The sequence below is a fragment of the Bos taurus genome, chromosome 29, assembly GCF_002263795.3.
Source record: "Bos taurus isolate L1 Dominette 01449 registration number 42190680 breed Hereford chromosome 29, ARS-UCD2.0, whole genome shotgun sequence".
Lineage (NCBI taxonomy): Eukaryota > Metazoa > Chordata > Mammalia > Artiodactyla > Bovidae > Bos > Bos taurus.
Window position 1 is genome coordinate 40,049,379 of NC_037356.1, and position 437,923 is coordinate 40,487,301.

At 52.8% G+C, this 437,923-nt stretch overlaps 10 protein-coding genes, 2 long non-coding RNA genes and 1 pseudogene across 47 annotated transcripts; 8 read left to right on the top strand and 5 right to left on the bottom strand.

Moving 5' to 3' along the window:
- The first annotated feature begins 19,401 nt into the window (after positions 1 to 19,401).
- LOC112444860 (uncharacterized) lies at positions 19,402 to 64,683 on the top strand. Its single transcript, XR_003033232.2, has 3 exons — positions 19,402 to 19,729; positions 53,971 to 54,123; positions 64,176 to 64,683. It is a non-coding gene; the product is annotated as an uncharacterized lncRNA (long non-coding RNA).
- A 10,638-nt stretch (positions 64,684 to 75,321) lies between these two features.
- On the top strand, positions 75,322 to 141,777 carry DAGLA (diacylglycerol lipase alpha). Of its 3 annotated transcripts, none has more exons than XM_005226931.5 (20): positions 75,322 to 75,450; positions 112,953 to 113,091; positions 113,440 to 113,651; positions 115,185 to 115,286; positions 116,064 to 116,202; positions 119,347 to 119,434; positions 121,410 to 121,544; positions 122,091 to 122,168; positions 123,978 to 124,102; positions 130,004 to 130,157; positions 130,692 to 130,775; positions 130,897 to 130,974; positions 131,470 to 131,550; positions 132,595 to 132,737; positions 133,295 to 133,363; positions 133,707 to 133,779; positions 134,955 to 135,151; positions 135,861 to 135,990; positions 136,518 to 136,705; positions 138,313 to 141,777. In XM_005226931.5, the coding sequence occupies exons 2-20, from the start codon at positions 112,997 to 112,999 to the stop codon at positions 139,265 to 139,267; spliced, it is 3,126 nt and encodes a 1,041-aa protein (XP_005226988.1). In that variant the 5' UTR covers positions 75,322 to 75,450; positions 112,953 to 112,996; the 3' UTR covers positions 139,268 to 141,777. The 3 variants fall into 3 exon arrangements, with proteins under 3 accessions (XP_005226988.1, XP_005226987.1, NP_001179512.1); XM_005226930.5 differs by lacking the exon at positions 75,322 to 75,450 and adding an exon at positions 75,531 to 111,863; NM_001192583.3 differs by lacking the exon at positions 75,322 to 75,450 and having other exon boundaries at positions 112,997 to 113,091; positions 138,313 to 139,267.
- A 5,933-nt stretch (positions 141,778 to 147,710) lies between these two features.
- On the top strand, positions 147,711 to 182,938 carry MYRF (myelin regulatory factor). Of its 9 annotated transcripts, none has more exons than XM_024987464.2 (27): positions 147,711 to 147,870; positions 160,797 to 160,884; positions 161,057 to 161,320; positions 163,728 to 163,789; positions 164,720 to 164,999; positions 166,041 to 166,291; positions 166,374 to 166,497; positions 168,433 to 168,628; positions 170,192 to 170,268; positions 170,451 to 170,561; positions 171,206 to 171,296; positions 171,655 to 171,855; positions 172,079 to 172,190; positions 172,666 to 172,775; positions 173,624 to 173,784; positions 173,857 to 173,929; positions 174,209 to 174,297; positions 174,595 to 174,663; positions 175,071 to 175,151; positions 175,290 to 175,378; positions 175,488 to 175,679; positions 175,918 to 176,169; positions 177,493 to 177,595; positions 177,826 to 177,900; positions 178,260 to 178,365; positions 179,857 to 179,931; positions 180,114 to 182,938. In XM_024987464.2, the coding sequence occupies exons 1-27, from the start codon at positions 147,825 to 147,827 to the stop codon at positions 180,192 to 180,194; spliced, it is 3,459 nt and encodes a 1,152-aa protein (XP_024843232.1). In that variant the 5' UTR covers positions 147,711 to 147,824; the 3' UTR covers positions 180,195 to 182,938. The 9 variants fall into 9 exon arrangements, with proteins under 9 accessions (XP_024843232.1, XP_024843234.1, XP_024843233.1 ...); XM_024987466.2 differs by having other exon boundaries at positions 177,508 to 177,595; XM_024987465.2 differs by having other exon boundaries at positions 175,293 to 175,378.
- Positions 182,939 to 183,453: 515 nt separating this feature from the next.
- Positions 183,454 to 187,179, bottom strand: TMEM258 (transmembrane protein 258). The gene is made up of 4 exons (NM_001195063.1): positions 187,091 to 187,179; positions 185,210 to 185,319; positions 184,067 to 184,203; positions 183,454 to 183,569 (listed from the first exon to the last, which is right to left on the bottom strand). Exons 1-3 carry the CDS (start codon positions 187,091 to 187,093, stop codon positions 184,077 to 184,079), a joined length of 240 nt encoding a protein of 79 aa, NP_001181992.1. The 5' UTR covers positions 187,094 to 187,179; the 3' UTR covers positions 183,454 to 183,569; positions 184,067 to 184,076.
- On the top strand, positions 185,958 to 192,254 carry FEN1 (flap structure-specific endonuclease 1). 2 transcript variants are annotated; one of them, XM_059883034.1, is made up of 2 exons: positions 185,958 to 186,810; positions 190,375 to 192,254. In XM_059883034.1, the coding sequence occupies exon 2, from the start codon at positions 190,394 to 190,396 to the stop codon at positions 191,534 to 191,536; it is 1,143 nt and encodes a 380-aa protein (XP_059739017.1). In that variant the 5' UTR covers positions 185,958 to 186,810; positions 190,375 to 190,393; the 3' UTR covers positions 191,537 to 192,254.
- A 2,403-nt stretch (positions 192,255 to 194,657) lies between these two features.
- On the bottom strand, positions 194,658 to 301,840 carry FADS1 (fatty acid desaturase 1). 4 transcript variants are annotated; one of them, XM_005226961.5, is made up of 12 exons: positions 301,547 to 301,840; positions 206,034 to 206,144; positions 205,295 to 205,492; positions 204,542 to 204,643; positions 204,310 to 204,438; positions 200,928 to 200,988; positions 199,000 to 199,076; positions 198,004 to 198,101; positions 197,733 to 197,829; positions 197,441 to 197,520; positions 197,198 to 197,323; positions 194,658 to 196,968 (listed from the first exon to the last, which is right to left on the bottom strand). In XM_005226961.5, the coding sequence occupies exons 1-12, from the start codon at positions 301,838 to 301,840 to the stop codon at positions 196,917 to 196,919; spliced, it is 1,425 nt and encodes a 474-aa protein (XP_005227018.1). In that variant the 3' UTR covers positions 194,658 to 196,916. The 4 variants fall into 4 exon arrangements, with proteins under 4 accessions (XP_005227018.1, XP_002699331.1, XP_005227019.1 ...); XM_002699285.7 differs by lacking the exon at positions 301,547 to 301,840 and adding an exon at positions 208,474 to 208,807; XM_005226962.5 differs by lacking the exon at positions 301,547 to 301,840 and adding an exon at positions 208,322 to 208,400.
- On the top strand, positions 208,531 to 272,396 carry LOC132344204 (uncharacterized). Its single transcript, XR_009493364.1, has 3 exons — positions 208,531 to 208,618; positions 269,363 to 269,443; positions 271,443 to 272,396. It is a non-coding gene; the product is annotated as an uncharacterized lncRNA (long non-coding RNA).
- Positions 264,671 to 266,587, top strand: LOC789170 (transmembrane protein 183-like; annotated as a pseudogene).
- On the top strand, positions 301,164 to 338,181 carry FADS2 (fatty acid desaturase 2). 2 transcript variants are annotated; one of them, NM_001083444.1, is given in 12 exon segments: positions 301,164 to 301,397; positions 313,194 to 313,304; positions 314,774 to 314,971; positions 315,091 to 315,192; positions 320,726 to 320,851; positions 328,928 to 328,988; positions 329,366 to 329,442; positions 334,814 to 334,911; positions 335,168 to 335,264; positions 335,557 to 335,636; positions 336,085 to 336,210; positions 336,535 to 338,181. In NM_001083444.1, coding segments are annotated over 12 exon segments (1,335 nt in total). In that variant the 5' UTR covers positions 301,164 to 301,190; the 3' UTR covers positions 336,587 to 338,181.
- A 5,280-nt stretch (positions 338,182 to 343,461) lies between these two features.
- FADS3 (fatty acid desaturase 3) lies at positions 343,462 to 358,435 on the bottom strand. Of its 2 annotated transcripts, NM_001083691.2 has the most exons (12): positions 358,073 to 358,377; positions 349,011 to 349,121; positions 348,395 to 348,592; positions 347,716 to 347,817; positions 347,483 to 347,605; positions 347,165 to 347,225; positions 346,556 to 346,632; positions 346,013 to 346,110; positions 345,599 to 345,695; positions 345,381 to 345,460; positions 345,080 to 345,205; positions 343,462 to 343,785 (listed from the first exon to the last, which is right to left on the bottom strand). In NM_001083691.2, exons 1-12 carry the CDS (start codon positions 358,277 to 358,279, stop codon positions 343,734 to 343,736), a joined length of 1,332 nt encoding a protein of 443 aa, NP_001077160.1. In that variant the 5' UTR covers positions 358,280 to 358,377; the 3' UTR covers positions 343,462 to 343,733. The 2 variants fall into 2 exon arrangements, with proteins under 2 accessions (NP_001077160.1, XP_059738906.1); XM_059882923.1 differs by lacking the exon at positions 347,716 to 347,817 and having other exon boundaries at positions 358,073 to 358,435.
- A 9,186-nt stretch (positions 358,436 to 367,621) lies between these two features.
- RAB3IL1 (RAB3A interacting protein like 1) lies at positions 367,622 to 415,311 on the bottom strand. 15 transcript variants are annotated; one of them, XM_059883021.1, is made up of 14 exons: positions 414,709 to 415,283; positions 377,500 to 377,752; positions 377,088 to 377,183; positions 376,925 to 377,002; positions 375,800 to 376,018; positions 375,085 to 375,231; positions 374,262 to 374,390; positions 374,054 to 374,166; positions 373,746 to 373,769; positions 372,646 to 372,717; positions 372,280 to 372,379; positions 369,439 to 369,505; positions 368,706 to 368,845; positions 367,622 to 368,601 (listed from the first exon to the last, which is right to left on the bottom strand). In XM_059883021.1, the coding sequence occupies exons 1-14, from the start codon at positions 414,735 to 414,737 to the stop codon at positions 368,488 to 368,490; spliced, it is 1,581 nt and encodes a 526-aa protein (XP_059739004.1). In that variant the 5' UTR covers positions 414,738 to 415,283; the 3' UTR covers positions 367,622 to 368,487. The 15 variants fall into 15 exon arrangements, with proteins under 15 accessions (XP_059739004.1, XP_059738997.1, XP_059738996.1 ...); XM_059883014.1 differs by lacking the exon at positions 414,709 to 415,283 and adding an exon at positions 385,982 to 386,147 and having other exon boundaries at positions 368,706 to 368,815; XM_059883013.1 differs by lacking the exon at positions 414,709 to 415,283 and adding an exon at positions 385,982 to 386,147.
- Positions 415,312 to 415,370: 59 nt separating this feature from the next.
- BEST1 (bestrophin 1) lies at positions 415,371 to 428,042 on the top strand. 6 transcript variants are annotated; one of them, XM_059882834.1, is made up of 12 exons: positions 415,371 to 415,559; positions 417,753 to 417,886; positions 419,783 to 419,970; positions 421,457 to 421,551; positions 422,029 to 422,262; positions 422,860 to 423,014; positions 423,400 to 423,477; positions 423,970 to 424,122; positions 424,339 to 424,419; positions 424,884 to 425,035; positions 426,057 to 426,695; positions 427,680 to 428,042. In XM_059882834.1, exons 3-12 carry the CDS (start codon positions 419,819 to 419,821, stop codon positions 427,696 to 427,698), a joined length of 1,758 nt encoding a protein of 585 aa, XP_059738817.1. In that variant the 5' UTR covers positions 415,371 to 415,559; positions 417,753 to 417,886; positions 419,783 to 419,818; the 3' UTR covers positions 427,699 to 428,042.
- A 111-nt stretch (positions 428,043 to 428,153) lies between these two features.
- FTH1 (ferritin heavy chain 1) lies at positions 428,154 to 430,818 on the bottom strand. The gene is made up of 4 exons (NM_174062.4): positions 430,488 to 430,818; positions 428,986 to 429,132; positions 428,571 to 428,696; positions 428,154 to 428,474 (listed from the first exon to the last, which is right to left on the bottom strand). The coding sequence occupies exons 1-4, from the start codon at positions 430,599 to 430,601 to the stop codon at positions 428,316 to 428,318; spliced, it is 546 nt and encodes a 181-aa protein (NP_776487.1). The 5' UTR covers positions 430,602 to 430,818; the 3' UTR covers positions 428,154 to 428,315.
- Between the last annotated feature and the right edge of the window lie 7,105 nt (positions 430,819 to 437,923).

Here is a 437,923-nt window from a genome sequence, read left to right on the forward strand (position 1 = left end):
TCCAGGGGACCTTCCTGGCCCAGGGATTGAAGCCGGGTCTCCTGCCTTGCAGGCAGACTCTTTACTGTCTGAGCCACTAGGGAAGCCCAGTGCCCTGGTGAAGAGCAAATAGTGCACCCCTCCCCACACCCACCCTTTCCATCCCTTTGCCCACACCCCTGTCATGAATGGATAGCACACCAAAAAACTCCCTGTTCAGGAATCTCCCGAATCCATCAGCCTGAGAATCCAGAAAGGGTACAGCAGAATTCATCTCTGTGACTCACTAGGTCTTTATAAGCATCTAGAATCACGGACTCTTTCAAAGTGGGTGGAAAGGACCTCTGAGAGAGGACCCAGGCCACCCTTCAGGTGACAGATGGTGAAAATGAGGCCTCAAGGGAAAGCTAGAGGCCCAGAGCTAAAGCCCAGGGAGCTGGGGAGAGAACCAGGTATAGAACCATTGGTCCTGACTCCCAGCCTTATGCCAACCACTGTGAGATTTGTGAGAAGACTCAGTGCTTGCTCCCCACCAAGATCTTATAGCTTATCCCTTACAAGACTAAAAACTTCAATCTCATTTTCTGCCAGCAGGCATTAGACAACCATTGTTCCAGAATGTCAGAGCTGGACAGTCCCTTGGACATACTAGATAAACCCCATGAAATATCACTGTAGAATCTGAGGCTCTGGGGGCATTGGAAACCTCAGGTGGGTTTTTATTTCCTGCTTAACACAGGAAAAGCTCTAAAAACACTTTCACTGGGCCTCAGTCACTCCGTCTAGGGGATGCAGTCATCAGAAAGAATATAGATTTATATGGCTCTGCCATTCATGGCAGTGTGACTTTGGGAAGACTACTTGACACCTCTGGGCCTCAGTTTCCTCATCTGTACAATGGAGATAATAATGCCCACTTCCTTCAAGTATTACAAAGATTAAATGAGATGGTACAATTAAAGCATGTAAAATGATACTGGGAGCATAGCACTTAGTCTTGAATGATTCTGAATGCCATTGTCATTTGTTTATCCTTAACAGGGATACCACATACTCCCCTTTCCCATGCTTTGCCTGTCAGGGAAGTTCTTCCAGATGTCTAACCTTGAACCGTTCTCCTGCTTGTGAAGGCTACGCTCTCCTGCTGGAGCATCACTGAAAGCCAAGCCAACTGTGAGTGCCTGTCTTCTGATCAGTCCCTGAGGGCTGGGCACAAGCAAGAAATGAAGCCTGGGGGAGTGAGCAGGTTCTCTGAGAAAGGAGATTAGAGGGTGTGAATCACCCCCGGTTCTGCCTGGTCCCTCGCAGGTGGTAAGGGGCTGGGAATTTTGCCTCCCGCCTTCCCTTCTCTCTCTCGTTCTCTGATGCTGCTGGCCCCTGTGTCCTGGGTTCCGTGACGTGGCAGGAAATGCTGGCAGCACCAGGTTCTCCAAGGCCCGGTGCAGTGCTTGCTGTGGACCCCTCAGGCCTGTTTCTGATACGGTGCTGTCATCAGAGCCCAGGTGTCCTGGGTTGGCTTCAGGAGGGACAGGGAGCAGGGAGGGACGTTCTGTCCCCGCAGGAGCAGATGCCAGGCCTGCACTCGCCTAAACAGGGCCCCTGAGGCCGCCTGGCTCCGTTGCTAGGTCACGGCTGGAGGCAGGGCTCCTGGGTTCCCCTGGCCTCCACCTGGCATGGTCTCCAATGCTGCTGTCTCCCCATAGCTCCTGTCCCCCTCTACCCCACCCTCCTGGCCATAGGCTGAATTATTAATAAAATGCTGAGGAAGCCGTTTGTGCAGCTCACGTGACAGAACAAACACACCTCTCTCCTCACCACCATCCATGTAGCAAGAGGCTCAGGCTGAGCACTACTCCTGATTTAGGAGGGGCGGGCTCCGAGAGGCAGCTGTGCAGGGCAACGGCAGAGCCTGCCGATGTGCCAGGCCAGGAGTGACTTGTTCCGCCACCTTGTCCCCCATCCCTGCAGATACACCCTCCCCAGGCTTCCCTTTCCTCATTTACAGAACACAAAAGTCTGGAGAAGGTATCACATTAACAGATGCCATCTCCCCACAAATGATGCAACAGCAAACTTCTAGAAGGCAGCTGCAGCCCACTCTCTGCCCACCTCATCACAATGGAGACCCCAAGCTTGTCTATCCAGGGCCTATGCTTGTCAGTCTTCTGCTGGGTCCTCCTTTGGATACCTGATACTAAAGAGGCAGGGTCTGGCCCGCAGCATCCCAGGAAGAATCCAAGACTCAAATTCTGGTCCTGCCTCTGCCACTATCTAGCTGTTTGGCCTTGGCCAGTTACTTGACACCTCTGGGCCTCAGTTTTCTCATCCATAAAATAGGGTTAATAGTTGTACCCCATAGGTCTGTGAGAATACACTGGGGAGATGGCAAGGCAAGGGCTAGGTGTCTTTCTTGCTTCCCTGGGGGTGACCAAGCACCAAAGACACTACTCCAAGCTGACTTCCAATAGCCCTGGGCCCTCATTCCACATCCTTGGGTCATGTCATAGGGTCAGAAACTCTCTTTGCAGAAACCTCTTCCCCACTCCCAACCCCACCCACATCCTTTCTCCCTGTAACCTCCTCCGTATCCAGATTCTGGCTCTGGATCTCTCTCCATGGTCACTCTGACACCCTTGAGGGTTGGTTCAGCCGCTCAAATCACTTGTCACCCCAAAAGATGAAAGCTAGTGCCCTTTGTCCTTGCCAGTCCCTGCTTGCCACAGCTTCAGTCAGAATCTTGGCCTTCGGCCTCTGTTTTGAGACACCCCTACCCTAGTCTCAGACAACTCTGGGCCCCTGAGACATAACCACAGGGGACCAGTGAGATGCCCTTATCTGGGTGCACTGTGGCAGCACCTTGGCTTGCCAATTACAAGCTGAGTGAACCCGAGGTAAGTGATTTGATCCTTCTGAGCCTCAGTTTACCAGTCTGTACAAGGATGTTGTTGATTTTTAGTCTTGATTTGGCCTTGGACTCCTTTGGGAATCTAATGAACTCCAAGGACCTCTCTTCCCTAGGAAAACGCATATTCAAATAAAGACACAACATTCTGTCCATAAGTGGGGGGGCGGGGAAGGGTCCTACAGGTTCCAAGTAAAAATCCCTGAGCCAGAGGTTTACAAGGTGGCTTCCAGCTCTGACAGTCTGAGCCCAGTTCTCTGCCCAAATCACCCTCCCCGCAGGGATTCCTGGGTCATGCTGGGGGTGGGCTAGGTTTCTCCCTCCTGCCTCAGTGGCCCCCTCCCCCCAGCACTCGGTGTGGCTGGAGCCAGTTTGCTGGCAGCTCAGACTAACATTTCAGTATCTCCTGTAGTCTACTGAACAGGCTCCACCTGCCTTTCAAGGTATTTAAAGGTTCTTTGACCAAATGCTTTTTGATCCTCCGCTGATGGGAACCAAGCAGCAGCTCTTTCACCAACGGCCCCCCTCCCCTCACATATTAGTGACTAAGAGTTCTTTTGATACTGCAGAATCCTTCTGTGGTTTGTTCAAAGCCCTGGCCCTTGCGGCCACCTCCCCCAGAGACCCAAGCCGGTCAGCTCCAGCCGCCACCGCCCACCCCCAGCGGTGGCCTAGTTAATGGGGGCCTCTCAGCGCTAGACGACTCGGCCTGCAGTGGCGTGACCCCAGTCCCCAAGCCCAGCTGGTAGAAGGTCCAGTTCAGTCAAGCCCCACTCCCCGCAGGCAGCCCCCCAGCCCCCCGCCCCGCGCCTGGTCCAGAGAGGATGGGACAGAGTAAATATCCCCCAGACTCCGGCGGAACACGCTTTTTCCCTCTCTAATAAGGCTGCATAGACGGGCATGCGGCCCAAGGGATGGATTAACCTGTTTCCAGGGTCCAGTAAAAGATCCCTTAGTCTGAGAAGGGGAAAACGAGGCTTTCAAAAGTCTGGGGTACAGGTCTCAGTCTGTGAGGGGACAGGAGCCGGCAGCCACCGACCCAAGACCTTCGCCCCCTCCACAAGCCCCCAGCACAGCCCGTGCCACTCGCCCCTCCGCGCTCCCGTTCCTCCAGGGAGGCGCAGAAGGCGCGCCTCGGGTGGGCCCCTGCGGCAAAATCCGCGGGGGGCGGGGGACGAGGCATGGAGGTCGAGGCCGCCAGCCCCCAGCGACGGGCGCCCCCACCCAGGGCGGCTGTCCTTCTCATCAACTTGGACGGACCCACCTACAGCGCCCGCAGCAGAGTCTGGGGCCAGGCGGGGGCCGAGGCGGGGACGCGCGTGCGCGGAGGGGGCGCCGCGGAGCCCGCGTGAGCTGGTGAATTACCGAGTACGGGAGAGGACGCGTCCACGTCTGCCCTGGAGGAGGAGGCGCCGCAGGCGCGGGGGCCCCGCGGGGACTGAAACCACCCCCCCCCCCAACACCCATCCCCACGCCCCATCTGGAGTTGAAGACTTTAGTCGGGTTGGGGTCCCCTTTCTCAGCAGGTGAAACGGTTAGCCACGCACAGAGAGCTGTGACTCTGTCCCTGTTCCACGAAACAAGACTCTGCGCTTGGGAGGGTCACGGGAGGGGCTCTAGCACTTCGGGAGCTGGGCGAGTTCAGATTGCCAGGCCCCCTTCCTCGCTAAAGGCTCTGGGGGCTCCTGGACTCCTTGGCCCAGCTAGACCGAGCGCCAGAATCCAATCCCAGCCCTGTAATAATCATAATAGCAGCAGCCACCATTTATTGAGCTCTGAGGGCTTGCCAGGCCCAAGTGCCAAGTGCATAACGCACATTATCCCTCTTAATAGTCGCAGCAACCCGATGAAGGAAGTCCTGTTGTGATCCCCTCGGGAAGGTGAAGAAAAGGCTGAAGATCACAGGGAGTGTGGTTCGTCTGAGGTCACACAGCCAGGAAGGGTGGGGGAGGGGGCAGTACCCCCTGCCGCACCTCCCCGGTTCCGACCAGCTCTCGAACCCAAGCACTCCAATCGCTGGCTTGACTGCCTTTCTTGGGAGCATTCCGGGGGCTGGGCAGGCACCAGGGTCCCTCTAGGCCGCCCCCCACCCCCACACACCTCTTGAGAAGTGAGGGGGGTAGCACTGGAAAAGAGGGAGAAGATAGGGGAACCACCCCCACCCCTCTGGAAACTCCATTTCTTCCTGGATCCCCTCTCTTTCTGCTCCTCTCCCCCTACAACTGTGAGAGTTCTCCAAGACTCTGTCCTCAGTCCCATTTCTTTCTCACCCAACACTCTGTCTTGCATGAGCTCATCCACTCCCAGGGCCTCAGCTTTTGCTTTAACCCAACTCCCAACTCTTGTCTCCAGGGCCCTGACCTCCCTCCCAAGCTGGCATCTGCCTTACTAATGAAGCGTCTCCACCCCGGTGGAATGAACTCCATCATCTTCTTGGGAAGCAGTCCCTCCCTCCCAGGATCACACCATACCTGTTAAGGCCTCATCACTCTCCCAGACTCCAGATAGGCACTCCAGAGCCCCCCCTGCTCTGCCCCCACATCTAATGGGTTTCCAGATCCCTTAGATCCTTCCTCTGTGGAGCTTCTCACACCTTCACTGCAAACTTGGCAGCTGCCTCCCTCAGTTAGACACTCTCTCTAACACTGGCCCCAACATACTCTGATCTCTGGCCCCAAGGACTTTGATGGTTCCCTACTGCCAGTGGAGTCAGGCATGAGCAACTTGGCTTGACCCAGGGTACCATCCCACCGCCACTACCCCCAGTCGGAGGACCTTGCCCTTATTGTCTTGCCCAATGCCCTACCTTCAGCTAAAAACTGTTTCTGAGTTTCTGCCAGTTTCTTAAAGACCCATCTCAAATTCCACTTCCTCCGGGGAGTTATCCCTGATTCTCCCAGGTGATTCTCCTCCTCTGTAGGCCCATGGTACTTCTTTATCACTACTCCAGTGTATTTGTACATCTCTCCAGTCCTGCTCTCTGCCCACCTCCCCCATCCATGCCATGGATCGGGAGCTCTTTAAAGGCCAGGTTATCATTGACCCTTCCTATCCATCCTCATCTTCCTTTCTTTGTTTTTTAAATCGATCCGTTCAGCAGATATTGTGCTACTATGTGCTAGAGACTGCATATTCACAACCCCTCTCTGGACTCATCCCCGGGATAATTGGCATACGGTGGGACGAGTACACTAATGGAGGAATGCCCTGGGCAAGCGTGTCTCCAGGCTCCCGAATGCCAGGCCCTGGTCTAGACAGTATTCGAGAAAGTAAGCTCGAATAAGACCAACCCTGCACTCCAGGATTGTTGATCTATAGAAACAGGATGATGTGCACACAGATGCAGGTATGAACAAAGTGCTCTGAGACCACAGAGAACAGAACGGTGACTTTGCCCTGGGGAAATTCAGAAGCTTCTCAAAGACCTAATCGTTGCACCAAGTGGGGGCTTCTTACATCTTTGCTGTATTAAATTGGATGGGAGAAGAAAGGGGAAATTATAGAGACTGAAGAAGAAAAGGAAGGTTAGGGAAGGGAGGGCAATGACTGAGCATTTTCACAACATCTGCATGGAGTGGCCCTGCCACCCATCCCAGTGGGATGTCTCGTGGACAAATTAGATCATGGATGTGCGGCATTCTGAATTCTTGGGAAGAAACGAGTTATATATATATTTCGATGACATTATTAGTCTGTCCCTGTCAGAAGGGCAAGTTCTCCTCTCCAGGAAGCCTCAGTTTTCCCCCCGGGAAAACCAGATGTACCCTCTGATAGCTTGCATCTCTCTCTGGGCCTCAGTTTCCCCATTTGCAAGGTGAGGATGTGAGATGAGCGAGTTTCCTCCTGCAAGGAGCTGCTGCTGTTGGGGACAGCTGGAGCTGACCAGGAGACGCCCTTCGTCCTCCTGTCTGGCACACCCTGGGCTTCACTCCGGAGTCCCCGTGATGACACAAAGGCCACTCCCTGTCCTGTTTTTCTTTCTGGTCAAACAAGGCTAGGCAGAAAGTGAGGCAAGTGTGGACTTTTCCACCGGAGACCGGAAGTTCTGTGAATTTAGAGGCACAGGCTTCAGACTTCTGTTCTGAAAAAGACCCCCTGGTGGACCCCTCCCTGCCCTTCCCTGGGGGGCCCATAGAGGAGCACCCCCATGGGCTGCCTTCTTTATGGCCAGAAGTGTTGGGGTATAAGATGCCCCAGTGAAGAGGGATGGAAGCTGGATCTGGAGGAGAGAAACTGGTTCTAGAAACCTCCTTTCCCCTGTGAAGTGTGATCCCGTTCCCTGGGCTTGGCTGACTCGTTATCCCATCCAACCCTGTAAAGCAGACACCTTGGCCGTGTTCCTGGGTGCCTCCCCTGTCTTCCTCACTTGCCACAGTGAGTTGGTGGCAAGGCCCGGCCTTTCCCCCTTCCTGGGTACCTCCCCAGCTTGCCCCAGACTCCCCTCTTCCCCCTTTTGGCTCATCCACCACCCTGGCCAGGGTCCTCTCGCCTCTCACCAGCTTATTCTCTGGGTCTACTCCTCTGCCTCCAGCTGGCTCCCCTCCCACCCACCATCCATGAGCATCACAGCACAAATGTGACCATGTCACTCTTCAGCTCAAATGCCTTTCATGAATTCCCATTGCTCTTGGGGAAAAGCTCCCTCCCTGCTGGCAGGCTGGGCCCTTCCTGATCTAATGAGAGATGAAGTGTTCTTTGAGAGGGTTCTGAGTAATGGATAGTGTGGGGGGCAGGGGGCAGGGCGCATTGCAGAGAAAGCAAAAGGCAAATGCAAAGGTGGGAGGCGTGATGAGCCCAGTGGGGAAAAAAGTCTGAAACCTGCCTGAAGTGGGTGTCCAGGGGGCATTAGACACTCCTGCAGTGTGCCAACCCTCTCCTACTGCTGAGTGGACAACAGTGACCAAACAGGGAGCCCCCTGGGGGGCTGGCATCTAGCAAGCAATCAGCAGTAAGCAGAGGAAGTAAATGTCACAGTATTAGGTGTGTTAGGGAAGAAAGGAAGGGTCTGGAGAAGTAAAGGTGATCTGTAATACTGGGGATGGACTGCAGTCTTAAGACAGGGTTATCAGGGACTTCCCTGATGGCCCAGTGGTAAAGAATCCACTTTGCAATACAGGGGACGCAGGTTCAATCCCTGGTTGGAGAACTATTTTAAGGCCCCACATGCTGTGGAGCAACTAAGCCCATATGCCACAACTACTGAGCCCGTGTGCCACAACAAAGAAACCCTACGTGATGCAACAAAGATCCTGAACACTGCAACTAAGACTTGAGGTGGCCAAATAAGTAAATAAATGTACAAAAAAAAAAAAAAAGACAGGGTGGTCAGGGCAGGATGTGTTGACAAGGTGGCATCTGAGCAAAGACTTGAGGGAGGTGAGAAATTCAGACCTGTGGGTGTCTCGGTAAGAGTGAACCAGGGATTGCAAACAGCCAGTTCAAAGGCCCTGGGGTGGGATGGTGCCTGGAGGGTTTGCCAGAGGCTTGTGGGGCTGGAGCAAAATGAGTGAGGGAGAGAGGAATAGCAGAGGAGGGTCAGGAGAGGAAGCGGGAGTGGGGAGTGAGGGCCATTGTGAGAACTTTGGGAGATGGGAAGCTTCTGCAGAGTTGGATGAAGAAGAACATGAGTTGACTTATATTGTAAAAGAATCGCTCTAGCTATATGTCAAGGGAGCAGGAGCAGGGAGACCAGGAAGTAGGTTGTTGCTATAATCCAGGCAAGCAATAAGGCAGCTCAGATCAGGGTAGCTGCCATGGGGATGGGGGTGTGAGTGGGGGGAAGTGATTGGTTTCCGGATCTATTTTGAAGGCAGAACTAACGGGATTTCCTGATGGATTGGATGTGGGTTGAGACAAAAAGGGAACAGGCCACATCACTCCCAAGGTTTTGGCCTGAGCAGTGGAAGGAGGGGCTTGCCATCCGCCAGAATAAGAAATCTGTGTTACAGCAAACCCTCTTTCTCAGCCTTTTAAAAAATTATCATCTACCCAAAGAAGGCTTTGCAGACTCTTCCCCTATAATCACCCCCTCCGTACAAAATTGTAATTCCACAGCTGTGATGTATATATGTTTATGTACTTTGGCCCTTTGGAGAGTCAAACCACTGCAATATTTAAGAGTTTTTGTCCCCCCCCGCCAAAACCAAATTCCCCCTCCTTGGGGGAGATGGTACCCCCATGGAGAATGCATGTGTTAGAGCAAGTTGGGTGACCCTAACCCTCACTCTAACCCTAACTGCAAGGTCTGGGAAAAGAGAAAGAACCAGCAGCGGAGACCAAGGAGGCATACCCAGATAAATTGGAAAAAAAAACAGGGGAGCACAACAGCAGGGGGAGGGCTGCCCAACAGTCCCCTGCTGAGGGGAGGTCTAGTGTGGCCACAATGAGCTGGCTGCTGGGTTTAGCCACTCAGAGGCCATTGAACAGGAGTACTTCCCGTGGAGTGATGGGAGGGGAGGCCAGATGGGTGATTTTGAGAGAAGCAGGAGGAGAGACATGGATGATAACAGAACAGATACAATCAACTCTGAGCAGTTCCCCTGGAGAGGGGAGCAGGGGAGTGGCAGTAGCTGGTGGTGGGGGGGGGTCAGGGGAGTAGGATCAAGATGGCAGGAAAACAGTTTGTTCATCGACGGGTGGAAAGGATCTGATGATGCGAGAGCGGGGAAGGACGAGCTTGTGGAGTGGAGAGGCTTGCCGGAGTGTGTCCTTGAGCAGAGCAGAGCTTGGGCTCTGGGTGGCACAGGGAGCGTGGGTAGTCGAGTCTCCTAGGATGAGGCAGGGCGAGTGGGTGCAGATGCTGGCGGGGGCGGCTGTGCCCCTGCGAATCTGGAAGTACTTCTGAGCGGCTGGATTGTCTTGGGGGAGTGGGAAGCAAGGTCACAGCTGAGAGTGAGGGTGGGGGAGGCGGGGGTGGGTGTGAGGAGAGGAGATCGTGAGAAATAGTGCCCCCTGCATGCACGGGCCGGGGGTGGCAGATAAGAAAACAGCATCGAGGCTTCCTGCCCCACCCCGGGCTCAGGTCAGCCGCCCACCCCCTCAGCTTTCCCTGGCCTCCCCTCACGCCCCAGGATTTTAGGTGTTTTCTGCTCTGTTTCCTTAGCATTCCCATTACCAGCAAGGGCTGTGCAGTCAGGCAGCCAGCATTTGAATTCTCTTCCCTGATTCACTTGCTGGGTAAAGGTGGAGAAGAATTTTAGTGTCCCTATGCCTCAGTCTTCTCATCTGTGGACTGGGGGCAGTGATAAGAGTTGTTGCTGAGCACGGAGCAGGGCTCAGTGCATGAAAGGTGACGGCCTGGTGAGTGAGGGGAGGGGAGTTTGCTCTGGGCCCCTGCAGCCCAGGAGTGGGGAGAAGAGGGCTGGTGTGGGATCTGTGCCTCCTGCTGACGGAGGATTCAGTCCCATCACCCTGCCCAGCTCCCACCGTGTGATCTGAGGGTCCTGACCTAGCTCTCGGGTGGGCAGCGGTCAACTGGGGACAACCCTCCCACACCCGGCTTAACCCAGGACAGTCCCTAACTCAGCCCTCGACCAGGGCCACGGTGGCCACTCCCCAGCGCCTCTTCCCCTGGCCTGGCCCCACCCTCAGGACTTCCTGCCCAGCCAGGCCCTTCCTGTTTTTCCTCCCTGGCTCCTGGAGGCCATTTCATCTAAGGAAACGTTCTTTACGAACTTTACTTTCTCTCTCCAGAGCCCAGAACTTTCTAGACTTGGCAGACTTCCAGGTGTGAACCTTCAAGTTCCCTGGAAAATAGTCCACTGGCTAGTCCCTCCGCTGAGGCTATGATGTGGGTGGAAGGGCTCTGCTGAAGGGGTGGGAGAGGATAGAAGGATTCATGTGGGGCAACACACCAGGGAAAGACTTCGGGATGGGAGTTGCCCTGCCTAGGCTGGGGCTCATAGCCCTGACACTGGGGCCCGCTCTGCTCAACCAGAGCCTCTTGGCTCCTGGACTTTCACTCATCCCCCCACCCCCTTGCAACCTGGAGGCAGACACCCTCACGGAGGCAGGTAGCAAGAGCTAATGGCCAGAATGGGCTGTGTAGTCTATTAGGAGCCGCAATGTTCCTTACATTCCCAAATGCCTGGTGGGGAGGGAGCTGCTAAGTGCAGGTGGTGGTAACACTGGAGTGGAAGTGAGGGCCCATGAAGTGCTCAGCTAGCGCTGCCCTTCACCCCTCTAATGAACCAGGCAGCATCCACCATCAGCTTGGTTCTCAGGCCAGACTGATGTGCATCCTACAAGCAGGCAGCCTAATACAGTCTAGGCTCCTGAGAACCTCGCAGGCTGGCTCCTGCCTCTTTCCCATCCCTTGTGTCCAGTCTGACCCTCAGTTCGTGCTTAGGGTACCCCAGAGAGTCAGGGTCAGTGCCCTCAGGCAAGGCCATGGCGCAAGCTCAGGAACAGTTCCTGGAGCTGGAGGCCTTCAGTCATCACTTAGCAATGTCCTCCCTGTACTGTGGGAAGGGACCAAACAGAAGGGCTGGGACCTGCCTAAGCGGGCACTGCCGTTCTTCCTAGGATCCTGGCTACTTTCCTGTACTGCAGCCAGATTCCCCCACTTCCCTCCAGGGGACTTGAGAGTTAAAGATGTCAAGCCACAAGCAGTATAGTACACGGTGATGATAACTTTTCCCTTTTATTGAGGGTGTGCCATGTGTCAGGGTGCTGGGAACACAGCTGTGAATGAGGCCAAGTGTGTCCTTGTGAGGCTCTTGTCATGCCATTAAATCCTTATAGTACCCTATGTGGCCAGTATTGTTATCCCTGGCTTACATGGGGATGGAGAAACTGAGGCTCGGAGAGACTAGGGAGTGAAGTGAGGCCCCATAGCCAGTGAATGGCAGAGCTGGCATTCCAGCCCAGGTCAATCAGCCTCCAGCCGCAGCCCAGCCTCTTAACCACTGATATACCAGGATAGCTTGGACTAGGGGACAGGAGGCGTGCATTGGCCACTCATTGCGGTCTGGGCTTTGAGACAGTCTTCTCCTCCCTGAGCTTCAGTTCCCGTATCCATAGGTGATTCAGAAGGTTCCTTCCAGCATTTCTTTCATTCTGGAATTTTGAAAGATCTGGAAGTCTGGCTTCCTGGAAAATCGAGGCAGGAATTCTTTTTCTCCCTGCCATTCACCTCAGTTGGTGGGACAGGAGCCCAGCCCACCTATGGACAAACCTTTTCAGCATAGGGAGGCATAGAAGCTGTGGTCAGGCTTGGATTCTGGCCCCATAGCAGCCTGGCCTGGCTGTGTCACAGTCCTCAAGGGGACCCTGCTTTCCATCCCAACTGCTGGTCCCCGTCCCGGACTGGACTCTGAAGGCTCAAGGTCTAGTCCTGACTCTGCCTCATTTAACCTGCTATGTTACCTTGGAAAAGCCCAGGCTCCCCCTGGGCCTCAGTTTTCCCATTTATTGATGTTTATGTGCTCAGCCATGTCTGAGTCTTTGCAACCTCATAGACTATAGCCCACCAGGCTCTTCTGTCCGTGGAATTTTCCAGGCAAGAATATTGGAGCAGGTGGCCAGTTCCTGCTCCAGGAGATCTTCCTGACCCAGGGATCAAACCTGCATCTCCTGAATTGGCAGGCAGATTCTTTACCACTGTACCACCTGGGAATCCCATTTCTTGGATGAGACCATTCCTGCTGCCCCCCGACTGTGCCCATCTGATTCATAAGCTTATCAAGTCGTTCATGGGGGTCAGGCTTTCCAGGAATTGAGCCAGGCTCAGTGTGTCTGCTGGTCGTGGACTCCACTCCCTCCCCTTACTCCCCCTATAAACCAGGAGGGGAAGAATGGCCTGTGTGAAGCTGGCCCTAGGGCTCCCCCCTCACCCTTCTGTCTTTCTGGCCCCCACACCTAGGTTCCCGGTCCCCAGCCCACCATGAGAGATGCCTTTTCCACCCCTCCCCAGGCCGTCCGGGGGCGTGCAGCCATAAGATCACGACAGGTAGGGTTGGGTGGTATTGAGGGCTCAGCTGGAAGGCATTTCTCATCATGGGCACGCCTGCCAGGTGGTGGGAGGACCATTTCTTTCTTTTCTTTTTTTATCCCCATCGAAAGTGGCTGGGAGAGAGGAGGGGCCAGGAAGAGAGCCTTCTGAGACAGGGAGACTCCATAGCCTGGGCTCAGACTGGTGGGCAAGATCTCCCTGCATCTGACCCCTGCAGATTCAGTCCCCAATCCGGGCTGCACCCCCTGGCCAGGCCAGGAAAGGACTGTGCCTGCTCTGTTTTCCTTTGGGTCTCTCAAAATATTAACCATGTGGGCCGGAGGGCCCCAGCCCATTTAACAGATGAGGCAGCTGAAGCTCAGAGTGGAGAAGTGACTGGCAGCTCAGGGGGCTTGGGGCCAATGGTCAGCCTCTTGGGAGTCCCCTGGTCTCTTCAAGCAGGGAGAGGAATTTGGGAAACTCAATCCATGGGAGAGAATGATCTTTCTTTTGTTGATATTAGAGGGGTGGGAAAGAGCCAGGCAATCAGGAGGCTAGCCGAAATACTTAGTTTCCAGAATGAACCACGCTTCCTCTACACTCCAGACTCTGCCTCAGCTGCTCCCTCTTCCAGAAATCCTTCCCTCCACTGGCTAACTTCTACTGATTCTTCAAGTCAGTTTCGATGTTGCCTCCTCCAGGGAGCCTTCCTTGGCTTTCCCAGGGTCAAGTACACCCTGTTGTGTGCTCCCAACTGCTTCCTGGGCTTCCCCTGCTAGTGCGCGAATCACCTGCTATGTAGTTGTGTTTCTCAGCAGCAGACTTGGAGCTCCTTGAGGGTAAGGAGCGGTGCCTTATTAGCTTTTAATATCCATATCCACTACCCAGCACGGAGCGGGGTATAGTTTGCCCCAAGCGATGTTTGTTTAACGACTGAATGGACATCTATAGCGATCAACTATGTCCCAGGCTTGTGTAGGGCATTCAGCCCCAGCTCCGTGGAGCACCCACATGCACAGTGGCCCAAGACACTGTCCAGGGTGAGCCTAGACAGGGTGTGCTGGGAGCTCAGAAAACAGAGGGGCAGCAATGAAGAAGGGATTCTAGGAGACTCTGCCCGGAAGAGATGGGAGGATCCTGGAATGATTGCTTGGGCCAAGGGTTAGGGCTGGGGGTGGGAGGGCTGGCTTAGTGACCCAAGAATGGGTTACTTTGTCTCAGACTTGGGGCTGCACCCAGGAGTGGACTGGCGAAAGGGCTGCTAGACAGAGAAGCCGGGTCACGTTATGGAGAGCCGTTTCCAGGTGAGACCGGAAAGGGCAAGCCTTGTGCTCAAAGGAACACAGCTGGGTAGTGGCTCCCAGCCAGGGCTCTGTGCCACCCACTGCCCCTGCCCCCTGACCTGGCAGCATCCTGGTTCCTGGCAAACAAGCTGCCCCAGGACCTGGGGATACAGCACCAGAGGGAGGTGACAATAAAAGCTTATCAAACAGCATGTAGGAGGCAGCCACAGATTTCAGTGGCTAAGTAAGCTGTGTCTAATGTTCACTTAGCCAAGAGCGAGCCTCCAAAATGTCAGTGCCCGCGGTCTGACCCTGCAGTGGCCGAGGCTGTTGAAACTGGGGAAATGGAGTCACTCGGCGTTTCTAGAGCTCTCAGCTGGGCTGCGGTAGAGGTGGGAGAGTTTTCCGACGCCAGACTGTACTGGCAGCCTTAGCTGGCTGCTCCCTGGGGAGCACCTTTTGATCTTGGGGAGGCCATTCAGGAGCATGGAGTTAGAGCTGCCCGTTCACAGATAGGGAGACAGAGGAGGCTGGTCTGGCAACCCACTGTGGAACGACTGCAGAGCCTGGTTTCACCCAGGAGTCTCTGCTGCTGCCGAGTACCGGGAGCCCCTCCCCCAGGAGGCAGAGGAGAGGGGTTCTGTACTCATCAGTCCTATATCAGGACTATAGAAATGAGGCCCCATACAGACCCCACCCCCAGGACTATAGAATGAGGCCCCATAGGGACCCCACCCCCCAGGACTATAGAAATGAGGTCCCATACAGACCCCACCCCAGGATTATAGAAATGAGGCCCCATATAGACCCCACCCCCAGGACTATAGAAATGAGGCCCCATAAGAACCACATTGGAGTCAGCCTTACCTCTGAGCCCACACACATGGTCTTGGGACCTGCCTCTGCCCTGTCTCCCTGTGTAACCTCAGGCAAATGCTTAGCCCTCCAGTGCCTCAGGTTCCCCATTTGTCAAGTGGCTGGAAAGTACTCCAGGATTTCATTTTTCTACACTATCTTTCAAATGATGAATAAAGTGACTGCCCCACACCCTCCCTTACCCTGCTCTGCTTTTCCTGTTCCCCAAAACACAGGGTTGTGTTTTGCTGACTGCAGTATCCCCAGCCCTGCATCTGTAGCTGTCACATTGTAGGTAGTCAAAAAATTGAAACTCCCAGCAGGCATGTCTCTTCCTGATTAACTGCCCCTTCCCAACCCCAATCACAGTGAGGGTGGCTCAGACCGTAAAGAATCTGCCTGCAATGCAGGAGACCTGGGTTCGATCCCTGGGTCAGGAAGGTCCCCTGCAGAAGGGAATGGCAACCCACTCCAGTACTCTTACCTGGAGAATTCCATGGACAGAGGAGTCTGGCTGGCGGGCTACAGTCCATGGGGTCCCAAAGAGTTGGACATGACTGAGTACATCATGAGAAACACTGGGCTGGAAGAAGCACAAGCTGGAATCAAGATTGCCAGGAGAAATATCAATAACCTCAGATATGCAGATGATACCACCCTTATGGCAGAAAGTGAAGAGGAACTAAAAAGCCTCTTGATGAAAGTGAAAGAGGAGAGTGAAAAGGTTGGCTTAAAGCTCAACATTCAGAAAATGGAAGATCATGGCATCTGGTCCCATCACTTCATGGGAAATAGATGGGGAAACAGTGGAAACAGTGTCAGACTTTATTTTTGGGGGCTCCAAAATCACTGCAGATGGTGACTGCAGCTATGAAATTAAAAGACGCTTACTCCTTGGAAGGAAAGTTATGACCAACCTAGATAGCATATTCAAAAGCAGAGACATTCCTTTGCCAACGAAGGTCTGTCTAGTCAAGGCTATGGTTTTTCCGGTGGTCATGTATGGATGTGAGAGTTGGACTGTGAAGAAAGCTGAGCGCCGAAGAATTGATGCTTTTGAACTGTGGTGTTGGAGAAGACTCTTGAGAGTCCCTTGGACTGCAAGGAGATCCAACCAGTCCATTCTAAAGGAGATCAGCCCTGGGATTTCTTTGGAAGGACTGGTGCTGAAGCTGAAATTCCAGTACTTTGGCTCCCTCATGCGAAGAGTTGACTCATTGGAAAAGACTGATGCTGGGAGGGATTGGGGGCAGGAGGAAAAGGGGACGACAGAGGATGAGATGGCTGGATGGCATCACCTACTCGATGGACATGAGTTTGAGTGAACTCCGGGAGATGGTGATGGACAGGGAGGCCTGGCGTGCTGCGATTCGTGGGGTCGCAAAGAGTCGGACACGACTGAGCGACTGAACTGAACTGAACTGAACTGAGCAACTAACACTGTCCCAACCCCCAGGTTCTGCTTAGTCCCCTCTCGGATGGGGCTCTTTGCAGACCCCTGTGCATAGGTTGATATGCAAATCTGGAAGCTTCCCTGGTTCTGTTCCACCCTCTCCTTTCCATAGTGGGTGCGTGGGAGCCAGCCATGGCTTCTTTTAGATCCCCCCGGCATGGCTAGGATGAGTGCCAGGGCCTTGGTGGTACAGCCAGTGCTCTGTAGACTTGTTTACAGTCTGCCCATGACTCACCCACACTAGCCCAGAGGAGGCTCTGCCCAGGCTGGGCCCAGGCTCGGGGAACCAAGGGAGACATGATCTGCAAAGCGTGCTGGGCTCCTGTACCCAGGGGAGCGGTGTGCACAAGGGCCCCTGGAATAGGCCTGGCCAGGGGAGCAGGCTCGGGGACTTGAGGGACCAAGGCTGGGCCAGGCTGGAACAGGACTGAGAACCTGCCTCTAGCCTGCTGATTCTCTCACTGCCAGTTGTTTATCAGGGCCTCACTCTGGGCTGGGACTGGGGGCCCGGAGATGAAACACCCAGGTCTTAGCCTTCAGGAACCTGCAGGGTAATACAGAAACTTTATGAACCCATGAACTGTAACCCTCCAGGCTCTTCTGTCCGTGGAATTCTCCAGGCAAGAATACTGGAGCGGGTAGCTGTTGCCTTCTCCAGGGGATATTCCCGACCCAGGGATTGAACCCAGGTCTCCTGCATTGCAGGCAGATTCTTTATGGTCTGAGCCACCAGGCAGGCCCATAGAAGGTAGTGGGTAGTATTGGCCGTAACGGAGGCAACCGTGGAGGTTGATGTGGGGTTTCCTATGAGGTTGTCAATCATTCAGTGGGCAAGGCTGCACGGAGGAAGGGATTTCCCGGCTAAAGCACCAGCTCACGCAAAGGCACAGAGGTGGTGCTCAAACCCCAGCAAGCGGTGGGAAGCAGATTCTGTCCTCCTGGGCTGTGACCGCAGGCCACTCCCTTCCCTCTCGCGTTGTTTCATCTCTCCGAGTGGAGGTGGTGTTACTTGGGTAAGTGGTTAGGGGGTGTCCGACGAGTTTTCCATGGGGCTCTTCTGCTCTGGCAGGGGCACTGTGAGAGAGAGACAGGGGTGAGTGGCTGACGGGGCAGGGATCTGGGCGACAGTGAGGTCTTGGTGGCTGGGCACACAGGATAAACAGGGCTGTGTGTTTAGGCAAGGAGGAGATCTGGGAGCAGGGCACTGCCAGCCAATTAGACTGTCTCTCTAGGCCCAGTGTTTGCTGATGGAATAAGGGAGACGGGTGTGTCAACAGTGGGGAATGAGGTGGCCCTGAACTGCACACACGCATGGGCTGTCCCTGGAGTGAACCATGGAGGTCTCTGCGCAGGGCATCAGCGAGCAGGAGCCCGGGAAGCCTGATACACCCGAGGAGCTCCTTATGCCCGCCAGTGGAGGTGCTCAGAAAATGCAGCCCAGGCTGGGTCTCTGGCCCTCTTCCTGGTCTCTGGTTCAGCCCAAGAGAGGAGCCAGGGAGTAAGGCCACCCCTCTGGGAGGAGAAAGAATCCTGAGATTCTGTCTCGCTCCACTGGGGAAGTTCCACCATTTGGGTCCAAGATTGACTCTGCCACCAATTTGATGGGTGATGTCCCTGTCCCCCTGCCCCCCAACTCAGGCCCTTTCTTTTCTGGACTTCAGTTTTACTCTCTGAAAATGAGAGGCAGGGAGAGAAGCACTTTCACAGTTTTCTAATGGGACTCCGTCTTTGTTTCCACCAGAGTAGTTCTGCTTTAAGCAGTTTGCCTGAGGATTCCTTCCTGCCCCAAACAGTGGCTGGGCTGAGTGCCCCTGCTGTGCCAGGTGGGGGTACAGTTTAAAGGGACAGCCTGGCCAGGTTCCGGCTTGAGAAGGGGAGCCCCACTCCCAGAGCCCGCACTTGGGCCACGTGTAGCTCTAGGGCTCGGGAGGGGGCTCCAGGGTGACGCCGGCCGTGACTCACACCCCAAGGCTGCCATTTGCCAGCTGTGTCACCTTCTGGGGCCCTTGTGCCTCAGGCTCCTCACCTGTGGATGAGGAGAACACCTGCCCCACCCCCGTGAGGTCACCTGGCATAAAGCCTTCAAGGAGTGCACGGTGGGTGCTCCATAAGCCTCACTCATGCTAAGTCATTTCATTTGTGTTTGACTCTTTGCAACCCCATGGACCGTAGCCCACCAGGCTCCTCTGTCCACGGGGATTCTCCAGACAAGAATACTGGAGTGGGTTGCCATTTCCTCCACCAGGGGATCTTCCCGACCCAGGGATTGAACCCTTGTTTCTTATGTTTCCTGCATTGGCAGGTAGGTTCTTTACCACTAGCGCCACCTGGGGAGCCCAGCTGCTGTTGTTATTCCTGAGGGTCCTGACGGCTCCTCCCAGTTCTGGGAAGGGGCAGCCATGGAGAACAAGTCCCGTCATCCAGGTAGGGGGAGGACGGAGGGGACTGAGAACCCCAGAAGTGGTGGGCAGCCTGGGGTGGGGTGGAGCCAGCAGGTGCTTCTGCCTTCATCCCTCTCCGCTGCACCCCATCCCCAGCCCAGAGAAGTCAGCAGTTCAGTGTCCTCTACTGGACCCTAACACACACAGGAGCCCCAGGAAAGACACATAGGGGAACCACCTTCACATACTAGGTCTGGCTGGCTGGAGAAGCCGGGAGGGGGCCAGACAGCCATATCACCGTGCAGATGAGATCTTGACGTTCAAGTGTCAGGGAAATGAAGCATTGATTGTCTATCAGGGGCCAGAGACAGACCCCAGCCTCCTGAGCCCACTTTCTGGATCCCTGGCCCATTGATGGGAGGCAAAATGAGGCTCAGAGCCCCAAAAAACAGGCCAAGCGAACCTCAGGTCCACCTGCCCTTCCAGAGGCAGGAGCGCCCAGGCACACTCTCTGCAGAGCCTCCTCCCCAGGGGAAGCAGATGGTGCGGGGCCTGCGGAGAACTGGCTGTCTCGGAGCCCAGCTGTTGCACAGATGTGAGGGGTGGAGGGAAGTGGGGCGAATGGGGGTGAGGAAGGCAGGGACCCTTGGCAGCCTCGGGAGTGGTAATGAGCGGACTAGAGTTATTATAGGCAGATGACTCGGAGCGCACTAGCTCACCCCAGCAACCACCAGCAAAGGGCAGATCACCGTGACTCTGCAGCCGTCACTCCAGGCCTGCTGCGCCCCTGTCCTCCCATGACCATGACTCCGAGCCGGCCTCTGTGGCCTTCGCATGCCTCATTAGAGCCTCATGGGTGTGCCTGCCTGCTCTCTGCCCTGACATCGCCCTTCCCCCACCTTCCAGGCTTGGCAGGGGGATCCTGAAGCCTGCCTTGGAGCATTGGTAAGTGGACACAGGATTCCTGTCTAGGGAAACTGGTATAAAGTGCCCCCATCCACTTGGAATCGGGGCAGGACAGGGTGTGGCAGGACCTGTCCTTGCCTGTCCGGTCACCTTGACCAGGCGTCTGAAAACAGAGGGGACCACTTAGATCCGGGTCATGGACACCGACGTCTGAAGTGAGGGCAGGTCCTCCCTCCCCCCTGGCTTCCTGTCTTCCCATCTGCTTCCTCCCAGAGTAGGAAGAGAGAACCAACATGTCATGTAGCTTAGGGCTGAACACCAGGGTGACAGTAATAAAAAAGAACAGCTGAGACTTAGTGCTTACTACGTTCTAACAGGTTCTGCTCTGCATGGTAGACATGTCCTAATTCCTTCTGTTGTCAGAACAGCCCTAGGAGGTGTATTACCATCATCCCCATTTTATAGATGAGATGACTGAGGCCCAGAGCGGTTAAATAACTGGCCCAAGGTGACACAGCTGGGCAGTACAGCTGGGCTTCAGTCCCAGTATCCTTACTCCGGAAGCCTCTCTTTCAGCTACCATATTCTGCTTGTCACGTACCCGCTTCAGGGCCTCTGTTCCTGAGTTGGTGCCCACATCACCTCCTCTAGGAATCATCTAGAAAGACACTTCTCATTTTGTCTGTTCCCCCAATCAGAAACACCCTGTGGGGCCCCAGTGCTCCCATCCTGGCTTTCGAACCCCAGCCTTCCTGGCCTCCCGACCTCCCTCCAACCCCGTGCTTGTCCTCCACACTGTAGAGACCAAGCATGCATCTCACACTTCTTGTCCTCTTCATGAACGCTCCCACCTCTAGATATTTTGCATGGACTGCGCCCTCTTCCTGGAATGCTCGCTCATTGCTATAGGTTCTAACTGACTCCAGCGCCCCTGGTCTGTGTAACTGAGCTGACCCAGGATATACAAGTCCCTCCAGAGGCACAATGAGAGAAGGTGGGGTCGGGGGGAGAGGTGGAAAAGAAATCAGGGGCTTTGAGGGGCAGTATGTGACTTCAGGGCAAGTCACCAGCTCTCTGAGCTTCAGTTTCTATAAAATAGGAATGTTCATCCCGGCTTCTCATGAGGTCTAACGACGATGGAGGTGATGGTCCCGATATAGCAGGTCTACGACCACCGGTTGGGACAGATGTAGGGTGATCCTGCCTCTATCCGTGGAGTTCAGCAAAGACCCTCTGGGGTTGGCAATGCAGGAAAAGCCATCACCCGAGGCCCTGGTTTCTAGGGAGCACCTATCCTCAGTCCTCTCTGCTCTGGTCCCACCACTAATAGCAAAGCTGGGAAGGGGTTTTGGTACCCAGTGACCAGTCCTGGTGGAGGGCCCACCCCCATCTCCGAGAGCCCAGCACCAGCCATCCCCCACTCTGGGAAGGGGTGGATGGCGCCCTTCCTCCTCCACGTTGCTGTCTCCTCAAAGAGTCAGAATCCAGGGAGACGGTCTCCTGGCAGCACGGCTTCGGCTGCTCGCCTTGCATGGGTGTCTGCGATGCTGACGCCAAAGCGCTAGGGCTGACTGGACCCTGAGAGTGGGCCGGCATCCGGCCAGGGAGGCTGGAGACAGGGCCAGCCCCAGGGTGTGCACTTGCCAGGGGGGACAGGTGACAGTATGGCAGCGGGGGCAGGTGAGACGGCGGTCCTGGCTGCCCTGGGCCTGTTCCACTGGGAGGGAGAGCAGCTGGCACGCAGGTGCTCTGAGACTGGGCAGAGCCTTCCCCGATGGATTCTGAACACCCTGGGTGCCAGCAGGGGCAGAAAACCAGGGGGGCGGGCATGGGATTTGACAGTGGCTATTGAGAACGTTCAGCGTTCAGTGCTCCCTCAGACAAGAGGCAGTGGCGACCTCAGGTCCAGGATCGTCCCACGCCTCTTCACATCCACCCTCCCCCTCCTCAGTGAGTCCGCTCAGTGCCAGCCTCCGCCGGATGTGGGCAGGATGTAACGAGAGCCGATCTGTACTCTAGGACTTTATACCAGCTTTGGGGCCATGGCTGAGCAGGTGCCTATATAGCTCCTCGGTCCTACTGTTTTCCCACCTTTGGGGCAGACTTGAGATCTTAGGCCTGGCCCATCCAGGTCCTGCGAGGTCCCATCTCACTGCCTAGGACCCTGGGCATAGCTTCTGAGGTTCTCTGGTCTCCATTCCCACCGCTGGATACACAGAACCAAAAGCACATCTAAAGCTTGGTCTCAGCCAAGAGTCTAGATTTTTTTTTTAAGCTATGCCAAAAGGCTTATGGGATCTGGCTTCCCCGACCAGGGATCGAACCCATGTCTCCTGCAGTGGAAGTAGAGAGTCCTAACCACTGGACCTTGACGGAATTCCCATAGGAGAGTCTAATTTTAAAAATGAACTTTAAAAAATAATTTACCAAAATTAATTTCAAAATAGTTCACCTTTGTGTTTTTGAGTGGGTCATGAACTTACATGATTCAAAATTCAAAAGGGATGTACAAGGGAAGGTCGCTCCTCCACTCTGGCCTGCCCATTCAGGTCCCCTCTCCAGAAAGGAGTGCTTGCCAGCTCCTGTGTGTTCTTCCAGACGGTTCCAGAGAACAGTCATGTTCACACCTGTTCTCATTCGTTCTCTTTTTCAATGCATATACATCTTGCTCCGTACCTGGCTTTCTTCCCTTGAAACTATTTCTTGGCTATTGTTGTATGTCAGCTGAAAACTGGTTCCCCGTTCTTATTTTATGGCTGCAGATTACTTCATTGTACGGAAGGACTGCAAATTATCTAACTGCTCTCCCATTGAAGTACGTTTAGCTTGTTTCTAGTGTTGGGTAATTACATTAAATATTATAATAAACAACCTTGTACGTGTGCCGCTTCAGATATGTGCCAGTGAGCCTGTAGACAAATTCCGGCAAGTGGAATGGCGGGCTGGGACGTGGCTAGGAGCCCCCATGAAGAAAAGGAGGGGGTCAGATTGCCCTCGCTGAGGCTGCCTCATCCTCCCCTCCTGCCGCTCGTACCTGCATTTGCCTGTTCTCCCATAGCTTTGCCAGCACAGTGTTTTATCAAACTCTGTGAGCTTTGCCAATCAGATATTTGAATAATGGTTTGTCGCTGTGGTTAGAAATGTTAAAACAGCAATTATATTGGTGACTGTTTACTGAGCAGGAAGGCACCGTGCCAAGCACGTGCTGCATGTGACATTATGCTCGTATCTCACAGAGAACCGTTGGAAACAGATAGCAGTTGTCTGACTTTATACGGGAGAAAACTGAAGCCCAGAGAGGTTAAGTATTTCCCTAAGGTCCCACAGCCTTCAAGAGGCAGACGGGAGATTGGAACCCAGGTTGTCTGCCTGGAGCCTATGCTCCTTCCTTGTTTCTGGCTGCTGTCCAGCTCTGGGCTGCTCAGGATCTCCCAGGGTGAGGACCACCTGCTCCTAGCCCTCCCCAATCCCACCCGGGCTCTGGGCTCCCACCTCCCCAGGATGTTGCTTCCCAGGAGTGGGTGATGGACAAGACTTGGTCCCTACAGTCCTGCCCAGGGGTGGGGCCTCCCTGAGAAGGCCTCCCAGCGCCTCTGCTCTGCCCTCCTAGGGCAGAGGCTCAGCAGGAGAGTAGCTCGCTGGTCCTAAACTCCAGGCAGGTGGCATCTGAGAAGGCAGAGCCAATACCAGCTCCCACAGCAGGCACTCACGAGGGTTCATTTCCCAGCAGCAACTTCCGCGGGCAGCTCCCCCAAGCCTCTTTGTTTCCGGAGTCCTCCCCTCCTGTCCTCCCCAGGAAACCCACAGCCCCAGCGGCCTGTCCACATTTAGTGCTGGGTTCCCCGGGCCTGGCCCCTCTGCCCTCTGAGTCCGCGCCCCCAAGTGTCTCTGGCACAACCAGCAATCAGCTGGGGAGCTATTCTGGATTCTCCTTCAAGGGCCCAGAGGTGGGGGAGGGAAGGCATTGAGCCAGGGCTCACGAGTCCGCCTCACTGTGTGGTCCTGGGCTGGTCCCTCTGCTTCCCTGGCCTCACCTCACGCACACCTCCTGCAAGCGTCAAGTGCCTCCCTGACCTGCCCCTCCTCCAGGCTGGCCTCGGTCCAAGAAGGCTGAGGAGGCTCCAGCTGTCCGGGAGGGGCGAATCCCCTTATACCACCCACCAGGTGGCTCTTGGGGGTACTGTGAGCCCTTCACCACTAAGGCCTTTTCCCTATGCCACTCCCTCAGGCTCCAAACACCCAAAACTCTGAACTCTGGGCTGGCCTGTTCAGTGCAATAGAGCGATGGAAAAGGGCTCCCCAGGGCATGGGTCTGTGTGTGTGTGTGTGTGTGTGAGGAGTAGGGACAGAGAGAGAGAATGAGTAAGTTTGCAAATGAAGATTGAGCCCTGGGAAGTGTTCTGCCTGGAAGCCTTTTGAGGAGGCTGTGGACAGCGTCCCGGGGGACTCAGAGTGGCAGGATTGTCACTCAGGCAAGGATGAGCTGTTATCAAGCACCCACGGGGTGTCAAGCTTGTCACTGGTTGCTGGGGGCACATGGAACTCACAAAGCAGAAAAGAAGGTGACTTCAGCCCCAGGGGGTTCTGGACACACGGAGGAGCGACCGACTTAGATCCCTGACTGTCGCCCTTGGGTCTCTGCTGAGTTTGAGGCTCAGAGAGGCTAGGTGAAGGTCTTGAGGTTGCTCAGCAAGCCAGATATAGGTCGGGTCCTGAGTCCAGGACTCCTGGCCCAGTGCTGCCTGCAAGGCACCACCTACCATGCAGTTGAGCAGAACACATGCCCAGACTCTCAGTGCCTGATGTGGGGTGCGGAGGTCATCTTTTCAGGTCTGCTGGGCTAAGCAGATGGAGGAAGGGTGGCCGAGAATGGTGGGGGCTGAGGAAAGTATAGAGACCTGCTCGCTGCCTGTCAGAGATGATGGTGACCCAGGTCTGAGTTCCAGCCCCACCATTCCACATGCATGTGATCTTGTCAGGGTTCTTCTCTGAACCTCAGTTTCGTCTTCTGGGACAGCAGGATAACAGCATGTTAGCAGGTTTAAAGAAAAACCTCTGGCCTGTAGCAGGGCTCTACGATTCTGCCCGGGAAGGTCAGTACAGTCTTGTAGAATGGAACTGGCCCCGGACAGAATCTGGGGGAAGCCAGATAAGCAGAAAGGACGGCTGGTTGGTGTCGAGCTGTTCTTGTCTGGCCCCTAGAATCTCTCAGCCATGTAGCCAAGGGAGCTGGTGGTGGAAATTCCAGGCAGATAGCCAGAGTCCACCCAGATGGGCCCCAATCCACACCAGCCAGAGCAGCCCCCCCGCCCCCTGCCCCCAGGGGGCCAGGCCACTGCTGAGGCCCCTCCCCCATCACACCTGGGGCCTCCGTGGGGAGGTGACCGCAGCCACAGGTAATCCCAGAGCCACCCATTTCCGGGCATGGCCCAGGACATCTGCTGTGCCCGTGTTGCCCAGAACTGCTGGCTGGCATACAGACAGACAGGCAGGCTGGCCAGCGGGCACCCGGGAGTGTAAATTCCACATTTGCATGGTGGATGTTCCTGGCCCCAAGGGCTGCTGACCTTTACAGCCGCTGCATGAGTCCTCCTTTTCCTGTCAAGGCCTCTGGGCGCAGCCTGGCTGGCCGTCCCTTGGATGCTGGAGTCTTCTGGAATAGCGGGAAAGGCAGGGGGGCCAGGGACTGCTGGGCAGGGGGCTTGAGAGGTGGGGCCCACCTCTTCACCCAGGCAGGGGGAGCCCACTGTCCCCTGACTCAGCGTCAGCTACCCCCCACCCCCACCCCGCCCAGTCACTGCCTGACTCATGGGCAGCTTGGGCCCCAGATTAGCAATGTCACTGAGACATCGGTCACCCCAGGCTGGCATCTCCCCCGGGATTGCCCCGTCTATGCTGAATGACAGCAGTGCCGAGCACAGTGGCAGCTTTTCTGGGCTCAGCAGTCAGGCCTGCCCTTCTGAGGGGCAGAAACCTCTTGAGGTTTCCTCTCTACCCCTCCCAGTCCCAGAGGGCTCTTGTCACAGGTGGCTTGGTCAGGCAGCTGGCTGGGAAAATTCCCCCAGATGCATCTAAATTAAAATCCACCTAAGTGATAGTCGTTCAGTTATGTGCGACTTCTTGCAACTCCATGGACTCTATAGCCCATCAGGCTCCTCTCTCCATAGAATTCTCCAGGCAAGAATACTAGAGCAGGCAACTAGAGTTGCCATTTCCTTCTCCGGGGGATCTTCCTGACCCAGAGATTGAACCTGAGTCTCCTGCGTTGCAGGCAGATTACCATTTGAGCCATCTAAAGCCCTCCAAGAAAGCAGGCTTTGCCCAGCTCCCGGGAACAGTGAGTCCTGCTCCCGGGGGCTCACAATCAGAAGAGCCCATTTACTCACGTTTATCATCTACCCCACAGATCTCTCCGGAACCTGGTGCTGGGGTTGCTTTGATGAGTGTTATGGGTTGAAATATATCCCCCGCTCCTGACCCACCTCCAGAGGATACATTGAAGGCCTAACCCCCAGACGTTCGAACATGAACTTACTTGGGAAAAGGGTCATTGCAGATGGAATCAAATTGAGAGGGAATCGTACTGAAGTAGGGCAGACCTTAATTCAATATGACTGATGGTGTCCTTATCAGAAAAGGGAAGATGGCCGTGTGAAGGCACAGACACAGGAAGAGAACACAGCGTGACGGCAGGGGCCGGGACTGGGGAGATGCGTCTACATGCACAGGAATGCCAGGACTTCCGGCAACAGTGGAAGCTAGAAGAGGCAAGGGGAATTCTCCCCAATGAATTTCAGCGGCACCAGAGTCCTGCTGAGACGTTGACCTCAGACTTCTGGCCTCCAGAACTGTGAGACAATGCTTTATTACAGTTGTAAGGCACCCAGTTTGTGGCACTTTGTTACAGCAGCTCTAGGCAATAAAATACAGTAAGTGACACTGTTCTGGTTCACTGGAACTTACAGTGTAGCAAGGCGACAGGGGCCCATTAACAAACGTGTAGAATCAGGGCACTCTGCTAACAGTAGCTGACCTTTACGGAGTGTTCGCTCCCTGCCTGGCACTGTTACAAGACTTTTTATGTACCAATTTTAAGAAATATACTTATTTATTTATTTGGCTCCAACGGGTCTTTGTTCTGGCGTGCGGGATCTTTAGTGGTGGCATGTGAGATCTAGTCTCCTGACCAGGGATTGAATCCAGGCCCCCTGCATTGGGAGTGCAGAGTCTTAGCCACTGGACCGGCAGGAACGTCCCTATACAACAATTTTAACCTCCATACCAAAACTGTGAAGTAGGTGGTGCTCTTAGGATGTCCATTTTACAGATGAGTCAATTGAGGGACAGAAAGGTTGGATAGATTGCCTGAGGTTACACAGTTGGCGTATTGCAGGGAGAGGATTTGAACCCAGGCAGTTTGGCTCTGGATCTCATGCACTTCGCCACCACTCTACATCCCCATGAAGGAAACAGGAGGAAAATCAAGAATGTAGACATTGTGGGTGGCGTTTAGAAAGACAACCAAGGATCCTCTTAAATGAAGATGGGGTGGGGGAGCGGCGGGACTTCCTTGATGGTCCAGTGGCTAGAACTCTGCTCTTCTGATGCAGGGGGCACATGCGATCCTTTTGTTGGGGAACCAGTTCCCACATGCCTCAACTAAGATTCCAAGTGCCGCAACTAAAGATCCCACGTGCCGTAAGGAAGATAATACCTACAAATGAAGAAACATAAAAAACTACAAATGGGACATATAACCTCCTCTTGCTCAGGCCTTCAGTGACTTGCCTTCCTCAAAGTCCAGGCTCCCCTATGGGCCCCTCATCCATCCTTCCAACAGCCGGCAGCTGAATCAGGTGGAGGCTAAGAGGGCAGGCTCGAGAGGGAGGCAGATCTGAGCTTGAGTCTCTGTTCTGCCACTGATGAGCTGTGTGGCTTCAGAGCCTCAGCCCTTTCATCTGTAAAATGGGAATGCAAAGGGGACCCCCCTGGTTGTGGGAGGGTTCCATGAGATAGTGAAAAGCGCCCGCTTGCAGCAGGTACTGCCTCCATTGTCCCCACGCCCACCGCATGCCTCTAGCTGCCCCTCCCTGGAAGTTGCAGCAAAACAGGCCCCGACAGGCTGGCAGGCCCCCATGCCTTTGCTCATGCCGTCCCTTCTGCCTGGGTACCTTTCCTGCCCTTCTTTGCTTCCTCCAACTTGAAGTATCCTCAGCCCTGCCCTCTACCCTGACCTGGACTTTGGTGTCTCTCACAGGGGTCTTCTAGGGACACCTTCCAAGGAGCCTGGAGACCCAGGCACAGGAGAGGCCCTACACCTTAGCTCACGCAATCCCCTGGCAGAGGCTGAACCTCAGTCTTGCCTCAGTTTATCCATCCTAACAGTGCTCTGGTGCCTGGAATCCTTGCTCTTCTCTCACTTGTCCATCTGCCCACCAGCTGTCCCCCCATCATCCCCTCCCTCACAAGCTACCCTGCCACCCCCCTGTCAGCCAAGTGTCAGCCCCAGCAGGGGGTGGAGGAGGGGGGGACCCTCCTCCCTCCAGCTGACAGGCAGATTATATGGCTGTCTCTCTCAGAAAACAGTGGGTGACAAGGGTAATTAACTGCCTGCCAGCTAGCCACCCCGAATAGCCGGCTCTGCCCCTGGGAGATGGTGACAGTAGAGAAGTTTTCCTTCACCTCCTCCTATGGACAATGTCTCCTCTCCTCCAGAAAGATTCTGGGTGCCAGAGCCTTGGGGTCCCCAGCTCCTGAGTCCTCTGATGGGGGCTTGTCAACGGAGCCATGTCATGTTGGCCAGGGGAGGTGTAAGAGTTTTGCCTGTGGCCTTAGAAGGTCTGGGCTCCAGTACTCCCTTGTTTTGCTGTGTAACCTTTGGCAGGTCGCTTCCCCTCTCTAAATCCCAGTGCCCTAGTATCCACATGGAGGGGATGAGCTTCAAGCCCCCTCCATCCTGTGACTTGTGGCAAACGCTGCTAACTACCCATATGATACCCATCCCCCTCTTGCTAACCACACTCCAATTTTGTGAAGGGTTGCCTTGTCCCCCATCCCCATGGATGGATCAGGACTAACCTGAGCTAATCATGCTCCCCAATTTCCCATGACTCTATGTCTGACCAATAAAGCGTAAGCAGAAGTTAATTGTGTGGGGTTTCAGAAGAGTTTTTGCTTTTTATAATAAGAGGCAGACTGAGCTGGTCGTGTTCCTTTGACTCCAACTTCTCTTTTTCTTGCCAGGAACCTAGACATAATGCCTGGAGGTATGGCAGCCACTGTGGCACCATGAGGTTGAAAGCCAACATCTAAGGAATGCCCTTACCTTCAGATTCCTTGATATGTGAGAGGAGAAATCCCTGAAATGTTTAAGCCACAGTTTTCAGGTTTTCTTTGACTAGTGATCAAGTGTTTTTCTCACCAATGCAGATTGAAATCTGTCTGTGAATGTCTCCATTGCTCTAGGCCACTGTAGGATATTTGGACCCTGTGGCACTATTACACACCTGTTAACTGACTGAGTGGATAGTAAGGATCAAGCTTATATAAGTTTATGATAATAATAATAATTGTCATATCATTATTACTATTATTATTACAACCCCATATATTGAGGATTTGCTATACCCTTTATATGAAGCATTATCTCATTTAATCCTCACAGTAACACTATGAAGCAGAACCCTAACTGTTCCCATTTTACAGATGAGGAAAACTGAGGCCAGAATGGGTCACACAGCTGGCAGATGGTGAGGCTGAAATTTATTCTGTGTCTGTGGTCTCCAGCCCATACTTTCTGTTCTCTCCTCACACTTCTGGGTCAGGGAAACCAGCTTGATCATTTTGTCTTTTGCCCAAAGAACAGGCTAGGAAAAAACAATAACAACAACAAAAAAGAACAGGCTAGGGAGGAAGAATGGTTGCTCTAGACAGCATGGTCCTGGAGGCCCCCAGAATCTTAGCCGTCGTATGTAAAGTGCTGAGCTTGGGGAGCCGAGGTCTGGGATGAGGGCTGGAAGTCAGGGGAGGCTGAAAGAGGGCATCTGGGAGGGAGGGAGTCAGAGGGCTCCTGGTGGACCAGGTGATGAGGAGTCTGTCCCCAGGGCCCCCGGCCTCAGTGATCCAGACCATGAGGGGACCACGAGGTGCTGCCCACCTGGCCCAGACCCCTCTGGGAAGAACCCACTGTTCTCAGAGTTATCACCACAGAGGAAAAGCTTATGGAAGAAACCAGGCCCAACCCCTCTCCTGGCCCCTTGGGCTGGGGCCTCCTTGCTCAGCCAACTTGGCCAAGGGCCTGATCTGGGAAGGAGCCCTGAGCCAGGCAACAGGTCCCTGCCCTCCAAGGGCTCACACTCAGGTCAGCCCGGAGAGCTTCTATTCCAGAGGAGGAGAGCTGGGGAAACGTGAGAGCTGAGGACAGAGAAGGGAGGGAAGGAGGGTTCCAGGGAGTGGGACTTGCACGGCTCAGGCCTGTTGGCTGGGCAGGGAGGGGCTTCGGAGCTGCCGTGTGAGCGGCAGAGAAGAGAGAGGAGGATGGGGGGTGAGTGGAGGTCAGCCCTGGGGTTTGAGAAGCCACACTGTGCTACATGCAGGAGTGGAGTGTGGAGGAGTGGGCAATAAGCCAGAAAGAAGGAACAGGCGTTGGGCTAGCGTTTGAAGCAGCCCCCAGGTGTCTCCTGGCTCAGATGTTCTGCGTCTCCGAAGACATAGATTAGACAACCATGCAGAATGGGTGCCAGCTGCATGGAAACATTCATGAGAATGAACCCACCCTCAGACCAGGGGGCGAGAGTCGTTTTCTGGTTCTTTTTCACGTAGTAACTCTTGGTTCCAGCAGTTCCTGTGAATTAATGCCGTATCCACAACGATGCCCGTGGTGGCTGAGGAACATTTATCTTGCAATGTTTAAACAATTTCTATTACTTTTAAATCCGTACAGATAAATTTAGATATAACGTGAGTGGAGTATGATACTGATTCTTTACATTACCAAGTAGATGGGCATTGAACACTAGAATGGCTGAGAGTATTTTTTTTAATGTCTTATAACATTTAATTTTAATTAATTAAAAAATTAAAATTTGACTTAGATGTTTTCTTAATTGAATTTTTATTCTGCCTTATAATGTCAATAAATAATTTTAATATGTTAGAAATATATATTTTTTGAAAAATATTAAAACATTTTTACATTTTACTATAATTCATCATTGTCGTGAAAACATATTTTGTCTCTTTAGTCTTTTCAGATCATTCCTTTTACTAGAACACAAATTAGTATTTTTGGTGAAATGAAGGCATGAACATTTTTTGTGGAATAAAACTATAATAATTTATGAATAATGCATGTCTTTATCACTTGTCCAAACACAGCCGTTCAATCAACAGAATACCCAAACACACCAGCTTTCAAGCATATACAAAGCATAGCTTTATACATACTTTTCAATTTTACCACTATGGAGGTATATTTGTTAAGGTAAGAGAAGGGAACATATTTTATTTAACAGCTTGTTTGCTTGATTTTTAAATATTTAGGCATATGGTGTGTGGATCTCCATTTATGCTCTTGCAAATATTAGAGATAGGTCTAGGGTGTTTTATTGATATATAATTCACATATCATAAAGTTCATCCTTTTCAAGTGTACAGTTCAGTAGTTTTGGGTATATTCAAAAAGTCATTTATCTACCCACTCACCATCTAATCCCAGAAGATGACCACCTCCCCATAGAAACACTGCTCCTATTAGCGGTCACTTCCCATCCTTCCCTGCCCCTGAGCCCCTGGAAATCACTAATCTACTTCCTATTTCTATAAATGTGCCTATTCTGGATATTTCATATAAATGGAATTATACGTGTGGGCTTAGTGTCTGCCTCTTTCATGCAGTGTAATATCTTCAAGGATCATCCATGTTGTAGCATGTGCCAGAGTTCCAGCCCTTTTAAAGGCTGAATAACATTCCATCACATGGATGTACCATGTTGATATCCATTTATCAACCGATAGGCATTTAGATTTTTTGTGCTTTTTTGGCTCTTGTGAATAATGCAGCTATAAACATTCATGTACAATTTTTTGGTAGACATATGAGTTCAGTTCTCTTGGGTGTTACCTATGAGTAGAATTGCTGGATCTTCCCTGGTAAAGAATCTGCCTGCAATGTGAGAGATCCATGTTCCATCTCTGGGTCAGGAAAATCCCCTGTAGAAGGGACTGGCTACCCACTCCAGTGTTCTTGCATGGAAAATTCCATGGATAGAGGAGCCTGGCTACAGTCCATGGGGTCACAAAGTTGGACATGACTGAGAGTGACTAACACACTTTCACAGTAATCCGTATTTAACTTTTGAGGAATTGCTGAACGATTTTCCAAAGTGGCTGCACCATTTTTTTTGCATTCCCGCCAACAATGCACAGGGGTTCCAATTTCTTCACATCCTTGCCAGTACTTTTATCGTCTGCCTTTTTGACTCTAACCTTCCTAGTGGATCTCACTGTGGTTCCATCTGCCTTTCCCAGATGACCAATGGTGTTGGTTATTGGTGTTGTTCAACACCAATGGTGTTGTTTCCCAGATGACCAATCTTTCGTGTGCTCTTTAGCCATTTGCAGATCTTTTCTTTGGAGAAATACTTATTCAATTTCTTTGCCTGCTTTTGAACTGGGTGATTCGAGTCTGGTTTTTTCATTTATTTTTATTTTCTGGCCATGCTACATGGCGTGTGGGATCTTAGCTTCTCTAGCAGGGATCGAACCTGCACCCCCTGAGTTGGAAGCTCGGAGTCTTAACCACTGGACCACCAGGGAAGCTCCCAGGCCAAGTCTGGTTTTAAAAGTTGTAAAGATACAGCAACAATCACTATGGATCCAACACAGAAGCCTCATGTTTTCTTTCATATTAGCCTGTGCATGTTGGGATGGGCAGACTGCCTTTTTTAGGGGGTCATACTGGGTGGCTTGCTGGATCTTTGTTCCCCAACCAGGAACTGAACCTGGGACCTTGCCTGTGAAATTGCAGGGTCCTAACCACTGGACTGCCAAGGATCCCCAGATTGGCTTTTAGTCATTGCAGACCTGGTTCCTACTGCCTCCCCTTCTCAACTTCTCAGTAAAGCCTTCTTGGTAATCCTTCCCTGCTTCTCAGAGTGATAACTGACCACATTGCAGTGGGTTATTGTTGCTTGTAGCCTGTAGCTGGGAACTTGCAGCCAGCTGGCCTGGTTCACACCCAGACCCCCAAGTCTCAGCCATGCGAACCTGGGCAGCTAACTTCTCAGTGTCTCCTCTGTGAGATGGAATTGCAATGCCTTTCTCATGGCCTTGTTGGAAGCACTTGCTGAGAACACACACATAAATCCTGCTGCATGTTGTGCGTGACCCGTACTTGGTGGCTGTCCCCCTAGGCAGAGCACTGCCAATGACGAAAGGGTCACAACTTTCAGGGCAGGACTTGCCATTTATGGATGATATTAATTGGAGGAAGCTGTTGTCATTTCTGGCTGAAAATCGCCTCCCTGTGAGTCACCCCCACTGCAGGGTCCTGGGGCAGCAGCCCCTGCTTGCTGAGTCCTCCAGTTTGGGGCGAAGGCTACGGGTCCCCCCACCTCTTCCGGCCCCAACAGTCCATCCACCCCTCCCCTGCGTGTCACCCACGGCTCCTCCCTCCTTCCCGAGTGGCGTGTGACTGCTCAGGGGACGTGAGAGGCAGCTGGAAAGTGACACAACACCCCTAATTACCCTTGTTCCTTCTATATCCCAGCACCTAAATTTAGCCAGCAGAGCCTGGGCACTGGGGACCCGACTCCTCCCCCATCAAGCCCCCTACCCTCAGCAAAGACAGGAAAATGAGCCCCAGGACAAGGCTTCTCACCCAGCCCCTGCTCCTCACTGCCCCAGGGATGCTGCTAAGAGGCCAGCTGGGGGCACCGGGCTCCAGAAAGGGCTGTTGCTGCTGCTGCCTACAGCTGGGGCCTCGAGACGTGACGGAGCAGAGTACCACTTTCCCACCCTCTGCCCTTCTTAGTGATGGGGAAGCCTGGGAGGGAGGGTCAGAGAAAGTGGTCAGAGTGTTAGGGACACAGGCTCAGAAATCAGACAGCCCTGGGTTCTTAGCTTCTGCCCTACCACCTGACAGGAGGCAAGTGTGACCCCGGGCAAGTCAGCAAACCTCTCTGGACACGTTTCCTCATCTGAAAAATCAGGACAATCATAGAATCTCCCAAGTAAGGTAATCGTGAAATTGAAATGAAAGGATGCAAGGAAAGCATGTAGCACCAAGCGGGTGCCCAACAGATGGTCTCAAGGCCCACCTCCTCCAGGAAGCCTTCCTGGATGGCTCCAGCACAGGTCCCCCCATGTTCCCCATGGGCAGTGTGTGCCTGCTGCCGACCATGGCTCCCTCTCAGGCTCCAGGACAAGATCCACAGGGGGAGGGCTTGTCTGTTGCTTGTCTTCAAGGTTGCAGGAGAGAGTTGCAGTAAACTCCAAGTCACTGCTTTTTGGGATAAATGGACAAAGAGGGGGCCAGCAGGTGGGACTAGAAGGCTGGACCCCAAGGAAAGGAGTCAGCTGAGGGAAAATGTGCCTCCCCAGCTCTGCACCCCAGAGACGGTGACAGTGGCTTCACGCTGGAGCCAGGAGCCAAGGTGTCCTGGTCAGGGTGGGGGCCAGAATCAGTCAAGGTTGGGATCACCCCCATTTCTGGGTCCCTGGGTCTCAGTTCCTCATCTGCAGAATGGGACAGTAAATGCCAGCCTTCTGGGTGGAGAGAAGATGAAGTGGGGCAGCCAACTGGGCACCCACCCCTGTGCCCACTGTGGAAGGGGCCTCCAGCTGGGTGGGGTGGAGCCTGAATCTCCTGTTGCACCCAGTGAGACAAGTGTGGGCCCTCTGGGCAATTTCCCTGAATACAGCTCACACACACACACACACACACGCATGCACCGCTTCTTAGCCACCCTGGAGCTCCTGGGCACAATCCCTCAGGGGCTCGCTGGGGAACAAGGGGTGCTGGGGCAGCCAGTCCCATGGCACTGGCTCCTGGTCTCCCCACACCCTTAGCGCCAGGCTGTCATGCTGGCTCACAAGACACTTATACCTCACTGATGAGGCACTTGCATTATCCTACATCACCATAAGGAGTTGGGGGCCCAGAGAGGTTAAGGAATGTTCCAGAAGGACAGAACTTGGGTTCAGACCCAGGCAGTCTGGCCCCAGAGTCTGTGCTGGAAATGACTACATGCCTCTGCCGCCCTGGATGGGTTTAGCCCTTCTCCCCTGATGGGCTGGAGTGATTAGACAGCTTTACAGAGTGGGAGGTGATGCTGCAAAGTGTTGAGGTAACACCTCAGAACTTAGATTCTTCACCGGAAGTTCCCTTCACTGAGAGGACTCATGGAGTTTGAGCTTCTCTCTTGCAATAGCTAATAATAATAAAACAACTAGCAGCTAATACTCTTCCAGCCCATTTCATACACTACATGCTCATCCTAAAACTTGGCATGTAACTCATTTCATCCTCATGACGGCCCAAAGAGGAGGGGAATTGTGAATTTCTTCATTGTTCAGATGAGGAAACTGAGGCTCATAGACGATAAGCCACTGGGCGAATCCCAGAGCTCGTGGTGGAGCCGGGACCAAACCCAGGAGGCAGCTTGGCTCCAGTCATTCATTCATCCCTCTCCCACCCCACAAGCCTCAGCCTCCTGCCCTGTCTGCTGTACCTGGTGCAAAGCCTCCCTCCCATCCCCCATCCACCCCCGTGTCGGGAAGCTGCGTCCCGACCACCAAGAGGGACCTTCCCCCAGCTGCCAGGGTACTGAGGAGCGGCCCAGGCAGTGCCCTCCCTGCCCCTCCAGCCAGGAAGGAGGGGTGGGTAGGCCCTAGGATAGTCCCAGGCCTCCCGGCAGGGCCCCTGCCAGCCCACCCCGCCTCCCTCTGGAGGTGTGGCCTGGGTAAAGCTCTGGGAGCCTCACAAGCTGCTACTGAAGGTAAACACGAGACTCAGAGACAGAGCGACCTGAGCTGCCTTAGGAGGCTTAGAAATGTTTTCCCAGCTGCCTCCCTTTCTCAACCTGGCTCCTGCCCGGGATCCAGTAAGTGGTATGAGCCTAAGAGCAGCTCCGGGGCCCTTAACAACTAATCCTTCAGCCACGCAAGGAGAAGGTTGTTCCCAGAAAGGGCTCCATTAAATCCTTAGCCAAGGGCTGTATCCTCCCTTTCCATCTCAGCCGAGGGCGGAGGCCACTTGACCAGTCCTCTCAGAGAGAGCTGAACACTTAAGGTCTTCATTAAGTGGCAGCTTATCATCATGTTCTCATGATCATTTCATCATGATCATGATGAAATACATGATCAGAGATAAAAGACCACACAACCCTGTGTGTTGAGAAAGGGGTTAAAGGGACCCACCCAGGCACGCCAAAGGAGTAACGAAAGTTTCTCTCCTGCATTTACTCCTCCAACAGTGAGTGGCTCAACCTTCTGGTGCCACTCTGGGTATGTGACTCTCTGGCAGGGGGATGGGGTACCTGAGTGACAGCATCCAGAACAGGCAGTCTGGATATGGGGCCTGGCCAGGGAACCATGCTCTCTCAGGATGTTGTATATTATCTGCAGTAAAGATGGTACATTTCCAAGCGTTGTATTGAAACTACAGGGAAGGGAGACTGGAAAGGATCCAGTGGGTGAGGGATGATACCTGGAATAGAGTTGTTTTGTGCCTGTTGTTACTGCTTAACAAGTGTAAATGCCCCTGGGGTTTTCCTTTTTCACTTGGCTTTGTTTACAGATTTATTTCAGTGGCAGAACAACTGGGTATAAGGGTTCTTGAGGTTCTCTTCTGACCTGTGTGTTGTTTAGAATTATGTTCAGCTGAAGGAGACAGAAAAGCTCAAAGAAATAATGTGTTGAACAATATAGAATCTCTTTTCTCCCAACAAACAACATTTGGAAGTATCTAGTTCAGAGCTGATGTGGCAGCTCCACGAACATCGGAACCCAGATCACCTCCTTGTTGTTCGATCTTTATCCTTAACACGTGGTGTCTACCTCATGATCCAAAGGTAGCTGCTTCAGCTCTAGCAATCACATAAACACTCCAGCCGGTGGAAAAGAAGCAGCAGAAAGGGTGAAAACCTCTGTCTTTAAATGACATTTCTTACACCCCAGTGGCAGAGGGTTATTCACGTGGTCATAGCTAGCTATAAGGGAGGCTGGGAAATATCTTTATTTCAAATGGTTATGTGCCCAGTGAAAAATCAGGAGTGCTACAGCAAAGAAGATGGGGAGCACAGATTTGGGGGAGTAGTTAGCAGTCTTTAGCACACCGTAATGTTCTTCCATTCCACTGGCCATGTATTTTCTGGCAGTGTGCTCCAGGCACCCTGGGCTCACCCTCAACTTATTCTCATGTGTTACTCTTGACTCGTCATCACAAAACCAGAACTACCCCAAGAGCAAGACCTGGCTCCCGAAACACGGCCCTTACCCTGGCATTCAAGGCTCTTGGATGTTGGGTTTCCTCACCTGCTATAACCCCTTGCTGCCTTCGCCCAGTGGCTCTGAGCCCCCATCACCTGCTCTATTAAGCCAGATTACTCCCTCTGCCTGAATACCTCTTCTGTCAGGGGGTCCCCTATTCAACCCCAAAGACTCACCATGGAAACGTTGTCTTGTCAGTGCAGCCTCCCTAGGCCCCTCTGGGGAGAATCAGAACCCTTTCTCCTGCCCTCCCTTGGGCTTCAGGAGCCTTCGTCATCCCTCTATTTATAGCCTGTTCAAGTCAGGTGCCCCTGGACACATTGCCCAGAGAGAGGGAGGGGCCCCAGGCTGGGAGAGCAGGTTCTGTGACCTGCCTGCGGAAGGGCTCAGAGTTTTCAGGATGGCGCCACTGGCCTGATGTCCCCACACTCATCTGTCTACTGGAAGGTGGGGTAGACGAAGTTCCCATACCTAGAGCAGCCCCATCACTGTACACACAGATGGTTTCCTGTCTCCCCAGCTTTGCCGAGTGCCTTGGGGTCTGGGCTGTGCTCCTCTCCACCTGGAGGCTGGAGTCCAGCCCTGGGCCAGACCCTGTCTCCACCATTGCTGCCGTGAGCCACAGGCTCAGGTTAGATGTCTCCATCTAACTGGGGAGGGGACTCAGCCCTGCTCTGGGGTAGGGTCCTGGCCGAGATGCCCCGACTGGGTGGGAGGGCAGGAGCTAGCTGTAACTCTGGGGAGGCAAGGAGGCTCTCTCCCCCAATACTCAGCCTCCCCCCTGCTTTCTTGGAAGGTCCAGGCCACCCACCCTGGATGTCAGAGAAGCAGCCATGCTTCAGAAAGCCAAGCAGGGGACTTCCCTGATGCTCCACTGGTTAAGATTCTGGGCTTCCAATGCAGGTGGTACAAGCTCGATCCCTGGTTGGAGAACTGAGGTCCCATCTGCTGTGCTGTGGAGCCAAAAAAAAAAAAAAAAACCCAATGAACAAAAAGGAAATAAACAAAAAACCACAGGAAGCCAAGCAGGGAAGAGAAGGGTCTTGCAGCCCCACTCAATGTCACTGTCACCTCACCCAGCCCAGCCCATGCTGTCAATGCTACACCAACTCACAGTGGATCCTGTGCGCAAGCCCCTCCCCAAATGACAGCCTTCCCACCCCCATCCCCAAAGGCCTCTCCCCAGCCCAGTCCCCTGTCAGCACCATCCCTTTTCCTCCCAGTGCCCTGACAAATCTGAATTCTAAGCCAGAGTGACCTGGGGGTCCTGAGCCCGACACACACACCCTCTGCTCCCACCCCCCACTTCCACCCCACTTTCCATTAAAGACGCTGACACCAGCATCAAGGACAGCCACCAGCTGCCCGCTGAGTGCCCACCCTGCCCTTTCACAAGCCTCCATGCCCGTCCCCAACTGCCGGAACCGAGGGACACTTTGTCACCGCCAGGGCTCACAGGCCCAGCTGACTGGGACCTTCCTGCCCGCTGTGGGCCACGTGACAGGCTGAGCCCAGTACACCTGCCCAGAGCTTCACCTGAACCCAGGCTGGGCTCCGGTGTTTGGAACCAGACACACCTAGCGGTGTGACCTCGGGCGAGTTACTAACCCTCTCTGAGCCTCTGCCATTTGTAGCTGACCCCAATCTGGCAGGCTTCCCGGGGGCGCCGTGGTAAAAACCCACCTGCCAGTGCTGGAGACACAAGAGACGGAGGTTCGATCCCTGGGTCGGGAAGAGGAGGGAGGTCCCCTGGAGGAGGAAATGGCAACCTGCTCAGTATTCATGCCTGGAGAATCCCACGGATAGAGCCTGGCGGGCTCCAGTCCATAGGCTCGCGAAGAGTCGGACAGACTAAGCCTTCACGCACATGCACATCGGCCTTCCCAGGAAGGACCTATTGGACACTGTGGGTTTGAGACCCCTCTCTTCTCTCCCTTACCTTTAGAAAGAGGCTCCACCATAAGGGGTGGGTTGCGAGGGATAGGGAGGACCAGTGTGCCTTCTGACCTTGACCCAGGAGCTGGCCCCCAGGCCCACCTAGCTCAGAGTGGGGGAGACCGCACAGGCTGAGGAGGAAGGTGCTGGTGCCCAGGAGAAAGCCTGGGGCGCCTCCTAGTGGACACAAAGGGAAGAGCAGAGGACAGTCACCCAGCTTCTAGTCCCGCCCTGTAATGAATGGCTCTCAGTTCAGAGTCGGGGTCCAGTACTGATCCATCGCTGCCAGCTCTCGCAAAAGCCACCTCTCCCCAGGGAACCTCAGTTTCCTCATCCCCTGAACGGAGCTGATGATGACAATACCACCGCATGGGGCCACAACGAGGTTTCCGTGTGCCTCGCACACAGTAATGTTTCTCAAGGGCCAGTGAGGCAGGAGCTCGCCCGAGGGGCACAGCGAGTAGTGACCGAGTCAGGGTAAGGAGCCAGGGGCTCAGACTCCCGGTCCAGTGCTCCTTCCACTCCTGGGTGCTGTTCAGTGTGCCCTTGGACTCGCTAGGCCTTTTAATTCCTCCTTGTGTCTCTAGACGTTTTCAGATGTTTTAGCACTGTCAGAACAAGCTTACGGCTGTGTCCAATTAACCTTCCTGCCAACCGTTATGGGACGTAATATCTTTTCCAGGGCTGGCTGGGATATCTCTGTTCCCATCTCCTTCCCAAAAGACAGAAGCCTCCCCTGAGCCCTGAGGTGGCTGTCATGTCCCTCCAGCTGGGGCCAGCTGTGACCCCACGCAAGGCTGACCCGCTCAGCCAGGGCCCAGGTGGGACCCTGTTTCTGCTCCAGGTAAGAAACTGCATGTGTATACAGGGGGGTGGGGTGGAGGTGGGGAGAAAAGAGGCCTCCCCAGGGAAGAAGGGGGGGTGCAGAAGGGGAGCCCCAGCCTCAGAGGATGAGTTTCCTTGGTCTCTAATGAAAAGGGCCCTTCCTGAAATGCACACTCCTGAATTCCTCTGTGGTGGTGATGGGGGTGACCCTGGGGACATGGAGGAGATCAGAGGGAATTTGGCCCTGCCTGGTGCTGTGTTTGCACAGTGGGCTCTCTCTTTTTACCTGGGTTTTGTGCTTATCTAGGAAATGGCAACCCACTCCAGTGTTCTTGCCTGGAGAATCCCAGGGACGGGGGAGCCTGGTGGGCTGCCGCCTATGGGGTCGCACAGAGTCGGACACGACTGAAGCAACTTAGCAGCAGCAGCAGCAGCAGGGTGGCTGGAGGGCCTCTCTGGCTCCCTCATGCCAGGTCCATATCTCTGTGGCCCCTAGAATCCCCTTTTTCAGCCTGGGAGAGCCCTGAGGCCTCACTGAGAATCTGAAGGGATTGCACTCAAACATTTGTAAACGCTCTGTGTGCTCAGCGGCTCAGTCGTGTCTGATTCTTTGTGACCCCATGGACTATAGGTCGCCAGGCTCCTCTGTCCGTGGGATTCTCCAGCAAGGATACTGGAGCGGGCTGCCATTCCCTCTCCATGGGATCTTCCCGGCCCAGGGATCGAACCCGTGTCTCTTGTGTCTCCTGCATTGGCAGGCAGATTCTTTATCACTAGCGCCACCTGGGAAGCCCGTGTGTGCTGTACACCCAGCTTTTAACAAACCACCCACAAGTACACAGATGTACAAAGAGGCAGACCACACAACCCTGAAAACTCACACACACACACACACACACACACACACACACACACACACACTGGGGCCAAAAGCTAGAGGCGGGCCCTTGGGAAGTGGACCAAGCCAGGGGTGTGAGTGGATAGTTGGGACGCTGTGTGGGTTCCAAGCAAACAGAGCTGTGCCCCCTCCCAGATAGGTGTCTGTGCAGAGGGAGGCCCTCACGAGGGTGTGGGATAGAGAGGACTCACTTAGGCCTGAAGCTGGTAAACTGATCCACGCTGGGGATCCGACGGCTCCATGAGGCCAGGGTGGAGCCAGCCCTGGAAATTCTCCCCTACCGATCCCAGCTGAACCAGCTCTTGCCTCCTCCCTGCTCAGCCCCTTACAGACCTTGACCCACCTCCACTTACATTTTTCTCCCATCTCCTTGCCCCCGACTCCTCCCCTTGGGGTCACCCCTCCTGACCTTTGTTTAGCTGGCCCTTTACCCCAGTCCTTGACAGACATCAATCTGCCCTCCAAGACCCAGCATAATGCTTCCTTCTTTCTCTCTCTTTCTCTTTTCTTTTTTTTTGGCCACTCTGCTCAACTTGCAGGATCTTAGCTCCCTGACTGGGGATTGAACCTGGGCCCTCAGCTGTGGAAGCACGGAATCCTAGCCCCTGGACTGAGGGAAATCCCAACGCCTCCTTCTCAGAGAAGCTTTCCTGCCACCCTCTCTCTGATGCAGGATCAATCCCTGGCTCCTGGCACCCTGGGGCCCGTGTACACACCTCTGCCATAGCTCCAAAGGCTCCCTGGTGTGATGCTCAGAATGCACCTAACTCTGGACTCTGATAACGGGGACCTGCTTTTTTCTCTTCTGTACTAAGGGCATTGGGAGGCTGGGCAACAGTTTTGATGGAGCTTGTAGGATCGGATTTGTGATCTCAGAAGGTCATGAGGCAGCTAGCTGCCTGGTGGAGGGAGGCAGGGAGAGGGAGCATGGGGCTTCTAATTGTCAGGATAGGTGGCTGAGACAAGAGAGGTGAGCAGGTTCAGGAGATATTCAGGGTATATCCTCCCGCCTCCACCAACCAGTGGTCCCCAAGCCTGGCTATGCACCCGATCCCCTCGGGGAGACTTTGAAAAACAGATTCTTAAGCTTTACCCGCTGCTACTGCTAAGTCGCTTCAGTCATGTCCAACTCGGTGTGACCCGATAGATGGCAGCCTACCAGGCTCCTCTGTCCCTGGGATTCTCCAGGCAAGAACACTGGAGTGGGTTGCCATTTCCGTCTCCAATGCGTGCATGCATGCTAAGTCACTTCAGTCGTGTCTGACTCTGCAACCCCATGGACAGCAGCCCACCAGGCTCCTCTGTCCCTGGAATTCTCCAGGCAAGAACACTGGAGTGGGTTGCCATTTCCTTCTCCAAGCTCTACCTGGATACACCTAAATAGGATCTCAGGAGTCAGGGACAGAATCAGTAATTTTTAAAAAAATTGTAATAAAAAAAGACATTACATAAAATTTATCATCTTGACCATTTCTCAGGGTACCATTTTCTCATGTTAAGTAAATTCACATTGTTGTGAAAAGATCTACAGAACTTTTCATATCTTACAAATCTGAAACTCAACACTCATTAAATAACTCACCACCTCCACCCCAACCCAGGCCCTGGTAATTACCAGTCTTCTTTCTGTTTCTTTGACTACTTTGGATGCCTCCTTTAAGTGGAATCATGCAGCATTTGTCTTATTTTTTTTTCTTTTTTCTTTATTTGGCTGTGTAGGTCTTAGTTGCAGCATGCGGGATCTAGTTCCCCGACCAGGAGTTGAACCTGGGCCCCCTGCTTCAGGAGTGTGGATTCTTAACCACTGGACTATCAGGAAAGTCCCTCTGTATTTTTTCGGATCCCCAAGTAGCTCAGATGAAGGTGGAGTGTGGCGCAGAGTTTGGAAACTACTGTCCATGTTACCCAAGCTGGAAGGACCCCTCTCCCTTTCTCTTTGCTCCTAGGAGAAGAATCAGATCCTAGTGCCCTCTGACTTTCAGAGGATGGTGTTCACTTTGACCTCTGGGGAGAATCGTCTCTCAGACAGCATCCTGAAGACAACCAAAGTCAGACCAGATAATAACTCAACAACCCATGTTATTGTTCATTTTCATGACCTACATTTATGCAGTGTTTTAGATTCTGGTTGCTCATGTCTGTTCCTAAACCAGCAGCAACAGTAGACTTGGGGGCCAGTGAGAAAATGTGGGGTCTCAGGACCCACTTGGGGTTCCTCTGAATAGTAAAGTTCTAGAAGCTCAGCTTTGGGGCTTAAAGAGTGGGTGGGCTGGGGGTGGGGGAAGGAGAGGTCGCTGAGAGGCTGGGGAGGTGGCCCAGGTTGGTGTGGGCTGGTGTGTCTCTCCCACTCCACGGCCACGGTCTTGAACTTGAGTAAGTTCAGCATTCCAGGCTTAGCCCCTCAGTTACCTGCCTCCTGGTCAGCACTCTGGGGCTCAGCTACAAATTCCCAAGGCTTGGCCTCTGCGTGGGACATGGGCCGTCTTCCTCACAGCCCAGCTGTCGACCCTGCCCTTGGTTGACTCCTTCCCCAGCCTGGCCTGACACAGACCTCTCCAGTAGGGCACCAGTTCTTGTGACATTCAGCAATCCCATCAGGTCTTCGTGATGACCCTGAGAGATCATGGTCGTAACAATGGCTTACTGAACACATATTAAACTCCAGGCACTGGGAAAAGGGACTCAGGCCTCCAGGGACACCATGAGGTTGCCACAGGGGTAATCTCTACTTGGCAGATGAGGAAACCGAGGCTCAGAGAAGTTGAAATGAGTTGTGCAAAGTGATAGAACTTAGCACAAGTGCTGTAAGTGCTAGAGCTAGGATCTGAATTTCCTATAGTCCATCATGTCTGAGTTTTTGTTTTCATTAATTAATTTATTTGGCCTCAATGGGTCTTATTCATAATTGGCCATATGTGGGATGTACTGGGGCTTCCCAGGTGGCTCTAGTGAAAAAGAACCTGCCTGCCAATGCAGGAGACATGTGACATGGGTTTGATCCCTGGGTCGGGAAGACCCCCTGAAGGAGGGCATGGCAACCCACTCCAGTATTCTTGCCTCGAGAATCCCATGGACAGAGGCGCCTGGTGGACTACAGTCCACAGGGTTGCACAGAGTTGGACATGACTGAAGCAGCTTAGCTTGCTAGCTTGTGGAATGTATTAATAGTCCTCTGAACAGGGATCAAACCTGGGCCTCTTGCATTGGGAAAAGGAAGCCTCAGCCACTGGACCACCAGGGAAGTCCCTGTTATGTCTGAGTTCTTAACCAGGATGCCTCCTTCTTGCTGTCTTCTTACAGAAGGGGACCCTGAAATTCAACTCCATAATTTACCCAAGTCAAATGGCTAATAAGTGCCAAATCTTGGACTTGAACTCAAGACCGTGTGCCCCAGACCCCAAATTCTTCACTGATGAACCTGCTCTCTTTATCCCAGCAGCGTGTCTGCATGCTGGTCTGTCCACCCCATTTCCAGCTGCATCAGACCCTTCCGCCTGGGTTGTCATGTCAGTGCTAACCAGCACGGGAGGACCAGGGTCCCCGGAGCCACAGCTGCAGCTGGGAACGAAGGGAGCTCAGCACTGCGGGCAGAAATGGAAAGTGACACTTCCTGGCCCCACGGGTCCTCGCTTGAGCGGGGGAGCAGATCGCGCACCTGGGCATGGGAGGTGGCAGAGCGCAGCAGCTGTCAGAGGATTGGGAGGTGGAGAGAACGGAACTGACAGCTCACACACCCGGGCACTGCTGGGCACGCAGCACCACAGCTGGGTTGGAAGCTGGCGGGGGCAGGGCAGCGGCGCTCCTGGGATGACCCCTGGCTTTCAGTGGGCTCCCCGCACAGTGGCAGGAGGACCAGGGCCTGGAACGAGGATTCAAATAGCAGGTGACTCCTCACTCGCTCCACAACTGCAGTGCATGCGTGCTCAGTTGCGGCCGACTCCTTGCCACCCTACAGACTTCAGGCAAGTCGCTTAATCACTCGGGGCCTGGGGCCTCCTGTATCAGATGTGGATGGTCATAGTACTTCTGGCATTGCTAAGAGCCTTAGGAGTGTCAGCATATATAAAAATGCCTAGCTCCCAGTAAACATCATCATCTGAGTTGACCAAGTCCAGGAGAAGCAATTTACACCTGGCCGCTGTGGGGACAGATGAATTATAACTAAGAGAAACTGGTCATACCCGGCATACGGCGAGATCTAGAGCTGTGATTGTTGCTGCTGTTGTTTAGTTGCTAAGTCGTGTCTGACGCTTTTGTGACCCTATGGACTGTACCCCACCAATCTCCTCTGTCCATGGGATTTCCCAGGCAAGAATACTGGAATGGGTAGCCATTTCTTTCTTCAGGGCATCTTCCCGACCTAGGGATCAAACTCACGTGCCCTGCTTGGCAGGCGGATTCTTTACTACTGAGCCTCCAGGGAAGCCCATATCAGCAATAGATATTATTATTAGGAGCAAGACAGGCTACATAATTTGCAGAATCCGGTACAAATGAAAATGTGGGGTACCTGTTAAAAAATGATTAAGAATTTCAAGGTAGCGACAGCAGAACATGATCCCAAGCTTGGGGCCCTGAGCTACTTGCACGAGTTATTGTTCAGTCGCTTAGCCGTGTTTGACTCTTTGTGACCCCATGGATTGCAGCACGCCAGGCTTCCCTGTCCTTTACTGTCTCCTGGAGTTTGCTCAAATTCATGTCCACTGAGTCGGTGATGCCATCCAACCATCTCATCCTCTGCTACCCTCTGGACATGTTAGACACCCAGGAAGCTGACCCTGATCAGGAGATAGGATGCCCTGGTCCTTAGAGCAGCAACGTGGTCTGTCTTCAGGAAGGTTGCCCTTCTGCTCGATGCTGAATCTAAGTGAGGGCTTCCCCGAGTTTGCCTTCCCTGGTCCCCAGATTATTCCAGAAGCACTTGTGACTGGGAGCATTCAACTTGTCCTGCATGAGGAGGCCCTTGGGGCTGCCCCCTGGGCTCTGAGCCCTTCCAGACAGGCCCAGAGTCCTTGAATGTTAGGGCCCTTTGAGTTATCCCCAGGCCCACCCCAAGACAGGCAGGCCCTGCCCAAGGACACACAGGACGCTGTGGCAGGGCAGGATGAAGACCCCAGCTTCTGAATTCCACCTGGGAGTTCTGTCTCAGGGAACCAGCTGAGACGCAGTGGGGGTTCCAGGCCCGGTGGTGGGAGAAGGGTGTGTGGGGGGAAGGACGATGGGTTTGCAGCATGGGGGAGGGGAGTTTCTGTTCTCTTGGCTTCTCGGTGTTTTCTGCAATGGCACACATTGCTTTTGTAACACCAGGAAAAAAATACCATAAATGAACCTTCAGTTAAGGAATAGCACAGCGTTCTCATAGGAACCAAGAAGATAAGCCCTTGATGCAAAGTACATTCAGAGGGAAGAATGAGAACCCTGGTTACAGGGACTGAGATGTCTCAGTTGGGCTCTGAGATTTTGGGTGGGGGCCTGTGTGTGTGTGTAGTGTGCTGTGTGAATGACTGAGTGTGTAGGATGAGGGACAGTCAGTCCCTCCAGAAGCCAGGCCCCAGGGGAGACGAAGGCAGCAGATGGCCCCAGAGAGCATGCAGTCTCTGAAACCAGGCACAGTCGAGCCGGAATCCAGCCCCATCAACGGCTCTGGTTCTCTGAGCTGCAGTTTCCTCATTTATAAAATGGAGAAAACGATGTCTGCTTCACAGGTTTGTAGCTGTGGGGATTAAAGAAAATGAGCTGGCTCAAAGAGTTAGCACGTAGTAGGTGTTCAATCACCATGAACACCTCCCTCCAACCTTATGCTGACAACCTTATGACCCCGCCCCCTTACGCTGACATTGTACTGAGCGGTTTGAGAAGCTGAACCTCACCATCGTTGGTGATCTGACCCCAGGGGAGGACAAGTGGGATGGACCCTCCTCCCAAGCGGACCAATGCCCGCGGAACCCTTGACGAAACTCTAGCGGAGCCATTTGGTGGAGCGTGGAGACCCCTAGTGGCCTCATGGGGGACTGCCGTCTCCTTGGGAAACCCACCAGGAGCGGAGCTCCTCTGGGGACTTTTCTCTGTGTGGCAATCTTTCTTGAGCACCTATTAAATACCAGAGCTGGCACTAGGTGCTGTGGGAGCAGAGAGAAGAGAAGCCCACCACCCCAAGGAAACCCACCATCAGGAGAGTTGCAGAGGCTGTTCCCCGCCAACTTGTACTCCAATATCCATCCACAAGGAAGAGAACGCCGGGGTCAGTCTGGGACCTAGGTCAAGACACCCCCTCTCCCACAAAGACCTGGAATGAGCAAGATTCAACAGTTACTATGATTATTACGGGTATGAAAAGGCAGACACTTTGGGTTAGGAGTCATGCTCCCTTGCCCTTTTCCGAGCACGTTGGAAACTGCCAGATACTTGCATAAAATAAGTGCTTACTCATATGGCATCTCATCTGATCTCTGAGGAACAGGTACTAATGACTAGCCTGTGGATGAGAGAGCTGGTGCTCAGGGAGGTTTAGATAATTAAGTAAGAGTTAGGATTTGAACTCAGGTCCGCTTGGCTCCAGAATCCGTGCTTCTTTGCAAGAGAATCTGCCAAGTGGGGTAGCCAGTGACTTGCCAAGCAAACAGACTCACCTCTCTGGGCATCAGAGTCCTTCTCATACAGGCCAGATGTTTTGCTTTTTGTTGTTGTTATTGCTTTTAGGCTCACGTGGGCACTGGTTCCCAGTCCCGACTCTGCATGGGGTTCACTGGATTTCCTTGGTCTGGGTGCATCCTGGGCCTTGGGATCACAAAGCATCCCAGGTGATTCTGAGGTGCACGGAGGACTGGGACAAGACCCAGAGGTTAAACTTTATTTATTCTGCCAGGTGGTGTTAAGCTTTGGGTGGGCAGGAGGGGGCTTCCTCCATCTCCCTGTGTCCAGTTCTGCTCAATTCTCTTTTATTATTTATTTATTAGAGAAAAATCGCTTCCTCTAAAGTGTGCAGTTCAGTAGGTTGTTCAGACGGTAAAGAATTCGCCTGCAACGCGGGAGATCTGGGTTCGATCCCTGTATTAGGAAGATCGCCTGGAGGAGAGCATGACAACCCACTCCAGAATTCTTACCTGGAGAAGCCCCATGGACAGAGGAGCCTGGTGAGCTACAGTCCACGGAGTTGCAAAGAGTCGGACACAACTGAGCGTCTAAGCACACAGCACAAAGTGTACAGGTCTGTGGGCTCTAGTATGTTCCACAAGGTTGTGCAAACATTACCACATCAGATTTCAGAAAGCTTTCATCACCCCAAAAGAAACCCTGTACCTCTTAGCAATCCTTCCCCACCAGCTCTCCTGCTAGCCCCTGGCAATCTCTAATCAACTGTCTGTCTCTACAGATTTGTCTTTTCTGGACATTTCACATAAATGGAATGTATGTGGCTTTCTGTTGTGCAGCTTCTCTCATTTACCTTTATATCTTCAAGGTTCATCCTTGTTGTAACATGTACCAATTCCATATGGCGACATCACATTCAAAAAATCCGCTCATCAGTTGCCAGATGGTTTAAAGGCTCTGATGTTCTCTTGGCCGAGAGATGTGACTGGATTTACCCAGGTGGAGGGGCCAGGGTGGCACCAGGGAGCCCGGACGCTGCCTCTCAAGCCTGTGTGAAGGAAAACCCAGAGGGGCAGGGATGTGAAAACCAACCGTAAAAAGCTCCAAGGGGCAAATCCTGAGCAGCCCTTAGAGGTAGGCCATAACTCTTCCCTCCCACTTCCATGAAGATAACCAGAGACGCGGGCAAAGTTGTATCCACAAAGCTTCATCTTTGTAGCACAGCTGAACAGTGAAACACAGAAATAACCCGGGTGTCCAAGAAAATAGGGAACTCATTCCATAGCGATGCTACTTCTATCCGAGGGAATACCATGCAGTCAAATATGATGCGGTATCAGCTCACTTTTATTATAGTGCCAAAACTTGCTTGTGCGTTTCACATGTGCTGGCCCTCACGGCTCAACCCTCATGACAAAAACATGAGGTAGGTGCTCTTTTGATCCCCGTTTTAAATGAGATGAAAGTAGAGAACTGTTAGGTAACTTGCCCAAGGCTTTGCAGCTAGAAAGCGGTGTGGCTAAGCTCTGAACCAGGGTCCGCTTGCTTAATATCTCTGTTCTGTCACTTCTCCGAGGGTAGAAAAAAAATTTACCAACATGAGAAACGATTCACAAAATATTAGTTCAGTGAATACATCAGCTTATGGAATAATATGCAGGGTACCAAGCAAGACTGGAAGGAAACACACCAGACTGTGGACAGGAGGGATCTCCGCTCAGTTGGAGCAGGGGTGATTTTTGTTTTCTGCTTTGTGTTTGTATTTTCCCAGTTTTGTACAATACAAGGGGCATGTTTTCATTTTCAGGACGAAAAGTATTTTATTTGGTTCTTGTAAAAAATAAACAACATTCATATACAGATGGTGGGAATTCAATATGGAGCATTCCCTACGAAGGGCAACATTTTAATATTTATCAAAGTTGCAAATGCTTTTGCCCTTGACTCAGCAGTCCTGGGTGGCTCAGGTAAAGAATCTGCCTGCAATGCAGGAGATCTAGGTTCCATCCCTGGGTCAGGAAGATTCCTGGAGAAGGGAATGGCTACCCACTCCAGTGTTCTTGCCTTGAAAATTCCATGGACAGAGGAGCCTGGCAGGCTATAGCTGCAAAGAGTCGAACACAGCTAAGAGACTGACACTTTTTCACTTTTCAGCAATCCTAAATCTACATTTTATCCTATAGGTAGAGTTACTCATTGGAGAAGGTGATGGCACCCCACTCCAGTACTCTTGCCTGGAAAATCCCATGGATGGAGGAGCCTGGTAGGCTGCAGTCCATGGGGTCGCGAAGAATTGGACACGACTGAGCGACTTCACTTTCACTTTTCACTTTTATGCATTGGAGAAGGAGATGGCAACCTACTCCAGTGTTCTTGCCTGGAGAATCCCAGGGACGGGGGAGCCTGATGGGCTGCCGCCTATGGGGTCGCACAGAGTCAGACACGACGACAGCAGCAGCAGCAGCAGAGTTGTTCGTAAATGAATATGAGGCTACTCCCTATACCATTGCTTATTATAACAAAAGCTTGGAGGTAAATTAAGCATTCACTGTATATAAATAATCTTTGGAAGGAATACTATACAGTTGTAAAAAGAATGAGGACGCTTTCTATTCTGCTAGGAAAAGACCACTAGGATATTTTTTCAATGAAAAGGGCAAAATTCAGAACTGTATATTCATAACAATACTTCTGTGTGAGAAAGTAAGGAAGGGAGAAAATATTTTTTGTCTGCTTGTACTTTATCATGATGCTGGCGGGCAAGGTAATAATCAGAATATTTAACAGCTGTTGCTGCTGCTGCTTCTGCTAAGTCACTTCAGTCGTGTCCGACTCTGTGTGATCCCATAGACGGCAGCCCACCAGGCTCCCCATCCCTGGGATTCTCCAGGCAAGAACACTGGAGTGGGTTGCCATCTCCTTCTCCAATGCATGAAAGTGAAAAGTGAAAGTGAAGTTGCTCAGTCATGTCTGACTGTAGCAACCCCATGGACTGCAGCCTACCAAGCTTCTCTGTCCATGGGATTTTACAGGCAAAAATACTGGAGTGGGGTGCCATTGCCTTCTCCAATTTAACAGCTAGCATACAACAGATTACAACTGGCCTTATAACCACTGCAGAAAGGACACCCAAGAAACTAAGAAGTGACTGACCTAAGAGACGGGAAAGTGGGGTGCACAGAACAGGGGTAGGGACAAGACTGACTTCTCAGACTCTGCCATCTTACACTGTTTAAATTTTTGATTCATGGCACTGAATTACCTGGTTGAAAAATCATGATTTCAAAAATACCACATGCAAAATCATGGCTTCCAGTCCCTGGTATCCCCCCGTCTAGGACATGGGAAAGTCTTGGAAGAGAGAGCGTGGATTGCATGAGAGCTGGGTATCAGGGCATCCTCTGTTGTTGTGGCCCAGGCATGTAGATGAGGGCATAGGTAAGGGGCGGAGGTGTTCCTCCCTCTTCAGAGATCCCTGCAGGCTTTCTGGTGAGGGCAAAGGTCTTGAAGATTCCTCAGCTGCTTCGGCTTGGCACAGTGCCTGGCGCATAGTAGGCTGTTAGGAAACATCTGTCTAATTAATTGCTCCCCTGCTGGCCTGATTATTTCACTGTTGGAGTGGTAAGCCTCTTACCTACACGGATCTGCCCTGTGGCTTAAGCCATGGAGTTGCTGGTATTCGGGGCCACATTACTTTAATCAGATAATCAGATTACTCTTTCCCCTGCATCTGGCAGAGACCAGGCATTACAGAAAGGGAAATGAAAGCATAAAGCATCCATCTCGTTGGGAGACATTTATTAAGCACCTGCCAGGCACAGGTCCTAGGCCTAGGTTCTGCCACGCAGCAAGCCCTTGGACCGCCTCTCCTGGGGCAGCCGTTCTCCCAGCACCCCTTGCAGCTAATGTCAATGGTGCAATCACATGCGGCATCTCTCCTGGTCCTTCCCCCGGCCCTGCATGGGATGCCACGCTTAGTCGCTCAGTCGTGTCCTGCTCTTCGCAACCCCACAGACTATAGCCTGCCAGGTTCCTCTGTCCATGGGGATTCTCCAGGCAAGAATACTGGAATGGGTTGCCATTTCCTTCTCCAGGGGATCTTCCCAATCCAGGGATCAAACCCAGGTCTCCCACATTGCAGGTGGATTCTTTACTGTCTGAGCCGCCAGAGAAGCCCATGGGAAGTGCTTTCATTATTCAATGCCTATGGGTGCAAGCAACACAAACCAGACTCAAACGCATTTAAGCGAGAAGAGATTTATATTGGCTCTTACTACTGAAGGCAAGTAGGTTTCAGGTATGGTGAGATCAAGGCTCTGGCTGTTTCTGTTTTCTTTCTTCTGTAACCCCTTTGTCCTCAGGCTGGCTTGCCTCGTAGCTGAAAGATGTCACCAGTAAGAGGGAACAGTATATTTCCTGTCCGTATCCATCAGAAGATACACTTAGCTTTCCAGATCTCTCTCAAAAATAAGGAAGATTCTTTCCCCAAAACTGTAAAAGCTTTGAGTAAGTCTAACCTCACATCTTATTAACACAGATTGACTTAGAACTTCCCACCCCGTAATCCAATGATTCTCAACCCTGGGGCTGCGCATCAGAATTACACAGGGAGTTTTTTTGGGGGGAAAAAAAAGTTTGATTCCCAAGCCTTTCTACCCTGGGTCCCATTTAATCGGAAACTTTGTGGGTGGGGCCCAGGCATCAGCATTTTAGGAAAGCTTCCCGGGTGCTTCTAACGCACAATGAGGGCCTCAGGGTTAGGCTTAGGGCATTGTCTCCCAAGGAAGTCATCTGTCCGGTGACAGAGAGCTGGTCTGACTGAACCAGAAAATTTCACACCTGTGGCCCACTGCTGGCCCCCACCGCCTGTAATAGACCAGCAATTAATAATTTTAATAAATCCTATAATTTTCTTGTGAGCAGTGTAATTATATCGCTTAGCAATTTGTGTGCATGCTAAAAGCATTAATTTGCTCAATGTAAACATCTAAAATATGCCACAATTATCGTAAGCCGTGTGAGCATGTCTTGGTTTTTTTTTTTTTTAATAAGCTGGGAGCTTCCAGAACTGGATGTAGCCCAGGGCCTCTGTGCTCATGAGAGATTCTTGCCTGATGTGGGCCCCAAGCTGAGTCACTCGGCCCCGGACCCTTCCCTTCTTTGGAGGTTTGAAATTTTGATTACAATTCTCCCTTGCCCTGTGGTGGCTTTGGCACGTTACCCCTTCACAGGGGCCTCATGGTGGGAGGGGGGCCCTTCCTGCTCTTGATTGTGAACTTGATCATGTGACTTGCTTTGACCCTTGGAGGATGAGGTGAACGGGGGTACTAAACCTGCTTTCCTGGCTGAGCTAGCCCCTCCTCCTTTGCACATCTGCCATAGCCTAAGGAAGAACACATCCAGATGTGGGCCCTTTCAGGCTGGGCCCCAGGAGGAGCCGTGCATCTGAGCTAAGCTGGACCTTCTGCGTGGAGCAGAGTCACACGGCCAAGCCCAGCCTCTCTGCAGACCCATGAGTGTGAGAAATTGTGATTGTCCTTTTAAGCTACTGAGTTTGGGGACTTGCCTGATGGTCCAGTGGCTAAGAATCCACCTGCCAATGCAGAGGACATGGGTTCAACCCCTGGCTCGGAAAGATCCCATGTGCCATGGGGCAACTAAGCCCGTGTGCCCCAACTACTGAAGCCTGCTGACCTAGAGCCCGTGCTGCTCAACAAGAGAAGCCTGAGCACTGCAACTAGAGAGTAGCCCCAACTCACTGCAGCTAGAGAAAGCCCACGCGCAGCAAAGAAGACCCAGTGCAGCAAAAAAAGAAAAATTAAAAAGCCTTAAAACTGGTGACCTTCAAATGAAAAAAAAAAAAAAGAAAGAAGCCACTGAGTTCGGGCGTGTTTTGTTACACAGCACAATTGCCGCCTTCACTGCCTGATACACCTTCCCAGACTGTGCAGTGGCCAGGCTCTTTTGGTCCCAGAGAACATTAGGGACCAAGCATAGGGACAAGAAGGGTGTTAACAGAAAGCGTTTCCCTTCTGCAATCAGTGAGAGCATCCGATGTTTATGAAGGTTGAGACCAGGTCTTAGTCCAAGCCTAGTGATTATAAGCATAGGTTATTTTGGAAGCAGTTTGCCTGGGTTTGAAGCCCAGCTCCACTGCTTACATGCTGTGTGACCCCGAACAGGTCACTTAGCTTCTCTGAGCCTTGGGTGCCTCACCTGTCCAATGAAGATGTTAATAAGCTGCTTTGTCTGCTTCTGTTGTGCAGATGAAACAAATTAATTTGTCTGAAATGTGTAGAGCAGCGCCTGGCACGCATTGTAAACATTATATAAGTGCGAGCTCCTATTTTTGAGTACTGTCCATGCATTTAATTCTCTCAACAAAACAACCAGAGAACCTTATCATTGTTTTGTGGATAAAGGAACTGAGGTTAAGAGGGGTTAAATAACTTGTCTGAGGTTATATAACATGTGAGTCACTGAGCCAAGGTATGAAAACAATTCCATCTGATTCCAAAACATGTTTTATCTCTGTATCCAGTACATTTAAACAAACGTGGTGCCTGTCAAGAAATGAGGCATGTTGACGAGTGAACAGGCGTGGCTGATGGACAGCAGGCTGGACCGTGACCAGAACTCCTTATCCAGTGCTCTCTTTACTTCCCCCAGCTTTTAACTGGGCTGGGACTGGCTGGTGAGTGGGAAGCTCCTCCAGAATGGTGTGGGAGGATGGAGGGCCATGGAAACTGCCCTAGGTTAGGAGGCAGGGTCCCACATTCCCATCCTGGCTCTGCCCCATCCACCTGGGCATCCCTAGGCCAGCAGCTCTGCAGACTCTCTGAGACCCAGTTTACTTGCAGGTTAAAGCAGGAGCCTGCAGGAAGGACAGCCAGGGAGTGGCAGGGCAGCCAATGCGAAGGTCTATCTCCTGTCCTCCATTGCCTGCGAAAGGCTCAGTCCTCCGAGGGAAATCTGAGCCCTGCTGAGCTGGCATATTCTGGGGTCTAGACAGCTGTGTCCCTGTGTCCCACAGCGAAGGCCTGTGCCTCTGAAAGGCAAGGACAGGTGTGGAGCCTGCTCAGGGCGTCAATGTGCCCTGGGGTGGACCCATAGGCTGAGTCTAGAGGGTTCCAGAGTCAGATACACCTGAAAAGGGCAGGGCAGGCAGTGCCCTGTGGCCTGGTGCAGGGGAAAGAGAAAAGACCCAGAGGCAGAGACCAGTGGTCACTTCCCAGCTCTGGTCACTTAGCCACACGAAGCCTTAGTTTCCTTGGAATGAGAGTCACAATTCCTGCATCTCGGGGCCACGTGGAAGCTCCAAGAGGGCTCCCTGGAGGGAGAGGTCCCTCCGTAAACTCTAAGGGCTTGGGCCCCCAGGAGGTCACTTTCTGGACCTCAGTTTCTGCGCTAAAATGAGAACAAGGAGCTCAAGGATGCCTCAGCCCAGCCCTGTAAGAAATGGTCAGTGCAAGTCAGCATGACTCCTAGGATGAAAAGTGGCTTCTGATGTGATACTCTGTGAAGAAGACCACCGTCACCCGCTGTACACCCTCATCCAAAACGCCTCGTCACCCAAGTCCAGCATTCTTCTGGTGACACAGGAGAGAGAAGAACGAACGTAACAAGGCCAGAGGGAGACAAGGAGATGAAACCTGGAGGTGGAGCGTTTGGCAAGACAACCAGTTTAGTCCTCACAAGTCTTTGTCATGAGAAAGTTAAGTGTGAGTCGCTCAGTCCTGTCTGACTCTTTTGACCCTAGGGACCGTACGTAGCCCGCGAGGTTCCTCTGTCCAGGGGATTTTCCAGGCAAGAATACTGCAGTGATGGCAGTAAGGCCAGCAACACTGATGGCCATTTATCCAGGGGATCTTTGACCCAGGGATCGAACCCTGGCCTCCTGCATTGCAGGCAGACTCTTTACTGTCTGAGCCACCAGGGAAGCCCGTCTTAGGAAAAAGACTTGCCAAACCAAAAGAGACCTAAGTGCAGACAACCAGAGGGTCCCGGCAGCACCCTAGTCTACATCGGCTTAAAGGACTTTTGGGGGACAAAGAGGGATTTTGAATATGTGCTGTGCAGGTAAGACAAAAGTGTTTTGATGGAGAGGTCGAGATTGTTAATGGTGGGCAGAGCAGATTACAATGCAACAAGGGCATTATGAGCTTGTCTTCATGATTATATATATCTATATGCATAAACAGAGATCTGGGAAGACAGACAATAAGATATTTGCAGTGATCCTCCCCAGATGGTAGGAATAGAAATGGTTTTGTTTTCTTATTTTTGCTTATCTATGTGTTCCAACGTTCTACAATGTACATATACAGCTTTGGCGATAATCAAAGTTTTTTAAGTTAGAGAATTTCTCTGCACAGTCCCTAACTCTGACGGTTTCCTCTGGCCTCAGCCTCCTCTCTGAGCCTCTGCCCCATCTCCAATCTGCCCTTAACACTGACCAGGCGCTGGTGTCTTCATCACAGCTTCCCTTCCTCCCACCCTCTCTCCCATCATGTTTCCACGCGGAGGAGTGTCCGTTGAATTGCAGTAATCTTCCAGCCTCTCTCTTGTAGTTCACTCCCTCCTCCTCCCCTGCAGAGAAGTGACTGATGGCCAAGTTTGGGAAGAGTGCTTGGGCACGCCCAGCCCACCCCCTTCTCTTTTAGAAGCCTTTACCGCATCCGCACTATGCACTTGGGCCAGGGACTGGGTGGTTTGGGTGGGTGAATGTCAAGTTCAAGGGTGGGGTCATAGGAAGTGCCCTTGGCCATGGATCTGAAGTCACAGAGGGAACTATTTTGACCTCTGTCTGCACAGCTGCTGTGTGTTTCTCTTAGTGGGTTCCAGGCTTGGATGGGGAAGAGGAGGGCTCTTGATTGAATTCTCCAAAACCCGACATCTTGCTCTTCCTTCCCCAGTGGCCACTGCCCTCCTGCTCAATCCAGGCCCCAGTGGAAGCCCATCTTCTCTCAGTGGGCCTTCAGGACTGAGTTTCTGCTGAAGAGGAGAATAGGACATTCCTGGTAGATGGAGCTGAGGGTGGTGGTGGGGCTCGGGGATCCAGCAGAGGAAGGAGCCTGGGCACAGGAACTGGGGCTGGATGGCAAGGTGGGTGGGAGGAGTGAGCAGAGAGGAGGCCGTATCCTGTGCCCTGGCTCAGCGAGGCCAGGCTAAGGGATTGTGACTTAAACGTGGGGCCACAGAACAGTTTTAGGTCCAGATGTGGCCTTGTCGCCTTTGGATATTGAGACCATCTCGTGGGGCCACTCTGTGAGCCTCGATCAAGAAGGAAGTGATCTGGGAGCAAGGGGACCAGCAGCAGGATTGTTAACCCAGAGCATTTACAGGGGAGAGAAGAGAGCTGCTTAAAAGAATAAATGGAGACTTCCCTGGGCTCTGGGGGTTCAGAATCCGCCTTCCAATGAAAGGGACCTAGGTTCGATCCCTGGCCAGGGAACCAAGACCCCACATGCCACAGCTAAACCTGTGTGCTCCGACGCCCGAGCCTGCGTGCCACAGTGAAGACCCAGTGCAGACAATTTTCTTTAATAAAAGGAATAAATGACAGCAGCCGCCTCCACAATCGAGTGAGTTGAGAACTTCGTTTCAGAAACAATCACTCCTGTTGGCAAGAGCTCAAGGAGGGATTTATTTTGGAGGTGGGGGGGAGGGTAAAAATTATTAAATGTTTTTAATACCTAGGTTTTTTTATGTTGATTTCAAGTATTTACTATTTAAGTGAGAGGAATAACAAGTCTGAATTTTGAAAAAAAAAAACAATGTTAATTATTGTTTGTGTGGAAAAGAATGGATTATTAAATTATGCAGAAGGTGGGCCTTTGAGAGGTAGCTGGCAACCCCAGCAGACCCAAGCCCCTTTCAGAAGACAAATATTTTGCAAATATTTTAGGGCTTCACTGGCAGCTCAGCGGTAAAGAATCTGCCTGCCAGTGCAGGAGACAAACATTTGAATCCTGGGTTGGGAAGATCCCCTGCAGAAGGAAATGGCAACCCACTCCAGTATTCTGGCCTGGGAAATCCCAAGGACAGAGGAGACTGGCGGACTACTGTCCACGGGGCCGAAAAGAGTTGGATGTGACTTAGCAACTAAATAGCAACATTGCAAATATTTTGTTCCCCTGTTGCCAAGCTGAAATGGAATTCCTAAGTGATCACACATGCCCTCACACATGTTTTTTTTGAAAGCAAATCGATGTAATATCCTGACCATAGTATAAAGAAGAAATTAAAGGGAAGTCATTTATAATAAAATAATTTCAAGGTGAAAACGCGCAAGCCGACTGCGGAGGAAACGGGCTGACGTAGCTCTGACACTTGCTCCCGGTGGCCCCACTGGGAACGTGACAGCCGCAGAGGCAGACAGACCCAAGTGGTCCTCCTGATGGTGACTCACACACCACGAGCCGCGCTGAGGCTGGTGACGTGAAATGGGCAACGAGTCCTGGCAAAATTCCGAACAGAACAAAGGACAATCTTCTCCTTCCGTGTACATAATAGAGTTGTGTTCCTGGAAGATTCTGTGTATATTAGAAGCGTGCAAAATTACTTGGTGTTTATATATAATAACTGGTTACACACACACATTTTGACAAAGAAAAACACCCTTACAGTCTTCCCAGACCCTTCCTAATTGAGTATCATTGTCTTAGAGCCTCTTCTACAAGACAGCAGCTGAGACCAAAATGTAGATGCCCTGCAAAATAAACTTTGCACCTTCTGATGGCTAAGAGGAGGGAGGAACTGGAGAGGAGGATCTGGAGGGGGGGTTGGTGAACAGGCTCCAAGAAATGGCACCAGGTCTGGGCCAGAGGAGATAGCAGGCTGGTGGGCACTTCCTAAGATAGACAAGAGATGATAAACATGGTGAGGTCTCTGGTTCAGCTGTAAGTTGTTCTGATGCTGTACTGTGATCCCCCTCCTCGGTCCACCTTCCATAAAATCAGTTATAGGGACTTCCCTGATGGTCCAGTGGTTAAGACTCCAAGCTTCTACTGCAGAGGGTGAGGGTTCGATCCCTGGTAGGGGAATTAAGATCCCACATGCAGAGAAACATGGCCAAAAGGTTAAAAAAAAAAAAAAAATCAACAATAAAATAAAATCAGTTGTAAACAGTAGTACTTGGTGAAAGGGAAAGTCGCTCAGCCATGTCCAACTCTTTGCGACCTGAAGGACATTACAGTCCATAGAATTCTCCAGGCCAGAGAACTAGAGTGGGTAGCTTTTCCCTTCTCCAGGGAATCTTCCCAACCCAGGGATGGAACCCAGGTCTCCCACATTGCAGGCAGATTCTTTACCAGCTGAGCCACAAGGGAAGCCCAAGAATACTGGAGTGGGTAGCCTATCCCTTCTCCAGCAGTATTCCCGACCCAGGAATTGAACCGGTGTCTCCTACAGTGCAGACAGATTCTTTACCAACTGAGCTACAAGGGAAGCCCTTCGTAGCACTTGGTAGGGGATGAATAAAAATGATGGCTGTGCCCCCTAACTACCAGGCACAGGAGGCTTTACCCCCATCAACTCATGTGACCGTCAACCAGCCTGGAGAGGAGGGGCCTCACTTGCCCCTATTTTATAATGAGCAAATCAAAGCCCAGAGAGACAGAGAACCTTGCCCAAGGTCAGTCAGCTGTCTGTCAATGGAAGAGCTGAGCTTTGAACCTGGGCAGTCTTACCCTGTGGTCCAGCTGAATCACCCATCAGCAAGGGCCAGGCCTGTGCTTGGGTGAAGCACTTCGGAGAGAAATCACAGCAGCAGGTGTGTATGTGTGGTGGGGGGGATACTGGGATGAGGTTGCAGGAATCTAGACTAGGAGATACCAAGAGAGCAATCATGAGCATCCATTGGAGATACTTTGAGACATGGTGAAGGATGACAGACATCCCCAGTACGAAGAAGAAGGTCTCAAGCCACTTCACCTGGATCTTTCAAGGCAGGGCGACTGGAGGGAGGTAGAAGATTTGAAGCATCCCATGACACCCCCCATGCTTTGGTAACCTCCAAGTGGCCACCCTTGTGGCCTTGTGTCAGTGTCTCGACTGACATCCAAGGGCTTCTGATCTCTTTTGTTTTCTGAACGCTTACATTTCAGTTTGACCTATTCCCACCCCATTTATTAATAGTTGTATTTTTGTGAAGTCACGAATTGAGAAAACATAACACAAAAGATGACTGTGAATACTGAAAAGCTTTCAGTCAATTCAAATGTTATTAACCTCAATGGGATCCGCATACATTTGAAAAACATTACCTATGCAGAAGCCAAATGCCTTCCAGCCACAATGCTTGTGGAACCTACAGGCAATGCTGGGTTGACAGCACAGGTGGGAAATGAAAGCCATGATGTGTGTGTGCGTTAGTCACTCAGTCGTGTCCAAGTCTTTGCGATCCCCATGTAGCTGGCTAGGCACCTCTGTCTGTGGAATTCTCCAGGCAAGAATAATGGAGTGGGTGGCCATTCCCTTCTTCGAGGGATTTTCCTGACCCAGGGATCGAACCTGGGTCTCCAGCATTGCAGGCAGATTCTTTATGGTCTGAGCCACCAGGGAAGCCCAGAAGCCATAGCAGAGGCAGGCATTAGTCACACGATCCCCCAGGTCCCAGATCACCCCATAGGGCGGGGGCGTTTAGGGTCACCACAAGAGTCCTGACCCACGTCATCTGCTCCCTGCTGATACTATGTGTCCCGAGGAAAGCCTTTGACTGGGTGGTCCTAATGCCATACTTTCTGGGATTCCTGGCCCCAGTTTCAATGTGTGTAGAAGGCTTCCTCACAACAACAAGGAATTCCCCCACACCAGCAGGGTGTCTGAGAATTCAGTTCAGTCCTGACACCGTCTGTCTGGAGATGGCATTGGATTCCATAGGTTAAAGGTTCAGTTCATCCAGACTGTCTTCCCACTGCAGGTGCCAGGCGTAAACGCAGGTTGTTACCTGTGTTTCTGACTGATCGACTGTAAATCAAAGTTTCCTCCTCAGGTGCAGTAAATTTGCTAGAGCAGCTCACAAAACTCAAGAAGCCACTTCAATCACCAGATTACGGGTTTATTACAGAGGATATTAAAGAACCCAGCTCAACCGCCAGATGAAGAGGGTGCGGTCTCGAACAAAGGAGCCTCTGTCCTCAGGGAGTTTAGGGCTGGCCAGGAAGCACAATTGATGCTTTTGAACTGTGGTGTTGGAGAATACTCTTGAGAGTCCCTTGGACTGCAAGGAGATCAAACCAGTCAATCCTAAAGGAAATCAGTCCTGAATATTCATTGGAAGGACTGATGTTGAAGCTGACTCTCCAATACTTTGGCCACTTGCTGCGAAGAAGTGACTCCTTGGAAAAGACCCTGATGCTGGGAAAGATTGAAGGCAGGAGGAGAAGGGGATGACAGAGGATGAGATGGTTGGATGGCATCACCGACTCGATGGACATGAGTTTGAGCAAGCTCCGGGAGTTGGTGATGGACAGGGAGGCCTGGTGTTCTGCGGTCCATGGGGTCGCAAGAGTCGGACATGACTGAGCGACTGAACTGAACTAGGTAACACACGGAAGCATTCTGGTTCCCCTACATGTCAGTTCTTGGAACCCTCACGCCTTTTGTTTTTTAATGGAGGCTTTATTACTTAGGCATGATTGATTAATGTACTGGCCATTGGCAATTGATTCAACCTCCTTCTTCCCCACCTGGAAATCAGTCCCACTCCTGTATTCATGGTGGTTCCCCTGACAACAAGCCTCCATCCTTAGGTGCTATACAGAAGTCACCTCATTAACATAAACCTAGTTGCCGTGGAAAGGGGCTTGTTGTGAATAAAAAAGGGCTCCCCAGGTGGCGCTGGTGGTAAAGAACCTGCCTGCCAATGCAGGAGAGGTAAGAGGCTCGGGTTTGATCCCTGGGTCAGGAAGATCCCTTGGAAGAGGGCTCAGCAACCCACACCAGTGCTCTTGCTTGGAGAATCCCATGAACAGAGGAGCCGGGAGAGCTACAGTCCATAGGGTTGCAAAGAGTCAGACACAGCTGAAGAGACTTAAACACACGCACACACACACGCACGCATAACCAGCCACTCATTTCATCTCTATGTCTCTGAAGAGATTTCACAAACCGAGTACAAAAGACCACATATCACTAAAAAACATGTTCCCATTGATCATATTGCAAAGGAAATTCCAAGGGCTTGGGGAGCTGTGAGCCAAGAACCCTGGACGGGAACCAAATACAGGAAAAATATATTTTAGTCATATGAATGACCAAGGGTATACTTCTTTTGAATCACAGCACTGAATACTTATTACAGAATGATTCCATGGGGTGAAGCTTAGATGAACCCCCACCAGGGAGTTAACTGACCTTCTGTGCGGTCCACATAGAGGTGCCTTCAGACTGGGGGCCAGCCCAGGGCTATCAGCTCTGACCAATGGAGTCATTACAGGAGGTGGGAAAGGAGACAAATTGGGTCACATTCCTAAATTTTAAAAAAGTGGCTGTAAAGTCTATTAAAACAGAAAGGAGAGATCATACCAAGTGTTAGCAAGGATGTGGAGCAACAGGAACGCTCATACATGGTTGGCAGGACTGTAAATTGGTAGAGCCACTTTGTGAAACTGGAAGAACTGACCAAACCTAACATACATATATCCTATGACTCAGCAAATCTATCCCTAGGAAAGTATTCAACAGAAATGGGTGCACACGTGTGCTCACCAAGACGTACAGACCAACGTTCACAGCAGGACTCTGTGCTCTGACTGCCAAGGGTCCAGGCTGAATCCCTGGTCAGGGAACTTGGACCGTACAGGCCATGTGGTATGGCCAAAACAAAACACCCCCACACACAAACAAAAAATAGAAGAAATAAAAACAAAGCAAGTAAGTGTTTCGGCAAAGCAAAATATAAAACAAGCAGAAACAAATGAGCAAATAAGTTGCCCACCAGAAAACAAGTGATCGCATGGATGTGGAGAAACTGGAACCCCGGGGCATTACTGATGGGAGTATCAAACGTGCAGCTGCTATGGAGAACAGCATGACAGTTCCTCAAAAAGTCTAAAGTAAAATTAGCATATGATCCAGCAAGCCTGCTTCTGGGTGTTAAAAACAAGGTAACAGGACCAAAATAAAGCTGTTCATGCTAAAGCCCATGTCACCAAGCCGAGGCTGAATGACAGTTTTGGCTCTCCCGGAAATGGAATCTTAAACCAGTCAATCAGGAATTGTCTGATCAGCGTTAGTTGGGTCATCTGCCTGACTGACCCCTGCCAAGCCCGGAAGGAAAGTAGTTTTGCAATAACCAACCCACTTTCTTTGCCTCGTGTAACTTGCTTGTTCCCATTCCCTTCTGCCCACAAGTCTTTCCTTCTGTTCAGCTCCTCGGGGCTCCTTTCCGTCTGCTAGATTGACTGCTGCCTGATTTGAATCCATTTTTTTCAATTCTTAAAAAATTTAACATGCCTCAGTTTATATCTTGACGTGGATACATACCCAAAATAATTGAAAGTGGGACTTGACCAATATTTTTGTACATCCACGTTCATAGCATTATTACTGCCAGAAGGTAGAAACAACTCAAATGCCCATTGATGGATGAAATGTGGTCTATATATATGACAGTATATTATTTAGCCTTAAAAAGGAAGAAAATTCTGATATATGCTACAACATAGATGAACCTTGAAAATATGCTGAGCAAAATAAGCCAGACACAGAAGGAAAAACACTGCACGATGCCATTTATAGGAAGTACCTAGTACAGTCAAATTCATCCAGACAGAAAGTAGGAGAGAGGTTGGGAGGGGCTGAGGAGAGAGGGGAATGAGGAGTCCCCGTTGAATGGATATAGAGTTTCAGGATGTGAAAGTCGCTCAGTTGTGTCCGACTCTTCATGACCCCATAGACTATACAGTCCATGGAATTCTCCAGGCCAGAATACTGGAGTGGGTAGCCTTTCCCTTCTCCAGGGGATCTTCCCAACCCAAGGATTGAACCCAGGTCTCCCGCATTGCAGGCAGATTCTTTACCAGTTGAGCCACAAGGGAAGCCCAAGAATACTGGAGTCGGTAGCCTATCCCTTCTTCCCAACCTAGGAATCAAACCGGGGTCTCCTGTATTGCAGGCCAATTCTTTATCAACTGAACTATGAGGGAACAGAAAAATTCTGGAGACGGTTGCACAACAATGTGAATGCATTTACCACCACTGAACCATACACTTAGAAATGGCTTAAAGCATTGTTGGAAAAGACCCTGATGCTGGGAAAGATTGAAGGCAAAAGGAGAGGGGCGGCAGAGGACAAGATGGTTAGACAGCATCACTGACCCAATGGACATGAATCTGAACAAACTCCAGGAGATTATGAAGGACAGGGAAGCCTGGCATGCTGCAGTCCATAACGTCACAAAGTGACAGACTCGACTTAGCGACTGAACAACAACAACAACAAATATTTCACCACCACACACACACGCGTGTGTTTTTTTAAACTACTAAGCAACAGATGTCTGAGAGCAAATGCCATCCCTGAGGTTTCTGGGGTTCATCCTGCCCACCGAAGTGTGTCAGGTTCTGTCTCCTTTGACATCTACCTTCCCAGGAAGACCCATTGCAAACCTGCCTCCAGTGCCCTGTGGTGCAAATGCTTGCTTATCTTCTTGACATGACTTCAAAAGTCAGGGAAAACATCAAGGTCCTCCTGTATAGCACAGGGAACTGTATTCAGCTTTTTTTGTTGTTGTTTTTCAGCTGCTAAGTCGTGTCCGACTCCTTGCGACCCCACGGACTGCAGCACGCCAGGCTTCCCTGTCCTTCACTCAGGAGTTTGCTCAGATTCATGTCCACTGAGTTGGTGATGCTATCTAACCATCTCATCCTCTGCTGCCCCCTTTTCCTTTTGCTTTCAATCTCTCGCAGCATCACGGTATTTTCCCATGAGTCGGCCCTTTGCATCAGATATCCTATGATTAAACCATAATGGAAAAGACTATGAAAAAGAACATTATATGTATAAATCACTTTGCTGTGCAGTATAAATTAACACAACATTGTAAATCAACTATATTTCAATAAAATAAATTTTTTAAAAGGCAGGGAAGTCTCTGAAAGGAGCTCCGTCTCTTTGGAGCCCATTGGGAAGCCATCATCATTCATGAAATTACCAAAAAGGCCATCTTCTGATTCACAGCTCAGGAAGGGACTGATGATATCGATTTGTCCAATTAGGGGGTCAGCATTGAATTCCTGCTAACTGTGTTCATGTGCAGCTTAGAATGTCGCTGGGAGCCCAGGGCAGAGGCTCTGGGAAAGCGCCTTGGCCGAGCATGTAACAGGAAGCTCAGCACCCTGCGAATCATCTTCACCACTGCCTGTCCAGGGCAATATTATTATTTTCTTGATCAGGAACCTGAACCTCAATGAGGGTCTCACATCCAGGAAAGGGGTGTGTGGGTTGGCTCTACTCGGCTCCAAATCCTGCTTGTGGATCTTCAAGCTGGGGGCTGCTCTAGGGAGAAGGAGGCTCTTTGAGCTTGGGGACAGCTTAGTCTTTCTTCCAAGGTGAGAGGAGGTAGGGGGAGGGCAAGGTCCACCCTGCAAAGCCTGTCTACACAGAAGTCTTTGCACACCTGGCAGGCCTCTTCATTGGAGTCTGTTTGGTAGAGGAGGCTTCAGCTAGAAGGACTTCCGGTGTTTTCTACAGAATACATGTCTGCTCCCACCTTTGCCTGCGTCTTCACCCACTGTCAGGGGCCCCCTGACCCTTTCCAGAAGGGAAGCCTCCAGACAGGATATAGTGTGTGTGTGTATGCATATGTGTCTGTCTGTCTGTCCATAGAAGAGCTTGAAAGGAGAAGCTGATGACTCAGAACAGGGCTGAGAGGGGTGACTTGGGCAGGAGTAGATGTGGGGGCCCTCCTGAGTGGAAAGAGCCCCAGAATGGGAATCAGAGCCTTGAGTTTTAGTCCTCACTCAGCTTGCATCCCGTTGTACAACCTGGGGGAGGTCCCTGCCCTTCTCTGTGCCTCTGTTTCCTTATCTGTACAAGGGCAGGGTAAGAATTCATAAATGCTAAGGGTTCATCCACCAGTGAACATAAATATTCATGGAGCCCCTGCTCCAGCCACCAACCAAGATCTGGGGACTGAGAAGACAGACCTGTCCCCTGTCCTCCTGGAGCTGGTCTAGTGGGGAAGATAGACACAGAGAGACAAGTAAGCACATGCGCACTGTTTGCTCTGGGGGAGAAGAATGGAGGGGCAACAGATACCCACAGCAGACAGAGCCAACCCAGCCGCAAGGATGGGGCTCAAAGAATCAGCTCAGAGAATAACCTGCTTTCTGCCTGGCCTTGACCCTGGATCCCCAAGAGGCTCTCTGGTTGCTCCAGATCCCAGTAGGGGCACATGGATCCCAGAATAGGGGTGGGGTGGGGGTGGGGGTCCCCACTCCTGCCTTCCTGTTGAGCCATGGGTAACGGGAACTGCCATCATCTGAAAGGAGAACTCCTCAGAATCAACCGGAAAGGGCTGAGAGAAGCCCAGGGCAGAAGGGCCTGTGGCACACTGCTTTGTAAAGGGCAGCGGCTGAGACTGTGGTGGTTCCCAAGGCTCTTCCAGGAGGCAAAAGCAGAACTAACATGCCCTCAGCATCTGAGAAGCAAGCGGGTCCTGCTACACAGTGGTTCTCAACCTCGGCTGCCCGCTGGAGTCGCCTGGGGAGCTTTGAGAGCTCCCGATGCCTGAGTGCAATCCCCAGAGAGCCTGCTGTCATTGCCTGGGGTGCAGCCTGGGCAGATAATTCTAAGGTTCTGAGTTGAGAACCAGTGTCCTGGCTGAAGGCCGGGGTCTGCTCCGAGGCTGAAGCCGGTGAGTTAAGGAAGCCAAAGAGGTCAGGTGGCCACCTCTGCCCAGGGGACAAACAGGCTCTGTGTTTTCTAGAGAGCATGGGGACTCAGGTCCCCAGATAGGCCTGTTTGGTAGTGAAGTAGGGATTAAATGCTCCCCTGCCTCCTCCCTGCAGTCCTACTCCCCACCCATTGCCAGATAAAATACAGGATGCCCAGTTAAATTTGAATTTCAGATGAACAACAATAATTATTTAGTATAAGTATGTCTCATATAACACTTGGGACACACTTACACTAAAAAAAAATTTTTGTTGTTCATCTGAAATTCAAATTGAATCGGGCATCCTGTTTTTTAATTTGCTAAATCTGGCAACCCTACACCACCCCACCAGCGAGCTGGGAGTCAAGAGCTCCAGTTTCAGATCCCAGCTCTGATTCTAACACGTTTGTGGGGGGGGGGGTGGCCTTGAGAAACTCACCACCCACCTTGGGGTCTCGGTCAGCTCCAGACTTATGTATAATACCCCTCCTTCCTCAGGGGCCAGGCCGACTGTTTCCAAGGCAGTAGGTATGAGTCACAGGTCCCTGGAAAGGCATCGAGCTGTCTTTAAAGGAATACAGGACCTTTCTCACTAAGAGATCAGCATTTCCCTCCTGTGCATTTGATTCACATGGATGGTTTTCAAGAGTATTCTTGCCCTGGGGATGCCGGTGAAATGAGACTGAAATTGAGGGTAGAATCTGGGGCTCGATGGTCTCTGGGGTGTGTGTTTCTGTCTCTCCTCCTGTCTCCTTTCTTCCTCTTCCATCCCCCTCTCCACACTTGCTCTGACATCCTCACTGTACCTAGACATCTCCCCATCCCTATCAAACAGAAGTTCATTCATTCAACAGGGAGCCATTAGCTGCTGTGGGCCTACTATGTGCCAGGCAGTGGAGCTGTGTGCTAAGGACATGAGAGTGACCCAATCCCTACCCAGAGGGAGCTTCTAGTCTGTGGATAGGGTGCTGCGTAAGGATGGGGGGCAAACTCAGCTACTTAAATAAATTGTTGTTCAGTCACCAAGTTGTGTAGGACTCTGTGAGTCCATGGAGTGCAGCACGCAAGGAGATCAAACCAGTCAATCCTAAAGGAAATCAACCCTGAATATTCATTGGAAGGACTGATGCTGAAGCAGAAACTCTAGTACTTTGACTACCTGATGCGAAGAGCCAAGTAATTGGAAAAGACCCCTGATGCTGGGAAAGATTGAGGGCAGGAGGAGAAGGGGATGACAGAGAATAAGATGGTTAGATGGCATCACTGACTCAGTGGACATGAGTTTGAGAAAACTCTGGTAAATAGTGAAGGACAGGGAAGCCTGGTGCACTGCAGTATGGGTTTGCAAAGAGTTGCCATGACTTAGCAGCTAAACAAGAAACCTTGGGAAGTGGCCTGAAGGAAAAAACCAGAGTGCTTGGAGAGCCCATCAGTAATTGGGAACTTAACCTCCTTCCCTTGAGGAAGCATCTTGAGCCCTGATAGCTCAAGAGAGAGGGAGGGCCACCCTGGCAGAGGGAAGAGCACACGCAAGGGACACCTCTGAGGAACATCATGATAGGCTTGCCTGGCTGGAAGATGGACAGAAGAGAAGAGAGTGGCCCAAGATGTGGGCAGACATGTTGGCAGGGCCAGTCATGCTGGATGGTGGCATGAAGAAGAATCTGAGGGTCCATCCTATGATCAAGCAGTTCCACCAGTTCCACTCCTAAGTATCTACCTGTATTTATTTTTTTGGCGGGAGGTGGGGGGGGCGGGGCTTCATTGGCTCTTCATTGTGGTGCACAGGCTCTCTGTTGCAATGCTCAAGCTTTCTCCAGTTGTGGCTTGAAGGCTTGTCTTGTGGAGCACAGGCTTTAGAGCGTGGGCTCAGTAGTTGTGGGGAGTGGGCTTAGTTGCCCCAAGGTACATGGGATCTTAGTTCCCCCACCAGGGATCAAACCTGTGTTCCTTGCATTGGGAGGAGGAGTCTCAACCACTGGACCACCAGGGAAATCTCACATCTATCTGTATTAGCTTTCTATTGCTATAATAAACTGACACAAACTTGGTGGCTTAAAACAAATATTTATCTTATAGTTCTGAAGGTCAGAAGTCCAAAATGGGTCTCACTGGGCTAAAATCAAGGTATCAGCAAGCCTGTGTTCCTTCTAGAGGCTCTAGAAGGATAACCTGTTTCCTTGCCTTTCCCAGTTCCTTGGCTCATCTTCAAAGCCAGTAACGGCTGGTCAAGTCTTTCTCTCACTGTCATCTCTCTGTTCCTCTCACCTAGCTTCCCTCTCCTACTTATAAGGAAGCTTTTGATTACACAGAGCCCACCCGGATAATCTAGGATAATCTCTCTATCTCAAGATCAGCTGATTAGAGACCTTAATTCCACCTGCAACCTGAATTCCCTTTTGTATTATACTTGAGGGCTTCCCAGGTGGCACTAGCGGTAAGGATCCTGCCTGCCAATGCAGGAAATGTAAGATTTTCAGGTTCAATCCCTGGGTAAGGAAAGTTCTCTGGAGGAGGGCATGGCAACCCACTCCAGTGTTCTTGCCTGGAGAATCCAATGGACAGAGGAGCCTGGCAGGCTATGGTCTCAAAGAGTCGGACACAACTGAAGCGACTTAGCATGCAAACACACATTATACTTAAACATACAAGTTCTGGGGATTAGGACATGGACATCACTACGGGTCATTATCCTGTCCACCCCCAACCCAAGAGAAAGAAGTGCAATATCCACTAAAGACTTTTACAAGAATGTAGCAGCCTTATCCACTAGAGCCCCTAGCTGGAAAAAGCCACAAGGCAGAATAAACAAACAAATCATAGTATACTTATCTAATGAAATATTGTTGCATTGTGGTTGTTTAGTTGCTAAGTTGTGTCCTACTCTTTTGCGACCCCATGGACTGTAGCCCACAGGGCTCCTCTGTTCAGAATACTCGAGTGGGTGGCCATTTTCTTTTCCAGGGCATCTTCCTGACCTAGGGATCACACTCGCATCTCCTGCATTGGCAAGTGGAGTCTTTACTGCTGAGCCACCAGGAAAACCCTAATGAAATATCACACAGCCATAAAAAACGGTGAACTACTGGTACACATAATAACATGGATGAATCTCACAGACATAATGTTTCTCAAAAGAAGCCAGACACAAAAGAGTCCATGCTCTATGATTCCATCTGTAGGAAGTTCAGAAACAGACCAAACCTAAGGTGTAGAGTCCCTTGGACTGCAAGGAGATCCAACCAGTCCATTCTAAAGGAGATCAATCCTGGGTGTTCTTTGGAAGGAATGATGCTAAAGCTGAAACTCCAATACTTTGGCCACCTTCAAATCTTCATGCGAAGGGTTGACTCAATGGAAAAGACTCTGATGCTGGGAGGGATTGGGGGCAGGAGGAGAAGGGGACGACAGAGGATGAGATGGCTGGATGGCATCACCGACTCGATGGACGTGAGTTTGAGTGAGCTCCGGGAGTTGGTGACAGACAGGGAGGCCTGGCATGCTGCAATTCATGGGGTTGCAAAGAGTCGGACACGACTGAGCGACTGAACTGAACTGAAGGTATACACATACAATTAGTGTCTACATCGGGGGGTGGGTAACTGACTTTTATGAGCACAAAGAACTGGAAATACTCTGTGTCTTAATCTGGGTGTGATCACAGGTATACACATATGGGGAAACTCATCATCTGTACACTTTACTGTATACCCAACAAAAATTGGGGTCTGTATTCTAAGAGCGATAAGAAACCACAGCAAGGCTTTAAGCAGTGACATAATGTTATCTGGTGTTCATTTATAGGAGGTTGCTTTATCTGTTGGGTGGAAAACTGGATGAGAAGTGGGAGCAGTTAGGAGCCTGTGGCAGTGGCCCTGAAGAGACGTAAGTGTGGCCCATACCTGGATGGTACTGGTAGAAATGGACAGAAGTGGGTAGTTGCAAAGATATTTAGGAGGGACGATAAATTGGACAAGATTTAGGACATAGTTGGATAGGTGGAGAGGTTGAAGAGTTGATGGACAGATAGATGAATGGATATATGGATGGATGGACTGATGAATTTGTGGATGAGCGGATGGATGGGTGGGTGAATGGAGGAGTGAGTGGGTGGGTAGGTAGGTAGGTGGGCAACGGACAGACTGGGTGTAAGAAGGTGAGTGGGTGAATGGGTAGGTGGGTGAATATGTGGGTGAAGAGGAGGTGAGAGAATAAGTGGGTGGCTGAGTGGGTAGATGGATGGATGAACACCCTCAAGAGGACTCTCTACTCTTGTTATTATTGTCCAGAAAGTGCAGATGAGTCACACTAGTCAATAAGCATGCAGTCTTTCTCCTGAGACATCTGTGTTTATAATCCCATAGCTCCCTAGTGCCCCAAGGAGAAAAACTAGTTACTACAATGCCCGTTAGGGAGCAGATACTTACAAATAGGCTGGTTTAATGAGATGCAAGGATCCCCCAATCCTTTGGGCATTACAGTGAAAGTACTAGTGATACCCAAGTGAATGGAGGATGAGGTGGGAAGCGAAAACATTTCCAGAACGACCACCTTGGAAGCCATTGGTCCTTTCTCCCCATCAACACCACCACTAGACCACCAACGCTCTCACTTCCTCCAATATCTCCACCGTTATCACTCCATCGCCATACAGATGTGTCGAGACTCTGATTGCAAATGCTACTCACTCAGGTAAAAGGCATGGGTGGCAGGCTCCCTTCGGTGGGAGGGGACGACTTGCTTCTTGCACAAGACCTCAGCACATCCCAGTGGTAGCTGATTTTAATCTTTGTGGGTCCAGCCCCCACTTCCAGGCTATCTGCCCCCATGACCCATTCCTATATCTCATAGTATGAGGATCAAGAAGGCAGGAGAGCAGCAATTTTTAGTGGGGAAAAGGGCTGAAAATCCTGCCATGAGAAACTCTGGGTGATCCTGAGCTGGCTCAGGTGTCCCAAACCACAGTTCACATGCATTCATTCCCTAGACCTCAAAACTGGCTAATTTCTCTCCCTGTGGGAGTCTGACAGCTCAGCCTCCAGAGCTTTTCTCTCCCCTCCGCAGGTAGAGTTTGTGCTATTTGGGTAAACAACATTGCCCATCATTGTCAGCTGTTTCCCTGGTGGTGGGACTAAGACATTCCTTCCCATCCGCCCCACCATGGGTGCCGGGATTCTGGGTGGGAGCCAGCATCCTACAACACTCAGAGATGGGGGACCCAGCACAGGTGAGTGGGCAAGGATTCCACACTGACTACTGGGAAAGTCACATTCACTATTTCACTCAGGACTTGGGCATCTGGGAACAAACTAAAGTCCCATGCCCAGAGCTGATTTCATGCCTTATCCTATACCCTGCATCCAAGCTAAAATGTAGTCATTGGATCTCCAGCAGCCATGAGCAGATATTTTATACTTTAAAACGCTGCATGCTCTGAATTCCCACTTAAGCCTTAAGCCAGTAGGCCACATTGACTTTCCCTCCCTCGGGCTGTGAGGAAAGGCAATCATTCAGTCACTGGGACCATGGGGCAGTGCAGTCAGGAGGTTGGTGCCCAGCTCAGGAATGCTGCAGTTGTCTTTCTGCAGGCAGCTCTAACCCGACGCAATCACTGGCCGAGCCATCCCACCCTGCAGCTGCTGGGAGCCGAGAGTCTGAGGCAGGGCACAGCTGTGCCAGCTGTCGGAGACAGATTACTCTACGGAGCTGGGCCGTGACTCACATTCCAGTACAGGGGAAACACGCAAAACTTAGACACCATCTTTGGGGTGCCAAAAATCATCTTGGTTTTGTCTTGCAAGATGTTCAGCTTGCAGAGTGTAGGGCAGACGGAGGAACGGGGCGGGGAGGAGGCGAGCGAGGGGAGTAGATCTGTCTGCAGTTGACTCTGCCTGTCACACACCCTCATCGCTCTAATAACAACACTCAGCATTTAATCAGCCCCTTTGCAGAAGCAGACGATGTCACGCTCATTAATTAGTTAATCCACATACCCCCCCTGGAAGGAGGAGCCATGTTATTATCCCCACTGGGACCCAGAGGGAAACTGAGACCAGAGGGGGAATTTGGCACTGAGCTGAGGGAACACAGCCCGGCAGCTGGACCGGGACCAATCTATGGCTCGTCGCCCATCCTGAAGCCCTCAGTCTTGGCCTCCTCCCTGACTCCAGTCTGCTCACAGCTCTGGTGGCCGTCTACAAGAACACCTGGCCAGACTCTGTCAGAACCGGGGCTGATGGCTTTCAGCAGGAAGGGCAGATGGGATGTTGGAGAGGGAGCAGCCTGGTGGCTGGACCAGGTAAGGCCCCCAGGGAACATGTGCTCTGAACCAGACGTCTGGTAGGGTACGTTCCTTCCAAAGGGTCTCACAACTAGGGGTGGATGCGGTGATGAGAGTTTCACCAGTGTCAAAATGTCTGCTGCCTGCCTTCCGTTCAGGCAATTCTTGAGTTTCGACTGTCTGGTGGTTTCAGAACTAAAGGGAGGGACGTTTCCACCAGGGGGCACAATAACGGTTCCGCTGAATTGGAGCCTGGGACTACCACCAGGCCACTTGGGGATCCTCATCTCACACACACACACACACACAGACATACACACACACATAGGAGTGATATGGGTGGAATGCAGGGTCCCCATGGAGTACCTCCTATGCCCTCACGCCCTACGGTAAAGGCCGACATGCTTTACAGTCAGGATCACCAATAGCTCAGGGCCTTGAGGATGGACCCTGGAGCAGGAAATGGCAACCCATTCCAGTGTTCTTGCCTGGAGAATCCCATGGACAGAGGAGCCTGGCGGGCTACAGTCCATGGGGTCGCAAAGAGCCGGACACGACTGAGCGACTCACACACAACTTCAAGGATGGAGGCTCGGTCAGTCCACCAGAAAAATGAGATGCAGGCAGGAGTTAGAGGAAAGAAGTCATAAACACCTTTTAGGAGTTTGCAAACAGTTGCAAAAATAAAGACTGCAGCCACTATCTTGTTGGTTACTGGAGTTGCTGAAGATTAAATAAATAACCCCTCCTGTTTTTCTTTTTAAACAGCAACAATCACCATTAAAACACATTTTTCATGTATTTCCTTTTCCTTTCCATCCGTATTTGGAGCAGCAGCGCTTCTCAAATGGCAATGTGCATACATAACACTGAGGGATCATGCCAACCTGCTGAGATGTGGGGGCCTGAGATTCTGCATTTCTCACAAGCAACCCCCTGCCATGCTGCTGTTGCCAGTCTGTGAGCATCAAGAATTCAGAGAACATGTTGGTGGTAGTTAAAAGTACCTGTTAACTCAGTTGTTAGGTGCTCAGATGGAATCACCATAACCTTGAGGAGAAATGAACATGGACATCACCTTGAAGATCTTGAACTTGGATCTTGATTATGACATCAAGTCTGGAGGTAGCTGACCAGGGAATACTGGAACACAATATTGTTTGGTGAAGATGACTCTGAATGAATGGGAGGAGGGGTGTGTGTGTGTGTGTGTGTGTGTGTGCGTGCGCATACATGTGTGAATCTGTATACACTGTGCAGCTAAGGGGGTGGAATGTAGCTGCTACGATTGACCACGGCCCAAGCTAGACCAACAAAACTCTTTCTTTTGGGAATCTAGAACTTTGAACCAAGGAAACATTAAATTTGGCAGTTTTGATTCTGATTCATTGCAGTGATCTAGACAGAAGATCCCTGAATTGCTTTGCTACAATCAGTCCTTAAATCCTCCCTGATACCCTGCTCTTCTTGAGGCTGGGAAGGTCCATCTCTTTCTTGAGTCCCCTAAGGTATCCAATCCAGTATTTGTCCTCCCTGCCTCCATTTTTCTTTTTTTAAAGCAAACTGGAGTTTGCCTTCAAAATAACCATGGATAATACAGAACTCCTTCCAGAAGTAGCTCCCACATGCTTCAAGAGAGGAAGGCTGCCCTGGACTCAGTCTCACTTTAAAGCAAAAGTCCAGAAAATTTTCAGGAGGGTGGTCCACTTCAGTTCCCCTTCACATAGCTCCCACTTACACCAAACTGCTGTGGGTCACCCTGTTTCCTTGGGATGACAACAGGGCCCCTGACAACACTTTAGAGGCACTCCCCTCGCTGAAATATGCGGCTCCCCTCTTTGCTCTGAATTCTACTCCAGCTTTGAGACCCAGCTGGGTCCTCTTGGCCTTCAGACCTAACTCCCTCCCCCAGGGCTTGCTTAAAGGTCCGTCTAAGAGCTCCACCGCCGGCCGTCTCCGCTGAGCTCTACACCGCAAGCACCCTGTACTCTGATGGTCTGGTACCCCTGAGATCCAACTCCTGGAGGGCTGGGCCTGGGATCTGCTCATCTTTGTGCCCACTCACTCCCCCAGCTTAGCACAAGGCACGCGGACAGTGGCGCTCCCTGCTCAAGGCTGGCTCTCAGGGAAGGTGTGTTGAGGAAATGAATGGATGCGTGTGAAGCAGAAGAGGAAGGGCAATTTTCTTCATTTGCCAGGAATTCAAAATTGACCAAGAGCCCTTTTGGAAGCCAGGAGCTATGCTGGGCCCCAGCAGGGTGAAGGGCGAGAGAACACAGATGGTGAAGATGTGCTCTGACCGCCCCCCATCCCCCTTACTCCAAGGAGCGCTCTGCACCCGGAGGAGGTGGAATCCAGCTCCCTCTTTCCTCCCCACAAATGAACCAGTTCTCCAGTGATCCTACACGCTTTTTTTTCCCCCCTCTCCCACGCTAAACCCGGTCACACGGGGCCTGCAGGAGGGGGACCCAGGCGGCTCCCTTCCCCGCATGCCGCGCGGCTGGTCGTGCCCCTCCCGGCCGCCCACGAAGCCCCAGCGGCGGCAGAAGCCCGGAGCCCACCGCCCCCACGCGCCGGGCCCGAGCCCGCGAAAGACTCCGCTCCCTCTGGCCTCGGCGCCACTCCCCTCCCTGGCACCAGAGGGCGCTGCCACCCCACGGCCGTCGCCATGGTCACCGCTGGCGGCGGAGTGGGGTTTACGTAAAGGACGCAGCGTCCCCCGGGGGGCGGAGGTGGCCTTCGCGCCGGCGCCGGCGCCCTGCGGAAGCGGCGTTAGTGAATCGGGGCCTTGGGGAGCCCAGGATGGAGGTGGCGGTCGCGGTGGTGGCGGCGGGCCGAGCCCTGAGGCGGGCTGGAGGTAAAGGGGGACGCGGGCGCGGCCGGCCGGGCCCCGGGCTCGGGTGCGGTGAGAGCGGCGCGGCAGCTGGGCAGTGTCCAGGGCGCGCGATGGCCCGCCCGACGGGTCCGCAGGCGGAGGTGCGGCTGCCGCGCGCGCCCGTGACAGGTGTGGGATCCGTGGAGCCCCTGGCACCGATGTGGGAAGGGTGACACCCGTGGCGTGGGCGTGGGCAGCGTGGGTCTGGCCCGAGCAGCGTGGTTTTCCTGGCACGGGTGTCAGAAAGAGACTCACCCCCACCTTGGTGTGGTGGTGGCCGCCCAGGTGTGAGGCGGGCGCAGCCCTCTGTGCGGGCAGGTGATGGGCAGAGCAATTGGACTCGTGCTGGGGTGGCGGTGGCCAGCTGGTGGGCGCATGGTGGTGCCCCCGGCAGGGGTGTGAGGAAGTGCTCTCATTAGTAAGGTGTCCAATGGTTCTGGCCTTGAGATGGTCTGGAGTGATGGCACCCGGGGCTTGAAGAATTTGTGTCCTCAGCATGGCAGGAGTTGCTGGCCGTGACTGTGAGAAATGGCCCTGGCACAGCATAGTGCTGGGGCAGCCCGGCCCTACGAGGGGAGAATCCGTGGCCCTCAGACCCTGGTGGACGGGCAGGGTGAATGCCTGTCCTCCCACTCTGGGTATGATGAGGGGTATTGCTTCTGGCACAGAGATCCACCTTTAACGTCTGCTGGGCACACTAGGGACTGAGAAATGCAGAAGTCTGGGAGAAGGTTGGTATCCTTTAAATGGACATGGAAGAGAGGTACCAGGAGATGCTTCTACTTTGAAGACCCTGATGGTGGCCCAGACAGAGACCTCTCTAGGCGCTACCATCACCCTGGGCTCATGAATTCATCCAGCTTTGGGGAAGAGGGGAGGGGTGGGTGGTTCTCAGCTCTGCTCTCTATCTCTGAACATGTGTCCTGAGACATTTGCAGGGCTGAGAGGTGGGCCATGTTGGTGGGCAGGGGGAGGCGTAGGGCTCCAGCCATCTGTGGTTCCCGGGCCCTGCCTTTTCCTTGGGGTGATGGTGTCCGTGATGCTCAGAAGCCTTTGGGTCCAGAGGATCATTTGGAGCATGTTTGAAAAACGAGTCTGCAGCCACCAGGAGTGTTGTTGGGGTTGCTTCTGCCCTCACCGATCCTTCGGGAAGCCCTAGGTGAGGGTCTCACTCAGCATCACATATGCCCTACTTCACAGAGGGGCAATTTACAGACCCACCCCCACCCCACCCGCAGAGGAGTCTTAGGATGTGGGAGGAAATTGTTAGGTCTTTATGGATCTCTTGAGGAAGTGGAATCGCAGGAGAAGAATAAATGAGGCTGGGCCTTTAGGAGTCCAGAAAGACCAGGCTGAGGGTATAGGAGACTAGGGTGGGGCTGGCAACTCATTATCCCAAGTGTGTGCTTGGAGATGCTGCTGAGGTTCCTCAAAGCTGGAGTGTTGTCCGGTGCATTTGGAGCCAGAAGACTTGAATTCCAGTCTCGCTGGTGTGACCTTGAACAGGTGACTTTACCTCTCACAGCCACATCGGAAGGTGGTCACGGAGGATGAAAGATGGTGCCCACAGAAACCCTTTGTGAAGACCTGTCCAAGGGTCAGGGATTATCCTCAGGTGAAGAGACCAGGGCCGGAGGCCGAGGAGATGGAAGCATGGAATGTGAATGGGGAGGAAGGGCCTGTCGTAGGGAATTAGAAGCCCTGAGCGTAAAGGCTCCTGGTGGGGAAAGTGGGATCTGTTGACATTGTGAGTCAGCTGCTGAGCTGGAACCAGGCCCCAGGTCTCCTGAGGACGGTCCGAGCGTGGCCGCAGCCACTGGAGAGCCCTGCAGGAGTGGGCTGAACAAGAGGAAGCCCTTCACCAGGGCTGCAGACGCGCCTGTGGCCGCGCAGGGCTGGGAGGTGTCTGTGGCTGGCAGATCTGGGGTACCCGGGTGGGAGCAGGACTTGGACGTGTGTGTTTTCTCTTGAGAATTTACTTTGGCTCCTGGTTCAGAGGATGCGAGTGGGCAGCAGCCACATCCGTGTTTTGGGGGGCCGTGGCCTTAAGAAAGCCAAGTGGGTCAGAGTCACCAGAGAGGAGACGGGGCGGGGTGGTCCTGTGACGGAGGTGGAGGCTGGATGGCAGGAGGCTGGGGCCCATGAGGGGTGCCGGGGGCAAGGAGAAGGGATGATGGACACCCTCAGAGCGGGCCTCTTGAGAGCAGACAGGTGTAGCAAGAATCCCCCAGGACCCACTTCTGCCTGAAGGGCCGACCCAGGTGGAGAAGATGAGTGAGGGTGGCTGCCAGGGTCTTTACTTTCTGCCACTGGGGCCCAGTTACTAATAATGGGCTGCAGAGCCTGAAATACATCCCCCATGGCTCAAAAGCTTCACACTGGCAGGCCAGATTCCATGAACCCAGGCCCGTTTCTCCAGCATTCCATAGGAGTATCTGCTGTAGCCAGCAACCCGTTTCACAAGCTTGGTCCCCGAGGCAGAAAGTTGTTGCCCTGTGTCCACGCTGCAGTGTCACGGCACGAGTGGCGGAGGAGGACACATCCTACCAGGCCCCGGATGGTCAGCTGACTTGTCCAGGCCAAGGACCGGCACTTCCCAGGGGTCGCCACCTGGACACCGCCTGGTGCTTCCTCAGCCACTTGTTTGCAGGTCATTCTCGGGGTGCCCCCCGAGGCCTCTTTCGCTGCCTCCCCAGGAGTTGCCAGCGCTTCAGCTCCTGCTTGGAATGCTGTCCTAGTGAGAGTCCATTAAGAGGAAGCCTCAGGCCTCCCCGATGTGAATATTGAACGATCATGTCCTTTAAGCACACCCGCCACACCTCTGCCTATCCTGATTGGTGGCTCAGCCTTGTGGTTTGGGGATACATAAGCCCTTTGCAGCCACCCCTTGCCATCTGCCTGGGAGGCTGGGACTCTGCACAGGCGAGCTGGGTGGCAGGTGGGGGAGATAGGAGAAGCCAACGGGTGGACCCAGCCTCTGTTGGCCCGAAGCAGAGCAGGGCTGTCTTGCAAGTCCTCAGGGTTTGAGGCCACCAGGAGCCCCACCAGTCACCACCACCCTTTGTCATAGTTTTGAGCAGATTCCAGCTAGGGGGAGAGAACTGGTAACATAGGAGTGGCCATCGAGGGCTCTCTGGAGCTGAGGTTTTTTTCAACTCTGGTCCTCAGTCCTATTCCCATTTCTTTGTCCATGTTTCTCCAAAAGTTGCTTAACTCAGCTCCTGGCAACCTTTCCACCTCAGCTGCCTCGTAAATCATGGTGCCCAGCTGCTCAGCTGCAGGGGTGCCAGGGGATCGGGCATCTCTGGACAGAGGCTTCTAGGCTACAGCTGAAGGCACAGACCCTCCCCACAGCCCCTCTCTCCAGGACCAGAGAGGGATCCCACTCAGGGTTTAATCACCTGTTGGCCAGTGCTCCATCTGAGTTCAGTTTCTCCCTGGAATTGCTGTGTCTTACACCCAGGAGGGGCTTCCCTGGTGGCTCAGTTGGTCAAGAACCTGCCTGCAATGTGGGAGACCAGGGTTTGATCCCCGGGTCAGGAAGATCCCCTGGAGAAGGGAAGTGCAATCCACTCTAGTGTTCTTGCCTGGAGAATTCCATGGACAGAGGAGCCTGGAGAGCTACAGTCCATGGGGTTGCAAAGAGTCAGACTCGACTGAGAGACTAACACACATACCCACACACTCAAGTGGACCAGGCATGTGGCGCTGGGGAATTCTCAATGAACATGCGGTCAGAGGACAATACATCTTCTAGCGCCGTGGAGCCTTGGATATTGTGGGATGTGGTTACATCCCAGCGGGCATGGCTGAAGGCTGTTTATCTTGTCCTTTTTCCTTTCTGATTCCGACTTTGGCTGCACGGGATCTCTGGTGGATGGGGCACTGGATGTGTTGGCGGGGAGGATGCAGGAAACTGTCTTCCCCGTGGGGTCCTCTGGGCTGCTGGGAGAGGGTTCCGGGGAGGTGATGTGGAGGGGAGTGGTGTGGCCACCGTCGAGGGCCAGGGGCAGGAGTACCCGGCTCCTCGGCAGGATCGTGGTGGAGACGGGCAGGGTTGGGGCCGTTCCCGCCGGGCAAGTGCACGTGTGCCAAGCCGCGTGTGCCCGTAAGCAAGTGTTTCTGTGGGAAGTGAGGGCTGAGCCGGAGGAGCGCCTGGTGGCGGGGGAGCCCGTGGGCTCCTGTGTCTGGCTGGCCTGGTGTCAGTGGGTGTGCGCGCTGGGGTGTTGCTGAGCCCCAAGAAGCAGGAGAGAACAGTGGGAGGCGGGGGGAGGGGTCGCCTTCCAGCTCGGGGAAGGGGAGCTTAACGTCTCAGTGTGATTCTTACAGGAGCAGCTTTTCTGCTTTCTCAGTATTCCTTAGAAGGAAGCCCAGGCTGGGGGGAGTGGTTCCAATGCCCATATGTGTTCGCATAACGCCTGCTTCCGCCTCCTCCCCAAGCCCCTGGGGAAGTCAGCCAGGGACAGTCCACCCAGGTGACAGAAGAGAGCAGCACAGCCCATGGGCCTTAGGACTTGGGACTCTGGGGTCAAACAGACCCAAGTTCAAATCCTGGTGCCTCTCTACACCTCAATTTCCCCATCTGTAAGATGGGGACAGTAGAACCTCCCACAGGGAGCAGGGATTGTAAGGACCGCATGCCTGGTGAGTGGAGGGATCCCAGTGGTGAGAAGCACACTCGGTAAGTGCTTCTGCTCCTGCATTCGGGATCTTTCCCACAAAACAAGCAGCTTCATCCTGATCTGCATATATTAGCACCAGGGGAGACGCAATAGGTTATGTCCCTTTTCTTGATGAGGAGAAATTAGTTCCACCCTACCCTCGGCATGGTTGGAATCTGGCATATCTGTCAATAGAATCATACTCAAGATAACGTTGTGGCCCCTGGCATATGTTCCCACTCCGATGGAGCTGATGGTTATTTCTTGAGCACCTTCTGAGACCTGGAGGTCAGTGAGAGCCACGAAAATGAAGTGGACATGCGTGCATGTATGCTCAGTCATGTCTGACTCTTTGCGATCCCATGGACTGTAGCCCACCAGGCTCCTCTGTCCATGGGATCTCCTAGGCATGAATACTGGAGTGGGTTGCCATTTCCTACTCCAGGGGACCTTCCCCACCCAGGGACCAAACCCGCATCTCCTGCGTCTCCTGCAATGGCAGACGGATTCTTTACCACTGAGCCACCGGAGAAGCCAAAGTGGCCATACCAGCACCTATAAGGTATGGAATCTGGTGTTTACAACCTATTGAGAAGCTACGAGATGGACCTAGAGGTCTCCACTGTAACATCAAGAGGTGGGTGCTACCGGAGGTCAAAGGAGAGAGAGCGACTCAAACCATGGAGATCAGGGGAGACTTAAGTGGCTGTGGCCTTTAACCTGGGCCAGCCAGGTGACTGTAGAGGAAATGGCAGCAACAGGGGATATGGCTGAGAAAGCGAGGGGCTGACCTTTTGTGGTCTGGCTTGACCGTGGGAGCAGGAAATGGAAGAGATAAAAGGTAGAGAAGTGAGTTGGGGCTGGGTCCCCAAGAGCCACAGCCGTGAGGCAGAAGGTCCGGTCCTTGAATATGGCAGTCACCACAGTGTTCTGAGCGGAGTGTGCCGGGAAGAGGTGTTGTTGCAGGTGCCAGGGACCCAGGGGCTGGGGAGCAGGAACGGGGAGGCTGGTACCCAGGCAGTGGCTGCCCTTGGGAGGCCGGGAAGGTGGAGACCACGAGGTTTGTCACTTTGGTCAGTAAGAGGGGGGGCCTGGGGCAGAGCCTCTTCTGGGACTCAGATGCGGCTCCCACACTTGCCTTCCAGCTGCTTTGACTTGGTGGGGAGGAGGTTCCAGGTTGGGGGTGCAAACAGGAGGCTGTCGGGGATGCCCTGAAGGAGGCTGTGCTCCTTCATCCCCGAGCACCCACCAAGGGGGCTCTAGTTCCTCACATTTCTTGCCAGGTGTCTGATCATTTTCTCACCACATTACCCCTTGAAGTTTTGCCTGCCCGAGTTCAGCCCAGGAGGTTACTATTCTGGGAAGTTTCATCAGAAACCCTCTTGGCGTCTGAGAGCTCTCTGAGTTGGAGGCTGGGTGGGAGGAGAGCTGGGCTTAGCTTCACCTGCGTTTGGGGAGCTGCTCCTGAGGACCAGCTCCTCCACCTGGAGATGGCCGTGCTGCAGAGCCTGCAGGCCGGGGACAGGAGGGTGGGCCGTGCTGTGTAAGGTGAGGCAGTTTACGCCCCAAAGTGGCCCCTTGTCCTTGCCTTTCCCGGAGCCATTTAATTAATTTATGATTGATGTTCCTGGACTTCCTTGAGGTTAATTTATTATTGATGTCTCTTCATTATATACAATCCGCCCTGCACCTCCCAGCACGCGGCGGCTCCCTCTGGGCAAGCCTCACGTGGGGTGAGGTCGGTGAGGCCGCTCCTCTGGCTCCCTGCCCCCACCCACCTTAGGGCCAGAGCCCCACCCTCGGCTCTTGCCAGACCCTTTCAGGTTTGAGGGGTCGGGAGGCCTCAGGGCATCTGTCTCCAGGAGCCTTTGCTCAGCCACCAAATAACAGTAATAATAACAATAGTTTCCATTTTGTGAATGCTGGGAACTCAACCTGGGACAGCATATAGCACAGAGAGAATCCCACTTACTCCTTGTGATAAGTATCCCTCTACTTGTCCATCCCTCTCCACTCGTGTCTTATAGGAGGCTCAGAGAGGGTGAGTTACCTGCCCAAGGACACACAGCAAGTAGGTGGGAAGCCAGGGCTTGAGCCCGGGACCTTCCCCTCTCCTCCCTGAGCCCTGCCTCTCCTTCAGGCCCACACAGTGCCCCCATCTACTGTGATGCCTTTCTTCCCCACCCCCCGGCCATCGCACACCAGGACTGTACTACGTGATGCGGTCAGGGGTTGGAGCACAGGCGCCCTTCTGAGTGTGTGTTGTTAAACGTTCATGGCTTGTTCCCCTCACTAATGCATGTTCTCACTAAAGACTAAAAATGATGGCAAATAGCACTTACCGAACACGCCAGGCGCCATGCTAAGCACTTTTCATGCATTAGCTCATTTAATCCCCATGACCACCCAAGAGGCAGGTGGTATTAACCCGTTTTATAGGTGAGGTGTGGAAATGTGCTCTACGTGGTCGGCTGACAGAGGGCAGAGCCTCCTGTACTCCAGCAGCCTTGAGATACAGGGTGCTGGCCTCATGCTCCCGTAATTATCTCCTCTCTCCATCTCCCCTGGCCTGTTTATCTGATATCTGTGTATTTATCCAGCGGCCTCAAACCTTTTGCATGTCTGGTTTGATATGTTGGCCTGTGTTGGATGGGACCAGGAGCACCCATTCCAAGGGTCCCAAGATGGGTGATTTTAGGGAGACAGCAAAGCAGGTCGTGGGTGCCAGGCTTGGATCCTGCCTCTGGCTCTGCTGGGCAACTTCAGATGAGTCATTCAGCCTTTCCAAGCCTCAGTTGCCCCATTTGTATAACAGCAACAATGATATTTACTCTGTCTCCTTCTCTGGCTGTGCCCATGCTCAGAGGCAATGCTGGGTGGGAAAGACACTCTGCTGGTCAGGGGTTAGAATTGCTTGTGTGTGAGATTCAAAGCTTCAGGACCTGGCATGAAGGCCAGGAATGCTTATGACTGGGCATGCATCCGGGCCAGGGATCTACACCCACGCTGTGAGCTGCCCGCACAGACTAGTGAATTCTGTGGTTTACCAGCTGGAAGGCCTTGCTTGAGGACCCTCCTGGGCCAAGAGCTGGTCAGGAGGTCCTCAAGGGGGCCAGGCCCCAGTCTGGTGTCCCAAATGGCTGACCAGCGTGCCTGGGTCCTTTGGAGGCCACCCCACCTGCCCTGGGGCCTTCGGTCATGTGGAAGTGCACGGGGCCTGCCTGGAATTCGGACCTCACCACACATCTTGTCTGCCACTTGCCCGGGCAGCCTGACCAGATCACTTCAGGCAGGTTCAGTGCGGACAGAGGATGGCTCACCATGCCACCCTGGAGTACCTCCCCTCACCCCTCCAAGTATGCGGAAAGCCCGCTGGAGAGGTGAGCCCCACGTCTGCTCCAGAAGGCGGTGAGACCGTCAGCTTCCCGATGGCAGGCTTCCCAGGGCGTTGGCTAGAAACCCTCTGCTTTCTCATCAGCTTTACTCCGAGCATGTCTCAGCGCTGGACTGGGTCTGGGGGCAAGGTTGGCGGTGCTCCCCTGGGCCCCAGGGAGGAGGGCAGAGGCCTTAGACTGTGGCAGGGGTGAGGCCCGCCTGGCATGGCCGTTGGAAATCTGTGGCCGGGTTGCAGCGAGGTGACGGCTGGTTTCATTTCCCAAGTTTCCGCCCTCTGCAGGCGGGGATTACATCAGACTCTACTTCAGAGGAGCTCTACACTGCCCTGGGCCAGCTGCCCCGCTGCAGCTTCGGGCTGGCCCAGGTCCTCCCGGCAGCCCTGGGCCCAGCGGACCGTCCTGGCCTCTGTAGTCTCATTGGACATGCTGCCTCCTGGTTGGCACTGCCCACCTAGCCCGCTCGGCCCGGCCAAGCCTCCCAAGACCACGCTGCCCCTCTTATTCTTCCAATCACCCAGCTCCGATTCATTCTCTCTTTAAAGTCAGTGTAACATAGGCCTGTGAACATGGACTTTAGCATAAAGCTCCATTCAAGTCCACTGCTATGTGGGCAAGCCCCTCAACTCTCAGAGCCTCAGTTTCCTCGTCTCTAAAGTGGGGGGGGGGTGTCTAGTGGAACACAGCACACCGGGCAGCTGTTGGGATCAAATGAGATGCCACCTCTTTGGACATTCTGCTCAATGCCAGGAGCACTGTAAATGTTACCTGCCGTCCACTCATCTGTCCCCCCAGGGGACCCTCCGCAACTTTCATGAGGCTGCATCTTGCAGCCAGGCAACCCTGGCGCTTCTCAGGGCTGGCAGTGACCCGCCGGCCCTCTGGCATCCAACCCTGTTCCCACCCCAGCACTCTCCGAGGTGGCCCATCCCTCTTGGTTCCTCTCCTAGTTTGGTTTCCTTCCCTTTGGCGCCTCTTCCATCCGGCTGCCTTTTTTTCTTTTTTCTTTTTTTTCATCCACCTTTTCCTCCCCTGAGGTTTCTGGGAGAGGCCAGTCTTTCCTTAGAGAGTCTCTGACCCCTTTGTGCCAAGGGGCCGTCCCCCCGCCCCTCCCCCTCCCCACGACTGTGGGAAGATGGACTGTGGGTGGGACTGTGCACCCCAAGCATGGGGGTCATGACTTGGACTCACAGCCAAGAACGCTGGTGACCTTGACAAGTCCAGAGTCCCATCCGGTCCTGTCCAGCCCTGGGAGCCTGTCGGTTGGGGCAGCCTCTCCTGCGACTGGAGGAGGCCAGCCTGCGCGGCCACAGCAGTGCTTCCTGAGCCAGCAGACCCTGCTTCATCCTCCTGGGTTCTGGGCACTTGTGGAAGGAGAAGGGGAGTCAAGCCCGGGGTCCTGGAGCCAGAAAATCCAGCCACATCTGGAGTCTCTTTCCTCCTAGGAAGTCAAGGAATGTTTCTCAAGAGGTGGCTTCAGCCTCATACCTTTGAGAGAACTTGGTCTTCCGCCCGACACCGTCCCTGGGACCCAGGCCAGTCTGCAGAGCCAGGAACAGCCCCGCCACTTGTAAAACTCCCATCCACCCGCTCTCAGGGACCCTGGTCAAGCAGCTACTGCAGGCCAAAGTTCCGTGCCTGGAGCTGGGAGTAAGCTAAGTTACCACCGCTTCCTCAGAGAGTTCCCAGGTTAGGGCCGGATACATAAACAGACAATGTAACAACGGCAACAAAGAGCCAAGAATCCTCTCCCTGCTGGGTACACCTTCCTCAGTGCTCTGTCTGCCCTTAACTCATTTAATGCGAAGAACAGACACAGCTCTGGTGCAGTGGGCGCTCACCCAGTTCTGTGCTGGGACCATGCCCTGGGAGGGAGGCATGTGCGTTTGACAGCTGAGGGGCGGGTTGAGGATCTCAGCTTCCTTAGAGAACTGAAGAAACCTGCTCAAGGCCGTGTGTTTGCAGCTGGCCAGCTGGGGGACCCCCATTCATCTGGCCCCTGCTCTCGGGTTGGGGGGGAGCGGCGGGAGGTGTTCATTCTTGCTCCCCGACCTGGTATCGGGTTGGGGGACCCCTTGAGCCCCAGGAAGGACAGGTTCCTACAAAAGGAAGACCCCCAGAGCCACCCTATTGCTGAGAGGACCAGCCTCCCATCTCCTTTGTCACTGCCCACGTGTGGGCCCGTCCGTGGCTCAGACCCTGTGCCTTGGCAGGCCGCTTGGGGGGGCTTCCACTCACCCCCACGCCCCCTGCCAGCCTTGCTGAGCTGCTGCAGATTGTTCTCCTTGTCGCCTGCCTGCTCCACCGTGCGGCGTAATAAATGGCTAACAGAGGGCCCCCATTCTCTGGGACCGCCTTCTCCATTTCTTGGCCCCTTCAGAGAACCTGATACCCCCCTCCACCCCAGGTGAACCCTATTCAGCAGGCTTCCGGCAGTGGTAACTAAGCCGGGCGCCCAGCCCACCACCTGCTCAGTACTTTATAAAAGTTTAACCTTAATGGTGTAATGAACTCCCATCATAAAGCGGCTGGAGCAGTGCATCCTGAGATGTATAAATTACAGGCGCCTCTGAAGTTGTAATTGGAAATGGCAGCAAGGGGAAGGTTGAAAGGGGCCAGCCTCATTGGGCTGAGCACAGATATTCTCTGCTGCCTTTCAAAAGGCACACAGAGCTGAGTCTGGCTGCGAAGAAAGAATGTCCTCAGACCAAACTGAGCTCCTGGTAGCTCCACCCCAGTTCCCGCTTCCTGCCCCCCCAACCCCCGACCGAGTCCACAGAGCCTGTAGGTTTCAGGAGGCGCAACCCCCACCCAGACCGGGGCCACCAACACAGTGGGCCCAGAGGGAAGGATGTGGGCGTGGACACAGCAGACAGCCCACCCCCCAGCCCCGCCTGCATTTCCCGGGGAGCACTTCTGAGCAGTTGGGTTGACTCCCCTGGTCTCTGAGGTCTCACCTCTTGCCATGATTGTGGGGCTTGAACAGAAAACTGCAGGGGGTGTTGAGAGTTGGAGTGAGGAACCCGGGCTCTGGGGCTGGACTGTCCGGCTTCCTGTTGCAGCCCCTGCTGGTGGCACTTGGGAGACCTTAACAATGTCACGTAACCTCACAGCTGCAGAATCTTGGCTGTAAAATCAGGAATTGACCTGCATCAGAGGAATATCAGAAGGATGACACGGGATGACGGGGTTCAGGTCTCAGCAAAGTGCCGCTTTAGGGACTTCCCTGGTGGTCCGGTGGTTGGGACCCCACGCTTCCACTGCAGGGGTCACGGGTTCCATTCCCGGCTGGAGAACTAAGATCCTGCAGATTCCCTCTGAGGCCGAGTGGGGCCCAGACCTGCCCCCTGGGACGAGGCTCTCGGACCACACCTTGAGCAGCTGGGGCAGTGTTCAGGCCCTCAGAAGTGCTCGCTCAGTGCCTGCTGTGACTGCCCTTCCAGGCACGGTGCCCAGCACCTGCACTTGCCCACTACACTTGCTCACAGTGCCCACACCAGTTTAATTTGAGTGCTTCTGAGTGTGGCCCATGAACCAGTGGCAACGCCTGAAAACAGGTTAGAAAGGTCAGAATCTCAGGGCGCCCTTCCCCACCCCCCACTAAATCAGAATCTCCGGAGGGGGGCCCAGGACTCTGCAGTTCGAGCAGCTCTGAGGTGCCTCCTCGGCTCACTCGGGGAAGAGAAGCATGGCTGGGCCTCATCCTCTCCAGGAGGGCATCTCTCAATGCCAGGAAGCTCACCCAGCCTCAGAATCGCCTGGGGTTGACCTTGATGGCCTTGATGGGCTCAGCTGTAGGCTCCTGGGCCCTACCTTGGACCACCAGCTTTCATAATGCCTGGTGGGGCCTGGGAACCTGCATTTACCCACCTCATCTCTGCCTATTCAAGTTTGAGAGTCACTGGAAATCACTCTGAGAGTGGTGTAGAAGGGCAAGACCCTTGTACCCACCTCCCCACACTTCACACAAGGCTCTGCCTCTGCTGGGGGAGAAAGGACGCTAGATGGGGGTCAGGAGCCCCCAGTAGCCAGCACCATCCCACCTGGGGCCTGGAGCAGCCCATCCTTGGGTCCAGCTGTGGGGCTTTTCTCACAGCGAGAAGGGGAAACAGCCTAATGGCCACCAGTAGGAAACTGGTTGAATAGACTCACATAGTGCATGCACGTGGACTGCTGTACAATAATGAGGGGAGATTGGGCTAGAAAAATGTTTAATGAGAAATATTCACCTTCTTTGGCTCAGTAAAAAAAAAAAAATGTGGCAGGTACAGAATGATCCTGTATTTGAACAGGCAAGAATGACTACACAGATCTTAATAGTTAATAATTGTCCTGGAGGGATCTTGGATGATTTCTGTTTTTTTGTTTGTTTCTGTTTTCTATGGAGAACATGTACTTTGTGATAAGAAGGAAAAAGAAGGATAGGTAATCATGTCTGGTCCAGGGTCCTTAGGCCACAGGCGCCAGGAGCAGCCCGGGACCCCCAGAACAGTGTCTCTCTTGCTCAGCCTGCCTCCCCGGAGTGTCCTTCACCGTGGTCTCTTCCCTTCCCCTTCAGGCTGTGCCCAGTGTTCCCCAGTCCTTCCCACTGTTTCTCCCACTTTTTCACTTCCTCCTGTCTTTAAGTCTTCCTCTGATGATGGGAGGGCACCTCCTCCTCTTTACACAGGAAGAATGAGTGGGGAGGAGACAGCCAAGCAATGGGAGGCCCCCCGCCCCCTGGCTTGCAAGCCTCAGGGGACAGACTTCAGTTTTCATCAGGGCATCATCTAGGAAAAGCCTGAGCCTAAATTCCAGAGTCTAGGCACCTAGAATGTGCTCAAGAAGTAACCGTTGAAATGAACGAGTCTTGGAATGAAGCCAGGGACAGCACAAGGGCCCACAGCTGTGTCACCTCGGGTAGATCAGCGTACCTCTCTGGGCCTATTAGAGTCTTCACCACTAAGACTCAGGGACTCTTGAGCTCTGATTTCCCTGGGCCCTTCCAGCTCTCATCTCTGGTGAGTCACATACCTTCCCACTCTCGCTCCTTTCCCTGGTTTGGAAGCAGTTTGTGCTGTCCAGGAAAATCTCACCTGTCCGTTCTGGCTGCCCAGTGAGACTTGTGCAGAAGCAGCTGCTCGGGGCACGGCCCTCAAGGCGAGGGTGAAGGGAGGAACAGGAAAGAGGGAGACCCGTGGTGCTGGGAAAGCCACCAGTAGTCGAGGGCTTGAGAGTATCCGAGCGTTTCTGGATCTGATACTGGCCTCCCACGAGCCCTCCTCCATCACCTTTGCCCTGCCCGTGGTTCGATGTCATTTTTCATCTCCTGCCCAGAGCTGCCTTTATCCCAGTGCCTCTTGCCTGGCTTTGCAGCTGAGACTTTGTTTCCATCAGGCCCCAGCAGCCCCAAGTCTCTACCTTGTGAGCTGCTGTTTTCCAGTGAGCGCCTCAGTGGAGAGAAGGGTGGGAGAAATCCATTCAAGCCGTTTGCTTTAAAGACATTTCAGTAAACTCATGGGATTTGTGGTCACATCGCTTCAGTGCTCTTTGAAAGAAATGGATGGGTTTCTGGGTCTCTCCCTTCACCAGCTTCCCTGCCTGGCAGCAACCCAGAGGCCCGAGTTGGGAGCTAGCCCTGATGCTCAGCCCAGAGCACCTCCAGGGCAGAGGTGAGTGTGGCAGGCTGAATGCTGAGGCTGTGTTTGCCCCCCAGGGGTTCTGGGAGGCTAGTGTGTATGGGCACAGGAGAAGGGGGAGGACAAGAGTGACAAGTGCCTACCCCCTCTTTCGGCCTGGTGGTGAACTCCTACTCAGCATCAGCACCCAGCTCGAAGCCTTGTCTGTCTTGCCTTGGGCTAAGCAGCTGTCCTCGCTGTGGGGTCCCTGGCATTAGAGCCCTGTATTCACTGATCCGCGTGTGGGTGTCCTCATCATTCTGCACCGTGAGCTCCTCAGGGTTGGGGCTTGTCACCTTCACGTTCACAGCTCCTAGGCTCCTTCTTAAGATCCCATTGAGTGCATTGGCTGGGGCGGGGCAGGGGCGGTGTCAGCTTTCCCACCCCTGGTCTGAGAGCCCACCTGAGGCAGAGGGTCGAGCATACTCAGAACATCTCCCTGCCCTCACCTGGGTCCAGAAATGGTCCTCCCTGGGCAGGTGTCAGGCTGGGAGGGAACGGAATAACGGAGTGGGCGGGGTCGACAGTGAGGCACCCGCTAGGCAGGATCTTGCTCAGTGGGGCCCCCCCACCTTGGCACCCTCAGGCGACCGGCAGCAGTGAGGTGGCCGCTAACCGGTCTGGCGGGTTTGTGGGGACCTGGCTGGGTTTCTTGAGGGACAGGACGTCCTGCTGGGAGCAGGCTTTGTGCCCGTCCTCTCTGGCCTCCCTGCTCAGGCTGCTGGCCTTGCTCTTCGCTTTGCTCTGCCTCGTTTTTCCTGGACAGAGCCTTGACCCTGCCCTTCCTGGAGACCAGGACAGCTTGTGGTGGGGGTGCCCAGGCAGGAGACCGGCCAGGGCCCCCCAGGGATGAGGGAGAGATACCGAGGATACCAGGAACGCGCTCTGGAGATACCGAGACCCCTGGAAGCAGAATACCCAGACGCCGGGGTGATGGGTGCTGGGCTGGAACTGGCGGTGGCTGTGGCGACCCTGCTCCCGCCTCCTTCCTGACTGATGCACCAAGGATGAGAGACCAGAGCCCTGAAGAGGCCGCAGAGCATGGCCCAGGCCCAGAGCTCCCGTAAAGCTTTTCTGAGCAGTCACTCCTCCCTGCCCTGCAGCCAGGCTCCCATCTCAGGGAACAGGGCTTGGGGGTGGGGAGCCTTTGGGGTGTTCCTCTCGCCCTGCGCTGGGAGGGGCTGGGCGCCCTGCTCCGGAGGTGTCAGCGGAACTGTCACCCAGCGGTGGGTGCGGGCGCTGGGATTCCCCTGGCTGACTCACTCACCCCGGCCTGCCTGTGCCTCAGCCCAGGCGGGAGCCATTCGTGAAGGTGTCGCTCACTCGGAGGGTGTCCCGGGAACCAGGGGAGCTGGGGCCGAGGGGCCCTGGGCGGCTGGGGGCAGATTTGCCCACGGAGTCCTCAGGCCTCCCCAGACCCCAGCACCCAGCTGCCTCTCCCCCCACAACCCCGACATCTCGGCCAAGCACAGGGCTCCCACTTTCCAACACAAGGGGAGCCTTGAGGCCTCGGGGGTCCTGAGCCGGGGCCTGGCTGCTCCCTGCCTCCCTGAAAGATTCCCCCCAAGGGCGATGAAATGCCTTCCCTCCGGAGAACAGAGAAGCCATTGATTCCCTTGATCCGCCCAGGCACTTCAGAGCCAGGGTGACCCGGTGGGGACTGAGAGGCAGGAAGTGGGGCCAGGGCGGTGACCCAGCCTGGAGGCCAAGAGCCCCTGGAGAAGGAGAGAAAACTGCAGGCTGCCCCCCAGAAGAGTTCACACAAGCCGGTGCACGATCTCTGGGCCCACAGATGCCCCGCGGAGCCCGTCTTCAGACCCTCTGGCCACCGACTGCCTGTGCTGCCCTCCAGAGAGCAGGCAGCGGGATGGAGGTGTTGCAATCATGGCATGGGGGTGGGGGGTTGCTGGGGGAGGACCAAGCAGACAGAAATGTGGAGCGCGCGGCTCGAGAGCAGGCCTGTGGGGGCGGCTGCAGCAGGCTGCGTGGGGTGAGCCGGGCTGGGGATGGGATGGGAGGCACAGTTCTGGGTGATTGCCCCAGAAATCCTGCCTTCCAGGTGCCAAAGGGAGGCGGGGGGTCTGTCCCCTGACCTCTCCAGGCTGGAATGGCAGGGGCCGGCAGCCCCCCAACCCCCCCACCACCCCTCCAGGGGCCGGGCTGCCAAGGGCTGAGTGAGGTCCATGGAGGGGCATTCAGAGCCCTGGCACAGTTCAGTCTAGGCGGGCAGGCTTCTCCGCAGCCCACCTGCAGAAACCACCCTCCTGGTCTGGTGAGAGAAGTCGCGGGTGTGGTTGGCCGGGTGCCACGGGGCAGCTCCAGTGTCTCTGGTGAGCGGGCCACCCAGCACCCCTGCAAGCATGCCCAGCCTTGTTGGCCACATGAATCCCTCTGTGAGCAGGCTCTGGGCAGGGCGACCCAGGGGGAGGTCTAGAGCAGGCCTGGGGGCACAGCCAGGAAGACAGGCCTCTTCTTCCCTGGCTCTCAGCTCGGCCCCCACCCCAACCCCCGCCCCGCCGCAGCCTGGGGCACAGAGGATAAGGGAGGCCTGGTCCAAACCGAGATGGGCCCTCGAGGCAGGGCCAGCCCCTTAGCCCTCCGAGGGCTGCTTTCTTTAAAGGCCAGAGGACAGCCCTGCCTGGCAGCCTGCTGAGGCCCCGGGAGCCAGGTCCCAGGCCAGGGTTCATGTCCCCAACCTCCCACTGACCGCAGGTGGCCTGGGGCAGGTCTCCGCATCCTTAACCCTTGCTTCCCTCGCTGAAATGCAGGTGTGTGACTCTGTGGCCCAGAAGGTTCCTTCTCACCCAGATGTTCTCCTGTTGCTCACTGTGCCCTCCAGCTTAGAGAATAAAGGAGGACCCAAGGACCGTCTCCTAATGGGCCTCGGTGGCCAGGTGCCCCACACCCTGGGGCAGAGCACAGGTGCTCTCCTGGACTCTCCACGTCTCCTCCCTCCTCCCTGGGGTGACAGCTGAAATGAGACCGTGGCCACGAGCTCCCAGTACAAGGCCTTCCAGCAGGTCGTCCGGCTCTCACTGAACAGTAGTTGGTGTTGTTTCCTTTGTAATCACGATGTCTGCGATGTTATTATCACTGTGATGGAGTTGTCCTCTCAGAGCCTGCGGGGGGCTCCCTGGAAGAGATGGCTCGCTTCCTGGGCTGGCATCGTCTCCCCCCCACCCCCTGGCCCAGCCTGCTTGAGAAGCAAGAGGTCAGGCGGGGGCAGCTGGAAGGTCTGTGCGGTGGGAGGGGGCCTGGCCCCTCTTGGGCTTGGCTGAGCCCATCGGCGCCCATCTGCGGAGGGGCGGCCGCCCTCTGAGAGTTGGCTGGGAGACCTCCGAGCCGAGGAGTGCGTGTTCTCCAAACATCTTGTTCACAGCAGATGGCAGCCACGACTCCCTTTCTCCCTGCAGTTCCGGCTGCACTTCCCTTCCCTGTGCTCGCCCTCCTGTTAACTTTGCTTTCTGCTTTGGAAGACGGGAGGCAGCCTGCAGCCCCCAAAGCCGCCTCTGACTGTGGGGAAGCTTGATGCACAGGGCGTGGATGGTGTCCAAGCAGAAGAATCCTCGAGCCCCCATCAGCTTTGTGAGGGAAGTGTCTTGCCTAGGTTCCCACACGCTGCCTGAGTCTCTTTGGCCAAAAAGGCCACCGGCGAGATCTCGGAAGAACAAAGGTCTGGGCCCGGATTGATGTTTCTTGAGCAGCTGTGAGGCACCAGGCACAGTCTGGGTGCCGAGGACACAGGCAGAAGGTGCAGTCCTGCCCTCTATGAGCTCCCAGCTTGGTGGGGAACCAGGGTACCTGGGACAGGAATGGAGGGGCACAAGTCGGATCTGCCTCAGGGTTGGCAGGCTTTCGCGGGCTTCACAGAGGAGGGTGTGTTTAGGCTTAGCCCTGGTAGGTTGAGGAGTTCACGGGAGCATAGGATTAGAAAAGGCATCCTATGCCATGAGAATGGCCTGTGCAAAGGCACAGAGGCATGACGAACTCTGATGCTGCAGAGCACTCAACCATGGTGAGTAATAGAGCAGATGAAAGCCAGCTTGTTTCGCCAGCGTGTGCTCTTCAACCCCAGAGTAGGGTCTGTGAGGAGGAGCAGACAGTGACCCTCTGGCTGCTTGTGGGGTGGGGCCAGCCTGAAGCAGAAGCACTGCATGGGGGCCAGTGGGGCCCTCGGCAGCTGGAGGGAATTCTGGGATCTGACTCATGGTTGCCCTGAGTTTGGGGCCAGCAGGAGCATCTCCTGCTGTGGAGCATCCCCTGCTGTAGAGCACCTCCTTCAGGTGGAGGACCTCATTCTGGTGGAGCACCTCCTACTGGTGGAGCATCTTCTGCTAGTGGAGCAGCCCCTGCTGGTAGAGCACCTCCTTCTGGCGAAGCACTCCTCCTGGTGGAGCATCCCCCTACTGGTAGAGTGCATCCTGCCTCAACTGGTGGAGCAACCCCTGCTGGTAGAGCTGTTGTCAGAAGTCTCTCCCAGAGGCTGAGACAAGGGGGCCATGAACTAGCATGCCCCCAGAGGGTGTGGTGCCCAGACTTCCATAGGTGCTGCCCCTCGTTCTGTGACCTGCCCCGGCTTCCCCCCACATCCATGTAGCACTGGACAGAGCCTCCATGAATCAAGACCCTAGTCTATGCCAAACCGTGCTAAGTGCTCCCACATAGGCCTCCTCCCATTTAACCTTCACAAGAGCGGTGCATGTGGGCATTGCCCCAGGTCCCGAGATTTGTTCAGAGTCACCCAGTCAGGAACTGGCCAATGTCCAGGCCCAGGTCAGCCTGACTCCCTGGCAGCCTCCTGCTTGGGGACGTACCCTGTCCCTTGGAGAAGGCTTGGTGTGCAGGGTGGGGTTGGGGTGGCCCGCAGTGTTTGCTTTCCCAGCCCTGCTTTTGCCGTGCCGCCAGCACCTGGCTGACTGTTTGCCCAAGGATCTGCCCTCCAGGAAAGTGGGTGGGACTGGGGGCGGGGGGCGGGCCGTGGCGGACGAGTGGTCCACTGCTTCTGGCATCCAGCTGTTCCGTGTAACCAAGAAGGGCTGCACTGCCCATAAGCACCACACCCTGCAGTCCGACGCTGCCCCAGCAGTGCCTGGCCTCACCCGCCCACAGCATGTGACTTTGCACTGCTGGGCCCGGCATGCCTGGCATGCCAGGGCAGCAGTGGTGGTGGCAGCTGGATGGTCAGCAAGGAGCAGGAGAGGTCCCCAGAGCCCTTGAGTCAGGGCAGCAGCGTGGAGGCGAGGCCTGGCATCAATGGGGCTTTTGTGCGGCCAGGGGCAGAGGAGCATATGGCCTAAGCTGGGAGCATCCCACCGGACACCTCTGTCCCTTCTTTTCCTGGGGCAGCTGCACCTGTCCACGGCCTTGCTCTCCCTCCCAGTGAGGAGACTCTGCCTTGATTCAGGCCTACCCTGCCCTGGCCTCACCTCCTTTCAGATGAATCAGAACCAGAAACTACCCTGGTCCTGGGCCCGGGCCTGGCCCACCACCCTCTGCCCCACCTCTCCTCCTGAGAGTGGCATTCACCCACTGGGGAATGTGTTGGTGGCTCCCTGAAGTCACAGGTTGGATCTTTGGGACCAAGGGGAACAGATTAGGTAAACAGAAGCTGGGAGGGTCTGGCATCCCAGTGGAGAAGTAGCCGTTTCTCCCCTGAAGCTGGGACCCTAGGGAGAGGCCTAAATGAGCTGGACAGGGAGCCGGCACCCCGCTCCCTGAAGTCCTGCCTGTGGCTCGAGTCCTGGGAGAATGAGGGATCTTGCCCCACCACAGGGTGCCCACCTTGCTTTGCACTGTGGCCTTTAGCAAGCCCACTGCTGTGGCCCATGGTCACTCCACCCCTTGGTGCCTGCCAGACAAGCCGTGAGGACCAGCAGGCTGTCACCAAGTGGCTGGACTGCACCCACTACGGGCAAAGACCTCTCTAACAATGGGCAGCCAGGAGCGCGTCCTAGCTTAAGTTGGGGACGGTCTTCCCAGGTGGGCGCAGCTGTGTGCTGGGTCCAGTCACTCCCATACTGGCCCTGGGCAAGCTGGCTGTGTGTGCTGAGGCCAGGGAGGCAGCCTGGTGTCTCCACCACCACCTCTTATCTGGGGAGCAGGACCAACGTGGAAGAGGGGAGTGCTAGTCCTCTGAGGTTGTGATTGAAGTCACAGAGGCTGCCAGGCCCTGCTCAGCCTTCTCTCCTGCTGCTGGTCCATGTCGGTTTCTGCCTGGGGATGGACACGGGGTCTGCAAGCTCGAGTGGCGTTGCAGACAGCCCCATCCTCAGGCCTTTCATCTACGACTCAACTTCCCCAGCAGAAGGATGCTCCCTAACGTACATCATTTTCACGCGGTCTCTTGCCAAGCCCTCGACTGTCACCCCCGTGGGAACACTGTGAGGCTGGTACCCTGGCAGTCCCTGTTTGCAGGCTGTACTTTAACCAGCATCACTCAGATCTTATGTCCCCCTCTCCCTTTTATAGGAATCAGGGCCCCGAGAGGATGCAACTTGCCCACAGGTAGTAGAAGCCTGGTTCTCTGACAGTGAACCCCATGCGTCTGCCCCTTCTGCCCCTGACCTAAACCAAAGTGCTAATAAATGAGCCCACTGATACATAATCCATCCCACTTTGGATCCCTCTGGCTTTTTTTTCTCTGAGGAGCTCCAAACACTTCCCAGATGTGATCTCATGTGTCCTCCCAAGGCCCAGAAGAGCGGAGAGGACACCAGATGCCAAAGGTGGGAGGGCCGCACAGAGCCAGCCACAGGGCCAAGACCCAGCCTGCCCGCCGTCCAGACCTGGCTTGGCCCTCTGAGTCTAGCAGGGGGACACTGGGGCGTGTCTCCCGCTGGGCCTGCCCTCGGCCTCCAGTCTCAGTCTCCCGATTGTGCAGGAGGAGGGGAACGCTGGGAGAATCCCGATAAGGCCCCACAGGGGCGGGGGTGTCAAAGCCCAGGGTTCTGTCTTAAAGGGAAGTAATCATATTGTGAGGCTTTTTATAGTGCTTTCCTTCTAAGAAGCCTCCGCTCTGTCTTGTTTGTTCTCCTCGCATTCCTAGGAAGTTGGCAGAGAGCAGATGAGGGTCACAGGGAGGAGGCGGAATGAGGATCTGCAGGGCAGGCCCTTTCTCCGGTCATCTCTGGTCTCCCCTGCCCCCAGGCCCCCGCCGAGGAGGGAGCCACTGTTCCTGTGGCCATTGTCTGGAGAGGCAAGAGGCTTTGAGGCTCCGCAGTCATGGGCAAGTCACCGATGGCCTGGGTTTTGGCATTGGTTCTGATTGATCCAAAACACTGGGCCTAGAATGGTCATTCCCGGCCCATCTCCCGCCCAGGGCAGCCATGCGGTAGTATCAATATTTCAGCATCTTTCCTCAGCAAAGCAGAGGCTGAAGGCCTTTGGCAGGTGAACATTCAGGGGGAATAAAAAAGTGAGTCCTGGGAAAACGGGAGATCCTATGCATTGTGTGCTGAGTCGTGTCTGACTGTCTGTGACCATGTGGACTGTAGCCTGCTGGGCTCTGTCCATGAAATTCTCCAGGCAATAATACTGGAGTGGGTTGCCATTTCCTTCTCCAGGGGATCTTCCCAACCCTGGGATCAAACCTGTGTCTCCTGTGTCTCCTGCATTGGCAAGGGGTTCTTTATCAGCTGTACTACATGCTGCTGCTGCTGCTAAGTCGCTTCAGTCGTGTCCAACTCTGTGTGACCCCATAGACAGCCTCCTACCAGGCTCCTCTGTCCCTGGGATTCTCCAGGCAAGAACACTGGAGTGGGTTGCCATTTCCTTCTGCAATGCATAAAAGTGAAAAGTGAAAGTGAAGTCGCTTGTTCAGTCGTGTCCGACTCTCAGCGACCTCATGGACTGCAGCCTACCAGGCCCCTCCGTCCATGGGATTTTCCAGCAAGAGCACTGGAGTGGGGGCCATTGCTGTACCACCTGGGAAGCCCCAAATGGGAGATCACTGAGGCTCTAAGAGGGGAGTCATTCTCCAGGCATTCCCTTTCCTCCAGGCCCGAGCTGGGACTCAAGGCACATGGCCAGTGGGTAGAATGGGAAGAGCCGGGGGTGGAAATCAGGAGCCTGGGTTCTGGGCTCCACTCTGCACTGGATTCCCCAAGGCTGTGCTTAGATGTGCCACCTGCCAGGCCCTTTGCTGAGGGCTGGGGACACACCAGGGAAGGAGACAGACAAGGCCCCTACCCAGGAGCCACATCCTGGTGGGGAGACTTGGACCGTAATGTGCGTGCTAAGTCACTTCAGTCGTGTTCCGACTCTGTGTGACCCTATGGACTGCAGCCCACCAGGCTCCTCTGTCCATGGTATTCTCCAGGCAAGAATATCGGAGTGGGTTGCCGCTTAGATAGTAAACACGTCGACACAGGAATAAACCAGAGAGGGTTAGATGGTGGAAAGTGCTGAGAGGGAAATAAAATGGTAATGTGATGGAGAGGGCCTTCGGGCTGCCCTGAGGCTGGGCAGAAAGGCAGGAGGAGGGATGCATGAGCTGAGATCGGAATGATGGGGTGGGCAGGGGGGGTGGCGTGTCCAGGAGACAGGACACGCCCGGCTGTCTGAGGGACAGAGAGAAAGCCCACATGCCTGGGGCGTGGTGAGCAAGGGCAGCGTGGAGGTGAGGGCAGGGCGGCCGGCAGAGGAAGGAGAGTGTTTTCCACGTGTGATGAGCTCTGCACAGAGACTGGAAATGGGGTGTGGGGGCGGGGGGAGGCTGGGTGACTGGCAGAGACATCCTCTCTCCAAGCGTGTTTCCCTGCTTTAGTGCAGCACACACCCCGTCCCCCGCGCGGTGGCATTTGTGGTCAGAACCAGTAGCCGGAAGAGTTAGGAGATGAGCACGGAAGGAGGAACGCCTCTAGCCTCAGGCTCATTATGGGGGTCCCTCGGCTGTGGGAGTGGAGCCCAGGGACCACCCCTGAGTGGGTGCCTGCTGGACAAACACCCTGGCCTGCCGCACCCCCTGAGGGCAGGACTGGGCAGAAGAGCTGAGACTGGGGAGTGGGTTCCCCCGGGAGCAGGTGGAGCCAGGCGTGGTCCATCCTCCCCTGCCTGCAGGAAGAGACTGGGCAGGAAGTGCTCCAGGCAGGCAGCCCCGGGTGGTGGCTCAAGGCTCTGAGGGCTGATGCAGTGTCGGCCCCTCGGCCTGTCCGGGGGCCCCATCATCGGGCCAGGGCGTCCTTGGCAGCGCCCAGCCTGTCGGTCGCCACCATGTGCTGCATCTCTGGCCCCCACCCCTCTCCCCCATCACGCCTGCCGTGGCCCGGGGCTTCCCGCCCAGCTCCAGGATGAAGCTGGCTCACAAGACCCCAGGAGCCTCTCCAGCGCGTCCCTCCCCTCTGCTCCCGTCTGGCTGGTTCTGGTCTTCACTCCAGGCTCCAGGCTCCATCCCCTCCACCGCCTGCCTGCACACGGACCTGCTGCCCTCTCCATGTGGCCACGTTACTCTGCCTTATCCTTCAGATCTCGGCTCCTGCTCCCAATTCTTAAGGCAGCTGCCCCTCAGATCTTTGCTGGGGCTCCAGTGAGGACCCCTCTTCTGAGCACAAGTCGTAGAATTTTTCACAATCGTATGTGAAGATTAGCTTCCAGCCTGTCTTTCCTTTCTGGCCTGTCGGATCTTTGAGGGCTGGCCCCACCTGGGCCTTTGCTTACTGCTGTGGCCCCTTGGCACGTAGTGGCTCTCTGTGTGTTGGAGGGTGGAGGATGGCTGTATGCGGGAAATTAATTTTGAGGTTTCACCTGTGTTCACACCCTGGGGCCCCACCCCTGGGACTGATTCTGGCTTCCTCTCAGGTCCCAGGGCTGCCCTGAGCCAGGGAGTCTGGAACCAAACTGGTGACACATGGGGTTTGGGGGTCCTCGAAACAGCCAGGCCTGGGGCCACGCTTTGTCCTCTGCTCCCAGCCCTGGGGTTTGGGGCCTGGGCCCGCCTGGGGTCCCTCGAGCGGGACGGGCTCATTCAGATGCCTGCCACCAACTGGACGGAGGACAGTCACAGTCGAGTCTGTCCAGGGTGGTTTCCGGGCCGCGGCAGGTTTGCAAGCTAGGTGGCGTTGCCGAGGAACCGTGGACTGAGGGAGAGGTGGGGGGCCCGGAACAAATGGCCTTGGGGCCTTTGCCCTTCGGCTTTAGGGTTGAGGCTGCAGTGGGTGGTCTCGGGCCTCCCACCTGTCTCCTCTGCAGACTGGGCAGGCCTTCAATCTTGGGGGACCTGGCATCCCTGGCGCTTGCTGTCAAGTGGTAGAAAGGATGGTGGTGGGAGACTGGGGGTGGGAAGCCGCAGCCCTCGTCCCCCTCACTGCTGGGGTCTCCCCAGCACCGGTCGGGGCTGTGCTCACTGTGGGGGTGGGCTCTCAGGCTGCAAGGACATTCTGGTCAGGCTGCCGCATCTGATGCTGGCGGGGAGGGGCGCCCAGGAGGCCCCAGAGCCCACAATTCTAGGTCACCTCCTGCACCATCGGAGGCAGGAGCCATATTTATAGCAGCCAGCGGCCACTGAGGGTGGGGCAGTCAGCAGGCGCCGTGACGCAGGCCACCTCCTCCGGTCCCCTAGCTTTCGCCGACTCCCCCACCGCCACCCCCGACTCCAGAGGCTTCCTGGGCGAGTGGCGAAGGGCTGGGCCTGCTGAGGAAACAGGCCTAGTCACCCTCCTCCCTGAGCCCCGGCGGGACACGGTGCCACTCTCGGCCTAGCAGGAGCCTCTGCCCCAGTCGGTCTGGCCCAGGTCTGTCTCCTGGGCCCCAGGTGGGCATCCCGTTATAGCACTCAGCGCCCAGCCCTGCCAGCCTGTCTCCGTGGTGCCATCAGCTCTGGTTGAAAGGTCTGGGCCCTGGAGTCACCGGCAGCTTTGCCGACCTCCCTGGGGCTGCCAGGTGCGTCCCTGCTGGTGGCGGGCAGTTAATGGGGCCACGGGTGCCTGCCCCAGGTTGACGGGGCGGAGACCCCGCCAATGCCTGTCACTTCCCTGCCGTGACCTTGCGAAACGGCCATAGAGTGCCACTGGGGACGGGAAGGGTGGGCAGCGGTGCTGTCTGTGGTCACCAGGGCTGTTCCTCCTTCCACCCCAGGGAGCAGGCCTGGAAGCCGAAGCCCCAGGAGTGACAGTGTGATGAGCCTGGGGCCCCAGGCCCTGAGAGTGAGTCCTCTGGGGAGGAAAGTGACACCCTACTCTGGAGCCCAGGTTGGGCCCTGCTCTCTCCCAGGCCTCACATGCCCAGATACAGAGCTGGCCCTTGGGTCCCGCCCAGGCCTGAGGAGGCAGAGGGCTGACCTCTATTTGGGGCCTGATGGAGTCATCCCCATTGTGGAGGCCAGTGCCCACCCCCTACCATTTCCAGTCTATGTTGCCCTGAGCCACTGGGCCCATCCCCTAGCCCAGGGGGAGAAGAAGGGGGAGGCCAGGATTACCTTTTTGGGGGCCTCCAGTGTAACAGACAAGGTGAGGCAGGAGGGCCCGGAGCCCACAGGATGGTGGGCTGCAACTTCACTGATGAGCTGTGGGCTGACCAACCAGGACTGAGGCTTAAGGCCGACTGTATGGGCCCCGGGCTTCGCCACGGAGGACCCCCTGAAGTGAGCAGGTGTCCGGAGAGAAGGAAGCACCAGGCAGGGGGCACTCCACTGATGAGCAGAAGAGGGGCATGGGTGCAGGGAACGGGCTTGCCCAACAGCAGGGCTGGAGGGGCTGGTTGGTGCACAGCTCGGTAGCTAATGGTTGGGCATTGTCATCTTATTTGAGAGGAATTTAGGGGCTTCCTTGGTGGCTCAGTGGTAAAGAATCTGCCTGCAATGCAGGAGATGTGTGTTTGCTCCCTGGGTGGGAAAGATCCAGGAGAAGGAAATGGCAACCCACTCCAGTATTCTTGCCTGGAAAGTCCCATCTACAGAGGAGCCTGGCAGGCTATAGTCCACTGGGTCTCAAAGAGTCAGACACAACTTAGCAACTAAACAGTAACAACAAGGGGAATTTAGGAGTCTTAATGCACTTGTGAGGAGGGGGTTGATTTAGTTAAAACTGTAAACAGATGTGTGTGTGTGTAGCCAATGCTACCCAGCATCCCCCGTATGCAGGACCCAGCTCTCAGCACTTCACAACTTTGAACCCACTTTGTCATCTCCCGCGGGGGAGGCACTGTCATCACCAGCCCCGCTTTACTGAGGAGGAGAAAGCAGTGGTTGATTCGTCCTGATGTTGAAGGTCATGGCTCAGTGCACGCCTGAGTGGACAGACACTGGAACACGAGGCAGGTCTATGCTGTTCTCCACCCAGTGGCCTTCGGAGCCCCCAGCCCTCCCTGGAGACCTGGGGTCACGTGCTTGGGCCTGGCTTTGCCGTGCCCAAGGAGGTGTGAGGGGGCCGGGGGGAGTCTCCAAGCACCTGGGTGGGTCACCGTTTCCTTCGGCGCCTTGCGGCACAGGCCAGGCAGACACGAGTGATGGTTGAATTAGCCTAGACCCCTGGGTGGAGGCCCCAGGCTCTCTCCTGCACCCAAACATCAAGTAGAACTCTAAAAGCCAAGGCCAGAGTGGACCTACCTGAGAGGTCAGGCTGTTTCGAGGGGGTTCTCAAACGTTTTTAAGCCCTGAGACCATTTAGCTTAAACACAATGTCATAAGGAGCCCCAGTGGGTAAAAAAGCTAAGAGCCACTCTGACCAGCATAGCGTGCAAGCCCCAGCCTGCCGTGACCCCCTCCCCTCATCTGGGGGTGCCTGAGAAACCCACTTCAGAGAGCGCAGCCATCCACTCGCTGGGCACAGGAGAGGAGGGCAGAGGGGCTGGGCCTGGGCCGAGGCCCCGGGGCCCATGAAAGCAGCACCTGCCACCTCCAGCGATGCTCCTGTGGTACAGGGGGACTCTGCAGACCTCGTCCCCTGGGAGAGAGCTTGTGTTACTCAGTCACTCGATCCCTGCCCGCTTCTGCGATGCCCAGGGAATGGTTGACGTGAAACTTGATAGCCGAGCGCAGGGCTGTGCCCTAGATGGCCGTGCTGCCTGGGGAGGTGGCCCCCCTCTGCGGATCCTCCATAGCCCATACAGCCCCCACTCCTGGAGTCGGGAGCCCCCCAGTACAGGCTGCAGAGGCAGGCGCAATAGGACCGTGGTGGCACAGGGTATGCGGGGCGTGAGGGCGGGGTTCCCAGCAGGAAGGTGTCAGGCGAGGTGTGCCCACTTAGCAGACTCATTAACGACCTTGCTAGGGGGCTCCTCATGTAGAGGAGGGTGTGAAATCCTCTCGGAGGTGTCGCCAGCACCTGAAACGGAGTCTCTTCTCAGAAGCTCTGGGAAGCCCAGCCAGAGTGCTGCAGATGAACTGCCTGGTGGGGTTCCCAGTGACTGGTGCTCGCCAGAGAGCAGAGGCCCTGGGGGAGGGGAGGGGCCAGGGGGTCCACAGAGGGCACTGCTAGCAGGACGCTGGAGTGGGCACAGTGGCATGAGCGGTGGGCCTCTGCCCCTCGGGGCATCCAGAGTCTGGGCTGGGAAGGGGCCTACAGGGGACCCACTGAACCTCTGAGACAGACATATGACGGGGCGTCTGCAGGAGCACGGAGTGGCCTTGGGCCAGAGCTCCCCCATCCGAGCTGATCCGTGAGATGGTGATTCTCATCTCTGTGGCTCATCTGGGGTTAAGGAGGCAGGGCTGGTGAGGCCTCAGCCAGGGCAGGTGGGACTCCTGCCATCCCTGCCCGAGAAGGTGGGTCAGGGCATCCTGTAGGCTGGCACGGGTGAGGGCAGGCATGGGTCAGCCTGGTGCCCAGGGGTGGGGAGCAGGGCCTCTCTGTTCCAGAAGCCTGACTCGCCCACAGAGATCAGTGGCCCTGCCACAGCTTGGGCGGTGAGGGACTTGGGCCATGAGGATGAGGTCTAAGCACTCTCAGGAGAAGATGATGGATAAATAATGATGGTGGCAACAAACACTTGCCAGGCCCTGAGTGCTTTCCATGAGTTATTTCACGTACTCCTCACGACTCCCGGTGAAGCGGGGAGTCCTCCGTCGTCCTCTCCTGCAGATGAAAAAACAGGGGCTCAGAGAAATGAAGGTCACAGAAGCCTAGAAGTGACAGAACCAAGATGCAAACTCAGGGCTGTCCCACCTCAGGGCTGGAGGGAAGCCAGCGGTGGGCTCCTTGGAGGAGCCCTTACCCTCCAGGTGTTCGCATTTGAGACTTCGGGTCCCAGGGGAAGGGGGACGTGGGACTACCACAGGGGCAGCTCAGGAAAGACTCTGCCTAAATAGAAGCAAACCTGGGATGGGCGCCTGCCTGCATGCACAGACAGGCGGGAGGAATTGGCCAGGGGCTGGCAGACCAGAGCCCAGCCTCTCTGGGCCGCCCCAGGGCACCTCAGCCCTGGGGCCCAGAATGAGTGTGGGACAAAGGCCATTCCTAGTTTCAAGAACAGAAACCGTCTCCAGGGAAGAATTCAGAAACAAAACCTGGACTGGCCAGAGGGGAATCTCTTCTGCTCTCCAAAATAAGTCCATTCTGGCCTGGGACAAAGCTGGAGGAGAGGACCAGGGAAGACTGCAGGGTGGAAGGAGGGCCCGGCCTGACTGCCATGCCCGGGGTAAGGAAGGGTGGAGGGGTGAAGGGGGGCACATCCTGCTGCCTCTCGGGGCAGCAGCCCCCCCAACTCATCCCCCAGCAGCCAGCTTCCCTCCCAGAACAACTAGCAGGAAACGAAAGGCCTCAATTGATTCCCAGGGAGTTGGCTGGTGTCAGTGACAGGGCCTGTGGCAGATGGCAAATTCTGCTTGTTGTAGACGAGTGGAAAATAATTAGCGTGAGAATGAGAAGCTGGAGCCTCTGTGCTAAACGGAGCCCTGATGAGGGCTCATCGGGAGGGGCCAAGGGCACAGACTGGAAACTCGCGGCCCGGCTCTCACTAGCTGAGTGACCTTGGGCAAGGGACCTAACTTCTCTGGGCCCATTTCTTCATCTGTAAAATGGGGTTGACAATAACACGTAGCTCATAGGGTTGCTGCTGCTGCTGCTGCTAAGTCACTTCAGTCGTGTCCAACTCTGTTGCATCCCCATAGACGGCAGCCCACCAAGCTCCCCTGTCCCTGGGATTCTCCAGGCAAGAACCCTGGAGGGTTGCCATTTCCTTCTCCAATGCATAAAAGTGAAAAGTGAAAGGGAAGTCGCTCAGTCCTGTCCGACTCTTCACGACCCCATGGACTGCAGCCTACCAAGCTCCTCCGTCCATGGGATTTTCCAGGCAAGAGTACTGGAGTGGGGTGCCATCGCCTTCTCCGCACAGGGTTGCTATAAAGATGAAATTAAAGTAGGCGATACCTATGAACTGCTCACTACTGTACCTGGCATGTAGGAAACGCTATGTAAGAATTTTTTTTAATAACTGGTGGTAGAATAATGGCTGGCGCCATCTCCAGGCCCAGCCCAGCATGATTGTAGGTGTAGCCCCCAGTAAGTTGGGCTGCTTCTTTTCATCCTCTTCCCTGAACTCTGTGCCCAAGCCCCAGAGTGCTGGTTTGTGAGGCACCATGGATGCTTCTGGGCTTCCCTGGTGGCTCAGATGGTAAAGAATCTGCCTGCAATGCAGGAGACCCAGGTTCCATCCCTAGGCCAGGAAGATCCCCTAGAGAAGGAAATGGCAACCCACTCCGGTATCCTTGCCTGGAAAATTCCACGGACAGAGGAGCCTGGTGGGCTACAGTCCATGGGGTTGCAAAGTCAGACACGACTGAATGAGTAACACATGGATGCTCGTGTGTGTGGAGAGGACACCGCAGGGAGGTCCGGCTTCAAAGCCTGACTTGGCCCCTCGCTCAGTAGGCCCCTCGGAACCTCAGTTTCCCCATCTGTGACATGAAAACAGTCCTACCTACCCACAGGCTCCTAGTGATGGGAGTAGGAGGCACCTCCCCGGGTCCTTCAAGGCTGCCCTGGTTGTGGGGGGTGGCGCTGCAGGAAAGGTGCTCATGAGCCTGAGACCCTGGTTGGGGGCGGTGCGGCGTCGGGTGGGAGTAGAGACAGCAGCGTCCCCGCCACTGCCCCAACGCGGGCCTCACCAGGCACCTGTTTCGTCCCAGGGCTTGGGCGTGTGAGGACCCATTTCTTGCCGAAATCCGTCCCCAGCCCTGGGCAGGCTCGCCTCTGCCTTCTGCTCCGGCACAGCTGACGTGTGAAAAGCAACAGCTTTCGGGCCCCGGACTCCGGTTGCGCACACCCGGGCCCAGGCGGGCGGCCCCCGCGGCCCCCGGCTCAGGCGTGTTCACTCTCTGTTGCCTCCCTCGCTGCCCTCCCCCGCCCCTCGCCTCTTGGAGCCCAGCTTCTGCGGGACCCTCACACCTGAGAGGCAGAGGGACTCCAAGGGCAAGCAGGAATCAGACCGAGGGGCAGAGACATTGTTTCCTTTGAAGTAACTCCAGGAGGCTGCTTTGAAATCCCAGCCCTGCATCCTGATGAGGCTGGAGTAAGGGGACACATAAAGTTTCTAGCTCTGGGCCGCAGCCCACGCACCTGCAGGCAGCCTGTGGAACAGCCTCTCCTCGGCCTCAGTTCTCCTCTTCTGGGAATGGGGTGGATGCTCACAGTCTCTCCCTAGTGGTGGGACCAGGAGTCTGGAGCCAGAGGAGGACCCAAAGAGTGGGTTGTGGTCCCCAAGACCCTGGCGCCTCCCTCCACCAGGTGGGGGAACATGAGTAGCCCGCTCCCAGGGTTCAGAAACGCATTTAATTGGATCCTGCTCCTCTGAAGTGGCGATTAAGACACGGGCTGTGGAACTAGGCTATGTGACCCGGGGCAAATCACTTCATCTGTAAAATACGGTAATAGCAGTGCCTCCAATGAGGACTGAGTGAGTTATGTGCACAGAGGGCTTAGAGGAGGCCCAAGACTCGATAGGCAACTGACAAATGCTGGAGGGCGCAGAAGGGCTGAGTCCCCAACTCGCGCTGGGCGGAGCTCTCCTGCATCACCCGGAACCGCCCCGCAACCTCGGGAGATGATTGGTTACTGCGTGCCGCGCCCCTCCCTCTGTGGGTGCTCCCCGTTTAAGTCTCACAAGCCAGCAGGGAGGTTAACAAGCTCCCCAACAAGCCACACAGCTGACCAGTAGTGGCCGTGCCAGGATTCCACCACCCCTGGAGCCCGTGCTCTGGACAGAGATAAAGAGGGCAGGAGGCGTCTGCCAGCCCACATAGGCCAGAGGGCGGCCCCTGGTGAGCCTGCCCCAGCTGGGACTGAGCCTCTGGGGGCCAGCACTCGCCCTGCAGGCTGCCCGGGGGCCCAACCTCCCTTAGGTCAGTCCTCCAAGTCAGATGACCGCCCTTCAAGACTAGTCAAGCTCCAGCAGCCAACACAGACAGACCCAGAGGGCCTAGGAGGCAGCAGGTCCCTTTCACCGTTTTGGGAGCATCTTCTCTAAGCCCTGTCGCGTGGGGGCATCCCATTCATTATGGGAATGGGAGTCCTGGGCCCTCCCCTCAGAGCCCCGAGGAATACAACACCTCACAGAGTGCTGAAAGAGGCCTTGCATGCATGTGCATGCTCAGTCGTGTCCAACTTTTCGTGACCCCATGGACTGTAGCCCACCAGGCTCCTCTGTCCGTGAAATTTTCCAGGCAAGAGTACTAGAGCCGGTTGCCATGCCCTTCTCCAGGGGATCTTCCCGACCCAGGGATCAAACCCACGTCTTCTGCATCAGCTGCATTGGCAGGTGGATTCTTTACCACTGTGCCACCTGGGAAGCCCTAAAGAGTGCATACAGACTACCCAATTTTCCCTTTTCACTTTGGCTACCAGGTAGCATGGAGGCTAATGCTAGTTTTACATGCAGCTCCTATGATGGGCTTTATGTCTTGTACATGTACGATGATTTCCCCAATCTTCTATTTTAATTTACTTAGTTTTTGTTCTCAAGTTTGTTTTTAAATTTATATTCCACCTTTTCATTGTTTGGGGATTCCTATATAGGCACATGCAGCCTTGGATGCAAATAAATGTTAACAAATACAAAAACATCAGCCTCCCCTTAGTCCAGGCTCCTCATTCTTCAGAAGAGGTAACTGAGGTCTGGAGGGGTGGTGACTTTCTGTCCTGGGGATGTTGCCCTTGGTCTGGGACTGGCAGCTCTGTAATGTAGCTGGACCTGGCCCGGTCACCAGCCTCAACCAGCAGGCTGTTCAGGACCCAGGGAAGGTGGGCTTGGGGCTAAGTTCTCCTCCTCTCCTTTGCCAGCTGAGCTGCAGAGCCGCGGGGACCCCACCCGCCGGGCAGTGGAGAGCTAGCCACCGATGAGTCTGCTTGAAACTGCTCAAGTGATTGATGCCTTCTTGCGGGTTGTTCTCCAGCAAGGGAGCTCATGTGGATTTTGCCGCTTCCGAGAGGGTTCTGTATCCAGAATGTGAGAGAGGATCTCAGCCCAGGCTCCCTGGGGCAACACTCTACTAATGGGAGCTGCCCCTGGGCAGCTCTCAGGAGTTGGAGAAGGCGTGTGCTGTGAGGCAGGGAAGGGCCGGGCTGGCTCGGAGACTCTGGCTGCATGTCCAGCTCCCGCTGGGAGGGACATAATGGGAAAGCTGGGAGCCTCTGGTGCCTTCCTGAACTTGCTTCCTCACCCATAAATGGGGGCCCCAGGACTGTTTCCAGGATCTCTTCTAAGCCTGACATTCCTGCAGTGGGTGTGGGCTTTGGATGGCAGGAGGAAGGACCCAAGTCTCTTGCCTGCCCAGCCTCCTGCTCCTCAGAAGGTATGGGGCAGGGTCTCTGAGCCTCAGCCTCCTCATTTTCAATGAAAATATTAGCAGAAGAGCCACATTCGCTGAGCATCTGTGACAGGTGCTGGCTTAAGTGTATGTGACTCATTTAACGGGTAGTTGCTGTTCTTAGCCCCATTTTAGAAGTAAGGAATCATGGCACAGAGAGGTTAAGTAACTTGTCCACCATCACACAGCCATGACGTGCAGAGCCAGGACCCAGACCCATGTGCAGTGAGAGCGAGGCTGTCACCCTGCATCGCTGCTGTGAGGATGGCAGGCTATTCATCTGGGACTCAAAACGTGGAAGGTGCTCAGCTGATATCAGATGTATCCTAGTGGCCTGGACCTGGCTGTCATCCCTTCCTTCAGGCTCAACTTCCAGCCCATCCTTGGACCCAGATGCTCAAGGCCACCTCTGCCAGGCAGGAAATCTCATGGGCTGACCTAGAGGCTGCTGGACGGGCCTCCCACAGCACATCATTCTGTCCCCTGTGGTTGAGCCTGACTCTGGTGCCCCGGCCCCAATGCAGGCTAGTGAGGTGATGTCTCACCTCCCACCAGCTCGAGCTGGAATTCTCCTTGCCTTCATCCTTCCCCTGGGAGCTCTCAGCACCCTATCAGCTGGGACCCACTGCTGAGGGGCACTTCTCCCTGAAGCCTGCTCCCAGGGCCCAGCCCAAGGGGACCTTTGGGTCAGGGGATGAGGCCCAGCTCGGGTGCTCTAAATAGCAGCCCCCCAAAGCCCATGGCAGGGCAGGGGACCCTGTTAGGACTCATGTCAGCTCAGTCCAGCCCTTTCTGATCAGCTGGAGCCAATCAGAGGCATCCAGCAACACCTGCCCAGACCCTGGCACCTGTCACAGGTCACCCTGCCAGGAAGCCCCCGGAAGCCCTGTTGATACGATTCCCCACCCACCTGTGAGTGGAGCCTGGGCTCTGCCAGAACCCGTGCAGACCTCTGTGACCTTGTCCCAGCCCGCTCTCGCCGCAGCCCTCTGGGGGACCGGGGTTGTCCCCCTTTTGCAGCTGGAGAAACTGAAGCCCTAGAATAGTTAAGACAGCCAGAGGAGAGGGTGGTCCTCTGAGAGCGATTGGGGTGGGGGCACTGGGGAGGGACCTTTCCTCCAAAGTGAAGGATTTGAGCTAAGAGGGGCAGGAGTCATGTCTCCTACCCTTATGGCAGCTGCTTCAGGAGGATGGAGCAGTGGTTTGGAGGGGCTGGGGCTGCCCAGGGGGAGAGGGGCTGTGTTTATACTCCAGGGGCAAGAGAAGCGGGGGTGTGATGTGAAGGAGAGCAGTGCTGCCTGGCCCACCCCCATCCCCACCCTCCGGGACTCTCCATTGAGCAGGACCGGGATGGGCAACAAGGAATCAGCAAGTGTAAGCCAGTGTACCCAGGGTATTGAGATGAGGGGTTCCCATAAGGGAGCGCAGCCTGTTCTGCATGAGAAGGGGTGGGGGGTGCTGTCAGGGAGGGTTTCAAAGAGGGCTGCTTTCTGTTGGCTTACAAAGATGAGTAGGATTTTGCCTGCCAGAGGAACTAGGATAAACAAAGCACAGATTCCAATGAGGTGTTTTTAAGGGAGCAGCAAGTTTGGGGGTTGGGAAAGGAGGGTGAGAGAGTGTGAGGGGGCACTGGAGTGCCTCCCCAGCCAGAAGGCAGCCCTGTGCCTGTCTGTGCCTCGGATCCCTAGGGGTTGGGGAGTGACTTCCTGCTTCAGGACTCAGAGAGGGCAAGGCCCCTGCCCAAGGTTGCACAGCCTGCCTGCCAGCTGCTGTGGCCCTTAGGTGCTGCCTGATAGGCTTGGACTTTATCCTGCAGACCCCTGGAACCATGGACGGTATTTAAAGTAGGGATCAGCCTGTGCATTTTAGAAAAACAGTTTTGCATTTTTAGAAAGAGGAACTCCGAGGATGGTTCATACTTAAATCAAAGGCCTGAATCCCCATCAAGGAAACTGGGCTTTGTGAGTGGAGGAAGAAGGGGCCTCGGAGCGCCACTCAGGTCATTCCACCCACGTGTGGGGAGCATCCTGGGCATTCACACCTGCCTGGGTGGTGGAGGGGGTGTCCAGCCAGGGGCATGGGAGGCACCCAGCAATGCTTCTGTTCTGCCGCCGCTGAAGGGGGCACCTCCCCTCCCCTGGAAGTGCCGCTGGTCTGGATGCCCCCTGCCCCATTGAGGCCCCTGTGCCCTGGGGGAGGAGAGCCAGAGGAGATGCTTTGCGGCCTCCTCAGACCAGGAAGTAGCCTCTGCCCTCCCCCATCCTGAGACATTTCCTCCAGATGAAATCACATCCCCAGCAGGGGAACAGGCCCCCATTGTGAAGGGCTGGGGTCTCGAGAGAAAGGGCGTCTTTCAGGCCCTTAAAAATAGCAGTCCTGAGATTTATGAATCCGCATGGAGTAGCGGGGCCCATCCTTACCACCACCCCCCCAGCAGCAGCACAGGCCCTGTCATCAACACCCCCCCACCATGACCTGGTGGTGACCAGCTGGAGAATCCGCTAGCCCAGGCAGGGGAGGCACAGCTCGTCCACCCGGTTCACACGCTGTCTTGCTAAGACCGCCGCTGGCTTCGTTCAGTGCTGCCAAGGCCTCTTGTATGGTCCGCAGGTCCTTAGCAGGTGGGGACCATCGACATTTTACAGATGGGAAAACTGAGGCACAACTAGTAAGTCATACCGTGAGTGGGTGATGGAGCCGGGGTTGGGAGCCAGGCGGTGCTGGACCTGGGATTCTGCAGTGGCGAGCTGACCCGGGAGGTTGCGGGGTGTGGCCCCCAGACCGTTACCGGGCACCCCAGCGCAGTCAGCCCGCAGCCGCCCTGCCATGTGACCTAGGATGGACTGGCACTGACCACGGCCATCAGCTGGGCGCCCCCCCTCGTCAAGCTTGGGGGGCAGAGGCTGCCACTGGTCGTATCACTACAGGGGTCTTGACAGATCTTCAGCCCCCTCTGCAGGGGTGCCAGGCTCCCCACCCCGCCCCCTTCTACCTGAGAGCTGGGAAGGTGGGGCCACGTGTGAGGTTATTAGGTGATAACGTGTGAGTTGAGGGAGTTTTAGCCATTCTAGACTCTAAGAGGTGAAGGGGTGGGAGAGGAGGCGGTTGGGAAGGGTTCACTGGGTGTACCCCTGAAAGCGAGATGTCCTGGGCTCCCGGCAGGGCAGCCCGTGCCCGCCAGCCTCTCTGGGACAGCCCTCCCCTTCCTCTGCCGGGGTCTGGCCTGCTGAGAGCAGCTGCTGCACCTGCTGGGACTTCGCAGTGGTTCCACGTGTGTGAGGGACCCCCCAATCCCAGCCCTACGTGGCTCCTCACCCTCCAGGGGCCACCTGGCGTCTGGGAGGGGCTGGCGGCTGCCATCCCAGCTGTTGGCAGCTCCGTCCTCCCCAGCCCGCCGCTGCCCACGGCGTCCCTGCCCCTCCCACCCTGCCCCTCCGGTCCTTCCAACCGAAGCCAGAGGCGGTCAGCCCCTCGTCACCGACAGGGGACTGGAAGCCCCGGCCTCCCGCGGTCCCAGACCCTCCGCCCCCGGACGCCCCGCCACGCAGCTCCGGGCTCTCCATCCTTCTCCCGCTTCCCAGAATCCGCGCTCCGACTCCTCCTTGGAGAGAGTGGGATGATGTCACTTCCTGAGGGTGGGGGGAGGAGTAGGCACGACCCCGGCAGGCTAGCACGCCCGCCCGCCCGCCGGGCCGCCACCTCGCTGGGAGCAGCCTGGCAGCGGCCGGATGAAGTGGCTGCACCCGGGAAAGGGCGACGGAGACTGGCCGGGCCGGATGTGCTGGGCCGGCCACCTGGCCCGACACCCCCCGGCCCACCCTGAGAGCCGTGCCCACCAGCCGGGGAGACTTGGCCACTTGCCGAGTGATGCTGGTCTCCACGGACGCTCTTCTTCCCTGGAGCCTTCACCGGGGAGAGGAGGACTTGCCGCCCACCAGGGACCAGGTGCCATGTAAGCCTCTGCCAGCCTGGGGGCAGCAGCCCACCAGCGCCCAGCCTCCAGTCGCTGGGGTTTCTCTGTTGAGTTGAGTGTGGGGCTACCCTGAGTCCCTCCCCGGTGTCTCCCCACCGGCCCCCTGTGGGGAGCCAGTGGCCCGCGCCACTGCCCTGGTTCCTGGGGCTCTTGGGAGGGGGGGACCGGACTCCTGGGCCCTTCTCCCCAAGCTTCCCTGCGGCTAATTTGAATTCAGCTACTTCAGAGAGTTGGGATCCGGGCAGTAGAGACTGCATGGCTCAGGGGGAGCGTGAAGGGTGGAGGGTGGCTGCCAGGAGGATGAGATACCCCCAGGGCTTGCCCACTGCCCTTCTAGCAGAGAAGCTGGGCACCCCAGCCACATTCCTGACACCTCCCCCCAACCCTGCCCCGTCTCAACCAGGTCCTTCCCTACCAAGGGGCGTCGCTGTCTGATGGGTAGAAAATCAGGTCATAGAGTGTCCTCCCAGCATTCCAGCAAAGCCCAAAACGGAAGACCTCATCCAACAGATATTTACTGAGCACCTACTATGTGCTGGGTGCTCCCATCCTCCGTGTGTGCCAGCCCCACACTTGTGCTCACCCCCCACCTTCCCCAGCGCCTTCAGCCTTCCATCTCCCTGGTTCAGCTCATGCCGGGAGACAGGCTCAGGCTTGGGCTGGGAAATCCCGACCCCACACCAAGGACTGCAGGCACTGGATATGTGGGTAGGGGTCCCCTGATCCCATGGAGGAGGATAGGAATAAGCCCAGGTCTTTAGTGGAGCTAAGCAGTTCCTGTTGGGGCAAGCCCAGGCTGAGCCGATCTCAAGGGGTCTGTGCCACTCTTGGGGACAGGCAAGTCCTCAGGGGTTAGACTGAAGCCAGTGTCTAGCTACTGCAGTTTTTGATACTGGCTCCAGGGGGATGGATATGGTGGGAGGTGGGTCCTGCCCAGGGATGGGACTGAAGCTCTGGGGATGTCGGACTGGAGAATGTCCCTGCTGCTGGGCCTACCTGGCCATAAGCATGGTGGCCCTGGATGTGGCCGTGGCCCGGGCAGCCTGGGGGTCCTCTGCTCTGTTTCAGGAGGTGAGCGCCAGGCCCGCTGAGCCTCCGCAGAGCCGCCAGCCATGCCCGGGATCGTGGTGTTCCGGCGGCGCTGGTCTGTGGGCAGCGATGACCTCGTCCTGCCAGCCATCTTCCTCTTCCTGCTGCATACCACCTGGTGAGTCTCCGGGCCATGCACAGGCCGGCGGGGTGGGGGTGGGGCATCACAGGCCTGGGGGAGGCCTTCTGACCCTCTGTCCTGACCCTGTCCCAGGAGTCAGTGCTGAAACATCCACCCCCTTTAGGGCAATACCCGCGTGGAGCCCAGAGACCCTGCCTGGCCACTCTAGGAGCTGACCTAGCCTTGGGCTCCCTTGTCCCACTGCCTTGTCCCTGGGCGCCTGTGTCCTCAGAGGGCCCCGCTGCCTGATGGACGGTGGTCCCCTGCCCAGATCAGTGAAGCCCTCCACCCTGGAGTCCAGGCTGGGCGGGGCCACCTAGCCCTCTCCTGTGCGCATTCCCCCAGGTTTGTGATCCTGTCCGTGGTGCTCTTCGGCCTGGTCTACAACCCGGACGAGGCCTGCTCCCTGAACCTGGTGGACCACGGCCGCGGCTACCTGGGCATTTTGCTGAGCTGCATGATCGCCGAGATGGCCATCATCTGGCTGAGCATGCGCGGCGGCATCCTCTACACAGAGCCCCGCGAATCCATGCAGTACGTGCTCTACGTGCGCCTGGGTAAGGGCCACCCGCCGTGGGCGGGGGGCTACTCCGGCCCTCCCCCTCTCGCCCCCCTCCTGTGCCCAACATTCATTCGGCCAGCACCGGGGGCCAGCAGCGAACAGTCAGACTCCCTGCCCCCACTTCTGGACCAGGGGTGGGCAGACTGCAGCCTGAGGGCCAAATCCTGCCCACTGTCTGTTTTTTTTAAATAAAGTTTTATTGGAACCCAGCCACACTCATTCATTTAGTACTTACCGCCTCTGGCTGCTTCTGCACAACCATGGCAGAGCTGAATCGTTGTGATGGAGAGTATGACCCACAAAGTCTAAAATATTTATTCTCTGGCCCTTTACGGAAAAAGCTTGCCAACCCCTGTTCTGTCTAGGCTGTGTGTGTCTCTTCAGCTGCTTTGTGATCCTTCCCCAAACAGCCCCTCCTGCCCATCCTGGGGAGGTCCCTCAGGAGCCTAGACCAGCTCCCTAAGGACCCACCTGTCTCCTCCTCCTGGACTCATGTTCAGCTGCCTCCCCCGGTCACTCCTGCTGGACACTCTTGTGCTCCTGTGGCCTCAGCTTAGCCCTCTTCCTGTGTTAACTCAGGGAGGAGCCCTTTGTTGGTCTCATTTTGCAGGTGAAGAATCTGGGACCCAGGGAGGTTAATTAGCTCCCTTAAGGTCACACAGCTAACAAGTATGCAGGTGTCAGAGATTTGAACCCAGATTGTCAGACTCCAAAGCCTGGACTCTTGGCTGCCACATGGGGCTGCCTGTGAAGCTGGGGCTTCCAGTGCTGTCCCCGGGGTGGGGGGGTGGCGTCTGTTCTCTTCCCTGCTCCCCACACCCAACCCCATGTCAGCCCTGGGCTCAGCCCTGGACAGGGTGCCTTGGGCAGCTGGTTCACCCCTTTCCTCTTTTTGCCTCAAGTGCTAGAGGCTGCCTCCCCGGGAATAGCTATTTCCATGAAATGAACACCCTGTCCCCCAGTTCTCACAGCCCTGAACCATGGACCTCATCACTCTCATTTTACAGTGGAGGAAATGGGGGCTCAGAGATTAGGTAACTTGCCTAAGATACAGTATTAGTCGCTTAGTCGTGTCCAACTCTTTGCAACCCCATGGAATGTAGTCTGTCAGGCTCCTCTGTCCATGGGATTCTCCAGGCAAGAATACTGGAGTGGGTTGCCATTTCCTCCTTCAGGGGATCTTCCCAACCCAGGGATCAAACCTAGGTCTCCTGCATTGCAGGTGGATTCTTTACCATTGAGCCACCAGGGAAGCCCCATGTCTGATTCCAAAGTTCACAGATACAATTCTAATTCCTGAAAGAGCAGGGAAATGCCTCTTCATCATCTGCCTTTGCAGTCACCTTCTCAAAGAGGTGTCAGGGCCTGAGGGCACGCAAACCAGAGCAGGGGATGGGATGGCCACACTCCCTGGGCTTCTGCATCTCAAGGCCTGAGACGGGGGGTGGTGGGTGGTTTGCTGCTGAGGAGCCGGGCCCAGGTTCCAGGGCCTCCCCGTCCTTCAGCCGGGACCCTGCTCTGCTTGCAGCCATCCTGGTAATCGAGTTCATCTATGCCATCGTGGGCATCGTTTGGCTCACCCAGTACTACACCTCCTGCAACGACCTCACTGCCAAGAACGTCACGCTCGGTATGTTGGTCAGGCCTGGGGTGGCAGGGCCAGGCCAGGTTAGAGAGGGCAGTCCCGGGGTGGAGGGGACACTGCATCCTTAACCCTGGGTTGGGGGCTTCCCCGATGGCTCAGTGGTAAAAGAATCCACCTGCCACTGCAGAAGACAAGGGTTCAATCCCTGGGTCAGGAGGATCTCTTGGAGAAGGAAATGGCAGCCCACTCCATTATTTTTGCCTGGGAAATCCCATGGACAGAGGATCCTGGCTATAGTCCATGGGGTCTCAAAGAGTCAAATGTGACTGAGTGACTGAGCACTCATGCAACCCTGAGGTGGAAGGGACACGGCCAGCCCTAACTCTAACCCTGAGATCAGGGGTCGGGGGGCCAGGTTAAAGGGTAGTAAGCTAGATACCTTGAGGAGGAAACAGTTTCTGTGAGCTTGGCTGATGGATTGGCTGGGCGAGGCTGTAGCCTTCATCCTGAGGTCCACTGTCCCCGCCTTGGGGGGCCCTGGTCTGGGGGCACACAGCAGCAGGCACAGAGCTGACCAGGGCTCTGGAAACCCACATAGCCGTCTGCTCTGTGCCAAGGATGGGCCTGGCGGGGGGGTGGGGGGGTGGTCACAGCTCAGCCAAGGGACGGCCAGGTAGCCGGAGGCTGGGGCTGGGGCCTTTGGAGTCTGACTGTAGGGCCCCAGAAGCATTTTGAGGTAGGGAGGCCCCAGCGCCCCTTTCTTCAGGGTCAGAGAGGTGTCCCCAGTGCCATGCCCCTTGGCTTCCCACCGCTCCTCCGCAGGGATGGTCGTCTGCAACTGGGTGGTCATCCTGAGTGTGTGCATCACGGTCCTCTGCGTCTTCGACCCCACGGGCCGCACCTTCGTCAAGCTGAGGGCCACCAAGAGGCGGCAGCGCAACCTGCGGACCTACAACCTGCGGTCAGTGGCCAGGCGGGGGTGGGACTCGCTGACCCCGGGCAGGCAGAGGCCGGCCCCGGGCCTCCCTCACTGCATCTCCACCTGTGTGAGCCCCAGGTGCTGGCCCAAGGCTTCCTGGTCTGTAAAGTGGGAACGCGATCATTCCTGCCTCGTGCAGCTGCCGGGGTGTTTATCAGAGTGGTGAACACTGGCGCTCACGGGAGCTTCGTGCTCAGATCATCTTCAGGACTAAAACATGGGAGTAGTAATAGGAAGCGCTCAGACAAGTGAGCCCAGAAGTGCACGTATTAACTTACAGTAACTCCCTGAGGTCGCTGTTGGTGTCATCCCCATAATACAGAGGAGGAAACGGGGGCACAGAGAGGTTATGTGACTTGCCTGAGGTAGCGCAGCTGGCCAACAGTGGAGCTGGGTCAAGCTCAGTCAGTCTGGCCTTAGAGCCCTGGCTCTTAACCACTAGGCGAGGCTGCCTCTAGGATTAAGGGGGCTGCAGGAGGTTAACCAAGGCAGGCTTCTTGCCGGGGGGAGTGTTTTTCACAGTGTTTTGGAGAAGGAGGGAGGCAGAGAAAATGAGGCAGGGCATCCAGGACGGTCACAGAGTTCCTGTTTATTGAAAGAAAAAGAGCAGAAGGGCTCTCAGGGTAGGCCCCAGTGGCTCCCGCTCATTGAGCTTCTGTCCGGGGTTAGGCCCTGCACTTCCACCAGCAGTCCTTTTCATCCTTTGGCCAACTCTGGTGTGGCTGTGAGACCCATTCTACAGATGAGCGGTCCGAGTCCCAGGGAGGGCAGGCCACGTGCCCCGAGTCAGGTTGGTGGGGGAGTGAAGCTGCCACTCCACCCCCAGCCCAGGGCAGCAGGGGTGGGAGCCCTCACCCAGGGGAGCGGGCTGCCTGGGCCCCCACCCCACCCTCCCACGCCCCTCCGTCCAGCCCCCCTGGGCCCTCCACGTCAGCTGGGCCCTGCAACCAGAGCCACACCCACGCCTGGACTGGCCACCTCCCAGCCCCAAATGCCAGGTTTGGGAGCTAAGGCCCCAGAGCCCGTTGTTCCTCCCGGTGGCGCAGCTGGCCACCACCACCTGTCCCATTTTGCTCATTCCGAGCACGTGCCCCCACCTGACCTGGTTTCTGGGCTCCTGGGGCCCTGGCGGGGAGGGGGGGCGGCGAGGAAATTCCCCTCCCCTACTCTGGATAATTGCCTTTGGGGCCCAGGGCAGCCAATGCCTTTAAGGTGGAGGTGGTTGGTGGTGGCTGTCATCTGAATTAGTAAGTCTTCTAGCGGTTCTGGGCCCTGTGCGGGTTGTAAAAGGCCTCAAGTTCCTAGACCCCCACCTGTTGCGGATTCTCCAGCTCTTGGATGGGCTGGAGAGGGCAGCCCAGTCCATGACTGGGTTACTGTGACCACCTCTCCGGCTCTTCCCCCTGGCCCCCTCACTCTGCTCTTAGACCAACAGAAAGTTTTTCTTAACAAGGACGTTTTTCAAGCCTGCTGACCCTTCATCTGCTTCCAGGTTTGGCTTTGTGCACAAGCCGCGCTGATCCACACCGTTGGGTTATTTTAGTTTCTGGGAGTTAGGGAGCTGCTCAAGTCCTGGGCCCTTTCTCCTTCCGGCGAAATCTGGAAGGGTTTGGGATGGGTTCTTCTCACCACTGCTCCTTGGGAGCCTGACCTTGGATCTCTGCTGGAGTGTCTGCCCTCCTTTCGCTTTAGTGAGCCCCAGGGCAGAGGTGTGCCAGGTCCATGAACTTTCGGTCCAGACAGAATGTCCCTCCCCGGTATCTTGGTCTCTGTAGCCCAACAGATGTATTAGGCCAAACATGTCATTGGCTCCATCTGCCCCCTGGTGGGCATAAAGTGTACTGCAGTAGAGTATACAGGACTTCATCTGCCAGAGGGAAGGGAGGAAATTGTCTTTGAATGTTTGACAGCCAGTTTGGTTAGAAAGAGTTAAAGAACGCGATGCTCTGGGTACTCAGCTTAGCCGACATGCTGTCCCTTCATCCAGCCCCCAGTAGAGGGGGACGTTGGCTTAGGATATGAGGCTGCCCAAGTCCCTTAGGGCTGGCAGGTTCCAGAAACAGCAAGCCCCTTGCCCTGTTTCCTAACCTACTCCTGTCGCCCTGATGGCCCTGTGGCTTCCCCTGTCCTTGCGGCCCATAGCGCTGTGGCACCAGGATTGGGAGCAGGAAGTGGCTGTTAGCTGCAGAGAGGAGGCGGAGGCAGCGACCGCCTGGCCTGTCACTGCTGATGGATGCTAAGTGCCTTGCAGGCATCCAGGGTCATTCAGAGCCTGCCCCTCCTGACCACCCAGCACCAGGCTCTGAAAGGGCTGGCGGGGAGGGCGCATGTCACGAAAGCCAGCCAGCCCCTCTTGCTCAGTCTGGAAATGTACATTTTTAATGTTGGATCTGTGATCTTTATGCTCAAAACACACACTGACCTCTGGACACTCAGCGTTGGAAGGGTCTCTGTGGATAACTGGCCAATCAATCACTCTTGCTTTGAGTGCAGACTCCTGGGTGTCCTGCCTCCCCATCAGAGCAGCCATACCCACTGGGGCTGGGGGTGGAGGTGGGGGAATGGAGAGGAGCCAGCCATGCAGATGAAGGGCAGGGCCCTCTCCCCTGTAATATAACGGATCTAAGGCGCTGCAGCATGCTGAACCTCATTCAGCCCCTTAAGCTTCCCCAAGTACAGAGATGAGAGAAATTCTTTCTGAGAGGGGAACAGGTCTGGCCAGCAGGTCTGCTCCCAATGTGGAATAAATCGGCAGGGAGGCCCAGCACTCTGCCGCCAGCTCCCAGGGCCCTTGGTTGGAGCCTTTGGCGTGGGCTTCAGGGCAGCCCCCAGTTCGGGCTCCCAGCTCCGAAGCCCCCGGGTGTGCTGGTGTCCTCGTGTCAGAAGCTGGAAGCACAGGCCCCGGCCTCGGCCAGCAGGAGCCCCTCAGGGAGAGCCCTGCAGGCTGACAGCTCGCTGGCCCCGTGGCTTTGATCCGGCCCAGGCCTGTTGTCCCCCCAGACCCTCCTGCCAGGGAGCCCTTTGCCAGGGCCCTGAGAACAGGCTGCCCTGTTTCTGTAATGTCTGGGCCCAGCTCTTCTGGTCCAGCCCTCTGACCTCACACATACCAACTCTCCCCCACTGCAGGCACCGCTTAGAAGAGGGTCAGGCCACCAGCTGGTCACGCCGGCTCAAAGTGTTCCTCTGCTGCACTCGGACGAAGGACTCCCAGTCAGTAAGTACTGGGAAGTCGCCGCCCTGGGGCTCGGGTCCTTGGCTCTGCCGGGTGGGGCGGGGCCGGGCTTTGAGCAGGACAGGAGGTGACAGCCTGCTCCTCAGAGGACCTGTTGTCATTCACCACCCGACTCCCTCCTGCATGTGAAACAGCCCTTCCCTTCCTTTGTCAGGGGACAGAAAAATGGGAAGACCTTTTATTGACCCCCTTGGAACTTAGAGATGAGTCTAGGAGAAGAGGTACTCAAGTATCAGGGCGACCTGAAGACAAAGAAAAGCCAGCAGCATCTCACCAGCTGCAAGGGCTTCCCTGGTGGCTCATCAGTAAAGAATCTGCCTGCCAATGCAGGGGACATGGGTTCGATCCCTGGGTTGGGAAGATCCCCTGAGGCGGGTATGGCAACCCACTCCAGTATTCTTGCCTGGAGAATCCCATGGACAGGGGATCCTGGTGGGGTACAGTCCATGGGGTCGCCAGACTAAACCACAACCAGCTGCAAGTCCTTCTGTAAGATCAGCTGCCGTGCGGTCAGTGCGGCCCTGGCCAGGCACCGTCAGCCCTCCGCACCCACTAGGGCGCTGCAGAAGGAAGGTGGGTCAGCAGTGGGTGGCCCCTGGGTGGGGGAGGGGAGGCAGGGCCCTGGGGAGCCCTCCGTGGAGCCCCGCCCCCTCCAGTGCTGGCAGGGTCCTTAGGGATCATCTAGCCCCACCCCTCATTTTGCAGATCAGGCAACTGAGGCCCAGAGAGGTGGAGTGACTTGCTCAGCGTCCCACAGCTAGGTAGTGGCAGAGCCAGTGAGGTCAGGAGACCACTCCTGCCTGAGCCAGACAGCCAGTGCCCTCCATGGAAGCCACCGGAAAAGCCTCCAGTGGCTCCTACCCACCCGCAGCCCCTGCTGAGCCATAGAGTGAGTAATCAAGTGTAAGAAAGCCCCTCCCACCCCCGGAGGTTCCCTGGTGGGTGGGAAGCACCCCCACGGGGCTCTCTGGGGGGGTCTCATCCAGGGCACATCCACCCCTCCTGGCAGGCAGATTAGGGGCTGGTGTTGGACTGGGAAAAGGCAGGGGGTTCCCCAGAAGCTGGGTCCCACCAGACACTGATGGTGATCAGGTCAGGTCAGGTCAGGTCCCGCCCAGAGTTTTGATCAGCTCACACTATGTTGCTCAAACATTTGCACTGGATGCCAGGATTTAAAAATCGGGGGCGTTTGTGTCGAGTTCAGTATTTCTAGATTCGGCCCTTGCATTAGGCGCTTGAGTTTGCAGCCCTTGATTTTTCTTCTCTCACAAGTGCCAGATACTCAGGGGCGAAACCCAGCAGGAGAAAGCCGGTTGCCATGAGTCTGTTCCCACCACAGCCTCTCCTGACAGGTTAGGGAAGAGGTTCCAGGCTCCCACTTGTCGGGAGGCAGAGAGGACTCTGCACAGGGCTGGCAGGGTTGCCTCTGTCCGCACGACCTCCTCCCAACCCCCGGCCCCAAGCACGGGTGTCCTGAGGACAGAGCTTGCAGGGCAGCTGGGGGCCAGGGGCCCTGCATCACACACCCCTTCTCCAGACACATGGTGGGGGTCCCTGAGCCTCCAGTTGTGGGCAGAAATGGGAGGGGGCCTGAGATCCTGGGCTCCAAAGGGCCTTTAGCGGGGCCATTCAGGGTCACAGCTGGAGGGAGGTGGGAAGAAACAGCATGGGAAAAAAGCAGCCAGGAGCTCATTTGGCTCCTCTGCTGGAGAGAAGGGCGGAAGGAGAAACAGGCCGAGCCTGCAGGCCTTGGTTCCTAGTCCTGGAGCAGGAAATGGCTCGGGGGTGTCAGGCCAGTGCCTGAGTGCCAAAGGAGTGCCAAGGACAGGAGGGGGGGTGGGGGAGCAGGGCCGGAGAAGGGTCCCTGCGGACGCCCATCCCCGGACATTCACGCCCGGCCTCTGTCCTCTCTCCTGCTCCCTGCCACCGCCCCCCGCCGCCTCCCTGGACCATGTAGGATGCCTACTCGGAAATCGCCTACCTCTTTGCCGAGTTTTTCCGAGACCTGGACATTGTGCCGTCGGACATCATCGCCGGCCTGGTGCTGCTCCGGCAGCGGCAGCGGGCCAAGCGCAATGCCGTGCTGGACGAGGTGAGCCCACGCGCGGGTCACGTCCCCACACTGCCCTCCACCGAGGCCGTCCCTGCCGCCCCCAGGTTCCACACTCCCCTCCCTTCCCCAGCTCACCCTCAGCTAGCCACCCAGGGCCCCTGCTAGAGCTGCTTCCCTCTGCAGGGCCCAGAGGCTGTCTCCATCCATCTACCATCTAATCACAGGGGCCCCATGACCCACCCAGCTCTGTGCTTGGGCATCCGCGCTTGCCTCATCACCTGCCCCCCTGCAACTCGCCAGTCCTAGCTGGGGTCTCTGTGCATCTCATATAAATTATGTTTGCTCCTGGCCTGGGCCGGCTCCCTCGCCCGGCATGGATGGTTTGGGTGGAAGGGAAACAACTGGAAATATGAGGAGACCTCGGATTTGGAAAGTGGGCCAGGTCGTGGAAGAGCTAGAAACCACACACCTCTTTGGGCTCTCAGGGCCTTGGGAGGCAGACAGAGTGCAGAGCCAGGGCCTGGACCCCTTTCTCGGCCGTGCGGCTGGGCCCGGGGCAGCCACCCTCACGTGCCTGTCTTCCAGGCCAACAACGACATCCTGGCCTTCCTGTCTGGCATGCCGGTGACCAGAAACACCAAGTACCTCGACCTCAAGAACTCGGTGAGTCAGGACCACCCCCAGCGCGCGCTGGTCCCTCTCTCCCTCTGCTGGGCTTACCCGAGCAGACCACCTGCCCGCGGCCCTTGAGGCGCTGGCTGCACCTGCTCCGCTCTGGGTCCCGCCTCAGTTCTCCAAGCAGCCCCCTTCCTCCCAAACACACTCTGACCTGCCCCCTCCACATTGCTTTGGTTCTACAGGCAAACCCCTTGAATTGGCTCCACTGAGCTCAGAATGTTTGGCCCTGGCCTCCTGAGATTGTCAAGTACTTCCAGGAGCTGAGCTGCTGTTATTCTTGCCATGGTTGTTATTGTTATAAAAGGCAGCAAGACGTAGCACTTGGTTTCCAAGGTTTTTTTTTGAGTAGCAGGAGCTCTTCTTAAGCGCCTTTAGTAGAAAATCTGGCGTTGTGTGTCCCAGTGAAGGAAGGGCTGGTCGTAGGCTAGGGGAGCCCCTCACCCAGGGCTGGAACTGCAGCCAGAGAGCAGACCCTGTGCTGGGAGCAAACAGATTTAATGTGCGGCTCCCCACCGGGGGCTGTGACCTTGAGTGAGTCCCTGACCCCACTGAGACTATTCCTGCAGCAGAAGCGGTGCTGGGCCTGCCTTCCACCCAGAGCCCTGGTGGGGAGGGGATGAGTGAACACTGGTGCCCGTCAGGACAGCTGGTTAGAAAGGATTCGGCCTTCACATCTGACTCCCCTGGAAACGCCGGTTCTCCATCGCGCCACCACCGCGGTCCCCCGCCGGCCCCACCCAACTCTGCAAAGCGGGCGGGCGTTTGCATCCCTTCTCCAAACAGCCCATCCATAGCAGGCCCCCCGGGTGCCCGTCCCCGCCTCCCTCGGGGATGCCCGCCCGGCTCGCTCTCCCCTGCGGAGGAGCGGGGCGGGGGTGGAGCCTCCGAGCCCCCAGGTGCTAGCGCCCCGCCCTCCGGCGTGAGCCAGAGGTTAATTTCCTCCTCCTGCGCCTTCCTGAAGAGCAGACCAAGGGCCCGGGATGGTTCCACCCCTCTGGGCCCTGATTAAGGTGCTGCTTATTTCACTTCACGAGATGACTAATCACCGTCTTTAACTTTTACAAGGTGACTAATTCCCTCTAAGTGCAGGAGTCCCCCAGCGCCTGGGGCGCCCTGGACTGGGGAGAAGCGGCTTCCTTGAGACACGTGTGCCTCCTGCCTGCCTCCCTGGGCAGACTGGCTGATAACAGAAGCCACCGGCCTCAGACACCGGCTTTCAAACCGGCGCCTTTCTCAGAACGATCCCAACTGCCCCAGACGCCCTTGAGTCAAGCCAGGGTCTCCCTGAGTGCGGAGCAGGGCGGGGATGATTGGTCTGGCCCCCAGCGTGTCTGCATCTCCAGGGCCGGCCCTGCTGCTCCTGGCCTGGGCATCCTGCTCCAGAGGGGAGGGTCCAGGCCTCTCGGGGTTCAATTGCCCTTCCCGGGGACTGATGGCCAAGGTGGGTGATTGTGGCGCTCACCTCCCCCTCTCTTCCCTTCTTGGGAAACCGGCAAGGAAATCGATCCAGTGCTCTGAGTGTTTTTCTGTCCCCAAATCATTAATTCTGAGATTGGAGCAACAGGACAGGTCTCGGGAGGTTTCGTGCCCTGGTTGCACGCAGATAATTAGGGAAATGGAATTATCATCTGGAGGCACGTTCCCTCCTCCACGCAGGGTGGGGGTAGCCGTGGTCTGCAGCCTGTGGGGAGGGCAGCTCCCACCTCCATCGCCTCTATGGAGGGGAGCCCGTGGGCGCCGAGGCTACAGGCAGGAAGGGCAGGAAGTGACCCTCCTCTGCCTCTTCTCTTCCAGCACGAGATGCTCCGCTATAAGGAGGTCTGCTATTACATGCTCTTTGCCCTGGCTGCCTATGGCTGGCCCATGTACCTGATGCGGAAACCCGCCTGCGGCCTCTGCCAGCTGGCCCGGTCCTGCTCGTGAGTACCCCGGCCCCTCCTGGATCCCCGCCTATGGCGAGTGCAGAAGGGCTGAGGTCACAATGCCGGGCCAGCCCATGGTGGGGCAGGGCCTGCCACCGTGCCCGCTGCAGCCCATGCTGCTGCTCCTCTGCACCATCTCTGGGCCAGGACCTTTTTGGTTCTGCGTTATCCTGGCTGGGGTTTTGGAATCACACTTTGTGGGTTTGAACCCATACTTTGTCACTTTCAGAGTCAGGCATGCTGCTCCTCTGCACCATCTCTGGGCCAGGACCTTTCTGGTTCTGTGTTATCCTGGCTGGGGTTTTGGAATCACACTTTGTGGGTTGAACCCATACTTTGTCACTTTCAGAGTCAGGCAAGTCAGCACACCTCTGCAAGCCTCAGTTTGCTTATCTGTGAAATGGGGATTGAAACACATACCTCCTGGAGCTGTTCTGAGAGGCTGAAATGAACCCAGCATCTGGCTGGCATGCCACTTCCTTCCCCCTACCCCCCATCTCCCTCCCCACCCCTCTTGACCACTCCCCTCTGCCCACACCCTCCCTTCCCCCAACTCCCCTCCTGTGCTCTGCCTTTCTGGAAGAAAGGCCTTTCTGGGTAGAGGCCCAATCCAAAGAAGCCTCTGGAAAGGCAGCAAGAAGGCCCTTTGTGAACGGCTCCAATCCTCTTCACAAGGAATTGGCAAGACCTCAGCTGGGTGCCGCCCTCGGCCAACTGCGGGGGGCGGCCGGAGTGGACTCTGCCTTCCTAAGTGGGCCAGAGGAGGGCTCAGCTCCGTGAGGGCCCCTCCCCTTCTCTGGCATCTCCACCTTCTGCCCAAGCCTGACAGAAGGAGGATGGTTGCCGAGGTTCCCTGTTTCAGACAGGCTGGCATGTTGGGCGGGCAGCTTCTGTCCACCACACCCCTTCCCTCAGGGCCCATGGCAGCCACCCCCTCCTTCAGTGTCCTTTCCCCAGAAAGCCGGGGGGCTCTCTGGGTTGTCGTCACCATCCCCCAGTGACTGATAGAGCCGACCAGGGTACCCCACGCCCCTCCCTGTCTCTGCCAGCCCACAGACAGCATCCTTGGAGCCCCTGCGGCCACTGAGAGGTCCTCGGAATGAGCCCGGCTCCAGGGGTCCTGAGACCTGGGCTCCCACAGCCCTGCTCCATTACTCACTGGCAGGGCAGGGACGTCATTTGCACAGGCAGGCCTCTCCTGCTGGGGCAGGATCCGGGACGGGGGTGGCGGGGGGGGCGGTGTCCCTGGCGGTCTGGGCATCTGAGGAGCTCTGCCAACAGGGGCAAGGCTGCATTCATATCAGCTTGTCAGAGCTGCCAGAAGAGGCAGCAGAAAGACCTCAGACCCGGGAGGGCCCAGCTGGGTCCCTGCTGAGAAGAGCCGGGTGCTGGAAGGTGGAGAAGAGGCGGGCCTGAACTCCCAGCCTACAGCCCAGAGGGTCAGGCTCCCTTCTCCGAGCCCAGCCTGTCCGCAGCAGCCCAGGTTCCCAGCACGGGCTAGATGAAGGACTACCCACCTGCCTCAGGCCGAGGCCTGTCATCTGGAGTGGTTTTCCCAAACCATGCAGAGCACGGCAAGCCAGGCCTGCGTATGCACCCCCCAACCCTGGGGACACCCCCATTCAGCCCCAGCCCTGCCCTGGACGTGTGGTGGTTGGTCTCCTGTGGGCAGGAGAGGCCCTGACAAAGGCCAAGCAACTGCTCAGGGCTCCCACGGCCTCTGAGCCCCTCAGCACCCAGCCTCCTCTAGGCGGGAGTGCTGGCCTCAAAGGTGCCATGGGCCCTTCCCTCCCAGGCTGCTGGCCCTGCCGCTCTTGTGGTTCCCCAGGCCCCCAGATCACTGACTCGGGGGCTGCCCTCTCTGGTGCGTACCGTGTGCCAGGCTCTTTCTGCATCTTGGGCCTCTGATCTCACCCCAACCTTGTGAAGTAGCTATTGGCGCCTGTCCCCCCAGGGCATCGCAGTCAGGAAGGGCCACCAGAGCAAGGATTCCAGCCAGGGTCTCTGTCTCCCCAGGCCACGCTGTGGCCGTCACATGCTCGGTGCTGGAGGGCCAGGCTGAAGTTGGAGAGGGCTGATAGCTGCCTGAAAACGAGAGCCTGGCCCACAGACCTAGAGCTGTGTCCACTTGGGCCAGCAGTGGCAGGGGAGAGGGGAGGGGTCTCACGGAGTAAATGGAGGTGGTTGCCCACCCCAGGCCCAGTCGCTTCCAAGACGTGGCTTGACCCTGGGTTTTCCCATGGAGGCCTCTTTCCATTGGGAGGTCTGCATCAGTCCCTCAGGGGCTGCTGCAGAAAAGACAGACCTCTCCGTATCACCTAAATCTAGGATTCTTAGTAAAATCTTAGCCGTCAAATCAGGAAAGCAGACGGTGGCTGCAGCCATGACATCAAAAACACTTGCTTCTTGGAAGAAAAGCTATGACAAACCTAGACAGCATATTAAAAAGTAGAGACGTTACTTTGCCAACAAAGGTCCATCTAGTCAAAGCTATGGTTTTTCCAGTAGTCTTGTGTGGATGTGAGCGTTGGACCATAAAAAAGGTTGAGCACTGAAGAATTGATGCTTTTGAACTGTGGTGTTGGAGAAGACTCTGGAGAGTCCCTTGGACTGCAAGGAGATCAAACCAGTCAATCCTAAAGGAAATCAACCCTGACTATTCAGTGGAAGGACTGATGCTGAAGCTCCAATACTTTGGCCACCTGATACAAAGAGCCAACTCATTAGAGAAGACCTTGACGCTGGGCAGGATTGAAGGCAGGAGAAGTGGACGACAGAGGATGAGATGGTTGGATGGCATCACCAACTTGATGGACATGAGTTTGAGCAAGTTCCAGGAGATGGTGAAGGACAGGGAAGCCTGGCATGCTGCAGTCCATGGGGTTGCAAAGAGTCAGACACAACTGAGCGACTGAACAGCAATAGGAAAGCAGGCAGATTTGGGTCACATGCTTTCTGGGTCCCTGAGCCCCATATGTTGGGCGCTAGCTCCCTCTGGTGGCACAAGGGGTAACTGCACCCAGGCTGGGTGCCCTGCTCAGCAGCTCACCCATTCATTTTGGGGGAGCCTACTGTGTTTTGGGCAATGCCAAAGAATGTTCAAACTATCCCACTATTGCATTTATTTCACATGCTACCAAGGTAATGCTCAAAAACATTCAAACTGGGCTTCAACAGTGTGTAAACTGAGAAATTCCAGATGTACAAGCTAGATTTGAAAGGGCAGAGGAACCAGAGATCAAATTGCCAACATCTTCTGGATCATAGAAAAAGCAAGAGAATCCCCCCAAAAATTTACTTCTGCTTCATTGACTACACTAAAGCCTTTGATTATGTGGATAATCTGTGGAAAATTCTTCAAGAGATGTGAATACCAGACCACCCTACCTGCCTCCTAAGAAACCTGTATGCAGGTCAAGAAGCAACAGTTAGAATCGGACATGGAACAATGGACTGGTTCCAGATTTGGAAAGGAGTATGTCAAGGCTATGTATTGTCACCCTGTTTATTTAACTTATATGCTGAGTACATCATGCAAAATGCCGGGCTGGGTGAAGTGCAAGCTGGAATCAAGATTGCCAGGAGAAATATCAGTAACCTCAGATATGCAAATGATACCACCCTTATGGCACAAAGCAAAGAGGAACTAAAGGGCCTATTGTTGAAGGTTAAAGAGGAGGGTGGAAAAGCTGGCTTAAAACTCAACATTCAAAAAACTAAGATCATGGCATCTGGTTCCATCACTTCATGGCAAATAGATGGGGGAAAAATGGAAATAGTGACAAACTTTATTTTCTTTGGCTCCAAAATCACTACGGACTGTGACTGCAGCCATGAAATTAAAAGGCACTTGCTCCTTAGAAAAAGAGCTATACAAACCTAGGAAGAGTAGTACAAAGCAGAGATATCACTTTGCAGACAAAGGTCCATAGCTTTGACTATGGTTTTTCCGGTGGTCACGTATGGATGTGAGAGTTCAACCATAAAGAAGGCTGAGTGCCGAAGAACTGATGCTTTTGAACTGTGGTGTTGGAGAAGATTCTTGAGAGTCCCATGGATTGCAAGGAGATCAAACTAGTCACTCCTAAAGGAAATCAGCTCTGTATATTCATTGGAAGGAATGCTGCTGAAGCTGAAGCTCCGATACTTTGGCCACCTGGTGTGAAGAGCCGACTCATTGGAAAACACTCTGATGCTGGGAAAGACTGAGGAGGGTAGGAGGAGAAAGGGGCAACAGAGGATGAGATGGTTGGATGGTATCATCGACTCAATGGACATGAGTTTGAGCAAACTCCGAGAGATTGTGAAGGACAGGGAAGCCTGGTGTGCTGTAGTTCATGGGCTCGAAAAGAGTCAGACACGACTGAACAACTGAGCAACAACTGTGTTTTTGGTGCTGGGGAGGCACAGACATGAAATGCAGCGCTTTGGAGCACAGGAGTATTTTGGAGAAAAATTGAGCTGACTGTGTGGTCAAACTGGGGAACACTGGGCAGGGGCTAGCTGTCATATGAGGTGGCCCCAAGAAGATCTCAAAGCAGTATAAACTGCGCAGAGGCCTCAAGAAGTGAGGGATCCAGCCACACAGTATCCAGGAGGAGAATGTTCCAGGCAGAGGGAACAGCAGTGCAGAGATGCTGAGGCAGGAATGTATCCCCAGTGCCTCCAAGAGGAATGGGAGGCAACAGGCCAGAGAACGGAGCCAGATGGAGCTGGGCCCTTGGTGCTTGCTCGGACTCTGGTGTTTACACTGGGCAGGAAGGACAGCATTGGAAGGTGTTGAGTGCAGTGATGTGGCTCATCTTATATCTTTTTTAAAAAATAATTTTATTTATTTATTTTGGCTGTGCTGGGTTTTAGTTGCTGCACGGGCTTTTCTGTAGCTGTGGAGAGTGGGGGCTACTCTTCCTTGCCGTATGCAGGCTTCTTACTGCAGTGGCTTCTCTTGTTGCAGAGGGTGGGCTCGATAGTTGCAATTCCCGGGCTCTAGAGCACAGGCTTAATAGTTGCGGCTCATGGGCTTAGTTGGTCCAAGGCATGCGGAATCTTCCCAGACCAGGGATCGAATCCATGTCTCCTGCATTGGCAGGCAGATTCTTTACCACTGAGCCACAGCGATGCCGCCTCATCTTTTATCATAAAAGGTCACTGGCTGAGAACGTAAGGGGCGGCTGTGAGTGAGAAGGACCATTCAGGAGCCCCTGTGACACTCTGAGGCAGGGAGGCAGGGATAAGGTGGCGTGGAGCAGGGCGGCGGGGTGGGAGGCAAGAAACGGAAAGCATTTGGCATCTAGATGTGAATTTGAAGGCACAGCTGATGGATGTGCTGACTGATGATATGGGATATGAGGTGGGTTGAGGACCTGCTGGCTCTAAGTGTGGGCTGAACGCTCAGGGGTGGGTGTGGGGGACTGTTGAAGCACAGGGGGCTAGGCCCTTGGGATCTGGGGCTGAGAGGACTGCAATCCTGGGGGACATCTGGGAGGAGGGTTTTCATAGGCGGTTGAATGCGAGCAGTTTTGGGGGGCTTTTTAGCACTCAGGTGGTATTTAAAGCCCAAGAGTGGGTGAGGCCTCAGGAGCTCATGTCATTAGAAAGAAGAGGAGGTCCGGGGCTGACCTCTGGTCTCAGTGAGAAGACACAGGTGAGGAGAAGCAGTCCAGGAGAGGGGGTGCCTCCCGCCAAATGGAGAGAGTAAAAGGGGGCGGGAGAGACCCCCGGGTCACGTGTTGTCAAGAGGCCGAATAAGGCGAGGACGGGGGAATGGGCTGGAGAGCTTTGCAAGAGAGGCTTTCAGAGAAGGCGTGGAGCTGGCTGCAAGAACAGGTTCCCCAGAGGATGGGGGAGACCGTGGCTCCATCAGGGGCCCAGGCTCTGAGCCCTCTGCCACCCGCCCAGGTGCTGCTTGTGCCCCGCCCGGCCCCGCTTCGCCCCCGGAGTCACCATCGAGGAAGACAACTGCTGCGGCTGCAACGCCATCGCCATTCGACGCCACTTCCTGGACGAGAACATGACCGCGGTGGACATCGTCTACACGTCCTGCCACGACGCGGTGAGGGTCCGGCGGGCTGGTGCGCAGCCTCCCCACAGCCTGGGTCCTGCGCAAGCTGCAGGGGGCCGGCAGGGCGGGGGCCCCCTCGGTGGCAGGAGCCCTCGGCCTGGCTGGCATGGCTCCCCTAGGTGGGCAAACCAGAGCTGGGCCGCCTCCTTCTCCCCACATCCTGGCCTGTGCCCACTCTGGAGCTAGGACGTGGACCCCAGCCCTGCACCTGCTGTTGGGTCTTCCTGGCTCCAGCCTTTGGGGGAAGGAATTGAGGGACATGGAGAGGCACTGGGGAGGGGAGAGGGCAGCCTCTCGGACCGGGCAGGCAGGACGTGGTACTCAGGGCGCCTGAGTCAGCGGAGTTGGGAGGGCAGGGCAGGCTGGGTGCTGGGCTGGGAGGGACCTACTGTGACCCCAGGCCTCAGGGGCTCAGGGGCCGGTGGAGCCAGAGTCTCGGGCCCCGAAGGGGACCTGCTCCCGTCACTGCCCCGCGTCCGGCCCCAGCACAGGGCCACTGAGGCTCACGAGTTGCCCTTCTGCCAGGTCTATGAAACCCCCTTCTACGTGGCGGTGGACCACGACAAGAAGAAGGTGGTGATCAGTATCCGGGGAACCCTGTCCCCCAAGGTACGCCGCCCAGCGGCCCCGCCCGGCCCCGGCCCCTCACAGCCCCGGGACTGTGAAGAAGAAGCCCACCTCCTTCTCCCTGTTCTCAGTCCCATGCCTCACTGTCCTCCCTGCCCCCCAGGACGCCCTGACAGACCTGACCGGTGATGCCGAGCGCCTCCCCGTGGAGGGACACCACGGCACCTGGCTGGGACACAAGGTACCCCCCACCCGCTCTCGTGGGCCCCCAGTGGCCCCCAGGTTTCTCCGCTCTGCTGCCAGCAGGCACATCTGGCCCGTGGTTGGGGCAGGGGCTCCTCCGGAGTCACTCCTCTCACCAAGAGAGAGATGGTCAGAGCGTGTGGATCAGTCTGGAAGGTCCACTGCCCGCCACCTGCCAGGACCCCCACAGCCCTGCGCAGCCCAGACCTTGTCCCACAAGAGAGAGCTCAAGGAGGCAACGGAGAGGGGATCTCACTGGTTCCTCTTAGACCCACAATCCCTCTGGGCCTCAGTTTTCTCATCTGTGAAATGGGAATGATGTGACCAAGTATCCACCAGCACCCCCAGCCCCCCGCCAGGTTGTCCTGAGGACCCAAGGGGGACGCGGGCAGGACAGGGTTGCTGAGCTTCCCATCACTGGTCTCACTGGTCCCTGACGGGCCCCCGTGCCTCCTCATGATAGTGACACCCATCTCTGTTCCTCCTCACCCAGGGGATGGTCCTCTCGGCCGAGTATATCAAGAAGAAGCTGGAGCAGGAGATGGTCCTGTCCCAGGCCTTCGGGCGAGACCTGGTGAGGGGTTTTTCATGCCGCAAGCCCTCCCGCAAGGCGACAGGCTGGGGACAGAATGGGTGAATGATGGCGCCCTCCCCACCCCACCCCTACAAGCCGGACTCGGACACTGTCCTTCCATCGCAGGCTTCATCCCTCTCCTCGCTGCTCAGTCCCTCCCACCCGCTCTGGCCCTTTCTTCTTTGGTACCAGCTCCTCTTGGACACCTCTGCTCGGCCCCACCCGCATTATGGTGCCAGGCACCCGAGGCACAAAGGTGGCTCAGGTCCCCGGCTTCTGAGATGCTGAGCAGCAAGAACACAGAATGTGATTGCAGAGCAGATAGAAGGGGCACTGCTGTGGTTGGGTTGACCTGAGCCCAGCCCACTGCCCACCCCTCCCTGTGCAGGCAGGCAGCTCCCGAGGGGCTCCCAATTGTCCTTCCCAAAGCCAAGCCGTCCCTGGGCTCAGGAGACCTGGTGCAGCTGTTGGAGCCCGGGGATGGGAGCAGGTGACCACATGGCCATAATAGAGCATAATCACTCATACAAAGGTCTGTCCCAAGTGCAGGCTTCCCTGGTGGCTCAGCGGTAAAGGATCCACCTGCCAATGAACCCAGGTTCAATCCCTGGGTCAGGAAGATCCCCTGGAGAAGGAAATGGCTACCCACTCCAGTATTCTTGCCTAGGAAACCCCATGGATAGAGGAACCTGGTGGGCTACAGTCCATGGGGTTGCAAAGAGTCAGACACAGCTTAACTGACTGAACGACAGCATCAATCCCATGTACAGACGCAATGTCTTGGAGGGAGTTAGCCTCTCCTGGAAAATCAGGAAGGGCTTCTCCAAGGAGAAGGCTTCTCCTCTGTGCAAGGTTTTGAAGGATGAGTAGGAGTTTGTTAAATAGTCTCTCTAAGAAGTTGCTCCATGGGTGTCTAGCTTGGCTCTTCCTCTGCCCAACACAGCACAGACGTGATCCCAGCACTCTGGGAAGCGCCCTCTGCCTCCCTGGGGTCAGCTTGGCAGGCAGCAGGGCAGGGCTCTCAGGGCTGCTCTCCGCCCCCAGGGCCGCGGAACCAAACACTACGGCCTGATTGTGGTCGGCCACTCCCTGGGCGCGGGCACCGCCGCCATCCTCTCCTTCCTCCTGAGACCCCAGTACCCAACCCTCAAGTGCTTTGCCTACTCCCCCCCTGGGGGCCTGCTGAGGTAAGCGGTCCAGGGGGCGCTTGGCTGGGGCTGGTGGGGCCAAGGGTGGGCGGTGGGGGGTGCTGGCTTGGGCCGGGGGCTACACTGGGCAGGCTGGTATCCGGTCATCAGGGAACCTGGGGATGGCCTGCAGCGTGGAAGCAGGCACTCTGTCAAATGCCAGGCCCACCCTGGGATCCAGCCCCAGCAAAGCCTTGCTGACAGAGTAGGCGGGGCAGGGACCCCAGCCCTACTCCCCACGGGGGTCTTTTTTTTTAATTTCTCTATTTGGCTGTGCCAGGTCTTAGCTGTGGCACTGGAGGTCTTTGCTCTTCCTTGCGGCCTGCGAGATCTTTTAGTTGCCGCATGTCGGATCTAGTTCCCTGACCAGGGATCGAACCCAGGCCCCCCTGCCTTGGGAGCGTGGAGCCCTAGCCACTGGACCACCAGGGAAGTCTCCCCCCTGAGGGTCTCAAGTCAAGAAACTGGCTCAGGAATGCTGGAGCAGACCCCCCCCCACCCCGGGGAACACACTGCACCCCTCCCCTGCCTTAGCGCCCCCTTGGCTTCCCTTGCAGCGAGGACGCCATGGAGTACTCCAAGGAGTTTGTGACTGCTGTGGTTCTGGGCAAAGACCTTGTTCCCAGGCAAGTCAGTCCCTCTCTCCACCGGCCTGGTCTGGGCTGTCCTCCCCCTCAGGCCCTCACCCAGGTGGCCCGTCTTTCTCATTGAGATTCCCACCTCTTCGAGGGACCCCAGAACCCCCGCCACTCGTGTCCAGGGTGAGAGGACAAGGTGGGCCCAGCCTACTCCGCTCCCTTCCTGGGCCCACTTCCTGGCTGGGCCCTGCTGAGCTGCAGGCCCTCCTCCACCCGCCCCGTGACCCTGATGGACAGGTCTCCTTGATCCTGGGGCTGCAGCTGCCCCTCACCCCCACCTCCCCATCCCTGGCCAGCCCTGGCTGATGTTCTGTCTTGCTCCCTCCCCCAGGATTGGCCTCTCCCAGCTGGAAGGCTTCCGCAGACAGCTCCTGGATGTCCTGCAGCGAAGCACCAAGCCCAAAGTGAGCTTGCTCCCCTCTCTCCTGCCTGGGCACCCAGGGCTCTAGTCTCCCTGACCTCCTCCTGGCCACCCCCTCTCAGCACAAAGCACAGGAGGCCCCCGCTGCGGGAGGCCAGACTGGGGTGTGATTGGTGTCTTGGGGACCTCAGGCTCATAGACTCTCAGCATCTCCACGCTGCCCTCAGCTGCCCCCAGCTGCCCCCTGCCTGTCCTTGTGCAGATGCGGAAACTGAGCCCCACAGTGGGCAAGGGGCTCGCTTTTGCTCACAAAGCCAGTTGTAACACAGTCAGGACTGGAGCTGAGGACTCCTGAGTCCTAGCCCCTGGGCCCAGAGCCACCTATACAGTCAGGCCAAAGCAGTCCCGAGGTTTAGTGGTCCCGTGTGACCGGAAGTCCTCCTCCAAAGCCCACCGCGATCCCCCAGGCTCAGGGAGGCTGGAGTTCACCCGCAGAGGGCACCTGGGGGCGGTGAGTTCTGCTTTTGCCTGCAGCTGAGAGGAGAGGGCCAGCCCTTCCTAACCCCCACTCAGGCCCGTGTAGGGCAGGACACTGCGGGCTTCTCCTGTAGCAAGCTGGCATTCAATGTGCTAAGCCAAAGGTGGGCAGGCTGTGGCCAGGCACCCCAGGGCAGGCAGGCAGGCCCTCACTCCACTCACCTTCTCAGCCCAGCCTTGGTGCCCAGGACCCTCTGGCAGGCAGGGCGCTAGGCCAGGTCCCAGGTGCTAGGGTGGGCAGGCAGCAGAGCCTTAGGAGGAGCCTGCTTCCAGGATGTGGAACTGCCCCTCCCAGGCACTCGTCTGGCCCAGGAGGCAGTGTGGGGGACCCGACGCTGACCTGGCCGAGTGGGTGCAGCTGGCCTGAGCTTCAGGGTCTGTTCTGCCTCTGACTTACAGCTTAGAGCAAGTCCCCTTCCTTCGCTGGGCCTGTTTCCCGTCGCTCCACAAGGGGTTGACTGGTCTTGCAGCCCCAAAATTCAGCCATCCCATGCCAGCTGTCCCTGGCACCTTTTGGCCATCGTGGCCACCAAGCACTCTAGCCTCTGCCTCTTCAGTGGGCGCTGCCCTTCCCCTGCCCCCTCCCAGCTCCCCCGTCACCTGTAAACCCTCCTTCTGAGCACTTCCCCAGCTGGCCGGCGCTGCTCAGCCTTGACCCTGCCTCTCCCCTTGTCCCCACAGTGGCGAATCATTGTGGGGGCCACCAAATGCATCCCCAAGTCAGAGCTGCCCGAGGAGGTGGAGGTGACCACCCTGGCCAGCACGCGGCTCTGGACTCATCCCAGCGACCTGACCATCGCCCTGTCAGCCAGCACTCCCCTCTACCCCCCTGGCCGCATCATCCACGTGGTCCACAATCACCCAGCGGAGCAGTGCTGGTAGGTGCTGCCTGTGACCCAGGCCACTGGGAGGCGGCAGCGGCCGGGGCAGGGGGGCAGGGGATGGGCCGACCTTCACTCGGTCACCCTCAGGGCAGGGGGCAAAGGCTGGGCAGTGATGGGCCAGGGCCCCCACCATGGGGCTGCCCCAGCCTTGGGCCCTGGACATGGAATGACCGGCCAGCCCATGCCCCCAGCATCAGCTCTTCCCTGGTGTTCCCCCAGGACAGCTCTCCCCACTTGCATCCATTTAAAAGCAAATGCCCTGGCTGGCCCACACCTCAGCTGTCAGTTGGCGTCACTGCTGGGATCAGCTGGCAGTCAGCTGGTGGGGGCAGGAGAGAGAAGAGGAAGGGGGGCATCAGAGAGACTTCTCCCACCTCGCTCCCCCCACTCCACTCTCTCAGAGGGCTGGGCTGTGAGCTGGGACCCTGCCCCAGGGGTGGAGCAGGAATGGCTGAGACCACAACTGATCAAAGACTCTGTGAGGGTCAGGACTGAAGCCCCAGGTCAGCCTCTCTGGCTCCGTTTGGCAAAGACGTTACTGGTGCGGGTGGGGAGCGAGGAGCCCAGGGACACAGCCCGGCTGGCCCAGCCAGGCAAGGGTCTCCAAATCCACCCAGGGCCGAGAGCAGGGCCAGGGGCCTGGGGGCCAAGGCCAGGCTGCCCCCCGCGCCCCCTGCTTCCCTCTGGCCCCTGTACCCCTCAGCTGCTGCGAGCAGGAGGAGCCCACGTACTTCGCCATCTGGGGCGACAACAAGGCCTTCAACGAGGTGATCATCTCGCCGGCCATGCTGCACGAGCACCTCCCCTACGTGGTCATGGAGGGGCTCAACAAGGTGAGCTGCGGCCCACCCCCACCCCACGCTAGCCGGGTCGGTCCCCACATCACACACAAGGGGGCGACAACACTCAGAAGCGTGCACTCCCTGGACACCCAGTGGGCCAGGGAGCTCCTTCGTGTCCTGGCCCGCACACCCGGCTCTGTCTACACCACCGTGTGGTCCTGGGGTGGGAGGGTCTAGAAGATCCGTGAGGACCTGTCCCTGAAGCAGGCTGGGTTCAGAAACCCCGAAGCCACCTGGCGCTGGGTGGGTACACAGCCAAGCAGGGGCTGCCTTGGCCATCTCCCGGCCATGGAACGGCCGACCACAGGGATGCTCCAATCTGGCCCATTTGTGGGGTGAAGCTACATCATAGGACCCGTCCCTGGCCTTCCTGGAGGAGCGGGGAACTGGTAGGAAGGAGAGTGGGCCCAGCTGACCCCATGAAGGTCTGTTGGGCCTGAGAGGCCTGGCCTGCCACCCTGCGTCCACACGTGATTGTCACCCCTCAGCCACTGCCGGCTTCTCCGTCCCATCCCCAGGTGCTGGAGAACTACAACAAGGGGAAGACTGCCCTGCTGTCCGCTGCAAAGGTCATGGTGAGCCCCACAGAGGTGGACCTAACCCCCGAGCTCATCTTCCAGCAGCAGCCGCTGCCCACGGGGCCACCCGTGCCTGCTGGCCTGGCCCTGGAGCTGCCCGCTGCAGACCACCGAAACAGCAGCATCAGGTCAGTGCTGTCCCCCACCCCAGAGAGTGCGTGCAGAGGCCCCAAGTGTGCCTTCAGAGCGTGAATGCTTGTGGACCTTTGTATACACACCCTGGGCCCTCGTATGTTCACACAGCTCTGTCCGTGTGCATAGGAAGGATTGCCCCCTGTTTGGGGTCGCTCCTGCTCTGCCCCCTACTGCCCCTCAGCCTGCCACCACTGAAGCCCACATGAGCCAGTGGGTGTCTAGGGATGCATTCACCCCTGGTCACAAACACAGATTCACTCATTGGCCATTTAGACCCAAACAGGTGGACACCCGTGCACTTACACAGAAACACACACATTTGTTGTTGTTCAGTCACTCAGTCGTGTCCGACTCTTTGTGACTCCCTGGACTGGAGCATGCCAGACTTCCCTGTCCTTTCCCACCTCCTGGAGTTTGCTCAAACTCATGTCCATTGAGTCAGTGATGCCATCCCACCATCTCATCTTCTGTCGTCCCCTTCTCCTCCTGCCTTCGATCTTTCCCAGCATCAGGGTCTTTTTCAGTGAGTCTGCTCTTTGCATCATGTATTAAAACTTACATTTGTATATACTTGTGTTCACAGATAGTAGCTCTGAGTGTACAAAGCTGCATACAGACAGACTTACATACAGGACACATCAAGACAGCCAACACACTTCTATGTACACAGGGCTACACTTGCACAGGCAGCCATGCATGTAAATGAGGGATGCACTATGCCCAGACCCAGCCACTCAGATACCTGGACCGGCTGATATGCAACTGCCTGGTATGCATGCTGCACACAGAAACAGAGGTGTGCACACACACCCCGCTTTCATGCACACTCTTTGGGGGCTCTGAGGCAGTAGCTCTTGAGGCGGATGGGGCTCCTCCTTCCTCTCTGGGACCCTTCCTTCCCAGGTCCTGGGTCCAGGTGACATATCTGGCTCCAAGGCTGTTGAGAAGGGTGCTGGCGGCTTCCCGGCCCTTGGTGGGCACACCTGGACCTCTGTCCCTGCTGCTGACCAGATGCGGGAGCCAGTGTCTGTGCAGCCACAGTAGCCGCTGCCTCCCCATCCCTGGTCCTTCAGTCACTCCCTGCAGGCCGGTGTGCGGAGCCCGGGGCTCCAGGGCCCCATCCAGCAAAGGGCTACACCCCCTGGGAGAGGTAGGAGGGACCCCAGGGTGAGGAAGGAAGTGACAGCAGCTCGGAAGGGACCCCCTCTGGGTGCTGGCTCGGAGGGCGCTGGACCCGGTGGATGCGGCTCTCAGCTGTGCCGCCTCCCTCCCTGCCTTCCCTCCTTCCTTCCCTCTCCTTCACCTCTGCCTCCAGGGCCCCGCGGCAGCCAGTCTCTCTGGGCCTCAGTCTCCTGGTCGGCACAATGAGACCGGTACCAGTGCCCCTCCACCACCACCGCTGCCCTGCTCGGCCCTGCATCCACCCTCCTGTCTTCTATCTTGGGGTCTCCTGAGCTGGTTTTAAAAATGAGGGTTCCCTGTCCCCAGACCGTTCAACTACCTTCCCCTCCTCCCCTCCCCAAGTTCCCTCCAGCCAGAGGAGCTGGGGGTGGGTCTCCCCGCCCCTCTGAGTCTCACCCTTCCCTGCACCCCCCTGCAGGAGCAAGTCCCAATCTGAGATGAGCCTGGAGGGCTTCTCCGAGGGGCGGCTGCTCTCCCCAGTGGCCGCGGCCTCAGCTGCCCGCCAGGACCCGGTAGAGCTGCTGCTGCTGTCTACCCAGGAGCGGCTGGCAGCTGAGCTGCAGGCGCGGCGGGCGCCGCTGGCCACCATGGAGAGTCTGTCGGACACGGAGTCTCTGTACAGCTTCGACTCGCGCCGTTCCTCCGGCTTCCGCAGCATCCGCGGCTCGCCTAGCCTCCACGCCGTGCTGGAGCGCGACGAGGGCCACCTCTTCTACATCGACCCGGCCATCCCCGAGGAGAACCCATCCCTGAGTTCGCGCACCGAGCTGCTGGCAGCCGACAGCCTGTCCAAGCACTCGCAGGACACGCAGCCCCTGGAGGCCGCCCTGGGCAGTGGGGGCGTCACCCCCGAGCGGCCCCCCAGCGCGGCGGCCAATGAGGAGCCGGAGGAAGGGGGCGGAGGGGCAGCCCCCCGCAGCGGAGAGCTGGCGCTGCAGGAGGGGCGCCTGGGGGACTCACCCAGCCCGCAGGTGCTGGAGTTCGCCGAGTTCATCGACAGCCTCTTCAACTTGGACAGCAAGAGCAGTTCCTTCCAGGACCTCTACTGCATGGTGGTGCCGGAGAGCCCCACCAGCGACTACGCGGAGGGCCCCAAGTCCCCCAGCCAGCAGGAGATCCTGCTCCGAGCCCAGTTCGAGCCCAATCTGGTGCCCAAGCCCCCACGGCTCTTCGCTGGCTCAGCCGACCCCTCCTCGGGCATCTCGCTGTCACCCTCCTTCCCACTCAGCTCCTCGGGCGAGCTCATGGACCTGACTCCCACGGGCCTCAGCAGCCAGGAGTGCCTGGCAGTGGACAAGGTCCGGACTTCTACCCCGGCTGGCCGTGGGGCCAGCCCCACCAAGCAGGATGACCTGGTCATCTCGGCACGCTAGCAGCACCCAGGAGTGGCTACCGACCGTGGCCCGGGCAGAGCAGGTGGCTCCTTCGGGCTCCTGGTGGCTGCCTCTCGGGCCGGGCAGCTTTGGGGAGAGGCCCCTCCCAGGCCAGTGTCGCCTCAGGCGTTGAGCACTGCTGCTGAGCTGGGGGGTCCGCCTCCCTACCTCAGCTTAGGACCCCCCCAGAGCCAAGGCAGCTGGGATCTGGGCCCTCCAGATAGGGAATGACAGGGAGGGCCGTGGAGCAGGGAGGAGGCTGCAGGGACAGCCTGCCAAAGCGGGGGCCAGGGCCGCACTCTGCCCTCCCAGCCTGACTGCCCTCCAACAGGGGCATCCTGGCACCCCCTATTCTGGGACAGGCCATGAGTATGCTGACTCCCCATCACTGCCCTCTGGCTGCTCTCCCAGGGCTGAGATGGAGAGCGGCCCCCTCCCCACATATTCTCATCTGTGGTCCAGGCTGGCATCTGCCCTGGCCACCCTGAGATCTGGTGCCTGCTGGCCAGCCCCATGGGGGTAAACCACCCCCCGCAAGGTGGACCGCAGTGCCGTGTATGTTTACAGAAGCTGCTGGGCTGGGCTCAGGATGTGTCCTGGGCTTACAAGCCCCCCTCGCCCTTGCAATCACGTGTTCAGCTGCCCCTTTTTAAGCAGGCAGGGGCCAGCCTCCACAGGGCCTAAGGCAGCCATGGGGCCTGGAGGTGGCCCATCCATCTCTGCTTGATGTCCCTCATGGTGATCCCTCTGTTGATGGGTCCCGGGTACCCAGGCCTGCCTGCCCCACCTGCCCGTTCCTTCCTGGTCTGCCTTCTACCCCCAGGATCCTGGCCACTCAAAGGGTGGAGGGCACAGGTATGACAAGCCCTGGCTGCAGAGCCAGTGCCCTGGGCAGAAGGAAGGCCCCACCAACCCCCCACCCCTTTTAATCACCTCCCCCAGGCCTCGGCACCCCAGGCCCTGGGATCTGAAACCAAACAAGCCTCCGCTCCCCGCAGCTCCCACTCCTTGCCCCTCGCCCTGGGCTCTCTCCTGGGAGCTGGGCTCTCTCCTCTCCCACCTGCCATGTCCTGTTGTCAGGAAGTGGGGCCAAGAGTAGGGTATTGTGGGACCTGGCTAGAGACCTGGGAGGGCCAGGGGCTTAGCCTGAGGCCTGCACAGCCTCCACTGGAGGGGCTCCTTCCCTGCTAGGTTGGGGAAGCATGGGGGATGGGGTGGAGACCCTGCCTATCCCTGGAGGCCCAGCAGGGGGGTGGTGCATGCTGGGGTGGGGGCGTGTGTGTGCATGTGCATGAGTGTGCGCCGTCCCTGAGGACAGGGTCAGGGGTGGCTGGGGCGCCCTCCCCACCCTCCCCGCCCTGCCTGCTGCCCCCCACCCTGGCCTGCCGAAACAACAGGCAGCGAACACGAGAGGCGCCATGCAGCAGGGGCCACAGGACGAGCTTAGCTTCTGACACATCATCCCTCTCGTCTCGCCGGCCACTCCAACCCCTGGTTTGGAAGACAGGCATGTGCCGAGGTGTTGACCGCCTGCTTGTGCCTTCATCTCCTCGGAGGCATGGTCCCCCCTACTCTGGGCCCACCCACGGCCTCCCTGGGTCGCCTAGGGCTTCCCTCACCAAGACCCCCATCTCACGATCACTGGTATCTGGGACCCCTGCCCACCCTGCCACGTGGGGACAGAGACCTGGGAGCTGGGCCTCCCTTACCCTCTGTGACTCCCACCCTCATCAGTCTCCTTCACCCACCATCAATCTCCTGCCCCTGCTGACTGCCCCCCCCTACCCCCACCCTGCACAGAAGCAAGATGGAATCAGTGGCTCTTAGAGTTTAAAAAAAAAAAAAAGACAAATCATAAATCAGAGTAAAGTTCCAACTAGCACCCTAGCCAATAGCAGGGGGGCTTGGCATCTGGCCTTTTAATTCCTCCTCCACCAGGGTGGGCCTGGGACTTCTGAGGGGGCGTGGTGCCCACCCATGCCCAGGACTGAGCCATCAGGGACAGGCTCCCCACCCCCAAGGCTGCAGCCGCACAGGGTTGCAGGCTTGGGGCTGGGGCAGGCTCGGACTCAGCCTTGGACGCCCCCGGGTCAGCCCACCCCTCCCCACCTCGCCCCTGGAGGATGGGCCTGCTGCGTGTGTCTCCCTTCCTCCACGCACCACACTCGGGGGGGTCTGAGCCACCCCCCTCAGCCCAGCTCGGCTCAGACCGACCCCCACTCTGTCCCCCAGACCCGCAGCACAAGGTCTCCTGGACGGCACCGGCCCGTCCTCCCAGGGGCCTGGGCGACCTCCATATGCAATCATAGTGAGAGCTGGGCCCCACAGACACTCATGCACTGTTCGTGCCATCCTCCCATGACTTTTTTTGTACCTAATGTATGAAAGATCCAAACTAATATTGCTGTAAAAAAGAGACAAATTAATATAGCTTATTCTATAAATATATCTGTATATAAAGGTTTCTGTATATTGTATAGAGCTGTGTATAAACTGGATGTAGAAGCACACTGGCTGCCTGGAGTGACCTCTCTTCCCCGCAGGTTGGGTGGGGGTGGATCTCAGTGGCAGAGTGGCAGGAGAGTACCCGCCAACCGAGGTCAGCTGTCACCACTGTCAGTGCCCTGGTCCAGGACCACCCTTGGACTTGCAGTGAGAGACCAGAAAACCCTTGAAGCCCTGTTTGAATGGGGGCAGCTCCTTGTTGGGCCCTGCCTGTGTCAGACATGTGCCAGGGGATCTGTCTGACCTCATTAGGGCCCTTTCTTTCCCCTGAGGAGTCTGGGACCCAGAGAGGGTAAGGAAACGGCCCAAGACCAGAGAGGATGGGGAACCAGGCAGGTCTGACAATGCCTGCCCTTCCCCCGACCCTGACTGCTGGAAGCCAAGGGTAGGAGGTAGCTGGTTGGTGAGAGCACTGAAACTCCCGATCGGGGTAGCACTGGAATGCAGGGGCCACTGGAAGTCTTTGCTGAGGGCTTCCCTGTGAAAGTGTCTAGTCGCTCAGTCATGTCTGACTCTGTGATGCCATGGACTGTAGCCTGCCAGGCTCCCCTGTCCATGGGATTCTCCAAGCAAGTGGGTAGCCATTCCCTTCTCCAGAGGATCTTCCTGACCCAGGGATCAAACCCGGGTCTCCCACATTGCAGGCAAGTTCTTTACTGTCTGAGCCACCAGGGAAGCCTGTCTTGGCAGCACTCAGACGGGAACTCGGGGTCTACCATCATGGAGACCTCCTAGCCCACCGTCCCTAGGGAGGGTGCAAAAGACCTGGTCAGGCCCAGGGACCCCCTTCCAGCCTGGCCCAGGCCAGTGAGGCCTGAGGAGCGGCTGCAAGGCCAGGGTGGGCAGGCGGCCAGGCCTCCTGCAAGCCCGGTGCCCAGGTCTGCCTCCTCCACACAGCAGATGGCGCTGTTTCTCCAGCCAGTCCGAGGGGACCTGCACCAGTGCCGCCCAAACGCTGACCCAGCCAAGGTCTGACCAGACCTGGACCTTCCCCTCCCGACACTGCCCACCCTCCCAGCTCTGAGTGCAGACTGAGGTGTTGGGGAGGGTGACAGAGTGGTTCTGTCTTTCCCCAGGCCTCTTTGAACAGAGGAAACTGAGGCTACATAAAGGTGGAAACCTTCTCGAGGGCACTCAGGCCCAGGGGCAGATCTAGGACTAAAATCCAGGCCTTCCCAGCCCTGGATGTGGCCTCCACACTCGCCTAATAGTTTTCAGAGGTTCTTCACACCTTGTGGTCTCATTTGGTTTGCAAATTATTCTATCAGGGGAGCAGAAGCAAAAGCTGAGGATCAGAGAGGTTCTGTGACTTGCCTGAGGTCACACAGCCAGAGTGTGGAACGGGGAGAGGCTCTCTTGAGGAGTGATGGGGGAGGGACTGGAGCAGCGCCTTGCCTCCCAGACCCTACTCGGCCACCCGGATGGCCTGTCCCATCTCAGCTGGGAGGGAAGCGGGAGAGAGGTGACCCTGCTTGCTCGCGAGGGACTCCTCGCCTGCTGACTCCCTGGGTTCATGCTCACCACCCTTTGGGCCCTCCTCTCTTCCTCTGCAAAGTGGGCAGGTGCCAAGGGCTGTGTGAGTCCACAGGAGGCCCGGAGTCCTGCAGGCTGCAGTAGGGAGGGTTCTGTCCACAGCGCTCCACCCTTCTCTGGGCCAGCCTCCAGCCCGTTACTCATTAACCCTCATGTCCCTGCCTCCCTTTCCCCAGGGTTGCCTGCTGAGTGGCTGCCTCTTTCTGACCCAACCACCCTCTCAAGGGCCAACGCTGGGCTCTGGGAACTGACCTGGAGTCAGAGAAAGCTGCATTTATCAATCACCTCCCTGCTATTTTACCTACCCCATGAGGTGGGAATAATGGGTTGACTCAGAGATGAGGGTACAGAGGACAGGCCTTGTAGAATGGCTGAGCCAGCCCCAGGGACAGCTATGTCTGCCGGGCCAGCACAGAAATCTCGGTCCCTCACTCATGTGGCGTGGTGAGGAGAGGGTACTGGCAGGGACTCCTCTCCACGGATGGGTTCCCTCAAAGTCCTGCTTACGCAAGGTTCTCTGGGGCTCCCTCACCAGCCTCAACCTCCTTCATTATGGAGTTGGAGGGTGGCAGCCTTGACTCTTCACTGAGCCCTGGAGTCAGGGACCTTTCAGCCACCCTACTCCCCCAGCGCAGAGACGAAGATCCCAGGGGACCACTGCTCCCTCTCTCAGTGGTTTAGTGGGGTCAGGGGAGACAGCAGGGCGAGAACCCCCTGAGCGAGGCCAGCTCCCATGAGATGAACAGGAAGCCCCATCCCACTGCATGCATCTTCAAGGCCAAGACCCAACAGCCCAGCCTGAGGACTTGGGTGCTGGGGACAAAATATGCATAGCTCCACCCACCCACTGCTAGGGCAAGGCATCCTTCACGGATGGGGACCGCCTTCTAACGGTAGACTTTTTGGGCACCACGTGGGATGTGGCAGGAAGACCTGCGGATGGAGGAGGCTTGTAAAGAAGCTGATTTTCCAGGCGGTCCTGGGCAACTCCTAAAATAAATTCATTTTAAAAAATCACTCGGCGTAGGCGGGTGTCTACTTTGTCCGCGGGGCGGGCCTGACCCGGGTGGGGGAGGGGGCAGAGCAGAGAATAACAATTGTCTTAAGGGAGGCTGCAGAGGGGGAAAAACCTCTGGGGTGTATCAGCTGGAAAAGAATAGGCGTCTCAGTGTGGCCCTCTCCCTCCCTCAGTCGGGCCCCTGCGGGGGGAGCGCTGATCAGCACACACAGCTGGGGCCTCCAGCAAAATCCATTTCTATATATCTAAGAGCAACAGCTCCGAGAGCGGCCCCCGGGGGACAAAACCTCATTGTGAGGCGCCCGCCGGCCTGGGCACCCCCTCCCCCAGCCCCAGAACTGTCGTGGCATTGACCCTCCTCGGCGGGCCACCACGGGCCTGCTGACTGGGCCACATCTGGGGCTCAGGCCCCGGCTGTCCCCCCACCCCCACCAAGGCTGGCCGCTGGGGAAGAGGAGGAGGGTGGCTTGTGTGAGAACCGCTTTGCAGGCTCTCACTGCCACCTCCACCCGGTAGCCCAGCTTGCCCCCCACCCCGCACTGTCCTCTGAGGGGCCACCGGTGGGCTGCCTAGACCGGCATCTTGATCTGCCAGTGAGTCCTCCCACCACCCCCTCCTTGGCCTCTGTTTCAGTTTTGTCATCTGTCAATCAATGCGGAGGAAACAAAGCCTGAATAGTCACTGCAAGGACTGATGCTGAGGCTGAAGCTCCAATACAGTGGCCACCCAATGCAACGAACTGACTTCCTGGAAAAGCCCCGGATGTTGGGAAAGATAGAAGGCAGGAGGAGAAGTGGGTGACAGGGGTGAGATGGTTGGATGGTGTCATCGACTCAATGGACATGAGTTTGAGCAAGCTCTGGAAAAGTGAAAGACAGGGAAGCCTGGCGTGCTGCAGTCCATGGGGTCCTAGAGAGTAGAACACGACCTAGTGACTGAACAACAAGAAGAGTGGGGTAGATTTTTTTTCCAGCCCCCGTGCTGTGTCTGAGGACCCAGGGAGGCTGTGAGCGGAGCCACTCTGTAGTGAGATGATTCTCTGGGTCCGGGATTCCAGAATTCCCTGCTTCTGAGGTTTCAGAGTTCTAAGATTCTGCAGTTTGAAGACCCCACCCTAGTCATTCATTCATCACATCTATTAATATTTTGAGCACCTACTGTGTGTCAAGTAGCATTCTTGGTGCTGAAGTTAGAGCACTGACCAAGCCAGAAAAAAACCCTTACCCTCATAGAGCTTTCATTCTTGAGCAAGGAGAAGAATCATAACAAAGAGTAGATACAAATCTTTTTCGTGGTGAGAAAGAAAGGCTAGGTAGGGGGAACTGGGCTACCTAGGTGGTCCTAGTGGTAAAGAACCCGCCTGTCAATGCAGGGGACTTTAAGAGATGCAGATTCGATCCCTGGCTTGGGAAGATCCCCCGAAAGGGGGCATGGCAACCCACTCCAGTATTCTTGCCTGGAGAATCCCATGGACAGAGGAGCCTGTGGGCTACAGTCCATGGAGTTGCAAAGAGCTGGACACAATTGAGCAACTTAGCACTCGAGCACACAGGGGGAATTGCTTTCAATAGGATGGCCAGTGAGGTGATGAGTGAGCTGAGACTGACTACTCCCAAGGAACCAGCTCAGGGGAACCAATGTTGCAGACAGATGGAACAGCCTGTGCCAAGGCCCTGTGGCAGGTGTGAGTCTGGCATGTTTGAGTGATGGCAAAGAGGACTTGTGGTGGCTGTGACTTAGCAATGGAGAGCAAAGTAGGAGATGAGGTCAGCGTTATAGGCAGGAGGAGCAGGTCATACTCAGCCTTGGAAACCAGGGCGGGAGTTTAGATGTTGTTTTTGTTTTTTAAATTTTTATCGGAGTGTGATTTACAATGTTGTGTTGGTTTCTGCTGTATAGCAAAGTGAATCAGTTATACTTATGTGTGTGTGCTAAGTCGTTTTAGTCATGTCTGACTCTTTGCGACCCTATGGACCGTAGCCCACCAGGATCCTCTGTCCATGGGATTCTCAGGCAAGAATACCGGAGTGGGTTGCCATTTCCTCTTCAGGGGATCTTCCCGACCCAGGGGCCGAACCCATGTCTCTTAAGTCTCCTGCGTTGACAGGCGGGTTCTTTATCACTAGCACCAACAAGGAAGCCTATCAGTTATACACACACATATATAATGCCATTTGCAGCAGCATGGATGGATCTAGATATTGTTTTGAGTGCAAAGGGAAACCCTAGGTTTTAGGAAAGAAGTGACATGGTCTGATTTACGTTTTAAAAAGAGTGATTTGGGTGACTACCCTGGCGGTCCAGTGTTTAAGACTGTGTTTTCCAGAGCAGGGGTACAGGGGTTGGGGGGGTTCCATCCCTAGCTGGGGAACTAAGATCCCGCATGCTGTGTGGCATGGCCAAAGAATAAATAAATAAACAATAAAAATAGAGAAGTAAAAAGAGTCATCGGGAGGGTTATAGAGGAGATCAATGGGGAGAGAGGCTGTGCTGTTTGGCAGGAAAGAAATGAGAGGTGCTCGCAGAGATGGAGACAGAGAGAAGGCTGGTGGATTCACTCGGGACCCTCCTGGGTGACGGAAGGGGCAGTTTCCCAGGTCAGCCAGGACCTGGCTCTGATGTTGCCTTTGACCCTAATCCCTTTGAAACCGTTAGACCTGGACCGTTCAATACCACAGCTACACATAGCTATTTAAATTTGAACTAATTAAAAGTAACTAAAAATTGAGAAGTCAGATTCCCAGTCTCAACAGCCACTTTTCAAGTGCTGGGCGGCCAGATGCGGCTGGCAGCGACCCTGATGGAAGACAGAGAGGGATTCCGCCATCACTGCAAGGTTGTACAGGACAGACTTCCTCAGACGGTACCGAACTTCACTGAGCCTCAGTGTTCGCATCTGTAAAATCACATAGTAGTCTCTCTTTGGTAGGGTACCTGAGAGGACGAACTCAGAGATGATCCCCGTAGAGCACTCAGGGTGGGCCTGGCCCCTAACGAATATTTGAGAAATGCAAGTTATTATTGCTGAGATGGGCAGTGGGTCAACAGAGGAAACTGGGGCTATCCCTGAGGTTTGGTTCTGAACATCTAAGATTGAGAAGCCCGCTGTCTGCTCTTACCCCAAGAGCAGGCGAGGACTGCGGGGGTCCTGGCCTCCCGCAGCACAGGGGTCTGGCGGCGCAGTGACCCCCCTCTCCCCCACCAACTCGATTAGGAGCCCCCCTCCGCGCCGAGCGCCCCCTGGAGGAGCCGCGCGCATCCTGCCCGGCGCGGGGCTGCGGCGGGCCGGCAGGGGGCGCGGCGCGCGGCCGGCGGGCGGGGCGCGTGCGGGGCGGGCAGGGGCCGGGCCAGGGCCGCGCTGGGGGCGAACGCGGCGGCGGGCCGGGCGGGACCGCAGCGGGAGCCGAGCCGGGACTGTCGCGCTGGCCGCGCCGGCGATGCCGCGCCCCCGGGCCGGGCTGTAGCGGGGCCGGGGCGGAGTGCGCGGCGGGCAGGCCGGACATGGAGGTGGTGGACGAGACGGAGGCGCTGCAGCGCTTCTTCGAAGGTGAGGGACCGCGCGGGGCCGGCGGGGACGACGACCCTCTCGCGCTGGGAGCCCCCAACCCGGTCTGCCTGGGGACTGGGACCTCTGACTGTGCTTTCGCCAGGCCGGGACCCCGCCAGAATGCCTGCTCCGGGCGGGGGCCCTCCTCCGTCTCCTGCAGGTTAATACCCACCTCTGCTGAACTTGGGCTCCCCCTCCCTGTTACCCCCCCCCCACACACACACACACAACTTCCTTGGAGCTGCGTCCCGTCCCTACTCAGCCTTCCTTCGCGCCTTCCAGGACCCGCAGTCCCCTCTAAATTCTGACACTTCCCGACCCCGGGGACCGTCTCTGTGCTTCGCTGGAACCCCCCTCTAGGCTGGAGTCCCCAGCACGCCTTCTGGGGGGTCTTCCATGCCTCTTAGGCTGGCACCCCAGCGTGCCTCCCAGGGACTGGGACCCCCACCTAACGACCCAGACGCCCTGCCTTTGCTTTCAGGTTGGCATCCTGCTCCCGCTCCCCCTAGCCTGACTCCTAGGACCTGGGACCTGCCCCACGGTGCTTCCCGGAGCCTAGGACCCCCCATCAAGATGGGGAGACCCCCTTCAGGACCGTCACCCACCTTCTCCAAGGCCGCCCCCTCCCCCACAGCTGAACTTCCCCAGGAAGCAGCTACCCCTCCCTTACCAGGGACTGGGGTACCCCTCCCCGGCATTCCTCTGTGGGCGGGATTCTCCGCCCCCCCCCACCTCCAATGCTCTCCTTGGGCTGGAACCTTCTTGAAGTTGGCATCACCCCCCCTTCCCACCGTCCCCACCACGTTAGCCACCTCCTCCCTCTGAGACCTCTCGCTGCCTCCTGCCAACCCCCCGAGGGTCCTCTGGGCTGTGTCTCACACCTGTCCCTGGAGCTCTGCCCCCTCAGACGGTGCCCCTGTCCCAGGAACGACCTCTTCTCCTCACCTTGACCCTACAGGACCCTCGCCAGGGCTGGGATCTACACACACCCGACAGTGTTTTCTTCTGCCCTCTCCCTGCTCCAGAGCAGTGGTTTTGGGGGCGCTGCACCTTCATCTCGCCAGCTTCTCTCCCCTTTTCCTGAGTAGCCTCCGCCCCTCCTCCAAGCTGTCCCCCTCCCCGGTGCTGAGTTCAGGAGGGAAGGGACAGTGTGGGGGAGGGGGACAGGCACAGGCTGACACCCCCTAGCTTCTCAGACCCTTGCTGGAACATCTAGCCAGACTTTCTGGGTGCTTTTGTGTCCCTCTCCACCCACCTCGGTAGCCCACCCTCTGCCCCTACCCGCTGCCCAGTCCCTGAGCCCATACCCTGCACCTCAGTGCTTTCAGAATGCAAAACTGGATGATCCAGAACCTTCCATCAGTGTGAACCTAACCCTGGCGAGTTTCGAGTGGCCCACAGGGCACACAGGGCAGGGAATTAGGGCCCAGGTTTCAAGCCCAGCGCCCAGATCCCTTTGGAGTCCTGTGAGGGAGCAAGGAAGGCCTTTCTTTGACTCAGTTTCTCCCTGTGACTTCCGGGGTGTGAGGGTGGGAGCCTTTGTCCACTCTGCTTGCTGCCCCCCAGCCAGAAGTCACAGACAGGGAGAAGGCTCGCTAAACAACCCAGGTAAGGGCATCCCCAAGCCTCAGGCCTCCCCACTGCAGTTTTTGGGACCCCCAGCAGCCCCAGATCTAAGAAGTCAGGTTGGGACTAGGTTGAGTGGTTGATCCTGAGTGGATGGGCCATTTGAGGGTCCTGACATTTCCCCATCGGTCCCAGGGGCTCTAGTCCTCCCCTGCTCCTGCTAATCCTTTAGGAGCCTTGAGGGGCTTTATGGAGACCCTGGGGAGGTAGGAAGGGGACACTCGTCCTTGCTTGGGGGCTGCTCTTTTGGGGATGCCCTGAGCGTGCCAGATGTCCCGATGACTCACAAGCCAGACCCCCTTACTTCCTGCAGATATCCCCGCACCTCCTCCCCCAGGACCCTGGGCCCGGGCAGAGGGGTGGGCCTGGCTGGCCCAGGCTCCCTGTCTCCGGAGCCAAACTTTCCCTCCTGGCCGTGGGTGGGGGGTGGGGGTGGGGGCTGACGCCACGGCTCAGCCATGCGGCTGGCCTGGCTGGCCTGGCGGGGAGGCTGTGCTGCTGCCTCCAGAGAGATAAGAGGAGACTCAAGAATGTCTGTGGAGGGAGCCAGGGGCTGGAAAAGTGCTCCCAGAGCCTGCGATGGGGGGAAGGTGGGGCAGGCGCTGAGGGCTGGGGTCTCCCGGGCAGCTTGGGTGGGGAAGGCCTGGCCAGGAATCTGGTGGGCAGTGGCACATGGGGGACTCAGTGTGGGTGTTAGGGAGCCCCTGGGGGGGTGGGGGGGTGCTGGCGAGTGTGCTCATGAGTGGAAGTGTGGAAGCGTGGGCAGCGGTGCTGTTGTGCGCATGGTGGATGTGTTGTTCCAGGGAGAGGGAAGAGACGCGGTGCGTATGTCCCTTGGGGCTGGGGGACGCCTGAGCTCTCATCCCAGGTCCTGCTTGGCTGTGGTCACCCCCCAGGACAGTGGATACATAGGCGCAGGGTCTGCGCTTTCAGCTCTGGGCTTGGAGACGGGCGAGGGCGTGACTGAAGGGGGCAGGGTGTGCCCAGGCCCCTCGTGTGACAAGGCCCCCTCTCCAGGCACATCAGGCGTGTGTCCTGGGTCCTGCCCACACAGGGTGGGGGGCCAGGCTGTACCCGGCCCCAGGGTTGGGGGCTGGAGGCTAAGGCGCTTTGAGCCTCAGGTGGGAGGCTGGGACAGGGCGGCCCCCTCGAGGCTGGTACAGCCGGGCCCCCGTGACCGCCTTGCTAATCCCCTAGAGGGAGGCTACAGCCGCCCAGACCCGCGGGCACAGGGCCTGCAGAGAGCGGACCCTCCGGGCATGATGCACTGGCTCCCAGCAGGTAACCGGGACGCAGTGGCAGGTGTCCTCCTAATCATGTTGACTGGCTGGGGCCTGGGGCTCCCAGAGCTGGTCAGGGCCAGGGCCAGGCGGTGGTGGAGGATCCCTATAGGGTCTTAGAGGTTGTGGGGTGGGCTCGGTCACTGAGAGCTGTGTGGCCCTCTCTGGACCCCTTTTCCTCACCTGCAAGACAAAAGTGGGCAGCAGAGAAGGTCTTGATGCTGCCCTGGACTCTGATGAGCCTTCTCCTCCAGCCCTGGGGAAGAGGGATGTTTTAGAAGGCGGAGGGTGCTGGCCCCTGGCTTCAGGGACACATGGGGTGTGAGTGAACAGTGGCCAGCCCTCAGAAAGCCGGAGGGGATGGAGGAAGCGACTGAGCGGAGCTGGGCTGCCAGCATGTGCTGGAGAGGCCACCCAGAGGTTGGGGTGCCTCCCCCAGCCTCTAGAGCCCTGCTAGGATTGGAGGTGGGAGCCGGGTTTTCACTCCTTCCAGACCTGATGGGTAGCTTGGGCTGGTGACTTCCCTTCTCTGGCTTCATGTCCCCTACCTGTCTGGGGTAGGCAGGTAGGCTGGACCAGAGCAGGGGCTTCCAGGATGATTCTTTTCAGCCACCAAACAAAGGCAAGCTCCTGACCTCGCGATAGGACATATACACTGGACACGGGGGGAGGGGGCGCTGGGCTCCTTACCGACCCCAGAACACCAGATCCTGGCTTTGACCCTTCCTCAGCTCTGGGATGGGGAAGGGGAGGGATGGCATTGGCCCGCTTTCCCCAGAGTCCAAGACTGTGGCTGCAAGAGAAGGGGGTCAGTCCGGGTGAACCAGGGCTGATACCCAGGCCTCAGCACGCCCCGTTGCCAGGGCCTTGGGGAGGGAGGGTAGCCTTCCTATGGGGACCAGCCCCTCTGCCTGCAGAGGAGGCCCCCGGGGAGCCCACCTGACCACTCATGGAAGAGGATGCCCACCCTGGACGGGAGTCTGGGGCTGAGATGCGGTGTGTGACCAGGCACTGTGCCCGAGTCCACCTGTCTGCAGTGTGCCCTGGGGAGTCGGTGGGTTGGGGAGACCACCAGACCCCTGACTCTCAGGGGGATGAGATGGGGTGCCTCCTGGGTCTGCACAGAGCCCCTCTGGAGGACTCCTGTCCCAGCCCCACCTCCCTAGGTCCTGACCCCAGCTGGAAGGGAAGTGGTAGGTAGCGGGGGCGGGGTGGGGGGTAGCGACTGACTCATCCCCCTGTTCCCAGCACCCAGTGTAGGGCCGCACAGGGTGGGGGGAGGGCAGGAGATGGAAGCAACAATGACCATGTAAACAGAGGCAGGGTCGGGGGGCCTGGTTCAGCACAAAGGAGCGGAGCAGGCTGCTTCCAGCCTGCCGACCCCAGGGCCTCTCCTGAGTCTGAGGGCCTGGGCAGAGGGGCCCCGGGGGTCTTAGGCAGAGCCAAGCAGGGTGTTGGGGGGAAAGATAGGCTGCTCTGGGCAAAACGGCCCCCTCCTGGGGACCTGGCCCCCGCTCTCTGATTCCTCGCAGGACTGGGAGCCCTGGCAGCAGAGGCCGCTGGGTAACTGCCCAGCGGGGGCTGCTGATTGGCTGCTGCCCTTGGACTTTGCCCGCTCGATAAGGATGGAGAGAAGAAATCATTAACTGAATTATTAACCGGGGCTGGCCCCGCCCTACCCAGGCTGCCTGCCCTTTTTCTCCCACCTTCTTCCTTTTCACCGAGCCCTCCTATGGGCCTCAGTTTCCCCCACAGCCTGGGTGTGTGTATGGAGAGGTATCCTCTCCCATCTTGGTCTCCAGCCCCTGCTGCCAGCATGTTGGGCAGCCCCTTGAACCCATGTGGGTCTCTGCATTCATTGAGGTGGGCTGTGGGTCTGTCCTTAGCCTTCTCCTGGTCCTGTCCCTAAACCTCTTTGTGCCTCCACCTTCCCATCTGTAGAATGGCAACACAGCTGTAGGCGTCGTACCTGCCTCTCAGGGTTTCCGTGGGGATTAGATAAACGGGGTCTGGGACGGTGCCTGGTGGGGTGCCTGTGGCCTGGACTGTGATTGCTCTCCCCTGGGAGGCTCACACCAGGTACTATGCTCCCCACTTTATCGGTCCAAGGGTAGGTCAGTACCCCCAGCGTCAGGCTGGGGCCTGTGGCTGGCGCTGTGTGTCTTGGGAAAGCCCCTCACCCTCTCTGGGCTGCTCATTCCAGGGCTGAAGGGAAGCTGTCACCTTGTGGAGCACCCTGTACTCAGAGGCCACTCCGTGGCCCTGCCTGGCCCTGATGCCACTCCTGGTTCCCAGTGCCTCCAGCAGGGCCTGCCCCACCCTCCAGCTCAGAGATGAGGAACTCGGGCTGGTGGCTGGGGGAAGGGGCTTGACCATCCTTTGTCTTTGCCAGCCGCACCCAGGCCAGAGGTTTAGGCGTGTGTTGTCTCTCAGGGGCCCTGTGGAAGTGCGGCTGAGGTCCCCTCACTTCTGAGAGGGGGCTGCTGAGGCAGGAGGAGGAGGTGATGGGGCAGGCTCACTCAGGGCAGCCATGGTGGCAGAGCTGGGTGGGATCCGGTCTCCTGACCTGCAGCCCATCACAGCTGGGTGCCAGCTTGGAGTGGGGCGGGAGGGGGCCTCTTGTCTGTGTGCTGGGGGGCCTGACCCTTCACGTGCGACTGTGCTGGGTGACTGCTGTCCAGCCCCTGGACCTCTCTGGACCTCAGACCCCTCACTCAGATGGTCAGGGTTGTGTGACAGAAGCAGTGAGACCCCAAGACTGTTGAGGCTGGAGGAAGGGAGGGAAAACCCTGGGTCGAGGGGCAATTGGCTCCTAAGCAGCCCCTGGCCTGGACCATGGACAGTGGGCTTCAGGGCTTCCTGGCCTCTCCCTGCCTCCTTGCTCATCGGTGGGAAAGGTTTTCCTCCATCTGACCTAGATCCCTCCAGCCCCACTAATGCACAACCACAGCCTCTGTCTCTCTGAGGAGCTTGGGGACCCACCCCCGTCACTCCCTTCTTCATCACCTCAGTCCCCCGTGCTCCCTTCTCCCCACCATGATTCTTCTCCTGGGGTCTGTGGTCTTGGAGGGAGGGGGGAGCTGGGAGCTCCTCTCTGAGCAGTCCAGAGAGGGTGAGGGGCTTTCCCAAGATACGCATCCCCTGCTTTGCTAACTTGGAGTGGGCTGCCTTTGGTGACGGAGTTGGACTGGCTTACACCGAGTTCGCTCAGCTGGACTGGCTTCACCTGGAGCTGATGGGGAGGTGTGCTGGCCTGGGCCTGCCTTGGGTCAGCGAGCACTGCAGGCACACGTGCGTGCTCACTCAGTCGTGTCCAGCTGTTTGCGATCCTATCGACTGTAGCCCGCCGGGCTCCTCTGTCCGTGGGATTTTCCCGGCACAAAGAGCGGGTTGCCATTTCCTCCTCCAGAGAATCTTCCCGACCCAGGAATTAAGCCCACATCTCCTGAGTCTCCTTCACTGCAGGCAGATTCTTTACCTACTGAGCCACCGGGGAATCACTGTGGGCACGAGTGTACAAATGTGAGGTGTGTTGAGATGTGAACATGCCGCAGGGCCTTTGCACTGGCTCCCCACTGCCTGGAATGCTCTTCCCAGTTGTCCGTGTGGCTCACCTCCTCCCTGTCTTTGCTCTGTGAAGCCTTCCCTGATATCCTGCTTAAAATGGCAACTCCTTCTCACTCCTAGCACCCCAGCCTCATCTCCCCGCTTTAGTGTCTCCATAGCATTTGTCACCTTCTAAAATGCTGTGGGTTTGACCCATCTATCTTGTCACCTGACTCTGCATCCGGAATGTCCGCTCCATGTAGGCAGGAGGTTTGTGTTTGTTTTGTTTTGTTTTTTAAGGAAAGTACAATTTATATGTACAACCAGTAAACCTGATACAGAAGAGGGGACTGGGACAGGTCAGGAGTGGGTGTGAAGAGACTGGGAGAGGGGCAGCCAGAAAGTGAAGGGGAGCCAAGAGGAAGCGGGAGGTTCCTTGTGCAAACTGCCACCTTCCCCAGGCCCGCCTGGGGAAGAGGGTGTGCACATGTCTCCCCAGCTTGCCCTTCGCTATTTTGCTCTGGTCCCAAAGGCAAGGTCATCCCCTGACTGGGCCCCCTACCTGGCCATGAATGGGACAAGACAGGAGGTTTTGTCTGTTTATTGCTTCATCTCTGGAGCCTACCATCATGACTGAAACATAGTAGATGCTCAGTAAATAATTGTGTGAAGGTATGAGTGAGCACACTTGGACCATGCCGGTGTGTGCACATGCGTGTGTCAGTGTTTGGCGTGTGTGCCTCTGCACAGGTGTATGTTTGGATGTACATGATCGTGTGTGTGCTAGTGGATACATGCCTGGGAGTGTGCTCTTGTGTGCACACGTGCATGTGGGGCATGCTGGTGTGTGAACACAAATGGGCCTGGGTGACCCTGGTAAGCCCACCCTGAGCTGCAAGGAGCCTATTTTACCTCTGCGGGGAGGGGTCTTCCTCAACCTGCCTGGCCTGGTCGCTGTGGGAGAAGGTTGGGGGTCGTAAAGTGGAAATCCCTAGGGACCAATGCAGGTTCCCTAAGAAGGGACCACAGCTGCCGGGCCCAGCTCTGTTGAACCTGGCTTGGGAGCATCTTGGGGCTGAGAGTTCAGCCTTGTGGATCTGAGGACAGGATGGCAGCTGTGTGGGAACCCAGGGAGGACACAGCTATACCCCAGAGGGGGCTAAAGATTTCAGGTCCCCTGGAGTAGAAGGGTCTCTGCAAACAGGATGCAGGACTCGACTGTATTTTTGGCAAGAAGTTGAGAGGGAACAAAGACAACGGTGGATCAGATTTAAGGATCTGCTGGCAATGACTCCAAAGCCACATCCTTGTCATTCAGCCCCAGGCTAACTGGGGATTTGATGCTGAGATGCAGAGGGTCGCTTGCAGAATCAAGCATTTGACCTGAAGGCATTTTGGGTGAGAAGGCTCTGGTCACAATTTGAAGCCTGAATTAGTTATCATATATTAATCATAGGTCATATTAATAAAGATTGAAAGTCCAGACCAAGGAAGGTGAGAGCCCATGTGCCCTGTCCCAGTGGGAACTAGTTTGGCACATGTTGATCAGCTCAGTCAATATTGGGAGATGAAACCACAGCACGGGGGGCCCTCTGTGACTGGGGTGATTGAGGAAGGACTGGCAGGGCAGGCAGACAGTCACAGAAGTCCTACCCACTGGAGTGGGGATGGCTAGAGCCAGGTCCTGGAGACTGGACTATGCCACGGGTGTGCCAGAATAACAACATGGCACCAGTTGTGCCTGGGCAGGAAAGGAGACAGGAATCCCAAGGTTGATGGAGACAGGATAGTTAACACTAACTGAGGAATGGCCTCCTGGGGTGAGGAGCTCTCCCACCATCTCATTGAAGACTCACGACCACCCCATGATGCAGGAATCTCCTGCACTTGAAGGAAGCTAAGGCCAGAGAGGTCAGGCCACTTACTGAGGGTCACGCAGCAATGAAGGAAGGGCCCACATTACCAACCAGGTCTCTGTGACCCCAGGGGTCCATTTAGGGCATTGTGGGAGTGCCAAGATGGGCAGTCTTCTAACCATTGCTACCCTGGTCAGCCCTCGTCTGGAGGCAGGATCCCTGGGGTGGACAGTCGACAGTGGGAGGATAGACCTGTGCCCTGATTGCCCCGGGTTCCGATCAGCTCTGCCCGGACAGCATCCTTAGGCCCTGGCCTGCCCTGCCCACAGCCACGTGGCCGACGGGATTTCCGCCATGTTTGGGGCATGAATTGACAAGTGCCCCATTGACGGGTGGGGGGGAGGGTGTGGACAGGGCACAAGCCTCCCACTGTGCCGTGTCCCCACCCTCCCCCGTTCCCGGGACAATGCCCGAGACTCAGCCAGCGGCCACAGCTGGTGGTGAGGGGGCGTGAGCATGAGGGGGAGGAAGGGAAGGGTCCAGGGTGGAGGACCACCTGGGCCCCCACCCGCCCTCAGCCCGCACCTGGCTTGTGTCCCCCGAGTTCCCCTTCTGCCCAGCTGGGTGGCCTTAGAGGGAGGAGGAGAGAGGAGGGCAGGGGGCTTCCTTCCCACAGCCCCCATCCCTGTCTCCCTGGGAAGGAGCAGTGTCTGGCTCCTGTTAAAGGCAGGTAATAAAGGGCCTAATTAATGAGGAGCAGCTGGGGTGCATAGCTCAGCGAGGCAGGGGCGGTGCCTGGAGGGGCCCTGTCTGGCCCTGGACCCTAACTGCAGCATAGCCAGGCGGAGGTCCCCAGACCCAGGCAGGCCTGGTTCCAGTGCCCCGCTTGCCACTCTGCTCATTCATCCCATGAACATTTATTGTGTGCCTATGGTATGCTTAGATGCTAATGCCACAGAGGGCAGACGGGGAGGACTCAGCCCAGCTGCCATACCTGCAAAGCAGTGGAAAGGCATTTATCCTTTCTGAGCCACAGTTTCCTCATCTGTGAAACAGGGAACAAGAAAACCACCTACCCCATAGGATTGTTAGAATTATATATGAGTTATATATGGTCCAGTGCTCAAGACCCCATGCTTCCAACGCAGGGGGCATGAGATCGATCCCTAGTCGAGGAACTAAGATCCCACATGCCGTGCAGCCCCCCAGAAAGCTGTATTAAGTGTGTGACAGAATGACCACTCGGTGAATGGGGGCTGTGGGTGGGCAGAGGACCAACTCTGCCCCTTAGGGCATGTGAGCAAAGAGCCTGATGAGACAGTAGAAAGGAGGCTGCCACTCAAGGAATTAGGAGAGTCAGACACGGTCTCTGGGAGGAACTTACACTTAAGGCAAAACCTAACGAGTGATGAGGAATGGGAACAGCATGGGGGACAGAGGATGAGATGGCTGGATGGCATCACCGACTCAGTGGATGTGACTTTGAGTAAACTCCAGAAGTTGGTGATGGACAGGGAGGCCTGGTGTTCTGCAGTCCATGGGGTTGCAAAGAGTCGGAGACAACTGAGCGACTGAACTGAACTGAGGGAACAGCACATGCCAAAGCCCCGAAGAGCAAGTGGGGCTTTTTGTCCCAGGAGAGCGCGAGGCTGGGGCTGGACCGTGGAGAGTTGCAAGGAGGGGCACTGGGGCAGGAGCAGCCGTGGGGGCCGCAGGGGGCCCAGCTGCCAGGCCTTGCACTAGGGTTCTGGGTGCCCCGAGCAATGGCAAGTTGGAGGGTCTGGGGAGAGGGAGGGCAAGGATGGTGGTTTGTGACCTGGTGGTGCCACCTTCAGGCTGTGGGACCTTGGGCAGCCTCCACACCTCCCAGGGAGGTCTTGAGGATCAGCAGAAGATCTCTTAGCTTCCTGCCTGACAGGTGTCTGCTGCCGGCTCAGAGATTTCCAGGGTGCTTTTGGGAGTGGTGGGGAAGGGGGCACCTTCAAGAGTGTGCCCTAGGCACCCTGCCTTTCTCCTGAGTTCCTGGGGGCCTCTGCTCCAGCCTCAGGAGTCCCTGGGCTGGAAAGTTGGGTTAGAGATCTCCAGTGTGGTTCATGGACAGACTGGGGGCATTTGCTTAGTGGCTGGACCCTTTAGAATGGGTGGTGTGGGGAGAGGGCCAGACAGGCCTCGACGACTCCCAGAGAAAGTGAATATTTGGGGTCAGTGTCCCTCAGGAGGACCACCAAGCCCCCAAACCTCATACTTCTCTCCCACCCATTGGCCCACCCCCACCCTGCCCCAGTGGCTCACCCCTCCCGCCTGTATCCTCCCGTCCGCCTGGCCCCTGGCACCGGAGGGCCTCTCCTCCCCCCAACCACATCTGGTTCTCGTTAGGGTCTCCCAAGATGCCTCTGTCTGAGCCCCCCCACCAATCCCTGGGGTGGGGGGAGGTGGGCAGGAGGATTAGGGGTGATTAGGAGTGCTCCTAGCCAGGGGAGGAGGAGGAGGAGGGGAGGAGGGGGCCTGGCCTGTTATAAATAGCAACACCATGACTCCATCACCCCATCATTCACTGTGGATTCCAAGTTCAGTCTCAAAAACCTGCAGCTTCAGCGGCCAAGGTGGGCGTGACGCTCCAGTGCCTCCTCCCTCCCCATTCCCTGTGCCCGATCCTGCCTCCCTCGGGACCATCCCCCCATGCGGGGGGTCGCCCAGGATGGCCGGGAAGCCTCTGCACCCACCAACCAAACCTTCCCTCTCGGAGTCAGGCCCACGCCCCTGGCCTCTCCTCGCCCTGTTGCCTTGGGCAAGAGACTTCGCTTCTCTGGACAAAGGGAATGAGGCTAATAACAAACACCAGGTCTTCAGGGGCGATTGGGAGGTAAACCCATTAGGCGCTTAGAAGGGCGCTGGGGCCTGGTGGGCACTCAGTGGGAGCCCCTGTCAATATCATCATCATCGTGTCATTGTCACCGTTATAGGTTGGGAGGGTGAAGCATCTCACTGCACGGGAAGGGCCTGTAGGTTGCCTTGCATAGAATAAACTCCTACGATTATTAATGTATTAGGCTCTAAAAGTGCCTGGCACACAGCAGGCACTCAATAAATGGGACCTTCAGTTAACTGGGAAGGACGGAGTCAGGGCCAGAGTGTGACTGGAGTCCTAGGATCTCGGCCTGCAGCCTGGTCACTCCCAGCTTGAGAAGCTCCCCTTGCCCCGGGCGGCCACTGGTGATGCTTGGTGGATGTCCCTTGTTCCCGGCCGGGTGAGCCCAGGCAGGAGGGCCTGTCCCAGGCAGCGCGTGACTCCTAGGAGGGCTTAGCCACTCATTAATCACCTAAGCGGGGCTCAGCATTCTTGAAATGCCGGCTGGGGCCAGGGAGAGGCCTGGGCTGGGGGTTCCTGGGGACCCCAGGGCTCTGGGTGCTGGAGAGTGAGGACAGCCACTGTTTGCTGAGCACCCACTATGTGCCGGGCCCCTTATACACCTTAATTTGTTTCATCCTCAGAACAACCCTATAAAGTGTTAGCTGTTCCTGTCCCCATTTTACTGAGGAGCTTGAGGCTCAGAGAGGGTGAGTGACCTGCCCAAGGTCACACAGCACGCAGTAGGTGATCTAGGATTTATTCCTGGACCTGAGATCTGTTCCCAGGGTTCACCAGGGGAGGGAACATGAGGTACAGACCCCTGACTCAAAGCCTAGGGGCCTGTGGGAGGGGTGCTTCCTGCCTCAGTGGGGCCAGCCAGCCCAGGCTAACAGGGTGGGGGGGGCAAGCCTCCATTATCGCAGTTGACGCATCTCCCACGTCAGCCCCCTTATCACCCCGCCCTCCAACTCTCCCTGCAAGGTGACCCCGGGAGGGGGGAGCAGGGGAGGGCATCTCCTCCCCTGCTGATGCCCAAGAGCATGGGGGCGCCTTTTCTGAGAGTCCCCCCCTTGGTGGGGCCAGGCCAGGCCAGGGGGAGGGCCCGGGGCCCCTGCTGTTCCCCGCTGAACCTTTCTGAGGCTGTTTCCTCCTCTGGGCTCAGCACCCTCGCCCTCATTATGAGGGTGGTAGGCACACACACTGAGGGGAGCTGGTCGCTCCTGACTCTGACCCCAACTCCCTCTCCACCTGCAGCTGGGCCCGGGGTGCAGGAATCTCCCCCAACCCCATGCGCCACCCCCGTCCCCCCACCCAGGATGCGTGGTCCAGCCCAGCCAGGCCCGATGCTCCTGGCTGCCCGCAGCTGGGCTGTCTGGAACCACCGCCTGGAGGACAGGGCAGGACAGGGTCAGCGAGTCTGGGCCCAAGTCCGTGAGGGTGGCGGCACCTCATTTGCTGCTCACGGCACCCTGTAAGATGGGGACATGTTCACCCCATCTTATAGACAAGACAAAGGGACTTGCTCGTGTCACACATCTGGGAGAGGGGATGGAGGGGCAGGAGACGGTGGGTCCGTCCAGATGCAGACTGTGGCCCCTCCCCTCCTGGGGGAGTCCAGGGGGCCTTGTGGGCTGGGGACAGCATTGTCCCTGCCTACTGGAGGTGCGGCAGGTGGTGACTGTGAAGGGCTCTCTCTCCACGTGGACACAGGTGGGGGCCGGTGGGTGCTGGGTCTCTGCCCTGGCTCACGTCCACTCCTCCCCGCAGGCCACGACATCAACGGCGCCCTGGAGCCTTCCAACATAGACACGAGCATCCTGGAGGAGTACATCAGCAAGGAGGACGCCTCTGACCTGTGAGTGGCCCCGCCCCCAGCCCCTCGGGCCTCACCTGCCCCGCCTCCGAAAGCCGCTCCTCCCCCTCCCCCAGCCTCCGAGCCCTCTGCGGGGTCCATGCTGCCCCGCGGGTGGGGCCCCGGGAGGGGCTGGGGGCCCCCGCTGGCGCTGAGCTTCCTCCCTTCTCCGCAGCTGCTTCCCTGACATCTCTGCTCCAGCCAGTGCGGCCTCCTACCCCCATGGGCAGCCAGCGATCCCCGGCTCCAGCGGGGTCCACCACCTGAGCCCCCCGGGGGGCGGACCCTCCCCGGGGCGCCATGGGGCCCTCCCACCCCCGAGCTACAGCGCCCCGCTCAACTGCAACAACAACAACGGCGTGGGTGTTGCTCCCAAGCCCTTCCTGGGGGGTTCTGGGCCCCCCATCAAGGCAGAGCCCAAGGCTCCCTATGCCCCCGGGTGAGTGAGGGCAAGGAGTGTGGCGGGCGGGTTAGGACGCAGGGGCCCCGGGCCAGGCAAGGCGTGGGCACAGTGACAGTGGGCCTGGGGCCGAGGCTGGGCAGTGGGGAGCGGGCTGCCCTGCGGGTAGCAAGGTGGTGGTGGTGGGCGGGGGCTCCAGGGCTAAGCCGAGGAGGCTTTGTGCTGAGGCAGTGGGCAGCTGAGGGTTCCGAGCAGGGGAGTGATGAGGGCTGATGTAAGTGCTAGAAGAGGCTCCACCCCGAGCTCTGTGGAGAGTTGGGGGAGGGGCTGAGACCAGCAGGACTGTTTGCATTCAGGGGCACTTCTACCTGCAGGCGGGCACCCCAGGCACCCAAATCCCTCACGGTGCTGTTTTCCGTGGCCCCAGGGAGTTGGCCGATGGTGCAGGTGTGGGACCTGAAGTCAGTGCAGCTGTGGGGACAAGCCAGCCTCCCCCTTGCAGGTCCCCCCTCCACCGCTTCTCTCCAAGTAACCCACGTCCCCGCCTGACCCAGGGGCTCAGCCTGGGCCCAGCTGTGACCTGAGGTTCTAGGCGGCCACCCGCCTAGCCCACGTAGAGGCAGGGAGCATGGGTTTGCCAAGCCCTGCAGAGGTGCTCAGAGAAAGTTCTGGGTCCACCCCCAGGCTGAGGCAGGGGGCAGGGGACCCCGTCTCTGAGTAGAAGGATAGTGGGGTGCTGGGAGCATGACACCCATCAGACAGCCAGGCTCCATCTCCAGCTCCACTATTCCCAACCTTCTGGGATTGCAGGCGGATTCTTTTCCCGCTGAGCCACCAGGGAAGCCCATTCTTCTGGGTACTGACCCGCAACCTCGGTTAGGGCCTCAGCAGCCGCAGCTCTAAAGGGAGCCCCAAATGCTTCTGCCCCATCATGTGACTGTGAGAATCGGGGGAGGAAGCCCAGAGGAAGTACTGGGGGACAGTGGCCATGTCCTGGCTTATAGAGGGGGAGGCCAGGCAGGGGTGAGCCATAGCGGTAGAAGGCAGCTGGCTGCTTCAGGCTGAGACGCTGTCCTAAAGCTGCGGACCCTGAAGGGTAGGGAGGGAAGAGAACTACCACCACCTAACGAGTGTCTGCTGGGTGCCCACTGCAGTACCCCAGGCCTCTATGTGAGCTCATCAACTGCCCCAATAGCCAGCTCCTGGGGACCCCAAAACCAGCCAGCCTGTGCATAGAGCCCCGTCTCCCTCACAGCAGGATTCAGATGGCCCACTGAAGCCATTTCCCAGGGAGAGAAAGCATGTGTCCAGAGCCACACAGACACTCCATGGGCCCCGGGCAGCTCCCACCGCCCCACCCCTGCCAGGCCCTGTTCTAGGTGGAAAACAAGGCAGGCCCGCCTCTCCTGCAGTGGGTCTAGTTGAGGAGGGAGTTAGTAATCAGTAAATCAGCAACTCAAGCGCTGTGAGGAGTTTGGAGGAAGAAGGCAAGTCCTACGGACTTGGCATGTGAGTTTGCAGGGGCTAGAGGGAGAGAAGGGTCTTTACACAAGATCACTGTCAGGGCAGTGCAGGCTGCAGGCGGGGAGACGGAGCTGGAGAGGCCCCGGTCCGCCCACCGGGCCGCGAGGCCCACAGCAAGGACCGGGTCCCCATCACTTCTTCCTGTCATCCTCACCCACGGGGCCTGGGGGAGCTGGTAGGGGGTTGGCTTGTCCAGAGGAGCTTGGGGACCCTCAGTTAGCCCAGGGCCGTGTCTGCAGTGACTAGGTTGCCTCAGACACTGCCTGGGCCTGATGATGGGCAGTCTTCCCAGATGTGGGGGCCACAATGGCCAGAGAGCCAGCCCCCTGCAAGTGGCGACCGCCTTCCTGTTCAGGCGAGCGCAGGGTTCATGTAGGACGTGCTGACCTCTCAGAGTCGAGTTTGTTCTTTCTCGCCTGAACCACTGATAACACAAAACCTATGAGTGCAGGCCTGGCAAGCTGGCTCCCTGCCCAGCCCACACCTGCCCATGGCAGGGCAGCCCCTCTGGTGACCCACTGACGTTTCCCAGGCCCAGCCCCCTAGGGCCCCCTAGAGTTTCCAGTAAGTGGGGCTTCAGTGGGTGCAGGAAGAAAAAAGCTGGCCTGGCCCTTGGATCTGAGGAGGGAGTCCCTGAATCCCTGAACCAGCCTCAGGGACACAGGTGACAGGCCCCCCTAGTGCCCTGTAGGTCTGAGGGGATGCAGGGTGGGAGCCCAAGGCCCCCCACCTGCAACTCAGCCCTGGGCCCTGCCGGGCACCCCAAGGGGGCTGGTAAAGAGAAATGCCTGTAACAGGGGAGGGGGGAGACCTCAAGGCCTCCAGCCCCTGAGTCTGTGGGACCCTGCCCCGCAGAAGAGCTGCCCGACTGGGAGGTAGGGGTCCCATGGCCCAGCCAACAGCCCTTTCCTCTTCTCCACAGCACCCTGCCAGACTCTCCCCCAGACTCAGGCTCCGAGGCCTACTCCCCCCAGCAGGTGAATGGTGAGTCCAGCGGGCACCGCCCTCCCCCTCTGGGGTTTGGGCAAGTGGTTGGGGCGGCCTTATCGGGAGGGAGGGAGCGAGCCGGGGGTGGGGGTGGGGGGCCAGCGGCCGCCCAACAGGCCCAGATTATCGCTGGTCAAATACTCCCTGGCGCTGGCTATTGTTTCCCCGTGGGCGGGTGGGGAGCCGGCCGGCCTCTGAGCAAGTGTCCCTGCCGGTGATGCCACCCGCCTGCCCGCCTGCGCCATCATGGACGCACCCTTCGGCGGTGAGTGGATGGCTGGGGGAGGCAGCCTGGGTGCAGCTGGCTGGGCCCACCGCGCCTCGGGGGGTGCTCAGGGGTGCCGTGGCCCCCAGGTGGCCAAGAGCAGAAGGATGGCAGGCAGCCGTCTCCCCACGGCCCAGAGAGGGGTCAAGAGTTCTGTTTATCTTACCAGAAACATCTCTGGAATGCCTCCTGGGGAACAAAGGGAGCTGGGGCTTCCCCCCCTCAGGCTGGGGGGCTGGCCCCTGGGAGCCCGGTAGAGGGGCTGCCGGTGGGAGGAGGGCCCCCCCCACCCCGCGCCGTAGGACTGCACTGGGGGGGTCCCAGGAGACTCCTTCCTGAAGTCCAGAGGAGGAGCAGGCCTGCGAGGGGCTTGGGAGAGAGCCTTGGGACCCGGGTCCTCCCCAGGGAGCTGGGCCAGGCTCGGCCCAGGGAAGGAGTGGGCTTGGATGGAGTGAAAGGCTGCCTACCCCCTGGACAGGGTCTGGCCTTCCCGCCCAGGCCTGCAGTGGGATTGGGCTGCCCAGCCTCCTCCCATGTGGGATGGGTGGGAGGGCAGCCCCCAGGCTGGGCTCAGGAGTGGGTGGGTATGAGGAGACCCTGCCCCAGGGAGAGCTGGTGCCTGGAAACCTAATGTCCACCCCGCCTCCCCATCTCTCCCACAGACCCCCATCTCCTGCGCACCATTACCCCCGAGACCCTGTGCCATGTGGGGGTGCCCTCCCGCCTGGAGCACCCGCCCCCACCTCCAGCCCACCTGCCAGGCCCCCCACCGCCCCCGCCGCCCCCACCGCACTACCCCGTCCTGCAGCGGGACCTGTACATGAAGGCCGAGCCTCCGATGCCCCCCTATGCTGCCATGGGGCAGGGGCTGGTGCCCACCGACCTCCACCATGGCCAGCAGTCCCAGATGCTCCACCAGCTGCTCCAGCAACACGGAGCTGAGTAAGAGCTGGGCAGCTTCCTCGGGGGTGGGGAGATGGGCTGGTGGGGGCAGGGGGTTTTGCTCAGGGCAGCACCTACAGGACAGAGACAGAGGTAGGTGCAGGGATGAACCCAGGAAGGGCAGAAGGCTCTGACCCCCCAGAGATGGGGATCAGTGAATGTATATGTATATGCCTAGCAAAGCCTAGGGGATTTACAGCCAAGGCCAAATGCTCACCATTAACTTATTTGATGAGCATGGCCATCCCTGTTGCCCAGATAGGAAAACTGAGGCTTGGTTGGGGCAGGGGGGATGCTTGCCCAGGTCACGGAGGTAGGAAGGGGCAGAGCCACAGCCTGAACCTGGGCCGGTGCTCTTACCCACATAGCGGTGACTTTCTAACCACCACGGAGTCCTCAGTTTTCTGAGGAGGTTCTAGGTGTAGACCCAGAACTACTTCCACTCTGACTCCAGCTGCAGAATTATCTTTTTATCAGTTTTGGACATTGGAGATTCCGTGAAAGATTTCATTCAAGGAAAGATTCCACTGGCAAAGCTTTTTGTAAACCAGAAGGGAAAGGGGTGCTGTGTAGCCCCCCCAAATCGTCAGCCCCTTTTCCAGGAACCTCTCCCAGCCTTGGTGGTCCAAGCCCTCTGGCTTGTTTCTGGAGGCTGCTCTCCAAAGAGCCCTCCCTATAACGGGTGATGCTGAGAATGACCCCACAGGGAAGGGATAGACTCATTCATTCCACCAACGATTTTGAGCACTTGGTGCACCAGGCCAGTTGCCGGGTGTGATGGGGACACACGGACGAGTCAGGTGTGGCCCTGACCTCCTGGATTCCACAGCCTGGGGGGCAGGGAGGAGGGACAGACACAGAATGATAGCGCAGCATGATGGGAGAGCACAGAGGAGGTAAAGACGCAGGCTTCCTGCAGGAGGTGTCCACTGGGCTGGGTGTATCGTGCTGGAACAGGGCAGAGAGGGGAGCCAGGGTACTGCCCAGTGGGACAGGTCGGGGGGGGCACTGGTCCCCATGATGCACACCTGTATCCCCCAGGCTCCCCCCACATCCCTCCAAGAAGAGGAAGCACTCGGAATCACCTCCCAACACCCTCAACGCCCAGATGCTGAACGGAATGATCAAACAGGAGCCTGGGACTGTGACGGCCCTGCCACCGCACCCAGCGCGAGCCCCTTCCCCACCCTGGCCTCCCCAGGGCCCGCTCTCACCCGGGCCTAACTCCCTGCCCCTCAGCATCGCCCGGGTCCAGACGCCCCCTTGGCATCCACCAGGTGCCCCCTCACCAGGTACACGGCTGGCCTGCTCAGGCTTTTGAGTTGGGGGGGTGGGGCCTGGGGCTCAGGGACAATGGCCGTTCCCTCTCTCCAGGTCTCCTGCAGGACAGTGACAGCCTCAGCGGCTCCTACCTAGACCCCAACTACCAGTCCATCAAGTGGCAACCGCATCAGCAGAACAAATGGGCGACACTGTACGACGCTAACTACAAGGAGCTGTGAGTGCTTCGTGCCCCTTCCCTCGGTAAACAATCCGCCTGCCAATGCAGGAGACCCGGGTTCCATCCCTGGATCGGGAAGATCCCCTGGAGAAGGAAATGACAACTCACTCTGGTATCCTTGCCTAGAAAATCCCATGGACAGAGGAGCCTCACGGGCTACCAACCATGGGGTTGCAAAAGAGTTGGACACGACTTAGCGACTAAACCACCACCACCACCACCACCAACCATTCCTCCTGGTCATGCCATCTGGGCAACCCCAGCCCTGGCTTCAGGATCCTAGAGCAGGGCTGGAAGCACCCTAGGAACAAGATAGTCCCCTTTCACAGAAGAGCAGACGGGCTCAGGGCAGAGCTAGGACTGCCACTCAGGGCTCCTGATTCCTGAGCCCGCCCGAGGCCTCCTTAAGAAGGTGGTGTCGGCCAAGGAGGGGCCGGTGAGGGCGAGTCTGGCAGCAGTGGGTGGAGAGGGGTGTTTTCTGGCTCCTCCTCCCCCTCCCCCCTCCTCCTGCATTCCAGGAAGGTAGCCGGAAGCTGAGTGTCAGGGAGGCCCTTCCAGCAAGCCCCCTCCCTGCAGGGGAGGGACCAGTGGGTGGGGGAGGACTGGTCAGAGGCTGCCCCAGCATTCCTAGCTCTGCTCCAGCACCCACCCATGCGGATTCAGCTTCCTGGGACCCGGCCAGGAGCACTCTGGGACCACTCCCCTCACTCCCACGGAAGGCCAACAAGGGCTGAGAGCATGGCTCACCATCAGCTCACTTTGGACTTGCTGGGACTGGGCAGGGTGTCTGGGACTTGCCTTCTCACAGCTAGTCCAGCCTCCTGGAGTTGGGGGTCCCTGGCTTTGTGGGGTTGTTGGCGTGAAGCCCTCAGGGCTGGGGCAAGGAGCTGTCCAACCAATGTAGTGGCTAAAGGATCCTTTGAGACCCTATCTGGGTGGCGGGGAGAGGTCTTTGGATGTCCAGCCCTATGGCCTGGTGAAGACCCCCCCCCCATTCCTACGGCCATACTTCTTAGGTCAGCCCTGCCACCCCAAATCCCAAGGCCAGGAAGTTGGCACCTGAGGTCCACCCCAGTGTGGTCCAGGCACTTTCTGGGTGTTTCCTGGGTGGTCAGGCAGATGAGCGGAGCCCAGGGAGGGAGATGCAGTGAGCCCTGCATCTTCCCGTAGATGTTAGCCGGGCCCAAAGGCCTCTCCAAGTTTGGAAACTTTCTCCCTGCCCAGCTTCCTCCAGGCAGGCCTGGGCATCAGGGGCACTGCTTGTGCCTGGGGACCTGGGGGAAGGCGGGCCACCAGTCTCCCCGTGTCCTACCCCCTGGAGATCCCCTGAAGAGCCCAGACCTAGAACACCTTCCCAGCAACAGATGGGTAAACTGAGGCTGAGTCCAGGCTGCCCAGAGAGCCCCCTCCCCACGGGGCAGAAGTCAGGATGAGGATGTCTGGGGGCTTGAGTAAGTTGGTGGGCAGGGGCTGGGCCCATGCAGAGCCGGCGCCTGGTTCCACCGTTTCCATGGCAACCAGCTGTCAGACACAGTGAGGCTCCACAGACGCATCCCCTCTCACCCTGTCTCCCTGGAGGGAGGGGGCCTTTGGGCAGCGTTCTGGGAAGAAGCCAAGTGTGGTGAGGGGCTGTCAGGCCCCCTCGTCAGGAGCTCACTCCCGTCCTAGGGTCTTGCCCAGCCTCCCCCATCCCCGGGGCGCAGTGGTCCCAGGCACGTAAGGGAGGAATATTGGCCGAGGCATTGTCACACCAGAGCTCAGATCCTCCTGGGGGGCTCAGTTTCCATTTCTGAGAAGTGGGAGCAATCCCGAGAGAGGTTTGAGGATGGGGGCACCAGGTAGGAAATTGGCTTGGGGACACAGGCCACAGACGGGACAGGCGAGGCAGGCCTGGCTGGGGGCCCTCGGTCGAGTGTCCTCGCCTGCCCCCAGGCCCATGCTCACCTACCGCGTGGACGCCGACAAAGGCTTCAACTTTTCGGTGGGCGACGACGCCTTCGTGTGCCAGAAGAAGAACCACTTCCAGGTGACGGCGTACATCGGCATGCTGGGCGAGCCCAAGTACGTCAAGACGCCCGAAGGCCTCAAGCCCCTGGACTGCTTCTACCTGAAGCTGCACGGAGTGAAGGCAGGTCTGGGGCTTGGCAGTGAGGGTGGGCAGGAGGCCGGGGGAGCCGAACGAGCCCGGGGCCAGGTGAGTGTGTCCTGAGGAGACTCCTGGGGGCTGAGTTCAGCCCCCCTCCCCACCTGAACCCCCGTGCCCGCCCCTTAGGGGTCATGCCCCCAGCCCTCTGCTCAGTTCTGCTTCCCGTTTCCTTCTCTACCCTGTGACCCCAAGTCTGTGCGCCCAGCCAGGACCCCGTTCCTGACCCTGCTGTCAGCTGCCTCACTACAGCACCCCAAAATGAGTTCCCTGCAAACTCACCCTCCCCAGGCTCTCCTCTCCGGGAATGGGGCTCTGGGGCCCTGGTTGCCCAAGCCATGAATCTGGGACCTGCTTGCCCACCTCTCACTGCGCACTAGGCCCCGCTCTCTCTCCTGGAACTTTCCACAACCTGGTCCCCTCCTCTCCTCCCCGAACCTCTGCCCAGACCAGGCTGGCCCCCTCCTTATCTGACCACCCACAGCCGGACTCCTGTTTGACTTGAGACACAGGTGGGCCCGACATTCCCCATTCAAGGCCCTCAGGACCCCGTCTCCCCCATCCACCCCAGCAAGGCCCTGACTGCTAGGCTGAGCTGGCAGAGGCTTTTGGGACCCCCATCCTCACCCCGGCCCTGGTTTGCTGTGCCCGGTCACAGCCCCTGCCTCCCCCCAGGCAGCTCCTTCTCTGGGACGCCCTCTGAACCCCACTGCCTGCCTCCTCCCCTGGCTGACCACTCCTTGACCTTCACCGTTCACTCTGCTGCCTCCTCGGGGACACCTGCCCTGAGGCCCATTTTGACTTGAGGCCCCTCCCTGTCCAGCACCTCCACGGTGGTGGTGGTTGATTTTGAGCCCGCGAGTTCCCTGATGGCCTGGCCGCGTGTGTCTCCTTCCGTGTCATGAGTAGGGCCTGGCATTGCCGTGGCTCAGCCGGTGCTCTGGAGGGCTTGAGAGGCCTGGGAGTGGGATGGGTTCTGGGGAGTGTGGTTTTGGGTGTGACTGGGTGTTTGTGAATGGGCTTCCCAGGTCACTCAGCAGTGAAAAATCAGCAGGGCAGGAGCCACAGGAGACACGGGTTCGATCCCTGGGTCGGGAAGATCCCCTGGAGAAGGGAATGGCTACCCACTTGCCTGGAGAAGCCCGTGGACAGAGTAGCCTGCTGGACTACAGTCTTTGGGATCGCAGAGAGTCACATAGGGCGGAAGCGACTTAGCATGCATGCATGGGTGTTTGTGGACGCTGATTTGGGATGTGTTACTTGGAGATGGGTGGAGTGCGTGGGTGTGAATTGGTGGCCAGTGAAGTTGCCTGTGTGTGTGTGTGCTCACGTGTGTGCACATAGGTGGGAGAGTGGTGTGGGTGTGGGCTCATGGGAGGTGCGGCAGTGTAGGAGAAGGCACAGGAGTCTGTGGGCAGAGGGAAGGGTGGCCTCAGTTTCCTCAGGAGCTCCCGCTGCGCTGGGCCTGGGCTGAGAGGCTGAGGAGGGCAGGACCAGGTGGGGAGACCTTGGGCCCTGAAGTGCCCTTGGCCTCTGCTCCTCCCCCAGTTGGAGGCCCTGAACCAGTCCATCAACATCGAGCAGTCGCAGTCGGACCGAAGCAAGCGGCCCTTCAACCCCGTCTCGTGAGTGTCTGAGCCGTGGCGGGGGAGGTCCCCAGGAGGGCTCCCCTGGCAGGAGCCAAGGAGGGCCAAAGGCACCCACAACATGCCCCTCCCACACATTCCTGACCCCGGGGCCCCTCCATGGCCTGGCTCTCCGCAGCCCCTCTTCCCTGGCCCCTGAGTACCCTGCCCCTCCTCTGCAGGGTCAATCTGCCCCCCGAACAGGTCACGAAAGTGACTGTGGGGAGGCTGCACTTCAGCGAGACCACTGCCAACAACATGCGCAAGAAGGGCAAGCCCAACCCCGACCAGAGGTGAGCGGGCTGCGTCCCTGCCCCGGAGCCCCTCCATTTCTGAACACCAGGGGCTGGAGGGTGTCTCCCCGACTCCACCCCCACCCCCGCCCGCGCCCGCCCGTAGCATGCCAGGAACGGAGTCCCAGAGATTGACCCACTTCCCAAATGAGGGACCTGGGTTTCAGAGCCTTTCACCACTTACCGATAGGAGAGCGGAAGCTGGCTTCCTATCTGCTTCCGCCCCCTAGTGGACACTCAGGTTCCTTCTCTGCAGTGCGTGCTTAGTCGCTTCAGTCGTGTCTGACTCTGTGCGACCCCGTGGACTGTAGCCCTCACCTCCCACCCCAGGCTCCTCTGTCCATGGGGATTCTCCAGGCAAGAATACTGGAGTGGGTTGCCATTCCCTCCTCCAGGGGGTCTTCCCGACCCAGAGGTCGAACCCACATCTCTCTGTCTCCTGCAGGGGCAGGCGGGTTCTTTACCACTAAAGCCACCTGGGAAGCCCCTCCTCTGTCGGGTGGGGTGGTCATGCTCTCCTCCCGGGTGCCGGGAGCCTGGGAGAGATGACCAAGTGCACTGTACATCTGACCCAGGAAGGCTGGTGGAGGTGGGAGGGGAATGGGGCGGGACCCTGGGCGCCTCTGAGACCCTCTTGTGTCCAGGTACTTCATGCTGGTGGTGGCCCTCCAGGCCCACGCACAAAATCAGAACTACACACTGGCCGCCCAGATCTCAGAGCGCATCATCGTCCGGGTGAGGGCCACCTCCCCCCAAAGGGCTGAGAGTCCTCCCTAGACCTGGGAGAAACAGCACCCAGGAGAAAAACAGGGTCTTCAGGGGTCAGGAGCTGGAGTGCTGATCCTGTGTGGCCCTGGGCAAGGTTCCCACCTTCTCAGGGCCAGTATCTCCTTCACAATTAAGTGTGGAGGTGGCCAGGACCCGGTTGGTGGCTTTTCTGAAAGTTGCAGCCATGGGAGGACAGTTTAAATTGGGCATGGGGGTGTGAGGAGCTCCGGCTGGAGCTGGAGGGGTGGCTGTGGGGTTTCCCCCTTTCCCAGGGCGCTGTGCGTCCCCCAACCCCCAGGACTGATCCAGCCCCAACTCCTGCCAGGCCTCCAATCCAGGCCAGTTTGAGAGTGATAGCGAGGTGCTGTGGCAGCGGGCGCAGGTGCCGGACACGGTCTTCCACCATGGCCGTGTAGGCATCAACACGGACCGGCCCGATGAGGCGCTGGTGGTGCACGGCAACGTCAAGGTCATGGGCTCGCTCATGCACCCCTCGGACCTGCGGGCGAAGGAGCACGTGCAGGAGGTGGGGGCAGGACCGGGGGCGGGGACTCCCTAAGCGGGGAGGAGCCGATGGCTGGGGCGGGGCTATCTTGTGGGCGGGGCTCCAGGGAAAGGCCTTGGAGGAGGTTGGCCCTGGGTCTCTGGATCCCCCACACTGGTGGTAGCAGGGTCTACCCCCTCCACACTCCTGCCACCGGATGGGCCCAGGAGGGGAGAGGTTCAGTTGGGCCCTGGCTCCCGCGCAGGTGGACACCACCGAGCAGCTGAAGAGGATCTCGCGCATGCGGCTGGTGCACTACAGGTACAAGCCGGAGTTTGCCGCCACTGCCGGCATCGAAGCCGCTGCGCCAGAAACGGGTAAAGATCTAGGGGCTGGGGTCTGGCATCTGGTAACCCCGCCCCTGTCCCTGTCCTCTGGGAACTCTGCTTCCAAGAACCCCTTTCCTCGACTCATGGAACCCCGCCCCTGGGAATCCCGGCCCTCTGGGAGACCTTTCCCCTCGCCCTGAGCCCCTGCACTTTGACACTGGACGTCTGGCACTTGTGGTGCCGGGATCCCCGCTCCTCTTCCCTGCATGAATCTTGCCTTTATTCTCCTGGATCTCTGTCCCCTTTCCCTTGTGGTCCTTACTTCTGAGAATCTGCCCCTACCCGCACCTACCCCTCGGAACCCCACACCTTGGTCCCTGGAACTGCCACCCTGCTCCAGGGCTCCCTGGATCTCAGATCTCTAGCTCCCAGAATTTCACCCTCACCAGTCCCAGCCCCTGCCTACATTATGGTGCTGTGGGCACACCTTCCTCCAACACACACTTGGCTTGTCCCTCCCCAGGTGTCATCGCTCAGGAGGTGAAGGAGATCCTGCCCGAGGCCGTGAAGGACACGGGAGACGTGGTCTTTGCCAATGGGAAAACCATAGAGAACTTCCTGGTGGTGAACAAGGTCTCTGGGTGGGGGAACTGGAAGGAGCCCAAGAGGCAGAAGGGTGGACCAGCTGGAGGGCATTCAGCACCACCCCCATAGAGACAGGGCACTGAAGTGCAGAGAGTCGGAGCGTCCCCTCACTCCAGTCTTCCCTCATGCTGCTTCTAGAACCCACTCCCCACCCCACAGGGAGAGGTGGAGGTGGGAGATGAGGACTTGGCCAGTCTGTGGCTGTGTGATCAAGGGCAAGAGGAACCTCACGAGAGTCATCTTCCTCTCCTGCAAAAGGAAGGAAACGATCGTTACAGCTGAGAACGTCTCATGTTGTTTTGTTGTTCAGTGGCTCAGTCATGTCCGACTCTTTGTGACCCATGGACTGCAGCACTTCAGGCTTCCCTGTCCTTCGCCATCTCCCAGAATTTGCTCAAATTCATGTCCATTGAGTCGGTGATGCAATCCAGCCATCTCATCCTCTGTCATAGGGTTATGGCAAAGTTTAAACACGTGGTTTGTTGAGGATGATGTTTGTAACTTTCCTGGCATGACGCTGGGTGCCAGTGAGCATGTCCTAGGTCTTGGCCTCTGCTGAAGTCTTAGACACTGCGTCCATCAAAGGGGGAGATGGAGGCGAGAGGCTCTGAGGACCACGGGTTCTGAACACGGGTGGGGAAAGGTGCAGAGGTGGGATGGTGTTCAGAGGCAGGAACAGGGAGCAGGGAACAGGGAACAGGGGGAGCTGAGGCTGGACGAGAGGTGAGGCTGGCCTGGGTGGGGCTTCGAGGGCTCCCTCCTGCTCCCCATGGGCCCATGGCCTGGGGCCCCCAGGGGCTGACTGTGCCCTCGACACTGGCCATCGCCTGCGGCAGGAGCGCATCTTCATGGAGAACGTGGGTGCCGTGAAGGAGCTGTGCAAGCTGACGGACAACCTGGAGACGCGCATCGATGAGCTGGAGCGCTGGAGCCACAAGCTGGCCAAGCTGCGGCGTCTCGACAGCCTCAAGTCCACCGGCAGCTCGGGCGCCTTCAGGTGGGGGCGCAGGCCGGGGGAGGGCCTGACCCCCTTCCCAGGGGCACCTCTGACCTGGTCCTCTTGCTGCAGCCATGCAGGGAGCCAGTTCAGCCGGGCAGGCAGCGTCCCCCACAAGAAGAGGCCCCCCAAGGTGGCCAGCAAGGTGAGGGTGGGCAGGATGGGGGGCAGGCTGGACTGGGGCCTCCCCATCCTCATGGAGCCTTTCCAGCTGGTGCCTCTCCCAGCTCACTGATTAGAAGCACTTCCTCATCCCTCCCCTCCCCACCTTCTAGCTCCCCCAGCTCCCGGTTCCTCTTCCCGCCCCCTCTGCCTGCTAGGGGGATGAGTAGCCTTTGTCCCCCACCTCCAGCAGAGCCCACGGTGGGCAAGACCACGGGCTCCCTAAGTCTGGGCCTTTGTCCCCTTTCCTCCTGGTCCTCAGTCATCATCTGTGGTCCCAGACCAGGCCTGCATCAGCCAGCGCTTCCTGCAGGGAACCATCGTGGCCCTGGTGGTGGTCATGGCCTTCAGGTGACTGGTCCTCCAGACTCTGGGGGTGGCTGGCTTGGGGCATCGGGCTGCCTGCAGGCCTGGGCCTGGGGGAGCAGGAGGCCGTGGCCTGGGAGATGAAGTGGCTGAGCTCTCGGGGAAGGAGCGGGGGGCTGCCTCATCCTGTCTCCTCCTCCCCCCGAGACTGGGGAGACCCACATACAGCCATCCCTTTGGGAGCCTGTCCCCTGGGACCAAAAACCACAGGCCCCCATGCTGGGGAGAGGGCACTGGTCCATGGCTCTGGCTCTAACAACAGCCCTTTCCTGCGGCCCCCAGCGTGGTGTCCATGTCCACATTGTACGTGCTGAGCCTGCGCACCGAGGAGGATCTGGTGGAAAGTGATGGGTATGTCCCTGGAGGCCTGGCTGCCAGCTGTCACCAGGCCAGGTGGGGCTTGGGTGGGCGGCTAGAGTCAGAGGAGCCCTGGAAAATGTCTCCTGTAAAGGGGGCTCCACCTCAAAATCTGACCCCACCGGGGGTTTGTGGGGGGGTGCAGTGGGGGGTCAGAAGGTCCCCTGGTTTGGCAGGGGAAGCAGCTGCTTCGCTGTCCTGCTGAAGCTGGTATTGCTTCTCCAGGTAGCTGGGTCTCCACGGGGCCCAGGTCAGAGCAGGGGGTGGGGGAAGGAGGGCCAGGGTGGGGCCTTGGGCTCTTCTGCCCACTGTTACCCTCAGCCCTTGGGCCATCTCTGATCATGTCTTCTCTCTCTCTCCTCCCTGTGCCTGCGCCCCCGTTTCCTCTCTGCCGCCCTTAGCTCTTTTGCCGTGTCTACTTCCTGTCTTCTGGCCCTGCTCCGGCCCCAGCACCCTGGGGGGAGCGAGGCCATGTGCCCATGGTACGTGTCTGGACCAAGCCCTCTCCCTGCTGCCTCCTTTCTGCCTTCCCTGTCCATCTCCTCGCGTCTCTCCCACTTCTCTGCGACTCCCAGCCCAGGCTCGCCCAGCCCCTCTGAGCTCAGCCCACCCTTCCCCAGCAGGTCCAGCCAGAGCTTTGGGACCACTCAGCTCCGACAGTCCCCCGTGACCACTGGGGTGCTGGGCCCGCAGCCCTCTCTGCTGCTGGGTGCGTGCCGGGGGTGGGTTTGGAGTGGGTAGGACGGGGAGCAGTGCGTGTATCCTGGGTGGGGAGCTGTGCTGACCCGTCCGGCTCACACAGCCTCTGGTTTCCTCAGGTACCACTGGCCCGACCCGCTCAGCCCCAGCTCCGGCACTCCGCACCTTGGACCTGTGCTCTACCCACCCCTGCCCCGTCATTTGCTGCTCCTCGCCCAGCCCCACCCCCTCCACCGACCCTAGTCTGGGCCCCAGCTTTAATCCCGGTCGTGGTCTCAGCCCTAGTCCCAGCCCCACCACCAACCGCTCAGGTATGGCTCGCCTGGGGCCCAGGGTTTGGCTTGGGGGGTTTTTACATGAGGCCTAAGAAAGGCCCCAAGGACCCATTAGTGGGAGAGTTTGATCTCCTGGAGCCCAAATAAGGTTCTGGAAAAATATTGAGACCAAGAGACAGAGGGGAGTGACCTGGAGTCCCGTGGGGCCCTCGAGACAGCTGGATAGGAGGCTGCCCACGCCCTCCTCTCAGCCTGGGCCTGTCTTTCTCCACAGGCCCCAGCCAGATGGCCCTGCTGCCGGTCACCAACATCAGAGCCAAGTCCTGGGGCCTGTCAGCCAATGGCATTGGCTACTTCAAGCATCCAAAGAGCTCGAACCCCGTGGCCAGCCCTGTGGTCCCCTTTCCTGGGGGCCAGGGCAAAGCCAAGAATGGCCCCAGCCTTGGTCTCCATGGCCGGGGCCGCCGAGCGGTTCCCGAGCCTGGCCTGAGCCCTGCTCAGCCCACTCAGGCCTGGGGCCAGCCAGGTACCTGCCCTACCCTCTGCCCAGTTCAGCCCAGCCTTGCCGGGCTCACTGGCCAGGACCCGTTTCAGCCCATCACCAGACTCCCTGTGTGCAGAGTTGGTCCACATTCACTGCACGTGACTGAGTCCCAGGAATCCGGCCAGGCTGATTCTGTAGCCTTGTATCAATGGCCTTGGTTAATCCTCAGAACACTCCCGTGAGAACAGAATCATCCCCATTGTTCACACGAGGAGATGGAAACTTGGGTGAAGTGACTTCCTAGGATCATACAGCCTGTTAGTGGCAGAGATGGAATTTGATCCCATGTCTGCCTGGCTCCTTCTGTGTCACCCTGCCAGGGCAAGGAGGGTGCTGTGGTCCCCCCAGTTTTCCAAACCTCAAACTTTTGATTTTAACAAAGCTAGAGAACCCTTTACTGTATTCATTTTCAAACTGGGTGTCTCCGAACTTCCCCCACCCTCCACCCCAGGCTGCCTAGGAGGTTGAAGGGGAGGCTGAGAACCTTGCTGGTTTCAACAAGGCACCTCTGGCTCTAGGTACAGGGCCTCTTCATCAACTTTCATTTGATGGGTTTTGTGGCTTAAAGAAAAAAAAAAAAAAAGCTTCAAAACTGCTTTGCTGAGATTGAAGTTCAAAGTGATGGGGAAACCCCACGAGGTAGATGCTCACCAGGCACCATTTCCTGGGTCCCTGCTCTGTGGCTGGCTCTGTACAGGGCACCCAGGGGTGATGGAGACGGATGAGCCCTGCCCCCGAGGGCTCACAGACACGAACAGCAGTGTGGCAAGGCTCCCCTCACCTGTCCTGAGGGGACACAGAGGCGGCTTGGCGACTGGGGAGGGCACGGAATCTGGACTGAGGTGGGGATTCATCAGGGGAGGTGTCCCTGAAGGAGGTGACATGGAAGTTGAGTCCCTGAAGGACAGCGGGGCCCTGATTTGTGTGTGGGAATACTCCTACCATGGCTGATTTCAAGCTGCCAACTTGACATCCCTGAGCCCCGAGTTGGGGAGAAATGTGTGCAGTCAGGAGCAGAGTCCTAAAGAGTGGGCTCCTGGACGCTCCTGGCAGGGGGTGTGGAAGACCCGTCCCTGCTCCTGGGTGTTCTGGGTCTGTCAAGGAGGCAGACCTCGGGCTCATGGAAACTGGAGAGTCCTGGGGCTGCTGGGGAAGGTGGTGGTGTGACCTCAGTCTAAGTGGGAGCTGGAAAGAATAATCTGAAAGTTATTCATGCTAAAGTGTGAATGACTGATCCAAGCCAAGCAAGATTTGACTCCTCCTCATTTGTGTCCTGACTTGTCACTCTCCTTCCTGCCCCAACAGCCTCTCTCCTTGCAGACCCAGTGCCATCCCTGACCTCCATCCAGGTGTTGGAGAATTCGATGCCCATTACTTCCCAGTACTGCACTTCAGAGGATGCCTGCAGGTGGGTTTGGCTGCCTCCCTATACGCCCCCAGGACAGGTTCCCTTGGGTGACATGAGGCCAGGGGAGAGGATCTTGCTGCCCTCAGAGAGGAAGTTCCCTCACAAGGCGGGGCAGCCCCTTCCAGGCCCTCGAAGGGCTCCCCTCTAGTCTGGAGGATGAGGAATTGATGGGCGTTAGGGGCGGGGTGGCAGGGTGCCCTTGGGCTGAGGAGCCAGCTTGGCCCTTTCAGGCCTGGAAACGTCACCTACCACATCCCCGTCAGCAGCAGCACCCCCCTGCACCTCCGCCTGACCCTGCAGATGAAGTGAGTGCCGGCCTGGGGGATGGGGGCGTGGTGGTCCCAGCGACCTGGGGGAGGTCGGGGGGAGCTGAGGGGGCTGCTGGCTCTCCTGCCCGCTCTGTGCTTCACTGGCTTTGTGACCCAGCAGTCTCCAGGCCTCAGTTCCTCATCTGTGAAATGGGCTGTGAAGAGCGTGTGGGACGGGGGATGGGAAGGGGCTTGTAGCCATCAAGGGCCTTGACAGATGTGCCTCGTTGACTGGCCAAGAGGATTCAGTGGCCAGTTTCTGTGGGGAGAGGGAGGCCGAGTGGAGGGCTGGCTGGGAGGGGCCTGGGGTGGAGGAGCTCAGAACCCCAGTTCCCCACTGACTGGGCCTTCCCCAGCTCCTCGTCCCCCGTGTCCGTGGTGCTGTGCAGCCTGATGTCAAAGGAGGAGCCGTGTGAAGAGGGGGGCTTTCTACAGAGCCTTCACGCCCACCAGGACACCCAGGTAAGGGGCGACTGGGAACTCGTGGGCCAGCCAGGCCGGAGCTTCCTCTCCCCGGCACAACTGAGCCCCCAAGTAGGTGAGGAGCGGGAGCCAGGGTTAGAGCAAAGGCATCTTCACAAGGGACCCTTTGGGACCTGGGCCTGTGCCCCAGGGAGGGGTTGTGTACGCACCCCTCCATGGCGAGTGTCTCCCGGCCCTGCCCTGCCCAAGGCCTAGCCTGAGGTGAGCACAATGGAGGAGACAGAGGGCGTCCTGGGAGCCCGGCAGGGAGAGCTGACCTTGTTGGGTTGCAGGGTCAGGGTGCCTGCCTGCAGGTCATGCTTGATTAAGACGAGACCTGAAGGACGATGTGGGATCAGCCAGGGGAAGGAAAGGGGACAGCGTCCCAGGAGTCGGGGAACAGCATGTACAGCGGCGGGGCCACCAGGGAGGGCATGGTGCGCCGGGAGAGTTGGAAGCACGGCGAGGGTCGTGCCTCAGAGGAGCTGGGAAGGAGGCTGGACCTCAGGCTCGGGCAGGGGCGGTGACTCAGTCCCATCTGTTGACTTTGGAAGGTTTGGGCTGGGTGGAGGGGGCTGCCTCATGGTCTGGGAACCAGGCGGCTGGGACCCAGTCACTGTCCGGCTCCTCTATGGCCACATGATGCTCAGCACAAGTTAAGGCAGTTTCTCCTCGCCGACTTGTGTGTTTATTCAATCAATATTTCTTGGGGCCTCCCCTGTCCCCGGCCCTGGGCTGGGCCCAGCTGAGGGGAGCCAGAGATGGGGTAGAAACAGACCTCGCCTTCCAAGAACGCAGTCCCTCGCCAACAAGAAAAGAGGTGCAGAAGTAGCTGGCATAGAGGATGGAGTGCTGAGAGCCCTAAGGAGGCTCAGGCCCCAGGGCCTGGCAGACAGGGGAGAGCAGAGAGGGGTGAGCCCCAGCTCGGCCACATGTCGCCATGGGAGTTTAGGCAGATAACTCAGCAGTGTCCTCACCTGTAAGCAGCACCTCCTCAGCGGCGTGTAGCCAGGACGAGCTTAGTGAGACACTCTCATGGGCCCGGAGCACCGTGGTGAGAGGGGAGGCAGTGAGACAGGAGGCCGTGGGCCCTCAGTGCTGGGTAGAGCATGCAGATGGTGGCCCCTACTGCTCCCCAAAGCAGAACATGTGCACTCCAGCCTCTCCTGATTTCTGCTTCTCACCTCTTGTGGCTCAGTTGGTAAAGAATCTGCCTGCAATGTGAAAGACCTGGGTTTGATCCCTGGGTTGGGAAGATCCCCTGGAGAAGGGAAAGGCTTCCCATTCCAATATTCTGGCCTGGAGGAGTCCTTGGACTGTATAGTCCGTGGGGTCACAGAGTCGGACATGACTGAGTGACTTGCACTTTCCTTTGTAAAACCTGCTACAGAGCCCGGGGCTGTGATGGCCATGGCGAGGGATGCAGGTTGGGACCGGGTGGGGGTGGGGGGCTGTGCCACTGTCCTGACCCCTCTTCCCCTCCCTCCCCAGGGCACCTCCCACCAGTGGCCAGTAACCATCCTGTCCTTCCGCAGATTCACCTACCACTTCCGGGTGGCATTGCTGGTGAGCAGGGCTCCCCGCCTCCCGGAGACATTCACTGTGGGGCTTGAGGGAGAAGTGGGCGGGGGGCATTGAAAAGCACACGGTGGGACCTGGGGCAGAGTCAGGCAATGACGTCAGCAGGGGGCCTGCCTCCTGCCTGACTCTGGAGCCACTTCACTGGTTCCTCCTGCCCTTCCACCCAGGGTCAGGCCAACTGCAGCGCGGAGGCCCCGGTCCAGCCGGCCACGGACTACTACTTCCACTTCTACCGCCTGTGTGACTGAGCTGCCCTCTGGAGGCAGTGCCACACCAGGGCCCGGGGGTTCCCGGGCACCCCTGCCACACTGGATGCAATGGTGTTACACTGGAGCCCGCCGCTGGCACTTCTTTGGAGACTGAGCCGGCCTGGCCCTCCCCGCGCCTGGTGAAACTGGAAGTCCTCACACTGGAGCTGCTGTTCCCGCTAGCGGCACCCCCACACCACGGACGGAGCTGGAGAGAGACCTGCCGAGCCAATTCACGTCTATGCAGACATGGCCGATGCAGGCCTGGCGATGTCAGTGCCCAGAGGTGGGGGAAGCTGTGACTCTGTCCAGAGCCCACCCTCCCTGCCTCCCCTTCTGCCACTGGGAGCCGTCCCTTTTTGGGGAGAGAACCTGTCCGCCTTTGGTACTGCCGGGGACTTGGCACGAGCCCTCAGAAACCTGGCCGAGTCAAGAGTTGGTGGAGGGCGGACAGCCCTCTCTCAAAGCTGCTCCCTGGGGAGGGTTAGGGAGCAGACGTTTTAGGGTTTGACTGTTACTGGACTCGGACTTCTAAGCTTTAAGCGTGGCCCAGGAGGTCTCTTCTCCCTGGAAGAGCTTGGCTCCAAGAGCTCCCAGGGCAGCTGAAGCCAGCCCTGGATGGGCTGGCAATTGACCATGTGCCTTCTATACACTCAGTGCCTGGCTGAACCAGGGGCGGGGCCAGTGGGCCAGGTAAGCCTTGGATCCTAGAACCTAGAGTATCCCAAAGGGAAGCTCCCTGTGCAGCCACACAGCCTGGGCTCCAAGGAGCTTCCACTGGTCTCTGAGCAGAGGAGCAGGAATCCCTGCAAGGCAGCAGGCTGGTCTTGGCTGGTGGATGAGTGGATGCAAGTAGCTTTTGCTGTTATTAATGAAGTAATTACTAAAATGCACTTAAACCAGGGCAGGAGTAGAAGAATGGAGATGGAGAGTCCCGAGTGGGCCAGAGCTCTGGGGGACTCTTGAAAGGCAGGGCCCTGGCTCTGATCCGTCCCTGGGAGCCTCGAGACACCCTCCCCACTCTGACCAACAGGACGGGCCTCTGCCCCCGCCCCTGTCTGCTGGTGGCCTCACCTTCCCAGGTCAAGGGCCCCATGCTGGGCTCAGCCAGCCAGGCTGGGGGCCCTGTGCTCAGCAGTAGGCGCCAGTTCTGCCCATCCTCTCTGGAGCAGTGGGTTTGGGTTACTGAAGCCTTTTCTCAAGTGCCAACGTTAACCTTTCTTAGTGGATATCTAGAGCCTTCTGAGGCCACAGCCAGGCTCATGGAAGGAGTGGAAATCACTGCACAGTGTCTGCCGAGGGTTCAGAAATGTGGACAGAACTGCCGTCCTCGCCTGGTGATGTTCTGCTGCCTCTTTGGGAGCCAGGCCTTGCCCCTCCTGCCTCTCATTCTCAGCTTTGAGTGGGAGCCTTTCAGTGGAGACCTGAATCCTAAAGAAGCCTAGGAACCATGGACCCCATTCTGCTACGGATACCAAGCACTTGTCCACACTGGCAAGATGGGGGGTAGCCAGGATACCTCACCTCCCAGCCCCTCCTTAGTGGGATTCCACGCCCTTCGTCTGACATAGGAATTAGACAGTTCTCCACACCACTGCTTCCCTGGTAGCTCAGTTGGTAAAGAATCTGCCTGCAATGCAGGAGACCCCCTGTTCGATTCCTGGGTCAGGAAGGTCCGCTGGAAAAGGGATAGCTACCCACTCCAGTATTCTTGGGCTTCCCTGGTGGCTCAGCTAGTAAAGAATCCACCTGCAATGTGGGAGACCTGGGTTCAATCCCTGGGTTTGGAAGATCCCCTGGAGGAAGGGAATGGCTACCTACCCACTCCAGGATTCTGGCCTGGAGAATTCCTTGGACTGTATAGTCCATGGGATCAGAGTCGGACATGACTGAGCAACTTTCAGTTCACCACACCACACAGGTGGCTGAGCCTCACTTAGCACTACTGTTCTTCCCCCACTGCGGGAACCCTCCATAAATGCCATAAACCTGCCGAGCCTTGCCCCTTGTGACAGGATTCTAGGGCTTCCTGAGTGGGGCTGCAGGTTTCTTGGACCACAGTCCCTTAACTGGAGTTAAAGTACTTAAACTGGAAAGTGACCCTCCACTGCCCCCTGGAGCCACCTGGACACAGCATTGCCCTAATCTGGTTAGCAGCTGGCTGTTTCCATGCCTGGGGAGGGGATCCTTTGTGTGGAGGCTGGGGCCAAGTGGGGCTCCAAGCTGCTCAAGGGTGGGGGGTGGGGTGGGCGGGGGGTCAACCTTGGACCAAAGTTGCCTTAAGCCCAGGGAGGCAAAAGGGTTTCAGGAAAGGCCAGTGGGCCACCTGCTGGAGGCTGACAGCTGCCCAGCAGGTGCTGCTGACTGGGTGTCTTGGCTGTATCCCCTACCCGTGGTCCAGCAACCCACCCCTCCCTTCCCCTCTCCCGTTTGGCATTTACTCCGGTAGCCATTGGGCTAATCTCCCCAAGCTTCAAGCTGTATATAGGGCCTCTGAATGCACAAGCACCCCCGTCCACGTTACAGCCTCCAAGAAAGCTTGCATGTGCATAGCGCACCCCCTCCCTCCCACATAACTGCCCCCCACCATCCTTCCCCTGAGCTCTGACTCGTATTTATCGTACCAACTCTGACTCGAGCGGGCAGAGGGAAGCGGCCCCAGGCTGCTTGCTTCCTGTCCCCTGTTCTTTTCTGAAATAAATATACGTATATAAATAAATGTATAAATACTGCTTTGTATCTGAGCTTGCTTCCTGTCTTCTTGAAATTGTTCCGGGGCAGGATGGGGTAGGGGGAAGATGGGGTCATTTGTGGGGCTGGGACCATGTGAAGCCCCTGAGCCTGATAGATGCTCTGTACCCCATTATCCCTCGTAGCTTCAGGCCTGGGAATAGGATGCGGTAGCCCCTCCCCCTAGTCACACCCCACGGATCTACTGCTGCCCGGCCTGGGATAGAAGGAGCCACCTTAGGGACAAGCTGAGCCTTTCAAGGGTCCCTGGCTACACTGAGGAAGGGACTGGCCCTGGGACAGACTTAACTGGTGTGGGTTCCTAAGGAAGTTTACTCTAGAAGCCGCAGAAGAGGGCAGGCTCAGTCCCTTCCTGTCCACAGGAAGCCCTCAATTCTAAGGATAAGACAGTCCCCACATTCCCCTTCTAGGCAGAGCGCAGGGCTTCCCAGCCACAGGAACTATCTGGGAGGCAGCAGAGACACAGGAAGGGGAGGGACTGGGGAACCCTGGGTCCCAGCACCAGACAGGATATCACATCTGCCTTTATTGTAGCAACAGGTGGGACACTTCCAGCCACAGTAAAAAAAGAAAAAAAAATTAATTTACAAAAGCAGGGATTCAGTGAAGCTGCCCGGTTGGAACCTGAAAGAGAAGGGTATCAGAATGAGAGCAGGGACCCATCTTTCCATCAGCTTCCCTCACACAGCCCCTCCACTAAGTGACTAAACATCAGCCAAAATTTATCTTCAATGACTGAGAACGCCGAAACCGACTAAAATGGAACTCCTGGCAGCAAGTCCCGCATCCTGGCCCCCCGCCTGGCCACTTGCTGATGGCTCCCCAGCCACTGTGCGTGATGTGTAAGAACAGAGATGGAACCACATGAAGCCTGTGCCCACAGCCCAAGGCAGAATATTCCAGCGCCAGACCCAGGTCAGACAATGTGGAGACCTCAGATCTGACACAGGTCCCACTTGGCTCAGATTCCCATCAGGGGACAGGGAAAGAAGCCCACGTGTCTGGTGTCCCTGTCCTTTCTGCTCAGTCTGTCTCCATTAGCCAAGGGGTCACGCAGCCCGAGGACCCCGATGTGGGGGTGCCGAGGTTTCTCCAGCATCCCACCTTGTCACCGCTCTTACCCTTGGGAGCTCATATGTAGATGCCGACCCAGAGCAGCAGGAAGAGGACTCCAAAGCCCATGAAGAGGGAGGCCACCAGGGAGATGAGGAGCTCTTTGTAGATATCCCGGGTGTATTTGGTGGACGTGACCTCATAACTGGCAGGGTGATTAAGGAGAAGCAAAGGGGTGGACTATGCAGGGCAGGGAACCCAACCAAGGCATCTCTGGGAGAAAGGCATGGGCTGAGAGCTTTCCAGGAGGCTGGTCTGGCTCTGTGCAGCTGGGCAGAGGGGTCCAAGAGATGACCTAGACCCTGGCGCTCCTACTGTTGGGGCCCGTGTCAGGCAACCAGGAGAGACTCCACCTTGAAGCCTGTCATCCATCTTAAAGACAGGATATGAACCCTGCCCAGGAAGAGAGGAAACCACTGCTAGTGTGAACCAGGTCTGGAGACTTCCCTTCCCGCAGACGGCAAACGGAGATTACAGTAAGGTCAGGCGACCCCTGTTAGATTAACCATGGAGACATCCCCCCTTGATGTATAATCACTGTCCCCCCCACCACCACCAACCTTAATTGTCTGTTCTCCTAGCACCTACTTATTGTAAAACTCAATCATGTACAACAAAGGGATTGCTAACATGTAACCAGTCAAGTAGTAGGGGGTATAAAGCTGGGCCTCTCAGAAACATCAGGGTCCTTGCTGGGAACCGATTCCGCTTGGACCCGCTGGAGTAATAAGCTGTGTTCCACTGTCGAGTGTCCTCCAAGGTGTGCTTTGTAACTCCGATTCCACAACACACTTCCACCACCCAAAGTCACACAGCTAACAATCAGCAAAGCAGGGACTAGCCCTCTGATCTCGACACCTGAATATATCGCTCCTTTTAACACTTTCCAACTTCAGGTTCCTGTGCCCAGTCTCCAGTCCAGCCAGGCCCTCTGCTTACTATGAAACCTGAAGAGCAAACTGAGCTCACCAGAACTTGGAAAATAAGGCCACAGCCTGACTTGGGATGTCAATGGCCCCTAGCCCTTCAATTCCTGACTGTCCTGCTTCATGCCAGAACAAAAGTGGCTGGGTGCATGTACCCAGTGTAGTTCCTCCCTCCAGTTCCCCCATCACTAACTCTGGCCCACTGGCTGCTCAATCAAAGGATACACGAAGAACCAGGCGGTGAAGAACATGCCAATGGCCAGCAGCACGACGGTCAGGTGGGGAAAGACAGCCGGGTTCACGGGGCTGGTGTATCTGCTCATGGCCTCAAGTTCCTAGGGGAAGGCGTGAGATCAGAGCCACTGAAGAATCCCAAGACTTCAACCTGGGAGGATACGGGGTGATCGGAGCCTCATGCTGCTGTGACTGCAAGAAGCTTATTTCAGCCTGGGAGACAGGGACATCCTTCCTGGTTCCTTTGACAGAACCACTGTTAAATGATACCTTTTGGGAATGACAACGATTATGTTGACATCTTAAACTAAGGTGGTACTTTGTCTTTCCAGTAGGAGATGAGAAGGGCAGCTAAGAGTCAGAAGCTGAGACACACAAGGGGACTGATTGGCTACAGATCAATAGTCCGTAACATTTTTTGGTTTTGGCTGCACCGTGCAGTTTGTGGGATTTTAGTTTCCTGACCAGGGAATCGAACCTGCGTTCCCTGCATTGAAAGCACAGAGTCTTAACCACTTGACTGCGGGGGAAGTCTGGTCCTCACCATTGTCTGAGGCCACTGATCATCATGGGAATAAAAAAAAAAAAAACATGATGAAAGGTCTGGACTCTTTGCCTGGGACAAATGACACACAAGAAAAAGTTTGTGGGAGGTGTGAGTCCCTTCACTGTTCACCTGAAACTATCATAACATTTTTCTTTAATTGGTTATACCCCAATACAAAATAAAGTGCTTTTTTTTTTTTTTTTAAAGAAAAAGTTTGCTTATGATTTTAGGAGCTTTATGGACCCATGTCTGTAGACAACAAGCTCAGAATCCGCACTGAAAGGCAGACTCTGAACTGGTACCCAGGCCTCAACTTCTAATTCTCTATTCTTCCCACTACACAATTAAGGAATCTTGGGATCTGCAAACAAAAGACATAAGTCAAAATTCTAACTCTACTAAATACCATGAATCTCAGTGATTATAATATCTCTCTCACAAGGTTGATGTATGATTTAAGACAAACGTCATAGCATCTAACTCACTGCCTGGCATAGAGTAGTTGCTCAATAGGTGTTTGTTTCCTTCCCAAGGTTAGAGGGAAGATCATGAGCTAATGCTTGTGAAAGAGGGCTGTAAAAGTAAAGTTCCGTACAAATGTTAATTTCCATTGTCACCCACCAGCCAATGTTTAAATCTAGAACATAACAACTCTAGACAAGTAAACTGAGCCCATTGTTCTAAGAGACACTGGAATTCAAATCAGTAAACATTTATGCACCCCCCATAAACGATAAAGACAATCGCTGCCATTGACTGAGCCTCCAATTGCAGGCCCCGTGTTTGGCACTGGGAATACAAAGATGAATAGACATCATCCCAGGGCTCTAGGCACGTCAGATGGTGGTCACTAGGAGGCGTGGCAGATAACAAAGAGTCCATGACACGTGGCAAGAGGGCTGTACACAGGTTGTGGGGGGCTCCCAGGACAGAGGGGGCAAGTGCCCGAGACAGTTGGAAGTGCTTCACCAAGAAGGTGACTTTTGCCCAGGGCTGGGTAGTATGAGTACGAGTTTCGCAGCTGGGAGAAACTTGTCAGATAAAGGTAACAGTTTGACCACAGGTAACAGAGCTAAATGCTGGAAGGTATTAAAAAATGCACCCACACTCCTCATCCTTATAAATCGCGAGATCAGAAGCCCAGTGCGATCAAAACCTTACCTAAGGAGTCGGCCCCTTCCCCGCCCCTCAGTCCAAATCGAAGGATCCAGGGTCCTCCCGCCCTCTAGACCTCGGGCACCTGACGCCTCTGTGAGAGAAACAGACACAGGACGGACCCCGGGGGTCCCCAGAGCCCTGTCCTGAACTTCCCTCAACCTTCTCACCATTTTGCCGGGCACAGGATAATCCGCCACTCCGCTACCGGAAGAACACGTCGGCAGGAGCAGGCGCGCTGTTCAACCGGAAGGGGAAATGCAGTCACGCGGATGGCATTGTGGGGCTTGTAGTCCCGTGGTTTCGGGTATGGTGGGATCTGGGGCCTTCAGGAGCCCGGGGTGGAGTAGGGGCAAGCAGTGGAGAAGGGTAGGGTCAGGTCGCAGAGCAGGTCCGTCCGCCCTGGCGGGACTGATTGCCGTGAGAGAAGCTGGCCGAGGGGGCTGGGGCCTGTACTACACTTCCCAGGAGGCTTCGCGCCGCGGCAGGTCACGTGACGGGAGCGCGGGCTTTGGAAGGCGGTGAAGCGAAAGGGTACCAGAGACCGGTGCTGAAGCTTCGGGGTAGAGGCGGGAGTCGGGCTGAGTTTTGTTCTGGGCCACCCGGGAGCATCCCAGAGGCCAGGTGAGACCCTTGGGAAGCGTCTCCGAGAGCGTCGGGCCCGTTTTGCGCCGGCTTTTGGGGAAGGCGGGCGGCTGCCGTGCGCTGGGCGGAGCGAGCGCGGGATTCAGACGGGCCCGCCACTTTGCAGCTGTGAGTCCCAGGCCAGTCCCTTAATCTCTGAGCCTCTTTCTTCATTTGTAGAAAGAGGATAACTCCCACCTCATGAGGTCGCTGTACATTGTGACTGAACTCCTGAAGGAGATACGTTTTTGACCTGCACTTGTTCATATCCCTTTCCTCCCTGCCAGTCGTATCCCAGCCTTTGTCTTAGGTTCCCTCGTTCTAGCAAAGCTTGAGGCACGAACCAAAGGATCGAGTGGGTTCTGCTGGGGGAACGTTTATAAACACCTAATGTTTGTCAGAGGTTTTCGTTTGATATCTCAGTTAACCCTGGCAGTAATTCTGCAAGGCAAGCGTGGTTATCATCATACTTGGTAGATGAGAAAACCAATCCTAAATGGCTTAGTAATGTCACACGCTTGGAGAAGGCAGTGGCACCCCACTCCAGTATTCTTGCCTGAAAAATCCCATGGACGGAGGAGCCTGGTAGGCTGCAGTCCATGAGGTCGCTAAGAGTCGGACACGACTGAGCAACTTCACTTTGACTTTTCACTTTAATGCATTGGAGAAGGAAGTGGCAACCCACTCCAACATTCTTGCCTGGAGAATCCCAGGGACGGGGGAGCCTGGTGGGCTGCCGTCTATGGGGTCGCACAGAGTCGGACACGACTGAAGCGACTTAGCAGCAGCAGCAGCAATGTCACACGCTAAGTGACTTAGTGATCACTGTTACCCAGGTGGTAAATAATGGTGCCTAGATTCAAGGCCACTGCCATTCACAGAGGAACTAAGATGAGATAGACCTTGAAGAAAAGGGCTGCAGAATGGTGGGAGGAGGGTACAGCTGAGCAGAGTGAGACAAGGCAGTCTTATCCCAGCCTTTGTCTTAGGTTCCCAGACTGTAAAGGTAAGTTAGTGTGTTGGACACACCACCAGTGGGTACATGATGACTTTAAGAGGCACCCCCCAAAACCTTTTTTAAAAAATATTTATTGGCGGCTGTGGCGCATGTGGGATTTTAGTTCCCCAACCAGGAATCAAACCTGTGCCCTCTGCATTGGGAGCACAAAGTTTTAACGATTGGACTTCCAGGGAAGTTCCCTCGAATCCTTTTGAATGTTTATGCGTTTAACAGGTAGTAAAATATAACTGATAAAGCACAGGTATTATTGCTTAAGATGAATTCTCTTTTCCAATTTAGTTTTTAGAAAATGGTGTCCATATAAAGAAAATTTTAAGTGAATGAAAGTATAGGTTTTCATGGGAAGTTGCACAGAATTGTGAGGGTGGTTTAAGCCTAACTAAGTTTGGAAGATACTGTCCTAGGAGATATTTTGTTAAGGAGTCAGAACCACAGAACTGTGGTACTGGGCTAAGTGACTGTAACGTCTCTGGATCAGGACTCAGGGTGAAGAAGGAGCTGTGGAGTTCACATTTCAGACTTAGTGGTGGAGAGAAAATACAAAGGGAAAGACTTAAAACATCATGACAGAAGTAGAAACTCTTTGAAGTGCTGAACAGATGCTGAAGAGAGATTAGAGAAGTGTTGTGAAAACCACATTACCCTCACACAGATGTTATTCCTGCCAGTTCTTCAAAGCTGCTATGTTGCCCAGAGAAACAGAACAAATAGGATCTAGAATATGGATATATGGGAAGACTGACTTTAAGGAATTGGTTCAGGTGATTGTAGGTGTTGGAAAGTTGAAAATTGTAGGTCATGTCCACAGGCTGGAGGCTCAGGTAGGAGTTGATGACTGGTCTTGAGGCAGGATTTCTTTGTGAAACTCATTTTTGTGCTTACAGCCTTTTGGCTGATTTGATGAGGCCCTCCCACACTGTGGACTTCCCTGCTGGCTCAGGTGATAAAGAATCTGCCTGCAGTGCGGGAGCCCCAGGCTTGATCCCTTGGTCAGGAAGATCCCCTCTTGCCTGGAGAATTCCGTGGACATAGGAGTCTGGTGTTGCAAAGAGTTGGACATGACAGCGTGACTAACATTTTCACTTTGCCTCAATGTGGAATGAAGTCTCCTTTTCTTAAAGTCAACTGATATAGATGTTAACCACATCCACAAAATACCTGCACAGCAACACCTGCATTAATGTTTGATTAAATAATTGGATATTGTGGCCTTGACAAATTGACATAGAACTAACCCTCAGAGCTGCTGAGAGGAGGTGAGCTGGAGGAGTGAGTTGGGAATAAAGATCCAAAGGAGGAACAGATGTGTTGTTCATGAATTGGCAAGAAGAGAGATACTCCTAAGTTTGTTTACCACTTTAGACATTTGGTTGCCTTTTTATCTGCCTTGTCTCACCTTTGTGTAACCAGGATTTGCATGTCGTTTAGGAGGCAGTTCTGCCATCATGGTCCCTGGACTCCTCAAGCTGGCCCTGGCCTCCTCCTCTGGCCTTGCTGTAGCCCTTTTTGCATGCTAGCCCTGTTTCTGCCTTAGCCACAAAACTTTTAAGTTCCTCAAGGACTTGAACGTCTTATCTTATCCTCTCAGCATGTGGTTTAGTTCTTGATACTCAGGAATCCTTAGTATTAACTGAGTGGACTACTGTTAATTGAGTAGACTTTCTTGCTGTACATTTCTTGATGACTTGGTGTCCTTTTGTTGTGCTAAATTTGTTTAGCCGAAGGCATGACGTTGATGACATAGCGCCCCTGGTAACCCTCCTGCATCCTTTAAGTACCTCCTTGTCATACCCACCTTTTCTTTTTTAGTTGTCCCTCCTGTATTGCTATGGGAATTCAAGGACTGGCCAAACTGATCGCTGATGTGGCCCCCAGTGCCATCCGGGAGAATGACATCAAGAGCTACTTTGGCCGCAAGGTGGCCATTGATGCTTCCATGAGCATTTATCAGTTCCTGATAGCTGTTCGCCAAGGCGGGGACGTGCTGCAGAATGAGGAGGGGGAGACCACCAGCCACCTGATGGGCATGTTCTACCGCACCATCCGCATGATGGAGAATGGCATCAAGCCCGTGTACGTCTTTGATGGCAAGCCACCGCAGCTCAAGTCCGGGGAGCTGGCCAAACGCAGCGAGCGGCGGGCCGAGGCTGAGAAGCAGCTGCAGGAGGCTCAGGCCGCCGGGGCTGAGGCGGAGGTGGAAAAGTTTACGAAGCGGCTGGTGAAGGTCACCAAGCAACACAATGACGAGTGCAAGCATCTCCTGAGCCTCATGGGCATCCCGTACCTCGACGCACCCAGTGAGGCGGAGGCTAGCTGTGCGGCCCTGGTGAAGGCTGGCAAAGTCTACGCCGCGGCCACAGAGGACATGGATTGCCTGACGTTCGGCAGCCCGGTGCTCATGCGGCACCTGACTGCCAGTGAGGCCAAGAAGCTGCCCATCCAGGAGTTCCACCTGAGCCGGATCCTGCAGGAGCTGGGCCTCAACCAGGAGCAGTTTGTGGATCTGTGCATCCTGCTGGGCAGTGACTACTGTGAGAGCATCCGGGGCATCGGGCCCAAGCGGGCCGTGGACCTCATCCAGAAGCACAAGAGCATCGAGGAGATTGTGCGGCGGCTGGACCCCAACAAGTACCCCGTGCCGGAAAACTGGCTCCACAAGGAGGCTCAGCAGCTCTTCCTGGAGCCTGAGGTGCTGGACCCAGAGTCTGTGGAGCTGAAGTGGAGCGAGCCCAATGAAGAAGAGCTCATCAAGTTCATGTGTGGGGAGAAGCAGTTCTCCGAGGAGCGAATCCGCAGTGGGGTCAGGCGGCTGAGCAAGAGCCGCCAGGGCAGCACCCAGGGCCGCCTGGATGATTTCTTTAAGGTGACCGGCTCCCTCTCTTCCGCCAAGCGCAAGGAGCCAGAGCCCAAGGGAGCCGCTAAGAAGAAGGCAAAGACTGGGGCAGCAGGGAAGTTCAAAAGAGGAAAATAAACGGGTTTCCCTTCACGCTACCTCTGTGACCCCAGGATGTTTGCCACTACCTGCTAGAGCTGGCGCTGGAGAAACCTTCATGGGGGTGGGGAGGGGCTTTCATTGCTTCCCTGGCACCACCCTGCTCAATAGTGCTTTTCCCATTGTTACTTGATCTCATGGCAGGAACGCCACAGAGGTACGTCATTGTCTTCTTTTTTAGCTCAGGAAAGTATGTCAGGCTCAAGCCGCCTCTCAGGCAATTTAATGGACACTGAATCCATTGTTACATGAAAGCAACAAGTTTTGAAGAAGAGAGGGAGATAAATGGTAGAGATGAAAGAGTGGGGATGATTTCCTGCCTGGCCAACCTGGTGGCTAGTGGGAGGTGACCGTGGAACCAGACTGCTGCTCTCTCTGGCTCAGCCTTGACCCGCCCCAAAGAGTAGCCATCAGGCAGATGCATTGTCTTAAACAGATGGGAAGAGCTGCTGAGAAGTAAGATAGGCAGAGAGCCAGAGTCCCTGGAGTTGGCAACAAGGGTTTGATTACCAGCTTTGTATCCTGGGGTGGGTAGAAACTTGAACTTGCTATGAAATTTCATAGGCATAAGGTGGTGGAGTGGTTCTCACGGCCTTCCTGAAGCATTTGAGTTGAAACTTTGGGATAAGATGCTGTTTTCGTGTGCTGTTTTTTTAAGGTATGAGAAGAAAAGATTCAATAAAATTATAAAAAGTAACCAGAATGTCCTGTTCTTTGAGAACATTCGAAGACACCCCAAGTGCCCCAGGCTTCAGGCAATATAAAATGTTCTTTTCACTCCAAGGTAACATGTTAGAATTACACATTATTAACAGCTGATTTGAGAGTGGCCAGAAGATGGCACCAGGCTCCACAGGATGGCCAAGGCAGCATTGGAGGTCCTTTAGCCATGAAGCCTGGTTTACCTTGCTGGGAAAGGAGTTTTAATAAATTGAATGAATTTCTAGTTTTGCACCTACTGTGTGAGATAAAGGAGCTCCTTTCAGAAATCCTCACAATTTAGATCAACTACATCATAGCATCCAGGCATTTACTTTACCAGTTTATAAATCATGAAAGCTGTCATTCAAAAATCACTTATTTCCTCCATGACTTAAATTTCAGGTTACTCTTCTTCATAGAGTTGGAATGTTGTGGTTCTTTTTTTTTTTTTTCACCAACATAACTTTTATGAATAAAACATACCCTCAGTAAAACAACATTGTAATTCAGTTATACTTGAATAAAATTTTTTAAAAACAGTAACACAACATTGTGATTATACTTAAGTAAAAAATGAATCAAAAAATGTATCTGGATAGGTGTGATGTGATATCTATTGTGATTTTGATTTGCACTTCTCCCATGATTAGTGAGGTTGAGAACATTTTCATTTATTGCTTCACCATTTTTACTTAATTTTGGGGAGATGTCTGTTCAGTTATTTGGTCCATTATTAAACTGGATTATTAGCTCTTTTTTGGAACTTGATTTATAGTTATTTCTTAGTCCTTTTTCAGTCATATGGTTTTAAAATTTTCTTCCCATTCTGTTATGACTGTTGAAGAGACTTCTTTCCCATTGTGGAGTCTTAGAACCTTGGTGAAGATGATTGTGCCAGTATATATGAGTTTATCTGAGGGCTCTATTCTGGCCCATAGGTCTAGCTGCCTGTTTCTATGCCAGTACCATACTGTTTGGATTGTTGTGCCTGTGTAATATATTTGAAATCATTAAGTGAAGTCTCCATCTTACTGTCAAGATTGTTTTGGCCCTTTGGGGTCTTTTGTGTTTTTATATGCATTTTTCAAAAATTTTTATTGGCATACAGTTGCTTTACAGTGTTGTGTTAGTCTCTTGCTACATAGCAGAGTGAATCTGTGATGTGTTGGTGTATATCCTTTTAAAGACCAGTAGTGGTCAGATATTTTAAGAGTAAAGTATCTTTCAAGAGAAATCTTACGTAAAATGTAAGACTGTAAGAGCTCCTCTGGTTGAAGCAGGAATGAGATACAGTCTCCCCAGGAACATCCCACAACCAGGGGCCTCTAAACCACTAGTGTAGACAGAAAGTTCTGTCCTTAGGGCAGGGATCTTAGTCTGTTTCTAGCAGTTGACAGACCAGTTTTCCAGATTGAACCAAGCCACAAAACTTGAGTTCCGTTTTTCTTCTTGACTCTGCTGCACAGCATGTGGGATGTTAGTTCCTGACCTGGGATTGAACCCTGCAGTGGAAGTGTGGAGTCAGCCCGCACTAATAGTGACGGGGGCCCAGAAGTGGGAAGACTCAGGAGTTACTGCCTTGACACAGTAGCCCCAGTTAAGGGCCTGTCTTCTGGGGTGGCAGGTAGAGTGCTTTGTCTTCGGAATTACCTGGTCTTTTCTAGAAGTTTATTAACCACTGCAGGGAGAATTAGTCCTGCACATTTTATTTAGCACATTCTAATATTCTTGCTCGGAGAGGAGAGCTGCTCTAGTAGGGCACTGCTTAAAAGGGCATCGCTTTGCAGTCCAACTCTGACGTAAAAGAGTCAGCAAAAAGCAGTCTTACGGAGGTCACCTACACTGAGATTAGATACGAGTTTAAAAGGGTGAGGGCATTGCCTCATGATAGGAGATGATGCACTGAGTGCTGAAACCACTTAGTGTTTGCAGGCCGTCTACACTGAGCACTGAAACTGCTTAGTGTATGCAGGCCGTCTACACTGAGCGCTGAACCCCCTTAGTGTATGCAGGCTGTCTACACTGAGCGCTGAACCCACTTAGTGTATGCAGGCCGTTTACACTGAGCACTGAACCCACTTAGTATATGCAGACCATCTACACTGAGCACTGAAACTGCTTAATGTATGCAGGCCGTCTACACTGAGTGCTGAAACTGCTTAGTGTACACAGGCAGTCTAGCATTTAAACACTTGAGTGTCATGGGAAGGGGTTGGCCTTCTTACCACAGTTCATCCGAACCTTGGTGATTTTCAGAGGGGCCTAACAACCCTCCCTGTACCCCAAGGGGGCTCGTGTTCTAGACAGAGCCATAGCAGTAGGTAGTAATCTGAAGCAGAGGTACAGGCAGCCCTATCAACAGGTACAGGAAAGCATCATGGATTATAAATGAAGAGCCTTTGTTTGGTCAAATTAACTTTTATTTCTCAGTTTGATTTCATCGGCACATGGTAACAACACTGGTACACACAAAAAGGATACTGACAACAGGGTCTACTTAAAAGGCCTGTGGCAGAGTGGTAGGAAGAGGAAAGTAACAAGACAGCCTAGAAGTTGGAGTTTTTAAAAAGTGAGTTCAAATGTTAGTGCTGCCACATCTATGACCAGAGAGGCAATGTATCCTCTCTCATCCTGTTTTCTCCTGTCATGGTGTGGGTCCTGTCATTGTGAGATCTCTCATGTTATCTTGCAGCTCTGAGCTTTTTGTTACTTGTCTGTCCCTTTGTGGCCATGTGAGACCACACTGGGCCAGACTAAGGGGAGAAGGCCACAGTGGTTGAGGTGCTTTGAGGACCTGGACTTGGCTCAGAAAGACCCACTAGCTTTGCTCAGATTGGGCAGCCTGGGCCCAAAGCCAGGTGGCCTGATAGGCTGGGTTTAGCACCTATTCTAGAGTGAAGAGCCAGTGAAAGCAGACTCTCCAATCTGCTTCTCAGTTGTTCTGCCCCAATGGAAAAGATCTAAAATCTGTAACCTGGTTTCCTCTGTGTGTGTGTGTGTGTGTATGTAAAAGTCTATTTTAAGTAACTGCAAACCCTGTTAGGTGGTGCCTCTAACCCCACCCCAACATCCCCTAAGCCCTTCATCGCCCTGGTTATCACTCTCATCTCTTTGCCATTCTCTTCCTAAACTAAATGCGAATGCTCCCAGGTCTCTGCTTTTTTCTTCTAGATTAAGGTTCTCTTTCCAGTGTCCAGAATACTCAATATGCTTAGAGAAGATGCTGTTGAACAGGTGAATTGATCTCACCTGAACTGAAAGGCTGTGGGGGTGGGGATGTGAATGCTGATAACCCGTGGGGCACAGTCCCGGCATTCCCTCTCTAGAGATGGGTTAAACTGTTTTCAATCTTTTTTTGGGGGAAAAAAAAATGGGATTAAAAAATTGTACACTGAAATGTGTTAGACTGATATACTTTTAAGAGATTCTCCTAAATTCCTACCTGGTCTCCAGCAGAGAGACACTTGAACATAGTTGCCAGAGTAAGGATTCTAAAGGACAGCCATGATGGTCAGACTTCTGTTTTTTATCTTCCTATTTCTGATAAGAACTATGAAGTCATTTTGAGCAATGCCCCTGCTCAAAAGTGATGCTGTAACATAATTTGTTATAGAAAATCTCTTAGAGCCATTATGTTCTTTGTGACTGAACTCTTGTGTTTTCATCACGACTAGTGATTCCAGTCTCTCCCCCGGCCTGGTCACTTGCGCTCACCTGACTGCTATTTTTACTAAATTTGGAATTACAAATAGGGGAGTACAGGGAAACCACTGGGAGCCCCAGTTTGTTTCTATGGAGAAGACTGAGTGCCCCACATGCCCAACTTGCTTATGGAGCAAGAAGTAGACTCCACATCCTAGGAGTGTTCTGTCCCTTGGGTGATAGTTAAGAGGGCAGTCAAAAGCTGAAAGGATTTTTAATGGCCAGCGACTCCACTGGCAGCCTCAGGCTCCCTTGGTACCCTAGATGGAACACGATACCAAATCCAGTAGTGTTAGCATCCTTCAGGGCTGGACACCTCCAACAGCACAGCCCTGGCCTCTGCTCCCCTCTGCCACCCTGCTTCTCAAAGTGGAAAAACTGCTTCTTGAGGAGTCTGAAGCAGGCATGGGTCACACCTAGCCCTAGAGTGAGCTGAGCTCCCAGGCCACACACTATGCCAGGCCTCAGAATTCTAAATCTTGCCCAGGCGGTTCAGCTGCTCTGTCTTCCTCCAGCCTGTGAACCTCTTGAGGTTTGCAAGCCAGGGTAGAGAAGGCACCAAGAAGTGGACCAGTGGGCTGAGCGCCTCCCCTTCCTGGATGAAATTTCAGTGCTAAATCTCTTCCTGATTTCTGGGCTCAGTAGACCTTCCCTATTCCCACACCCTCCTGCCTCCCTCTTAGCTCACCAGCCACCTGCATCTGCCAAACAAAAAAAAGAAAGAAAACTCACAGCCCTGTCCCAGAGGCTCCACCCCTCCTTTCAAGGGGCTTGTGTTTTCCCCCCACCCCTTTGGGTCTTAGATCTGTGCCTGGAAAATAAAGGGGAGGGGTTTGAGTGCAAACCTGTTGTCTCCTCAAACCCACCCCCTTTGAATATTAGGATTGTAGTGGCATTGCCCCCAAGCTTCTGTCTGCTTTGGTGCCATAACCCTTCTTGCAGAGGGAGGTGGCTGTTATTGGTGGAGATAGGCATCTAGCCAGAGCTGCCCGGACTCCTTCAGTGAGCTGTGAGGGCAAGATGAGGGCAGGTGGTGAGGGAAACGGGCTGGAGCAGAGCCCAAAGGCAGACCACCCACAGAAGTACAGCAGTGAGGCCCTTCCAGAGGTGATGCAAGGCCCCTTTGCTTGGTGACCCTCCATTCCAGAAGACCCAGGAAGCACCGCCGTGGTTCCCACCCTGCAGTCTTATCACCGACCCCGCCACCTTGCCCTCTTCCCAAGCTCAGATACTCACTGGACAATGTCAGCGAAGGCTGAGAACAGGGGCTTGGACTGGTACTTTATGCCATGCTTGGCACACAGGGACTGCACCAGGGGAGCCACTTTGTGGTAATTGTGTCGAGGCATCGTGGGGAAAAGACTTCAGGGATAACAGGGACAGTCAGTGGCTCCAGCTCCTCTGTCCCCGCACCACCCCCTCCTTCCCCTGCTACGTGAACCCTCCCCAAGTCCCTGCCTCCCCGGCCTCCCTACTCACTGGTGCTCAATCTGGAAGTTGAGGTGGCCACTGAACCAGTCATTGAAGGCTGACTTGTGGACGTTGCATGTTGCCTGGAGCTGGAGGGGAAGGTCAGAGGGAGCATGGCTCTGGGTACCCGATGGAAGGGCCAGCCCAGCCTTCTTCAGGCAAAGCTGGCCTGCTTCAGTCACTCCCTTCTCCACATGGTGGCAGGAGAGAAGTGTCCAGCTAACGAGGCAAGGTTTGGGTCTGTGCCCACCCACCCTTTTAATTGTGTTATGCCCAGGTCTTTCAAGTGACTGTGCCTTACCTGGGTGGAGACCCAGTCCATGTTGCGGTCATGGTCAATGTGCATGGGGATGTGGTTCATCTGTGTAACCCACACAAACCAATTGCTTTCCAGGAACCTAGTGGATAATGCACCCAGATCAAATCAGTACAAGCAGAGCCCAGAGTTCTCACTCTCCATCAAATAACTGCTGCAGCCCAGCACCTTCCCCAGCCAACACTCCCAGACTAGACTGGTTATTCCCAAACGTCTGCTTCTCTGCACCAGCCCCTGCTCCCCCATCAAGTACTACCTGACCATGAAGACAAGCCCCAGGAAGCCTTTCAGTCCCAACAGCGGCACGTAAGTGAGGAAGATACGGACGTAGAAAGTGATCATCCAGGCCAAGTCCTGCAGCAAGAGGCAAGAGAGCCCTGTGATGCCACAAAGCACCTCTCCTCTTGCAGCGCCTGTTTCTCTGCATGGAGCAGCCACCCTCCCTGGTCTTGAGATGAGTGGTCACAGTGGCCTCTCTCAGCTGCCCCCTCCAGTGCCATCTAGCACTGCTGCTCTGTTCTGAGCAGCGCCCCCAGCCCTCCTTGCTTATTTCCTTCACAGGTGCCAGGTCTCCCTGTCTCCAGTTCCCCCCAACCCATCTCTGTCCTCCTTCCTGGCTGCCAAACGAATCTTCCAGGACCACAGCTCAGTCCGTGCCAGTACCCTGATCAAACTGTCAATCAATTTCCTGCATCACTCTCCTTCCCTGACACCCAGGTCCAGCAACCCTCGTCCAGTGACCAAATTCCCCCATTAATTCCCAGCTTCTCTGCTCAGAGTCCATTCCCACTTCCCCACCTCTACCTGTCCACGGCCAGCTAGAAAAGATGCCATGAAGTCCTTTCTGATGCCTCCCATCCAGCCAGGTGCAGTCAGCTCCCTTTTGGAATCCCAGAACCTTCAACCTATACCGTTTCTCTGGTTGTAATCACATCCTGCTTCATCAGACATTTCCTGAGAGTAGGGGCCGTCTCTCATTCCTCTTCCCCCTACCCAGCCTGGCCCCTGCTTTATGCCAAGCACAGTGACCTTAGGAGATACTCGCTGAATGAAATAGGGCATCAGAAGTCAGGTTGCCTGCTGAGCCCAAATCATCTCATCTAGAGATACGGGAGGTCTCTACCTGGTTCTGCTACTTTGCTCTAAATTAGGCCTGGAGTAAACCCCAGTGGGATTTTCCCTGGGGAACCCCATTCCCAGCCCTGAGTACTGGCGACAAAGGATGTGGGATCTGGGGGCTATGGATACTTACCACCCACTTCTTCCTGTGGATAACAAAGTAGAAAATATACCACTGGAAGTAGACAGGCAGCAAGGCTGGGGGCCCAACTGGGGAGGAAATGGAGACATGGGAGGAAGTGTGAGCTGCAGAAGGGTTGCCAAGGGCCAGCTGGTACCGGACAGATGGCCTCCAGCACAGGGCTGCCCCTCTGCCATCTCCTGTTGCCCCTCCAGCCACCCCCCTCAATCCATTAGGACTGACCAGGCACTGAAAGTGGGCATGAATGCCAATCTGAAGAAAGGGGAATCTCCCATGGACGCTGAGAGGGTGAGGGGAAGGGCATGGCGTTCTCTTCAGTGGAAGAGGACGGCTGGGGAGACGAGCTTCACTTGGTGTGGAAGCTGCCCTGCACCTGTACCTTTAAGAAAGCGCTGCTCTCCCTCCCCGAGCTGAGCTGCCCTGTCTTCAGCCCTGCCTCTGCCTCTGCCTCCTCCTAGCCCTATGCTCATCCTTGCAGCCATCAGCCCCCTGCTCCTGGCTGCTCCACCACACGGGTGAAGGGACAGGAGCTGGAAAGTGTGTGTGTTGAGTGGGGGACCCTGCTGATCCTCCACAGGCTGAAAGCTCACTTCCCTGGACTAGGGAAATGAGCTGGTGCCACCCAACCTGAAGCAGCCTGGAGGTCAACTATGGAAGGGGCGCAAGAGCATCGCAGAACTGGGAGTTGAAGCGGCTCATCCACTGTGCTAGTCGGTTTCCTTCTGTTTCCCTTCTCCGCAGGGTCCTGAAGTTACCTATAACCCAGCATCACGACGCTCACCCATGGCTCTTCTATCCTGATGTGCCATGGATTCTAGCCTTTCTTCCAATGTTTCTGTCCCACCCTTCTATCCCATCCCCATTTGTCCATAGGGATGGAATTCCAGGCAGTTAAGATAAATTCCCTTGAACTAAAATGAGATCAATGGAATCGTCCCCGCCTTGGGGGAACGGCTGACGTTTAAAATTCCTTAGGCATTATGGAAGGGGTAAAGAATCTGCCTGCAAAGCAGGAGACCTCAGTTCGATTCCTGGGTTGGGAAGATCCCCTGGAGAAGGAAATGGCAACCCACTCCAGTGTTCTTGCCTGGAGAATCCCACAGACAGAGGAGCCTGGCAGGCTACTGTCCATGGGGTCGCAAGAGTCGGACATGACTTAGTGACTAAACCACCAGCACAGGCATTATGGAGCAAATCTTTAAAGCAGCACCAGTCTTCAGAAAGAGCTTAACAACTTCCCTGGTGGTCCAGTGGTTAGGAATCCGCCTTGCAGTGTAGGGGTCTTGGGTTTGTCCCCTGGTCAGGGAACTAAGATCCCACATGCCATGGAGTAACTAAGCCCGCACTCCTCAACTACTGAGGCTGGTGCTCTCCAGGGCCGGCACGCCACAACTAGAGTCTGTGATCCACAGTGAGATTCCTTCATGCAGCAGCTAAGACCCAACACAGCCAAATAAACGGGCATTTTTAAAAAAGGAAGAAAGAAAAGAGCTTAAAACAACCATAGAAATGTTGTCTCTTCCGCTCCCTTTTGTGGTCCAATTCTCCCGTTGCTAGTCCAGCTACCTTGCGTCCCCCAGGGAGTTGGACTGTGCCCCACCTTGACCCTGATGTATGCTTGACAAATCAAAGTGAAGTTTAACAGGTTTAATCAGGCTTGCTCCCCACCACTCAGTTCCCCTGTGGAAGCCAGCGTGGGCCTGGAGGAACTAGTTTGATCCCAACACCAGTGACCTTTGACCAAACATTAGCCTTAGAAGCTAAGACTTTCCCTTGCAGGGAGTAACCTGTTCCGTGAGGAGAACTTCCTCCAGCCTTAACTTCAAACACTGTCATCCCAGGAGGCTTATTCCCTACTCACACCCCAGTTGGCAGCCCCTGCCAAGGCAGCGGCCCCCCTGGTGCTGGAGGATACTCACTCAGGAAAAAGTATTTGTGCTGGTGGTTGTAGGGCATGTACTTTTTCTTCTGTTTCCCGAGCTGGGAAGGAAAAGCACACACAAATCAGCACCCACAGGCCGGTCACCCATTCCCCTCCCCTTGTGACTCTGGGTCTTCCCCGAGCAGGAGCAGAAGCCTACGGCAGGGGCCGTCAGTTTGCTGGCGCCATGGAAGGCTCCCATAGGCCCAGCCTGACCTCCAGCTCCTGGCACATGAAGCCCAAGCTGCTGGGCTTGCTAAGCTCGCCATACCATGGATGCAGCTTGGTAGCTCATACCTGTACAAGGCATGAGCACAGCAGAGCCTGGGTGTCCTCAGGGCTCCCCATGTTCATCCAGAGACATCTTTTAAAGGTTTCCAGGGCCTCCCACCTCCCCTTCCTGTCTCCATCTGGTACTTTTTTGACACCAGGGTCTCCACAGACAACCATCTTCACCCCTATATGGGCCAGCAGTCTCTCTATATCCCAGCCCCTGACCTTCTCCAAAATCATTCGGTTTCTTCAGATGTCAACATGAACTTTATAAAATCCCTTGAAAGCTAAGCAATATATGCCAAATATTTGTGGAAAGAATACCAAGAACAGCTTGGCAATCTGAAGGTCCTGGCAAGCCAGCAGGTGGTAAGGCGAGCTGCTGCCAGTTCAGCCAGGGTCCCCTAGTGAGAGCATTCAAAACCATGACAGCGGAACTCTGCACTCTCCTTCAACAGCTCCTTCTGCCCCACGTGCCCTCGTTGGTTCTGATGACCAGACGACCACAGGGTACGGGAGGAACTCTACCCCGGAGCAGGATACCCCAGAGCTCATCCTTCCTTCATAAGTCCATTTGCTGTTCTGACAGAACATTTACTGAGACTGTGCCAGGCACTTTTGCTAAATGCAAAATGCATTCTTCCTACGTTAATTGATTCATTCAACAAGTATTTATTAAGTGTCTATGTGCCCGGCACTTTTCTAGGTGTGAGTATACAGAGATGAGCAACATAAAATTCCTACCCTCGTGGAGCTTATAATCTTAGGAAAGGGAGCTGGTAATGACCTTATAGACAGAGTTGAAGATAATTACAGATTAAAAGCAGTAAAATATGACCGAAAGGGAGGGAGGCAGTGTCTTGGGTAGGATAGTCAGATATGGCCTCCTTGGGAACCTGACATCAGAATGGAGACCTGAATGATGAGAAGGAACCATCTGTGCTGACGCTGGGAGGAAAAGCAGTTAAAGCAGAGGGAACAAAGGTTTGGGGTGTTCAAGGGACAGAGGAAGGCCAGTGCGGCTGGGAATATAAAAGGGAGAACAGTCAATAAAGCCAGAAAACTTGGGATGGGCAAATCATGCTGGCCCTGGGAAGGCTACAGGAAGGAGTTTGGATTTTATTCCAAAAGTGATGGGAAGCCCTGGTTGGCCTTCAGCAGGTGGCAGGATCTGCTTTGCCCTTTAAAGGCTCACTCTGGCTAGTGGTGGGGAGAATGAACCACAGGGGTCAGGCAGAGTTGAAGGGAGACCAGCAAGGAGACTGAACCAGTATTCCAGATCTGAGATGGACCAGACCCAGGGATGGGAGGCAGAGGAGATGGAGAAGTCTATGGATTGGGAATATGTTTTGAAGGCAGCATCCCATCCCAAGCAACATTAACTAAGAGGGAGAAGCTGGAAGAGAAGCATCTGCCATGTTTGGTGGAGTAGGTGGGTAGAACTCTGGCCTTCTTGTTATGGAACTATTACAGAAGGGAGCTCTGTCTGCCAGCTGCCTCCTTGAATGGCAATCAAGACTGTAATGGCCATTACAATGCTGATAACTGCCCCACTGTGTTTCAGCTCTTGAAGGCCAGTAAAGTTATCTCTATATGAAGAGTTCCCTACATTTCCCATGTTCTCCAGGGGAGCTGGAAGGCACTGGGACAGATGCTCCTGGGTCAGCCCAGGGGTCAGTGCTCAGTCTGGACCCTCTGAGGCTGAACCAAGAGCCAAGCAGTCTGTAACCCATGCATTTCCTAACAGACAGCCTATCCTCAGCCTTGTAACTAAACAAAGAAAAAAAAACAAAAAACAAAAAAACCCCAAAACACCAGAGAGTTATTTTGGTCCCAGAGCATTCTCTATTTTTAGTGTCTACAGAAAGGAATTTCCTAAAAACCCGAGTACCAAGAAACAACAGAGGGGAAAAAAAGAAGCAACAGAGGCAGTGGTGTGAGAAGGTTCCCTTCCATTTAAGACTCTCGTCCTTTTTAAAAAAAAAATCTTTATAGTGGCAACAGAAGTGCTACCAGGAGCCTCATGCTGTGCCCAGTAAACAACCCACACTGCTCTCTAAGGAGCCACCTGAGCCAGGGGAGGCCAGGGCTGGTATGTCATTTGCACAGTGTTGGGCACATAGCAACCAAGTAAGTCTCTTTTCAGGAAGTGGGAAAATTAGAACCTTGTGGTCAGAGGAAATACAAGCCCCAAGCTAGGGGTTCCTAGTGCTAGGACGGCCAGTGCTGCCAGAACCTTCCCAGAGAGTTCTTCTCATGGCCAGAGAGGAAGGAGGGCCAGGCTGTCTCGAATTCAGGCCTGGAACTGAAATGTTTTTAACAACCGTTTAATTCTGGGTGTGCTGAAATGTCACAGCGTGTCATGGAGTGGGGGAGGGGGACCTGGCAAAACTCTGACTACTGCCCAGAGCCTTGGGACAAAGGGTTTTAAATCAACTTTTCAAAGAACTCCACTGGCCACTCACAGCCTTCTGTTGCCTAGCACTCACTACAGGCTCACAAGGTCTCCCAGCCACTCTCAGGAATTCATCCCCTAGCAGCTGCAGTGTAATTGTTGCTCACAGCCTCAGATGGCAACTCAAACCCAGTGCTGACCACCCTGAAAGTCAGACTAGAATCAGGTGGGCAGGAAGAATTACTCAGTGGATGAATATTCTAGGCAATGGGCGTCAGAGGCATAATCCAGTCTAGCTGTTGTGGGGGAGACGATGACACCGTAGGATGTGAGTGGGACGATTACAAAGTGCAGGGGGCTGACTGCCTGGGGTGGGGGTGTCTAAAAAGCACCTGCGAGGAGGACCATCCATCGCCTTCCTTCAAGGCTGAGCAGCATTTGCACAGCAATCTGGTCATCCTTTGGGTCCTTGGCAGCACGTGGTACCTTTCTGCAACAGCTATTTGCTGACTTGAACTCACTACGAAGGACTTAGGCTGTCCTGGGCAGCCTGTTTATTCCCTATGGCCTCCCACGACTTCCAAACAGTCACCCAGCCAGCCTGGCCTGCAATGTCTTACCCACACAGACCAGCACGGTGAGCACTTCTCCACAAGCCCACTGTGCTGGCTGGTTTCTGTGCTCCAAGAGCATCACTGATACCTCTGCTCACCTCCACAGAGAGGACCTTCCCCAGGGCAAAGAAGAAGGGGTGCATGTTGATGTCGGGGTCTTTGCGGAAGCAGTTGGGCTTGGCATGGTGCTGGAAGTGCAAGTGGTTCCACCAGCTGGCAGGGGCCCCCTACAGAAAAGTGGGGTGTGAGTATGAAAGCCTTGTGTCCCCTCTCCCCTGGGCAGCCCATCGTCGACTTGAGTTTCAGAGAGTTCCTCCCCATCCCACTGACCTTCAGGTGACCGATCACAAAATGATGTAACAGGTGGTTCCACTTAGAGGTGCCGAAGACGGACAGGTGTCCAAAGTCATGCTGCAGCCAGCCAGCCTGGGCCTGAGTGAGAAGGGTTAGTGCTGAGAGCAGCCCAGCGTCCATCTGAACTGACTCGGCCTCTCCCCCTTCCCTCATCCACCTGGCCTGTGCTGGCCAAACTGAGTACATCCAGAAAGGAGTCAGGAAGTCTGGGTCCTGCCTCTGCCACCAACTCACATGAGAGCTGGGGCCAGTCACTATCCCTTCTCTGTTCTTTGGAGTCTCCAGCTCTGGGCCTCTGTGACTTCTGATGGACTAAACATCCAGAACTACAGACTGGGACGGAGTGACAAACTCAGGCAAGCAGGAGGCTTAATGAACAAGTGGGTTATGATAGCTAGGTGTTGGGGCAGTGTTGTGGTGGGGAGCGGGGGAAGCCAAGCTTTACCGAGAAACCAGAACCTTGGTTTTTGACACACCTGGACCATGACAGAATCTGAACATGAAGTTTCTGAGGAGACATGCCACAAGAAGAAGGGAACCCTGGGAGGAGCAGCTAGAGGCAGCGGGAGAAATGGAAGGTGCATGTGTGGTGAAGATGAGCAGAGAGAAGCCACAGACAATGGAACAGGCGTTCTCTTCCTGTACCAACTCTCCCGCTGTGTCCTCAGTGGCCTCCTAAGGGGTACAAAGAACTTACCCTATGGATGCTGGGTGAGGCAGGGCTCTCACCTGAACTATACTGAGCAGCACGGAACACAGGAGGAAGGGCACCAAGGATGTCCCAAAGAGCCAGAGAGTGAGCCAGGCAGCGACGTCCAGCAGCAGGATGTGCAGCAGGTACAGCAGGAAGAAGACAGGGTTGGCCTTCATGAGCCCCATCCGCTCCACCGTGGCCCGCAGCTCCCGGAACTCGTGAATCAGCTCTTTCTGTAGAAGAGTGGAGATGGAAAGGCTGTTATTCTCCCCAGTGCAACCCAGCACTGGAGCCAAGATCCCTCTTAAGCTCAAGGCACTCCCACTGCGATAACTGAGGAAGCCCACAGTCCTAGGTAAAGGTACCACAATGCCAATGATAACAGGAGGTGCTGTAGGATCAAGTCTAAGACCATGTGGTCTCTGGAGTTAAACAGAATCATTCTACCCTTGCTCTGCCACTTACTGACAGTGTGATCCTTGGTCATGTTGCTTAATCTCTCTGAGCCTCAGTTTTCTCATCTGGAACTGTGGATTATATGATGTTATACTTGGCACAGAGTTAAGTGCTCAGTTGATTGGTCTCGGGTTGAGGATGGTGATGGTAGTGGTGGTGGCCTTGTGAGAACCACAGCTTCCAAAGGCCCTGAAACCCAACAACTATGTGGGAGAAGCAAGGATCTCAAGATTTGCAAGAACTACTGACTGTGGTCACCTGTGAGCATATGGAAGCCTGTCTTCTACCCCCTGCCCCTCCATCACCACAGGGTCTCACATTCTTAGTGGGCTCAAAGCTGGGCTGCTCCGGAGACAGCTCTCCAATCAGGAGGGAGTTCATATACTTCCTCACAAGGCCCTTGTTGATGTGGAACGCCACAAAGGGATCCTGCAAGGATGGGGAGAAGACAGAACAGTGAGGAAGTCAGCCCTGCCCCCTGGGCTTGTGGAGGGCTCACACCAAAGGCCATCCTCCTGATCCTGCAAGGACACTGCACCCAAGTTCAAACGGAGACCACCGCCCTCCAGGCAGCCTTCCTTTGAAGCTGCTCAGACTAGTCCCTAGTGTCCACCATTCAAGATCACCCATAGCATCTGTGTTCTGTTTTTTCCTGTGGTCATGTATGGATGTGAGAGTTGGACTGTGAAGAAGGCTGAGCGCCGAAGAATTGATGCTTTTGAACTGTGGTGTTGGAGAAGACTCTTGAGAGTCCCTTGGACTGCAAGGACATCCAACCAGTCCATTCTGAAGGAGATCAGCCCTGGGATTTCTTTGAAAGGAATGATGCTAAAGCTGAAACTCCAGTACTTTGGCCACCTCATGCGAAGAGTTGACTCATTGGAAAAGACTCTGATGCTGGGAGGGACTGGGGGCAAGAGGAGAAGGGGACGACAGAGGATGAGATGTCTGGATGGCATCACTGACTCGATGGACGTGAGTCTCAGTGAACTCCGGGAGCTGGTGATGGACAGGGAGGCCTGGCGTGCTGCGATTCATGGGGTCGCAAAGAGTCGGACACGACTGAGCGACTGATCTGATCTGATCTGATCTGAAGGGTACCACACCAAGGAACAGGAAGCACAGGGAGGGGGGACCACAGAAAGCCACGCCTGGGCTGGCCTTTCCTCTGGATGGCTCATGAAACGTGAGGAGGGAGACTTCTTGTGTCCACTAGGGGCTTGTGCATTTCTCCCACTTTGCTCCACAGCTGTTCCGGTCGGCCTTCCATATTTCTCCTCCCAGTCTGAACACCCCATGCCCTGGCGCACCAATTTTGGTTCTCCAAGGTGGGGTCCTCAGTGACTAAATTGATGAGATTAACGTCCTGAAGGTCAGACAGGCCCCAGGCCCTAAGGCAAAGCCACTAGCGAGGAGGGAGCCGGGGCGGAGTCGGCGGCCAGTGGCACCACAAGTCCGGACCAATCGCACTCCCGGCTGCAGCCAGCCCCGGCCCCCAAATCACACTGCAAGAAGCCCCAGCGTTCCGGCCTGCTCCGTCTACGCATGCGCCAGTCCACATCTTCGCCTTCGGCCACAGCCTGCGGGCCCCAGTGGTCTCTCCGGAGACAAGCACAGCCTCCCAGGCTTGGCGCGTGCGAGGGAGGGGCTGGGCCTCACACGGTTAGGCTTCACCGCAACATCACGAGAACCCTAGTGGCCCGAGGGGCGCTCTGAGAGAGCAGGGAGAAAGCTGGGAACAGTAGAAAGGGTCTCGGCGCCAGGCGAAGTATATAGGGTGAGAGGACACAGCGAAGCAAAAGCTCCAATCTCTGGGTCCCAAGGAGTACCCCCTGCTCCCCACCAGCTCTGGAACTCAGAAGGGAGGTGCTAGCACATTATCTAGAGAGAGAAGCGGCAGAATTGGGGCTGGGGAGCGCGCTGGCCCGAGGAAGGGATGCCACCAGCACCGGGCTTAGAGCCCAGGACAGCAAACAGCTGTCCGCTGTGGCGAATAGCTGGAGACCCTGCTGGACTGAGGCTGAGTGACCTCCCCACGGGATTCCAGGACTGCTCTCGGGTCCTAGCTAAGTGTATGCTGGTGCAGGCTCCCCACCTTCCGTACAATGGCCCCATTCCTCCCTGGGCACGAGCAGGTGCTAGGCGTCTCTGGCCAGTGCTGCCCCATCCCCTCTCTCTTCTTCACCCTGTGCAAGGGTTCCCAAGACAGCGGGCGCCAGGTGGCTTTCCCCCAACTCAGTTCTCCGTCCTGCCTGCCCTCTCCAGCCTAGCCAGGCACGCTCGGTCCAGACGCCGCTGCGCTTCCCTCCCAGCCACCCAGACAGGTCAAGAATCCCTCTCCCCACCACTGACCCCTCCTCCCTCGGTCTCGGCAGGTCCGCCGTCGGGAAGCCCCGCACCCCGGAGCTTCTCTCTCCTAGCCCTGCTCCCCGGCCTGCCCACGCTTCGAGACCGCAGATTCCGGGCCGCAAACAGAGCCCACATAGCGGTGGCGCGGCCCTTTGTCTGTGCGTGCACATTGCCAGCCTCCGTCCCTACTCCCCAGACTCCACTTTTTCACCGCCTCTCCTGCCCTTGCATCCCAATTTGGCAGCACACCCAGTTACCCAGCAACAGGTACGCTCCTGCGCCTCCCGGCTTTTCCCAGAACTAGAGAGTGTTCAACCACGACTGCCAAACTTCCTGTCTCGCGCGCTGAGCCTCCAGCTCTAGCCGTCCGGTCCCGCCTCCTCCGGTGCCCCCGTCTGGCAGCGCTCACCGTGGCATCCTGCCCCGCGTAGTGGCTGATGACCCGGGAGCCCCCGGGATGTCGGCGGACGAATTCACTGATGTTGTACACCTTTCGGTCAATCACGAGCCACCGCTCTTTTTCACGTCCAGAGCGCTGAGCCACTTCGTCCCAGGTGAAATAGCGTGGGGTCGGCCCCTGGGCCGGGGTCTCGGGGGCCATTGGGGCTGGGCAACAACGCGCGCCAGCTGGGTGGCTGCGGTCAGGCGCGGGCACAGGACCCTCGGGGTAGCGCGCGCCGGCCTCGTAGGCTCCGGTAGCGGGTCCGCTGGTGCGCGTCCGGATCCCCGCCGCTCACGCACCTGGTTTTCAGCCACTGAGGGGTGTTGGCGCTGAGCCCACTGCGCGCGCTCCTATTGGTCGAGGCGCGTGGCGCGGGGAGCAAGTCCCCGCCTCCCCGCCGGCCCAGCTTGGGCGTGCGCTTCGGGAGGGTCGTGGTGGCAGGAGGGCGGCGGGCCGGAACGCGCGCCCCCTTGCGGGCATCTTGCTGGGGTCGCCGCCGGATCCCACTTTTCGACTCCCGCCTTTCGCTCACAGAGGGCGCCGCGGACTGGACAACGGTTCCTGTGAAGACTCCTGGGTGCGGGGCCCGGCTCGGGGAGGGGGGCACCGAGTGCGCGGGCGCCCTGGGCCTCTAGGGTAGGGTGGGCTCGGCCGGGGTGGAGGGCAGTGGGCAGAGGATGAGCCGGGTGAGTGGGTGGATGAAGGGCGGGCCTCGTTGCCAAGAAGGCCTGCCATGCCTACAGGGTTGAAGATTTTGGGGTTTGGCGGGGGGGTGTGGAGGGGGCTGTCCCAGGGGCCTCGTCTTCGGAGTGGGGGCATCCTCGCTTGTTTCAGACCGTGACCTGATGAATTCTCCCGCCTTCTCCCTACGTAGCTCCACCGGTTGAGTGACTGGAATGAAAGAGTCAGAACCCTTGGCAGTTATCTTGCAAAAGCATAATTATGGGCTGTTGGCTCTGGAGATGGGTGGGAATGGTTAGTGCTTTACTGTGCTCAGTATAACGTTAAAAATGCCCTACAAATGTTATAACCCTGTTTGCCTTTTTTGCTTGTTGTTTTCATTTTTGTTCTCTCTCTCTTTTTTTTTTTTAATTCTCCCAATTAACTGCCATCCTTAAATAAAAAGAAGTGGCCCAGCATCTCCGAGTCTCTGGGAGGCCCTGAGTGAACAGCCTGGACCTTCCTGTTGAGGCATCCCTCCTCTATCTGGAGGCACCTGCGAGCTGCAGGACGCCTTTAGGTAGCTTAGGGGCTTGGAGCTCTGAGCTTTCCGAAAATGTGAAAAAGAACACAGAAGCTTCCGGGTTGGGAGGGGCGCGGGCAGTTAAGAAGCTGTTAGAGTTATGAAGAAGCTCAGTTCATGTGTTAAATTTTATTTATTCAGAAAGCATTTTACAAAGCACATACTATGTGCCAGGCACTGTTTTTAGTACGTTGTGAACGTTCAGTTCAGTTCAGTCACTCAGTCGTGTCTGACTGTTTGCGACCCCATGAATTGCAGGAGGCCAAGCCTCCCTGTCCATCACCAACTCCCAAAGTTCACTCAAACTCAGGTCCATCGAGTCGGTGATGCCATCCAGCCATCTCATCCTCTGTCGTCCTCTTCTCCTCCTGCCCCCAATCCCTCCCAGCATCAGGGTCTTTGCCAATGAGTTAACTCTTCGCATGAAGTGGCCAAAGTATTGGAGTTTCAGCTTTAGCATCATTCCTTCCAATGAACACCCAGGACTGATCTCCTTTAGAATGAACTGGTTGGATCTCCTTGCAGTCCAAGGGACTCTCAAGAGTCTTCTCCAACACCACAGTTCAAAAGCATCAATTCTTTGGCGCTCAGCTTTCTTCACAGTCCAACTCTCACATCCATACATGACCACTGGCAAAACCATAGCCTTGACTAGACGGACCTTTGTTGGCAAAGGAATGTCTCTGCTCTTCAATATGCTGTCTAGGTTGGTTGTAACTTTCCTTCCAAGGAATAAGTGTCTTTGAATTTCATGGCTGCAGTCACCATCTGCAGTGATTTTGGAGCCAAAAAAAAAAAAATGTCTGACACTGTTTCCACTGTTTCTCCATCTATTTCCCATGAAGTGATGGGACCAGATGCCATGATCTTCGTTTTCTGAATGTTGAGCTTTAAGCCAACTTTTTCATTCTCCTCTTTCAGTTTCATCAAGAGGCTCTTTAGTGCCTCTTCACTTTCTGCCATAAGGGTGATGTCATCAGCATATCTGAGGTTATTGATATTTCTCCCAGCAATCTTGATTCCAGCTTGTGCTTCTTCCAGCCCAGCGTTTCTCATGATGTACTCTGCATATAAGTTAAATAAGCAGGGTGACAATATACAGCCTTGATGTACTCCTTTTCCTATTTGGAACCAGTCTGTTGATCCATGTCCAGTTCTAACTGTTGCTTCCTGACCTGCATACAGGTTTCTCAAGAGGCAGGTCAGGTGGTCTGGTATTCCCATCTCTTTCAGAATTTTCTACAGTTTATTGTGATCCACACAGTCAAAGGCTTTGGCATAGTCAATAAAGCAGAAATAGATGTTTTTCTGATACACTCTTGCTTTTTCCATGATCCATCGGATGTTGGCAATTTGATCTCTGGTTCCTCTACCTTTTCTAAAACCAGCTTGAACATCTGGAAGTTCACGATTCATGTATTGCTGAAGCCTGGCTTGGAGAATTTTGAGCATTACTTTACTAGCGTGTGAGATGAGTGCAATTGTGCGGTAGTTTGAGCATTCTTTGGCATTGCCTTTCTTTGGGATTGGAATGAAAACTGACCTTTTCCAGTCCCATGGCCACTGCTGAATTTTCCAAATTTGCTGGCATATTGAGTGCAGCATTTTCACAGCATCATCTTCCAGGATTTGAAATAGCTCAACTGGAATTCCATCACCTCCACTAGCTTTGTTCATAGTGATGCTTTCTAAGGCCCACTTGACTTCACATTCCAGGATGTCTGGCTGTAGGTCAGTGATCACACCATCGTGATTATCTTGGTCGTGAACATCTTTCTTGTATAGTTCTTCTGTGTATTCTTGCCACCTCTTCTTAATATCTTCTGCTTCTGTTAGGTCCATACCGTTACTGTCCTTTATCAAGCCCATTTTTGCATGAAATGTTCTCTTGGTATCTTGAACGTTACATTCATTTAATTCTCTTTAACAACACTTTGAGGTAGGAACCTCACTTACAGATGGAGAAATTGAGCCCCTGGGAGCTGAAGTATTTTGTCACACAGTTAAGTGGAAGGATTGAGCTGAGAAACCCTGGGCTCTGCTGTCTCTCCTCTGATTATACTAGTGGGATTCTGCAGCCCAGAGAAAGGAGGCTATATTCCATGCACTTGAAATAGGGTCTTTGCCCGTAGGAGGCAGGAGACTAGGAGAAATACAGCTAGATTTCTGGTAGGAAAGAACCTTCATCCATTCAACCCAAATCCCTCATTTCTTGAGACAAAAATGGAGGTTCAGAATGGGGAAGGTAAGTGTCCTGGCTTCCAGGTAAGCTGCCAGGCCACTGTGCCTTGCACAGGAATGTGGCCCATGAAGCTCTCCCTCAGCACAGCCAGTTTTCCATTTAAAAAAAGAATATGCCCAACAACTTAGCTGTGTAACACAGGAAGTGGGGGGCAAGGGGCTTGTGGAGGATACACTCATGGGATTTCTTCAGTGCAGTTGTCTTCTTACCCCTTACAGACCAGTATAGTAAGCCTACTACTTAACAGATAAGACTGAGATCCAAAGAGCAGGAGCCACACATTGAAGTAATGAGAATTTTTTTTTTTTTAATGGAACCTAATTAAACTGAAAAGCTTTTGCACAACAAAGGAAACCGTAAGTAAGATAACCCTCAGAATGGGAGAAAATATTTGCAAATGAAGTGACAAAGGATTAATCTCCAAAATATACAAACAGCTCAATGCAACTTAACATCAGAAAAAACAATCCAATCAAAAACTGGATGGAAGACCTCAATAGACATTTCTCTGAAGAAGACATACAGATGACTAACAAACATGTAAAAAATGCTCAATATCACTAATTATCAGAGAAAGGCACATCAAAACTACCACGAGATATCACCTTACATGAGTTAAGTGACCATCATCACAAAGTCTACAAACGGTAAATTCTGGAGGAGCCCTCTTGCACTATTGGTGGGAATGTAAGTTGATCCAGTCGCTGTGGAGAACAGTATGGAGTTTCCTTAAGAAACCAAAATAGAACTACCTAGCAATCCCACTGCTGAGCATATACCCAGAGAAAACCGTAATTCAAAAAGACACATTCACCCCAGTGTTCACTGCAGCACTGTTTACAATAGCCAGGACATGGAAGCAACCTGAATGTCCATCAACAGAAGACTAGGTAAAGAAGATATGGTACATACATACAATGGAACATTACTTGGCCATAAAAAAGAACAAAATTGGATCATTTGGAGAGATGTGGATGGACCTAGAGACTGTCATACAGATGAAGTAAGTCAGAGAAACACAAATATAGTATATTAATGCATGTATGTGGAATCTTTTTTAAAAAAAATGGTGTAAGTGATCTTATATACAAAGCAGAAATAGAGAACAAAAGTATGGATACCAAGGGGGAAGGTGTGATGGGGTGAATTGGGAGATTGGGATCAACATATATACACTCTAGATTCTACATATAAAATAGATAACTAATGGGAACCTATTGTGTAGCACAGGGAACTCTACTCATTGCTCTCTGGTGACCTAAATGGGAAGGAAATTAAAAAAAGAGGGGATATATGTAAACATAGAGCTGATTCACTTTGCTGTACAGATACTAACATAATATTGTAAGGCAACTATACTCCAATAAAAATATCTTTAAATAAAATTGGACATTTGGGGCTGGGAATTTACCCTGGGACTCATTTATACTTTTCAGGTCCTCTCTGCAGGAGTTCCTAAACTGGATTCAATGAACGGGTTTAATATAAGTCCTTCCTGGTTCCAAAAAGAAGTGGCAGGGTCAGCATTGCTGTCCTTGTTTCTCTGGTCACCTTCTTCTTCCCAGGCCTTTAGACCTCCCTGTACAAAATGAGAGAAGACAGGCCTGAACAGATAGGCCCCAGACCTTCAGATTTCCCCAGGAAACCAGCCTGCAGTGCCCCAGCCATCGACGTCAGCTTTTTGTTGGTCTTTTAATATACCTTTACAGTATGTGCGTGTGTACCAAGTTGCTTCAGTCATGTCCAACCAACTCTTTGCGACCCCATAGACTGTAGTCTGCTAGGCTCCTCTGTCCATGGGATTCTTCAGGCAAGAGTACAAGTAGGTTGCCACGCCCTCCCCCAGGGGATCTTCCCAACTCAGGGATCAAACTCGTGTCTCTTAATGTCTCCTACATTGACAGGCAGGTAAGTTCTTTACCTCTACTGCCATCTGGGAAGCCCATATTTAAAGTGAAAATTTAAAGCAAAAAGGAAAATTCCCTTTTTGTTCAGTGGTTAAGACTGCACTTTCACTGCCTTAGGCCTGAGTTCAATCCCTGGTCAGGGAACTAAGATCCTGCAAACTGAGCAATATGCACCCCCAACCCCAAAATTGCAATACTGAAAAAATTTTAAACATAGATATTGATTTATATTTATGAGCATTTCCTTAGGATAAGTTCCATGTGTGTAATTAGTGCACTAAATGATAAAAACATTTTTAGATTCCTATTAAGTGTTGCCACATCGCTTCTCTGGAAAGTTTGTTTATTGAGCACATACTTTGGGTGATTTAGTTTCGCTGCAACTGCCAACACCAGAACAAGACAGGAATGCAGATCTACCTGGCCAAGTGTCTCCCCACCAGCGCTGTGAGCTCTAAACATTCAGGAATGAAGCACGACCACTTGGGATCTCACCAGTCCCCCACATTCTATCCAAATAATTATAATCTCAACCTGCAAGCACATTCTATTCTAAATGCATTTCAGGCTTAGAAAAGGCTCCATCAAGTTCTAACAAGACGTAGCAAGGAAGGGAGGCAGTGTGATAGAAAGAGCAAGGATTCATATCTGAGAGACCTGCGACCTGCGACCTAGTCCGCTACTCCACTTGCTGCTGTGTAATGTCATGTTAGAAGTCACGTCAACCTCTCTGGTTACAGGTTCCATATCTAAATTAAAGAGGCCAGATTCCTTCCAGTACTAGTAATCCATATGTTTTTTGATGAAAATGTTACTTAAGATTCCATATCTCTGGTCGGTATTCACTTAGAGACAAGGCTTTTGATAATCATTCCTTTCTTGGATAGATTATGCAGCAGTTGGCTGTCACTGAAGGCAAATTTGACACTCCTATGAAGTTTCTGCCATTTTTATTATTGAAAATTACTGAATTTTTAAAATAATTATGACTTTTACCACAAAGTAACAAATTGTTATCTAGTGTACTTGGTTCCAGCAGTTTGGCCAGACCAATAGTGTTAAGGTCTCCTATTTCGCAGGCAGATTCTTTACCATCAGAGCCACCAGGGAAGCCCAAGATAATATGTGTACAGTTCTTTTCATACAGGGTTTCCCTTGTGTGGCTCAGCTGGTAAAGGATCTGCCTGCAAAGCGGGAGACCTGGGTTCGATCCCTGGGTGAGGAAGATACCCTGGAGAAGGGAAAGGCTACCCACTCCAGTATTCTGGCCTGGAGAATTCCATGGACTATATAGTCTGTGGGGTCGCAAAGAGTTGGACACAACTGAGGGACTTTTCTTTTCCCTCACTTTTCTTTTCATACAACCTTTGTCCTCTGAGCCTCATTATTTAAATAAAAAAACAAAAAGAAATTCCTTAGTGGTCCAGTGGTTAGAACTCTGTGCTTCCATCCCTGGTTGGGGAATAAGACCCTCCATGTTTTGCTGTGTGGCTCCACCTGCCTCCCCCCATAAATTAAATAAGATCAGATACTATTGTCTCCATTTTGTCATGAGGAAACTGAGAAACTACCATCAGGCAGTAAGTGATGGAGCAGGAATACTGTGACCTGTGATGGCTTTTGATCTGTGACTTTCCAGATACTCTGAAAAGCTCAGATCCACTGCTATGCTGCTGAGTCACTTCAGTTGTGTCCAACTCTGCACGACCCCATAGACGGCAGCCCACCAGGCTCCCCCGTCCCTAGGATTCTCCAGGCAAGAACACTGGAGTGGGTTGCCATTTCCTTCTCCAATGCATGAAAGTGAAAAGTAAAAGTGAAGTTGCTCAGTCGTGTCTGACTCTTTGTGACCCAATGGACCACAGCCCACCAGGCTCCTCCATCCATGGGATTCTCCAGGCAGAAGTACTGGAGTGGGGTGCCATTGCTTTCTCCTTGCGACCTAATCCTGCTGCTGCTGCTGCTAAGTCGCTTCAGTCATGTCCGACTCTATGCAACCCCATGGACGGCAGCCCACCAGGCTCCCCTGTCCCTGGGATTCTCCAGGCAAGAACACTGGCGTGGGTTGCCAATTCCTTCTCCAATGCATGAAAGTGAAAAGTGAAAGTGAAGTCGCTAAGTTGTGTCCGACTCTTAGAGACCCCATGGACTCCTCCTCCATGAGAGCCCACCAGCCTCCTCCATCCATGGGATTTTCCAGGCAAGAGTACTGGAGTGGGGTGCCATTGTCTTCTCCAGACCTAATTCTAGTGAAGCAGAAAATCTTATTCCTGACAACAGTAATTGGACCAAGGGTCAGAATGTGACCACAAGCTCATTAGAGCCAATCCCGGAGGATATATGTGGGAAGCAGGGCCTGGGGAAACATCCTGCTGGGGTGGCTTCAGTTCAGTTCAGTGGCTCAGTCATGTCCAACTCTTTGCCACCCCATGAACTGCAGCATGCCAGGCCTCCCTGTCCATCACCAACTCCCAGAGTTCACTCAAACTCACGTCCATCACATCAGTGATGCCATCCAGCCATCTCATCTCTGTCGTCCCCTTCTCCCCCTGCCCCCAATCCCTCCCAGCATCAGAGTCTTTTCAAATGAGTCAACTCTTCGCATGAGGTGGCCAAAGTATTGGAGTTTCAGCTTCAACATCAGTCCTTCCAATGAACACCCAGGATTGATCTCCTTTAGGACGGACTGGTTGGATCTCCTTGCAGTCCAAGGGACTCACAAAAGGCTTCTCCAACACCACAGTTCAAAAGCATCAATTCTTCAGCACTCAGCTTTCCTCACAGTCCAACTCTCACATCCATACATGACCACTGGAAAAACCATAGCCTTGACTAGACGGACCTTTGTTGGCAAAGTAATGTCTCTGCTGTCTAGTTTGGTCATAACTTTCCTTCCAAGGAGTAAGCGTCTTTGAATTTCATGGCTGCAATCACCATCTGCAGTGATTTTGGAGCCCCAGAAAATAAAGTCTGACACTGTTTCCACTGTTTCCCATCTATTTCCCATGAAGTGATGGGACCAGATGCCATGATCTTAGTTTTCTGAATGTTGAGCTTTAAGCCAACTTTTTCACTCTCCTCTTTCACTTTCATCAAGAGGCTTTTAGTTCCTCTTCACTTTCTGCCATAAGGGTGGTGTCATCTGCATATCTGAGGTTATTGATATTTCTCCCGGCAATCTTGATTCCAGCTGTGCTTCTTCCAGCCCAGTGTTTCTCATGATGTACTCTGCATAGAAGTTAAATAAGCAGGTGACAATGCACAGCCTTGATGTACTCCTTTTAGGTGCAGCTATTTTTTTCTATCACATTGAGATGACCTTCCCGCAGTAAGAGAGAATCAGGCCAACAGGGCAAGAAAAGCAGAGACAAATATCAGCTGTTGAATTGCTGCTTCCAGAGGCCCTGGCTTCTGAAGCGATTTAGTTCTCTGGCAAGTCTCATATCAAAAGCAATCACAGATCACATTAGTATTCCTGCTCGATCACTTACCGCATGATGGTAGTTTCTCAGTTTCCTCATGACAAAACGGAGACTATAATTTCTGACCTATCTTACTTAATTTTTTTTTTTTTTGACTGTTTAGCTAGTCCTCCAAGCTAGGTGATCCGGTAAATTTATTTGTTTCTTTACACCAATTAGAATTTCTTTCTTGCTTTCTTTTTTGTTATTTGCAGCCAGGAAATGAACCCAGAACCTCTGACTCTCAGGACCAGGGTTCTTTCTTCTAATGTTAATAATAGCGAGGAGTCATTGAGCACTTCAGTATACCAGGCAGTGTGCTAAACACATCACTTATTTACTGGGCCAAAACTAAGTCTCAACCCAGAAAGGCTGAATAGGGGAGCTTGGAAAAGAGAAACCCCTTCCCCAGGTACCATGACATCTGAACTATCTTTTTTAAAGACTGGTGAGATTAGAGTTTTTGTAAAAAGTGTGGCCAAATGATTCTGAAACTGCATCCCCCTAAAACCGAATTCCCTGAAGTCCCATACCGTTTATAATTAATCTCTCTATCTAAAACTTCATCCCTTTCTTGTGCCTTCTGACCCCAATCCTGTGCTAACTGAGAATTCATCAGCCAGAGTCAGATAACTAAAATTACCATGGTTGATAACATCAACTACCCACTGAAATTTCGAATCTAGATATCTTCATTAAACATGCAAACTCCATTGTTTTTTCAGGGCAAGATAAGCTGACAGATCCTTGAATAATGTACCACTTAGCCAGAGAATTGTAAATCAAAGACATGCTGACTCCTGAAACTACGTCTAAGAAATATCATAGAAATTTCACAAGATGATTAATCCCCACCTCTTTGTTCTTCCCACCATTTGAAAACTATGTATTTATTTACTTTGGCTGCCCTGGGTCTTAGTTGTAGCATGTGAGATTTTTTAGTTGCAGGATGGAACTCTAAGTGGAGGCACGAAGGACCTATTTCCCTGACCAGGGATTGAATTCCAGGCCCCCTGCATTGGGAGCACAGAGTCTCAGCCACTAGACCACCAGGGAAGCCCCCCTCCTTTTTTTTAAAATTTCGTTTTGGCTGCTCTAGGTCTTTGTTTGGGCACACAGGGTCTTGGGTGCTTTGGGCTTTCTCTAGTGGGGGCGAGCTGGGGCTACTATCTGGTTATGGTACTGGGGCCTCCCATTGTGGTTGATTTTCATGTTGCGGATCAGGGGCTCTAGAGCATGGGTTCAGTAGTTGTGGCACACAGGCTTCATTGCCCCATGGCATGTGGAATCTTCCTGGACATGGGATCAAACATGTGTCCCCAGTATTGGCAGACAGATTCTTAACCCCTGGACCACCAGGAAAGTCCTATTCTGCTCTTTTTTAAAAAACCCTCACTCAAAGACCAAGTTAGAATAGATCTGAGGCTTGTCTCCTATTCCCTTGTTTGGTGCTCTGCAATAAATCCTGACTTTGCTGCAAACACCCTCTGTCAGAGTTGGGTTCTCTGTGCCACAGGCACCTGAGCCCTTGCTGGGTTTCAGTTCTTCCCTGGTGGGGAAGGCTCCCCAGTGGAAGGCTCCAGATTGCAGTACACTCAAAGAATCTGCCTGCAATGCAGGAGAAATGGGTTCGATTCCTGGATCGGGAAGATCCCCTGGAGAAGGAAATGGCAACCCCCTCCAGTATTCTTGCCTGGAGAATCGCATGGACAGAGGAGCCTTGCGGGCTACAGTCCGTGGGGTCACAAGAGTCAGACATGACTGAGTGACCTTCACTACTACTACTACTTCTACAATGAAGGAGCTAATCCTTTCCCTGCCTTCTTCCTGCTTAATACTTCCTCATTCTTATTAGCCATTCTGATTTGATAATGTTCAATGGGTTTTTTGTTTGTTTGTCCCCCCCACCCCACCCCTGCACTATGTGGCATGTGGGATCTTAGTCCCCTGACCTGGGATTGAACCCACTCCACCCCTGCAGTGGAAGCACTGCAGGGTCTTACGGAGTCTTAACCACTAGACTGTCAGGAAAGTCCCTGCATTGCTTTTTTTTTTTTGATGTGGACTATTTTAAAGTGAAAGTGTTAGTTTCTCAGTAATATCTGACTCTTCGTGACCCCGTGGGCTGTAGCCTGCCAGGCTCCTCTGTCCATGGAATTCTTCCATGGCAAGAATACTGGAGTGGGTTGCCATTCCCTTCTCCAGGGGATCTTCCTGATCCAGGGATTGAAGCTGGGTCTTTTGCATTGCAGGTGGATCCTTTACTGTCTGAACCACCTGGGAAGTCCCGCATTGGAAGGCGAAGCCCCCACTGGGCTGCTAGGGAAGTCCCCTTGCATTACATTTTTGAGAGAAAGGCTTGATGTAAGTGCAAGATAATTTCTCTGCCAAATCATTATTTTTTAAAAATTTGCTCTTTTTAAAAAATAATTGAAGTATAATGTGTATGTATGAATGAGTCCCTTCACTGTTCATCTGAAACTATGACAACATTGTTAATCAGCTATACCCCAATACAAAATAAAAGGTTTAAAAAATAATTGATGTATAATTGACATATATTAATTTCAGGCATTAAAACATAATGAGTGAAAAAGGTGGCTTAAAACTCAACATTCAAAAAACAAAGATAATGGCCTTCAGTCCCATCACTTTGTGGCAAATTGAAGGGGAAAAAGTGGACGCACCTTTTTTGTTTTCTGGGGCTCCAAAATCACTATGGATGATAACTGCAGCCATAAAATTCAGATGCTTGCTCCTTGGAAGAAAAGCTATGACAAACCTAAACAGTGTATTAAAAAGCAGAGACATCACTTTGCCGACCAAGGTGCATAGAGTCAAAGCTAGTAGTCATGTACAGAATTAGGCTATAAAGAAGGCTGAATGCCAAATAATTGATGGTTTTTAACTGTAGTGTTGGAGAAGACTCTTGAGAGTCCCTTGGACTGCAAGATCAAACCAGTCAATCCTAAAGGAATTCAACCCTGAATATTTATTGGAAGGACTGATGCTGAAGTTGAATCTCCAATACTTGGGCCACCTGATGCAAAGAGCCGACTCATTGGAAAAGCCCCTAATGCTGGGAAAGACTGAAGGCAAAAGGAGAAGGCAGCAGCAGAGGATGAAATGGTCAGATAGCCTCACTGACTCAATGACATAAATTTGAGCAAATTCCAAGAAACAGGGAAGGACAGAGGAGTCTGGTGTGCTTCAGTCCATGGAGTCACAAAGAGTCGGCCATGACTTAGCGACTGAACAACAATAACATATACCATGATGATTTGAAATTTCTGTATATTGGAAAATGATCACCACAAGAAGTCTAATTAACAGCTGAATCATTTTAGATTGAAAAGTCTAAATGTTCACCTCATTACATTTAATTACCCTCGGGCTTCATGGTGAAACCTGATCTTTGACTGCTTGTACTGGGTTCCCTGGAGGCTCAGTTGGTAAAGAGTCTGTCTGCAATGTGGGAGACCTGGATTTGATCCCTGGGTCAGGAAGATCCCCTGGAGAAGAAAATGGCTACCTACATCAATATTCTTGCCTGGAGAATTCCATGGCTGAGCCTGGTGGACTACAGTCCATGGGGTCACAAAGAATCGGACACCACTAAGTGACTAATTTTCTTTTTCACTTTCATGGTGAAACACGAAGAACATTTCCCATTAAATTTATATGGTTAGTCCAGATCATTCTTTTGAGCTTCTAACTCACATATCTAATGCTTTGTGGCCACTTTCATTGGGGTGTCTTAGGATCATATCCAGATTAGTATGTCTAAAGCTGAACTTGCCGTCACCCTATTCAACTCCCAAACCTCCCATTCTGTGGTCTTCCTTATTATTATAAGTACTCTATTGACTCACAGGGAAGAGCTAAAGACCAGGGAGTCGTTTCTGCAACTTCACTCATCACGAGCCGCCACGGTTGATTCATTACCCAGTCCTTCCAGTTATACCTCCCAAAATATCATCAATGTACTCCTTTTCCTCATTCTCCAAGGCATGCGTGCTTGCTGAGTCAATTTAGTTGTGTCTGACTCTGTGCGACCCTAAGGACTGCAATTTTCTAGGCTCCTCTGTCTATGGGATTCTCCAGGCAAGAATACTGGAGTGGGTTGCCAATTCCTCGTCCAGGGTTCTTCGAAACCCAGGGATCAAACCAGCATCTCTTTGTCTCCTGCTCTGGCAAGCAGGCTCTTTACCACTAGCGCCACCTGGGAATCCCAGGCAAGAATACTGGAGTGGTTTGCTGTGGCCTCCTCGAGGGGATCTTCCTGACTCAGACATGGAACCCGTGTCTCTTGCATCTACCTGCATTAGCATGTGGATTCTTTACCTCTAGTGTCACCTAGAAAGTCTCATTCTCCAGTGTCTCCACTCTGTCCAAACTATTATCACTTACTCAGATTCCTGCGTTAGTCTCCTCACTAGCCTTCCTGCCTTTATCCACATTTGCCTCCCTCTTGTCCAATCACAGAACAGCTAGAGTGGTCTTTGAGAATTTAAGATCATGTGAGTTTCCTAGTGTCAGTTTCCCAAAGCACTGGAAGTAAAATTCATATTCCTGTGACACCAGCCCACCTCTCCCATCTCATCTGCTGGCTCTCTTCCCCTCACCAAGGACACTCCAGCTGCAGTTGCCTGCCTGTTCTTGAAACATGCTAAGCTCATTCTTGAATTAGAGCTTTTGCATATGGCTGTTCCTTCTACTTGAAACATAATCCACTGCTCCTTCCATGATTCACTCCTTCTCAACCATCTGTTCCTAACTTAAAGTTCATTTCTTTAAATAATCTTTCTATGATTATCACTTTTTCTAAGGAAGATTCTCCCTACTGCTGCTTACTCATGATTTTACCAGCCTCTTTATTTTCTTCTTACAGGAATTGTAATTATTTTATTCTTTCTTTGCTAATTTTCGGTCTCCCTGACCAGATTATAAGCTTCATAAGGACGAGGTCTTATCTTGTTCACTGTTGTATCCCTAATATGTACTCAGTACAATTAATTGGATGAATGAATAAAATTAATGAGAAAAAAAATTAAGACAAATGAGTGATACCAACAGGAAGTCATAAGAAAAAATGTACACACAATCAATAATCACAAGAGGTTACTCAGATTCTGTCCCATAATTTAAAAGGCAGGAGACAGCACTTTTCATATGTCAGGTTGCCAGAATTTAGAGGTTTGGCCATATCTCTCAGACTTGGCTAGAGTTTGGAAAAACAGGTTGTGGGATGGTAGATTAGTGATTTTAGAAAGCATTTGGCAATATCCATCAAATTATAAAGGGCATATATTCATTGACCCAAGAATTCCAGACGTAGACTTGCATGAGAATGCAAATAAATAACTTCCAAAATGTTTATTGTAACATTTTTTTGTTATAGGAAGAATATGGAATAATAACAGCTAATATCTTTAAGTACTCACTGTGTTCCAGGACAGTTCTCATATACTTCACAGAGCAACTCTATGAAGTGGTTGTTATTATTATATTCCATTTTGCAAATAGGGTAATTAACAGGTAACATCCCCAAGGACCCACAGCCAGTAAGTGGCAGAGCTGGGAATTTAACCCAGAGCTGTACACTTAATCATTACAGAAAGTCTTGTACATATGAACGAGTTCCATTCTGAGAGCACGTTCTTAAGTCCAATTTGGTCATAAGTCCAACAAAGTTAGCCTAGGTAGTCAACAAATACAATCAACTCTATAGTACTGTACTATAATAGGTTTATAATACTTTTTACACAAATAATATGTAAAATTCACACAAAAAACACATTTTTAATCTTAACAGTACAGTACCTTGAAAAGCACAGTAGTACAGTTCGACTGCTGGAATATAGGGGCTGGCATCATCTGAGCAAGCAAGAGTTACTGGAAGGGGGAGAGGAGGTGAGAGATGGCAGAGCTGAAGGGTTATCAGCAATAGGAGACGGAGGGTAAGCTGCACCACTTGGAAAGGATGCATGCGCATCACCATGGACGCCAGACACATGAACTAAATTATGTGACTGGACATGGAAACATACGTTTGCATCTTTGAAAGCTTCCAACTTGAAGTTTTGTATGTAGAGGACTTACTGTATCCTATACTATTATTTGTGTGTTAGTCGCTTAGTCCTGTCTGACTCTTTGCGACCCATGGACGGTAGCCCACCAGACTTCTCTGTCCATGGGATTCTCCAGACAAGAATACTGGAGTGGGTTGCCATTTCCTTCTCCAGGGGAACTTCTAGACCCAGGGATCGAATCCAGATTTCCTGCATTCAGTTCAGTTCAGTTCAATCACTCAGTCATGTCCAGTTCGTTTCGACCCCATGGACTGCAGCATGCCAGGCTTCCCTGTCCATCACCAACTCCTGGAGCTTGCTCAAACTCATGTCCATTGAGTCAGTAATGCCATCCAACCATCTCATCCTCTGTCACCCCCTTCTCCTCCTGCCTTCAATCTTTCCCAGTATCAGGGTCTTTTCCAATGAGTCAGTTCTTTGCATCAGGTGGCCAAAGTATTGAAGATTCAGCTTCAGCAGCAGTCCTTTCAATGAATATTCAGGACTGATTTCCTTTAGGATTGACTGGTTTGATCTCTTTGCTGTCCAAGGGACTCTCCAGAGTCTTCTCCAACACCACAGTTCAAAAGCATCAATTCTTCAGCGCTCAGCTTTCTTCACAGTCCAAATCTCACACCCATACCTGACTACTGGAAAAACCATAGCTTTGACTAGACAGACCTTTCTTGGCAAAGTAATGTCTCTGCTTTTTAATATGCTGTCTAGGTTGGTCATAGCTTTTCTTCCAAGGAGCAAGCATCTTTTAATTTCATGGCTGCAGTCACCACCTACAGTGATTTTGGAGCCCCCCAAAAATAAAGTCTCTCACTGTTTCCATTGTTTCTCCATCTATTTGCCATGAAGTGATGGAACCATGAAGTGATGGTTTTTCCAGTAGTCATGTATGGATGTGAGAGTTGGACTATAAAGAAAGCTGAGCGCCGAAGAATTGATGCTTTTGAACTGTCGTGTTGGAGAAGACTCTTGAGAGTCCCTTGGACTGCAAGGAGATCAAACCAGTCAATCCTCAAGGAATTCAACCCTGAATATTTATTGGAAGGATTGATGCTGAAGTGAATCTCCAATACTTGGGCCACCTGATGCAAAGAGCCGACTCATTGGAAAAGCCCCTAATGCTGGGAAAGACAGAAGGCAAAAGGAGAAGGCAGCAGCAGAGGATGAAATGGTCAGATAGCCTCACTGACTCAATGACATAAATTTGAGCAAATTCCAAGAAACAGGGAAGGACAGAGGAGTCTGGTGTGCTTCAGTCCATGGAGTCACAAAGAGTCGGCCATGACTTAGCGACTGAACAACAACAGCATATACCATAATGATTTGAAATTTCTGTATATTGGAAAATGATCACCACAAGAAGTCTAATTAACAGCTGAATCATTTTAGATTGAAAAGTCTAAATGTTCACATCATTACATTTAATTACCCTCAGGCTTCATGGTGAAACCTGATGCTTTGACTGCTTGTATTGGCTTCCCTGGAGGCTCAGTTGGTAAAAAGTCCATCTGCAATGTGGGAGACCTGGATTTGATCCCTGGGTCAGGAAGATCCCCTGGAGAAGGAAATGGCAACCCACTTCAGTATTCTTGCCTGGAGCATTCCATTGCCGAGCCTGGTGTGTGCTGCAGTCCATGAGGTCACAAAAAGCCGGACACGACTGAACGACTGAGCTGAACTGACGGAACCAGATGCCATGATCTCAGTTTTTTGAATGTTGAGTTTTAAGCCAAATTTTTCACTCTCCTCTTTCGCCAAGAAGCTCTTTAGTTCCTCTTCACTTTCTGTCATCACCGTGGTGTCATCTGCGTATCTGATGCTATTGATATTTCTCCTGGCAATCCTAATTCCAGCTTGTGCTTCATCCATCCCAGCATTTTGCAAGATGTACTCTGCATATAAGTTAAATAAACAGGGTGACAATACAGCCTTGACGTACTCCTTTCCCAATTTGGAACCAGCCTGTTGATCCATGTCCAGTTCTAACTGTTGCTTCTTGACCTGCATACAGATTTCTCAGAAGGCAGGTCAGGTGGTCTGGTATTCCCATCTCTTGAAGAATTTTCCAGAGTTTGCTGTGATCCACACAATTAAAGGCTCTGACATAGTTAATAAAGTAGAAGTAGATGTTTTTCTGGAACTCTCTTGCTTTTTCAATGATCCATTGGATGTTGGCAATTTGATCTCTGGTTCCTCTGCCTTTTCTAAATCTAGCTTGAACATCTGGAAGTTCTTGGTTCACGTACTGTTGAAGCCAGGCTTGGAGAATTTTAAGTATTACTTTGCTAGTGTGTGAGATGAGTGCAATTGTGCAGTAGTTTGAACATTCTTTGGCATTGCCTTTCTTTGGAATTGGAATGAAAACTGACCTTTTCCAGTCCTGTGGCCACTGCTGAGTTTTCCAGATTTGCTGGCATATTGAGTGCAGCACTTTCACAGCATCATCTTTTGAGGGCATTATGCCATGTGAAGTAGGTCAGTCAGAGAAAGACGAATACTGTTAAGAACTCACTTATATGTGAAATCTAAAAAAAAACCAACAAACAAACTCAGAACAGAGAGTAGAATTGCGGTAGCCAGAGAGATGGGGAGGGAAGTGTGATGGTGGTCAAGGGTACAAACTTCCACTTAACAGATGAATAAGTTCTAGGGATCTAATATATGGCAGCATGATGTCTATAGCTAACAAAACTGAACTGTATTTTCAAAAACTGCTAAGGGAGTAGATTTTAAATGGTCTCACCATCTACACACACTAAAAGAACTATGTGAGGAGATAGACATATCTTAGTCTATTTTGGCTGCTATAACAGAAATACCATAGACTGGGTAGCTTATAAACAATAGAAATTTATTCCTCACAGTTCTGGAGGCTAGTAAGTCCAAGATCAAGGTACTAGCAGGCTGGGGATCTGGTGAGACGGTTCACTTCTTAGACAACTGTCTTTTTGCTCTACGTTCCCATGGTGGGTCTGAGTTTACACCTGAAGAGATTAGGGGGCATGCCTTCCAATGCAGCAAGCAGTAAGACCTAAGACTTTAGTTTTCAGCTGTGTCTCCACCAGATACTGGTCTTCAAGGAATGAGAAGGAAGTGACATCAAGGAGGAACAAAGGAGGAAAAGACTCACCAGCCTTCAAGTTCCTGCATCTGCTCATTCCCAATCCCCTCCATCCCCACCTTCTAGTGGTCAGATTGTCCCACTTCACCTTGAATTTAGGGAGGCAACAAATTTCTCCTTTTTTCTGAGCCAATTCAAGTTTAGTCCCATGCAACCAATATGGCTTCCATCCCACTCTTCTTCCTCTGGGAAGGAAGCGGCACTAAATTGCAGTGGAAGGAATTTGGACTTCAGAGTAAGCTCTTTGACAAGATGTGGCTAAAACAATGTGTTATGTTATTTGAGCTTTAGAAACTGTCAGAAGCACTGCAGAGAGGATAAGAGACTGGGCTGTTGTCTCAAACACCGCAGTACATTCAGGCTGCTATTGTCCTGGAGGACAAAGGTCTTAGATCTATTTGAGAAAAGGAAACAAAACACAAAAACTGTATGTTCATTTTCAGTTCACTCACTCTTGACATAATAACAAAAAGGACAACTGATGAATGAAAATTCTCTTCTCCGCCAGTCATGCTTTCTAATTTTAACATTTTACAGTCGCATTTGTCTTTTAGAACACAATCTGCACATTCTTTTTTGAACTGTGGTGTTGGAGAAGACTCTTGAGAGTCCCTTGAACTGCAAGGAGATCCAACCAGTCCATCCTAAAGGAGATCAGTCCTGGGTGTTCATTGGTAGGACTGATGTTGAAGCTGAAACTCCAATACTTTGGCCACCTGATGTGAAGAGCTGACTCATTTGAAAAGACCCTGATGCTGGGAAAGATTGAAGACAGGAGGAGAAGGGGACGACAGAGGATGAGATGGTTGGATGGCATCACCGACTCAATGGTCACGGGTTTGGGTGGACTCCGGAAGTTGGTGACGGACAGAGAGGCCTGGTGTTGCTGTGGTTCATGGGGTTGCAAAGAGTGGGACATGACTGAGCGACTGAACTGAACTGGACTGAACAACATTCTTATGGTTAAAAATTCAAGAAGTTCAAAAAAGGATACAGTAAAAATTCTTCCTCTCATCCTTGTCCCTGGCTCAGTTCTTCCTGTGCCCCCAGGCAACCAGGGTAGCCAGTAAAGAAATCTTTCCAGAGATACTTTCCACGTGTACTTGGTGCATGACAAGTTGCTCCGGAACTTAGCAGCTTCAAGTAACAAGCATTTGTAACCACTCTAGATTCTACTGGCCAGCTGGGCAGTTCTTGGCCAGGCTTACTCAGGGGGATGGATGACCTAGAATGGCCTCAGTCACGTGTCTGGCAGTTGGCAGGCTGTTTAGACTGGGGAGTCTTCACATATCTGGAAGCTGGCTTAATGTCAATGTCAGCCTGAGTGACAGACACCCACCTCCCAACATGCAGCAGGCTAGTGCAGCCTCCCTCTTGTGACGACAGGAGACTCCCAGCAGCGAGGGTGCGCTCCGATGCACGAGCAGTCTTTGAGCCTCTGCCTTTATCACGTTTGCTAAGGAACCTCTGATAAAGCAACTTAAAGCAAAGCAAATGGCCAAGTCCTGATTCAAGTGGTTTGGAGAAATAGACCCCATGATGGCAAGAGCGTTACTTTTTCTTTTTTTAATATATTTGTTGTTGTTGTTTGTTCGTTGGTGTTTGGCTGCATTGGGTCTTCATTGCTGCGCTCAAGCTTTCTCTAGTTTCAGCGAACTGGGGTGACTCTCTAGTGCACAGATTTCTTACTGCAGAGCTTTTCTCATTGCAGAACACTGGCTTCAGTAGCCGCAGCATGTGGGTTTAGTTGCCCCTGCAGTGCATGGAATCTTCTTGGACCAGGGACTGAGTCCATGGCAGGCAGATACTTAACCACTGGGCCACCAGGGAAGTCTGGAAAGAGTTTTAAAATCACATTGCAAAAGGGCATCCATTCAGGGATGAATAGAATTCGTGGCTTTTTTCTTTTCTTTTTTTTTTTTTGCAGCATATGTTTGTTAGTATGAATATATCGACTCTGTGTGTGTTTATACTTTTTCCTATTTTTTTACAGAAATGGTAGCACACTGTTTTATGGCTTTTCATAAGTATTTAAAACTGGTTTTACAAGCCTTGATGTCTACTATAACATAAAAGTTATAGATGGTTAAGATAGATTGTTGTCAAACAATTGGACAGGAGACTTATCTCTTGATGTCAAGTGAAATGGAAGGGTCTGTAATTTACGACAGAGAATAAAACAGACTTCACTTTAGTTTTACTGGGTACTTTTGCCTTAGTTGACTCATCAGCTACTCAAGGATCTTGGTATAATTCTCAAAGATGGCAAAGTCAGTTTCTCACAGAAGTACCCACACAGTATCTGAATAACCAAAGTCCTTTTTGGTCCAAGGATTTCCTTCAAGGTCTCTGTTTAATTAGTGTGTGTGTGTCTGTGTGTGTGTGCTCAGTCATGTCCAACTCTTTGTGACCCCATAGACTGTAGCCCCCCACCCAGGCTCCTCTGTCTATGGAATTTTCCAGGCAAGAATACTGGAGTGGGTTGCCATTTCCTGCTGCTGCTAAGTCGCTTCAATCATGTCCGACTCTCTGCGACCCCATACACGGCAGCCCATCATGCTCCCCCATCCCTGGGATTCTCCAGGCAAGAACACTGGAGTGGGTTGCCATTTCCTTCTCCAGTGCATGAAAGTGAAAAGTGAAAGTGAAGTCGCTCAGTTGTATCCGACTCTTAGCGACCCCATGGACTGCAGCCTACCAGGCTCCTCCATCCATGGGATTTTCCAGGCAAGCGTACTGGAGTGGGGTGCCATTGCCTTCTCCAATTAGTTACCTTACTACACCCCAATGACCTCATCTATAAGATGGAGGTTGTTTTTTTTTTTTTTCTGGGCTTCACCACATGCCATGTGTCATCTTAGCTTCCCGACCAGGGATCAAACTTGTGCCCCCTACAGTGGAAGCAGGGAGTCTTAACCACTGGACATCCAGGGAAGGAGACTCTTAACACCTCCTTCAGAGGGTTCCATGCAAAGTGAGTTATGTATGACACCTCATACATAATGGGGCCCAGGCTTGATTCCTGGTCAGGGGACTAACATCCCATAAACATGTGACTTGGCAAAAAAAAAAAAAAAAAAAAGAGGAAAAAAAATACATTCACAGCTTTCACTTATACAAGGGCATATACTTCATAAGAGCAAGTGGTCCTTTCTCTTGTCCCAAATGTCCTTTCTTGGGACATTTGAACTTCAGTGTGTATCAAAACCTTGTAAAAAAGAAGAAAGTTAGGTTTTTATAAAGTTACTCTGGACTTCCCTTGCAGTATAGCAAACCAAACACATGTACTTGTCTTCTTCCTCTCTTGATACTCCACCAAAATTAGAAAAAGGAACAGCACAAGGAGCTCAGTTCAGTGCTCTATGATGACCTAGAGATGTGGGATGGGGCGGGGGATGGGTGGGAGGGAGGCTCAAGAGGGAGAGGATATATGTCTACATCTAGCTGATTCACTTTGTGGTATAGCTGAAACTAACATAACATTGTAAAGGAAGTATACTCCAATAATAAAATTAAATTAAAAAAAAAGAAACAGAACTAAACTCATAACATTGAGGAGAACAGCATGGGCCATCAGTGGATGGTGGATTTCAGTGCATTTCTGGAAGATATAAACTGGGTAGAAATGCCTTGATGGATGGAGTGTAAGAAACCACAGCCAAGAATAAGCACTGGCAGATACAGCCAACCCACTGAACAGAATGCCAGGAAGTACGGTACCTCCAACGGAGAGTGGAAGCGAGATGGGAAGGCTGTCAGGGAATAATGAAAGTCCATCTGTTGAGCAACTGTACCCATCAGCTGCCCCCACTCCCATGCCCTAAGAAGAGGAGTTCTTCCATCCTCACTCCTGTGCCAGTAGAGAGCAGCCATTTAGACCTAGCCAAAAAGCATATTCTCCGAAGAAACTGAACGAACTATAGCTAAAGGGAGTGTTGGTGCCCCAGCGGAGAGGCCTCTCCATTCTGCCATTTAAGGTTTCACACAACCCAAAGGCTAGCTCCTTGCCCATTCACTGATCCTAAAGCATCACATGAAATCAACAAGTCCCATCCAGGTATATAGATGGACCAATCAGGAGAGAGGCTTTGTGGCCAAAGAGGAAATGCCCACTAACTGCTATGTATAACAACCAAACTTGCCTTCCTTGATAGATGTAAAACCTTAGCCAAGGATGAAGACCAGCAGCATGGAAGAGAAAGAAAACCATTCCTACACAGAAAGCCAAAGTTGGTCATTCACTGGGGGCTGGGACATTCTTCTTAGAGGGGGAAAGACAGACCAACAGAGAAAGAAGTAAAGGAGGAAAAGGAAAGATTTACTCATCATGTACATCTGCCCTTGGTGGAGAGCACAGAAGTGATTAGATCAACCCCTCACTTCTACTTGTGGAGATGGGAGAGGACTTCACAGAGTTTATCTGAGGGGTTCTCAGATGGTGTGACAGTTAGTTTTATGTGTCAGCTTGGTAGTGCCACAGTGCCTGAATATTTGGTCAAACACTTCTGGATGTTTTTGTGAGGTTATTTTTTGGATGCTGCTACTGTTGCTAAGTCCCTTCAGTTGTGTCTGATTCTGTGCAACCCCATAGACGGCGGCCCACCAGGCTCCCCCATCGCTGGGATTCTCCAGGCAAGAACACTGGAGTGGGTTGTCATTTCCTTCTCCAATGATGCATGAAAGTGAAAAGTGAAAGTGAAGTCGCTCAGTCATGTCCGGCTCTTAACGACCCCATGGACTGCAGCCTACCAGGCTCCTCCATCCATGGGATTTTCCAGGCAAGAGTACTGGAGTGGGGTGCCATTGCCTTCTCCTTTTTGAACGAGACTGATATTTATTTATTTTGAAAAAGCATTTATTTATTTATTTGTCTGTGCCAGGTCTTAGTTGCGGCATGTGAACTCTTAGTTGCAGCATATAGGATTTAGTTCCCTGACCAGGGATTGAACCCAGGTCCCCTGATTTGGGAGTTCAGTCTTAGCCACTGGACCACTAGGACAGTCCCGAGATTGACCTTTAAATGAGTGGACTTTGGACTTCCTTTGTGGTCCAGTGGTTAAAAATTTGCCTGCCATTGCAGGGGACATGGCAGAACAGTTCGGCAGAACTAGAAAAAGCCTGAAGGCAGCAACAAAGATCCAGGGCAGCCAAAATAAACAATAAATATTAATAAATACGTTAGTGAACTTTGAGAAAAGCAGATTACTTACTCTCCATAATGTGGATGGCCCTTGTACAATCAGCAAGACCAAAGACTGACTTCCCTCAAGCAAGAGGGGATTCTCCCCAATAGATGGCCTTTAGACCTGACCTGTAACTTTGGCTCTTCTCTGGATCTGCAGACTGCCCACTGGGCAGATGTTGGAGTTGCCAGTTTCCGTTATCATGAGAGATAATTCCTTAAAATAATCTCTCTTTCTGTCTCTCTCTCTCCATGTGTATTTATATATGTTCTGTTTCTCTGGAGAACCCTAATTAACACAAATGGGTATCTCTGGCCCTCTCCAAAGGCACTCCTGGGCCATTTTGCCCATGGCAAAGATGGGTATTTGACAGTAGATATTAGAGACCAAGGACTACGGACTAAGGACTAAGTTGAGACAACCGTTCTATGCTGGGGAGGCAGAAATAAAACCAGGAAATTGATTGTCACAACAGAGGTGGTTTAAGAGCAAGCTTGGGCATGAGGCTAAGCCCTGGGGTTGTGGTGATAAGCAATACTCTAAGGAAGAAGGTAATAGAGTCATGATTTCTCCATTTCAACTGTCCCAAACGCTGCCCAGAAGCGTGGCTGCTAAGGGAGCTGAGAGGACCATGCCTGGTTGGGAAGTCAGGGAGGGCTTCTCTGAGGAAGTGATAATTATCTGAGATCAAAAGAGGAGTGGGAATTGACCAGCAATGTGGGGGAAAGCCTTCCAGCTAGAGGGAATGGCATGCAAGAAAACCCAGACTGGGAGGAGGTTTGCAGAGCTGAGAAGTCCAGTGAGGCTGGAGTGAGATGAATGGAGAAGTGGCGCAGCTGATATTGAAGCAGTAACAGGGCGTGGTGGGAAGAATCTTGTAGGTCAATGTAAGGAACATGGGCAGGATTTTAAGGCACCTGGAAAATGATGGAATGGTTTTCATCAGGAAAGTGGCCCGAGTATTTCTTCAGCTACTTTTCCCGTCTTCCCCCTCCCTCCTCTCCTAGTGCAACTTGACTAACGCTTATGTGAGAGTGCTGGATATTTCCACAGATCACAAAAAATGCTCTGCTCATTTTTTGTCAGCCTTTTTTCTCTGCATTCTTCATTGTGGACAGTTTCTATACTATGTCTTCAATGTCACTGATCTCTTCTTCTGCAGCCTCTTCATTGGCTGTTTATCCCACCCAGTGGAGTTTTCGATTTAGATATTGTAGTTTTCATCTCGTGGAATTTAATTTGGGTCTTTTTAAGAACTATCTTTCATTTCTCTCCTCATCTTGCTCCTGTTTCCCTCTAGCTTCTTGAACCTGTGGAGCAGATGTATTTTCTTTTTCTTTTTTAAAATATCCTTATCTGCTAATTTCATTATTTCTGTCAATACTGAATCAGTGAATAAACTCCACGAGATGAAAACTACAATATCTAAATCTATGAAGACATAGCAATATAAACTGTCCACACTGGAGAATGGAGAGAAAAAAGGCTGACAAAAAAATGAACAGAGCATTTTTTGTGACCTGTGGAAATATCAGTGACTTGACAAATTGGGGAGGGAGGGGAGCCACAGCGCCCATTCTGGTAAGGGAGAAGCCCTTTTATTTTAGTTCTGTTTTTGGGCTACACCTGTGGCACACAAGATCATCATTCCCCAACCAGGGATTGAACCTGTACCCCCTGCTTTGGGAGCACAGTCTTAACCACTGAACCACCAAGTGCTGCTAAGTCACTTCAGTCGTGTCGGACTCTGTGTGACCCCATAGACGGCAGCCCACCAGGCTCCCCCGTCCCTGGGATTCTCCAGGCAAGAACACCGGAGTGGGTTGCCATTTCCTTCTCCAATGCATGAAGGTGAAAAGTGAAAGTGAAGTCGCTCAGTCGTGTCTGACTCCTAGCAACCCCATGGACTGCAGCCTACCAGGCTCCCCTGTCCCTGGGATTCTCCAGGCAAGAACACTGGAGTGGGTTGCCATTTCCTTCTCCAATGCATGAAAGTGAAAAGTGAAAGTGAAGTCGCTCAGTCGTGTCTGACTCCTAGCGACCCCATGGACTGCAGCCTCCCAGGCTCCTCCGTCCCTGGGATTTTCCAGGCAAGAGGACTGGAGCGGGCTGGCACAAGTAGTCCCTTCTTTATTTCTCTTTTGAACTGAGGCAAAATTCACGTAACATGAAATTAACCACTTTATAAAATTCAGTGTACACTTTTAAATGCATTTAGTCTATTTATAATGCTGTGCAGCCATCACCCTGTCAAGTTCTGAAAGATTTTCATCAGCCCAAAAGGAAACCCTGTATTCAGTGACCAGTCACTCGCCATCCCCTTCCCATCCACACCCCAGAGAGAAGCCCTTTTTTGTCCAAGATTTCTGAGTGCCAGGGTTAGCACTAAGAGTACTTTTTTGAGGGTTTGAGGCTGGGAGGAAAGACGCATGAGCTCTAGGATCAGATGGGAGCAGGTTCTAAAGCCAACTCTATCACTTTTCTGTGTGACCCGGGTCTACTTGTTTACCCTTTCCAAGCCTCAAGTTGGGGATAACATCTACTTTGCATTCAGTGTTGAAATATCCGGAGGGGAATACTTCTAAAGAATTGAGATTCAGGTATGGTGGCTGTTGGTCCTCACATAGGCCCCTGTCTCCCAGGGTCTCCATGGAGCACTCTATGAAGCTTAAACTTCGTTATGATGTCCTTCCATCGGCCTTTAGTAGCAGGGAAGCCTAGGGAACTTACATTCAAGCTTATTTCAGGACATCAGCCTCTATTTGCAATCCATACTTAATTCCGTGCTTGGCTTGTAGATTCTTAAGAATAAATGAATACAGAAGGCAGTCATTACCTCCCCAGGCAATTCTGGAGAGGTGTTGGGAACTTTAAAAAATTAGTTCATTATTTTGGCTCTGCTGGGTCTTCATTGCTGCATGTGGGCTTTCTCTAGTTGCAGGGAGCAGGGGTTACTCTCTAGGTGTGGGGCTCAGGCTTCTCATTGCAGTGGCTTCCTGTTGTGGAGCACAGACTTTAGGGCTCGCCAGCTCTGGTAGTGCTGGCACACGGGCTTAGTTGCCCTGCAGCTTTTGGAATCTTAGTTCCTGGATCAGGAACTGAGCCAGTGTCTCCTGCATTGGTAGGTGGATTCTTAACCATTGGACCACCAGGGAAGTCCCGACATGTTGGGAACTGAGTCTGAACTCTTCCACTGAAATTTCAAGATGGCAGAGGAGAGTGAGTGGGAACCCTGGGCATGGATCATGTTTATCCCATGGCTTTGTGTGCCCTCAGAGGCACTGACACCCAGTCTAAGAGGTACAGCTGTGGCATAATCACTGGGCTCCTTGCTCTTCCCCGTTGGGAAGGAAAACTCTTCCCCATGTTCTCAGGGCCCTCACAATGTGCACTCATCACTATTGGTCACGTGTGCTGGGGACCAGCCCCAGCTGATCCAGGGTATTCGAAGGAGAGACGGCCTAGGCGACTATTTATATGCTAATTAGAGATATAAAGAATGATAGAATGAGGATAGCTCAGTAGGAAAATTCAGTGGAGAAAAGAGGCTGAGTAGCTTGGTTTACGCGGGAGACCAATAAAACTTCAAGACAAGAAGTTTGCACCACTTACGTAGGCCGCAGGCGCCCTCTCGAATAGCGGAAGGTGCCTCACCCTAGACACCTTCTCGAGTGGGTCTTAGAAGCCCAGGCATAATTAGTAAGCGTGGTGGGTTCCGCGCTCCAGATGGAGACTCAGCTGGAAGTTAAAGGGAAGAATGACATGGGGAGACCAAGCGTTGGTGAGCAAGGCCCGTAGCTTTATTTTTAACAGGGGCTTTTATACCCTAAGTTACACATAGAGGATAATAGGGGATGCAAAGTCAGCAGTCTTTGATTCTTATCAAAAACCAAGGTTTCTTTCCTGCAAATTTATCGTATACAAATGGTTTAGGTGATTTACGTCATCTTCTGGCCAGAAGGCCTACTAACATTTTATGACTCTTGACAAGGACTTATCAACAAAGACTTATTTTCTCTAAGAGTAATTATTTTAAGGTTTGGCACCATCTTCCAAAGATAAAATTGCATTCCTATAGGGCGGATGTGTAATGGGTTTACAACAAAGGAAAGAATTTATTACCTTAAGGGTCTAAAGTTACTAACACCAAGGCCACTACTTATTTTTTTCTATATACCAACTATTAATTAATACACATTCAAGGATACAATTCAGGGGATGTGAAAACTTGGCAACAAGCATTGACTCATCAATGAAGTCCTTTACTAGTTTATTCTGACAGTTTTTAACTCTCTGAGAGGCTCTAAGCTATTTGAATATCTTAAGCTTCCCGTGCCTCTCGAGGTTGGGAGACTGTAAACAATCGTATGCATAGCTGCAGGAGTCCGGGTAAACTTGTCAGGCGAGTTAGAGAGCCATCTGAGGGGTTTGGATTTAAACACTCCTAATTGCCCAGGAACTTTATTAATTGGAGCTGTAAGTTAACTCTTTGACAGAGAGAGAGAGAGAGATGGTGGTAGGGGACAGCCCCCAGTAAAGTCAGAGGTGAGAGCACAAAGCAATAAAGTAGGCAGACTCTGGTTTTTTGGGGGAAAATGCTCGAGAATATCCGGGGGGACTCCTGAGGCTCAATCCCGCCTTTGCGTATGCCGAGCCTCCTTCCTCATGACCTTTGTCATGAGCAGAATGCCTCACCAGCTCCCAGCACACGTGGGTTCCAAGCTTTCCTATTTTCTGGTCTGTGAGTCCATAAGTGGATTCTGAAGGTTGGGGATGATCTGGTCTGGGCTTTTAGGCTGAAGGAGCAAACTGACAGGGGCTTTGGGTTCTTGTTCAGTTCAGTTCAGTCACTCAGTCGTGTCTGACTCTTTGTGACCCCATGAATCGCAGCACACCAGGCCTCCCTGTCCATCACCAACTCCCGGAGTCCACCCAAACCCATGTCTATTGTGTCGTTGATGCCATCCAGCCATCTCATCTCTGTCGTCCCCTTCTCCCCCTGCCCCCAATCCCTCCCAGCATCAGAGTCTTTTCAAATGAGTCAGCTCTTTGCATCAGGTGGCCAAAGTATTGGAGTTTCAGCTTCAACATCAGTCCTACCAATGAACACCAAGGACTGATCTCCTTTAGAATGAACTGGTTGGATCTCCTTGCAGTCCAAAGGACTCTCAAGAGTCTTCTCCAACACCACAGTTCAAAAGCATCAATTTCTTCGGGGCTCAGCTTTCTTCACAGTCCAACTCTCACATCCATACATGACCACTGGAAAAACCATAGCCTTGGGTTCTTGGGAGGTGAGCAACTTCAGAGAAAGCTTGGCAATGCAGTCTCAACAAGCTCTGGAGTCCCAAGGTGAATGTAGAGCTGGCCTTTCTTCAAGAGCCTACTGGGCAACTTCCTGGGTGGACCAGTAGCTAAGACTCTTTGCTCCCAGTGCAGGGGGCCCAGGTTCGATCCCTGATCAGGGAACTAGATCCCACATGCTGCAACTATGAGTTTACATACTGCAACTAAATATCCCAAGTGTAGCAACTAAGATCCAGTGCACCCAAATAAACAAATATTTAAAAAGAAAGTAAAAAAGAAAAAGACGCTACTGAGCACAGAAGAGCCAAACAAAGGACCTGCGGACCTTGAACTCCTGGGAGTGATGGGATCCGGTCCTGCAATCAGACAAGACAGTTGTTTCCAGCGCCGGTGGTCAGACATAACCCACCCTGTTGAAGGCAGTGCTAGCGAGAGAAGAAGTCCCCAGAGTGTAGTTCTGGGCCCTGGGGAAGGCTCCGGGGTCACAAAGTTGTGACTTACTCAGAAGACATGGTTTGCTGGACTTCAGAGTTTTGGGGAGAAGAGGCCTGGGTTTCTTAGGGATTGGGAGTTAGGGGTGCTGGAGGCTTGGCCAGATCCAGGGTCACAGAATTTCCAGTGTGGGTTTTGGAGCTCTTCTTTTATTAGAGCTCCCCCAAATCTTGTCAAAATTCAATAGCAACCTTCTCACTCTTTGGTGGCAGAAAAGACAAGATCCACTGATGGCTCTTTAACCAGAATACTGGGTAAGGCACCAACATGAGTCTTCCTGAAAGGCTTTTAACATTACAGAATGAATGCAGGGGATGGGTGCCATCAGGGGCCATGGAACTCTTTCCAAGCCTTGGGCTGATCCCTGGAGACCACCTCCAGAAGGAAAGGGGTGCCAGAAGCCCTGATGACCAATGGGCCTCAGTTGGATCCCCTATGTGAAAAAAAAAATGGCCCTAGACCATCTGCTAGTGAAGACGTGTTTCTTCCTGTCTCTCCTTTTTCTCTGTCAGAGAAATGTGAAGGGTGCTCGTTTGCTTTGTTCATCCAGGGAAGGGTCAGCCTTGGCGTTTGTTCTAGTAGTAGTTTTCCCTGCAGGCTTGGGTAATGAGACCCATCTTTTGGAGAGCAGGAAGGTGGTGAAAGAATGTGCACAGTGCCACGTGGGTGGATGGAGGGGACACCTGAGATCGTAGAAGGGGAGGCGGCCCCCTCTGGAACTGGATATTCAGCAGAGCCAAGGGTATATGATGAGTACAGATTTGGATATTCTGAGTATGAGAAACTTCTGTTGAAGACGAAAAGTTAAAATTTTACATAACCTCCTGCTCCTTCTGCCTCTGTAACTCAGCTTGCTCCTTGCAAATTCTGGATCACGTAAGTCACGTAGTCTCAGAAAGTGAGGACTTAAAATATTAGGAACTGGAGCTTATCTCATTCACCCTTGTCCTGCTCTTTGCAGTTGCCCAGCCCCTTCGAACCTGCTTAATCACGCCTGTCCGTGTAAAGGTCAGGCATCCCCCTCCCCATCTTGACTGCTGTTCCCATGCGCGTTTAAACCCCTTAGTTTAAACCAGCCTATTAGCAGCTACTGTTGTCCACTATAGTCTGTCTGTAAAAACTCTGTAACCCCTTTGTTGGGGCTCAGAGCTTGGAGTGTTAACTCCTCTGGGCCCACCGGCATAATAAACCTGAGTTCTCCAACTCTCCAAGTGTGGTGCTTGGTTTCTCGAATACTGGTTTCTGCAACAGTGTGACACCCAGGCAAGATGGTCTGGTCAGCAGTTGGAGAGGGAGCTCTGTTTAGAGACAGATCTTGGCGCTGTGGGCCCCTGGTGGGTGAGTGAAATGGAGGAACAACTGAGTGGCCTCGGGGGCACTGTGAGAGTGAGGAAGAGGGCCAGGGGAAGGCCCACAGTGTGGAGCTGGGCAGACAGCGAGCAGAGGAGAATAAGACAAAGCTGAGATGGAAGGAGGAGAACCAGGAGAGCACAGGGGCCTGGCAGCCTGGGCAAGAGCGTGTTTCCAAAAGGAGGAAATGGGCAACAATGTTTAGTGCTTGCAAGAAGCTGTGAACAGAGTCCACTGGATTTTGCAACATGGGACCATTGGTGATGATCTTAGGGAGAGCAGAAACGTTCCCAAAGCACAGGCTAAGTCCCAACCTGTGCTCAACCACCCCTGGGGAAGGCCCAGCATTTTAGACCCTGCCTAGAGAAAATAGTGTCACAAACCCTCATGTACCCACTATTGCTTAATTCTCTAAGGGCTTAAGAGATGATGGGTATCACTTATCAGGTGCCCTTGTTGCCCCTTGGCTATTCTCAACATTGCTTTCTGTTCTTGCTCTTCTTCCCCTTGTCCTTCAGTGACCCCAGTGCTTGGATTATAGACCTAGATTAGATGTCAGAAAATGTGATCCCCGTTGCTGGGGGCGGGAGAGATGTCAGCGATTAATGTGTAGCAGTAGAGAAAAAGGATAGTTTTAATATTATTGTTTATTATAGAAAATCTATACAATAGTAGAGGAAAAATACACAATGTACCTCCACGTACCCATCGTCCAGTTTCAACGGTTTTTACCTTATGGTCAGTTTTCGTTTCCTCAACAAACCACACGTTTCTCCTCAGTAGAATTTTGAAGCAACTGAAGCATCATACAATTTCATCATCTGTAAGTATTTCATTATGTATCTCGTAAAGATTTTTTAAAAAGCCCAAGATAATTATCACACCTAAAAAAATTTAACAGCAGGAGAAGACAATTTTTATGTGGATAAAACATTGGATAAGAAGTAGGGAGATCTTTTAAAAAAAAAAAAACCACAACAAAACAGAAAACAATTAGCTGTGCAAGACCTCAGGCAAGACAGTTAACTTTCCCATAGCTCAGTAGTTACTTACGCATAGAGATAGGAGTATTTGCCTCAGATAAATAACATTGATTGTATTTATAGAAAGGCTTTATTTGCCAAAAAAAAAAAAAGTTTTTTTTAGAATATTTATTTATTTGACTGTGCAAGGTCATAGTTGCAGCAAACAGGATCCTCAATCTTCATTGCAATATGTAAGATCTAGTTCCCTGACCAGGAGGTGAACCTGGGCCCCCTGCATTGCTAGTGGACAGTCTTAGCCTTTGGACCACCAGGGATGTCCCTAAAAAAAAAATTTTTTTTTAAGTAGTTTTGTGTCACAGAAATAGACCCACAGACATAGAAAACAAACTTAGAGTTACCAAAGGGCAGGGGGAGGGATAAAGTAGGAGTCTGGGATTAACAAACTACTATATATAAAGGAGATAACCAACAAAGACCTACTATTTAGCACACGGAACTACACTCGACATTTTGTAATAACCTCTAAGGGAAAAAGAATGTGAAAAAAAAAATAGAAATATGCATACGTATAACTGAATAACTGAATATATATAATACATACATATGTATGTAGAACTGAATAATACACCTGAAATTAACACAACATTGTATATCAACTATACTTTAATTAAAAAATTATTTGACATTTGATAATTTTTTTACCCTTGACTCAGCTTCCCTGGTGGCTCAGACGGTAAAGAATTCACCTGCAATGCGGGAGACTTGGGTTTGATTCCTGGGTTGGGAAGATCCCCTGGAGGAGGGCATGGCCACCTACTCCAGTATTCTTGCCTGGAGAATCCCCATGGCCAGAAGAGCCTAGAGGGCTACAGTCCGTGGGGTCACAAAGAGTCGGATACAACTGAGAGACTAAGGACACATAATATTATTTTAAAGAACCTTAAATAAAGGAAAAGCTTTATGTACAAAAAAAGTATAGCTTTACGTCTTAAACTTTCAAAGTATTTTTAGCTGGCCTTTTATTTACCTGTATAACCAAGGTAGGGAAAGGTAAGTGTTATTTTTCAGGTAGAGAAATGGAGGACCAAAGCGATGAGTCATTTGTTCATGGACAGGAAGTTCAGGGATTCAGCCAGAGTTAGAAGGGTTAGAACTTTGTGAACAACAGGAAGCCAGCCAAAGTGGGCTTGAAAAGAGGGCACCAATGACCCCCTCGGAGTGCGCCCTTGACTCTGTCCTGCCACCTGCATGACTTGGGGGACAGGCAGTCCTACCTTAGCCCTTCACTTCCACAAAAGTTCTGGCCTCAGAGGGGTGGAGAGTTGGAGTTTGAATACATCTAAATGGACAGTATCTTTGCCATCAAATAAAGATTTCTGCTTTAATTCTTTTGTGGGGAGGTGGGAGGGGTGGGGGGGAATGTGGGGCCTGAGGCATGTGGGATCTTAGTTCCCTCATCAGGGATAGAACCCATGCTTTTTACCAGGGAATTCCCTCTGCTTTGATATTAATATTGCTTTCTTTTTTTTTTTTTTACTTTGCATTTGCCATCCCATTAATTTTAAGCTCTTGGGGTCATTTTGTTTTAGGTGGGTCTCCTGGTAAGCAGCATGTAGTTTGGCTGTTGTTTCTCCTCCCTTTATGAATCTTTTCATTGGGCGAGCATAAACCATTGATGACTATTGCCTAATTGATTTATTTGTGGTCTTCCTACCCCGAGGCCACAATCTTAGTCTAATCATGAGAAAGTTCAGTTCATTTCAGTCGCTCAGTCATGTCCGACTCTTTGAGACCCCATGAACCACAGCATGCCAGGCCTCCCTGTCCATTACCAACTCCTGGAGTCCACCCAAACCCATGTCCATTGAGTCAGTGATGCCGAAGCCATCTCATCCTCTGCTGTCCCCTTCTCCTCCTGCCCTCAATCTTTCCCAGCATCATGGTCTTTTCAAATGAGTCAGCTCTTCGCATCAGGTGGCCAAAGTATTCAAGTTTCAGCTTCAACATCAGTCCTACCAATGAACACCCAGGACTGATCTCCTTTAGGATGGACCAGTTGGATCTCCTTGCAGTCCAAGGGACTCTCAAAAGTCTTCTCCAACACCACAGTTCAAAAGCATCAATTCTTTGGCACTCAGCTTTCTTCACAGTCCAACTCTCACATCTATACATGACCACTGGAAAAACCATAGCCTTGACTAGACAGACCTTTGTTGGCAAAGTAATGTCTCTGCTTTTGAATATGCTATCTAGGTTGGTCATAACTTTCCTTCCAAGGAGTAAGCGTCTTGTAATTTCATGGCAGAAATCACCATCTGCAGTGATTTTGGAGCCCAAAAAAATAAACTCTGATACTGTTCCCACTGTTTCCCCATCTATTTCCCATGAAGTGATGGGACCAGATGCCATGGTCTTAGTTTTCTGAATGTTGAGCTTTAAGCCAACCTTTTCACTCTCCACTTTCACTTTCATCAAGAGGCTCTTTAGTTCCTCTTTACTTTCTGCCATAAGGGTGGTATCATCTGCATATCTGAGGTTATTGATATTTTTCCTGGCAATCTTGATTTCAGCTTGTGCTTCCTCCAGCCTAGCATGTCTCATGATGTACTCTGCATAGAAGTTAAATAAACAGGGTGACAGTATACAGCCTTGACGTACTCCTTTTCCTACTTGGAACCAGTCTGTTATTCCATGTCCAGTTCTAACTATTGCTTCCTGACCTGCATACAGGTTTCTCAAGAGGCAGGTCAGGTGGTCTGGTATTCCCATCTCTTTCAGAATTTTCTACAATTTATTGTGATCCACACAATCAAAGGCTTTGGCATAGTCAATAAAGCAGACATAGATGTTTTTCTGGAACTCTCTTGCTTTTTTGATGATCCAGCATATGTTGGCAATTTGATCTCTTGTTCCTCTGCCTTTTCTAAAACCAGCTTGAACATCTGGAAGTTCACGGTTCACGTATTGCTGAAGCCTGGCTTGGAGAATTTTGAGCATTACTATACTAGCGTGTGAGATGAGTGCAATTGTGCGGTAATTTGAGCATTCTTTGGCATTGCCTTTCTTTGGGATTGGAATGAAAACTGACCTTTTCCAGTCCCGTGGCCATTGCTGAGTTTTCCAAATTTCCTGCCATATTGAGTGCGGCACTTTCACAGCATCATCTTTCAGGATTTGAAACAGCTCAACTGGAATTCCATCACCTCCACTAGCTTTGTTCATAGTGATGCTTTCTAAGGCCCACTTGACTTCACATTCCAGGATGTCTGGCTCTAGGTGAGTGATCACACTATCGTGGTTATCTTGGTCGTGAAGATCTTTTTTGTACAGTTCTTCTGTGTATTCTTGCCACCTCTTCTTAATATCTTCTGCTTCTGTTAGGTCCATACCATTTCTGTCCTTTATCGAGCCCATCTTTGCATGAAATATTACCTTGGTATCTCTAATTTTCTTGAAGAGATCTCTAGTCTTTCCCATTCTGTTGTTTTCCTCTATTTCTTTGCATTGGTCACTGAGGAAGGCTTTCTTATCTCTCCTTGTTATTCTTTGGAACTCTGCATTCAAATGGGTATATCTTTCCTTTTCTCCTTTGCTTTCTGCTTCCCTTCTTTTCAGAGCTATTTGTAAGGCCTCCTCAGACAGCCATTTTGCTTTTTTGCATTTCTTTTTCTTGGGGATGGTCTTGATTCCTGTCTCCTGTACAATGTCATGAACCTTCAGCCATAGTTCATCAGCACTCTGTCTGTCAGATCTAGTCCCTTAAATCTATTTCTCACTTCCACTGTATAGTCATAAGGGATTTGATTTAGGTCATACCTGAATGGTATTCTTTACAGCCAAAGATGGAGAAGCTCTATACAGTCAGCCAAAACAAGACTGGGAGCTGACTGTGGCTCAGATCATGAACTCCTTATTACCAAATTCATACTGAAATTGAAGAAAGTGGAGAAAACCACTAGACCCATCATGGGAAAAACACCAGATAAATCTCATGTGAGGGATGTTTTACAAAATATCTGATCAGTACTTCTCAAAACTGTCAAGGTCATCAAAATAAGGAAAGTCTGAGAAACTGTTACAGCCAAGAAGAGCCTAAGGAGAAGGGATGCCAGAATGTAACATGATATCGAAGATTCTGGAACATAAAAGGGATGTTACCTTAAAACCGAAGGATCTGGATAAAGTATAGACTTTTTTTTTTAAGCTGTCCCATAAAATAACTCTGGGCATAAATGGCTTTACTAGTAAATTCTACCTCACATCTAAGGAAAAAACAATGCCAATTCTACACAAAATCTTCCAGAAAATAGAAGATGAGGAAACACTTTCATTTGTATACATAAACTATTGTTGTTTAGTCACTAGGTCACGTCTGACTCTTTTGTAACCTCATGGACTGTAGCCCGCCAGGCTCCTCTGTCTATGGAATTCTCCAGGCAAGAGTACTAAAGTGGGTGACCATTTCCTCCGCCAGAGAATCTTCCTGACCCAGGGATCCAACCCACGTCTCCCACATTGCAGGCAGATTCTTTACCATCTGAGCCACCAGGGAAGATCACACACACATATATAAACAAACTGTAAAAGAATCATTAATCCAAGTGTAAGAATTGAACAAACATAGGAGAAAATCTAAGAGACTTTGAGATAGGAATAGATTTTTTGACTACACAAAATGGCATGAACTCTAAAAGAAAAAATTTATCAATTGGATTGGTTTAAAGTTATAAATGTTTTCTCTTCAAATGACACCAAAAATAAAATGAGATGTCAAGACACAGACTGAGAGAAAATATTTGTGAGACATACATTCATCAAAGGATTTGTATACATAATAGTAAAGAACTCTTACAACTCATTTATAGGAAGATAACAACCTAAGGAAAGAGGGCAAAATATTCCAATAGACACTTCACCAAAGAACAAATGAAAAGTGAAAGTCGCTCCGCTGCTGCTAAGTCGCTTCAGTCGTGTCCGACTCTGTGCGACCCCAGAGATGGCAGCCCACCAGGCTCCCCCGTCCCTGGGATTCTCCAGGCAAGAACACTGGAGTGGGCTGCCATTTCCCTCTCCAATGCATGAAAGTGAAAAGTGGAAGTGAAGTTGCTCAGTCATGTCCAATTCTTTGTGACCCCAAGGACTGTAGCCTGCCAGGCTTCTCTGTCCATAGAATTCTCCAGGCAAGAGTACTGGAGTGGGTTCACTCCCTTCTCCAGGGGATCTTCCTGACCCAGGGATTGAACCCAGGTCTCCCGTGTTGCAGATGGATTCTTTACTGTTTGAGCCACCAGAGAAGCCACATATAAGTGGCAAATAAGACCTTCACCAAAAATTATCTATATGAATCATATATATTTGATGAAGAGTAAATATCATTAGTCATTGGGGAAATGCAAATTAAAACAATGAGATGCCACTGCACCCACCTGAATGATTAAAATTGAAAATATTGAGAATACCAAGCATTGACAGGAATATGGAGCAACTGAAACCCTCTTGCACTGCTAGTGGGAGTGCAAAATGGTCCCAGCACTTCAGAAAACAAGAGGTTCTTCAAAAGTTAAGCATAGATTTACTATATGACCCAGAAAATCCACTCCTGGGCATTTTCCCAAAAGAGAAAGTTCATACAAAGACTTGTATGAAATTAAAAGACACTTGCTGCTTGGAAGAAAAACTTTGACAAACCTAAATAGTGTATAAAAAGCAGAGACATCATTTTGCTGACAAAGGTCTGTCTAGTCAAAGCTATGGTTTTTTCTGTAGTCATATATGGACGAGAGAGACCATAAAGAAAACTGAGTGCCAAAGAATTGATGATTTTGAACTGTGGTGTGGGAGAAGACTCTTGAGAGTCCCTTGGACAGCAAGGAGGTCAAACCAGGCAATCCTAAAGGAAATCAACCCTGAATGTTCATTGGAAGGACTGATGCTGAAGCTGAAGCTCCAATACTTTGGCCACTTGATGCAAAGAACTGACTCACTGGAAAAGGCCCTGATGCTGGGAAAGATTGAGGGCAGGGGGGGCAACAGAGAATTAAATGATTGGATGGTACCACCGACTCAATGGACATGAGTTTGAGCAAACTCTGGAAGATGGTGAATGACAAGGAAGCTTGATGTGCTGCAGTCCATGAGGTTGCAAAAAGTCAGACATGACTTAGTGACTGAACAACAACAACAAAGGCTTGTACATAGTGTTCATAAGAGGCAAAAACTGGAAACAATACAAACACACAGCCACTGGTGAATGGAGAAGCTAATTGTGATCTATCTACACAGTGGAATACTACTCAGCAGTGAAAAGAAACAAACGGGGCTTCACTTGACCTTTAGATCTTCCTTAGACAAATCAAAGGTAACCCATTAGGCTCCTCTATCCATGGGAGTCTCCAGGCAAGAATACTGGAGTCGGTTGCTATGTCCTCCTCAAGGGGATCTTCCCAATCCAAGAATCAAACCTGTGTCTCTTATGTCTGCATTGGCAGACAGGTTCTTTACCACTAGCACCAGCTGGGAAGCCTCAATATGTATATAAGGTTTACCTCAATAAAGCCTACCCAGAAAATTGGGCAAGGGATTATAAAAGATGCCCTCTGTGGATTATCTAGGTGCCGAACACATTTTCGCTGCCTTTATTGTATAACAAAAGTCCTGTCTCTCTGTGATATATGGAGGTAGTTACCCCCTGCCAGGATGGTGACTCTTTTCTTGCTTATCTGTGGGCATAAGGATCCCAAAGTGATCAGGAACACACCATAGCTTTACAGCTTAATGAGACTCTAGTTAAGTCTCCTGCTGGCAACTCTGCTTCTGGAAACCAGGATCTAAACCCACATTCCTCATAGCTGCAGGATTTGGATGCATAAATTCCCCAAGTTGAGTCACTGGTGGTTAAGCAGGGCCTCTCACTTCTACCCCGATTCTTCGACTCCTGTAATTCTACCTTTTGGGAACATAGCACCTTATAAAGGTCATTAATTTAGAGTTTATATTGCCTCTTGGCCGATGGCACCCCATTCTTGTAAGGTGTTGCTTACAAGTAGCAACTTGGTTGTACCTTCAAAAGTCTGCTCAGTCACTCCTTCAGGCTACTGACTTCTAGGTGCTACTCTATGTGATAGGGCCAGTGGATTCCATGGTCATGTGGCCAGTGCTCCTTTGCTCTAATGTATATTCCTTAGTCCTGTGCTAGATGCTGTAGAGTCTTGTGGCAGTGGCTTGAACCTGTAAGTCGTCAGATAACGTTGCTGGATGTGGCCCCATGGGCAGGAAAGTCTCCAGTATGTGTCAATTACAATCAAGATAAATTGCTTACCCTCCAGTATTCTTGCCTGGAGAATTTCATGGACAGAGGAGCCTGGCAGGCTGCAGTCTGTGGGATCACAAAGAGTTGGACATGACTGAGTGACTAACACTTTTTCAGGAGAAAAACATCCAATGTAATCAACTTGCCAACAAGGGGCTTATTGGTGTAGCACCATAGCAGGGGCTCAGTTCTGTCCTCTATTCAGCAGTATGCTGATAACTAACAACCTGATCTCTGAGCAAGTGAGAACTCTGAATTGTATAGCATCTGAAGATCTCTATGTTGCAAACACTCCCACCATAGCAATTTCAAGCAACCAACATGATGTCAACTGACACAGCAAAGTCCTGAGAAGTGAACAGTTGACTCTTCCACGCTAGTACAGACTGGCTCCAGCACACGACAGTCTCTGCCGGCAGGTTGGATATTCAGCCATGGCAGTGGAGAGTGAAAGATGAGGCCACAGGTGGAGCCCCGTGGCATGCTCCATCTTGGCTAGCATGGCTACGCTGTGCATGCACAACTGCATTAAACCTGGAAGGACTGGTGAAGGAGACGCCTCACATCACCCAGCTGAGTCGTTCTGACCCCTTGAGTGTCTGACATCTCCTACACCATGGATGCACTCTGGAGGGGGACGACATGAGATACAGATATTTGCACCCCTTGCTTACCATCGCAGGCTTTCACACATGCTTCTTCCCCCGACCTCTTTGTCCCTGATCTTCCAATATTTCCACCCCAGACCCCATGACCAACTAGCCAAGCCATTCACTACTACCCATGAGTTAAATACTGCTTCTCTCCCTTCAGCCTGGATCTACTGCAGAAATATTTCCCTCTACTAAACCCCATCAAAACTAGCCATCTTCCTATGTCATCAGTATATGGGTCAGAGTGCAGACTCTGCAGCTTACAGAACCTGCAGAGTCCTACTGCTGCAGCAAGGGAGCCCCCTTCCAGGGCCCAAGAGGGGGCTGTTGTCTAATACTGGGAAGTGAGTTGTTTGAGGAGACACATGTGCTGACAAGCAGGAGACTTTATTGGGAAGGCACACGTGGGCGGAGAGCAGGAGGTTAAGGGAACCAGGAGGACTGCTGTGCCATGTGGCTCAGTCTTAGGTTTTAGACGATGGGGTACATTTCCAGGTTGTCTCTGACCAATCGCTCTGACACAGGGGCCTTCCTGGTAGCCCACGTATTTGTTCACCCAAGATGGATTCCAGCAAAAAGAATTCTGGGAGGTTGATAGGCCATATGGACATAAGGACTGGCCTCTCCTTTCTCCCTTTGGCCTTTCCTGAATTCTTCCAGTTGGTGGCAGCCTACTAGTTCCACATTCCTGAAGAGAACCTTCTGTAGTATGATAGCTCGTGCAAGTGGCTGCCACCTTTCCTGGTCAGGGAGAGTGGTTTCAGTCAGGGTTTCCCCTAACACTCCCTGGTATTTTGCTTCCTTCTTAATGGAGAGTATAATTTGTCCTTTTCTTTGTCCTTTACTTGGAAAAAAAAAATGTCCTAAATTGCCCTAGAATCCCTAAAAATTTCACTGATGCAGTAGAAAATGTTAGTTGCTCAGTTGTGTCCTACTCTTTGCGACTCCATGGGCTGTAGCTGCCAAGCTTCTTTGTCCATGGGATTCTCCAAGCAAGAATACTGGAATGGGTTGCCATTTCCTCCTCCAGGGGATCTTCCTGACCCAGGGATTGAATCTAGGTCTCCTGCATCGCAGGCAGGTTCTTTACCATCTGAGCCACCAACGAAACCCAATGCAGTGGGCCTTGTTTTTTTAAAAATGAACTTTTGGGGGGCCACACCTCATTCCTTGTGGGATCTCAGTTTCCCAACCATGGATTGAACCCGGGCCAAGGCAGCAAAGACCTGGAATCCTAATCACTAGGCTACCAGGGAACTTCCCCCCAAAATACACTGTTTTATTTATTTTGGTTCCACTCAGTCTTCATTGCAGTACACAGGCTCTTCATTGTGGCACATGGGCTTCTCTTGTGGTGAGCAGGCTTCTCCAGTTGGGGAGCACGGGCTCTAGAGCATGTGGTCTCAGTAGATGCAGCTCACAGCCTCTCTAATTTCAGCTCAAGGGCTTAGTTACTCAGCAAAATGAGGGATCTTAGTTCCCCAGACAGAGATCAAACCCACGTCCCCTGCATTGGAGGGCAGATTCTTAACCACTTGACCACCAGGGAAGTCCCTAAACTTTATTTTTTAGTTAAGTTTTAGGTTCACAGCAAAATTAAGCAAAAGTTACAGAAATTTCCCATATGACCCCTACCCCACACATGCATAGCTTCCCCCATTATCAACGTGCCCAATCAGAGGGATACAATTGCTATGATCCATGAACCTACTTTAATACCACACCATCACTCAGAGGCCATAGTTTACATTAGGTCCCCTCTTGGTGATATGCATTCTATGGGTTTGGACAACATGTAATGACAGGTACCCTTATAGTATCGGACAGAATAGCTTCACTGCCTTAAAATCCTCTGTGTTCTGCCTATTTATTCCTGCCTTCTCCATAGGCCCTGGAAATTACTGATTTTTTACTGTCTCCATAGTTTTGCCTTTGCCAGAATGCCATCAAATTGGAATCACACACTGTGTAGCCTTTCCAATTGCCTTCTTTCACTTAGTAAAATACATTTAAGCTTCCTCCATGCCTTGTATCTCATTTTTCTTTCAGTTCAGTTCACTCGCTCAGTCATGTCCGACTCTTTGTGACCCCATGAATCACAGCACGCCAGGCCTCCCTGTCCATCACCAACTCCCGGAGTTCACTCAAACTTACGTCCATCGAGTCGGTGATGCCATCCAGCCATCTCATCCTCTGCCGTCCCCTTCTCCTCCTGCCCCCAATCCCTCCCAGCATCAGAGTCTTCTCCAATGAGTCAACTCTTCGCATGAGGTAGCCAAAGTATTGGAGTTTCAGCTTTAGCATCATTCCTTCCAAAGAAATCCCAGGACTGATCTCCTTTAGGATGGACTGGTTGGATCTCCTTGCAGTCCAAGAGACTGTCAAGAGTGTTCTCCAACACCACAGTTCAAAAGCATCAATTCTTTGGCGCTCAGCTTTCTTCACAGTCCAACTCTCACACCCATACCTGACCACTGGAAAAACCATAGCCTTGACTAGACAGACCTTTGTTGGCCAAGTAATGTCTCTGCTTTTCAATATGCTATCTAGGTTGGTCATAACTTTCCTTCCAAGGAGTAAGCATCTTTTAATTTCATGGCTGCAATCACCATCTGCAGTGATTTTGGAGCCCCCAAAAATAAAGTCTGACACTGTTTCCTCTGTTTCCCCATCTATTTCCCATGAAATGGTGGGACCAGATGCCATGATCTTCGTTTTCTGAATGTTGAGCTTTAAGCCAACTTTTTCACTCTCCACTTTCACTCTCATCAAGAGGCTTTTTAGTTCCTCTTCACTTTCTGCCATAAGGGTGGTGTCATTTGCATATATGAGGTGACTGATATTTCTCCCGGCAATCTTGATTTCAGCTTGTGCTTCCTCCAGCCTAGCATGTCTCATGATGTACTCTGCATAGAAGTTAAATAAACAGGGTGACAATATACAGCCTTGACGTACTCCTTTTCCTATTTGGAACCAGTCTGTTGTTCCATGTCCAGTTTCAACTGTTGCTTCCTGACCTGCATACAGGTTTCTCAAGAGGCAGGTCAGGTGGTCTGGTATTCCCATCTCTTTCAGAATTTTCTACAGTTTATTGTGATCCACACAGTCAAAGGCTTTGGCATAGTCAATAAAGCAGACATAGATGTTTTTCTGGAACTTTCTTGCTTTTTTGATGATCCAGCATATGTTGGCAATTTGATCTCTGGTTCCTCTGCCTTTTCTAAAACCAGCTTGAACATCAGGAAGTTCACGGTTCACATATTGCTGAAGACTGGCTTGGAGAATTTTGAACATAACTTTACTAGTGTGTGAGATGAGTGCAACTGTGTGGTAGTTTGAGCATTTTTTGGCATTGCCTTTCTTTGGGATTGGAATGAAAACTGACCTTTTCCAGTCCTGTGGCCACTGCTGAGTTTTCCAAATTTGCTGGCATTTAGCTTTATTGCTGAACAATATTCCATGTCTGGATGTTTATCCATTCATCTGTAGAAGGACATGCTAGATGCTTCCAAGTTTTGGAAATTATGAATAAAGCTGCTATAAACATCTGCATGCCGGTTTTTATTGGACACATTTTCAGTTGGGCTTTTACTCTTCATAGGATTTATCTCCCATCCTTTGAAACAAATATGTCTGGTCAAGGCTTCCAAAATACTTTCCACATTTGTTCACTGATGTAGTGGATCCATGAAATATTCTGCAGAATGTCCAATGGTTCAAATCCTTTCAGTCTATCCTAGGACAGAAGAAGGCTTCCCAGCTGGCTCAGTGGTAAAAAAAAAATTAAAAAAAAAAAAAAATCTGCTTGCCAGTGCAGGAGACTCAGAAAATGGGGGTTTGATCCTGGGTTGGGAGGATCCACTGGAGGAGGAAGTGGCAACCCACTCCAGTATTCTTGCTGGGAAAATCCCATGAAGGGAAGAGACTGGCAGGCTACAGTCCATGGGGTCGAAAAAGAGACGTGACTGAGTGAGCACACACACATATACATACACAGGACAGAAGAAATAGAATTAACATAGCCCAGGGGCAAAACCATCCCCTAAGCTATTGTCCAGTTCTTGTGAATGTAAATAATTTCCAGTCCTCCTTCTAGAAAGGATAGAAAAGAACTCAGTCAGCATTGTTAATGGCTGCATACTATGTACTTGAACTGGTAGAACTCCTCAGAGTTGACTTAAGTTGAAGCAAGAGGTCTGGACCTCTGTCTTATGGCCTCAACCAGCCACTAGATTCATGCTGCCCCATGGAGAGGGCCTAACCTTGGGTTAGACAGCTTCCTTCAGCTCCTTAGGAAGGAGTTAGCTGGGGAAATGAGTGCCTGGAACCTGAAGGGGGAAAATATAGGCTGCATCTCACAGAATCCATTGTAGATAAGACAACTGAGTGATGCTGGGTAGGCAGGTGATTCAACAAGTCTGAAGCTGGGAGAGATACCTAGGGCTGGAAACACAAAGATAAAACTCTTGGTACTAAAGATATTATCTGAAGTCACAAGACTGGATAAGATCAACAAGAGAGTGAAAGTGTTACTGAGTCCAAGCTTGCTCTGCTCACCACAGGATAGGCAAATGAATCAGAGAGACGAGGTATTGAGGCAAGGAATACGACCTTACTCGGAAAGCTGGCTGACTGAGAAGATGGCAGACTAATGTTTCAGAGTAACCATCTTGTCAGAGTCTGGATGCCAGGTTCTTTTATAGAGTCAGAGAGAGAGAAGCAATGAGGAATTAAAATCAAAAGACAGAATAGGGAGGGAGAGGCAGTGGGGAAGTAAAGTGAAAGGGTCTTCAGTCTCCCAAAACATCTCCAAAGGAAATGGCTGGCCTTCGGAAGGGATGTATTAATCTCTTCTTTTTGTTGTAGCTATTCATAGGTGGGCAGGGTCAGAATATATCTCTATGAGCCGAACAACGGCATTTTAGTTTACAGAGGGCTTCCCTGGTGGCTCAGAGAGTAAGGAGTCTGCCTGCAGTGCAGGAGACCAGGGTTTGATCCCTGAGTCAGGACGATCCCCTGGAGAAGGAAATGGCAACCCATTCCAGTATTCTTGCCTGGAAAATCCCATGGGTGGAGGAATTTGGCAGGCTACAGTCCATGGGGTCACAAAGAGTTGGACACGACTGAGTGACTTCACTTTCACTTTGGGCAGTGCCCAGCAGGGTCCTCTGAGGCAGGCTATTATGTATGATTATAATGAAAGTGAATGCCGCACAGTCATGTTAGACCCTTTGTGACCCCATGGATTATACAGTTCATGGAATTCTCCAGGCCAGAATACTGGAGTGGGTGGCCTACCCCTTCTCCAGTGGATCTTCCCGATCCAGGAATCAAACGAGAGTCTTCTGCATTGCAGGCAGATTCTTTACCAACTGAGCTATCAGGGAAGCCCTGATTATAATGACAAAAGCAACAAAAAGCAAGTGAAAGAAACAATTTCCAACATGGAATCAGAATTGGCTTCTTCTCTGCAACAAAAGTAGAGTCAAACAAGAGAAGGAGGACTGAGGACTGAGGCATAGGACCCTTGCACATTACAAAAGAATCCACGAGGGCAGGGATCTTGGTCTTTTTTGTTCAAGAGCTCAGAAGACTGTAAGTGCCCTATAAATATTTGTTGATTAAATTAAAACAGCCAAAAAAAAAGTTCAAGATGGAAAAGGGATTCAAAATCACATTATGCATCAGGGAGAAATAATTGTGTGTTATAGACTGAATATCTTTGTCCCCCATCTCCCTAAATTCATATGTTGAAGCCCCAACCCCCATTGTTATAGTATTTGGAGATGGGGCTTTGGGGAGGTAATTGGTCAGTTGGTGGTCTGATGAGAATTGTGCCCTTTTCAGAAGAGACACCTGAGAGCTTGCTTTCCCTCTCTCCATGCACCCGCACCAAGGAAATGCCTTGAAGGCACACAGCAAGGAGGTGGCGCTGTCTGCAAACCAGGAAGAGATCTCTCACCAGAAACCCATCATGTAGCATCCCGGCCACAGACCTCTCATCTCCAGAACTGTGAGAAAACACATTTCTGCTGTCTAAGCCACACTGCCTATGGTATTTTGTTATGGCAGTCCAAGCTGATTAATATATTATGTATCTTGCAAGATGCACTGGCCTTCGCCCAAGAAAATCTGAGTAAGAAAAACAAATGAAGTCCTTAGCAACCAAGAGCACTCAGCTGTGATTCCAGGCCAGGTCCTGTACAAAACAAGTTCAAAGAGTGAGACCCGAGTGAGGGCCCGATGGCCAGCCCTGGCCTGCTGTGGGGGCAGTGGTCATCTCAGACAAAACACCTGCACCTTCGTTATTGACCAGCTGAGAACGTTGTGTAATTATGTACTCTTACTACTTTTAAATGCAGAGATAATTCGTGTTCATTTTAAAACTTCAGCCACTGTAGAAATAGGGTGCATGCTCCGTCGCTCAGTCGTGTCCTACTCTTTGTGATCCCATCTCCAGGCTCCTCTGTTCATGGGATTTCCCAGGCAAGAACACTGGAGTGGGTTGCCATTTCCTCCTCCTGGGGATCTTCTGACCCAGGGATCAAACCCGAGTCTCCTGCGTCTCTGCATTGGCAGGCAGATCGTTTACCCCTGAGCCACCTGGGAAGCCACTTTTGTAGAAATAGGTGGAGTGAAATGTGAAATGTCCTCCTTGCGGTTCTAGAGTTAGCAGTGTAGCAGACATCCTGCCAGAACTTTTTTCTGCCATAGCCCTGCTCAAATCTTCCTTTCATGGAGCCTTCCCATGTCTCAGGTCCCATCTTCCCCTTCTTTTTTCCTTGACACTTTATACCGGCAGACAGAGGCTAAAGGGACTGAAGGCAAGAGAAAGAGTAGCTTTTGTCAGAGCATCACCTGCTTCAGAGAAAAATCTCGGAAGAATCGTTTATGGAACCGGCCAACTCAGCATCCAGTTGACAAATAGAAGAAGAACTTCTGCGGTGCTTCCACTGGTGGGAAGGAGAGTCAGAGTATGTATCTCATAGGACAGATTTTGAATATATTTAGCCATTTATTTTTTAAAATTGAGGTATAACACACATACAGTAAAATGTACAAGTATTTTTCAAATTTATTTTCTTGAAGTACAGTTGATTTATGATGTGTTAATTTCTACTGTACAGCAGTGATTCATTTACATATACATGTGTATATATATATACATATGCAATACGTACACTTGAACTTAGTAAACTTGACAGCAAACCAAGGTCCCCAGAGCAGCTCTTCCAGGAGGACTGCTCCATCTGCTGACTTTGGCTGCCTTGTTCCTGTTGATCATGGCATGAGTGGGCACTCAACAGCTGTTGCGTAAATGAATGACTGAATGATTTTAGGTTTTACCATTTAGCATTTAGACACTACCCTAGTCAAGGAGTGCAATTTGGTGGAAAGCACTTGGGCTACAGAAGCAGACAAATTCCAACTCTGCTTACAAACTTGGGACCTTGGGCAAGCTACTTAATCTCTCTGAGTCTTGATGTCTTTATTAGTCCTTGTAGGATTACTCTGAAGATTAAAATGGATAATGGGTATAAAGGATTTAACATCGTGTTTGGCACATAGGAAATGCTCACACTATTCCTCATCAGTCCTGACAGCCAAAGAGACAAGCAGCAGCAAGAGCACCAAAGCCCAGCACTACTTACACAAAAAGGTGGAAACAGCAGTAATCATAAGTAATCAATCATAAGTCCCTTATATTGTGTATAGTACTTCACAGATGGTCAAGTGTTTTTGTTTTTATTGTATATGTCTGATTGTATCTTCATATTCCTGTGAGATAAGATTTACTGCATTTATAGTGTAGCGATAGATAGTTGCTCAGTCATGTCTGACTCTTTGTGACCCCATGGACAGTAGCCCGCCAGGCTCCTCACTGCATTTAACAGCTGAGCTATTTCAAATCGTAAAAGATGATGCTGTTAAAGTGCTGCTCTCAATATGTTGGCACATTTGGAAAATGCAACAATGGCCACAGAACTGGAAAAGGTTGGTTTTCATTCCAATCCTAAAGAAGGGCAATGCCAAAGAATATTCCAACTCTTACACAATTGTGCTAATTTCACAAGCTAGTAAGGTAATGTTCAAAATCCTTCAAGCTAGCCTCAGCAAGACGTGAACCGTGTACTTCCAGATGTACAAGCTGGATTTAGAAAAGGTAGAAGAACCAGAGATCAAATTACCAACATTCATTGGATCATGGAGAAAGCAAGGGAATTCCAGAAAACATACTTTGGCTGCACTGACTACGCTAAAGCCTTGACTGTGTGGATCACAACAAACTGTGGAAAATCCTTAAAGAGATGGGAATAGCAGACCACCTTACCAGTTTCCTGAGAAACTTGTATGCAGGTCAAGAATCAATAGTTAAAAACTTCCATAGAACAACAGACTGGTTCAAAATTGGAAAAGGAGTACAACAAGGCTGTGTATTGACACCCTGCTTATTTAACTTATGTGCAGGGTGCATGCATGGGTACTCAGTCGGTTCTGTCATGTCTGACCCTTTGTGACCCCATGGACTGTAGCCCACCAGGCTTCTCTATCCATGGAATTCTCTGGGCAAGAATACTGGAGTGGGTTGTCATGCTCTTCTACAGGGGATCTTCCCGACCAGGGATCGAACCTGCATCTCCAGCATTGCAGGCAGATTCTTTACTGACTGAGCCACTAGGGAAGCCCTTATATGCAGAGTACATCACGTGAAATGCTGGGCTAGATGAATCACAAGCTGGAATCAAGATTGCCAGGAGAAATATCAACAACCTAAGACAGGCACATGATACCACCCTAATGGCAGGAAGTGAAGAGGAACTTAGAGTTTCATGATGAGGGTAAAAGAGACGACTGAAAAAGTTGGCTTAAAATTCAGCATAAAAAAAAGCTGTCAATAATATCATAGCATCCTCTTCAATCATTTCATGGCAAATAGATGGGAAGCAGTGGAAGCAGTAACAGAGTCTATTTTGGGGGCTCCAAAATCACTGCAGATGGTGACTGCAGCCACAAAATTAAAAGACACTTGCTCCTGGGAAGGAAAGCTATGACAAACCTAGACAGCATATTAAAAAGCAGAGACAAAGGTCTGCATAGTCAAAGGTACGGTTTTTCCAATAGTCATGTATGGATGTGAAAGTTGGATGTTTTTGAACTGTGGTATTGGAGAAGACTCTTGAGAGTTCCTTGATCCTGAAGGAGATCAAACCAGTCAATCCTAAAAGGAAATAAACTCTGAATATTCGCTGGAAGGACTGATGCTGAAGCTGAAGCTCCAATACTTTGGCCACCTGATGTGAAGAGCCATCTCACTGGAAAAGACCCTGATGCTGGGAAAGACTGAAGCCAGGAGAAGAGGGTGGCAGAGGATGAGATGGTTAGATAGCCTCACAGACTCAGTGGACATGAGTTTGAGCAAACTCTGGGAGACAGTGAAGGACTGGGGAGCCTCACGGGCTGCAGTGCATGGGGTCGCAAAGACTCAGACCCAACTTAGTAACTAAACAACAATAACTAGCAATGCTGAGCATCTTTTCATGCTGCTGCTGCTAAGTCGATTCAGTCGTGTCCGACTCTGTGCGACCCCATAGATGGCAGCCCACCAGGCTCCCCCGTCCCTGGGATTCTCCAGGCAAGAACACTGGAGTGGGTTGCCATTTCCTTCTCCAATGCGTGAAAATGAAAAGTGAAAGTGAAGTCGCTCAGTCATGTCCGACCCTCAGCGACCCCGTGGACTGCAGCCTTCCAGGCTCCTCCGTCCATGGGATTTTCCAGGCAAGAGTGCTGGAGTGGGGTGCCATTGCCTTCTCCGAGAGCATCTTTTCATGAGTAATGCACAAATCTTAAGTATACAACTTGAACAATTCACACACATACACACATACACATATACACACTTCTGTAACTACCACACAGACAAGGAGCTTTCCCAACACCCTGGAATTTCCTTAAGCTCCTTTCCAAGCACTATCTCTACCCAAAGGTAATCACTGTTCTGACCTGTATCACCGGCTATTAGTTTTTCCTGTTCTTGAACTTCATCTAAGATGAAATCACAGAGAATGTAGTATTTCATGTCTGCCTTCTTTTAGTCATCATATGCCCGTGAGGTCCCCTCAAGTTCCTGGAAGTAGCAGGAGCTTGTTCTTTTTAATTGCTCAGTAGTAGCCTGCTGTGGGCTTCCCTGGTGGCTCAGCGATAAAGAATCCACCTGCAATGCAGGTGATTGGGTTCAATCCCTAGGTCGGGAAGATCCCCTGGAGAGGGCATGGCAACCCATGGCAGCATTGTTGCCTTGAGAATCCCGTGGACAGAAGGGCCTGGTGGGCTACAGTCCTAGGGTCGAAAAGAGTTGGACATGACTGAAGCACCCGGGCACACATGTATGCAACTGGCTGTGTGATTACAGCACAATTTCTTCATCCTTTCCACTGTTGCTGGACCTTCGGTGTGCTTCCAGTTTGGGCTACAGTGAGTAAAGCTGTAAAGCTACCCTGATCATTCTTGTGTTTTTCTCATGGGCATCTGCACTCGTGTCTCTTGTATATTCCATCTAGGAATCGATTTGCTGGCTCATGATTTGTCTCTTAAGGGAAGGCTTTGTAGGCATTTGTCCTGGCCATGAATGCTGAGGCCCCAGAAGGCACTGTAAGAATATTTGTGACATGGTGAGAAGCACGTGTGCCTGACAAGGTCATTTCTCTCTGGAAAGGGCGACAGTCAGAGAATGACCTTAAGAACCCCAAGACTGGGGAGAGGTCATCTTGCTCAATTCCCACAGCCTGGAGCAAGGCTATGCAGGTGTTTCCAAGGTTGGCCTTTCACTGACCTCCCTGGCTGTTTATCTGGTCCTGGCCCCGCAGCTTAATGAGTGACTTAATGTAGGCGAAGAAGTTCACATCATCCGAGCTGCGGATAGGCTCGCTCAGCTCAGGTCAGGGTCTCTTCCGACCTCTAGAAGGACTTTGAGTTTTGGGGACTCAGCCCTAATGAGCAGGAAGCCAAAGGACAAATCAGCAGCCTGGGTGACAGCGGGACTCCTGAGGTGCTCAGCTCATGGTGCCACCAGAGCCGGCAAATCAGAGCCAGGAGGTGGAGGGGGCAGCAGTCCCGCAGAGTCAGGTGGGGAGATGCTTGCCGGCTCAGCGCCCCGCAGCCCTTGTAGCCCTCGGGCTCTGTCAGGGATGCCACCTTCTTTCTGCTGCACTGGAAGCCTAGGGAGCACTTTATGCAACAGACCCACCATAGCATCACTGGAATCAGACTGGAAATGGTTTAGAGACCATTTTTCTTACAGTCATCGGCTTGATGGCTTCCAGGGCAACACAGTCTCCCAGCAGAAGCACAACCCCTCTACACAAACAAAAGCAGCCAGAAAGGGTGGAAATCAATAAGCCCCAGACCTGCCAATGGCTTCTTGGTGACACTTCCCCCTGGAACCACGGTTTGCTGCTGAGTACAGTAGGTTAACGGGACTCACTCTGGTGTATTACCTGGAGTGACTTAGAGAATCACCTAATCTTTGCTCGTCAGAAAGCGTAAACCTGGCTCTGTAAACAAAAAATATTGTATTAGGCCTCAGCAGTTGTGTACGGTCAGAGTGAAGGGGTGATCAGTCCAGTGGCACTGGCTGAGGGCTGCCCAGCCAGGAAAGTCCCTCCCTTTGGGGCCTCATTGTCACCCCGCTTCCCAGGCACAGAGCAGATGGCTGCAGCACAGCCTAAGCCCAGGAGGCCTGGGGCAGCCCAGAGTCCAGGTGGGATCAGAGAGGTTAGGAATTAGTGCAGGCAAGCATGTCCCCTTTCAGTCACCAATTCCACAAGTGTTTATTATTATCTTTATTTGTAGATGAAAACTCAGACCCTCAGAGGTTAAGAAATGTACTCAGGAACGTGGAATGCTGGCGCCAGGACCCCACTGAAGTCCCCTTTTCTCCAAGTTCCACCTCTTTTTTTTTTTTGGCTGCACCACGCCAGCTGTGGAATCTTAGCTCCTCAACCAGAGATTAAACCCAGGCCCCCAGACACCTGTGCGCTTGAATCAGCATCTCCAGAAGCAAGCTCTTGATTCTCAGTGCAGCGTCTGGCAGGGGTGCAAGTACAGGTGTTGTCAGTCACCAGCATAGATCAGAAGCACTGACAGGAGATGAAGAGCTAAGCCTTAGATGTAGGGCTACCAAGCACTAGCTGTGTGATCTCACGCTGCTTAGTTCATACTTTTCATCGCTATTTCTCCACGTGATCAAAATAGATACAGTAAAACCTCTCATAGAATTGTGATGGGACAATGTTGTGAAGGTGTCTGTTGGCCGGCTGCCCCTGCATGTGGACCCAGGGGCTATAGACCCCCTGCCTGTGCTAATCATAAAGCCTCTGGAGGAGACCTCTGCGTATTGGGGTGGTAGCCCAGGCCTTGAGGCCAGATGCCCAGACAACACTGGCCACATCTACCTGGTTTGGGTCCTCTGGGCCATCGGTAATATGTCTGCTCTGCTACCATGGTGGTCCCGCAGGAAAAGGCAGAGTTGTGAGTGCCTGGGCATGGGTACCACACTCCCCCAGGATGTGGGATGCTGACCTACTTCCCAGGTGTCCAAGTCTGGCGGATGGCCCAGGGCTCACTGCCCTGAAATGTTGACCAGGAGCATGACGGAAATCTTGGAGAACTGATCACTCAGATAAGGACCTAGAAGTTCGAAAAGAAAAGGCTTGCTTGAGGTCACATAGCAAATTAGTGCCCGGGTGTGGTTGCCAGAGACCCCCTCACTGAACTCAAGTCTGACTGAGGGCCAGCACAAGACAGGGTTGGGGGAGGGTGAACATTCTTCCCCAGAGGCTCTGTGCCCCACAGCTGAAGGGAGGTAGGCCCTATATCTGTGGGACCTGGAGCCTCTGACCAAATGAACCCCTGACCTCTCCTCTGATCCCTTTTGTGCTACAAGGTAGACTTCGATAACATTCAGACAAGCAAACAGTGGGGACCTGTGGTGCTCTTTCCAGGCTGGCACTTTCTGTGCCAGCTGAGGGCGGGGCCAAAGGCTCAGCGGCAGGGTTCCTTGAAGGGATCTAAGATAAGCCTGGGTTATCTCAGGTCAAAGACTGTCTGTTTCTCTGGCATTATTTTGCTGCCCTCTGTGTTGCTCTGCTGAACCCCAGTGACCTTTGTTGACCTTTGATGTTGGCAATTTGATCTCTGGTTCCTCTGCCTTTCCTAAATCCAGCTGGAACATCTGGAAGTTCTTGGTTCACGTATTGTTGAAGCTTAGCTTGGAGAATTTTGAGCATTACTTTGCTAGTGGGTGAAATGGGTGCAATTGTGAGGTAGTTTAAACTTTGGCATTGCCTTTCTTTGGGATTGGAATGAAAACTGACCTTTTCCAGTCCTGTGGCCACTACTGAGTTTTCCAAATTTGCTGGCATGTTGAGTGAGTGTAGCACTTTAACAGCATCATCTTTTAAGATTTGAAATAGCTCAGCTGGAATTCCATCACCTCTGCTAGCTTTGTTCGTAGTGATGCTTCCTAAGGCCCACTTGACTTCCCACTCCACGATGTCTGGCTCTAGGTGAGTGATCACACCATCATGGTTATCTAGGTCATTAAGATCTTTTTTTTTTTTTTAATAGTTTTTCTGTGTATTCTTGCTACCTTTTCTTAATATCTTCTGCTTCTGTCAGGTCCATACCATTTCTGTCCTTTACTGAGCCCATCTTTGCCTGAAATGTTCCCTTGGTATCTCTAATTTTCTTAAAGGGATCTCTAGTCTTTCCCCTCCTATTGTTTTCCTCTATTTCTTTGCATTGATCACCGAGGAAGGCTTTCTTATCTCTCCTTAATATTCTTTGGAACTCTGCATTTAGATGGACATATCTTTCCTTTTATCCTTTGCCTTTCACTTCTCTTATTTAATGACTTATAAAGGAAAAGAATCTGAAAAAGAATATGTGTGTGTGTAACTGAATCACTTTGCTATACACCTGAAACTAACACAACATTGTAAATGAACTATACTTCAATAAAATGAAAAAAAAAAGTTAAACATAGAATTCCCATAGGGTTATAGTACAGTGTTAGTTGCTCAATCATGTCCAACTCTTTCTGACCCCATGGACTGTAGCTCACCAGGCTCCTCTGTCCATGGAATCCTCCAAGCAATAATACTGGAGTGGGTTGCCATTCCCTTTTCCAAGTGATCTTCCCGACCCAGGGATCAAACCCAGGTCTCGTGCATTGCAGGAAGATTCTTTATTGTCTGAGCCACCAGGGAAGCCCAGAATTCCCATGCTGCTGCTGCTGCTGCTAAGTCACTTCAGTCGTGTCTGACTCTGTGCAACCCCATAGACTGCAGCCCACCAGGCTCCCCCGTCCTTGGGATTCTCCAGGCAAGAACACTGGAGTGGGTTGCCATTTCCTTCTCCAATGCATGAAAGTGAAAAGTGAAAGTGAAGCCGCTCAGTTGTGTGTGACTTTTAGCAACCCCATGGATTGCAGCCTACCAGGCTCCTCCGTCCATGGGAGTTTCCAGGCAAGAGTACTGGAGTGGGGTGCCATTGCCTTCTCCACAGAATTCCCATGTGACCTAGTAATTCAGTCTTAGGTATATGCACCCCAAAACTGAGAATAGGTATTCAAACAAATACTTGTCCATGAATGTTCAGAGCAACAAAAGGTGGAAACAGCTCAAATGTCCATGAATGGAGGACAGGATACAGGATATCCACACGATGAGCTAGTGTTCAGCCATATAAAGGAGTGGAGCACTGACACACACTGCCAGACCGATGAACCTCAATAGCATCATGCTGAGTAAAAGAAGCCAGACCCATAAGGGCACATATTGTGCGATTCTGTTTATATGAAATGGCCAGAAAGGAAAATTCACAGAGACAGAAAGCAGGCTGGCGGTTGCCAGGCCCTGAGACGAAGGGGACCAGGGAGTGACTGCTTGATGGGTATGGGGTTTCCTTTTGAGATGATGAAATTGTTTTGGAATTAGATGGAGGTGATGGCTGCACAAGATTTTACATATTCTGTTGTTGTTGCTTTGTTGCTAAGTCCTGTTTGACTTTTTAAGACCCCATGGACTATAACCTGCCAGACTCCTCTGTCCATGGGATTTCCCAGGCAAGAATACTGGAGTGGGTTGCCATTTCCTTCTCCAAGGGATCTTCCCGACCCAGGGCTTGAAGCCACATCTTGCAGGGTTCCTTCCTTGCGAACTCTTCATCTTGGGGAGTCATCTGAAAATCTATGACTCTCTGCTCAGCTCACTTCCTGCTGCTCCCATGGAGGGAAAAGTGAGCTATGACCTCAGAATCTACTAGCACAATGTCCTGGTTCTTGTGGCTCCCCAATGGAATTAGAGAAGACACAGAAGCAGCAGACCTGGGGCTTCCCTGGTGGTCCAGGAGTTAAGAATCAGCCTTGCAATGCAAGGGACACGGGTTCCATCCCTGGTCTGGGAAGATCCCACATGCTGAGGAGCAACTAAGCTGTGCCCCACAAATACTGAGCCTGTGCTCTAGGGTCCGCAAACGGCAACTGCTGCAGTCCGTGCACCTAGAGCCTGTGCTCTGCAACACACCGAAACGAGAAGCCCACACACCACAAGGATGAGCAGTCCCTGCTTGCCCCAATTAGAGAAAGCCTACATGCAGGAAGAAGACCCCCCACCACCAAAAAATAAAATAAATACATTTTTAAAAGAAGCAGCGGAGCTAGAAGAAAGCTCAAGCTCTGTTGTACATATTAGGTTTGGGGGTCTTGCTCCACCCCTTCCCTATTTCCCCAGTGCGCCCAATGCTCTGGGTGGTGGGCCAGCAGGAGCTAAGGCCCAGGAGGACTGGCAGAGGAGCCAGGCAGGGGTGGATAGAAGGTGACTGTCAACAAGCCAGCGTGGAGGGCATTGTGTTCCCAGCCATCTGGATCAGGCTTCACACTGTGCAACACTCTTCCTCTGATTCCCACCTGATTTTTACAATCACTTGTGGGTCAGCCAGGCCAACAGGCTTCCTCCTTACTTTACAAGATAAACTCCAGAAGGACTTCCCCGCTGGTCCAGTGGGTAAGACTCCACACTCCCAATGCAGGAGGCCTGGTGTCTAACCCTGGTCGGGGAACTATATCCTGCATTCAATAAGATCCTTTGATCCACAACTAAGACCCAGCACAACCTAAATAAATTCCTGCTTCCGAGGTGCCTGCTGATGGTCTCAACAAGGCCAGTGGTGCTTGATTCTGCTGAAGCAGCTATGGAGATCTGGACTGTTTCCTGTGACTTGAAATGCAAAGCTGCAGGCAGAGCAAGCAAATAGGTACTCCCAAGGTCGCTGGTCAGGGAACTGGAAAAGATCAGTTTTCATTCCAATCCCAAAGAAAGGCAATGCCAAAGAATGTTCAAACTACTGCATAATGTCACTCATCTCACACTCTAGCAAAGCAACGCTCAAAATTCTCTAAGCAAGGCTTCAACAGTATGTGAACTGAAAACTTCCAGATGTTCCAGCTGGATTTAGAAAAGGCAGAGGAACCAGAGATCAAATTGCTAACATCCTTTGGATCATAGAAAAAGCAAGAAAATTCCAGAAAAATATCTATTTCGGGGCTTCAGTTGTGGCTCAGCTGGTTAAAAAAAAATCTGCTTCACTGACTACACTAAAGCCTTTGTGTGGATCACAGCAAAGTGTGGAAAGTTCTTCCAGAGATGGAAATACCAGACCACCATACCTGCCTCCTGTGAAACCAGAATGTAGGACAAGAAGCAATAGTTAGAACTGGATATGGAACAACGTACTGGTTCCAAATTGGGAAAGGAGTATATCAAAGCTGTATATCATCACTCTGTTTATTTAACTTCTACGCAGAGTACATCATGTAAAATGCCAGGCTGGATGACGCACAAGCTGAAATCAAGATTGCCAGGAGAAATACCAATAACCTCAGATAGGCAGACGACACCACCCTTATGGCAGAAAGTAAAGAAGAACTAAAGAGCCTCTTGATGAAGATGAAAGAGAAGGGTGGAAAAGTTGGCTTAAAACTCAACATTCGGGAGTGGGATGGCAGCAGAACCGGCCAGAGTTGGCCCTAGGCTGACAGATCCCGCTCTCTGGCCTGAAACATGGCCTGGGGTCCTGGCCCTCTAACCCAGTCTCGCCCCAACACTGTCACCATGCCCAAGACAGGGAAGCGACTCAAGTTCTGGGCCCAAGATGCCTGCTCAAGCAGAGTGACTGTGGTGAACTATGCCAACTCGGATCCGGCCGTCATGAGGTCTGGAAGGGTCAAGAAAGCTGTTGCCAAAGCTGTTCAGTAGGAAGCCTCCCAGGTTCTTGGAGTGGAATCTCTTTCTGGAGCTGGTGAGCCCTGTGACATCATAAATTGCAGTGGTGAGACTGATGCCCAGGAGGAAAGCATCCATGAGAGACTATCTCCAGAAAAAAGAAGAGCAAGAGGCACAAGAGAAGACCTGGATGGGACTGGAGGAGAAGAGTATCCCATGGATATTTGGCTACTGCTGGCCTCCTGTATCCGTCCTGAGAACATTGTGAATTTTTCCCTGATTTGTAAGAATGCCTGGACTGTCACTCGCACTGTGACCTTTTGGACGAGGTTGTACAGAAGACACTACACACTGGAGGCCTCTCTGCCTTTGCACCTGCGACCTGAGTCAACAGAGAAGCTGCATGCACTGTCTTCAGGCATGTGTGATCCGATCTCTGTATGATATATATAAGCCATTTGCTGTGCGAATCTCCAAGAATCCAGCCATTCCAGAAAGCACTTCTAGCACATTAAAGAATTCCAAATGCTTACTTTTCTGGTGCAGAAAGATTGTTGGGAACAGACAGGAACCAATGTGGGAATTCAAATTCAAGTTCAAAAAATAGTCCCCAAGATTAAAGAGCAAGTGTATGGGAGGACTGTAGCCTCCCATTCAGTACGAAGATGTTCATAACAACCCAGACCAGGACCGCTGCCTACTGCAGAGCAGCACCTTCAATTTCATCTTTATTCTAATTGTCATGGGAATGATATTTACCCTGTTTACTATCAATGTGGACACGGACATGCAGCATCATTGAGTGAGACTGGTGTTCCAAGATTATCCTGTCCATGGTGGTCAGAAACTGTGCCGGGAATAGGGTGTGCAAGTCATCCTGGACCCAGTGCACAACGTTCAACTTTTTGACTGGTGGCATCCTCAGTATCCGTTTTCCCTGAGAGCATTGATAGTGCTTCCTGTCACTGAGGGCAGCCCTGAGCTAGGCCAGTCCATTTGTAATCAGATTCCAGTTTGGAAGGGGCAGCTGGATTGTATATCTAGTCAGTAATGCACATACTGTTTAGGTTTTGGGGGCTCCTGATAGAAGAAGGAGAAGGACTGAATCACGAGGAAAAACAACTAATATTTATAAATGTATTTTAATGTAAACTTTTGCATTTGAAAGGAGAAACCTGGCCCTATTTTCTGTGTTAACCCCATTTGGTGCCACTGAGTTTGTTGTTCTTTGTTCTTTTATCCCAGCTAAAGTGGATGATCTTGCTTTAGGGGAAAATTAAACTTTTAAATCTCCAAACAAGGAAATGTAAACATTCCTTTATGGATCAGAGTAACCTTAGAGGCCTAAAATTGTTGCTACTATTGCTTTCAGTTTAGCTGTCCCTCAAATTCAAGTGAATATTTCCTTGTTTCCCTTTACCCTTATCTAGAAATAAAGCAGGTGACAGGGTTTTCAGAACCTTAAAAAAAAAATTCAAAAAACTAAGATCGTGGCATCCGGTCCCATCACTTCATGGCAAATAGATGGGGGAACAATGGAAAGACTGACAGATTTTATTTTCTTGGGCTCCAAAATCACTGCAGATGGTGACTGCAGCCATGAAATTAAAAGACGCTTGCTCCTTGGAAGAAAAGCTATGACCACCCTAGACAGCGTATTAAAAAGCAGAGACATTACTTTGCTGACAACAGTCCATCTAGTCAAAGCTATGGTTTTTCCAGTAATCATGTATGGATATGAGAGTTGGACCATAAAGAAAGCTGAGTACCAAAGAGCTAATGCTTTTGAACTGTGGTGTTGGGCCAGACTCTTGAGAGTCCCTTGGATTGTAAGGAGATCAATCCTAAACTAGTTAAACCAGTCAATCCTAAAGGAAATCAGTCCTAAATATTCACTGGAAGGACAGATGCTGAAGCTGAAGATTCAATACTTTGGCCACCTGATGTGAAGAACTGACTCAATGAAAAAGATCCTGATGCTGGGAAAGGTTGAAGGCAGGAGGAGAAGGGGACAACAGAGGATGAGATGGTTGGATGGCATCACCGACTCAATGGACATGAGTTTGAGCAAGCTCTGGGAGTTAGTGATGGACAGGGAGGCCTGGCGTGCTGCAGTCCGTGGGGTCGAAAAGAGCTGGACACGACTGAGCGACTGAACTGACTGATGAGATATTGAGCATAGCTCCCCGTGCTATATAGTAGGTCCTTATTGCTTATCTATTATGTTCAAGTTTTTGAAAAATCAATTTACTTTTGATGTCTTCCTTGCCCTTAAATGTCTAGACCTGCACTGCCCAATACAGTAGCCCCCAGTCTCATCAGTTACTTAAATTTAAATTCAGTTCAGTTCAGTCGCTCAGTCGTGTCCGACTCTTTGCAACCCCATGAATCACAGCACACCAGGCCTCCCTGTCCATCACCAACTCCCGGAGTTCACTCAGACTCATGTCCATCGAGTCGGTGATGCCATCCAGCCACCTCATCCTCTGCCGTCCCCTTCTCCTCCTGCCCCCAATCCCTCCCAGCATCAGAGTCTTTTCCAATGAATCAACTCTTCGCATGAGGTGGCCAAAGTATTGGAGTTTCAGCTTTAGCATCAGTCTTTCCAAAGAACACCAAGGACTGATCTCCTTTAGGATGGACTGGTTGGATCTCCTTGCAGTCCAAGGGACTCTCAAGAGTCTTCTCCAACACCACAGTTCAAAAGCATCAATTCTTTGGCGCTCAGCTTTCTTCACAGTCCAACTCTCACATCCATACATGACCACAGAGAAAACCACAGCCTTGACTAGACCGTCATTTGTTGGCAAAGTAATGTCTCTGCTTTTGAACATGCTATCTAGGTTGGTCATACTTTCCTTCTAAGGAGTAAGCGTCTTTTAATTTCATGGCAGAAATCACCATCTGCAGTGATTTTGGAGCCCAGAAAAATAAACTCTGATACTGTTTCCACTGTTTCCCCATCTATTTCCCATGAAGCGATGGGACCGGATGCCATGATCTTCGCTTTCTGAATGTTGAGCTTTAAGCCAACTTTTTCACTCTCCACTTTCACTTTCAATCAAGAGGCTTTTTAGTTCCTCTTCACTTTCTACCATAAGGGTGGTGTCATCTGCATATCTGAGGTTATTGATATTTCTCCTGCCAATCTTGATTCCAGCTTATGTTTCTTCCAGTCCAGCGTTTCTCATGATGTACTCTGCATATAAGTTAAATAAACAGGGTGACAATATACAGCCTTGACAAACTCCTTTTCCTATTTGGAACCAGTCTGTTGTTCCATGTCCAGTTTTAACTGTTGCTTCCTGACCTGCATACAGATTTCTCAAGAGGCAGGTCAGGTGGTCTGGTATTCCCATCTCTTTCAGAATTTTCCACAGTTTATTGTGATTCTCACAGTCAAAGGCTTTGGCATAGTCAATAAAGCAGAACATGGATTAGAGGAAGTCTAAATTTATACAGATCCTTATCACATATCCTTAGGATTGAACAACAGAGTCTGATGAAGACCTCTTAATGGGTTTTCAGTTAGTGCTTTTGTGGTTTGGAGTACATTGTTTATTGCTTCCGAGTCTACATTTCCTCCTCTATAAAGCATAAATTAAAAAACCTACTTCACAGGTAGTGACTCATTTGTGAAATAATACATGGAAGGCACTCAGCATATTTCTAGTGTATACTAACTATTGGCTGTTCGTCTAGTTCCTTCCCCAGAGCGCTGCAGAGGTGATCAGTTTGGCACATCACAGCATTAGGTTGGCTGAATCAGGGAGATCAAAGACATGAAAATTCCTTGAAAATAGAAACCCACTGGTATTGCTAAGAGCACAATGAATTAGCGTGACGGAATCAGGCTGTGGGACTTCCCAGGTGGTGCTGTGGTAAAGAGCCCACCTGCCAATGCAGGAGATGCAGGAGACTCGGGTTCGATCCCTGGGTCAGGAAGCTCCCCTGGAATAGGAAACAACAACCTGCTCCAGTATTCCTGTCTGGAAAATTCCATGGACATAGGAGTTTAGCAGGGTCACAAAGTGTCAGACATGACTGAGCATGCATGCACGAGTCAGGTTGGGGGGATACTGTCCATGGAGATGGGGCAAAAGTTGTGACAATGTCGTGAAAGGTAGGACAATGTCTTGAAAGAGGACATTGCAGGGTGTGGGTGTTGCTAACATAACATTGCTGGTGCTGGAAAAAGCATGGTGATCCAGCCTCCTCTTCCTTCCCTGTCCAGTTCTGGGGACACTTTCACTGGAACAGACAGAAGAGGAATCACTTTCCTATCAGCTTATCGACCAGGTCTCCTGGGGAGGAGGTAAGAATTTGTAATTTATCTCTTAGGTTAATTATCAATAGGCTTTGTGATTGACCAGAAGGGTGATCTCTCCCAGGGTCATTCTAAAACCATGTACCTCAAATTGGGACTTGAACTCAGCCAAAACGCTGACTGAGACTTGAACCTATGCAGCCAGGACTTGAATCTAGCCCAAATCCATGGTCTTCCAAATGAAATCACACACCTGGTTTCAGGACTTAATGAAGCTCTGGTTCTTGATGTCTCATTGCAGAAAGAATTCAGAGAGAGACAAAATGGTGGGTAAGAAGTGGATATATTTAAATAGAAACACATTCCACAGACAGAGTGTGGGCCATCTCAGAAGGTGATAGAGCTCTGAAATAGGGTGATGTTCATTTTAATGGACTGAGACTTTCATAAACTAAAGAGTGGGAGAATAATTCCAACTATTTTAGGGAAGGGGTGGAGATTTCCAGGAACTGGGTCACCTCTCACTTTTTAGCCTTTGATGGTCAGCCTTGGAACTGTCATGGTGCCTGTGAGTGTGCCATTTACCTTGCTGATGTGTTACAGTGAGTGTGCCCTGAGGATCAAGGTCTAGTCCAAGTTGACTTGTCTGCCATCTTGGACCCATTTGATTCTAATCCGTTTATGTCGTGTCCTTGGTTATGTCCTTCTTTCAAAGGGTTTGTCCTGCTCTCCTCCCTCCTGTTTCAACTCAGGCCCTATCCCCCAGAGAATATTGCTTTAGCCTCTTCTTCAGTCACCTGCCCACGTGAATCCTTAATAGCAGTGCTGGGCTTGAGTGTGGGCGGGTGGCCCAGAGGGAGACAGTCTTCCAGTGTGTGTTCACACCAGCCTGCTTCTTACAGCCTGGTGGTCGCCTGTTCCACGCGTTCACTCGCTCAATAATCAATGAAGCCTATGATACACCAGGCACTCTGAGAGGGGGGACACACACAGTAGGGGGGGCCAAAGGACCTGGTCCCTGCTCTCAGGAAGCTTCCAGTCTAGTGGGAAGAAAAGCAATAACCCAGTCAATGAAGTGTGACAGCTGCTATGAAGGAAACAGGGTGGTCGAGGCTAAGGGGCAATGCGGGGGTGGTGATGGTGTGCAGGGGAGGTGGGCGAGAATCCCACTGAGCTATGACTTGGGCCAGACATGGGTGGGGAGAGAGGAGGAACACTTGGGGAAAGAACTTGACTTTTCAAAACCAGCAAGCAGGCTTGAAGTGGGGCATTTGGACAACTCTAAGTGCAATGGGAAAGGTCTCAAGCAGGCGGGTGAAAGGACTGGGGTGTATTTTAAGGTGGTTGAAGTTGAGTGGAGCAGGGAGGGGTCGGAGGCTCTGCTGGGGAGCCAGAGGGAGTCTGGAGATGCTGCAGCTACAGACAGGCTCTCCATGGGGCAGGATTCTGGGGAGAGCGTGGGAGCAGGGAAGAGTTCCCCATTCAGCTAATGCGTCTGGAACGTCCTGCTGGAAGCTGACATTAGAGCAGGGACTTCGCTTGTGAAAGACAACCAGCTTGCGCCAGACCTCCTAAATCTTCTCCTGCAGTGCCCTGAGGGTGACCTGGCGGCTTCTTACAATGCAAGAAATCTCGAGGCCTCTGCGAGCCAGAGTGGCTGGTAGATGAATCAAAGCTTTGCATGAGGCCTTTGCAAAGGCTTTGCTCAAGTGTGGGGGACATGGGAACAGCTTGGGAAGGCTCCTGGGATGGCCCTGTTTGCAGGGTGCTCAGGAGTCTGGGGTTTCTCGTTACGAATAGTGGGACCTGGGTGTGAGTAGATCTGAGTGGAGTCCACAGCTCACTGCATCTGTCTACATGACGGCAGGACTTTGGACCCTCCAGGTTAGTATGTGCAAACCCTTTTTTAATTCTCATGCCCCTAAGGATCCGTTTTAGACAGTTATCCCCAAATCATATCCCATCTAGAAAGTTTAATACATAGATGACTGTCCACTTATTGTTTGTATATCTATGTTTATTTTTGTTTGTCTTTTAACTTTTTTAGGTTGGAGAATAACTGATTAACAATGTTGTGATGGTTTCAGGCGAACAGGAAAGGGACCTAACCAAATATATACAGGTAGCCATTCTCCCACAGACTTCCCTCCCATCCAGACTGCCATAGAGTATTGAGCAGAGTTCCCTGTGCTTGTCTATCTGTGTTTATATATAGAAAGAGTAAGATTTTTTTCAGCCCCCAAGAAGGCAAATTTGGTCTCCTTGGCAGTGATCCTGCCCCGCTGAAATCAAAGCCTCTTCACTTATTACAGGACCAGAGAGAGTAGCTCCTGTGACTCTCTGACCTGCCCACTCTGGCTTCTTGAAAGAACTTGCCTGGTCACCACCCAGTGTTGCAGAAGACCTTGTGCTTCCCAAGGTCACCTTCCCATGCTCCCAAAGTAGCTGGACCTGATGGCCCCAAAGGGTGCTGATGTCTCATGGAAAGGAGGTGCATGCTTCACTGCTTTTCATCCCTCTGTATCCCCTGGCCGGTGGCTGCATGGCCACCTTAAATCCCAGAGAGATCCCATGAAAACATCCTTCAGGGAATTCCCTGGTAGTCCAGTGATTAAGACTTTGTGCTCGCAATGTGGGGGGCACCCGTTCAATCCCTGGTTGGGAAACAGGGTCCCATATGCCACGAGATGCAGCCAAAAAAAATTGTTCAACCAAGTGAGCCCAGGTTGAGCAAGACACCCCCAGTTACGTGTCTGCCCTCAAGCCTCCCCAGAGCCCTTTCACTGACTCATCAGTAAAAGCAGCAGTACAGTACCAGCCGCAGCCAAGTCCCAGTCAGGCTCAGCTGGTCTGCACAGTCAGCCCTTATGGTTCTGACAGTGTTCCGTCTTACAGGTAAGAAACCAGAGACCGGACAGGTCCTGCTGGAAGCAAGGTCATAGAGTGATGACTGCAAGGCTTCCTTTCCTTGTTCTGCACCGGACGAGCAGGGAGCCTCCCCTAAGAGCCTCTACCCAGGAGAACTGGGGAACCGGTCATGTGCCCCGAGTCTCTCCGGAGCCTCACCAGCCATGATTTGGTTTGCTGCCTGTCCATGCCCCGGCATTTAGAAATGCTTGGGCTTCCCTGGTGGCTCTGTGGTAAAGAACCTGCCTGCCAGTGTAGGAAATGCAGGAGACTTTGGGTCCGATCTCTGGGTCCGGACAATCCCCTGAGAAGGAAATGGCAAACTGCTCCAGTATTCTTGCTTGGGAAATCCCATGGATGAAGGTACCTGGTGGGCTACAGTTCACGGAGTTGCAAAAGAGGCAGAAACAACTTAGCAACTAAACAAGAACAGCAACAATTTATAGATGTTTATAGCAATTTGATGGAAGAATTTTGTGCCTACTATCTCTAATTCAGGAACTTCCCTGGTGGCTCAGATGATAAAGCGTCTGCCTGCAATGCAGGGGACCTGGGTTCAATCCCTGGGTTGGGAAGATCCCCTGGAGAAGGAAGTGGCAACCCACTCCACTACTCTTGCCTGAAAATTCCATGGATGGAGGAGCCTGGTAGGCCACAGTCCATGGGGTCGCAAAGAGTCAGACACGACTGACTGACTTCACTCACTCCTCTCTAATTCTAAAGCATTCTCCTCCTGGATACTGGGTGTCTTGGCTTTCATTACTCTAATGATTCATTTTTATTGTATTTTATGAAAGCATAGATCTGTGATGGATTAGAAATTAGTTTTGGAACGCTGGTCCTTCACCATCAATAGTTGGATGTGTGCCTCCCACCTCCCACACACAGCATGGAAGGTCTTTGACCTCAGGATTAAAGAAAAATCAATACGTGGTTGATTGGCTGAGCTAACAGTGGACAGAGCTCAAAGGTCTTTCTTTCAGCCCTGGGCAGACACAACCTTGGCAACATAAAGCTTGACTCCCGGGTGCTTCTCATCTACCGAGCCCTGCCCCAGGGGAATGGCTCCATAAGTCCATGGGATGTACAGTGAGTGGCTGCAAGCACCTTCGCTGGGGGCTCTTCTGATCAGAGATTTGGTGGAGCAGTTGGGATCTTGCGTTCTCAGTCGCTTCAGTCGTGTTCGACTCTTTGCGACCCCAGGTAGCCCCCACGTAGCCCGCCAGGCTCCTCTGTTCATGAGATTCTCCAGACAAGAATACTGGAGTGGGGTGCCATTTCCTTCTCCAGCTGAGATCTTAAAGATCATTTAACCTCTCCTCTCATCGTACCAATGGGGGATCCAGACCGTAAATGGGGCTGACATTTGTTTTCTTATTTCCATTGTCTGGAAGGGTCCCTGTCACAGAATACGCTAAGAGCCAGAGTCCGGGTCTGATCTGGGGTCCAAGTTCCCACACTGGTGGCCTGGTTCTGCTGTCTGGGTAAGGTGTCCTCCCTGCATCTCCGCGGGGCCAGTTCAGGGGGGAAGATGGACACAGAGTGGGGAGGATGAGGGACAGACTGGAAGAGCTCTCACCACCTGTGATCTCCATGTTGTGGTGACCCTCGGGACCAGCTGGGGCCCCACACCCCAGAGGCACACACTCCCAGCCCAGGGTGCAGGGGCTGTGGGCTCAGGGGCTGCCCCACCACTGACAAGTGTCCCTGAGCCGCCCCGCCTCTGTCCTCCCTGCTCCATCCTCAGAACACAAAAGGGCTGTGCTTCCCCTGCACCCTCAAGTCCTGCACACCTGTCTCTCCTGGCCGCCCCACAGGGAGGGCAATTCCAGGAAAGGGAGTTTGCCTTAGCTAAGGCGAACACTTCAAAGTCCCACCACACCTAGAAATGCCAAATGAAAGAAAGAAGTGACTTGTCCAGGGGCACATAGCAGGCAACTCAAAGGCCATGCAGGAATGTGTCCTAGCAGAGAGCAGGGCTCTCCCCTCTACCACACTCACTTTTGAAGGGGGCCCTGGCTGCCCAGCCCAGCACTGGGGCCAGAGGCTGACACGACTGAGCGACTAACCCACCCGCAAGGCCGGGGGTGGGTGATGGCAGTCTGTCCAGGAGAGGAGCAGGGACCAGGAAGACTGAAGGTCACGCATGGCCCTGCTAGGGGAACACAGAGTGCTTCCCTGGGCTGCAGGGCAGGATGAAGGGAAACTGAGCGACTGAACTGAACTGAAGCCTCTCAGAGTAAGTCACTCAGAAGCTGAACTGTGAGGCCATCTATCAAACCTGACAGCAGTCGTGGGAAGAGAGCCCTGGAGAACACTAGCAGCATTTCTGCCCAGTTCTGCTCGCCTCTTTGGCAAGGAGCCCTTGGATTAGAAGCCAAATATCTAAATTGTAGTACTGATTCAGCAATCTCCCAATTATATTATTAATGATGCTGAATTGCCTCGAACTTTATCAGTTCAGTTCAGTTGCTCAGTCCTTTCCTACTCTTTGCGATCCCATGAATCACAGCACGCCAGGCTTCCTTGTCCATCACCAACTCCCGGAGTTCACTCAGACTCACGTCCATCGAGTCGGTGATGCCATCCAGCCATCTCATCCTCTGTCGTCCCCTTCTCCTCTTGCCCGCAATCCCTCCCAGCATCAGAGTCTTCTCCAATGAGTCAACTCTTCGCATGAGGTGGCCAAAGTACTGGAGTTTCAGCTTTAGCATCATTCCTTCCAAAGAAATCCCAGGGCTGATCTCCTTCAGAATGGACTGGTTGGATCTCCTTGCAGTCCAAGGGACTCTCAAGAGTCTTCTCCAACACCACAGTTCAAAAGCATCAATTCTTCGGTGCTTGGTCTTCTTCACAGTCCAACTCTCACATCCATACATGACCACAGAGAAAACCATAGCCTTGACTAGACGGACCTTTGTTGGCAAAGTAATGTCTCTGCTTTTCAATATGCTGTCTAGGTTGGTCATAACTTTCCTTCCAAGGAGTAAGCGTCTTTTAATTTCATGGCTGCAGTCACCATCTGTAGTGATTTTGGAGCCCAAAAATATAAAGTCTGACACTGTTTCCACTGTTTCCCCATCTATTTGCCATGAAGTGATAGGACCGGATGCCATGATCTTTGTTTTCTGAATGTTGAGCTTTAAGCCAACTTTTTCACTCTCCACTTTCACTTTCAATCAAGAGGCTTTTTAGTTCCTCTTCACTTTCTGCCATAAGGGTGGTATCATCTGCATATATGAGGTTATTGATATTTCTCCCGGCAATCTTGATTCCAGCTTGTGTTTCTTCCAGTCTAGCGTCTCTCATGATGTACTCTGCATAGAAGTTAAATAAACAGGGTGACAATATACAGCCTTGACGTATTCCCTTTCCTATTTGGAACCAGTCTGTTGTTCCATGTGCAGTTCTAACTGTTGCTTCCTGACCTGCATACAGATTTCTCAAGAGGCAGATCAGGTGGTCTGGTATTCCCATCTCTTTCAGAATTTTCTACAGTTTATTGTGATCCACACAGTCAAAGGCTTTGGCATAGTCAATAAAGCAGACATAGATGTTTTTCTGGAACTCTCTTGCTTTTTTGATGATCCAGCAGATGTTGGAAATTTGATCTCTTGTTCCTCTGCCTTTTCTAAAACCAGCTTGAACATCAGGAAGTTCACGGTTCACGTATTGCTGAAGCCTGAACTTGGAGAATTTTGAGCATTAGTTGACTAGTGTGTGAGATGAGTGCAATTGTGCAGTAGTTTGAGCATTCTTTGGCATTGCCTTTCTTTGGGATTGGAATGAAAACTGACCTTTTCTAGTCCTGTGGCCACTGCTGAGTTTTCCAAATTTGCTGGTATATTGAGTAAAGCACTTTCACAGCATCATCTTTCAGGATTTGAAATAGCTCAACTGGAATTCCATCACCTCCCTAGCTTTGTTCGTAGTGATGCTTTCTAAGGCCCACTTGACTTCACATTCCAGGATGTCTGGCTCTAGGTCAGTGATCACACCATTGTGATTATCTGGGTTGTGAAGATCTTTTTTGTACAGTTCTTCTGTGTATTCTTGCCACCTCTTCTGATATCCTCTGCTTCTGTTAGGTCCATACCATTTCTGTCCTTTATTGAGCCCATCTTTGCATGAAAAGCCGGGGCACTGAAGCGCGGGTGGCTGCGACCGGCGCACTAAAGTGCCTCCGAGAAGAGCTACCCCACGTCCGAGGTCAGGGGCAGAAGCCGGGAGGACCCCATGACCAAAGGGCGGCGGCCAAGAGGAGTTACCCCACGTCCGAGGTCAGGGGCAGTGGCCAAGAGTGCCAGGCTGCAACGGCGCGGGAACGGCCAAGAAGAGCTACCCAAGTCCGAGGTCAGGGGTGGCGGCCGAGAGGAGCTACCCAAGACCGAGGTCAGGGGCAGCGGCTGGGAGGAGCTACCCAAGACCATGCCAGTGGCAGCTGCCAGGAGGAGCTACCGCACGTCCGAGGCCAGGGGTGGCGGCCGGGAGGACCAACCCCACGTCCAACGAGCGGTGGCTGCGAGGGCACAGAAGGGCCTAGAGGAGCTATCCCACGTTGAAGGTCAGGAAGGGCAGTGGTGAGGAGATACCCCTTGTCCAAGGTAAGGAGCAACCGCTGCGCTTTGTTGGAGCAGCCATGAAGAGATATCCCACACCCAAGGTAAGAGAAACCCAAGTAAGACGTAGGTGTTGCAAGAGGGCATCAGAGGGCAGACACACTAAAACCATACTCAAAACTAGTCAATTAATCACACTAGGACCACAGCCTTGTCTAACTCAATGAAACTAAGCCATGCCTGTGGGGCAACCCAAGATGGGCGGGTCATGGTGGAGAGATCTGACAGAATGTGGTCCACTGGAGAAGGGAATGGCAAACCACTTCAGTATTCTTGCCTTGAGAACCCCATGAACAGTATGAAAAGGCAAAATGATAGGATACTGAAAGAGGAACTCCCCAGGTCAGTAGGTGCCCAATATGCTACTGGAGATCAGTGGAGAAATAACTCCAGAAAGAATGAAGGGATGGAGCCAAAGCAAAAACAATACCCAGCTGTGGATGTGACTGGTGATAGAAGCAAGGTCCAATGCTGTAAAGAGCAATATTGCACAGGAACCTGGAATGTCAGGTCCATGAATCAAGGCAAATTGGAAGTGGTCAAACAAGAGATGGCAAGAGTGAATGTTGACATTCTAGGAGTCAGCGAACTAAAATGGACTGGAATGGGTGAATTTAACTCAGAAGACCATGATATCTACTCCTGTGGGCAGGAATCCCTCAGAAGAAATGGAGTAGCCATCATGGTCAACAAAAGAGTCTGAAATGCAGTACTTGGATGCAATCTCAAAAACGACAAAATGATCTCTGTTCATTGCCAAGGCAAACCATTCAATATCACAGTAATCCAAGTCTATGCCCCAACCAGTAATGCTGAAGAAGCTGAAGTTGAACGGTTCTATGAACACCTACAAGACCTTTTAGAACTAACACCCAAAAAAGATATCCTTTTCATTATAGGGACTGGAATGCAAAAGTAGGAAGTCAAGAAACACCTGGAGTAACAGGCAAATTTGGCCTTGGAATACGGAATGAAGCAGGGCAAAGACTAATAGAGTTTTGCCAAGAAAATACACTGGTCATAGCAAACACCCTCTTCCAACAACACAAGAGAAGACTCTACACATGGACATCCCCAGATGGTCAACACCGAAATCAGATTGATTATATTCTTCACAGCCAAAGATGGAGAAGCTGTATACAGTCAGCAAAAACAAGACCAGGAGCTGACTGTGGCTCAGATCATGAACTCATTATTACCAAATTCAGACTTAAATTGAAGAAAGTAGGGAAAACCACTAGACCATTCAGGTATGACCTAAATCAAATCCCTTATGATTATACAGTGGAAGTGAGAAATAGATGTAAGGGCCTAGATCTGATAGATAGAGTGACTGATGAACTATGGAATGGGGTTCGTGACATTGTACAGGAGACAGGGATCAAGACCATCCCCATGGAAAAGAAATGCGAAAAAGCAAAGTGGCTGTCTGGGGAGGCCTTACTAATAGCTGTGAAAGAAGAGAAGCGAAAAGCAAAGGAGAAAAGAAAGGATATAAGCATCTAAATGCAGAGTTCCAAAGAATAGCAAGAAGAGATAAGAAAGCCTTCTTCAGTGATCAGTGCAAAGAAATAGAGGAAAACAACAGAACGGGGAAGACTAGAGATCTCTTCAAGAAAATTAGAGATACCAAGGGAACATTTCATGCAAAGATGGGCTCCAAACTTATAGAGAGGTGTAAACATTCTATCTATACCTTGTGACTCAGCTGGTAAAGAATCCAGCTGAGCAAGGTGGGAGACTTGGGTTCGATCCCTGAGTTGGGAAGATCCCCTGGAGAAGGGAAAAACTACCCACTCCGGTATTCTGGCCTGGAGGATTCTATGGTCTAAGTCCATGGGGTCTCAAAGAGTCAGAGACGAGTGAGTGACTTTCACTTCACTTCACATACATAGATATGCTTCAGTATCATTTCATCAGCATCTGTAACAATTCAAAGTGCTTTTCTATTCATTGATTGCAGCCCCCGGAAGCGAGCACTGTGTGTATGTATCTTTGTTTTTTGTTTGCTGCTGTTTAGTCACCAAGTTGTGTCTGCCTTTTTGTGACCCCGTGGACTGCTCACACCAGTCTCCTCTGTCCTTCACTATCTCCCAGAGTTTGCTCAGATTCCTGTCCATTGAAGTCGTTGATGCTGTTTAACCATGTCATCCTCTGACACCCCCTTACCCTTTGGTCTTCAGTCTTTCCCAGCATCAGGGTCTTTTCCAATGAATTGGATCTTTATATCAGGTGGCCAAAGTATTGGTATTCCAGTTTCAGCATCAGTCCTTCCAATGAGTAGTCAGGTTGATTTCCTTTTAAGATTGTCTGGTTTGATCTCCTTGCTGTCCAAGGGACTCTCAAGAACCTTCTCCAACACCACAGTTCGAAAGCATCCAACTTTCACATCCATACATGACTACTGGAAAAACCATAGCTTTGACTATACAGACCTTTGTCTGCTGCTTCTTAGTAGGCTATCTAGGTTTGTCAAATCTCTGTTTTTGCAAATGGGAAAGCCAAGCATCCAAAAGGTTAATCAATTGCTAGTTTGGAAAGAACTTATACTTTGCAATTAGACCTAATGTTCAAATCCCAGTTACGTGAATTACAACTTCACAGAGCTCCAATTTCTGCAACTGTAAAATGGGGCCAGTAAAGGCATGTTCAGTTCTCAGGACTTTCCCTTCCTTAGGTTACTCCATGTTTGGGCACAAGCGAGTACTGGTGTTGGCTGGAGACTAGCCTGCCAGGACCTGTAAGTCCCAGCAGATTGAAGCCTATGAACCCTGGGTCTCTACAAGGTGAGAAGAGAGGACATAGATGTGGCCAAGGGAAAGGCAGGAGGAACCTTCAGGATCCAGGCTCTGAGACCCTCTGGAGCTCTGAGACCCCATCAGCCTCCTGTTCAAACACACATGTATGTTTTGTCATGTTGGATGAGGTCTTGCCATGTAAATCTGTCATGTTTGCTGTCCATAACTAGATCACCGATGAAGGAGCTGTGATCTTTGAGTCAGAACTTGAGCTTCCAGTCTTTCTTTTTTCCACTAGTTTGCCACACAGCCTTGGTTCAAAGCCTTCAGGCTTGCTGGGCCTTAGCCATCTTGGTGACCTAAAGAGGTTGTCCTAGCTGTAAAAACTATGACATTCTGGAATGAGCAAATGCACTTGAACTTAGTAAACTTGGCAGCGAACCCAAGGTCCCCAGAGCAGCTCTTCTTCCCAGGAGGGCTGCTCCTTCCACTGACTTTGGCCACCTTGTTCCTGTTGAGCCTGGTATGAGTGGGCCCTTGATCAACAGCTGTGGCATGAATGAATGAATGGGTTTTGTTTTTACCATTTAGCATTTAGACACTACTCTTACTGAGGAGGACAATTTGGTGGAAAGTGCTTGGGCTACAGAAGCAGCCATAGTCCAACTCTGCTTTTAAGCTTGTAAGCTGTGGACCCTGGGCAAGCTACTTAACCTCTCTGAGCCTTAGTGTCCTTATTAGTCCTTGTAGGATTGTTATGAGGCTTCATATGGGTAATGGATTTAAAGAATTTAACATAGTGTTTGGTGCATAGGAAATGCTCAGGAAACGTTCCTTATCAGTCCTGACAGTCAAAGAAACAGTGGCAAGAGCACACAAGCCCCAGAACAACTGAGATGAAATGGTAGAAATGGCAATAATCGTAAGTCCCTTACACTGTGTGTATTTCATCATAGATGGTCAAGTGTTAGTTTTGCTGTATTTGTCTGATCGTATCTTCAGAATCCTGTGAGGTAGGGTTTACCTCCATTTTTCAGAAGGGACAGGCTCAGAGGAATAAAGTGACCTACCTGGTCAAGGAGGGTCACACAGACAGAGGGGATCAGAGCTTGGACTAGACTCTGGGCCTTGTAATACCCATATTCTCTGGGGTCTGGCCCATGGTCCACGTCAGTGTCCTTCCCTGACCTGGATGCTCTGTGAAAATGCATTATAATCACATCTGACGTTAGAATGAGAAATAAGAATACTGGATTCCCAAGTATTCTAGACTGAGCATCACCCATTCATTCTTACACCAGTTCCCCACCAGATAGTCACCCTTGTTTGGTTTTTTAAAAAATATATTTATTTTCTTTTTAGCTGCTCTGGGTCTTCTTTGTTGCTGCAAGTGGGCTTTCTGTCATTCTGGTGAGCAGGGGCTACCCTCTAGTTGCGGTGCTTGGGCTTCTCACCGCGGTGGCTTCCCTTGTCTCGGAGCACAGGCTCTAGAGCACATGCTCAGTACTTGTGGCGCACAGGCTTAGTTGCCCTGCAGCAGTGATATTTTCCTGGCCTGGATCGAACCCATGTTCTCTGCCTTGGCAGGTGGATTCTTGTCCACTGGACCACCAGGGTAGTCCAGCCTTGTTTTTATATACATTATGTTCGGTCTCCTCTTCACATCTCCAGGAAGCTCCTCCTATTTTGATATTCTAGAATTTCTAAAAAAACTTTTCATCTTGTATTGTAATATAGCTGATTGACAATATTGTGATAGTTTCAGGCGCACAGCAAAGTGATCCATCCATACATACACATGTATCCTCCCCCAAACTCCCCTCCCATCCAGGCTGCCACACAGCATTGAGCAGAGTTCCCTGTGGTACACAGTAGAACCTGGTTGTTTATCCATTCGATATACAATAGTTTGTGTCTGCTGATCCCAAACTCCCAACCCAACCCTCCCCCACACCCTGTGCCCCCTTGGTAACCGCAAGTCTGTTCTCTGTCTATGAGTCTGTTTCTGTTTTGTAGATAAGTTTATTTGTGTCATATTTTAGATTCTACATATAAGTGATATCTAATGGTATCTATCTTTTCCTTTTCCTCTCTTTTAACAGAGCATCCAAAGGGTTAATCAATTGTTAGTTTGGAAAGAGCTTGTACTTTATAATTAGACCTAAAGGTCAAATCCCACTTATGTGAATTACTTAACTTCATTGAGTTCTGATTCCCCCAACTGTAAAATGGGGACAGTAAGGGCATGTTCAGTTGTCAGGATGTTCCCTCCAAAGGTCACCCCATGTTCGGGCACAAGTATGTGAGTCAGCTGTCTGGCAAACCAAAGACTATGAGTGGGGATGGTAGCTGGAGACTAGCTTGCCAGGGCCTGTAAGTCCCAGCAGATTGGAGCCTATGAACCCTGGGTCTCTACAAGGTGAGAAGACAGGACAGAGATGTGACCAAGGGCGAGGCAGGAGGAACCTTCAGGATACAGGCTCTGAGACCCTTTGGAGCTCTGAGACCCCATCAGCCTCCTGCTCAAACACACATACATGTTTTGTTGTGTTGGATGAAGTCTTGCCATGTGAATCTGTCTTGTTTGCTGTCCATAACTAGATCGCTGATGAAAGAGCTTTGATCTTTCAGAAAACCTGAGCTTCCAGTCTTCCTATTTTCCACTAGTTTGCCACACAGCCTTGGTTCAAGGCCTTCAGGCTTGCTGGGCCTTAGCCGTCTTGGTGATCGAATGAGGCTCTCCCAGCTCTAAAAACTGTGACATTCTGAAATGACCAAATGTAGGAGCTTCCCTGGAAGACTCTACTCTCCTGATCCAGAGGACCCAGGTGGGATCCCTGGTCAGGGAACTGGATCCTACATGCTGCAAAAAAGAGTTCACTTGCCAAAACTAAAAATCTCATGTGCCATAACTAAGATCTCGCACATCCAAATAAATATTGGGGAAAAAACGGTTCTTTCCTGGAAAATAAAGAAATGACCAAATGTACTTGAAGTTAGCAAACTTGGCCACAGGCCCAAGGTTCCCAGAGCAGCTCTTCCTCCCACGAGGACTGCTCTATCCACTGACTTTGGCCACCTTGTTTCTGTTGAGCCTGGTGTGAGTGGGCACTCGATCAACAGCTGTTGCATGAATGAATGACTGAATGGTTTTAGGTTTTACCCTTTAGCGTTTAGACACTCACCAAGGAGTGCATGATGGGAAGGGCATGGGCTACAGAATCAGATATATTTTCCATCCCTGCTTGTGGAATCTTCGGCAAGCTACTTAACCTCTCTGAGCCTTAGTGTCCTTAGTCGTCCTTGTAGGACTGCTATGAAGAGTAAAACAAATCCTGGGTTTAAATAATTTAGCAGAGCTTTGTGCATAGGAAATGTTCAAGAAATGTTCCTTATTGGTCCTGACAGTCAAAGAAACAAACAGTGGCAAAAGCAGGCAAGCTCCAGCACCACTGAGATGAAACAGTAGAAAGAACAAGAATCATAAGTCCCTTATATCGTGTATATTACTTCATAGATGGTCAAGTGTTTTTAGTTTTTATTGTATTTGTCTGATTATATCTTCATGATCCTGTGAGGCAGGTATTACCTACATTTAACAGATGAAGAGACAGGCTCAGAGGGATAAAGTGACCTGGTCAAGGAGGGTCACACAGCCAACAGGGGCCTGAGCTTGCGCTAGAATCTGGGCTTTGTAATATGGGTATTCTCTGGGGTCTGATCCATGGCTCATGTCACTGTCCTTCCCTAACTCCGATGCTCTGTAAAAATGCATGTTTATATCTGATGTTAGAATGAGCAGTAAGGATACTAGATTCCCAGGTATTCTAGACTGAGCATCACCCCTTCGTTCTTACCCTGGTTCCCCACCAGGTAGAGTCACCCTTGTTTTTTTATATATATATATATATATATATATATATATATATATATTGTGTTCGATCTCCTCTTTAGGTCTCCAGGAGGCTCCTCCTATTTTGGTTCTTATTCCAGGACTCAGTGCTTCCCCCTAGCCGAAACTTTATTATTTTTTGTTCATCCTCTTTCAATCTGCAGGCTAACAAGAAGCAGCTTTTTTGCAGTAAGACACCCACCTCCTTAGTCATTAGTTGGCCTCATGATCAGAATGACAGAGGATGTTTCTACTATGATTTGGCACAGAGATAGGTCATTTCCCCTCATCACTGATGACATCCTGTATTTTTTTAGCCTTTTGAGCTGGAGGTCTGGGCAAGAACAACATCTTCAGGAAACATTACTGCCATTTATGTCCTTTCCTTCCTTGCCTCATCCCTGGCTGATTCACTGGGTAGGGCATTGTGAAACCATGGAAAGTGTTTGGGCATAAGTCCCAGTAAGAGCCAGGCTGAGCCAAAGGGCACTGCAGCAGTACATCAGTAGCTGGGGGTTTTGGAGGACCTTCAATGAGAGCAGCAGCAGCGGCATCAGAACAAGAGGGGCTGATGGGAAACAGTGATGGAGGTAGAATCTGTCGAACACAACCTTTTTGTTTTAGTCTTTTGGCTGTGCCTTAGGGTATGTGGGATCTTAGTTCCTTGACTAGGGATCCAACCTGAACCCCTTGCATTGGCACCAGGGAGTGGAGTCTTAACTACCGAACCACCAGGGAGATCCCCAATAACAACTTTTTTGCAAGAGTGGGAAGCAAGAGAAGTGAAAGTCACTCTAGAATTCTGATGGAATGACAGGAAGAGGAGTGGTACCATTAATAGAAATGGATGTGTTCAAAGGAAGGGCTTTGGGAACGGAAGAGGACAAATTCAGCTCTATACCAGAAACAGTGAAGGTTAGACCTGAGTACGCCCAGGAAACACACCTGGGCAGGCCTGTCTCTGGACTCAGGGAGGTTACCTGGGGTAGTGGGATGGTTAGTTTTGCATGCCTCAGGAGTTACATGGACATAGATTTGAGAGGTGGAGTCACCCTAGATGTGGTGCTTGAAAATACTGAGTCAAGGGCCAATAACATTTAGTGGGGAGGAAGAGCAAGAGAAATAAACAGAAGAGATAAAAGAAGGGGTGGCTCAGTAGTAGAATCAGGACCACGTCTTGTCCAAGAGCCAAGGGACATGGCCTGGCGGGAGGGAGGGGATGTCAGCCTGCCAGATGCCTCTCAGAAGGCCGAGAAGGGGTGACCACACTCGCTGGTGACTTTTCAGATCAGATTCCAGAAGCCTTGGTGGGGGCAGACTCTGTTTAGTATCTGCTGGTTGAAGGTCTGTCATCTTCCTGAGCATAGGAGTCCTCTTCTGCAAAGATGGAGTCAAAGTAGCTACCTTAGGAGTGAGGAGGAGGAGGAGGAAGGCACTGGACTAAGGGCTTTTGTGCACTTGAGAGCCCTTTGCATGCCCTAACCTGATAGAGGTCATTGATGCTTTTGAACTGTGGTGTTGGAGAAGACTCTTGAGAGTCCCTTGGACTGCAAGAAGATCCAACCAGTCCATCCTAAAGGAGATCAGTCCTGAATATTCATTGGAAGGACTGATGCTGAAGTTGAAGCACAATACTTTGGCCACCTGATGTGAAGAACTGACTCATTTGAAAAGACCCTGATGCTGGGCAAGATTGAAGGCAGGAGGAGAAGGGGAGGACAGAGGACGAGGTGGTCGGATGGCATCACCGACTTGATGGACATGAGTTTGAGTAAGCTTCAGGAGTTGGTGCTGGACAGGGAAGCCTGGCATGCTGCCATCCATGGGGTCGCAAAGAGTTGGACATGACTGAGCGACTGAACTGAACTGAACATGCTAGACAGATAGGAGGGATGGTTACCACCACTCTCAGAATTGGAGAAGATTATAGCAATCTGAGAAATGAATAGGAGACAGAAAGTAGACCCAGAAAGGGTCTGTGGTTCACCAAATTCAACAATTAATGGCCTGTGAAGGAGCAGTGGTGGCTTGAAAAAAAGATGACTGTGAAGACTTTTTAAAGAGTGAGGTGACTTGGCCATATTTATTAACCAAAGGAGGGAAGAGACAAAAGTGGCCAGAAAGAGCTTTTGGCTTGGGCCAGCTGGTCCTCTGCCTGTAAGGTGCTCCATGTCACATCACATTCCCTGTCACTGCCCAGGCCTGACCTCTTTGGCTGTCTTTGACTTTCACCCTCCCTCTGATTAACCAGTCTCTTTGCTAACAGAAGCAGAAGATATTAAGAAGAGATGGCAAGAATACACAGAAGAACTGTACAAAAAAGATCTTCACGACCCAGATAATCACAATGGTATGATCACTGACCTAGAGCCAGACATCCTGGAACGTGAAGTCAAGTGGGTCTTAGAGAGCATCACTACGAACAAAGCTAGTGGAGGTGATGGAATTCCAGTTGAACTATTCCAAATCCTGAAAGATGATGCTGTGAAAGTGCTGCACTCAATATGCCAGCAAATTTGGAAAACTCAGCAGTGGCCACAGGACTAGAAAAGGTCAGTTTTCATTCCAATCCCAAAGAAAGGCAATGCCAAAGAATGCTCAAACTACTGCACAGTTGCACTCATCTCACACGCTAGTCAAGTAATGCTCAAAATTCTCCAAGCCAGGCTTCAGCAATATGTGAACCGTGAACTTCCTGATGTTCAAGCTGGTTTTAGAAAAGGCAGAGGAACCAGAGATCAAATTGCCAACATCTGCTGGATCATCGAAAAAGCAAGAGTTCCAAGAAAACATCTATTTCTGCTTTATTGACCATGCCAAAGCCTTTGACTGTGTGGATCACAATAAACTGTGGAAAATTCTGAAAGATATGGGGAATACCAGACCACCTGACCTGCCTCTTGAGAAATCTGTATGCAGGTCAGGAAGCAACAGTTAGAACTGGACATGGAACAACAGACTGGTTCCAAATAGGAAAAGGAGTTCGTCAAGGCTGTATATTGTCACCCTGTTTATTTAACTTCTATGCAGAGTACATCATGAGAAACACTGGACTGGAAGAAACACAAGCTGGAATCAAGATTGCCGGGAGAAATATCAATCACCTCATATATGCAGATGACACCACCCTTATGGCAGAAAGTGAAGAGGAACTCAAAGGCCTCTTGATGAAAGTGAAAGTGGAGAGTGAAAAAGTTGGCTTAAAGCTCAACATTCAGAAAACGAAGATCATGGCATTTGGTCCCACCACTTCATGGGAAATAGATGGGGAAACAGTGGAAACAGTGTCAGACTTTATTTTTCTGGGCTCCAAAATCACTACAGATGGTGACTGCAGCCATGAAATTAAAAGACGCTTACTCCTTGGAAGGAAAGTTATGACCAACCTAGATAGCATATTGAAAAGCAGAGACATTACTTTGCCAACAAAGGTCTGTCTAGTCAAGGCTATGGTTTTCTCTGTGGTCATGTATGGATGTGAGAGTTGGACTGTGAAGAAGACCGAGCACCGAAGAATTGATGCTTTTGAACTGTGGTGTTGGAGAAGACTCTTGAGAGTCCCTTGGACTGCAAGGAGATCCAACCAGTCCATTCTGAAGGAGATCAGCCCTGGGATTTCTTTGGAAGGAATGATGCTAAAGCTGAAGCTCCAGTACTTTGGCCACCTCATGCGAAAAGTTGACTCATTGGAGAAGACTCTGATGCTGGGAGGGATTGAGGGCAGGAGGAGAAGGGGATGACAGAGGATGAGATGGCTGGATGGCATCACCGACTCGATGGACGGGAGTCTGAGTGAACTCCGGGAGTTGGTAATGGACAGGGAGGCCTGGCGTGCTGCGATTCATGGGGTTGCAAAGAGTGGGACACGACTGAGCGACTGATCTGATCTGATCTGATTGCTACCTGGACTCCGCCAGTCTGCTGCAGACTTCAGAGACTCCTGGTGAGGACAAGACGGAAAACCTCACTCACCAGTTCTGTGGGGACTGGTGTCATGGGCTCCATCCTTCCAGGCTCTGTCTTCCTGGGTAACCACCCCACTCTGCCCACCCTTTGACCCACTTGGCTGGCTGAGACGACCTCAGCTCCAAGCCACCCATGCTGGTCTGTTCGTCCCTGATAAAGTGCAAAGGTCACAAAGAGTTCCTCACAAGATCCCCAGGAGCTGTGGTCCTTGGTACTGCTGCGTGCCAGGGTAGGGTTCTGTGGGGCAGGAGCCATGGCAAGCTCATCCCTCTCCGAAATCACCCTAATTCCTCAAGGACCCTGTAGTCAGTTGGAAAACTGGGGATTTTCTCTAAGGGGACAGTCTCACCAGTCCATCCAAGTAGTGAGAGTAATGAATAATAGAGCAGGAGGAGGTAGGTAGGGCAAGGAAATGATGCCGCAGACTTCAGCCTTCTAAAATTCCCCCTTAGGGGAGTTCCCTAGTGGCCCCAAGGTTAGGACTCAGCGCTTTTGAAACTGTGCAACTCCGGTTGGGACTTCAACCCACAGTCTTTTAATTGCGATCACACTTCATTTCAGGACTTAGTGAAGCTCAGACTCTTGATGTCTCATCACAGAAAGAATTCAGTGAAAAAGTGATAGGTAAGATGTGGATTTATTCAGAGAGCATAGAGAGAAACACACACCACAGACAGAGTGAGGGTCATCTCAGAAGGTGTATGGGTTGTCAATTTTTATAGGGGTGGGTAATTTCATAACCTAATGACTGGGAAGCTTCGCTGGTAGCTCAGCTGGTAAAGAATCTGCCTGCAATGCAGGAGACCTAAGTTCTATCCCTGGGTTGGGAAGATCCCCTCCAGAAGGGAACGGCTATTTCCAACTGTTTTGAGTATGGGATGGAGATTTCCAGGAATTGGGCCACCTCTCCCTTTCTGACCTCTTATGGTTGGCCACAGAACACCATGACACTGGTGGGCATGTCATTCAGCATATGCTAATATATTACAATGAGAGTTTAATGAGGCTCAGGTCTACTGGAAGTCAACTCCTCTGCTATCTTGAACCTGGTTGGTTCTAACCAGTTTCTGTCATGTCATATGGCTACGTTACCTTGCCTCAGTGATAAAGAATCCACTTGCCAATGCAGGAGACATGAGTTCAGTCTCTGGGTCAGCAAAATCCCCCACAGAAGGACATGGCAACCCACTCTAGTGTTTTTGCTTGGAAAATCCCATGGACAGAGGAGCCTGGTGGGCTACAGCTCATGGGGTTGCAAAGAGTCAGACACTACTGAGTGACTAAACACCAAAGGCTATGTCATTCTTTTAAAGGTTGTGTCTGCCCAGTTCCCTTGTGTTTCACTTTCATTGTCATGGCCCTGGGTTCAGTCCCTGGTCACGGAACTAAGATCCCACACGCTGCGTGATGGGGCAAAAATAATAAAATAAAATAGAGTTCTCCCTTAGTGCAGACTCCCTCCCCTTCTCTCTGCTGGGATGCTGCAGTGCCTCTGAACGGATCTTACTTCTTGTAGGATGTCTCACCTATATTCCACCCCAGCTCCAACTTGTCCCCCAAAGTCTCTTTCTACATCATAGATCTGGTCCTCCTAGCACACTCCTGCTTTAGGAGTTTGCCTGCTTCCTCCATGATACAGTCTTGCCATCCTTCCAGCAGCATGCCAGGCTTTTCCCAGTTTGAATCCTACCCAGAGCAGTTCTCGGAAAAGGCGATGGCACCCCACTCCAATACTCTTGCCTGGAAAATCCCATGGATGGAGGAGCCTGGTAGGCTGCAGTCCATGGGATCGTGAAAAGTCAGACACGACTGAGTGACTTCCCTTTCGCTTTTCACTTTCATGCATTGGAGAAGGCAATGGCAACCCACTCCAGTGTTCTTGCCTGGAGAATCCCAGGGATGGGGGAGCCTGGTGGCTGCCGTCTATGGGGTCGCACAGAGTCAGACATGACTGAAGCGACTTAGCAGCAGCAGCAACAGCAGAGCAGTTCTTACCAGAACCCTCCTGGAGCCATTCCTCACTCTTCTTATATTCACTCATTCATTCGTGTCTTCATCAGATGATTTTCAGGGTCTACTCTGGGTAAGTGGTTCCCAAGGATCTGCTGGGAGCCCCACCCCATGGCCAATCCATCCTTCTTGCTCACCGCAAACATGCTGGCTGCCTTTTAGGGCTTCAGTACCTTCTCATATGCCCCTTTCTCAGCCTGTGAAGCTCCCCCATGAGATCACCCTGGGTCTTCCTTTCATTTAGCACTCCTTCCTCTGAGCTCCAGGACCTTTTTTACAGTTTTCATTCATCTTCTCCATGTATTGTGTTAATCCCTGTTTCAAAAATCAACAATATTGGTTACTGTTTCAGTAAACTTTTTAAAAAATATATTTTAAAATTAATCTGTTTGTTTGACTAATTTGCAGCACTTGGGATCTTTCATTGCTGTATATGGACTCTAGGGTGCTTGGGTTTAGTTGCTCCGTGGCATGTGGGATCTTCCCAACCAGGGATTGAATCTGCATCCCCTGCATTGGCAGGTGGATTCTTAACCACTGGACCACCAAGGAAGTCCCAGCAAACCTTTAACAGGCATAAAAGTCAGTGTACTCTTCCCAAGTGTTTGCCTCATTCTCTCTTACCTTGTGACCAAGGCTTTAGGTGTGAATGTCTATGCCCAGTCTCCAATGCCAGAGAAGTCTCATTCTCACCATCTGGAACTGAGACCAGCATGACATGACATTGCTAGAGGCGGCTGACCACTGCAGGGATGGCATGCAAAGGACCCATTGTGGCTGCCCCGTTGCCCCGCCCTCCCACCTGTTGTCCAGAGTCATCTTCGTAGCCTCTCACTGCATCAAGCTGCACCCAGCAGTTTCTACAATGGTTCTTCCCACAGTCCATTAGGAGAGAGGCAGTGTGATGTCCATGCCACTTGTAACCGTGCATATTTGGCTGTTTCATCTTTCTTAAACTGCAGTCCCTCCATGTTTAAGTAGCTATAACAGTGTGGATCCTGACCACCTTACAGGGTTGGGATGAGATGCTAATGAGTGTGTGTGTGTTAGTCAGTCAGTCATGTCTGACTCTTTGCGACCCCATGGACTGTAGCCTGCCAGGTTCCTCTGTCCATCGAATTCTCCAGGCAAGAATACTGGAGTGGGTTGCCATTTCTTTCTCCAGGGAACACTCCTGATGCAGGGATTGAACCCAGGTCTCCTGCATTGGCAGGCAGATTCTTTACCATCTGAGGGTACCACAACTCAGGACTTGGAAATCACCCCATTGAAATATGAGGACCACTTGTTCACTCCTAACTCAGTCCCTAAGCTGTCTTCCCTTCTTCCCCATTCTTACTACTATGGGGGAGCAAAAGTTGCCACCCCAAAATATGTCTCTTTGGCTGATTATTTTAAGAAATTGCAGACATGGGAGAAGCTCTGAAAACTGAGTAGAAGTTACCCTTTGATAAGAGACATTCATGTGTATAAGGGAAATCTCCATTTATAAGGGTATCTCCCTCTGTGTTCTGGGAAGAGGACAATGACCTTACCTCTAGAAAGTCTTATCAGTGCAGAAGACTGAGAATTCAATCTGCTGAAAAATCTAACCTTTGTTCACTGTGCTTTTCCTGGTGACATCCCAAACTGATTCTCCACCACCACCACCTCTATTATTTATTTATTATTTTTTAGCTGCCACCCAGGGCAAGAAGGATCTTAGTTCCCAGGCCAGGGATCGAACATTCACCTTGCAGTGGAAGCACAAAGTCTTAACCACTGGATCACCTGGGAATTATCTTTTTTAAATTCTTTTCCCCCCAACTCCTTTTGTCCTCAGCTGAAGATGGTGTTTAAGGTGAGGGTTTCTGCCATTTTGGGGAGTTACTTATTCTTCCTGGGGATCTTCCACGTATACAAGAGGTGTTGCTGTTTTTTAGTTACTAAGTCATGTCCGACTCTTTGTGACCCCGGGGACTGTAGCCTGCCAGGTTCCCCTGTCCATGGGATTTCCCAGACAAAAATACTGGTGTAAGTCACCATTTCCTTCTCCAGGGGATCTTCCCAACCCAGGAACTGAATCCACATCTCCTGCATTGACAGGCTGATTCTTTACCAGTGAGCGGCCAGGGAGCCCCACACAGGAGGTATACATGTTCTTAAGATTTTTTTGTTTGCTTTTCTCCTGTTAATCTGTCTTGCGTGCTTGCATGCTAAGTCGCTCCAGTCGTGTGTGACTCTTTGCAACCCTATGAACTGTAGCCTGCCTGGCTCCTCTGTCCATGGATTCTCCAGGCAAGAACACTGGAATGGGTTGCCATGCCCTCCTCTAGGGGATCTTCCCAACCCAGGAATCAAATCCACTTCTTTTATGTCTCCTGCATTGGCAGGTGAGTTCTTTACCACTAGCACCACCTGGGAAGCCCGTTAATCTGTCTTGTGTGTGTGTTCGTCACTCAGTCGTGTCCAGCTGTTTGCGACCCAATGAACTGTAGCCTGCCAGGTTCCTCTGTCCATCAAATTCTCCAACCAAGTATACCGGAGTGGGTTGCCATTTCCTTCTCCAGGGAATCTTCCTGACCCAGGGATTGAACCCAGGTCTCCTGGGTTCAATTGGCAGGCAGATTCTTTACTATCTGACCCACCAGGGTAATCTGTCCTACATCAGTTAAATTATTAGACTAGTCAAAGACCCTAGAAGGGTAAAAGAAAAAAATGCCTCCCCCGTAGTTTAATCTGTGTAATTGACTGTTGCAGCTGAGAGAACCTGGGGCCTCAGGCAAAAGCTGGCAGAAATTAAGAATTCTTATCAGATCAGTCTCCTGGATCTCTGCCTGAAGGATCTGATGGAAATAAGAGAGGTGAGAGTCTTTTTCTTTGTGTAAATTTAGATTAGCAGGAGAAAATATCTGTGGAATTAGTTCCTTGGCGCTCCCGGATTTTGCTAAGAATGTTATGAGTTTTCTATTGACCCCCTTCTTTCCAGGGAGGGTTACTATTTTCTTTTGTCTCTGTCATCCATGTCCTGAGCGCTTGACTTTATGCCCAGTGAGAATGTTCTGTCAAGTCTCGTGCCAGCAGGGAGGTGCATGTACCAGTGTGCATCTCATGGACACCATATGAGCTATGGATCTAATCAGTCAGTTAGTCAGATGCTCAGGTAATGACCTGGCCTTGCAACTGGGCTCTCCGCAATCTCTCTGTTCAACCTTGCCAGCTCTTATGCGACTTTGTCCTAAGGTGTCCTTGTCCATAAGAGGCTTTTGTCTTGTCAACTTCTGTTGCTTTGTTAGTGCTAAAAAAAAAAAAAATCCATGCTGGGAGCACCTGCCGGGTGTCAAAGATTAACAGTTCCATAACCGAAGGCACGCGGCTCGCGATTGGGAAACTGGAGATACATTTTCACAACATCATTCTTACCGCCTGTAGCAACAAAGGGTTTTACTTCTTAGGCTGTCTTTGAGAGTGAACTTTCTGGATCGTGTGGTGGCTGCGTGTTTTTCACTCTCTTGGGGACGCCTCTTGCAGGAAAGAAAGGAAGGCTCGAGAAGATGGTCATGTCTCAGGCAAGTCCCTGGGATGGCTGCCAAGTGTGGGTTCTTGGCTTTGCACAAGAAAGAACTCAAGAGCGAGTCATGGTAAAGCGAAAGAAGGTTCGTTGAGGGAGATACACATTCTGTAGACAGGGTGAGGGCCATCTCAGAAGGCGAGAGAGGCATCAGGGCACAGCTTTGTCACTTTTTATAAGGATGGGTAATTTCATAAGCTAAAGGATGGGAGGATTATTCCAACTATATGGGGGAAGGGTTGGGGATTTCCAAGAATTGAGCCACAGCCCATTGTTTTTTTTTTTTTTAGTTTGTATATTTAATCATTTCTCTTTTTTTTTTAACTTTTTTTTTTTTTGTATTGAGGTAAAGCCGATTAGGGCTTCCCAGGTGGCGCTAGTGGTAAAGAACCCGCCTGCCAATGCAGGAGACGTAAGAGGTGTGGGTTCTATCCCTAGGATGATCCCCTGGAGGAGGGCATGGTAACCCACTCCCATATTCTTGCCTGGAAAATCCCCATGGACAGAGGAGCATGGCGGGCTACAGTCCATGGGGTCACAAAGTCTGACATGACTGAAGTGACTTAGCACACCCAGCTAGACAGAATATGTGGGTTCCATTTCATTTGTGGCTAGGTTCCGACCCAGTTGCTGCCAGCCCTCAGAGAAATTATAGCCTAGAACTACCATGACCAAAGTGGGGAATATTCTGATTAGATAAGACCATTTAGGAAGTATACTTACAAGCAAGGGCTTCTGAAATCAAACAGTTAGAGGGATACCTATTTTAATTGGAATTTTATGTGGAAGCCTCCCAAAGTTTCCAAAATTGCCTCTTGAAAGATTTGTTGTAAAAGGCTAATAAAAAATAAAGATACAAGAGGTATCACAACAAAAGATTAGGACTTCCCCGGTGGTACAGTGGATTGGAATCTGCCTGCCAATGCAGGGGACATGGGTTTGATCCCAGGTCCAGGACGATTCCACGTGCTGCAGAGAGACTGAGACTGCATGCTGCAGCTGCTGAAGTCCATGCTCTGCAACAAGAGAAGCCACCGCAGTGAGAAGCTCGCAGACTACAATGAAGGGTAGCCCCTGCTCGCCACAGCTAGAGAAAACCCAAGTGCAGCAATGAAGACCCAGAACAACCAAAACTAAAATAACTAAATAAATTAAACAAACAAACAAACATAAGAAATTTAAACTAAAAGATAATTTACAGAAGAAAAAAAAACAAAACCAACCATGAGATTAACTTAATTCCTACTGCTCTTCTCTGTCCTCCTTTGAGTGCTTATCCTAGTAATCCTTTGCCTGAATTCCCTTTCCACTCTGAAGAGACTATTAGACAATTAATTTTGAAAATAAAACCGCTTGAGATTGCAGACAGTCTTTCTTAGATACCTGTCACTTCTCGGTCAAAGGCCAAGCTAAGGGCCATAGTTAAAGAATGCCTTAAATGCACGAAGGATTCTCAAAAGTTTTTGTGGATTACCTCCTGAGATTAACAGTTCGATAACAGACAGAAAGAAAATCAGGTGAGAGGCCACCAGTCTGGCTGAACTCATGATAGCTGATATTCAGATCCAGCAGGAATTTTTCCTAGGTTAAATGGAGCCAGAGGAAAAGGAAAACACTCCAATGTACGCAGAATCAAGGAGATTCAAGAAAAGGAATTCTGACAAATACACATTTCTGATAACCTTAAGACCATAAAACTGAACTGGGTAAGAATGAACAGAACCCTAAGGAAAAACTGGATTCATAAAATTGCTAACAAAAGATCAAGAATTAATAATATGAACTTGAATAAACGGATAAGAATGATTATACTTTTTGTGACTTTGCTTTATTGCTTTGAGGCTCTTTAAGGTTTTGTCTTCTCACACTTCGTCCTCCCAGATGCTGCAGTGGTAAAGAATCTGCCTGCCTGGGGTTTTGCAAAAATTTGGGCACGAACGAGCATGCACGCACACAGTCACGCTCTCCACACTTAAGGAAACTTCTCTCTCTTAAGCTATCTATGACTCACAGTAATTTAGTAAAATATATCTTGTGAACAAAGGCGAAACATTTATGTCTTCTCTCTACCAGATTCCTCCAGAATTCAGAAACTCTTAGTTTCTAAGAATCTGTTCTCCTTATAATAGGACACAACGAGAAACATTGGTTATATTACCAATGTGCTTATCCTAGTAATAAGGATGGAATGCCATGTTTGAGAGATGTGCAGAGACTCAGATTTGACAAAGAACTCAGGTTGACTTTATGGAGCCAATAAAGCCCCTTCACAAAGCTGGCCTGGCACCTTGCTTACAAGATTACCAGCAAGCTTACCAGCAAGATGAATACGGCCTTCATCAGCCACTTCCTGGCAGGGGCAGGAATCTCATGATATTTGGGGGAACCTTAAAAATAGAGGACTCACTCAAATCTATAGGATTTGCAGGAGAGTCTGATGGTGTTGACCTAAAACAAAACAGTCAGTTATTTTACCAGCAAAATAGGTGTATACGGGAACAACAAAGAACTGCAATTTGGTACATACAACCTATGGCAAATCACAAGCAAATCTGAAGAAAGGGGAGAACTGATAGGGACAGAGTAGGATAATCAAATAGTTAGCTCAGAAATCCCATTAGGCAATTATAGAGGGAACTTTAGGGGGCTTTGGGAGACCTCAGTAAGTTAATGATCACTCAAGAAAACAGGTTTGCTTAATCATAAAACCATGAAACAGAGGCATGAGACATGCCTCAAAACAATAAAACAATGGTGGCATGAGACCCACATTCTACCCAGTGAGCTCAGTAAGTTAATGACCTCTATGACATGCTCTCTGCACACCAAAGAAACAATAATTTCTGGAAAGGTGACACTTCAAAGTGAAAGTTCCTCATTGTACTGAGACCTGAAATTATTTTTCCATAGTGCCATGACAGTCCCAGCTTGACCATGTAGGGATATGAAAACTCCACTGTCCAACCTGGAGGAGGAACTCATGATGGAATCGTGACGTCTACTCAAGAATGAAGAATAAAGTGGTCTTCCCGCCGCCCCCCCCCCCCACACTTTTCCTTTGATTATAAAACTGTAGCCCACTAAGTTCTCAGGGTACAGTATCCTCTCTCCTACCCACTTGTAAGCACCACAAGTGTCCTAATCTGATAAATCACTTCTTAGTTATCACTTTGCCTCTTGCTGAACGCCACCTAGCAGTTTCAAAATCATTCTTTGATAGAAGAGAAAGGGAAGGTGGGAGGGCTGGTATAAGCAAGGAGTCCATTGGAAGAAACAGGAAGTTTGAAATGTAGTGGCTTTTCATTGGCCGAGTTGTGACAGTCTCTCGTTGCCTGGGCTGTTGCAGGGCAAGGAGAAGTTCTTCCTTCCTCCTGCTGGGCCTTAAGTAGTAACCTTCTTCTGCTGGAGATGCAAAGTGCAAGTGGCTCAGTCCTGTCTGACTGGCAACCCCATGGACTATACAAAGTACTTTGTATCGGGTTTGCAATTGACATTGAATGGTGGGGCATGAGAGCTCCCTCTTCTGACCTCCCAACTCCATCTTAAATGAGGTTTCTGTTAATTAATTTTCACAATGGCTGGTCCTTGACTTGGCTTCTTGACCTCAAGAAGCTGTGAAAATTTCACTCTGAAGATTCCTTATGTAAAGTTCCCTCAAACCAGATTTTAGACAGCCTACATGATCAATCACTATTCTTGCTGCACTTATGTAGATGATCTGGCCAAGTCTGATGAGGCTATACTTCCTTTGCAAACAAATTGGTCTTAATTTGTCTATCTTTGGTAGAAATTAAGGTGATTTTAAGATGGCTTAAAACGCAACATTCCAAAAACTAAGATCATGGCATCCAGTCCCATCACTTCATGCAAGATAAATGAGGAAAAAGCAGTAACAGTGACAGCTTTTATTTTGGGGGGCTGCAAAATCACTGTGGATGGTGACTGCAGCCATGAAATTAAAAGACAATTGCTCCTTGGAAGAAAAGCAATGTCAAACCTAGACATCATCTTAAAAAGGAGAGACATTACTTTGCCGACAAAGGTCCGTATAACTATGGTTTTTCCAGTAGTCTTGTATGGATGTAAGAGTTGGACCATAAAGAAGGCTGAGTGCCAAAGAATTGATGCTTTTGAACTGTGGTGCTAGAGAAGACTCTTGAGAGTCCCTTGGACAGCAAAGAGATCAAACCAGTCAATCCTAAAGGAAATCAACCTTGAATATTCATTGGAAAGACTGATACTGAAGCTCCAATACTTTGGCCACCTGATGCGAGGGGCCGACTCATTGGAAAAGACCCTGATGTTGGGAAAGATTGAGGACAGAAGAGGGGGCAACAGAGGATGAGATGACTGGATGGCATCACCAACTCAATGGATACGGATTTGAACAAACTCCAGGAGATGGTGAAGGACAGGGAAGCCTGGCGTGCTACAGTCCAAGGGGTTGCAAAGAGTCGGACACAGCTTAGTGACTGAACAGGGTGATTTTAAAGAGAAAAATTGCTTCAGTAGCACACCTTTGTAGATATCAGACTCTAGTGCTGTTCATTGTCTTTGAGATTTTGTTATTTACTTGTGAACTGAACTGGATCCTGAATTCTACTAGTTTCCTTCAATATCTGGTTATGATGTTCCAAACTAAACTTTCCAATTTTCTCCCACCCTTCTAACTTGGAATCACTAAGAACAAAAGCTGCTCTTTTCCTCGAAGCCCTACAGACTGAATGACTTGATATAAACTTCAGAGAAATTGCCACAATAGCTCATATTTAGACAATCTTCTTTGTGTTTGTTGTCTGGGCCATTCAGAAAAATTTGATGGGCTACCAGTATGCCTGATGATATCATCAGACATTCAAACTGCGAATCAGGAGAATCTGATTGCCACCACTTGCCCTCCATCTGAAGATGCTTTAAGCCTGACATCTAGAACTGACATCAGCTCTCACTGGATGCTCTCAGGACTCAGACACTGGGTTACAACTTGCTCCAATCATTCACTTTGTTTCCTTAGAAGTTCCTCTTAAGACTCACAAACTTGGAGAACGAACGTATGGTTGCTTGTACACGATGCTGGATTTAAAATGGATAACCAGCAAGGACCTCCTGTTTAGCACACGGACTCTACTCAGTGTTACGTGGCAGCCTAGATGGGAGAGGAGTTTGGGGAGAATGGATACATATACGTGTGTGGCTGAGTCCCTCACTTGAAACTATCACAACATTGTTAATCGTCTATACCCCAACACAAAATTAAAAGTTAAAAAAGAAAAAGAAATTCCTCTTATTAAATACCTGATTTCCTGTACAATATAGAGCTAACTTTGGGGACCCAGTTCCATCACTTACCTCCTGAAATGAGATATGTAACTCTAACTGAACTGACCTATTCTCACCATTGGGAAACTGGTTCAATGTGGTATGGACCAATCTATCAACTTAGTTTCTGGGCTGTGAGACATCTTGGAAAATTTTCAAAGGAATTTTCTGCTATACGGGAACAAAATTTGCCACCACAGAATTTAACTCTTTGGCATAGGGCTATTTCAGGCTGATTACTTTTAAGAAACTGCAGACCATGAGAAACTCTGAAAACTGAGTAGAAGTTACCCTTTTGTAAGAGGCATTCACATGTACAGGGGAAATCTCCATCTGTAAGGTATCTCCCTCAGTGTACCAGGAAGAGGAAGATGACCTTATTTCTAGAAACACTTACCAGTGCAGAGTTCACTTAAGTTCAGTCACTCAGTCGTGTCTAACTCTTTGCAGCTCCATGGACCACAGCACACCAGGCCTCCCTGTTCATCAACAACTCCCGAAGTTGACTCAAACTCATGTCCAGTGCAGAAGATAAAACCTCAGATCCGCACAAAACCTAACCTTGTTTACTGTGCTTTCCCTGGTGACCTTCCATAGGTCTCCACCCCCAGCATTTTTGTTTGTTGTTTTAAATATTTATTTTTATTTATTTATTTGGCTGGGCAGGGACTTAGCTGTGGCATGTGAACTCTTCGCTTTGGCATGTGGGATCCAGACCAGGGATGGAATCTGGCCCCCTTCATGGAAGAGCGGAGTCTTAGCCACTGGACCACCAGGGAAATCCTATATCTTCTGCTTTAAATACATATGTATTTACTTTTGGCTGCACTGGCTCTTTGGTTGTTACTCATGAGCTTTCTCTAGTTGTGGCAAGTGGGGGCCACCCCTCCTTCTAGTGTGCCAGCTTTTCACCGCAGTGCCTTTTCTTGTTGCAGAGCACCTGCCCTGGGCACCAGGGTTTCAATACTTGCGGCACACAGGCTTAGTCGCTCTGAGGCATGTGGGATCTTCCCCAACCAGGAATCAAACCAGTGTTCCCTGCATTGGCAGGTGGATTCTTAACCACTGGACCACCAGAGAAGTCCCACATCTCTTGTTTTTTTTAACTGAAGATGATATTTAGGGCGAAGAGCTTCCACTCTGCCATTTTCAGGGAGATACTCAGCTTTTCTGAGTATCTCACATGTATACTGGAGGTCTCACATATATACTGGAGGTGTGAAAAATGGAAGTGTTAGTCTCTCAGTCCTGTCTGACTCTTTGTGACCCCATGGACTGTGGCCCACCAGACTCCTCGGTCCATGGAATTCTCTAGGCAATAATACTGGAGTGGGTTGCCATTTCTTTCTCCTGGGGATCTCCCCAGACCCAGGGATCAGAACTGGGTCTCCTGCATTGCAGGCAAATTCTTTATCATCTGAGCCTTCAGGGAAGCCCTACAGGAGGTATACATATTATTAAATGTTTTTCTCCTGATAATATCTTATATCATTTTAATTATTAGACTAGGCAAAAACCTGGGAGGGTAGAGGAATTCAGCTTTCTAAGCCAGGCAATCCTTTCCCTAGGGCAATAATCCCAAGCAGCTCGGTCCATTAGCGCTGGGAGCCTGCATAGGTCTATTCTTTTGATATCCGCATCTTTATCTCCCGGAGTCTGTATAACAACACTGAACAGTTCATCGTATGAGGTCCTGTATTGTTTCCATAGTATGTCTTCCCAATTGCGAGATTTCTGAGTTCAGGGCCAGAACCAAGTCCTCGCGTCCCTACTCTCCCCACCACTGCGTCCCCCTCCGTCCTCTCCCCACCACGGCGCCGAACACAAGGAAGCACATCAGAGGTTCCACAATTCTTTTCTAAGATCCACTGATTACAGGCTTTGGAGCCCTGAGCAGCCGCAGGCTGGCGTTCCCCCAGGGAGGCTGCAGGAGGGCGCCAGTGTGGACAGCGAGCACAATGTGGAGATACTGGAGTCCCGATTCCAGCGGGTTAGGGGAGGGCGTCACCTAACCAGGCTGGTCCCAGTGGAAATAGCCAGCCCGGCGGCTTGGCCGCGCCTGCGCGCCCGCCAGCCCGGCCTCGGGCTGGTCCCCACCGCAAAGCGCGCGGAGCCGCGCGGCCCTCTTTGTGCGGGCATCAGGTGCACACCCGGGAGCGAAGGTCGCCGGCGTGCGCGTCAGCGTCCGGAACCCCAACCGCCGCCCCCTCTTGCCTGCAAGGCTCCCCTGGGATCTCCTCGGGCGCCCCGGGCTGGAGTGGGGGGAGGGAGGAGTTCGGACACGTAACCGGCCTCCCGGCCCCTCTGGACTCCTCGTGGCCGGGCAGGCGGGGGAGCCGGGAACCGCTGCCCCAGCCCGCTGGCCTTCGAAAGATCCTCCTGGGCCAATGGCAGGAGGGGCGACGCGCCCGGATTGGTGCAGGCGCTCTGCTGATCACTGTGGAAACCCAGGCGGAGGGGAACGCGGGAGGATGCGGAGCCCCGGGCGGGGGGAGCCGGAGGGGCGGGCAGAGGAGGTTTCGAGGCCCTGAGCTACCCAGGAGTTTTGCAGGCAAAAGTCCACTGCAAGCTGGGGGTAGGGGGTGGGGAGGGGGGCGGAGGGAGGGCTGGAGGGAGGGGACCGCTTGGGGGCACTTGGAAGCGGAGAGGAAGGCAAGGATACTCCGGAGCCGAGGCCAGGAGGCTGGGGGAGGGGACGTCGTGGGAGGAGGAGGAGGAGAAGACAAAAGCCGAAAGGAGAAGGGCCCGGACAGCACTCACCGCAGTGCACTGGGCCACCCGGTCAGCAGGCAGCATGGGGAAGGGGGGAAACCAGGACGAGGGGGCCACCGAGCTTGAGGCGCCGATGCCTACCTTCCGCTGGGAGGAGATTCAGAAGCACAACCTGCGCACCGACAAGTGGCTGGTCATCGATCGCAAGGTCTACAACATCACTAAATGGTCCAGCCGGCACCCCGGGGGCCAGCGGGTCATCGGGCACTATGCCGGGGAAGATGCTACGGTAAGGGCCTGGGGCCTCTCCCGCCACCCTTCTCCGCTGCAGGAGGGAGGCAGGAGCCGTGGGTCCCAGGGCGTCAGACAAGACCTCCAGCGCCGAATGGAGCTTGGGGGGCCGTCCCGGAGGGAAGGAAAAGTGTCTACGGCGCTCACCTCCCGCTCCGAATCCTCGTTCCGTGGCGCAGTTGGGTCAGCGTGCCGTGGGGGTCGGATTTTGGAGCCCGGGAGGCAGATCCGAGCGGTGGAGATCCGTGCAGGATCTATCGCGCGCGCTCGGACCCTTGCGTCCGTTCCTTCCTCCGGGTTCATCCGTAGCCCGAGACCCCCAAAGCGGGGCGCCGGGACCCTGGGACTTTGGCGCCCCCAGCGTGGAAGATGGCCGCCCCTGGACCCAGCGGAGAGGAGCGGGAGAGGAGCCAGGTGTAGGACTCGGCGCGCGTCCCCCATTCTCCGGCCAGACAAGGGGGCGGGGAAGGAAAGCTAGTCCTCGGCCAGGTCTCGCTCCTGCTGGAATTCCAGTCTCAGACGGTCCGCAATGGCTGCCTCGGAGACCCCGCCTGGTAGCTGCTGTTCCCACGCTTTCAGAGACTACCGAGACCCCCCCCTCCCCGCCCCCACCTCCCGCAGAGATCGGCGTTCTTGAAGGGGAGGGAGGAGGCGGTGCTGATGGAAAACTAGTAGAAAGAAAAAGGGCTGGAGATTGCAAAGCCCAGGTGGAGGGGGCCTTGGGACGGGACGATATAGCAGCACTAGGCTGGCTTGGGCAACAGGTCCGGCTGCACCCGAGGTTACTGTGGGACTTCAGCTCAATGGTCCTGTGTTCCCAAATCCTGCCAAGAATGCCCTTCCTTCATCCTGCCCTGGGAGAGGTAGGGGCGCCCTAGGATCTTCCCGGAGCCAAGGCTGCCCATCTCACCCTCAACTTTAGGCACCAAACCTGCAGCTTTGTGACTGCACAGCACCCCCACCTCCTCCTGAACTCAGAGAGGCAGGGAGGAAAGAAAGGGACCACCCTTGGTGGCAGTGAGCCGGAAGCAGAGGTGTGACAGCGCGGAGAACTTGGGAGAGGTGACTAGGGAGGGATCAACTTGACATAGCTCATCCCACCTGGAGGTCTGGCATGCTGACCTGTTTGGGCTTTTGCTGTTCAAGCTCTATGGGCCTGTCAGTGGGTGGGGTTCTACATCTCCCTACCTCTTCTATCTCTTTGGGACAGGCAGAATCAAAGGATGGGGCAGGTCAGACAGCTATAATCTAAGCTGTTACTTGGCCCCTTGCTTTGACCAGCAGAGGGTCAGTGATAGCTTTTGGCCCCATACCATTTTACTTGCTTGTGAACTTGGCTTAAGCCCTTGGGGCTGTGAAAGTGATCGTGACTTAAGTGGGTATAAGATTTTTAAGTACCATCAGTTTATTATTTCATTGGGACCTTTATACAACCCTGTGAGGAGGTGGCATAAGAGGAGTTCCCAAGTAAAGACTTGACTCTTGGTTGGAGTCTTGCCATGACTTCATTAATAAGTTCTGAAGGTTCCTGCCCATGGTTGAGCCTTCATTGAAAAGTTTCCTAGAAAAGTCAAAAGCCCGTGGATTGGTCTGGTGGATTGGTCTGTTTATTCCATTGTTGTTCTTTAGTTGCTCAGTTGTGTCCAACTCTTCTGCAACCCCATGGACTGTAGCCCGCCAGGCTCCTCTGTCCGTGAAATTCTCCAGGCAAGAATACTGGAGTGGGTTGCCATTTCCTTCTCCAGGGAATCTTCGCCACCCAGGGATCAAACCTGGGTCTCCCGCATCACAGGCAGATTCTTTACTGTCTGAGCCACCAGGGAGAGGGAAGCCCATTTATTCCATAGTGTTAAATAAATATATTTTCCTAGGTTGGCAAGGCATTTCATAAACTGCAAGCATTAGATAAATGCAATGGAGTATTATTTACTGCAACATACCAAGTCTAAGCTTGTACTGCTCACTGTATGACAGGCCAGTAGTCAAGAGACAGTTGTTGTGGCAAGGAATAAGAACTTTATACCTAAGGCCACCAAACTGAGAAGAGAGTGGGCTCCTGCCCCAAAGACCCATCTTGCCTGAGTTAGAATTCAGGATCCTTTTATACTTAAAGGGGAAGGAGTAAAGTCGAACAGTTCTGGTTTCCATTAGCCTCATGAGGGGATGTGTTAGTGTCTTCCTCCCTGCAGTCATTCACAGGTTTGGTCAGGAGGTTTTCTGGGAGCTAAACAAAGGTATTAATATTTTAGCTCAATGTTCATTACCTGGGAAGCAGTTTCCCAGAAATGAGCCATTATGTATAATTTAAGTTTATAGGCAAACATCCCTTTAGAGATTAACTTGTAATAGACTACAGACAAGGTTCTAACATATTACGTTATCAGAGAAGTGAGTGTAAGAGTGAGGATTATGTAACAGCTGGAATGTAAAGTAAACAAAGAGGAATTTGGAGGAAACTTTTTAAAATCTATGCCAGGTCTATTTGGTGTAGCAAGACACAGAATCGCTATGCCCAGAGCTTACTGCCTTGTGAGATAAAACTTTTGGGGCATGAAATGCATTAATCTTGTTAAATAATGGTGGAGTGAGCAACTGGATTTTCTCTCTCTCTCTCCCCATCTCTCTCTCTCCCTCCCCATCTCTCTTTTGCTTGGGACCACAATTGAAAAAGACCACACAGGAAGTCTGGTGTCTCTGGAGAGGGGACTCCAGGGACACGGGAACAGGCTGGGAATGGAGAGACTACTTTCTGGCTGTTGAACAAGTGGCTTTGCTCTTGGGCATGGACTTCCTCAGAGTGGGGGCAATGAGAGTATTTACAGTCTTGTAAAGTTTGGGAAGGGTTGATGGGTAGATAGAGGTCAGCTTCCTGGGAGCACTCGAATGCACTGTTCTGAGCCAATCTAGATGCAGTAGAATCCTCACCGGAGGCTGGCAGTCAAGGAAGCCAGATAATCTGGGGCCTCAACAGGGGATTTTCCTGTTACCGAAGAGCAAGAACAAGCAGTTGTCATTTGGTCCTTCTGCTTTCAAGCGTAAAAAATGAAACTACATTTTTACAGCTCACAAGGCACAATTGTACAGATCAGGCCTGTAGTGAGTAGCTCTCATTGATGCTGGGTTTAAAAACCTTGCTATCTTGGCAGCGTACCTGCTAAGTCGCTTCAGACTCTTTGTGACCCTATGGAGCTTCTCAGACTCCTCTGTCCGTGGAATTCTCCAGGCAAGGATACTGGAGTGGGTTGCCATGCCCTTCTCTAGGAGATCTTTCCAACCTGGGGATCAAACCCATATCTCTTAACATCTCCTGCACTGAGAGGCGAGTTCTTTACCACTAGCACCACCTGGGAAGCCCCTCTTGGCAAAGTGAAGTCGCTCAGTCGTGTCCGACTCTTTGAAACCCCATGGACTGCAGCCTACCAGGCTCCTCTGCCCATGGGATTTTCCAGGCAAGAGTACTGGAGTGGGCTCCCATTTCCTTCTCTAGGGGATCTTCCCAACCCAGGGATCAAACCCAGGTCTCCCGCATTGCAGACAGTCGCTTTACCATCTGAGCCACCAGGGAAGCGCCTCTTGGCAGCACTCAGACCAGTATCAGGATCTACCATCAGGGAGACCTCCTAGCCCATCTTCCCTTCCCGCCTCCTCTACTCCTTCCTGTTTTCACCTTGGGTTTCTTCCCTTCTAGTCCTCTGGCTCTTCTCCAGTCTTTGTCTTGCTGTGGGCAAAGGGAGCCCTTGCCTGTGTCCCAGGGCGTCTTTCCTCTTTCAGAGGCAGAGTCCACCGCTGCAGAACTTTTTTTTTTTTTCCTATTGAAGTATAGTTAATTTACAGTGTTGTGTCAGTTTCAAATGTACAGCAAAGTGATTCAGTTATATACATACATACAGATTTCAGACTTTTTCAGATTCTATTACAAGATATCGCATATAGTTCCCTGTGCTATACAGTAATGCCCTCGTTGTTTATCTATTTTATATATAGTAGTGTGTATGTGTTAATCCCAAACTCTTAATTCATCTCAAACCTCCTTCCCACCCTCCATCCAGAACTTTTCATGTTTAACAAAGACTCATCATACATTTTCAGGCTTCCCTGATGGCTCAGCAGGTGAAGAATCTGCCTGCAATGCAGGAGATGCGAGTTCAGTCCCCAGGTCAGGAAGATTCCCCTGGAGGAGGAAATGCAACCCACTCCAGTATTCTTGCTTGGAAAATCCCATGGACAGAGGAAGCTGGTGGGCTGCAGTCCATGTGGTAAAGAATCAGACACAACTAAGCATGCTCTTACAGTTACTCATCACACATTTTCCCCAGCATCTCTGTAGCCCCAAGTTGGTCCTGGGCACAAAGGTGAATATCTAAAAGGTAGTGAGTGCACCTGCTGGATTTACTTCTCTCCTTTCAAACGGAGACTTGAATCTGGAACTTTTACCTCTAGACCCCAGCTGCCCCACCTCTGTGCATTGTCACAGTGACTTCCTGCCCTGTCTGCATCCATCGCCTCTGGGAACCCAGGGAAGGTGAGAAGAGGTCAAGATTCATTCCTCTTTTCATTTCTCCTAAGCTGTTCTTGGGAAAAGGCGACAGCTTGAAAATGGAATGAATCTCTGGCCTCCTCAAGTCAGGATGCTGCAGGTTTGAAAGGCAGAGGACCTGGGTTTGAGTCCTAGCTTTAGGAATCCTAGGCAAGGCACTTAACCCTGAACTTCACTTTCCAGGTCTATGAAATGGGAAGGTTATTTATTATCAGGCTTACATTGGCTGTGGGTGAGTCACTCTTTAAATTTCAGAACACTCTACTGGTGTGCAGGGTCATTACTGTGGGACCCTTAGCCTCCTGCACATGGGTATATAGGTTCCCAGCATGCATAATAGTTCAGTTCAGTCACTCAGTTGTGTCCTACTCTTTGCAACCCATGGACTGCAGCACACCAGGCTTCCCTGTCCATCACCAACTCCCAGAGCTTGCTCAAACTCATGTCCAACGAGTTGGTGATACCATCCAACTGAAACCGTTTACCTCAGATTGGGACTTGAACCCACATGGCTGGGACTCGAAACCAGCCAAAACCCAGCTTGGGACTTCAGCCCACATGGCTGGGACTCAAACCTAGCCAAAATCCAGTTTGGAACTTGAACCCATGTGGCTGGAACTCGAAACCAGCCAAAACCCTGCTTGGAGCTTGAAACAGCCAAAACCCATGGTACCTGGTTTCAGGACATAATGAAGCTTAGGTTCTTGATGTCTCATCACAGAAAGAATTCGGTGAGAGAGAAAGTGATAGGTAAGAAGTGGATTTATTCAGATATAGAGAGAAGCACACTCCACAGACAGAGTGTGGGCCATCACAGAGGGCTAATGCGGCTGCAAAATTTGATGTGGTTAGTTTTTATAGGCTGGGTAATTTCATATGCTAATGAGTGGGAGGATTATTCCAGCTATTTTTCGGGAAGGGCTGGAGATTTCCAGGATTTGGGCCACCGCCCTCTCCTTGGTCTTTTAACAGCGCTGTGGAACTGTCATGGCACCTCTGGGTGTGTCATTTCACTTGTTAATTGAGGATTAAGATCTAGTCTTGTCTGCCACTTTGGTCCCATTTGATTCTAATTGGTTTATGTTGTGTCCTTGGGCTGTGTCATTCTTTTAAAAGTTGTGCCCTGCCCCTTTCCCTCCTGTTACACAACGTCTCATCCTCTGTCGTCTTGTCTCCTCCTCCCTTTAATCTTTCCCAGCATCAGGGTCTTTTCCAATGAGTTGGTTCTTTGCATCAGGTAGCCAAAGTATTGGAGTTTCAGCTTCAGCATCAGTCCTTCCAATGAATATTCATTCCGATGAATATTCAGAACTGATTTTCTTTAGGATTGACTGGTGTGATCTCCTTGCTGTCCAAGGGACTCTCAAGAGTCTTCTCCAACACCACAGTTCAAAAGCATCAATTCTTCGGCTCTCAGTTTTCCTTATGGTCCAACTCTCACATCCATCCACGATTACTGGAAAAACCATAGCTTTGACTATACGGACCTTTGTCGGTAAAATAATGTATCTGCTTTTTAATATGCTGTCTAGGTTTGTCATAGGCTTCCCTCGTGGCTCAGTTGGTAAAAAGAATCCGCCTGCAATGTGGAAGACCTGGGTTCAATCCCTGGGTTGGGAAGATCCCCTGGAGAAGGGAAAGGCTACCCACTCCAGTATTCTGGCCTAGAGAATTCCATGGACTGTACAGTCCATAGGATCGCAAAGAGTCGGACTCGGCTGCGTGACTTTCACTACACTACTACTACCACTAGGTTTGCCATAGCTTTCCTTCCAAGGAGCAAGTGTCTTTTCATTCCATGGCTGCAGTCACCATCTGCAGTGATTTTGGAGCCCAAGAAAATAAAGTCTGTCACTCTTTCCATTGTTTCCCCACCTATTTGCTCTTTCACTTTCATCAAGAGGCTCTTTAGTTCCTCTTTGCTTTTTGAATAAGAGTGGTGTCATCTGCATATCTGAGGTTATTGATATTTCTCCCAACAAGTCTTGATTCTAGCTTGTGCTTCATCCAGCCCGGCATTTCGTATGATGTACTCTGCATGTAAGTTGAATAAGCAAGGTGACAACATACAGCCTTTACGTACTCCTTTCCCAATTTGGAACCAGTCCGCATAGTAGGGAGTTCAGTAAACCAGAAAAGAAGAAGCAGGAAGCAGAGGAAACTTGGTGACCTCTTTGTTGCCAAAGGTAAAAGATATTTATATGAAATCCCTCTGGTGTCTGTGCCTCTTGAAGACAGCTCCACCCCCTCAGCTAGATCTTTGTGGGAGCAGTCCACTTCCTGCTGGCTGTAGCCTCTGGGAGGTCTGGTACCCAGCCCTAGCATTGCTGATATGTTCAGCATTTTACTGAGATGTGTTCCCTTGCTGTAATCCCTTCATGCCTGGGTTGCCTGTGCCTGGCATCAGCAGGGACCCTCTCGTCAGGAGCCCTCTGGCCACAGAACACTGCGGGGTGGGGCCCCCCACCCCAGCCTCCATTGCTTCTTTCCCTTGGAGGGGACATGGTACAGGGGCTTCCCACCCTGCCCTCATCCTGCTTAAATCTCCCCACTGTGGAAAGGAAGTCAGCATCCTTGGATCCAGCTGAGAACAAAGGGTCCCTCCTCTGCATCTCCCTCTGTAATCCCTTGTTCTGCAGAATCCTTGTGCCTAGGGCCACTGCTGGCAGTGTTGTCTGCCCTGAGTTTGCTTCTCCTGAGCTTCCCCAGTCCCTGGCCATGCGCCCAGAAGTGGGAAGCTGGATTAGAGATTCACCTTGCTCTGCAGAGGTGGGAGGCTTCCCAGAATTCACCAGCCAGTGCAGGAGACGTGAGAGACGCAGGTTCGAGATCTGAGTCTGGAAGATCCCCTGGAGTAGGAAATGGCAACGCACTCCAGTATTCTTGCCTGGAAAAATCCCATGGACAGAAGAAGAGCCTGGCGGACTACAATCTATAGTCTTGCAAAGAGCTGGACACCACTGAGCACACACACACAGCACGCCGCAGAGGTGGACACAGCCAGAAATAAGACGTGACACCTGGTGGTCAGTGCAGGAGGAGCTGTGAGTTCTGCTCAGCACATGGTGGCTGGACAGGGAGGATCTCTTCATGCAGAAAGGGCTGGCATGGGAAACGGGAGATGGTGGAAGCAGGAACTGGTGAAGATCTTTCATTTGGGAATCTGGGTGTTTTGGTCCTTTATCTACAACGTAACCTCCCTAGCATCTAATACACACATCTACCCTCCTGGGGGTAAGTCTGCCACCCAACCACTGGCCACTCCCTCCCCTTCACCTGCGTCCCTGGCCTTCCTGGAAAGTCTTTGGTTCCAGTCTCCCTGTCAGATGAGGATAAAGCTTGTTTTCAGTTCTTGTTCCAAAGTCAACACGTGGATTGGCCTGTACTACCTTGCCCCTTGGCCTACCTCGTGTGAGCCAGATGCTTTAACCGAGCAGCTGCTGGGAGCCCCCTGCAACCTTGTGAGGCGCACCTGTGACACTTGCAAGGGGACACACAAAAAGGCAACTTTCAGGAGGAAGAAGCTCATGCTGATCGAGGCCTTTGTATGAACAGGGCTTCCCTGGTGGCTCAGATGGTTAAGAATCTGCCTGCAACGCAGGAGATCCAGGTTCGGTCCTTGGGTCAGGAAGACTGCCTGGAGGAGGAAATGGCAACCCACTCCAGTATTCTTGCCTAGGGAATCCCATGGACACAGGAGCCTGTCAGGCTGCAGTCTACGGGGTCGAAAAAGGATCAGACGCGACTGAGCGACTAAACAACAACTGCTACTTGAATGTCACCTTCCCAGGCTCCAGTGCCTTGATCTGTAAAGTGGGGCTTCAGGCTTCAGGGAGGTAAGGGAGACCACTTTCCTTTCTCCCCACCTGGCACGTTGTGGTCCTTCCTCTCCTTTGGCCTCTAGAGATGGCCCAGGGGTGGCCTCGGTCAGGACAGGAGTCTTATCTGCTCCTCCAGGTTCCTCAGCCGAGGCTGGGAGATGTGACCTGGACCTGGTCGGGGGAGGCAGTGGGTGCTGGGTAAGAGGCGATGGCTTGGCAGAGTAGAGATTGTTTCATTATTATCAGCCGTTGTTCGTCAGGAAACCGCCATACCGAGAACTTCCCCTTTGCTTCTCAAAAGCTGTGGTGTCATTTGAGGTGAAGCAGTGACAGGGTCTTTCTCAGCTCTGACTTTGGAAGGCTGTGCTCACTGCAGGCCGGCTTCCCGGTGTCTCAGGGGTAAAGCATCTGCCTGCAGTGCAGGAGCTGCCCGGGATGCAGGTTCGATCCCAGGGTTGAGAAGATCCCTGGAGGAGGGCATGGCAACCCACTCCAGTATTCTTGCCTGGAGAATTCCATGGACAGAGGAGCCTGGTGGGCTGCAGTCCATGGGGTCGCAAAGAGTTGGACGCAACTGAAGCGACTTAGCACTCCCACACACTCACTGCCTTACCACCAAGGCCTCTGGGGGCTCCTGATGAGCCCTTTCTCAGGCCCTCGGAACCGTGGGGCGGGAGGGTTCTCACATGCAGAGGAGATGGAGGCGGGGGTGGGGCGGAGGTGGCTGCTGGCCCAGAGCAGACCCCAGGCTCCTCGCCGCCTGATCTGGGCCCCTACAATAGCAACCCATCTCTTCTCTGAAGAGGTACTTGCTCTGATCCTCTGCTGCCATCCCTTTTGATTGAGCAAGGTCAGGGTGCAGACATTTTTAAAAGACTCCAGGCCCAGTTTTCCTCTGCACAAAGTGTTGCTTTGTCAGTCTGTTCTAGACACAGATAGAATAAAGACCGGGCAAAAGGGCTTGATGCCAGGAAACAGACGAATATTGGCAATCACCCTTGTGAGATACTTGGGCAGGGGGGCTGAACACACTTTTATGAATTGTCAGCATCTTCCTCATTTCTTCCTTGTTTTCTCTTAAATTTTGAAAATTTCCAAATACACAGAAAACTTGAAAGAATTAAACACTTGTGTATCCTTAACCAAGATTCACTAATCTCAACATTTTGCCATATTCATATTCCTCTTTATGCATATATGCATGTTTTTTGCTGAATTATATGAAAATAATATGAAAATAAACTGCATCATTATTATGCCATTTCAGCATCCTCTAAGAACAGGGACATTCTGTAACATAATCGCAATACTTTGGTTACATTTAAGAAAATTAATACTGATTCTTTATTAATTTTTAATATATTTATTTATGACTGTGCTGGGTCTTTGTTGCTGCTTGCCAGCTTTTCTCTAGTTTCGAGGTGTGGGCTTCTCATTACAGTGGTTTCTTTTGTTGCAGAGCAAACTCTAGGGCCTGTGGGCTTAGTTGCCCGGCAACATATGAAATCTTCCCAGGCCAGGGATCAAACCCGTATCCCCTGCACTGGCAGGCGTATTCTTAACCTCTGGACCTTCAGGGAAATTCAATAGTGATTCTTTTAACATGACCAGATATCTTGTCCATATTCAAAATTTCTCATTCCACCCCAGAATGTCTTGGAGAACTGCTGGGTTCCCCCCACCCCAAACAGGAGCCTTTCAAATCAAATACTGCAGTTTTTATACTCTTTTGTTATATCTTTTTCTGTCTCTTTTAATCTAGGGCCCCTCCTCCCACACACCTCCTACACACACAGAGACATCCTCACTTTTCTACAACGACATTGATTTTTCCAATTGTTTCTCATGGTGTCATTTGATCTGTTCTTCTCTCCAAGCGAAGTCTCAAGACTTGATTTTTTTTTAATTTTAAGTTGAAATATAGTTGATGTCCAGTATTATGTTGGCTTCCCAGGTGGCTCAGTGGTAAATAATCTGCCTGCCACTGTAGGAGATGCACGAGATGAAGGAGACATGGGTTTGATCCCTGGTCAGGAAGATCCCCTGGAGGAAGGCATGGCAACTCACTCCAGCATTCTTGCCTGGAGAATCCCACGGACAGAGGAGTCTGGTGGGCTCTAGTCCCTGGGGTCGAACAGAGTCAGACTGACGTACCGACTATGCGGGCACACACAGTATTCTGTTAATTTCAGGTGCACCTTGAAGCTTAGTTTGATGCAAGGTGGACATGGTTTATCACTGCCCACCATGGGGGTGGGGGACTCTACTGTCAGCTCATCTCTAAAAGAAATGCTATATTTGTTTTACGTAACATACATAATATGTATAGGAAAAAAACTGGGAAAAAATATCCTGATATATTAGCAGTGGTGGTCATTCTCTGAGTGGTATTATTTTCCTCTTCTTCTGTACATTTTGTGAATTTGCCAAAATTATCCACATTGCTTAACAGTTGGAAAAAAACGTTAAAAGGCACAGCATTCATTGTTTTAATTTTAAAAGCAATGCAGCAATATGAGAGTTTGGAAAGTTTGCAGATAAAGCAAGGCCTGATGCCACAGGCTTAACACATAACAGTTTAGCTGCTGCTGCTGCTGCTGCTGCTAAGTCGCTTCAATCGTGTCCAACTCTGTGCGACCCCATAGACGGCAGCCCACCAGGCTCCTCTGTCCCTGGGATTCTCCAGGCAAGAACACTGAAGTGGGTTGCCATTTCCTTCTCCAATGTATGAAAGTGAAAAGTGAAAGTGAAGTCGCTCAGTCATGTCCGACCCTCAGCGACCCCATGGACTGCAGCCTACCAGGCTCCTCCGTCCATGGGATTTTCCAGGCAAGAGTACTGGAGTGGGTTGCCATTGCCTTCTCCATAACAGTTTAGAGATCTGCATGAAAAAGCTTTAATAATCTTCATAATAATTTTCATACCTTTTCAAAATATGAAAGACCTCCTCCCACCAGTGCATTTATGTAATCATGTATTTGTTTTGGGTATAGCATCATCTGAGCACATTTTGCATGCCTGTGCTAGGCTCCAGGCTTGTTCTTTATTGACAGCTGTGTGCACCGCGTGGTGGGTGGCGTAGTTTGCCAGGAACCAGGCAGCTGGCAGAGTAGCCCTCGGAGAATTTGGTTCCCAGCCCTGCCCAGCCCGCATCCCTGGAGGGGCACGTTTTTTGGTAAACATCCTTGGCGAGCTCAGCGGCCCCTCATCAGGGTGCAGCTCCAAGTGGCATCTCCATGGGAATCGGGCGCCAAGGGACCTGCCAGGAGGAGGCTCAGAGAACACTTGGGGTCGGATCACGGATGCCCCGTTTGGTGTCCTGGGGTCCTAGTGGCACAGAGCTTCTGCTGGCAAGCCCTGCCCTCCCTGGGGTGGAGGTGCTGGCCGGAGCCGCAGTAGAGGTCTTTGTATTCACCACCTGCCCCCTGCTCTCCAGGACGCCTTCCTGGCCTTCCACCGCAACCTTGATTTTGTGCGCAAGTTCATGAAGCCCCTGTTAATTGGCGAGCTGGCCCCTGAGGAGCCCAGCCAGGACCGCGGCAAGAATGTGAGTCTGACCGGATGAGGAAGGAGGGGAAGGCTGGAGTGGTGGAGGGGGGGATCACCCCAAAATGGTGAGTGTAGGGTGCTGGGTAGGAGCCTTTGTGCCCGTCCAGGGAGAACCATTGCTCGTCACCTGAGGTCAGGGAGGACTCCCCTGGCCCTGGTGAGCCCGCCTCCTCCTGTGCCAGCTTGGGTTTGCCCCCCACCCCCGCCCTTGGAGTAATTCATTCTTAGCCTCTCTACCTGTGGGGCCTCAGTGGTGCCAGGCTGGGCACAGAGGGTTTCCCTCTTGCCCAGTCGCTTGCCCTTATATCTGGACTTTCTTCCCTCTCATGCCCTGCCCCTGCCTCCTAGCTTCCCTCTTTCTCCCAGTGATACCCTCTTTCCCAGACCCACCCTTGACTCTGCCCCCCATGTGCCAGAGCACTGAGCCCTCTCCTGTCTGATAGAGTGTTCAGAACAAATGGTACATGTCAGGTAGTGGAAAACATAAGCTTTTTAATCATTTAATTTAGTTCATGTGTTTGGCCACACCACATGTGGGATCTTAGGTTCTCTTACCAGGGATCGAACCCACATCCCCAGCAGTAGAAGCATGGTCTTAACCAATGGACCGCCAGGGAAGTCCCTAAGCTTAAAAAAAAAAAAAAAAAGGTATAAATTAGACATAACAAAATTTACCATTTTAACCTTTCTTAAATAAAATATTTATTTTATTTTGGCTGTGCTGGGCAGCTTGCAAGGATCTCACTTCCTTTACCAGAGATTGAATCAAGGCCCTTAACTGTGAAAGGGTGGACTCCCAACCACTAGGCAACCAGGGAATCCCCCATTTTAACTGTCTGGAAATACACAGTTCAGCGGCTTTGAGTACATTCACATTGTTGTGCAACCATCACCACCATCTGTCTGTAGAACTTTGTCATCACCCCACACTGAGATTCTGTTTCAATTAAACATTAACTACCCATCTGTCCCTCCCAACAGCTCCTGGTAAACACTATTCTTTCTATTGAAGAATCTCTTCTAGGTTCCTCATAGAAGGGGACTCATAAGTATTTGTCTCTTCATGTCTGGCTCAGTTTCACTTAGCTTAATGACTTCAGGGTTTGCTCATTAGCAGCATGTGTCATCATTTCCCTCCCTTTTGAAGGCTGTGTAATGTTCCATTGTATGTAAGCACCACATTTTATTCAGCCCATTAATAGAATTTGGGTTGTTTCTGTCTTTGGCCTATTTTGAATAATGCTGCTACACGGAATGGACAGCATTTTGAGTGAAATCCTTTCTTTGCACTGAACTGGCTGTAGACAAACACAGAGTTCCAAGGCTGTGCCAGGTCCAGGTAGGTGCATAGCAACAGCAGCCGTTTTAGTGCATAGCAGCTGGGCTCCTCCGGAGCTTGGGTGTGTGGATTGGTACCCCCTGGAGCAGCTGGGCGGTTGACTCCTTCCTCGTGCTCTGGCTCAACAGTCCCAGATCACCGAGGACTTCCGGGCCCTGAGGAAGACCGCTGAGGACATGAACCTGTTCAAGAGTAACCAGCTCTTCTTCCTTCTCCACCTGGCCCACATCATCGCCATGGAGAGCATCGCCTGGTTCACTCTCTTCTACTTTGGCAACGGCTGGATTCCAACCATCATTACGGCCTTCGTCCTTGCTACCTCTCAGGTGAGGCGTGACACCCTCACCTATCACTTGAAGCCCCTGCCCCCTGCCTCCCCCAGCTGGCAGAGGCCTGGTGCCTAGGTGCCAACGCTCTGAAAGCCTCCATGGCCCTCTCTCCCCAGGCCCAGGCTGGATGGCTGCAACACGATTACGGCCACCTCTCTGTTTACAAGAAGTCCATGTGGAACCACATCGTCCACAAGTTCGTCATCGGTCACTTAAAGGTAAATGTCGGCCACCCTGGGCATCCATTCCATCAGTTAGTGGGTGGGCACAGTGCCATCTCGCTTCCCTCAGAGCAGGTCGCCTCTCCGGTCAGTGTCCTGGCTGAGCTGTAGGACCTGCTAATCCTCTGCTTCTCTGAGCTTCCAAGGCCTGTCTCCTAACCACACTAGACACATAAAACCAGGGTAGTGGTTGTGAAAACAGGCACGTACTTCTTAGTTGATTACATTTGTTCCTTACCTAAGGACTTACTGATAAATTCCTTTCAATTTGGGGCCAGTAAAGAAGCAGTCTCTCTCGCTCCCTTTTTTTTTTTTAATTAAAGCAGAGTTGGTTTACAATGTTCTGTTAATCTCTGCTGTACAGCAAAGTGATTTAGTTATATGTGGGCTTCCTTGGTGGGCTTCCCTGGTGGCACTAGTGGTAAAGAATCCGCCTGCCAATGCAAGAGATGTAAGAGAGGAGGGTTCGATCCCTGGTTCAGAAAGATCCCCTGAAGAAGGAAAAGGCAACCCAGCATTCTTGCGTGGAGAATCTCATGGACAGAGGGAGAAGCCTGGCAGGCTACAGTCTATAGAGTCGCAAAGAGTCGGGCATGACTGAAGCAACTTAGCATGCAAGCATATATGCATTCCTTCATTCCTTTTTCATATCCTTTTCCATTATGGATAATGAATACAGTTCCCTGTGCTACACAGTAGGTCCTTGCTGTTTATTCATTCCGTATATAATAGCTTGCACCTGAAGAAACAATTTCTCTTAATACATCGGTATGCTTCCTCCATCAGATGATGTTTTATATCTGAGACATCGTGTTTCTCTTAAGTCTTTAGATAAGGGACTTCAAACAGTGTACTGAGCCAAAGGGCAAGAGTTGTGTAAAACCCCGAAGGGCAGGTAGCTGTCTCATCGCCCTACAGATCAGGAGGCCCACCTGCAACAGCCTTGTAGCTTGGCAAGTTTGTACAAAGACGAACTGGACTTGCCAGCGATCTCATGCTTATGTGATAGGCGTTATCTCTTTGGTTTTGGAAATAAGTCCTTGCCAAGTCTCCCTTCGAAACAGATTCTCATCCTCCTGCCCAGCCCTACCCCAGCAGCATCTAGCTGCAAAGACTCCCATCCCTCCCTACCTTGGCTTGGGAAGAGCTACGTGTCTGGGTTAAAATGTCAACCCCTGCAACCCGACAATATCCAGTCTTCCACTTGTCGGCTCTTGATCTGGTTGGGAGTGAATTACCACTGAACTGGTAACCAGTTCCTTAGCAAGCAGTTTGCCTGGCCCTGAGCCTGGAGCTGTCTGAGAACCTGGTTTCTTTCCAGAATTTCAGGGGTGAAGGATGCACATAGTAGAGCGCTTTGTTTCATTTTGTGCCCTTTTCTGTTGGAGAAAACCCTCCTCGGTGTTGGAAGTAACGTTTCACTCCAGACCCAGGTTATCCCTACACACTTAACAAAGATGGCCTTTGTCCTGTTTCCAGATTCTGAGTGGGAGCCGGGAGGGCCTGTCCCTCCTGATGTCCGTGTGTCCTTGAAGGGCTCTGGGACACAGCTCTTGTGTCAGAAGATGAGGTCAGGACAGGGGACTGGCCTTCTTTTAGAACGTTGATTTGTGAAATCTGGAGTGACAGGGTACTCGGGCTGGGAGGCTGTAGGAGGTCAAGGCCCTGGGTTCTGTTGATGGCTTCCAGCTTCCTGCTAGCTGTGCCCATGCTGTGTCCAAGCCAGTGGCACAACTGGGCAGCTCAGTCCGGGCTGCCCCAGAGCGAGGAGCATCCCAGCTTTCACAGCGTCGCTCTGGCACATGGTGGGCACATGGCTGCAGACAAGCCTGTAGGTCCAGCTGTTCCTCTGGTCCCTTTGCTGGCACAGAAAGGAACTGACTGGGGAAGATCTTCAAGGACCCCACCAACTCGGATGTCTTAGCTCAGCCCACTGAGGGCACTGAACGAGGTGCCGGGAGCTTCAGGATGCTGGGGCCCGCTTCTTAATGCCAGCCCATGCTGCCCGTGGGATTCCCCGGGTGAGCCCTCCACCTCCCTACTATGCCTTTTCCTTTGGTCCCCATCACTTCCGGTGGCCATTTCTTCCCATGTCACTTCCGGTGGCCATTTCTTCCCGGGGTTAACCTTGTACAGACATGGTTCTGTGAGGGTGAGCCTCTGTTTGGCATTGCACTCAGGGTGAAATGCAAACCGCTAGGCCTGGCACCATCTAGACTGCATCTGGAGATGGAAATATTTGGAACCCAGAGTCTTTCTTCAGCCTTATCTGGGGCCACCAGGGCTGGGACTAGGGTGAGGCAAGTGAGCACACAAGTGTGTGCCAGGAACCCAAAATTTAAGCGATGACAAAAAGAATCAGGAGTGAAATAAGTAGCATTTTAATGCAATATTTTAAAAGCTTTTAAATTTTATTTTGGGGTATAAGCTGACTAACAATGTTGTGATAGTTTCAGGTGGACAGCAAAGGGACTCAGCCATACATATACATGTATCCATTCTTCCCCAAAGTTCCCCTCCTATCCAGGCTGCCATGCAATTTTTTTTTTAAGTAAAATTAATGCAAAAAAAAAAAAAAATCCACAAGCAACAAAATACCAACATTTTAAATAAAGATTAGGACTTTGAGACATATTGGAATATGAAACCGAAGGACAATTTGTATCTTATGTACATGTTTTTATGTGTTTGCTCTCTCTTTTTTTTTAACTGGTTGAATTTCGTTCACCAGAACATTAAAGTAGTTGAAAGTAGTTGAAAGCTACTTAAAATTTGGAAAGGTGGTATATAAAAAGTCCCAAGATGAAGTTTAAATTTATTATTTATACTGAAACCAAATTTATTAGTATTTTACTTCAGTTTAATTAAAAATTACTTGACTGTCACTTGGTTGAGAGAGATTGGCAAACTCGGCAATTCTCTCATTTCAAAACAAGATGAGCGAAAGGGTGATAGATTTTTGAAAATATTGTTAATGAGGCTCTACTATGGCTCTGCCCAGCACTGCTGGCGCCAAGGAGGCTTTCTCTCTGCTTCTGTGACAGCCCACTCTCCCCTTCCCCCAAGGCTGTCACCCGGCCTCTGTCAGAAAAGGGACCCTTGCTCTGTCTGCCCCCTCCTACCCAAAATGCTGCCCAAGGGCAGACCTTCTGAGTGGCCTCCCAAAACTTTTACAGCTCCGTCAGCGTATCCCAGTGTGGAGTGAGACCCCCCAACCCCCGTGTGGAGTGGAGACCCCCCTAACTCCATTGTGGGGTGAAGCCCCCCTCAGTGTGGAGTGAGGCCCCCTACCCATGTGGAGTGGGGCCCCCCTACCCCAGTGTGGAGGGAGGCCCTACTCTCCCTTGGTAGACAATGGCTGGCCTCCTTCCCTGCTCCATCCCTAGGACAGGCATCTTTGAATCATGGCTCCAAGGCAGGCAGGGCTGCCCTGTCCCAGGAATGGTATGTAAAGTTGGGCCTAGTGAAGAAGAACGGAAGAGAATCAGCAGAGAAGAGCACCATCAAAAACTATTTCATCATTACACCCCATGCCAAGTTCGGGGGTGGCCCCACCTTGCCACATCGCATCCTCATGGTGCTCACAGCCCATCTTTCTTTCCTCCAGTTACTCATTCAACAAACATCTCTTGGGTGGTGTATTCTAAACCTCATGTTTCACATACCTTGCTCCTTAATTCCTTTGTGCCAGGGACTCCATTGTGCTTTTCCTAGGACCTTGGCTCCTTTTGGCTAGAAAGACCAATGTATCATCTCATTTCCCAATCCTCTAAACTCTCATTTGCTGTTATTTTTTATTTTTGCTCTGTTGGGTTTGGAGGCACAGGGACCTGAGGTCATTGCAAAGGCCACAGCTGCTCAGAGCTGTTCCCACCCACGGCCCTTAGGGTCCGGAGACTGTGTTTGTACCCAAACATCTTCCAAGTAAAATGTTTGTTTTTGCAATTAGGCCTTTTTGTAGATGGCCAGACCCTAGGCCAAAGCATTGATTGATCCAGCAGCTGTTCACCCGTGAAACCCTCATGCTGACGAGTCAGAGTTTTGTTTCCTTCTTTGTATGCCTGGGTGACTCCATGGAGGGACATGCCCTCAAAATACGTCCGGAGTTGGAGCTGGTGAGACAGAAATTCATGGCCTTGAAAGAAATACTCATGTAATGCATCTTGTCTCCTAGAGTCATAATTTTATTATGACTTTTATTACAATTTTTTGTTATTTTTGGCCACATTGTGTGGCTTGTGGGATCTTAGTTCCCTGTCCAGGGACTGAAGCTAGGCCCTCGGCGGTGAAAGCTTGGAACTCTAATCCCTGGACTGCCAGGGAATTCCCTGGGATTATCATTTGCCTGTTAGAACCAGAAAGCGCTTACCTGCTTGTGCTGGTGATTGTTTATTAAGCTCCCCCAAGCATTTTGGATATGGTGTGACTCACCCACATGACTCAGCGGTCACCTCTCAGTGCAGTGGCACGTCTGGCTGTGGGGCTGTCTCTTGCCAGCTACTCTCTGGGCCCTCTGAGAGCAGGAGCCGTTTGTGGTCTTCATTTTTTTTTTTGTTTTAAGCTTTCTTGATCTAATTTACAAGCTCTACAGTTTGCCAATTTACATGTGCAAATCAATGACTTGTAGTATATTCACAGATTTGTGCACCCTCCATCACAATCCGTTTCAGAACATCTTTATCACCCCCAAAAGAAACCCCACACCACTTAGCCATCAGTTCCAAACCCCTCATCCCAACCCTGGAACTGGGTAACCACTCATCTTTCTGTCCAAGGATTTCCCCAATGCTGGATATTTCATACAAATGGGATCGCAGGACGTTGTGAATAGACTGCTTTGAGGCTGTTTCTTTCACTTAGCATCGTCCTTTCCAGGTCCATCCATGTTGTGGTGTGTCAGTGCGTCACACCTTTTTATGGCATGGCCACACAAGATTCCATTTGGATCTGCCACAGTGTGTATCCACTCTTCAGTGCATGGACCTTTGGGTTGTTTGCGCCTTTTTGGTTATTTTAAATAATGCTGCTGGGAATGTTTGTGTACAGGTTTTTGTGTGGCCGTGTTTTCGTTTCTTTTGGGTACACATACCTAAGGGTGCAGTGCTGGGTCCGTGTGGTAAGGACTACTTCTTACTGTTCCCCAAATGGAAGTGTTCCCCTCTGCACAACAGGCGCAGATGAGAGACAAGCAGAGGATGAGGGGTGTTAGCCTCACCCCTGGGACTGGCAGACACCTGAGGCCCCCCACGTGTGCTGAAGCACTTGCTTCTCCGTCCATCACCAGCACCGTCTTATGATCAGGGAGAGAGGCCTGGAAGGGTGGAGTAAGCTGGCTCCATGCAGAAGTCCTGGCCGAGGGGCTGCCCAGCACTCTGGACTCAGCATTGGCAGAGTCAATTTCTGACTTTTGGGACCTGAGTATTGCACCTGCTAGGAACTGGTCCCAAGATGTGCGGGTCATGGGCAACGCCCCCCCCTCAGCCCCCACTGCCAGGATTGCCCTGCTCATCCCTGTTCCTCCCCCTGACAGGGTGCCTCTGCCAACTGGTGGAACCATCGCCACTTCCAGCACCATGCCAAACCCAACATCTTCCACAAGGATCCAGATGTGAACATGCTGCACGTGTTTGTCCTGGGCGAGTGGCAGCCCATTGAGGTACGATGAAGGGGACGGGGTGGGCACGGGAGCGTTTGGCTCACACAGTAATCGGGAGGGACCGTAGGGTGCAGAGTCACACACACACATCTGTGTCTGATATTTACACAGAAACCTTTCCTGGACATCCTGAGTAATTCCAGCTGGAATTTCTGTGGAATGGCCTCCCGGTTAAATAACGAAGGCAGCTCCTTATCAGAGTGTTAGGTCTGGTTCCACCTGCTTCACCACAGATGCGAAGTGAGGCTCAGCAGGAGGAGGGCACGTGGTCAGGGTTACATCGTTTAGTGACTGTTCTAGGATGAGGCTCCGGATCTGACAACTGAGCCATTTCCTTCCACTCCATCACACTGCCTTGTCTTTATTTTATTTATGTAATTAACTAATTTAATATATATATTTTTTAATGTGGGCCATTTTTAAAGTCTTTATCTGTTAGAATATCATTTCTGTTTTTTATGTTTTGGTTTTTTGGCCACAAAGCATCTAGAATCTTAGCTCCTGGACCAGGAATCAAAACTTCACCCCCTACACTGGAAGGCAAAGTCTTTTTTTTTTTTTTTTAATTTTTGGTTGTGTTGGGTCTTTGTTGGTGCACACTGGCTTTCTCTGGTTCCGGTGCAAGGGCTTACTCTCTCTCTAGCCGTGGTGCAAGGGCTTCTCAATGCGGTGGCTTCTCTTGTCGTGGGCATGGGCTGTAGAGCGCGGGCTTCAGTAGTTACAGCACGTGGGCTCAGTCGCTCCATGGCGTGTGGGTCCCTTCTCAGACCAGGGATCAAACCCATGTCGCTTGCATTGGCAAGTGGGTTCCCAATCCCTGGACACCAGGAAAGCCCCTGCCTTGTTTTTAATATTAGTTGATTTTTTTATTATAAGTATAGACATACCTGTTGTAAGCATTTAAATAATAACAGTAATTGACCAGACTGAGAAGTGAGCCACCTGTCATCTCTCCCATCCCCGCTGTGCCTCCAGTTGTCATGCCCCTGACATTGGTGACCACTGTTGGTGTCAGCATTGGTGACCACTGTTGACAACAGTCTCTAATCCTTCCAGGTGGTGTGTGAAGAAACATAGACACACATATCTTTTTTAAAAACAAAAATCCAAACTTAGATAGTTTTCCTGCAACTGGCTTCTTCACCCAATGTGGGCCTCTTTGCTGGAGTCCAAGTGCATTGGCCTCATCTGGGGCTGTCCAGTCCTCTGCTGTGTTTCTAAGACAGGAAAATTTGGTGTTGCTGAGTCTTTGAATAAAGCCATGCCCAATGCATTTAAAGAATTTAAAGACGCTCCTCATTTTTTTTTTTTTTAAGTAGTGCTTCTGGGTGGAAAAAAAAATGTTATAGAAGCTTTACTTTTCTGAAATACATTGATGACGTAAACCAAAGTTTAGAAGATCCCTCTTGCTTTTATGTAGATCTGAAGTGTGACCAAACTGTGCACAGAGCAGGGGCCCAATAAGCATTTGCCGAGAGAGGTACGTTTACCCTCCATGAGGAGCAGTGTCTTGAACTGGTTGTATTCCCAGCAGTGTTGGCATCCAAGGCTTCAAAGAGGAAGAGGAGGGAGACTTTTCCCTCAACTCTGGTTGGTACCCCACTCCTCCCGTCTCATATCTGCCCAACAGAATATTTGAGAGAAACATAAGTTTTCTGTGACATTGTCAGTTCAGAGGAAATTAGCCAAACTTTGGTTCTTTGGGCGTGTGAAGCCTCTCTGGCTGGCCAAGGACTTTTTTGCTGTTCTTCAGTTGCTAAGTCGTGTCCAGCTCTTTGCACCGCATGGAGTGCAGTGCACCAGGCTTCCCTGTCCTTCACTATCTCCCGGAGTCTGCTCAGACTCATGTCCATTGAGTCAGTGATGCTTTCTAACCATCTCATCCTCTGCTATCCCCCTTCTCCTTTTGTCTTCAATCTTTCTCAGTATCAGAGTCTTTTCCAGTGAGTCAGCCCTTCATATCAGGTGGCTTCACATCAGTATTGGAGCTTCAGCTTCATCATCAGTCCTTCCGATGAATATTCAGGGTTGATTTCCTTTAGGATTGACTGATTTGATCTTGCAGTCCAAGGGACTCTCACGAGTTTTCTCAAGTGCGAGGATTTTCTTTGCCAAAATACACGCTTGCATTTTCCTTCTTGCAATGAGTTTGCTAGCTTTGAGGTGTCCAGATAGTAGGCCTGATTAAGTGGAGTCAGTCCACTTATGTATTTATCATTAAGTGATAAAAAGACAAAGGCTTCCCTTTCTAGTTGGGGAGGCTTCGTGTTGTAGAGCTGTTGACTGGCTTGACAAGTGCTCTCTGTGTTCCTGACAATAAAACCTAGTCTCACCAGCGATGCTGCCAAGGCGTCTCTTTCTGTGTGGTGGCTGTGAAACTCCTTCCAGCGTCTCTCTCCCTGGACGCCTCTCAAGTGCCAACTTTTGGGAGGTGCAGTGGAAGTTTGGGGGATCTGGCCACCCTGTTGCCATTGATGTAAGGCCGTGACCATAGCTCCATGAAACCCTCTGTCACATACTCGGGAAGAGGCCAGTTGTTCCTGGATTCCTAGTGTTGCCAGGACCATGCTGCTTGGAAGGAATCTTTATTTTATGCTTAGAAAGTGTTTCAACAGATTTTTAGTGTTTTATGGTTTCACTTTTCTTTTTAAAGATTTCTTTCTTTCTTTTTTTTTTTTAAGAATATGGGCCATTTTTTAAAGTCTCTATTGAATTTGTTACAATATTTCTTCTGTTTTATGTTTTTTTGGCCATGAGGCCTGTGGGATCTTAGTTCCCTGACCAGGAATCAAGCCCACACCCCCCTGCATTAAAAGATGAAGTGTTAGCCACTGGACCACCAGGCAAATCCCCAAACCTTTCTTTTATGCTTAGAAAGTTCTTCATATATTTTCAGTGCTTTATGGTTTCACTTTTTGGGGGGCCTGTGGCAGGTGGGATGGACCACCAGGAAAGCCCTTAGGTTCTCTTTTGAATGCTTTACTTTGGCCACATGAGGCTTGGCTAAGATGATGGTCTACCTCCATAACTTGCAGGAGTCAGCCAGTTTTTCTGGTTTCCCCTTCCCGGCTCATGTTGCCCCTGATGAGGGGTGAGGTGTCCTCTCCTGAAGCCCAGCGCCTGGTCTGGACTGAGTTTCGATGCAGGACACTGTCTGGGTGACTTGGGCATCCATGGCTCCTTATAGCTCACTGAGAGCTTGTCGTGGACTGACTTGCCCCTTCCAGAAAAAATTTACATCTTTACATTCAGTCTTTCCATCCAGAAATATGACATCTTTCTCCATTTACACTTGAGTCTTTTTTAAAACCTCTTAGAAAGGTTTTCCTCTTCTTTGTATGTCTTGTGGCCGTATTTCTTTCAACTGAATCCTAGATAACGTCTGTATTTTGTCATGACAATAGGGGTTTCTGTGGTATTCAGGAAAGCTGTTGCCATTTCGTGAGTTATCTCATGTCCAACTAGGGTCCACCGATGTGTGCTTGCGGTTCTAGTTGTTTTTCAGCTGATTCTTTTGAATTTCCTGGGTAGACAATCATATTTTTGGAAAATAGTGAAAATTTAGACACTTTCTAATAGCTCTCCACCCTTATCTCTGGTTTGGGCTTTATGACGTCACTGGAACTTCAGAACAGAATTGAATAGTGGTGATGTTGGGAGTAGTCGTGTTTTTGCTCCCTGCCGCCCACTTTTTTTTTTTTTTTTTTTGCTGTATTGTGGAGGAGAACCATGAGGCCATCAGCCCTGGAGCTCTGTAAATGGATTCTCAGAAGCCAGGAGTGTTTTCGCCTGCCTCTGGGCCTGAGAACCTGCTTTTCTGACCCCATGGGAGGCTCTCCCTGCCTCATGGCCTGTCAGCAGCTGACCCTCCAGACTACCTTTGCTAACAGGCCAAGTATTCCCTTGGAGCAGCCGGGGCCCTCGGGCTGGAGTCTTGCCATTCCTCGCATGCCTGCCGTGGCCGGCTCCTCATTTCTCTGCCTGTGAGTCTGCACTTTCCCAGAGGCAGGCAGGGCTCTCCAGCTGCCCCCCTCCCCCAGCCCTGAACGGACAAGGCAGGCCCTTGTCGTTGCTCAGACATTTTGTTCCAAGGCTGAAAAGTCCCCTGTACATGCCCCTGGCACCCCCTCAGCCCGTAATCCAAGCCGGGCCTCGTGGTCTGGGGGAGGCGGAGCACCAGGGTGTCAGCTGGCCGGGGCCCCAGGGTCGTGGGCCTCAGGGAAGCCAGGCCGCCAGGGCTCCCCATGCCTATGCCTCTGACCTGCGTCCCTTCAGCCTCAGCTTGCTGCTGCTGCTGCTAAGTCACTTCAGTCGTGTCCAACTCTGTGCGACCCCATAGCCGGCAGCCCACCAGGCTCCTCTGTCCCTGGGATTCTCCAGGCAAGAACACCGGACTGGGTTGCCATTTCCTTCTCCAATGTGTGAAAGTGAAAAGTGAAAATGAAGTCACTCAGTCATGTCTGACTCCTAGCGACCTGGTGGACTGCAGTCTACCTCCGTCCATGGGATTTTTCCAGGCAAGAGTACTGGAGTAGGGTGCCATTGCCTTCTCCGCAGCCTCAGCTTGACGACACGTCAAAGTGGGTCCTGCATGTGCCGCCGCACCTCGGGGTCTGGACACGATAAACCATCCGGACCCTCGCCCGCAGCTTGAGTCTGCATCTCCCCTGTGACCACCCCAGAGCCCAGGCTTTCTTCCTGTGTATAGTGATGAGGACTCTGCTGCAGGGGAAAGGAGTGCAGCCCCCCTCCCACCCGAGCCTGCAGGCCCCCCTGGGGAGGAAGGCTGACTCTTGCTTAGTCCCTGGGTCCAACACCGTGGTGAGCACCACGTGTGGGGCATCATTTAATCCTTGCTTAACTATGAGGCAGGGGCTCTCATCAAGCCCATTTTATAGATGGGACAGCCAAGGCTGAGAGACGTGAAATAACTGGCTCAAGGCTACAGCTAGAAAAAGCAGTGCCACCATCCAAACCCTGGCTGAATGACTCCCAGCCAGGGCTTCCAGGTCTGCAGGGCCCTGCCCGGGGCCACCACCTGCTGGACACTAGGGGCCTGTGTTTCTTGGATCCTTCCAGCTTCCTAATGTATTATCCTCGGAGGGCTTCTTATCCTAAGACACCTTCTCCCCTCCCTTCCCTACGCCCATGGCAGACAACCGAGGTCTGCAGAGAGCTGAGCGTGGGAAAGTCAAGAAACCAGGTTGGCCCACGCCTCACTTGGCATCCCCGAATCTCCGCTGTGCTTGCTGGTTTTCAGAGGGGAAGCTAGCGCCCTGGGTCAGCCTCACGCTGACAGGCGATCTTGCAGTCCCCCTAACTGAGGTCATCAGAATGGGATCACACACCCTGTGACAGTCTGTGTGTCGCGGCACACAGGCGCCTGTGTATCCGTGACCTGCCTTCTAAAGGGCTTTTGTTGCCCCGTCATCCACTGGCCCTCAACAGCTCTAAGGAGTACCCATAACGAACCCAAATCTCACGGCAGGGGAGGGGGGCTGCAAAGCAATTTGCTCAAATAACAAATTCCTTCCAAATCTGGAGCCCCCCACCCCAAAGCTGGCGCCCTCAGGGGTGGGCAGAGGGGCCAGCCGCTGCCTGGGGGCAGGGCAGTCTAGGGCCTTGAAGGGGTGCACGCAGGAGCCGGCAGTGCTGACTGGCCAGGGAGCATTAGCCAGGGAACATTAGCCCGGTAATCTCGTGTCAGCCCCTACAGGGCACCATGGATCAGTGCAGACGGGGTGCTTGCTGTGCGAACGCAGCTTCAAACCAGCTCCCCAGGTGTGCCCACTGCCAAGTCCCTCTGTGACCCTCTGCCAGCCTATCCTGCCCCTAGTGCTCGCTCCCAGAATACAGCTGAGCCAGCCTGAGGTTCCTTTGGGCCTGGGGCTGTCCCTCAGGGCAACCTGTGGGGCAGAGGGGTGGTGAGGAGGGCACCTGTCAGGGCCGGAGAAGCCTGCAAAGTTGGGGCCTGTTTCCTGGCTTCTGGGCGGGAAAGCAGGACCCCGGGGGGAGCGGGGGGACTGTTCTGTGAGGCACACACTCCCCAGAACCCAGACCACCAGACCACTCACTTAGGGGGGTGCCTCTAATCCCTCCCTCCCCTGCAACGTTGTCCAGGACTGTGTCTGGGGTGCCCTGACTGGGATCTCTCCAAGCCCTGACTCCATCTTTTTTTTTTTAATATATATGAGAGGCAAGATTGGTAGAAAGAAAAGTTCCCTTTATTTCAGAGGCTGGCAGCCTAGGGGGTGGAGTGCAGAGGGCAGACTCCTGTCCAAAGGCTGACTCCTCCCGAATGATAATCAGTAGGCTGAAGCTTTTAAATTTTGTTTATTTATATTTGGCGGGGCTGGGTCTTCGTTGCTGTGCACGGGCTTTCTCTAGTTGTGGTGAGCAGGGGCTACTCTCTGTTTGGGGTGCAAGGGCTTCTCATTCCGGTGACTTCTCTTGTTGCTGCTCGAGGACTCTAGGCACATGGGCTTCAGTAGTTATGGCACACAGGCTTAATTGCCCTGATGCATGTGGGATCTTAGTTCCCCGACCAGGGATTGAACCCACATCCCCTGCATTGGCAGGTGGATTCATAACCACTGGACCACCAGCCTCAGTCTTAATGACAGCCTTCATGCAGGATTTGTGCATTCTGGGGATTGGGTGAGACCCCTGCCAAGGCACAGGCCACATGGACCAAACAGATAGATTCTGATGGTGCTTCGGTGGCATGCCAGCCCCGTGGTCACTGGTGCCAAGATGAATGCCCTGGGGACAGACTTGGCTCTGCTGTCACCCAGGGCTTCTCACCCATGGGCCCTCCCTGTGATGCTGGCGCTTACTCCATCTCTGTGTTCTCACCTGGAGAACGGGAGCATTGGCCCAGAGGACATCCAGGGTTTCTCCCTCTGTAACATGCTTTGATCTCCTGGTTGCAATAAGCAGGAGTGGACATCATGCGATGAGGGTAGCACCAACCTTCGGAACTGGGGGTGGGAGGTGGGGGGCAGGTGAAGAGCCGTGTCCCAGGGGTCAGCCCCTGGCATTCATGCCTGTGTTCTCATTGACTCCTCTTAGCTATCAGTGATTTGGATGCCAAGCAGGGCTCAGGCAGGCTAAGTGACCTGTGCAGGGTCTCAGCTGGTGAGAGGCAGAGCAGTCCCCCAGCATTGCAGGCAAGAGCAGGTCCTCCTCTGTGAGCAGCATCTTTTGGTCTCATTCCCCAAGGAGCAGGGTGGGCTGGTCCTCGGGGGGCTGGACTTTGGAATTAAGGGGCTTGCAGGGACCCTGTGGGGCCATAGGTCTCCCCACCCCCACTCCCACCCTGGCTCACACTCGCTTTGTACAGTGAGGATGTCCACACCCCAGCCAGACCTCTCAGCCCTCCTGACTGGCATACCTGGGCATCAGCGTGCCCGGGGTAAGACCAGGTGACCAGGTGTGTCCTGAAGAGTCCGTGTGGTGACTCCCCCTGGCCTGGAACCTTCAAGTGTCAAGTCTCAGCCTGGAAACTGCAGGCGGCTTGAGGGACTAGATGCTTGACCTGGTGACTGGTAACAATTTCCCGAGCCCATACCTGGGTTCTCCCAGCCATTGAGGGCTCCAGGGAGCTCCTCAGGGGACCCCAGGGGCTTTTCTCTCTCCAAAAGGGTACAAGCTGGCCAAGGAGCTCCGAGTGCCTCTGCACACAACCCCCCCCACCCCAGTTCCTTGTTCCGTGGTGCATTCATTCAACAAACATTGATTTGCTGCCTGTCTCATGGGCTCTGCGTCCGCTTTCTTGGGTTCAGAGCCCGCTTCTTGTGTGGCCGTGGGCAGTGACTTGACTCCGAGCTTCAGCTTTGGAAGCACCAGCTCGTAGAGGAGCGCCTGAGCTGAGAGGCCGGCTTGGGATTGGTGCGCCCAGTGAGGGCTGAGGAAGTGTTGGCCGGAGCAACCGGGAGCCGAGAGGGGCCCAGGGTGCAGAGGGACAGAAAGCCTCCCTGGGCGGGAGGAACAGGGACTGCAGAGCAGGTGGCGGAGAGCATGGTGGGGGGGGGCCGAGGGGTGCTGGGGGCTCACAGTCTCTGCTTCTCTCCTCAGTACGGCAAGAAGAAGCTGAAATACCTGCCTTACAACCACCAGCATGAGTACTTCTTCCTGAGTGAGTGCCGGGGCGGCCCACAGCCCCGACCTCCTTCCCACCCCTGTGTGGCCGTCCATCCCCGCTCCCACCTGACACCCTTCCAGACCCAGAAAGTGACACCAAAGCTGTCAGAGCAACAACAGCCACAAACCCATCCTGGCCCGTGATACACAGAAGGGACACCGGCCCAGACACCCAGATGCCACACTCGGGCTTCCAGTGCCAGCGGGTACTCCCAGCCCCCTTCTCAGGGGGCCAGGGTTCCGGTCTCCTCTGCCTGGGAGCTACAGAGCTGGCACCACATCCTGGCTTCTGCCCCCTGGTTCCTCCCCATCTTCCAGCCCCGCCGGGTGGGACAGGCCGCTCCAAGCCCCTCCACTCTCTCTCTCTTGCAGTCGGGCCGCCGCTGCTCATCCCTTTGTATTTCCAGTACCAGATCATCATGACCATGATCGTTCGCAAGTACTGGGCGGTGAGTCCAGGGGACCCAGGAGTGTGGGGAGGAGGGCGACTAGACCCTGGGGTGGCCCACATCCCCGGGCATCTCCTCCCGGGGTGACTACCTTGTCACTCTCAGGAAGGGACTTGCTCTGAGGCCAGCAGGAGCCAGCGAAGCCATAGCACCCCAGCCCGAACGATCCCGCCACGCAGGGCATCCACTGGGAGAGCCCCTGCCCTGGCAGAGCCCTTCAGAAAGTTCCTGAAGGCTGAGTGATGAGTCACATGCAGTCCACCCATCCAAGGCTCCAGCCATCACCCTCCTGAGTCCCCGTGAGGCCCCTAAGACCCAGTGGACCAGGTCACACTGCTCTCCAGTTGGTAAATGGAGAGCAGCCTGGCACTTAGTTTGCTAAATCTGCGTGAGAACGTGCCGCAGGCACTTCTGTTAAACGACAGGATCGTATAGTCTCACAGCTCTGGAGACTAGAGTCCAAGATCAAGGAGTCTGCAGGGTTGGCCCTTCTGGGGGCTGTGAGAAATGGTTTGGGCTGGCCTCTGTCTGTGACTCATGGATGGCCAACATCTTCTCCATGGGTGTTTCTGCCTCCGGGTTTCCCCTCTGTCTTAGGACACCAGTCATGGATCAGGGCCCTCCCTAATGACTGCGTCTTCACTAATGACATCTACAAGCACACTGTCTCCAAATAAGGTCCCACTGTGAGGTCCCGGGGATGAAGAGTCATTTTAGGGGACACGATCCCACCCATCACTCCAGAGAGAGAAGGGGACCCTGGAGAGGGACGGTCCTTGGCCTGATGTAGACATGCAGGTGTGGTTCTCAGAAGAGGACAATATGCCCGTGATGGGAGGCCCTGGGGGAGGTGGTCGCCCTGGGCAGAACCTGCTTTTGGCAGAACAGGGTTTAATGGGACTGGGAGTGGGACAGGGACAGGGACAAGACCCGTGCCTTCCAGACGAAGCGGACACTTAGTCGGTATCGCTGGTCTTTTTTTGTTTTATAAAACCTAGTTTCATAAGTGAAGATAGTGAAACTCTGAGAGTTTGGGGCTTGCCCAAGGTGACACCAAGGAGTGGATCAGGCACGAGAACTTCCCAGTGCCACCGCCTGGACTCACCCCACTCCCACACCCTAGACACTTCTCTCTCAGTAGCAGGCCCTCGTGTTTGTATAGCAATTGAAGGACTTCAAAGTACTTTGTCTTAACATGCTTCCCTTGGTGTTATTGGCAGAGGTGCCTGTTGATTCTGCTAAGAGGGCCAGCCTGGAACTCGGGAGCAGGTTGGGGTTGTTTGGGGAAGAGGAGGGATTTGGAAGTCCCTGCCAGCCCTGTGCTGGTGAAACCTGTACTACACGCTTGTAGGGCATGCTTTTTATCAGTACCCGCTGTGCTCCAGGGACAGTTAGGCACTGCCACCCACGGTGAAAGTCATTCAGTCGTGTCCGACTTTTTGCAGCCCCATGGACTATTAGTCCATGGAATTCTCCAGGCCAAAATACTGGAGTGGGTAGCCTTTCCCTTCTCCAAGGCATCTTTCCAACCCAGGGATCAAACCCACGTCTCCCGCATTGCAGGCGGATTCTTTACCAGCTGAGCCACAAGAGAAGCCCAAGAATACTGGAGTGGGTAGCCTATCCCTTCTCCAGCGGATCTTCCTGACCCAGAAATTGACCCGGGGTTTCCTGCATTGCAGGTGGATTCTTTACCAGTTGAGCAATCAGGGAAGCCCTGTCTTGCCATTAAGGCGCATCCAGGCCGGAGGGAAGGAGTTTCTGGGTCAGTGAGGAGGTGGGACTTGGAGCCCAGCTCTAGCTCTCCTGCCCCTGTGGTGACTGTTGAGCCCCGGGAGGAGTCATAGTGGAAGAGAACAGCGCTGCTGCTGCTCAGGACACTAATCTGCTTTCATGGCGGACACCTGACATGAATATTTAATCTCTTTTTTTAAAATTTCCACTGTGTGTGTTCCCTGAAGGACAAAGCATGAAATAGGCACAGTGGGAAAGGGAATCAGACTTTATACCTGAACTGGCTAAGGTGGCCCAGCCAGGGACATTTGATCAGGCCCCTGAGGCAGGGCTCTCTTGCCAGGGAGTAGGGTTCAAGCTTGGGCTTCTAGTGCACAACAGTAGCTGACTGTAACCAGGCTTAGCGCCAGGCGAAAGTGCACCCCTCAGAGGCCCGCGTGGCAGAGGCCTGCCCCGTGCTGTGGTTTTCTGATTCACGGTAACTGTGAGCTTAGGTGCCAAGTGCAGCTGTGACCTGGGGTGGTGGTCCTCAGTGGGAGCAGTTCTGTTGAGCCACTGGCAGCATCGGGGAGAATTTGGGGATTTTTTTGGCCGCACCTCACAGCATGCAGGATCTTAGTTCCCTGATTAGGGATCGAACCCGGGCCGGCTGCCATTGGAAGCACAAAGTCTTAACCACTTAAGCCGCCAGGGAAGTCCAGGGAGACATTTTTGATTGTCACAATTCAGGGGGGATGGACGGTCCCTGGCCCCTAGTGGGCACCATGCCATGCCCGGGACAGCTCCACCAACCCCCACCCCCCGCACTGCTGAGAACTGTCCAGCTCCAAAGGCCAACCAGCAGTGCCACTGGCTACATCCTGGGGCTGCCCCCAGGCCTCAACTTCCTGGAGGTCCGTTGCATCTGATCCCAGTATCCACTCCTTCTTGAAATTCTCCCTGTCAGCTTCCAAGTCCAGCCTCTACTGGTTCTCCTCCACCTCTGTCTCCCTGCACCTCCTTTATCCCTTCACCCCTGACCCCAGTGGCCCATGGTCATGTATCATTTCGCACCACAGTTAATAAGCACACACCTCCATTAATATATGTGTACATACCACTGCACTCGTACACGCAGAAAAGGAAATAAAATGAATGTGATGAAAAGTAGAAACAGAATTAAATATTGGCTTCCCCCACCCCCTTAATGGCTCCCCTGGTGGCTCAGATGGTAAAGGATCTGCTTGCCCTGCAGGAAACTCAGGTTCGATCCCTGAGTCGGGAAGATCCCCTGGAGAAGGGAATGGCAACCCACTCCAATATTCTTGCCTGGAGAATCCCATGGACAGAGGAGCCTGGCGGGCTATAGTCCATGGAGTCGAAAAGAGTTGGACATGACTGAGCGACTTGTTAGTCGCACATGTATCCTTAAAGACCACCTCCGTCCTGAGGTCTTGCCCTCTGCCCACTGCTGGCCCTTCAGACCCCTTCCCAGCCACTCTTCCCACTCCTTTCCTCCCCAGCCGATGACACCAACACCGGGGACCAGCCTGGGTTCACCATGACCAAGCAGTCTCTGCACAGAACTGCCCCTGCCTCCTAGAGTCCTAGAGACTGTTGCCCCCTCGGCAGGGCCGGGGTCCTGGTTTGGGCCTCCCTCATTTCGTCCCTGAGCTCCTGGAATAACAGAATCTTCTCACCTTCAGTCGGCAGGGACCTATTTTTATGATTCAAATGGAACCACATTCTTGTCATTTAAAGCACAGTGGGTCTTCTTCCTTGCCACCAAAATAGAGGCCAGTCTCCCCCAGGCGGATGTGACCTGGCCATCGTCTCTTGCCCCCACCTGGAGCGCTTGGGCTGGAGTACATGGAGCATATAATCTACATGTAAACACAGCCCCTCCCTGCTCAACTCTCCGGACTTGTCTTCGCATTGTCATTTCTGCAAACATCCATCCTACTGTTCTTTGCTTGGCCAACCTTCACTGTATCCCAGCCCGGCTCGGGCACCACCTCCTGATGGGGGTCTTTCTAAATCAGGACAGGGTTGGGACCTTATGCCACGCTGCCATCATCCTTGTAACTGTGTGTCCCCTTCCGTATGCTATGGAAGGGATCTCCGGCTTAAGTCTGTCCTTCCAGACAAGGGGTTCTCAAGCACTTCGGTTTGCCTCCAGCGCCTAACTCAGCCCCTGACACAGGGAAGAATGCTTGTGGAGATGAACCAAACAGAGCTCCTATGAAGGATGAGTTTGCTGAGCAGATAAGGGGAGGAGGAGCCTCTGGGCAGATCCAGCTAGACACAGACAGCATGGCACGCCTGGGCCATGGGAGACGTGACAGGCTGCAGGCAAGGCCAGGACGGTGGACGGGCATGTGAGGGACCCGTGCATCCTACCGGGAGGCTGGATTTTGTCTTTTATCCCCCGACGGGGCAGGAGGCTCGTGATGGCTTTGCAGATGGCAGTGGCGTGATCCAGCTTGCATGTCGGAAGGTCTCCATGGCAGCAAACTGGTGCCGAGACCAGAGTGGAGTCGTTAGAGCTCAGACTTGCAAGCTCTGCTTATTGTTGCCACAGCTTCAGGCCTGTAGAACCTCGGGGGATAGTCTTTTCCCATACTGAAGACGGAGGATCAGAGGCACAGCTCAGAAAGTTACTTACAAGCGACACAGAATAGCCACAAGGGGCACTAGTGGTAAAGAATGCAGGAGACAGACATGGGTTCAATCCCGGGGTCCAGAAGATCCCCTGGAGGAGGGCGTGGCAACCCACGCCAGTATTCTTGCCTGAAGAATCCTATGGACAGAGGAGCCTGGTGGGCTATTCAATCTATAGGGTTGCAAAGAGCTGGACACAACTGGAGACTTAGCACGTACAGAGAACAGGGAGGAGCCTGTGCTCTCATCGCTACCCTGCCGAGTGGGGAGAAGTGATGAGGGTGGAAATAGTCAGTGCAAAGGCCTTGAGGTGGAAACGAGCTGGGGCAGGGTGGCTGGGCAGAGTGGTCGCCAGTCCCTGTGGCTACTCTGGGTGGAGTGGGAGGGCTTAGCAGGGGCAGACAGAGTGGGCTTGGAGCTAAGACAGTTCACTCCGGTTGCCATGGTTGCAGAGCCGTGGAGGCTGCTGGGGGAGGCAGGGTGCTTGCCCAGGAAGAGAGAGCAGAATGGAAGAGGGGCTGGGAGGAGACGCAGGTGTGGGAAGAGGGCCAGCACTGTCAGGCTGCTGGGAGGGTCCTGAGGTGGGTGCTGGATGGCGTCCCTGGCCTTTGTCGTGCTGGAGTGAGGACCCCCAGGTGCCGACGAGCAGTTTGTGAGCCTGTGGGTGTCGGGGGTGTGTGCACATTGTAGTACACCTCCAGAATCCCCAGGACTAGGATGTTAGTCCCCATCCCTGCGGATTTCCCTAGATGCAGAGCTTGTAGCCCCTCCACGTTGCTAAAACCACTCAGCCTTCTCCTAGACACAAAGACTGTCGTATACACCCTCCTCTGGCAGGCCTCGGATCCTTAGCTGGACCCAGTATGCAGCTTCCTGGAGGCCCGTAGGGTTTCTTCACTCAGCAGTGAGCTGGGCTTGCTGTGTACACACCTGTGGTTGGGACCACATGCCCAGGAGGGCAAGACACTCCCACGTCTAACTGTGTTTCTCTCCACAGGACTTGGCCTGGGCCATCAGCTACTACACCCGTTTCTTCATCACCTACATCCCTTTCTATGGTGTTCTGGGATCCATCCTTTTCCTCAACTTCATCAGGTGCCTGAGTTTTGCTGGCTACTAGCCCCTCGGCCCCCAAGCACTGGTGCTGATGGGGGTTTGATGTGAGGCCCCCGTCGACCGAGGAAAGCCTCAGAGGTCCCACTTTCTGCCCGGGCCCCTCATCAAGGGGCTTCACTTAACCCTCTCCACTTGCCCCGTTTGCGGTTGGGAGAGACACTCGGTTCCCACCGATTCCCCGGACCCCGTGGAGACTGAGCCACCAGGCTGCACACTGAGCCGAGCTCCCTTCCAGGTTCCTGGAGAGCCACTGGTTTGTGTGGGTCACACAGATGAATCACATCGTCATGGAGATTGACCGAGAGCCCTACCGTGACTGGTTCAGCAGCCAGGTGAGGGCGGCCAGCGCTGGCTGCCGGGGGGCCCCACGGAGCCCAGGTCCATGTCCCCAGGAGCGTGGCTGCCCAATAGGCCCTGCGCTGTCCTGCCCTTCCCTGGGGCTGCCAGTGTCCTTCCACTGGGAGGGCCAGGGCCGGGCAGGAGAGAGTGGCTGGGAGCTTCTGGAGGGACCAGTGGGAAATCGGGGCAGGGCGGTGAGACTCAGGGAAGGCTGGGCCTTACAGAAGGGAGAGGGGTCCCTTTGTGCTTCTGCTTCCAGCCACTCACCCCCCTTCTCCCCAACAGCTGGCAGCCACCTGCAATGTGGAGCAGTCCTTCTTCAATGACTGGTTCAGTGGGCACCTCAACTTCCAGATCGAGCACCAGTGAGCACAGGCGTGGGCATGGAGTGGGGGTGGGTGGAGGGCATACAGTGGAGGCAAGTTGCCACCAGCCTCACCTGGCAGAGGGCAGCAGGTGGGGGCTCCTTCTCTCTGTCTTTCCCCCAACACCCTAGACTGTATTTCCCACCCCCGCCACCGCCCGCCAGCCCCCTTGAGGCCTGGGTTCTTGTTCCCCAGGCCACATGATCACAGAGGCGCCCACCCTTGCACATGAGGCCTGGCATCCTCCTGGATCCCGTGAGCCTGGCAGGGCGGGCAACTGGTCCCTTTATTGATAGGGAGCCCGAGGCCCAGCCCTTTACCGCTGCAGGCCAGCTGCCCCGCAGGCACGCAGGGAGAGGCGGACAGGGTCTCCCGGGCCCGGCCAGCCTCCAATTGGGCAGTGGAGGCAGTGGGCCAGCCCTCACGCCCGCCCCCGTGCACTCCCCAGCCTTTTCCCCACCATGCCCCGGCACAACCTGCACAAGATCGCCCCCCTGGTGAGGTCCCTGTGCGCCAAGCACGGCATTGAGTACCAGGAGAAGCCGCTGCTCCGGGCCCTGCAAGACATCATCGGGTAAGGAGGGGTGGGCATGGGGGTCGGGGACCCCCCAGGTCCCTGGGGGACAGGGAGGGGACTGGGAGGCACTTGGTCATGGGACCGCCCGAGGTGGAGACCAGAGGGGCCCTGCTGGCACGGGTGCCCCCACCTGGCCCCTCTGTCACTAGGGATTGCCTGGCCTCTGTCTGGGTTGGACGAGGTCCCTCCCGGGGGGCCCTGGGCTCCTGATGGAGAGCTGAGAGGAGGCCCCCAGGCCCGCAGACCCCGACTCTCTGCGGCTCCCTGGCCCCTCGGCCCCGTCGACCTGCTCCCTGACCATCCATTTCCTCCTCTTCCCAGGTCCCTGAGGAAGTCTGGGCAGCTGTGGCTGGACGCCTACCTCCACAAATGAAGCTGCAGCCCTTGGGGCACCCACGGGGACGGTGGTGGGGAGCAGGTGGGGGTGGCAGCCGAAGGGGAGGGCGGGGTTCTGCTCAGAGGGGCCTCAGGAGGCTGTGGTGCACGGCCCACAGACTTGAGGCTCGGTCTTTCCTCTCTTGCTGTCTGGTTTCGAGGCGTTCACGCCTCCCTCCGACACCCTCCCTCCTGGGTCCCGCCCCGCCTCCACCCTCTGTCCTGAAGCCAGACCAGACGCACACAGGTGCGGCCTGGGAGCCCCTGCAGCCTGGCCTCCAGGCTTCATACCACCCTCTTTTCTCCCTGCTCTTGAGGTCCGCACTGCAGGGCTGGGTCCCAGCCAGCAGGTGGGACGGCTCCCTGAGCCTGCAGGCTGGCCCCACCGCCTCGGACAGCCGCCAATCCTCTGCCCTTCTGTGGGGTGATGATGTGCTGGATTCCCTGGGTCTCCCTCCCACCGCCGGGTCGGTACTGGGGGCGCCCTCGCAGGCCCCACTTTCTCTTCAGATGTCCAGGGCCCTGGCCCTGACACCAGGCTCCCTTCACCCGCGTTGCAGCCAGCTCAGGCCTCCGGGCCAAGGGAAATGTCCTGGCCCCACCGGAGCCCTCCGACCCAGGGCTTGAGCAGTTCCATCCCGCCGCCTCCCAAGTCCAGAGCCTGTGACCTCTGGTCCAGGGGGGCAGGGCCACAGAAGAGCTCAGCAGAAGCAATGGCCAGGTCAGGGGTGAGCCGGCCTGTAGGCTCAGATGTTTGTTCTGGTTGGGAGACCCAAGATTCTGGAGCAGTCGGACTGCCCCCCCAGAGTGCTCTGTTACTGCCAGGCAGTGCCAGCCAGTCCCTGGCCACCTGGCTGGTGCGGACTTAGGCCCTCCAGGCTGCGAGTGGGCACTGGAGCCCAGCAGCTCATCACAGCCCCTCCCCACGTTGGGGCTGCCTGCGTGGACACGCTCTTTCCCGGTCTATCAAGCTCTTGTGTCTTTTACTTGTTTTTTAACCTTTTGCTACAGGATGCATTCTGCCAGGGGTGGCGGTGGGACTGGGCCTTGGGAAGATCTGCCTGTTCCCACCCCCAGGCCCTCTGCAGCCTCCCCAGGCCCCACAGTGGGCTGAGCTGGGCTCACTCACTGAGGCCTCCATGGCCCTGACTGTCAGGAGACAGAGGGAAAGAGTCCCAGAGGAGGGTAACCCAGAGAAGCCAGGGACTTGGTGGGGGTGGGGGTACCCAATGGGACAAAGAGGGGTTGGGGCCGAAGGCCAGACAGCTGAGGGGAGAGGAAAGTGAGAGGGTGGGGAACCTGGCGGCCACTGGGAGTATCCAGAGCTGCTGCATCTGGAAATTAACCCACTAACCCGTAGATAGCTCCAGGGGAGGGCGGGGCAGGAGGGACCAGCTCTGACTGGTGATGGACCTGAGGGTTGCCATGGCAACAAGGGATCAGACTGCCTGAAGCCCTCCCACTGAGAACTGGCCGCCCAAAGAGCCACTGTCCCTCCCCTGAGGCAGACTGGATCCATAGGGAACTGACCTTAATTTTTATCATGTTGCTTCCCCACCTCTACACTTTTGGAAATAAATGATTTTATTCTCACTTCCTTGTTCAGCGCCAGCCTGATTCTCCTCCACTTCCCGTTCGCTGATGCTGGGTGGGGTGTCAATGGAGTATGGAGAAGGGGGTCTGCTTTGCGCTGGGAGCACTTTCCTCTGTCCATCCCCCCACCCCACCCCCACACCTTTGCTCAAGGAGAACTTCCTTTCTCCTTCCCTAAAGTGCACATCAGGCCAGGAGTTTTGGGCAAATGGCTCAGATTAGTGAGCCCTCCTTCCTCTTTCTGGGTACTCTGTGGAATGAGGCTTTCCAAAGGTCTCTGGGGGGCACAGGCCACCTTCCTGATATCCTCATTCGCCATCCCCCTCCTCCTGAGGGGCCACACGCAGGCCCCAGGTCACTCGCTTCTGCCAACCTCGGCCCTGCCCCTCTCTGGTCAGTGTCCCGAGCCCTAGGGGCAGAGTCTCAGAAGGGGCTGAGGGAGCCCTGGGGACCAGGTGTCTTGTGGCGCCTGTGCCCATGCAGGGGCTCACTGGGTCCCCCAAGCCTGGGAAGAGCCCCAGGGAACGTGCCAGGGCAGTGAGCCTCCTCGTGGCCCCTGCACTGCTCTCTATGGCCTCCCCTCTGGGCTGGCTCAGCTTGGCAGGTCAAGCTGGGAGTGCCAAAGAAGTGCCAAGAGGTTTCGGGGAGCCAGGACCTCAGGAGCTCCCACCTGGCCTTGCATCTGCTCCCAGCAGGGTGGGGGAAGGCTCGAGAGTAGACCCCTGTCCTCTCCGCCGCTTCACTTGTGACCTCAGTGTCGCTGGCTGGGACACCCAGCTGGTCCGGCTAGCATGTGTGTGATTCCCCAGTGGGCACAGGTCATCTCTCAACAACCTGTGAGCCTTTGGCCTTGCCCTGCCCTGACACCCATTAGAGGCCCTGGAGTCTGGGAGGCCTTGGGGAACATACATTCCGTCCCCCTTACCTGTGCCTGTCTTCTGTCTCCTACCTAGGCTAGGCCCAGCACTCTGACTCTCAGGATGGTACAGTAATAGACACACACACACCCGGCCAGCTGTAAGTGCAGCGTCCATCACCAGTGACAACCAGGATCCCAGCAGGGGGAGAGTGGTGGGAAGGATTCTGCTGCCACTCTGAGGGCATCAGGTAAATCCTGGCCCAGGTGGACCTTCTGTGACTTAATCCCCCACACTCCCAACCTTCTCCACCCTTGGGGCCAGGGACTGGGGAGACTCATTCCTGCTCTCTGCCTAACTGCCCCTCCTTCCCCATACTCTGCTGAGGCTCTTGCCCAGCATGGAATCATGGGCTTCTGATCCCCACCCTTTGCCAAACTCATAGCCCCCCCAGTGGTTACAGAAACAAACCTCGATTCACAGGGGAGGAGGCTGAAGCCAGAGGAAAGGACTGGGCAGCTGAATTCCAGGCCCTCACCCCGCCTGGCCCTCCCCTTCCCCAGGGGGCGCCCCACAAGGGAAGGGCCATTTCCCAGAGCCTGGGCTCTTCCTGCCCCACATCAGTGTCAGACGGCTCCCCAGAGGAGCGAGGGGCTGGGTGGAGTGGGTGGAGACGAGGGGAGTTAGTCCCTGCAGAGGGGATAAGAGCTCACCATGGCAAGATGTCCACCCTGATAAAAATGTATCAGCTTTGCGGGTGGTGGAAACGCCCAGAGGAGGGCCTGGCAGGGCAGTCCAGGCTGGTTGTGGACCTAGAGCCCCAGCGGTAGTCACTGGCCTGGCAAGTTCCCAGGCTTCCAATGGGAAGGGACACTCAGACCTTCTTGGCCCACTGGGAGCCAAGAGGAGGCCTTTGGTGAGCCAGGCGGGGCAGGGCAGAGGTGGCAGCCACCTGGACTGGGCACAGACTGCCCCGGAGTGACAGGCCACTGCTCATGATACAGAGCCTTGGGGCAATCAAAATTCAATTGTCCCAGCTGTGCCATCCCTGGAGAGGTGTGCCCCTCTGGACACAGCTTCTCAAGGAGCCCCCTGGTCCAAGTCTGAAGTGGAAAAGATTAGCTATGGATCCAGTGGGGTACCTACACCCATCTGTGAAGGAACCAGGGCCTGGCGGGCCCCAGGACCGGAACTAGCCCATCATAAACACAACAAGTGAACGCCTAGCGTACCAGGACTTAAAAGATCATGTCTCTATTGCCCTCTGCTCAGGCATGTGACCTACCAGCCACTCCCAACATTATAGGCATGGGCTGGTTCTTGTGAATTTCCATTTCCCCAATCTCATGGAAGACGCCAAGTAAATAAATGCTGGCCGATTGAAGGGGCAAATGAACAAGGCTTCCCTAAAGACTTTTGCTTTTCTTCTGGGCCCAAGACTGTGCAGATCATAAAGCAGGGACACTGCTTTTCTTAGTGGCTCTACCAAGGCCCTTCCCTCCTTCTTTGCACAGACCGGGCCCAGGCCCTGAGACTACAAAAGAAATCTATAGACAGAAGGGGGAACTCAGCCAGGGAGATGGGTGGATGACTTGGCCCCAGGGATTCTAGCATAAGGGACAGGGAGGATCAAGGGCAAAGATGACCCACCAGTGAAGGATTCCAGGCAGTAGGCAATGGGATGGCTAACAGGCCAGGGGGCTTCCCCAGTGGTCATTTGTTGTTTGTTCAGTCACTAAGTTGTGTCCGACTCTTGGCAACCCCTATGAACACATCAGGTTTCCCAAATCACATCCATTCAATCGATGATGCCATCCAATCATTTCATCCTCTATCTCCCCATCACCTTCTGCCCTTAATCTTTCCCAGCATCAGGGTCTTTTCCAATGAGTCGGCTCTTCGAATCAGGTGACCAAAGTACGGGAGCTTCAGCTTCAGCATCAGACCTTCCAATGAATATTCAGGACTGATTTCCTTCAGGATCTACTGGTTTGACCTCCTTGCAGTCCAAGGGACTCTCAAGAGTCTTCTCCAGCACCACAGTTCAAAAGCATCATTTCTTTGGCACTCAGCTTTCTTTATGTTCCAACTCTCACATGCATACATGACTACTGGAAAAACCATAGCTTCGACTATGGACCTTTGTCAGCAAGGTGATGCCTATGCTTTTTAACACATCTAGGTTTGTCATAGCTTTTCTTCCAAAGAGCAAGCATCTTTAAATTTCGTGGCTGCAGTCACTGTCCGCAATGATTCTGGAACCCAAAGTCACTTGGTCCTTTAAACAAGTTATTCCTAGGCAACTACCCGTTTGCAGACGTTGAGGGCGCAATGCCCTCGGCCACTACCAGGGGCCACTACCAGCAGAGCATGACCTGCTCCACATTGGTGCAGCTATTCCAGGTGCCCCTGGGTGGCGCTGCAGGCTCAGCGTTCCTTCTGGGGGCGGGGCGGGGCGGGGCGCATGCTCACCCTGAGTCCGCTGCTGCTGCTGCTAAGTCGCTTCAGTCATGTCCGACTCTGTGCAACCCCATGGACTGCAACCTACCAGGCTCCTCCTTCCATGTGCTAGTATTTCCCTGATAAGGGCATCAGGGTCACTGTCGGAAAGGCGCTGACCGTCTGCCCTGGGGGACTGCCATCCCAGGGCCCACAGGGCACCAGGAGTCAGCAGGTGACCACAGGAAGGGGACAGCCACAAAGAGAACAAACAGCCTGGGCAGGGGCCCTGAAGTGGGACTTACTTTCAAGGTAGGAAGTACCTTTCAAGGACAAAACAGGCTGGGAGGCAGCCACGTGCTTGTCCCAGGTGAGAGCTTGTGATGGCCCCAGGGCCATGGATTGTACCCATTTTTAAGATGAATGGCTCAGCCCTGTTGCTGCAGGCTCTCAGCAAAAAGCCTTCCACAGGTATCTCTTCTGTCACCCTAGGAGGTCACACTATCACTCCCAAGAGATTGCATAACTTCCCCAATGTCACAGCCTGGAGTCCAGGACTTTCCCTCCTGGCTGCCCACTCCAGAGAAAAGGAGGACACGGTGTGGAGTGGGTCAGGGTGAGACTGGAGGTCCGGGGAAAGACTGGACAAGAACCTGCCCCCTTCCACTTCCTGTAGGGAAGCCAGTCTGGGCCCTGGGGACAAATGGTGGGGGGCAGTCCTGCAGCTGGTGGGGAGACTCCAGCCCCTGGGCCAGAAAGCCCCTCAAAGAAATCCTAGCTCAGCGTTTCCATTTTTTCCTCAATCTGCTGACACTTCTAAGGAAACCTTCCACTCGGTTTAGAGCTGCTGAGCAGAGGGGTCCAGAAGCCCGGCTCTCCCTCCTTCCCACCTTCAGGAAGCCCCCCAAGAGTGTCCAAACACCAGAGGCCCAGGCCAACACCCATTTTCCAGATGAGGAGCCCAAGGCTCAGTGAAGGACCACGCCTTGTTCTCAGACTCTCGGGACAGAAAGAGCCCTGTTCCAGAGGTCCTTGGGCTTCCAGGTGTCTCAGACGGTAAAGAATCTGCCTGCAATGCAGGAAACCTGGGTTCAATCCCTGGGCCGGAAAGAAACCCTGGGGAAGGGAATGGCTACCCATTCCAGTATTCTTGCCTGGAGGATCCCATGGACAGAGGAGCCTGGCGGGCTATAGTCCATAGGGTCACAAAGAGACAGATACAACTGAAGCGAAATTAATTACACACACACACACTGGGGTCCTGCTTGAATGGTTCACTGCAGCAGCTGGAAACCAGCACCTGGTCCCGGACAGGCATGGGGCAGGGGGAGATCCCGATCACCTCCTGTGGACCCACTCACTGGTGTGATGCCAGGTATACTTCTGAGTTCAGCAGCAGACCCCCACCAGTGGCCCTCTAAGGCCCCTTGGCCATCAGGCCAATGCAGATGCCGGACAGGGGTGCCTCCTGTGATCTGGGGGTGCCCGCATACATGGCCCTCGGCCCCCGTCTGCCGCCAGTCTCTGTCTCTCTCTGTGTTGTTTAATCGCTAAGTCTAGTCTGACTTTTTCTGCAACCCTATCCCACCAGGCTCCTCTGTCCAGGGGATTTCCCAAGCAAGAATACTGGAGTGGCTTGCCATTTCTTTCTCCAAGAAATCTAGACCCAGGGATTGAACCTGTGTCTCCTGCACTGGCAGGCGGATTCTTCACCACTGAGCCACCAGGGAAGCCTCCCTGTCCAACTATGCAAAGGAGTGAAGTGGGGTGAGCCTGGAGTGAACTACCAAGGTTGCTGGTGACTGGATGAAGAACAGGAAGGGACCAGGCCCTCAGGGCATCTGAGCCCGGGGCTCAGCTCCCTGACCCAGAGCAGAGGTCAACTCAGAAAGCCACCATCCACCACCGCCCTCTCACCTCCCAACACCCTGATGGCCCAAGGACCTGAACTCCAGTTCCAAAATCCATGCAAATATCTACTCCATAACATACCTGGGTTTGTTTTTATATAAAAATAACATTTTTCCCCTAAATTTTTGCTCTAGGAAAACATGTCACGCTCACTGTCTTTATACCCCATGCCCCTAGCCCGGGTCCTAGTGGGTCTAGAGCCATGGTCGTAGGGCTGTGGAGCAGATGGGGAGAGGACCCAAGAGGACAGACAGGGCCTCCAGCCTGAGGCAGGGCGAGGTGGGGCAGGTGAAGAAGCCTGTCTGGGTGGCTTGGTGGCTGCTGGGGCCCCGGGCGCTGCGGTCATCACTGGTGGAGGTAGGCTTCCAGCCACACATTGCCAGACTTCTTCAGGGACCTGGGTGGTGGGGGTAGGGAAGATATGAGGGACTCAACCGCAAGATATTAACCTTTTCCCCCCACGATGATGAGTGTGAGGGGAGATGGGCAGGCAGCTGGGGTGGGGTCCTGGAGGGGAGGACTGGGAGAGGCGGCTACACTTTCATTAACTGCAGTGGAACCTAGGCCTTGGGTGGGAGGGGAAAGGGCCCAGGCCATGTCCAGCCAGGAGCCAGGGTGGGTCTGTCCCTCCTCACCCGGCTCTCTCTGTCGCTTCCTCCTGCTGAGCCCTGCAACCCAGAGGTTTGTGAGGCATGCAGTGTGCCCACCACCAGCCTGATATCAGGCGGGGGAGGGAACCAGAAGCATCAGTAACTTGCAAGGAAAACCCTGTGCCAGGTGTTTGAAAGGGGCCAGGCCAAGTGGCAGGGGCTTTGAGGATCGGGCTGGGAGGGTGATGAAGGAGGAATTCAAACACCAGTAGAGAAGGAAAGGCCTCAAAGTAAAGGGAACAGCCTGTGCTAAGGCACGTAGGTGGAAGAGCTCCGGCTGAGACTCTGGCCTCTGTTCCCCTGTCGAGGCTACCACCAGGGCCGAGCCCGGTCACCCCTGAACAGCTGCAGGAACCCCACTCTGCTCTTTCTGCCCCATCAGTACGTTCCTGCAGTCAGAGCACCCTTCCAAAATCCAAGTCCTGTGTGTCCCTCCTCTGCTCAGTGGCTCTCCCACACATCTAGCATACTCCTGCCTCAGGGCCTTTGCACGGTTATTCCCCGGCCCCAGACATGCTGCCCCCAGATGTCTCTACGGCCAGCCCTCTCCCTTCCTCCCTGTCTCTGCTCACACATTGCCTTCTTACCACCCACCCTGCCACCCAACTAAAAATTGCATCTCTGCCTGGTACCCCCCATTTCCTCTCCTGTACCCACCCGAAGGTTTTGTGGTTTTGTTTGTTTTTTGCTGAAGCACTTCTCCCTTTCTCGCATTTTGTCATTTACTTATTTTCTGTAATTAACTGCTTGTTCTCCATTTCCCCCTGCTCAGATGTCAGCTCCAGGAAGGCAGGGATGTCGGGAAGTTTTGCTCACTGACGAGGACCGGGCCTGGGCCTGTGTGTGAGTGGACACTGGGAAGGACGGGGGTGGGGTCACAGGCCAAGGGCAGAGAGGCTGATGGGAAAGGCCCTGAATGCCAGCTCCCAGAGAGGAACCTGCAAGAACTCAAGAGAGCCAGGTGGGTGCTCAGGGAGTGGCTGACGGGCCCCAGGGGTGGGCGGGGGCCCCGGGGAGCCACCGTGAGTGGACGGCCCTTACCTGATGATGTCCACCAGGGCGGTGAGGAAGGGCTTCACCTCGTAGCTGAGGCCATGCTTGGCACACAGGGCCTTGACCAGCGGGGCCACCCTGCGATAGTTGTGCCTCGGCATCGTGGGGAAGAGACTGCAGGGGAGACAGTGCCTTGGCACCCCCGGACCCGGGCACCACCTCTCCCGGGCCCTCCGGGAAGTCCAGGGCAGATGTCTTGGCCTCTCCCGGAGTAGACGGGAAACGGGGACTCAGGCTCACTCCCACCCCCATGGCACCCCCCCCACCCCGCCCCCGGGTCTGCACTCACTGGTGCTCGATCTGGAAGTTGAGGTGTCCGCTGAACCAGTCGATGAAGAGCGAGGGCTCCACATTGCAGGTGGCTGCCAGCTGCCAGGAGAGGGCGGGGCACAGGTGCGGGGGCTGGCACAGAGCGCCAACCCCACAGCAGCCCCATCAGCGCCCCCATTCCTCCCAGCTGGGGACCCCACCCCTATCCCCAGGATGGACCCTGCCCCGGCTGCCCACCTGAGAGCTGGCCCAGTCCCGGTGCTTCTCATGGCCAATCTCCCTGGGGATATGGTTCATCTGTGTGATCCACACAAACCAGTGGCTCTCCAGGACCCTGTGAGAGGAGGTTCAAGGTGCTGCCCCACATCCTGCTGACCACTCAGCTTCCCCATCTGTACTATGGGATCGCAACTCCTCCCCACTGGTGTTTCAAGCAGCCAAGTGGCATGGAGGCCACTGCCAGGCTGAGCCCAGAGCAGCCCTACTCAAGAGGGTGGACACCCCAGATTGCTTCCCTGAGACCCGCCACCCCCTGGATGCTGCCACTCAACAGCCCAGGGAGACAGTACTGCTGTCCCCATTCTGCAGATGGAAACACTGAGGGCCATGGTCAGGGTGCTCTTCTGCTTGTCATGCCAAACCTGGCCATACCTGACAGCCACAAAGAGGAGCAGCGCCCCAGGAATGCCATAGAAGGGGATGTAGGACAAGAGGAAACGGGCGTAGAAGCTGGCGGCCCAGAGCAAGTCCTGTAGAGGAAGGAGGAGGAGGGGGAGGCCGCGAGGCAGCCCGGAGTGGGAGCTGAGGTCATGCCCATCCTTTCGGCTCGATGTGCCTCGGACGGGCATATCACCACCCCTTCTCTGGGCCCGGGTTTCTCAGCCAGGTAAAGGGACAAGTCCTCGCCTGCCAGCCTTACAGGGCTGACCATGGATGCTGTGCAAGGGTGTGGGATGAAGGAAGCCTTGCCCAGAAGACAAATACCTGGCAGAGGGGGCCCAGGGGGTCCCCACCCTCATCTCTCACTGTGAGAGACGCACATCACACCCTGTGCACACGCTGACCTGGCAACCACACACGCACACACTCACGCCCCCTGCTCTCAAGCACACGTGTTCCACATCACTACACGCACACCCCACCTTCCTCCACCACAGCTGTATGCCCAGGGGAGCTGGCAGGGCCCCCGCTCACCATCCACTGCATGCACACCAGCATGTAGGCCAGATTTTCCACTTCGAAGTTCACCAGCGTGAGCAGCGGCGGGCCGACTGCAAGGAGGGGCATGAGGGGGGCTCAGGAGCAGGGTGGGGTGCAGAGTGGGCCGGCCAGAGGGATGGGAAGGGGGCTCTGTTCCTCCAGCAGGGCTGGAGGCTGGTCCCACCCAGTAGGGATGAGCCCGCGTCACCCACAAGGCCTGGTCCTCGCTCAGGCCCTCGGTGTCTGAGCCTTTCCAGGCTGGTCCTTGCCCCACCGCCTCCCCCATGCCCCTTCTGCAGGTTGGCACCAGCCTGATATATCCCCACCCTTTAATCTTCACCTTGTGGCCCCCACAACTGCCCTAGGGCTCGGGATGCCCTGACTGAGGGCAAGAAGGAACTCTGAAAGCTGCAGCCAGGGCTGTGACCGCCGCTGACCAGAAGGCACCCCAGTGGAGGGAAGGGCTAGGGCAGAGGCTGGCCACGGAAAGCTGCATGGGCTGCAGGCTGGGGTGACCAGAGATGTGCAGTGGACAAGGCAGGCCCCGGCATGGCCCCCACCCCATCTGTGCCCCCGCCCCCAGGAGGACAAGGGGACACTCACTCAGGAAGAAGTACAGGTGCTGGTGGTTGTAGGGCAAGTATCTGCGCTTCTTCTTGCCGTACTGTGAGGATACAGGTGGCCCGTTGGGGAGGGTGGCTCTCCAGGCCCTCCTTGCCCTGGGCAGGGCCAGGGGGCTGGCTGGGCCAAGAGGCCAAGGCAACTCTGGATTCTAGCCACTGGGAGGTGGGGCGGGGGCACCCTGGGAACAGGGGCTCTGCCTAGAACTAGAGTAGGGGGCGGGGCCATCGCGGAGCTGGGGGGCTCTGGGGCCACCAGGTTTCCGCTGCAGGCCTGGCCTGAGCGTGTCCCCCCACGCACCTCAACGGACGACTCCCCCAAAAGGAAGACAGGCGCCACAGTCACGTCTGGGTCCTTGTGGAAGATGTTGGGCTTGGCGTGGTGCTGGAAGTGGCGGAAGTTCCACCAGTGCGCAGAGAAGCCCTGCGGGGGAGGGGGCTCTCAGGTGTGGGGCCGGGTCATGCCCACCTCCCCATGCAGCCCCATCCCCACTCGGCCCCCGCCGGCAGCCCGCCTTCCGCCCCCACCCTCACCTTCAGCTGCCCCATCACAAACTGCTGGGCCAAGTGGTTCCACCGGGAATTCCTGAAGATGGACGTGTGGCCCAGGTCGTGCTGCAGACACCAACTCTGGGCCTGGGGAGACGCAGGGTCCGGGGCTGTGGCAGGGAGCTGCCGGGGGTCCAGCCAGGAGCCCTGGCCAGCCAGCCCTCCCAGCTCGCAGGGCACCGCCACAGCTCACGTTCCACTCTAGACCCTAGTGGACCAGCTTCCTTTTTTTTTTTTTTAATTTAGTTTTTATTTTCTGGCCGCCCAGCACGGCATGTGGAATCCCCTGCCAGGGATTGAACCTGCACCCCCTGCAATGGAAGTGCCGAGTCTTAACCACTGGACTGCCAGGGAAGTCCCCAGATTCATCTTTTAAGAGACAAGGACAGCTGAGCTGGGGAGGTCCAGGGGCTGCAGGCAGCAGCCTTCCAGCTTTGGACCCTGGGCTCCCTGAGGGGTACTAAGTAAAGCGCTTCCTTAGTTCATTTAAAATGAAGCTGGACTTATGGGGCCTCTAGCTGGTCATTCTTTGTTTGCAGACAAAGAAACAAATGTTTTCTTTGTTTGCTGGTCGTTTGTTTTCAGCAAACATTTCCCAAGTGCCCGCGTGTGCCAGGCCATGGCTGTTGTCAGTCTAGGTGTCTACAAGACAGTGCTGGGTCACCTGGGAGATGGCCAGGATGAGGGCAGCCAGGGTACTGGGCACCCAGCCGGGGCCAAGCATGTAGATCATGAGCCAGGCGAGCACCTCCATGGCCAGGATGTGGCCCAGCAGGAGACCGAAGAAGGCGGGCTTGGCTTCAAACAGCTTCATGTCCTCCACCGCCTGGCGCAGGGCTCGGAAGTCCTCGATCAGCTGGGTCTGTCGGGGCGGAACAGCTGGTTAGCCGAGGAAGCGAGGGAGGCCCCCCACTCCCACCCTCCATCCCCACCACCCTCCACAGCCACTCCTCCTAGGGTCCAAGGTGTGTGGCCAAAGGGGATGGAGTGCCAGCTTGGGGTTCCCCCATCCCCACAAAAGGTGTAGGGAGCCTGAGAAGCAGGGAAAACCCTTAGAGCTCAGTTCATCTAAATCCTCATCATAGATGGGGATGCAGGGCCCAGAGCAAGGAAGAGGGTCTTCCTGGAGTCCCCCAGGAAATGCTGGTGCAGGCGTCCCTACAGCTCTGCCAGCAACTGTCTGCTCGGGAGGGCTGGCAAACCATGAAGCTGTTACCAGCAATGCCCCCATTCTTCCAGCCCCACACGAGGGGCTTAGCCTCCACCAGGGCCCTGCTCACATTCTGGGGTCCATCCTGGCTGGGCTCCTCTGGGGCCAGCTCTCCAATCAGGAGAGGCTGCAGGAACTTGCGCACAAAACTGAGGTCCTGGTGGAAGGCGTGGAAGGCATCCTGAAGGAGAGCAGAGAGTCAGGTGGACAGACAGACAGACAGCTGGGTCAGCACCCAGAGGCAGCAGGCAGAGACAAAGCAGAAGGGCTGCTGATGGAAGGGCAAACAGGCAGGCAGGCAGCTAGTTGTTCATTAGTCACAACTGAATGACGGTCAGCCTTGCCCATGAGTCCTCCCTGGTCCTTCCCAGGCCCTGGGTGCCCTGCTTGGGTACCCCTCACCTACTGGACTCCAGCTGCTTCACCCTGCCATGGGGCCTTTCCTCAAACTTGGTTGGGTGTTTTAAAATCTGGATTTACAGAAAGTTTTCCCTGAAACACTCTGCTTCCGTTCATGAAAGGGTTTGACTTTTCCAAAAAAGATAGCGGGAAAGCTTTCTCAAAATCACATGCTTTTCTACAGGGTCACAAATGTCAGATCTACCAGCTTTTACAAACATAAGCAGTGAGTAACGTGTGAGTGAGGAGATTGGCAATTGATGACCACTGGGCCACCAGGAGAAAAAAAAAAAATCCACCGAAGACCACACAGCCTGAAGATGCTCGAACAGTTAAACTTCTCTAATTTGAAAAGCAGGAGGACAAAATAAGTTTTGTTTTTTTTTTAAATAAGTTTAATAAACAATCTAACATTCCTGTTATTCTGTGTAATGGTGGCGGGGGGTGGGGGCAGGGTGCAAAGCAGAAGGGGTTAGAGGAAGAGAGCGACCTCAAGCAAGATAAAGGGCTGAGGGATAAAGATAAAGAGGAGAGGGACTGGTCAGGAAGTGACCCCCATCGTTCATGCTCGACAGCGCTGAACTGTGAGTAAACTTGAACATCACACCTAGGGCTCAGCCTTCCTGATCTAGCCCTCATGTCTTTGGCTCACTGTCGTTCGCAAACGGGTTTTTATCCTTGGACTTTCTGAGTGAGCCAGCCCCAGCTGACCAGAAGCCTGGACTGCGGAAGCAGTGTCTGGGGCCAGTTGGGATGGGGATGTCCTCAGGAAGGTGACTGCTGGCTGCTATTGTCCTCTCGCTAATGAGACTAGCAGCACCTGGTGGGCATTACTGCACGACATCCCCCACACCATCCTGTGCCGGGCTCAGAAGAACCTCAGGCCCCTCCAGCCCCCACCTAGAGGCCGCACCTGCAGGATTCACCCAAGGGGTTCCCCTTTCCTTGTTAGCTGCTCTCCCCTCCTGGCCCAGAGCAGCCTGAGGACCTGGGGGCTCCAAGGGTGTAGCTTCTGGAATAACCTAGGTCCTTGGGAAGGCTGACTTGGGGCCCCTCCCTGGAGCTCACAGTAGGGGACAGGGCTGTATTGGTATAGATCTGTCTCCAGGGAAGAGCTCTGATGGGGGGGGGGCAGCACCCCGGGGAGACAGGTGGTCGAGGGGAGGCTGGCCCCCCAGGAAGCTGCCATGGCCCTGGCCACCTGGGGAGTGTTGGCCGGGGAGCTAAGAGGAAAATTGCTGTGCTTGGCTGACCCCGCTCACCGTGACCCCGAGCAAGTCTGTTCTCCTGCCTGGAACTAGGCAAATCCAGGGGGCAAACCCAAGGGATGAGACTCCAGACCTTTCTGGCTCTAGAGCCAAGAGCATTAACTTTTTTTTTTCTTTTTAATTGTAGTCAAACATACATAAAATTGACCATTTTCACCATTTTGAAGTGTACAGTTCAGTGACATTAAATGTATTCACTTGTTGGGCAACCATCCCTGCCATCCATCTCCAAAACTTCTTTATCTACCTCAGCTGGAACTCTGTCCCCATGAAACACTAGCTCCCCATTTCTACCTCTCCCAGCCCTCAGAGCTCAGTTGATAAAGGATCTGCCTGCAGTGCAGGAGACCCCAGTTAGACTCCGGGTCGGGAAGACCTCCTGGAGAAGGGATAAGCTACACACTCCGGTTTTCTTGGGCTTCCCTGGTGGCTCAGCTGTAAAGAATCCGCCTGCAGTGTGGGAGACCTGGGTTTGATCCCTGGGTTGGGAAGATCCCCTGGAGAAAGGAAAGGCTACCCACTCCAGTATCCTGGCCTGGAGAATTTCCACGGACTGTATAGTCCATGGGGTAGCAAAGAGTCAGACACAACTGAGCGACTCTCACTTCACAGCCTCCGAAAACCATAGGTACGGCTCTCTGTGAATTGACTTGAAGGAAATTCCCTGGTGGTTCAGTGGTTAGGACTTTATGCTTCCACTGCACAGGGCACAGGTTCAATCCCTGGTCAGGAAACTAAAGTCCTGTAAGTCATGCAGCTCGGCCAGAAAAAAAAAAAAAACAGAAAGAATTGACACTTAGAAGAGGAATCATATAGTCTGTGTTACTGACTTGTCACTTAGCATAATGTCTTCAAGGTTCATCCATGTGTAGCATGTCAGAACTTCCGTCTGTTTTAAGCCTGAATGAGCGTTGACTCTGATTCTCATTTCCTCTGAAACCCCCCTGGTGGTGCACAGAGCCCACATACAAACAGGCACACGGCACGCTCACAAATGGTGTAACAACCAAGGCTCACAGGTGTCACAGAAATTCAGTGCCATAAGCGTGTGCCTCTACACAAGCACACACCACCACCAACCCACGAAGGCTCACAGCCACGCTCGGGAACAACGCGCACGGGCAGTCGCTCGGGTACCCAGAGAGACACAGCCTGGCGTGCGCGCACGCGCGCGCACACACACACACACCAGACGCGTGTCCTGTGGCTACGGCCCCAGGATGTCTACCCTCCCAGCCCTCCTCTCTCCTGACCTCTGAGTCTGTTCTGGGGCCACCCCAGCACCCGGCAGACCCCAGATGCTCCAGGGCCATACTCTTGAGCTGAGCAGCTGGGGCAGTAGGTCACCTCCCTGACTCCTTTCCCCTCGCCCGGATGTACCCAAGCCAGGCCTGGAGATGCCCCGAGGGAGAGGCCACAGCCAGGCCCACCCAGGAGACCTCCAGCCAGGTGTGTCCCTTACAGTGAGTAGGGAAGGGGTGAGCCCCCTCAGGTCCAGGTGGGACTATCCCGGAGCTCACAGACAAGTCTCCACCTGATGGGTGGGTAGATACTGGGAAAGCAGCCCAGGTTCCTGGGGCTGGGTTGAGCACTCCAGAGCCTACACTTCTTGCGGTCTGAGTATCAACACAGTAGGTCCCTGGCTTCAGACCCAAACCTCAGCAAACAGTTTTTTTTTTCCTGGACTATTGGCTGGGGCCGTGTGACCCAGTCCTCTTTGGCCTCTGTTTAAACATTCAGGAATCTCAATGGGCAGAAGACTTAGAGAGGTTGAGCCAGTTACTCAAGGTCACACAGCTCCATCTGATGAAGGCTGGGCCAGAACTTGGTCTGCCTGTAAAATGGTGCTTGTGGCCCCTTGGCAGTAGCCTCAGGGTGGCCACTCCCTGGTCAGAGGGGAGGCGGTGTGTCTTCTAGGTGGGGGCAGGGGGTCCTCATCACGAGGCTGGTCACCATCCTGAGTAACCAACGATCTGGCTGCTCAGAGGCCAAGGTGTGGGGGTCAGGAAGGTGGTCCTGGCATTTCTGGGGCTGCACTGACCAAGTTTCAGGGCACTGCAGGAGGTCCCAGCCTTACACTGCGCCTCCCGCCACGCCCACCCCCAGTGCATCTGGAAACATCTTCTCAGGGGCACGGGTGCAAACCCTGTGACTTTCCCCCAAGGAGGTGGCAACTAAGGCCTCACTGGTTCTTGGAACAGACTTGGGTGAAACTTCTAGAATTAAAATGGTGTCTCTAAACATAGACTGCAGGTGGCAGGGACAGGCCCTGTTCACGGCCGTGGCCTCGGAGCCCCGCACAGAGCAGGCGCAGGATGGCAGGTGTGAATATGTGGACAAGAGCCAACCCTCCACAGCCCACCAGATAGGGGGTCTGAACCATTTTGCCGGGGGCGGAGAACAGAGGCTCTGAGTGGTGGGCCCACCTGCCCCAGAGTCTGCAGTGGCAGAGCAGGGATTCAAACCCAGGGATCTCCTGTGAGGTCCACGTCCTCCCAGGGCACAGCTCCCACCCAGCCCTGTCTCAGTCCCCGGAAGCCTCAGAAAGGCCCCTGCTCAGGCCCCCAGCCCCGCCTTGAACTCCAGGGAGCAGCTGGTTAAGGGCAGGCATGGGGAGACTCAGGAGGCAGCCTGCAGAGGGTAGGAGCTGAGTCATTCATGAGCCACGCCAAGCCATGGAGCCGCAGACAAGACCACACCCCTTCTCCTACCTGTACTTTGTCATCAGTAAATCAGGAATCACTCGTGCCCATCTCATGGGGCTGCCAGAGGACTGAGTCAGTGCAGGTAGAGCATGGAGAAGGGGCCTGGCATCCGGTCCCCATGGCCTCAGCTGCCCTTCACCGCGGTCCACCCAGAGATCCAGGCCCACAGGCGGGAGGCGGGAGGGTAGAGGTATGCCCTGCTGGTCATGTTCTGGGCAGCCTGAGGCGAGGAGGCAGGACACCTTCCACCCCAAAGATAAGGTGGAGGTGGGGAGCATTTCTGATCACTTCTTCAAAGAATTTGGAATGTTCCAGATCAGGAAAGGGGTGGAGCAGCTGGGGGTTCAGGTGGTCTGGGTCTGCTCCTCTTAACCTCGGCTCAGTGGGTTGTGAGGATGGGGGTGGGCACACTCAGGAATTCGTCTCTCTCTCCCTCCCTCCCTTTCGAGTGGGAAGATTTGAAAAGAGAGCCGGATCTCACTCCCAGTGGCCAAATGCTCCTTCCAGCCAGTGGGGAGGCACTATCAGTATCCCCATTTTATAGAAGAGGAAACTGAGGCCAAAGGGCACACAGGTCTGGACATGAGTATCCAACTCCTGCCCAAGCAGCAGAGTCTTGCTCAATGGCAGATGCCCCAGGAAGTTGCCCCTATCCCCGCCAGCATCCCTGGTGTCCCTGGTGATGAGTGTGGTGGCCTGGGAGAGGGCGGTCTCCTCCACCCAGCACCCTTGGCCTCACAGGTGCCACTGACCCAGCTGTGACATGAAGTGGACCCCTGGGTCCTCTCTCCACCACTGAGTTCTGGTTCTCTCCTGCTGCTGTTTCCTGAGAAACCCATGGCTGCCACTTGGGCATCCTTACGAGGAAATGTAGATGGGCTCCCAGGGTGCTTAGGCCGCTAGCATCCCCACATTCCTGCCCAGCACTGCACAATCCTGACACCTCCCCAAGGCACTGCAACACCCCTATCCCCCCACCGCCCAGCTCCTCCAGGGGCCTGGGTGGGTGGGGACACTGCAGAAAACACCTACAGAGCCCAGAGAGGGCAAGCTTCACAGGAGTGGCCATTAGGCAGCTTTCAAGGCAGCCAGCGTGGTAGTGGAAGCAAAGCGTGGGCCCCGGGACCAGGTCATCTGAGTCCCCGGCCAGCCCCTCTCTCTGGCCCCACTCTCACTCCAGAGCCTCAGATCTGCCCAGACCTGCCCCTACCCAACTCCCAGACACAAAGCCCACCTTCCAAGCCCAAGGACAAAGGTCCTGCCCTTTGAGGGTTCCAAAAAGGTCCCTTTAAATCACCCGTATTCAGCCTCAGTCTCCTCATCTGTAAAATGGGCCAACACTGGGATCACCTCTGAAGTTTGTTGTCTGAATACCACCCAGAGTTAGATCCTAATGGTTCCCATTGGTGCCCCTGAGCCCAGCATCACCTGCCCTCTCCCCTGGACACACCTGCACCTCAGGGCCCAGGTGAATGGCCACCTCTTCCAAGTGGCTTCCCCTGGCAGGGCTTGGGGGGAGGTCCTATCATCTGTTAACACCTCCCTCTTCTCCTGGGAGGCTCTGCCTTCCCCTTCCTCACTAGGGATCCTTTTAAAATGTATCGATATGTCAGATTCCCCTGTCTTCTCTGTTCTGCCCTGCATTCTCCCCTTAGAATAAAACCAAAGTCCTGATTCCCCTGCTACCGCCGGTCCTCATTGCTGGCCCTTCTCCTCACTGCTTGGCTCCGGCCACGCCGATGGTCTTGCTATGGCCCCACCTCTGAGCTTTTGCCTTAGCTGGTCCCTCTGCCAAGGAACATCCTCCTAGCAGATTTTTTTTCTGCTGCCTCATGCAGCATGAGGGATGAGAGTTCCCCAACCAGGGATCAAACCCGTGCCCCCTGCAGTGGAAGTGTGGAGCCTTAACCACTGGACTGTCAGGGAAGTCCCTCCCAGCAGATTTTCTGTTCATAGCTGTATCTTCAGAGGTTAGGTCAAGGTTTGGCATATGGGATATGCTTGCTGGTATCTGCTGTTGAATCCAGTGAATTAATAATTGAAGGATGAATGAACGAACGAAATAAACAGAGAAGCGGCAGTGGAGCGGGTGGTCAAGATGGGCTGTGAATTCAAATCCAAGACCCGTCACTTAATTTCAAGTCATTTTGCCTCTCTGAGTCTCAGTTTTCTCATCTGTAAAATGGAAATAATAACAGTACCTGTCCCATAGATGTATCATGAGGATTCAAAGAGGGACTGTCTATAAATCAAGCGCTGAATTCGGAGCCTGGCACATAGTAGGTGCTCAGCGCCCAGCCCTGGTCAACTTATGACCAGCAGTGGCTGGGCCTTGCCCCTCCCTGGCTGGCCCCTCTAGTCTCAGACTGCCTATGACTCTTAGAAGAACCTGGCTCAGGGCCCAGAGCACTCTCCCCAGGGTACCCGGCTTTGTATCCCAGGATGGCCACAAGCTGACTTCACGGCACAGGAACTCTGGGAATTTCCTGGCAGGAAGGCTTCTGTGGCCTGAACAGGAGAACAGCTGATGGGCGGCAGGGGCTGGTAAGAGGTGGCTGCGGGAACACAGCCCCTGTGACATGGCTACCCCACCCCCACCAGTGCTCCAGGGCAGGGGCTGGGGTGCCTGGGGGTCTGGGCTGGACCACACCAGGCCCTGGGTTGTCTGAGCCCTGCTCTGCCCTGTGGGCTCACCACAGACAAAACCTAGGGTCCTCCACCCCCAATCTCCTCATAACCCCTTTGGGCTGAACAGACCAGGTATTGGTGGCAACTTAAGCCCAGTGTCTGGGCCTCAGGAAAGCTAAGAGATAACATCACACCCTGTTACAGACATGAATGAACCAGAGGTGGCTATGTCATGGCTGTCCACTGCACTCTACGGTCTGCAGGGCACACTCACACTTATCAGCCGGCAACACACGCTGACTGGGAACAACTGCGTGGCAGCTGTGGGGCCGCAGAGTTGCAAAGGCACAGTCCCACTTTCAGCTGGCTCACTGTCTGTCCCCGCTGTCCCCACTTTACAGATGGGGAAACTGAGGCTCACAGGAGTGACATGCCTGGTTCAAGGTCACTCAGAGCCTCCAATGGCAGAGCCTGTCCATGGCCCCAGGGAACAGACAGCATGTTTTTTAATGGAAATGGGAAAATGGACCCTGTTGGTGAGGAATCAGTGAGAAAGCGGTCACGTGGGGTCTCAGGGTATAGAGCTAAATGGATGATGGGGTTCCCACACAGGAGGGTCCCCAGCATAGGCCTGGGCACCAAGCAGGAAAAAGTGACTCACAAACATTCTTCATCATCTTCCTCTCACCAGCCTCCATCCTGTCCGCCAGGTCAGAGGTTGAAAAAAGGCCAGAGCAGCCACCTCCAGGATCCTGGAGGGGTGGCCAGCGCTCAGCCCAGGGGAGGGGGGAGGAACTGCGGCTCCTTACCAACCCACCCCCCAACCCCACCCCAACGCCCTGGCAGCAATGCACGTGTGTGTAACCATGCACACAAACACAGGCCTCGTTCACACACATATAGGCCTGGAGACGGTCACACACTCACCAGCCCTCAGTCAGCTCACACTCCCTGGCCACCGCGTGGGCCCCTGGCACCGCACACAAGGGTTTGACTGTCACCTTCTAGAGTTTCAGGAGATGTCTGATCCCTAACCTCTCAGCTTCCGGGGAAAGTGAGGAAGAGAGACTTTTTCCTTAAAAGAGTCCCCGGAAGATCGCCCAACCCACTAGAGAAGGCAGTGGGCAGAGAGAAGATGGTTCTGGAAACAGGGCCACTGACCCTGCTGGGACAGGACACAATCTCTTTTGTTATTTAAAGCCCCGCCAGTTAGCGATGCATCCCCTGGAATCTTGAAGAACTTCCTGGTGCCCAGGGTGACCAATCTAGAATTTGGGATGGTCAAGGACAGACTGTCATGGCCCCAAGCCCTATTGTTCGGCTGGGGGGAGGGGGTGGGCGGTCTCTGGGAAAAGGGGCTGGTGAGGAGTCTCAGCCTGATGGCTCCTCTGCCAAATGGTCCCACTGGACAGGCCACATTCCTCCTTGACCAAAATGTCTCGACATGGCTGCGGAGGGGAAGCTGGGGTCCACAGGGGCCCGCCTGTTCCTGGGGTGACTGTGCTTTCCGAAGAGGCCCACCCAGCCTGACTGGCAAAATTCTCCCACACGCAGCTGCTAGCCCAGGAGAGGTGAGTCACTGCCCCTCAGAGCCATTCACAGCAGTTCCTGGGAAAGCCACAGACCTCTAGGCCCTGCCCAGGCTCTGCTGCCCTGCCTCCAGCCTGTGAGGGCACATCCTTGCCAGCCCCTAGGGAACCCGCCCTACCTCTGGCATCCAGCAAGCACCCAGCATGAAGACCGTCTCTGGGGGTGCACTCAGAACCCAGAGGAGGAACACCAGAGCATCAGGGAGCGCCCTCACCTAGGGCCAGCGCTTTCTGCCTGGACACACCCACCTCTGAGACCCCCGCCTTCCTCCCACAGACATCTGCTGCAGCTCAGCCCCAGGGGTGCGGGTTCTTTTGCCGGGCTGTGGTCTTCTTACTCCACATCAGGCCCCCGTCAGTCCCTCCCAACTCTGGGTCCCCCGTCAGGAGGTCAAAGGTGAGCGTGAGTAGGAAGGATGCTAAGCACCCACCCGGCTCCCACGCCGCGCCGCTCCCACCCGCAATGGAGCAGGGGACGGTGCCCAGCGACCAGGCCCCAGCCGAGCACCGGGGCTCCACCCGGCCGGCGGTGGGCGGCCTTACCGTGGCGTCCTCGGCGCCGTGGTGGCCGATGAGGCGGCTGCCCCCAGGGTGTCGCTGTGCCCAGCGGCTGATGTCGTAGACGCGACGCTCGATCACCAGCCACTTGTCGCCTGGCAGGTTGTGCCGGCGGACCTGCTCCCAGCGGAGGGTGGGCAGCGGCGCCCCCCGCTGCCCAGGTTCCCAGTCTGGCTCCCCGACACCGCCCATGGCTGCGCGCAAAAGTCCTCGCGAACCCGGGACCTCGCCGAGCGGAGACCCCGAGGGGAGCGAGGCAGTGATCGGAGACTGCCTCCGCCGCCACCCGCTGCTCCGCGGCCCCGCCCTGCCGCTGCGGCCTCCTTACGAGCGTGCGCCGGCCCGGCTGTCCGCGGGCAACTTTTCCCTCCCTTATAACCGCGCTGACAGCGCTCGCCTCGCCTCCTCCCCGCGCCCCGGCCCCCGCCGCCGCCGCCCCAATCCCCGCGCAGCGGCTCGGCCCCCATTGGCTGCGCCGCTAGCCGGCGAGGCCGGCTGGGAGGGCGGCGTCTAGGCGGGCGCGCCCCGCCCGCGGGGCTCCGCGGCCACCACACCCCGGCCTGTGGGGGGCACCGGCGCAACCCTGCTCTTGCCCAGCGGGGCAGGGAGGGCGGGGCCGGAGGGAGGTGAAGCCGGCAGCCGGAGTCCGCCGCGCCCTCGGGGGCCCGGTCCGCGTGGGGCCCTGAACTAGAGTCTGCGAAGAATGGGCTTCCCGCTGCGCCCTCTGCAACGTTAAATTCTGAGCTCTTAGAGGTAGGGACACTACCTCGAGATGACTGTAAAGAGCTCTCGAACCAGGGGTCCCCAGCATCCGCTCCGCGAGGTCTCTCGGTCGGGGCTGTTACTGGCTTGACCACCCCCACCCCTCGGGGGACCATCTGTGGAGGTCAGTGGTCTTCTGCCTTCGGAGATTCAGAGTTGGGGAGGCCGCGGGATGGCCTCCCGGGCAGAGCAGGGGCCCCGGAGTGAGGAGTGAGGTCCTGTCATTCACCGGATGTGGTTGCTCAGCTGGCTGGCTTGCTCCTTATAGTACCCGTCCCTATTTTTTACTTAAAATAAATTCCTTTTCAGAGTGTAGGTTGCTCCCCTACACTTTGTCATTTGTCAGAGACAAAAGATTTTGTTGTCCTTTGTCTAGTGGCTGAGTCGTGTCCGACTGTTGTTCAATCCCATGTGGACTGTAGCCCACCAGGCTCCTCTGTTCGTGGGATTTCCCAGGAAAGAATGCTGGAGTAGGATACCATGCCCTTCCCCAGGGCATCTTCCTGACCCAGAAATCAAATCTGTATCTCTTGCATGGCAGGCAGATATTGTTTACCACTGAGTCACCTGGCAAGCCCCAGAGATAAAGATATCTGTTTCTAAAAGTTAAGATTTCACACCTGACAAGGCATGAAATCAGGCTAAGGTTTATGCTGCAGCCGCAGCAGGCTCAAAGCTGAGCCCACATCAATATCACCAGAGGGTGTGTTAAGGCACAGACTACTGGGCTCAGGCCCCAGGAGGGCTCAGCAGGTCTGCTTTGGGGGCAGAGAATTGCATTTTAACAAGTTCTTAGGTGATGCTGATGCCAATGTCTTGGTTTGGAGAACACACTTTGAGAACTCTAACTATAGTTTTCTGAGGTGCTAGCATTTTATTTTCATTTAACACTTCGTAGGAAATCACTCAGTAATATTTGTGGGACCAGATTGGCCAGGGTCCAAAGAAGGGTTTGAAAAGGCCTCTGAGTTCTCCTTGGTACCCAGAGCACCTGCATTTGGTTACCAGGACAACCAGTAAGAGCTTGTGGAGACCATGGCGGAGGGCTGCCTGAGCTGTCTCTACTGAGGCGTCCTGGAATCCCCTCCCTGAGTGCATGTGGGGGTGGAGGAGCGTAGCTGGCAGCTAAGCAGCTGGAGATGACTGCTGATGCCCCTGCCCCATCGTATTCACACATGCGCAACAGGATGGAAGAGACGTGGCCCTCACCCTATCTTCAGCTGCCATCAGTGGTCAGTTACTGACCCCTGACCCTCTCCCTGGGCCCTAGCCTGGTCTCAGCTCCTGTGAGGTAGCAGGGGATTGAGTGGTTTAGAACCTCCGCTTGCCCCAGCTGCGCCCAGAGAGTTGAGGAAGATGAAGGCCCACAAAGGATCCCCTAGGAGGAAAAGCAAGGACAGGGCTCAGGCCTGGGCCGCTGCCTCCAGCTACTTCATCCCAACAAGGGGAGATGGGCAGCTGAATCTTCTTACCACCTGGAGTGAGTGCTAAGTCACTTGAGTCGTGTCTGACTCTTTACGACTCTGTGGACTATAGCCCACCAGGCTCCTCTGTCCATGGAATTCTCCAGGCAAGAATACTGGAGTTGGTTGCCATGCCCTCCTCCAGGGGATATTCCTAATCTAGAGACTGAACCTGCATCTCCTGTGTCTCTTGCTTTGCAGGTGGATTCTTTACCACTGAACCATTGGGGAAGCCGATTGCTCTAAAGCCTGAACTGTGCCTTCTCCCCGGAGCTCCACCAACAGCTTTCATTTTTCTGAGGGCCTCCGGACCTTCCGTAGCCACTTTGGGCTTCAAACCAGGGAATCTGGCAACTTTCCTAGAGTCGGAGGCCCTGGGGAATCTTGGGATTCCATTGTCTCCAAACCCCCATCAGGGCAGTGAGGCTTCAGGCTACTTGGAAAGAGAGAGGTACCACTTGACATTCCTGAGCTGCCATGGGGCTACTGTCAAGGCTTTGGGTTGAGGCAGGGGGAGGGGAAGTATACAAAAGGCAAAGGAGGGTCTGACTGGCTGGGGCATTTTTTTTGTGGGGGGGGGTGATGTCACATGAGCCACTGCTGGGCTTCTCCACGAGCTGCTTCACGGCCTGTTGTGGAGACACGCTGAAGTCTCCATCCCCCTGCAGAGCCTCCAGTCACTGTCCTGGAGCCGAGTGATGCTTGTGTAGGCCAGTGGGACTCAGGCAAATCACAGAGGGGCAGCGGTGGCCCAGTCGGGCAAATTTCTGAGAAAAGCTGTGCGTCTCCCAGAAAGAGCAGTCACAAACCCAGGCATTTGTTCTGCAGTGGACCCAAGTCAGAGGTTTGTAATTTGGCTTTGAGTTAAAGCTCACTGCAGGCTTCCCATGGAGAAGGTGATGACACCCCACTCCAGTACTCTTGCCTGGAAAATCCCATGGAGAGAGGAGCCTGGTGGGCTGCAGTCCATGGGGTCGCACAGAGTCGGACACGACTGAGACAACTTAGCAGCAGCAGTAGCAGCAGCAGCAGGTTTCCCGTGTGGCTCAGCGGTAAGGAATACACCTGGCGCCTCAGGAGAGGCGGGTTTGATCTCTGGGTCAGGAAGATCCCCTGGAGGAGGAAATGCCAACCGGATTCGAGGATTCTTACCTGGGAAATTCCATAGACAGAGGAGCCTGGTGGGCTACAGCTCACGAGGCTGCAGTCAGACATGACTTGGTGACTGAACACACACACACACAAGCTCACCAAGGTGAACTTGGCTATTAGGCCCTAGACACAATTTCTCGAAGAAGGCGTTGGCACCCCACGCCAGTACTCTTGCCTGGAAAATCCCATGGATGAAGGAGCCTGCTAGGCTGCAGTCCATGGGGTGGCTAAGAGTTGGACATGACTGAGCGACTTCATTTTCATTTTCTCACTTTCATGCATTGGAGAAGGAAATGGCAACCCACTCCAGTGTTCTTGCCTGGAGAATCCCAGGGACGGGGGAGCCTGGTGGGCTGACGTCTGTGGGGTCACACAGAGTCAGACACGACTGAAGTGACTTAGCAGCAGTAGACACAATTTCTCAGTGAAGAGTTATCATTCATTGTGCAAGAGCTATGGCCCTACCAAGCATGAAAGACTCTGGAAGCATCACTATGATGGTTCAGTAGAGCTCCTTAGAATACACCTTAGTGGAAAAAAAAAAAAAAAAGAGGCTGTACACAAATGGCCAATAGGCATATGAAAAGATGCTCAACATCACTAATCTCAGAGAAATGCATATCAAAACTGTAGTGTGGTACCACCTCATACTGGTCAGAATGGCCATCATTAAAAAGTCTACAAACAACAATTGCCAAAGAGGGTATAGAGAAGAGAAAAGGGAACCCTCTTATACTGTTGGTGGAATGTGTAGCCACTGTGGAAAACAGCGGTGGAGGTTCCTTGGAAAAATAAAAATAGATTTACCATATGATCCAGCAATTCCATTCCTGGGCATATGTCCAGACAAAACTATAATTCAAAAAGATACATGCACCCCTATGTTGGGAGCAGCACTGTTCACAATAGCCAAGACATGGAAACAATCTGAATGTCTGAATATTACTCAGCCATAGAAAAGAATGAAATAATGCTATTTGCAGTAACATGAATGCAACTAGAGATTATCATACTAAGTCAGTCAGAAGGAATAAGACATCACTTATATGTGGAATGTAAAATAGGACACAAATGAACCTATTTATGAAACAGAAACAAAGTCAGGAACAGAGAGAACAGACTGGTGATTGCCAAGGTGGGGGTGCGGGGGAGAGAGGAGGAATGGGAGTTGGGGATTAGTAGATGCAAACTGGTATGTATAGAATGGATAAACAGCAAGGGAACTATATTCAATATCCTATGATACATCATAATGGAAAAGAATATGAAAAATATATGTATCAATGAGTCACTTTGCTGTACAGCAGTAATTAACACAATACTGGAATTGAACTATACTTCAATTAAAAAGAAAAAAGAAAACATCATGGTGAGATAACACTTCACAGCCATTAGGATGGCTATTATCAAAAAACACCAATGAAGCAAATGTTGGCAAGGATATGGCGATATTGGAACCCTTGTGCCCTGCTGGTGACACTGTAAAATGCTGCCTCTGTTATGGAAGACAGTAGGAAAGTTCCTCAAAAAATGAAAAATAAGAGGGCTTCCCTGGTGGTTCAGGGAATTCGAGGCAGGAGACAAGGGTTTGATCCATGATTTGGGAAGATCCCACGTGTCATGGAGCAACTAAGCCCGTGAGCCACAACTACTGAGCCTGTGCTCTAATGCCCAGGAGCCACAACTACTGCGCCCACGTGCTCTAGAACCCTGCGGCAAGTGAAGCCACCACCATGCAAAGTCTGTGCACTGCAGCTAGAGAGCAGCCCCCTCTCTCTGCAACTAGAGGAAAGCCAGTGTAGAAATGAAGACCCAGCACAGCTAAAAATACATAAAACAAAAATAGGACTACTATATCATCGAGCAGTCCCACCTCTGGGTAAATATCCAAAAGAAGTGAAAGCAGGATCTCAAAGAGATATCTGTACCCCAGGGTCATAGCAGCCATTATTTAATCACTAGCCTAGAGGTAGAATCAGCTCAAACCAGCAGTCAACAGAGATAAACAGAGAGATGAAATGTGGTCTTTGCATACAATGGAGCATTGAAGTGAAGTGCTGTCCCACTCTTTGGGACCCCATGGACTGTAGCCTAACAGGCTCCTCCGTCCATGGGATTTTCCAGGCAAGAATACTGGAGTGGGTTGCCATTTCCTTCTCCAGAGGAATTTCCCAACCCAGAGATCTAACCGGGTCTCCTGCATTGTAGGCAGACACTTTACCATTTGAGCTACAAGGGAAGCCCTAATGGAGCATTATTCAGCCTTAAAAAGGATGGAAATCCTGCTCCAGGCTGCTGCAACGCAGGTGAACCTTGAGAACATTATGGAAAAATAAGCCTGTCATCAAGAGACAAAATACTGCCTGATTCCCTGGTGGCTCAGATGGTGAAGTGTCTGCCTACAGTGTGGGAGACCCGGGTTCAATCCCTGAGTCGGGAAGATCCTCTGGAGAAGGAAATGGCAACCCACTCTAGTACTCTTGCCTGGAGAATCCCGTGGATGGAAGAGCCTGCTGCTGCTGCTGCTAAGTCGTTTCAGTCGTGTCCGACTCTGTGTGACCCCATAGACAGCAGCTCACCAGGCTCCGCCATCCCTGGGATTCTGCAGGCAAGAACACTGGACTGGGTTGCCATTTCCTTCTCCAATGCATGAAAGTGAAAAGTGAAAGTGAAGTTGCTCAGTCGTGTCCGACTCTTCGAGACCCCATGGACTGCAGCCTACCAGGCTCCCCCGTCCATGGGATTTTCCAGGCAAGAGTACTGGAGTGGGGTGCCATTACCTTCTCCAACAGAAGAGCCTGGTAGGCTACAATTCCTGGGGGTCACAAAGAGTAGGACACAACTGAACGACTAAACTTTCCACTTAGAGAAAATCACTGAGGTAGTTATAGCCTGGTGGTGGCCAGGAGTGAAGGGAGGGGAGTTCTTTAATGGGTTCACGGTTTCAGATATGCGAGATGAAATCGTCCTGGAGATCTGTTTCATGGCAATGTGAACATACTTGACGTTCCTGAACTGTCCAATGAGAAATGGTTAGGATGGTAAATTTTGTGGTTTGTTTGTTTTTTAAACCACAATAAATTTTTAAAAAGGGGGTGGTGGTGCTGCAAAGGTCATTTCGTCCGATATTCCCAACTCAAAACTGAGGCCCAGAGGGGAGTGACTTGCCCAGGTCCTCAGCCCTGGCGAGATCAAACAGGAGAGGCTCGGAAGATGGTAAGATGTGACACACAGTGTGAGGCCAGGGTGGGGCTGGGCTCAGGCTCAATGACTGTAGCTGGTGCTGGCTTTTAAGACGTGGCTGTCTGTGCCAGCGGCACTTAGCAAGACCTGAGTGGCTCATCTAGAAAGTTCACTTGAGAGGAAGAGCTCCTGTGTGGCTGATGTCAGCTAGCCTTCCCCTCCTAACTCCCGACGCCCTGAGAGCCCCCGCCCCCAGAAGCCTGCAGGTGCAGCTGTCAGGAGGTAAATGTGAGAAACAGACCTAGATTAAAATCCCCGTCTGCCTCCACCTGACCCTAATTCTGCACAACTGAAAAACAGAAGGGCCTAAGGCAGCATCAGGAACTCGGCAGCTGGTGAGAGGAAAGCTTCTAGGAGGCTGGCTGACGCCGTCGGCTCTAGGACAGGGCTCATTTATTCCTAATCTGGGGCTGCTTTTTCCTGTGCGACCTCTTGGTGCCTCAGTCAATTCATCTGCAAAATGGGGAGAAACAGTACCTCACAGGGGTACCCTGAGCATTAAGTGAATTTGTTCATGCTGTCGACTAAACGGAAAAGGAAATGGCAACCAACTCCAATGTTCTTGCCTGGGGAACCCCGTGGACAGGGGAGCCTGGTGGGCTGCTGTCCATGGGGTTGCACAGAGTCAGACACAACTGAAGCGACTTAGTAGCAGCACCAGCAGTCGACTAAAAAATACAGTCAGAACCTGAAAGTAGAGTTATTTGGTGGGAATGCTTAGGACTCCAAGCCAGGGAGACGGCATCTCAGTAGCTCTGAGAAAACTGCCTCCAAGGAGGCAGGAGTGGAAGTCGGGTTATATTCAAATTTGCAACAAAGGGTACAAGCAGTCTGAACATTAAAAATCAGGTAACAAGTTAAGGTGGAGAAGGAAATGGCAACCCACTCCATATTCTTGCCTGGAGAATCCCAGGGACAGAGGAGCCTTGGTGGGCTGCCCTCTATGGGGTCGCACAGAGTCGGACACGACTGAAGCGACTTAGCAGCAGCAGCATCAAGCTAAGGAATTTAGCATTCTATGTATGAAAGTGAAAGTGAAGTCGCTCAGTCGTGTCCGACTCTGCGACCCCGTGGACTGTAGCCTAACAGGCTCCTCCATCCATGGGATTCTCCAGGCAAGAATACTGGAGTGGGTTGCCATTTCCTTCTCCAGGAGATCTTCCCAACCCAGGGATTGAACCCGGGTCTCCCGCATTGTGTGCTTTACCACTTTACCGTCTGAGCCACCAGGGAAGGGGGTCGCTGAGTTCATTCCTTTCGTATACACTCAGCTCTCTGGGGCCAATCCTGTTTGCTTGTTCACCTCGCTTTTTGTATTCCCCCAGCTCCTCAGCAGTCACCATGAGAGGTGGCAGCAACCGCTGGATCGCATCCCCGTTCACATTTGGAGGTCAGAAATCACTGGTGGCTGTGACATTTCTTGTTTATTAATATGGCAAGAGGTGTTTTCATTTCACAATGTAAAGTCCTCGGAACCCACCCCAGGACATAATAGCGCTCATAAATACTGAGATATTGAGGCCACAGTGTGTGAGTCACATGTGCCTCCAGGTATCTTAGCATACTGCTGGCTGACCTCGCCTCATCTGGGCGTGACACCAGGAAATGTTATCGCAGGCACAGGCAGAGCAAGTCTGGGGTGGGGAATCTCTGCCAGGGCTCTGAAGTGTTGCCTGGTGTCTCCTTGATGGTGGCTACGGCTGGGCCAGGAGCACAGAAACTCGGGGCAGGGATGGCGTGGCTCCAGGGCCCAGATGTCCATCCTCCTTAGTCCTCCAGCTGACCCAGGATTGACCCAGGACACAGAGAAACTGTAGGCAGGAGAGGACATAGGTGACTCCATGTAATGTGTCCTTCCCTGACACCCTCCATTGCCCTCCTCCCGTCACTTCCTCCATCTGCCATGCTGGATGCTCTCCATGCATTATTTTTATTACAAGCCTCCCCATGAGAGTCTCAGCTCCAACAAGCTACCCCCAGCACCAGGAACTGTCTGCGCATGAGTTGCCCAGTGTTTGTTGAGTGAATAAATGACCGTCTACGACAGGAGGTTTAGCTGGTGAACATCCCAGGGGAGCTGGGGAGACAGAAGGTATTCAAATCACAAGTGGAATGGAGAGGAGGGTCTGTGGCGGTGGGAGAATCTGGGAGGCAGAAGAGCAAGAGGGAAAAGGCTACTGGCTGGAACGAGTGATAAAGTGGGGGGCCTTGACCTACCAGCTGAGGTAGGCCCCAAGGTCTCAGAGAAGTCCCCTCGAGGGATCACCAGCCTCAGTAAATACTGACCCACAAGCTTTCATGCCCCCTGCCAAAGAAGGACACCCACTGGCCTTGGCCCATATCTCTACGAGTAGGGAGGGGACTGGGCACCAAGACACCTCTCAAAGCCCACCTTGGGGCCTCAGAGGCCCGGGCCACCCCCACTTTCTTCTACCTCTGACTACTACTGTCCTTTAACCAGGGCAGGGAAAACCAGAGTGACCACAGTCCCTGCTGTGCTGCTGGCAGACATCACCAATCAATCCTGCCTCCGTCCCGCGTGCGCCAGGAAGGCCTTGATGCCTTGACTCTGAGTTCCAGACTTCCACGTGATACCGGGCAGGGGGACCTCGAGGGGATCTGCCCAGGATTTCTGAGGAGGCCGGGACAGATTCCCCTGTTCTCCTGACAGCTGACCCCTCCTCACAGGGAGGGGGAGCTGGGCTCACCCTCCCCCCGCCCCAATAACCCACGGGCCCACGGAACACTGGGGAGGACTTCGGGGGGTGCTGCCTTCAGCAATCCCTTCAGGATTTGGGTTTAATCCCAAGCACGAGGGCGGGCAAGGAAAGGATTTTGTTTCATTCCTTCAGATGCCCAAGGCTTGGCCCAAGCCCCAGGGCGCAGGAGTGAAGGCGCGTGGCTGCCCAGCCTCTACCAACAAAGCCATCCTTTATTAAATAGATCGTGTTACATTCCATTCAGAGGAGGAAATCGGACGTGGTGAGGGATGTGTCCAGGTTGGCTCCCCAGCACCATGCGTGCGGGGTGAGAAGGGGCCCGGGTCCTGCCCGCCCCACCCCAGGCCTGCGTGCAGGGCTGGGTGATCTCAGCCCCCATTGTCTGAATGGCCAGGCACAGCTGAAAACAGGCCTGGGTGTCCTGTGGCCCATTTGTGTTTGACTCTGGGAGGACAGTGCCCCCATCCTCCCAGCAGGGGTGGGCTCAGCCGGCAGGGAGGGAGGGGGACGAGGGCCCCGATCCATCTCAGGCAGATACAGGATGGAGTGGAAGACAGCCGGGGAGGCCCTGCTCGCCTCTCCTAACTCTGCTGCCCTGTGGGCACCTGGGAGGGCAGGTCCACTAGCCTTCGTTGGGGAGGCCATCTGGGAATGGGGTGAAGTATGGCCACTAGGGGGTGCTGGTGCCCAGGGCTTGAGAACTGGAAGGGTGAGGAAGATACCCTGGAGATGGGCCAGCAAGGCACCAGCAGGCAACAGCTCCTGGGATAGCAAGGGGGTGCTGGCTGCCCCAGGGGTCCTCTGCCAAGGGCTGAGCCCCTTTGTAATGGCTCCCAGCTACTTGGTCTTTGGTGCTTTCTTGAAAGTCTCCTGGTGGCTGTAGTACTACTGAGGAGGCGAGGAGGTCACCTCCTGAGGTCCTGTCCAGGGTTGGACATTTGGTGCCGGCTCAGTGCTGCCTCTGAGGCCTGGCCATTTGTTCCTCCATTCAACTTCTGGCTCAGGGCTGGCTCCAGGACCCCTTCTGTCAGTCTGTCCTGGGGCGGATGTTGTCTCCAGCTCAGAGCCGCCCTCTGGGCCTGGGCCATGCCCTAGGCCTCGTGGGGGAAGAAGCCGAGCTTGGCCAGTGACATCTCCTTCCGCAGCCTGGTGATCTCCCAGAACATGGGCTCCGCTGTAGGTAAAGAGAGAAGGTGGACAGCTCAGTGACCCCAGGGTCACCTCAGGCAGATGGCCTGGCCCTTCCCCCTGGTTTTGGGTACAGCAGCTGGCAGGCACCTCTAGGACTCCCCAGTCCTTCGGGACAGATGACCTCTGTGAGTGGCCGGACCTCTTAGAGGCTCCTCTCTGAGGTCCTGCAAACTGTTGAGTGCTGATCACCTGGGAGCCTTGAAGGTGACAACGGTCACTTTCATAGCCTGACACGGACATGCACGCACACGCAGTCACACACTCAGACAGGCTGCAAGTGCTCTCCAGCCACCCTGAGCAGGGTCCATCCCCTGGCCTGGCAGAATGGGGGCAGGGGACACAGCAGGTGGGCAGAGGACTTGTCAGGCAAGGGTGGGGGAGGGTCTACAGAGGGAGGTGGGCGAGCCCTTGTTCAGCCACCACTTGGAGGCCACGCAGCGGGGAGCTGATTCACAGGGGAGGCCCCACCGTGTAGGGTCTCGGAAGCCAGGCCAGTAACAGGGATGCTGTTCGTTCAGGCCCCTGGGGTTGGGAAAGGTTTTTGCCCAAGACAAAGCAGCAGGATCCAGGTATGCAGGAGCCTCCTGCTGGTTTTCCTGGTGAAGCAACTCCCAGGAGGCTCCTTCCGCTCTTCCTCTCTCCACAGGGCGTAGCAACAGACGCTCCGAGGAGCCCTTTGCTAATTCACAACCTTCCCCTCTCCCTGAGTCCTCCTCACGAGGCAGCAAAGTGCTGGGGTTGGCCCCGGCCACCGCTGACCCGCCCCACCCCGCGCCGCCGCTCCGGGCGCCATCCCAATCGGCCACTAGGGGGCGCTCACCGTCCTGCCGCACCAGGCCTTGCTGGATGTAGCGGATGTAAGTGAAGAAGTTGCACACGGCCGTGATCTGTGGGCAGAACGGACAGGGTGTGAACCTCTCGGTCCCCGCCACAAAAGCCAGGAAAGATCGGAGACCACACTGGGAAGTCCCACGTCCTGGCAGAGTCAGATTACCGCTGGGCTCTAACGTTACAGTTAACAGGAGCAACACTATTATTCCTAATAAAAAACGATGCCGGCAACTAATCAAGTACGCGGATCCGAAGAGGCCGACGTGCCTACCATTCCCATTCCACACGTCGGGGGAGTGGAGACTGCGAGAACGACCCGACAACAACTGCGGAGGCCACGGAGCTAAGAAGCGGCTGAAATGGAAGATGAAACCCCGGCAGGCTGCCAAGAATCCAGGCTCCCTTGAGGGGCTTGCTAGGTCTGGATGCTGGAGGCCCTGGGGCATCCAGTCCTTAGGAGGTGCCGTGCGTGATGCCAGGAAAGATGAGGAATCAGAAGCTGCCCACCTGGCTGCCCTGGATCCCGGCCTGAGACCCCCAGCTTTGCCATGCTAGGCCCTCTGTGGGGCACTGGGGACCCTGGGTTGGCTCAGATCTGATCCTGGTCACAAAGACTCAAACCCTGGAGAGAGTGCTGTTGGTGCCTAGCCCAGGCCCCTCCCCCAGGGTGGGGTTCCACCTCCCCACAGCTGAGGGTGCTGGCTGCTAATACCCCCCTGCACCCCAGTACCCTCTCAAACCTGGGCCAATGACTGGCGTGTGGAGTATAAAAAGCCACGCCCTTGCCTCAGAGTAGAACCCACTCTGGGCTGCAGAGCAATGAAGGCAGACTCCAGCGGAGGCCTCACCTTTGCCTGTCCCTGCTTCTGCCTCCCTCCCTCACCTCCTGAGAATTGCACACACTCTCCATCTTGGGCTCTGCTTTTAGGGAACCCAACCTAAGACAGGGTGGAAGACAGCTGGCAGTTGCGCTCACAACCAGCTCTTCTGAATATCCAATGCTTTGGGGGAGGGACATCAAGTCGGGGCAGGGGGTGCCCACTGCCTGGGGAGTGGAGAAAGTTGTGGGAGGGGTGATGCTCCTGCTCGACCCTCCAATAGACAAGAGCCCTTGCCAAGAGGACAGAGTGGGTGCTCTGGGTTGGGGGCCCTGGCAAAGGCAGGGAGGTGGGAGAGGCCAGGTCAGGGGATTTAACCCAGGGTGGCCAAGGCGCCGCCCGGGAGGGCTGTACAGGATGGGGTGGGGCGGGCCAGAGAAGCTCGAATCCCAGGCCATGGAGTTGCCTTGTGGCCAGTGGGCTCCACCAGTGGACTCCTGAGTAGGGAGGGGAGGAGAGCAGTGGTCCTCTCTCCCCAGGACCGTGATTTGGGGACAGAATTCTCTTCTTCCTATGGATTCCACACTCCTTGGTCTCCTCAGGGTGGGGACCACATCCTAAAACTTCACACCCATCTCCTCTCCCACTCCAGCTCTGGCCAACACAGCAGACACACAGGCCTGGAAGAACCAATGTTCTAGATGTAATTTTGTAGGCCTGGGAGCGTCTGGTATGGATCTCCTGGTTGGGATCAGAAAGAACAAAGAGGAGACTTCCCTGATGGTCCAGTGGTTAAGACTTAGTGTGTCCACTGCAGGGGGCGTGGGTCCATCCCTGGTTGGGGAACTAAGATCCTGCAAGCCATGGGGTGTGGCCAAGAAAGCACAAAGGGAGCCCATGGCCACTGAACAAGACTCTGGACACAGATGCAGAGGGTGAAGGCTGCAGCAGAAAGAGACTGGGTCCAGGATGGGGAGACCTGAGGTCTAGGCTGAGTGACCCAGGATGCACCCCTTTTCCTTTCTAAGGTCCAAGCTTCCTCTCTGCACTGGGAGCTCAGCTCGCCGCTGGGAGGATTCACCAGGACACCCATGCTGGGCTGCCTGGCAGAGGCATCAGGACCAGATGAGCTGCTCTGGCGGTCAGCCTGCTGCCCGATGATGGCAAACAGCCCACTTTAGTCCCGTGAGGCACCTCTAGAAGGTCAAGGGGAGGAGACGGCTGCTCCAAGAGGGCCTTCCACACTGTGTCACCTTCACACCAAGCTTCAGCGTTTTCCACACTTTTGTTCTTCCCAGTCTTCCTCACTGTCTGGGGTCCACCCATCCCACCCTCATCCCAGCTCAGTGACCTCATCCTGGGTCACCCGGCAGGTGAGGGCAGAAGCTGGGATTCCTGGAGGCCCCTCGGTGCCCATGGCTGACTGTCAGACAAGCCTCAGAACCTTCTTTCTCCAAAGCCTGGGGCTAGAGCAGGGGTCAGGAGCATGGAACTTTCACCTGAACCCTAGTGTCACTAGAGTGATTAATCACACTAATCACACTCCCTTGATTAGGTTACACTGAATGACAGAGGTGATGGGTATCATTCCCATGATTACTTTTCAACAAGCAAGAAAACAGGTGCCTCAGTCCTTCAACCACAAGGAACTGGCTTTTGCCAACAGCATATGAACTCAGAAGAAGGCCTGGATCTCTAGAAAGGATGCAGCTGCAGCTGACACTCTGCCTGCAACCCATGAGACCCTGAGCAGAAGACCCTAAGCTTGCCTGGACTCCTGACCCAGGGAGTCTGTGAGATAATAAACAGATACTCCACTGAGTTTATGGTAACTTGTTACACAGCAGCAGCAAACAAACGCACCTGGCTTGACTGTGTGGCCCAAGTCAGTCTCCGCACCTCTCTGAGCCTGTGCCCCGATCTGTAGATTGTAGGTTGTGCAGCCTGGGGTTCCGAGTCCCAGCCCAGGGAGCCCCTAAGGAACCCGGTTACTCTCCCACTGGATGACTCACCCTGGCCCGGGAGGACGGTGAGATGTAGTAGTGGCTCTCAGAGTCCCCAAGCCGGATTCGGTGACGACAGGCGCAGGCCAGCCCACTCAGGGCACATGTACTGGGAAAAAGCAGAGGGGGGCCGTGGGGATGGCTGGGGCTCGCCCACCCAGTCCACGTAGGGAAGCAGCAGCGGCCAGAGAAGGCATAGGGAGAGGCGGGCAGACAGACATCAGAGTGGAGACTGGCATTCTCTCCCCTAGCCCCAGCTTCCCAAGGAGCCTGGAGCTCAGCCGGCGGTGGTGGTGGTGTGGGGGGGGGGGCAGTCCCAGAAGTCCCCGGATGAGACTTTTAAGCCAAGCTGGACCCCATTTCTGACCCCCTCACCTCACCCCTGTTGGACAGGAGGGCTTAGTCAACCGCAGGCCAGGTATACCAAAGCTCCATCCTCTGCAGCCCCTAAAAATGCACACTCTCCTTCTTTCTTGGAACCCTGAGACCCAGTCGCCCCTTCTTCCAACTAAGCAGGAGTCTTCTCTCTCCTCCACTTAGGTCACCAAGTCCTAGGTCCTGCCAGTAGGACCTTTGACCTGGATGCCTTCACTCATTCCAACAGCTCTCTGCCTCATCTCTACCCTTCTTCTCCATGTGACAGCCAAGGGCTACTCCCCAAACCCACATCTAGCCCCCTACCATTCCCTACTGCCCAGGAAATAGTTATGGAGAATCCAAGTAAAGGGAGGTTAAATAGGCTCCTTGGCTGCAGGACTTAGCAGAACCTTTGCTGCCTCCAGGATCCGAACAGGGAATCCTCTTTTCAGGCAATGTTAATTGATGATCTGTGAAATGCTGACTTTAGTGTGTTAAAGCCCAAACCTCATTGAGGTCCTTCACACACTAGCCCCATAGGTACTCTGTGGCCTGAGCCCCGACTCTGTGACTATCCACCCAATGGTGTTTTCCATTAATATTCCGGCTTCTCATACCTTTACTCATTCTGTTACCTCTGTCTCAAAGGCCCTTCCCTGCTTGCATGCGTACATGCTTAGCGCTCAGTTATATCTGACTCTTTACATATATATCTGACCCTGTAGCCTGCCAGGCTCCTCAGTCCACAGGATTCTCCAGGCAAGAATACTGGAGTGGGTAACCATCTCTTTCTCCTGGGGATCTTCCTGACCCAGGGATTGAATTCACATCTCCTGCATTGCAGGCAGATTCTTTAACCCCCTTGAGTCATAGGGGAAGCTCGCTTCCCTGCTTAGCAAACTTATTCATCCTTCAAAACGCGGCTCAAGTGTTCCCTTCCGTGACAAGGCTCCCACTGTGGGCCTCCCTCACAGGCTCCAGTGCCTGCCCTCGCTCCACGCTGGCAGCTTAGCTCTGACGCTGCCCCTGCCCAATGCCAGCTAAGAAGCAAGGAGGACCAGATCCCAGGGCCCTTAGGTCATTGTCAGGAGGTAGTGTCAACAAATGACATCACTTACGTGTCAATCGGGGCCCGGAACCCACTGCGGGAGAGAGGGAGTGGAGAGGGAAGCACGTCAGGCCAGCCAGGAGGGGGGACCCCAGCTCCAGGACTAGAGGCAGCATCTCGGCCAGATGCCTCCTTGCCCTGCGTGGGGGCAGCCACTGTCCCTCTCTGGTCAGGTGGCCCTGCCCATCCTGGGGTCCCCCTGCAGGACCCAGCAGGCAGCCCTGAGGTTCAGCCCTCCCCGGCCACCCCCTTGATGGCAGCCCAAAGCTACACGGGCCTTTCCCAGGGGGCAGGAAGGGTGCAGGGCGCTAAGCTTACTTGGTGTGACCACAGTCGACGGCGGCCACCTTCACCGCGGGCAGGGTTTGTGAAGCCACGGGCTCGATGGTGAGCGTGTTGTCCTCCACGGCAGCCCGGACCAGGGCCGAGAGCTGCGGCGGAGTGGGGAGGTGGAAGGAGGAGATGAGGGGCTGGCCTCTGGACACGGGGCCGGGCCCTCCAGCAGGCCGCCCTCTGCCCGCCTCACCTCCTGCATGGTGAAGTCCAGGCAGGGGCCCACATCCTCCCGGTACACCCTTTCCAGGAACGGGGAGGTCTTGTCCAAGGTGGGCGATTCCCTCCAGGCCTGGAACTCTGCAAATAGGGTCGTGTCCACCTGTGGGGGCAGGGAGAGCCGGGTGGGGGGTCAGGGCACTGAGGGGGTGGCCAGCGTGGCAGAGACAGGCAGGGCCCAAGTCGGTGGGGAGCCAGGGAGGATGAAGCCCAGGGCCTGCTGGGCCTGAGGCCGTGCAGGGGAGCCAAATCCTAGAGAACTCTTCTCTTCATTTTGCACTGCAGAATTGAGATTCAAACTCCCAAGTTTCACTTCCGGGTGTGTCTTTAGTTTCCTGGCACTAGAGAATTAGATGTGGGCCCAGGGTCTCGGGCTTCCCTTGTGGCTCATCTGGTAAAGAATCCGCCCACACTGCAGGAGACCTGGGTTCGATCCCTGGGTTGGGAAGATCCCCCTGGAGAAGGGAAAGGCTACCCACTCCAGTGATTCTGGCCTGGAGAATTCCATGGACTGTATAGCCCATGGGGTTGCAAAAAGTCAGACATGACTGAGCGACTTTCACTCACTCTGGGGTCTCAACCCGAAGACCCTCGCTGCCTCCTTGAGGAGGGACAGTTGAAGAGTGACCCTGCAGGTACCCACCAGGACACGTGGGGACCAGCTGGGACCCATGGCTCACACAGGTGTGTGCACACAGAAGGGAACACGTACAACTTGCCGGCTGCCCCGGGGCACATGCAGAGTGAGACGCTGGGAGGGGGTGGGGAGGGGGGTGGCCCCTCTCCAGAGCCATTACCTGTCGGGAAAAGGAGAGGGAAGTAGCAGAGGTGAGGCCCACGGGCAGCTCCCCAGGCGGGAGCTGCCAGGCCGGCTCGTAGGTGAGGTGAGCCGCCTTGCTGGGGACCACGCAGAGGAGCAGGGAGAGGAGGGGAGGCAGCCCCGGCTGGGCCGGCAAGACAGACAGACAGACGGATGCACAGAGAAAGACAGAGGAAGGAGACGTTAGAGGCCAGTTGGCAGCTGAGAGCTCAGAAGTGGGTGGAGAGGCTTGGCCTGGGCCTCCTCCCTGGAGGCCTGGGGCAGGACGGAGCTGGGGCCACCTGGGCCTCAGAGACCCCAGGAACCCGAATCCCACTACAGTCCTCGTGGGCATGCAGGGCGTTCGCTGGGTGCAGCCCTGAGCTGAGCTCCTGTGGCCCCAGGAATCCGCATTTACACAAGGAGACTAAGGTGCTGACAGGGCCCTGCTTGCCCAAGACCCACAACCAAGGACATCACAGCCGCTGTCCCACCTGGACAGAGACCCCTGTGCCCTCCTGAGGGTCAGACACCTCATACCACAGGGAACTCACTTGGCGCTCACAACCAGAGGACACAGAGCCCAGAGAGGGCAGGACAGGCTCCTGGTCCCACGGTGGGGGGCAGGTGGGTCCCCACTGGGCACTGCTGTCTGCCTGACAGGGGGCGCTGGCTCCCTTTACCGCGACCACTGCCTGACCAACGCCCCTCACCTCTTTGCCCTCCTTGTCCGGGGTGAGGATGTGCCCCGCAACAGGGCACACTGCGGGGCAGAGGGCGCTGCTGGTGCTCTTATGGCGCAAGTGGCCTTTGCGGGGTCCGGCCTTGGTGGGGCTGAGCAGCTGTGGGTGGAGCTCGCGGTTGGGAGAGGCTGGTGTTGACGTGATGACCAGTGTCTTCAAGGCTGTCACCTCTGCCTGCAGCATGTCAATCTGGCCAGGATGAGATGGCCGTAATGTTAGTCCAAGGCTGACGCCATCCCAGCTGCCCTACCCCAGCTCAGAACTGTGACCAGCACCTAACCCCACCAGTGACCCTTGGAACAGCCTCTGAGGTAGGGGCTGAGATACCCAATTTACAGATAGGGAAAGTAAAGTGAAAGTGTTAGTTGCTCAGTTGTATCTGATTCTTCCCGTCCCCATGGACTGTAGCCCGCCAGGCTCCCCTGTCCATGAAATTCTCCAGGCAAGAATACTGGAGTGGGTTGCCATTTCCTTCTCCAGGGCATCTTCCCGACCCAGGGACTGAACCCAGGTCTTCTGCATTACAGGCAGATTCTTTACCATCGGAGCCACCACAGATGGGGAAACTGAGGTTCAAAGAGGAGATACAGCCTGGCGAAGGTCATCCTCGAAACCAGGACTCTTGAGGTGCACGGGTCTGGGAATCAGCTGGGCCTCCCACTGAGGGGTCCCCAGGAGTCAGAAACAAGCCTGGCCATCACACTTTTGCAGATGGGCAAACAGGTTCCAAGGGATAAAGCTACTTGTCCAGGCTCAAACAGCCAGACTGATGTTGCTGATGTTGCTGCTGTGTAAAGGGGGTATGGGAGGAGGGAAAAGAAATTACAGGCTAACAGGATCTTCCCAGCCCCTGAGAAGCCTCCAGCAAGTCTCCGTGGTCCACTGGAAGCTCACCTAGAGGCCCAGATCGCTGGGCTCCCATACCAGTCGGCACATTTCAGCAGGATTGTCTCAGACCTCTGCCCTCCCTACTGGGCCTCTGTCGGCCCATCCCTGCCGGCCCTCCAGGCCACGCCAGGGTCCGATTAGGTCTCGAAGGCCAGCGCTTGCAGGGCTGGGAGCTGGGCAGGGGGTCCGGGCTGATGAGGGCCTCACCTTGCCCCGGGCCTCCTTCAGTTGCTTTTCTGACGCTGCCTGCTTCATGTTGGCTTCTCGCACCATCTTGTGGGCTTCCTGGGAAGACGGCAGGCTCTGCGTGAGTTGGGGGGCACAATGGACGCCCAGCAGACCCATTCCCCACTGTGCCCTGGGCCCGCACCTCGAACAGACTGGCTGTCAGCTCCTCCAGCTCCTGCTCCAGCTGTTCCCGCACCTTGGACAGCCGCTCACACTCCTCATCCTTGAGCTTCAGCTCCTGGGGAAACGAGGCGCCGTGCCCAGGGGGCATCTCACACAGGCCTAGAGGCCCGAGCTTGCTTCCTCTTTGAACCCTAGCTATAGGTTCATTAGAGCTTGGGACTGGTTTTCAGGGACGTCAAGACTTATAAAAGTCATTTAAAAGTCACAGGAACTGCCCTGCCCTCACACTCAGCACAGGCCTGGCATGCAGGTGGCCTTGACAGGAGGGTGACATCTCTGGGTGTTGGGTGAGAGCCCGCGGCTCCCAGGCCAGCCCCTTGTCTCCCCCACCCCACCCCCACCTTGTGTCTCACCCCGCCCTCAGTGCCCACCTTCTGGGCTTTGTGCAGCTCCTCCTTCAGGAACTCCGAGCCCTTCTCTCGGATCTCCATGGAAGAGCTGCGCAGGCGTGACACGTCCAGCTGGGTGGCTGCAGGGCCCTCCTCGCCTTGGGCCTCCTCCCCTGCAGGGGTCTCTGGTAGGCCTCCCAGGGACTCCCTGTGGCTTTTGCAGGGGCCCACGCTCTTCCAGGGTACGGGGACAGCTTCAAGGGGTGGCGGGTGGCCCTCGTCTGGGTGAGGCTGGCTGCAAGGCAAAGAGCAGATACAGGGTTGGGTCCTGAGGCCTGGAGAACTGAGCCCAGGGACCAGCCGTGGGCAATGCACCTGCAACCCTGGGCCTCAGTCTCCCCATCTGTAAAATGGGCCATCATTGGGGTTGTCACAAGGGCAGAATGACCAAGCATAGGGTCTCCTGGGGACAAGGACAGGACTCATTCACCTTTATCAACCACCCCCTCCAGCCCAGGATCACATAAGTGCTCAGCACACAGCAAGTACTTGTTTGCCCAGCAGACACTATAAATGCCTCCATGCTGACAGCCTGAGTTTCTCCTACAAAACTGGGCCAATCCCAACGGCCCCACCTCAAGGGCACTGAATGCATCAGTTCAGTTCAGTCGCTCAGTCGTGTCTGACTCTTTGCGACCCCATGGAAGACAGCATGCCAGGCCTCCCTGTCCATCACCAACTCTCAGAGCTTGCTCAAACTTGTGTCCATCAAGTCGGTGATGCCATCCAACCACCTCATCCTCTGTCGTCCCCTTCTCCTCCTGCCTTCAATCTTTCCCAGCATCAGGGTCTTTTCCAATGAGTCAGTTCTTCGCATCAGGTGGCCAAAGTATTGGAGTTTCAGTTTCAGCATCAGTCCTTCCAATGAATATTCAGGACTGATTTCCTTCAGGATGGACTGGCTGGATCTCCTTGAGTCTCCAAGGGACACTCTGAATGGATCCGCCTCAGCACACAAGACCTTTAAGTGGGAACTGCCTTCGTTGCTAGCACTCATACAACTTTTATGCAGATTCAGTCCCATCTAGGGTGGACCATAGAGGAAGGATCCAGCCAGGGTAGGCAGGACCAAGACAGGAAGATTGTGCAAACGGCCTGAGAACAGCAGCCCTGCTTCCTGCCTTCTGGATGGTGTAGAGGGCACTCCCAGCTCTCCGCTTGGTCTGCCTTGTGAACTCAGGCAAACAGGCCCCTCCCTCTGCTCGCCCCCACCCCCGCCCTCAGGACCCTCCTCTCTCTGAAGCTGAAGACCCTAGAGGCAGTGGGAGGTGGGGGCCACCGGCCTCTGACCCCGGCAGCCCCCTTCCCCTGCCTTCCACGCTGCCCCTTCGCAGAAGACCCTGAGGACGGAGGGAAGGAGAGGCCCCGACACTGGCGGTTTATGCCAAGACAGCACCTCTGGGCTTGCTCACTCAGCACAAGCCGGCGGCGCCTGAGCCAGCAGCTTCTGAGTGGCCCTGACAGGGCTGAGGCGGGGGGGCTGGGCTGCTGATAGCAGTGGGGAAGTGCAGGGGAAGGAGGCCAAGAGGGGCCCACACAGGAGAGAGGAAGGCCCAGGGGTCATAAAATTCAGGACTGCAGAGAAGTAAGGCGAGGCTGGGGTCTGTCCCTGGACCCTGGGACAGTCACTAGGCAGCCCCCGAGCTTCAGTTTCCCCTTAGGAACACCAGGCACCCAGGGATCCTAGCAATGAGCCTGTTCCCATCCCTCCACATGGCCTCCTCCAGCTGCCCAGCCTGGCCTGCCATATGCTGGAACTGGCTCTGAGGTTCCTGGCTCCGGGTCCTGCCTTCTAGGGACAGGGGGCTTTGATGAATAAAGTGGGAATGCACACCCGCCACTCCATCAACAGTGTTTATGCCAGATGGGGTCTCTCCTAGTACCCTTGTGTGTGTGTGTGGGGGGTCCTCATTGGCAAGGGGGTCCAGGAAGCTTAAAAGGGCTGTGGCAGTGCTATGGAGGCCCCAGGCCGGGAGCTGCACCCAGGGGACTTATCAGGGGGTGCTCCGCCCATGTTATCTCATTTAAAACTCTCGATAGCATTCATTGTATTGTCCCCATTCTACAGTTGTGGGACGGACGCTCAGAGAGGTGATGGGACTTGCCCAGGGTCACACAGCTAGTTGGGGGCACTGGTGGGACACACAGCTAGGTCTTCAGCCCAGGCCCAAAGCTGTCCAGCCACAGCGGACAGGAGGGTGGGGAGTGGGTGGCAGAAACACACATCTGCTTGGGCATCAAGGGCCACTGGGCCCCCAGGCAGCCAGGAGACTCCACCTTGGCTGTGACAAAGAGAGCTGACCCATTTTTCACCCAAACTGCCTCTCAGAAGGGAGTCCAGGACTGGGGGAGCTGTGGCTGAATGCACAGGCTAGTTGGGCATGGCCGGGTCCACGCCAGGCTCCGACCAGGGGTCCACACGAGCCCCTGGGAAAGTCACTGAAGTTCTTTCAACCTGCTTCCTTGCCTGTGGGATGGGGTTAAAACCTGCAGGGGGCTCACCGAGAATCTAGTGAAGAAGTCACTGGCCATGTCCCCAGGGAAATAGTGGGGCTGTCTGCACCCACATTAGTCGTGCACCCCACCATCCTCACCATCCCCGCCCAGGCTGTGTCCTGCACCTGAAACCCCAGACCTTGAGGATGCACCCATGGGGGAAGCCTGGAGACCTGGGGCCCAGCCCCACTTCCTCGGTTGAGAGGATGGCCATAATCACTCAGGCTTGGTGGGGACCCCACCTCAGGGCCGCCCACTGCAATAGAATTGAGCAAGAACGATAGGCCAAGGGCAGGGGGTGACTTGTAGGGACAGCACAGGGCACAGGGCATGATCTCAGGTCTCAAGACACCTAGCCCCACAGCAAGGATCACCCTGCCACGCCCATACCCCCCGCCTAGGGGACAAAGAGAAGGAAATGGCAACCCACTCCAGTATTCTTGCCTGGGAAACCCCATGGACAGAGGAGCCTGGTGGGCTATAACCCACAGGGTCACAGAGTCAGAAACAACTGAGAATGGACAATGGAGATGGAGGGGACACAGGCCACCAGCCTCTCCCACGAGGCCTGAACTTCATCCACCAGTGTGGTCTGGGTCTCTGGCCATGGGCTGGGGGTGTATCCAGAAGCCCCCCTCCCCCAGCATTTTCCTAAAGGGCTCACTTGGCCTGCTTCTGGGGGGATGGGCCCCTATTTTGCAGCCAGAGGAAAGAGTGTCTCAGGGAGGCCTGAGACAGAGCATCTGTATACCCACCCCACTCTCCCCAGTGGAAAAGCCCACGAGTAAATCTTCATGGCAGAAAGCATGGGGATAGCAGGACCACGCCATGATCATCAACTTCCCTGTGCCTGGGCCAGGGGTGCAGGAGCAGGAGGAGAAGGGGGTCCACCCTGCCTTGGAGTCTGCAGACCCTCCCCCTCACACTTGGGGCCAGAGGCCAGCTCCTGTGATTCAAAGTTCAGATGAAGGAGGGACCCCAAGTCCCTTGGGTCTACCCAAGCCAGAACCCGCCATCATCCATACACTTCAGCACGGGAAGGCCAAAAACTTGGGTGCGAGCCCCTGTGGGGTGGGGAGCTCACTCCTTGGACGGCACGGGTTACCACTTAAGTCCTTTTGCCCTGCCTCTCTGCCCCCAGTCCAGGTCCACGGCCTTCTCCTCAAACCTTCTCAGCCCCCATTCCTGCAGAAACAGAGTTCAGTGTCCAGGACACGCCGCAAGGGCCACTGGGAAGGGATCTGCTCTGGGGAGAGGGAGATAATGAGTCAAGGTCAGGGGTAGGTGGGGGCGGCCAACATCCCCCATCCCCAACCCAGCTTCGCAGCCTAGAGCCCGGGGAGTTCATACAGGAAAGGCCCTGCTGGGTCACTTCCCCAGGAAGCATACAGGCAGTGGGGGCGGGAAGGTAGAGAGCAGTAACTGCAATCCTCAGCCCCCAGGCCACCCCTAGGCAGGCCAGCAGGGCTTTCATCCCCAACCAGAAAAAAAAATGGCCAAATGAGGAGCAACCTAGAGGCTATGGTCCCCAGTCACCCAGCAAGCCCCACCGGGCCAGCCTGCCATGCAGTCCTTCTGCCCTCCCCCTCTCTGCCCACCAGTGCCCAGGTCACCTCTGTGAGTTAAAGACTAACAGGGCACAATGGGTTCATTTAAACAAGCAGGGGAGGAGCCAGCAAGGCAAGTGCTGAAAACCAGGGGAGGGAGAGAGTTGGGACCCTTGCCTTCTGCCTGGGACCACCAAGCCCAGGATCTAGGGTGGCTGCAGCATCTCTGGTCTGCAGCAATCCCGACCCAGGGAACAGCGGCCCGGTTAGGAAGCACGCTCTGAGGACACTAAGGCTGACAGCCAAGTGACTCCCGTCAGGGGCCCAGGGGGCCCCAGGAAAGGTCTCATGTACTGGCCAAGTCTTCAGCTCCAGACCCAGATCAGATTCCCAAGCTCCTGCTCATGTCCACGCCAGCCCACTACTCCGTGTCTCCACGTGTGAACTTACGATGCTGCCACGGCGAGAGGCTCTCCCCAGTTCAGGTGAACGACGAGGTACCCGAGGTTCAGAGAGGGACGGCGAGCTGGCTGAACACACACAGCAAGGAAGTGGCAACGGGGGAACTGAACCCAGAGCCCAGGCACCAATGCGTCATGTGAACTGTCACCCAGAAGAGTCAGGACGGGAGGAAAGGGGATGAATGGTGGTTTCGGAGAAGTGAGGCAGGATGCAGACGGGGTTTTGAGGAAGTTGGAGCCAGTGCCCGAGTGGTGCTGGGGATGGTGGTAGTGGTAGGGGGTTCCACCCAAGGCTGCTGTTCTAGCCAGGCAGGCTGCAGGCTAAGAGGGGACATGCAGAGGGGGACACAGAGAGACGAAAGACTTCTGGGGGGTGGGGAGGAAATCAGTGGCGGCCCAGGGGCTGGAAAGGGGGACCACAAAAGTTAACAGTAATTAATATAATTAAACACCAAGGATGAGGTGAATGACAACAGTAGTGCCCAGGACAGGAATGAGGAACTGGGAGGGGGTCTTTCAGGGAAGGAAAGGGGGGTTGCTGAGGCATTTGGGAAGTGGTGGCTGAGGGGAGGCACCAGCCCAGAGGAAGCAGCTGCAGCCCTGAGCCTGGATGAGGGGATGAGTGGCAGAGGAGCTGAGGGCCAGGACCGGAGGGCTGCAGAAGAATCGAGAACACAGTGTCATAGATGGGAACAGAGGAATGCGGAGAACTGAGGCAAGCGGGACCCCTGGGGTAGGAGAGGGTGGGCCCGGACCACTCTGGGAAGGGGGGAGCAGGTGTGTACCTGGTAGGGAGCAGGAGGGAGGAGGAGGGCAGGGGCAGCTTTGGGATGGTCAGCAGGGAGCTCCGAACACCGGAGGCAGGTAGGCCAGGCCAAGCCTCTCCCAGCCACAGCTCTAGGACTGCCTGCCCAGCCCAGCCTGGATGTCTCCATTGGGAGCCGGCAAAGGCCTGAGAGGATGGAGGGCTCCCTCGACGACTGGGGCAGAGCAGGGCACACAGCACGTGCCGCACACTTGCCTGTCTGGTCCTGGAGGAAACGGATACCCCAAGACCTCAAAGACACGATGCATATATATGAACACCTATTATGTGCCGGGCACGCCACTAGCCCGCCCTCACGCAATCGGCACAGATTCTGGCAGCAACATCACCACACCCCCTTCTCATCACAGCTGAATTCATTTTGCTTCCCTTCCCCCACCCTGTTGGGCACAAATCCCGTGCAGATGTGAGGACAGTCTAGGACAAGCAGGACTCTCTTGAGCATCTGAGCCCCACAGACTGGTGTGGGCTGATTAACGGCAGGAAAGCTATCTCCACCTGTTGAGGGGGGAGGTAGGTAAATCATGGAGGGCTTCCAGGAGGAGGTGACAGAGACGGTTGTACCCTTTCCACCTGCTCTCGACCCTGGATCCCCTAGGCCATCCAGGCTTACTCCTGGATCCCCTGATGCCATTTCAGAGCCCAGAGCTCCCTGTGACACCTTAAAGCAGGACCTCACAGATCCAATCCCCTTAGGGTAGCCAAGCCCCAGAGCAGTTAGGTGACTTTCTCAAGATCACACAGCCCATCTATAGGCCTGCAGCAAAGACACGGTCCCCCATCCCTGGGAGGCTGGGGTGGTCTCTCTCATTCCTGGGCAGTGCATCAGAGCCTGTCCTCCCCCAGGGATGGGTATGATTACCCCCATCTGGCAGATGGGGAAACTGAGGGGCTACACCCATGTGGCCACTTAGTGGCAGGAAACTAGCCCAGAACCCTAACTCTGGCCTCTGGTGACCAAGTCTCAAGTGCCTAGCGCTGTGTCAGCAGCAGAAGTACCCCAGTCACCATCCTCACCCCATCACCTCGGAGCTGGCTAGGCATCCAAGACTATGGGCATGGGACTCTTGGGGGAGGGGGACAGCAGCTGTTTCAGGGGAGCCGCCTCTGAGTTCTGAGTTCAGGGCCCACACTCAAGGAGTCCTAAGGAAGAGGGTCCACTCGAGCTCCTGTAGAGTCCTGTCACTGCCACCCACCCTGGGGGAGCGGTCCTGGGTCCAGGGCCAAGAAGGTGAACTGGCACCATGACATGGCCATTAACAGAGCAGTCACCCAAGACATGCACCTCAGTTGTCTTCAAGATTGGGGAAACCAAGCCCCAGAGACATCAGTGGCTTAGCCAGGGTCATCGACTCCTCACCACCACCCGCCCCCCTCTAGGAGGAAGGATCCCAGGTAGGTACTTGCCCAGAATTGTCACAGCGGCTCAATCAGTTACCTGGACAAGCATGGCCCGAGCAGTACCCCTCTCCACTGCTGCTGGGGTCTGTGATCTCCCAGGACAGCAGGCCCCCAGTGGGTGCTGGTAGCTTGGCTCCTGATCCTTCAGTCCTTGCCTCCAATGCCCGAGTGAAGGGTCCATGAGAAGACAGTGCTCACGGTGACCCCCAAACTCTGCCTCTCGATCCCCAAATGCCTCATTCTGTCTCATGCTTTCCGTCTGCATCTATGAAGCACCTAGTATGTGCTCTGCACCCAGCTAAGCCCTGGGGAATCCAAGTGAGCCACGCTGAGCATCAAGTGAGGATCAGCTGGAAAAGCCTGGTCCATCCAGAGGGTCCTGGGACTCTGATTCTGTCTTTAAAATGAGTATCCATCTACTGAGAGGTCCCAGACTTGTTCGGCAGGCCCAGCCTGGATGCCTGCAGGAAAGGACACACTCTGGGCCTGGATCAGTCCCACCACACAACCTAGAGGCTCAGAGAAGTGAGGCCATATGCTCAGGATCACACAACAACTCGGTGGCTGCGTGTGTGCCTGGGTGTAGCCAACGCAAGGGGTCACGAGCTCCCTCCACCCAAGCTCTTCAAACATGGTTAAACCCCGGCAGGATCACTGTAACCTCTCTAGCTGTCACCAGCCCACCTCAACCTCCTTCTCCCTAAGCTCAGTCTCCTTCCCCCAGGGCACAATTCCAAAAGAATCCACGCTCTGCCTAACTCTCTCCCTTTAAGAGTTCTCACGCCTCTCTACACCTCATCCCTACTGGGAGCCCATCCTCTCGGAGCCCCTTGCTGGAAATGACTCCCCTCCTCCCCCCATTCCTCCCCTAGCATCTCAGCTCCAGCTTTGCTAGGTGCCATGGAGTAAAGTGGATCCAGCCTGCATCAAACTCCCAGCCCACCAGCCTCTCCTCTGGGGCTTCCCTCACTCCCCAGCTGCAGTTGGGAGGAGCTCTGTCCTGGGACCACCCATCTGGCTGGTTCCACGCAGGAATACCACCCACCACCCCCTAAACCCCCCTCTGGCCACATCTTGGCCAGGACCTGGTCTCTCCAGGCTCATGAGGAACAAGAAGTGTTTACCCCACTTGGTGAGAAGACTGCAGCCTTTCTGCACATACAGGGAAGGGATCCCACATCAGGTCACCCAGGGACCCTTGAGCATCAGTGAACAGATATGGGTACCAGAGCCACTGCCCAGGGCCCAGAGTCCGTGCTGCCGGCTGCCAGCCTGCAAGCAGGTCCCACCCCACACCTCTGAGCCCAGCATGCTCCAGGAGCCCCAGACGGAGGTTCACCAGCTTGAAAGCCAACTTAACACAGACCCAGTCCCCCGCTTCCCAAATGCACTGTGTTTCAAGGGTTCACCCAGCCTGGGGGGCGTCCTTCCTAGGTCTTTTCCCAGGCTTAGTCCGGCTTGCATTCCGCCGCCCACTCCCTTCCCCCAATCTCACTTGCGCTCCCGATAAGCTCTGAGGAGTTGGTGCTGTCACTTCGGGACGGTCTGCAGCCCACCCTTCACACTCCCTGCCCCGCAGAGAAACCCCCTGATCGCTCCAGGCCGGGTGTCCTTCCATCCCCAGTCGCGGGCAGAGCAGCTCCCGGTCAGGGTCGCCCACTCGGGAGGGACGCCCCCCTCCCTCACTGTCCCACCCCCGGAGGCAGCCGCGGCCCAACCCAGCGGGGACCTACCCGCTCCACATCCCGGCGCCTGGGGGCCCGCCGGGCGTCGGTTCCCTGCGCCGCCGCGGCGATCTCCCCGCTAGCTCCTCGCGCCGTCCCCGCCCGCCGCCGACTCCGCCCGGGGCCCGCCGGGCTGCCCCGCCGCCTGTCAGTCCTGCCCGCTGCCTGTGGGTCTGCGCGGCCCGGGCCCCGGGTCCCGCCGCGACCCTGCCCTCGGCGGTCACGTGGCCGAGGGGGTGGCCCGAGGACACGTGCCCGGCCCCGCCCCTCCGGCGGCCGATGCGGAGAACTCGCGCGCGCTCCCGGCCCAGCCCCGCTCGGGCCGCCCGCCCGGACTGACAGCACCCCGCAGCCCGCGCGGCTCTCTGATGCTCCCAACTAACTCCGCTCCACCCAGCGCCCCGCAGCACCCTTGCAAGACCACCCTTGCTCAAGCACCTACCATGGCTCCAAGCTTTCAGCTCCCGGATTCTTAGAGGACGCCCTGCCACCCCCTCCCTCTCACCCGGCCCTTTGGCCATCACTCCTTCCCTGGGCTCCTGCTCTGCAGCAACATCCTTCCTGGTGAGAAGGGGGGCTCACCCCAAAACCAGCTTTCTACCTCCTGAGTGCTTCTTCTGAGGGAGGGCTCACCTTTGGGCCAAGTCCCCAACCACCTTCCCCCGCCACCCCACCCCCACCACAAACTAGGGGTCCTGCCTTCTTGTTCTGAACAGATTCCACCCACCCCCGCCTTTGCCCACCACCTACTTTCTGGGGGACTCGCACCCACCCACCCCTCCCCCAACACACACACCTGTCAGGACCCACATCTGCAAATTCCCTAAACACTGATCTGTCCTGTCCCTCAACCCCTCTGTGCCTCTGTCACTATCTGGAGCCCTGATCATCGGCCTCGACTCCAGCCTGGGGCTGATTCAGTGAGAGCATAACCCCACTTCTCCTACCAGGGACCGTGGCTCCCACCCTCCTTGTCTAGAGAAGGCCTGGGAGACTAGGAGGAGCTATTTCTCTTTCATATTGCTAGAACTTGGGGCGCTACCCTTAGACCCGGAGCTGGGGCCAGGGCCCCAGTCTTGAGTTTTGTTGGGTCTTCATCTGGGAACACATGTTGTTCATGCATGCATTCAACTCATTGGACTCAGTGGAAAAGACCCTGATGCTGGGATAGATTGAGGGCAAGAGGAGGAGGGGGCAACAGAGATGAGATGGTTCGATGGCATCACTGACTCAGTGGACATGAGTTTGAGTAAACTCCGGGAGACAGTGAGGGACAGGGAAGCCTGGTGTGCTACAGTTCACAGAGTTGCAAAGAGTTGGACACTACTTTGAGACTGAAAAACAACAATGCATTCAGCCACCCCTTCTGAACACAAACCATGGGCGGGGGATCCAAAAGGAAACTGCATAGACACAGGCTCTGTCCTCCTGGGGCTCCAGTATTGTGACAAGATAGATAGTGGGGACCTCCACTCCCAGGGCACACCTTGCAAAGTGGATAGTGTCTTAATTCAAAATAGAGAACAATGGACCGCTGGAACAATGGATCCAGTGGTTAAGACTCTGCACTTCCACTGCAGGGGTCATGGGTTCCATCCCTGGTCAGGGAACTAGGATCCTGCATGTTGTCTGGCTGGGCCAAAATGAAAAAAAGAGAGAGAGAGAGAGTAGTCTTCCTTTCCTAGGTGGGCAGGACTAGGAAGGAACAGGAACAGGACTTGGTGAGTGGAGGGCAAGCCAGACTTGATGCCTTGCTCTCATGCCCCCTGACACCTTGTGCAGTGAACCTGACTTGTGCAGTCCTCCGTGACTTTCTTTTCATTCTGCCCAGGTCTCTCTCCTTCACTCTGTAGGGCATTTGTTTCCACAACTGTGGTTTCCCAAGGGCAGCGACCTCCTTGGGTCTGTGTTTCTCCACCCACTGCAGTCCAGCCCAGGGTCTCGCCCAAAGCAGTTGTCATTATGTTTGTTGACAAATCCTTCACCAAATAAGTCTTGAGCAACTGCTGTCTTCCTGGACCTTGCTCTGCTCACTCTTTGGGGGAGCGGGAAGAATGACACAAAAGGAGCTCAGGACAGGAAGCTTACCCTCCAAGTCTTCACTAGCCCCAGCAGGAGATAAGACCTGGTCCAAGTCGTGGTAACTCAGACTAGTGGGAGATAACGGGTGGAAGGGGCGTCAGCCCAGGGGTACAGCCCAGGGGAAGAGTCTTCAGCAGGGGAGACCCTTGAGCGAGGTTTTGAAGGACAAGTGAGGAGTCACTGTCACCACCCTAATTACTAGCCAAAAATATCCCATGATCTACGCAGCTGCTTAGGACTCCCAAGGCCTCACTAGCTCCTCCCACAAATGCTCCTTGGTTGAAAACCATGGGCTCAGAGAAGTGAAGGAAACTTCTGGATGTCACACAGCCAGGGAAGGAAGGGCTGTGGCCCCTTACTCCAATTTTCTGAAAAGACAGCCCAGAAACCAGAGGGCTCTCTGGAAGCAGCAGCTCCATGCTGTCGGGCAATGAGAGGAGCCCATTAGATGCCTGGCATCTAGTGGAGAAGGAAAATAAAAGGTGTGTCCTCTGCCCCCCAAGTCACCACCTTCCCCAAACGCCCCCTCTCACCCCTGCCATCCCCAGCCTGGCAGCCCTGGCCACAGACCCCATCCGGGAGAGACTTGCCAGCCTGCATGACCTAGGCCCTGGATCTAAACTTCAGTTCACTGTGTGACTGAACATGCGTGTCTTGCCCTCTCTCTCTGAGCCTCAGATGCTACATCTGTACAACCACCAAGTCGGAGGAGACAAATCAGGGCCCTCCCTGGTGGCTGACCTTGTAGAAGGCTCCTGAAATTCCTCCTAGTTCTATGCTAGTGGTAAAGATCCCACCTGTCAATGTAAGAGATGGGGGTTCAGTCCCTGGGTTGGGAAGATCCCCTGGAGGAGGGCATGGCAACCCACTCCGGTATCCTTGCCTGGAGAATCCCATGGACAGAGGAGCCTGGCGGGCTACAGTCTATAGTGTCGCAAAGAGTCAGACACGACTGAAGCAACTTAGCAGCAGCAGCCCTGGTCTAGAGCCCTGCCTCTCCCCCTCCCCCAAGGCCCCTGCTAAGTAGTGAGACTCCCCCTTCCCCAGGTCTCTAGCTCACCTGTCCGTGTCCCAGGGCTGCTTTCCTAAGTTCCCCTCGAGTGCAGGGCCCAGACCTGATGGAGCATAGCGGACAGTCCCTGAGCTCACTGCCAGGAATACAGGACATTTTCCTCGGGCCGGGCACTCAGCAGGCTTCTCTGCGGGGTCCATGGCTGGAGGGCCAGACCCAGGGTCCCTCTGGAGTCAGCCAGGCAGGGAGGTGGCAGGAGCCTTCTCCCCACCCCCAGGCTGAGGCTCACACTAACCTTTGCTATCTCTGAGGAGCAGCGGCCTGTGAGGGAGGTGCCTCTCCGACAGGCCTCTATCTCCTTAAACCCAGTAATTATTAACTCCCATGGCTCAGCGGGCAGCAGACGACGCCGGGCTCTCCTCCCAGGGAAGGTGAGATACCTCAAAGGGAGGCGGGAGCCTCGCTTTAGCGTGCCCAAGGCCCCAGGCTTTTCCAAGGCCCATGGTTAGGGCAGTCTGTCCCCTCCCTGCCCAGCTTGGCAAGTTGGAAAGAGCTTGTCCAGCCCTGGCCCTGTCACTGGCTGGCTCTGTGGCCTCATGTAACACCACTGCCACCTCGGCCTCCCTGTGGTCCCTGCCCTCAATATCCCCTTAAAACTTTTGTGTGTTAGTCACTCAGTCGTGACTCCATGAACTGTTGCCCGCTGGGCTCCTCAGTCCATGGGATACTCCAGGCGAGAATACTGGCGTGGGTTGCCATTCCCTTCTCCAGGGGATCTTCCCAACCCAGAGATCAAACCCAGGTTTACTGCATTCAGTTCAGTTCAGTTCAGTCGCTCAGTCATGCCCAACTCTTTGCCACCCCATGGACTGCAGCATGCCAGACCTCCCTGTCCTTCGCTATCTCCCAGAGCTTGCTCAAACTCATGTCCATCAAATCGGTGATGCCATCCAACCATCTCATCCTCTGTCATCCCCTTCTCCTCCAGCCTTCAATCTTTCCCCACATCAGGGTCTTTTCCAATGAGTCAGTTCTTTGCATCAGGTGGCCAAGTATTGGAGTTTCAGCTTCAGCATCGGTCCTTCCAATGAATATACAGGACTGATTTCCTTTAGGATTGACTGGTTCGATCTCCTTGCAGTCCAAGGCACTCTCAAGAGTCTTCTCCAACACCACAGTTCAAAAGCATCAGTTCTTAGATGCTCAGCTTTCTTTATACTCCAGGTCTCACATCCATACATGACTTTTTGGAAAAACCATAGCTTTGACTAGACTACCTTTGTCGACAAAGTAATGTCTCTGCTTTTTAATATGCTGTCTAGGTTGGTCATAGCTTTTCTTCCAAGGAACAAGGGTCTTTTCATTTTATGGCTGCAGTCACCATCTGCAGTGATTTTGGAGCCCCCCAAAATAAAGTCTGTCACTGTTTTCATTGTTTCCCCATCTATTTGCCATGAAGTGATGGGACCAGATGCCATGTTCTTTGTTTTTTGAATGTTGAGTTTTAAGCCAACTTTTTCACTCTCATCTTTCACTTTTGTCAAGAGGCTCTTTACTTCTGCTTCACTTTCTGCCATAAAGGTGGTGTCATCTGCATTGTGGGCAGATTTAACTACCAACAAAAGGGACCAGTCAGTGTAGCAGTTACGAGGAAGACGGACCTAGAGTCAGACAGGCTGGATTCCACCACTTCCAGACGTTTGGGCACTTTAGGCTCACCGTGCCTCTGTTTCCCCAACTATGAAATGAACCATCACCCTCTAAGGCACACCAGGCCAGCTGCTATTGCCTAGACATGGCCCGTATGCCCCCCCTTCCCACTATCCTCACAGTATCCCCTTCTCTGCAGCCTCCACTCCATCACACCCCTCTCTGATAAATTTCTTTCTTTTGCTCATATCCCCTCCTCCAGGAAGCCTTCCCCTCTGGATTGCTTTTTCCTCTGCAGGCACTGGACTGGAGCCCTCAGTCACATGGTCCACCCTGTGTTATGATGAGTGTCCCATAGCACCATCAGACGCCCCTACATGAACTGAGTGACCCCATGGGCAGAGGCTGGGCTGCACTCATCACTAAATCCTCAGTGGCCCCTTACCTGGCGCACAGTCAGCCTCAATCCACCCGTGTGATGGTGTGAATGTTCCATCTTATCTCATTTGGCCTGAATTCTAATCTGGAGTTCTGCCAATCCCTGGCTGTGTGACCTTGGGCAAGTCACTTAACCTCTCTGGGACTCAGTTCTCATAGCTATAAAATGGGGACGATTCTCCCCTGTGAAGTTGTGAATATCAAATAAAATAACATTCAGATAACTTCTCTGGTGGTCCAGTGGCTAAGACATCAAGCTTCCACTACAGGGGGTGTGAGTTCAATCCCTTGTGGGGGAACTAAGATACTGCATGCTGTACGATTCGGCCAAAAAAAAGAAGATAACATTCATGAGATGTCAGCCACAGAGGAGACTGAGTTTCCTCTTGCCTTCTTCCTTGCTTTCCCTCTTCTTTCCTGTTAGCCCTTGAGTTCCTGCGGGGAGAAGCTGCCAGTTCCTGACTAGCAGTCACACCCCGCCTGCCCTGTGGATGGATAACAATATCTCCCACTCAGGCTCTGGGCTTCGAAGCTCTCTCAGCTTAATGCAAACCAGATGCTGGCCTTTCTTTCCTGGCAATGAATTTTCCATGGCCTGCTCCCAACCCCTTCCTGTTTTTGCTCCTCACTGATCCCCCTGCTAAATTCTCCTGTGCCTCCACCTTCCTCTGCAGGGCAACCTCTGGGCCCACCTGGAAACAATTAATGAAAAACAGGATGTGTGAAGGAAGGGGAGGGGGTTGCCTCTCCATCACCCTGACATGGCAGGGGACGAGGGGCTGAGCCTGGCTGGTGACAGAGTGTACAGGCGATGGTCCCGCTCTGCCAAGTCCTAGCCATCCTCTCTGAGGGTAAACTGAGTCAGAGTTGTTCTGGGGATTGTCAAGAAAATCTTGCCACTTTCTGGACTTTAGGCACAGCTGGCACTGCAGGGGGCAGCTATGAGGACTTTGTCCTTGGCCGTGACTTAGGAAAATCAGAGGCAGAAGAAGCCCAAAAGCCTCTCCTGTTGCAAGTGAGGAAACTGAGGCTCGGGTCACTGGTGGGTCAGACCCACAAGGCAGCCAGGTCTGGGGCTGCTTGCTCGGAAAAGCTGTTTCCTAAGTCAGCGCTCAGGCTGCTCATTCGGTGTCGTTACCGCCTGCCCTTCCCCCAGCCACCGCGCCTAGCCCAGTCACGAGGGGACACTCACAAGGCTGCCAGCGCCCGCTGCCACCTCCCGGGGTGAGGCGGCCACATGCACCTGGATCCTCCCCACCAGGGGAAGACCACTGCCTGACTTCTTCCGTCCAGTGTAGCAGGAGGGCGTGTTGGGGGCTCTTGATCCTCTTGGCCATGGTGAACCCCCTTAAAACAACCCACGGGCTGGCCCTCCAAGTGAGAATGCAGCCATTTCCATGAAAACAACAGCCCGAGGGCTCCCTGAGAGCTGGGCTCTGGCCCCTCCCTCCGCCAGCTGTGCAGAGTGTTTGGACAACTGGATGGAATATTTGGCAGGGAGAGTCTTCCCCGGATCTCTGAGCTCAGATTTCAAGAGGAGGGGAAAGAGAGGATGCTGGCTCCAGAAAGAGGCTCAAGAGGTCATTTGTGGGCTTGGAGGCCCCCCACCCAGGCCTGACCAATACTGCCACCAGCCCAGCCCCCTGTGTGGTGGGGAGCTGGAGTCAGGCCCCTGGGGGAAGGACGGGACAGAGGGTGGAGGCAGCAGAATGGTGTCAGAGGTTTGCTGGGGCCAGTTGGGTGAAGTCAGGCCCAGGGGACAGTCTGGGCTCAGGGAGTGGCAGGGCCAGGACAGCGTTTTGATCCCACGACCATGATCTGTTTGTCTACCACCACTCCCACTTAACAGAGCAGTTGGGGGCCAGAGAGGAAGGCTCTCGTCCCAAGGGACTCAGCATGCTGGGTATAGAACTGGGCTGGAACCCAGGGCTCCTGACCCTAAGCTCGCTCTTCTCACTGTCCAGATTATCCCCATCCTCACCCCCAAGCCCCAGCACACGCACACACCCCAGCCAGTGAATTGTCATCCTTGCTCTCCCCAAATGACACAGGCAAAATAACCGACTTAAGCACAGTCCTGTGGGTTCACGAAGAATATACGGACACTGAGCTCCCCACCAGCCGAGAGTGGCACTAACCCATTGTGAACAAGGGGTGGAGGCCTTGAGAGCCAGGGTTCCTGTGCCACCTCCTGCTCTGGGGCTAGAGCTCCCCCCAGGTCACCCACTGCAGCTGCCCAGGCCTCCCAGAGCCCCTTGAGAAGACACACAAGTTCTAGGCCCAACTGTCTGGAAGATAGTCTGAGCCTCAGTTAACCCACCTTAAAATTGGGAGGATTGCCCTTGCTCTGCTTGACCCAGCATCATCCCAGGTGCTGATGGTGAGGGGCAGAGTGCACTGGGGGGGTCTCTTTGGAGACTTCAACATTTCCCAGGGATAAAACCACTGAAATTCACAAGTCCCACCAAAGTGCCTGGAGGCCTGAGCTGGATTACTTAGGTGGAACCTGTTTGCCCACTCCATGCTCCAGAGCAGGAAAGCTCAGGCTACCTAATGGAATCAAAACCAGCCAAACCTTGAGGGCTTCCCCGCTGGCTCAGCAATAAAGAATCCACATGCAATCCATGCAGGAGATGTTCGTTTGATCCTTGGGTCGGGAAGATCCCCTGGAGAAGGAAATGGCAACCCATTCCGGTATTCTTGCCTGGGAAATCCCTTGGACAGAGGAGCCTGGTGGGCTACAGTCCAGGGTGTTGCAAGGATCAGACACGACTTAGCGACTAAATCACCACCACTACCACCAAACTTGATGGACAAATATGATTGGGAGAGAGTATGACCCCAGGGCAGCTGGTGACTCCCTTCTGAAATGGCTGCATGTAAGATGGGGACTATGCTCGGATCTTTGACTTCATGATATCAGACTTAGCTCATCCTGGCAGCCACCCATGCTGTCCTTTCATTGCATTCTCTCTGCATTTTAAAGAGCACTCCCTCGTGGCTCAGACGGTAAAGAATCTTCCTGCAATGCAGGAGAGCCAGGTTTGATCCCTGGATGGGGAAGAAGATGATCCTGGAGAAAGAAATGGCAACCCACTCCAGTATTCTTGCCTGGAGATCCCATGGACAGAGAAGCCTGGTGGGCTACAGTCCATGGGGTTGCAGAGAGTTGCATGTGACTGAGCAACTTTCACATTTTAAAGATGGGGAACTGAGATCTGGAAAGGTTAAAGGGTTTGGCCATAGTGAACAAGGGGAGGACCTAGGGTTTTCATCCAAATTTGTCTGATTCCAAAAGCTCATGATCTGAGACTTCCCTGGTGGTCCAATGGTTAAGACTCTGAGCTCCCCACGTATTAGGCACAGGCTCGATCGTCGGGGATCTAAGATCCCATATGCCTTGCAACCAAAAAACCAAACCAAAACAAAACATAAAAGAGAAGCAACATTGTAGCAAATTCCATAAAGACTTTAAAAACTGTCCACATTGTACAGCAACTAAGCCCATGTGTCACAACTGCTGAGTCTGTGTGACACAGCTCCTGAAACCCATGCACTCTAGAGGCTGTGCTCTGTAACAAGAGAAGCCACCGCAATGAGAAGCCCCAGCACGGCAGCCAAGAGTAGCCCCCACTTGCTTCAACTGAGAAAGCTCCCACAAAGCAACGAAGACCCAGTGCAGCCAAAAATAAATAAATAAAAATTTTTAAAGTTTAAAAACTGTCTACATCAAAAAAAAAAAAAGTAAAGAAAAACACTGGGAACCCGGTAAATGTGTTCATTCACTTCAACAAATATTTAATAAGTGCTTGTGCTGGATACTGGGGAGATATTAGTGGATGCATAAAGTTTCTGCACTCATACAGAGTATACAGTTTGGGGATGGTGTGTAGGGTGATTCACATATCTAAGGTTTTTAGACACTATGTGACAGGTACAAGGACGGGAAGTACATTGGAGAAGTCCTAGACTTGGGGCTTGGGAAAGAGTTTGCAAATAGGAGTGAGGGCTATTAAAAGAGATGAATCTGGAAAGGGAGTCAGAGGCCAGATCACATAGGGCCTTGTAAGCTGGGCAAGGAGTTCAAACTTTATGTTTGGTTTTTTTTTTAATTGACCTCACGATTTTAGTTCCCTGACCAAGGATTGAACCCAGGCCCTGGCAGTGAAAGCACCGAGTCCTGATCACTAGACCACCAAGGAATTCCTAAGGAGTTCAAGATTTATACTTCAGGAAAAAAGGGAGTCATGGAAGGGTTTAAGCAAGAGTGTGATGTGATCAGATCTACAAGTCCAAAAGATGGCTCCTATGGATGTATGTGGAATGGATTGGAGGATTTCTGCTTCTTCTCATATGGTGGACTTAGAGCAGTAAGGAACTTTCTTGCTACAGAAGAAGAATATTCCACAAAGAGAGGCCATGATTCCTTGAGGCCCTGTTGTCTTCCAAGATCTCCAAAATCCACTTCCCGGGATTGGGGGCAGGAGGAAAAGGGGACGACAGAGGATGAGATGAATGGATGGCATCACTGACTCGATGGACGTGAGTATGAGTGAACTCTGGGAGTTGGTGATGGACAGGGAGGCCTGGCACGCTGCGATTCATGGGGTCGCAAAGAGTCAGACATGACTGAGCGACTGAACTGAACTGAACTGACCCCAAAAGAAAGTTAAAGTAAGGAGACTAGGGAGAGACAGGGGAGCTGGATCTCAGACAAGGAGGACTGAAGTTGGTGGCACCCTCTGGCTCCTGGCAGAAGCAGACACAAATCCCCTTTGGAGGGAAGTGTCCAGTTTAAGTATGGAGGATCCACTGGTTAATATCAAGCAATAAGCTCAGGATCAGGGATCACCAGCACAGAAGGAGGCTAGTGCTAAGAGTGAGAATCAGAAGAAACAACGTAACAGAGTTAGATACTATGGAACTCCAGATATTCAGGTCTTACATACAGTATAGAAAGGTTGTGTATGAACCTCAGATAAACAAGAGATCAAAGAGAACTAAACAGATTTTTGAATGACGAGAGGAAGTCTAGATATAGATATATATGCGTGCATGCATACTAAGTCGCTTCAGTCATGTCCGACTGTTTGCAACCCTATGAACTATAGCCCACCAGGCTCCTCTGTCCATGGGATTCTCCAGGCAAGAATACTGGAGTGGGTTACCATGCTCTCCTCCAGGGGATCTTCCCCACGCAGGAATCAAACCCACTTCTCCTAGTCTCCTGCATTGGCAGGCGGGTTTCTTTACCACTAGCACCACCTGGGAAGCCCCCTAGCACAGGTGCTGCTGCTGCTGCTAAGTCGCTTCAGTCGTGTCTGACTCTGTGCGACCCCATAGACGGCAGCCCACCAGGCTCCCCAGTCCCTGGGATTCTCCAGGCAAGAACACTGGTGTGGGTTGCCATTTCCTTCTCCAATGCATGAAAGTGGAAAGTGAAAGTGAAGTCACTCAGTTGTGTCTGACTCTTAGCGACCCCATGGACTGTGGCCCACCAGGCTCCTCCGTCCATGGGACTTTCCAGGCAGGAGTGCTGGAGTGGGGTGCCATTGCCTTCTCCCCTAGCACTGGTAGTAAAGGCTAAAACATGAAGCTCTACAACAAAGCTGATTGAGAAGCAATTAGGTGGCTGTATCCCCTCCCTTACTTCATGCCACTGAGCAAAGTCTCCTTTCTAACTCTAGCTAAGACTGCAAATTTGTTTTCTAGAGACGATAAAACAGAGACACTGCATGAGTAACTGACTAACGGGATTAAGTGACTGTGTAGAAGTTGAAAACTGACACCCCACACCCGACCTCCCCAATCTTCTTCCCTTATCTGGCAGTCAGAGCCGTGGCAGTCAGATTTTTACCCTCCAGGCAGCAGGTTGGAGCCTTCCCTGGGAACTCAGGCCAACCTGAAAGAAGACTAAAAACCCTAAGATTAGTGTTATCCATGAACTGCCCCATCAGAACACCACACTGGGAAGGTCAAAGTCAACATGCTGAGAGCTTCCCATCAATTTTTAAGCTCTCATTCTTAATAATGAGCAGACAGCCAAGAACTCTTAGACAATGAAGGAGAACCTCCAACATGAAGGAAATCAAACCTACTAAGCAAAAAGAAAGCACTTGCAAGAAACAGAGACTCTGAGAAGGAAAACAAAACAAACAAAAACACAAAAAGCAAAGCCCTTCATTAATATCCCTCAGAGAAAGAAAAAGGTATTGCATTCATGAGACAAGAACGCAAATTTATAGAAATGAACATTGAGAGAACAAAGAGAAATCTTGGAAATTAATAGTGTTTTAAAAATATGATGGCAGAAATTAAAAATTCTGAAGAAGGGTTGAGGGAATACTCCCTCCCCCCAAATAAAGAAGTTAAAAATATAAGAATATTCAGGGAGAAATTTAGGAAGCTCAACATCTGCATTATGAGGATTCCAAAAAGAGAGAATAGAAGAAAATGGAGATAAAGAATGAAATGAATAATTTAAAATCATTTCCCAAACTGAAATATGTGATTTTTCAAAAAGGCCCACATTGTGCCTTGTAGTCAATGAAAATACTAAGATACATCAGTGTGCATTTTCAGGAAACTGAGGACAAAAAGAAAATCCTACAAATTTCCAGAAACATAATCACACCAAGAACCTAGACTCAGAATGGATTTTGACTTCTCAGTAGCAATGCCAGAAGCAAGGAAACAAGGGAGAAAAATGCCTTCAAAAGTCTATGTGTGCTTAGCTGCTCAGTCGTGTCTGACTCTTTGCAACCCTGTGGACTGCAGCCTGTCAGGTTCCTCTGTCCAGGAGGACTCTCCAGGCACGAATATTGGAATGGGTTGCCATTCCCTCCTCCAGGGGATCTTCCCAACCCAGGAATCGAACCCAGGTCTCCCACATCCCAGGCCGATTCTTTATCATCTGAGCCACCAGGGAAGCCCTCAAAAGTCTGAAGGAATATTACTTCCAACTTAGAATTCTATGCCAACCAAATTATCATTCCGCATATACAAGGTCTCAAAAAATTTAACTTTCACATACTCTTTCTCAAGAACCACTGAAGGGGACTGGTGGTCCAGTGGCTAGCACTCCACACTCCCAATGCAGGGGCCCAGGTTCAGTCCCTGATCAGGGAACTGAGCCCACATACTGCAACAAAGGTTGAACATCTTGTGTGCTGAAGACCCGGCACAGCCAAACAAATATTAAAAAAAAAAAGAAAAGAACCACTGAAGGATGCACTCCAATAAAATGAGGGGGAAACCAAGAAAAAAATCCTATAGGTCAGGAGACTGGAAAGCCAACACAAGGCTGAAGGGAAGAGAATCTTCAGGTGATCTTGAGGACAGAAGCTGGCATCTCGTGAAACCAAAGATGACAATCAGACCAAACTGGAAGAAAGAAGATCCCAAACTGGTATGTTAAAAGTGGTCATTACCATGCCTTCTGCCACTGTCCCACCACTTTGAACTCAAGAACTATTACGGGGTATGTGCCATTAAAACAGAAGAGTAAAACCATAAGAAAGAAATACAGAGGATACAGGAAAACAAGGACTCCAACCAGGAGAATGTGTAAGATTATTCCAAGGACAACAGGAAGTCCCAGGACAACGGCTATGCGGCAACATGGAGAGTAACCAGCCTAGGAAGAGGTGAAAACGATCACTGGGAATACTGTCTCCAGGGAAAATCATTGGAATGGATAGATTAACTGATGTGATTGAAAATACTGAAAGGTGTAGGAAGAATTAGCAATAGCTGCAAAGAAATCTGAAAAAATTTTAATGACAATTACTAACTTTAGGGAAAACTGCTGCTGCTGAGTCACTACAGTCGTGTCCGACTCTGTGCGACCCCACAGACGGAAGCCCACCAGGCTCCCCCGTCCCTGGGATTCTCCAGGCAAGAACACTGGAGTGGGCTGCCATGTCCCTCACCAATGCGCGAAAGTGAAAAGTGAAAGGGAAGTCGCTCAGTCGTGTCCGACTCTTAGTGACCCCATGGACTGCAGCCTACCAGGCTCCTCCGTCCATGGGATTTTCCAGGCAAGAGTACTGGAGTGGGGTGCCAAACTAACAGCACTAAATATAACTGTTTTAGTGCTCAGCTATGAATAATATATGAGTAGGAATAAAAATATTAATGCCAAATCTTCATCTAAACACTATTTTGTTAACCCACGGTGATATCAAAGAATTAAATTCTCCTGTATTAAATAAGGGGACTTCCCAGGTGGCTTAGTGGTAAAGAATCCGCCTGCCAATATAGGAGATGCAGGAGACGTGGTTTCCATCCTGGGTCAGGAAGATCCCCTGGAAGAGGAAATGTCAACCTACTTCAGTGTTCTTTCCTGGAGAATCCCACGGACAGAGCAGCCTGGCGGTCTACAGACCGTGGGGCTGCAAAGAGTCAAGACACGACTGGGCAGGCACACACTAAGCACTATTAAATGAGAAGTCAAAAGATTAAACAATTAATAAAAAGCTGTCAGTATACACATGTTATTTAGCAATATGAAAATATGTAAATTCTAGAAGTAACAGCTAGTAAAAAGACAAGCCATAAAATCATTTATTAGAAAAATAGGAAAGACATGAACGTGCATTTCAAGGAAGAGGTACAAATGGCCAATAAGACTTTGAAAAGATACTCAAGCCAAATCATCAGTAATCAGGGAAATTCAAATAAAATCACAATGAAGCACTACCTTATACTCAATAGGATTGGTAACAATGAAGAAATCTAATTATACCAAATGATGAACAAAATGTGAATCCGCAGAAACTAAGTGTTTATAGGAGTGTAAACTGGTACAACTCAAACACATTTGCACCAGGAAACTTGTATCAATACAAGATTGTTCATAATAGCAATCCAAATGCCCAATGAACAGAGAATGGATAAACGCATTGTGTTATCATATTAGCATCCTATAGCAACTATAACAAGCTCCAGAGACTTAAAATAACAGAAATTTGTTCTTCCACCATTCTGGATGCAGGAAGCCCCAAATTAGTATCTCTGGACCAAAATCAAGGTGTCAGTAGGTCTATGCTTCCTCTGGAGGTTGTAGGGGAGAACTTGTTCCTTGCTTCTTCTGGCTTATGGCTGTTGTTGTTGTTCAGTCGCTCAGTCGTGTCCAACTCTTTGCAACCCCATGGACTGCAGCACACCAGGCTCCTCTGTCCTTCACTGTCTCCTGGAGTTTGCTCAGACTCATGTCCATTGAGTCGGTGATGCCATGCCATCTCATCCTCTGTTGCCCTCTTCTCCTGCCCTCCATCCTTTCCCAGCATCAGGGTCTTTTCCAACGAGTCTGCTCTTTGCATCAGGTGGCCAAAGTATTGGAGTTTCAGTCCTTCCAATGAATATTCGGCGTTGATTTCCTTTAGGATTGGCTGGTTTGATCTCCTTGCTGTCCAACGGACTCACAAGCGTTTTCTCCAGCTCCACAATCTGAAAGTTTATGTGCGTGGCTGGCATTTCTTCCCTTGTGACCTCACCATTTCTTTACCATCTTCTCATTGCCTTCTCTTGTCTGTGTCAAGTCCTTCTTCCTCCCGCTTATGACACACATGATTGCATTTAGAGCTCACCTTGATAACCCAAGATAATCTTCACCTCTCAAGATCCTTAACTGAATCACATTTGTAAAGACCCATTATATGTTACTCCACATAATGTACACTAATAGGTTTCAGGAATTAGAATCTTTGGGGAAAGGGAGGCATTTATGACCCTTGCAGAATCTGCCCTCTGGCCCCCAAAGATTCTTGTTTTACACAAGCAAAATACATTTACCCCATCTCAGCATCTTTAAAAGTTTTAACCCATCAAAATATCAACTCAAGTCCAAATTCTAGATAAATAATCAGTTCAAAATCCCTAATCTCATCATCTAAACCAGGCATAGGTGAGTCTCTGGGTATGATCTATTGTGGGGAGAAAATTCCTCTCCACCTCTGAAAATATGAAACTAGAAATAAGTTGTCTGTTCCCAAAGTACAGTAGTGGGACAGGCACAGTGTAACAGCTATGCTACTGCTGCTGCTGCTGCGTCGCTTCAGTCGTGTCCGACTCTGTGCGACCCCATAGCTGGCAGCCCACCAGGCTCCCCCATCCCTGGGATTCTCCAGGCAAGAACACTGGAGTGGGCTGCCATTTCCTTCTCCAATGCAGGAAAGTGAAAAGTGAAAGTGAAGTTGCTCAGTCGTGTCCGACTCTTCGCGACCCCATGGACTGCAGCCCACCAGGCTCCCCCATCCATGGGATTCTCCAGGCAAGAGTACTGGAGTGGGGTGCCGGTGCCTTCTCCGATAACAGCTATAGGCATTCGTATTCCAAAAGAGAGGAAATGGAAGAGACAAAAGGCAAATTTCATTCATTTTTACAAGGCCTAGGACATCCTTGGCTCAGATTTCTTACCCTGAGGCTCTTCTTTTTGAGTCATTCTTCCTTTTTCTTAATGGTAAGTGCATGCCTGAAGCTGGGTAGTCTTGTAAGCCTATTTCCTGCCAGTAGCATTTGGGGAGCACCACAGCCTTCCTTTATTTCATTGTTCCTTCCAGTTCAAGCTGGCAACATTTCTGCTGGTATAACATTCTTCACGGACTCGTGTGTCTCGTCTGTATGTCACAGAGACTCACATCATTAAATAAGAGTTCCCCACAGATTGTTCCTGGAAAATATCATCTCTTATTTCTGACTTCTGCTGAGATTATTGAGAGGATCCATGGGTCATCAACCTAATATTCTCAACACTAGCAGAAGGCTGTCCAACCATATCCATGGCCTGCTCTCTAGAGCAGTTTTCTAACAGTAAATCACCTATTTTTGGCATTTTTTGTAATCTGGATAGGCTCCAAGTTTCCAAAAATCATGATGTACTGGTTTCTTTTTGCATAACAGTTCTCTTCTCAATATATTTTTCTTATCATGTTTTACTATAACCAGCAAAAAGAAACCAGGCCACATCTTTAAAGTTTTGCTTCAAGATGGCCTCAGCTAAAATTCAAGTTCTTCACTTAAAGTGCTGCTCTCCACCACCGTAAGACACAATTCATCTAGACTTTTGCTACTGTATAGCAGAGATCACCTCTCCTTCAGCTGCCAGTTACATTTCCCTCATTTTGTAAAGAATTCGCCTGCCAATTCAGGAAACATAAGAGACATGGGTTCAATCCCTGGGTCGGGAAGATCCCCTGGAGGAGAGAATGGCAATCCACTCCAGTATTCTTGCCTGGAGAATCACCATGGACAGAGGAGCCTTGTGGGCTGCAGTCCTTGGGGTGGCAAAGAGTTGGACATGAGTGAAGTGACTTAGCATGCACTGGCAGAGCCTCAAGCATTCATCTTTCTACCAACAGTATGTTCAAAGCAATCTAGGCTTTTTTCTATCATGCTTCTCAAAATTCTCCCAGTCTCTACCCATTATCCAATTCCAAGGCCATCTCCACATGTTTAGGTGTCTGTTACAGCAGCACCCCACTCCCAGTTCCATAAATCTGTATTAGTTTCTATGGTAACTGTAACAAATTACCACATACTAGGTGGCTTTAAGCAACAGAAATTTATTTTTCACCATTTTGGAGGCCAAAATTCCAAAATTAGTATGAGTGGGCCAAAATCAAAATGTTGCTAGGTCTGTGTTTCTCTGGAGGGTCTAGAGGAGAATCTGTTCCTTACTTCTTCCAACTTCTGGAAGTGGCTGCAGGCACCTGTTGGCTTCACTCCAATTTCTGCCTCCGTTATCTCATTGCCTTTTCCTCTTCTGCACAAGTCAAATTTCCCCTTCTTGCTAAGTCACTTCAGTCGTGTTCGACTCTGTGCGACCCCATAGACGGCAGCCCACTAGTCTCCTCTGTCCCTGGGATTCTCCAGGCAAGAACACTGGAGTGGGTTGCCATTTCCTTCTCCAATGCATGAAAGTGAAAAGTGAAAGTGAAGTCGCTCAGACGTGTCCGACTCTTAGCGATCCCATGGACTGCAGCCCACCAGGCTCCTCCGTCCATGGGATTTTCCAGGCAAAAGTACTGGAATGGGTTGCCATTGCCTTCTCTGAAATTCCCCCTTACTCCCTTTTTATTTATTTTTTTGGCTGGGTCGGGTCTTAGTTGCATCATATGAGGTTTCTTTAGTTGCCCCAAGGCAGATGGGATCTTAGACTCCCGACCAGGGATCAAACCCACATCCCCTGCATTGCAAGGTCAATTCTTAACCACTGGACCACCAGAGAAGTCCCTCTTCCTGCCTTTTAGAAGGACACATTTGATTGCATTTAAGGCCCACTCTGATAATCCTGATAACCTCCACATACCAAAATCCTTACCTTAATCATATCTGTAAAGACCCTATTTCCATATAAGATAACATTTACACGTTTCTGGGATTAGGACTCAATATCTCTAGAGGGATATTTTTCATCCTATCAGAGTTATATTCTTATGATGGAATATTATACAGCAGTAAAAAGGAATGGATATTTATGTGACTCTCATTTCTCTACCTTCTAGAATGTAAACTCCTTAAGGCCAAAGTCTTGTTTTATTCATTGCTATATACTCAGTCTCTGTGGAGTGACCACCAGGTAAATGGTATCCAATAAATATTTGCTAAATGAACCATTAAAATGGATAATTATGAGGAATATGCAGGTTGTATAATATTAAGTGAAAAATGCAAAGTTTATATATGAAATAATTATTTTTATGTTAAAAAATTCTGTGTTTAAAAAAATAAAAATCTGAGGATGTCAGTGAAAATGGAGTAGGGAACTCCAAGAGTCCATTCCTTCACAAAAACAGCTAACACACTGGCAAAACTGTCAGAATCAGTTTTATCTGAACTCTGGAAACAACCTGTTTGGAGTTTGTCATAATAGGGGTTAATTGAGCTTCTGGGATGTGTAGATTTTATCTTGAATTGAACTGAGATTTTCATCCATTTTTTCCTTCAAATATTCTTTTCCCCAATTTCTCTTCTACCTCTCCTTCCAGGATTTCCATTATGTATATGTTAGTATTCTTGGTGATGTTTCACAGATTAGGCTCTATTCATGGTAAAAGGCCCAAACCAAAAAGAGAATCCTTAAAGCAGCAAGAGAAAAGTGACTAATCACATGCAAGGGAATCTCAATAAGACTCGTAGTTGACTTTTCATCAGGAACCTTGGAGGTCAGAAGGTAGTGGGATAAGTTTTGAAAGGAGGGGTGAAAAGGTTAATGAGGAATTCTGTATCTTGTGAAACTATCCTTCAGGAATTAAGAACCCATTCCCAGGACTTCCCCAGTGGTTCAATGGTTAAGAATCCACCCATCAGTGCAAAGGACATGAGTTCGATCCTTACTCCGGGAAGATAACAAATGCCTTGGGGCAACTGAGCCTGTGTGCCATAACTCCCGAGCCCGCGCTCCACAGCTACTAAAGCCTGTGCACCCTGGCCTGTGTTCTACAACAAGAAAAGCCACTGAAATGAGAAGCCCGCGCATGGCAAAGAAGAGTAGCCCTGTTCATCACAACTAGAGGAAGCCCACACGGCTTTCTGGTGGTCCAGTGGATAGGACTTTGTGCTTTCAGTGCTGAGGGTCCACGTTCAATCCCTGGTCAGGGAACTGAAATCCCACAAGCTGTGTGGCATGGCCAAATAAATAAATAAATAAAATAAAAACACATATAATCTAACAATATGCTGTCTATAAGACTTTTTCTTTAGCTCAGTCAACTCAAGTAGGTTGAAAGTGAAAGGAAGGAAAATATATTCCAGAGACTAACAACAACAAAAAAAGAGATGAAGTGACTGTAACTAATAGAAAAAAATAGACTTTAAGGCCAAAATTATTATGAGAGACATTATATAAAGAAAGAAGGCTCAATCCACCACCAAAATATAATAATTAAAAACATATATTCATTTAACTTCAGAGCCCCAAAATATCTGAGGCAAAACTTGACAGAATTAAAGGGAGAAATAGTTGGACAATAATAAAGACTTCAGTATTTCACTTTCAATAATGGGTAGAACTACAGTTGATCCATAAACAATATGGGTTTGTAGTGCATGGGTCCACTACGCGTGAACTTTTTTTATAAATGCGTACTATGGTACCACACAACATGTGTTGGTTTTATCTGTGGATACAATTGTTGTCGTTCAATTGGAAGTCACGTCCAGCTCTTTGCAACCCCATGGACTGCAGCACACCAGGCTTCCCTATCCTTCACTGTCTTCCAGAGTTTGCTAAAACTCATGTCCATGGAGTCACTGATGCCATCCAACCATCTCATCTTCTGTCGATGCCTTCTCCTCCTGCCTTCAATCTTTCCCAACACAGGGGCTTTTCTAATGAGTCTGCTCTCAGCAGCATCAGGTGGCCAAATATTGGAGTTTCAGCTTCAGTATCAGTCCTTCCAATGAATATTCAGGGTTGATCTCCTTGCAGTCCCAGGGACTCTCAAGAGTATTCCCCAGCACCACAGTTCGAAAGCCTCAGTTCTCAAAACCAGCGCTCACCTTCTTCATGGTCCAACTCTTACACCTGTACATGACTACCGGCAAAACTATAGCTTTGTCTATACAGACCTTCGTTGGCAAAGTGATGTTTCTGCTTCTACAGAGGCCCAACTATAAATTTACACACAGATTTTCAACTGCATGGAGAATTGGTGTCCTAATCCTTGCATTGTCCCAGGGTCAACTGTACTATACCAAAGATAAACAAGAAAATAGAGGATTTGAACAATGCTACAAACCAATAGACCTAATTCTACCCCAAGACAGCAGAATACATATTCTTTTCAAGTGTACAAGAAACATTCCCTTAAAGAGACCATATTTATAAAACAAAACAAGTCTCAGTAAATTTAAAAATACTGAACTCATATGAAGTATTTTCTCTGACCAGAATGAAACTAATAAGAAGGAAAACTGAAAAATTTGTGGCATATATGTGGGAATTATTGTTAATAAACAATATCTTTTGCAACCCTGGCAGTCCAGCGGGTAAGACTTCACACTTTCACTGCAGGGGGTATGGGTTCAATCCCTGATCAAAGGTCTCATGTGCTTCACAGCACAGAAAAAACCAAAAACACAAAAAAAACTAAAAAACCTTTCTTAAATGCCCAGTGGATAAAAATGAAATCACAAGGGAAATTATATGGGATAAATGAAAACTCAGCATACCAAAACTTACAAGAACTGCAGTAAAAGCAGTTCTCAGAGGAAAAGTTATAGCTGTAAATAAACATCTATATTAAAAAAGATTTCAGATCAATGATCTGAACTTCCAACATTTTTTTTATGAGCACAAGGAAAATTTACTGAATCATGTAACTGAGTGTCTGGCAACAGAACTTGCTTCAGACATGGATGATTCAGGGGCTAAGTGCTGTCTTTAAGATCTAGTGTCTTTCTTGTCTGTATCCTGGCTTGACTATATTCTCAGATTGGTGCTCCTTCTTGGCAGCAAGATGGCTATGGAGTCTCCAACCTCATAGCTCTTACTCAAGTCCAGCCTTAAATTTCCAAGTTAAGGAACTAGAAAGGGAAGAACAAAACAACACCAAAGTGAGCAAAAGGAAAGTGAAAGTCGCTCAGTCGTGTCCAACTCTTTGGGACCCCCATGCACTGAATTCTCTAGGCTGGAATACTGGAGTGGGTAGCCTTTCCCTTCTCCAGGGGATCTTCCCAATCTGGGAATTGAACCCAGGTCTCCTGCACTGCAGGCGGATTCTTTCCCAGCTGAGTCACAAGGGAAGCCCAAGAATACTGGAGTGGGTAGCCTATCCTTTCTCCAGCAGATCTTCCCGACCCAGGAATCGAATCGGGGTCTCCTGCATTGCAGGCGGATTCTTTACCAGCTGAACTACCAGGGAAGAAAATAATAAAGATTAGAGTGGAAATAAAGGAAACACAGAATAGAAAAGCAGCAGAGCGAACCAGTGAAAACAGAAGCACTTCTTTGAAAAGAGCAACAAAATTGATGAAACTTTTGTTAGAGCAAAGGAAAAAAACTCAAATTACTAATATCAGGAATAAACGGAGGTACATTACTATCACCCTTATGGATATAAAAAGGATTATAACAGAATACTATGAATAATTGTTTATCAACAAATCAGATTACTTAGATGAAAAGGACAAATTCCTAGGTACAAACGAACTACTAATACTGACTCAAGAAGAAATAAAAAATTGGAATAAGCCTATAACAAGAGATTAAATCAGGAACCAAAAAAAGAAAGTCCAATAAAGAAAAGGATAGGACCAGACTCCTTTATTGGTGAATTCTCTCAAACATTTAAAAAAGAATTAATACCAATCCTTCTCAAACTCTTCCAAAATAATAAAGGAGTGTGTTTCCTAGTTTATGCCAGTATTACTTTGATACTAAAGCCAAAAACCTCATAAGGAAAGAAATTTATAAGCCAATATCCCTTATGAATATAGATTTTAAACTCCTCAACAAAACACTAGAAAAAATTTTCCCTCTTTTTTTTTAATTAAACAAAAGATTCCTTAAATTCTAAAGTGTGTTACAGTTTTCAAAACTTTCATATTAATGGTTTCTTATAATTCCACAGTACCTCCTCTTTTCCCCTAGCCCTGCTGCTGCTGCTGCTTAAGTCGCTTCAGTCGTGTCCGACTCTGTGCGACCCCATAGACGGCAGCCCACCAGTCTACTCCATCCATGGGATTTTCCAGGCAACAGTACTGGAGTGGGGTGCCATTGTCTTCTCCATTCCCCTAGCCCTATATTGCCCCAAATAGCCAACTGATACTTATCCCAGGAAAACAAGTGTGGTTCAACATATGAAAATTAATCAATGTAATATACCATATTAATAAGATGAAGAAATTAATTACTTCGGCTGTGTCAGACCTTACTTGTGGTACAGGGGATCTTTCTTTTTCTTATTTTTTTAAATCATATTTTTCTTTTTTGAAAAAAATGTACTTCTTTTTGGTTGCACTGCATTTTCACTGCTGTATGCAGGCTCTTTCATTTGCAGTGCCTGGGCTTCTCTCCAGTTGTGGTGCAGGAGTTCCACAGTGCCTGGGCTCAGTAGTTACAGCACTGGGCCACCAGGAAGTCCTTTGAATTAATTTTTGGCTGAACCATGAGGCATGCGGGCTGTGGGATTGCAGCTTTTTTCCCCAGCCAGGGGTTGAACCCTCACCCTCTGCAGTGGATGCACGAAGTCTTAACTACTGGACTGCCAGGAAAGTCCCTAAGGGTAAATTCTTATAATCTTGGATTTAGCAATGGTTTCTTAGACACGACACCAAACACACAAGCAATAAAAGAAAAAATAGGTAAACTAGAGTTCCCCAGGTCAGCAGGTGCCCAATATGCTACTGGAGATCAGTGGAGAAACAACTCCAAAAAGACTGAAGAGATGGAGCCAAAGCAAAAACAACACCCAATTATGGCTTTGACTGGTGATGGAAGCAAAGTCCGATGCTGTAAAGAGCAATATTGCATAGGAACCTGGAATGTTAGGTCCATGAATCAAGGCAAATTGGAAGTGGTCAGACAGGAGATGGCAAGAATGAACATCGACATTTTAGGAATAAGTGAACTAAAATGGACCAGAATGGGTGAATTTAACTCAGATGACCATTATATCTACTACTGTGGGCAAGAATCCCTTAGAAGAAATGGAGTAGCCATCATAGTCAACAAAAGAGCCCAAAATGCAGTACTTGGATGCAATCTCAAAAACGACAGAAAGATCTCTGTTCATTTCCGAGGCAAGCCATTCAATATCACAGTAATCCAAGTCTATGCCCTGACCAGTAATGCTGAAGAAGCTGAAGTTGAACAATTCTATGAAGACCTACAAAACTAACACCCAAAAAAGATGTCCTTTTCATTATAGGGGACTGGAATGCAAAAGTAGGACGTCAAGAAATAACCTGGAGTAACAGGCAAATTTGGCCTTGGAGTACAGAACGAAGCAGGGCAATGTCTAACGGAGTTCTGCAAAGAAAATGCACTGGTCATAGCAAATACCCTCTTCCAACAACACAAGAGAAGACTCTACACATGGACATCACCAGATGGTCAATACTGAAATCAGATTGATTATATTCTTTGCAGCCAAAGATGGAGAAGCTCTATACAGTCAGCAAAAACAAGACCGGGGGCTGACTGTGGCTCGGAGCATGAATTCCTTATTGCCAAATTCAGACCTAAATTGAAGAAAGTAGGGAAAACCACTAGACCATTCACATATGACCTAAATCAAATCCCTTATGATTATACAGTGGAAGTGAGAAATAGATTTAAGGGCCTAGATCTGATAGACAGAGTGCTTGATGAACTATGGATGGAGGTTCTTGACATTTGCAGGAGTCAGGGATCAAGACCATCCCTAAAAAAAGAAATGCAAAAACGCAAATGGCTGTCTGGGGAGGCCTCACAAATAGCTGTGAAAAGAAGAGAAGTGAAAGGCAAAGGACAAAAGGAAATATATACCCATCTGATTGCAGAGTTCCAAAGAATAGCAAGGAGAGATAAGAAAGCCTTCCTCAGCGATCAATGCAAAGAAATAGAGGAAAACAATAGAATGGCAAAGACCAGAAATCTCTTCAAGAAAATTAGAAATACCAAGAGAACATTTCATGCAAAGATGGGCTCAATAAAGGACAGAAATAATATAGACCTAACAGAAGCAGAAGATATTAAGAAGAGGTGGTAAGAATACACAGAAGAACTGTACAAAAAAGATCATCATAACCCAGATAATCACGATGGTGTGATCACTCACCTAGAGCCAGACATCCTGGAATGTGAAGTCAAGTGAGCATTAGGAAGCATCACTATGAACAAAGCTAGTAGAGGTGATGGAATTCCAGTTGAGCTATTTCAAATCCTAAAAGATGACGTTGTGAAAGAGTGCTTTACTCAATATGCCAGGAAATTTGGAAAAAGCAATGGCCACAGGACTGGAAAAGGTCAGTTTTCATTCCAATCCCAAAGAAAGGCAATGCCAAAGAATGCTCAAACTACCGCACAATTACACTCATCTCACACGCTAGCAAAGTAGTGCTCAAAATTCTCCAAGCCAGGCTTCAACAGTATGTGAACCACAAACTTCCAGATGTTCAAGCTGGTTTTAGAAAAGGCAGAGAAGCCAGAGATCAAATTGCCAACATCTGATGGATCATCAAAAAGACAAGAGAGTTCCAGAAAAGCATCTATTTCTGCTTTATTGACTATGCCAAAGCCTTTGACTGTGTGGATCAAAATAAACTGTGGAAAATTCTGAAAGAGATGGGAATACCAGACCACCTGATCTGCCTCTTGAGCAATCTGTATGCAGGTCAGGAAGCAACAGTTAGAACTGGACATGGAACAACAGACTGGTTCCAAATAGGAAAAGGAGTACGTCAAGGCTGTATATTGTCACCCTGCTTATTTAACTTTTATGCTGAGTACATCATGAAAAATGCTGGTCTGGATGAAGCACAAGCTGAAATCAAGATTGGCAGGAAAAATATCGATAACCTCAGATATGCAGACGACACCACCCTTATGGCAGAAAGCGAAGAAGAACTAAAGAGCCTCTTGATGAAAGTGAAAGTGGAGAGTGAAAAAGTTGAGTTAAAGCTCAACATTCAGAAAACTAAGATCATGACATCCGGTCCCATCACTTCATGGCAAATAGATGGGGAAACAGTGGAAACAGTGACAGACTTTATTTTGGGGGGCTCCAAAATCACTGAAGATGGTGACTGCAGCCATGAAATGAAAAGATGCTTGCTCCTTGGAAGAAAAGTTATGACCAACCTAGACAGCATATTAAAAACCAGAGGCATTACTTTGCCAACAAAGGTCCGTCTAATCAAAGCTATGTTTTTTTTTTCAGTAGCCATTTATGGATGTGAGAGTTGGACTATAAAGAAAGCTGAGCACCAAAGAATTGATGCTTCTGAACTGCAGTGTTGGAGAAGACTCTTGAGAGTCCCTTGGACTGCAAGGAGATCCTACCAGTCCATCCTAAAGGAAATCAGTCCTGAATATTCATTGGAAGGAAACTCCAGTTGGAAGCTGAAACTCCAATACTTTGGCCACCTGATGTGAAGAACTGACTCATTGGAAAAGACCCTGATGCAGGGAAAGATTGAAGGCAGGAGGAGAAGGGGATGACAGAGGATGAGATGGTTGGATGGCATCACCGACTCAATGGACATGAGTTTGAGTAAACGCTAGGAGTTGGTGTTGGACAGGGAGGCCTGGCGTGCTGCAGTCCATGGGGTCGCAAAGAGTCGCACATGACTGAGCGACTGAGCTGAACTGAGACTTCCTCAAAATTTAAAAAATTTTGTGCATCAGAGGATGCTCTCATGAAGGTGAAAAGACAACCAAGAGTGGGAGAATGAGATGTTCAACATCATTTGTCATTAAAGAAGTGTGAACCAAAACCACAGTAAGGTACTGCTGCATACCCACTAGTATATATACATTTTTCTAAAGTAGTCAGTAGTCCAGTAGTCATGTACAGATGTGAGAGTTGGGCCATCAAGAAGGTTGAGCACTGAAGAATGGATGCTTTTGAATTTTGGTGCTGGAGAAGACTCTTGAGAGTCCCTTGGACAGCAAGGAGATCAAATCAATCAATTATAAAGGAAATCAACCCTGAATATTCATTGGAAGGACTGATGCTGGATCTGAAGTTTCGATACTTTGGCCACCTGATGTGAAGAGCAAACTCTTTGGAAAAGACTCTGATGCTAGGAAAGATGGAAGGCAAAAGGAGAATGCAGACAGAGGATGAGATGGTTAGGTAGTATCACCGACTTCTCAACATGAATCTGAGATAGTGAAGGACAGGGGAACCGGGCATACTGCAGTCCATGGGGTCGCAAAAAATCGGACACAACTTAGGGACTAAACAACTACAACAACAAAAGAAAATAAAGTGTTGGAGTGGATGTGGGGAAGTTAGACTCCTCATGCAGTGCTGGTCGGAGTGTAAAATGGTATAGTCACTGTGGAAAACAGTTCGGTCATTCCTTGAAAAGTTAACCATGGAATTGCCATATGATCCGTCAGTTTCACTCTTGGGTACATAGAAGACAGAAGTTAAAAAAAAAAAGCTTGTATATGAATATATATAATAGATAAAGAATCAAAACAATTTGAATATCCATCAAGTGATGAATGAATAAAAAAATTGTGGAACATCCATACAGTTAAATATTACTCAACCCAAAAAGGAATGTACTGATCCACGCAACAAAATGGATGAATCTTGAAAACATTATGCTAAGTGAAAGAAAAGTGAAAGTGAAAAGTGAAGTTGCTCAGTGGGGTCTGACTCTTTGCAACCCTGTGACTGTAGCCCACCAGGCTCCTCCAACCATGGGATTCTCCAGGCAAGAGTACTGGAATGGGTTGCCATTTCCTTCTCCAGGGGATCTTCCCAACCCAGGGATTGAACCTGGGTCTCTGCATTGCAGGCAGATGCTTTACCCCCAAAGAACAAGCGCCATATGATTCCATTTATATAAAATGTCGAGAATAGGCAAATCCATAGAGATAGAAGGCAGATTAATGGTTGCTAGGGACTGGTTGCTAATGAATGGGAAGTGACTGTGTAATGAGAATAAATTTCCATTAGGGATGACAGAAATGTTCTGGAATTAGATACTGGTAATGGTTGAATAAACTAAAAGCTGCTGGAAAGACTAGAATGAAATACATCAAAATGATACCTTTGGCGATTTTTGTGTTTTTGCCACTCTATATTTTCCTGTTTACAATAAGCACATAGTACAGTGATAAATCTCCCTTATCTCTCTTGTCATCGTCTGAAGCTAGCCTCTCAAACTTTCATGTCCACACAGATCTCCTGTGACCCTGGTAAAATACTGATTCGAATTGAATAGGTCTAGGATGGGGCCTGGGAGTTTGCATTTCTAAAAAAAGCTTCCACAAGTGAAGTCACTGCAATGAGAAGCCAGGGCACCACAGCCAGAGAACAGCTGCTGCTCCCTGTAATAAGGGGCTTCCCTGATAACTCAGTTGGTAAAGAATCCGCCTGCAATGCAGGTGAGACCCTGGTTCGATTCCCGGGTCTGGAGATCTGCTGGAGAAGGGACAGGCTACCCACTTGAGTATTCTTGGGCTTCCCTTGTGGATAATAATAATAATTCCCTGTAATAAGAGAAAAACCCACACAGCAACAAAGAATCAGCACAGCCAAAAATAAATAAAAGTTAATCTCATCTAGAAAAATATCTTCAAAAAAAAAATAATAAAACTTCTAAATGATATTGTTACACCAGGACTGCAGACAACCCCTCCTTTCTTTGAGCAGCCAGGCTCCAGAAGTCAACAGTAGGAAGGAGGGGGCGATGGATGGAACAATTCACTGCAGCTGAGACATCAGGATAAAAAGGGCCATTGCTTCCAGATGCCCTCCCCCAGGAACCTGTGTAGCGCAGGACATGTTTACACTAAAAAGTTATTCACTGTTTATCCAAAATTCATATGCCACTGACTGTCCTGTAGTTTTACTTGCTGACTCTGGAGCCCTGGCCTGCGTTGGAGAGGGAATGGACCTGGGATTGCCAGGCAACCTGTGTCTGAGGCCGGTCAAGGCTACTCAAGGCAGCTCGCTCAGTGGTCCTGATGGTCCCCATGGCCTTACTCTTCAGCGACCTGCCCTTTGTCATCCACTCCCACTGCTCTCGAGTCTGGCCACCTCCTGAGGAAGGCTTGCTTCGAAGCCTTACACAGTCTCAGAGCAGGCTGCCTAGTCCGACCAGGAGGCAGCTTACACAGTCATTACCACAAGGGCTTGGGACCAGGCAGGCTGGGGTTTGAATGGAGACAGGCAGGTTACTTACCTTCTCTCTGGGCTTGACGTAAATGTGTCACAGGTGGACAATGCTTCCTATTCCCCAGTTCTGATGATGAGCTGAGATCATTGCTAAAAAGTGCTTAGTGCACTGCCTGGGAAGATCCCCCTGGAGGAGGGCGTGGCAACCCATTCCAGTGTTCTTGCCTGGAGAATCCCATGGACAGAGGAGCCTGGTAAGGCTTCATACAGTCCATAGGGTCACAAAGGGTTGGACGCAACTGAGGGGACAGCACACACACACGCACTGCCTGGCGCCCAGTAAGTGCTGAAGACATAGAAGAAACCATCGTTTCCTGTTCTTTTTTCCTCCTACAATGCCCAGCACAATTTCAGCCAATGGTTAGTGCTTGCTTGCGGAGCTGAACCTCAGCAATCTTCTGGAACAGTGGAGACACGCTACTCTGACCTGCCCGTACATCTCAGCAACGACTCTAATTCTCTATGACTCAAGGCAAGTCAATTTCTGCCTCTACACTTTGGTTTCTTTGTCTACAGCCTGTGAAACTGCTTACATGCCCATTTGACAGATGAGAAAGCTGAGGCTCCTGACTCGTGGGGAATGCCTAACAGCACCTTGTGCTCTCACAGCCAGTGCAGTCCCCCTTCAAGGCCGCTCTTCCCCCTCCCTGCCAATTAGCCCCACTCCTGAGCTGGTGGGTTGGGGGGTGTGGATGGGGTCTATGCCTCACCTGGTGGACCTCAGGGGGACACAGTCCATGGGGATGGGGTAACTCGGAGATCCCGGGGTTCTCCCCAGTGCTGTGATGAGTCCTCTCACTTCGCATCAGTAGTTGGGCCGGCTCTGGCCTATTCCATGCTATTCCATTGTCATTAGCAGGACGGAGCTTGGTAAAGCTGGATCTGAGTATGTCCCAGCCTCTCTGCCTCTCCTGGTCCCTGTTGTCTTCCTGCAGTAGCCAGAGCTCATGTGTTCATATCTGTGACTGTGGAGTCTGTTTGACCCTTCAGGGATCAGGGCTGCTGTCTCCAGGGTGGAGGTGTCGTCAACTGTCTTGCTTCCAGGCCCCAGGCTGGCAGGATCCCTCCACTCCCCTGTCCAGCTGTGCCAAGACCTCACCTTTCCTTTCTTGGCTTCTGCCCTGTTCGTACAGTGATTGGCCCAAGAAAGGGGTATGGGCTGGCAGGTGCCCTACACAGAGCCTGGAGGCAGCATCCAGGCCTGGCTGACCCACCTCAGGGCCCCCTGCCAGTGTCCCCAGCCAAGCTGGGTCCCCTCCTTCCTGCCCAGCTGAGACAGGGCCTGGAAGGGCACAGTGGCAGGCCCTCTGTGATGTTCCTGTTGCCACGGTGATCCTAGATGAGAAAGCCATGGCATTCCACCTCTGGAATCTCTATGCATCTGCCCAGCTCTGCTACGTCTGCCCCCAGAGATGGCTCTCTGCTGAGGGGTTCGATCTCTATTGCGCTTAGAGTCTCCTCTGTGCATCCCCCATCCCTCAGACCTCTTTTCAACCCCACTACCTTAACCAATGAGACCTCACCGCTCAGAAACTGACCTCCACTGGAAAGATGACAACAGGTTGGTGGAAAAGAAACAGGATTTAAAATCAAAAGACCCAGTTTCCAATCCCAGCCTGGCTCTTTATAACCATGCTACCTTGGACAAAGCAGGCTTGTCCTCTTCTGTGTACGATGTGGATAACAGTGCCCTGCTTAACTATTCTCAGTAATGCCTCTGTGACTTTTCACAGGCTGTTCCCCTGATATGTAATGCATTTTCATTCTTCTCAACTCAGACAAACTCCTACTCATACTTCAAGACCCAGCTCAAATGCTCCCATCTCTTTAAGTTTCCCTGACCTCCGTGCACATGGCATAGATATTAGGCCTTGTCCCTCTGTGGTAGAGCTATTTAAGCATTATCCTGGTTTTTATTAACCATGAATTCTTCTTTTAAAAATTAATTGTTTATTTTTGGCTGTGCTGCACGCAGGCTTTCTCTAGTTGCTGGAGCTGGGGCTACTCTTTGTCGTGGTGCACGGGTTTCTTATTGCGGTGGCTTCTCTTGTTGCGGAGCATGGACTCTAGATTTGTGGGCTCAGTGGTTGTGGCCCTCGAGCTTAGATGCCACGTGGCATGGGGAATCTTCCCACTAGGGATTGAACTCATATCCCTTGCATTGGCTGACGAATTCTTAACCCCTGGGCCACCAGGGAAGTCCAATCATGAATTCTTGAAGGCAGGAATTGGATTAGGCTCAGTTCTGGCTCCAAAAATGGTTTGTTGACTGACTGTGGAATGGAAAGCAGAAGAGACTGTCACGGATGCGTTTGGGCCCCATCCTTGCAGGGGTCAGTCCTGGGACCTTCGTCCAGGATGGCTTGGGTCAGTGTTCATGGTGGCCTTTCTGTGTGCCCAAGCCATGTCTGCCTGGCTGGGGACATTTACATGACTGAGACCCGGTGGGAAAGACCATGACTTATGCTTGGGGTGTGCCTGTTTTAGGAGTGGGGCGTGACCAAGAGCAGCTGCTCATGGGGTGTCTCTGGGGATGTCCTGGGGCAACTCAGTCAACTGGTCCTGCTGGGATTTGGGACACATTGCCAAGGAACCTGAGGTTCAGGGAAAGGAAGGGAGGACTCCAGTGTCTCCCGACTGCCTCTCCTGGCTCTGTGGCTGCTGGTCAGGGTCAAGGAGATGAAAGTGCCATCCAGTGCCTGTTTCACCATCCACACAGACCAGTGAACCTGGCTTCCCAGGCCAAAGCCAGCTGGTCAAGGGCGCCCTCCAGTGGCCACCACAGTTAGAGGCAGGAACCTGATTGCACAAAGGCAAATGGTTCATTTATTCCAACACCGAGAGAGCGTCCTCAGGCCAAGTGTGGTGTCAGGCATATGTTTCTATTTTAATTTTAAATGTTTATTAATCATGTGCTAAATGGAAAGCTCTCCCTCTTGAGTGTTGTCGTGTGTTGGTGGGGGAAGAGGGAATACAAGGAAGGAAAAAAATTCTCTCACAGCAGTGATCCTCAACCCACACCATCCACTAGACTCACCTTCGGAACTTGGAAAATACCAACCACTGGACCCCACCCAGACCAGCTGACTCTGGAGGGCGGGGCAGAGGCGCCAGGGATTTGTGGATGTTCCCCAGGGAGAGTTAACAGACACAAGGACTCTCTTTCCCATCCAACATTCTCTCCTGGCTGCTGAGGTCAGCATTATTGTCCCACTTCACAGGTGAGGAGACTGAGGCTCAGGTAAATCTGCCTCTTTCTCCAGTTCAGTTAAAGACAGTGATGGGAAAGATGTCTCCCACAGCACAGGCAGCAGAGATGCAGCAAATACTCCTCAAAGATGGTCCCTGATCTCTGAAGAGACTCCCTTATAATAGTAATGCTACGATTGTTTGCTGTGATTAGAAGAGCACCCAAGGTCGCTGTGGAATTGTTTCTTTTTCCAGACAGAGAATTATAAAGGCCAGAATGCCGTGCACAAAAATCACCTGCAGTCTCAGCATCGTTAACACTGGGGCGGGGTGTGGGGGTGGGGAGGGAAGGGGAAAGTTAAGGAGAGAGGGAGGGGGCAGGAAGGAGTGGGTTTATTTTAAGGCTCAAGGTCACATTGTAAATCAGGGCTTCGGAATGTGTGGTTGGGAGCCCACTGCCATGATAATTCCCCCAGTGCTTGTTAGACATACAGCATCCCTCAGGTCTCAGAATCAGGCTCTGGAGAAAGATCCTAAGAAGCCACGTATTTAACAAACATTCCAGATTATTCTTACAGCCACCGAAGACCAAGAGCCGCTGCTGCTTCAAGCTTTCACTTAATGCAAGAGGAGATATCTCCTAGACCCCATCACTTCCAGCGGCTTAGAGGTCTCACGTATGGATTGATGTATTAAAATGTACGGAACCAGCTGTTGAGATATTAACCAGCCTTCCTTGGGGACCTGGGCACGCACTCCCCTACTGCACGGGCTGGCTGGGAGCCAAGAGCATAAGCACTGCTGTGTCATCTCGCACCAGGCCCTGTCCCCACACAGCAGCCCCCTTGCCCCGCCTTCTTCTACCATGGCTCTAAAGCAACCTATTAACTGGGCCCTGCCAGCCAATCACAGCCCGAATAATCTATGGTGTCACCAGCAGCCAATCAGAGCTCTTCACGAGTATATGCAGAATTTTGTCATCTCCCTGAGGGGATGGAGTTATAAAGCAACGCCATCCTTTTCAGAGAGGGACACTGAGGCCTAGGGAGAAGCAGAGGGCCACCCAGGGTCATCTCCTCAGGTGGCAGAGCCAGGGCTAGAAGCCAGAACTTCTGACTGTGGTCCAGTGTTCTTTCTGGTACCCAAAGTGCTGCAGAAGCCCACAGGGCCTGGGCAAAGTCTCCCCTCTCTTGAGGGCTCCTGGCATTGGAGATAAGGCCCAAGGCCTCCTCTTCCCCACAAGACCTTGCTCTCCCTGCAAGACCTCAGGGATCAGAAACAGACCCCTCAGTTTAGGGCCCAGAGGAAATGGCAGGATGATCAGGGCCCAAGGTGGAGGGAGTCGCCCTCAATTCCAGCCCTGGTCTCAACCCAACCCCCACCCCCCATCCTCCGGAAGGAATTAGAGAGGCCCTGGCTGGACTGTGATGCCTGCTGTTTAAGGGGAGATTACGAGGAGGGGGCCAAGACAAGGGCTCCTTTGTGGAGGGCCTCTGGCTTAGGGAGTCAAGTGACCATATAACACACACGTGGGCAGTGCCAACCCCTAAATGTGGGCAGGGGCACTGGCCCTAGGAACCCAGAGAGTTCCACCAGTCCTGTGGCCAGACCTTTTGTGGGATCGCCTGAACAGCCAGGAGCCCCAACTGTAAGTAAGGGGTTATCCCAGCAGGCTGGGCTAGGGCTCTGAGGACCACTGGGGTGGATGACCCTGCACATGTGCACATGATGGGTACACACAGGTGTGTGGGCACCTGTGTGTCTGTGCAAAGGCCCTGAGGTGGGAGTAACTAACTTAGGGAACACCAGGCACAGAGACGGCCAGTGCGGCTGCACCAGAACAGGTAGGGGGATGGTGGCCAATCATTGCTTCAGAAAATTTTTTTTGAGCACCTCCTATGAGAACTTCCATTCTCAGGAGGGAATAAGCAGTAAACATGCAGATAGCCTGCAAAATATAACCGTGAGTGTAACACAATGTGTTATGTAGAAAAATTGAGCAAGGTGAGAAGAGAGGGCTGGTGGTACTAGGGTGTTATTTCCTGTACGGTGGCTGGGACATCCTTTCTGAGGAAGTGATCTAAAGTGGGAGTGGGCCATACAGTTAGATTAGGAAACGCATCCCCCAGGAATGAGGATCAGCAGGTGGAAAGGCCCTGGGGTCACCATTCAGGAACGTCTCTACCATCCAAGCTCTGTTCTGGGCACTGGGGACAGGGTGATGGCCAAGGCTGACCATGTCCCTTACCAGTTCTCACTCCAGGGTGGCTGGCAGATATTGGGGGGGTGGGGGCCACTGAACATGATGGGCTTAGAACACAGGAAGGAGCCCATGCTTAGGTTTTTGGACACTTGTGTTGCTACCTTTGTAGCACAATTAAAGGGCACAGACTTCTGTGTGCCCTCCATGCCAAGGCTAAGGACATCGCCTGAGCTCAATTCCCTAGCTTCTTGGAGGGTATCTTCCAGGGTCCAGATGAGAAAACTGAGGCCCAGAGCATGGAAGGGTCACTCATGAGTCCTGGACAGACTCTGAAGAGGTCCCTGCTACCTCCTGCCCACCCCCACCAGTATCCCGCTCTGTCTGTCCAGCAGGACCCAAGCCCACCTCCTGCAACCCAGTGCCTGGCCATGACCGTCACCTACTCGAGCCAAGTGGCCAATGCCCGTTTAGGCTCCTTCTCCCGCTTGCTGCTGTGCTGGCGAGGCAGCATCTACAAACTGCTCTATGGCGAGTTTCTCATCTTTCTGCTCTGCTACTACATCATCCGCTTCATTTACAGGTTCGGGGGAACAGGGGGGACACCTCCAAGGCTTGGAGCTCCAAGGACCTCAGCGATCTAGGAGGCCAATGCACAGAGACCTATAAGGCTGCGCTAAGCTTGTGGAAAAGCCCTAGGGCCAGGGGCTGGGGACCTGGGGGCTGGGGAGAAGAAAGGAGACAGCCTGGGAGGGAAACGCAGTACAGGTCAGAGCATCTCAGAAACCCTTTCCTCCATCCCAGGGAGGGCCCTTATCTGGTCCCATCCAGTTAGCCGGTTTTCCTGAATCCCACATGGTTTCTCTCACAGGCCCAGACCATGCTCTTTTTTTTCCCCAATACAAACACTTATTTAAGCAATATAGCAATATATTCTGTGGTCAATAAAACTACAAAATATATAATAGCATTTTTAATAAGAAAAGCATTAATGATGACAATGAATTGAAAAATACCAAATACATAAATTTCTTGAGTTCATAAGGATAATACTAATAACAGAGCACATTTGTTTTCTTTGGTTGTTACTGCTGCTGCTAAGTCACTTCAGTCGTGTCCAACTCTGTGTGACCCCATAGACGGCAGCCACCAGGTTCCCCCATCCCTGGGATTCTCCAGGCAAGAACACTGGAGTGGGTTGCCATTTCCTTCTCCAATGCAGGAAAGTGAAAAGTGAAAGTGAAGTCACTCAGTCGTGTCCTACTCTTCTCGACCCCATGGACTGCAGCCTACCAGGCTCCTCCATCCATGGGATTTTCCAGGCAAGAGTACTGGAGTGGGGTGCCATTACTAGGGCACCAATATACTTTAGAAAATTAGGCTTTATTTTTTAGAGCAGTTTTACGGTAGTAGCAAGACTGAGCAGAAGGTACAGAATTCGCATGTACCCCACCCCCTCCTGCCACACATACAGCCTTCCCCACTATCAACATCCTACCAGAGAGTGGGATATCTGTGATAATAGATGAACCCACACTGACACCTCATTATCACCCAAAGTCCATAGTTTACGTTAGGGTTCCTCCTTGGTGATGTACACTCTATGGGTTTGGACAAATGTGTGATGACTTGCATCCACCATTACAGTGTCGTACAGACCAGGAATCGAACCTGGGCCCCTGTATTGGGAGTGGAAGTCTTAGCCACTGGACCACCAGGGAAGTCCCTCAACCTGCTTTCAAACAACTGTCTTTTGGATCCTTTAAAAGGGTCGGCAGTGCCTAAAACTGACTCCTTCAGCAGGACCTACCTTCCTTGACCTCAGAGAAAACCTCCTGAGGGTTTCTCCTCCAGGGATGGAGCAGAGGCCCCTTTGGGGTTTGGGGGCTTTGGGAGAAAGAAGAGGGACCCAGCTCAGGCCAGAGGAGGGGCCCCAGGCAGGCCAATGAGAGACAGGGAGGAAATGAGGCTATCACTGTCTTATCCTGGGACTGGCCGGACCTGGGACGGGTCTCAGCCATCTCCTCCTAGTGTCTACACATCTTTACCCCAACCCCTCCCTCCCCCAGGATGGCCCTCACAGATGAACAGCAAGTGATTTTTGAGAAGCTGACTCTGTATTGCGACAGCTACATCCAGCTCATCCCCATCTCCTTCGTGCTGGGTGAGCTCCCCTTTCCGCGCGTGGGGGTCCCGGTGGCTTCTCCAGGCTCCAGACAGGCAGATCACGAGGAGCTCCTGGGAAGGCCAGTTGCACGTCAGTGCCTCTCGGTGGTTCAGGGGAATGGAAAGCCTGCAGCCAGAGGGACTGACGTTAGGCATTAGGAAGGATGTCCGGCTACGAGCACATGAGATCCCACTTTCTGAGGGCAGTGCTGAGGTTATAGTAGTCTCTGGAGCCTTATGCAGGAGGGGAGGGATCTGGCGGATTTCCGGGAAAGCCAGTGGGGCCACAGAGAGAACTCCTGGCTCTCGTGCCTTCACACAAGGCTCTGATGGTCTCTCCTTCCCGAGCGCCTTCCAGCAGGGTTGGGGCTGGGTTCAGCCAATTAGAAGGATGGAGAAACCGAGGCATCGCCCTCGCTGGGCTCCGGCCGCAGCGTGGGCCTTCGCCCCTCGCCCCCCACACCTCTCTGCCCAGGCTTCTACGTGACGCTAGTCGTGACCCGCTGGTGGAACCAGTATGAGAACCTGCCTTGGCCCGACCGCCTCATGAACCTGGTGTCGTCCTTCGTTGAGGGCAAGGACGAGCAAGGCCGGATGCTGCGGCGCACGCTCATGCGCTATGCCAACCTAGGCAACGTGCTCATCCTGCGCAGCGTCAGCGCTGCGGTCTACAAACGCTTTCCCAGCCCACAGCACCTGGTGAAAGCAGGTGGGCGGGGCCAGAGGGTGATAGGGGCAGAGCCGCAGCTGAAGATGGGTGGAGTCAGAGGTCCCTGGGCTGAGGATTGGGTGGGACCAGAGGTGGGGTGGGGTCGAGATCTGGTAGGCGGGGACCTGAATTGGGCGGGGCGGAGTAAGGGGTCTGAAAGTGGGTAGAGGCCAGGAACCAACTCGCAGAGGACAGGGGTTTGAGACAGGGCTAAGGACTCATGGAGGGATGAAGCTTCGAAGAGTGAGGGTTGAGGCCCCCAGCGGGGCTTCGGGAACTAGTGAGGACCCGGAGTCTACCTCCGTCTGCTCTTTCGCTTCCTGGTGTCCGGTTTCCATCCTGTATGTCACCAACCTCTGTCTCTGGCTTGTCTGGCCAGATCCTGGTTAATAAGACAGATCCCTCTCACGTCTTCAGCCCAGAGTATCACAGAGTAGAAATTCAGTGATTATTTGTTGAGAGAAGGAGGATGGCAAAGAAGCTCTGAGGTCCCTGTGGGCTCAGCAGGGACTTGGTCTTGAACTCTGGACCCCAGGGCCTGGCCAGCCACCCCTTCTGCAGCTTCTCCTACCCACTGTCTTCTCCACTCTCCTGCAGGCTTCATGACACCCTCGGAACACAAGCACTTACAAAAACTGAGCTTACCACACAACTCGTTCTGGATGCCCTGGGTGTGGTTTGCCAACTTGTCAACAAAGGCATGGATTGGAGGTCGAATTCGGGACCCTATCCTGCTCCAGAGCCTGCTCAACGTGAGCCCATTACATTGATGGGGCTAATGCGGAGCAGGCAGGGTCCTACCCCATGAGGAACAGGTTTCCTACAAAGAGAAGGCTTGAGCCCCTGAGGGTCTTCCCAGAGCCTGCCTTGGGACTGTAAGATCTCTTCCAACAGGATTCCATAGCCCAAGGTGGCTGCTTTTCAATTTCCGCTCCCATCCTCTCTCTAAAGTGGACTCCAAGATCCTGGTTCCTTTTTGATAGTTGAGGAGGCTGAGGCACAGAGAGGTTAAGTGCGCTGCCCATGACCACACAGCCAGGGTCGAGCTCCAGACCCTGGTATTTGGGGATGAGCTGGGGGCTGAGCCTGGAGAGCAGGTGGTGGTCAAGTCTCCAACCCTTCTTCCTGCTCCCCTAGGAAATGAACACCTTGCGTACTCAGTGTGGACAGCTGTATGCCTACGACTGGATCAGTATCCCACTGGTGTACACTCAGGTGAGGACTGGACTGGCGAAGCTGTCCCTTTGTGAGATTGAGAAGACCCAGGGAGCAGCCTGTGATGGGAAGGGCTCACTTAGAGACTGAAGAAGAGGCTTCCTCTGGGAGTCACGCCTGGACTCTGCAGGGTCTTTTTAGTGCCAAGTTCAGAGCTCGGGCCCCTGCCTGGTCCAGGCAGTGGAGGCAATGTGATTACCCCCATTTGATTTATTTATTTATTTATTTTTTAATCTTTGACTGTGCTGCAAGGACTATGGGATATTAGTTCCCTGTCCTGGAATGAACCCAGCCCCTCAGCAATAAGAGCGTGGAGTCCTAACCACTGGACTGCCAGGGAATCCCCTCCCCATTTTAAAGACGAGATCACGGAGACCCAAAGTCACACGAATGTCCAATTCAGGGCAAGGCCTGTCCTCCCAGCCTAGGAAGTGGCCTGATCCCACAGTCCCCACCCAGCCCATAGCTGCCGCTCCCTCCCTTCCCTCCCAGGTGGTGACCGTGGCAGTATACAGCTTCTTCCTGGCTTGCCTGATTGGGCGGCAGTTTCTGAACCCAGCCAAGGCCTACCCCGGCCACGAGATGGACCTCGTTGTACCCCTCTTCACATTCCTGCAGTTCTTCTTCTATGCCGGCTGGTTGAAGGTGAGCCTCCCTGGGACAAGGCTGGCTGTGGCCCAAGGGTCATGGCCAACCAGGAGAGGAGGGTCCCTACATTGTGGCTTTGGAGACAGTAGTCAGGCAGGAAGGACATCATTGAGGGGACGGAGGGGTGGAAATGGCAGGAGCCCGGGTTTAGGGTGGGAGCAAGGCAGCAGGGGGTTCCACCTGAGGATTTCCGGAACCTCATTTACCCTTGAGGTGGCAGAGCAGCTCATCAACCCATTTGGAGAGGATGACGATGACTTTGAGACCAACTGGATTGTCGACAGGAGCTTGCAGGTATGAGGGGAGGAAGAGAATCTGTCCCCTGGACCCAGGGAGGGGGCCCTACAGTTCTGTGAATTGCCCTCCAACCATTCACTCCCAGGATTCTCAGTCTAACTTCTGAAGCTATAGGTAGCATAAGTCTCTTCATTTCAGAAGAAGGGCATCTGAGGCCCAAAGAGAGAGAAGTGACCCCTCCAAACTGTTATTTGCTCATTTGTGTCCGACTCTGCAACCCCAAGGACTGTAGGCCACCAGGCTCCTCTGTCCATGGAATTCTCCAGGCAAGAATACTAAAGTGGATTGCTATTCCCTTCTCCAGGGGATCTTCCCAACCCAGGGATCAAACCTGGGTCTCCCACATTGCAGGCAGATTCTTTACCATCTGAGCCACCAGTGACCTCTCCAAGTCACCTGGCAAATTCATGGTCAGTTAGGGCTTACCTTTCTGTTGGACTTCTTCTGTCCCTCATGACCAGGTGTCCCTATTGGCTGTAGACGAGATGCACCAGGACTTGCCACCGATGGAGAGAGATATGTACTGGAATGAGCCAGAACCACATCCTCCGTACACAGCCGCTTCTGCCCAGTCTCGTCGACCCTCCTTTTTTGGCTCCACCTTCAACATCAGGTGGGAAGTGCCAGGGAGCCACTTCAGTGGGTATAAAACTCCAAATGCAAGTGTCTGCTTAATTAAGAACTTAGAGCTAGTTAATACATGTGCATGCTCAGTTGCTCAGTCAAGCCTGACTCTTTGTGACCCCATGGACTGTAGCCCACCAGGCTCCTCTGTCCGTGGCATTTTCCAGGCAAGAATACTGGAGTGGATTGCCATTTCCTCCTCCAGGGGATCTTCCAGACCCAGGAATTGAACCCATGTCTCCTGCATTGGCTCTTTACCACTGAGCCACCAGGGAAGCCAGTTAATGCCTATTGGGTGTCTTACTAAGTGCTGGGCATTGTACCATGGTCTTTATATATATATATATATATATATATATATATATATATGTAAGCTATTCTGTTGTTGTTCCACTAACCTTGGTTTGCTATCTCTAGTTTTTAGATGATTAAGTCCAGGTTGAGAGAGTTTAAATCAGTTGCCCAACCCAAGGTCACATAGCTAGCAAGCAGCACAGGTGAGCCAGGTACGTCTGGTTCCAGCTCCATACCCTAACACTTATCTTGTGCTGTGTAAGGACTCTTAAAGCTATAAGGGCCCTTAGGTACTTCCAGTCAAACCCCTCTGTGTCCAGAGTTGGAAACTGAGGCTGAGAGAGAGAAGGGACTTACTGAAGGGCAGTCAGTGGTTAGTGATGCAGCTATGTCAGGGCCTGGTTCCCGACTCTGGCTTAGAACTCTTGTTTTCTAATAAGCTGGGGTGGAATGAAGAGTGGGAGTGGGGTTCCCTGGGCAAGGGAGCAAGCAGGAGGTTGGGTCATCACAGGCACCTTCTGAGTAGACTTCTTGCTACAGAATACAGGCCTCATGTCATCCACAGCAGCCACACTTTGTCCTGCATGGGTCCTGTTTCCCTGATTTGGTTAGAATCTATCTAGAGTTGTACCTGGGCCAGTGGGCCAAGGGGCTGCCCCCAGACAGCTCTGTCTCCCCAGGATGACAGTGTGTGGGTGTCTTCTGTTTGTTTCTAGTCTGGATAAGGAAGACATGGAGTTTCAGCCAGATCTAGAGGAGCAAGAGGGTGCTCACTCTGGCATCATTGGCCGCTTCCTAGGGCTGCAATCCCTCGACCGCCAGTCCCCTAGGACAAACTCAAAGACCAAACTACTGTGGCCCAAGAAAGAAGTCCTTTCACATGAGAACCAGCCCAAGAACCTTGGAGGGGCCGGACAGAACACTAGTGACCAGGAAGACAGCAAGGCCTGGAAGGGGGAAGATGTTTTCAAGTCTGCGGTGCTCTACGGAAGGTCAGGCTACCACAGTGCCCCACAGACACCCCTCAGCCACACCCCTATGGTCTTTCCACCTGGACAGTCAGCACCCTCAAGTCTTCGCAGAATCTCGGGCATAGATGACCCTGTCAAAGATCAAAGCCTTCAGCCTGCAACCCCCAGGTCCAAGAAGAGTTTTGAATTGCTCCCAGAGAATGCTGGGGCCTCAACGGAGCACCCAGAAGTTATTCACATGAGAAGGAAAACTGTCGAGTTTAACCTGATGGACATGTCAGAGGCCCCTGAACATCTCAGAGAACCACACTTGGGACAATCGACAAGCAACATACACACTATACTCAAAGATCATGGAGATCCTTACTGGGACTTGGAAAACAGGTCTGTCCTCTACTCAAACCAGGGTCACTGACCCCTCAGCTCCCCAGGGGTGATCCTCACCAGCTTCCCTTGCTCTGAATCCCACCTTTCGTTCACAATTCTCTTGTGGTTCTGTGGTGGCCGGGGCATGCCGCACTGGCTTGGGATACACACCTGGCTGCCACAGCAGACCCATGGAAAAGTGTTGGGCGACTTTTGCTTTTTACCCGAGAGGCTGGCATCACCAGGACTTCTCTGGGGTCCAGGTATAGGAAGGTGAGGTGGTACTGACAGGAATGATGTCAAAGGGCCATGAGGCCAGGTTTAAGACGGGCAGATGTTACCAGTGGACCCAGCTCACTTTAAGCAGGGGTGGCAAACACATGGGGCAGAATTCAGGACTCTAAGCTGTAGCCCAAGAACTCAACTTACTGCCCAGGCTTAGCTGGGAAGTCACATACGAGCTCTGCCCCCTAACCGTTAACAGGGGTCCTAAAGCACTTTTGAGTATACCGTCCACAACCCTGAGAAATGGCAGATAAGGTGGGGGAATCCAGATCCATTGGGGCATCTTATGCTTTGGGGACCTCACTGAAGACTTCTAAACTTAAATGAGCTCTTCCTGTTTTGAGGTCAACCTAAAGCTGTTGCAATACCACCAGAGGTTTCCTTTTATTCCAGATTTCCTGGACATCCACTCACCCAGTTAGATCCATACTACCCCACCCCCAATCACCATGTGAGAGGAGGTATAACTTCCCATTTCTGGATTCTCAAAGCAGTTCTTCTGTGGTCATAATACATAGCTTTGAAAACATTTAACAAATCACTGTGGCTGGTTGAGAGGATAATATAACTGGCTAGCAAGGACTCTGCCGTCTTCCAACACTATTCACTGGTAGATATTTAAGATGTCTTAATTTTTGCCCTCCTACTGCAGCTACTATCATACTGAAATGAAGGTATCTTTCTATACTCATGTAAACTTTCTCAAATTCTCACTAGGGATGAAGCACATTCCTAGCCTGCTTCCTCCAAAGGGGATGCTCCACCGGCCTGGTCCTACCTGCGTGTACACCAGCAGGACACTGATCCAGTCATAGGCATATAGCTGTCCACACCGAAGAGTATGTTTCTATGACAGACTGAAATAAATGGTTAGCTTCATGGATAACAAAAATCAGTAGTTGCAATTCTACTTGAAGCCTTAAAATGCTTTTTGTACATATAAATTGTGAAAGCTAGAGCTGCTGGAAACACAGAATACCTAATTCAGAATCAGGAGTCCTTAAGTTCTGTGAATTGAATACACTCAAGCCTTGATACCCTTCCCAAACTAAGGAATTTAATAAATAAATACAAATCCTCCTCGGTGTTCCATTTTGATTAGCATGACTGAACCATGGTGGCACTTACACGTTCAATCAAGATGACCTAGATACTTTTCCAGCCCATCCCAAAAACTCAAGAGACAACAACTGGGTACCAAATTACTTTATTTGAAGGAATGGTACTAAAGAAAGAACTTAAGTAGATGTTTTGTTACAACTTATAGAAAAGATGAAGGTAACCCAAATATGCATGCACTGCCTTGGTGACCAGGGAAGTCACCCCTGTGGCTGTGGGAAACCAGCCTGAGGCTTAGCTCTCACTGTGTCCCAGGGTGTGCTTGTCAAAGAGGTACTCTGCCATGCCAGATCCAGGAGCCCCCATCTTGCGCAGGTTGGTTATGTGGTCACCCAATTCTTTGATGGCTTCCACCTGCTCATTCAGGTAATGAGTCTCAATGAAATCACACAGCTGAAAAAGAGAACGGGCAAGAAAGTTATTGGTAAGCCTCCCCAGCCCCTCAGGCAACTGTCTCCTCCATTTACTCCCAGGTGTCAGTGTACTCACATGGGGATCATTTTTTTCAGTGGCCAGTTTGTGCAGTTCCAGTAGTGACTGATTCACACTTCTCTCCAAGCACAGCGCACATTCCATTGCAGTCAGCCCATTCTCCCAGTCATCACGGTCTGGTTTCTGAATGAGAGGAGCTTAGGTCAGTGTACCTGCAACCTCTACATAAAAACGCCAAACCAGCAAGCATCTAGTGTGTAACAAACAACTGCGACTGGCAAAAGGAAGCGCGCCAAGGTCCCCCTGACAACAGTTTCCAATTTAATATCCTGGCCCACTTTAGCTTAAATGGTAAGCTTGAAAAAGCACAAAAGACTAAAGCCCAATGTCTCATCTAACGATGACAACTGCTGGCATCAGGGATTTCTGATACTCGAGGATTGCTAAGACAACCCAAGGATCTTTCGTTTACCTTGATATCCTGAAGGAAGATTCGGCCGCCTCGCTGGTTCTGCAGCTTCATCAGTCTCTCAGCATGTTCCCTCTCCTCATGAGATTGGTGAAGAAAGTATTTGGCAAAGTTCTTCAAAGCCACATCATCACGGTCAAAATAGTACGACTGAAAGTAGAACATGAACATGTTAGACCCAAAAGAAGGCAGTCTGCTAGCTGGTTTCTCAAAACCCAGCAAGGCTCTGAGCCTAAGGAAACTGGAGTAGGGTGTGTTCCTGGATTGAACAATAACTCATTTTTACTCTGAAACACAAAAATGAAACTTGGTCCTTGAAACTGAAGTTTGCTTCCTGTAGAATAGCATGGGAACTGTCTCTACCACGGAACTCTTATTAAACACTTCTGTTAGTGCAAAGTACCCTGCACTACTAGTGCCTTCTCTGAACAATCCTTGTTCAAACTTGAGCTATCAGCTTACAGCAGGCTGATGGATTTCTAAAATTATCCCATGTAGGCAAGGTAACAGTTACCGGAAACGCTGCTGCACACTTAATGCTAAATATATTGCCAGTAGAATAGAAAAATTTGATTCCGTTTTACATCCTTGCTGTATTCAGGTGTTCCTAAAATGGAATGACAGTCACAGAGATCCAGGCCTGTTCCAAACCCACCTACAACATGTGTATTCCTGGATGATTTGCACAACGCTGGCGGTTAAGACAATTCTAACTAAAACTCTTATCACATCGCCTAAAACAAGGATTTCGGAAAACTGATTTCACGCATTAATGCATGGGAAAATATCTGGCCCCGTAACTGTTGGTAGGTGGACTTTATCCAAGAACTGAGGGTTCAACTACGCCACAACCCTTACACACAAAAAAGATAAATTAACTAGCCGGGCGCAAGGACGGGTGACTTAGAAAGCGCCAGTGTCGGCAGAAGGGGAGATTTCTAGATATGCTTCCATTTAAGTGGGACTTAAGAGATAAGCAGAGCAGAGAGGTGCGGCCGGTTCTTCTGCCCAAGAGATAAACCACTTCGCGCCAGCCCCCAGAGCTGGCTGGACACCATTACCCAGAAGGCCCCGCCGCACTCAGGAGGGTGGGAGCTTAACCTCCTAACGCCACCCCCCCCATCACGTGATCGGGGGCACAAGAAGGGATGGAAATGCTCAAGTCCACTCTCCAAACTGCAGGATCGTACTGGTGGCCAGCGTAGCAACCCCGTAAGGAAACTCAGCTCCCTTTAAACAAAAAATGGTGCGCAGAACCGGCCCTGGCCTATGAGGGAGCACTCCCAGGAGACAACTGCTCAGAATTTCTGCGCATAAGTCCTCGGGGATTTGGAGCAACCTCCATTTTCCAGGAAGGGCGCAAGGAGGCGGGAGACTGGAGGTGGGAAGCTGGCGGGAAGCTAGCTGGAGACGGGAGGGCCCGCCGGGAGCCACACCCCCACCCCCACCCCGCCCCGCCACCCGGGGATGCCGCGCCCGCCTCCCGCCGGCCAGCCCGCGCTCACCATGGACAGGTAGACATAGGAGGCGTAGAGCTCCAGGTTGATCTGGCGGTTGATGGCGGCCTCCGAGTCCTGGTGGTAGTTCTGGCGCACCTGCGAGGGGGATGCGGTCGTCATGGTGGGCGGCTGAAAACGGGCGGTGGTGGTGGTGGTGGCGGCGACGGCCGAGCGGCACTGGAGCGGTGGCGGGGACCTTGGGCCGGTCGGAGGGCGCTGTCAAGTGGTGACGAGGGCTGGCTCTGAGTGGCCGGCCGGGGTAGCGGGGGACGAGCAGCCGGGTTCCGTTCAAGCACTGTTGAAGCAGGAAACCGCGGCGACTCTCCGCTAAGACTGTGGCGCAGGTGGCCGTCGCCCGCCTCTTATAGCCGGAGCGGGCGTCAGCCCCGCCGCGGCCAATCACGCTGCCCGCCCGCCGAGCCCCGCCCCTTCCGGTGCAAGCGCGGCTCCGACCAGCTGGGATGTTGGGCTGGGGGAGGGGAGGGACGGAGGCGGGGGGGTGGTGGTGGGGCCTGGGGGCCCTGAAGGCCTCTGTTTGTTGTTTGCGGCGTTAGGCGTGTTCCAAGGGGTTGGAGGAGACCTAATTGGGGCGGGGGGCAGGAAGCCCAGCCCGGAGCCCTGACCCCGATGGCGTCCTGGGGTCTAGGAAACGACGGGAAACTGCCCCTGATCCCAGGGGCGTCGGGGCGAATCCGAGGTCCCAAAGGGCTCCCCGAGACTCTTGGCCAAGGGCACCTGAAAATTCCGAGCCCCAGAGCCACAGTTGCCGCCCCCACAGCCCGAGGTGGTTACCTTTTAATGCAAATAGGGAACCTTGGGGGTGAACGTGGGCCCGGGAGGCCGAGTGAGTGGGGCTGGGAAAGGGGCTCGCTTTCTCTTCCTCAAAGCCTAGAAAGGGGCCGAATGCAGGCGGGGTGGGGGTCCAACGCCCTTCGCAGGTCGGCCCCCCCACCCCCCTCCCGCTTTCGGCTCCGACGACCGTGTCCGCCTTTTGCTGAAAGCAAATATGGCTCCTCGTGCATTTGATACAACAAAGACTGGGCGGGCTGTGTTTCTCGAGAGAAGCGGAGACCGCCTTCCCGAGAGAAGGGTGGGGCTGAGCCACTGCTGTTCAATTTTTAAGTCGTGTCCGACTCTGCGACCCCACAAACGGCAGCCCACCAGGCTCCCCCGTCCCTGGGATTCTCCAGGCGAGAACACTGGAGTGGGTTGCCATTTCCTTCTCCAATGCATGAAAGTGAAAAGTGCAAGCGAAGTCGCTCAGTCCGACTGCAGCCTCCCAGGCTCCTCCGTCCATGGGATTTTCCAGGCAAGAGTACTGGAGTGGGGTGCCATTTTCTTCTCCGAACCCCGTGCACTGGTCTCTGAGAAAATCTCCGGTAACTTAAAACACAGAGGCCGGGGTTAGAAAAGAGGGACGAAGCCACTAGGATCTTGAAAGGATACCTCGAGGCCATTTTGAAATGGCCTGTTTTATCGGCCCCAGTCCCAGGAGCCTCAGACTGAGGAGGCCCTACAGGGAGCCACCCCCGGGTTGTCCGTGGAGAGAAGCTGATGGCACTGTGTGACAGATGCCAGGGACCCTGGGGGAGGGGGCAATGCGTGTGGCTTGCAGCTGTGCACGGAGTGGGTGTGAATTCGTGGATGGCAGAAATGGAGCCCCGCCAAGCACCTGCTCCCAGTCGGCTACCCTCCGGGTCACTATTCTTAGCCAGGGTCTGAAACACAGGGTTGGAGGACCTACCCAATAACCTTTGCAGGATATTCACAAACGTGCAACTAGAAGTTTGACCTCCAAACTCTTTTTTTTAATCCTTTTTTTTTTATTTTTAATTTAAAAAGACAAAAAAGATATGTCTCTGTAACTGAATCACTTTGCTATACAGCAGAGATTAGCACAACATTGTAAATGAACTGTTTCCATTATAAAAAGTGTTTTTTAAAAGAACTTTACTAAAATATTAAGTTGCTGGTTGAATTATAAGGGTTTCTCTTGAGTATTCATTTAAAAATAAACATATGTTAGTTTCACGAAAAAAGTTTTCAGTGGAACAAGAGCCCCGTACAATAAGGTCAGCAGAAGGATAGTGGGAGATTACAGATGAGGGGGGCTTTACCCAGTCTGGGATAAGAAGTCAGGGAAAGCTTCCCTAAGAAAGTGATACAGGAGCAAAGTCTGAAGGAAAGGTGAAGAAGGAGGTGTGGAGAGAATTCCAAGCAGTTGTTGAGTTGCTGAGCTGTGACCAACTCTTTTGAGACCCCATGGACTGACTGTAGCTTGCCAGGCTCCTCTATGAGATTTCCCAGGCAAGAATACTGGAGTGGGTTGCCATTTCCTTTTCCAGAGCAGCTTCCCAATCCAGATGCTTCCCAAACCAGAATATCCTTCGTTGGCAGGCGAATTTCTTTACCACTGAGCCACCTAGGAAGCCTCTATATTCAAAGGTATAAGGTGTGGAAATGCATGGCCTGTCCAAGGCACCTTAAGGAAATACCTTGGCCTGAGAGTCAGTGTTGGAGAAGGCTGGAAGGGTAGGACAGGGGCCAAGTTAGGAAAGGTTGTGTGCTGTAAAAAGGAGTTCATTTTTATCCTGAAGAACATGGAGACACTAAAGGATTTCTGTCCAGAGAAATAATGTGTTAATTTTAAGAAAACTTATACTGAATTAATAGAAAAACTTGTAGGATAAGAGTATGGTTAAGTCACCAGATGCAGTTTTCCTATGTAACAGTCACTACCAGTTAGAAAACATAATGAAGGAAAGCATTGCTTGCATTTATAGTAGCAACAAAAGCTCAAAGTACCTAGGAATAAAATTAACAAACAGGTGAAGAAAACTATGTATGTTTACTGCTGGACAGAAAAGAAAACTTCATAAATGAAGAGATACCATGTTTCTAGATAGCCAACCTCGGTTTTGTAAAGCTGTCAATTCTCCCGCAAATAAACCTATAAATTCAGGGCAGTTTCTGTAAAACTCAATAGTCTTTTGGAACCTTGACAAAATGATTCTAAAGTTCATTTGGAAGAGTGTATAGAAAAGCTGACAAGCATTTTAAGGGGGAAGTGTTATGTGGTTAGATTTGCCCTCCCTGATATATAAAAAAATTAGTAATATACTATAAACGAGTTGGTACTGGAACAGGAAGAGATACATAGATCAATGCTACTAAACAGTCCTACCTCATAGGAATGGGAATTTGGTGGAAGCTAAAGTGGCATTTCAATTGGGAGGGAGGGCAAGAATGGGTTCAAATGATGTTGAAACAATTGATAGTCATGTGGGGGAAAATGACTCAGTATTTCAAAATATGTTCTAGATGGATTAAAGATCCAAGCCTTAAAACAAACCCTATAATGTCACCAGAAGACTATATAGAGGATTATCTTTTAGAACTTGGGCGTAGGGAGTGTTCTTCTGAGGCTGTCATAAGAAAGAAGCCAGTTGGCAGATTTGACTACTTGAAAAACTGGGCGGCTGACTGGTTTGGTGATGTGGATGGTGGAACATTCTGGGCTACAGGAGGGGCCAAGGTCACCCCCACTCCCACCGCACCTCACCCCAGCCTCCACGGAGAGGCGATGACAGAGGAAGAAGGACCAACTATTGAACGCAAAGCAAAAAGACCAAGTCTTTGGAAAAGAAAGAATCTGCCAAACTAGAGAAAACAAAAGACACTCAAGTTCCTGAAAGAGCTTCAAAAAGTAACAGGGTTGCAGAGCAGAATGTTACAAGAGTGCCTTGGTTATCTGGTGCATTTAATTACAGGAAAGAGATGAATTCAGAACAGAACTGGGCTCTGCAAGCAGGAGTGAAGGGGAAAGTAACAAATCCAAAATTTCTGGGACTTGTAGTATTTAAGATAGATCTCTGTTTTTTTCAATTAGTAAAAAATAAAATCAAGAAATACTTTGAGTAACAAAGGCTGATTAAGATGAATCCTCCTGGCAGTGACCAAATCAAGGTCATGGATGTCACATAGTTTGGTAAAATGTCTTGAATGGATCAAGGTAGTTGCAAGGAAGTTCTTTCAGTTGGACCAAGCACCCAGGGAAAGAGAACAAAGGGTGTGATTCCACCAAAGCTTGATGAATTCAAAATATGTGGAGTTATATCTTTGAGGAGGCACACCTAGAAAAATATTCTGAATCTAGGAATATGAAGCTGACTGGTACCAAGCAGGTTAAGAGCCAACAAAATTCTTTTCTTTGCAAAAATGAGTGATTTTTCATTTTAAAAAAATTAAGGTATAATTAACATAAATAAAATGCAGAATCTTGGGTGTTTCATTAAATGTGTTTTGACATTTGAATACAGCTGAAACAAGATGCAGAACATTTTCATTATCCCAGAAATTCCCCTTTGAACCCCTTTCCAGTAGATTTCCCCCACTTCCCTCAAAACCACCACTCTTCTGATATTTTCCAATATTGATTAATTAACTTTGCATGTTCTAGAATTTCACTTAAATGAAATCATACAATTATAAAAATGAAAAGCTGTAAGACAAAAGATGCCATGTTGTTGTATAGTCACTAAGTCATGTCAGACTCAGGGGCTGGCAGCTCACCTGGCTCCTCTGTCCATGGGATTTCCTAGACAAGAACATTGGAGTGGATTGCCATTTCCTTCTCCAGGAGATCTTCCAGACCCAGGGGCTGAACCCATGACTCCTGCATTGGCAGGCAGATTCTTTATCACTGAGCCACCAGGAAAGCCCAAAGATGCCATAAACAAAATGCAAATATAAATTGATATTTGTAGCTTGTTAAATAGTGAAGATTAACAACCATACTATGAAACATATATTCGTATGTTTAACTGTATACTGTAGACACATAGATCATTTTTGGATCATCTTCCCTGTTAACTATATACTGTAAGCTCCTGGAAGGCAGGCATTGGTCCTGTCTTCTCCATCCTACACTTCAGGCATTTTGCAAGATGCTTGTAACTTGGTCCTCAGTATGCACTGAATGGATGGATACATGCATGATTGAAGGTGGAGGATGGATTAAAGTCAGACAAGAGGGCTGAGTACCTATTCAGAGGTAACAGCCCTAGTTCTCAGTGAGCAAAGGAGACAGAAAGCAGAGTTGAGAGATATGGAGCAGAGAGAACAGACAAAATGAGGTGGCTGATTCAAGTGTCTCCAGGGTGGTAAGGGTTGGGAGTGGGCACGAGAGCCCCCAGCTTTCTGGCCTGGGGAGCTGGATTACTGCTGCCATTTACTGAGGATGGGAGCACAGAAGGAAATGCAGTTTTGGGGGAAGGCTGTTGAAGAAGGCCAGCATGGTTATGTACTAGCTGTGCAAAATTTCAGGGCCTCTGGGACATCCAGGTGGACAGAGCTAACATTAAGTTGGACCTACCAGAAGTTGTTCCAGTGCAAAAAAAGGTTTCTTGGCTCTGTGCTTGGTTAAACACATGCAGCTACAGTGACCATCACGGCAAAACTGAGAATCAGCTTGGAATATGTATAAGGTCGCTGGGGGAAGGCTGGCTGGGAAAAATGAAAGGGGAATCTTGTGCTGGTGTGTGTGTGTGTGTGTGTGTGTGTGTGTCTGTGGGTGATTGTGTGTGTGTGTGTGTGTGTGTGTGTTTGCTTGGGCCTGTTCCACACTTTGTGGGAGCCCTGCGGTGTCAGAACTGCCGTCTCCAAGCTTCTAGAGTGTTCCGAAGCCCTGGCCTGATCTTTGGACCTTTGTTGACCAGGTTTCCCCACTCCCTCTCCTCCAGTTCCTCGTGACTCTGTGGAGGAGGGGAGTTTGGCAGGCCTCCCGGGACAGCCGCCTAGGCGGGAGGAGGTTCAGAGGAGGGAAGAGCCAGGCCTGTAGTTTCTGAAGAACACCCGCTAATCCGGGAACTGGAGGGGAGCCGGGGAGGGAGCGGAGGGGGCGGGGTAGAGAGCTGCTGTCCCACCATGACTCAGCAGTCTGCTGGGCTGGAGGGGTTGGGCTTGGGCTCCAAAAGTGCTTAGTCATGGAAGGAAGGAACCCGTTGGAGGATTTTATTGTAGGGTGAGCCACATTTCCTCGTGTGGCTAGGTGTACAGGCCGGAAGGAACAAAAGGGTCTAGTTCACCCAGCCAGGCCTCAGATGGTGTTTCTGCAGGAAAGGGGAGGTGTCACTTTTTGTTTGTTTTTCTTCTTTTTTAAAGAATTTTTTCCCTTTTTCCTGGCCTCACTGCGTGGCTTGCAGGATCTTATTGAATCCAGAACCTCCACAGTGAAAACACAGAATCCTAACCACCGACCACCAGGGAATTCTATTTTCTTTTTTTTTGTACCCATTTTCTTTCTCAGTGCTTTTCTGCCTCCCAGTGAGTTCTCAACAGATACTGGAGCTCTCTCCTTTCTAGGGATTGTTGCTATGAGGCTATGATTCCACAGTGGGGAAATCATAGAGCTCGGAATATTAAGGCTTAGAAAGGAGCTTAGAGTTTCCAGATCAGCCTATTTTACAGAAAAAGAAGTGAGAGGCCCATAAAACGCTGGGGCTTGCCTAAGGCCATTATCACTGGCAGAAACACAATCTGAAAATGAAGGACAAGACACATGAGGGTGTGGTCATTAAAATGGATAAATGTGTTGCTGGAAAGTGTATATGAAGCGATGTTATGTGAAAAAGCAGAGCCCAAAATAGTTTGTGCAAAGCTGAGGACCATGAAGAGGATCACCGGACCTGAAGCATGGCTGAGGATTGGGCGAGAATGGGTTAAATGATGTTTTCACTGATGAGCTGGTGTTTTAAGTATCTAGGATTTTCCCTGGAGTTAGTAAAGTGAAGTGTGAGGAAATCAGAGTTCAGAAATTGGAAACCATGATACTGAATCAGATTCTGGTACATTTCTGGATGTTGCAACCATGGTTCAGAGAGTTTGTCCTTAAACTCTTTCTTGAAAATCCATCAGGCAATGTAGACTTAGTCTAGGCACTCAGGTTCCCCCTTTCTCAGGAGGTTAAGGTCAAGAGCCATGACCTGGGATGTTAGAGGATAACTTGAAAATGGAAGACTCTTTTTTATTTTTTAAGTCTTTATTGAATTTGTTAAAATTTGCTTCTGTTCTATGTTTTGGTTTTTTGGGGTGTGTGGGAATCCTAGCTCCCCAGTCAGGGATTGAACCCTCACCTGCATTGGAAGGCGAAGTCTTAACCACTGGACTGCCAAGGAAGTCCCAGAAGGCTCACTTTTTAAGGCAACTCAGGCCTTATGGCATCTATGGGAGCTCCCTCTGGAAGAGTCCATAACCGCACTTGTGCCAGAGACCTTATCCCACGGGCCCTGGCTGTCATTTACTTGTCTGACTTCCCACTGGACTTTGGGCTCCATCTTAACGGGTATCCCCAGACCCTAGCGCAGTCCAGGGGCCCTTCCAGTTCTGATAGATTTCAGCCCTTGGGCCCTTCTCTGAAATCATCAGGCCCAGTGGAATACCCA

What these genes read in the sequence shown, in the direction of transcription:
- DAGLA (XM_005226931.5), top strand. Translation starts at nt 112,997, where the DNA reads ATGCCCGGGATCGTGGTGTTCCGGCGGCGCTGGTCTGTGGGCAGCGAT. An exon ending in TTCCTGCTGCATACCACCTG is followed by an intron (nt 113,092 to 113,439) that starts GTGAGTCTCCGG and finishes GCATTCCCCCAG; the next exon opens with GTTTGTGATCCTGTCCGTGG. An exon ending in GCAATGCCGTGCTGGACGAG is followed by an intron (nt 121,545 to 122,090) that starts GTGAGCCCACGC and finishes CCTGTCTTCCAG; the next exon opens with GCCAACAACGACATCCTGGC.
- MYRF (XM_024987464.2), top strand. Translation starts at nt 147,825, where the DNA reads ATGGAGGTGGTGGACGAGACGGAGGCGCTGCAGCGCTTCTTCGAAG. An exon ending in ACGCCCACCAGGACACCCAG is followed by an intron (nt 178,366 to 179,856) that starts GTAAGGGGCGAC and finishes CTCCCTCCCCAG; the next exon opens with GGCACCTCCCACCAGTGGCC. An exon ending in ACTTCCGGGTGGCATTGCTG is followed by an intron (nt 179,932 to 180,113) that starts GTGAGCAGGGCT and finishes CCTTCCACCCAG; the next exon opens with GGTCAGGCCAACTGCAGCGC.
- TMEM258 (NM_001195063.1), bottom strand. An exon ending in TTCACCGCCTGGTTCTTCGT is followed by an intron (nt 184,204 to 185,209) that starts GTATCCTTTGAT and finishes TCACCCTGCCAG; the next exon opens with TTATGAGGTCACGTCCACCA.
- FEN1 (XM_059883034.1), top strand. Translation starts at nt 190,394, where the DNA reads ATGGGAATTCAAGGACTGGCCAAACTGATCGCTGATGTGGCCCCCAGT.
- FADS1 (XM_005226961.5), bottom strand. Translation starts at nt 301,840, where the DNA reads ATGGGGGACGCGCGCCGAGTCCTACACCTGGCTCCTCTCCCGCTCCTC. An exon ending in TGGACTGGGTCTCCACCCAG is followed by an intron (nt 197,521 to 197,732) that starts GTAAGGCACAGT and finishes CTTCCCCTCCAG; the next exon opens with CTCCAGGCAACATGCAACGT. An exon ending in GCCTTCGCTGACATTGTCCA is followed by an intron (nt 196,969 to 197,197) that starts GTGAGTATCTGA and finishes TTGCCCTCACAG; the next exon opens with CTCACTGAAGGAGTCCGGGC.
- FADS2 (XM_015461240.3), top strand. Translation starts at nt 313,242, where the DNA reads ATGAAGCCCCTGTTAATTGGCGAGCTGGCCCCTGAGGAGCCCAGCCAG. An exon ending in GCCAGGACCGCGGCAAGAAT is followed by an intron (nt 313,305 to 314,773) that starts GTGAGTCTGACC and finishes CTGGCTCAACAG; the next exon opens with TCCCAGATCACCGAGGACTT. An exon ending in GTGACTGGTTCAGCAGCCAG is followed by an intron (nt 335,265 to 335,556) that starts GTGAGGGCGGCC and finishes TCTCCCCAACAG; the next exon opens with CTGGCAGCCACCTGCAATGT.
- FADS3 (NM_001083691.2), bottom strand. Translation starts at nt 358,279, where the DNA reads ATGGGCGGTGTCGGGGAGCCAGACTGGGAACCTGGGCAGCGGGGGGCG. An exon ending in ACGGCGCCGAGGACGCCACG is followed by an intron (nt 349,122 to 358,072) that starts GTAAGGCCGCCC and finishes GCTCTCCTTCAG; the next exon opens with GATGCCTTCCACGCCTTCCA. An exon ending in TGGTGTGCATGCAGTGGATG is followed by an intron (nt 346,111 to 346,555) that starts GTGAGCGGGGGC and finishes CTTCCTCTACAG; the next exon opens with GACTTGCTCTGGGCCGCCAG.
- RAB3IL1 (XM_059883021.1), bottom strand. Translation starts at nt 414,737, where the DNA reads ATGGACTGTGTCCCCCTGAGGTCCACCAG. An exon ending in TGACAGCCAGTCTGTTCGAG is followed by an intron (nt 377,003 to 377,087) that starts GTGCGGGCCCAG and finishes CCGTCTTCCCAG; the next exon opens with GAAGCCCACAAGATGGTGCG. An exon ending in TGAAGGAGGCCCGGGGCAAG is followed by an intron (nt 376,019 to 376,924) that starts GTGAGGCCCTCA and finishes CATCCTGGCCAG; the next exon opens with ATTGACATGCTGCAGGCAGA.
- BEST1 (XM_024987050.2), top strand. Translation starts at nt 419,819, where the DNA reads ATGACCGTCACCTACTCGAGCCAAGTGGCCAATGCCCGTTTAGGCTCC. An exon ending in CCCCATCTCCTTCGTGCTGG is followed by an intron (nt 421,552 to 422,028) that starts GTGAGCTCCCCT and finishes CTCTCTGCCCAG; the next exon opens with GCTTCTACGTGACGCTAGTC. An exon ending in TGCTCCAGAGCCTGCTCAAC is followed by an intron (nt 423,015 to 423,399) that starts GTGAGCCCATTA and finishes CTGCTCCCCTAG; the next exon opens with GAAATGAACACCTTGCGTAC.
- FTH1 (NM_174062.4), bottom strand. Translation starts at nt 430,601, where the DNA reads ATGACGACCGCATCCCCCTCGCAGGTGCGCCAGAACTACCACCAGGAC. An exon ending in CCTATGTCTACCTGTCCATG is followed by an intron (nt 429,133 to 430,487) that starts GTGAGCGCGGGC and finishes TTCTACTTTCAG; the next exon opens with TCGTACTATTTTGACCGTGA. An exon ending in CTGAAAAAAATGATCCCCAT is followed by an intron (nt 428,475 to 428,570) that starts GTGAGTACACTG and finishes TCTCTTTTTCAG; the next exon opens with CTGTGTGATTTCATTGAGAC.